At 40.6% G+C, this 576,716-nt stretch overlaps 13 protein-coding genes across 24 annotated transcripts; 8 read left to right on the top strand and 5 right to left on the bottom strand.

Annotated features, from left to right (window-relative positions):
- The first annotated feature begins 901 nt into the window (after window positions 1-901).
- On the top strand, window positions 902-37,634 carry fancc (FA complementation group C). Its single transcript, XM_063488813.1, has 14 exons — window positions 902-1,099; window positions 8,097-8,184; window positions 8,320-8,414; window positions 16,105-16,212; window positions 16,311-16,369; window positions 16,956-17,120; window positions 17,403-17,556; window positions 20,802-20,857; window positions 20,964-21,063; window positions 24,028-24,103; window positions 30,850-30,955; window positions 33,377-33,551; window positions 34,365-34,577; window positions 37,094-37,634. Exons 1-14 carry the CDS (start codon window positions 902-904, stop codon window positions 37,244-37,246), a joined length of 1,746 nt encoding a protein of 581 aa, XP_063344883.1. The 3' UTR covers window positions 37,247-37,634.
- Window positions 37,635-38,455: 821 nt separating this feature from the next.
- On the bottom strand, window positions 38,456-134,095 carry aopep (aminopeptidase O (putative)). Of its 2 annotated transcripts, none has more exons than XM_063490435.1 (18): window positions 134,032-134,095; window positions 132,165-132,931; window positions 131,697-131,869; window positions 129,139-129,391; window positions 128,093-128,306; window positions 127,731-127,855; window positions 100,891-101,101; window positions 99,046-99,152; window positions 93,736-93,838; window positions 93,420-93,527; window positions 92,836-92,879; window positions 88,802-88,862; window positions 82,854-82,916; window positions 81,618-81,704; window positions 55,167-55,283; window positions 48,895-48,981; window positions 48,657-48,805; window positions 38,456-39,725 (listed from the first exon to the last, which is right to left on the bottom strand). In XM_063490435.1, exons 2-17 carry the CDS (start codon window positions 132,893-132,895, stop codon window positions 48,665-48,667), a joined length of 2,625 nt encoding a protein of 874 aa, XP_063346505.1. In that variant the 5' UTR covers window positions 132,896-132,931; window positions 134,032-134,095; the 3' UTR covers window positions 38,456-39,725; window positions 48,657-48,664. The 2 variants fall into 2 exon arrangements, with proteins under 2 accessions (XP_063346505.1, XP_063346506.1); XM_063490436.1 differs by having other exon boundaries at window positions 100,891-101,017.
- A 704-nt stretch (window positions 134,096-134,799) lies between these two features.
- On the bottom strand, window positions 134,800-193,644 carry dock8 (dedicator of cytokinesis 8). Of its 3 annotated transcripts, none has more exons than XM_063490722.1 (48): window positions 193,386-193,644; window positions 178,862-178,961; window positions 174,251-174,426; window positions 173,789-173,860; window positions 173,487-173,595; window positions 169,766-169,975; window positions 168,924-169,009; window positions 168,326-168,392; window positions 164,415-164,564; window positions 163,776-163,856; window positions 163,448-163,610; window positions 163,205-163,338; window positions 162,822-162,906; window positions 162,149-162,311; window positions 161,235-161,352; window positions 160,438-160,508; window positions 160,136-160,280; window positions 159,824-159,925; window positions 159,611-159,706; window positions 159,129-159,363; window positions 158,601-158,765; window positions 158,293-158,471; window positions 157,838-157,930; window positions 156,371-156,466; window positions 155,715-155,864; window positions 155,295-155,408; window positions 155,041-155,196; window positions 154,560-154,699; window positions 154,191-154,354; window positions 153,218-153,369; window positions 151,810-151,992; window positions 151,512-151,638; window positions 151,058-151,145; window positions 150,476-150,572; window positions 149,293-149,427; window positions 148,800-148,952; window positions 146,550-146,708; window positions 146,343-146,443; window positions 145,029-145,221; window positions 144,302-144,445; window positions 143,852-143,983; window positions 143,426-143,560; window positions 142,930-143,019; window positions 141,308-141,544; window positions 141,062-141,205; window positions 139,889-139,995; window positions 137,602-137,818; window positions 134,800-136,603 (listed from the first exon to the last, which is right to left on the bottom strand). In XM_063490722.1, the coding sequence occupies exons 1-47, from the start codon at window positions 193,436-193,438 to the stop codon at window positions 137,644-137,646; spliced, it is 6,225 nt and encodes a 2,074-aa protein (XP_063346792.1). In that variant the 5' UTR covers window positions 193,439-193,644; the 3' UTR covers window positions 134,800-136,603; window positions 137,602-137,643. The 3 variants fall into 3 exon arrangements, with proteins under 3 accessions (XP_063346792.1, XP_063346790.1, XP_063346791.1); XM_063490720.1 differs by having other exon boundaries at window positions 137,648-137,818; window positions 193,386-193,643; XM_063490721.1 differs by having other exon boundaries at window positions 137,648-137,818; window positions 158,293-158,465; window positions 193,386-193,643.
- A 2,985-nt stretch (window positions 193,645-196,629) lies between these two features.
- Window positions 196,630-213,739, top strand: cbwd (COBW domain containing). Its single transcript, XM_063489196.1, has 16 exons — window positions 196,630-196,807; window positions 197,839-197,983; window positions 198,140-198,226; window positions 198,629-198,725; window positions 200,541-200,632; window positions 202,463-202,522; window positions 204,086-204,123; window positions 205,274-205,320; window positions 206,832-206,918; window positions 207,012-207,056; window positions 207,628-207,684; window positions 210,192-210,243; window positions 212,117-212,185; window positions 212,279-212,344; window positions 212,463-212,589; window positions 213,239-213,739. The coding sequence occupies exons 2-16, from the start codon at window positions 197,878-197,880 to the stop codon at window positions 213,310-213,312; spliced, it is 1,104 nt and encodes a 367-aa protein (XP_063345266.1). The 5' UTR covers window positions 196,630-196,807; window positions 197,839-197,877; the 3' UTR covers window positions 213,313-213,739.
- A 1,195-nt stretch (window positions 213,740-214,934) lies between these two features.
- On the top strand, window positions 214,935-216,427 carry foxd5 (forkhead box D5). The gene has a single exon (XM_063490145.1). The coding sequence runs from the start codon at window positions 215,242-215,244 to the stop codon at window positions 216,286-216,288; it is 1,047 nt and encodes a 348-aa protein (XP_063346215.1). The 5' UTR covers window positions 214,935-215,241; the 3' UTR covers window positions 216,289-216,427.
- Window positions 216,428-217,427: 1,000 nt separating this feature from the next.
- pgm5 (phosphoglucomutase 5) lies at window positions 217,428-247,256 on the top strand. Its single transcript, XM_063489481.1, has 11 exons — window positions 217,428-218,054; window positions 219,484-219,646; window positions 220,061-220,207; window positions 220,415-220,540; window positions 220,637-220,827; window positions 223,232-223,386; window positions 230,419-230,534; window positions 234,617-234,752; window positions 236,118-236,301; window positions 241,947-242,084; window positions 246,961-247,256. Exons 1-11 carry the CDS (start codon window positions 217,797-217,799, stop codon window positions 247,048-247,050), a joined length of 1,704 nt encoding a protein of 567 aa, XP_063345551.1. The 5' UTR covers window positions 217,428-217,796; the 3' UTR covers window positions 247,051-247,256.
- Window positions 247,257-250,141: 2,885 nt separating this feature from the next.
- On the bottom strand, window positions 250,142-250,861 carry LOC134638298 (transmembrane protein 252-like). The gene is made up of 2 exons (XM_063488812.1): window positions 250,605-250,861; window positions 250,142-250,400 (listed from the first exon to the last, which is right to left on the bottom strand). The coding sequence occupies exons 1-2, from the start codon at window positions 250,859-250,861 to the stop codon at window positions 250,142-250,144; spliced, it is 516 nt and encodes a 171-aa protein (XP_063344882.1).
- A 21,912-nt stretch (window positions 250,862-272,773) lies between these two features.
- On the bottom strand, window positions 272,774-321,285 carry LOC134638426 (zinc finger SWIM domain-containing protein 6). The gene is made up of 14 exons (XM_063489041.1): window positions 320,742-321,285; window positions 295,133-295,489; window positions 293,592-293,740; window positions 291,851-292,001; window positions 290,195-290,374; window positions 288,356-288,526; window positions 288,039-288,185; window positions 287,269-287,415; window positions 286,271-286,531; window positions 284,940-285,075; window positions 277,942-278,099; window positions 277,630-277,793; window positions 276,593-276,674; window positions 272,774-276,481 (listed from the first exon to the last, which is right to left on the bottom strand). Exons 1-14 carry the CDS (start codon window positions 321,172-321,174, stop codon window positions 275,616-275,618), a joined length of 3,402 nt encoding a protein of 1,133 aa, XP_063345111.1. The 5' UTR covers window positions 321,175-321,285; the 3' UTR covers window positions 272,774-275,615.
- A 3,767-nt stretch (window positions 321,286-325,052) lies between these two features.
- On the top strand, window positions 325,053-329,909 carry smim15 (small integral membrane protein 15). Its single transcript, XM_063489048.1, has 2 exons — window positions 325,053-325,147; window positions 327,999-329,909. The coding sequence occupies exon 2, from the start codon at window positions 328,026-328,028 to the stop codon at window positions 328,248-328,250; it is 225 nt and encodes a 74-aa protein (XP_063345118.1). The 5' UTR covers window positions 325,053-325,147; window positions 327,999-328,025; the 3' UTR covers window positions 328,251-329,909.
- ndufaf2 (NADH:ubiquinone oxidoreductase complex assembly factor 2) lies at window positions 329,621-343,529 on the bottom strand. The gene is made up of 4 exons (XM_063489047.1): window positions 343,288-343,529; window positions 334,583-334,672; window positions 333,495-333,535; window positions 329,621-331,374 (listed from the first exon to the last, which is right to left on the bottom strand). Exons 1-4 carry the CDS (start codon window positions 343,400-343,402, stop codon window positions 331,129-331,131), a joined length of 492 nt encoding a protein of 163 aa, XP_063345117.1. The 5' UTR covers window positions 343,403-343,529; the 3' UTR covers window positions 329,621-331,128.
- On the top strand, window positions 343,412-356,492 carry ercc8 (excision repair cross-complementation group 8). Of its 3 annotated transcripts, XM_063489042.1 has the most exons (13): window positions 343,412-343,430; window positions 343,851-343,953; window positions 344,389-344,484; window positions 345,769-345,870; window positions 347,119-347,242; window positions 348,476-348,557; window positions 349,255-349,323; window positions 349,414-349,480; window positions 350,064-350,167; window positions 350,841-350,965; window positions 353,120-353,317; window positions 355,280-355,375; window positions 356,187-356,492. In XM_063489042.1, exons 2-13 carry the CDS (start codon window positions 343,877-343,879, stop codon window positions 356,250-356,252), a joined length of 1,206 nt encoding a protein of 401 aa, XP_063345112.1. In that variant the 5' UTR covers window positions 343,412-343,430; window positions 343,851-343,876; the 3' UTR covers window positions 356,253-356,492. The 3 variants fall into 3 exon arrangements, with proteins under 3 accessions (XP_063345112.1, XP_063345114.1, XP_063345113.1); XM_063489044.1 differs by lacking the exons at window positions 343,412-343,430; window positions 343,851-343,953; window positions 344,389-344,484 and adding an exon at window positions 346,490-346,590; XM_063489043.1 differs by lacking the exons at window positions 343,412-343,430; window positions 343,851-343,953; window positions 344,389-344,484 and having other exon boundaries at window positions 345,780-345,870; window positions 346,490-347,242; window positions 356,187-356,490.
- A 633-nt stretch (window positions 356,493-357,125) lies between these two features.
- elovl7a (ELOVL fatty acid elongase 7a) lies at window positions 357,126-362,606 on the top strand. Its single transcript, XM_063489045.1, has 8 exons — window positions 357,126-357,282; window positions 359,076-359,165; window positions 359,259-359,449; window positions 360,321-360,401; window positions 360,518-360,574; window positions 360,664-360,769; window positions 360,880-361,016; window positions 361,122-362,606. Exons 2-8 carry the CDS (start codon window positions 359,102-359,104, stop codon window positions 361,368-361,370), a joined length of 885 nt encoding a protein of 294 aa, XP_063345115.1. The 5' UTR covers window positions 357,126-357,282; window positions 359,076-359,101; the 3' UTR covers window positions 361,371-362,606.
- Window positions 362,607-371,070: 8,464 nt separating this feature from the next.
- Window positions 371,071-576,289, top strand: pde4d (phosphodiesterase 4D, cAMP-specific). 7 transcript variants are annotated; one of them, XM_063490756.1, is made up of 17 exons: window positions 371,071-371,181; window positions 391,404-391,501; window positions 410,877-411,115; window positions 549,150-549,341; window positions 552,002-552,038; window positions 552,122-552,198; window positions 552,561-552,610; window positions 556,675-556,787; window positions 569,029-569,122; window positions 569,225-569,400; window positions 569,522-569,620; window positions 569,757-569,921; window positions 570,157-570,256; window positions 571,938-572,092; window positions 572,207-572,329; window positions 572,444-572,626; window positions 572,716-576,289. In XM_063490756.1, exons 2-17 carry the CDS (start codon window positions 391,457-391,459, stop codon window positions 573,223-573,225), a joined length of 2,358 nt encoding a protein of 785 aa, XP_063346826.1. In that variant the 5' UTR covers window positions 371,071-371,181; window positions 391,404-391,456; the 3' UTR covers window positions 573,226-576,289. The 7 variants fall into 7 exon arrangements, with proteins under 7 accessions (XP_063346826.1, XP_063346825.1, XP_063346827.1 ...); XM_063490755.1 differs by lacking the exons at window positions 371,071-371,181; window positions 391,404-391,501; window positions 410,877-411,115 and adding an exon at window positions 420,380-420,678; XM_063490757.1 differs by lacking the exons at window positions 371,071-371,181; window positions 391,404-391,501; window positions 410,877-411,115 and adding an exon at window positions 469,294-470,317.
- Window positions 576,290-576,716: the final 427 nt, after the last annotated feature.

Genomic DNA, 576,716 nt, shown 5'->3' with positions numbered 1-576,716 from the left:
TAGTGGGGTTAAGTTAATTGTTAAATTGCCCATAGGTGTGAATGTGAGTGTGAATAGTTGTCTGTCTGTGTGACAGACTGATAGCTGGGATACCCAGTAAAAATCCCAGTAGATCAGCAGTTTAGGAAATCTCAGACTAACTCGCCTGGCACCAGCAACCATACCATGTTGAAAGTCACTTAAACCACCTTTTTGATGATCTGCTTCAGCAGGTCATGTTGAAAAATCATCCAATCACCCAAGTGACTTTTTCAGAGACTGAAGAAGTCACTTTGTTGTAAACTTCAATAGCAGCACATACTGTAGATTTAGTGCACCTCACTTATGTAACACTGCCTCTGGTCTTTCTGTACTTAAGTAAAGAAATATGGTTTCCATTTTTGTTTACCCTGTCTCACAAAATCACATTGTGTACTGTGCATCTTTGGGATCATATAGGTTTGTCCAGTGTATTTTATTCTTTAAAACATTAAAAACCATGTTTGTTTAAATATTTCAAACCTTGAATAGCCAATGTAGCTGACTAATGATCACTGGATTAGTATGAAATGGACGAGATGAGCATGCTTATAATCTCTCTGGGTCTGTATGTCCAAAATGCACAGCAATCAGGAGCCTTTCATTTTAAAACAGTTCAACACTGTTTACAGGTTAAGTGTCTTGGGTGGCCCAGTTCCACAATACAAAACAGAATTTCTTTAAAACATTTAGAGATTCTGCTAATATACTTTAAATCATTGCACAAAGTTAAGATCATAAATGTAAAAATATTATATAAATAAAAGTACCAGTAAAATGATAAAGAACAAATTATAAGATACTTTCTGTGTAATATTTGACTTTTTTTTTTTAATCTTTCCACTCTTAGCTCCTCAGTAAATTTTCATTGACCAGCAGCCAAATGTCTGAGCAGCAGCCACTGAGCCAGCCCCTGCAAACTGAAGAGCCATTGCTGAATGACCAGGAGATGCAGTTCTGGCTGGACAAAGCAGTGGCATGGGGCCAGGCTGACAGTCCGGACACGCAGAAAGACGCCTGCCTACATATGAGCAGACTCAGGGATTTCCTCCAGCAGCTTCTCACACAAGTGAACAGCATGGTAAGCACAAAAAGTGTACAGTGGGGCCCATGTGAACTTTGTCAAGCTGCAGGTATAAGCCTGAGGTGTATGTTTCTGACAAATGTGGATGGTCTTGTTCCTACACCAGACTTCTTAGATGCTTGTTCAGTCTGATTAAATGCTCTGTATATTTTAAGAGGTGTGCTTAATGGGCTCCAAACGCCTTATCTGATGAAACAGAACAGAACAATTAATCAGCTAGGTTGAACAGCCAGGCAGCCATCTGAATAACGAAGCGCTAAGTTAGTTTAAAAATCACGCCCCGTATGCGAGTTCACTCCCTTTTAGAGCCAGGGCATGAACAGTATGTCCAGCGTTAGGAGCCCGCTAACAGAAGCTGCTCTGTGCTGTGGACAGGCTGTGTATGTCTGGCTGGCAGCACTGCGATGTTGAGTTAGTCAGGTAATAGCCGCACTGGGACCTCCAGTGCTAACCTAATGTATCCCAGTATCAGGTTCAGCAAATTTGGGAAGGGGACAGGATGGCCGCTGTGAGATTTCGGTGTTTCTATATGGTCATACTGCCTCATTCCAGCTTTTTCTCCTCTCACTGGTTCTTGTGACCGGCTTTTCTTGCATTATATACTTTTCCTCACAAAAGGAGTCGTCTCATGAGTCATAGTGTCCTTTCGGGATGTAATTTGTGATGCTATATACTCCATATGTTTTACCGCAACACTTTGATAATAGTCAGAAGCAGTCCCTTGTCTGCCTGTCTTTCTTCTTCCCTGTTGGTTTTGGGGTTAGCCCCATATTTTTATAGATATTTTTCTCTGTCTTTCTTCTTTTCTGTTAACATTATTCTGGGTATATGTCATGCTGAGGTGTCAGTGTGTGTAGAATGATGGCACGGATTCAAAGAGAGAGAATGGTATAGCTTAATTGGCTTGAAATCCGTTTTACTGGCAGTTGGCTCATAAAAGACCAGCTGAGGATAGCCTGCTTCTTGGCAGCATTTTACATCCCTTGATAACTTAACAACTTTCTTGTGGCTTATGGCCTGAGATGAAAAATACTCCAAGTTATTGTTAATTTCCAGGTTTACACTTGATTAGAACAGTGGAGGATGTTGCCTTGCATAATGGAATAGTTGCATTTTAGGAGGTATGCGTTTTCACTTAGAGATCTTGGATGAGAAGACCACTGCTGCTGTCATCTCAATCCATCTGGAGCTGCAGCCAGAAGACGGGTTAATTACCTTAACAGCTAGTGTGACTGTATCCAGCAGGGCTCTAGACTAACTTTTTGACATGGGCGCACCGGTATGCCTAACTTTAAAACTTTAGGCGTACCGGCACAAAAGTTAGGCGCACTCAAATTTTTCAACCACATCGCCTAACACCGCAGTTTTACATGTGCACTTTCTTTGGGGGGGAAGTCCATACAGACAATATTCATTTCTAAATCATTAACTAACAAACTTGTGCTTAAAGTGCTTTGTCAATATTGTAGAAAATGTTAAACTTAATCATCATCTCGGCCTCCTCTGACGACCTGTTTGCTGTTGCATGCTGCTGAAAGGCAGTGGGGAGAGGGGACACTTGGGCAGTGCATTTATTGCAGCATATAATGTGTTTTCTGGATACACTGTGCTTTTTCAGCATTCAAAGATTGATGGCACCGTGTCAGAGCTGGCTATGAATTTCAGATGGATCAGGCCTTAACTTAACAAAAAAGTTATCAATAGTTCTTTTCATCTTTTCTTATTACCCACAGCTACATCCACTTCTCTCAGTCCTAGGCTGCTCACTAGGGCTGGGTATCATCACTGATTTCTATAATCCATTCGATTCCGGTTCTCAAAGTCTTGATTCGATTCAATTTAGCCTCAGACAGTCAGAAATATTATAATTCTGATCATTTATCAGTACTGATACAGATGAGACTTCATCAGAATTGTGAACATCACAGCAGATGCCTTTGTGTGAAAGTAACTGAGAATAAAACACAGAAAAACATGAAGGAGATTTTCCTGGTCTGGCTTTTTATAGCAGATAACCTTAAAAATATTCTGCAATATTCTGCAATTTTGCATAATTTTAAGAAGTTTAAATTTCTTCAGTATTGAACAGCAGAAATTAGGCTTTCTTGTCCGAGGTCATTTAAGTGAAAAAAGAAAAAGACAGCGCTGTAAACAACGGTAGACTGGTGGGTAATAAGCGAATGAATAATGTAGAAAACAGAGATTTGAGACGGGAAACTGTTCTTGAAGTACAGAGAGAGAGAGAGAGAGAGAGAGCTGTGCATGAAGTGTGATTTTTATCGTGGTGGAAGCAAAACAGCAAAAGTCAGAGGGAATTCATGACGACATTGATCAAATGTGAAGCGTAGTTTGCTGCTGCTTTTGCTGCTGGCTCGGCAAATTTTGGTTGGAGAGAGACAAAACCTGCAGCTCAGAATCTAGCGCAAAAAAGACGTAAACACAGAGCGGACCCGACGCATCAGAATCGCTAAGCTCCGACAGCGTGTCCGTGTTCGGGCTGTCGGGTGAGAAAGCCGAGAAAGACAAAACTGATTCTGATGCGTCGGGTCCGCTCTGTGTTTATGTCTTTGTGTGGAATCCGTTAATGAATTGATATCGCTTTATTCAAGCTACTCACCTCTCTCTTCCACCTGCACTTTCAACTGGACCACGGCCAATCAGAGAGGTCCCGCCCCTGACTATCTCTGATTGGTTTAGTCCACGATAGGGGCATAATGTGTGTCTGTTGTTGACCACACGGAGAGTTGCAGAGATTTTTTTTTTTTTTTGTTACCCGAATATTTTTTTTTAGTCGCACCACTGAAAAATTTGAACGCACTCTAGAGCCCTGATCCATCACTGTGATGTTGCTATTTTGCTCCTACATTTTAGAAAGGATGAATGAGATTAATCAGCTGCTGAGCTGGGATTTGGGTGAATTTTGGAGGGTGCTCAGCTAGCTGCATTCCCCTATTTCTAAACTTTATGCCAAGCCGAATTTTGGCTCTAGCTTCATATATTCATTGTGTTGTTTTATCCCTCAACAAGAAAATAAGCAATCATATTCACCCCAAATGTCAAGTGTTTAAATATATGCACCTGCTATCTGTTGTACAAGTCCTCTTTTAAACATCCCTGCTACACTACAGATGCATTATTACATCACTCCTCAAAATCCTGGACCACTAAAGTAAGATGAAGGGAGGATGTTGTTGGGTGTACTTGTAAACACAAGTATGTGATTTATCACAATATAAAATAATAGGTATCATATCTATGATGTAGCAGCAACTCAGTGCATTTAGGAATATAGGCATGGTCAAAGAGACGTGCTGAAGTCCAAACCAAGCAACAGATGTGTGGTGGATATTTTCTTGGCATTGTTATTTTATATATGTTATATATCGTTGCTGACCCTGTCCATCCCTTTATGGCCACAATGTACCCATCTTTTGAAGGGTGCTTTCCAGCCTGATTATAAAAAAGCTCAAATCACCTCAACCTGGTTTCTTGAACATGATGATGAGTTTATTGCACTCAAATGGCCTCTACAGTTACCAGATCTCAATTTAATGGAGCACCTTTGGAAACAGGAGACTTTCATTATGAATGTGTAGCCAAAAAAATCTGCATTAATAGCTATATGCTATCATGTTCAATCTCTGAAACACCTTGCTGAATCTCATGGAGTTCTGAATGCATAAACAGGTTCAATCTGGTTCTAGCAAGGTGAACTTAATAAAGTGCCTGGTGAGTGTATATTTATGTGATCAACATAGCAACTTTGGTATTTATTGTCAAGGCTATTGCGACTGTGGATCAATGATGTCAGGGACAAAAGTGTTACCTCACTTCTCTATAAACTTGTCCCATTGGCTCCTTCGCTAGTACATAATCAGTCACTTCTGTCTGAAATGTCTGTCCCTAATCAAAACAAGACACATGGATGCAAACCCAATTCACAATTAGGGACATGGTTGACAAGGCTTTGATGCTGATTCTTGCTTTGGTAGTCTTAGATAATTACTTTGTTCGTGATGGCTTATTCTTGTGGGAATTCATTCGGTGCAGTCACAGAGCATTGTGCTGTTTCTATTGTAAATGAGCATTCCTTTTTAGTTGCATCAGCAGCATACAAAGGCTCATGTATATGCCCATAGACAACATTTGCCATGGGTTGTTGAGCTGATGGTAAGGCTAAGTGTGTGTGAGAGGCTGAGTTTCACACTGCGTTGCTGGTTTTGTTAGGCATACTTGGGGTTTTATAGAAACTCTGATTGGCCTATTATCATCATGCTTCCCATTAATGTTGATCTCATCCCCTTGAATGAGTCAACTTGGTCTCCTTGACAGTCTGATGATCTTTTTAAACGCATCAGCCTGATGCTGCCTTATTTTTTTCCTCCCCCACCTGCTTTGAAACTTCTGCATTTGTTTTCTGATTGATTCTGGTGGAAAGAGCACTATTGATGCATAATGGCTTTGAAACAAACGTTCATTTTCTCTTTTTCTTACTGCTTACTGTTCACTGTAAAATAATATGCAGCAGTATTAGTAACTGCTGTTATGTGCTGTTGTCAAAAAAAACAAAACAGGGTGGTGTTTTTTTAAATGTGCAGATTTTTTTTCTTAAAATACCAAGATAGTTTTTTGTTCCTATTTGTTTTCTTTTGGGTCGTATATCACCAGCTGCTTTTTCCCCCACCTCACAAAGCATTGCTGTTTGTTGGAAGATGTCAAAGTAGCTCCCTTTTAACTTAATTCATTGGAGGCTGACACTCGGCTCTCACTTTCAGACATGGCTGGTTTTGTCATGTTGTTTTGTACACTAAGAAACGTAAACCTTCTTTTTCTTCTTCTTCTTCTTAATAATCCACAGCATGTCTCTTGTCCTGTCTTCCTCCCCTCACCCCAACTGGTCACGGCAGATGGCTGCCCCCTTGAGGCGGCTGTTGTTTTGATTTGGTGCTATAAATACAATTGAATTCAATTATTGATGTCGTAATATCACACTTTTTTAGTCACGTAAACATTTGTACACATTCACACCAGTGTGTGAATGGGTGAATGACTGAATGTAGTGTAAAGCGCTTTGGGGTCCTTAGGGACTAAGTAAAGCACTATACAAATACAGGCCATTTACCATTTATTGTGGACAGTGTGATATGGCATAACCCTAGTTGTGGCTGTATCTGATGCACACATTGACCCAGCATGTCCCAGGCATGTTCAATAGGAGACTTTGCTCTACAAGGTTAGTCAATGACTTTAGAATAAACAGATTTTCGACAGTGGATTTCTTTGAACTCTAAAAATAATTCACCAGAGAAAAAGTGATGTAGACCTCACATGCAACAACCTACCGCAAAGTCAACTTGGGCCAGATTTATATCACAAAATAAAACAAAAAAAGCGGGTAATTGTTATTTGGAATGTGGAACAATAATCACTTTGTTCCAATTGTCTTTTTTCCTGTAAAAGCTGGAAACTAAAGTCATACAAAAAACAGAAAGTAGAATTTCTTGAGAGTACTTTGTGTCTACCACCATCTGCACTTCTGTTTGAACCAGTGAGCAAACACTGCATTGTCTATTGCATTTACACACACGTTTTTACTCAGAGTTTTACATTTGAACAGAACCATAGTAAACCTCTCTAACTGCCTGTTCATCTGTTTTCCAGATTAATTGTTTGTCACTCAGCTTCTCCAATAAACAAATTATTTCAGCCCTACATGGGAGTGAAGTAAGAGCAATTGTCTTTGATTAGGCAACAGCACGCTGCTTCAATTACATCTGGCATATGTCAGAATCACTGTGTGGGATTTTTCTGCTGTAAAGAATTGCTGTAGAGTTAAATTAGCCCAGAGGTTAAATGTATGATACAGTCTGTTAATATGGGTTGAATAATAAGAAATTTTGCACATGCACGTAAACATGATTCCTGCTCACATGTGCAGACATGCTTGTAAATTTAAGTCATGCGTCATCTCTTTGATCTGTTTTCTGCATGTCGCAGTGCGGGCAATCATGTTGATGTAGCAAACCCATAAAATAATAAGTTAAAACAACAAAAGGAGCGTACACCTGTTTATTTATATGTGTTTTCTTTTCCAAATCTAAGCTCAAAGCCTCAGTCTCCAGTTTGAATGAAAATTCTGCCTTTGGCTAGCAAAGGTAAACCTAGAATTAATTAAATTTGTGACAGATATATTTCTATTTTGCTAAACTATAAGTTAGGTCTGGATATTGTTAAAGAGCCATTTGTAGAAGTTGTAAAACTAGTTCTGGCCTTAAAAGATAAGTACTGGGACAAGCTCTGCTTTATTATTGTTCGTATGAGGGTATGGGCAGTGTTTTTTGATATTCCATTAAATGAAAATGGATATAAATTAAAGTTATAAGAAGTCAAGTGTAAAAGTCATTCCAGTTCAAAAGCAGCATCTGCTGTTGCTCCAAACATCTCTGGATGTTTTAATTGGCTGTGAGGTGAAATATATCACATGGTCTGTTATTCTGAGGTGGATAAACAAGCACACACATGAGTACTTAAACCCTTACAGGTATCGCACCCTTGACCAGAGCCCTGTTTTGCACTGTGTTCTGTTTTCTGTATCTATCACTGTTGAGTCTATGGAAGGAGTTGTGACATGACCAAAACAAAGGAAACAAGGTGATGCGTGAGCAGTATACTGTACAGCTGTTGATGTGTCTGTTACTCAGCTCAGTTCTAATTAGGAAGGATTGTGATTATAAGATTCTTCTAATGTTTAATGTTATGACAAAGTGTTGCTAGGTTAAAAGGATAAATGAAACAGGTGACGAGGTGCAAACATCTGTAATACAGTGAAACAATGAAAAGATATTTCCTTTGTTGTCCTTCTTCCATTTGTGTCATATTTCCATCCTATTAAAAACATATTTCTGCATGTACCTTCCCAGAAGTAAGAGAGTATTGAAAATTAAAAACATGTACAGTATAAAGTCTTTTTTCTCTCCCTCTTTCTGCTTCTAAGAGCTCAATAACAGAAACCATGAAGAGGCTGCCCTTCTTAGGCCAGCTTTTGGGTCGGCTGTGCTGGAATCCTTATGTCACCGTGTGTGGTGAGTGGAGCTTCTGGACAACTTGCACTCAATCGCTAGTGGGTTTCACATCCCCAAAACAGACAAAAGTAATAATGATGGTAATCATTCTCGCATGGTGTATAATGCGTTATGTGGTGGTGTATTTTTTTGCAGATACAAGCAGAGGGCTGCTGCTTGGGTGTCTTTGGGGACTGTACTCAGAGCGTCCAAGCAATGCTGTGGAGAAAAAAGCCAACCAGTGGATACGGGTACGCACTTTGCATTTTAAATATTTATCAATGGCTCATTCAGGTGACTAATAAAAGTTGGTCTGACTTTTGATATATTTTGAAGATGGTCACCCAGTTTTGTATATGGCTCAGTACTTTTTTTCAGTATATCTGTGACTGTTTATGTCATATAAGTTTAGTGATTATCAGTGATAATTGCAGCATATTCACTAAGACCTGGTGACCTGATATATTTTATTGTGAGAATGTCAGAAAAAGAGACACAAAATATATTACACAAAGGGAAAAAAGATGGTTCCACTTGAATATGCAGTGAAGATGTAATTCGTGTCTGAAGCCAAAATTCTCAAGTTCACTTCACAAGTTGACTTAATATAGAAACTTGTGGCATGTACTATATGTGTTATAGCTCTACTGTGAGTAGATATCTATCACAAAAAAGGAATCCTGGAAAAAATAGAGACGAAAAGGAACTATAAAATGTTCTGATATTGTATTAGTTGTTTTTATGCCTTTATAACATTTAGACATTTTCCTTCCTATTGCCATCATATTAAAACCTGGTCTGTTTGCTGTTCATGTTCTAATTCGTTCTGGACCGAGTTGACATACAGATTATTTGGCTGTTACAGATCATTCTTTTAGCAAATACTCATAAAAGAATCTCTCTTTGACTGCCTTCGGGCTGCTGAAGAGATTTTCAGTCTAATATACTTTTAATAGGAGTTTGATGGCCAGCTCTCTCTTTCCTCTCCAATTGGACATGGATGATGAATGTGGTAGATTGGATCTCTGTTTGCCTAAGCTTTTGTGCCCCAAACTGTAAAACATATTTTGAAAGCAAATCAAAATGGACTGTTTTACTGCCTCTTGTCACCAGAGGAGAATCAGCCTTCATATTATAGTTAGCGGATCCTGCTAAATTGTGTTCTCAGGGCGCACATACAAAGGAGGGAACGGGAACAGAGGGAAGAAAAGATTCTGTGGTGTTCAACTTTGAGAGGGTTCACACAGATGGCTTATGATAAACAATGTGGAACATTCACATTTTTGCCAGATTATCTGTGTGTTAGTATTCCTTGGATTAATTTCTCATCTAATAAAACATCCTGTTAATTGGAACAGTGTCTTGGAAGTAAACTTTAAATTTTGCCAGATGGTCTTTGACCTGCAAGAGGAGAAGCAGAGTGCATGTGTGCATCGTGGTTGTGTACATAGGTGTACGTGAACTATAGGAAGATATGAAGATTAATATTACTTTCTCAAATACCAATAAGACTTGTTTATGATTAGATAGGGGAGATGACCTGTCCTGGGTGTAGCTCACCTCTAGCCTGATGACAGCTGGAGTAGGCCCCAGCTCCCCCATGACTTTGAGCCAGTTTAGATAAGGGGTTAATAAAATGGATAGATGGTGAAGATATAACTGCTCAGTTACAGTTACAACAGTTGTATTGGTCTGAAAGTATTTTTGATTAATCAATAAGTCGACAGAATTGGGCTGAAAGCTTTAACTGAATGTATTTCAATTAATCACTGGATCCATTTTTATGTGTGTGTGGTTTTTTTTTTTTTTTAATCTTCTGTGATGGTGAATTGAATATCTTTTGGTGTTTAATGTTAATTTAACAAAACACGGTGTCATTATGTGCTCACAAACCTGTGCAAATGTCTTGAGCCACCCCTCATTTATCATGTTTTGCTTCCAGTGAGCCAGATCTTCTTGAGACGTAGCTTTCAGGCTTTATGAAGGCTTTTCAAAGTTTCTCTTTGGACATAACCTGCATATAGTCCAGTCTTTTTACCTGACCATTTTCAGAGCAGCATTTTTTGTTTGTTAAGCCACTTATCACTGGCATATGAGTCATAAAAAAGTATGTAACTTAAAGAATGAACTGGTGCCGTTTACACGAACAGCTAGAAAAACCTATTTATTTATTCATTTATTTACTATCACCCTATCACACAGGCATATCTCAGTGTATTGTGCAGTGTAAAAAAAAATCCGATTACACTGGAGGAGTGGAGGACAAAAAGTTGCAGGCCTAAAAAACTTTCTCTAGCAGATGAACAGTATCTAAAAAGTCATATTTTTAAGAAACGTGAAAAAACTCAGCTAGCAAAGACCTGACACAAAGGACCCCAACTGAAGAGTCTTAGTGGATGGGTGGCTGTCAAGAAGCCATTCTTGAGGTAGTTGAAATCATTGTCATTATGTACGAAGGAGGTCAGGAGAGAGGTTCAGTGGTTTACAGCCATCTGTAAAACATGGTGGAGGCTTTTCCTAGTAAAGTAATATAAATTAGGGGTGGCTACAGATTTTTTTCCCATACTGTAAATAAAACCATAACTTAATCTAGAGAAAAATTGGTTAGTTTTTCCAGTTTTTCCTTCGTATTTTCAAAGTATTGTAATGCTTGTTCATGATGGTTTGGTAGTAGCTGGACTGACAGCCAGTGCTGGGTTCACTGAGGTCATTTCTAGAAAAATGGTGCACATGTATTGTGTACTGTGCAGCACTTGAAAGTACAATAACATAACGTAACCACCTCTGTAGCTGCTCCTCATTGTCCTTCTCTTGTCCTCAAAAGGAGCTTCCATTTACCGCAAAAGACAGGAATAACGGGACGAACAAAAAAACCTTTTCACCGCAACTCGGCCCATCTGGGAAAACAGGGCAGATGTATGGTTTTAGGCCAGAGATGGTCTGTCTCCGTGTCTCTCCCCGTGTCTGTGTTGTGTTGGGCTGACTGTCCTGGAATGCAGAAAGCAGCCTGTTTTCTGTTAGCCCTGTCTGATCTTGCTCCCCAACATTGTTTTCTTGCTGCCTCTGTAATAAGCTGAGTTTCTGGTGCTAAGTGGCACCTAATTTAAAAAAAAATGTAATTATTTTTTGTGCATGTTTGTGCATGTACGTTTGAGTATTTGCACGAATATGTGTGTTTTGCCTGCCTGCTACTGTGTGTAATGTTAGTAGCCATATATTTCTATTTTTTATTATTAAAAAAATGGTAGTACTTAAGAGTACTTAGCCTTTTCTCCCATGTGTCTTTGCCTCACCCCTCCCTGTCTGCCTCTTTTCCCCACATCTGAGTGTTCTGACTGGGTTTGAAGAATTCTTGTTATAGCTGTAGGCTATGTCAGATAGTCATTAACTCAATTGGTCTGTTTCTCGACATCCTGTACTTGCAGAGAGACCACACAGTGCTGCACTACCATGGCATGAGCTTTGAGGAGATGACAGATAAGCAGAGCATGAGAGTATAATATTAGAGGGACAGAAGATGAACCGTTTGATATCTTAATCTTTGATGCCTATCTTTAGTGACTCAAACAGAGTGAACCACAGCTAGGCCCTGGAGCCACAGTGGCTACTTCACTTTTAAAACATATTTCTTATTATTGGCTAACACTGGCTCCTTTTATGTGTTTTTATTTGAAGATGAAAGTAGCTTTGTCTCCCTTTGACTTTCCTTTATCTGATTCTTTTTGGGTGTCATTGCCCGATTGACTGAGATTCTCTTTTCCATTTCTTCCTTTCATTTATGAGGAAGAGTTTTTCATCGTTTCATCGCTTGTTTGTTTTCTACTTGATACACAAACAACATATCTAAGCGTTAAAGACTATGGCTTTTAAATGGCCACCAACAGACACAAGCATTCTTATGTCAGAATTAATAATTATAGAATTAATAATTATAGAATTAATAGAAATGACTATAAGTAGGGCTTGCAAGAATACTGGGCATGTAAAATGAATATGCACCTGACACTTTATTAGGTACACCCATTCAGCTACTTATTAACAGAAATATCTCATCAGTTAATCACATATCAACTCAGTTGCTCTAGGCATGTAGACCACCTGCTGAAGTTCAAATTCAGTGTCAGAATAGGGAAGAAAGGTTGATTTAAAGCCTTTTTTCCATTAGTACCTACTCGGTTTGACCAATTTTCTATTATAATCGAGTACCACCTAATGTACGTTGTCGTTGTCATTGCAGTGCTGCATAGCATGGCAATCGGTGGCATGCAGTGTGACAACGTCACATTTTAGTGCCTGCTTGGATTGCTTGGAACAACAGCCGAGCAGGTAACCTAATGGAAAACCCTGAAAACCTTGGCGATCCATGGTGAGTCAATCTGAGGAGTTACTATTGGAAATGGGGCTCTTGAAGTCGGATGGGCTGGTTTGAGTATTTCAGACACTGCTTATCATCTTGGACTTCCCTGCACAACCATCTGTAGGGTTTAGAGAAAATGTTTATTTAAAAAAAAAAAAAAAACTATACAAAAAAACTAGGGACAAGTATCTTGTTGATGCCAGAGGTCAGAGGAAAATAACCAGACTGCTTCAATCCAGTAGGAAGGCAACAGTAACTCAACACTCAACATTTATAACCAATGTGGGCAGAAGAGCATCTCTAAACGCACAACACATCAAACCTTGAAGCAGATTAGCTACAGCAGCAGAAGACCGCACCGGGTGCCACTCCTTTTAGCTAAGAGCAGGAAACACAGACTGCAGTTCACACTGGCTTATCAAAACTGAACAGTAGAAGATTGGAAAAACATTGCCTGGTCTGATGAGTCTCAATTTTTGTTTAGTAATTCTGCCTTCTTCAACATGACTGTGAGTGAACTGTACTCAAAAGGCCTCCATTACATCCCAATCTCAGTCCAATAAAGCACATTTGGGATGAAGCGGAAGGGTGGGTGGATTTATAATTACAATGAATTACCAAAAGCACTTTGTCATACTTTTCCCTTGAAGTCAAAAGTTAAAATTTAGAATAAAGGAATATAATTAATGTTATTTTGTCTACTTGCTAACACTTTTGTTTTTCTTTTCCTATTATAGCATAAATCATGACCAATGTGTCAACAAAAGGGGAGCTCAGTCTAAAAAAGAAGCAGTCCATTGAAAAGAATCAAAAAGCTAAAACTATATCATAAAAGTTGCTGGATTTAAAAGGGTTGTTTCTTGTAAAACTTTTATTTTCAATCTGAGTTGGCTACATGACACAAATGATTTTCTTTCAAAAATCAATGTCTTAAAATGTCCATATACACAAGGTTTATGGGGTCAAAAGTGACACATTTGGCCATTTTGGTGGAAAACTTAAATTGCTCTTGCTTCTTTCCTGTAGCTGTCTTTGTGCCAGGTTTGAGGGCAGTTGCTTCTCTCTTTATTATTTTCTATAATGAGCCTTTTTTGCACTCTTATCCTTCATTTCATCTTCTTTTTTTGTCTTTGCTGTTTTGACCATCTGAGGTTATACTTCAGTCTTTCTTTGGTTTTGGGAGAATTCAGTCATGGCTTAGTAATTGTTAACAGACACCCATCAAAAACAACCCAAGCCTTTGCGTTGTGCATTTTTCTACATCCTCTGTTTTAATTTTAGATTTATGGAGGGATAATTTCTATGGCAGCAATGGCAGTCAATGTCCCCAAAGCCAACTTAGTTGCTTATGACTTTTAAACTGCAGCCATCGCAGTGCATTCCAGTGTCCCTCTGATATTTCTTCTAACCAGCCTCCCTTCCCTCTCATTCCCCAGCCTCACTGTGCCTCCTTACCAAGGGTGGGATAAGATTGATCGTTTTTTTTTGTATGCACTCAATGTGCAGAGTTTGAGGGCTCTCAGATGGTAGTTATTGGGTTGTTTTTTGCGACTATGTGGAGGGTAAGCATCTTAGCGTGTTGTAGGGCTTGGCCAAAGAAACCACACATCCTCACCAACAACGCTGCAGCATCCCTACATTGGTTTCTGTTTTTCTGCTTCATTTTAGTTCTTTTCTTTATAAATTGTGCTTCAAAGTCTCCTTTTCTCCTTATCTATTGTTAAGCGCACACTGTTTGTAGTTTTAGGGGATTGGTTCTTTGTGGTGTAGATGTTTCTCTGTTTTTACTGCAGCTCTAAAAAGAAATGTCTAGTGAAGATGTGAGGCTTTGGCTGTTTCTGTTGGATCTCACTTTCCAGCTTGCAACAGTATGTCAAATCTGTGGTTGAGTTGAGGGGATTTCTAAAGTTTAAATCAATCTCTAATTTCATGTTATGGATCTTTGGGTTTTCAAGCACTTCTGAAGGAATTCTGAAGAATATTTTTGTCAAAAATTCAGTATATCATTCACAAGACCACTGAATGCTGTGTGGCATCACTTTTGGTTTTTAAATGCCAACACTGAAAGTAAAAACAAGGCAATATGTCTCAACGCTTCTTCTGCTGTGACATATTTATTAAATATTTTGAGAAATCGTACATCTTGGCAGTTTTGCTGTTTTATTGAAAGCGGTTTGAGAGTTACTCATGTAGCATTGTGCCTTACACTATGAGCATTGTGTTCCCTCCTGTTGTTCCTTGATTACGACCAGCATTTTTTTGAAGACCAGAATCAGCTGAGTTTATTAGTCTAGTTTATCAGTGTATGATGAGGCCCCTTTTAAAAAATTCTCGTAAAACACCAAGGCCCTCTGTAAGAAGGAATGTTCATCTCTGAAGTTGCTCATATGCTGTCCATACAGTCTCACTTACTGGAATACCTTTTCTCCACTCATGTGTTTCAAATGATGTGATGCCAGTAGAGTCATCCTATATTCCAGTAACTAATTAGCTTTGATGCTATGGATCTTAGGGTTTGGAAAATTGTATCAAAGTCTTGTTATATTGTGATGCATGTACAGTCAAAAGAAAAAAAATCACTGGACTCTGCAGTCCTGTGAAAAACTAAGTACACCCTTTGATTCATGAGCTTGCAGAACAACCTTTAGCAGCAAAATCTTGAAGTAATCATTTCTCTGGGACTTTATCAGTCTCTCACATCATTGTGGAAGAATTTTGGCCCACTCTTCTTTACAGCATTTCTTTAATTCATTGAGGTTTGTGGGCATTTGTGTATGCACAGCTCTCATAAGATCCCACCATTGCATTTCAAATGGATTGAGGTCTGGGCTTTGACTGGGCCACTGCAAAACCTTGATTCTTTTCTTTTTCAGCGATTCTGTTGTACATTTGTTTCAAGTGTTTTGTCTCATCATCTTGTTCCATTACCCAGTTTGGGCCAAGCTTTAGCTGTTGTACAGACAGCCTGTGATTCTTGAATACTTTGGTGTACAGGGGGAATTCACGGTTGACTTGATGCAAGGTGCCCAGGTTCTGTAGCTGCAAAACAAGCCCAGATCAACACCTGTCCATCACTGTATTTCACAGTTAATATGGCAGATTTAGGCTGAAATGTGATGTTTTTTGTTAACATCTCTATTTTTTGTCTCATATACAAAGGACATTGTTCCAGATGGCTTGTGGTTTGTTCAGATGAAATTTTGCAAACCTAAATGGCGCCGTCTTTTTAGAGACATAAGGCTTTCTTCTGGTAACAGTTCTAAACCAGCCATGCTTGTTCAGGCTTTTTGTGATTGTGCTGTCATAAGCTTTAACATTTACATTCTAACTGAGGCTAGTAGAGCCTGAGCTCGAGCTCTAACACTTTTGAGCAGTGGATTGGCAAGGATGTCCGTTCCCGAGAAGATTCTGTCAACACACATCTGAATGGGGCAGACCACCAAACCAAAATTTTATTAGCAGCACCTGATTGCTACTTGCGCTCTTAATTCCTATAGAAGCCATAAGGGTGTTTCTTTTTCACATGGCCGTATGCATAAAGCACATATATTTTCCTTCACATTGTGTTGTCTGGCCTTCCACAGAAAGTGTTGTGTCAGCTTTCCACAGAAGAAGATGACACTGCAGCACAAGCGTTAATGAAGTGTACGGGTGTACCAGCTAAAGAGTACCACCTTAAAGTCCTGAGAAAGGTATTATTGCTTTGTTTCTGTTGGTATAATTCATTACATACAAAGATATTGAGTTTAACATGCTTCATATGTAAACTGTGCTTTGACCGGCCTTTTAGAAGGTGGCGCTGCTGCAGGAAAATGTTGGACAAAGCTGCACATTATTTAACAGTCAGAGGTAAATGTGAAAAATAAATAAATAAAATATGTAGACCAGCTGGATAAGTGGCATTCATATTTCATCAGTGGGTTGTTTTGTTTCTGAACGAAAATGTTGTAAAATGGTGAAAAAACTAATCATCATAGTTTCAAGAAGGTTTTATATAAACTATTTTAAATAAAGGCTAATGAAAGTATTTATTAGCATTTATATACTGCAGAGAAAATAACAAATCCTCACAGTTTAGATCCAGGGATGGTGATGTAATCAGTCATTTAACATCATATTAGCTAACTCTTTGACTGACTGCTGCCACTCTAGAGGACACTAATAGATAGCTTTTGTCAAAGTTGTTATTATTAGCTTGTAGAATGGTTAGTATAGTTATGTGTGCACTTAAAATCACATTTGAATCCAACACGCTGTGAATTTTTAAATAATAGGATGTGTGGAAAGGATGACTGAAAATAAAACTTGAGCCTGGATGGATTTCTGTCTTTTCTATGTAAATAGCAGAGTTGTTTATGTTTAACTTGAGGTGAAGTGCTGTGTTTCGTTGTTCTGGTAACAATGACAATAAAGATCTATCTTATCTTCCATGTAGGTGTTCATGTGACAGGATTGTGGATATATCAGAGGCATGCATCCCCATTGTCACTTGTCCCGAGGCATCTTCTCTCATTAGTCTATTGCTACAGCGGCCGGTGGCTTGTGTCACAGAAGTTCTCAGTGAAGATTTTCTGAATGCTTTGACCTCTGCTTACTCAAGGTAGTAAAGTATTAAGGGTTTGAAGCTGAATATTTTATGACCCAGTCCATTATCACATACTGTACTATATTGAGCATTTTAATTGTGGTATTTTATAGATTGGAGCATTACATAGGCAAACAAAGGACGATTTCTTGGCTCATATAGTTGAGACGTAGAAAGGATTTTCCCAAATGTAACCCGGAATTTTATCTGATTGTGATATACATGCATCTGCAATATACACAATATTCACAGCTGGGAATATACATCCAGTGATGTAAGTTATTCTTCTTTTCCCAGGCAGGGTTTGGCATTGGAGGAGCAGGCCTTGGTATCTCTGTGGTATCACAGCTTCTCCAGCCTGGAAGAAGCAGTCCTCAGTCTGTTGCAGTCCGTTATAACTACAGGGTTAACACCACAGAAGCTAGAGAAACGAGTAGCACAGTCACTGCTGGTGGGTAAACGTTTGTTTTCTAGTTATTTTCTTCCTTAATTCTGCGGTGTACAAAACGTCAACAAAAAATACCCATGATTCTTTATCAAAGCCTATGTTTGAAACCCAGACAATCAGCTATATTGTAAACTTTGAACATTTGAAAATTAGGAGCTGATTTAAAATACATTTGAACAGTTACATCTAAATCATACCTGACACGATTGTTGACTAGTCTGCTGGGCTATAGATCAAATCTCATCTTTTTTTCCCCATCATTTACATTTTGTAGCAACAATTTGGCAATACTATTGTAGTTCATGACAGTCACAGAAGTACCAAAAAGTTTTAAAAAAAGTATATGTGCTGTATCTGAAGAGCCAAACTTATGATGAAATACAAGTATCTAAGGATATTGTTGTTTTATGTTGACAGAGTTGGAGAGAATGTACAGAATGTTGTCCTGTTGTACTGTGAGATTTTCTGCAATTTTACTGCTGCATGAATTGGCATCATTTTTTGATATATTGGTGATATACTGCTGCTGTTAAATTAGTTTGTTATGCACAAACTTTGACTCATCTGCCCTGAATTACAGGGGCTCGCATGAGAAATCATTGCACACTCCTTATGTGTTAAGCTGCAGTTTTAGCTGCTTCTAATATAGGCCTTGCTGCAAAATTTTGCTGATTATAATATGCATAATTCTGGGAAACATTCCTTTGCTTTTTTTGGTGACTCTTTATGGACTGTTCTTGCCCGGCTAACACCAGTTGGCTTTGCGCTGCATGGGTCTCACATAATTTGGCAAGCTCTTAACCCCATCTCACATCATTTGGCCTGTGCTACACAGCCTTTACTGTGCCTGGTAAGTACGGAGCTCTCTGTCGCTCGAGTTCTTGGCCACTCCTAAGTTCATATAACTTAAGATCATGTCCAGTCAGAGGTGATTTTGATTTATAGATTGTTATGACTGGTTGATGAAAATGACGTCCTCGTTGCTGCAAAGTGCTCAAAAAGTAAAAGCAGTGAGTGGTGTTCTTTTTTTGGGAGGGGGGGCAACAGAGGCTGCTTTTTATCCCACATTTAAAACTTGTTTGCCAAATTAGTGAAGCCTCAGTGAGATGTAAGGACAACAATAATAATTAAGTGTGTCACTGAAACAAGACAATTCAAGAAAGCGGTGGAAAAACATTGAAATTAGATACAACAGTGCCAACCCGAATCTGGATGTGTGTCTAAAGCAGACATTTTTTACACATTGTTTGTGCCAAACATCTGTACACAACAATAAAATACTTGTGTGCGCGTTATGAATGGCATCCTGTTTACCTAGCCCTTTGATTGCACTCCGAGTGGAAGTTATAAATGTCAGTGAAACTCAAGACGGAAACAAAATTTGACCTGTCATCTTGCTCCAGTTAACTTGGATAAAGTTTGTCAGTTGTGTCACTCTTGTTTTCACAGAGTGATGGTCTACTTGAGCTGTGTATATAACAAGGTAGCAAAGCACACTTTCTCAGTTTAGGAACTGTTCTCAGAAATTAAAATAGATAGGGACATGCTTGTTTGCATGCACTGACACTGCATGCACAAAAATGTGCGTGTCTGCTAACTTCTGCGTTAGATTCCAGCTTCTTCCTCTTTAGTTTGCAGGGACTGCTATGATGGAAAGTTTTATAAACAGTTGAACTAACTTTGTATATAAGGGATGTAATTTTTGCCTGTTTATTTCTCTGCTCCGGATTTACAATGGCATGTTTGTATGTTTGGGAACCCCTGGACAGATTATTCATGTATATGTTAATGTCTGTTTGCTAAAGGGGTTGTACTTTACAAGGTGTGCCTCCGCTTTTGGTAGAGCTGTACGAGCTCTGATTTTCATCACCTTACACACAAATATATACATTCAGATTCGTGTTTCGTGCATGTTGAGTATACAATGTGTAATATTCTGTTGGGATACAAATAACGTGAGACATAAAAGCACACTGGATTGCGTCTCTCCTCAACTCTTTTGCTCACTTGTTTAGACTACATTCAAAAATGGGAAACATGGAATTACGTTTACATTCCTCATTTCGGCTCGTCCCACCCCCCTGTGATCCAGTGAGAAGTGCAGGCCCAATAACAATAAACACTCACTTCCTGGGTCTGACTGCCAAAAACAGAATGTTTGTTGTGTGCTGTAATTGACCCTCCTTGAAGTGTTAGTGGTAAGGTATGGAGGAAGATGCTAAAAAAGTCCCATCTGTTTTTACTAAGGCGGAAACCATGACAGTTCACATGCATGCATGCATGTTGGCATGCAACCCACATAATATGCAGATGTACACTGTTATACATAAACTCTATGGAATTTCATACCCTTGCAAACAGGCTGGTTAATGGTGTCTTCTGAACTGAGAGGAGAGAAAAGAAACACATGTTAAAACTAAGAATAAAATCACTTTGTTACACGATGTTGTAATTACACCACATAAACACTTGGCGGTGCTGTTTATTTCTGTGAATGTAATTGGTCTCATAATTTGGCGCTTTGTGTGGTTAAAAGTCTGCCTAAACTGGTGGAAATGCAATTTAGCGCCCTATTTATATAATCAAGTTCTAACCTATTAGTGTTTTAATTCAAACAGTGAGCTCACAGTGAACGGTGAGCTACATTTTTTTAAATACTGACACAAGTGGTAGCTCTAAATTGGCTATGTGTAAATTAAATAAGTTAAAAGGCTTACTCCTATCTGCCTCCCTTCTGTATCATTCCACTGGCATATTATTTTGCAGGAATAAAGCCTTTTCTCCCCTATAGTGAAGTGCTTGTCCTTATATAAGATGGGTGTTGGGTTGGAGGAGGATAATTAGGGACTAGAAAATATGAACAGTGCAGCTGTTAAATTTTTGCGCTGGGGCGTTTAAGAATGTGTTAAATCCAAAACACATGATGAGTGCATTTAAGGAGGAGATGAGAAAGTAATTGTGTGTGGGGGCGTTTGTGTGTACGTGAAGGAAGGGCTGACAGAGTGGTAAACTGAGTGTTTAATGGGGAGAGAGTGAGAACAAGGATAACTGAGGCTTAAAAGCAGAATGTTTCTGGGTGATTCAACAGTGACACCTTCTGGTCAGTATTCTGGACAAACATTCAAAGTGGTTTAATGGGAGCAGGTATTTATTGTCAGTAATTTCTGTATGGATTGGATTGATAGAGTTGTTGGGTTTTTTTTTAGCATTTGTGAAGTATTAAAAGTTTGTGTGTTTCTGTGTTTCAGCCTAAAGCTTGTGCTCAGCACTGCTCAATATTCTTGGTTGTAAATGACATCTTTAGGTGAGTTCTGGCTGAAATGTGTGTGTTTGTGTAGAAAGTCAGTATATATTTCTGGTGCTTACTGAATATTACAGTGATATGCTGTTACTGAACGTGTATTTTGCAGGTCCGTCCTTAAGCAAGCTGAAGGAAATGAGTCTGTTAAGACTCTGGTCCAAACCTTTACCAAGTGTTTCCTGAGGGAACTGGCACTGCTGAAGCCTCAGGTCAGCTACAATAAATGCATACATGTTTGTTTCTTGCAGCACTGCAAACAGTCATTTGATTAATAGATTATTTCAGTCTATTCATCTCTAGTTTCTGAAAACATTTTGACAAAGGCTTAGATTCGCAAAGTTGCATCTGAACAAACCACAACACTTGCAACACTGCAACAATGTCCCTTGGACATTTGAGACCAACATCGAGATATTCGGCCATAATGCACTAAAAAAAACACAGCAGATCAGCACAAAACCTCATACCAAGTACGGTGATGGAGAGGTGATGATGTGGGCTTGCAACAGGACAGGGATATCAGTCACAGCGGAAAATCTACAATGGAAGGGAAAAGAAGAGAATCAAGGTGCTGCTCGAAGTCCAGTCAAACTGTGACAGGACCTTAAGAGAGCTTTGCATAAATTATTTGCCACAAACCTCACTCAGTTAAAGCATTGTCATAAAAAGAACTAAATTTCTCCATGACATTGTGAGAGCCTGTTAAAGTCATACAGAAAATGATCACTTCAGCTTATTGCTGCTAAAGGTGATTCTACAGGGTGGGCCACAGGACTCCATATGGTCTTCTGAAAAACTGTGATTCAGTAGCTTGTACAGGGTGGGCCATTTATATGCATACACCGTAATAAAATGGGAATGGTTGGTGATATTAAAGTCCTGTTTGTGGTACATTAGTATATGTGAGGGGGCAAACTCCTAAAGATGGGTGGTGACCATGGTGGCCATTTAAAAGTCAGCCATCTTGGATGCAACTTTTGTTTTTTCAATAGGAAGAGGGCCATGTGACACATCAAACTTATTGGTAATATCACAAGAAAAACAACGGTGTGCTTGGTTTCAACGTAACTTTATTCTTTCATGAGTTATTTACAAGTTTCTGACCACTTATAAAATGTGTTCAATGTGCTGCCCATTGTGTTGGATTGTCAATGCAACCCTCTTCTCCCACTCTTCACACACTGATAGCAACACCGCAGGAGAAATGCCAGCACAGGCATCCAGTATCCGTAGTTTCAGGTGCTGCACATCTCGTATCTTCACACTATAGACAATTGCCTACAGATGACCCCAAAGATAAAAGTCTAAGGGGGTCAGATCGGGAGACCTTGGGGGCCATTCAACTGGCCCACGACGACCAATCCACTTTCCAGGAAACTGTTCATCTAGGAATGCTCGGACCTGGCACCCATAATGTGGTGGTGCACCATCTTGCTGGAAAAACTCAGGGAACGTGCCAGCTTCAGTGCATAAAGAGGGAAACACATCATCGTGTAGCAATTTCAAATATCCAGTGGCCTTGAGGTTTCCATTGATGAAGAATGGACCCACTATCGTTGTACCCCATATACCACACCAAACCATCACTTTTGTTGTTCCAACAGTCTTGGAGGGATCCATCTAATGTGGGTTAGTGTCAGACCAATAGCGGTGGTTTTGTTTGTTAACTTCACATAAAAGTTTGCCTCATCACTGAACAAAAACTGAGGGTCCTGTTCCAATTTTTGTTTTGCCCATTCTGCAAATTCTGTGCGCCAATCTGGGTCATCTTCGTTGAGATGCTGCAGTAGCTGGAGTTTGTAAGGGCGCCATTTGTGAGTAGCTAATATCCGCCGAAGGGATGTTCGACTAATGCCACTCTCCAGTGACATGCGGCGAGTGCTACGCTGTGGGCTCTTGCTGAATGAAGCTAGGACAGCCACTGATATTTCTTCATTAGTGACAGTTTTCACCAGATATCAACACAATTTTGATCTGCTCCTCACGTGTTAACCTCTTCGACATGTCAATGGCTGTGAACAAAGAGAAACTTGTAAATAACTCATGAAAGAATAAAGGTACGTTGAAACCAAGCACACCGTTGTTTTTCTTGTGACATTACCAATAAGTTTGATGTGTCACATGGCCCACTTCCTATTGAAAAAACAAAAGTTGTATCCAAGATGGCCGACTTCTAAATGGCCACCATGGTCACCACCCATCTTGAGGAGTTTGCCCCCTCACATATACTAATGTACCACAAACAGGACTTTAATATCACCAACCACTCCCATTTTATTACGGTGTATGCATATAAATGGCCCACCCTGTACAAGCTACTGAATCACAGTTTTTCAGAAGACCATATGGAGTCCTGTGAAAACTTTCTCTTTCACAGGATTGTAGGTGTCGAGCAGATTTTCTCCGGTGATTCTTATCTAGCGTGGAAACTAAAGAAAGGGTACTTTTAAACCTGAGGGTTATACACAAACACAGCAGTCGACAAGCAATTACCTCCAGAGCTGCAGGAAAAATCACTTACTTGATGAATCCTCCACTTTATTATCACTTGAACTCCAGCTGGGAACCTGCTGCTCACACCTAACACACCACATTTCACACCCCTGCATCATAGACAATGAATTCACATCATCGGTTTGCAGGTAATAACTCCATACAGATAAATGTGGAAACCACTGTGAGCTCTTACACTTCTGTGTCACTGTGTACTTTCCAACTTTTGCTAAAACTCTCAGCCCTCAGCTCACACATGTCCTCTGTCACTGTATGGGGAGCATTCATCCAAACAGTTTGTGGGACTGTAAGGAATAATCTGGCACTTACATGTCAGCCCTTGCAGAAAACAGATGTGTTACTATGTAGGGATGATGTATTATCTGCTATGCAGCTTTGTGAGTAGAGCTTTTCCTTTCTTTTCACTTCTATTAACCACTAGATGGCAGTGCCATAGTGCATTTACAGTGGCCTCGATTTTAATGGCTGTAGTCACCCTGCACAAAACGCTACCTATTACACGGTACATTACACATTAGCACCAACTGTATCACTGTTACACAGCCTCCCATTCAAAATGCCATTTTTCAGGCTTTCAGAGCACACTGATGCATGAGTTGAAGGAAAGTGTGATTTACACTGATGAAGCTGAGGTAAAAATGTGCTTTGTGTTGTTTCAGACAAGCATATCTGTGAAAGCCTTCTTCCCACAGTCGCCTTCAAGTCTGCTGGTTCCCCTCTTGACGATGCCATCAGGTCAGTGTGCAGACACACATGTTGTGTGCGTCATTGTCTGCTTTTGGATGTTTCACTCTGACACTATGCACAAAACCCATCACTGTGAAGAAGACCGTGATTAGTTATGCTTTATCACTGTGTAAACAGTTTTCCTGCAGCAGAATGCAACGGTCTTTTGTGCATCTTGTTCTTGCTAATCAATAGTAGTTAGTTTATAACTATGAAGCCTTTTATGTCAGACATGAAATATGGTGATTTGAGGATTTGTAAAGAAACTGAGGCTTAGGTGTCAGTGCGTGTGTTATTGGGATAGCTGTTTTCCATATTGTTTTTTATAAAAATGAACAAATGAAAATATGGGTCATCATACATAAACACACACAGCATTTTTATTTGTCTGATCAAAAAGGATCAGTATTATCTATGCTGGATGTGTATCACTGTGCTAACAGTTTTTGTGTTTGGGAATCTTTACAATTAAAGAGATGCACAGTAGGTGAGTGCAGGAGCAAAACGGAGCAGTAAGCTTATCAGTGTGTGCCCAGACTGGCCTGTAGGCAGGAATGATTTACATGAATGGAGCCATTTAGGGACACACTGGAGCCCAGCCAGAACTCAGAGTTAATTATTACTATGTGTGTGTGTGTGTGTGTGTGTGTGTGTGTGTGTGTGTGTGTGTGTGTGTGTGTGTGTGGTGAAGGGCAATTTTTCACCAGGGACTGAATAGAAATGGTACTGAGAAAAGTAGAAGATTTGAGGATTTATTATGGTTTGTGCCCTCTCTGAAAAAGCCACGAATTACATTTTAGCATTGCATTGTTAAAACACAGCCTTGGGAAAAGACTTGGATCACGCTGTCAAGTATTTGAAATATTTATTTAAGTTTGTTTGTCAACCTCAGGTGTCATTTGGACCACGTTTCTGTGAAAAAAATTGGTTTGCAGTGAGAAATCTATTTTTTACAATGCAATGTGAAAAAACTATTTTAACAGCAGTTAAAATGAATCCTGAAAAGCACAAGAAAGTAATCACAGTTAAGCCATTTCTGCTTTGAAATTACACTCATTGGCCACTTTTCAGGTACACCTGTTCAGCTGCTTGGTATTGGTATGCAGTTAGAAATGGTCAAGACAACCTGCTGAAGTTCAAACCAAGCATCGGAATGGGGAAGAAAAGTGATTTAAGGCAGCGGTTCCCAACCTTTTTTGCACCATGGACCGGTTTATGTCTGACAATATTTTCATGGACCGGCCTTTAAGGTGTCACAGATAAATACAACAAAATAAAACCAGTACCGGTACCAAAAAAAAGAAGATTTATTGATAACACACGGGAAAAGACTCAGGGAAACAGAGTTAAGGATAAAAACAATAAAAAAAAATAACGATTAAAAACCCTGAAAACCATAAATTTCACACCCGAGCCTCAACTCTCGCAGCCCGATACCAAACGACTCACGAACCGGTACCAGTCCGGGGGTTGGGGACCGCTGGTTTAAGGGACTCTGGATGTCATATGGATTTCAGAAAATGTTCCAATGAGATTTTCCCACACAACCATCTCTGGAGTTTACAGAGATTGGTCCAAAAAAGAGAAAATACCAAGTGAGCAGCAGCTCTCTGGGTGAAAACGCCTGTTGATGCCAGGAGTCAGAGGATAATTGCCAGACTGCTTTGAGCAGATAGGAAAGTAACAGTAACTGAAATAACCACTCCTTACAACCAAAGTATCTGTGAACACACAAAACATCAAACCTTGAAGCAGATGAGCTACAGCAGCAGAGGACCACACTGGCTCCCATTCCTGTCAGCTAAGAAAAGGAAACTGAGGGTACAGTTCACACAGGCTCAGCAAAATTAGATAACAGAAGTCTGTAAAAATGTTGCCTGCTCTAATGAGTCTTGATATCTTCTGATGACTGCTTCCAACAGGGTAATGTAGGGTAATGTGAACTGTTGTTTTGTTTTGTTTTTTTAAACATGACTGTGAGTGCACTGTACTCTTCCACAGTCACATCAATTCAGTAGAGCACCTTTTGTCAGTTTCCATGAGTCGTGAGCTCGAGTTTTTACTTTTGTAATTTCAGTAGTTTTGTTTTCTGATCCTTGTGTTGGATACCTCTTGTATTATCTGTCTCTACTTTAGTTATTGATGACTTTAGATTTATTAGTTACCTTCCTGCTCCTTTCCTTACCTCAGGCCTGTGTTTCTTTGTGTTTCTGTAAAGAGCTCAGTAATAAAGCTCCCTTTGTGAGATTACTTTTGGTCTCTGGAGTCTTGCATCTGGGTCCACTCCCTGTCTACCACACAGCCGAACCGTGACACCTGTGGGATGTGGTAGAAAGGGAGAGAACCATCGGTGATTTGAAGCGAAAAATCTGCAGCTATTGTGTGATGCGATCATGTCAATATGGACCAAAATTTCTGAGCGATGTTTGCAGCACCTTGCTGTATCTGTGACACAAAGAATGAAGGCAGTTCTCAGCTCAACACTAGCAAGGTGTACCTAACAGAGTGTCCAGTGAGTGTAAATGTGCAAGATATTTGGAGGATTGTTTATATATATATATATATATATATATATATGTATATATATATATATTTTTTTTTTTTAAACCTGTCCCGTTTGGTTCTTTTGCCATCAGAATTATTGTCTAAAGACGAAGAAAGATGCCCAACGGATTTACTTTACCAAATGGACCATCCCAGCCTTGTCGTAATGGTCCATTTGATTTACCTTTTATTGTTTATTTTATTTATTTATTTTTTTTTTACTTGCTAGATATGGGACAGGGGAAAAGAAAAGGGAGAAAGAAAGAGGGGGGAAAAAACAAAACAAACAAACAAAAAAAAAAACAGCGGAGAAGAGGGACGGGGATAAAGGGCAAAAAACAAAAACCAACAAAATAAGCAGACAAAAAAAATACATATATCGATCACCTGGATCACCTGTTGAGAAAGAAAAAAGAAAACAAGCAGAAGAAAACGAGAGTAATAGAATAAACAACATCACAATGATATATGGGAATATAACACTACATACTTAATATTAAACATTATTGTGCAGCACGTAAGATCGACAGCGCACAGTGTGCTTTGAGGTAGGAGCCAAAAAGGGTGTAGTTTGTGTGTGTGATCACCTGTGTGTACACCTGTGAGCATGAGCGCGCTTGTATTTAAAAGGTTCCTTAATGTAATGATCTGCTAGAGGGTGTGGGGGGCCACAGTCCCATCCTCCAGGGCATGAAGCAGGTATGGAGGAGATCAAAACTCCAGACATCCAGAGGCCCCCAGAACACAAGAGACCAAGGAGGACCAACAGAGGGGCAGCCGCGCCACTGTCCCAGAAAGAGCTGAGGAGAGTCCCAGATGAGGGATCACTCAGCAGCCGCGGAGCAGAAGCCAGGGGGGGTTGCAGTGACATGCCCGTGAGCTCCGCCGGCAGCCAGCTGTGCCTGAGTGACCGAGCCCCAGGCCGAGAGGCCGAGGGCACCCCACCCCCGAAGTGGCCCGAGCGAGCCCCAGGTTCCAGGCCCCGATAAGCAGCCACCAAGGAGTGAGCCGGTGTGTACCCGGACGCCCACCCCCGGACACAAAGAACCACCAACGCATCGATGTCTGAGGGCGTCTGCCACCGGCAGGGGAAGTGGTGGGGGGAGATAGGCCTCCAAACCTTGGAGGGCCTGAGATGTCCCCCGAGAGGTGGCGTCTGATACCCAACCTGACATATAGACACAGACATACAGGCACACTCAAATACAAACATCCATTCCCACCCTCATGCTCTCATAGGCAATTACTCCACACTCAACCAACGTGGAGACAGACATAAAGAGACGCTGTACACACAATCACACTCCCCAAGCGTACTCTAAGAACCGGGTCTAGGTACCCTTGCCCCTGGAGGGGGAAACTGCACCCAGACCCAGGTGGTGTTACCCTTTTCCCTGCAGTGGGGAGAAGCAGACTGCCCCGACTCCGCAGCAGCAGGGAGGCCCCACACCCCAGACCCCAGTCGGACGGCCAACTCCTCCTCCTAGCCCCCCCGCTCCAGCAGGCCGCAGAGACCGGGGGTGTGAGAAGACTCCAAACCTCCCTCTACCCGCTCATATGTAGTGTTGATGTATATGTGTTCTAAGGTGCAATTAAAACCCAGGAGGGCATGGAGCTACCTGCCAGAGAGCAGCAGGTAAGCGCATAGCCCCTCCTGATAGCCCTCAATGTCTACGTGTATTTAAAATTGAGAGGTGGGCAACGACGCCAGGGGTGAGGTGTACACCCTGATGGTAATTTGGAGTCCGTGTTGTGAGCCCACCCCCAAGATCCTATATGTATGTGTTATGAGAGTGTGAGTAATGTGAATGTCTAAGTTGTGAGATAAAATTGAGGCAGAGGCAGCCAGAAGGGGACAGAGGGGGGGGATGCCTCCTCTGCACCCTGGTGACACACCCCTACCCCAAGGCCCTGCATGTGTGGGTGATTGTGGTGGAGCGGGAAGAGGGAGGCAGCTGGAGATGGGGAGGGAAGAAAGGGAGGGGCAAGTGACCCCTCCCTGGGGCCAGCTCCCCCGCTGACCCCAGTAGGCACCCCCATGCTCTGCAACCCGCCAGGGAAAGGGGGCCCAGGCCCATCCGGACCAGGGCCCAGTGCAGCAGCGCCGCCCGGCCCCACAGAGCCCGGGACAGCCCACCCGACTCCACTACAGAGAAAACTGCACCCACCCCATCATCCACTCATCTTCCAGACTACACAAGACAATAGACGCCCAGGCTGAGATCTTCCTCCACCTCTCCTATATCTCCCCCTCCTGCAGAGAGAATTCCTGAGGAGAGGAAAGCTCCTGCAAGATGTGACAACCTCCCCCACCAGTTGAAGAGTCCCCCAGGTGGCTCGATGCACTGGCGGCGCCCTGCGCCAGGACTGGGCCCCCATATACCCACCCGCCCACAACCCCAGCAACACACCAACCAGGACCCGAGCCCCCGAGGCCCGGCCAGGGCCCCAGCCCAGAGACGGAGCGCCCCCAGAACCTCACGCCCGTCCCGGACCCACCCAGGGGCAGCCAGGCTACCAGGTCAGTAACCCACGTCCGTCAGCACAGACCCTCCCCTAGCCCCGCTGCACGCAGCCACGAGGAAACCGTCACCTAAGAGCCAACAGAGCCCTTAATTGGCCATGACCGCTACCCCGGGTTGAGCCCCCCAAGGAAGATGCTCCTGGGGAACCCCCCGACGCCCTAAGCCTGTCCCTACCCCCACACCAATCACAACAGTAAAGGTGGCACCAAACTATGACCCCCCACCCCCACTAGGTGATGGAGCTGATCAAAGGAGCCCAGAGCAATTGATCTGATGTGGTGGCAGAGGCTGTATCAAGACTAATGTAATCTAATAGATAATTTCTATACTGGTTAGAATTAAGATTATTTTTATTTTTCCAGTTCATGAGGACTGTTTTCTTGGCTATGCATAGGGCAGTGAAAACCATGTGGGCTATATTCTTTTCTGAAGTGACATTATCTAAGCTGCCCAACAAACACACTAAAGGAGAAGTTGGAATGTTACATTTCAGACACTTCGATAAGTCTTCACATATCTCACGCCAAAACTTCTGAACTGGTGGACAGAACCAAAGAGCGTGGATATAATTGTCCAGTGAATTGGTTTGGCAGTGTGAGCAGTTGTTGGTAGACGTAAAGCCCATCTTGAACATCCGATGACCTGTATAGTGCACTCTATGTAGTATTTTGTATTGAATTAATTGAAGACTGGGATTTCTAATTAGATGAAAGGTTTTTAAGCAAATCTGAGACCAGAAGTTTTGGTCTAAGTTAACTGATAAATCCGCTTCCCATTTTGCAATAGGAAGTGATATTGATTCATCTATTTTAGAAAGCATTCTGTATATTTTGGATAGTAATTTGGGGGTTTTAAGAGTAAGAAATTGAACCACACTTGGTGGTGTTTGTAGTTCAACTTGACCCGGTTTAAATTTCTTTTTTACTATGGATTTAATTTGTTGATATTCTAAAAATCTTTTCTTGTTGATCCCATATTGTGTAACTAGTCTGTCAAATGAAATAAATTCTGTTCCTTCTAGTATATGTTCTAAATATTTGATTCCTTTACCACTTTATATATTTTACTAATGAAAAGCTTAACTATTATCTTAGGAAAATATAATTATATTATTTATTTTAATATATGTGAACATGCTTTTTTTCTGGTAATATGATAAGAAGATTTAAAGAACTGTAAAGTCTGTTTAACAAATCTAAAACGAGGCTATCAAAGATATATAAATATTTATTGGTTTTGGTCTAACATAACAGTCCTCTTATCCGTCTATTTCAAACTAAGGGAATAAATATATCTATGAAGATCTCTTTTTGGATTCAGTGAAACTGCTGTGCCATTTTTGCTGTATTTTGACTTTCAATAGACTAAATAATTTTCCTGTTAATGTAGAAAATAGCTGGCAGATGAATCTATAATTGCTGGTTGCAGCAGTTTGCGGTGTTATGGGGAATTAAATGTTGGAGTCACATTTTGATTCTTGGGTTATTGTAGCACTACATTTACCACACAGATATTACAGCAATATAACTTTTCTAATAATAATAATAATAAACTTATTTTTCATTATTCTTGAACAGTTAGTTCAAGATTGACTTAATAGATAACTTTGGATCAGTGGATTGTAAGAAGCGATTATTTGTGCAACAAGCCATCATTATGTCGTTAAATCTGAATCTGTTCTTGCAGAGATGCCTCAGGGGGCTTGGAGAAATCACCTGAACTGGCTGAGCAGCTCATTACAGAGACTGACAGAGGAGGAAGAGGAGGGAGACGGAGACGGCAGAAGCACCAGGTTAGAGTGAGAATGGCTCGCGGAGAGAATGTGTTAATGTGCGCCTGCTTCCACCACCCTACTGAATGCCTGTGCGGTGGTCTTATTTCCATTAGCTCTTGTTGAGGGGGTGGTTAGTCAGATATTTTTCCCTTGCCTCACAGTACAGAGGTCCTGGAGGAGTGCGTAGCTTCTCCAAGCATTCATTAGAGGCTATTAGCTTAGGAAAGAGAGAACTGTGGAGAATACAAGTGAGTGGGAAAATGAGTGGAGAAGAAGTGGATAGAGTAGAAAAAAGATATAACGAAACAGAGAAAAGTAGACTATTTAGTCTGGGATTCATGAAAAAAGAGAATAGGGGTTTCTGATTAAAAGAACATAAACTAGGTGATGTCGTGGAGATGGAGACGGATGACTTGATGCCCTTCAGCTGCGGTTTTTAACAGAGCCCATTATCCCCACTGTCGCCTCATTCTGGAGTTGAGTGCAAAATTCCCAAAACATTGTTCGGAGCCAGCGGTGGGAAAGTAGTGTGTTGTGTTGCTCCAAGCAAAGTTGCAGCTGCCAAGGCCCTGCAGAGGGCTGCTGCTGTTCCTATTTGGAAGCCAAGTGGAGAGAGGGAAGATGAGGAGGAGAGCTCTAATGATGGTATTAGGGAAATCTGAGAACGAGATCCTTATCGCTCTTCTGACTTGAAGTCGTTCTTGCTGTTGCAGCTGTGAAGCTCTGTTCGCTCTGTTGTACCACTTTGTCTGCCCAAATCTCAATTTCTTTGCCAATATTTCATTTCCCTCTGAATTCTTCTTCTTTCTTTTTTTACTTTTAGATTTACGGTTCTCATTTTTTATAAAACATTAATCTAACAAGAAGCAGCTTGCCTACAAAATGAGCTTGTCTACGAATGATGAGAAAATACAGAGAATATTGTATATTGTTATTGAATATTGAAGTTTCAAGATCATAACCATCAGCTGATTGGTTTGGACATCAAAGGACATCAGACCTTGTTGCTAATTACGCAGATCCCATCACGTATCGTGATGGCTGAATGAAGGTTTTCTAGTTTTGTACAAATGTAGTAGTTTGAGGTGTTGTTTATGATGCTCATCACTAGATCAGACAATGACTTAGATCTGCATCATCTGCATTTAAGTCGCTTTGATCTTCCATTGATCCTGTCAGTGGGGGTGTGCTAATTTCCATGGCAGGGACTCAGTTGTGGTTCATTCATAAAGTCCTAATGAGTCAGTTGACAGCCTGCTATCAGAGTTTTTTTTCTGCTCCACACTGAACACCAGATTGTTTTAGTGTAATTTTGCTCAGTTGCCATCTCAGTTTGACAGCATGTATTTAAAAAAACAACAACAAACAAACCATCTTCTCTTCTTTATGGCCACTTTTTTTCAATGCTTGGAAAGCAACCTGGGTATAAATTGTTAGGCTGACAGTCAGCAGTTGTATTTTCCACCAGGACTTTGGAGAAGGCTTTGTAGAGGGGAAAGTTGTACATATTCACACAAATACGTTGGAAAAACTGAGACTAAGTTGTAGATTAAGTGCCAAGCTATTAACGAACTGAACCAGACCACCCAAATTACCTTAATTTATCGATATTAAAACCTGTTTATAGCACATAGGTTGTTCCAATGTAATGCCTTGTTTGTATCCCTTGTTAAAAACTTGTGACAAACACCTCACAAACTCTACTTACTTGGTTCTCAGCCACGTTCTGTAGCCTTCATTTTTTTCCTCAGCTGTCAGGCATGTGGTTTAGCTATCATGTAGTAAGTACTAAATGCTGCCATAAGAAGTTAAATCCACAGATGTCACAAGAGGCATCTGAAACTTCTGCAGTTACAATGTAATGATTTTAGTTGACATAATCAGTCATGAATTTTTAAGCATAAATGACCAGCATGTAGGATTTATTGGCATCTTGCAGTGAGGTTGCAACTAAATGCTCTTCCGTCACTCCTCCCTTTCCAAGAGTGAAGCTAAGCCACACAGGAAAGCTCTCTCTCTAGATCCAGTTGGTGCTCCGTCCTCTTTGGGCTCCTGTAGTTGTATTGCTGGCACAACATGGCCTACTTGATGGAAGAGTATTTTTTTTAGCTTACAAAACAAAACAAAACTTCTGCTTACAGGTGATTATACACTAATTTAAACATAATCATGAATCCTATACTTCTTCTAAGCTACAATTCCCCCTAAATCCTACAAACTGTTGGTTTAATATAACTGGTGGTGTTTGCTTTTGAATTATTCATGTTTTTTAAAAAGAAATTGTACCCTGTGAGGTATGTGTTCATATAATATATGTTCTCTCGTGTGGTACAGTGTCTTTTCGGTAACAAATCACATCCATCACATCCCAATCATACCCACTGTTCAGGAAGGGTTCTACTTCTGCTGTTAAATGCTGCTTCTCCTAATGTCCTGCAGGGGGCACCACAACGTGTTTGAGGCCTGGTTCCTGCTGGTTCAGTGTGCCCACTGGGTACAGGTGGCTGTCCAGCTGCTGGTCACATCTGGGACTGAAGATGGTGATCCTTTCCTGTGGCTGTTGATATTCTATCACTACCCCACCAACAGGTGGCACCACAGAGCTTCACAGCTGGTGAGTTTTTTTTGGGGTTTTTTTTTTTTACATAAATCATTTTAACCCTGGAGAACCCATGGGGTCAGATCCGACCCCATTGGTTTTCTATGGGTTCTCCAGGGTTAATCTAGTTATATGAAATCCAAATTTTTCCACTTAAATAATTGCTTAGTAAGTGTTGAACTGATCGATGCAGCTATCTCTGCCCCGTTATTATAAACTAAGAAGGCAACCGGGGATCTTCTTAAATAAACTTTGTTTGAAAACCAGTTTGTTCCAACTATTTCTTGTCTTTTACAAACACTGCGGCAGCTAAGTGCTTCAGCATAACTCGGCAACATAACATCGGGGATAGTCTGTTATTTGCAGGTCTGTTGTTGTTGAAAGCAACAGAAACAATACAGAGGGGCAAAAAAAGGAATAACACATTAATGAATTAATTATGGATGACCCCTAACTGAGAGGGAGGGAGTGAGACAGTGGTGAAGAGAGGGAGAGAGAGATATAGATGAGAGGGCTGGGTGGAAAGGGTGATGTAGTATTGATTTCTCAGTGAGTGTCTGGGCCAGCTTTGCCTGAGTTTTACCTCTCTGTCTCTTGCTTGTCCGCCTCCCATCATAACCCTTGGAGACTCCACCATCTCCTCTACTACAGTTGTACGTTCTTCTGTTAGGCTTTTTTGTTGTCTCATTTTTGAATTAGCAGTCTGTTTGTCATTTATTATTTTTTACATGAAAGACACCAGAAGACCCGTTAAATCTGACTTGATTGAAATTGAGCATGCTCTCTTTCTTTCTTTTTTTCTTTCTTTTTAAACATCTTTCCCACCAGTCACGGGCCAAAGAAGCTTGGAACCACATACGCACTGTTTTCTCAGGCGCAGCTCATCCTCTTCCCAGCGACCGCCTGCAGTCACTGGTCACGCTGGTTTCACCACAACCTGAGCAGCAATCACTTGCTCCATCATTGACTGTCAGCCTTTTGGTTAATGTTGCCGTTTTCTGCCAGCTACCACCAAGTGGCTCAGCAGAGGTTTTACAGGCGGTGAGGAAAACTGTTTCTCTTCTGTCATTTTCAGATTATTGTTCCATCCAGTTATTATTAAATGCAAAGCTCAGTATGCATAATGCTTGAAATAGTTTATAAATATTTTGCACTGGAATTTCCTCTGGACCTTAGATACAAGCTACTGACAAAGAAATGCTTCAAAGGGTCCATTTTATAGAGAAAGATGGTAATCATTTCGGCCCTCCTTTCATGCAGTATGCAAGGTTTGATCGGAATGTTCTGCAAATTAAATCCATTTAAATCAGGAAACATACATAATTAAAACTTGGCTAGTTTTCCCCTCAAGGTTGTGTCCTTGGGACACCTATAGACTACTTTCAGACCCTCTGCTAGTTTTCAGAAGGTTGACAAGTCAAACTTGTGCAAGCTCCTGTGTCAAACTGGCCCAACGTCCATGTCCAAGGTCATTGCAGTAATGATAATTAGGTCTCAGGGATAGGTGGAAGGGTCCAAGAATTACTGGCTACACCAGCACAGTCTTAGCCCACCACCCATTCAAGCTGAAGGGTAAACATTTTGACACACTGGATCATCTCAGATACATAAGTGCAAGTGCAAATGATTGGTCTGAAGAAGGTGGTGGTCCATAGAAACTATTTTATGTTAACAGCTGGTTTTTTAAATGTGACTTTCTTTAACTCATTCACTCACACAGACACACACACAAAGTAGGTACACCAGCACTTTGCATAACAAAGTGCTGGTGTACCTACTGGGGTGGAGGGTTCATTGTCCTGCACCAGTCTTTTTTCTACAATTTCATTGTACATGTACAATGACAGTAAAGTGCTATTCTATCCTAATCTATTCTTGGACATTTGGACAGGTTGAAACATGGATCAGATGCAGCCATCTGAGAATATTTCTTGATTCTCTATTTGACAAAGTCAGTCCTGTGGCAGGTCTTTAAAGCCTCTAAAACATGTGAAATACGACGTCTGTCTGTGTATTATGCTTTAAAAGTGTAAAGTTTGGAGAAAAAAGTGACATGTAGTTCCCAATAGCAATACCAACACTTTGGAAATGTGAATCATTCCTAGTATTTAATGCCTTTTAATCCCGATCACAGATCTGAGTGTGTTTTGTATAAAAATGGGCAAATACTTATTTCAAAAGCTTGTTTTACACTATTAACTATTAGAAAACAGTTATGTTTAAAAAATATTTATTTTTTAAAATTATTTCATTTTTTTAAGCACAAATACCCTAAAACTCCCCGTTCATTCAAGTTCAAGTTCAGTTGCTGATAGAAGTCATTAAAAAACAGAACTTGTTCATTACTGTTGTATAGCCTTAATAGTAATATTCCACATTAGATGTTTTTCCCCCTATTAATACATTTTTATATATATATATTTTTTTACGTTTAAAGTCTGAACTAAAATAAATTGTCCCGCATTTGTCCGTCCGTCCTGTTACTCTTACCAGAGTCTTTTTGGATAGCTCCCCTCTATTGGTCCGCTAGTTACATGACTTACAGTAAGTTGTATTAGTGTTTTGGAGGGAAATCCTCTATAAAAGCCAGAGTAAACATCAATCTTTCATCAACCTTTTTTCCCCATGTTTCAGAATGGTTCACAGATGCGTTAAAGCGTAACCTGTTCACCCTGTTACCCTTATTTACAGTATAAACAGATATTCTTTTGTAATTTCGATCACATGGTTCATAAACATGTTAAAAATAATGTTTATGGTCTTCATTTGCTAGCCTGTTGTGCATCACATGAGGAATAATGGTTGATTTAAGCATAAAACGTCCACCCTGTTACTGCTTTCCACAATAAGAGGGTGGATACACAGGAATGGGCAGGTAGTTCATTGGTGTGATATGCACATTTTTGTGTGTATTTGAAATGTATTCAAAACCATGAGGTGAAAAGCTGTTTAGTTTGAATAATTTCAGTGCATTCATATAATATACATTTTTCCATATTTTGGTATCTAAACCCCAAAATATGTTAGGCAGCAGCACTGTCCATGTAAAGGAAGAATATTAAAAATTAGGTTTGAGTGATAATGATGCTAATTGAAGATAAAATAAACTGACATGATTGTATTTCTATTTTTTATATTATACCTTGTATATAAAATAAAACTTATAACAAAGTCAAAATGTATAAATGGCAGTGGTTGCTGTAGCTGTTGTCATGATTAAAATAAGCAAGCATGACGTGAGGCTTTATTTTGAAGTACTTGTACGTTATCATTTCTTTGCTTAACTAAAAAGTTATTTTAGTATTTCATTTTTTATGTGTCTCATATTCATATGCATCAAATCTAATGATGTAACATGTACTTTAACTTACGTGTGAATGTGCGAAACACAAGATTTTTCTACACGTTCCAATATTAAGAATTATCTGCTGTCATATTATAAACGTGAAGTCAGGTTTCTTTTTGATTATGCCCATGAGACAAGATTTGGTTTTTCTGGTGACGGCAATAACGGTTTTGGTGTGTGTGTCTGTGTGTGTCTGTGTGTGTCAGTCCAGGTGGTGGATCAGTCTGGTCTGCTTGATGAAGCAGCATGTGTTCTCAGCTCACTGGAGCTCAGACTAAACGAAGGATGCTGTTTATCAAGAGACACAGTTCATCTAAGGATCAAGGAACTTCAAAAGACGATAACGCAAATGCATTCAGAGTGAGCAATAGGCACACACGCACAATTACATACAAAATTGTACAAAACCACGCAACTGTGAGCTCATCCCTGGGCTTTTAGCTCGTTTGCAGAATAACAAATAGCCATGCTCTCTTGTTGATATACCGTGGAACAGTGACAGGACTGTGTCAAAACAACGGAGCCAGGTCACAATTAGACATACGCACACAAAACACAACTGCCGAGGCCCACAAGGACACTCGGCGTGACAGATCACGCTGCATAGCAGCAGCAGCTCGTACGACGTGTCAGAGTCCTCCCACTCTCATAATTGCCTCACAATATAAATCCTTCATGCTACACATGCCGACTGTAAGACGTAGGTTTGTGGGGAGGAAAGCCAAATGCCAGTTATCGTCGTGTAATTACTGTTTCTGGCTTGAAAAACATGCTCTAACAGTGCTGAGTGTATGATAAATGTAAATGATTAATGTCACTCATGCAGATATTTCTGTATGTACATTTTAAATAGCTTTATTGTTTGTAAAGCTCAAGGTCTAGGTCACATTTGATTTAAAACTGGAAGCAAACTGTGCTTTTAGATAACACTTATTGTTACTACTAGCTGACTGCTGCTGGAGTTGGACAGAATGTAAACAAATACATATGCACGTGCATGTATTTATGCAAACTATGCATGTATAGTTTGTAGAAGAATTAATTTTTGGCTTCTTTCATTATTCAGGAAATAGTTTTTGTTGTATGATGCATCATTCAAATGAAAAATTTGAGTGATTTCTGGAATTTGTGTGCTAAAAATGTCATTGAACCATTAAGTATTAGCAGAACATTAGTGCTGCGCTGTTTTTTTGTTTTTGTTATTTTTATGCTGTGGATTTGTGAAACAAAAAGATATACATCCTCATATTAATCAATTAAATGCACTTGTTATGAAACGCCTTATTATAAGTCTCCTCGCCTTCTTATCCTCTGCATGTCATAGTGGGACATAAGGCCACATCAAGTTCCCTCCACGTTGAGCTTCCCTCCAGGTGTAGCCCATCTCCTGTAGCTCTGCCGCAACATTTCTCCTCCAGGTGGTATGGAGTCTGCCCGGCTGTAATAAGTGTCTCGGATGTGTAATTCACATATAAAATCAGTGTAACAGGCACGAGTGCCTGACTAATCTTCAGATTTTCTCTGTTTTGTCTCTTAAACAAAAGCTGTACACGGATTTTTAACAAAACATCATTTTATTTTAACATAAACAGCAAATACAAAAAATCTATTATACACAAACAGGTTTGCTGTTAGTATCTGCAGAGCAGCACATGTAGAAATGCCCTGAGAGTTGCCTGTTTCAATACAGAAAAAAAAAACGAAAAAACTCTAAAAACATTACTCACCTCAAAGAATTTCCAGTCTAAACTCCAAAGAACCGAATCGTGACTTTAGACTAAACAGACAAGAACTCACACTTACACACACACCTACACAAACAGACACTAACAGCAGCTCAGCTTGGATGAACATGCAGTGACTTTTCCTTGAAATATGTTTTGTTTTTTGTTTTGTTTTTTACATAATTACATAATTATTTCTTTTCTATTTTCCACACCAACAATACAACAACATCTCATAATGAACAGATTGTATAGTTATGGGTTACAATTCACTTTTCCCCTTTTCAATTCACTTCTTTTCCTACATTTAAATAGGAGAATGAAATTGGACTAACTGACTGGTGGGAAATCGGCAAACAGTCAAAAACTGAGCCAAATTTGACAGGTGAGGTTAAACGTTGTCCGTACAAATATTTTGTGTGTAACTGAGAGTCATCTGAAGCTATTAATCAATTTATTCATTAACCAAATATATTAAAATGTGCAGAACTGTCCATTTTACTGGTTAACAATTTCCAGTCACTGGCATTGTACATTAACCCTCTGAGATCCAAGTTGCAATTAGTTCTAAAGCACGCCACTTTCAAAGATGCATAAATGCATTGAGTTGCTGTCATATGATTGGCTGATTAGAAATCTGCATTTAGACGCAGTTGAATGGGTGAACCTAATAAAGTGGCTGTCTTGGCAATCATGGAATAAAGACTATAGAGACTCTATACAGACCCATCACACATTATGTCTTATTTTACACAAATATCTGTTTCTTTCTTCATATGAAGGGATCGGGAGTAACACCTTTGATGACTCAGTCCTCAAAGGGTTAATAAAATATGAATGATTACTTCAGCTGACCAGCAAGTATACCAACATTCAAGCCTCCGGCTGACTAATTGTGCACATATCTAGCACATACCAGCTATTTCTTAGACTTGAATGAACAGAACTGCTGTGCTCCAAACTTTGCCAGTTGGCCTTAGTTGCAGAGCATGAATACAACCCTCTGGTTTTCACACTGCTGAGCTATTCTGCAGAATCCAGGCAAACGAGCAGGTGAGTGCTGGACTCTCGTCCGGCTGCTGTGCCAAACTCCTGTCCCTCCTGTCTGTAGTCAGCAACCTGGAAGAAAATGAAGAATATGTTCACACAGGAGCCTTACAGAACATTTGGTAGATGCTTACAATGCTCTAGCGGGTTATCTATGTGCTGTGAAGACAAACACAGAATGCAGGTTTTAGTCCAGTCTAAAGAATCCAACGCAGGTGTCATTGGCTAAGATGCAGGACATACAAGTAGAAAATATTTCAGAATTAAATAAAACACATTTTTATATCCTAAAAAGACATTTTTCCGTTTGCTCGCAATGTCACCAAGTTCAAAATCCAAAATATTCAACAAAAACAATGACAACAGTACATTTAAAGTGTTAACCAATATCTTTCTGCAGCCAGGTTTACCAAGAAGTCCCAGGCCTATCACACAGATGTTTTTTTTTAAATACATTTGCTCCCAAATATTTCTTCACCTTTTAATAAAACGATGTAGAGTATTCTCTTAAAAAGATATAGTGCATTTCATCTGACTCCAGCGCCCCTGCTGTGTGGAAGCTGCCATCCCGCCATGGATCGATCGTATTTCTAAATCCCCAAAACTGTTCCATAACTCATATCGTTCATGTGACGTCCGTTTGGTTCTGCTCTGGTGGTGAGTGGACTGGATTCCTGTTCCTGCTGAACTGAGCCAGTGATTCTGTAGGACTGATTATCAGCTCAGTAGGCACAGAAATCCAAGCCCAAATCTCTCGTTCTCACTCCATCTCTCATCAAGTGCTGGCTACGAGCATTGTTTTTTCCCTTTGTAATGAGGCAAAAAGCAATTCCAACTCAGGTAGCATGTCGAGCAGCGTTCAACCCACTTTGCTAAACCCACGAGAAAAACCGTACAGCTGACACTGTTGGATTTCCCCAGCTGTTGAACGTTGCGGCTCGCATGGTTGAAACTTAACAAGTGTCAGCGAGGCCACCGATAGATGGTGGGAGCTGGCCCAAATTAAGTGTAGATTTTTGACATAAAAAAAAAAACTACAAGGGTACTTTGGGAGTCTGATCATAAAAATAGAAATTTTAAACCCATCAAATCCACATTCCACTCCCTGCTTGCGATGAGCATCCGTGCTTGGTTCAAACTGCTTATCCTTTGAAATGGAATTCAATGCTTCAACTCCCTGAAATACACTTGATGTTCAAGAGCCGATCAGTCGAGTTTCACATGCATGAGGAGAAGAAAATGTAGGCGTTGTGGGGCGAATAAGTTTATTTTCGGTCTCTTTTATACAATGTTGCTTTGTCCTTTGATGTGCAGAGGACCATTTCCTTCCCATTAGAGTGTAATAAATCACCTTTTGGATATGGGCTCTGATGGCAATTCCTCTCTTTTACAGGCCTTTGATGGTCATTATTCTTTTAACAGGCCCTAAATATAGGTCTAAAAATGGCAGGCTCCACATGGCCCTCATTTCTAATTCACACATCTATCCTCGTTTAGCCGCCATTTTCTCGTTGTTAATATAGAGCGCTGTAATGCCTCCTCACGCTTCTATTCCAAAAAGACTGACCGGTTTTAAAATACATTTTCAACCATCTGTCACTGTTTTGATCAGGGAGCCGTTGGTCCAGAATAGTATAGATTTGCATTACAATTAGCTGGATAAAAAGTGGACTCTGGCACACACTACACCCACATCTGATCAGAGGTTATACTGCAAGTTAAACTATAAAGTCAGATTCACTCTCTGCATATAGTCCAGCTGCACAGCTGATGGGTGCACTTCATTTTGTGGAATTCATTTTTCTGAGATGCATTTTGTTCACATATTGTTGTATAACCTGTCCAAAATAACTATTTTTTGTGTTATGTGAAGTAGGACTGAGTTTTACTGATCATTCCGTTGCAAGAAGTTGCAAAGGAAAATACAGTCGTGCATGATAAGCTTCATGTCGTGCGTGCATTGTTTTTGTATTAAAGCTTATCTTGACTAATTCAGGAACCTTCTCTCAGTCTAAGGAACTTTGAAAGAAAACCTTCTCTCAGCACTCTCCATGATGCTTGAAACAAAGTGTGTGTAACCCAGCTGAGAATTCCTGTTTTTCATGTTATCAGTGGGGGTTTCGCAGGATCACAGCTTTTTTGTTTCTCCCATTTCAGACAAAACAATAAGACGTGTATATCGCCACATTAAATCTACTGGAGGAACTCAATACAGAGAAGGGGGGACCTAAAATAATGGAAAGACCTTGAAATCACTATCAGCGTTTCCATCTTTGAGGCCTCGGTCTTGTTTTCCCTCCACAGCGTGGAAATGTGTGAGAATCGGTCTACTTTATGGGTCTCTGTATCTCGGCTTCCTCGGGCTGAGATTAGATCAAAAATCAATACATATCAGCCTGGGATGCCCAGACAGCACTTTTGGCTGCCAACGTGATTTTAGGTTTTAAACCTGAGGCACTTGAACTTCTTAAAGGATCATTTTTGAAAAAGGGATTTTATGATGGCCCTGTCAACCTTTTTAAAAGAAGTTACCCAGCTTTACCCCAACATGACTGATAAGTTAAATGAACAGTTATTTGACTTCACACTGATGCCACTCGATATGAAGCCACAGCCAGCAGCATGGTTAACTTATGCCTAATGTAAAGAATGAGAACAACGCCGGCGGCGTAGCAGCAGGGTGTCACTGCGGGTGCTCAGTGGCCGACGGAGACTCCAGGAAGCAACTGCACCTAGCCAAGAAACCGTCTCTCTCATATAATCCCCTGTAAAACCGAAAAGTCAGTTTATAGCAGAGTAAATAAACAAAGTGAATGACTCAGCTTTAGAGGATTTCGCAGCCTATCCTCACGCTCCCTTTTCAGGCCTGTGCTGAGTTCAGCTTTGGCTGCTGGCTTCCTATCAAGCAGGCAGTTATGAGAGCGGTATCAATCCCCACTTTTGAGTTTGGGCAACGCAATTCACAGAATGTTTACAAAAAAATGTTTACAAAGCAAGACGCCAAATCTAAAAACCATGTTACATGCTAATTCCAAACAGGTTTCTATGCAGCGTGTTCACACGGGAAAACTTGAAACATGAAACCGTGCTTCAGGTGAAAGCAAGTCTTCAAATGTATCAAATGTCTAAAGTTTCATGGTCACCTGATCTTCACACCTTGAGTGGAGACTTTTAAAAAAGGCTCTGAGGGTTATTAGAAAGGCTTAAATTCAATTTTTTCTCCTATAGCCTGCAGGAAGTATTAAGTCAGTGTCTCACAATGGCCTATTAATAGTTTATTTTACATCTGTTCATTTCATCCATCAATTCTGTGCCACTTTTTTGAGTCCAGAGTCTTGATTTCAATCATATCATTACCTTGTATTATATATTACTCGAAAATGCTGAGGGTGTAGTTAACGCTGCATCGATGGTGATGAGCCTGATGATGGTGGCCGTTGCTTAAGGACTGATGAAATATCTGTCAGCACCATTAAGCAGAGTTTGGGTCTCCCCAGACCTCATTAGTACCTCAAGTACACTCTCTCTCCTGAGATACACTCACCTCCTCTAGAACTATAAAGCGTGCAACTGGCATCATCTGCAGGATTATCTCTTCTACTACGCAACTAAAAGAAGATAGAAGCAGAGGGGTGGAAGTACGGAGCAGGGAGGGAAAGATGAAAGGAGGAGAAAGAACAACAGGCAAAGCAGGAGAGCGAAACGTGGCGCTCATTAGTAATCCTGCGCAGTGTTTTGAATTTGCGGAGGGGGTGCTTGCGTGTTTAATTCTTCTGAGCGAGGTCGTCTCAGTGGAAAGTTTTTCCAGACATGCAAGAGGAGAGCTATTGAGAGCAAAAGCAGTGAGATAAGGGGAAAAAGAAAAGTGAAATGAGATTTTAAACAAATTAAAATAATAAAAAAAAGGTGTAAAAAGATACAGAACAATCAAGCAATGAGCGGGAAAACGGCATAAAACAGAGAAGGGGAAGGGAGTGTTGTATAAACACACATTGGATAATTGAAGTAGGAAAATTAGGCCCAACTGTCCACACACGCACGTAACCACCACTGTAAAAACTTTGTGGCACATTTCTCTTCTCTCTTCCTCCCACACCCATTTGTCGTCTCCTCTTTGTCTCCCTGTCTGGGTCATGCTCTCCTCAGGTGCAGAACTTAGCCACTGTGAACAAAGAGGGAATCAATCACTGTTCACCAATCAGCTAAGCTCTGTGTCTGGCTGGAGAGAGGATACAAAAACCTGTCCGACGTGTACGCGCTCTTACAAAACACCCGCAGTGATGAGCTCCTTCATCACACTTTCCCCCTTTTTTTCCCCTTCTTCTCCTCCAAATCACCAGCTCCTCAAACACAATCACACACTCAGATAATCATGTCTTCTTTTGTTTGTTTTTTTGTTTCCCCCCCCCCACAAGTTTCTGGAGGACGAGTCTGTTTATGTATGTGTATAGGAGGGGCTGTGGTTGCCATAGCAGCCGACTGGGTCAAGGCTGTGTGGTAATCCCTGGCAATGTGATTTTATCATAAGTCACAAATCAGCACGCCAGGAACCCTCACAGCCCAGACATGAAAGAACAAGAGCTTCACTCTTATTTTCTCTAGTTACATCCTCAAGTCCAGCTCCAGTCCAATGTGAAGCTATAACTGCCTTCAGACTAATATATCTATATATATATATAGATATATATATATGATTTCAGCTTGTTTGTCTCTTTCAGACCTGTAGAACCTTGCTCTCTCTCTCTCTCGTACTATTTCCTTGGTCACCGCTCTCCTCGTCTCCCATTCGCCACGCTCGGCTAACCCGGCGATATGCCCCTCATTAAGCGGATCAAGAGGGATTCCAGAGGCATGTACCGGAGGGGGAAGAAAAGAATGAGGGAGTGAGCAGGGAGGGGAAAAAGAACTTTAAAAAAAAAAAAGACAGGGAAAGACCACCCTTCTCTTTTAAAGGGTTGTGCTTTTTGGGTTTAGGAACACAGAGCAGGGAGTGAGCCTTGACAGACATGTTGTTTTCAGTTAAAACCCTCTCAGCCCGCCTCAGCCTAATCCCACTGTACTGTGGTCTGCGTGAGGGTGTAAAAGGGTGCAGGGAGGAACTGTTCTACTTAAGAAAGGACGACGCTGGAACACAAACTGAGCAGTAAAACATAAATCCGTCTCCCTACAGTGCGATATGAAAAAGCAGCGGGGAGGTCTGTTCATCCATCATTTTAATTGGTTAGAGATCTGGACCTTAGCTCAGTTGACCGGCGTGATCCGCTGATGTTTATGGAGGCTTGTTTGGGTCAGTCCAATGGGAAGGAACAATAAAAGTTAGAAAATTTGTCTCTAACTGCTTGTTTTCTTCTTCTATTGTTTCTTTTCTTCCTCACTTGTAGTAAGACCCCACAGAGGGGTGTCGTGAGGGATTGAATGATGACGAAAACAGATCGGTGGGTACAGACAGATAGGCGCTGGACGTGTGTGTGTGTTGTATGTGTGTGTTAGACAGATTTATCAGGACTGAGCCAGATGCCAAGCACTTGTCGAGAAAGCCTTTCACATCCGGTGCAAATGCATAAAGCTTTCTCAGAGTGTGTGCGTGTGTGAAGATAAAAGCCCGTCTCGGTCATGGCTTAAAATAGGATTTAGTGCTGTAAGTCACTCAGGATGATGTGGACAACTGTTTAGCAGCACCTCATGACGCATCCTGTGTTGACCGAGGTTGCTGACGCTTCCCCTGACCTTACACTTAGTGTAGCAACAAAGCTACCTGATGTGTGTGAATGAAAGGGTGGGGCATAAAGAAATGTGACTGGGTTTAGCAGTGTTTGTATTTTGCCTTAACCTCCTAAGACCCGAACTCTTTCATGCCATGCATTTTGAATTTTCCTTTGCTATATGGGTTTATTGGGACCTGATGAATGTAAAAACAAAGAATTACCAGATTTTTTTTTTTTTTACCTAATTTTTGTTTCTGAGAAAAATGAGATCCACATATGAGGACATTCGTTTTAAATTTTGATAGAACAGTGGCAGTATTATGTCCTTGTAAGTGGATATCAGGCCCTAGTAGAGAAAAATTCAGTATTTTGGTCTAGAGGTCCCAAAATGTGATGTCCATATATGTGGACGCCAGGTCCTAGGAGGTTAAAAGTAAATGTCAAATCTGAACAAATAAAAAGCCACCAAAAATCAGCAGCTTCATACTTGAACACTCGAGTTTCGGGTTTTTATTTTGAAACACATGGATTAGAAATCTCAATAAAATAAAATAAATACATAAATAAAAAACATAACTGGAAGATTTTATTTTAACCCTGAATTTGATAAGTGGATGGATGGACTTGCTACTGCTAATTGAAGGCTTTTATTTTGAAAATTCCACACATTTTAGAGCATATCTGTCTTCTTACCGCTTCCTGTCAGTCAGTGTAGGGTCTTTGTGGATAAAACTATTTAAATATGGTGAAAATGTGTGCAATCCCAAGCAGGGCTCTATAATCACGTTGGCTCTATAATCAGATTTAGTCGCTTGGCTGAGACACAGACGGAGAAGTTTTTGCAAAGAAAAACTATCAGAAGTGTCCTCCAATCAGAATGAGAGCAAGAGGAGATTCAAATCTTTCAATCAGATGATGAAATCCAAATAGATCCCAGCTCGTCAGCTATCAGCACCTGTTGACACCTGTGTCAGTTAAGCAGCAGTTGTGATGACAGAGAATTCTGTGTAAAGCTTCCCTCAGGGCCACCTCCAGAGAAACAGCTTATGAAGTCAAAACCATAACTCATCAACATGGTTTAAAAACTGTGAGTGGCCCTCGAGGTTTTTCTACAGATTTCGGGGGGGGGGGGGGGTTATTGTTTCTGTATTAAAATGGGTCACTTTGTTTATACTTTTCTCCAAAATTATAATGGATCTCTGGATCAGGCCATTGGAATTGCAATCCCACTAATTAGAAGATTGTCGAGATTTTTAAGCTTTTAACAAACCATTTAATTTATATTTAATATTTTTTGTTTTAGTTCGCTTATTGCTTCCCTCCACTTTCTGCTGCTCATCTGGGGTCGGTCCTAGGGGAACACCGAGGCATTCCCAAGCTAGGCAGGAGATATAATCTCTTCAGCATGTCCTGGGTCTACCCTGGGGTTCTTTACAGGTAGGACAGAGCACCTCACCCAAGAGGCAACCTAATTAGATGCTCCTTCAATTTGGAGTCCCTCCCCAAGGACTGAGCTCCTCACCTTATTTCTAAGGGAGGGCACAGGCACCCCTCTGAGAAAGCTTACTTCCACCGCTTGCATCCACGATCTCATTCTTGCAGTCACTACCCACACAGTTCGTGACCAGGTGAAGCTAAGGACGTAGATCGACCAGTAAATCGACTGTTTTCTGACTGGCTTCCGATGTCTTTGCTGGAGAGGAAATGCCATGGAGAAAAAGGATCGCTAGTCTAGACTCGAGGAGTAAAGACTTGGCTTCAACACATGGGTCTCGTTCTTTGCCAACCGAGCTATGGGAGCAACCACAGACCATACGATTTTTAATTAAACATCTAGTATTAGTTGTAGCCTGCCAATACTGACAAGTTCGCTAAAACAGATAAGCTGCTATTTTGAGTAAAAATTGAACACATTTTCACTAAGAATTTTTTTTTTCACGATCCAGCTTTTCATGCCTTTTAAAAACAGTAGCAAAATAATATCTTGTGTCCTTGTGGCTTTAACTTCAATTCAGTTCAGTTATTTGCACTTTTAAAAGTAAAGCTATAATCTCAGGGTATTTCGCTTGAAAGTCAATAAGATTTTATAACACTATTCATAACATACTACAGTACTCTAATAATATTTTGAAGAATAGTTGGGTCGCTTTACTTCAACTGTCAACCCTAGATCCACTTAATTGCCTCGTCTCATTATTCATTATTAATGTCAGTAATAACAGGACTGTTATGAAAAGATCAGCAGCTTCAAAGAGCCCTGTCCTCCCTTCTGCTCCTTCACTTCCTTCTTTCTCTCACTAAACCATTTTTTCCTCTCTCCTTCATTTAGAGTCAGACCAATGCACCCCTCACTGTACGGAGTCATCCAAAAGCCCAGTGGTTGACAGTTGCGGTTCTGCATACACACACACGTACACACAGGAGGAATTTCAGGGTCAACAGTATGAAAATGCCTCCACATCGAGTAGAGACCATCCTGAGCCCGTCAGAAAATGCTCACTGACCCGTTTCCCCTCTCTTTTTTTTCTGTCTTCCCCCTCATTTGTTTGAGGAACACATTCCCAAATTCCTTCTCTGACAAACACATCCTGACCGCGCTGCAGTGAAACCACGGAAAAGGCCCCATTCTAAGTGTACAAACACACATGTGCATACACACTCAATAAGCTCAGGAAGGAATGTGCAGTAAAGGTAGCCAAGTGACTCAAGTGCGGACTGTCCGCTGGGGCAGATGGAATCAGGATCAATTCAACACAAAGCTTTCTTTTACAGACTCCATTTCAGGCTAGAAGGTCAACTATGAGATAAAGATAGTGGCTTTGTAGCCGAGAAATATTTAAAAACTTCAAAAGATAACAAAGTATTGATTACTGGTTCTTTTTCCCGTGTATGGTTCAAGTAACTCACCGAGCTATTAAAGCATCCTGTTGCAGTCTGAGCTCCAAATATAAAGCCACCAAATCCCTGAGCGGGTAACTTGTAATCTTATTTTATAAACCTAAGCAAATATAGTTTATATTTCTTATTTGGCTTGTTTGGAGAATTCCCACCGTTCTGTGCCAGTGAAAGCCACTAAAATTACGATTAAACCAGAATTCCTCTGAGTTGAGGAGAAACCAATTATGCAATAACGAGAGCAAAAAAAGAAGATGAAAAAGGAAAACTAATTATGCTGTCGGAAAGTTTTCAGTCAGGTTAAATGTATTACATACTTTATCTCAGAACAACAGCATTCATAAAAATAAAGGCCAATATGTTTGACAGCATCTGGAATGAAGAACTGAAAATAAGACATCACCTCTGCTGTTATAAGACCATCTCCTCCACCACTCTGCGTGCCGATTGGTCCATCTCTTCCTGGACTAGTGAGAGGCAGTGACGCGCCAGAGCCTGCTGCTCAGGGTCCTCCTGAACCATCAGCTCCCCGTACAGATACACACCCATGGCCTGGAGCACACATACACAAAAAACTGTTTATTTAGTTTATTTTTTCTCAGGTTGAATCAGACAAATGCTTCACAGCTGTGCGCATTTACTTGGTCATGAATCAGAAAGTGCTCCACATCTCCGTAAGCCTGAGCGTACGCGTGTTTGACCACAAGTTCACACCAGCGATGTCGGACCTGCAAACCAAGACAGAAGATTGTACACAGTAATGATTTTGAGGAACGACTGACTCCTAAACACATCTTATTGTAGGGTTGTTGTTTTTTTGCATTTGCCACTTTGACAGATATATTTTCCTGCTTGTAGCCAGTGAATTCAAACATGCGATTAACCAAAACAGCTCAAGCTGGGAGCCTGTGGACTGAGTCATCCACAATCGGAGGTTTAATATATTTAATATTTAAGAAGACTGAGATGATTTTCTTTCCAAAACAGTCTAAAGTTCAAGTAAAAAGTAAAAAGTTCGATTTAATTCCACAGGTGTGTGTATGTCGAGGTGTATTTCTACTGTACGTGTGCATGTGTGCACTTGTGTGCGCATGGAAGCTAGCGCTTGGCCTTTCTTCCAGAGGATCAATAGGAGCTCTGTTGCCGCGGTTACAGGAGAGATCAGAGACTGGCTCTGTCCCTGCCTCAGCCATCATCCTTCATCATCTGCTCCGAGCGTGCACGTGAGCATGTGCGACCGTGCATGGATCTGCAGCAAGTGCGTATATGGATATACAGGCAGACACACGATGATAAAAGAGACAGAAGAGCGATTTGAAAAAGGAAACGTGGATGAAAAATGTTTTAAAGAACTGTCGCTACTTTAAAGCCTGACAGTTTCCCCTGGCTGATTTTTTTGTGGGTGTTTCAGTCTTCTCCATAACTATCTCAGCACACTCAGGATGATAAACTGGTCCTTTGGGCAGTACAGTGACCAAGCGTGGGATTTCTGGAGATTGATTCTATTTCAACACCTCAGGCTTTGGGCATTTCTAAAGGAGCAGTACAGATATTCATTTTGAGATAGTGTATTCTAGAAAAGAACCAATAGACTCCACCTTTTTTTTTTTTTTTAAGCAGTCGCACTCTTAATAGGAGTTTTTGCTTTGCTTGTGCAAATGTGGCCCTGGCCTCCACCTACTTGTGCAGCTTAAGAATGGAGTCGGAGCAATGCTCCATTTACAACCACATTCAAATCCTCACATTACCTCTGCAACGGACTAAATAAAGACGAGTTAAACAGGTCTCAGATGGGGCTTTGAAGTTGCTCTTTCATCAAGATTTTTAAAATCCTTTTCCATTTATTTTCAGCTTTATTCTGGAAGGCAGTGAGAATCCCAGAGCAGAAAGCAAATTAAGAGTAATGCTCTTCTACCCCGCACTGGAACGTCCGTGTGCGTCTGCATTGGTGGGTGTGCGCGCATGAGCGTGTACAGCATGCGTAGCCTCTGGTGCCAGCCCTGCCCTTCTGGCCTGCGTAGCCCCGGCAGCTGTTCCCCGTGCTGGGTTACATTCCTGGGGAGAGCCCGGGGGCAGAGCAGCTGCCTGGTGCACCTCTCCTTACCCTCCTTTTTTTTCCTCCTCCTCCCCCCCCCCCGTTTCCTCTCACTGGGCCCCTCTCTCTGACAGCACATGCAATTACACAGTGACATTCCTTCATTTATTACTGCAAACCTCCCCTCTCCCCCCCAAATCCTCCTCACAACCGAGGAACAGCGTCTGTGTGTGTGCTCTTAACACGATGAACAAACTTTCACATCTCACACAAAAACACGCATGGAGAAAAGATGCAAATCCTCATACTGCATACCAGCATTTTGGGAAATATTCTCTTTCTCCACAAAAGATTTTCCCAAATTTTATACCAGTTCCATAAAAATGAAGCAAGGGGATGAGACAAACGTATACAAGAGAGCCTTAGAGCTGCTATTAGGAGACCTTTTAGTAAAGCTAGTGTAACTGTGTACGTGAGTGGGATCTGGTTTTCTAATGAAAAAAAACTTAATGAACTATCCATTTATCTCTTTTCTTTTTACATTTTTGCCTTTTTATCATTTTTTTATACTGGTGCTCACCATTACATTTTATTTATGTTGTTTGCCCAGTGGCATCTATTAAGTCTACAAGGAATTTCCCTCCCCTAGGTTTTTATTTTTGAAACTGGGGTGGGGGTTTTTTTGGCCATTCGAGGAGCTGTTTTTTGTTTCAAGTCTAATATGAGCCAGTGAAGTCTTTGAAGTCATTTGGATTAAAGCACAAAAATAAACTTGAGATTTACTTCTTTTTAGATGACCCTTGGCAATAACTCTTTTGCCTTGTTCTGTTGTCTCTTCTCCTCTGCTCCGCATGTTCCCAGTTCTTGATGTGGTTCGGTGAAGTCTCCAGTGACTGCAGTAAACCTAATCTGAGCATCACGCTTGCACAATAAGGCCAGTTATAGTCTCAGATATGCTCCATATGTGCATGTGCACTGTGGCGCAATTGAATTGCATGTTCATGTGCTCATGTAGCATCACACAGGTAAGGATCGATCTCATTAAGACTGATACCATTCTTCATCAGAGCACTTGAAGCATTCCTTATCAATTTCCTGTGTGGGAACACAGTAAGCTTGTGCAGATTTTCAGCCTCACCGTTGTATTATCTCCAAGTCTGTACGCAGTGTAGAAACTGTGTTTTTTAAGGTTTGCATGTGACTCAGGTGTGCAAAAGCTCTGCGCCAATAAGTCTAACAATGCACAACAAGGGAATTTATAAGCTTAGCGGCAACTGTCAAATGGTTTGGACAATCTGAGACCGGTTCTCAATTCCCATCACTGCACACAGCATCTCACATCACATGAGGCTCATATGAAAGGAAGAGGGCCAAAGTCACGCACTTGGTCTCATACATGCAAACACATGCCCCAGCTCACAGACACACTCGCACACATATTCATGGTCACTGACGCCGTAGACAAAGCATTCCGACAGCACGCACACCAGTGGTCAGCCACGTATTTCCTTTCACTATTGTGTACATGCTTACGCAAATCACACACACACGGAAACTCAAGTTTGCACGCCAGTCTTGAAAGCACCTTTAGTCCAGACCTTTTAGTCTTCTGTTGCTTTGTGCAGCATCTCATGTAAACTTCACTCCACTCCACTTTGACTGTGTGAAACTTTGTTCGACCGCCCTCTGTGTTACATATATAACATGTAATGTCATGCTACTATATAAGAGGAACAGCTGGGGGTTTACTATAGGCTGCTAAGGGCTGATAATACACGTCTATCTTCAAGTGATCAATCAGTCGTTTCACAATGCATTCAGAGTCACGGCATTACTAACGGCCTTTTTAGAAGTCATAACAGCTATTCATATCACCCAATATTCATTCACTCTGAAAAGCTCTTTCTCCATCAGGTAAACACTGAAGAGCTGCAGAGGGCTCGACTGCACTCAGTCCTGTATTTATTTTAAACAGATCAATCATCAATCCTCTGCGATGAAAGTGGCAGCAGACAATGCAAAGCTGCGTGAGAAGAGGACACAGAAAAAGTAAGGGGGGAAAAAAAGTGCTCTGGACAGAGAGAATAAATGGGCACGTTTATATGGAGAGACGTAGGTGATTAACCTCTTCTGAATGAGATTACTGACATTAGGACTGGCCCATTGCCTTCAGACAGGTGTGTGCAGGTATGCTTGTGTGAGTGAGTGTGTGTGTATGTAGGTGAGTGTTTTTCCATGCATGACTATGTGCGTAATGGCCCTGCGTATTTTTAGCAAACACTTAAAGTTTTTTTTTCCTGGAAATTGCAGATGGGAATCTACTTTCATCTGCCAGGAAGTCTGACTAAAGAGGTCTACGTGTAAAAAGCTAGACTCAAGGCCAAACACACAGTGACTTCAGACTGAGACCACGAGGTGGATTACTAGAAGTGAAAATAAGACAATGAACTACAGACGAGTTACTGAAATACACCCACTTTTACTGCGTTCCATTTGCCTCGGAAGTCGGATGTCGGAGCTGGAAGTGACGTCACTCCCGAGTTGAACGTGTTCCAAAAGGAACATCAGAAAACTAATGAAAAACAGGATTTGTTTGGTAGCAAGGTACAGCTACTTATCACTAGCAACACAGCACAATCGAGCCTAGCCCTGCATATGGCTTAGTCAGCTTTGCCAGTCACAAATATATATCAGTAGAAGTCTAGAGTTTTTACAGTTTTACTATAATGTTTACATGTACTTCCATCATCTTGGATGAATAAGTGAGGGTGGCGGGGCTGCTCCGACTTTCCGAGTTGGAAGCCTGACTTGAGGGGTAGCGCCAGTTGAGAATTCTGATTGGGTATACCTAGGATGCATCTAGGTACACCTATTCACATGTTCATCAATACAAATATCTAACTGCCCAATCACATGGCAGCAACTACAATGTATTTAGGCATGTAGGTTAAGATCACTTGCTAAAGTTTAAATTGAAAATCAGAAAGGTCAAGAAAGGAACCAAAGACTACCTTTCTTTTAAGCAATCACACTCTTAACAGAAGTTTTTGACTTTTTTTATTTGTGCAGCAGATGTTGCCGTGCCCTCCACCTACTTGCAGCTGAAGAATGTAGACTGAGCAATGCTCCATTTACAACCATATTCAAATCCTCACATTACCTCTGCAACCTACTAAATAAAGATGAGTTTAATGGGTCTCAGATGGAGCTTTTAAGTTCTCATCCAAATTTCACAAATCCTTTTCCATTTATTTCCAGCTTTATCTTGGAAATATTGGGGTGTAGGCCAACAGGTCATCTTGACTGAGTAGACATGGTCAACATAACCTGCTGAAAATCAAACCAAGCATTAGAATGGGGAAGAAAAGTGATTTAAGTGACTTTGAACACGGTATATTTCAGAAACGTTTGCGGCTGGCTAGATTAGTGAGTGAAATATATTCTACCGGGATTTTCCCACATAACCATCTCCAGGGTTGAAAAACTGAAAATATGGACAATAATGCCTTGTTGATGCCAAAGGTCCGAGGAGAATGCCCAGGAAGACAATAGTAACTCAAATAAACAATCGTTACAATCAAGGTATGCAAAAGAGCATGCCACAACACATCAAACTTTGAAGCAGATGTGCTACAGCAGCAGAAGACTAGAACTGGTGCCACTCATGTCAGCTAAGGACAGGAAACTATAGTTTGCTGGACAACAGAAGCTTAAAAAATAAAACAATGACTTGAATTCTTCTGCAACATTTGGAAAGTAAGGCCAGAATTTGGTATAAACAACATGAAAGTATGATTCCATCCTGCCTTGTATCAATAATTCAGGCTGATGCTGGTGGTGTAATGTTGTGGGTGATTTTCTTGGCACCCTTCAGTCCCCTTAGTACCAGCTGAGCATTGTTTAAATTCCACATTCTACCGGAGTACTGTTGCTGATCATGTCCATTCTTTTGTGAAGACAGTGTATCCAGCAGGATAACGCACCATTTCACAAACTTCAGCTCATCTCAAACTGGTTTCTTGAACAAGATAATCAGTTCACTGCACTCATATGATCAACACAGTCACCAGATCTCAATCGTATGGAGCACCTTTGGGATGTGGTTTCACATCATGGATTGGCAGCCAACAAATCTGCAGCAACTGTGTGATGCTATCATGTCAATATGGACAAAAATCCCTAAGGAAGGGGAAGGTTTCCAGCTTCCAACACGCTACTTGCAACATGGACCCATTAGGGAAAATCACGCCTTTATGATTTCAGATTCCAGCAAGTAAATGAGCGGAAACACACCACAATTGAGCAGCCTCTATATAACAGAACATCTGAGCTCCATTATATACATTACCGACCCAACAAAACAGCTCATATAACTAATAATAACTCGTAAAAAAAAACTAAATATGTATCAAATTTTTCTTTTCAAGAGAGGCCATGTGTTAATGATGGAAGTCAGAGTGGAGAGTTTACAGGCTCGGGCACAGCTGTGTTTTCACAGCACTCCTGTACTGAGAGGAAGCACTGGATCATCCGCACACACATACATACACACATAGCCAGAGAGTACAAACAGTGAAAAGTATGCACACATACACACACACAGGCAAACACTGTTAACAGTACCATTAAGGAACTTTGTTCAACATTAAAAAATGAAGCAAATACTTGTGGGATTTAGTCAGTAATGGCTGCTGTAAAGAAGAGAGCTCTTACAACAGAATTTACAACACATTACTAAGTGCCATGCTTTAAGATGTGCACGGAGAGGAAAGCTACTTTTTATTATCAGAGGGGATTGTAAATGTTGGGTGAATATGCTCACTTGTCTGAGCATGTGTCTGCGTTTGTATGAGTGAATAAGCGAGTGTGTGGTCTTACCTCAGCGTCCTGATTCTGCAGACTGTAGGTTCTCTGCAGAGCACGAAGTGATGCCACGCTTAACTCCGATTCCTCCAACAGAAGCTCCAGAAGCATCACTAGCTGGTCCGACGTCAGCTGAGGAGACAACAGTTTATGATATTAATAGCTCTGACTAATCTAGCCAGCCTCATAAAACATATTGAGGCATTATTAAATAATACAAGGGGGGGAAAAAACTCACATTTTCCTTACACCAGCAGCTTCAAATTACCAAACTTGCAAAAATTATCAAGACTAGCTGAATCATTTACATGTTGGATCCTGTGCACCCACACATAAGCACATTTGCATTATTTTCCGCGAGTTAGATTTTCTCCTCCGTGAAATGAAAGCTTTGATGAAAAAAAAATACATCAATAAAAGTCAGGCAATTAATGCCGCCTTTCAAACAGAGGAAATGGTGGAATAATAAAGCAGCTGAAGTGGTAATTAAATAAATATGGTAAATCAAGTGAATCTTGTACAGCTGGGAAATATTACAGAATAGGCAAAAGACAGATGAACGGAAAATATTAGGGCAAAGAAATTAAGTTGTCTTTTTTGATTTTGTTCTATTGTAGAGAAACTCAGAGGAGCACTGTTCAGGAACACACTTTTGGGCGGGGGGGCATCTTTGACAACATTTCTGCTCGTAGGCTGCGGGACTGCAGTGAAATCCCCCACTGTATCAATGTCAGAGACTAAAAGGTTTTCAGGAAAAACTAAATGCCTGACTGCTGCTTCCTAATCGTGCATATATTGCTTGTGTTATCCTGAGGTAGACCTGAAGGAAACAATCTATTTTCTTCTTGTGATTGCCATCTTCAGGGACAGTGAGTTTAGATGAGTATTCTGAGGATGGATGTGGGCAACGATATGAGAGAGTGGCTTCCTCCTCTGGAGACAGCTGTGCCCAGCCTTGCCTGCCTCTCTCTTGGATACACCCAGCACTACCGGCCACACTTCTTCTGTGGTCCCAGTCTGGGACACAATTAATGGCTGAAGGCCCCGTAGAGACTAATGTGAAAATAAGTATGAAGTGGCTGTGTGTGTGTGTGTGTGTGTGTGTGTGTGTGTGTGTGTGTGTGTGTGTGTGTGTGTGTGTGTGTGTGTGTGTGTGTGTGTGTGTGCGCGTGCGTGCGTGCGTGCGCAACTGAGAGAGGCAGGGTGCGTGTAAGTGAAGAGAAAGTGACACAGAGGAGAAAGCCACATTCTGCTCTTTCTGGATACGATTACCTCTTTCTATTGAGGTGAACGCAGCCAGCAAATGCATGATGAATAGCTACATTTGTGCAGTCTGTTGAAAGCTATTTATGGTAAACAACCTCCTTAGTGCTGCTGGGAAATACCTGATCTAAAACCAGGAAGTACTTTAGCATGTACCTGTTGAAGCTGAGGGAATAACACTCAGACTCAAGCTGGAAAACATTCAAATCAAACATTACTATCGCTGCTACACACACACAAATACTGACGATCATCCAGCTCTGTGGAAAATCTGATATCCAGTCTTTCTCTTCACCCTCTATTGACTCTCCTCGCTCCTCATCCCTCCTCCCTCCAATTTGTGAAGGCTGAGTGTTTTCTAAAGTGCCGTCTCCATCTCTAAAGAGTCTCTTTGGGGCCCACCCATGATCCTTCTCACTCTCCCACCCTTCCCTTTGAAAAGTGAGGAGCAGGCTCTTTCTTTGTCTTTCTCTCTCTAACTCTTTCTCTCCTCACATCCCTCTGCGGTGACTGTGAAAGCCTGTTGTGTGTTGTATATATTTGTGTTGCCATGGTGGTAATCAATATGTCTGCAACAGTGTCTCCAAAAGCAAATTCCTGGTCAGTGATGGTACATTACAAACCAACTTACATTGTTATTATTACCCTCACACACGCACGCGCACAGACACTGTACACATTGAAACACGATCGTCTCCCTCATCAGTTGTCATCTCCATGGTGAAGTTACCATCACACCACACCAACAGTATCTAGCATACTTCAACAAAAACACAAACAGCTACTAAAGTACTTAAGCTGCTTTATACTCCTTCTGTCTGTTCTTCAGAGGAGAATACTGCACTTTTTTAAAACCTTATTATGTGCGTAATTAGTTAGCCCATGAATACTCTGTGCTTGGGTAGGGATCTTTACTTCTACAACTAAAAACTTTAAAACGTCTAAATTACTTAAATCAGTTCCATACAAATCCACAAGTTCCCTACCTCAAGCATTTTATTTATTTATTCAAATCTTTTTTTTTAAACAGTGGATACTTAATTGGGTGGAAAAAATTTAAAGTTAGAAACAAAAGGAAACTTTTTAAATTACAAGCACTCTTTTAGATGGGGTAGTTACAGAAGAGGATTAGGTCCACTGTTTTTTGGTCATTATTTTTGGGGGGGACTTATGGGGAAAAAAAGTCATGACCAGTTTTTTTTTCCCACTGATCCGTCTGTAAAAAAAAATAAATAAATAACTGAATGACTTGAATTAAAGCCAGAAAAAAATAACAGGGAAAGTTCACTGGTTAAAAAAAGGCCATTTATTTTTCTTCTGTGGGCAGGTATTTATTTGGTCAAAAAGGTTCTGGTTGGTATGGAACATTTCATATTGGTTTGTGTAATTTAAACCAAAAACCTTCCCACACACCTACGCTGCATTCACGTTGGTGCAACATAAGAAAAAAGTGGGTTGTTTGTGGCTTATACAATTTACCCTGAAGTGTATATTTTGCTTGTATTTGAGGTATGTGTTTGTGTACTGAGTTATTTTAAAACAGGGAAACCAGATTTGCATCGTTTGTCCACATGACTGTGGTCTTTGTGAAAATGTATAAATTTTAAAGATTTGTAAAACCTGTCAATTTCATTCTGGGGTTATATTTATTACAGAGTGTTTGCGATAACCAACAATTATGCAAAAGTAAGACAACAAATTGTTGGTGGATATTTTAAATATTGCACTGGTTGAGCAGTGGAAGAAACATGAATATACAGCATTTTTAAGTAGCTTAATAAAAACCCAAAACTTTCTGTGATGTTAAAGTGTTTATACTTTAATAAATGCTGACTTTTTAAATATGAGATATGGGAACCTCTGGTTAAGAGTAGCTACTTGCTCAACTTGCTTTAACTCATTTTCTTTTAAGCCTTGCTGCATCCATCAGGAAACCTGAGAAGCCTGTATCAGGTGGAAATCTGAAGTGAGTGATATAGCACTTATTCACAATGCTGTCTCCTCCTACGCCTGTAGGACTGACTGTACAACTTACATAACATTATGTAAATGTATATAAAAGGTCTCATTAATGTTATCACAATGATGTGATGAATAATAAGAATTCGGTAAGCGTTTAATCCGCTTTTATGTTTCATGTTAAAATATGGATTATGGATTGAGAACTGCTGTACTGCTGGGCTTTTACAAAATTCTGACTTCAAATGTGTTTTAGGGCAGCCTGAGCGTGGACATGTGTGTTAGTGGATGAAAGAGAGGAAGAGAAAGACCAGTTGTGGGTAAAAGGTGAACTCTACGGATGAGTACTCCCTTATTAATGGGTAGAGAATGGCACACCAACACAAACAGCTAATAGAAGAAAGCAAACACACACACACACACACACTCTCGCGTCAAGGATAGGTCATTGGTACCTAACAATAGCACTTAATAGTACAGTGCTGAAAACCCCACTGACGGGGGAAACATATCCCTCTCTAGCGCAATGATTTGTGTGAAAAGTTCACCACACACACACACACACACACACACACACACACACACACACACACACAGAAGAATTTGACCAAATTAAAGAAGCATTACATTCCCATGCTGTCTGTTAAAATTAAGGAATGTCAGAAGGGAGACAGTTCACAGTCGCTCCCTCTCAGATGCACAAACGCACACATTCATCCACATACACGCTAAAGACTTTACACATAAATGAATCTACGCACCAACGTACAAACTCCACATTGTTACAAACCACTAACAGGGGTCATCTGAAACCAGCTGTATGCTGAATTACACCTTTCAAGAACCTCTGGGAAATATGCTGCTGAAATGTCTCCTCTCATACTGACCTCCAAACCTCCACAGAACAATGACACACGCACCCACGTGAGCGCATGTATGCGCAAATATACACTGTTTGCCTCAGTGACTGACAGCTCAATGAGACACAGGATATGATATCCACCCCAAACTATAAATGAAATAAGGTATATATTGCCTTGTGTGTAGGTGCGTGTGTGTGTGTATATATACAGTCGTGTGCATTCCTATGAGAGCGGGAAGAGTTGGAGAAAATTAGAGTTTGAGAGTAATTGAGAGTCAAAAGAAAGAAGCAGCTACATTTTGTGTGCGTGTGTGTCAGTACATACGTGTGGGTGTATAGGACTATGGGACTTGTATTAGTCATACTACTGCTGCGGTGTAACACATTTGCACAGCACAAAATCATCTGAAGCTCAACAGAAGCTTTATTGTGGGATTTCTATTCTTAATACTGATCACCATAAAGAGCAATAACGAGGGGCAGCTGACTCCACTGCATCTCCTTCTTTAAAATTGTGAAAAAATAAACAAAAATAATGATTTTTTTTTCTTTTAAGAACAGGTAAATCTTAAATCCTGTCTGTGCCTATCTAACAATCCATCACTTGTTCAGCATTTCCATGGCAACAGCACTCTTGTTCTGTACAGTACATAGGACAGCGAGCCCATGTCAATTTTCTGCAGCCTTTATGCATGCACAAATAGATTCAAAACATTAATATAACCTTTACATCTTCTGTGTTAAATCAGGTCAGGATCTCTACCTCTTTTATTCTCCTTAGCTCAAGCAGCCAATCACCATTTACAATCACATTACTGCAATAACCTCAAGTAACCCCTGGTGGGTGAATCATCCCTGCTTTCTCCCACGTTTCTGCTTTCTGATTTGAATTTTTAAAAATGCTTCTATTTCTATGTCCTTTTTTTAGCACTTTATTCATTGGTGTGTTTTTTGCTTCCACTCCATTATAAGACGCATGCAACCAATTACAACTGTAAATAAAAACTAGAAAGTGCATTTTCTGAAGAAACTGCAGTGTGAATGCTTGAATCTGAATGTATGCACTGAAATGAATTAATTGCTGAATTTTAAGTTAAAAATGTTGAATGAGCTGGAAAATAGAGAAATTTGCACCTGAAAACAAAAGTGCTGAACTGCTAAAAGCTGACAAACACACAGAAGAAGTTGGAAAATAGCTGAAAATGTTTTAATTATAAATTAGAAAAACCTAAGAAATGAGAAAAGAAAATTTAGAGTCAGAAAACATCTGAATGAATATTAAAAGTTCATATTCTTTGAATCACTGAATGACTAAAATGTGAACCCTCCACTTGGATCCACACAGTTTTAAAGGTTTACATCGCTGAGCTTTGAAAGACACTCTGTTGGAAAGAGAAGAACGATGGCGACGTTTTGAGGGTAAAATGATGGCTGTAGAGCAAACACTGTGGATACAGCAGCAGTTGAAAGAGAAGTGTTTAAGATGAATCTTGGCACAGTGAGAGACAGAGCTCGTTAAGCAGGCAGGTGTGAGCCTGGTTGCTATAGTGACTGCACCCAATGGCTCCATACACACACACAGACATGCACCTCACTTTAGCTGCTTAAAATGAACAGAAAAGTCAGCCCCAAACAAATCCTTCCCAAATGAAAAGTACAAGTCGTATTGACAAAATTCTTTCACCGTGAGCGGCAGCAATGTCTAGTCTACCAAATTCTCAGTTTTCATGTCTGTGGAGTTTATTATATGGACGTGGTGACAGTGGAAAGACACCATGCTCTTCTGATTTTCAAACGAACCTTCTGAGCCATTTTAACATTAGAGTCTATGGAAGAGTTGGAGGAAGGAGGCTGTGCACTGGTGACATTTATGAAAGAACCATAACACCTAGTACAATAGTAAACACATTGGATGAAAGAGGACAGCGATGGCTACATTTTGAGGGTAAAATCATACCTGTAGAGTAAACGCCGCGGACACAGCAGCAGTTTTAAAAAATATTTTAAGATTAATTTTTTTCCTCCTTTCACTCTAGTAGTTGAGCTGTCTCACTCTAGCAGCAACATTCCGTCCCATACACACCCATTATAAACTCTGAAACGGCTGAAAAAACATCATGAAACTTAAACTGGAACTGAAGAAAAAGTATAAAAGATATTGAAAAGATAAATACAAGTTGAATAGTTGAATGTCTTGTCTTCGTTTTAAAGTTTGAATGGTGGCTCTATGTCAACGTATGTGGAAGTAGTAGGAGTTTAAAAATGAGTAAGTTGAATGAGGATTTGAAGGGTCTCCCCATTGAAATACATGGGAAATTTTTGTTGAAAAAAGTTGAATAAAATTAAAAATATAAATGTTAAAAATGAGACAAATAGAAGCAGTCTTGTCCAAAAGAAGAGGAATCTAACGGTGTTTGAATGGTTTTTCTAAGTTGAACGGTTTTGAAGGAGTAGGAGTACAAAAAACGTACGGAATCTATAATAACTAGAAAGTGCATTTTCTGAAGAAACTGCAGTGTGAATGCTTGAATCTGAATGTATGCACTGAAATGAATTAATTGCTGAATTTAAGTTAAAAATTTTGAATGACATGAAAAATACAGAAATTGTCGCCTGAAAACAAAAGTGCTGAACTGCTAAAAGCTAAAATCCACAGAGAAGAAGTTGGAAAATAGCTGAAAGGTTTTTCAATAAAAATGAGAAAGGAAAATTCAGAGTCAAAAAACCTCTGAATGAATATTAAAAGTTCATATGCGTTGAATAACTGAATGACTAAAATGTGAACCCTCCACTTGGATCCACACAGTTTAAAAAGTTTGTATCTATGAGCTTTGAAAGACACGGTGTTGGAAAGAGAAGAACGATGGCGACATTTTGAGGGTAAAATGATGGCTGTAGAGCAAACACTGTGGACACAGCAGCAGTTGAAAGAGAAGTGTTTAAGATGAATCTTGGCAGAGTGAGAGACAGAGCTCGTTAGGCAGGCAGGTGTGAGCCTGGTTGCTATAGTGACTGCACCCAATGGCTCAGTACACACGCACACAGACATGCACCTCACTTTTGCTGCTTAAAATGAACAGAAAAGTCAGGTCGAAACAAATCGCTCCCAAATGAAAAGTACCGGTCCTATTGACAAAATTCTTTCACCGTGAGCGCCAGCAATGTCTAGTCTACCTAATTCTCAGTTTTCATGCTTGTGGAGTTTATTATATGGACGTGGTGACAGTGTAAAGACAGCCTGTACTTCTGGTTTTCAAACGAACCTTCTGAGCCATTTTAACATTAGAGTCTATGGAGGAGTTGGAGGGAGTAGGCTGTGCATTGGTGACATTTATGAAAGAACCATAACACCTACTACAATAGTAAACACATTGGATGAAAGAGGACAGCGATGGCTACGTTTTGAGGGTAAAATCATACCTGTAGACCAAACACCGTGGACACAGCAGCAGTTTTAAAAAATATTTTAAGATTAATTTTCGACCTGCTTCCACTCTAGCAGTTGAGCTGTCTCACTCTAGCGGCAACATTCCGTCCCATACACACCCATTATAAACTCTGAAACGGCTGAAAAAACATCATGAAACTTAATCTGGAACTGAAGAAAAAGTATAATAGATATTGAAAAGATAAATACAAGTTGAATAGTTGAATGTCTTGTCTTCGTTTTAAAGTTTGAATGGTGGCTCTATGTCAATGTATGTGGAAGTAGTAGGAGTTTAAAAATGAGTAAGTTGAATGAGGATTTGAAGGGTCTCCCCATTGAAATACATGGGAAATTTTTGTTGAAAAAAGTTAAATAAAATTAAAAATATAAATGTTAAAAATGAGAAAAATAGAAGCAGTCGTGTCCAAAAGAAGAGGAATCTAACGGTGTTTGAATGGTTTTTCTAAGTTGAACGGTTTTGAAGGAGTAGGACTACAAAAAACGTACGGAATCTATAATAATAATAATAAAATAGAATAAAGATTACAACAACAATACTGTGAATGCTTTTACAAGCATTCACACTAATAATAACTAGAAAGTGCATTTTCTGAAGAAACTGCAGTGTGAATGCTTGAATCTGAATGTATGCACTGAAATGAATTAATTGCTGAATTTTAAGTTAAAAATATTGAATGAGATGAAAAATACAGAAATTATAACCTGAAAACAAAAGTGCTGAACTGCTAAAAGCTGACAATTACAGAGAAGAAGTTGGAAAATTGCTGAAAAGTTTTTAAATAAAAATTAGAAAAACCTAAGAAATAAGAAAAGAAAATTTAGAGTCAAAAAACATCTGAATGAATATCAAAACTTCATATTCTTTGAATAACTGAATGACTAAAATGTGATCCCTCCACTTGAATCCATACAGTTTTAAAAGTTTGTGACTATCAGCTTTGAAAGACACGGTGCTGGAAAGAGAACATCGAGGTCTTCGTTTTGAGGGTAAAATGATGGCTGTAGAGCAAACACTGTGGACACAGCAGCAGTTTAAAGAGAAGTGTTTAAGATGAATCTTGGCACAGTGAGAGAGAGAGAGCTCGTTAAGCAGGCAGGTGTGAGCCTGGTTGCTATAGTGACTGCAGCCAATGGCTCCATACACACACACAGACATGCGCCTCACTTTTGCTGCTTAAAATGAACAGAAAATTCAGGCCGAAACAAATCGCTCCCAAATGAAAAGTACAAGTCCTATTGACAAAATTCTTTCACCGTGAGCGCCAGCAATGTCTAGTCTACCGAATTCTCGGTTTTCATGCCTGTGGAGCTTATTATATGGATGTGGTGACAGTGTAAAGACAGCCTGCACTTCTGATTTTCAAACAAACTTTCTGAGCCACTTTAACATTGGAGTCTATGGAGGAGTTGGAGGGAGGAGGCTGCGCATTGGTGACATTTATGAAAGAACCATAACACCTAGTACAATAATAAACACATTGGGTGAAAGAGGACAACGATGGCTACGTTTTGAGGGTAAAATCATACCTGTAGACCAAACGCTGCGGACACAGCAGCAGTTTTAATAAAATATTTTAAGATTAATTCCCCCCCTGCTCTCACTCTACCAGTTGAGCTGTCTCACTCTAGCGGCAACATTCCGTCCCATACACACCCATTATAAACTCTGAAATGGGTGAAAAAACATCATGAAACTTAAACTGGAACTATAGAAAAAGTATAATAGATATTGAAAAGATAAATACAAGTTGAATAGTTGAATGTCTTGGCTTCGTTTTAAAGTTTGAATGGTGGCTCTACGTCAATGTATGTGGAAGTAGTTAGAGTTCAAAGAGGAGTGTTTTGAAGGAGAATTTGAAGGGTCTCCCCATTGAAATACATGGGAAATTTTTGTTGGAAAAAGTTGAATAAAATTAAAAATATAAATGTTAAAAATGAGAAAAGTAGAAGCAGTCATGTCCAAAAGAAGAGGAATCTAACGGTGTTTGAATGGTTTTTCTAAGTTGAACGGTTTTGAAGGAGTTAGATGCCAAAAAACGTACGGAATATGAAATAATAATAATAAAGATTAGAAGAACAATACTGTGAATGCTTTTACAAGCATTCACACTAATAAAATAGAATAAAGATTACAACAACAATACTGTGAATGCTTTTACAAGCATTCACACTAATAAAAAGGGGAATGACGACAGCAACGGTTACAGGAAACAAAGGCAAACAACAGAAAGGAGACAACAGACAAAACAGACGTCCTACATCCTGAATTACTTTATACTAAAATTAAAGCCTGCAAACTGGAAAAAATGTGGTAGATCAAATCATCTCAAGCTATGTACAAAAATAAAAAATCAGTTATAGCCAGGCAGTACTGAAAAGCTGTTCCTTTTTTGTTTCCGTTTTGTTGTAATTCCTCTCTGAAGTTATCTTTCAAGACTAAACTAACTGTATTGTTGAAAGGGTACGGATTATAACTAACACTTTTTACAGATTGTGCTGTTTCTTGTCAAATCTTGTGTAGCAAGAGTATCAGTTTAGGACTACTGATATTCTTTTTCTAACTGTAAATTTACTATAATGCTCTGCGTGTCTGTCCAACTCTTCCTGGTTGGACAGATATATTGTTCATAACACATATTGCACAATAAACCTGTCCAACCAGGTATCCGACCTCCTCTGATGCCCTTCTGTTTCTTTTGTCCCTATATGGCTCACTCCCACTACAGTGGAAACCTCCTCACATCTAGGGGAAAAAATGGTGATTGCACTGAATTTTTTTCGCATTTGGAACCGCTTTTAATTGCAAGGAAATTGCACAGGTTGCCTGGTAGGAGGCAACCAATCTCCAAACGATTGTGGTCTGACTGACTGTAATTACTTTCAGACAGATTGGCGAAGTTTTCAAATAACTGCCGTCTAAGACAGATTGCCAGCACGTCGCAATCAATCTGAGTCTGTTTGTGCTGCAGAGACTCTTTGTAATAGGGGACTCAAATGGTTGCCAGTTGGTTGCGTTCTGATTATTTCTGTTTCAAATTTATGAAGTTTGGGCTGAATTTAAGCTGCTCCTTTGAATTTCTGTGTATGTAAACAGCAAGGAATTTACAATAGTTGGCAAAAGATTGAATTTTTACATCTATTGCCTTCAATTTATCAAAGTTAATTACAATATTAAAATAAATTGTACGTTAGACACATGTACGTACATTCGAATTAATATATATCATTAACATTTTATCGCCATCTTGATGTACCCAAGTTGCTTTGAAAATGGCAACTGACTGCGAGTAATTGCAGACCCGATCACTGTCTTCGAAGCAACCATTTGCAAGTTTACTGCACACGGTTGCAACCAATGTTTTTCCTAGCGAGACTGTAGAAGTAAGGGATTATGGAGGGAATTTTCCCCATTCTTAAGTTAAAGAAGGACAGCAATGGATTTCCAGCAGACTGCAAGATACTTCTGATTTTCACTAATGTTTCTCAGTTAATAGCAACATTATCACAAACTGCGTGTAATTGCCAACCCATTAAGCAGAGATTTATAGCAGACTGATTCTGTCTCATTGCCGTTGACCACAAATTCTTGCAGACTTGCTCCACCGCTCTGGGGGGCGTTCCATATCCTCAACATAAAGAAAGTTATGTGATGTGAAGATCATAAAGTCTCTTAAATCAAATTTCTGACTTGTGATTTTGTCCCATATTAAATAAAGTTTGATCTGAACTAACACAAATGCTTTATTTTCCTCCATTACTTCCCCTCAGTTCCGTCTCTCCCTACCTACCTCAGTACCACAGGGGAGAATGTGCTGCTTGTTCACTCACATTGCATTATTGGGGTTGGAGACATTGACTAACTGTGACATTATAAAACCAAACTGTGATTTCTGAGAGGCCATTGAATCATGTGTGTGCATGCACGTGCGTGTGTGTGATGCCATTCAGCCGCTCGGCTGCCTTTTATGTCTGTCTGACCGCAGGCTCGTAAAAACACATTCTGGCACCAGCAGCTAAAGGCCTCAACCCACGCCTCAGGTACTAAGGTTTCACTCTTTCTTTTACTCAGATCACCTCCCTTTCTTTCTCCCTCTGCCTCTGTCTCCATGACTGTCTGCTCCCCGTCTCCATACCAACTGCCTTTCACTCTTTCTTTCAGAGCTCCAAACTATGTGTCTGGCTCCTTCAATTAAAGCTCCTCCTTGCTTCTTTTATCTCTTTTTGCCTATTTTTTTAACAGTTGATTTAAAGGCCCAAATGTACATCTGCTCAAACCATAGTGGCAGGACTGAGTATGATAGAGGAACAGTACACCAAGCAGCTGTTAAAGTTCTCTCAACAGACATGACAGCATAAACAGCATCACACACACTTACACTATTAATTAGCTCGTAACTTCTCTATACAGCTGCACGAAATTAAAATGTGCAGGAGAAAAAAAACACAAAAAAACAGGGCAGATGGCCGAGAATAAAATAGTAATCAAAAGGCAAGAAAATAATATAAAACCAAATAATTTGAAAGAAACTTTCTGTGTCTTGGGTACTTTTTGGAAAGTTTTCAACCGCTTCTCTGAAATCTCTGAACCGCTGCTTTACTTTTACTGTTTAATCCGTTTTTGCTTCTCAATGTGTACTCCTACCACAGTGAAAACTGACTCTTACTACCTTCCCCAGAAAGAAACGTTTTATTTAATTGTAACATCACATGATCACTTATTAGCAAAAGGTCCCTGTTACACAATAGTGGTAAGTCTCTGCTGGTGTGGAAGAAGTGTGGGAGACTTTAGCTGAAGGTGCAGCAATATTGAGATGACCCTATAAATATGATAAGTGGCTCGAGAAGAATAAATTCATTCACTGTGAGGATATAATACTGCAATCTTGTGGGTTCACAAGGTCCAAAAAGACATTACAAAAGGGTCTGATGACATAGGTTTTGTAAACCAATTTTGGGTAATGGATTGGAGTCCACACACACACACACACACACACACACGCACAGGAGATACTAAAAGGTTATCTATGAGTCACATGCTGCCCTTTCAACTTGTCCAATGGAGCCATCCTCTATTCTATCATCTCCTCAAATGATGTCACACCTGCTGTTGCTACAGCATGGTGATGATCTCACAGATAGTGCCGGTCACAGACTGATGACCTCGGTGATGACCTACAACTGTGCCTGTCTATCTGTAATTTAATCATTAATATCCCTCATTCTTTGTCTTTCCAAATTGGAAACCAGCCTAATCAACAAACCGGAATAGCTACAGATGCTGGAATGAGGCAGTATATATGCATGCGTTTGTGTGAGTTACTGCGGGTCGGACTGTTGCAATCGTTCAGGGGGTCAAAACATATAGAGGGCTTTTGAGGGACAGATATAGGGGAAGAAGCTTTATCCTCACAGTACAATAGCTGCTGAAATCAATTATTTTGTTCATTTATCTCCCTACACAAATATGGGCTGACAGCACGCAAAGGGTCAGGGATATTCACCGTCCTGAGAACGAGAATGAAAAGCTCATTTAGAAAACAAACAAGCCTATGTGCCGAAATTAGGTTCTCTCAGTCAAATGTGCTGGAATCAGTTTTGAGAGCGTATACAAAGAGCAGCTTTATTATACACTCTGCACATTAGCCTGTGTTCTCGACCCTAAATCCCCAACGTTTAACCCAGCTTATGTACATACATGATTATGTAAATGCATCACTTTTCAAGTATGTTTAATCAGCAGCTTGCTGTTAGGGTGGGTAGCTGCTTGTTTTTCCCCCCTTCGTCTTCTTTCTTGGCCTCAAGTTCACAATCTCAGGCCAATCAAAAAGCAGCATGAGGTCACAACGGGGTTGCGACTGACGGGTTAAGCTTAAAAACCACCCACAGTGGACCTGTAAGTAGGGAGGGACTCGGTGGGGAATCAGCAGCACATACACCAACAACATAAAAAAGAAAACACCTGCACAAAATGAGTGTGCAAGTATACACAAGCATGCATTGAGGTGTGTACTTTGCTGCTCTTTAGATGGTTTTCCATCTCTGCCTCAGCACTTTGTTCTTTCTTTGTGCGCTGCAGAAGGTGGGGCGTTTGTTATGTAAAATTCTATGTTCCTGCAATTTGGCACTGATGATGAAGGCAATTAACATGTTTTCTCTCCTACTCATCACCACCCTGAGTCATACTTATTCACACATGCACACACCTCCAAAACAGGGAGAAGTTTAATTAATCTCTGGCACTTTGTGCTTTGACGCAAGCTGCAAATCTAACTGTCTCCAGTGGATGCCTCCCTCTTACTGTTCCTCCTCCTCCCACAATCCTCTGTTTAAGTTCTGATGGACAGAGAAACAACTCCTCAAACAATTCAGACCTGGCTTCTTTCTTATCTGCACAACCTTTTTTTTTTCTTTTTTCTCTTCAATTTTGCAAAGCTCAATTCCCCTGTGGGACAGTCCTTACTACTTAGTGTGCTACTGCTAATCTGGGAAGGCAGAGAAAGGCAAAAGCCTACTCCCCAGTGTGCCACGAGAATTACATTTCTCAGAAGGTTATAACAAGCAACCTTAGATCCAACGCACCTACAAGCAGGTGCCCCAAACAACTAGTCACAGTTACAACAGGAGACCGAACCCAGGTCTCGGTGGTGGCTGCTGAGTGTTTTGCCCCTGCACCACCCGTATGCCTTTGAAAGAGAGAGGCCTTTCAAACAGAGCAAGAACAAAAGGACTGCTGTTTGTGTGTTTGGGGGGGTGGGGGGGAGAGAATTCTGTAGCAATTGTACAACAGTGACACAACCAAACAGCTGGACGTCAGCTTAGACAAAGAGAGAGGTGAGGAGAAAGGGATTGTGGAGAACAGAGGCATATAGGCTTTTTTGTGCAGCTACACAAGGACAAAGTGATGGGAGACAAACACTTATGAAAGCAGACAGAGCATAAGCCTGATGATAGTCTATATTTTTATCACCAAATCCAATGACAATATCAACATAACTTTGAGTTGATCCTTTCAACTAATGTTTTATGCATATCCAAAGCCAGATAATTCTTTCAAATCAGTGCAACAGATTTCTCCAACTTAAAACAGAGCTCTACAAACTATTTTATCCCTGTCTAAATAATTCGAGTGGATCTACAAGTTAAAATACATGCCTGTCAGACCAGAAGTCACAGTAAATTCTTCAGAGACAGACACACACACACACATACACAGCAGATTTTTCCTTTAATATGTAAATTCCAATAACAAGGTTGTTAAATTATACACAATTTGAATATAAACATTTACTCATGCTGGCAGTTCACAAAAAAGCCTTAAACTTACCAAATAAGAGCCGATGTCAACTTTATCTGATACCAGCACTTATTAAGTAAGTGTCTTGCAACTTTTTTGATTTAATCATCAACATGCTAGATTTTAGCTGAAGCATTTGATTCGTCCCAGATGCTCGACACAAATACAATTCGAATACCTCACAAATTTCAAACTGCACTCTCTTTTAAGGCATTAAGTATAAATGCATGAAATGTGACAAAGGCTGGAAATAGCCTCAGTTTAATTTCCTTATCTCATTTGTTTTAGCCCTATCCTTGGAGGGTGAGAGCAGCCTATGGGCTGTGGTTAAATATTACCACCGGGGTAATATTTATAATAAAATAAAATAAAATTCCAGTTTCATAGAATGGATTTGGCAGATAAATATCAGTGGTGGTTTCTGTTCTAAATTATAATAATTACAGGGGTTAACAGGGCACAGTAACAAAAGCACATGGGTCAAAGCACTTTTGTCAGCTTGTGCAACAGAGTTCCACCACGCCATTTTGGATGTGGTTAGGTTTCTAAATGTCAGCATACACAGTGAAGGCAAAAGCATGCACACAAACCCACATTGGCAGATAGGACTCTACTCAAGCTAGGTTTACTCAGATGACAACAATAATAAGGGTAAAACACAAACATGCATCAGCAATGACCTCCAGTTTGGAGTGACAACATCAACTCTTGTTGAAAGATACACTGAGAAATCTAGATTAAAAACAGGATAGGGGAAAGGAAAACATAGTGGAAAAGAAAACACAGTGGGCGATAAATGGGAGGTGTCTGCCAGACATAGTCAAAAACAAAGAAGGAGCGGCAGCAGGGAGGCTAATGTTGCCAGACCAATCAAAAAGAAAGGTCATGTTCAGGAAGAGACTGTATGAATCCTCTTGTGGCTCAAAGTTTAAGTCTCAGTGTGTCTTTTTGTTTGTGTGCGAGCTGAGAAACTTGCCTGTGTATCTGTGTGTATGTGTGGAGTATACTGCATATGTGTGTTGTCTCATGAGTGAACTCTGGGCTTGGTAGGTTGAAGCAGTCTGAGCTGACAGAGGTATGTGGGATGGACTAAACCCAGATATCTGCTGCCCAGACAGACAGACACACACAGCTGTGGAGTCATGCGCATCCACAAAGAGCCAGATACACACACGCACACATACAGACACAAAAGGGGGAAAAAGATATTAGAGAATGAAGGAAGACACAACAGAAAGAGGAGAGATTAACTTACACAACAACCCGTCTTTTTTCCTATTATGATACCACACTCAGCTTTGCAATATATGATAGACTGGGAGAGGAATATTTATCTGTATCTGACTGTAAATACTAGACAGTACAAGAGCATTGAAAAGATTCAAACTGTGGGTCCTGTCATCCCCCGGCAGGGTTTTTTTTTATAACTTGACATGTCAACAAAATTATTGTTTTGTTTTTGAATATTTTTCTTCTACTGTTTTATTGCATTTATTTCTTCTTAACAGGGCAAGAATCGATGGTGTCTGTGACATTTTGTTATGAGAACATTTCAAGAGCTAAAACCAGACCTAAAAATGTCAATAATTCCCAGCAGGCCCCTTGTTCCAAATTCTTAATTGTGATGATCTTCAGCTTTTCCTTGTCCTGTGCGAAAGAAATATTTTTAAAACTGTGGGTTAGGCAAAATTAACAGATAGAAGACACCCTGTTTTTTTGGGGTTTTATTGGATGATTTATTGGAAAAACCTGACTCATATTTCAGAAAATGAGTGGTGTGAAAATACATATTTAATCTGTCTCCACTGATGAGCAGTTAAACCACTAACAGGTGAAGTGAATAACATTGATTATCTTGTTACGATGAAATGTTCTTGATGTTACTTTGAGATGTACCACCCAGCACAACATTGCTCCAGACCAACCATGCACTTCCATGGTAACGACACTCCCCAATGGCAGCAGCCATCCTAACGGGACAATCCAACCAGCTACCACACACAACGGCGAACACGACAAAGAGCACAAAGCACGGACCCAACCAACAAACGCCCCAGACTCCAATCCAATCCTGGTGCCAGACACTTAAAGGATACCCCACAGAGGTACCTCAATGGGTCTCAAAGGGGGGGCCATAAAATTTGTAAAACGGGGGTTTCTGGCAACAAGCCTCTTAGTGAAGTCATAGTTAGGTGATGGATCTGTCTCTGCTTCTCAAACAGTTTTAAAATGTCTCTAACGTTAAAGGAAAGCCAATGCGGCCATTAGCACATACACCCACTCACATGGAGTGAATAAGCGTAACCCCAACAAATGAAGAACAGGGGATTATGAGCCAGGGTTTCTCTCAGACAGCACCCGCACATCAGACACTTAAGTGTCAAATATTTGAGTAATATTATTGCACTCATTCACAGGGATTTCTGTAATCATTGGATCTAGTAGCATACAGCTGACATTACTTTGTGTACATGTGTGAATGTTTGTGTGTGAGCAGTTTTTTTTTTCTTAACGCCACTAAATGTGTCGGGGATGCCCGAAGGCGCTGTAGTCTCCCCAGTCATTACCAGGAAAGACAGATGTTGTAGCACTCATCACTCCGCGTTCATATGTGCACACACAGACACACAAACACCACATTGCGCGCTGTTTCCTAAACGATGCGGGCAATGAAAACACCGAGGTGACGCCTAAATCAGATTTTATGCGAAAAGCATTGATTCATTTCCCACCACTAAAAAGCTACTTCCATTTTACAGCCCAGCCCAATATTAAACATGACTCTACACTAAATGTCTGGCTGAAATGTCGCCAGCTTTAACATCGCGACCTCTGCGCTACACTGCGTTTTATAGCACTGCATTATACTCAAATGTCTACATTTGTGTTTGAACGGACTCCAAAATGAACGATGGGCATCTGTGCCAGTGACAAAGTGTGGTGCTCTGTTTCTACGTATTGTGGCAGACATATTCAGAAGGCTGATCTCTCTCGCTTCGTCTGTCCCTGATGTGTTTTCCATGTGTGCTGGAAAGACAAACACAGCTGCACTTTAATGACACTCAAATGCTTCTGGGATTCAGAATGCATGTGTATGTGTGTGTGTGTGTACTTTTTTTTGCTTTTGACCACTTCAGTGAAAAGCCTATTGGAGCTACTCTCGTTCTATACAACTACTCTTTACGCCAACCCCACTGTTCTTCAGCAAAACTCTTTGCCTTCTCGTACATTTCTATATTTGTGTGTCCGCGTGTGTGCCTGTGTCCACGTATGTCAATATTTATGCAGACCAAATTGAATTTGAGACCTTGAGGTGAGGACACATTTGGAAAGTTCGAACATTTTGGCTCATCCTCACTTTCTGACATGTATTTAAAAGGTTTTTTGAAGGTTAAGTTCTGGTTTTAAATGGATTGGGATTAAGCTTTTAGCTGCAAGTTGTACAAGGCTAGAGGATGCACACAAAGACAGTATTACTAATGTGTGTGTGTATGGACAGGTGCACATAAACACCCATTTGCAGTGGTATCTCTGAGCAGCAACAACCGGCATAAAACAGCTTGTCAACATCGTCAGCCCTGACTGCTGATCTCTATATGCCCTACTCCTTTACTGTTAACCAACTTCACACACACACACACACACACACACACACACACACACACATATATATATATACATCACATACACGAATGCACAAACACAGATGGTGGGGAACTCTGGATGAGACGAGGGCGCCAGTGAGCTTCAAATGACCCCGAAAACAGAAACGCAGCTGAATGATAAATGAGACAAATACGCACTGGCACTCTATCCCTCTCACTTTCTTTCTGTCTCTCCCTCATTAACGCAACACAAATGGAGCCATCTCCACTTCGCCCGACTCTAAACATAAGTCTTCCCATCACTAACACTTGCAACCTTGATAAATTTTAATTATCTCCTCTCACTTTATTTTTGTCTAGCTTTTTGCTATCTGTCACTAGGAAAAACTATTTTCAGCATGACTGCAGGAGAAAGTGGAAAACTGGGTGTAACTTTTACAGACTTTGCGTGTCATTTCATACAGTATTATCCAATTATGCTGCACCGTGAGTTAAACTCATTATAGGAAGCATTTACTGGATTTATGGATTATGACATCAGGTCTGTCATGAAACTACTTCATCCCTAACTATTTATTCATTGAATTAAGCACAAACTAGACTGAGAAGTTTCCACGGAAGGTCACGGTGGATCAACAGCTTATTGATGCAAAGCAATTGTGAGAGAACAGTGAATCAAAGAGCAGTTGTTTGCCGCTGATCCCTCAATTCCCACACAATCTGTCCTTCCTGGTCAGCACTTTGCACAACAGATACTGCAGAAGATGACAAAGCTGTAAAGATACTTTTATTGATCTGTTGTTTTGCTCGTGCTCCATTGTCTCAACATGTCCTGGACTCACCCTCACTCCCTATCTGTAGCTACATTATATGTGCCATTGTGTCTTTCAGGTGGTTAATGTGTTATTTGTATATGTTGAGCAGACAGTAAATGACTCTGTGTACTCATACTTCTCTACAGTTTCTGGAAACAGAAAACTAAAAGCTCAGAGTGGGGAGAATAAAGTCCATATATCTGCCCATTTTATCTCGTGTTTATTTAATTTTTGGCTACTTATCATTGTTCAGTCACACATAGATTAGATATGCAGGTGTACAGTGTTTGTGCATTTTGTGAAATATGTAAATATGTAGTGCCAAAGACTCACATGGCTAGAAAAAACTTAGAGGGCATCTCCATTTCTATCAACACAAGTTCAAATAGTGTAAGGCAAAAGATGTATTACTAACAGCATAAGAATAAATGGATGCAGATGATAAAACACAGCTAATAAGCAAAGATAATCCCCTCTGGTTTGCAGGCACCTATCTCACTACACCCACAAAGCTCTGCACTGTGGAGATGGTTTGCTACGGTTCAGTAACCGGAAATCACATGTCAATGTTCAAGAAAATAAAGCTTAAAATAAACAAGTGATTATGACTGAATCCACTGGTTGCGGTGCTCCTACTGAAGAGAAATACAAGAATTTTGTTTTTCATATTAAACACCTTGTGCATGAAACTTCAAATTCAGATTAACTGCCTTAGAAGACTGCACATTGCATCCTTATTTAAACTCTGCTTCCCGCCTCCCTGAACTCTTTATATAACACCCAAGAGTCCAGACAATCTGTACATCATATTTACAAAAAAATCTAAGCTTTGACCTCAGTAACACAGGCCTGGAGACCACCAGTTTAAAGGGAAATGTTGTATTGTTCAAACAGTTGTGAGTTGGTACTGCCAGTTACTGTAATGAGATGCATTGCTAAAGCTCCATTCATGCAGGCCTAGAGAACGGTGAGTGGCAGCCACCAACGTGTGGCTGTCACTAGTGTGAAACTGGTAGCAAAGAGGTAAAGGACGCTGCACAGAAAACATCCTCATGACTGCTTTGGTTGGTAGCAGATTGCTATGATGCAAGTCAGAAATGGAGAAGGTTCACTGACAAAGTAAAAGTTTTAAAACTTTTAAATATAAAAACTTTTAAAAGTGTGTTGTTATTGCAGCAGTAAGACACAGCTCTTACTTTGAAGGTGAAAGGTCTCCATTTCTGGTTTACGTCGCACTCCCGAGTTTCACTACTACTTGGGAAGTAAACGGCAAGTGTTTGCAGACAAGTCAACGTCCAAACACATGCGACTGCAGCTAGCAATCAAAGTGATCACCACCTCTGCCACCGTCTTTGTGACCTGGCATCAGCCAACAGCCACTCGCAAACTATAACAATCTATAATTTGAACAAAACCTCAGCCTTCAACCTCCCATCACACCAACACTGACTATAACATGATTGTTCAATAAGAAAAGTAGAACTAATCATCATAAAATCACAACCACAGCCAAAGGTCATTTTTTATTCAATGTATTATCGAAAAGGAAGGATGCAATGTTTTCCAAAAACTCACATGTGCTCCTGTGTGTGTTAAAAGCTTCATCGGGATTTTATTTAAAAACAGTGGGCTGCCCGCTTTCATGTAATGGGCTGTTACACGAAAGCGGACAGAGCCAGAAAGCAGCCCTTCACTGATCCCCAGTTGGTGATGACGAAGAAACACACACACACACACACACACACACACACACACAACACACACACACATGTGTGTATTTATATCCTTGTGGGGACATTTCATTGACACAATGCTTTCCCTAGCCCCTTACCCTAACCCTAACCATCAAAAATGAATGCCTAACCCTGACCCTTACCCTAAACCTAACCATAACCTAATTGTAACCCTGACACTAAAACCACATTTTGAGGCTCAAAAATGCCTTCAAACTCGTGGGGACCGGGATTTTGGTCCCCACAAGGGCTGTTTGTCCCCACAAGTATAGTAAACTACCAATTTTTGGTCCCCATGAAGATGTTAATACCCGTCCACACACACACACACACACACACACACACACACACACACACACACACACACACACACACACACACACACACACACACACAAACATGCACATACACTTTCCCATCCTGATGTGAAGTCTGGCCGGAAACAGCCATTTCCCTGAATGTTCCCATCTCTCCTCCGGCATACTCCCTCATCCCTGATTCATTGCCAATAAATCACAGAGAGAAAGACACACACAGAAAGAGTGAGACAGAGTTAGAAAGGGGGAAAAAAGACTGATATAAAGAGTAAAGGAAAAGGCCGAATAAACCAGGAGTGAAGCATACTGGAGACTGGAAAACAAAAACGAGGGAAAACCAGATGTGTCCTTGTCAACAGTACACAGGGGCGGAGTTCAGATCGCCAATTATGGCTGAGTGCAATTTGAAGCAGTGACGTCTTATTGAAGAAAACAGCAACACAGATGCCATGAAAAACACCATTACTAAACGGATATGCTTTATTTCATGGCTACTGGTCAAACTCTAAACAACGGCAAGAAGAGGAAGACATAGATTCAGAAGGAGAGAAAAATAAATACAAGGCTTTCGGGCATACGTGCGTCTCGGACTTCCTTCTTAAGACTTTCCTGCAATTTTTACACATGCACACGCAAAACATTTAAGTCTTTGTTTGCAAAACACGGGCTAAGGATTAAATTCTGTCTGTCTTTTATGTGGGAACATCTCCCACTCCTCAGCTATGTTTACAATAATCAAAGTCATGAAGAAGTACCAAATAACACTGATTGAAACTATTTCCACATTGCTCTCTCTCGTGTTTCCCATCTGCTACTTACAGAAGCCCACTATGAAAGGGTAATGTGCACCACCTGCAAACCCCACCCAACTGAAGAGGCTTTTGATCATGGCCTTCCTATTGTTTACTCTCCAACAGGGGCCCCTGTTATAACCACTACTACTTCCCCTGTCGAACCAACATCAATCAACATCGCACCTCATTACAACACAAGAGATTTCAGTCACCACTCAAACTCAGTTCATTTATTCACGGGTTTAAATTGTCTCCTAAAATAGAAGCCAACATATATGTCCTTGCGGCATACCAGCACTGCAAGGTCCGTTTAGTAACTGCTCTAGAGCAAACGGAAGTAGAATTTAATTTCCACACTGGACATGCGTATCTTTAAAATTTTAACCTAGAAGGCATGCAGTATAAAGTTAAAGTTATCAATAATTTCTCACAAAATATATAATCTGCAGCTGCTGAATATTGTGATAATGCCAGCCCGTGTGACAAGGTCTAAGTCAACTGCCCTCCTTCTGTTTCAAGAGGGTACACTTTAACCACCGAAGTGCTGTTGCAAGACAGGATGTTCTTCTAAACCTGTTGTTGTTGACATTTCCATGGCAACAAACACAAACTTGATGATGCGTGTTTCCATAGTAACTCGTGTCATTAACCAGGAAGATGCACACTGGCGTGTAGGTGCAAATGAGGTGACGGAGTGACACTGAGATGGAAGCTGATTCATTGTCAGCGTATTCTGCTGCATCTGTGGCCCAGAGAAAGATGTCCCTGTTCTTACATACATTATCACTCTGAGCCTGCAGAGACTCTGTGTGTATAATCATATGGCAAACCGTGCAATAAATACTACAAGGCTAAAAATCTTTTTGTGTGGGGTTAAAAAAAAAAACCCACAAAAAACAAAGCATGGTGAAAATGTGGAATCATACAATTTAAATGAAATGATTAGAAGTCCTCAGTTAATTATGACTAAAATCACAATGTTTGGGACAATAAAATCTAATTGATCTCATTGACAGAAGACTCGTGCACGCTTACATTCACAAAGGTGTGCAGTTTGGAATTAAAAATAGTGTGGTCTAAAACAATTTCAGCTGGAATGAAAAGAATTCAGGATTACACAATTTCCCAGATATGTTTATCCGGAGAAGGAGCTATGTAAACATGCTCTATATACAGAACCTTATCACATCTGCGCTAAATACAGCAGGACAAACTGAACTAATACATTGTATTCAAGTACAAAAGTACCTTAAAAAAGCCTAAAGTGTGGAGGTTGTTTACTTGATCAACATTAGCAATATTAAACACCCAGATTTTAATTTAACCCCATTATAGGAGTTTTAAAATGTTATTGTAACTTGCCTGCCATTAAACCCACAAGTAATTTCCACAAGCCACTTTTTCCATGAAGTTCCATACAGCTAACAAGGCTGCACTGAGGTTTTAGGATAAGCTTTGGTCTGTTACGATGCCCACTGACCATTTCCCAGCTATTTAATATGGAAGCTAGTTGATGATAAAGTACCAGATCAATTACAAATTACTAACTGCACAATCAGAACAGACAAGCAGGTTTTTGCCAAAATAGTTGGCCAAGATCTCCAGTTATTCACAAAATTCCCCTACAGGGTTTCCTGTCTTGATCAGCAGGGGCAGATGGACCCCCTCATTACGGAGACCACAGATGAAAATGAGAGCAAAATGAGGCCCATTACCACACGGGCGTGACTAATATCCCTCTTCAGACCTCTCCACGCACGCTGGACACATGCACACATATCACACGTGCGCGCACAACTTACACGTGTGGACAAGGAAAATGCTCGGTGTGCACACCGAGATGCTTGTAAATCAATAACGTTACACAGAAACAAAGACGAGGGGAAGTTGGTAATAAACTTTGGCTCTATTAAATTGACCAGATCTCGGGCTGCTCTGCAGGGGGTGTCTGGCTCATGCACTTTATGAACCTATAGATTTGTGTCGGTGCATAAATGTGTGTATATTCCCTAATCATCCCTGATGTCATTAGTGCTAAACACTGGCTCAGCCTGATTCCTCCCCACTAAATATCCTACCTTTTCTCTTGCCCCCCTCACTTTTTCTTCTCTTTCTTCCTAACCACCTCTACAACAACTGACCAATGCTGCAATATGTATCCACACATGTGTGCTTCATCTTTTCAAATATCCACTCTGGTCCTCATTTCCTCAAATGTCTGCAGCGGATTCATTACCGTACTGGATTCCACAATCATCAACCTCTAATCCACCGCTAGTCTAGCGCCAGCTTGAGGTCCAAAAATCCTGTTTTACCAATTTGTTTTCCCCTTGTGCTCTACTTTTTCTTTTAACCTTTTATTCCCGTGGCTGTCCTCTTTCTGTACAGTCATGCCATCACCTATCCCCCCTCTTGTCTCAAGTAGCATCTCCCATTTCCCCTCCCTTTGTCATTTTCGACTGAAGCTCATCATTTTGTGGCTTAGATCTATTTTAAGTTTAAGTTTCAGCTGAATTGATCCAAAAGAAACCACAGGAGATACAGAATTCAAAACAGTGATATCAAGTGTTTACAATTTTCCATCTAATGATCCAATCATAGCCTCATCACTGATTCACCTCAGCTATTTAAGTCAGTCTTCTCTTGCCTTCCCGTCTCTGGCGTTTTATGCTCCTACCTTTGGTTTTTCTCTTTACCTTTGCTGATCAGATCTGCAAGGTGATTTATAGCCTTACAACAGGCTGATAGATGGAGGGAAAAGGAAAGAAGGAGTAGTAGATCAAGAGGAGAGGGGGTGACGAGAAATTGGGCTGTTTGGCGTTTGAAGTACATGAAGGAGTAATATAAAATACACCTGGTTGGTCCATGGGGCACTCTGTTCGCTGAAACAAAGGGAGGGGAGGGAGATGCAGGGGAGGAGAAGAGGAGAGGGCCGGGCCGCAGGGGAGAGAGGGGAGAGGAGTGGATGGATTGGGGGGGAGGGGTCACTCCGTGTTTCCTTTCAGGATGGCTTTTATGGTGTAACTTCAAACGCTGACCTCCCACACCCCTGCCCCTATATCCCCCCTGCTCCCTCGCTCCATCCGTCCGTCCATCCGTCCCTCCCTCCTCTTTCTCACTATTGTGCACGGCCAAGTGGACAGTAATTGGCTATTCTTTCATGAGGCTGATTTCAGCACTCTCTGCCCCCACCCCACAGGAACAGTCCCTTTTGCTGCCCCATAGAACTAAGTGTATTTGTGTATATATATGTGTGTGCGTATGTTGTAAATAAGCCAGACGATAGGTATCAGGTGGGTTGAAGGGAGGAGGGGGTGGGGGTAGGGGCCGCTCTGACATTTCATTCACGTGTGCTCCAAATTACAACACAGGAATTGAAAGGAGCTGAAGCTAATCGAATCCAGAAAAAAGGTCATGCTCCAACATGAGATCTTATTTAAAATAAACTTTTAGGCACACCTTAAATATGTATACCCCTGCTTTCACTGAAAGCAGCAGTACAAAGAGAGAAAATGTGAAACCCTAGAAATAAAGTGGATGTAAAGAGCAGTGTTTTATTTCCTCCTCCAAAATTTTACTCAAAGACTCCAGGGGCACCTAATTTATTCATGACATAAAATACATTGTAGAAAAAGATGAGTAGCTTTGCAAATGTTTCCTACAGTGTACAACATCTGAACATATTGCGAGTGATATATAAAAGCTGCTCCACTCTCGCTAATGACTTCTGGCCCTCTGTGGCTTATAGATCAGTGTGTGTTCATTAATGATGCAGGCGTGTGCAAGTGCATGTGTCAATTAGTGGGTGGAGGGGATTAGCCGTCTCCAGAGATTCCTAATTAACACTACACATACTCACACGGGCTAAAGTATCATTTTTGGATTGTTTTTAATGGAATTTTTACCATTTTATTTGCTGGTAAATGAGAAGAAAACTGTTTGCAAAGGAAAGTTCCACGTCAGAAAGTATCTCCTCAATGTCAAAAAAGCGCAATGATGTCCACCTCCCTGAGAGAAACACAGACACCTACCCACACACACGCACACACACTTACCAAGGCCACACACATGCTATGTGATGTATACAAGCTCTTAAAAGGTTAAATATGTAGACAGAGGACACAACATAAACACAGACTTAAACAAGTACAGGGCAGACTGTCCTCACAGACGTAACACATAAACAGAATTAGGGATAATTGTGTTTTCAGACAAACAAAAAATACTGTAACGATCAGCTACTTTAAGTGGAAAAAAAAAATCAAGGTGGTTAGAATGAAAGAGGCTTTCAAACAAGCTAGGGGACATGTCCAAGAGTTAGAAGTAGAGCAGAGTGAAGGTAGATGGAGTTTTTAATACAGCAGAGTGATTCCTACCTCTTTGTAGTTCACCTTGGGCTCCATTCTCTTCCGCTTTCTGCTCTTCCCGTGATGACTCTGACTGAGGAGGATCCATTTTATAACCTGCAGGAGGGAGAATTGGGGGGATGAAAGCGGGAAAAAGAAGAGCGTGTAAAGGTAGACAAGTGGAGACAGCAAAGTAGCAGGGTTTGAGTGAGAGGGAAGAGAGCGTGAAGGAGAATCAGGAAAAAAGGGGACAACCGCAGAAGAAATTATGACAGGGTGTAATGATGACACAGACAGAGAGAGAGAGAGAGAAAGAAGGGGTGTACAGTAGAGAAAAGAGTAAATAGCAAGAAGTAAATGTAAACCAAATCAAATCTCCATGAAAAAAAAGTAAGGTTAACAAGCCATTAGCATGACAGGCACAATAATATATAACAGTCTACAGCTCCTTCCTTCTCACAGGCTCACACTGATTTCAGTTATTCAGAGCTCACTCGTGCTCCAACCCAAACAAGTGGCTGAGACAAAAGAGTTCTAGTGAAAGTATGTTGTTGTAACAGAGCCTGAAGTGCAACAGCCAATCACAATCAAGGCCAAAGTCATATCTACCAACATTGGTTCCTTTTGTTCCACATGAATTCACAGAAACACACGACTACAGGAAAAGTCAAGTTCCCAAAAAGTATGTAAAGTAAATGTAAAGTATGTAAAGTAAATTAATCACGTCTACAGTGCAGTCGCTTAAGCACAGTTCCTGTTTTAAGGTAGTTAAAATACAAATAATTACTTTTTACAGAGATACAACTGGGAGAACTGGAAAATACAGGCAAAGCAATTAAGAACAAGATGAGAGCTTTACGGGAAATCTGATAGGCAGCACAGAATGACACGCAACAGATGTAGAGCGCTGTGTGCCGCACTTCACTCAGGGACAGACAGAGGGAGAGACTGAAACGAAAGTGAGCAGATGAGAAAAAGAGAGGTAAAGGGAGCGCAAGAGAGGTAGAGATAAGAGATGGTATCAATCCCTGTGAAGCGGAGGACACAACCAGATGGTAGAAAAACAAAGCAAGTAAAGAGAAACAGTGGCAGAGTAACACACTGAAGGAAATGAGGCTGATGGGAATCAGGTGACAATCATATCAAGCAATCTAAGGTGCAATATTTGAAAATCTGAGTGCTTCCTTGCCACTCCCTGAAGATGAGAGGAAGGGACAGGGAAAGAAAGAAGAGGAGGAAAGAAAGAGAGAGAGAGAGAGTGCCTACCTCTGCTTTGACTTCTTCCACCAGCCTTGCCTGCGACCACACGGCGCTCCTTTCATACAGCCACTGAACGAGAGAGAAGAAGGGAAAGCAGTGAGCCGGGGGCAAGTGATCAGGACAGAGTGGAATGCTTTGCAGAGGCAGAGAAGGAGAGAGAGAGAGAGAGAGCAAAGCAGGAAGGGGAGGGAGAGAGAAGAGAGGTGGGAGGAGAGGGAAGAGGTGGGAGCGCTATCACTTGTTCCTCTGACGGAAACTCGCAACTTGACTCCGGAGGATGAGAGAAAGGAGTAAAGAGGAGGAGGTGGCGTACGAAAAGGAGGGGGGAGGGGGGATCACCTGACTTACAAGCAACTACAGGACTGATAGTCACCTTAGTCCTCCACCATTACACACAGTCATTCATGCAAGCAAACACCTACGCACCCACAGCCCTTACTCTCTCACCTTATTTAAGCCCTCAGCAAAGCCGCTGCTCAAGTGACGTGAATCACGCACCAGAGCGATGATGCTATGTGTACACGTGTGCCTGCGGGTGTGTACGTGGAGTGGGGAAAAAGAAGGAGACAGACAGGAGTGCGTGGAAGCAAGGTGTTCACAATGTCACACAGCTCACTCACACACACAGGCAGCAGCGACACACGATATTCACCTCATCCTCAGCCTCAATCCACGATATGCACTCCACAGACGTTCCCACGCACACACACAGAGCCGCGCTGTGTTTCAGGTATTAGTGTTACCATAGCCACACACACACACACAAAGTTCAATACTATAACTGGATGCCTGCGTACTTCTCTAAAAGTATTATACAAAAGTGTCTGCTGCTCAAGCAGAAATAGCATGAAGGTGTGTGTACAAGGCAAGGATGGAGAGACACAGAGAGGTACAGAGAGAGGGAGGTTTTGAGAGTGGGTAGTGTAGAATGTAGTGAGTGTTGAAGTACTAAATTGCCATTGTGTAACAGGATACCACACATAACTCTTGCTGCCTAGATCTCCACTGCCATTCCCTGAATAGCAAGACCTTTGTCTCTCTCCAACTCTCTCGTCCTGCGCCTGCGTCTCTGTGGTGTCTCTCTAGTCTCTTTAGTGAATCGATATTTGACTGCGTGTAGAAGTTCACAAGTTGCATCTCTTTCACCCTTAAGTGCCTCTCATTCATTTCATACTCGTAAATGGTGACGTCTTTGTCTTTGTTTCTCAGATCCTTTCATGCTTTGGTATTTTTGCTTTAACCATATTTTACTTGAAATGTCTTTGCTTGGATATACTTCAAGTTCTTCACAGCAGTCTTTTCATTTGATAAATAACGTGAATACATCCAGTATTTCCAACTGTAAAGCTCCGGATCTGAACACATCCGGATATGATTAGAGGAAGTGTATTTATATCCGGATATGATTAGAGGAAGTGTATTTATATCCGGATATGTTAATATGAAGCTCAGTTGTGTCAAAAAATATTTGCCACATTCCTGATTTCTTAGTTTTTCCCATATTTGTCACACGTATGTTTGAGATGTTTGTAGGATGGATTAACTACTTTTGGAAAGGTGAGTTTAATTTCACGACCCACACCTAGACCTGATTACTGTGAGACCTGTTGAATACAAAAAAAAATCACTTAGCTACAAGCTGCAACACATCATGCCACAATTCAAGGATAAAAAAAAACAAAGCCATTGACATGTATCAGTCTGGAAAGGGTTACAACATCCATTAATTCTGCTCTCTACTAAAAAGTCCTGAAAGAGAATGTCCAGCCATCAGTTCATTATGGAGACAATGATTCAAAACACACCTCTGAATGGTTAAAAATAAATGAATATATATATATATATATATATATATATACATATATATATATATATATATGTGTGTGTGTACATGGTCAAAGTCTGAACTTAAATCTGATTAAGCATCATTAGCTTGACCTATAACAGATTGTTCAAACTCAAAAAAAACCTCCGATGTGGCTGAACTGCAACAATTCAGCAAAAAAGAGTGGGCCGAAATTCGTCCACGGTGATGTGAAAGACTCATTGCCAGTTATCACAAACACCTAATTGCAGTTTTTGCTGCCAACGACGGCACAACTAGTTATTAGGTTTAGGGGGCGATTACTTTTTCACGTAAGTTTGGATAGCTTTTTTCCCTTAATAAATGAAATCATCATTTAAAAACTCCATTTCATGTGTACTCGGGTTATTTTTGTCTAATATTACAATTTAGACAAATTAAACAAATTAACATTAACAAATTAAAATTAAACCAGGAAGGGAAAAAATACCTTTTTATATTTTTATATATATTTTAAAAATTAGACTGAAAATCAAACTTATTTGGTGAACACCTTCAGGATATTTGTCTTAATTAAGTTTTATTGCTACAAAACATATACGTGTTGCTGTATTGCAGTATGACAGCAAATTTTTACAAAGACAGAGCTCTAGGTATTGGTACTATTTTCTTTGTCAAATCCCAGAGTTTCATTTTGCTCTTTTAAAGATTTTTAGGTTTAGGAAATCTAAATCTAATACCTGCCAGGAAGAACAAAAAGCATCAATTATGTACTAGGTAAATCAGCAGCACTTAAATCAGTATATGACAACTGGTAATTAATACAAAAATAAACATTATCATATAGGTGTAGTTTAAGTAGAAGAAGGAGCTAAAAGCTCTGGTGAATCAATGAATCAACAAAATATTCCATGCTACATCATAATCCCAATGGGAACTCTTGAGGTCTAAAATAAACCGACACTGGCCTTCTCATTCTCCATCGTTCAGCACAGGATTGGTGGATGTCATTGTTTATTATTAGGCCAAATCATTTCCTGTCTTTCTTCAATTCAAGCACATTCAAGAGCAAAGGAGGCAGAGAGGAGAAAGAGAGGCAGCATGTGAGATTTTAAAAATGTGTTTGTGTCCAGAGTACATAATGCACAAGCACTTGCATTTGTGAAAGGTTTCAATCGATCGGGCTGATCTTATTAGCCAGCGCTCTGACTGGCACATCAAACACAAAAAAAGCCTCTGCAAAAACAATCAGCTTTCACCCAATCGGGTGTGAAAAAACAGCGGAGCACTCCCTCCGCACTGTCCTTTCCACCCTGAGAGGCCCCTGGAAGACTCAAGTTACATCATCGCATCCAGAAGGTGAAGGCTCCCAGACACAGGAACAGACACTAAAAACTGCACACATGCACAGTGGTAATTAAGATCAGTAACCATGGAGATGGCAGAATTGAAGAAGCTGTTGGAGTGGATTGACTGTCTGAGCAATCCTAGTATTTGTGACCCTTTGAGAGAGCAGATATAGGCTTGGCTCACCTCACCAAAATACAGTAGCAGTCTTGCAATGGCTAAATATAACTTAAAGATGGATGTGACCACCATGACGTTAAAAACTGGTTTGTGAAATCCTGTGTTAAAGCTAAGGTTAGCATTATGACTATTTTGGGGGTTATAACCAATGTTCCCTCTAATTTTTCATGTGTCTGAGCGAACACACAAACTCCCTGAGCGATCCCTTGGACCACTGTGAGCGACATCAGACGTGTGCAATGTGGTCACGCCAGCATTGAATCCATCCAAGTTACATGGTTTATTAAGATAATCAAATTACAGCATTTACATTTATGTTAGACTACTTTTAATTAACTGCTTTAGCCCACTTACAATGAAAATGTAAAAAAAAAAATCTTGTTCATGACCTGTGTAGTATGTTAACACTATTGGAAGTAAAAATAACTTGAACTCCAATTTTGAAAACACAACTTTCTTTCTTTTTAAAAAAAGCTCTGACTTGCATTATGAGTCTGTGGTCTGGGAGAGAGTCTGTAGCTCTCTGTCTGCAAAATACAGTATACAGTATATAATGATCAATGCTGGGCAATTAATTATATAGTTACTTCTTTAAAAAAGTAACTCAGTTTGGCAAACAACAAAGTTTTTTTGCAGCTATTTTTTTTTAATGCAGCCAAGGCATTTTTAAATAAACATTTCAAACTATTTACAGAACAATCAGCTGTTCTGCATCAAATCTGATGCCACAGAAATTATTTGTGCCACTCCAAAAAATAATTTCTGTCCACTATTAGATAAAGTAGAACAGCAGCCTGATACCTGCAGGCCTGACAACAGCAGATGTATCACTCCTGTAACACCTGTAACATTCAGCAGTCGTCTCATTGTTCTGACACACACAACAAAACTATTGACTACACTACACACTAACTACACAAGATTTGCGCTAAACGTCTCAAATCACTCACATCTCAAAGCACCGCCGTCACTCCTAAAACTTCCCCCAGTTTCGTAACAACTAGATGTCATGTTGCCATATCATTTTTTGATTGGTCGACATGGTACTTTTTTGGACGAATAGGAAAGGTGGGAGGAGTTTGTTTTTGCTCACAGGCGGAGAGCGCTTTCGAGCCTTTTTCCTTATAAAACGCCGTTTTACCGTTTCTTCCCGCAGTAAGTATAAACAACGATAGTATTCAGGAAGAAAACCAAACATTGCATATATTTGTAATCATAACACTGGTTTTACATGGCCTATCAAAACAATTTAAAAACTGGTATAAAGTCCACACTTTTTCCGTAATTGTTCCGTCTGTCCTGCTCACCTCTCTAATGGTTGTACACGTTTCATTAACGTGGCTTCACTCCACATCAGCCACGCCGCTTTGCTCGCTAAAACACCGATGTCGGCACATAAGTACGCTGTCATAGCCTGTCAACGACGTTGATTAGCTGCGTATATACGAATGTAAATCGCATCATTGGCTGGACTATGGGATAAGGTGGAATCGTTCTAATCCCATACAGGAGCAGCCAGTCACCTACTGACTAACACTGCAAAACAGAATTGTTAAAGTATTAATTTTAATTTCAAATCAGGTTAGATTTTTTTTGTGCGCAACACAGATTTTCTGTGCGCAGAGACCATGCCAGCAGTGCGCAATTGCGCACGTGCGCAGCTTAGAGGGAACATTGGATAACTACCTTGCTTGGTGGAGTACACACTCCTAGTCAGGCTGTTAATAACTGCACAAGGTGCTCAGTTCAGTAACTTGTGTTAGTTGAAGCCGAGCAAGGTTGGCAACTACCTTTAATGCAAAGCAGTCACAATCTTAACATACATAACCTTTTATAACCAATTTAAATACAAGCCATTTTTAACAAACGGTTTCTGAATTACTGTACACAATTTAAACTATAGTAGTTAAATAAAGACATCTACATCCTGATAACATTCCCTGCTGCGTAGCCATTTTAAAGCTATTCTTCTCATGTGGTGTCATGCCATACTGGATGCGACACAACCAATATGGCAGATGCAACGCGAGAAGCTTCCATTAGACTTGAGACAATGGAGGAAAGTGGTTCCTGGATGTTGCTGGCTGCTGCTCATAATTCAGAACTCCATCACCTTGTCTAAACACATCTGGGGGTTAAAAGAAAACCAAGATGGCAGCTGCCAGAATGTGAAAGCCAGGGCTTCAAAATGGGACTTCACAAACCTCTGGGTGACCAGGATTGAACCAGTCTTTCTACGGTTCATGGTAATGCCAGCCAGGTTGTTGCCACAGTAAGTAAACATTAACTACTGAGTAGTAAGAATGGTTGTAAAACATTAAAACAATGAAACCTTCAGTGGACTACAAGAAAAACAATGCACTGGGAATTGCTACCCTGTAAGCACAATTACAACAATTAGTAAGACTAAATTACTGCATTATTGTGTACAGTGAAGCCTAAGTAATACTGATTTATCTTAAACATTACAATGAAGAACAAATTCCAACACAGTTTTTATCTACTTAAAGACCAGTCAGGCTTAAAAGTGAGGAATTGCCTTGTTTTTTTCATAAACTGGTATTTAATTATTTTAAACTCAGCCAAAAAAAAAAAAAAAAAAATACTGAAGGACTTCTCGTACCTTTGGAATTCCCGGCTGATCGAGCCAGTCAGCATAAATAGCACTGAGGGTGAGGCCTTTTCTGGAACACAATGGCACAAGTGTTAGTATTATTCCTATTATTACAGCAATGACTGTTATTGCCCAAGACGCACTGTAAAAACATCGTTCTGGGAAAATACTGTTAGGGTTATGGCAGACTTGAGATTTAGGCCAACACCTTAAACAAAAAAGGGGCACACCCACCTTCCTATACATGGGCAAGAAAAGAGGCATGCGCAGACAATGAATTGGAGTTATACATATGGACATGCAAAAAAAAAAAAGAGTCTATGTATATGCATGTCTGAGTAGTTGAAAGGAGGCCAAATTGGATGGTTTGCATGTGGAAATAGTCAAACACCATACAGAGAACACACACAGTGACCGGGCTGACTTGCAAAGACAAATGTGTATGCAAACAAACATCCCACATTCAGCCTGGTGTATTTATGCAAACTGTAAAGTATACATCAAGTATACACACAAAGTGCACAAAGAGTCGAAGAGTAACTAAATAGCATGCCCTTCACCCCACTATCAATCCTACCCGCCTGTGCTTAGAGAGAAAAAATTCCACTCTTGTCTACTCTGAAGGTTTCAGTGCAGTATAAGTATACAGGTATATAGGTCTATTTTGTAAATCTATTATAATTGTCACAATGGGTTTAACCTCCTGTAGTGACCATTTAAGTTCATCTTAAACTCAGTTCATCAGGCTCAGTCACCTTAATCTTATTCCAACTTGTAAAAGTCAAAATGTATTCTCAGTGGTTTAAACTCAAAGTTAATGATAGAAAGATAACATGCTAACAAAAACAATCTGTGGCCTTGAGACAAACTTGAAAACGAGCAACCAACCCAATTCTCAACATTGCTCATGTGACTAAATTGGCTTTTTGCTGCAGGGTTGAGGCTGAGCTCCTCGCTCCCGCACACTAGCAGAGTTCATGTAGTGCATTTCTAGGCAAATTAAAAGAGTGGTGTATTGAGAAACTACACTTTAAAGCATATTAGAAGAAGCAATACTCCAAATAAAACATCAACTTGCTTAAAAACCAAGGATTAAGAATGTGATGAGCGACTTCATCACAAGCGCATTTAAACTCTTGGCATGATTGAAATTATAGACAGAGTCTAGAGACTAAACATCTGCCACACCAACAGTGAGAACCCACAAAGTCGGATTACATGGGATTATGTCAGCATACTTCTCTTGTGTGGCAAACAAAAGGTTAATACACTTAATATACCACATGACTCATCAAATGATGCTTAATAATAGGTCTAGTGAGAAATAAGCTTCATCTCTCACGAGAGCATATGAGGCATGTATCTACCTGTTCCGTTCTGTGACGCTAAAATGTAAACTTCACTTTAGTTTCACTAATTAGTCATCCTTTTAGTGACATGTAAGAATACACAATTAAGTCTATATGTTTTTGGACAATGACATTTTGTTGTATTTGGGGTCAGAACACCACCACTGTGGATTTTAAATTTTAAAAAAATAGTGCAGAGTTAATTAAAAGGATTTAGCAAAAATACTGCATATTGTAAAGTAATGTGAAAGACTTAGAAAATGTTAAATGTGAGGACTGTTTTAATATTTGCAGGAAGTCGCCAAATGCTGTTTTTCCTCCCTTGAGATGCTGTGCTAGCCCTTTACTGCGGCCACCGTCAGTTGCTGCTTGTTTGTGTGCCTCTTCGCCTTCAGTTTTGTCTTCAGTAACTGAAAAGCATGCTCTATTGGGTTGAAACCAGGCAACTGACTTGTCCATTAAAAAATATCCAATTTCTTTGCCTTAATAAACTCTTGTGTTGCTTTTGGAGAATGTTTTGGGGCATTTTCCATTTGTCCTGTAAAGTTTTTGCAGCGTTTGATTGAAGTTTAGCAGAAAGTATAACCCAGTACACTCCAGAATTCATCCTCCTACTTCTCTCAGCAGCCATCAATAAACACTAGTGACTCAGTTCCACTGGCAGCCATACATGCCTATGCTATAACATTGCTTCCAACATGTTTGACAGATGATGTGATACGCTTTGGATCATAAGCTATTTTTCTTACTTTCTCCATACTTTTTATTTCCCATCATTTTGGTACAAGTTAATATTGGTTTAATTTGCTCTATTATATGTTTTCTGGAAAAGTCTCGTCTTGAGTGTAATAAGTGGTTTCCATTGTCACCATTGCCACACAAAAGACGACACTAATTCAATTCCACCAGGGAGCTGGGACCTTTTTATGTGGGCTTCACATGTTCTGATGTTTGCATGTTTGCTCTCATTATCTCCCACAGCATCTTAGATTAATCAGAGATTCTGTGGCTTTATGTCTTAGCCCTGCAACAGATCAGTGACCTGTCCAAGATGTACCCTCCCTCTCGTCCTATGGCAGCTGGGCTCCAGCCCCAAGAGATCCTCAACTGGATAAGTCCAACAAAATGGATCGGTGGGTTTAACAATGATATACCTACTTACTCAAGAGTGTTCTTGACTTGCATAGAAGTTATGAAGGGCTTCTTTTTTTAAAACAAGGAGAGAATGTGCATTCACTTTAGCTTTCCTACATTGTCTTTGAGGGCTTTGGGTGCTACTGGCCAGTGCAGTGTGATCTTTAACTATCAAAATGATGGCCTCTTTCATTTACATCTACAACTCCTTGTACCTCACCATGAGAGTTCTAATGAACAGATCCAAATGCAAATTAAACTTGGGATCAACTCCAGATTTTTTTATCTGCTTAATTTGTAGAGGAAACTGGGATGACCTGGCCATGAAACTGCTTGTCAGTCAATTAGGCCAATTACTTTTGAATCTCTCAAAATGTTAACACACTTTTTATTATCAAGATGTAGGAAAGGATATCCACTACAAAATATATAATTTATAGAATATGATGCTGGATATTAAACAGAACATAAAATATTTAAAATGAGCCCAACAACTAAACACTGCACCGGTATTTTTAAGATATTTAACACTGATAGGGAACATTTTTCTGCATAATAATTATTCTGAATTTTGATACTTTACGCAAAATTTGTCCAAAAATACAATTTTATGTGCAATGAGGTGTTTGATTACTTAATTTCCTAAAGGAATTGCTTGAAAAATTCCTGCATACAGCATACAGGCAACGCGCATGGTATGTTTTTGATTTCTGTGTGTGCTTGGGGTCAGGGAGTGAGAGGTTTGGGATTGTCTCTGGTTGCCTTTCTGTAAAAGTCACTGCACGCCACTGTTCCAAGGATACATGACCTCACATCACGAAAAGACTGGCCATGACCCAGAGCAGCAACTGTCTATTCTAATCTTAAACGCTTCTATTTCACTGAGCTGTTTACTGAAAGAGGCATCAAATCCAAATATTGACTCTGCCCAACTCCCTCTGTTTAATTCAATCAATCTCTTCTCGTCCAGCGGCAGCACACTCCACATGACAGAGAAGGCAGAAAGAAAACACTGAGAGCCGACAAATAGATGCTCGAGAAAAGAAGATTAAGAAAAGAAGGGGCTGATAATGGGAGAAAGCATGTGAATGACAGACAAGGAAAAAAACGTGTGCCAGCAGGACAAGACACATGAAGAGGTTAATGAGGCAATCGGCAGAAAAAGAAAGTTGAATGATTAAGAGAGTGCAGAGAGAGTGAGAGAGAATTAGAGAGGAGGAGAGCAGGAGGAGCAGTTATCCTTTTACACTTCAGTGAATATGAGAGTGAATGAGACTGTTCACCTAACAGAACTGGTGTTGGATGCTTCAGTTTGCCATATTTCCACAGTGGGACCAAGCGCATTTCACATGAAATCGATTAACATATCACATCTGCCACTGAAAGTTTAAAAGCTACATTGAAACAAACAAAAAATAATAATCTTTAACCACATCTCTTATTTGTCTGCAACTAGAAACTAAGACTACTCCTGCTATAGTACAAACCAAATTGGTTTTAATGCATCTTTACATTATTCATGAATTACACTGCAGAGAGTTCTCATAGCAAACAACATACCTTTCCATGTCGGGAAAGCTAATCAGTAACATTTGCAGGAAATCCTGTTTAAAACAGAACAAAAAAAAAGACAAGCAGAAATGGAGTCGTTTAGGTAGATGTGGGAGGAAGACAAAAAGAAAAGAGAAAGGCATACCTGATCTTAAGTCAAGAGTACAAGGTCAAACAGTGTTTATGTTACTTCCTCTATTTAGTGGGAAGACTCAATCTGCGACTGAAGTAACAGGAGCCAGGTGGAACTCATATGCACGCATGCACGCACACACACACACGCACTCACACACACACACACACACACACACACACACACACACACACACACACACACACACACAGTTCCAGGTGGGATCACTCAGCTTTGTGGCCCCACCAGAATAAACACATGTGCCTCAGTTGATGTACAATCATCAATTTGAGAGAAAGCTATTGTAACAATGTGGCAATCAGGTTTACATCAACCTCCCAATAATTTATAAAAGCAGCAAATGTGCTGGAGAGACGGGTCGAGTGAAATAGTTCACACGTGAGCTAAAATGTTATCAGCAGCCTCTGAAGTAGCAGCAGAGATATGTTTCCAGCCTCACCTGGGACAAAATTAGATGGCCGTGGTATTTCTTCACAAATAATTGGAAGAATTCAATAAACTGTTGCTCTCCCACTTGACTGGCCAAGAACCTGAGGAGAAAGTAGCCCTGGACAAAGGGTAAGACATGCAAACAATCAATTATAGACAAACTTCTATAGCACCAAACAAGAAAGCTCACAGAAATAAAAAAAAAACCAAAGAGATACTATAAGTTTATTCGATACTTTGATTGGATCTGGTTCTTTTATTTGTCTTCATTCATTCCCTCCTTTCTTTGTTCATTTCCTACCTTCCTACTACGACATTAGTCTCACCTTGAGGTAGTGGACTTGCATGAAGGGCTTTTCAGGGTTGAGGGCATGCTTAACTGTGGAGGAGCCAGATTCACTGACCTGACCAGTCTTCTCCATGTTAGGTCTGCAGGAGGGCAAACAGAGCAGGGAAGAAAAGATTGCTCACAGAAAGACTGGACAAGTGAAGAGATGGACGTACAGCACACAAAGCGAGATTTTCAGCACACACCATCAGCAGTACTGTGCACAGGTACATGACAAGACTAGAAGGCAAAACAAGAGTGAGATGTTGGAGAACAGGAGCACATTTCTTTTTATTTTATCTTGCTCTCCAGACATTTTAGTTGCAGGAAAACCACCATTTTAACAGAGCAAGAGTACACTGTCAGCAACACTAAATGGCACCGCTCAGGCCATTTCTCAATGGTGAACACATTGCCAAGTTGCCACACTTTGCCAGAGGCAGGCTGGAAATAAAACTGTGGATTTATAATAGCATACTATAGTGTTTATATGACCTCACAGTGCTGTGCTCTAACTTTTACTGCCCGTGAGTCATGGAGCGAACATATAACACTTGCGCACAAAAAAAGCACCCCTGACTACCAGCACAATAGAGCCTCGCTCTGGGTTTCATTTTCCCCGTCACGCAGATACAAATCATCCCCTCAACCTCCATAAAACACACAAACAAACACGCATAAAACCAATAAAAAACCAGACAAACAAATCCCTGACATGGGATGCCGTGCAATGATAGTTTTAGTTAGCTGGTATTGATCAGGATGAGCAGATTAACTCAGTGTGCCAATAGGAAGGCCTTGAAGGATCACCCTCCTGCCAAGTCGATACGGCAGGCGCCTGGCCCACCAATCAATACACCCTTCATCACTGGCTTGCACTTTTCCACAGGACTGCTTCGTGACAGGGCCAGACACACACACGCACACGTACATGGACGATTGGAAAGGCTAAAGGCACAGAGAGTCACATGTGACTGTTTAATTTTTTGACTTGAGCTTAAGCAGGGAGCCACAAGTTGGTCAAATATTTGATTTACACAAGTGTTTGTCCAGGCATGGTGAGCAGAAGAGGGAAGGCAGGATGCAGAAGAGAGGGGGGTAAAGCAGACTAGGGCTGAGGACAAGACAAGGAGGAGGTGTGGGAGAAATCAAGGGCAGAAGATAGACAGGAATGTTTGGTTTGCTTAGTGTACTGAGAGAGAGGAAGTCATCAGCTTCCTGGAATTTCTAAATTCGACTGGTCATTCTTTCAAGCACTTTCATCATGCATCTGAGGGCGTGTTCCCACTTGTGTGGATGTATGCATGTCATATAAATGCTGTGCGAGAGAAATCGCTATGGAAATGACCTGATTTCGGAAAATCTGCCTCAGAAAATGAAACTAATGATGTTGACTCTCCAGAAATAAAGACTTTCATTATTCTCAGTCTGTCAGTGACTGTATATTAATGAATAACACATTTGGGTATAACAAACGGGCTACAAGTTAAAACTTAAAATATGCAATATAGTGTTTGTTTTATATGTGGTCCCTTTATATCAACATTTTCCTTTAAACACTGAATTTTTTTAAAACTTGCTCTCTGTCCAGTCACCTGCCCATTTCAGCCTGTGGCTGTCTGTTCCTTGCGATAAGATGAAATGGACTCTTTTTAAGACAGCGGGATGTGCTGTACCCCTGGGAACTTGTGTGTATGTGTTTGTGGGTCTGAGAGGAAAAAGAAGGATTAGGACAAAAGATGAAAACAGTGACAGAACATGTACTGTCTTTCCACGGAAAATGTAACCATTTCTTATGTCAGAGACACTAGCAGCAGACCACGGAGAGAAAAAAATGTTGATTCATCACTGTCATGTTAAACAAAGGGACTTCAGCCTTCTTTATAAGGGATTTATGGATGTGTGAATCCCTGGGTTTTGCTGCCTCTCTTTGTCAGGGATGATTAACTAAAACTTTAGGAGGAAACGGTGCTTGCTGCCTTCAGCGTCTTGTAATAGCTAAATGTATTTCAGAATAAATGGCGTTCTTATCTGACTTGTAGGGCAGTGAGAGGGGGGGTGTTTGTCTGTGTGTGTGTGCAAACGTAGCCGTGCGTACACCTGGGTGTGTCTGAGATTGAAAGGGAGAGAAAAAGCGAGAGGAAATCAGGAGCTATTACTGACAGAACTTAATGTCAAACGAGAACACACATACACACACGAGAGGTTTATAGCTCCGTGAGCCATATCCTGACAAATTACACTGGGTTGACTGTGGAAACCGGATAAGGTAGAGCAGCGCTCCCAGCAGCCCAGTAAATCAGCAGGGAGAATGGCGTCTGGCCCAGGCTGCCCTAAATATAACTCATCTGAAATGGACTGATAAACACTGGCCACTGGGGCCCCTGCTGGATCATGGGGTGTCAATTGTGACCTACTGAACTTGGAAAGAACAACCTACCATTTAGCCTTTGTGTGTGCATTTGTGTATGGTGAGGACATCTCTTTGTATATATCCCACTGTGGTTTCCTTTCCTTCCCTTCAGCAGATCCTCAGAGAGTCTTCACTGTGTTGTGACACTGAGTTAGTGTTTATGTACATGTGGTTCTAATGCAAATGAAGTTACATGTGGGCTTGGGCACAAAGGTTGTGTATTCCACATGAAAAAGTGATCTGTGTCAGGACTTTGAGGGCCCTACAAAATTCATAAAGCGCTTTACAGTACAGACTAAGATACAATAACTAAAATTGTAAAAATAGATTAAAAAAAAAACCAATAAAGGCAAGCTGACAGAGGCAGAGGTGGTTCCTAAGTTACTTTTTAAAGGTATCATTAGTGTCCACAGATCTTCATGAGGTTCCACAACCTCAAAAGCACAATCACCTTTTATCTTTAACTTGGATCTTGGTACAGCCAATACACCTAATAGATCTTGGTGTTATGTGTGGTTGTAGTAGCTCACTGATATGTGGAGGCATCAAACCGTGATGACCAAAATTTCAAATTGAACCCTTAAACTTCCCAGGGAGCCAGTTTAAAGAAAACAAAAATCTGTGTCACATGGGACCTTTAAGGGGACATGGTGAGAAGCCTCGCAGCAGCATCCTTGGGTTAGTTATCAGTTTTCAAGTTTTCAGGAATTGTTATTCAATTCATACTCTATAATAATGATGATGAGTTCAGAGTCATTTTAATGTCCACTGAGAAAACTGATGAAGACTGCAGTGTGGTCAAGGCCTCAAAAAACCCCACACTTCAGGTTCTTCATCACCTGTATTACCCTCAGGATCAAGAATAAAGATCAAGGTTAATCTTGACTGCTGTGCACTTCATCAGACAACAGTTTTCATATGGAAAACAAAAAACTCAATAACTCTGTTTGTTTTAAAAAAAACTGTTATAATTAATTTTTATATGGGAAATTTCCCCTGGAAAAATAACTATAATTTAGTAGTAATTATAGGTGAAACTAGAAGAGCTGCTCCACGTCAACTGTAATAACTGAGTCATTAGTCATTTACTATCGTAAAACTTTATTTTTCCATCGACGCATACTGTGTGCTGAATTCCATTCTTCACTATGGTGTCACGTCAAATGTCCACAGCTTTATCTGACTTGCTGGGCACTAAAAGGCACTCAACATTACAAATCAGTTAACTCAAACTACATGAACAATGACTGCATTTACCTCATAACTGGCAGCGAATGTCTTAGCTCTTCCCTGGAAGCTGATAAAGAGTTTTTATATAGGAAAGACTCAGAAGATAAAATGTTATAATGAAATGCGTAGATGCACTATAATTACAATGGGCCTCTGCTGAAATTAAACAAACAATAATTAGCTTTGCTAAAATGTACATGCTGACAGAAATAAAGGAACACAAACAGGAGCACATTTGCAGAGTAACAGACGCATTATAGAAGTCACACAGACTAAATGTGTTCAATCATTAAGATCATTAAGCCTGTGAGCAGGGTTCATTTATGCCCCAACTTGCTTTGGCAATCCTTTTGGAGTTATTTGCCACTTTGACAATAATGTGTTTTTCACTACAAATGCAACACACCATGTTTCCATGTAGCAGTCAGTCAAAACATGCAGCCAGGCTTGCAAGCATGTGTGCATGTGTGTGTGCACATACTGTAAAAAGTTTTATGTGTTGATGTAACCCCATCAGGTGATGAGAAACCTAAGCCTGATCCTCTGTAACAACCCATGTGTCTGTCTTGTGGAGGAACACCCTGACCGACACCACTCTCCAATGTATATTTAACCCTTTCCCTCACTGCCAGCTTCTTATTTTAAAGTACATTGTAATTCACAGCCATGGCTGTTTAAGCCTGCCACAAATATAGACGTTATCAGACAGCAATCTTAAAGATCTGGAACAATTTAAATCATAAAAGTTTTAAAAACAAAGGTAAATTCACCAATAAAGAACATCACTAACATCACATGAAGTATTTGAAGCAGGCTGAATTTCACTGTTAAAGTGAATGTGAATATCCATAAATATCACAAGTGTAACCACCAGTGATTTAATGTCTAATGAGAGCTGCAATATGCACAGAGAAATCACCAGCATTTTCATTACCTAAGGGGTTAAGCCCTTGTTGGGGTTTACAGCTATAATCCCCCGATGACACTCTGCTTCCACCCTGGATGAAATAAAGCAGGGTGTGGGTCCCACACTGTCCGTCTGTCTGAATTTATGTGTTTGCACACACTTGCCTTCCTCGTGATGTGAGCTTTTCTAAGACATGACGGTACAGCACACCTGGATATACTTTATTGCCACACCTGCCACACCTGTACCCCTGGAATGCCTAGACTCTACGTTCATGTGTGCGTCTGCATGTGCAGACACTAAGAAAAATCTAGGCACAGTCTGGCCTGAAAATAGAAGATAACATTCACTGTAAAGAATCTGTTCATTGCAAATGCATTTAACTTTTCTTTTTTTTTTTCATCTCAAGGTATATGGATTTTTTATTTTAGCAAGCTGTTTACGGTCAACATAATCATAACATGATGCAAAAATTGGTGGTAACTGAATCAATTAAAAAAATTAAAAACCTAATTTTGCCAACAAACATTAACTTCGTTTTGAGCATCATCCCTGGTGATAAGAGCTGGTGTCTTATACTATCGCCAGAAACCAAACAGCAGTTTGTTTGAAAATTCCACAGATTCCAAGTCTGAAGGCATCACATCATGTTAGAAGTGGACTATGCACAATGAATTGAATTCAGGTAAGGGCTTTGATTCTTGCCATGGTGCTGTTTAGTTACCCTCCAAAAAGTGTTTCTGTATAAAGACACACACCTGAGGATCTGAAGTTCCTCTTTTGAGTTTTGCAACTCATCGGAAAGTCTTCTCCACCTCAGAAGTGCCTTCAGGTCACACTCCTCTGTTTTCTCTTCTAAAGAGAGCTGGAGGGAGACACACGTGGACAAAAGTCAATGTAAAATTGCCATTAAGAAATAGAAAGAAAAAATAGATGAAAAGAGCTAAATATGGTGAATTCCGCAAAAACATAAAGACACTGTGTTAAAAGTGCTCTCTGTTATTCAGTTTGGCAACACTTGGAAGCAGATGTGATTAAATCCTTTCAGCAGAGCAAAGTTCATATCATAAAGGTGTTTAGATTTAACATCACAGACAAAAGAAAAGCACTTGTGTAACTCTAGATGGTGTGGGAATACAAGTGGGAGGATTAGGTCTGTAGCCCCATCAACTACAAGATTAGAGCTGAAGTCAGTGTTGCAAACATTAATGCTACACCCACTTCTTTTATCTATTTAGTCTCATATATTTTTTGCAGGGATCCTTAATTAACCATCTGGCTGTAGAAGGACCTTTGGGAAAATGTGACGTTAAAATTTTTTGGGAAGACAGTCTTTAGAAAAAAAATTACTAATGAATCAACTATGCGACTGATGTGGTTTTACACCTAAAGAGGTATGGTCTATTGATTAATGTTGTGATTGGTTGAGAAAATTTTGTTTGTTTGGCCAACTCTTGTGATTTTTCAAATTTATTTCCTGTTTTTGCTTTTTTGTATTCCAATATTCTCTAGTTGCCTTTTTTTAAAAAAAAGTTTAACGTATGTTTTTGTCACAGTGATGTTTGAACAGACGAAAGGTTGAAAAATGAACCTGCATTTTATGTATTTAATGAATTTTGCTATATGATATTTTAGCAGTATTTGTTTTTAATGACTCAAATTATTTACATATCAATCATTTCTAATGAGAGAAGATTATCTTCTCAGAGGCACCCGCTTGCCTTTATTCTCACTGGCCACTTCATTAGGTACACCTTGCTAGTACCAGCTTGGACCTCCTTTTGCCTTCAGAGTCGTTTTGGTTCTTCGTGGCATAAATTCAACATGGTGCTGAAAGCATTTATGTGAGATTTTGGTTCATATTGACAGAATAGCAGGCATGGACAGGTATGGATATGGCCAGCTCGGGTGATACTAAGGGGTCCAAAAAGTGCAAAGGAAATATCGACCACACCAGGACCAGCAGCCTGAACCACAGATACAAGAAAAGATCTTTGGTGCAAACAACATGAGCGCAAAGTTTCACCCTATTATCTGAATTTCCGCAGCAAAATTAAGAATCATCAGACCAAGCAATGTTTTTTCCAACCTTCTATTGTCTAATTTTGATGATTTCTTTGTGAATTTTAGTATCTTACTCGTAGCTGACAGGAGTGTCACCTAGCATTGATGTCTGCTGCTGTAATCCTTGTAGCTATTTAAGTTGTTGTTAAGGTACTGTTCCCTTCCCATCAGCTCAAGTGATCTGGCCATTCTTCTCTGTCCTTTGGCTCACTGGTTATTTTCTGTTTTTTGAACCATTCTCTGTAAGCCCTAGGAATGGTTTTGTGGGAAATTCCCAGTAGAGTTCCTCAGCAGTTTCTAAAATACTCAGACCAACCCCTCTGCTGCCAACAACCACGCCACATCCAAAGGCACTTAAATCACTTTTCTTCCTTACTGTGCTGCTCAGTTTGAACTTCAGCAGGTTGTCTTAACCTACATGTTTATATGCTTTAATATTTGCATTAACCAGCAGCTGTACAGGTGTAGCTAATGTGGTGGCCGGTGATTGTATGTCACTGTCATACAGTGGTTAATATGGAAAACACATTATCTTATACTTGTTGTGCTTGGGCCCAGATAATGTCTTCAAGACAGGTGGCAAAGCCTTCGCTAATCCATTCTTCAGTCCAGTCTCTGGCTCCGATAACCAGGCCAAACCAGGAGTGGGAAATCTCGTGGCAAATCCTGGATCCACACAGAGACAGGTTTTCTTCAGAACCGGGACTCCCAGCAGACAACACACTCTGGGACAGGAAAATTATATGGGGGCTGAGGAAGACAAAAGTAATGACACAATAATAGCATGTTTGGAAAAAAAAGCACATTCTAAAGGCAAGAAAGGAGTGTGAGGCACAAATCACAGATAAGTATTAGGCAATGTTTTGATAAAAATATTGTAATCTAGGAGGTTCACAGAGTGAAAGATGAGAAAATATGTTGCAGACATCAGAATTAATAGTAAAGAAAAAATTAAACTAACAGAGACACAGAGATCTAGTGTTTTTCTGTGCAGAAAGATCAAGATGCTGACGTAACGCTCCACACCTCGGATTATAGAAAATTTGGCCTTAACCTGTCATGTAACACAACCCCACATATTTCCTAGTGAAAAAACTGCCCATCCTTTTCTCAATTTCTTCATTATGTTTAGAGAAGGGCAACTTACTCATGCAGAAGGCTTGCCAAACCTAAATGCCACAATTTCCCAGGACTGGACTTGTTAAATAACAGTGGGTAAAATGATTTGAATTAAAAGTGAGTGACGCAAGTTCAGTAGGTTTTTTCCAACATTTACAGATTTATGATGCCAGAGTGACTTTTGAAAACTAGATAAATATTAGATATAGTTAAAACACTTCAGATTGTGTATTTGAAGCATATGCAAACACTAAAAGTGATATTTACCTAGGTGCACCCTCGATATGAATGCAAAAGTAGTATATGCAAAACATTCAGATAATAACTACTCAAACAAATCCTCAAAGTGCTTTTAGTGATGCCCAAGATAAGAAGCCTTTTCTGCTTTTCTGCACAAAGGGATAAAACAGCAAGATTTTTTTTTGCCCAAATTAAAAGATAATATTTTCCCTTTGTGCCATTCTTTGATAACGGATTTTAAAGTCTAAATTAAGACTAATTATCTTGTTATACAAGCCCTTACTTCTTAATTAAGTAAATAGACTTTAGTTTTAATGATGGTTTGGAAAGAAAGAAAATTTTTTTAAAGGGGACATTTCTGGTCTTATTAATTATGACCCAGCAGAGAATAATGACTGTTGCATGCATCTTTTAAAGTTCTTCTTTACGTATTGCCTACTTTTTCACCCATTTTTAGCTCGTCCTTTTACCTGACCATTTTTATAGGAATGTTTTGTTTGTTAAGCCACTTAACACTGACCCATGAATCAGTCAAACAGAAAAAAGCAGCTAATTCAAGGGATGAACCAATGTTGTGTCTACACATGACAAACAACTTAGCAAAGAACCAATTAACAAAGACTAAATTATACCTTTAGGCACTTTGTTACTAGGAGCATGTCATAAAACACATTCTTTCTTCCACTTTCTTTAATTGCATCTATTAAAATGCCAAAGAAGCCAAAATAGTATTTTCGCACCAACGAGATATTCACAGTGCTGCACTTGTTCCACACTTTGTCACGTTACAGCCTTATTTTACAATTTATTAAGTTAATTTTTCACCTCAAAATTCTGCACGCAATACACCATAAAGTGAAAACATTTGCTTGAAATTCTTGCAAATGTATTAAAAAAAAAAAATATATATATATATATATATATATATATATATATATATAACATATAAATAAATACTCAGAGCCTTTGTTCAGTACAATATAGAAGTACGTTTGGCAGCAATTACAGCCTTTTTGAGTATGGTGCTACAATTTGGTGCTACTATTTTTGTGCAGTTTCTCCTGTTCTTGTTTGCAGAACCTTTCAATGTGCATCAGGTTGGATGGGGACCATCGGTGCACAGCCATCAGATCTCTTCAAAGATATTGGATCACTTGTGAACTGGATACTGTGAATGTCACCCAAGAACATCCACCTTCACCACAGTCTAAGGTCGAAAGCATTCTGGAGCAGGTTATCATCAAGGATGTCTCTACAATGCTGCATTCCCCTTTCCCTCAATCCTGACTAGTTTCCCACTTCCTGCTCCCCAAAATCATCCCCACAGCATGATGCTGCCTCCACCATGCTTCAATGTAGGAATACTATTGGAAAGGTGATGAGCAGTGCCTGGTTTCCTTCAGACACGAGACTTGGTTGGTATTCAGACCAAAGAGTTCAATCTTTGTTTCATCAGACCAGAGTCCTTCAGGTGCCTTTTGTCAGACTCCAGACAGGCTGTCATTTGCCATTTAATGAGGAATAGCCAATTTACCAAAATAGACCGAATTGGTGGAGTACTGCAGAAATCGTTGTCCTTCTTAAAGGTTCTCCTCTCTCCACAGAGCAATGCTCTACCTCTGTCAGCATGACCATTGGGTTCTTGGTCACCTCCCTGACTAAGGCCCTTCTACTATGATCACTTAAACTGGCCAGGCAGCCAGCTCTGGGGAAGAGCCCTGATGGTTCCAAACTTCTTCCATTTACAGATGGAGGCCACTGTTCTCATTGGGACCTTCAGGGTTGATCATTAATGATTTTTCTGTACCCTTCCCTGTGCCTCAATGTAATACTGTAATACAAAATATGGAACAAGCGAAGTTTTATGAACTATTTCGGAAAAGTAATACTATTACCAAGCTAGTCCTTGCCATTACAGGTTCAGCAACATCCATATCAAGCTTGGTATCACAGGAATAAATAAGTGATTTTGCACTAGTAGAGCAGGACCAATCACAGGGTTCTATCAAAGCCAAGGTCATGGCTGAAGACTTTTTTGGAGCATTCTTTAGTTCATTCTTATGTAACAGGCTGTTGATGCCCCGAGGGGCTTAGGGCTGACTGTGCGTGAGAGGCAGGCTATTCTTCTTCAGAAGAATGAGAGAGGGGTCACAGAGGTGCGAATGAATGGCCTCCCTCTCTCCTGACTCATACAACAACACCGGACTGTCTAGAGTTCCTTTCAAACTTGCTAGATCTTAAGCGTCCCAACCACCATTGACCTGACACCGGTGGGAGAATTTATGGCAAACTGCAGGTCCTAGTGAAAAGCACTTTTCAAAAGGCCACACCACCCCACTCATGTGACAAATATGTTAAAGATGCTATAATGTGTGGCTTAGTAGACCACACATTATAGCATTTGCCCCATGCAGAGTGGTCTTACTTTCAACTTCTGAGACACAACAGCAGCAACTGCTTGACCTGTTGGGTTGACAGTAAGACTAAGACCCCATATTGCTGCTATTGATGAAATACAGTAAGCTGTAAAATGAGATGCTCTCATCAAGGAAAGATTACCATCTTAAACCACCAGATGACAGAGGAGTTATTTTTTTCTTTGCCATAACCTAATTATGGTGACAAGCTAAGTCAATTATAAAGGAAAACAGTGAGTAAAGACATAGCTTAGGCCGGGTCTGACACACAGCCTGTTTTAGAGGAAAACAAAATCAGATATCTGAACAGCACAACTACTCTTTATTTCCCAGGGGATTGTTACATCAGACAGAAAGCAGGCCCTCCCCTTCAGTTATTTAGGAACATGTCAACATCATACAATGGGGTCTTATGAGCATCATTTCCGAGACAGCATCTCAAATCTAATTCCATGTTATTCCTGATTACACAAACAAAGGCTCTCACTGGAGCAGGAGATGCTAACATTAGCATATGAGTTTCTTTGTAGCTTAATCTTATTCCCCCACAATTGGATAAGCACGCCTTTGTTGTCAGTTACAGCACAGTGTTTGTGTGTGAGTGAGTGAGTGAGTGAGTGTGAAACACAAAGACAGCCTTTCAGAGACGGCGCTTGCACATGTTCCTCTGAGGGAGACGGAATCCATCACTACAGTGACAAATAGTGTCACCCCACCATGGTGGTGATGAGCAACAACAGCATCTTTCACGTTCACTGATACACTGACTGACATTAGTTGACATCGGGGACCTGTCATGAATACATGCATGGTAAGACCTCCATACAGATTCATGTATATGTACTACCTGCACATGTGTATGCATCTTTTAAGCCCACAAAACATCTGAGTCTAGGGTCTGCTGCAGGGATGAATGGCTGTACCTGATATGTATTGTACATTTTCAGCGCTGTTTAGAAACAAAGCCTCACAATAATTTGTAAGTAAACTGCTTTAATTGCACATTATGTTTAAAAAGAAGCTATTCATTGAACCTGTTGATTTCACTAACAACTGCAATCAATCACAAAACACAGAGTGATAATACTGCAAGACTACAGAAAATTACAAATACTACTAGAAATTCAAATGACAAACTGTCATTTATCAGTTTATGCACAACAGAACTACCACAAGAGCAAACTTTCTGTTTGAATAGCAGCCAATCGGAAGAAAGTTGGCTTAAAAAGAGGATAGCTTTAAAGGGAAAGGAGCGGAAATGTACTGTTTCAGACACTGCGTGAATTCAGGGGCTGGACAAAGGCCTAGTACATAATGAGGAACGAATGTTTGGACCTTGAACCATACAGTCCAGGAATAAAATCATGGAACTGGAAATAAGCATAACAGGTCTCCCTGATGTTTTGAGGGCAATGAAAAGGACAAAGTTACAATTTTTTGTAAACTTGATGTTATTGATTGAGAAATTATATTCATAAAAAGAGACTGGCAGACTTGAAAGCCAAACTTTCAGCCTTTTCTTGAAGAACTGCATCAAAATGGCACCACCGTATGAATGAGAAAAGGATAACCCAGAAGGTCACCTGGCAGAGCTTATAACATGTTTCAAGGTCTTGTCTTTGGTGGAAGAGTTTGAGCTCAAAACTGGCCCAGACCGTTTGTTGTTTTCATGCCCTACCTTTTTGTATATATATCAATTTGACGAAAGAATTTTAAAGATTTACACAAAAACAACCAAAACTAGCTAGATTCTGGTGAAAAAGAAACACCCCATCATTCAGGAGCTTGTATAACCATCAGTAACGAAAAAGAATAAAGCCCGTATGACTTTATCAGTCTATCACATCATTGCCAAGGAATTTCGTCCCACTCTTCTTTACAAGATTGCTTCAGTTTATTGAGGTTTGTGCACAGCTTTCTAAGGTCCCACCAAAGCAGTTTAATCAGTTTGAGATTTGGACTTTGACTGGACCATTGTAACAAATGGCTAGGCTCAGTGTCACTACTGGTAGTACGAGGTGATTCCTGGACCCTACAGAGGCTGCACAGGTAGTCCAACTCCAGGACAGCACATCAATATGTGCCATTGTCAAAGGGCTAAGTGTGTCTCCCAACACAATATCAAGAACATGAAGAAGATTGAAGGCAACAGGCAATTACTCTAAGAGAGCTGGACAGGGCCATAGAAGTTCCTTAACCTATCAGTAGGACTGTGTTGGGAGACACACTTAACCTTCTGTGCGAGGAGGAACAGGATGAGCATTACCAGAGTCCTACAAAACAGCCTTCAGCAGACCACTGGTATGAATATCTCTGACCAAACAATCAGAAACAGACTTCATGAGTGTGGCCTGAGGGCACGGCATGCTTTAGTGGGCCCTGCGCTCACTGCCAAGTACCATGGAGCCCGATAGGTGCACTACTGTGCGTTTCACAGATGAGAGCAGGTTCACCTTTAGCACATGTTGCAAATGTGAAAGAGTCTGAAGAAGTCGTGGAGAACATTATGCTGCCTTTAACATCTTTCATCATGACCAATTTTGGTCAGTGATGTTCTGGGAACCCATATCCATGCAGGGACCCACAAACCTCCCCAGGCTAGGTATCAGGACAACAACACAACAACGCCCTACCTCATGTGGCGAGAGTATGCAGGCAGATCCTGGAGGATGAAGGTATTGGTACCATTAGCTGGCCCCTAACACTTGTCTTACCTAAATCCAATAGAAAACCACTGGGACATTATGGAGCTCAGTGATGCCCAGGTGTAGATATGGGAGGGCAACCCCCAGGACACCATGCGTTGTCTCATTCACTTTGATTTTCCAGGTGTCTTTGAATTCAACCCTGTGTAGGTTGATCATTTCTATTGTCATCAAACAATGTGGCATCTTATTGTTCCTAACACACTATCCAGTCCATGTCAGTATAGATATCCAGTGTGATTTTTGTCCTTACATGTTTTCTACGTGTTAAGATAAGTTGACCTTTATTAGTCCCACAGGTGGGAAATTTGTTTCGTTACAGCAAAAGTGCAAAGTTATGTAGCAGAAATTAGAAAACACTGGAATGCAATAAAATAAAATAAAATACTATATACAATAGAATAAAATAGAATAATATATACAATAGAATAAAATAGAATACAAATGCTATATACAACTGAGTAAGAAAATACAAAAGTACAACTTTGTCAGAAAAAGAATTGCACATATAGCAGTCTTATTGCACGTGTTCCCTTTATTATTACTTTTTTAGCAGAGTATTTTAGTATAGTGAGGAGTTCACAGTCAGCTCAGTGACTATAAGGTGCACAGGTCCTGGGGTTTCAAAAGAAATCCAAAATGTCACCCCTCCATAACAGTGTTAGATAGCTGGCATGAGATGTTTGTGTTGTTATATTTGGGAACATGGCCACACATGTCCATGTTGACCTGCTCTGTCCAAAGAACATTACTTCAGTCATATGGTTTGTTCAGATGCATCTTTGCAAATCCAAGCCATGCTTCCATATTCTTTTTTGAGAGGTTTTAACCTGGCAACCCTTTCATACAAGGCGTAATTGTATGTCATAACTTTAACATTTAACATGCTAACTGAGGACTGTAGAGTCTGAGCTCTGAGAGTAGCTCTTGGCTTATTTACTATGTCAGTATTGCACAGCCTGACTTTGTGATGAATTTGCAGGGTTGTCCACTCCTGGGAAGATTGTGACACTGTGTTAACAGACACCTGAATGCTCCAGACCAGCAAACTGCCAAAAGGTCTGCTTTTAAAGAGGTGCTTACACTTGTTGATGATCAATTAAGATTACCAACACCTCCCTGCTCCTAATTCTCCTAAGTCCTATGATAGTAGGGTTAGTTTTTCACATGAGTGCATAGTGTCCTATGAAAACTTTCTTTTTGTTGTATGCAAATTTGTTCTAAACTAACTCTACCTGATATATGCTCTCTATTGCTGTGTTAAGTGTTTTTTATGTTTCTTTTATTATCGACAATTCGAAAAAAGTTTTTTTTAAAAAGAGAAGAAACATATCTAGTACATCACCACTTAGACATATCTGAAGAAAGACATTTGTAGTCACATTTCAAACCGACATCTAAATTTGATTTTAATCCAATTTTCAAAAAAATCCACTTAATGCTGTTTTCTTTTTCCTGTTCAGGCTTTCTAAAATTAACTTGGGTACAACCTGGATATGCCAAATAAAACAGATTGGGACTTGTATTCTAAATAAAGGGCTTAGTTACTTGGCTGCATGCAACATCTCACATTTTGGAACGTTAGCATTCATTTCCTTTACACATAACGCGCCCTCTCAGTGTCAGTTGAATGTACTAATTCAATCACCTCATGAATAATGAATCTTTCTCAGATTTAGCCATATGTCACTTGAGGCACCTCTTCTCCTGTGCCTCCCTGTAAGATTTACAGTGGCCAACTGCAACAAACCAGCTACATGAATAAAAATACACCTGCACCTTCATTTCAAGGACTAAAAATGTTGGTAAACAAGCAGCTGGCTTTGGGCTGTATTTTCTCCGTGTGCATGTGTTTTCATGTGTGTGTGTTCGTGTAGTGTCTGAAGCACATAAAAGGAAGGAAGAGGAAATTAGTTTACCTGGACTACATCTATACCTGCATTTCTCATCCTGTGTCATTTCCACTTCCACTATCATTTTCACCTAAAATGATAAAACACAAAAGACTTTGAGTCTAATAACTGAAAAAAGTGTGTGAAAATATAAAATGTCCTCTGTGAACATTAATGGGTTAATGATTGATGATGGAAGGTTTGATTGGGCCTTGGATATCTTTATGTAAATTAATTCATACTTGTTGCCCCCGTTTTGTGTCTGCTTTTGATGTCAGCGATCTTCATTTGTTTTTTAATTGACTGCTAGCTGTACAACACATTGCCCTTTGGGTGTAATAAGGCTTAACTCTGCTCACTGGTCTTCCCTTTTTAATCATGTTCTTCTGAACAATGCATTAAAGGCATGGAGTTATACTTTCTGACATTTAATTAGATTTGAAATATAACTTTTCTTTGCTGATAATTATACAACTCAGAGAAAATACGCAAGGGCTTCCAAACGATGTAATTCATTAATTTCCAGAGGTTGTTAAACAAATATGATCATGATCTGAGGCTATCTGCACATAAAATAACAGACATGACCTTCGCTGACCTTTCTGATGGCAGTACCCTATTGGGTCCTTGACACAAAATTCAAGGCTGGTTAAAGCCATCCTGTGCTTTCTCACATGACAACCTCGTGACTCTGAGTCACCCAGGGTGACTTGGCCCTGAGTTCCAGAGGTGTGAGCCAGGGCAAGTCTTCAATTTGGTGAGACACAGATTGCAATAGTGTTTTGCTACTCCATCTCTCCATCCATTATTCATCCCTTCATTTCTCCATCCCCTGTTCCTGGCTGTAGGCCGTTTTTTACCCCAGCGGGACACTTCCATGCATAATGCAGCAAGGGCCCTATCATAGTTCTATAATTGACAACCCCAGTCCAGCTCAGCCCATAGCTGGGACACCAGTAAAACAGCCCCATGAGACAGAACGATGTGGAAAAAAGATGATGAGAACAGAGTGTTGATCCTGCATGTGTGAATGAAAGAGTGCAGATAGAGAGACTGAAAAAAATGTGAAAACAGGGGGGAAAAAAGAAGGTTAAATGAAAAAATTATCTGATAGATATTTATTGAAATATTGAAATCCTGTTGTTTGTCACGGTATCCTCTCCATGATAACTATTAAGCTGCTCAATCTCTGTAGCACAGATGATGTTACAGTGTTTCACACTTCGTGCACATATTGAAACAAACACTAAGACACGCTATCAGACCTGTGAGACCTGTGAAAAACACACATATAAGACAAATTACAGCTTGTCCAAGCAAAGGTTGCAGGGCTGGGCTTTCTAATGTCAGCTTATGGGAATAAGCTTTGTCTCTTTTCCCTTCGTCTCGGACAGTCTGTGGGTTATTTCAGACACAGGGGCCTATTTGACGAAACTCCTACCACCCTCTGTTCTTTTTTAACAAGTCTGACTTCAAATGTCTGGCATTCTAGGCTGGCTGCAGATCAGCTCACTGCTCCCAGACGGGGCCCCACAGGGCCAGGCCAAATGCCACTCCATGTAGGGCCTGATCACATGAACAAGGGCCAGGCTGGGGCCCCCAGAGAGCTGCCCCACCCACAAACACATCATCGCATCAGACTCTGAAAATAAATAGCAGAAAAAGATATCAGAGGTCATCAGGAACAAGGAGGCGACTCTGTGCCTCAAGTAAGGGGAAAATGAGGCTTTGTAGTGCCGGCGCATGAGGAATGAGTGACACGTTTCAAGGTTAGACTCTAGTTGTTGTCAAGTGCTTATACTTAAAAGCTCAGTCTTGGATGCCATGCCAGAGAGTGACCTAATGAAATCGACAAATAGAAATCTGTTTGTAGATGCAATAAAGTAATATAACCTGTGGGCATAACAGAGCACACACATAAACAAGCAAGAAGTCCAAATGTAGACCACATCAACACTCACCCACATACTTTCAGCAAATCTCCTTTCAGTGCGTATCAGCTGGAAAGGGAGAGCAGATGTCTGATCCATCCTCCCTTAACAGTAAAAACAATCCACAGTGCAGCTTGTTCTTTGTTTAGTTCAGAGCCTCAAAAGTGATGTCATGCCAGAGGAATGTTCTTAAGAGTGTGTTTTTGAGCGGATATTTAAAACACTATGGATACCTATTGGGTTTGTGGGTTATTGTTCCAAGGCAACCAAAATACATTAACCCAAACAGCAAAAATTAACATGAATGTCACTAAAGGGATAATTTGATACTTCCTAGAGATCACCTGTAGAGGCAACATGTGGTATATAATGATATCCAAATATCACAATTTAAAAAAATACCAAACTTTTGCAGTCCAACACTATCTTAATGCAATGCAGTTGGAAAAGCTACTTTCAGCTGCTGTCTTATTCACAAGCAGTCATTAATTAAGCGCCTTGAGGCGACTGTTGTTGTGATTTGGCGCTATATAAATAAAATTGAATTTAATTGAATTGAACTATGGTGGGTAGCTCTGCATGTTTGATTTGACAGACTTTTTACACCTTCCTAAGGCAAGCCCAAGGGATTTGTGTCTTCTAATGTAATTTATTTAATATGATAAATTTAAACAACCTATGTAATGCTCACAACTTAATATTATATTGTAAAAAGACCTGATATGCACTGTCTCGTAATTACCATTTAACAAAAAAAATCTATAGGCTACAGTTCTACACACCAACACAAATCCCTATCCTACCAAGGACACACATATAGGACACACAAAGCTGACATCACAAAGCAAAGATGAAAACCAGCACAAAGAGACTTTAAAGCAATCGCCAGAGTGATTCTGCTTTAGAAACATGAACCAGCACAAATTGAGGCTGCAGCCTGACTGTTCATCGGTTTGTTACTTGTTGAAGTTCAGGGTCTGGCTGCTGTGCTGGGGTCGGCATACACTCAGCTTTAATGCTTTAACCACTGCATTCTCATCCTTTTGTGGACTAAAAGTAAAAAAAAAAATAACAGTAATAAAAGTCAAATAAAAGTAAAGTCCATATCCACACTGCAGACTGTGTTCCTCCTCAGACACACAAACTGAAATCAACTGTAGCACAAGTGCAAGAACCAATAAGCAGGCAGACTAACAATTGCAAGGAACTGAATTACTAGGAACAGGTTCTCTACAAGAACTTCAGGGACACCGCCATCACTTTCCACAATGATGTGAGTTTTATATTCCCATGGATCAACCAAGAAAGAAGCACCTGCTAAGCACCTTCAAGCTCGACTGCAATTTGCAGCTGCCCACATTAACAGGCCAAATGGATCCTGGTGAGAAGTTGATGGTCCAATTAGAGAAAGACTGAGTTATTTTGCCACAATGACAAGAGGTATATTGGGAGGAGTAGAGGTGACTACCTCCAAAGTATTTAACTTCACATCAAATCAACAGATAGATGGTTAAAACTTGGATACAATGATTCCAAACACACATCAAAACAGGTTTGGGATGGATGAAACAGTCTAATATGAAGCTTCTGAAATCATCTTCCTAAAGCCCTGACCCTAACTCTATTGAAAATCTGTACTATACTTAAAAACTGTGTCCGTGCCACAAAAGCAACCAGTATAAATGAACTCTACCAATTCTGCCAGGTTAAATAGCAAGAATTATTGCTGATGGCTATCACAAGCATTTACCAACTATTAGTTGGTAATTTAATAAAATTACTTAAATGTTCTTAATAAAAGTAAGTACTGAAAGTGATGTATACTTTTGACCCTGTGTGGCTTAGAGAAAATCCTAAATATATTCAAACTTGTGAAGCAAATTCTCTCTTTTTTAAACTTATTAAAGATGCATGCTGTACAATCATTCAACAGTGGAAAAATATAAGTTCAAAGAAATCATTAAAAGTCCCAAATTACCATGAGAGTCATAGCCATGATGAGTGTGTGTAAACGTCTGACCACAACTGTATATTTGCCTCTAAAAATTGAAAAGAAAAAACCCAAAACTGACCACAACAAAGAGTGGGGACCCAGGAGGGAAAACGTACCAGCATTTAATATGTTTCTATCATGGCTGGCACTGGATATAAAACACCGGGACATGACCACAATGTAATTAACACATAAAACACCACACAAAAGCATGAATGCCAGTAACAGCATCTGCCACTTACACAGATTACATCATAGGCTCCTCAAAGATTCGCTGCAGAAATCTAAATAAGCCATAAGTTTGAAACACTCCACTTTAGCACCTGTCTTGTTTAGGTTCTGCTACCATAAAGCTTAGCCTGCTCTGACTGGTGGGCTGAACTACTGAAATATAAGTAAAATAGCACTGGTACCTAATTAATTCGAACCCCTTTTCTAGAGCTGGGCAATAGAACAATAACGATATGTATTGCGAAATAACTTTTTCTCGATAGAAAAATTAAACTATTGCGATAGGCCTCATCTCTCTTGTCCTCTTAAAAAAAAGAAAAAAAAGAACAGCCAATCCAAATTAAGTAGCGCAGAGCCGAACCAATCACAGCCGCAGCGTCACGTCACGTGACTTGTTACGTACAGCACAAGTGCCAAGGCGCACATGTGTATTTGTTTTTGCAGCCGGGCTTCCCGGGTAATGAAGGAAATGAGTTTGCCGACTAGAGAAAAATCAACCGAGAGCGTGAGCGAAGGTTACCGAAGAAAAAATCAAGGATGGTTCCAATGCCGGAGAGATTGTCGAACGGAAGAGCCATAGAAGTTCCGTAGTGTGAAGGTATTTCGGCTATTTCAAGTCTGACAAAAAACACAGTAGCGCGCACTGTAAATTGTGCCGAAAGCAAGTCTGGAAATACAATAAACCGGTGCATGCTCAATCTCTGACTGAAAGCGCTAATTCGTCATTCGGCTTTTGTCAGACTAAAGTAACTGTTAAAACTGTTTGAAAAGCTAAGCTATACAACAAGGAGAGATTGAGAATTTCCTTTTAGTTCTCAGTTTATTTGATATTGACAAAAGTTAGTCAATTTTGTCTGTTCTTCTGTAAAACAAACTAAGATTTATTTTTAGAATTAATATTTTGTTTCTAAGTGGAATTGACAATTTAGTAGTCTGTTTTGTTTGTTCTATTTTGAAACTTAAACGCTTTAGCGGCTGCCTTTTGTGTAGTTTGCAATATTTGCCTTTATTTATCTGAAACTGAAGTCTCATGTTCCTTAAGTACATCTACCCTGTTGAACTTATTATGGGAAATAAATATTTAAATCAAAACAAGCTGCAGATTATTTCACATTTTACTTGTGAGCAACGGCACATTTAAATCTTACAAATATAGTTATTTGGCTTATATCGTGATATATATCGTTATCACCTGAAATGAAAAAAACATATCGTGATATGAAAAAATCTTATATCGCCCAGCTCTACCCTTTTCTATGAGTCTCAGTATCACTCCTTGAGAGTTATTGGCTGGCAACAAATCCTGAACTTCTTTCACACATGTTTGAACCCAAATCTGAAACACTTCTGCAGAAGTTGCTATATTCAGTGTTAGGGACATTATACAGAAAGAGTAATATGCCACATTTTACTTGTTAAATTACTCACTATATCACATAACATTGGAGTGAAATTAACTTTCAGTTGCTACCAACTCCAAAACAGCACAAGACCCTTTCCCAGTAAGTACAAGATTGTTTCCAAGATATGCACGTCTCCAGCCCTCAAAATTTGTACAATTTGTCTAGATCTCCTATACCAAGTCTGTCTCTCTGTCCCTGTTTATTGATTTAAAATTGTTGTCAAAGTTTCCAAACTTTCCGGCTGTCACTCAACCAATTTTGACATAACACTAATCTGTGGGCATACACTCAAAACTAATGGAAAATTAGACACATGAGAAATTTGCTAATGTGGCTAATGCAAAGGTAGGAATAATCCGCTTGTTCTTCAGTTCTATAAGGGACATGCACAATGCGTTGATGAGCACTAAAGACCAATCAGCTATATGCAACTACAGACCAATCGTCAGTCAGCCTGACGTAACATTTACCTACATGACATAACCCACATTCCTCTATGACTGTAACTACTTGCATCCAAACCCCATCGCTCTTCACACACAGCACTCAGAACCCTCTTTTAGCTTCCACTTTCGCCTTAATGAAAAAGACAGGACAAATCTATTTCACAGAATTATAATTTGAGACATTTTCTTGCCTGCAGGGTAATAAATAGACTGCTTTTTTTTCTATCTTATGTAACGTAAGCGTATGAGACAGTGAGGAGATGGAAAGTGAGACCACTCAGTGCTCCGAGCCTATATAAGAAGTGTTTGACAGAATGGAAAGATGGATTAGGGCGAGACTGAAGTGAAATTAGCCAACGAGCAGAGCTGTTTTTTTCTGCAGAGGGTTTGGGTTGCCACCTGACCAGGCTGCGTACCCTTGAGACAAAACACTGCAACTGAGGGCTATAGCGTAGATGAAACATGTTTTATGTTTCACATATATACTAACAAAAGAAAATATAATCACTGCACTGTACTATTAATAGTTGTTACCTCATGATCTTAACACTAAGGACAAAAGTGGCCCAAATAAACTGAATCCAAAGCAGAATGGTTGAACAACAAAGTTGGTGATAAAGAGGCCAAATCAATCAATGATCAGTCTGCCTCCTTACACCTTCCCAGCCCATCTCAGACTTAAAGTGGACGATTTACCTTAACTTGTATTTGATTCTGGTGTTTTCAACATGTTTTCAGACAATGAGTATTAGCAAAAGGCTCAGGCTTCAGACTATGCTAAATGCTCAGTTTGTAACAGTGCTTTTTTTCACTCTTGGATCTTTACGACGTCAAAGAATGGCCACAGCCTTTTGCGAGGGTTAGGGTCAGCATACAGGGTTATATTTCTTGTTAACTTTGACATGCATATCCCAAAGCGAGATATATGAAGCTGAAAATAAAGACAAAAGGGCAGTGGTTCTTACTGAAGACCTAAACCATTTAAAAAGTGTGATGATACAGCATGTACAGAACTGTGCAAAAATCTTGAGCCAGCCCTCATTTCTTTATATTATTTTTGCTTCCAAGGCACCAAACTTTCCTGTAATTTATAGTGCTCTTTCTGAATTTCTTTCAAAGTTGTTTTTTTTTGTTTTGTTTTTTTCAGTCCAGTCCTTCACCACTTTCAAAGGAATGACTTTTGTTGTTTGTTAAGCCACTTAACACTGACCTATGACTCATTCAAGCATAAACAAGGCACTTATTTCAAGCAATGAACCAGTGTGGTATTTCTACATAACATAAATTGTATCTTTAGGCACTTTGTTACTAGCAGTCTTAAAAAACAACTTTAGTTCCAATTTCTTTAGTTAAATCTAGTAAAAATGCCATATATACATAAAATAGTATTTCTGCACCAACAAGATGATTTCTGAAGACCCACAAACTTGGCATATTTCAGTATGCTTTGCAGTGGTTCCTTAAAAAGTGTTTCCTCTGAAAGTAATGCCCTTACTAGAACATATTTGAGAGACATATTTGGACATTCAACTGGTCCATCTACTGTTCAGTGAAGCGTCACTGAACTGAAAGTGAGTGGAAACAGGTCTAATGAAGAGATGAGTACAAATTTGAGAGTTCTAGTTCAAATGACCATCAACATATACAGAGGAGATCAGAAGATATGTACAACAGTGACTGTTTATAGCCATCTATAAAACACGGTGAAGGCTCTGTTATGGTTTGGAGCTACATTTCAGCCAGTGGTGTTTGAGATCTTGTCAACACAGAAAAGTAACATCAGAGTTTGATCCACCATTCAATACCATCTGTAAAACATCTGATTGGTAACAGCATCATTTTTCAGCATGACAATGATCCCAAACACAGTGCAAATGTAGTAAAAGCATACCTGGATAGAAATACCACACAATGGAGTACTATCAATCATGGAATGGAACTGGAATTCCCAGAGCCTGGATTTCAACATTCATGAGAGAAAAGGGAAAAAAAGGCAGAGAACATCCAAAGAAAAGCCTGAAATGTTCTTCAAGACTGGAGAACCTTTCCTGAAGACTACTTTAAAAAATTGGAAGAAAACCTGTCTAAAAGAGTTCAGGCAGTGCTGTGAAATAAAGGTGGTCATACCAAATATTCTCTTTCAAGGTAGAATTATTAGGATTAGAACTGTTTGTTAGAAAAACTCTGCTTATGACTTATATACTGCAATTTCATTTATGTTTGAAAGTGTCAATGAGTCACTGCATTTATTTTTCATTTCCTATGAAAATGTAAAGCCACGAGTGGCTTAGCCATTATTTTGAAAAGGGGATTATGTCACAGGGTTATATGATGCATCAGTTTTAATCTCACCAACCTCACCCTATTCTTGATTCAGATGTTTTCAAGGGATTTAATGACAATAAGACAAAAACTACCTTTAAAAAAACTATTCTTTAAATCGCTTAGATTATGGAGAACTTGTGCATAAATCAAACTACAGACAAAAACATTAAAAAAACTTTCAGATGTATGTAGCTCAAATTAGGATTCATTGTTGTTAATAGGAAGAGCTGCAGCCATGCCAATTTAGAATTTACTAAAATTTAGTAAATATGAAATATTTCACTAAAAGATACTTGAAAATAAAACAGTGAAGAAGAAAAAGGGCATCATCTTGATTTGTAGTCAACCCCTGTAGTAAACCCTTAATGTTCATAAGAAAATCCAACCTCCAGTAAGTCTTATTGAAATATTCTCATGGGTGAAATTTTAACTTGCTCAAGGATCAACAAAGCAAGAAAGCATGTTCTGAATTTCCAAAAACATATAATTGACATGTCTTGATCAAAATGGTGGACTGACCAGAGAGACTTACACACCGCTGTACACAGCTTCATGCTGCTAGCATGACAACGACAACTAACAGACCAACTGAGAGTGCAGCCAGTCCCTGAGGCTAAAAGCAAAGCGACACATGAGAAGCATTACCAGGGATATTTCACAGCACTTTGATTCAAATGTCTCATTTTGGTCAGTTCAGCACAGAGGACCCACGGACATTAAACTGTCTGGCTTTGCCCAGAATGAAATTACCCCCAGCCTCTGGGTTCCACTATCACACACGCCTGAGGACGCACACCAAGATCAGCTCCATTGTCCCCTATGCCATACAATGGACCCATCCATCACTCGAGGGAATGGGTCCACTGGACTCATCCATTCGTTAACAGAATGGGTATGCCGTGACAGGCCTGTCTCGCTAAAGCCTCTAATCCAGAGTTATGGCACAGTGTGTCTGTGTTACTGTTAAATGTAGTACTATATGCCAGCTGTTGCCAGCAGGTTCTCATCTGAGGACAGTCTAAAGAAACACACCGTCGATCATCGATCATTCTATGATGAACATAAAAGCACAAATATTGCCCGAGAAGGAGCAGGACATTTAGGTCATAATGTAAAATTCAACAAGTACTGCAAATAAATTGTTTCAGGTTCACTCCTGCAGAAAAAAAACACCTGCATGTTCACAACATAATGTGGGTCGCTCTCCTCTCAAGCAGAAAAAGAGTTAAAAAGGTGGATGCTTCAGTTGTGATTAGATACTGTAGCAGCACAGATAAACTCATATACAGGGGCGGAAGGGAAGCTGAGAGGCTCGAGATAACTAGAAAGGAATATTCTTGCAATAACAAGACACTTGCTAAGCTGTACACTGCTATCAGCATTAAGAGGAAGTTCTGACCAAGAAAAAGAAACAAAGAGTCAAAGGGAGACAGATAGAACAGGCTATCACCTTTGGGTTTGAAACTGCCTGTGTTTTCAGCAAGAAGTAGACCAGCAAGGGAAACTAAAAGTCTTAACTACTTGCAATCACTTTAAAAGCATGCGTAAAACACTCCCTCTCCTTCTGTCCAGGTGCAGGCATGCAAAGCTGGCTTTTTCCTCCGACTCCCTTGGCTCTTTTGTGAGGCCCATTGACGAAAGGGAGATCCACTCAAGGTGGGAAGAAAGAAACACCTCATCCTTGACTATTTGATTAACAGCTGTCTTCTGTGCCAGAAAATCCAACCCCCACATTTTTCCCTCCCAACCCTGAACCCCTAGTTGTCTCCTGAAAGAGCAGGTCTGTATCACACACTTCTAGAGTTACTCTGCAGATCAAACTGGAGAGGAGAGCAGAAAGGCAAGAAATCCTCTGAGATATCAGAAGGAAGAGGGAAGGACAAGCAGTGGGAAGACTGGGGAACAAACAGTGAGAGGAGGAAGAGAGAGAGAAGGGGTAATGGCACAGCTTAACAAGATGGCAGGAGGTGCAATTTAGCAAGGGTGCAAAAGGGTAGGAAATCATTGGCAATGAGGCAAAAGACTGAGGCAGATACTGGAAACTAGGACAGAATAAGATTAACATCTTAACTTTTTAATTTGCATTTTGTGCTCTGCTGTTGCATTTCATTTGTTTATCATGTAAGATGGTAACGAGCAGCATGGCTTTCCTCAAAGTTAATGATCTTTCCTTAATGATCAGCTTTGTTTTTCCAAAGCTGTTAGTTTTGTGAGATTCATCCCATTAGTCCTGGTCACATTGCTGAAATCATTTCTTTTGTTCCAAACAACCATTTCATGAAAATAAAGCTGGAGAAATTTACCGCTAATAATTCATTCATGGTTAAGATTTTAGATTTACTAGTCATCTTAATCAAAAAGAGGCTCAAAAAACAACAATAAACTAATAAAAACAGTGATCGTCAACTGAGAGGTTCAGTCCAGGGCACCAGCTCTAGCCAGTCTACTCTGCTTAAACCTGAATTGTCTATCATGCATCCATCAGTGTGTAAAAGCACAGAATAAAGTGCTGCTTAAATGTGTGGAAAATGGGTGAATGTGGCTTATAATGAGAGCACTTTGAGTGATCAATGAACCTAGAATAGGGCTATATAAATGCCAGTCCATTTACCAAGACTTCTACCAGGATTTGGTATCCTATTAAAGATGGCTTTTTTGGAATCAAACATAAACTCTATACACTATTTTTTTTTTACAGCACACTAAACATCTCTGGAGATGGTCAGCACTAATGTGAAAAACATGACTTCTACTAGGTTAAAATGTGTAAAAAAAAAAACCCCACTGGTCCTATAAAACATAAAAAAACAGCACAGGTGGCACACTAAAGAACTCCAGAGCAGCGGGGGAGGAATATCCCAGAGGGTACCAACTCCCCCCGGCACTACAGCTCCCTACTTCCTCACAACGGGGACCAATCGCCAATGTAACTTCCTGCTAGGCCATAAACAAACAATGCAATCAACTGAAGTCAGGCTGAAAATTCTCTACTGCCTGAGAGGTCAAGAGGTATACACCAGTCATAATTTTCAGCTGTGGCTGTGACAGTTATATGGCTGCCTAGTTTGGCTGTACTGCAAGTGTAACAAGCAGTTTAACTACTTGAACATCCCCCCCCCTTTTTTTTAAGGCAGCCCATCTCTACGAGGAGGGAGCAATGTAAAATACAACTCTGTTGATTAAAAAAGATGGGACTTTGTGTAATATGTTAACAAAATATACGCTTAAATGGAAGTTTTGAAAACTAAATGTTCTCTCAGACTCATATGTTCCTGGATCTCAGGCTCAAGTTTCCTTTGAGGGATTTTTTAGTTCATAATGCACCAAATGTTTTCAATAGGAGGCAGGTGTGGACTGCAGGCAGGTCAGTTTAATTGCCAGACCTGTTTACTACAGCCACGCTGCAGTCATATGGGCAGAAGATGATTTGGTATTTTCTTGCTTAAATAAACAAGGCTTTCCATGGAAAGGATATCATCTAAATATAATCACACAATATGTTACTCAATGACCTTTACAGACATTATTCAGCATTAATAGGCCCTTGACAGATGTGCAAATTCATTCAACTCATGCCACATGAACTCATACACCCCATGCCGTCATGAATCACAGCTCTTGAAGTGCACTCTGATAACTAGCCAGATAATCCCTCTCCTCAACAAACAGTATTTATCCATCAGCAATATCAAAAAACACATATTTAGATTTGTAAGACTTTTTCATCTTCCTTTTGTTTTTAAAATGAACCAGCTTGCAGCGAGGATGGCAACATTGTGAGATCTTGTTATATCTGTTTTTATTTTTGCATGAATTTTAGCTTGCAATTGTGTATCGTGTTTTGCTTTTGATGGGGACTATCCTGAGATTGAGACTTCTCAGTCTGATTCCCTGCATACAGAGATTTCTCTGAATAACTTCAATCTTTCTGTACCGATGATGACAAACTTCTCAAACTTCAATTTGTCTGAGAAGCATGATCCTTACATTTCTATACTCTATACTGCATCGACTCCACAGTCTTTCTATTTACACCGTTGCTGAATAATCTCTTGCTCTCCGTCACATCACAGAGAGGCCGACTGTGCAACACTCTCAAATTCTGGGTGACCACTTTTCGATCAAAGAGCAACTCCACAGGCCAACTTTTAGGAGAAAACTTGTCTCCAAACAATCGTGGTCTGACTCAGACTGACTTCAATCACTCAATGACAGATTGGTAAAGGTTTGCAAATAGTTGTTGTCTAATCTATAAATGCAGACATATTGCTAACACATCGTAATCAATTGGAGTCAGTCTGTGCCGATGAGTGCAACAAATCAGTGGCACATCTCTTTGCAACATGGCATTCAACTATCTGAATACCCTATTGCCCTACAGCTGGTTTTATTCTGGTTATATTCATATGGGGATGCAAACCTGAGGGGGTAGGGCTAAATAAGTATATACTTCTGCCTACTCCTTTTCAAACAACTGCATGGAAAGATTTTATGAAATGTTGGTGAATGTATATGTTTGAAATAAAAATGAACTGAACTGAATATACAAAAGCAAAGTTGCTAAACGCCTATGTCCTTCTGCATTTAATAAGTTTCCTGCAGCAGCTATGGCACTATTTGTGGAGAAGTTTCTAATTCAAATTTATACATTTATGGCTTTATTTCTGTCAGTTAATTTCTGCATGTAGATTTTTTAGACAGCTACAAACTGTAATTGCAAACTGACAGTAGGATGGTGGAAGACTGCCTCCACAAGTCAGTCATGACTTAATGCATTTCACTCACAAAAGTCGTTTTCAAGATGGCAACTGCCTGCAAGTAGTCACAGACCCGATCCCTTTCTTCAAAGCAACCATTTTAAAGGCAACAAGATCACAAGTTCATTCATCCTCCCCTTCAACAGGTCTAGTCTTCGATGACCATTTCCTCTAGTCTTGAGATGTTTCACATGTTTTGCGATTGACGCACATATGTCAGTCCCCTGTCAAGACATTGCTGTCATCAAATTGAAATTCAATAAAAATAAAAATATATTTTTCACAATACAATTAGTGGTCTCATTTTCAACATTTCATTTTTTTAGTCTTTTTGCTATTTTGTAACTAAATATATGGTTTAAATAACGAGAATAAGTAAGATATATTAAGGATTAAGTTATACATAAAGCTGGAGTTTTTGCCATTCATATGAGAATGTGGGGCATGCTTCCCCTGTCATAAAATAAATAAATAAATAAATAAAAATACGCCAACAGCAGCAACAAAGTACTGCACATTGATCTGGCTCATTTAATGTCCAGACCTACACATCATCTGTGTAGGTATCCTCTGACGTCATGCCAGTACAGTAAATACACATCCTTGTTCCATTATTTGAACAATGCACACATTCATACACTCACACACACGAGGACAGGAATCTGCCTGTCTACACTAAAGCAAAACAAAACCCACATCACCCACACTAGTGAAAAGGCGCATTTCAACGCTTGTGCGGAAGCTCTCCAAGGGATATCAGACATGTCTTCTTTTGGGCACGCTGATCTTAGATTAGTCCTGCAAGTCAAGCCAGCACTCTGGGACACACAGACGTCAGCTTCAAAGAGTGAGAGGAAATGCCGTGCCCTTCCTGTCACTCCCAGTCAGAAATGACGTGACTGTGATGCTATGAAGAGATTACAGATTCAAACTGTAAAACAAAGAGAAAAAAAAACAGTATGACCTAAGAAAGGTAAAAATAAAAACATTGTACAAATGCCCGCGCACACACACACACACACACACACACACATATATATACAGAGTTTTCAATAAAGTGTGCGAGGCTAAATATGACCACTCCAATCATATTCAGGGCATTAGTTTACACCATTCTCATGTCCTTCAATCACTCAGAACAATGAACTTTTTGTCCTGACTGGATGGTGAATTAACTTTAAGGGATTCCCCTAATGTGCTCACTGACTGTAACCCAGACACCTCTTCATCCATCTCCACACTCCTCTATTAATGGTTAACCATGTATTTGTCTTCCTCTCCCTTATCGGCTCTTCAGTGCCTTAAAGGTTGTACTAATAACATGGGGAGAGGTAACACATCAGTGTCTCTACAATGTAGCCTCAAAGCTTGGCTTGTTGAAGAAACAGCCATGAAGACAACAGGAATACATACAAATAGGCAAGAGATGATCCTGTTTTGTATGTACTGTACAGGATGCTGGTAGCAGGCCGTTCATAACTCAAGACTCCTGCAACGCTTTTGAACCCAAATTGTTGCAAAAAATATAAACAAATAAATTCTTATGGAAATACTTTGAGCTGCTGACTGGCTTCTTGAAAGCTACATTTGCGCAAGTCTAGTCATTTGTGTGTGTGAATCATAGAGCCTCGTGGGTACACAGCATACGTGGTACAACCTTTGAGTCCAGACATGCCCTTACTTGACTTCTTAATCTTCAGTTTCCTGCCCTCCCTTTCGTATCTCAGTATAAAAACTTCACGCCACTGTGATTCCTCCCCTGCTTCGCCTCTCCCCTCTCTTCTCAGTATCACACTACAACAGCTTTATGCCTTCTTGCCACAGCTCCCTGGTCCATAGCCCCTCCGCTCCTGCTGTTTCCACTGGGGCACTGCACAAAAACTGCGCTTGGCTTGATCCCAACAAATGGGGCCCTCATACCTCCCAATCTCTAGATTAAATAGCACCAGTCTCTGAAGTCTTTCCAGGGGCTAATGGCTTTTGTTGCTGGGAATAATCCACACATCCTCTCCCACATCCTGGGGGTCTGCTGGCCTGTTGTGAACCCCGCCTTTACCCTCTTCGTGTCTGTCTCATCTCCATCTCAATCTGCGCTTCCATTTTGGTTGCCTTCCCAGCCTTTCTATAGCACAACCCTGCGGTTATGTGTTGAGACATCCATGACTGAACCACCAACATTGAGGGGAGGATGCAGTGGGCTGACACTGGGTTGAGAACCATGCAGAGTTTTATAGGGAGTCAGTGCAGGTGCTGTCTGAAGCTTAATGAAGGCCCTAAATCTCTTCTGTCATCTGCAGCTAACTGGAGCCTAAGCAGCCAGAGAAAAAGGGATAAGTGCCTGGGAGCCATCCTCATAAGGAAAAGAAAACATCCGTCAAACAACAACCACGGCAGAACAGCCTCAGTGTCAGCACTTGACGTCCATTCAAAATAAATACAGCAGGGAGACACATTTTCACAAGATGGGGGCAAGAATGTTTTCCATGGATGAAAGAGCGCTGTGTTTTTGTATAAAAACAGTCTAAAAAAATGCAAAGTCGAGAATGAGGTCTGTTCTGTTGCCGGTTTGTCCCTCTCTGTTGCTTAAAATAGCTCTGATTAAGACCACACTTTGCTACAACGTCAGCAAATCACGCAGACTACATAACCAGGTATGAGCTCATATCCTGTCTGGGGAACTTTTTCTATAGCAAGAGTAAAAGAGGGGAGGATAAAAGCAGATGGAGAGAGAAAGAGAGACTGTGGTTGTAAACCGCAGACACTAGGATGCTTACTGGCCACCCTGATCAGCTTACTTAATTAGAATAGTTTTTTTAAAGGCCCAAACATTCATCACCTTGAATTTACTTTAATATCCAATTTTCGCTTAACTTATAAGGCTACTAGATGCAATCAGCTGTATCTATAAAGATGTCATACGCAGCCTAAAGAATGCGGAGAAAATATGAAACTATGACTTCAGGGGAATGCCCGAGGGCATGAAATGTGATCAACCACACAAGTGGAGAGGAAAGACAAGGACGACAAACACAGTAGCCTTGAAGATCGAGCAATATTACGAGAGCAAAGAGAGTAACAGAAAGTCGGGGGATGAAAAGAGAAGCAGTGAAGGGTAAAGACGTGACAGAAGCAGGACACATCTGATTTTCAGAACACAAGGATTACAAAAAAAGGGGGGGAGAGACTAAGCTAATAAAAGGAGAATAAATATGAAAATGGAGCACGGGGGAACAGATCTAAAGACAGAGACAAGCTGAGGGTGAAGAGGAAATAAATACATGAAGGGTTATTATCTATAGCGTCCAAAACAATAAATCTGTCATCCTGTGGCTTCGTGACCACCCATCAGCCTTCAGACCTCCACTACTAAACCTGCACAAAAACATAAATACACACAGGTCTAGTGTAATTTGGAGAGGCTAAGGACCACCTGAAACGTCCTGGAAAAAAACAAAGATGCAATAGAGCAGCCTATTGACTGATGCTCTGACTCAATTAAGCTGTGCCCAGTGAAGAGGCTCAGGGTTATGGGGCCTTCAAAGGGTACCTGTTAAGCTTGTTCCTTATTTTCTGTTATATATCCTGTTACCATGGTGAATGTTTATACATGGCCGGAGTTTCAAACAAGTCAGTTAGAGGGGATATCCCTAGTATGGTCCTTTCAGTCACACAGGCTTGGCCTTGTGAGTACAGGAGGAAAAACAAAGGAAGAAAGAAAAAAAGAAACAAGGGGGAAAAAGCACCAAGGTTAAATTATGTGAAAAAGAATTGGAATAACAATTTTGGAAAAAATCTCAGGAAATAGCTGTTTGGAATGGAAAAGTGAATGGAGGCAAAAAGAGGTGGTGAGTTTCTGAGTTTTGGAAACAGGATGAGGGAAGGGAGGGAACAGAAAAAGTAAAGAATAGTCGAGGGCAAATTAATGGACAACGAATAAGGAGGAGAGTGTAAGGAAAAAGAGGTTTAAGGAGATGCTTAGTAAAGAGGCTGAAGTCTTCTTTGAAACGCTGTGTTAGTCTTTTTATTTGCTTTAATCTAGCTATTTTAATGTTTCCTGCTTAAAAAGACAACAACACCACAACATTACATCATTTTTTAAGCACCATGCATATGCGAGTCATAACTCCTGCAAGCCCGTGCTGGAAGCAGTTATGTGGGGGCACAAAAGAGGGATGACAAGTGATTGAACAAAGTTTACAGCTGGAGTCTTTAATTCAGAAAGAATTCGTATGTGGAGGATCTCCACAGAAAAGATTAAGAAAGAGCGAGGGGGTTTCGAAATGTGAAGTGTGCCATTAATCATGCAACCCTGAAACACTTTGCCTGTAGAAACCAAAACAGAAGCAGCAGGGTGAAGTTAAAAAACAAGTGCTTGATTGTCGCTTTGCTGTGGGAAATCTTTGATGTTTCTTCACAAGTTTTTACATGACCGTCCATAGATTGGGCTGCGTACACCTAGATTAAATGACAGTAAAATGCTCCGCCGAAACCAAATAACTGCTATAATATTCTTTTACATTAACAGCGGATCATACTGTATGACTACAGTATCCACTTGTGTAAATCCCAACCTTTCAGTTCCCCTCTGCAGCTTTTCGGCATTATTCTGCTAACTGTTCAAGAAATCAAGAAACCTCTGTAAAACAACTACCAACCATTAGTGAGCAAACAACTTTACTCAAATAACTTTTGTTTTGCAACTTGTGAAAGTAAAAAAGGAACTACAGAGAAGCAGTGTGACATTTCTGTGTTGACAGGTTGTTTCTGCTGCTCCTAGGTGGTCAACCAATCAAATGTTATAAGTTTAAAAAAGCTGTAATACAAGACCTTTGATGGAAATTGGAGTAAACTGGTGAAAGTGGTTTATTAAAACCTTATGCAGACAAGCATGGAAATATAGTACATAACTCAAAAGCTGAGATTGTTCAGTTCTAACAAGACTGAAAGTCAATATTTGGTATGACCACCTTTATTCTTTAATGCAACCTGAACTCTTAGGCAAGATTTCTTCTCATTTCTTTAAGTAGTCATCAGGAATAGTTCTCCAGGCGTCTTAAATAAGGGCTCTGTGGAGGCCAATCCATGACTGATAGTGGTTCATTGAGTGCTTTTGCTGTGTCAGGATTATGTTTGGGATCATTGTCATGCTGAAACATTAAGCAGTTCCCAATCACATGTTTTATAGATGGTATTGCATGGTGGACCAAAATTGGACAGTACTTTCTGCATTCACACTTCCATCAGTTTTCAAATGCAGCCCTAAACAATGACAGATAGTAGTTAACTGCTGTATATAGTTTTTAGGCCACCTCTTTTTTTTTTACCTCTTTTTAAAATGTTCAGGTACAAGGACTGGACTGCAAATGACTAAAAAAGCAGCCAGTGTCCAAAGACAAACTGTAAAAAGACCTTCAGAAAACCTGGAGAACGACTGCTCTTAAAAAACATAGAAGACAGTCTTCTTCTTGTAACCAAAAATATAAAGAAATGAGGAGTGGCGCAAGACTTTAGCACAGTACTATATAGCGCTTTTCTTCACTCACTGGCCAGTCAAAGTGCTTTTCACTTACACATACCTTTATAGTATACGTAGTGTTCATTTTACAATGAACTTTAAGTGTTTTGTCTATTTCAAATCAACAATAATGGTCATCTGAAAATTGAGAATCAACAGTTACACTAACAAACACATCTTTTGACCGTGAAAGGAAACTGGAGGACCCACAACCAAACATGAAAACTACTAGCAGAGTATAAATTCTTCATCATTAACTCGCTGTACAACTAACAAACAACTCACAGTTTACTTCTATTAATTTTAAACCTGTAGTCCTGTTCACTAAATATTTTTTCTCTCGTTCCAGCATTTCTTTATAATCTACTCCTTGCACCATCTTAACAAAAACATAGATGTCATTACCTGGCCATTCCCAGACTTGAGAACCCTGCTGGGACAATGAGAACATCAAGTCGGGGAAAGGGGTGCACCCCCAGAACAGCATGGGCTGCAGCCAAACACTGAGGCAACAGCTTAAGGACTCCCATCTGCAAAAGGGAAACAAACCAAAAGCAAAGAAATGTTATTATAGCTCGCATATTTACATAATAAGGATTTTTTTAACCGCTCCCCATGGAAATACAGTCTAATATGTTTACCAGGGTGCCAAGAGATGGTAGTTGAAAACCTCTGACACAGTGACACAAACGTCAACTGATGCCGTCTCCTTTAATCATACAAAATTTAATTAGCACAACTCTCAGTGGCTCTTTGTCAGAACCCACCTGGGCCTTTTGCAGAAGGCAGGCAGGGCTAAATACACGATGTGGAATCACCCGCTGGGACCAAGCCGACCGCTCAGTAAATCGGCAAGGGTAGTCGCCATGGGAACAAGAAATGCCGTCATCTACCATGCCTGAACAATCAGTTACAGAGAGTCCCTCATCCTCAAGGGAAGAGTAACAGAATGCAGAGTCTACGCAGGTAGTCTGGTCCCTGCTGTAGAAGAAAACAGGAAAGAAAAGTTTAACCAAAGGCTAATAACAACATTTTTTAAATTTCCATTTTTTTCTTTTTGACTACATAGACCTTGAAATACTGAACCATCCATGGCACAGTGTGCACTGTCTCACTGAAATGAAAGGAGTGGAAATATGGAAATGACAGTATACATCACAAACCACAATGAGCCCAAAAATATCTAAGTGCCGACATGCAATCACATTCACTCTAATCCAATATCCAGCACTAAGTCCGTCCTCGGCATCAGAACCGTTCCAAGGGTTTCAAGCAACAGCCAAGTTTCCTTCAAGCCATTCACTGAAAATAAAGGCCCTCCTTGTAGTTGGGGAATCATGGGGCCTGCAGCAGGCTATGGCTGGGCTGCTGCTGGAGGACAACCATGAGGGGGAGGAGGAGAATTACTGGAAACCACTGGCAGACTTGCCAACCTGCTGGCCGGCAAAAGGGAGACCCCAGATCGACCATGCCCTGCACAGAGGAAACCAGCCCTTTCGAAATGCTCCAACCTGCGTTTTATATCCTGTATGTCTATAAAATTTATGTAAGCCTCAGTTTTTCTATCCAACAATAATTTCTGCTGGGCACTGAACCTAATGTAATATGGTGAAAGCCTTTATGCATTTGTCATAAAAAAGCTGATTGAGTGCTGCACCCTATTCATCACCCTAACTTCACCTGCACCATTTTTGGTGTAGTCTAAGGAAAGTTTGACCATAGAATGTGGAAGGGCCAGACTTAGGTTAATAACAGTCTGCAGAGGAGGAGGTCCTACTAGAAGGAAAGAACACAGGAAAAACTAATAAAATACCTGCCAGTCTGGAGAGGAGAGCCCTTTACTACTTCACTTGAAGAACTTCCAAGTCTACACACACGCTCAGCCTCAGTCCACTGCCCATACTCAGGCCCAAGTTTGGCAGTCTTGCCACAGTCTGTCCCGTCCCTCACCCCTTTTTCCAGCTCTGGGGGGATTTCTGCTGTGACTTGTTGCCAGTGACCCACTGCCAAAGTGAAGGTGGAGGCGGGCATGGGCATTGTAACATAGTAATTCCACGTTAAGAAATCTGCAGAGAAAATGCCAAAGAAGTGCCAGAGAGAGAAAATAAAAATGTCAAAGGTACAGAAGTAGTAAAGAGTTTAGACGACTGGCAGCATGGAGAAAGAAACAGAAGAAAAATCTGAACTGAAATGCCATTTTGCTTTTACTACACTGTCCAATCTGATGTGTTTATCTTTGACATTTTATTTCTTTTTAGTCCCACCCATCGGTACAGAGTGACACAATTCTCATGTCCACCTTTCAGATGATGTGAAAGTTATTAAAATCTTGAAAGGCAGCCAGAGAATTATATCAGTTTGGAAACTGTTACTTCTATTATAAGTAAACTCATAGTACTTTGCAAAAGTATTGAGCCGTATTTCTTTATTTTGTTTCCAAGAAAAGAGACATTCTTCTAATTTTTTAAATTGTCGTAAGTAATAGTTCTCCAGTCTTTCTGAATGTCTTTCAAAAGTTGTTTGAATACTGGCTGCTTTTTCGCACATTTCCTAATTTCCAGTCCTTGTACCTCACTATTTCAGAGGAATGCTTTTTGTTTACGCCACTTAACACTGACCTATGAATCATTCAAGAATAAAAAAAAAAAGCACCAAACTCAAGGAATGAATCAATGTTATGTCTACACAACAGAAAACCTAGCAAGAACCCAATTTTAAATTGTATCTTTAGACTCTTTGTTACCAGCAGCCTGTTGCAAAACCACATAATTTGTTCCACTTTATTTAGTTGAAGCTAGGAAAAAGATGAAGAGTATCTGAAAGTCATATCCTTAATAACTAGGAAAAAGAAAAAAACCCCAACAAAGACCTGACGCAGGATCTGAGACTCATCATAAATGGGCACAGCGTGGCTGTTAAGAAAGGGCAACAGGAAGAAAGGGCTGATGTATGCCAAATTACAAATTGTAAAGGAAGTCAGGAGAGAGGTCCTGACAGCCATCTGTAAAACACAGTGGAGGCTCTGTCATGGTTTGCCACTCCATTTCAGCCAGTGATGTTGGGGATCTTGATGATGAATGCAGTACAACCATCAGATTTCGATCCACCATGCAATACCATCTGGAAAGAATCTGATTGGCAACAGCTTCATTTTTCAGCATGGCAATGATCCCAAACACACTGCTAATGCAGTAAAAGCATACAAAGGAGAGAAAAACATACAATGGAACACCATCAGTCATGGATGGAATCCCCAGAGCCCGGACCTCAACATTACTGAAGCAGCGTTGGATCATCTCAATGGAGAACGGATTAAAAAAAAGGCACACATCCAAAGAAAAGCTTTGAATGTCCTTCAAGACGCCTGGAGAACTATTCCTGAAGACTACTTAAAGAAATTACAAGAAAGATTGCCCAAGAGAGTTCAGGCTGTGATAAAGAATAAAGAGGTGGTCATACCAAATATTGATTTTCAGCCTCATTAGAATTGCACAAACTCTGTTTTTCCCTTATATACCGTATTTACATTTATGTTTACACAGTTTCCCATTAATCACTACATCTACTTCTTTTGTGAGCTGCTCACAAAAGAAGTAGATGTAACTGGTTTGTTTTGAACAGATGTTGACATCATACATATTTGAATTACTGACCCAATCTGAAATGTGGAGCTCTAAAAGGCCTGGAAATGGGCAAGAAATACTTTCTTTTTGTATTTATTGAAAAATGTTCTCTACTGATTCCAATAAAATACAAAGTGCAGTTCATACTCCTCAACAATGCTCTCTTTTCTCGAAGCACTGATATTGATGTTTTTTTTAAAGCACTAGACTGATTTTTTTTCTGTTTATTTGTTTATGTTTTTATTTATTCCTATTTTTTGTGCCTGGCAGACAAAAAATAAATAAATAAATAGCTAAGCCGTTTTAAAAGCTTCACTGTCACACTATCTGAAGATTTAGCCAGCTCAAACTGGATGTGACACGCAGACAAACGTGGGCCATTACAATCGGTAAATGTTATCTTATTTGGGAATTAGGCTGATAATGGCTGGTACCAGCTTTCAGCCGATACTTTGGTGCACACGTACCCTTTTTATTTAACCCAACAAATCCAATCTCTCAAACACGTCAATAGTCCATGCTCCCATAATAGCTTTTAGTTTCAACACTGGACACTACAGACCCATTTATTCCAAGTAATGAAATCTAATACCAATCTCTTCTTTTCAGTTTAGTAGTCAATAAATTTGTGTAATATTCAAAAGTTTACAAATGTACATACACACACACACACACACACACACACACACACACATATATATATAAAACAAAGAAATACATATACAATTGAGGTTTTTGAAAAGCTTACGTGTGTCCCCATCTTCAGCAGGTACTGTTGCCTGCTCCTCCCCACTCATCAAAACCACGCACTCACTGGGGGCCCGTACTGTTGCCTGCCATGTTGACATGGCAACAGGCGGCTCCTGGCAGGGGAAGAGGGCTCGGTTGTTGATGGGAGAACCGGCGGTGTAAACACACACCCTGGAAGGGTAAACAATGGTAAACTATAAACAACCCTCACTTCAATGCCCAAACGAAGCACGCACACAGAAACACACACATAAGTAACGCATACCCCACACAGGAGAGAATAAAATAGCCCGAGGTGTGTTTTTGTGAATGAATTAATCTGTATTATATTATTCTGACATAGCACACTCGGTATCTTACACTGTAACTTTGAACAGAGCAGATTTTATGCCAGTTGCCAGTTTTTTAAAAATAATGTGCCAATCTTTAATGGAATAATTCAGATGATTTGCATCCTGAAACAAACCTGTTGTCCTGATCTTTGGTCCATCGCACTGAACCTCCTGCTGGTTTCGTCTCATAGCAGATCCTGAGAGCACAAGGGAACTCCTGAGGTGATGTGACTCCATTTTTCCTCACCTGTAGACTCCATCGGTCTCTGTGGAACTGCAGTGTGCTTCCATCCTGAGCACCGGGGGCACGGCTACACAGTGAAAAGAGTTGATGCTGCTGCCTCCACTGGCTGGAGGGCATGGAGATGAGGTTCTGAATAAAAGCTGCCTGTGGCTTCCTTGAAACATCCCCTGACTTTTTAGATGGTACCTCTGGAAAGCGGCTTAACATGGGTGCCACAGAGGTGACGTCCACCTCTTCAACCTTTGACACGTCAAGATCACAGCAGTCCAACACTAAGGTGAACTCACCACCACTTGTAGTGTGCCACAGACTTGAAGACTGAATACTTTCTGCATCACCACACATCTTCTCCACCTTTGCTGTAGTCGTTTCAAGCTCTTTTTTACCATCCTCCAGAGCATCCACCTCCTTGTATTTGGATGTAAAACCATCCTGACTTCCTCCAGCCTCAGTCCTCACTCCCAAACGAGGCTCCAGGAACAGAACAATACTACCACTGATGACCTTTCTGTCAAAGTGAACAGTCAGGTCCAGGACATAATGCCTGACCAGTATGTGGTTAGTATTCGCTCGAAGCGGAAGGTCATCCGTGTCAGGGTTTAGGTCCCCATCTGGGTCCATGTTACACCAAGGACATCAAAGTTGAGTATAAGATAGCTGAAACAGAGGAAAGAGGAAAAAAAACTAACCCACACTGACTGAGAATCTGAGGAAAAAATCTAACTCATTTCTGTCTGTGCATAAACCATGATGTATTCCACCATCATGGTGACTGCAGGCTACAGCTGCATTTAACTCCAATGAACTCTACACATGTCCACATTCCACAATGAAACGACTTTCAAACAGGAAAACAATTTCATGATCCAATTTTGATGTGTGTTAACAAAGCAGTACAAGTAAAAAAAAAAAAAGCTCAACACACAGACAGTAACAGCTAACTATCTGCAGAAACCTATATTAAAGCTCTCCTGCTTTTATTTTTCCTGTCACAGTCCTTCTATTTAGCCTGCTTGGGGCTGGAGGGAGGCTTGGCACGACAGAGGTGCAATTACTATTTACAGTGAGAAATCCTCAGAGCTTATACAGTGCAGTTTATAAAATTATGAGCACTGAGAAAAAAAACCATGATATCTTGAGTAACAGGATGGAGAAAAACATATCTTCCATAACTGTAAAAGATTGGACAACAACAGCCAACTCTATGTGACCACTCTTTTATTAAGCTCATGCAGCTTGTTGATAAAATTAGTGTCTGTTTACTGTTGCTAAGGAAAGAAAACTTGAGTGTTGCTCTAAGGGTTTAAGAATTATGTAGCAGTGGGCGGAAGTGGATGCCAGATAGCTGTCACACAGTTAAAAGTGATTAAGTTGTGTTCTTGGAGGCAGAGCAGGGCTTGCAGGCAAGTCACAATACTGCTCAACTTCGACCAGGGTTTTCCTTTCTTTTAATCACAGGCTAAAGTGTGAGAAAACATAAAACAGAAACTTTCGGTCAGCACAGGAAACGAAGGGCTTCACCTCAGTGTTTCCAAACGCCGCACGACGTAAATGAACGTCTGAAGTTTTAAAGTTCACTAAAGTGTGAAGCTACCTGGCTGACTGACATGAAGGAGTTCGGCTAACTTGCCATCACAGGTCTCTGTCATTAAACAGTCTGCGGTTCAACCGCAGCGACGGTGTCGCCACAAATAACCGGCTTCGCTGTGGATAACAGCGTATTTACTAATATTTGTACAAAACAGCTGCTAACATACCGCCGAGCATCACAAGCTCTCGTTTGTTCTACAACAAAGCTGTATCCGTCCTGTGCGAGTCGAGCGTTGATGTCGTCACATTAGTGCGACGGCAGCGGATTGTAGTCCTTCACCTGAATCCTCCCCGCTCTCTCGAGCGCTGCACGTTATCTATTTTTTATGATAACTACGGAAGTAACGATTAAAATGCTTTTTAAAAAATTCATATATACATTCTGATATATGATATCAAAAAGAATGAATGAGAACGAGAAAGTAGAGAAGTACCAGGTGGAAGAACAGCTGGAGCGGATGTGAAAAGTCCACAGTCACCTTTCTTCCCCATTCTGATGCTCGCTTTAAACTTAAGCAGATTGTGTTGACCATGTCTGCATGTCTAAATGCGTACAGTTGCTGCTATGTGACTGGCTAATTTAATAATTAGTATCAGGCAGATGAAACTGTATACCTAATAAAGTTGCCAGTGTGTGTAATTTTACTTCCTGTTCAGTTTTAGCTTCAGTTAAATTGCAACCTGGGGATACTCTTCAGTGTAATTATTGCATTGATTTGTTTCTTTATTTTTTGTCTACTTCTAAACATTTAGTTTTATTTAGTCCCCTATTTGTTCTACTTTTCTTTTATTCTGAGACAAAAGACGCCAAAAAAGCTAAGACTCTTAACAGGAACCTTAAAAAAAAAACAACCCTTTAAATAGTCTACTTATTAGTAATACATGTATTTTTGCATTTTAATTCAGTTATATTAAAATGTGATTGGACACAGTGGTGACATATATTAATTTTTATTCAGGTTCTTCAACAGCATTGTAAGTATGACAATGGAAAAAAAAAGATCTACATAAAAAAAACAAAAAACAAAAAATATGTACGAACATAAAGGATAACCATGAAACATGAACGCAGTCTCAGTGGGTGTATCCCATGAATACATCTTACAGCGCTAACGTGGTACACGTTTTAAAAATAGGTATACATTTTTATCAATGCTCACAGCTGATGCATACTGCATGGCTATCATTTTATTTAGCCACCCCACAAAAAAAACCAAAAAAAAAAACCCACCCAGCAGCTAATAAATAAGATATGTACCTAGAAACAAATATTTCCATGAGCATTAATCACACTGACAAACATGTACACCCATTTTTGAAACTCCAGGCGCATTTACATCACTGCAATACAGAATGACCTGCAACATAACATCATTTAGATGAAATGTTTCATCGATGTCACATAAAATCAAGTTGTCACAATTTAATATTTCAAAGCAGTAATAAATTTCTTCACTGGAATGTGTTCTCACATACTGAGTAAACATAATTTGCAAAGTAAATCCGTGTGGAGTGACTTTTTACATTATTGCATTTCTGCTGAAGTTCCTCACTTCTTAAGTAAATACATAAGGAATTGAATTTGGCACTGTGTGTATTGCAGGAAGCGTGGTCTACTTACAGAGAGCAACTGAAACTGTTGGAACATACGCTGAGATTGTACAGTAAACTCAGTCACTGAATCCCGCCGACTGAATAATATACTTCCAATTAGTATCATTATTGCTGTTATTTTATCTAAAAATACATTTCCATAAAATACAACGCAAAATAGTTTTAACAACTTTGTAAACATCTTGTTATTATCTGAAGTAATATTTCAAATATATCCACAATGCACACTTTATGTGTATTCCACGTGTGTTTTAGAGCCTTAAAAGCCTATCTGTCTCCTGTGAAACTCTTAATAAGTTAAACTTTTCTGTTAGCTACATATCCAGGTACATGGCTGGCCTCAACTGTTAACACATGAATCTGTACCTATTTTTCCAGTGCACAAAAATCCATCCACACTCACTGCTCACACTGGAACATGTCATGCATAGACGCCCAGAGTGGAATTTCAGAGGCCCTTTAGCACATAACAGAATCATTTATCATCACTGAGTACAAAGTGACTTCAGTATGGCACCAAAAGCTTCTAATCTAAACACAATCTAAATAAACACACATTCATTCAGACATTCACATACATCTATATACATGTACATACACAGAACACGAGCATTATTGGTGCACACACACACCCACACACCCACACACACACACACACACAACAGGCCTGGGATTAGTAAGGACCAAAGAGAGCTAGTTTACTGACCCAGAGGAAGTGTTTGCAGCATTTTGAGGACTTGAAGTTATCCAAAAATGGAAATTAACACAGCAACTGAAGATTTTACAGTGAAATGCTCAATAAGCTACACTTTGCCGGTGATTCCCACCATCCATTTTTGTATGTGCTCACTCGCCTTTCCCTCCTCTTACAAACAGCCTGACATCATAAAAGTGAACACGCAGCCAACATTAATACACATTGCCAGATCACTGAGAAACCGCGAGTCTTCCATTGTTGACACGGCGTACTGCTCCTGCTGTTCCTTTTCTTGTTTCCCCCCCCTCTTCTTTCATCTTATCTTCTCTTTTTCTCTCTCACTTGTGTGACAGCCTCCCCTTCCTGTCTGAAGCACTCAGGAGTTTTCCTCCTGAGTTCTGCGGAAACTTAGACGTTTGAAGGAATCCCTGCGAGAAGACAGTGGACGAGGGAGGGGAAACAGAAACAAAAGATAATGAATGATTTTGAGGAAGAAGAGGTGGAACAGTCATGGTGAGTAGGCGAAGGTGCGTAGATGTAAGGTAATCATTTACTTCCCACAACCTAAAAACACCCTGAATCTTAACCATAAATTTCTACCAGATAACAGCGAGAGCAGCAGATATTTTTTCCACAACACCAACTAGCTAGTGTTCTTTTACCGAGGCTCGGGTGTTAGACACTGTCACATATAAGATAATTGCATGAAAGATATAACAGTTATCACAACTTGTAATATTTTTTTCCCTCTCTTTTTAAAAACTATGGAGATAAATCGATGCATCTGTGGTTACGTGTAGAGCAGTAAACAAAACCAGCAGCAACAAGGTTATATTTATATATTCTAGTTTAATAGCTTCCTAATATTAAGTAACCCTACTGAAATCATATCCATGTTGTATCTAAAAATAAATAGAAATTGCCAGTTATAATTAAAGGCAAAACCAAAATGCATTAATGCATTCTTTCAAACGGGGGTGACTCTTCTGGTTGCGAAAAAAAAACCCAGATCGGTGGAACCCCTTTTGGGTGGAGTGCATCATCTCAGTGGTTAGTGTTGTAGTAAAACAGGTGATAAACAGTATGACTGTGATTAATAATGCTATAGTCACAGTGGGAAACAGTGGTTGGAGACCCCAACAGTTTCAAATTAAAAGCAATGAACGTAGTTTTGTTCACTGCAGTCACCGTGCAACCATCGATTTTTCCTAGTTGCAAAGAAGGTTGTGGCCTTACAGTATTTTCACTGTAATGTGACTAAGCCACAAGACTCTATTGTTTGAGCATGAAGTGTCCTTGGTTTGTCAGTCAAAGCCACCCTCACTCATGATGTCTGATTTAGAAAAAATGTAATCAATTCATTCTCTCTTTCCCTTTGGTTCATTGATGACACAGCCTGATAAAATGATCAATGTGTGTTTCTCACCTCCGTTTCCCTTGTCAAAGCCGTCTGGTGCGGTGGCTCTGTTTACCTGTTCTCCAGCCGAGGCCTGATGATGGGTTTATAGAGTTCGGGAATCTTCCTCTCCAGCATTGGCCTTAGGTTCTCTCTCAGGCGGTTGTAGTTCTTCTTCAGCTCCTGCTGGTACTCCTTCTGATCTGATGCAATCAGGTGCTTATTCTTCTCAACTGCTTCACCGCACCTGCAGGACAGAAAGTGGCATGTAATTTCATTGGCTGTAATGAAAAAAAGAATTGAGTTTTCCCCTCAAGCTTTTTTTTTAAATTATTATTATCATCATTATACAGTAACCTCAAGAAGAGCTTCAAAAATATGAAATGAAACAATCTTTTTACAAGTCACTGTGCTGGTGTATGCTAAGCACCGTCCTGTAACTGCTTGACCAGAATTTGAATCCTTTGCAAACCAGAACTCTAAATGAGCTCAAATTTATACTCGACTGCAGGGACCACCTATTTGACTTTGTCAAGTAACGCTGCTAGAATGTGAGCTACGATGCAAACGACCCAGAAGTCTGATTTAAATCACAGTAGCAGCAGAAGCAAGAGCTCTAAACCCCTCTTTTCTCATGTGCTGGGAAGGGGACAATGTTCTGTTATAATGGGGAAAAAAACAATGGGTCTAAGTTGAAGTGCAAGTAGAGGGCAAGTCTGGGTTGCACCCACAGTACTCCATCATGATATGTATAATGGCCAACATACAGGGCAGTCTGCAGGAAATCAAGGGAAGGGGATGATTGCAAACACATGTTTATCTTTTAGCCTTTAATGAAGTTAATATGGAAACTGCAATGTCGTGTAACAGTATACAGTAAATAAGCAGGGTAATGAGCATTAATGACAGTTCACAAGAGTGCAGGATTTTCTGGTGGTGTATAGCTCTTTATCTGAATGCTTGGCTTATTGAGACAGCTCTTCAGATGAGCATTTGGCATCTTCATTTTGTTTTATGATTTGCAAAGTGAGCGCCGTTTGTAAAAAAAAAAAAGAAAATATGCTTGGCTGTTTAAGTTTCTGAATTGAAAAAAAAAAAACAACCAAAAAAACCCAACAAGAAAAACCTATGGGCTTCTTTAACCATTACTGCGTGTACAGGATCTAAATCTATAAATGCAGGACGGGACTAGACAGCAGCAACACAGAGCATGTGGCAGAGTGGGACATCAGCAAATCCAGGAAAGAACAAATCCCCCGAAACCTCTCTTTAAATTTTTAGCTCCACAGAACTCATTTTAAAATACTTTGAAGTTCATGTAGCTACATAACACAACACTAAATATTACAAGATGACCAGCTTAGAAAATAATGCTTTCCTAAGTGGATTTATTAGAATGCCACTGCTGAGAAGATTGGTGTTCCGTGAGTCCTATGTTTACCTGGATTTAGGAAAGAAAATAAACCTTTATGAAATTACAGCAAATTTTTGCAAATCTGTTTGTAGCATTTAAGGCAGGTGGAAAGTAACATGAAGGTTAGAAAATGAAAGACACCATTTTTTGGAAGCAAACAACACATAACCGTGAGATGAAAGCAAACAAACTCAAGCACACGCACCAATACTTTGCAACGTGCAGATATGACACAATCTCGGCACAAAATTATCATGACTCACTGCAGCATGTAGGGCATGATGGTTCAAATTATGTCGTGATCATTGAAAATATTTTAAAACTATTGGTGATAATGAATCTAGAGTTAGCAAGAAGAATAACAGCTTAGTAGAAATAGTCTCAATATGTAAATAATATATAATTATTCACATTACTCCTACTTCTTTGCTTCATTTAAACTGTGATCTGGTTGGAAATGTAGTTGTGATTATCACTTCAGTCTCTTCATCTTGACTGACAGGCTGTTTAAACAGCAGGATATCAGTCTCCATCACTCTCACTTCTTTGTGGCGCACTTTTGTCTTCCTACGCAGGCAACAATAGAGGCATATAGATCCTGGAGAAGACTTTCACTCTTTCCAAGTCACATCTCACAAATACATTCCATTTCCTACTAAGAAAATCTCTTTGACATGTTGTTGTATACTTCAATCTATTGAGTCAGTGCCATTTATTGGAATAAAAAAAGAGAGAGAGAGAGAGAGAGAGAGAGAGAGAGAGAGAGCAAGAGAGAGAGAGAGAGAGCGAGAGAGAGAGAAAGCAGATTCGAGTAAAGTGGCTGGTGAACTCCGTCAGGCTCATTGTTCACCACCATTTATTCACCCTTTGTCACTAGGTGGTGATTCTTTGATAGCGTCTTACCTCATTATAAATTCTTTGAAACACAGGCGCAGTTTGTTGTGGTGACGGAAGAGCTTTGGGTCCGCTGGGATCTCATTCAAGAAGACCTGGGCCACCTCCAACGGGCCCTACAAACAGGGGGCGGAGATATAAGGCAATCAGCAAAAACAAAGAAGCAGAGAGATGAAGAAAGAGAAAGCAAAGAGGGGCTGGAGGAAGGAAAGAGAGGAAGCGTTTTGACAGCAAGTGAACAAAGGAGGAATAAGAAAGCCCCTCATTCATACTGGGGGAAATGACCTACTACCTGAATGGCTAAACGCAGCTAAGAGCTACGATTCTGAACTGAAAACACGAGGAAGCCATCAGGAAAGGAGCTGCTGTGATTACCTCCTGTATAGCTAATGTCACTGCTAACCCTGCATACATTCTCCATTTGGCTCCCATTTGCACAGTATGAGATCTTGTTATCCTAACTTATATTCATCATAAAACCGCAGCGCGCTCGCACAGTATCTGCAGTTAAACAGCTCTGATTAGAATCATAAATGCACTGGGCCTGGGCCTCAGCCCTGGGTCTGAGCTGCCGACCCGCACACAGAAACCTGGTCTCTTGTACTGATTACAGTCAAGAGTTATATGTTTACTGAGCTGCAGAGCATTAGCGTTATGTATACAACCATCAGGTTGGAGCAAGGGACCTGTCAGATTAGACACTGGAAGATAAAGAGTAAGGCGAGCAGAGACGCTATAGCTTGCTTCGTCATTACGCCGACATTCACCATGCTGGCAGGACCTGGAAGCTATCAGATCAAAGAGACCTCCGGTGCAGCACGCCATGCAGCGGATACATGAAAGGAAGAGGGGCCATGAATTGACGTTTTAACTAAATCAGGAGAAAAGCAAAGGAAGGATTAGGGTTGCGGATGGGGTGAGGGCTTTGATGTGTGATCACTGCCATGTCTCCCACCTGCACTCCTTGACTACAATGGAAACTGTAAATGTGGTAGCATAAATAGGAGGTAAATCACTCTGTTATTTTCCCCATCACATTATGCATGATAGAAAGTGTCATTTAAGAAGAACAGCTGTCATTTGGTTAAGCGCAATCATTTCTGCTATAACAGGAGAAGACACACAGTAGTGCAAAATGGCATCGCTGCCTTTATTTACCGAACGGCCCCAAAAGCTCATTACCTGGTTAACAGTGGCTCCCACAGAGCCCTGTAGCAGCATCTGTAACATCTTAGCATCGGGTTGTTCTCTGTGTGTGGCAACCGCGAGCTCTCTGGTCTTCTTCTGCATGTCCTCTATGGCCACCTCGATAGGCGTCAAGTCAAACTGGAAATACAAGACAAGTAAATATAGCCAACTGGTATTGCTGCAGCTGTGACGTGACTCATAGCTGCTAGGTGTTCCACACCAGGTGTATTCAGCACTTACCTCCTCTTTCTGAATGACATTGATGCGGGTCTTGACATAGGGGAAAGCATGCATGGTGGTGAGGATGGTCTTTCTCTTGTACTGTTCATTGAGTTCACCCCGAGGTCGCCCACTCTTGGTGAAGGGTGTGGTGTACATGAAGCGCCGCAGGTTAAAGTTCTTCTCAAAGTTTGTCAGTCGGTCTTTCATCTCATAGTCGTCAAAGTAGGGTTCCACATAAGTGATCTGGATATATGCCTAGAGAGGAATGGTAGTGTTTTCTTAAATTATTATTCATGAAAATAGCATCTTATTGTGATTAAGAAACGTGTGTCTTTAGCTGCGTTTTATTGTCTGTTTTTATATCTAATAAAGCAAACTCTGGTATGTGTCCAAAGAATCCATAATTTCTCGCTCATAGTCTACGTGCAGTGCATTTTGGTTGCATTGTGCTGCTGTTTAAAACAGAGGGAATTGAGTTCCCACTTGTCATTTGCATAAATTTGGGCCAGTTTATGCAAATCAGATCTGTCCAGCTTGAGTCGATGCCTCTAAAAACTCTAGATGAATCTTTAATCTACACATTGTTGATCTGATATGAAGACAATTCAACAACTGGCTGGCTTTTCTAGGACCTCGAACGTTTTCAGTGTTTGTAATTCCTTGAACTATTTTAATAACATAAGAGAAAGGTTGCAAATGAGCAGTCATGCTAGTTTCCGGGCTGCTTGGCTGCAGGAGAGGAACCTGTCACTCATCTATCACGACTCTTTCTGTCTCGCCTAGCAATTTTAGAAAGTGGAGCAAACCCTCGAGTGCAAAAACGCTGCTATAGACATACCACTGCAGTTTTAGAGTTTTGGAGAAACAATATTGTAGAAATACACAGAGCAGTGTCCTTACAGGTGTCACAACTATACAAGTTAGAGTAATGAAACTTTACAGATGTGTGCTTGAGAAGAAAACAAACATTTAGTCTGTGGAGTTCAGGTCAAGAGTCCTGAGAAATACTGCAGTAATGTATGTCAAAAGTTCTGCAGGTAAAAATGTATGCAAGCTCTATACAGTGCATTCAATATGAACTCTGTATTATGAATAACAATAAATACAGTAATATTATATAGATGTTCACATTTAAAAATCATATGAACATATCTCTAGTTTAAATAATACACATTTTTACACTCTATACTCTATGTACAGTTTTGAATTGACCTTTTCCCAGTCATCTTACTATAATGAACATAATGTTGGACATTTTAATCAATGTGGATGAAACTTATATATAAACTGCCTATCCTACCAGGATCGTCAACATCTATACAGCTTTTGGGAACTAAGTCTTATATTATGAATGTGTAGTTTCAAAAGATAAAGAAATATATGTACTTATTCATTAGTTTGGTGTTTATGAACAGCCAATTTTGCCATCTGACTATATACAGTGATATAATGAAGATAAAAAGAATAATACGATTAATTAACATAGAAATCTGTGTTTTAATACATGAACAAAGTAAACAGCAAGAGCTACAAGCCTGGCAAAAAATGCCCACAGGGGAGATTTTTGCTACTAATATTAGTATTTGATCATTTCGAGATTAACATTTACCAGTTGATAGTTTGGCATAACAGTTACTCACCTTATTGGGGTTGAGCTGTTTTCTGTCCACTGGTGTAGAGTCCTTAATCATCACCAGTGTGTCATCTCCAAAGCACTGACTGTAGAAGTTCTAGGAGTGCAGGAAATTGTGTCGTTATTATACAGTACAGTTCATAATATATGGTCTTTAAAGTGCAGAATCATTTTTACTCAAATATAAATTGCGATTGGAGGCTACTCCTTAAAGAATAAAAAGCATTAAAAGAACACTCGAAAGCATGAAATAAACTGAACGTGAACTGATTCACTAATTTGACTCAAGTGCATCCACTACTTTCTTTTTTTTTCTCTTTTTACCTTTTAGCATGCAAATGATAGCTTTCAGGCGCTCTAAATGTCACCAAAACTGAAGTACAATTTGTGAATCTTTCATTCTGTCGTTCTGCTCACTTAAAGCCTCAAGTGTCAGATCTCACCAGTCCAGCCAGGCACCTTTATTTCATACCTACACATGCACACATTTTCCTCTTCCATACCTCCAGCCTGTGTGATATCTCGGGCAGATGTGTGATCCCAGGCTCCTTGTAGATGAATTCCCGTTCATCCAAATCACCAAACTTGGCCCCATAAAAGCCCACTCGGAAATAAGTTCCAAACATCCTCTTATGTCCCTGGAGGGAAAAAACACACTCAAATTGATACTAATCAGATATTTCTGTTATGTCAATTATCCTTTGAGGGTTTTTTAAATTATAAAGGAGACTTTGAAGGTTTTATTAAAAGCCAAAAATAAATTTGCAGCCGTTTTTGTTTTCAAGGATGTTTAAAACACATATTTAAATACTGAATAAGAACATGTATGTACCAAAATGATTTTTAAAATGTTTTATCTACAGCATCTTATGATCTTTCTTATTTTCACTTTAACTAAATAAATGACGCAGCACCTCTTCTGTCATTACCTTCTGAATGATGTTATCAAAGGCTCTCTGAAGTTTGTCATGTGTTGACGCCAGTTTTCTGAAATCTCTATGTGCCTCTAGGATTGGTATGATGATCTTGTAGACCTCGTTTACTGCCTCATAAAGACCACCCTGATGGGAAAGACAGCCATAACTGCTGTTTAGCATTACCACAGAGTATAGTATATTTTAAGAAAATATAAACATTTATTGTTAAAGTGCAAAGATTTTCTCTGTTTCAGTTATACAGCATCCTTAAAGGCTGCCTTTTTTTTTAGCATTAACAAAGTAGATATTTACCGCTTAAAAAACCAAAACACATTAATAATACTAATTTTATAAAGTAATTACTCCAACCTTGATAAGACTGTTTTTATTAAATCATTACAGGTTTTTATGTTAGCACTAAACATAAATATCACAAATACGAGTGCAGTTTTATGGTCTCACATTGCTGAAGAGCTCAGCAGCCTGCTCCAGCAATCCCACCAGGCCGCTCTCCGTGAAGTAGCGACCTGAGCACACCCCATCCTCATCCGGGGACAGGATGTCGTCCGACACCGCAGACTCCTCCAGCACATTGGGGGAGATATTCTGAGGAGAAGATCCGTCAGCTAATCACTCATTTAGCCCCGCTAATCACATGATCAATAACACGGCTTAAAATAAGATGTCCTGCGGTGAGAAATGGAACTCGTTTAATGACCATCCAATCAGTGACTTGCTGCAGGTTAGAGTGTCCTGAGCACAGAGGTCTTGTGTATAACACAGCTCATCGATAACATAATCAACTTTGTGACTGTTATAACTGTTTGTTTTCAGATGAGGGAAACAGGCTGTTCCCATCTTCCCACGGGAGCACATTTGCTTTTTTATTCTCCTCTTCATCTTCAAAGACACGGCGTTAAGCAGATATACCAGGGGATCATATTTACATGTTGACGTTATGAGTGTACAGCTCCCCCCTCTGGACACACACAACCAAATATGGAAGCAATCCACGGGGAGATGTGAGATTTTCTTGCTGTGCACTTGAAGGTTTGCCTTCATTCAACAGAACAACCAACAGCCATAATAAACAAATGAAGACTGCTTATTTTATGTTCCTGTGTTTCAGTCCTAAAAACTTATTATTATCTCCTTGTTATTTCTGTATGTATATGTTTGTGTGGTCTACCTGAAAGGTGACACTGCCAACAGGCAGGTACTTGTGATCCTCCAACATGCTGAGGTACTCAGCCACCAGGGCGGCAGCGTGCACCAGACACATTGCAGACTCCGTGTAACACTTCCTGTTGTTGTGCTTCTCTGCCATGTTCTGCAGCCAGGTCAGGCGGAGGTCAGGAGACGTCTGGTAGCCTTTTGCTATCCTGGAGAGATATGGGAGTGGGAGAAGGGATCATTTCCCCCCTTTCTTTCCCCTTTAATTAATCTGGTAAAAGCCTATCTGAGATCAAAATCTCCTTACCAGAAAACCGTCACATGCTGGACAAACAAGTGCACAAGTGGTAGTTAATGATATGGGTTCACTGCAGATAAGGTTCTGTATAAACTGTGTATTTTAATAACTGTATTTATGTCAAAATATTTTGAAATCAAAATGAGAAAAAGAAAAGTTGGAAATGAATGTACTGTATGAAAATAATGACTTTTGTGTAATACACTACATAAAAGGAGATCAAATAATAGTCTTAAGCAATATCAATTTAACTGTGGCACAGATATAAATAAATGCCAACATGTGGAAGACAAATATCTCAAAATAAAATGTGAGCATGAGAGTGAGCACAGCAACATTAGTGGGTTATTGTGTTTTATGGGGAACAGGAACGCTGAACACAATTTCCTGTTTTTGAGAAGAACGGAAAATTATCGACTAAACAGAATAAGACTAAATCTAAAACACTGTTTATTTATTTATTTTTGTTAAAGCAAATCACCCTACAAAATTTACAAATTAATTTAAGCATCTGGTGACCACATGTTTTGCTCATCAATGACCTATGTGTGCTAGAAAGCTTGGAGGTAAATGCGTAAAGCTAACAGGTCAGTCTGTAAAGATATGAGAGACTCGCCATGTGACCGAGACCAAAAACCAAATAGAAAGGTGCATGATAAATGACCATAGGTGACAGCGAAGCACGCTGAAGTGCCAAAATAACCAAAAGCACATACATGACCTCTGTCTCAGTGTTTCCCCTTCGTGTTCTCTCACACGCATGCACGCTCGGACACACATACTGTTTGCATTTGCATATACACAAAGCCAGATCAGAAGACTAAACTGCTACCACATGGTTACCATAGCGAGGGCAGCAAATAGAGGCAAAACATCCCAGGCCACAGAGAAATAGGAAACAGTGGTGAAACACAGAGAGAAGCCACAGAGTGATGAGAAAATGATGATAGAGTAGGATGCAAAGAGGAAGACACTGAAGACAGACAGAAACCAAGTGAATGCCTTTTACACCAGATGCTTTTGGTTTCTTACCTGTACATGAGGTCCATGAGCATTTCAGGATCTTCCTGAAACTCCCTCATCTTCACTGTGTCGGATAAAATACTGTTCAGGTTTCTTAGAAGCTCATCCACCTGTAAAAAGAAAAAAATATTCCAGACATACATCAAAAAGCAAGGTTATGAATCAGCATCAGTAACGCAACTGCTGAACTGTGTGACTGTGCGTATAATTTTATACCTGGGAGGGAAGCTGAGTATTCTGCATCTCAGTGTCCTCCTCTGCATAGGCCAGGATGGTGCGCAGAGAGCGTCTTAAGTACTCCTCCTGGAAGTCTGAAGACTTGCCCACCAGCGAGGCCAGAGACATGGTGACCTGCATCTTGACTCTCGAGAAATTCTGACAGAAGAGACTGTAGTGAATATGTGTTTAACGCTTTGCACTGTTTGTAAGTGTACATTGGATTTCCACAGACCAGAATATTAAACCTTTTTTCTCCATAGTTTTTCTATAGCATGCAGGGAAAGTATTGGTGACAAAACAGAACAGAACATAACAGGAACTGCATGATTACATTTTGCCTTCAAGTTGCATGGAAAAAATAAACCGCTAACATTTTTTACAACAGTTAAGAAGGAAACGCCATTTCTGGCTGCTCCCTTACTCACAAGAGGTCACCGCAGGAGGTAGGTGGATTTTTTTTTTTGTGTAAACACCGGATGCCCTTGCTGAAGCAACCCCTAAGGGATATGCGTCTCCTCGTAGGACTAAACGGGGATTTTTTGCTTGTGTAAACCACTACACTGTAATACCTTATAATATGCAGTTTGTCTTTGGAAACATTTTCTTGTTATCACCATTTAATAACACAATGAGTGAGCTACAGCACATATTTTGCTATGCGCTTGGAAAGAATTAATAGTCCCTATTAGCAAGCATGAGCAAATACTGATTGCACAAAAGTCTCCCTGTTTTTCCCCCCACTCCCCTCCCTATCCTATCCTCGTCTCTCCATCCTTCACACTACCTGTCCAAGAAAACAGGTGTGACAAACACCCTTCCATCTTCTGCAGAGAGGACCGTGTGTATGTGTGAGAGAGAATGTGGTTGTGTGAAGTCCCATCTATCTCCAGCATGACCAGCTAAGCGGGAAATGATCTCCCATTAGCAGAGACATAATCACCCATGGATCATCTCTACGGCCCCATTCTGTTCAACTGAGCATGGAGCCAGAGCCTAACCACCCATCACTGCCCTCTAACTCAGTGTGTGCATGTGTGTGTGTGAGAGAAAAGTACAGAGAAGTAGCCTAAATGATAGCTTAAGTCAACAAATAACCATCTTTGTCCTTCTTTGTAATTGTATTTCTCATCTGCCCCCTTTTCCTCTTGTTCTCATTTTAACCTCTCCATAAATGGGCCCGTTTTAACAACATTTATCTGTTTTGTGAGGGGGAAGAAGGCTGCAGTTGTCTTTTTTTTCTTTGTCTTTTTACAGCAGTCTAAAATTAACTAAAATAACAAGGGAGGGAAAACGTTTCACGACAGACTGAGAACATGACGAGGGGAGATCACGGGATAAAAACATAAACAATGAAAGAGGTAGGGAGTAAGTTCTGCATCAATGAGTCATTCGGCTGCTACGCTAATTCAGATCACAGCTCCCTCTGTATACAGAATATAAACAAACATACGCTGGGACATGCAAAGGAGAAATACTCTATTTAAACTGGAGATGCTGTGCGTGTATGCATGGGCGTGCATGTGTTGTGCGGGCTGGAGTCTGACTTTCATTAAAGTGTACAGACTGTAAACACAGGAAATATCGACTGCAACAGCAGTTATCGAACCAGCGTGGAGAATGAAAGAAGATACTCTAGCCTCTGCCTCCCTTCCTTCATATCTGTCTTTTCTCAATCATGTCCTTTTCATTCCCTCCTATCATTGCTTCACCTCCGTTACCAACACTTCCCCGACTCTGTCATGACTTTCCTCCTTTCCTGTCTTTCGGCACAAATACTTACATATTCACACGCACATATGCAGTGAATCACGCACAGATAATACACACACAGAGTGGCTGTCATTAGTTATAGAGGGGTTGGAACATGGGGAGGCAGACAGTGACATATCTCTCTGCTTTCCACTTAGAGACACATCCTTCAGCAGAAACTTTCTTGCTGCACGCTTAAAATAGACATGGAAAAGACATTAAAGCTGAGCAGAAGGGGAAGAGAGCAGAAGATAGGATAAGATCTGTGTGACTCCCTGCTTCTGTGTGTCTTTATGAGAACATGTATCAAAAGCAATTCTGTACTTGTGTGAGCACTTCAGCTCAAAGTGATATATAAGCATTTTTTTCTGAAAGTTAAAAAAGGGTAGTGTGTGGCTAGTTCTTGATTTGTGGACGTTCCTATGCATCCTTACTGCTCACTAGAACACATAAATAGGATATTGTGTGATTACATGTTGCTGTGATGTGTGCGCTTACACTGGCATTACTGTAGCTGTATCTCATGATGAGATAGAGGGTGGCACAGGCCTGGCTTCTGTTCTCATCCACAGGGCTGCTGCAGTACTGAAGCACCTTCTGGCACAGGTCTGCACACTGCTCCGCCTCCTCTTCAAACAACAGATCTCCAAACTGCACACGCACACACACACGCACACACACACACACACACACACACACACACACACACACACACACACACACACACACACACACACACACACACACACACACACACACAGTGATATACACAGCCACATACACACACAGATATATACATAAATAATTCTGGCTTGTATCAGCAGTTGGCCACCCACACAAACAAATAAGAACATTTAATTTAGACACAGATAGTGTTCATCTAAACACACCAACCCACACACACCACCTCCTGAGTTTTCAAAAAGTGAAACTAAACACACATGCACACACACACACACACACACATACACATTTGTCATCATGAAACTACCTTGACGACAAGTGCTCTGAGCGTGCTGAAGGTGTGAGAGAGGAAAGTGGTACTCTGGTTGCAGGTGAGAGAGTGGAGTAACACCTTCAGCACCCCGCCAACTACGCTGTCCTTACAATCAGCCAATGGCACCGCCTGAATGTGAGATAGAGAGAAAAATGGATGATACGCTAGGGAAACACTGGGAAAAAAAAAAAAAAAAAAAAAAAAAAAAAAATCACATGAATACAAAAGTCCCAGTTTAACTTCTAAGCTAGAGAGTACACAACAAGCAGATGAGTAAAAAGTTTATGATACACCATTAAAGCATGTTGCATGCATAGAGTGGATACCCTGGTGTACCCTTGTCTAACTAACCTTCTACTAGAGGAGAATGGTGAGACTGCTTTGTCATATGAAGGCAAAAGTAACTCAAATAACCACTTGTTACAACCAAGCTATGCAGAAGAGCATCTCCAAATGAACAACATTGAACTTTGAAGCAGACGGGCACCCAGTGCCACTCCTGCCAACTGAGAACAGGAAACTGAGGCTACAGTAACAAGAATTGGAAAAAATTGGAAATGTTGACTGGTTTGATGAGTCTTGTTTTACTCTACAGCAATTTTTCGTAAGGGCCCAAGTTTGGCATGAAAGCACGGAAAGCAACCATCCACCCTGCTGGTGGTGGTGTAATAGCGTGGGGATATTTTCTTGGCACACTTTGTGCCCTTCAGTACCATCTGAGCATTGTTTACGTGCCACAGCCAACCTGAGTTGTTGCTGCTCATCATGTCCATCCCTATATGACCATTTTCCGATGGCTGCTTCCAGCAGGATAATGTGCCATGTCACAAATTTAAGATAATCTCTAGCTGGTTTCTCGAACAAGAGAGCGAGTTCACTGAAATGGCCTCTGCAGTCACCAGAACTCAATCCAACAGAACACCTTTGGGATGTTGCAGAACGCAGCTGAGAAATCTGAGTAATGCCATCACGTCAAAATATCTGAGGAATGTATCCAACATGTCGTTGAATCTATACCACGAGGAGTTCAGGCAGTTCTAATACTCGCAAGGTGTAACTAGTTAAGTGGCCGGCGATGATATATAATGACAACTTAGCATAGTAAGTCTAAAATAATTGCAAATGTATTTATTAAATGCACATTAATGTTACTCAGGGTATTTAAGACAGTTCTGACCTGGACGATTGTCTCCAGCAGGTCGAGCACTATGAGGTTTGACTCTGTGGCTAAGTTCCCACTGATCAGAGCTTCCTGGTCCAACTCAGCTTTAGTCCTGATGGAAAATGAGGAAAGAGAGGCAAATATTAAAAATATAAAAGAAAGAAGGAAAATGGTAAATGGCCCGTATTTGTATAGCGCTTTACTTAGTCCCTATGGACCCCAAAGCGCTTTACACTACATTTAGTCATCCACCCATTCACACACACACATTCACACACTGGTGATGGCAGCTACATTGTAGCCACAGCCACCCTGGGGCGCACTGACAGAGGCGGGGCTGCCGGACACTGGCGCCACCGGGCCCTCTGACCACCACCAGTAGGCAACAGGTGAAGTGTCTTGCCCAAGGACACAACGACCGAGACTGTCGGAGCCGGGGCTCGAACCGGCAACCTTCCAATTACAAGACGAACTGCCAAGTCTTGAGCCACGATCGCCCAAAAGAAAAAAGAGAAAGGGAAAACCATAGAAGAAGACATCCAGGTGCATCAGGAGGCAATAATTAAAGGGAAAAAAACCACAAAGATTACAACATACTTATCCTGTCTGTCATTGGTCTGTCGCCACTGAGTGAGATCCTTTCTCCAGCGGAGGACCTCTCTCTGACCCATGGTCCTATCTGTTCCTGTGTGGTATATAAAAACAGAGCATGAGAAGAAAAAAAGTACGCTTATTGTGCAGACTATAAACTAAAACTGCATCCATGTGGTAGAAGCATGAACAGCGTGTCACGTGAAAAGATTTACTGCAGTGTAAGAAGAAAATTATGATTAGTGCCTGAAAGTGTGGATTACAAAAATAAACAAAATTCTTTTCATATATGCAGCAATCCTCGACCGCACAACTATAAAAATTATCATAAGATTTCCAAAATCTGAGTGTTGACTATTTTAAGAGGAAGTTTGTGTGTAAATCTTTGAAACATTCTACATTTAAATGTCAAAAAACCAATTCCAGGCTTTATTCCTTAAAGTACCAAGAAATACATCACCTCCAACTCGTTTCATCATTTCCCCACGGGCTCCCATTCCTCTCAGCAGGGCCTCCTCCAACTGATGTTTGGCCTGCTGAGATTTCTGTAAGGCCTGGGTGCTCACTTTGTCACTGCTCTGCTTTCCCTACAAAACACACAATAAGCACATAGTAACCAGGAAGAAAATACACAAGAATACATTGGTAATATGCACTGAGGAATGTGAGAAAAAAAACGTGTAGGGAAGGTATGCAAATACAGAAACAACCAAAGTAGTGCATTAAATTAAATTATTAGAAAATAAGCAAAGACAGACCCTATACTCAAAGCAGGAGATACAGATGGTGAGGAGCTCCAACAGTTTGTTGAGCTGTGAGGGAGGCATATCTATAGTCCAGCGCTGAATCAGGATCCTATCGGCATTCTTCATCACCCACAGGAAGCACACCAAAAGGTGGCGACTGGTGTCTGCAGCCAGGGTGGCTATGGATTTACCTTGCTGGGAAGAAGAGAAGACAGAGACAGGTATGTGTTGGATCCAATGGAGTGCAGCTCTCACTGAATGGAAATGTGTGCATCTGCTGCAGATCACACATTTAGAAACTGCGTCCTAGAAATAAATTAAACTGTCACACACAAAACAAAATCTAAGAAGATGTTCTAAAACTACACTCTGCATGCAATAACGTCATAGATCCAATTCATATTAAATTCATGTGACACAACTGCCAGTGCTCAAACTATTGAGTTATACAGTGTACTCTAACAACCGCATACAATAAACTAATAGTACATCACTGACAAGCTTCTCTAAACCACAAATATGGTTTCTCACTAGCGTCAATGAAATATGGTTCTCTCCTCCATCTTAACAGGTGTTAAATCTATTGCAGATTCATTTACCTTCACTCGTGAGATGATGAATCGCTAGTATAGACGGCTACCGCTGCTTCATTTTGCAGCAGCTTTGATAAATGTAGCCATTAACCTCCTAGTGCTCTAGGTGTCCCACCTAGAACCTTGTTTCCAGGTCTCCGTTTTTTTGGGGTTTTTTTTTTGTTTTTTTTAAGAGCAGGACTGCCCGCAGCTTACCAGAACCTACATCAAATATTACAGTTTAATCTAAAGCATCTCTTGTTTATCATAGGAAAACATTGTTCTCTCTATGAGTAAGATTCACTGGAAACATTGTTAGAAGGTGGACTGCCCGAAAATGAGGACCAAGTGCTCTGGGGGAGGTGTTTGGTTTTGTGGTGGATACCAGAACAATGGCTCACTCGTGTCAAAATCAGTTTTTCCACAACAGCACTTCTTGCAGCAACATACAAGGAACTGATTCATCTTTTGGAAAGAAGGAAGACTAAAAGAATGGCAGCGTTCGGTTTTGGCGCCTGTGTTGTTGCTGTAGCTGTACTTGATGGATGTGTTTGTCAGGGAGGATGGCCCTGTTCACTTATGATGGCAATGCCTGCCCATAAACCATCTCCCGGAGACGTGTGTGTATGTGTGTGCGTGATTTTTCAGGATGAATGAAGTATGTGTGTGGCTCTGACAGCTAATCAATCTGCTTCTGTGCAGCTCACCTGTTAGGAATGGGAATATTCACAGATACAGTCGCTCACATGCACACACACAAGCACGTCTGAACTTTTAAAAGCAACGGGCAGCAGGCTATAATCTGTTACCGTCCTTTAATTAGGAAATTAAATACACATGGCCATTACCATAGATGCCATGGAAAGAAGAGCGTTCCGTCCCAGTGTGTTGAAGGGGTTCCCAGCAATTGCCATGGCAACAGACTGATTGATAGGTGGGACATTTTCAAGGTCATCATCAGGTCCGCCTGACTTGTTTTTCCCGCTGCGCGAGTCAGAAACTACAGAGACAAACAAGGGTCAATTATATTAAACTGGTGAAGAGAAGGACTGCAGCACACAGGATTACCTTACACCATTAAAAGTAACACAATTGTATCTCAATTAGAGATAAAATACATAAAACAGAAAAGTTACTTGATACATCTATACAGAGTTGAGAAGGTGTTGGTTGGTTATAAACGTAGATTTAGCAAATAAGTTTCATATGAGTTATTGTCATAAATTAAAATCAATAAAAGCGTACATATTTCTTTTCATGTAGCTTTCAGAAACACAGCAACAACATAGCATGATGCAATTTTGGGAGTATTGGTGGGAAAGGTGACGTATCATATCCTCTTCATCACTACCATCAGGGCAGCGGTACAAAGATCTGTTTAACAAATCTAAGGTATGTTAAATGGTGTGATATGGGTGTCACTTGTGCTTGTATTTGATTTTTGGTGACGTTACTGGTAATGTCTTTAATGGCCAACACTTGATGTCTTTTAAATGTGCTATATAAATAAAGGTGATTTGACTAGACTTAATGTCTCTAATTGTGATGTCTTTACTGTTGTAGTTATATTTGTCACCACAAGGCATGAATGGAATTTACAAAAATGACAAATAAATATAAATATAAATGATTTTTTTAAATTATGAGCCAAAGGCCCTTCATTTGTTTCTGATAATTAACATTGAACAGAGTCTCAAATCAGCAGAAAGAGAGCTCAGTTTTCTTATCGTAATAAAGTATCATGGAGAACCTTTTCAATGAGCTTGTAGTCTGGAGCAAACCTGTGTGTGTGTGTGTGTGTGTGTGTGTGTGTGTACGTACCAGTGAAATCCAGGTAGTTAGTGGATTCTATAATAATCCCCACCAGGGGGAGGTAGAGAGCAGCCACCTTGGCCCTGACTTCAGGTTTAATACAGCGATGGTCAAGATCATGAGCACACAGCAGGCTGTAGATTGCATTGATGGACCTTCTCTGGACCTTTCCCCTGTAAACACGCATGCATACTGTTTCATTTGAATAATATCGCCAATGATTAATACAGAGTTTTCACATGTTTACAGAGGTCGATATTGATTTAATTGATATATTTTACAAAACAAATAAGATAGGAGCTTTTTAGTAAGAATGTAATTAGTCAAGTAAGAAAGCAGGCAGTTTTGAGTAACTTGAAAGTAGCTGTACTTCCATACCCCTCTGACTCCATGTCTAGCGCTGCACTGAGCTCTGTCAGTAACAGACCCGTGAGGTAGTGTTGCTGCTTGAATTCAGGAGAAAGTTCAAACAGAGCCAAGATCCTCTGCTGCTCCTGGAAACTGCATGAACCAGAACTCTGAAAAGAAAGATAAAATGAAGGAGTGACAACAAGATTAGCGTAAAAATGTTTCTTAATGGAAAATAAAGCACTTTTTAAACAGAATTTTTCACTAAAGGAAAACTAACAAACAAAACAAAACTTAATCTTATCTCATCTAGTCAGTTAAATTAGTCCCTAAACTCCCGTTCTGCATTTGTATTTTTCCAAGTTATCTTCTCCTAGATGGCCAGTCCTTACTTTCATTAACATTTTTGCAGCCACATTAATATTCCTGTATAAATAAACTCAACTTGGTAAAGCGGTAACCCGAGTGTCCAAATAATTCATGTAAAATTTGCACTGGCGAGTGGGCGAACCTGTGAGGAGATGGATGGACACGGTGAGGCGGGTGCGGAGGCAGGGCTGCTGAAGAAGAGGCTCAGGTTGAGATAGTGCTCATGACTGCACAGGATTCGCAGGAACTCTAGACGCATGCTGATCAGTGTCGGCATTGAAACACTCTTAGCCGACATCTAAAAGTGAAAGGGAGCATAAAAGTTTATTTTTTCATAATTAGCATCTGGAGGGATATAATTATTATTGTTTAAAACAATAATCTGTGTTATTTTACCTGATTGCAATAGTTTTTCACTAGGTGGAATACAAATCCTCTGTCCATGAGAGACATCAGGTCATAAAGGAAAAAAGCCAGACTGATGTTGACTTTCTCTGCTTGCTCTACCTCCTAAAACAACAGTCAACAAACAGCAATCAGGAAGCTGCACCAGATGGATCTTACTGAGTATCTAGCTGTGTAAGCTGTGCTCTCGATTCCACAGAGGCAAATATAATTAGCACTCCCAACTTCCTGTTGTTTGGGGGACATCGACAACATGTACAGTCAGGTTGAAACTGCCTCTCTCGACACAACCCAGGAGGACAGAAGGTACACGAATGTGCTCGGCTGCAGAGTTTGCAGATCGAAGTCAAATTGATTAGGCTCAGAAGCTCTCGAGTTATTTTCGTCGTCATCATTACTAACGTTTCTTACCTTTTGTTGTTTGACCAGGATGGTCCCAATCTCAGCTGTAACCACAGAGACAATGGTGGTGATGTCATCTTTAAATCGGTCAGAGAAGCGACTTCTGCGAGGAATATTGTACTTGTCCAGCTGGGACACATGCTGAGCCATGCTTTTCACCTGTTTAAACCATAACACACCCAATGATAATTGTTAAGAAAAGGTGAAAAACATAAACTTTGATTTTTCTTTTTGTTAAAAAGGTGGCCTGATAGTTAAAGAGGGCAGTGTTTGATTATTTTATCATCAGCTTCTATCTTCAAATCAACAAGCCTATCAAGCCACGCAAAAATCCCTATTTTAATTAAAGTAGGCAATGAGGTTGAGGGCAGAAGCATAAATAAGCAAGACGAATTGAGTGAATGAGCATGAATGTCAGTGATGACACAGCTGAATTGCAAAACAGAAAATAAATTGTCAAGCGGTTTTTGTAATTTATTGCCTCGAGCGCTTTCGAACGCCCTCTTAATATTCATACAATACTACCACTATCATTTATCTTTGAAGGTGTTTGGCCATGAGGTCACATTTGCTTGATATGACTCATTTTTATAACTCAGTCTATTTATCATTAACATCTGTGGATGCCCTCTCTCTTACAGAGAGGTGTAAAAATAAACACTGACCAGCAGCTCAAAGAAGAACCAGGCGTATTTGTAGGCATTTTCTCTGCAGACCCCGGTGCTGACAACCATTTGCAGGGCCAGCTCCTCATGAAATTGCTGCAAGAGAGAAAATACAAAAGCTTTAATTCACGAGAACCCGTCTTACCCTGATAGCAGGTAGAGAATTTTTTTAAAGACTGCCTCATAATTGGTATTTCTAATAGATTATTATATTAACATATTGCTGTGAACTGGTTTTAATATGCTGGCTGCGCTTTGAATAGACACAAAAAAAGCATAAACAGCTCCATATCGGTGTCACCAGTGTCACACTGCCACCTTGTGGTCATAAGGGGGAACTGGAGGATGAAAGTATTTGTTTAGCTGTATTACAGGATGTTTGAGATAGAAGTAATGTTGAAATAGAACACGGAAATCAAACACAGCTTTTATGGTACCGTTCCATGAACTGCTACAGAATTATTTTTCAGTCACTGCAGTGTCTCTAACGTACAACAGAGATGACTAACCAGAATTTCTACTTCAAAAACTAAAATAACAAGGCTTTTCATTTATTCTTAATTGAAAGCAATTCAGTTAGACATTAAAACCATATATGTTTTAGCCTTTATTTACAGCTACATAAAATGTTTTAAAAAGACATTATGTGTTGCCTTGCCCTTGTGTACTGTAACTGTCTTGATTGGAGACTTTAAGTAAGGCTCTAACAATGAATAACAGTGAAACAAGCCTGCACTGATAAATTCTTCTGTACACAATAACATCTGAAGGACAGCTTTCAAATAAATCAAATAAATAAAAGAAAGAGCCTCGAAAATACTGATTAAATATCAGTTCGTTTCATAAATTCACATATTCCATTTCCATCTTAAAAAGATAATTAGTAATGCCATCCAACCTCCTCACCACAGAGGGATATTGTTCAGGTTTCATGCCATTAACATGTAAATGCCTATAATGAGGTGTAAATGTTGCATTAGCTATGACACTACATACAGTCATGGTCACAGGTGCTAAACATTCAGTGGGCCCATACAGTAAAAACTGTAATAATAAAGTCATTTGAATGTAACTCCTACACCGTGTCTGGCTTACCCCCAATACATTAATTAAATTAGCCTGTTTCGGTCCAGCTAACCTTCTTCGAGTACAAAGGTAATGTCTGTTGACTTACACGAATATACACACATGCACAGTCAGCATATTCAGTATATGTGATGGCATACAAATGGTATTTAGGCTTTTAAATGGGAAGACATGAATAACAGAGATGGATCACCTTTGACAAAAACAACAGATATACATCAGTTTAGATAAAGTCAATGTTGATACAAAATCATTAAAAGGAAATATATTACCCAGTTCATACTCATTCCTTGCCGTTTTCTGTATCATTATTTTCCGTCTCTAATTCTTTTATAAAAATGTAATTGCATTACTAAGTGAAAGAAAGTGAGAACTTTGAACCTTTCTGTTGGATGGCCTGGTGTTTCCTGATGGGTTCTGATGGTTGTTTACGTCTACGTAGGTGGACATGCGGCTGCCTGGGTTGTTGTGGCCCTGGAGACAGTAACACACAAGTTCCATCACATTGGATGTGATGGATGCATTCATTAGAGTGGGTGTCTAGTGGCCTATTACAATAGCTAATGTACTGTGGGGATGAAGAGCAAATGGCTATTTTGTGTGTATGAAGATGCATGCTGGCATATTTACATACTGTACTTTGTGTGTGTGTGTTCTCAATTAGGCAAATTCATACAGTACATTAGCCTGGTGCAATATGGACATACTCAGTAAAACCTTAAAGAGTATGCTAAAATAAAAAAAAATGTGGACACTAGCTAAACTAACTTTTCTGTATTTTGCACCAGATCCAGGTTAAGACATGAGAAATCTCAGCTAATGAAGCTGGTCAGTACCTTGGCAGAGAGAATATTTTTGACCTCGTCATCTTCAGCGGAGTTATGCGGGCCTGGAATATCAGGGTTGCTGCTGCTTCTGATCCTGGACTGGAGAAGCATACTGCCAACGGTGGCAGCCGTGGCCCGACCCATGGTGCTGTATCGGCTCTCTGCTGAAGGTACTGCGCCACCTGTACCTGGTCACATGTTCATAGATACAAAAGGAAAAAACAAAGAAAATTCTTAATACTTGAAACACTCAGAGCAAATATGTTCACAGGAACGACAAAACAAAAAAAAATGCATCCTTTTAAATGATGAAGCACCTGCATTCTGCATGTCTCGAGGGGGATCGGGCAGGCGAAACACCCAGTACAGGTAGGTTGCCAAGAGGCTGTTCCTACCCAGCTGGTCCCTGATCAGTTCCTGGCTGTTATGAAGGCTGTTGACGATGGACACCACTGACTCAAAGGCTATCTGTGCCAGATTGGCTGCAGAAAGGAAGCATGGATTTAAAAAAACAACAACACAGAAACAAAATGTTAGAGCTATAAAGTAATTAAATGAGTACAGTGAATGAAAAATAAATCTGATTAATTTACCTAATTTAGCTTCAAATCTGATGATTTATGGGATTTTTTTTTTTTGCAGTGTTGGTTAAATAAAAGTACAAATATAAAGTGGTAATCTGTTTTCTGGGGATATATCTTTCACAGTTTTTTCATGGTAGCTCAATAACTAAATTGGGAATATGTTGGGGAAAAAAAATCAACTGGAAAGACATTTTTAAATGTAGCACCACAATCACTGCTATACATCCATTATATACATGATACAATACAGAGTCCACTCACCGGTCTGGCCAGCAATGACCATGGGCTGCATGATGAGAGTGAAGAGTTTATCTAGCACTCGGTGGAGGAAGAGGACCAGAGCCTCTAGACTGGACGAGGACAGGGCTATGATGCTGAGCTTCAGCTCATGCTCCAGCTTGTTCTCTGGAATCTTCTCCTCCCTGATCCGCACAGGGAATGTTACTCCACCCTCCAGTGCATGGCAGAGGGTGAAGAAACGCTCCAGGTGGTTGTCCTGGTAGGGAGAAGGCAGGGTTTGTTAGAACGGGAAGCAGGGAGAGCAAAAGCAACAGAGGAGAGGAGACGGGAAAAGAAACAAATGTACTGCGACAGAGTCAGGACATGCTTCAGGGCGAATGCAACAACAACATGGACACTTGTGGTATGCATGTGTGTACTGATGTATAAAGAAAGACAGGGTGAGCCAAAAAGACATTCACTGTGTTGCTGTGTTGGTCTGGAGGCATCCAGCCTTCGCTCACCTGTGTGTGCACGGATGACACGGCCTGGATTTCAAGGTTGAAAAGTCCCTTGTGACCCTCCATCCACTTGACTGGAGGGACCTGAAGAGGAAGTTTCTACAAGACACAGGAAATATAAATATGACTTTCGTGCCTGTGTTTGCTACTCTACTTTCATAATAATAATAATAATAAAAAAATAGTTTTAATCTTTTAACAGGAGGATGTTTATACCTCAGGTGTGTGTAGAGAGTAGTTGACAGGGAGACGCTCCAAGATGATGGGCAGACAGTACTGACCAGTCTGCAGTCGATCAATATTCAATATGGGCAGCCACTGCATCAGAGGAAAAAGACAAATTCAGCATGTCAGCCGAGCTTCAACGATTTAAAAAAAGGAGCAGTCAGACACACAAATGTCACAACATATTAATAGTAAAATGTATGGCAACACTTTCCTTTGACAAATGACGACAGCGATTTGCCAGCTGAAACACTAAACAGTCTTTTACTTTGTTCTTAAGATTTGTGATGTGTAAAAGCTTACAGAGTATCCAATGAGCGTCTCACAGCTGCTGCTCTGGTTCTGTTTCTGCTGACAGCTGATGTGGAAGAACGTGAACAGCAAGTGATGCCTCTCCGTCAGACGTGCTGGAAGAGCAATCTTCACTTCCTCATAGAAGTCTGGAGACCTTACAGATGGGAAAATACGGAGTAACAAGAGGACGCAACAGGAAGGAAACGAGAAAAACAAAAAGATAAATGAAGACAAGGTACTCTGATTGTTCAAAATGGATAAAAAGATGCTAACACAGTCCAGTGTAACAAAACACAATAATGTGTCCTTACTTGTTATGGTAGGTAACAGGGGTATAGACTTCACTTAAAAATTCAGGGCCACTCGATTTCCCAAAAATGACCTGAATATAGAGACAGAAGAAGAAAAGAATAAAAAGGTACTTTTAATTTAACATGATAAATTTGAATCCTCTGTGTAGACTGTGGTTAACTAGGATGTTCATCTGAACTACTGACCCAAACTGTCAGAGCTTGGGTCAGTAAATAGACAGTGACCAATATATCAGCCGATATTAGCCATCTGCTGAAATGGCAATATCGGCATTTATACAGGCTGACAGCAGTCAGGCTGTACAATACCCACACAGGATAAATACTGTTTAAAAACACGTGTATATATTATTATTACTCCTGCTGCACATTATGTACAAATAAAAAAATAAAAATCTTGGCATATTTAACTGTATATTGTAACCATCTGTGCAGAGTTTCAGCTTTTTTCCTGTACAATATCTATTTATCAATTTTTTTCTACTTTAAAAAACTAATATATCTCTAATTCAACTTTTCTTCCTGTTCTTGTGCTGCTGAAACAAGTGAATTTCCCCAGTGTGGGATTAAATAAAGTCTGTCTTATGACTATTGAGGTTGCATAGTTTATCCACCAGAGGGCATTTTGCAACTTCCCTGTTGACAAGCAGCTGGGGAATAATTTGCGACAATAAAACAATTCTTAAACTGCACTTTCATATTTTATTTCATTTTTAAATCACCAAATATCAGCAAAAGTTAAGTTAAATCAGTTTTACCTGTCACTCATTTTTACACTAATGAACAACAGCACTTACACACATAGCCGAGCCAGGATCCTCTCCACTCATAAACTGGATTTTGATGGTAATATTTCTAGCCGATGTCAACCTGTTGACAAAGTTGAGCCTCTGGGGGTAGACATAGAGCAGATTCCTGCACATGCACAGAGAGAGAAACTGTGTCAGGAACACTGTCGGTTTAGAAAAAACAGTCAAATAAAGAAATTATGCTATACTGTATGTAAACCGAAGCAGTTTTATTATTTCTCACTAGATGGCACTGTCTGTACAACAGCTGCAGGGGTGATGTGACAGTAATGTCACAGAAATGTAAAGCTAACCAGTAATTATCTGTGTTCTTTTGTGGGTTTAATTCAACATTGTAATCTGTTGTGAAACCTGAAATACAGGAAAACACCAAAGATTCCACTGAACACTTGTTTAGAGAACATCAGCATGAAATTACCGAGACTTGTTCATGCATGTTTTGTTTTTGTTTTTTTAGATTGGAGTACTGAGAAGAATTAAATCCCCATTCTTGACTCTGTACTGTTAACTGACTGATGGTAATTTAGCAGGTGGCCTGGATGGAAATGCCTAAAAATATAAACTACACTAAAAAGGAGAACAACTTCTAATGTCAGCTCTTGAGTGATCTTGTTGAGCGAGAGTTCATGTTGCCTCTGGCCCTTTGTTAGAAATGTGCTGCCTATTTTAACAAAGAAACCTGTTTATATTCTTAGCAAGAATAACTTGTTGTTGGGCTTGTTTGCTTTTCATCCCTTGAAGGTGCAAGGCTTGCATAAGTAGTTTCCTTTTCTCTAAGAAAGCTAATGTCACAAAACCATTCAGGACACAGAAACGCAAAGAATAAAATATCCCACAATCTCACATTTAAATGTTTAAGGAGCATGAGTTTATTTGCCAACATAGTGCATACTCCAGCCCACCTGTAGATGTTGTGAGGAACATAAACCTCACTGGAGGGGAACTCTAGCACCTCCTTAATGAGACGAGTGCTTTTCTCAGCCACAGGTTTAAGAGGGATAAGCTCAGTTGACAAACATGATGTTGGTGTATCATTGACTGGAGACATGTCCAATTTTATGGTACCTAGAAGATGCAAAGGTCAAAGGTCAGTAATCTGCATATGCAATATCCAGAATAAAGTCTATGATATCACGTAATAATCAATATATAAACTGGCACATTGCTTTTTTGTCAAGAGCTGGATGAGAAGTACCACTGGTTTATGTGTCCTCCACAAAGCTTAGTAACAAAATATACCGACGTGAAATTTAAAGCATGCTATGAAACACATGTTAGCTCTTTAAAAAAGAAAATTGTAAAGTGTGACAACACTGTGCTGTGTTTTTGAAATTTCCTGTACCCAAACACTCTATATGGATGAAAGTATCAGGCTACAGGTGCTGGTTTAACTGTCTGAGTTAAACAGGTGACCTATGTGATTTAAAACTATTGCAGAGGTCCAGGTCTCTCTCTCGCGCGCGCGCGCTCTTTCTAAACTTTCTTTGAGCCGACAAATTTGATCAATTTTCTCTACAGCAAGAAAGAAAAACAAAACATTAACAATCAAAATATACTCATGTAATGAGTAATAACCTGGTATTGTCTTGATTCTCTTCTGTGGTTTCTTCATCTCAGTCAGGGACTTGAGCAAATCCTCATCGCTTAGACGATCTCCTTCCTAAGAAACACAGTGATTTGATTAGATTTTTTTTAATGAAAACCCCAGATGACAAAGACCAAATAAACCATTAGAGCAATTCAAAATATACAAACAGTGGAATATACATGTAATTTTTCACAGTAATAGCCCTACAGGTTTGAATAATAGAATCTGATGAAACACATAGGATTTTTATCAAAGTCCAAGATGTAAACACAAGCATGTCTGTCTGGGAAACTATCTTTATCTGGAATCTTACTGCATTTCAAGCATTTTCACAGATTTATCCATTTCTTTGCTTGGGCAGCAGACAAACCTGTTTGATGATGGTGGAGATAGTGATGGTGGCAGGCTTGAAGCCAGAAACGTTGCAAAACGGTTCATCGATGGTACTGTAACGTTCAGAGTTCCTCCTAGGGAGTCCTCTCCGGTCAATGCTGCTGGATTTTCCTGAGGAAAAAAAATGTTAAGGGTCAAGTGTGATACTAAGCTTCAGGGACTCTTAGGAAATGCAGACAAATGCAAAGTGATCAGAAGGTAAGAAGACGCTAGCACACACCTCCTTTTGTGTTCTCAGAGTCTGTGATGTCACGCTCCAATGTAGCAGAGCTGATCACTTCCATTATATTAACAGTTGCCCAGGCAAATGGCATGCGATAGCGACCCAGCCTCTGGCAGAAACTATCCGCCTGGTTCCGCAGCTTCTCAATTTTGTCCTTGTTCTGACCATAAAGACATAAATAAATAAATAAAGTTAGCCATTTTGAAAAACATCAGCTCCAGAATCTTTTTACATACCCAGCAAGTATTAATAAGAGGCTAAAAGGTAAAGTGAAGAGCATTTTTTTTTTTTAAATTAATTTGACTGTTTGCTCTGCACTCATTACCTTTCCAGAGTCGCATTCCCTCAGTGTCACGTAGGGGTCGACACAGTCACTGATCTCTCCCTGCTGAAGGACCTTTTCAATCTGAAACACAAGCAGGAAGTAAAAATTGCAAACATTAATTATATCAAGGCTACAACAACAGTTTACGATGTACTGCACAAACTCTATATTACTGCTGACTCTTCTTCAAAACTCCAATGACTCTAACGACACTGCAGAGTCCAATTCATAACTGATAGTGTCCCAATGTGTATTTTTCAATCCAGGTATACTTTTACTGCTTTGGTAGTGTGTTTGGGATCGGTGTTGTACTGAAAAATAAAGCCACTGCTAATCAGATGCTTTTTAGATGGTATTACATGATGGATCAAAATCTCCATGTTCAAAATTACATCAATTTTGACAAGAACCCCCACATCACTGGCTGAAATGCAGCTAAACTATAACAGAGCCTCCACCGTGTTTTATTAATGCCTTTAAGATGCTATTCACCCGCTGCATAGTATCTTTGCTTTTTTAGGCCTACCATTTCTGCTTTTTTCCTCTATTTAACTGAAATTTTTTTAAGGACACCATGCTGAGACACCACGCTTAAATTGCCACCACGTCTCAGTGGATTGCAATAGATTTTCTCATTACCTTAATGACGAGATATATATCTGTGGAAGGGTAGGTGATAGAGAAGATGGCAGATTTGGCTGTCGAGGACGGATCAATGTGGTCAGTGTGATTTTTCAAGAAGTTCTTAAACTGTTCAGAGTTCAGGTCACAGTAGAAATTCTCAGATATCTGCAGGGAAACAGATGAAACATTTTACTTTGGAGAAACAGAAAATTGTCTTCTTACCAAAATTAAATCCAGGATTACGTTTGTTTTGGTAATCAGGGCATAACAAACTGGAACACGTCATTCTAAACTGGAAGGTTTCTGATGAGAGGCTGAAATAATACATTAATCTAGGTGGTTAGTTTGATGTAAACCAAATGTTCATCTGTTCAGTCCGCTTTACTGTTTCTCTTCTCACCTCTATAATGACCTCTGTGTAGGAACACAGCCATATGTCCTGATGTGGCCTGGCCTGGTATCTGTCATGTGATCCTATTCACTGGGAAATTATCCCACAGGGCCTCCACTACACTGACCACACCAAGAAGCTTCTAGAAAGCCAAACTTGGCTGATAACTGAAATCCTCAAAGCAGCAACTTTATTCAAGATAAGCACAAGAAAATGTTCAATGATGATAATGATGACTTCTGGCATACTTCCATGCTTGTGTAACAAGTCAAAAGGCCAAAACTCGGCACAGATTCTGAGACAGAAACGACCCAGTTAACTTAAAAAAAAGAAAGAAAAAAAAAAAAAAGAGCCACACTCTACCTCTTACTGAAAAATGACTTCTTGGAATCAGTGAAATAATAATAATCTCGGTAATCAAAGCCAGCTGACTAAAATATCCTCTGCTCATAAAGAAAAATAAACCGGTCAAAGGACGAGTGTTAAATGAGTTAACATTTTCAGTAAATCATAATAGCATTCATTTGAGAAAACTTAAAATTTTGATGTAATGAGACACAAGGAATGTAAAAACCTCTTAAACATGATATTTTTAAACCCCAAACACCATGTCCGTGACTGACTGACACACAAACACTAGCACACACTGTTTCAGGACAGATGATTAACATTTTCTGATGGGGAGCACTTGCAAACACCCTGTGCCAATTTAGCAGCTGGACGCCACAATGACTCCTTTTGCAGCTTCATTCAAACACGGATCTGAGTGGCAAATGTTCAGGCAGACATCTGACAGCCGCTTCCTTTACAAATATTATACAATATAGCTCCATAAATCCATTAGACTGTTTACCAAGGCTTCTGCTTTTCTGAAGTCTTGCCAACTGTGGTTTCATTATTGCGTCCTCCCACTTGGCTCCAATCAGTCGAGTAAAATGTGGCTTTACTTGTGTTGCAAAGTAACACCAAGAAGACAAACGAAGAAAAAAACCTAATGGATATTCCTTTTTGCTGAAAGAACATAATGTTTTGTTTTTTGCCTACTCATAAACCTCTGCTTATATTCATGAATATTGCATCATAAGTAGGCCACTTGTTAGGTCAAATGCCGTGTCTGCACCTTGGCTGATTGACCAGAGAGACTTCGATTTATATGAACATCTGCACAGATGTGAAACAACGAAAATGATGTGAACAAAACCAAACAAAACCTCCGTGAGGCAGCGAGGGATGCGGGAAAACGAAGAACAGCAAGTAAGAAAACAGAAGATAAGACTCTCATAAAGAAAACAACTTGCACTGAGCACTGCAGAAGAAAGAGAAAATAAACAAGATAAAGTAAAAGTGAACAGTTCAGAGATTTAAAAAACAAACAAAAAAAAAAAACTTAACAACTGACAAAACAAGCTTGACAGTTTCTCCTTCGTTCACAGACGCACTTTGTGTTTACAGTTCAAATCCATGTTTGCAGACACAGTTCATTAACTAGTGTCTAGTCAGTGTAATAAGCTGGAAGTTGTACTAACCTCTGCAAGGATACAGCTCATTCAGCTCAGCACATAATAAAAATCAGTCACCTTTAACAAAAATGCATGACACTGTCACACTTCAGCACTGCTCTTAAAGTCTTCCAACAGAACCAAAAACAACCCTCGTTTATGTCATATTCGTATGTTTCATTACAAGAAATATTTCATACACTGATTCTGACCCAAGACCAGGTTAGATATGGCCCAGTTTTGAAAATTGTGATGTATTAAATTGCCCTATCTCACCCAACAGAGTATCTTAGAGCCATTAGTCCTCCAGGCAAGCCAGAGTAAAGCAGGGCAGCACAGATGAGAGGGCAAACCCGGTGGCTAAAACCTCGTCTTATGTGAGAGATCCACAAGCACTTAATCCTTCCAACCCCTACTACTATCCAGCTGTGTAAATCCACAGAAAACAAACAAACAGCCACAGCTCAGAAATGCTTTACTGCAAAAATAACGTGCAGTATTAGTAGATACAAGGCCAAACATGACGACCCCCGAGGCTATATATTCATGAGGATGATGAGACATAAAACCTTATAGATTACAGTGATCCCTTACTACATAGCAGAGCTGACTTTCCAAAGCCACTACAAGACCGCCCCAGATCAACAAGATGCAAATAATATGCAAAAGCTACCTTTAAAACTGTGATTTTTATTAATACTTGTAACTACTGGTTTTTGATATTCAGTCATTTTTTGTCCAGCTTGTGTTTTGTGAAAGTAACCCATTATAAAATACACAGCAAGTATCCAAACCATGTGACTGTTTATCAGTGTTGAGGACTGATATGTGACCAGTAATGTTTTATTAAACATTAGCAGGATTGTTACGGTGGTTGTTTGTTGTGTGATATCAAACTGTCCCCAACAGTGTGCTCAGTTACATTAACAGTCTCTAATTTTATGGTAGTTTCTTTATTAATGGAAAGAGACAGAATATCAACCAAAAACCCAGAAAAAAAACCCCCATTACATAAAAGTATAATACATATCAACTTATATTATCAATTATTAATTGAATAGCATGAGTAGCTATTGAGCATTGAGTGAAATAAGTATTTGATCCCCAAGCAAAACATGACTTATTTTATGGTATACTGTAAGATATTTCTTAAAGTAGGTCACCAGGTGTGCACTCAGGAGTGATACTGGACCACTCCTCTTACAGTTTCCTGGCTTTCTCCAAACACAGCGGTTTGAGCTGATGCCAAAGAACTGTAGCAAAGTTCAGAAGGCCTATACATGTACGAGCCTTCATGAGCAGAGGGACCTTGCAAGTGCTTTCAATAGATTACGCTGTAGTTTGTCATCTGTGGTGTTCATGGTGCCTTCAGACCATTAAGACGCAAGGAGCATGTTTTGGTAGTTTTGGCAGATCCACCATCTTTCTCACGATCATCATTACCCTGTGAGGAAAGATTTCACTTGGAGCTTCAGAATGAGGGTGATTGACAGTTATTGAACATTTCTTCCCTTTCCAAATTATCGCACCACAGGTTGTCACCTTCTCACCAAGCTTCTTGTTGACAGCCTCATAGTCCATTCCAGCTTTGTGAAGGTCTACAGTCTTGTCCTTGACATCCTTTGACATTTCTTTGGTCTTGCCCAATCGTGATGGAGAGGTTGGAATGGAAGAAGCTCATTTTGTGGACAGGTGTGCTTTATACATATAACAAGCAATAGATGTAATGGACTGGTTGACTGTGGGAGCAGAATTCTGTCAATGTGGGGTTTTTTTTTGGGGGGGGGGGTTGGTTGATATTCAGTTTCTCTCCGCTAAAATGAAACTATCATAAAAATTAGAGACTATTAATTTCTTTTAAAGTGAGTAAACTTACATATTCAGCCAGGGATAAAATAATTATTTCCCAAGTCCCAAGACTGAGGAAAGTGCTTTTTACTGTTATTCTTTGTTGCTTATCACTCACACACACACACAGTTTTGTACAACATTTAAAAAAATATATATGAATTTGACAGTGAAAAAAGTTTGCTCACCTTTTTCTTCTCTTTCAGATCATACAGTGCCATGGTGGCAAATATGGGTTCAATTTCTATTTCAAACCTAAAAGGCCACACAAAGGAAAATTAAATTAGGAGTTTTATCGCAGGAGAAGATGCAAATCCTGAATACAAATCCTCATTTTTTTTTCCTCAATTAGCTTTCCATCATTTTGTGATTCTACTGATTTTTCAGGAATTTTAATTCCTGTTAGACACAAATTAGTTAGAGGAAGTGATGATGTGCTTGAACTGAGGGTTAAAAGGATTAGAAAAGTTGCCAAAGCACTGCAAGCAGTTCAACTCAAATATTTGGCAACTGTACGAGTTATACAAGGATGACGAAGATCAAGACTGTAATGCAGGAAAAGTGCATTTGCGTGTGTTCGAATGAAAGAAGGAGCAAAAGAGATAGACAGAATCCCACAGAGAAAGGGAGGGACGGAGAGTTTCTGGAAAACAACCACTGCCGAACAACACTCCTCCACCCTCACATAATCCTCCAGCCATCACTTAAACAACTACTCAGCTATGCAGCTGTTTAAACTACAGGACTATTCTCCCTACTACAGTATAATGAAAACGTATGACATACTTTATAGACTGGCATCTGATCATAACGCGCTCTCCAATGTGTTCTCTGGGGCAGTCGGGAACAGGACGGATTTCCACTGTATCTTCCTGTAAGATATTTACAGAAATATGTTTAAAAAAAATAAAGATTTAACTAAGCACAGATGTTTGTGGATGGAGAAGAAGCGAAATTAAGAACACAAGCCATGTCCACACAGGAAGCGATTTGCAGCAATGTAGCAACCAGAGACCATAGAAAGTCAGTGATATTTGTGAACTTTAAGCAACTACAGGCAACTTCCCGGATAAACTCTTCTCAACCTCGAGACGGGCAACTAAAGTTATTACCAATGAGAGTGCAGGATACACTGATCATCATGTAACCAGGTAGTAAATACATTAGAGAGTTACCTAGGCAACAGAGAACTGGAAAGTCCCCAAGCTCATTGCATATTGCTCCCTGTGTGGGCACTTTAGGTTTCAGATGTGTATTTAATATATTATGAAAAACGAGAAAGGGCTGCAACTCTTATTAGTTTCATTATAGATTATTTGTAACTGGCAGTCTATAAAATCTTAGTGAAAATGTGCATTACAATTTTCCAGGCCCAATTTGATTAGTTTTTGTATTATTTATGAATTTGTGTAGTCAAAAAAAAAAAGAAGAAAAAAAAAAAGAGTATTTTCTATTTACTATTCAGTTTTAGATGTCTTAAAATAAAAACTTTCTATTTACCATCTGAAAGAAGTGGTTGTACATCCGTTAGATTTTTGGTAATCTTTGCAGATCCCAACTATCATAAAAGGCAAATGCAGCAGCTGAAATATTAATGGAAAAAAAACAACTTTGTTTTTATATCTCACCTCATCAGGTGGTGGGTAGAGCGCAAACAGCTCAGGGTGCCTGTTCCCTTGCCGTGTTTCCTGGTTTAAACGATCCAGCTCTTCATGGCTGCTGAAAGCCAGAAGACCCTCAACTCTCTTGTCTGGAGTCAGGCACCGCAAGTTAAAGTCAGAGGAGGTCAGCGTGTGGCCAGAGTCATCAGTCAACGTTGCTAGAGTTGGTGACTTGACCTGGAGCAATGACAGAATAAGAGCAGGGGTAAGGGTCATGTCATGGCCAGGAGGAGGGGAATTAAATAAAATGAAAACACAAGGAAGTGAAAAAAAAGGCAGGAAAGCAAAAGGAAAGCCAAATTACAGGGCTATAACATCCAGAGGGACAAGATTAGTAGACACATGTTATTCACCCTTGGTTTAAAGAAAAGACAACCATGCATTTACCTCAAACCTTGTTTCTAACAACAGCATATCAACACCATGCTGGAAAAGCATTTTATCAACCATCATCAACATGCACTGTATTAAAAATAGAGCTTCCACTATTACGTGGTCAGCGGACACAACAAAACAGGCATTTAGTCAGTCTAGACAGCCTCTGTTTTAGATTGAGACAATGACAGGCTGTTGTACTTTTCTAAACAAGGCTTACTCAGTGTAGAAGACACAGCATATAGCTGTGCTTATGTTCACTGTATTTAAAAGAGTAAGATGACTCGAGTTACTTCACAATATTCAGCAGGTGTGTATAACTAATCTTTCTTTTATGAACAAAAAGCTTTGTTTTGTTTTTTTAATATTTGATACATAAAAATTGACCAGCCAATCAGTAACAAAGGGCCACAAGGTAATGAGGTATGAGTTACTCATCACTACTAATATGATATTGACATCATTTTACATGAGTTCATCAAATTCTGTAATCAGATCTCCCAACAGGCCTTTGGGTTTTTCAACAAAAGTGAGAACAGCGAAGAGGGTTGAGTTAACTGAGCTAACCCAGAGCTAGAAAAAGCGGCATAATTTTGACACTTAGATGTGATGTGATTCATAAATGCGCTCAGGTTTTTGAAAAACCAGCATCTGAATATGTTGTATCATTTAAAAAAAAAAAAGAAGTGTATTAAAAATAATCTGATTTCAAAATCAGATTACAACCATACTAGTGAATGGTTGCTTTAATCCCGCAACCATTCACTAGTAATGAACGCAACACGTACTATTCAGAAAGAGTGGATTCTGGTAGATGGCATTAAAAACAGCAATGGCTGCACTGACACCAGACCTGCTCACAAAAGTGTGTGATGAATTTGACTATTGTATGGACATATTCTGTGCATCCAGAGGGAGCCCTATTGAGTAGTTGTGAGCAATGTTGTATGTAAAACTTTATATTCAGTCAAGTATTCTAAAATGTACCGCAAGCTTCTTCGTTTATTACTCCGAAAAAAAGGTCAACCTTGTCATGGTTTTTGTTTTTTAGCAGTTTTAATTGGCATATAAAAGATTCTTACATGTTAAAAACTCTTTAGGCATCAATGCCTCCAACTAAACCAGAATCAGAAAAAACAAAACAAAAACAATCTGACTGCACATGGAGATCACATGATCAGATTTTTTTTTCCATTGAAATCATGTTTTTTGATCTGCTGTTATGGTTTAAGTAAGAAATCATAAGTGGGAGGTCTCTCAGAAAGGCACTGCACGATAAGGAAGTCCACCTACAAAAGTAACTTAATTTGGTGTATAACCTCTTCAAACGTATCAATGATTTCATTTAAAAAAAATAAACTGCAAAAAAAAAAAAAACACCACAACACCAGAACAACAAAAACAAACAATAAAAAAACCCTGTCGCCAAGTAAATATCTGCAAAGAAATCAAATTTCCTAAAAGTAGCATTAGAGTGCCCGGGAATATGAATCACTGCCTGTAGTTGGAATATTTACAAAAAAAAAAACAAAACAAAACAAAAAAAAAACAGGATGGTGGGGCACCGCTGTAGCTAACTTTGTTGAGCAGGCAACCCATACGCCAAAAGGCTGCAAGGGGCCTGGGTTTCATTCCGCCCTGAACCATTTCCTGTGTCGAGATTTGCGAATTGAGCTTTTCACCTCGAGTTGATGTGATAGCCTTTGTATCCAGGCAAGCACGTATGCACAACCATAATTATAATGACACGAGTTCAAGATTCTAACCCCAAAAATTGTCATATGACCTTTTAGCCAGATTGCAGGTCATAACCTCACTGCTCCCAAGCTGCATCCTGATCTGAGCAGTCCCTCTTGCCACCCGTTCTCCTTGTCTCTTTCACTCCTATCATCCATCAAATTCATATCCCAGCTCTCACACCACAGGCTAGGACTGACTGAGTTTCCAGTCTGGTTAAGCTTCACAATGTTGAGGCTCCAAGAGTCCATCACGCCATGATTCCCGGGGCTATTGTTAAAGCAGACTGGTCCATAGAAGAGAACTATTAAGTGCTGAAGGACAATAGAGCTGTTCTTCCCCTCTTTGTCACTCTCATTCTGGCATGTAGATCATGGGAAGCCTACAGCAGTAATGAGGGCCTTTTGGTTTGGGTAATTAGTCAGAATTGGCAGGATGAAGCAACAAGAGACTGGCTGGGGCTAAGGGATGGCTGGGCCAGGAACTGGGAGTGGCACTGGCTGGGACTTGGATTGGCTGGGACTGTGTGATTCTGGGAGCTGGGATTTGGCCACTATAAGACAAATAAGTGACTGAGAGGGCACAGAGTGGATGTGAACTTGGCTCAGTGAAGGACTGAGGCAAGGATCCATAATGAAAGATCCAAACACTTGGATGGCAGCTACTGATCTGAAAAATGCTGAATATCATACAGGTTACACGCAACAGGGCTGTGGTGCACTAAACTTAAAAGAGCCACTGTGTAGGGTAAAAAAAGAGTGATGTGAATAACAACACACTGTTGTGTTCTCTATTAAAGCAACCCCCACCCACCCCCTGCTCAGTCTCCCAACCCAGTCTCCCCCCAGCCTCACATTTCACACCAACAATTGTCTCTCAAGCCTTGATCAGTATGGACTACCATACTGCTCTCACTACAATGTCTTTGCCTCACAGAAGTCATTTTATCTGAGTTCCAACGCACTGTCATTCAAGGACAAGTTGTGGCAAGTAACTTTTCTTGTAGTTCTGCTTAAAAATAGCGTTAAGCCGTTGGGTAAATCCACTTATTCCATTTCTTGTCAGTATTTAGATTGGAAAGTCATTAACTTTCTCATATTCTAGCTTAGGTAGACAAAAAAACAAAAAACCCCACTAAACTAAACCATCTCTCACTGCTGGCTATTGTTCACCAAATAATAGTTACATCAGAACTGCAGATAGACAAATTACACAGTTGTTCTGACCCTCTAAAGTGGTAATAACCAACAAACCAAAACAACACCATCTAGTCAAAAACCTGTTTCTACAATAACAAGCAAAATCAGATGTGACAACCTAACTGTAAACTGAGACTACATGTCTGAAGCATCACACTGCACACAAGAGGCCGAAGAAGGAAATCAGTGAGGACTTGTTTCTTCATAGTATGCTGCATGCAACACTGAACAAGAGGAAGGCACTTTCATTGAGTAACAGGGTGTTGGTTAAGACACAGGCTAAGTAAAAGGGTACTTGCACTCAATATTTATTGGGTTATTTATCCGAACCTCTAAAATAAAACTTTAGCACATGACTGTGTGTTTGTGTTTCTTACGGTTTTTTCTTGATTTTCTGGCTGAAAATCCGACTCAAAGGTCTGTTTCCGAAGAAGTTTGTGTAGGCCAGTTCGCTCTGAATACACACTCCAGCCATCCCCCTGGCATCTTCATGTATACACATAAGACAGAAAAGACACAAACACAAAAAAGGTCATTCATGGTTAACTAAAAGACCTTTGAACCAGTCTGGATAACAACACTGAAGCATTATGCAGCGCATGTGTGCAGTGTATATGAGAGTCTTTGTAGGAAACATGTAAACATAAGAATGTATCAGATAGGACACGCAGTCTTTTACCTTCTGGAGACGACAAGCCACGGCTGGGTGTAACTCTTTATGCAGTCTCTTACATGCGGATCTAGTTCCACTCTGTTAAGAGATAAGGACAATGAGATATGCAGACACATGCAGGCAGCTGAAAACTTTGAATTCTTCTCCTGTCTTAATTTGGACTTCATGGTCACGTTGTGAATACTCTGAATAAGCAAAGATAACGTGCAGAAAGTTGTTTTACAATGAATTTGGGGAGACAGTCTAAATATTTATTTTATTACAAAACAATCTGCTAAACTTCTTTGTAAGATGAATAAAGGCTTGTGACCCACCTCTGAACATCAGTTTAATCAATATTTTAAGACATTCAGAGAAACCTGTCAGTAAAAAACACTGTCCTTTTTGGCTTTTTGTGAGCTCTAGAAAACCATGTAAATTGACTCATATATTATCCTCTTATTTAACGATCATTGGCCTGTAACATACCCATCCTCTGGGACAGAGTGTCGAATAGTGCGACACTCCTTTTCCACCTGCTCCACCTTCAGGTCATCATCAGGAAAGTCTCCAAATTCTTGCATCAGGGCAGAGTCTCCACTTTTTAACTGTGACATGAAGAATTCCTCTAGGTCCAAGGGCTCCACTGCATCATACGTCTGAGGCTGGAGAATTGAAGAATGATGGAGAAAATATTGGGATTGGGAAGATGGAAAAAAAAAAAAGAAGTGAAAATACATATCAGAAAAAAACAAAACAAAACAAAAAACCAAAACATTAGAATTAAATATCTAGAAAATACTGGCAACCATCTGTGCTACCCTCTCAGCCTCGGAGAAAATCCTACATCTCTGCATTCAAGCTATCGCATCCACAAACTTTTCATAAAACCTAACCTTTCACCTTGATCTTGAGGTCAAAGTCACTGAGATTTGAACTCGTCCAAGATTTTTTGTAGCTGCACCTATGGTGTCAATTTGCCTCATGCACTTTATATTGTAAGGTAAAGACCCTACAATAACAGCAAATCACAGCAATCAGATGACCCCAATAAGAGCAAACAGTTGGCAGCAGAGGAAAGGAAAAACTCAGTTTTAACAGGAACAACCTTCCGACAGAGCCAAGCTCAGGGAGAGGCAGCCATCTGCCACAATAGGTTGGGGTGAGGGGAGTGAGACAAGACAAAGAGGACACTATGGAAGAGAGCAACAAATGAATAATAACTAATGATCACATGCAGAGTGATGTGTAAACTTATAGAGAGTCCTATTGCAGGAATACTGCAGTGAATCTAAACGCTGGTTCACGGTTACCTGATCCAGCCCTAACTATAAGCTTTTACAAGAAGCAAAATGGAAAACCAAATACTTTTCATTTTACAGTTTATACAGCCATTTGTCAAATTCAGACACACTACAGAGAAGAAAAAAAAGGAAGCATAAGCAAACATGTTGAATCATGAATATTTTCTAATACCTCATACCTGTCTGAGAACAAAAGACACAGGGACTTACATAAGTGGAAACCGGAACAAGCTGGCATTCAGGCTGTTTGTGTGTGTGTGTGTGTGTTTTTAAATCCTATTTTTAGACAGAAACTGTAACTCCATCTCTACTACATCAGATCATCACAAAAGCAAAGCTGTAGTGGTTTCAAAGTACAATATAAATGGGTTAAAAGTTTCATATTTAAGCCTTTTAACAAATCCGTACTCGGACACAGATGAGCTTTTATAATCATTAGAAAGTGTACCAAAAGGGGGGAAAAAAAGGAAAGAAAGGAAAAAAAAAAAAAAAAAAAGAGCACAACTGATGAGACAGCGCACCACACACACTTTTTTGTCGTGCATGGCTGATTGTGGTTGTTAAAAAAAAAAAAAGAAAAAAAAGGAACCTGCATGGAGCAGGTGTCACTGCAGCAAACTGGGCAGACCTCCAATCTGATAATCATCAGGGGTTAGCTGATGTAGGACAAAAGTTTAGAACCATATCCTATAATGGCTACATTTTCCAGACCAATTTTAAGCCTAGTCCTAGACGGAAAGCTTTTTTTTTTGGTTGATGGAAATATTTTTAGTGACTGGGCTTAATCTGTGCCATGGAAATGGGCTCAATGTCATAATGAAAAAAATACTAAAAAGAAAAAAAAAATGAAACTGATGAACAATAGATACAGTAAAAAGTATTAATAGCATGCATTTGAACTAGAACAGTCACACATTTTTTAGAAGAATATTTCAGCTTTCAGTCACGTGGACTGTCCCATACAGGTAAAATACAGATAGCCTGTCAAAAACTGTAAGCGAAAGTGTGTCTTCAGGTGGCAGACAGGAAACAGGGGGTCAAACCAGCCACTGGCATAGACAGTAAAAGATAACATGTATACACACAAGAGGTGGAAATACCTGCAGAAAAACATGAGTCACTGCTGTGCTTAACTTTTAGAAGCTGAGCAAATTCCATTTGCCTTCAGACATGTTTTTGCACATCAACCCACCCTAAGGGATATTTTTCCTCCACTAAGCAACGACGAGCATGTTGTTGCACACGGCCGATTATTAATGCTTAGCATGCAACACATGACAAAAGAATACACAGACAGCCAGAAGGAAGAACTACATCATTATTGTTTTAAATGAGAGGGCTCCAGTATAAAAACAACCTAACTCCTCCTCTCTACAGAGGAGAACCTCAGTAGTACCATTATAGTAGCAAACTTCATCTAACTCCATGCGCATTTCTCTGACTGCATGCCTCAGAGTTCAAAGAATCATTGTAACATGGCCTCTTTTTCTTGTTTGGTATGAAGGCTAACAAAAACAAATGAATGCAAATCTATGCATGCCTCTGATCAGTGCCTGCTGCTCTGTGGAGTCATCAGAGGTGCCAGCAAGAATCCATCTTTCCTTGCAAAGCCAACAGCCACCAGACGTTTTTGACAAACTTGCTCACAGGTGCAATAATTGCAGTGAAAACCATGAACGGCTGGAAGATGTGACAAAACTCAGTGAAGAATGTGCATAAATGATTAAATAAGACAAGCTTTTTAAAAAAAACAAAACAAATGTTCTACCAATGACAGTTTGTAGAGCATTTTCATGTAAAAATGACCATTTTTAGAAGCACATTACTGCTGTCGATATACAGGAGGAACACAGAAAAAAGAAACAGATGTAAAGAACCCAAGAGAAAAGAAAGCTACAGTAAACATGACAGAAGATATGTGAGCAAAATCTCACTCTAGTTTCACAAAAAGACTGAGCTCAAGCCGACATCGCAAACTTACCCTGCTGAAAACTGAACACCATAAAAAGGAAGTGTACAAAATGGCGCACTCCGGATATGGGGAACCTACACTGTGTACCTACTGGCGCTCAGTGCTTTTGAGTGAAACTAAGCCTTAGTGCAATGCACAGAACCCCTTTAAAGTGGGCTTCATAGACCTAGAAGCTAAAAGAAAACCATCAGCATTAGCAAAAATAAATCAGAAGCCACAGAGTCAATGCTTTAATTGGAGCCTGACTTTTTAGAGACCCACAAAAAGTTTAGACATCAGTTTTAGACATTACAGTTCTCAGCTGAAAGGGACAAAACCACAAAACATTGAAGGAAGTGACATCAGCAAGGCGTCCCTCCATCAACTGGTGTTTCAACAGACAGGAACAGAAACTACAGATACACACATGTGCATGCTGCTCACACACACACGCACACAGACGGACTGCAAGCTTTTATTTCTGTTAATGTCTCTGACCAGGCAACAGTTTCAACTCAGGTTCAGTCAATATTAACGTAGTGATCCGCATAACAACTGCAGCAACAAGCACCCCTCCCTCATCCCTGTGCTAGACGGGACTGCTGAATAATGTAAAACTATCATCCCAGAGATTATGGTATTAAAAATCCTCTCCCGCATCCCAAATCCGGACATATTGAAGATTTGCCTGGGTAAGCTGCAAGGTAGGCAGCGCCCATCCCAGTGCCTGTCAGTACCCAAGGCACTGACCCATTTCTCAAGCAGGTTAGAGATTAACCATGCTGCATGCTACAAGCCGGGTCGGGACAGCTGGCTCAAGTACTTCTCCTCAAGACCTGTCAGCCGAAAAGCTCAAGAATCATTACTAAAATTAAAAAAAAAGAAAAACCCAGCCCAAAAAAACATTATTGAAGGGTTTAAGCTCTGTCACTCAAACACAAATATATGTCACAAGACTTAACAACTGCAAGCTTTAGAGAACTTTACATGAGAGAAATGTAGGGCGACACAGAAGAAAAGATGCGAGGAAAAGACAGAAATAGAAGAAAAGCGAGAAGACTGAGAGCAGAACATATAAAGCTGGGAGGCAGAGACAGAGGTTCAGAGGGTACTACAGAGAGAGTGCAGTGGGAGCAAATCCCTGCAAAGGATTACTGTGCATCATTCTGTCTGTAGGCATTGGAGGGCAGGGATCGTTTTCTGTCACGCTTCAAATGAGGAGAGTAGAAAACAACCTGCCATAATGACATTCAAGTCTTTTCAGTATGTGCTACGTTTTTCAGCGCATGTTAAGCCAAAGAGCAGCGTCAGGCCGGTGTAAACGGCTATGCAGGCAGCTCTCTTTGCAAAAGCAGCAGCTCATGCTGTAGAGGAACTGTTTCAGGATTCAAAACATAATCTTCAAGGTGAGACACCACACCGAGTCAGACATTCCCAGAGCTAATGACAGCAAAGGCAGGATGTGAAAATGATACACTTATAACTCTCCAGTGGTATAAGCAGAATCACTAAAGCAGCATTAGAGGAAGCCACTCCACTGATGTTTTAGTCACAGTATGATTTTTCCCCACTTCAACTAGGATTTCATCACTACTGCTCTGGTACAAGGGAAGTAATAATATATAGATGTAATATTACAGCACACTTAACATGTTACGCATTTGAATAAGGAAATATAAGCATAACTGGGAAAAAATACTTTAAAAAAAATGTTCATATTGCTTACATTCCTTTCCTGAGACCTGCCTGCAGTTCAAATCTGGATGATATGACAATTTCCTGCTGAATAAAACAAAAGGCTAAACTCCAAAAGCAAAAGAATTCTTTTAACAGAAGGAAACTCACCACAGTAAGCCACACTGTGGCCGAAGCGTTAGAGTTGGTTCGGCTGTGCTGCAAGCCATGGTTCCCACTAAAGTGTTTCCTGATCTCTGCAGAAGAGTGCCTGAAACAAAATGTTAGAAAACACAGATTTATAAGGTTTTGTGTTCATGAGCTAGAGTATCATATTTGTGTGCTGTTTTAAAGGGAATGTTTGCTTTAAAACAAGCATTAAAAACTCTACAACCTCATCTTCTGTGTATAATTCCAACCACATGCACACATAGTGTATCTTAATGACAGATGCAACAGCACCAATGCCGCAATTGTTCTTAGTCGAATCCATTTGAATCGGCCAGCCATGGTGTTTCTATTCAACTATTGTTCACTCTCTACAGAAGCCCACCGCTGCTGGCTGTGTAAAGGCTTTGTCATGCTTGCGTTGAATGATATGGTGTCCCGCTGTAAGGGTCAGACCAAGCAGGAAATCAACATGACACAAGAATGGAGTACTATTCAAATATGTTGGGTAGATGGTGTTTGTGTTTGCCTGTAGCTTTTACCAATAAGAAGGGAGAACAGTGCCCTGATTTTCTGCACAGATTCCATCTCCATGATACTGCCAATAATACACTAGTTACTTATCTCTAATTAATTCACCATATCACTGGAGCCCCACCCAAATCTGTGCAACAGCAGCTTAGTAACAAAACCCCAGTCTGTGTGTGTGTGTGTGTGTGTGTGTGTGTGTGTATGTGTAAGCATATATAATTTTAAGTTTTCTCGTGTGTGTCTTCTGTTAAATTTACTCAATTTTCTGTGTATTGTTGCATATGTAAGCGTCAGAAAGAGTTTATTGTAACACTGACGCACAGGGAAGCGTCAGAGGGCAAAGACTTGAGCAAATGGGTCACATTCCCGACTGCTTTGCCTGTGGTCAGTCTCACGGGTTCAGTAAGTCCCCTTGGCCATTGTTACAACATCGCTGTTACTAATTATCACCACAAACTAATAGCAAATGCTGTAAAGGAATGCCAGTATGTCAGAACCACTGAAGCTACAGAATCATGGAGCATGCACAATCTGATGAGCAATTTCATGGAAATTTGGAAAAAGAATTACAAAACAAGTACAATTTTCAAAGCTTAAAAACAAACTGGCATAATATGAATACTAACAACACGACACACAGTATTGTGCAAGGCTTGAGCCAAGCCCCATTTCTTTATATTTCCTCAGAAAATGTGAAATGGGTGCAGGGATGTACTGAAACACATAAACATGCATGTAAATACATAAGGCAAAAATCAGAGCTTGCACAGTTCTAATAAGCTTAAAAATCAATACATGGCATGAAAACCTTTATTCAATAATGTTGATGTCCGGGCACTGGGGAGGGCGATTCATGACTGATGATGTTCTATTGTGTATTTTTCTATCCATGTATGCTTTTACTATACTGGCAATGCGTTTCATTGTCATCAAAAATGAAGTTGTTGCCAATCATATACTTTCAAGATGGCATTACATGATGGATCAAAATCTGATGGTACTTTTCTGTGTTCATAATTCCACCCCCAACACCATGGCTGAAAAGCAACTCCAAACCATGACAGAGGCATCTCTCAGGCCCTCTTTGAGATCTTTACTAGATTTTTTCCCATTTCTTAAAGGAATGACTTTCAGATACTGTTCATCTGCTGCAGCTATTGTCCCCTAGGCCTGCCACTTCTTCTTTTGTCCTCCACTTGTCCAGTTTCCTGAAATCTTTTAAGGAGGCGATACACAATATGCCAAGCAACGCAAAAACTAAATTAATTTGTGATTCGTCTGGTTCACTGGTTCATCCCCTTTTTTACCCATCACCATCCCTCTGAAAATCATCAGGTAGAAGCACTAGACTAAAAATGACTGCAAAACCAGACAATGTCCAACAAAAAAAACAACAACAACAAAAAAACAAAACAAAACACTTGGACAGCCTGGAGAACTATTGCTCAAGATCACTTTAAAAGTTACAAGAAAGTCTGGCTGCTTGGAAATAAGGGGCGGATTAAGACTTCTGAACTGTGCTGAGCTAACAACATGACACATACTATGATTATGAATGTGTTTACTATACTTGAGCCAGCCTGTTTCAGTCATGCTGTTTATAACACGTTCTCCTCCCCCTCTAAATCACATAATATGCTGAGTCAATAAAATAACTGAATGCCAGAAAAGGTCATGGCATGGGTGGGAAAACAGTATACAAATTTACACAAAGGCCAAAGTCCAGCACTGCAGCAGCATTTTTATTTAAAGCCATAGCTAGCTGCTCACAGCCATTAAAACAGAGTTTTAAGAAAGTGGTGCTGCACAATAAGTAAAAAAAATTATTGTGTACATTAAAAAACAAACACATGTTGCAGCAATATGCTTGTAAAACAATCATACGAGGCAGATTAGAGGACACACACCCACACGAACAGGTACAGCTGATCAATTGACCAGATTAGCAACAGCAACATCAATGAAATGCAAAAAAAAGTTTTGCATTCATGGTTTAAATATATTTTAACCACTATGCAAGTCAAAATACAGCTGTGGCCTGATTATAGTCTATAAAGTTACACACACATATCATAAAAATGCTCACACCTCATGTCTGCTCAGTATACGCACACAATCATATGTTGCTATCTAGTGAACAAGTGTAGAGCAATATGTTTGTCCCTCACATGATAACACGGTGGACACTGGTTGTGGAGGACTCATACACACCTTTACCCTGTACCTCCATATCAATAAACTAATCTGTTCGCTCTCCTTAAAGGGAACGTGCCAGGTTACAGTTTTTATTATGCAATGTATCAGAACTGCATACACAGTTGGGGTTTAAAAGGGGCTGCAGTATAATAAGCTTTAAAAAAAAATCTCTTTGTAGAGACCTAAGTGACACACACACACAAAAAACATCACCTACCTCAAATGCCTCTTCTTCTGTCATGTTTTCTCTTTGAAATTAGAATGAGCCACTGTTGAGATTTTCATGACTATGAAGCACTAACTATACAAAACTAATAAAAATCCAATAAGGCTAAGGCTTTTTTGTCCAAAAGCAGATTGTCTGGTGGGTGTATTGAGTTTATACCCAAGACGAAATAAACTCTGTAATAACCCTTCTCATTACATGACACTTTATAAAGACATGCCCTTAACCACTCTAACTTGTGCCATTTCTACATATCTTCCACTGGTTCTTTCTAGCTCATACAACCTAATAACACATACTGTACATAACGTATAGCTAATATATGCACATGGGTCCATGTGCTACTAAGCATTCACTGATACAGATTAAGTGCCCATCTATAAAAAGACAAGGCAAGTAAAACAGTATTCAGATCCAACCAAGCTTTTTTTTTTTACCACTACACAAACAGCTTGACACAGCAGACAGCATCTGTGTCTCTCTTCAGTGGTGATGTGTCTTGGCATCCTTTGCTACATAAAACCAAAGCTGCTTTTGTTAGGAAAGACAAAAACAGAGCTTTGGATTTTGGTCATTTGAGCAAAATAACACCAAAAACAGCTTGCATCACTGATCTAGCAAAAACTGGTATCTGATTGTGGTTTTAGTAAGAAGTCATAAAGACACAATTCCTGGAAAAAGGAATGGCTTCTTGTGGATCAACCCAGAGACAACACTTTAAAAAGGGACAAATATTTGATTTTTAAGCAATACTTGCCGCTACTAGAAGCACTGCAAAGTTCATGAACAGGGTTGAATAAAAGTCAAGACTCTAAGAGCAAAAAAATGTTCACTGTAGGACCTTTCATCAAATCTATCAGATCCTGCTGAGTAAAGAAAAGTACTGAAATAGCTTTGGTTTAAACCAGCTTCTCATACAGAACTGCAAGTCTGAGATCTCTGAGAATACCAACAGTGGTACTGCCAAACTTTCACTGTGCTCTTATGTCTTGCCCTAAAACAGTAACCAGACACTAGATCATCTTTAGACACTTTGTTACTAGCAGCCTATATCAATATGGTGTGCACTGTACTCTTAAAAAGAATTGAGGAAACCAGACAATTGGAGGACAACTGTGGCAGACATAAAACTGCAACAGATGAACAGTATCCAAAAGTCATGTCTTTAATAGGACTCAGACTATATCTGATGAAGCCGACGCACCATCAGAAATAGTCTGAGTGGAAAAGTAGCTGACAATCAGTGATGACAGGTTTTTATAAAGTTTTGAATGTATAATAATGACTTTTGGTTAAAGTCATTGTCAGTATGTACAGAGGAGGTGAGGAAAAAAAAGTAGATTCTAAGTGTCTACAGCCATCTGTAAAACAGTGCAGACTCTGTCATGGTTTGTGCATTTCAGCTAATGGTGTGAGATCTTGTCAAAATTATTGGAATTATGAACTCAGAAAAGCACCATCAGATTTGATCCACCGTGCAATACCAACAGGGAAGCATCTGATTGGCAACAGCTTAATTTTGATACCAATGTAGGTTGCCAAATTAGTGTGGCCAAAATCTGCCCTAAGATGCAAGAAGAGCGAAAATGTCTTCATATTGTGTGCTTTTGTTTTATGTTGATGTGATTGTTTTTATGTGTGTACAAAATGTCTGACTTCCACTGCAAGCCAATTTCCCCATAGGGTCAAATATATGTATTACTCGATCAGAGCCCAAACCTCAACATTATATGTTTATTTGCAGATGTTTCAATAAACCTCTGCACCCATTTCCCTAGTAAAGTTTAAAGAACTAAAGGCTGATTCAAGACCTTTCCACATTACTGTATATACCTACTTTTAACCTTAGCTAGATCCTTACAATACATTTTCATTCACCTACTCACACAAACTCTCAGCCACCACCATCATGTAAGGTGCCTAGCTCCTACTGGGGTGAATTTGTGGATGCCAGGAATCAAAAGCATCCAAAACATGTCCAAAAATCACTCCAATGTTTAATCTTTCACCATTTCCTATTTAATCCGCTCTTGGAGACATCACGCACCTAGAGTGGTGTGAAAAAGTGTTTGCCCCCTTCCTGATTTCCTCTTTTTGTATGTTTGTCACTCTTAAATGTTTCAGATCATCAAACAATACATGGGCCTGTGTGAAAAAAAAAAGAAAAGTGATTGCCCCCTAAACCAAATAGCTGGTTGGAACAGCAGCAGCAGCAGCAGCAGCAGCAGCAGCAGCAGCAGCAGCAGCAGCAGCAGCAGCAGCAGCAGCAGCAGCAGCAGCAGCAGCAGCAGCAGCAGCAACAGCAGCAACAGCAGCAGCAGCAGCAGCAGCAGCAGCAGCAGCAGCAGCAGCAGCAACAGCAGCAACAGCAGCAACAGCAGCAGCAGCAGCAGCAGCAGCAGCAGCAACAGCAGCAGCAGCAGCAGCAACAGCAACAGCAGCAGCAACAGCAGCAGCAACAGCAGCAGCAACAGCAGCAGCAACAGCAACAATCTTTGCAGAATTATTGTAATTCAGCCACACTGGAAGGTTTTCGAGTGTGGACTGCCTTTTTAAGGTCATGCCACAGCACCTCAATCAGATTCAGGTCAGAACTGACCTAGGCCACTCCAAAGTCTTTGTTTTTTTTTTAAGCTGTTCAGAGGTGGACTTGGTGGTTTGTTTTGGATCATTGTCCTGCTGCAGAACCCAAGTGCGCTTCAGCTTGAGTTCACAAACACATGGCCAGACATTCTCCTTCAGGATGTTTTGGTAGACAGCAGAATTCAGCAAGTCTTCCAGGTACTGACGCAGCAACACAGCCCCAGACCATCACACTACCAGCACCATAGTTTACTTTTGGTATGATGTTCCTTTCCTCAAACCTTCCAAAAAGTTCTGCTTTTTTTTTGTCAAATGTGAAACAAGCCTTTGTGTTCCTTTTGCTCAGCAATGTTTTGCGTCTTGGAACTCGCCATTTTTTCCACAGTCTCTCTCCTTTTTTTTTTTTTTTTTTTTTAAATTGTGGAACTATGAACTCTGACCTTAACTGAGACATGTGACGCCTGCGGTTCTTTAATGTCGTTCTGGGTTCTTTTGCAACCTCCTGGATGAGTCGTCGTGGTCTTGGAGTAATTTTGGTAGGCCGGTCACTCCTGGAAAAAGCTTCAACACTCTTCCAAGTTTTCTCCATTTGTGTATAATGGCTCTCACTTTGGTTCAATTGAGTCTCAAAGTTTTAAAAACTGATTTGTAACCCTTTCCAGACTGATAGAGAGTGACTTTGTTTCTCAGGTCTTTCTTCAGATCGTGGTATGATGTGTTGCTTTTCAAGATCTTTTAGCCTGCTTCACTTTGTCAGACAGGTTCTCTTTAAGCGATTTCTTGATTCAGCAGGTCCGCCAGTAATCAGGCCCGAGTGTGCAGCCTTACAAAAATGTGGTTAATCAAATTCATGATTTAACAAGAGAGGCAGTTACTTTTTCACACAAGACCAGGTAGGTTTGGTTAACTTTTCTCCCTTAATTAAATCATGATTTAAAAACTGCATTGTGTACTTACTCTGGCTATCTTTATCTAATATTAAAATTTGTTTCAACTCAATTTCAGTTCAATTCAATTTTATTTACAGTATTTAAGGCAGACCCTACAATAATAATAATACATACAGAGAAAAACCCAACAATCATATGAGCAAGCACTTTGGCAACAGTGGGAAGGAAAAACTCCCTTTTAACAGGAAGAAACCTCCGGCAGAACCAGGCTCAGGGAGGGGCGGCCATCTGCCGCATACGGTTGGGGTGAGAGGAGGAAGACAGGAGAAACGACATGCTGTGGAAGAGAGCCAGAGATTAATAACAACTATGATTTAATGCAGCGAGGTCTATTAACACATAGTGAGTGAGAAAGGTGACTGAAGAAGAAACACTAAATGCATCATGGGAATTCCCCAGGAGCCTACGCCTATTGCAGCATAACTAAGGGAGGATTCAGAGTCAGTCGATCCAGCCCCAACTATATGCTTTATCAAAAAAGAGAGGTTTTTTTGATAAGCCTAATCTTAAAAGTAGAGACGGTGTCTGTGTCCCAAATCCAAAGTGGAAGCTGCATGGTTCCACACATGATTTGTATAACAAATATGCAAAACACTAAGAAATCAGAAAGGGGGCTTATACTTTTTCACCACTGCTAATTTTGTCATCATTTTGCATGACAAAATCATCACTAAGTGCTTAGAGCAGCTGGTCCTAGCACACTTCAAATCCTGTCTCCCCCCCCACCCTGGACCCCCACCAATTCGCATACCGCCAGAACAGGAGCACAGAGGATGCAGTCTCCATCGCACTGCACTCTGTCCTCTCACACCTGGACAACAACAACACCTACGCCAGAATGCTGTTTATAGACTTCAGTTCAGCATTCAATACAATCCACCCCTCACAACTCATCAGGAAACTGACAGACCTGGGCATCAGTTCCCTCATCTGCAAATGGTTACTGGACTTTCTGACCAACCGCCCCCAACATGTCCGACTGGATAACCGCTGCTCATCAACAATCACAATGAACACCAGTGTACCACAAGGCTGTGTGATGAGCCCTTTCCTCTACTCCCTCTTCACCCATGACTGCAGACCTGCTGATGGTTCCAACACCATCATTAAGTTTGCAGATGACACCACGGTGATTGGCCTCATCAGCGACAACGATGAGACCGCCTACAGGGAGGAGGTGGATCGTCTGGCTGAGTGGTGCGACAGAAACAACCTGCTGCTTAACACTGAGAAGACCAAGGAGCTCATCGTGGACTACAGGAGGAATGCTGACCCACATCCACCCATCTACATTAAAGGGACGGCTGTGGAGCGTGTGAGCAGCTTCAAGTTCCTGGGAGTCCACATCTCCGAGGATCTCATCTGGACGACCAACTGCTCCAAGCTGGTCAAGAAGGCTCACCAGCGCCTCTTCTTCTTGAGGACTCTGAGGAAGAACCACCTGTCCTCAGACATCCTGGTGAACTTCTATCGCTGCACCATCGAGAGCATCCTGACCAACTGTATAACAGTCTGGTACGGGAACTGCTCTGCCTCGGACCGGAAGGCGTTGCAGAGGGTCGTGAAAACTGCCCAGCGCATCGCCGGAGCACCACTTCCTGCCATAAAGGACATCTACAGGAAGCGGTGTCTGAAAAGGCCTGTGATCTGAGCCTTGCTAAATGACTGCTGTGTTTGTGCGTGCCTCCCTTTGACAGGAAGCTGAAAAATCATCAAAGACCCCAGTCACCCATCACATAGACTCTTCACCCTCCTGCCCTCTGGGAGGCGCTACAGGAGCCTCCGGACTAAGACCACCAGGTACCGGAACAGCTTCTTTCCTACAGCTGTCAGACTCCTGAACTCTGCCTCCTGACATCTGACCCACCTTAACACATGGACTGAACATACACACACCCACAACCACCTACACACACACACACACACACACAAAATGGACAACCGTACCCTCAAACACACAATAATAACATGGACTGAACCACCACTCACAACCACTAGCACTTCATATAGCCTCTGCAGAAATTATCCACATATCTCACTTATCTTAACTTCACTACTGTATAGTTCTGTGTAAATAATCATTCTGTACATACGATAATTTTTAATCCTACAACTGTTTATAACTTGCATAGTTCACATTTCTGTATAACTGTATATCTCATATTTCTGTATAGTTTTTATTTCATATTTATATCCTGTTCATAGCTTGTACTCACTACAGCCTGTACATACTTACAGTTATAGAATATTCATAACATACTTCATACCGTGTACATTATAACATACCATAATAGACCCATTTCTGTAATATACTTACATATCTATATTATTGCTAATATATATTGTAATATATCTATATCACGGCTAAAGCACTTCTGGATGGATGCAAACTGCATTTCGTTGCCCTGTACCTGTGCATGTGCAATGACAATAAAGTTGAATTCTATTCTATTCTATTCTATAATTTTTGGCAACTCTTGGGTCATAAACCTCCTTTACTCTACATTTCATTGTGTAATTATAAGCAGAAATTAAATAGAAAGCATTTGAGCTGCAATGCAGTATAAAAAAGCAGCAAAAAAGCAAGGTGGTACCTTAAAAAAAAATAATATAACTTTTTTTTTTTTTTTTTTAAATCTAAAAGTAACCTGTGACTTCACCATTATATTGCCTGAATTACTGTATATATATTCAGTTTTACAGTAACCAGGTTACCACAGTACATATGAAAACATTGTTTGAGTTTCTATGTAACTTAATATCTTTGAGTAACCTTATTGTGTGTGTTTGTAGTGGTACTGACGGACACATAAAACATGCTTATAGGCTTTTTAGATCACGCTAAACCTCAATTAAAAATTCTCATAAATTCTCCTTTTGGGGACATGACATTTGAATCACTATTAAGAAAGCATTTTCCTAGCTGAACACAAAGCCCGAAGACAATCATTAAAAGTAGTTTTCTTTGCCTTTTTTTCTCCCCAAGTGATAATTTTAGAAAATTTAATCAACACTGATGAGGATGGCACTATCAAAACAGCTGCTCCCCGGGAGTCAACATGAAGCCGCTGTTGAACTGCTGATGAGAGATCAGGCTCAGTGCTAAGACACAACAAGCCTCACACTATTCAGCACCATAATCATGTTATTTGTTAGTAAAAGGGCTTAAAATGCCTCACAAGCCATACTGTGCAGATAAAATACTGCAATTACAATAAAACCCTAGCTTACCATCATTAATCAGCTTTGATATTTTTCAATTAGAAACACAGTTGATTAGTTCATACCTTATTAGACAAAAAAAATTGGTGAATGATAACATGCTTGAATAATTAGAGATTTATCTTTACAGTCTGTAAGACACTGAGATAGACTTCCTTGATAGATCAGCTGTTATGATATTGTCAGCATTATTTTCACTGTCATACTATGACAATGACATCATTGTTCTTAAGAAAAAACAAGAATCTCCTTTTCAAAGACACTGAGACTGGACAGCAAGGCTAAACATCGTATCATTTATCAGACATAAATATTTTTTGTTGAAACTGCTTTGTGGGTTAAATGTATACACAAGATGTCAGGTATGCCCCTCATTGGTCAGTAAACAATTGGTTACTTTTATCAGATGACACAGCGGAATTAGAAAGTACTGTAAAAAGCCCCTGTTTTCTTTATATTTAGCTTCCAAGGAACCAGACTTTCTTGCAGTTTGTTTTTTTTAAAGTGGTCTTGAAAAATAGCTCTCTAGGCTTTCTGAAGGTCTTTTAAACCTTTTCTTTGGACATTATCTGCTTTTTCACCATCTATTTCTTGTATCTGAACATTTTCAGCAGAAAGTTTTATTTGTTGACCCACTTAACACTGATGTATGAATCATTCGAACATAAAAACGTACCTAACTCAAGAGACCTTAAGTTGTGCCTACACATAATAGACAACTTAGGAAAGACTCAGTTTTAAATTGTATCTTTTGGGTACTGTATTACTCACAGCCTGTCAGAAAAACACCAAATTTTTGTCCAGTTCTTTATTTGAATCTCTCAAAAGCACAACAGAAGAAGCTTTTAAAACTATTTACAGCAGATAATGACTTTCAAATACCGTTTAAGTCCTTGAGTAATAGGAAATAAAATTCAGCAGTCAAGAAGTCATTCTTAAGGAAGGGAAACAAGGAGAAAAGGCCAAGTGATGACTCTAGGTTTTAAAGTTGTGGTTCAAATTGTCAACATGCACAATATGTACAACAGTGCCTGTAAAACATGGTGGAGGCTCTGTCATGATTTGGCGCCAAATTTCAGCCAGTGTTAGAGATCTTGTCAAAATGGATGGAATTATGAACAAAGAAAAGCACCATCAGATTTTGATTCACCATGCAGTACCATCTAGGAAGCATCTGATTGGCGACAGCTTAATTTATCAGCTTTGACAATAATACCAAACAAATAGAAAACTCTGAGTCATGGACTGGCCTCCCCAGAGCCTAGACCTCAGCATTATTGAAGCAGTGTGTTATTATCTTGACAAAGAACAGAATAAGAGACAACATCCAAAGAAGAGCTTTGAATGTCCTTCAAGAAGCCTGAAGAACTTTTCCCGAAGACTGCTAAACAAAATGGCAAGAAAGCTTGCTAAAGTAAGTTCAGGCTGTGTTGACGAATAAAGGTGAACATACTAAATATTGACTTGTTAAGCTTAAGCTTAAATAAATTACTGTCCCAATTTTCCCTAGCAAAATGAGGCTTGACACAAGACTTTTGTATAGTTATATTAGATCATGCAGGGGGAGAATTTCCTTATCTGTAGGCACAACAGTTGTGTAATTCTTGTGTAGTTCTGAGGTCCAGTTTTTGAAGGGAACCCTCACAAGCATAGGGAGAACATGCAAACTCCACACAGGACAGGTGGTGGAAACCCAGGACCTTCTTGCTGTGAGGAAATACTGTTAATCCCCACACCACACCTACTTATAGAGCAAGAACCCTTTACCCCAAAGAAGTAGGCCCCTTTTTTGTTATGTCATACATTGCAGGTCTCCACTTGCCATGTGTGCATATGGTATATTCCTTCCAGCTTTTTAGAAATCAATACCCAAGTGTTTCTCAGACAGAGTCTGCTTCTACCCCCCTCCTCACAGCAACATCTCTGATCAATAAGCCCCAGAGATGGCAAATTTGTAGGTCTTATCATGATTACTCCCACCAACCATAAAATTATCTATATTAACAAGACATAGGTAGATCCTTGAACCTTTAAAACCCTCTCCCTCCTATCAGAGTGTTTTTCCTTAATCTGAGCAGGGGAGGAAACACAGGAAAACAGACAGAAGTGTGGTATAAATGACAAGAGCAGGAAAGCAGACCAAAGGGATGCCCCCAGTGTGCATCTCATACTATCATATGTCTCCAGACTTAATGGGCCTTAGTGCTATCAGCACAATCACGACTCAGCTTCCTGTCAAAGGGAGGCACGCACAAACACAGCAGTCATTTAGCAAGGCTCAGGTCACAGGCAGGCTCAAAGCAAGAAAAACTGGCTGTAAGGAATTATAATTTCCAACTTAGTCTGACTGCTTTATCTGCGCACATTTAGCCAAAGTTTCTAGGAAACGGCTTTTTTTGACACTCCACTGCCTCATAACTCAGTGGCCCACCAACAGACAGGCAGGTTCACAGATGTCATTAGCTAAAAAACCCAGAGGAAATCAGATGAAATTCAATCCAATCCCCCCTCCTCACTTAAGAGTATTGAAAGACAGAGGCCCAGCATCTACAGCTGTCCTCACACCTGTTACCATATGCTCTTCAGTCCAATCACATTCAATCTCAGAATATTAAATGTCCTGCAGCTACCTAGAGTCTACGCAAAAAAAAAAACTGGACACTCAGCTCATGTTATATTTTTGACTGACATATTTTCACTGCAGTTTTCCATTCCTCTTTTTTATATGCTTATGAAGAAACACACATTTCCTGATTTTAAACTGCCATTAGCAAAAAGTGAAGTAAAACCAGTGAGTGACTTAGTGTCCCAGTTTGCAGGATTTCCTTCGCACTCTATCCTGATAAGAGGTGCCAAGGAAGGAAGTCTTCATAATTAATATATAACATACTTGTGCAAGTAACATACAAGAAGAACTCGGTAAATATGGATTTGATTTGTTGACATGGAAAATAGCAGGTCTTACAGCTTACTAGTGCGCAGACAACATAGATCAGGTTCATCTTGTGACAACTGTTCCTCTTTGTTCATGTGAGCTGCTTATGTATGGACTATGTTGCCTTGCATGGCTCTCTAGGTTTTTCCCCTTTGACATCTGACTTTAGCTTGCACTTTTTCAAACAAGTGCATTTGAACTTTAATTTCTCCAACAATTGTCCAAACAACTTTAAGTGTCATGGTAGCCACAATGAGTGCAGTAGTTTGTACTCATTATCAGGTTTCAAAACCAACTCAGTTAGCAGCCAGTATACTTTGAGCTCCTTATAGATTTGTGTTAAATCTTCATCAGTGTTTTCAGCATTTACTTGCCATCCACTCAAAAGCATTTTCCCCTCACTATGCAAACCATTTTCCACCATTATCAATTTCCATGATCGACTTTGCTGTTCTTTTTCACTTGCATCGAGCACCTGTTTAGTCTTTATACTGACATCAGCACCAACTCAATCCCAGTCCCCCCCCTTAGCTACAAGCACTTGAGAGCAAACATAACAACAGATATTTAAAGTATCTGCATCAGTGCCTTCAGTCTCTACAACAATAAGATTCTTTCAGGAGGATACAACCCTTAAGTATAATATGGGTTATAAATCAATGTGGTTATCATGTCACATTGAATAGCAGCAGAATATCCAAAATCTAATCACAGTGAGTGTTAATCTATTCCATCGTTGCTCTTTTACTATGAAAAGGTGCTACAGTACAGCAGCCACTAATCAGTGCCTCTCTGCTGGCTCATCAGTAGATTCAGGCTGTGACCCAAGATCTCTCACATCCCTTAGCAGCTGAGCTCAGCTCTGCTCAGCACATCACATCACAGCAAGTCGTCATGATTCCTCCTGGCTATTAAAAACAAGAACATGGATTTTCCTGACTAAGTGATTTGTCAATCGACAGTATCAAACATTTGGTGTAACCAGTTTGCTCATCTTCCACAAAATATGTCATACTATATGGCTCTTTAAGCGTTACACATATGAAAACTTCTAAAAGCTGTATATGACCAAAAAAAACAAAAAAGATTTTCCCACTCACTCTGCCCCTGTCCACCTTTTCAGCGTTAAACTGATCCACACAAACTGACCTCCTCTACCATTTCAAAGGAGGCCCTACAGATCCTTATACATATTCCATCACAGTAGATAAATAGTGTATTTTTGTTAAATGACCCTACTGCACAGGAGGCATGGTACACAATAGACTTCCATGTACATACTTCCTCCACACCTGCTCAAGTGTCACAGCAGGAACTATGACCACATCCCTAGTCATTTATACAAGCTCTATGAGCTAGTCAGCCCTCCAAAAATACAGGAAATGGTCACATTAGTAACAGCAGATATATATAATCAGCATCCTCACGAGGAGGAAGTGACATAAATAATGTGCAAATCGTTTAGCTTGGTGATAAAAGCTCAGCATGCTGCTCAAATCTGACATGTATACATATACATATACAGATACATGTAAATAAAGAGCAAGAAATAAACAAATTCATGCATGACCGACTGAGCACATGGCTGCCACTGTAAGCTTAACACAAGTTAATCATAACCTGCCATAAATTCTCTGAGCACTTAAAGTTGCAGTAAAGTTGGCTGTTTATAATCCTCCAGGCTGCCTTCTTTTCTCTTTTTTTCCCGGGACACAGTGAATCAACCTGCAGCATTGACATTCACAACATGTGGCTGCCTGCTCCACTCTGGATTTCCCTGAAGGGGAAGTAAGACTTCACATTCACTCCTAAACCAAACCAAACCAAACCAAACCAAACCAAACCAGTGCTCCCAATACTATATTATAATTTCTTTACATTTACCTGTTGATTTTCAGAGCGAAAGCCCGCCGATCTGCGCTGCCCAGAGAAGCCATACGCGAGTCTGAAGTCCAGTCCCGCGGCGGTGTCGCTGGTGGCTTTGGTGTTTTCTCGCGGTTTGGCACCGTCGCTCTCTCCGACGCACCGCTTCTCCAGCTTCGCTACAGCTCAACTGTCACACCAACGCTCATCTTCGTTGCGGCGGCAGCGGCTTAACTGGGTGTAAACTTCCGCATTTAATGAGAGCCATCCCGTAGAGACAGAGGGGGGGAGAGAGGGAGGTAGACATCGACGGCGCGAGAGTGGGAGGGGATGTGATGGGACAGGCTGGATGAGGCGCGCGCGCTCCCTCGCTGCCGAGGTGAGCTTTAACAAGTGCTTTCCTTCAGTCTCTCTCTCTGTGTGTGTGTGTGTGTGTTAAACAGAAAAGCGCTGACCACTTTCGGCGTGACACTCAGACTTAGAGAGAAACCAAATAAATACACTTGTTTGATAGGTTGGCTCTGTCCAAATCCAAAAACGTCAGATTCACTTTTAACCACAACCGTAACCACATGAAGGTGCTTTAACCCAAACCCTGGCTGTGGAACCCTGAACCAAACAGAGGTGTAGATTATCTCTGCTGTGCATCGTGCCACCAGTATGGTGGTGCACAAATCAGATCATCTGCTAAAAATAAATAAAAATAAATAAAATAAAAATAGATTGCTGGTATATAAACTGTTATAAATGCCTTGCTGGCCTGTAACTTGTTCAAAAAAAAAAAAAGAGGCTATATTGGTTTTAATGAAGAATACTGAGTAGGTGCAATAATGTAACTCAACCAATAACTCGTAAGGACACAGGAAAAACAGGTCATGCCTTCATATTATGTATAACTCCATAAATCATGTTGATTACAGCCTATTTACCAAAAATGAACAAAGATATCAGACATTAACAAACTAACAAAAAACAAATGTAAGCATCAGGAGTTTGGGAGCTAATTAAACAGGTGGGAACAAACTGTTTGATCATTCATTAATTGTAAAATTGTCAAAATGTTAAAAAGTCTGCAGACAATGTTTAAAACTAAGTAAAGAGCCATCTTAATGAAACCTTAGTAAGTTAAAGAATAAGTTGTTTATTGTGACAGAAAGGGTTTCATTAACTATACTGCTTCAGTGTAACCAAGCTCAGTGCAAAGCACCTAATGTTCAAAAAGCAAAAAAACAAAAACAAAAACCCAAACAACAACAACAACAAACACATCATACACTCACATACAAAACATCAAAAAATAGGACAATAGGGATGACATTCAAAATAAACCAAAATTGTCCATAAAAAAACCCAGACTTCTTCCACCTCACGTTATTAGCTTAAATCTGATAACAGTGCTATTTTTCCAACCTTTTCTCTCCCACTTCTTTCTGAAGTCTTATTGTATATCTCAAGTTATCCTGAGTATGTAATCTCTAAAAAGTGTAAAACTTTTTAACAACACATCTTTTGGGGGAAAGATATTTTTTACTATTCTCCATGTTTCATACAGTGTTTAGCCACAAAAACAAGAAATTAATGAACAGCTGAACAACAACAGTGACTGAACACAATCCAGAAGTTATAGGTTCCTATGGGAGTCTATGCGATGGTGCCCTTTTGCTTGGTCTATGCCTCACAAACACTGGAAAACGCATCAAGGGGACGCACACACACTCAAAGAAAAGAAAAGAAAATCTAAACAGAACATAACTGTCTTGTTTTGGAGTAGCAGAGCTCAGCAGCAGAGTGCAGGAACAAAAGATGAGCTGTTTATTTTAGACTGTTACAAATCCCATAATAACATAAATCCAAAATGGAAACAAAATATGGTCCACAATTGCCAAGAAACATACTCCAAACAAGGACAAGGATACACACAGAGAAGCAGATGGACAGGTAGCAGTGTAAGTACAAAAAGAGGCTTTAATTAGGCATACAGGGGGCAATCACAATCAAAGAAGAGTGGAAACACTTGGGTAACCGAAAACAGCTGTTGCTAATCAAGAATAAGAAGCTACAGGAAGTAAAAGTAAATAGAAGACAGGAGAGGCAAATCAAAATAAAACAGATACTAATCTAAAAGACATCACTTTTCAAGTGTCTCACACAGACACTTGACAATACAAGGAGATAACACAGTGAGACTACACAAAACCAAGAATGACTCCCAAACAGAATCAAAAACCAAACTCAGAATGCGAGAAGAATGATAGAAATAAACACTAACAAAACTCAGTCCACACAAGGAATCATAGTTAAGGCTCGGGAATAACAATTAAATATTGTCAAAAAAACTCACAATCATAAAATACATACCATGGATTATAACCAAACGAAGAATACTTAACAATAACAAAAAACAAACAAACTCAGGGCTCAACACGGACAACCATGACAATAACTGAAATAGTGAAGACAAAACTACTAAATTAAGTCCTTAGCATTAAAATTGTCTGTAACTATTGCTTACTGTCTTCAAACAACAGGTAAATTTTGCATAAGAAGAAAGTAAATAAAAGACTAAATGCAATATTTAAGTATAAATAAATATAGCTGAGCCTAATATAAAAATGTTTCCTATTGACAAGTGTCCTATCAGTAATGTTTGAAGGTTTAATGATCTGGAGTAGTTAAAGTACTTGTATTGTGGCTTTAAATCTTTAGTTGTAATATCTGTTTTCTCTTATGTATCTGTAACACAGGGGATCACATTGTGATCCTGGGTGATGTCTGATATTTAGCCTCTCTACAAATTTCACAAACTCAAACTTTTGAAGAAAGTTGATAAACGAAACATAAACGTGGGAAGATGTTGCTGCTGACTCCATATTCCTTATACAGCGGCCTTTAAATAGAAGACTAAAACAGTATTAATACAATATACAGAATCATAAATGTGTTGCACTGTATTAATGCTACTATTATATGTTATATCTAATAGTTTCCTTTATAAAAATCTGCCCATGTGACACGCTTTGCCATAAACTGTTTTTTGTCCCCACCGTGTGGTTGTTTGCCACCATCAATCAGGACCAGGTCCGTGCAGAGAAACTGTCTCTAGAGCCGAGAGAAACCACACGTTAGCGTATTCATTTTAATGAAAAAAAGTTTTAAATGTTTAAAAAAAATTCTTTGTAATTTATTCTTTGTAATTTCCACCTTTAGCGTTTACTCTGCTTGTTGAGTTCATCGCTGGTAGCGAAAGCGGAACTGTTGTCCTTGCTTCAGGATTTGAGCGGAGTGTAGACGGTGTAACACGCTGTCTAAGCAGCAGCAGTGTAGACGAGTGCTTTTTTGATGAAACTTCAAGTGTTTGCAATTTTATGAAGAACAGCCTTTTAATTAATTCATAGCAACTCGAAGGAAGTGCGGTTGTTTCTGTTGTCGTTGTGATTCAGCAGGTAGGAGAGACAACGGTTCCTCCTCGTTATTCTTCATTATGTTATACAGGCGATTCTGGTGGCTCGTACAATTGTGGACAGATCCACTCATCATGGGCATGAATGTAGCAGTAATTTTAGATTTTTGATGATTTCTTGAAAGGGTTTTTTTTAAAATGTATTTCTTATTATTTTTTTAAGGTTGAATGATTATGCAGCATACGTTTTTAGTAACTTTAACAAAGAAGAATTGGTTGCACAAGTATGGATTTATTTTGGATTTTCTCTTATCCACACAAATATATACATACACTGACTTCAGTCTGTTAGTAAGTTGTGCTGAAGGCTCAAACCAAGGCATGCCAAGGCATGTTAACTTCTCATGAGTAATCATGGCTCATTATAAGTGTTAGAAGTGTCAGGAAACCAACAAATTTAAATAAACTGCCAATTCTGCCAAGAAGAGTAGTCAAATATAGGAACTGTGGCAGAACTTTGTTGTTGGCTAACAAAAGAATCTGGTCAAGTGCAACTTGCTAATGGGTATTTAAAAATATTAGTTTGGGTACACGTTTATTTTTAAATCTGTATGTATAATTTTTTTCCCTGTGTGGATTTGAGAAATTCCTAAATAAACTGAAACTTGTGCACCTACTTCTTGTGTTTTAAAGTAATTGGTGATGTATGTTGAACAATCATGATGAGTGTATGTAAACTTTTGATCACAACTGTATAATTCAGTGAATGTCACTTTTGCTGTTCTGGTAAAACTGTGGAGAACATTACATCTGCTGGTTTGTTTAGACTTGTAAACATTTCTCTATTATACAGTAAGTCCCTTTTTAAAAGTTTCTCATAGGCCTGTTCAGTCATGTGTTATGACACAACTGAAGAAAATGTGCCTGATTTATGTTTTTATTCATGGATTTCTTCAGCATATTGTTTAACTAATGTCATTAACCTTTTTCTCCAGATGTACTAAGTAATTATTATTATTGTTATTATTTATTGTGCATATCTTCAGCAATATGTGTTTTGTGCTTATTGGTCAGGTCAGATAAACCTTGTGCACCTAAAACATAATTTCTGGCATGATGTTGGATGAGGATGATGATTGCCCGGAGTTGGTGCCCATCGACACACAGCCTGGTCCTCCTGTAGGGCAAATACCGGTCACTATCATCACAGGCTATCTTGGTGAGCGAGATCTGTATTACAAGCGGCTTTAATGAGCTTATAAAAGAGTTATAATCTGAGACTAAGCTGCAGGGTATTGTTTACTCAGCCTGTGTTACATCATAAGTATGGTACTACTATCACTCCTTATATGTTTCTGTATTTATTTATTCATAGGTGCTGGAAAAACTACACTCCTGAACTATATCCTTACAGAACAACACAGCAAGCGGATTGCTGTCATACTAAATGAATTTGGAGAAGGTAAACCGTTAATATGCCTCAGAGAAATCAAAAGCAGGTGTTATTTTTGCCTGTTTTGTTCTGTTTTCTTGGTGACAGGTGAATGATTGTTGTTGTTATTTCCTCTGATTTTCACTAGAGGGCAGCACAGTAACAAACTTGGACTAATATACAAAAAGCCAAAGTTTTTCATCTAGTGTTTTTAAAGTTAGGAACTGCATTTGAAGTATGGCATCATTGCCTTCATTTATGTTCAGTCAAGCAGTGGACAGTTTTGTAGTTTAGCCTATTTACATTTCTGTTTTTATTAGTTTGATTGGTGTGAAAACCTCATTTATTTGACATCTTTATAGATCTTGTAAATGTTGAATGTATTGGTATAAATTTCTAGGTGTGAATTGCTCATCTTTCCTCTTCTTGCAGGCAGTGCCCTTGAGAAGTCCCTTGCAGTGAGTCAGGCAGGAGAGCTATACGAGGAGTGGCTAGAACTGAGGAACGGGTGCCTCTGCTGCTCTGTCAAGTATGTAGAGTAGCTAAAGCCCATTTAGTGTTGTGTTAGCAGTAAGAATATACATTTTGACTCATTCCTATTTCTAATAAGACATTATAATACTACTACTGTGGTAATAATTAGTGCATTTTTTATGTGAGATTGGAAAAGTATGAGATTTCTTTTCAGTGTGACAGCCATCTCCGATAAAACTCATAGTTTCACTCTGATTTTTCAGGGATATTATTATGATCAGGTGCAATTATTTTTAAACACATGTATAATTTCTGGCACTATGGGTCCCACGATGAAAAAATAAAAAAAATAATTATCCTCTCATTCACATTTTGTCAAATATAGAGGAATACTGAAGATATTGAAATATGAAATACTACAAAGAGAATCATGTCCTGAAAAAAAGTGTCTGCGAAAAAAAAATATGTTACAAATTTTGAATTTCTGAAGGTGTCGCCTTTTACATTTAACAGCATCTTAACCAGCTACATAAGATATTCATAGGAAATAATTACTAGCTATGTGCTATATGTAGTTTTTTTAGTGTGATTTCTTGCGATCATAATGTTCTTTAGACCATCAGCATGTTGTGTGGGTTTACAGTAAACAGCCCTTTTCAAGTTTCCAGCTTCATTAGTCCCAAGTTATTGCAGTCTTAGATCAGAGCCCACACCAATGCCTGCAACGTCCGGTCAGCGTCACCTTCACATAAACTTGCGAGAGGATACTCTGTGAATCATGCCTTCATCATCAAACTGTCGCAAAGAAACTGGGACATTAGACCTGTGGAAACCTGGACTTTGGTCTGATGAATTACCTTCAGTTGTGGTTTCTTTGTGAGTCACAAAGTGTGCGTTTCCGACCACAAAGCGTGAAGGAGGATGTGGGAGTGGTTTGTGCGTACAGTGAGGGTATAATTTGTGAGCATAGTTTTTTAAATAGGCTAAAACACATCTGTTGTGTCTGTAAGGCTTATTTGACCAACAGGAAGATTGAGTGCTGTATCACATGACCAGTTTGAATTATTTTATATATTTATTGTTACTTTTTGCAAAAGTATTTATTGAGAGTGACCAACATGGACAGGATTAGGAATGGGTTTTAGAGTTAGAGTTAGAGAGGTGATGCTGACATGGTTTGGAAATGTGCAGAGGAGGGATAGTAGATATGTTGGATTAAGGATATTGAATTTGTAGCTGCCAGGCAGGAGGAAAAGAGGAAGATCACTGAGAAGATTCATGGATGTAGTGAAGGAGGACATATATAGGGTTGGTGTGACAGAGGAGGATGGTAGGGTTGGGTGAGGTGTAGGCAGATGAGCTACTGTGGAGACCCCTAAAGGGAAAAACCTAAAGAAGAAGAAAAAGAAGTGATATATGTTTCATATATTTTATATTTGAACTTACATAAAATTATGAATGTAGGATGTAAGGTATCTAGTATTGCTCTATAACAGGGGTGTCCAGTGAATTTTCCCAGTTGGCCTCCGTTGGGGCCTGATCAGAGCATCTTATCAGTGGCAGTTTATAAAAAGATAAAATGACTATTGAGCAGAACTGAGTTCCCCATTTTTGGTGTGGCCCTCCACAGCAAAACCCAGTTTCTCATGTGGCCTCCACTGCTCTGTAATGTAGAGACGATTGAAAATATATATAGAAAAAAAACTTAAATGAGCGGGTATTCAGTCCTTGATTTTGGCTGTTTTGTCACATAAGAGTTTGTATTGTTTTTTTCTTGGATAAGACGATAGGATGTAAGTTGGCAAGTTAATTTTAAGCTGTCTTTAGTTATTGGTCATTGGATTTTTGTTTTTTTGTTTTTGTTTTTTAGGGACAATGGTCTCAAAGCCATTGAAAACCTGATGGAGAAGAAAGGAAAGTTTGACTACATCTTGTTAGAAACCACTGGACTTGCTGATCCAGGTAACATACTTTTTTATTTTTTTGGATAAGTTAGAATATGTTGAGCATATATGTGTGTTTGTTTGTAGCTGATTTTAATCTGCAGCACAGGCAGCAAACATTCAGTTATTTGCTGGTTCTGTGAAACCTCAGTCACCAGCTGTTCCACCAGGTGGTGTGTGTGGGCTGGAAGCAGTGAGGTGACTTGGTTTTTACAGCCCAACACACACACACACACACACACACACACACACACACACACACACACACACACACACACACACACACACAGAGATGACATGTCATAAACGTCACATCTTACTTTTTCGCAGTCTCTGTGTCTGCCAGTCGGTTATTGATTGATTTTTAGCATAAATCTTGAATTCACAATTTCAGATGCTAAGTTTTGTATCCTGAATGTTAGAAAAAGTTGAACACACCAATTAAAGTTTTTCAAGTCATCCCTGCTTACAGTTAAAGATTGGTGTAAACTAGAATCAACCAGGGATGATGGTTGATTCTAGTGTCTTGGCCAACTCGGGCCTATCTCTGCGGTTTTTGTTCTTCCTGTGCTTGCATGGGTTTCCTCTGGCTTGCACAGATTTATTCTGTGTTTGAATGCACTGTTTGCATGTATGGTTAAATATGGCTTTGGTCAGTAAGGCTAGAGTAGTGCTAAATTAATGTCAGTCTACTTCTAGTACTGTTTTGACAGGCTAAACGATCTGTTTTAGTGAGATAAAATTCTTGCCTAGAAGTTTTAAAATGTGGACAACCTTATTGACATACTGTTAAAAATTCATCGTATTTCCACTGTGGACTTGATGTAATTGTTTATCTCATATAAAATTAACCAGGGCCACTAACTATCTGGCACTTAGATAGTAAACATAACGTGAACCATAATTCTTTATTTAGGTTTCTGTATCGTTATGGTAACAGTGTCTCTCTCTGCCTTGCTACACCACATCCCCTTCCTGATGCAACCCCAATTGAACCAGCTTCTTCTGCTTGCCGAGCAAATGTATTAACCACTTCACTAAGACATTTACTAGGGATATTCATCACAAGTTTACCATTTTATAACTAACTGCTGTGATGGTATTGCTATCCATTCATTGCTTAGGCTTGAATCACAAAATCAGTGTTAGGCTATAACAAGGCGAGTGCTATAACATTTGGGATGTGCCACTAAATGACAGGTGTCAGGAGCTAATGGCCTACACAAAAGACAGAACCAACTGAGCACGCTCAGAGTGGGTCTAGGGCTCGCGTCTCTGCCATGTCATTGGCTTGTTACGGACGAGGACAGGTCTGTCATTGGCTCTGGCAGTGCTGTCAGTCATAAAGACTCCCAAGGGGATTATCTCATTTCTTTCGAGAAGAGGCTGGATGAGTTATGTGAAACATGCCACTCAAAAACAGTGTTTTCATTACACGTCCATCAAATATTTACAATGTTTTCTTATTCTGGCCTGGCACTTAGACAAAGGGAGCTATGTGAACAAGCGGTGGCTGGCATGGTAACAGAGGGTCTTGTAATAACCACGTCCTCAGGAAAATAGAAACAAGTCAAATGTACGAGGAGGACAGGAACAACTGAAGGCTTCAGATATTGTTTTTGTTTTTATAACACAGACAAAAAATGCATGAAAGGTTTGTGAGAATAATTAAAGTGTTTACTACATATTTCATGGTTCTTTTGTTCAAATAAAAGACGTACTATTAAGATGTCTTGGATCTGGGGAAACTGTGATAGCTAAAGTATTTTCAAATAAATCAGAAAGAAAATAGTAAGTGGAGCCCTTGGTATCAGACACTTTGCATTTAACATACTGACTCCTCCGACAGGAGCTGTGGCCTCCATGTTCTGGGTTGATGCAGAGCTTGGCAGCGACATCTATCTGGACGGTAAGAGATATGTAATGTTGTGAGTTTGTACTTTTGCGCTTTTGCTGTGTGTGTCAGGTTTTTTGACTTTGCAGCTGTAAAGTCCATCACACATCTACTTAATATGTAGAGATAAACAGAGATAATGGCATCTTTGGTGAGGCGTGAAATCACATTTCAAATGTTTACGTTTTATTGCATCCTTCTCTGGTTGCGTGCACATCTTGTAAGTCTTTCCATATGAATGTGTTTGCCTTTATTGTGTTTGTAAAGACGGCGGATTAAAAGTATAAAGCAACAGTTTAAAAAACAAATAGTTTAAGAAACGTATTATTCATCAGATGCATGCACACTTGCGTCATGTAAGGTAAATGTGAAAGCCTCCACTCTTAACACTCTTTATCAGTTGCTTTCATTGTTATGTACTGCTGCACGTGTTTCTGCTATGTGAAACTCCGTCCCAAATGGAGCTTGGGACGGACACAGACACACACACACAGAGAACTGCAAACAGCTGACGTTTGTGTCTGGATTTCTTTCTCTTTTGGTGCTCATGTAAACAGCCTTTAACTACACTAACACTTTGCTTTAGTTAAAAATTGTTCTGAATTTTATTAATTGCAACTTTTTCACTGCAGAGTTGATTAATTTGAAAATCCCAGTACAGATCGTGTTATTCTATACAAATAACATGATAATAGTGGTGTCAGTATAAAGATCCTAATGTAAACTCTGGTGTGTTTACTTAAGCTTCTCTGGTCCCTTATGTGTATAAATACTACTACTACTATCTGTTCTGTACCATTAAAACAAAATTTGAACAGAATTAAAATATTCTTAAGGGCTAAAATTTAGTTTTCTGTTTTGGGCCTGTGAAGCTCAAATTGCAGAATAAATTTGATTTTAAAAAACATTATTACACTTGCTTAAATTCGGCTTGTTTTTTTTGTAGCGATGACGTACATTCGACAAAAGTATTGGGCCACACCTTTTAATCCTTGAATTCTAGTCTTCTCGGTTCTATTTTCAAAAGTATATAAATATATGCGGTCTGCCTTTACAAACATTAGTGAAAGAATGGGTCGTTCTAAGAAGCGCACTGAATTCATTCATTCATATGTGGTGTTATTGCAAAGTGGAACTGTTTAACAACCACAGCAACTCATCTACCAACTGGCAGCAGGTCAGCGAGTGCTGAGGTGGATGCAGCCTCAATAACTGACATTAACATCAGCATGAAACCTGTGCACTGGGAGCTTCACGGCATGGGTTTTCACGGGTGAGCAGTTCCTGTAGGTGTTATATTTGGGTGGAGCTGTACTTTTGTCCATGTAGTGTATCTGACTTGGCCAAATTGTGTCTACTTTAAATGGTACCTTGGTTCTCACGCTCAATACTCAGCTGTCTACTCTGTTGTTACAGGCTATGAGACCAAAAGTGTTCTCTAAATAATTCAGACAAAGTAGCTCAGACAGACAAAACCAAACACCAAAAGGCAGCTGCTGTACAGAGAGGGCAAGCACAAGTTGTGGTTTCGCCTTTAACTCACTAATCCTCAATATGTGGTGTTTTTGTCCCTCCTAGGCATCGTCACTGTCATTGATGCCAAGTATGGACTGCAGGTTTGTGTTGTGTACTTTTGAGTAGTTTTGAGATGTTTAGTATTAAAATAATTACTCAAGAGAGACGAGATGTTCAAGAAACGGTCTGCAGTTGAGATTTTGAACTGTTTAATAAGTTCACTTTGAATTGTGGGGACATTCTGATTGATCTTTCACATACTGAATAATTAATATTAGGAAGAAAATAACTGTTAGTTGTAGTCTTGACCATGTCAGTCAGCTTCAGTGCAAATTCACAGTATTGGTTTCTGAGCAGTATCTAAACTCATTTAGTGACTTTTTGGTGCTAAACTTATGCAGTTGTTTGTTAACCTGCAGTAAACAGCAATAGATATGCAGTCACATCCTGCCCCCTTTGTGCTACTTAAAAGGAGTGGGGCAAGTGACATCTAGATAATGGGCTCTAATTTGAAGGTGTCATACTCACTGAGGTGACACATTTCATGGCCTAGGCGCTGTCCTCTCCTCAAAGGCAACGTGAAGAAAATCCTGACAGAAAGACAGGGGATTTAAATCTTAGTGAAAGAGTAATGGATATCAGAGATGTGACCATGTAATAGGAATGTCACATCCACTCACCTGTCTCTCCTTTCATCTATCTCATCAAATATCTGTCTGTCCAAAAATATATCTAAATCTATCTGCCCCTGACTTTTCAGTCCCAGTAGAGAGGATGTCAGATAAAAGCAGCAATTGGTCATTCTATTAGGTTTTATTTAATACATTTTTTGTCATTCAGTCCTCTAGAGACAAAGCTGTGGTGATTCAGCCGATGACAGATTAATGTCAGACTGGCACTAAGGGTCAAGACCCAGATTAACACCTCCTGCTCTCCCTGTTATTACATATTAAACTGTTTTGGAAAATGCAGCACCCCCAGTGCGGTCTTTTGTGTCCCATCCAGCAAGAACGGGACACAAAAGAAAATGGAAAGTGATCTCCCGTGGTTCCATGTGTTAAGAAAATCACTTAATTTGCAGATATTAAACGCAGGCCTTTCTTATCTATCTCAGTTTCACATTTTTGTACATATTAGCTATTCTGATTCTTGAAAGAACGCGTAAAGCATGAGCAATGCAGCCCCTTTAAATTCTTATTATTATTTGTCATTTTGACGTTGCATTTGTAACTTATCTCCACTTTTTGTTAGCAACTAGCAGAGGAAAAAGCAGATGGACTTGTCAATGAAGCAGCCAGGTAAGTTGGCTGTATTTTTTTTTTAAATAATTTCTTTGGAAGCAGGAGCCATTTATTGTCTTTGCAAAGCTATGCTAACAAACTTTATAATTACTGTGCAGACATGAATAGGGTGGATTTCCCAAAATTACAGACAGAACCAACCGCACAGTATCGCCATCATCAAGCTTTTATGACTCAATGTGGACTCTGCTCTCGTCGCGGCTCTGTGTTTGTCTCCCAGCTTGTGTCTTACAGCAGCTGTGTGCTGTTGTCGTTGAACAAATATGCTGATGACAAAAGAGCAGTTGCGTGACCTTTTGCATCCTTTGTCTTGGCTTGTGTATTCACCTCTAAACTAAACAGTGCTCAAGTCTCACTTGAGTTTGCTGTGCATTTCACGTTGCTACACATTAAGACTTACTAATACATGCCCATGCTACTGTATTATTTAACCTCTTTTTTCCGCTGGAAAATTGACACACTTAATCACAATGAAAAGAGGTGCGGTAGATGGTTGCCAGTCATGTATAACTTAACTTTTGTGGTTGTCAGTGTCGGTTTTATTTCTGTTGCACACTTGAAAGCAACAAGGTTGGTCAAAGTGCTTTGCAAGTAAGTTTCAAACAAACAAGATAAAACCACATATCAATAAAATAAAACAAACAAAACCAGTCAAACTGACTAAAAACAAGTTGGAAAAAACCAAACAAATGCCACAGCATAAAACACCTGATGGAAAAATGAGCTTGAAAATGCCAAGGTAAAAACATTCATTTTAAGATGGGATTTAAAAGACTTTTATGTAGACAATATGAGTATCAAGTGGCTGTTCCAGAGTACAGGGGCTGTGGATGAAAGCCCGATATCTCGACTAGATGTTCTAAATGCTGTTTTAGGATTATATAAGTCGAGCAGCTTGGTTAAGAAGTAGCACCAAAAGTGAGTAAAAGAATCCTAAAATCTATTCAAAAATGGACAGGGCCCTGTGTAAACCTGCTAAGACTGGAGTTATGTGATCATGTTAAAGAGATGTGCAGCAATATTTAGGACTAACTGGAAGCAAAGGAGAGATTAATGTGTGCACAATCAAATTACAGAGAGTTGCAGTAGTTTAATCCAGAGGTGATGATGCAATGATAAGTTGGAGGAAGTTGAGATTTTACTTTGGCAATTTGAGATAACTAATAAGAACTGGTCTTAACAACTGTGTTCACTTGCTTCTCTAATATAAAATAAACCGACTAAAAACTTCTGTAGATGTACATCAAATATTAATGTTGTGAAAGGTGTTGCAGGTGCATAAATACTAGAAATGCTCTTTTAGCCAGTTGCCAGGCAAGATCATGACTGCGTAATATCTGATTATAGATAAGAACCTTCATGGGACTGAGGTGTACCTGTGTGTCAGGTTTTTTACACTTCTTTGTGGGTTTTGTTTTGTTTTTTTGTCCGTTGTTGGTGTCATAGAAAATTTAAAGTGCGTGTTCACTTGTCACATAAACTCAGCGTTGTCTTTATTATCCTTTCAGACAGATTGCTGTTGCTGACTTGACCATTATCAACAAAACAGACTTGGTGACGGAGGAGGAACTAAAGGAAGTCAAAGACACTGTCAGGTCAGCATCCAATATTTTGTCCTGCTTGTCATCTCCCTATTTAGGTGTCTGTAGAGTGGATATGTGTAAAGTTTATGGTTTCTCTGACTTCAGGTCTATAAATGGGCTCGTCAAGATCATAGAAACCCAAAGATCAAGGTAAGTGGTAAGGTATAGGGAATCATGTTGTGAGAAAGGGTTAAGTGGCTTCTCTGTGGCCTGGTCCCCTGCTGTGTTTGGTGTGACTCCTGCTCAGATCTTTGTGTCAAAGATAAAGCTGTTCAGACGTGACTTGCACATGTACAAACACAAACTGCTGTGACCTGAGTAAACACCAAACCCCTGAGTGGTGTCCAGTTTCCCACAAGGCTTTGCTCTCTGACCCCAGGTCTGCATATGTGCGAATGCGCATGCATCCAAATATGTGTGCGCACGCACCCTGCTGTGCGTTATTGAACCCAGGTAGCATCTGGCTAACACAAGCATAACTCCTTCAGAGTTCAGAACTGGGTGAGCAGATGAAAGACGCCATGCAGCGAGGGGTTAATCGAAGAAACATTGTCAAAACTTTTGGGGGTTTTGTGCCTAATTCAGCTGACTTGGTTACTTTGTTTTAGAAAAGTTTAAATGTCTGGCTTGATTTATTGATTTATTACTCAACTTGGTGTGGATTTTAAATTAAACTAAAATAAATAAATAAAATAAAGTAACTGGTGATCTTTGTCTGCAGGGTTGATCTCTCTGAAGTGTTGGATCTGCATTCTTTCGACAGTAAGGACGGAGCAAAGTGAGTCAGTTTAATCTAACTCAAGTTATTATTGAAAGCCAAACATAACATCAATGTAGATAATTGGTACACGTGTAAGTGCTGCATGATTATTGACATCCTCATATGAAGAAACAGATTTTCAAAATAAAGCTTAAACTAAAGATGATACAAATATTTGTATTGAGGTGTTTAAGGCATGTTACTGAGAATAAGAACTGATATGAAACCCTAAAGAAATTCAAGAAAATATTTTGACATAAAAACATTTCAGAGCTGAAATCTTTCTTTGGCACTTTATTAATGCATTGTCCAGTTTATGTACTGCTCACTACTTATATCTGTTGTCCTCATCTCAAAAACTTGCAGTCCAAAGATAAAAACATAATAATTTTGATTCCACTGATGGCCTCTGCTGCTACTTTGAACTGTCTACCCAGCAGTCCTGATACCATGGTGACCATGTTTCTCCCTAATTAACAGACTCTTTTATTGAGCATCCCTCTGTTACACCACAGGATGATCATCACATTGTATCCCCTGTAGAATTCCATTATAATGAAAAGAATCGGTGTTCATCCCTTCATGTGAATGTGTTAAAGCTCTCTTACATGCCCCGAGTCACTGTCTCTGGGCCAGCTGCAGAGGATTAGAGCTGTGTGTGTCCATTGGCTCCCGAGGAGTTTCCCTTGTCCCAAAAGATAGCTCCTTTCCCCCTGCCTTTGAGATGACGGGCCCCGCCTCCCTTCAATCCCATGCTGGCTGTTTGAAGCGGCCCCCCGCCGCTCAGCCTGTGTGGTACTAACAGCACGCAGGGCTCAAGCAGCTGGACACAACATTTAGCCTCCTTGTGAGGTCAGGGAGAAGTGGGGGCACAAGGGCTGTAGTTTGTTTGGAAGTGTTGGTGGGTGTTCTGTAGGATTTAATTGGCATTTCTAAAGCCTTTGCAAGTCTGTTTAGAGTTGTAATTAAGCACAGCATACATTGCATTATACTTTGAGATCAAACGCAAAGAAGAAATCTCTAAAGTCCACTTCTTTTCTGTAGAAGATTAGGAGGAAACAGATAAAAGTCATCAGTAGGGTCAAGCACATTTGTAGTTGGTTAACCTTTATTTAATAATGAAGGCCATAATGATAATGTTTTTTGCAATAGGCAGTAATACATAAAAGTGAACATACCACAAAATCTGAATTAAACTTTGCAGCTTTCGAGACAACGAAGATGGTTCCAAGCATGTTTCCAGATGCCATTTTTAGATAGAAGCTTAAACCTGCCTGGCTGGTTAACCTCAAAAACAAAGCAGTGGCTTCTTATGAGCTCAGCATCAGTGTTTGATTGTTATTGATCACTCCTGACCAACTTTGGAGGAAAAAGTGAATTCTTTTTTCTGCTTGTTTTTTTTTTTTTTTTTTTTTTAATGAAATGAAATAATTCCAGGTATAGAAGCAAACTTCATAACTTGTGCTTCATCTTAAAGTCCAATGAGGGGATCCCACTGTCCACAGTAGGAAGCACTGCAATAAGCAATAAACCCCTGAATAACTGTTACCAATTTAAAATAATAACAGTGTGAGATCAACACAAACAGGTTCTTAGATGTCCCGCGACGTCAGCTATCAGAGAAGAGGACACACAGTACAAAAATAGTAGAGGCAGTTCCAAAGGCACAAAATGTAATTGGTGGTCTAACATAACATAATATGCAAAGAGTATACATATATAATTAGATTTTTTATTTTTTTATTTTGCTTCTGTACCTCACTGCAGTGGGCTTTAAGTCAAAACAATGGGGTTAAACTATTGCATGAACTGTTTTATGAATTATAGATATTATTATCCACAATCTCCCATTTTCAGAGGCTCAAATGTAATTGGACAAAGAAATATTTTTTTAAGTAATTTCTTTTTAAAATTTTATTTAAAGAACACTTTTTTTTGTAGTCAATAACTCCCAACACTGTTTCTCCCCGTGCTCTGCTAAGCTTTTACTGCAGCTGCCTTCAGTTGCCGCTCATTTGTGGATTTTTCTGCCTTCAGCAGCTCTGGATGCTCTGTTAGGTTGAAACCAGGTTACTGACATGCACTTTGGACCTCATATATAGAGTTCCAGTGTACAGTTACCAAATACCAAAGTTCATCACTTAGAATCATCTTCAGATCTTTTAGCTGCTTAATCTGTCATGAAATAATAAGAAAACAGGTCTCACCTGGCTGTGAAACTACTTGACAGTCCAATTATGTTTAAGCCTCTGAAAAACAGGAGGCTGTGTAAAAAAATAAAAGAAAATGTCTGTAATTCCTAAATAGTTCATGATGTAGTTTTGTTATACCCTTTGAATAAACGCTGAAAGTCTGCACTTCAACCATTTCATTTAAAATCCAATGGGGTGGCGTACAGAGGCAAAACTGCAAATACTCTACTGTAATATTTTAAAAATGAGGTTGATTTACTTTATCTGTTTTTATCTGATTATCTGAGTGTCACAAAAAATCTATGTAAAACCATAATTTCTCTTATCTCGAAGTCTTGCAGAGAAGCTCCAGCTTGTCAAACCTACAAGAGCACATCTTGACAAGGTATTGTCTTTTTCAGTTGATTTATTTCCTGTTCTTGAGCTTTGTGCACCACTGGGAGTTTTTCTTGTTTTGTTTGCTAATTTATTTCAACACATCATTTCCTACGGGATAAAGAGGGCTTCATTGTCCTCGGGCTAAAACTCTGCCCTGCATTCCCCTGGGCTGTCTCACTGTAGTGAAAAATCCCTCCCTGCAATGCTTTTTGTGATTAGATCAACTTGAGGCTTTTGATGTTTTTTATGACATTTTAAACAAACCCTGACTGAGTCATACACAACTTAACATTCACAACTGACAGACTTGCAGTACTGAGCAAAAGTTTAAAGTCGTTCTTTGTTTCTTTATATTTTGGTAGGAAAATGTGGAATAGGTGCAGTGATTTGTTGAATCATGCACGTAAATACAATGTTTCCACATTACTTCAGTAATATTGAGGTCCGGGCTCTGGGGAGGCCAGTCCAAGACTAATGGTGTTCTAGTGTGTGTTTTTCTATCCATGTATGCTTTTACTGGACTGCCAGTGTGTTTGGGATCACTGTCATGCTGAAAAAATGAAGCTGTTGCCGATCAGATACTTTCCAGATGGTATTGCATGGTGGATCAAACTCTCACTGTACTTTCCTGCATTTGTAATTCCATCAATTTTGACATGATGCCCAACACCACTGGCTGAAAAGTAGCTCCAAACCATGAGAGAGCCTCCATCGTGTAAACACTCACTGTTGTACCTCTCTGCTGACCTCTGCCTTATACACTGATGAGAATTTGTACCAAAGCTTCATCACGCCATCAGACCTGTCGCCACTTGTTTTTCAACCCAGTTCTTTCTATTTGGCACACAACAGCCGTTTGCAACCCTTTTAGAAAGCCTGAAGAACTAAATATATAGAGAACTTGAGGGTCGCTCAAGAATTTTACACAATATTGTGTGTTGACTGGATGATCACGACACTGGCAAGAATCTTCTCTGCGTTTTGTGGCGTTATAGTTGTTTAAACAGAATCCATTATGAATCCAGGACGTTGGATATGAATACAAAATATAAAGTGTAACTCTAATCACAAAATTGTCTCTTGAGCTGATTTATTTTCATACTAAACATTATTTGGCAAAACTTTGTTTCTTCCAGGATTAGTTTCACATGGATATGCTCATCAGTTAATAGATCGTATGCCTCCTTTAAGCAATTAGGTCTCTTTCTGTTGTCACTTGTGTTTTATACCCATGAACTTTTATCACAGGATGAGGAGAGATTAGGGTTATTTGTGTGGGTAAATCACAGCATTGTTGTCTTTTTCTCTCAGGTTTCCTTTCCCGCATGAAGCTCAACAGACACACTCTCAATCCCCTCCACCTCTTCTCCCCCCATGTTGCTCTTTTCATGTAAATGAGAATGCTCTTATTCTGTTGTTATACTAAAAGACAAGGAAGTATATAACTTTAACACTTTGACACAAAACCCCTCAAATATCTGCAAAGTGCCCTTTAAATGCTGTAAGGAAGTATGGAGGGGAGGGACTGTGTTTCTGTGTGTGAGAGAGAGGAAAAAGAGAGGGGGGGATGATAAAAAAAGGACTGTGGAGCTGGGTTTCAGGTGCCACGTGGGGTCGTGTTGTTTCTCACGTTCATTTACAAAGTCATCAGTTTGGCTGCTAGAAAAACACTTCTTTTGTTTAGCTTTCATTACGACTTTGCTAGTTTCAGTAAACTGAAAATTGATGTGAATTTGTGTTTGAAGTAAATCCCATCAGTTCTGCTCAGGGCACAAACGTATAGAAACCAAGCATGTTTGAAGTATATACTTTTAATTTTAAAAGTAGTAATACTTTTCTAATTATATATTTTATTTTGATATTGTATGTTGTATCCTCAGAGTATTTTAACTGTGACGTTTGAAATTGCTGGGGATTTGTCTGAGGACGCCTTGAACGCCTTCATCCAGGTGAACACGCTCTTCATCATTCATATCTCTGCTGTTATTGCTAATTATATCCAAAACAGCAACGCCCTTTGAATTTATTTTCCTCCGTTTCAGGATCTGCTGTGGGAAAAGATTTTCTGTAACAAAGAAGGGCAGCCGATGAGCGTCATCCGCTTAAAGGTACAGCACAACACAATAGACACCCCGGTGGCGGCAGTGATCAATAATGTCAGCCTTATTAACCACTGTAATCAGTTTCAAATGTGTGGTTAATGTGTCACTGGTGTGTTTTTTACAGGGCATAGTGTCGTTTGCGGATAAAGGCCACCAAGTGATGCTGCAGGGGGTTCACGAGCTGTACGAGCTGAATGAGACGCAACAGCTCTGGGAGGAGAACCCGCGAATAAACCGGCTTGTCTTTATAGGTGAAGACGCACACACACTTTTTTGTGTTTATGCACCTCGTTCCACTCTGGAACAGTATCACACTCCAGCTGTGTTTAGCTGACTCTGTGGATTGCTTTGAAAAGCTGTAAAAACAACTTTGTTGATGTTGAGACTTTTGCTCATAGAAACTATTTTTACTCTACCGGTTTACTTTATTCTGTGTTGTAACGTGATTTTGTATTAACAGCACTTTAATTTACTGTGATTCCTCCTACTTTTGATTTATTTATCTCTATTTTGTTGTAAAGCACTTTGACTGCATATCACTGAAAAACACAATTTTTGCTTGCTTACTACTTAAAATTCAGCATGTTGCATTAAACGATTAAAATGGTCTTTTGTTATAGATTTTTAAATCATTCTCTGTGCCAGTATTGACTACATGGAGATAGTTTACTAACATTTATTCACCATTATAAAATTGTTTTTCTGGTTATAAAAAAAATCATAAATTTTCTTTGCATCCTAGTTTTCTGTCTAGCTTACTTATTGGTCATTAATAACCAAAAGACGTTACTGTAAATGGAGGCATTTTATCTGCAGGGGAAAAAAAAATCCTACACATTTCATATCTGTGTGTGGCCAAACTTTATTAAAATGCACTTTGGTCTCCACTTTGTTTTGCAGGAAGGAACTTGGACAAGGACATTCTGCAGGAAAAGTTTGTTTCTACAGTGGTACTCGGCTCAGAGAAAAATTAGCTTCAAGCCCTTTTTTCCTCTTCACTTCAGATTTTGACTCTGGAGCAAAAGCTTTGGCACCGGCCGTCCTGTGATTGTCGTTCAGACTCCTTTTCTACATGAAGATTTGGTCGATCAGAGGGCGGATAAAGTGTTTAGGCACTAGTGTCCATCACAGCCTGCTTTAAAAGCTACGTTAGGAAGGAGTTGTAGATTCTGACCCTGAAAATTTACCCAAAACAAGTCCAGTAATTTAATTAATCCATTGCATTTTTAGAAAGTGGGATTAATAAAATAAACATATTTACAAAGTTAGGAGCCAACCCAGCAATACAGATGCTCTGCCACTTGGGGAATGGATGGTACTTGAAGTGGTTCTACCTATGTTTCCCACTTTGAATATGTGGATTTTAAATTATTCAAAATAAACGTTTGTTTTTCTTCTGAAGGATGTATTCTACTGATTTCCTGATAAACCTACTCAAAACAATTGTTTTTCATCAGTTTCCTAATAAAATAGCATCACTGCTTGTAAATATTGTTCTGAATAGATAAATGTAAGTAGCACGGTTTTCTTTAAATTAATTTCCTTTTCAAAAAATACACTGTGTCATTTATTTTCTTTTGAATAATGCAGTTATTTGACAATACTGTGAGGGGCGCACCTCACAGTATTGTCAAATAATAGCGCTTGCAGCTTTAGTTGATGATTGTAACACTTGACAAATTCGCCCTTGACAAATACAGCTACTTGACGAATACAGCTACTCTATTTTTATTTTTTTATTTTTGGTATTTGTTACTTAAGCCTTCATTGATACAGGTATGTGAGAACCATCTCTTGCGCACACAGTAGGTCCTGTCAGGTGAGGAAATGGGTGGAGTTTCCCCAACTTAGTCATTTGCAATGGAGATGCTACAGCAGCGCTGTTTTAGCACATGTCTGATGTCGGCCAGGTTTGCTTTAAGAACGGCTTTGCATTACATTTGTCGCGATTGTAAAACCGAAGTGCGCGCAAACACAAAGCGCACCGTGCAGCTGTGCCGTTTCCGACTGCGATTCTGATGCTGATGGCCTCGTTAAGGCGACTGCTGGAGCTTTTCTTAACTGGCTGCGGGAAGCCCTACCATGGCCATTTTCATGGTCAAACCACCCACGGGCATCCAGAGGTGGCAAACTAAACGAACCCACAGGGGGTTCCGAGTGAGAAAGCCTTGATTTCTTATCACGTGCTAGGCCTGGTGTTAAAATTCTCAAGACCACCCCCCCCCCCCCCCCACACACACACACACCACTCTGCTGCTGTGCGATTTGTAATATAAAATGTAAGTTTTAACTTGTTATTTGTTTCTTAGAACAAGACAGTTACAGGTCAATGCAGACTCAAAGGTTTCGATACCGGCAACCATAAAGCGAAAAAGAAACCCCAAACCCAACAACTAATAAATCGGATGCAATGTTTTTTGTATAAGTGTGTATGTGTGTGTGTGTGTGTGTGTGTGTGTGTGTGTGTGTGTGTGTGTGTGTGTGCGCGCGCGCGCGCGCAATTTTACTCGTCTCCGGTTCCAGGATTTGTATAACTGAAATAAAACGCGTAATAAACACAATAATAACATACTGGCACCGTGGTGTTTCTATGTATTGTGTGAATAGGCCTTACGCACATCAGGACCACGCAATCCCCCCCTTCCTCATTTGTTTGCTTGCCGGGGCTCCCCGCGGTGTAAGGCTACTCTGATAGGTCTAGAGGGTTAATGGGACTGGCCTGCAGGGCAGCAGCTTACTAGGATATAAAGCCACAGCTCTCATCACGATAGCACAAGAAGTATCAATAGATGCGCTTTTACGCACATTCGAGGGGCCTGTTGGTTTTTACGCACGGCAAACCATTAAGGCCTCTTTGGCACAGTTGAGTTTTTACGCGTTTGTGAGAAATCTTAGGTGTGACCATGACTCTCTCAAGTGAATTTGAAGCTTCACAACATGCCGGATTGCCTATACAAGAGGATGCGATTGACATAGTAGGCGAGGATGTCCACTATCGAAATGAGTGCTCTACGGGTTCCTCAGCAGAATCTGGTGCGGAATTTGACTCTTCAGAACCAGAATCGTCGGGGGAAAGCGAGAACAGTTTCTGCGCAGACGCACCGTCGTCAAGGAAAGCCCAGAGCAGCTTGGTAAAGCCCCCGTACTCCTACATTGCTCTCATCACCATGGCTATCCTGCAGAGCCCGCTGAAGAAGCTGACGCTTAGTGGCATATGTGACTTCATTAGCAACAAGTTTCCCTACTACAGAGACAAGTTTCCCGCTTGGCAGAACTCGATCAGGCACAACCTCTCCCTTAACGACTGTTTCATCAAGATTCCGAGGGAGCCCGGAAACCCGGGAAAGGGAAACTACTGGTCTCTGGACCCTGCTTCGGAGGACATGTTCGACAACGGCAGTTTCCTTCGCCGGAGGAAACGGTTCAAGAGAAACCAGCCCGAGTTCGGCAAAGACGGACTGATGTTTTATTCCAGCTTGAACTGCTACCGGCCGTACGGACACCCATATAGCATAACTGGCCAGGTAAGCCCCACGGCTGCCTCTTCTGTGCGTTACATGCCCCTGCAGGAAAGCATCGTGATGCCTTCCTCTTCCTACCACCTCCTACCACAACCCCTGAACAGCCACGGAAAGTGCGTTGGGCCTAAAGACTTCAGAGCTCAGCTTTGCGCAGCAGAATCAGCTGAGCCGAAGTCCGGCCCACAGGCAAAGTGCTCCTTCAGCATCGACAGCATCATGAGCAGACCCTCTTCTATCAGTCAGCACAACTCAAATCCACAGCAAGGCCCGCACGGTGCTCTCGGTTACGGTCAACTCATGCCTGGCCCTGCTGCCTGTTTGGTTCCGACCCTCTTGCAGCCTTCAAGGAATCAGTTCTGCCCTCCTCCCATCCTGAGCACTGCTCCTTTTATAAACGAGCACCTCAGACTGTCGTACCCTCGTTGCTGAACCCTTTGAAAACACTTTACAGTGTCTGTATGTTTGGCGTAGCTCATTTCTTAAAGAAATGTTTTTTTTACTGCATGATATTTATGTGCGTTATGTCTGTAAATAAGATGTGTTGTAATATATTTGTCAAGGTTGCTTCAGGGGAAAACTTCGTCAATGTGAATGTGTTTTTTTTTATTAAGTAACGTGGCAAAATAAAATGAATATGTGGGAAACGATTGCAAGTTTTGTTATAATTTGAGTCAGTGCACAGTGCTCGTAAGAGCTGTAGGTGGATTTACTCAGAGCAGAAATCATTGTTTGTGTGTAAGTTTGAAAAACACTTAGATTTTCTATATTTTCTGTAGTCTTTATTTAATATTTATACGTGAAGTACAGGTGATGCCAAACATTTATTTTAGCTACAGCAAAAATGACTTACTATAATTTAACTGACAGTATTTACCGTAAGGGTTCAACATTGTGTTGGCCTGCTTCCTCTTGATCAACTGAACTCACTTCAGTCTACAGGCTACAAGAACGATGACAAAAATCAGATTTTATTAAAGTAAGTCAATGTCAAATTATAAAAACACATTTCCAACCAGGAAATGAATAAAAGTTATACAAACGCAGGTCTTAAACTCGCACTGGTCATTGCTGATTAAATAATGAAACTCACTCAAATGAGAGTTAATCAGAAGGTTTTAGAAATCTGTATCTCTAATTGGTACTCTCACATTTACGTGTTTCATCAAGTATACAAAATAATAATAATGATAATTAAAAGTCACGTTTTCCATTCTGCCTCAAGGTCGCACTGTTTCCAAAATATTGGAGCAGATGTTAGCGCACTGAAGTTGGTCCGTGTTATGGGATGGGCTACTTAAGAATTTACAGAACACACAGAATTCAAGATCTATCAAAACATTTTCAATTCAGAAAATAATAACAATTAAATAAAAACGGGACACTTTGATACTTCTAGATTTCTGTAACTGACGACCTGTGGGTTAGTGTGAAAAGCACACACACACACACACACAGGCGTGTCCGGTTGCAGACCGGTGCCGACACAATTCCCTTTTGCCATCAGTCAGATGTCTATTTTTGGCCGGAGGCTCAGCTGATTGTGAGTCTTGACGAGCCCTCCCCTCCCTGATTTTTTTTCTTCATAGTCAGTTGTTCAGGCTTATTAGAAGAGGGAGTTGTCCGCCAGCAGAGGAGGAGAGTGCTGGTGGCTGCTTAGCTCAGCCAGTACTATAGGATGCGACTCCTGGCTTGGGTCGAGGTGAAAACATTTTTGATTGGCTGTTTCTTGTCACTATAGCCACTTCGTCCCTGTGTGGGACTGCTATCACCGCTTTTTTCCTCGACGGGGGGGAAACAACCTTTACTTCACTCTAGACTGACAAGTTGCATCTTTGAGCTGTTACTATCGAACTTACTTTTTTACTCAGTGGTGTAAAATCCTACAAAAAACAAACAAACAAAAAACTCCACCAAACTTGCTTGATCGGTTAAGGAGGATGGAGACGAGCCCGATCCCGGTGGTGACGGTCCAAACCGCCCCCTTCGAGGACCAGCGGCCCGGTACCAATGGACTGCGGAGGAAGACTGCGGTGTTCGAGGGGAAGAAAAACTACTTGCAGAACTACATCCAGAGCGTGCTGTCCTCCATCGACCTGCGGGACCGACAGGGTTGCACCATGGTGGTGGGCAGCGACGGCCGCTACTTCAGCCGAGCTGCCATCGAGGTGATAGTGCAAATGGCAGCTGCCAACGGGGTAAGAATAGGGCGACCACCAGTGTCATGCATTTGTTCCTCTCTGTCAGTATGTAGGAGTCACTTGTAACTAGCAGTAATGTCACTGTTCTGCTCTGCGTTGGTGTAAGAGTTACTACAAGCAGGCTTAAACGCTTTTAGAAAAACATTCTTGTTGCAATGGAAGACCAGCGGGTTCATAAACGGAATAATTATTACACTTTACCAACAAGTTCAGGATGTTAATGTGGCCTATGGCTTCTTTTGACCTGCACATACATTTAAATCATTAACTGGTCTGGGTAATTTAGGGTCATCAGAGGTTATTCTGCTACTTCTGGTGGGACTTTGGGAGTTTTATAATAAATCAGAATTGTGCAGTTGCTTATAGTTGTTTCACGTTTGCAGTAATTGTTGATACTGATACATACAAACCTGCTGAATTGTATTTAACAAGTCAGCTGCAAATAGGTTAAAATAAGAAGACAAAGTGAGGCACTGCGGAGGAAAATCCCTGCAGCTCTTAGGCTGAGAGATCTTTGCAGTTGGCTTGGAAAAGTTCCAAAGGAAAATTGGAAAGGAATATAATTTGTGTTTGAGATCAGTGCGTTTTAAAAAAAAATCTTTCTGCTTGTCCAGCCAAATGTCTTCTGGTGTCAGCCTTATCAGCACTTCCATCCATCCTGCTCTATTTTCCTGCCTACGTCTGCCCCCCACCACCGCCAACACACTGCCCACACCTCTGTGTTCAATCTATCAAGGGCTAAGTCTACATGCTGGGGATCCCCTGTCATACTGGAAGGAAAAGAACCAGAAGGATAATAGAAACACTTGCCAACTACCCACCCAGTGCATGTGCTATCCTTCTCAACACTGGTTACTGAGAAGATTCCATTTGTTAGGGCTTTCCCTCACTTTCTGATCTGTCCTTTATATACACATGCAACATCCCGGATGTTTAGAGGATGCCAGGAGAGCAAATTCCTCTCCAGTGAGGACAATTTTATTTAGAGAAGCTGGTATGCAGGAGAATTATGTTGGTGGTATTACCACTTTAGTATAAATAGAGGCGTAGTTCTGTTATTTAGGCATCCTTCTAGGGGGAGATCAGTTGCCTTTTAAAGCAGGCAGCCAATTAGTCGCCTGCAGAATGACAAGATTCTTTGGGACAGGAAGCTTTCGGTCCACTTTTTGCTGTGATTTTTAACTTTTTGAGATCAGGAGAGAAACAAATGGATTGGATTTTAAAAAAAATTCAAAGCATATGTTTGATTGAAAATGGAACAAAAATATTTAACTTTTTTTACAAATATGTTGCATTCTGTTTTTATAAAGCATTATGACTCTTTTTGAAACACAAAGATATTATATTATATTATGATTTTAGACCAGGTGATATCTGCAATGATATGAAACCATTATTGCTTCTCACTAATATTGGTGATGCACAGATTGGTCGTCTGGTAATTGGCCACAGTGGGCTCCTGTCCACCCCTGCGGTTTCCTGCATCATCAGGAAGATCAAGGCCATTGGAGGGATTATCCTTACGGCAAGTCACAATCCTGGAGGCCCTGGAGGAGACTTTGGAATCAAGTTCAATGTGGCAAATGGAGGTGAGGATTTAGAAAATATATTTGCGTTTCCATCTGACTCTTATTTAGAAATTTTAAAGTCAAAAATAGAAGTTTGAGACAATTTGATTTTTTTTTTAAATATTTTGAGGAAAAAATTAATGCTAATGTTACAACTTGGCTCCTAGGCCATGATATAAAATGGAGTGTGATATCAGAATTGACAAATACAGGTGATTTGTCCCAAACACTACATCCATAAGTTAAAAAATCTAGGGCACCAAATAAAACTTTAATAACATTACAAGTTTCTCTAAGCATGCCTTTGTGCCACACCTTCTCGTGGATGGGCAGTTAAGTAAACCCATACATGTATCCAAAGACTCTTGCACAGCCAGGAGTTGTAACACCAGTGAGGGATGCATTTTTCATTGTCTTTGTTTCTCTGTCTGGCAGGGCCCTCTCCAGACACAGTGATGGAGAGGATCTACCAGGTGAGCCGGACACTCGAGGAGTACGCCATATGCCCTGATCTCCGCATTGATCTCTCTAGGCTAGGAAGACAGGAGTTTGACCTCGAGAACAAATTCAAACCTTTCAGAGGTACAACATTCGTGCATGATTAGTTAAAAAGCTTCTCTGCATCATTCTGGATTCTTCAGTATTATCCACAAGCGTGGATTTTCCCCCACATTGCTGCAAACTTTCCTGTTGTGTGATGCTAGTAGAACCCCTCTTTCTGTCACTCAAAATGCACAGAAAAAAACATACTCTCATCCAGTACTAACAGGCTCTTCTGTCTCTATCCAGTGGAGATTGTAGACTCAGTTGAAGTGTATCTACAAATGCTACGAACCATCTTTGACTTCACTGCCATTAAAAGTCTCCTCACAGGACCAGATCAGCTTAAAATACACATAGATGCCATGAACGGAGGTCAGTTCATCAACATACGTCCTGTAAGCCCCGCACTGCAGTTAATGTTATTCATATGATTCTGCTAACTTCTACTCACCTTTTGCTTTGTTACAGTGATGGGCCCCTATGTACGTAGGATTCTGTGTGATGAGTTGGGAGCCCCTGCTAACTCTGCTGTAAACTGTGTACCTCTGGAGGACTTTGGTGGCCGACCTCCTGAGCCCAACCTGACTTATGCCACCTCTCTGGTAGAGTCCATGAAAGGAGGCGACTTTGGCTTTGGGGCCGCATTTGATGCAGATGGGGTAAGCCATTTGCTAGAAGTCCTACTCCAGAATGTGCAATTATTTATTCAAGACTACATGGGTGTAGTGGTGCTGAAAAGCACTACACCCATGCTCTGATACTTTTCAGGTGTACCATATAATAGTGGTTTACACATTTGCTTCACAAATGAAAGGTTGCTGGTACAATTCTACCTGAAGACACAAATCCACTTTGGGGTTTTGTCAGGAAAGGCATCATGCATAAAACTCTGCCAAGTCAAACAAAACAACAGTGCTACCTACTGTGGCAATCCACTGTGACAAGGGGACAGCCAGAAATGGCTTTTAATGTAATTCAGTAATCACAGAGTGTATCGCGTACCTCTGTTAATGTTTGGTTACCGCAGTAAACGCTTTATACAAACAAGATTTCCTGTTTAAGTTTCAAATTAAAAGCCCTCTATTATTTCAGGAAACAGAAAGGCTTCATTGCTTATATTGTGAAACATGCGCAGGACCTAAAGAACTCAAACTCAAAGTTTTATTAAAGAAAAATCGTAATCTTAAGATTAACTCTGCCCAGGACATTCATCCTTTGACAACTGGCTACTAATTTACACTGGAAAAAAGGGAGCAGGGAGAAAGTTACATAGCCTTAGAACCAATTTCTTACGTATAGATAATTATTTTCTCCACAATGACAAAAGTCATGTAGGATGTCTTCTGGGCTGTCTTGAGGGGAAAGCTGCTTCAGTACTGTTTGTCTTAAAAAACAAACAACCGTGAAAAAACAACAGATTTAAGGCGACATTTGAAATGTTTACACAGACCCCCAAGTTATTCAAAAACTGGATAAAATAACATGCAATAGGATGACCGGCAATTTTCCACTAAAACTTATTTTGATCTGTGTTGTACTGCAAACACTCTTATTAAGCAGGACAAAGGAAGAAGTGCACAATAAAGTAAATGCAAAAATTAATAGGTAATACTCGAAATCACTTACTACACATTTTAGAGATGTTTCTGAGGTCTTATTAATCTGTACTGCACAGGAGGATGTTCCTAAAGAACATTATGAGCTGTCCGTTGTGAATTGCCCAGTATTCCTTCAACTGGATTTGGCTTCAAAAGGAAATTAAAATACAGGGATTGGAAAATGCATTAAGAGATCTTTAGTAACTTAGACTCCTGCAGATGATGGTGATATATATCCTTCAAAATTTGGTTTAATAAGTCATTTAAAAAAATATTTTTAAAAAGAAACAGAAAATACTGACCTAAGTGTGCACTGGGATCATATTTAAGAACATATTTAAGTGGCTGTGGCTGTTTTAGTTCTCATACATACATAATATCTCTAATAATCCACAATATTAAATAATTAAATAGATCTTTTTTGTGGTATTTACATACCATGTTGCTCTGTATTTACATACCATGTTGCTCTGTATTTACATACCATGTTGCTCTACAATCTATTCATTCATTTCTTTAAGCCTAGCTGACTTTTATTGCTATAAAAGCTACATCTGGCTGGAGATATTAACTCCAGCCAGAGACAGCAGAGAAATCCTTATTTATTTTTTATTTGTTTATAATTGCACGTTGATATCAGGAGTGAAGGCAATGGGTGGAAAGTTGCAGTGCATCCACAATAATCCAACGGGCGTCTCACTTTTTCCACAATGTCATCCAATAGACATTTATTCTGTATAAACAGACACAGGCACACACTGTTTGCTTAGTAGTGTAACATCAGGAGAATTACATCACATCTGCTCTGTTTCTCCCCCAAGGATCGGTATCTCCACTGTGATTAGCACCGGTGGTTATTATCATACTGGGTGGATGTTTCTTTTTTGGGGATATATAGTAACCGATATCTTCCACGCTCCCCACAGTAATAATGAATCCTGGGGGGTGGGGGGTGGTGGTGGGGGGGATAGTACTGAGTATTTGTTACTTGTACTGTTCTGTTTTCTAACCGTCTACTAAAGATAATTTATAGTAATGTGAATGTTTGTGATACAACCACTCTTTGTCCTTAAAGGATGTTGTTTCATATGTTTCTTCATTATCAGTAACGCTCATAAAAAGACCAACAATGTTCTAATCAGTGTCTTAAAATGTGACAGTTTCCCTACCCCTTCAGCAGAATTCAGCTCATTACTATTTAAGTCATTATTTGGTGAGTTCAAAAGTATTTATAGCAGCAGGATGGAGTGATGGGGACTGACTCAAAATAAACTAGAGTTGCTATATTCATTGTAATGAAGGGACATACAACAATGGTGGCCTGAGGAGAATTAAGCAATTCGTTTTGGTCTTTTTGTGGGGTTTGTTGGCAATACATGTACTATAAAAAGGGTTAATTAATGCAGTTAGGCTAACTAACTGCACAGGACTCACAAAGCACTTTATGTTTTTGTGATGTTCTCAGGACCGATACATGATCCTTGGAGAAAGTGGCTTTTTTGTGAACCCATCAGACTCAGTGGCCATCATGGGTGCTAACCTCTCCACCATCCCCTACTTCAGACAGTACGGCGTCAAAGGATTTGCTCGAAGTATGGCCACCAGTACTGCCCTTGATAGGTACAACACACACACACACACACACACACACACACACACACACACACACACACACACACACACACACACAATCAGTAGATCTAAGAAGTTCTATAACACCACCCACACTCTTCCTACAAACTCCTGCATCAGCCCAGTCTCTGGAGAGGGACGACACCCACTATGAATAATGCTGTGAGATAAACCCCCAACACACACACACACACACACCAAACACACACACACACACACACATTTACTCACCCCCCTATAAATACTGTGTGTTATGTAAGAGCAAAGCTAAGCAGAGGGTGCTGAGTGAGAGGACGTGATCACCGCCAAAGTCATCTCCATTAACATTGTTCCAGCAGGAGAGATCCCGGCACAGCACCTCGCTGACGCTTCTGCAGAATGCTGCTCAAGGGAGCCGTTTGATGAATGACGATCTACTATAGTTGCTAAAGACTATGTATATGGATGGCAGTCATGAAGTTTAGCTGTTCAAAATGTGCTACCTAAGTTCAAAATGTGCTACCTAACTACATTAAAACATTTAACAGACTGATTTAATATTTTATAAATAATAGACCTTATAGAAGTGCAAAGATATCATCCTCCCTTTTAGTAACTTTCAACACAACCTCCCTTTGACCCCTACCTATATTTATTTAATCTGACCCTCTGTTTTCTACTACCAGAAGAAGCATATAGGTGCATATTTATTTGTGTCTATGAACTAGACACATTAAAGATGCACTAAAGTGAGGTAATGGACTTCCAAAAGCATTTGGATGAGATTAAGAAAGTAAATCACTATTTTCAATATTTTACATTATCCCGATGAAGTTACTCTTAGCTCAAAGGACTCCTTCCTAAAAGGGTACTTGATGAAGAGAGGCCTGTGGTGGGCAGTGATGTGTCACACTGTCTTCTTAAACCACCATGTGTGATTTAAAATCTAAAATCATCCGTCAAGATAATTTCAATTATCCATGTGTGTCTTTATGTGTGTGAAAGAACTAATCCTTTACTGTGTGTAAGTGCTGAAAGTCACATGAGGTGATGCTACTACCAACCCTGATCCATCTGGGTTTCACAGTTGTGAGAGATGCTTAGAGGCAGTAAGAGAAACAATTATGTGATCCCCCTCCTGAATGTGTAACTTTGCTAATTTACAAAGAAATTATCTGTCTGTAGGGTTTTTTTTTTTGTTTTTTTGTTTTTGAAAGAGACAGAACATCAACCAAAGAAACCAAAATCAAGCTCTTTGGCATCAACTCAATCTTCTGTGTTTGGAGAAAGCTGAATGCTGAGTGTGACTCAAAGAACACCACATCAGTTCCACAGTCAAGCACGATGGTGGACAAAATTTTGCTTTGAGGCTTTTTCTGCTAAGGGTACAGGATAATCTCACTGCATTGAGAGGCCAATGGAGGGGGGATATGCACTGCAAAATCTTGCTCAAGGGCATCCTTTCCTCATCCAGAATACCAAAGATGGGTCATGAATCTGTCTTCCAATATGACAATAACCCAAAACATAACGCCGTAGCAGCAAATGAGTGGCTAAAGAAAAAGCACATTAAGGTCATGGAGGGGCTTAGACGCCAGCCCCCAGACCTCAACCTTATAGAAAATGAGTGGAGGGAGCTAAACTTGTGAGTTGCCAAGCAGCAGCAAATAAATCTGGTGACCAAAGGTTTCTTCACTGAGCACTAAGTCATTTTTACTTTTGGATAACACTTATTTCACTCAATGACATCCAAATCAATTTATAACTGTTATGTAATGCATTCTTTTCTGGATCTTCGGTTGATATTCTGTCACTCTCCATTAAAATGAAACTACAATAAAAATTAGAGAAGGATTATTTTTTGCGAGCAACGTACAAATTCAGCAGGGGATCAAATAATTATTTCCCCATTGTATGCGAATTGGAATGTTACATCACAGAATTGCCGGTTATCTTTATTTACATGGTGCTATTGCACACTAAGGCAGACAAACACACACACACACTGTATCCCTTGATATTGCACTACTCCTTGCCTAAGGCCATGTCTTATGATGTTGAGCCCTAATAATCACACTGAATGAGCTGCTTGAAAGGTTTGCGTACACTGGCTCCCCAGTCAGCTTGGCCTCATCACACACATGCGCACACACACACAGGCTGAGACCCAAGACACAAATGTCACATGTCCCAATCCAACCCTGAAGCGTGAAGCAATGCCTCCAACACACGCTTTTCAGTTCTTCTTCTAATATTATCTTTATCTCTCGTTGTCTACTTTCTGAGCACTTGCCCTTTTGTATTGATGATAGTATGCATTTATCTACTGGAAACTCTAATTTAGTTGGGAAGTAGAAGTAACCTTATAAATAATACTTAATGATGCTATGAGGTCCTAAAGTCTTACTACATCTGCAAATATGTGATCACTTAACTGGTAATTAATGACACTGTTGCTGACCAGTGTCACTTTGTTCCACTCTTAGTTTCACAACTGCCGCTCGTATGAGCGTGACACGAGTTCGTCATGTCACACTCATGTTATGTATATAACTGCATGAACCTGATAAACTCAAGAAAGTGTTGAAGTGCTTAGTAGTGTGAAGTTGGACCCTGGAGTCTGTCCAAGTGTGGGCTGTTTTAGGAGATCGTGTGTATCTGTGTTCTGAGTGTTTAGACTGAGGTTCCCTCCCTGCTATGTGTTTAAAGTCAAGCAAACTGTGTTATAAAAGCTTTGATAAATGCGATGGTGTATATACTCTGTGCGCTAATGTGTATGTTAGTGTGTGTTAACAGAGAAGACAGAGAGAAAGTGAATGCAACTGTTTTCAGATAAGCAAAGGACACTGACTGGATTCAGGTGGACAGGAGGCTGGATTTAAATCTATCACTTTGGTTGGAGTGTGTGCGTGGGTGATTTTATGTCTCTGTGCACATGCTACGCAAGACGCAGTGAGGGAGGAAGGGATAGTGGGTGGGAAATGTTGGTAAAGGAAACATCTGCCTCTCTTTTCACAGTTCCAGGGATGGAAGGATGTAGGGTTGAGCCACTGGTGTGCCTGTTACGATCATGAAATGTGAGCTCTTTTACTGATTAGCACGGCAAAGTAGAAAGGTCAAATATTTGATGTTGTGCTGTAGCTAAACAGTTACAGAAAGCTGTTAATGACCATTGGTGTTGTGGTCATTGGGATTGTTTTCATGCTGAGGAAAGAATTCGTAATTAAACCAAATCACTAATTCTCCCTAGTGGTATTTCATGATGAATAAGAATCTAAAGTGATTAAAACCTTTACACAGTATCTTTTATATTTACTTTGACAGAGAACATTAGGAGTGATTGACCTCAACGCTGTGCTGGGAAGCACCATACAAGGCCACTTAAATCAGGTCAGGCAGGGAGGGCAGCATCAAGAACACAGAACTAGGCAGGCAAAGATAAACATTGCTCTAACAAGCACGTTTATCACCTGATTTACTATGATCAGATAGCAAATATATTCTTGACACAAATTTGCAAAATCCTAGAAAACTGTTTTGACATTATGTCACAAAAGTATGTTGAGATTGGCACCCCAAAATAGCTATGACCACTTCCAATAATTATGCTAAAATTAATTTTAAAGTATGTTCAGCTCTGACTTGTAGAGAACTTCTAGAAAAATCATGGAATAAAATGCCAAGAGAGGAAGGTAGGGAGAGACAGATGGCTTCAGGGTCGGGGTGGATTACATCAGGGAGTGACTCAAGATCTCGTCTTGTTTCCAGTGATTATGGACAGGTTGACAGAGAAGGATTCCCGTGGACTATGATGTTCACAGATAACATTGTGACTTGCAGTGAGAGTAGGGTGAAGGTGGAGGAGGGACTGGAGGGGTGGAGGTGGAGGAATGAAAGCAACAGAATCTGTGTATAACTGAGAGAGAGGAAGGTGGAAAGGTGAATATACAGTATGTACTGAGTATCAGGGGGGATTTATGACTGATAGTAGTAGTAAGAGTGAAAGGGAAGGTTTACAAGATGGTTATAGGACCTACTATGATATATGGTGTGGAGATGGTAGTGCTGCCAAAAACAGGAGGCAGAGTTGGAGGTGGCAGAGCTGAAGATTCTTAGATTTTTGTTGGGAGTGACCAGGATGAATGGATAGGATTAGAAATGAGTAGATCAGAAAGACAGCTCAGATTAAGTGATTTGGAGACAAAGTAACAGAGCCAAAGTTGAGATGGTTTGAAGATCTCAGAAGATGGACAGTAAATGCATTGGACAAAGGATGTCGACAGGAGGAGAAGAATAAGATCACAGAGAAGAATGTGTGATTGCTAGGGATAGGGATATGGAAGCAAATGATCTGCTGTGGTGTCCCCTGAAGAGAGCAGCATAAAGAAGAAGAAAAAGAAGTTCAGCGTTGAATTCCGTGGCAGCATTATCAGCTATTAACATTGCATTTCTGCTTTGACTACTAAGGGTTATTGGTTCGGGTCAAGCTCAAGTAATGCTCCGGCATTGCTGCTCTTTTAGCCTGAGCCCTAAATCCAAACTGAGGCGTGAGGATGCTGAAGGCTGTGTTTGGTAAAATGTCAAGCCAAAGCCAAAAGCTGGCCTTATTTTACTTCACGGATGTAGAGAAACATCTTCACTCATTGTACCTTCCCCCTCCACTGGGATTTACTGAGGTGCAAGATAAAGGTTACTTAGTGTGGGTCATATTGTAAGCGTGTGTGCAACAGAGGTTCCAGAGAGTTGAGATGAAGGAAAGTGGACATACCTCCTACCTGCTCAGTTATGAAATTTCTTTCCAGCTCTAATCTTGTCGGGGCAGAGCTTCCAAACCATTCAAGACAGACCTGCTCTAACTTTCCTCAACTGCAACTCAGTGTTTTCACATCCTAGAAAGAAGTTATTTAGCTTTGTTCATACATGCAAGGCTGGACTTGCTCATCACTTCATGTATATTAGAAGATTAAATGTAAGTAAAAGACAGACAGTAAACGTCAAAGTAATCAACATCCGAAAATAGAACTTCCTTAATAACCTAAAGAAGGTATTCACAGGGAAGGATAATATAGCCTTTAATTGATTGATACTAACCATTTAAAAATACTATATATTATGTGACCGACTTTAGATTCCTTGCCTGTAAATTGTCAACACTAGTGTGAGAAAATGAACTTTGACTGGAGAGCATTACAGTTTACAGCTCACACCTACACACGAGGGGATTGCAGCTCTAAATAGGCCTTCCAATTTCATTCCTTGTGTCTCCAGACGTATTAATCTGCCAGGTTTTTTTTTTTTTTTTAATCTCGTCAAAAGAATCCAACATCCCGGTTACCCTGAAACATTTCATTATATCTGTTTAAATGTACTTGTACAGTCATTCTAGCACTGTGTGTTCAAGAAGTTTTTTTTTAGTGGAACTGGAAATTAATACGTTTTGATCTTAAAACCTGTTCTTGTTTGTGCTTTATCCCTGAGGATGTATGGATGTGAATGCTATGCATGGGTGTGTGTGCAAAGCTCTGTTGGTGCAATCATCAAACTTGAGAAAGCACGATTTGCTTTATTCTCACACTGTTTGGACGCTACATTTTTGCAACGTTGCATGAAAGCCGAGCACTGCTACGGTCAGTGTCAGTGCTTATGTTGGCCGTGGACGTGCCGTTCAAAACATCAAATGCTCGTCAGAAGTTCAGAGTTTCTGTTTTCTTTTAGGAATGCCAGGCTTTCCGTTCCAGCACTTTTTTCCCCAGGGTGGGGGAATAAAGCTGGTTTACTCTTATTTGGTCATTTATCCCATCCTCTTGTAAACAGCTGTGGAGGGCACTGGGGGTTTTATGCATGTGTATATGTATAAAACCACTTAAAAATTTTGAAACTCACCCATATTCACATTTATAGTATTGCACCATGAACTCCCACCACATCCCACAGTACGAGCATTTGAGATGCTGGTGTCCATGTATTTGTTCCCTTGGCTGCAAAATCTGTTTTGTTGGTTGAAATATTTGGTTCTGAAGTTTTTAGACTTCTCCTGTAAATTGTTTGTATATTATGCAATGATTGCCGTGGAGATGTTTGTTGCAAACTAAACATTAAAACTAAAACTAAACTAAGCAGGCTTGAGCTGGTAACTTTTCTAATATAGGATCAAAGACCGAACCTTTTCTTCATGCGATAGTTATATCAAGCTGTAAGCAAGAATGCAAATATTAAATTATCTTAATCCTGCTAACAAACAAAAACATTTGTTGGCCGTAAAACCAAAAGTTGCTGAAATGGTCGAATGAAAGCTCAAGGCTCAAGTACCAATCAAAAGTCAGTGTCAGTGTGTCGATCCCCGTCCACCCAGTCTGAGTGGTAACGCATCCTCTGGTAAGATGCTGAACCATGAGTTTAAAGTGCTGTATGAATGTCTAGCAGAAAGTGCTTTGGGTGCTCAAACTGAGTAGAAAAGCAGTGTATAAGTACTGATCCATTTACCATAAAGTGTACATTTTTCTTCTTATCGCATCACTGCATTTCCAGTAAATCAATTAGTTACTCTTTATTTTGTAATCTGGAACTGGAAAGTTTTATTAGACTTTCTCTTTGCTCTTTTCCACTTTGGCTCTTTGCACTCCCTTTCCTCCCACATATTGAACTGTTGGCATCTTTTTTCCCCTCCACGTGACCCCAACATACACACGTATTCACACACACAGACACACTCACGCACACATGCACTCCATCTTCTCCTCTCACTATGCTAGCACACGGCTGAGGTTCTAAGTAAACATGAACTAAAAGGTTAACTCACTTTGTTCCTGCTCCCTTTGCCTTATTAAGTTATTGGATGAGCTGCTGGCAGATTGCGCTTGTCATACAGCATTTGGTTTGTTTTATTTCAAAGGTCAGAGTTTTTGTGTGTAAGCTAGTTTCTATATCAGACCTGGGATGTTAGATTTTATTAGATATTAGTTGAATACATTGTGTGTATGTGAGCAAATACATCGCGTGTACAGGCAGTTTTTCTGACTTTTCTCCTCTGCATGTTTGTAGGGTTGCCAAAGCAATGAAACTGGCCTTGTATGAGACTCCCACAGGCTGGAGATACTTCGGGAACCTGATGGATTCTGGGCGTTGTTCCGTCTGTGGGGAGGAAAGCTTTGGGACAGGTATGACCTAGCACATTCACTCACTATCCAAACAGAAAAAAAGCACTGCCTTTATAAAGAGAGATTTGAAATTGCTGAATATTATGAGTACAGATCTTTACTGAATGCAAATGCAAGGCAGGATCAGCTGGTTCGATTGTGAAAAGAGGATCGTTCATTCAAATCCCCAGACTATCTTTGAAAATGTGAGTGGGAGTATGTGCATCCTTTCCCCTCAGCAACAACTGGTGCCTGCAAACAAAGCTGTCACTAGAGGACTGCAGTGGCCAGCTGCTGCTGTTGCTAAATGTGCAGTAAGAACTTGCTGAAACAGTCACCACCACCACAAAAAAAACCTTTAAACGTTACATTTTTCCCTACGATTTTGGTCTTTTTTGCTACTTTTGTCTGCCAATCGGCTACTATTATAGTCTAAGTTTGCCAAAAAAGCTGAGCTGTAGGAAGTCATCAAAATCCAGACTAACCGGGTAAGACACGTGACATGTTATTACCTTGCATATTTACATTTTTAAGTAAGTCAAGTCAATTAATATTTTTATAATGTTAGGGTTTGTTTAAAAGCTTTATGGTCATCTGGTTCGTAATATTTCTTGCTCTATATTGTTTTGTTTGTAAGTGTTATTTTTAAAGACGATATTTTTATTTTTTGGCATTTTGGCCAAGGATAATTCAACATGCAGACTGGCGTAGCCGATCTACTAACCTTCTGACTGGTAGACGACCAACTCCCCCTCCTAAGCCATAACAACCCCAGCAGCTCAACAGCTCATTCCTTAGCTTCCCAGCAAACATGGTTGAAAGCCAGAGAGAATCTCCCTGGTCAAAATTGGTCGGGGTATGACGTCAAAAACTGAACCACAGATGGACGCATGTTACAAAGTTAGAAACTTTGATCAGATTATTGTAAAGAAGAAATTAAATAGATTTGTCTTTGTTTTTTTTAAAAAGGACAACTAATATGGCTTGCAAACGGTTTATCAAGTATTCCTGTATATTAGTTATTACTGTAACACTTTTAAGCTATTTATGGTTTTGCCCTTTTAAATTCAAGTTAATTTGTTGCTTGGTGACTTTAACAAATCGGACTCTTACAGTCGTTCCCTCTTTGTTCACAGTGTCCCTATTAAAAACTCAGGAATGTTTTCATTCTAATGTAAAATCAAATCCTCAGTGTGACAGCAGGTGGACTCAAACTGCAAAAGTTCTCATGAGTCTAACGAGGACATCCTGACGACATTTGAGTGATACCTCCAACTGATGTCGTGGTAATCTCGGCGACCATGGTTAAGCTTTTATTTTGGAACTACTTTGCTTGCTGGGATGCAACCAAAAGACAAAACACTACCAACCTGTCACCCCTAAGAATAGGTGATCTATTTGTATGAGAGCTGGAATAATATCATCTAATAACCCTGGGTAAAAAACGTGATTGATAATGTGACTCCAGTTGTCACAACTGTAATTTTATTTTTTATTTTTTGCTGGTTATAAACATGTTTATTTCTTATCTTTTCACTTTTTATTGTTCCTATTGTCTTGGAGCAACCGTAACCACATCATTTCCTTAGGGGTTAATAAACCACTCTGATTCTGATTCTGATTTAAACATGGGCGTCTGTGGGATTGAAGCACTCAAGTGGACATTACAGGAACTGCAGTTTCTGCCACTGCGTTGGCGTCATTTTTTCAGTCCCTGAGGGTCCTGCTTGGTTCATTCCTTCCAGATCTTTAGTAACTAGCGTGCTGTGTGTAATAATATTGATGAGTGATGAGATTGCTTAAAAGGAAACAAACAAAAAAAGAACATTCAACAATTTATCAAATCATCATTTTCCTTTAAAGGTGAAAACCTCTCACTATTTCCCTATTCCGTTCTCTTCCAGTCTGTTCGAGGTCTACGTTTATAAGCAGTGCATCCTGCCTGCTCATAGCTCCGTCAACTAATAGATGAGAGGGCTGTGACCCTGACTGCATGTGTAAATAATCCCCATTCTTCTGCTATAAAAGGAGACAGGGGCTCCCTGAATCACGGCAACAAACCGACACTCCTCCAGTGGTAGCGTTTTGTGAATACTAATGCAGACACGCACTTACGCCGGAAAGTATAAACAATTCATAAAAATACAGACATGTATAGGCTTGCATTTTAGATGCGTGTCCATCTTGTTACAGTCCGAACCTCACCCAAAGTTTAGTTGTTGTTCTCTAATTCCTTGTGACTTCCTCTGCTTCTTTTTCTTTCAACTACTCAACCCTTTGTATTCACTAGAGAGGACACATTTAACATTTTATAACTTGAAATAAAAAGAAACACGCCAGTGGGTGTGAACAGAAGAGAAAAGACCCTTGATTGTTGCAAACGGAGGAGAAGATGGCGAGCAAATCCAAATATGAGGAGTATCGACAAGGAGGAGAGAAAGGGAAGGAGCTGAGGCTCAGAGAGGACTATGGGAGCTTACTCGTTATCTATCCATGTAAGGCAAAAAAGCTCAGAGGGAGCCCTGGATAGTAAATCATCAGAGCTGCACACCACTCTTGCTCTCTCTGAGACACGCAGCAAGAACAGTGTTGATTTAGAGAGCTATGTCAAACTTTGCGGGTTTTATTGGTGTCACTTTGAAAACAAAGGCACATCAGGTTAAGCTTTGTTGACATAGATATTAGATGTCTTTTATTAGGTGTCAATCTCCGCCACCTTTTCTGTTAAGATGAATGACAAAGACACAGAGAATGAGGCAGGGACTTGACGATATCAACTGCCAGTTTCCTAATGTGCCTGACATAAAGCTTTAGGTTCTTATTTTTAGTGTAGATGTTGAGAGGAATAGTAAAACAGACACAGTACTGCTTATTAGTTTTTATTTTCTTTCCGATTTATAAAATGTATATAAATCCAGCTTAAAATAACAGCTCACTTTCCATTTAAAGCTCAAGCAGGGGAACGTTTCTAACACATGCTTAACCTCAACACATACCTTTACAGTGCAGCTGTCTCTGAGAACAGAGCGAAAGCTCCCCAGTGAAGGAGACTGTGGGTGTGATGCGCTCCTCTGTTTGAGTTTATGTTTGCTCTGGGCTGGCAGGAAAGATTGTTTGTCTTGCAACTTTTTGTAGGTTTCCAAGAGCCAGCGTCCCGAGGCAACTGTTGTGAATTGGATCTGTGAATGAATTCAGTTGAATGTTGTAGATTAAAATTAACCCACCATTATACATTTACTTTATTTACAACCAAATTTCCCCTTGTGGGACAATTAAAGGATTATTCTATTCTATTCTATTCTATTCTATTCTTTAATAATTGGTCAATACAATAAACCTTCCCTTTAGTTAAACTGCAGATGAAAGTATTGTTCCCTTTCTTTGATAAAGTAACAGTTCATAATTTTAATTCATCGTTATTGTAACAAGATTCAGATAGTAAGATCAACTCGAACATGCAGCTATTACTAGGAGATGGTTAGCTGAGGTGGTATAAAAAATGAGAAGCTAGATGAAACAGCTAGCTTAACTCCAAACTAACATGTTTTTCCTACCTTGGTACCGTATATCTAGATTTAGTGGAAGTCATGTGCTAGGTAATGGCATTTATGTAGGACTTTTCTAATGAATTTTCTACTTAATACTGAATATGAGCACTAAAAGCACATTCTACTGCAAGGCTCATTCACCTAATCACATAAACCTATTCATATAGCAGTTTTGTCTATGCATTGCGATTGAGATTCAGCATCTTGTCCAAAGATAATTTGAAACATGTACTGGAGGAGCTGGGGATAAATCTGCTGAACTTCAGCTTGGTAGACCACCTGCGCTACCATGTAAGCCACAGTGCAGAAAGTATAAACAAGTTCTTATACAGACCCATGCTAATTGCTTATCCTTGTTTCTAGTGTTTGTGTTATGCTGAGCTAAAGGGCTAATCATAATTTCCAAAATTAAAATAATCCAAAATCTCTTCGATGTCTTGCATGAGGCCAAAGTTAATTTAGCTCCACTGCAGATTTTTATGGAAGTTTAGTCCCAATAACTAAGAGAAGTTTACACAGAGATGTTGAATTTTGCACGTTTTCCTTCTCTTCCAGGTTCTGACCACATTCGTGAGAAGGATGGTTTGTGGTCCGTGTTGGTGTGGTTGTCCATCATGGCAGCCAAGAAACAAGGTGTTGAGCAGATTGTCAGAGAACACTGGGCCAGGTTTGGGCGTAACTACTTCTGCAGGTAAACAGCTAAGTAATCAAAACATTGTGTATCTATTGAGGTTTCTCATGTGACGTCATGTGCACATTGCTCGAGATTCGTCTGTTATTCGTCCATTATGGTGCGATGCAACCACACGTTGCTATTAAAAAAGGTTTATTCCCAAGTAGTTGATAGTGGCTCCTGGAGGGTGATATGGTATTGTTGTCAATGCGATAACTTCAAAATGAGACAATATATCATTTTCAAAATTATACCATGCAAATAGGTGCATGTACTAAAACTCTGGGGTGAGTTTGAATCTCAGTCACCTCGACCTTAAGAGCTCAGAGGTCAGTTTTTCTGAAAATCTTATGAATGCAATTTCTCATGAACGAGTCACCTAGGATTTTGAAATTGATAACACATGTGCATCAACTAGAAGACTAGGGAGCAGCACTGGTAGCCACAAGCATTTTCATGTTTGGTTTTCAATACTCGTAAACTACTAGCCAAGCAGTAGTAAAACTTGACAAAGTGTGACACAGAAATAGAGACAATTTGCCTTCAAAGCAAAAGTTGTTCAAGAATCTTTTACTTTGAAAGTTAATGGTTCCTGTTTTCAGTTTGTGTTGCATTTTTACAGTTTCACAGCAGCTCAAAAAGTAGCTGGATGGTGTTTGTAGGCAAGCCTGTAACTTCCATTCAGACTACGGACAGCCCACGATGAGTGGTTGATAGATGATCACCGACTGGCCTCTAAGCTGGTGTGACTGAAACCTTATTCACTTGATCCTACATCGTCACCGTGATTGTCACACATCCAAAATAGCCTACAAGCTAATGCCGTGTGGTTACCTCAAATCTTTTCTCACTCCTTTACTAGTTTTCGTCAGAGCCTTCATCATGATTGTGTGAATACATGCTGACTAACTTCAGTAATAACTTCTCTTCACCTCGTCTTAGTCCCTACCAACCCCGCATATGCCTCGCTGGCTTTCACCTTAATCCACCCCCCTCCCTCCAGTCCTTCTCACTCGTTCTTATTTTAACTTCTCCCCTGTGAGAGGCACAGATAGCTGCCACAGTCAGTCTTCCCACTGATAGCTGCAGTAGTTTTTATGTTCCCACAGAGAGCTTCTCTAAACTGATGCTTGTTTCCCACAACACATAAAGTAGATGGACAGGATATAGAATTTCTGTGGTACATTTGTTATGCAATCAGTCACAATGACAAAGTAGCTCTCTTGCAATTTAGAGCCCTTTTCGGTAACATAATAAGTAACATGATGCGGCATTAGAAAACTGAACGTACCTAACATAAGCAAACCCTCCCTTTTCTGCTTTCATGACCTCATTGAGTTTTGCATGTGTTCATAAATCTTGTGTGCATCTTATGATTGTCAGGTTTGACTATGAAGGTCTGGACCCACGTGCAGCCTTTTACCTAATGAGAGATCTGGAGGCAGTAATCTCAGACAAAGCATTCACCAGCCAGAAGTTTGCTGTAGGGGACCACGTGTACAGCGTGGAGAAGGCTGACAACTTCGAGTACATTGACCCCGTGGATGGAACAGTGGCTCGAAACCAGGTCAGTGTAAGGAAGGCTGTAACAGCAGGATGTTGCATGACACGTTATTATTTGGCAATTCACACTACAGCTCTGACCCAAAGAAGCCCAAATGGGAATATACAGCCCACCATGGGAAACACTCCAGTAGATAAGGTGTGTACTGTGGTGCAGCTCTTGACTTTGATCGTCCAGCTGTAGAACAAAGGCCAGCTGCCAGCATAAGCACCCTGAAAAAGGAAATTTTTTAGAACAAATTAAACGGCAGCTTCCGTTCAGCTCCCACAGTGCCACCACCGTACCATATAAGGTTAATTACACACTAGGAGGGAATCCCAAGACCAATTTATAAATTGCACACAAGGGAAAAAAAATTTCTTCAAGAATTTCCCAAATATGGGATAAATAAAGTGTTTCTTATCTTATCGTGGCCCACCAAAGCAGCCAATGCTGGATGTTCTGACAAATGTGAAATGCATGTAACGCAAAACTTAACATAGTGACAACACAGGCATCACTACAGGTGGAGGGAGCACAGGTCAACAGGAAGGCAGAGTTTAAAAAGCTCTGGCTAACTGGCTAGGTGTTTTACATTGTAACATATCCCACTCAGCTAATCTCAGGACCTGCTGCAGCAACGAAGAAGAACATGTCAGGTGACGCTGTGTGAGGCAGGCAGGACTGGACTCAAAGTGCAGACTCACAGGCAAGACCGAACTAATCAAAATCTTTATTGCTGAATTTATAGATACATAACAAAACTGAGAAGGCTAAGGGCCGACACTAAACCGACATACAGAGAATTATCACAACGGGCAGGATACACAGCAAGAGGGAGTTCGCGACAGACACAGGACAAGAGACTGTCACACCTGTAAACCAATCAGCATAGCATGAACCGACACATTAATTTAGCATATAAGGACCTTAAGCTGTAACAAGACAGCTCAGTAGATCCTTTTGTGCAAAAAAGTGCAAAAAAAAGATTGTTTTAAATAGTTGCCACTTAGGCTAGAGTTACTCTTAGAAGTTGTGTTTTCTGTGTTTCAATATAAAACTGGATAGCTGGGTGCTATTAGTGTCCTGTTTGCTTTACTTATCTCTTGAACCTGCTGTTTCTGTTGAGTTGTAATTGTTTTAGTAAAGTACTACACATCACTCGTAGCACAGCGCATTACTTGATTACTCGCTAGAGAAAGTGCTTCATGACACTACTGTTTACATCACTTAAGTGTTGGATTCTTCACTGGCTTGGTGTCAGCATGCTGTGCATGCAGATGCTTGCAAAGAGCAGAAGTTGTGTAGAATGCAGCAGAATATAGTTGTTTCTGTCATGGACTCAATTAGATTAAAAACAACCAGAACAACTTTGAAGTCATTTATTGGTTCCATTCTCCAGACTGGTTACCTTAAACTGAGACTGACAGTAAGTTGACCAACCAAAAACCACAGACCTGTTTGTTCAACCCAACATCAAATTGCATTGCATTAGAAAAGTGACTGAAAAGCTGCTTCACATCAGGTCACACACTCTGTCTTCCCCTTGTTCATATACATGTACTCAGCCTGGTGTAAGCCAGACCACCCACTAAGCTTCAGTGCTGTCTGATCAGCAAGTCTCCATGTTTGGACATGACAGTCTATCTTCCTTTTGAAATTATAAACATATGCATACACGCACATAACATACAGCACGTATCACTACAAACACCGATAACTCGCTAGGTTAATGTAACCTTCCTTCCTTCCCTTCTTTCTTCCTCTTTGTGTCTGTGACTTTCACCCAGCTGACTTCTCTGTCCTGCCCAGAAATTTGTGGAAATTTGTCAACACTTCTTAGCTTCCGCCCCACCTCCAAACACACACACATTGTGCATTTTGGTGTGTACATCCGTCCAGTTGTCCATGAGCGTAAGTGTGAACACATGCGTACCCTTCCACTGCCGATCCTTGTTCGCACTTGTGTTTTCCACTCTGACCACCGGCTTCACCTTGTATATCTTAACACCGTGAAGGAGTCTTTTGTTATCCTGCTGTGACTATTCCACTGTGTCACCATGGATACAGCAGGCCAACAGCTTTTTAGTCAGTCACCCCAAAATACTGATAAATCCTCAGCATCCCAGTCGCCCCAGTGAATGTTATTACAACACACATTCCTCCCAGGACAGAATTATATCAGCTGTCGTCTCACTTTGCAGTCTCTCCATTGCAAGTGTGTTTGAAGGGGGAAGAGCTGGCACACGAGAGACGCAAACACACTCAAACACAATACACAAACACACAAGACAAAGCTTGGGGGATTTACACAGCAGTGGCATCGCGGCCTTTTGTAGCTGGCTACTGAATACATTCCACGTCGTCTGCATATCAGATGATGGAACAATTTGTGCGCTAAATGTAGATACTGCCTTTTGGATAATTTGGTATTATGCGAAATTTGTTTAGTAAAAAATATCTACCAATGAAAAGAAGCAAAGGTTTCTATTAAACTAGTAAGAAACTTGTCTTCTTTATGTTTGTGGTAATGTTTTTTTAATATATGACTGAATTTGATAAAAATTTTTGCTTTACCTAATAGCTAATGACTAAATGATAAAGACAACAGTTCATTAAAAGAATAAATTTGATTGTATCTTTAGCTAAGGTGGGCTGTGGCTGTATCTCTTAAGATAGCTATAGAATTAGCAGTGTCTTGATGGCTTTTTGACTGTAAGTGCCTCAGAGTGTGGAAAGCAGGGCTGTAGTAACACAAATGTTTTTGTTCTAAGATGTCTGCTGTTAGGCACACGTTTCAAGCACTTACGCTCGGGAGAGTGTAGATAGACAGACTTTTCAGTTCTGTGTAAAGGCATTGTCTTTGTTTTATTATTTTATCTTTTTTTTGTTTTTTTTTATCTTTTGTATCCTTTTTAATCTTTTTAAAACGTGGTTTTGTGCAATAGATCTTTATTATTTTCATGCTTTGTCTTGAAAAACAGATTATTTTTTCCCCATTTGCTTAGTCGAATCTATTAAGAAATGCCAACGATAACACAGTTTGATAGGCATGAAATGGTAATTTTGCACTAACAAGGTGATTCTAAAAGGACTATTAGAAACTTGACATATTTCACCTTGGTGTGCTGAATATCCTTAAAAAGCCAGACCGTTTTCTTAAAACAAATCTGAGGAAACTAGATAAATGGAGGAACAAAGAAGAACTGCCAGGCGTGAAAAATTATCTACAGCAGATAAACAGTATCTGAAGATCATGTCCTTAAGAAATAGGCAGGAATGCTGACAAAGGACCTTAGAGGGTCATTCGATCCTTAAGCTGATGCATCTACTGTTCACTGAAGCCTCATCAGAAATGGTCTCAGTGGAAGGATGGCTGGGAAGAAGCCATCCTTAAAGAAGGGAAGCAGGGAGAAAAGACTGAGATAAATTACACGAGAATTTGATTGAAAATTAGTGGCAGCAGGTCTTATAGAGTGATGGATACAAATTTGAAATTTTTGGTTCACATTGTTGTCAGTGGAGGTCAGAGAGGTAAGAGGTAAACAGTGAGTGTCTATACCCACCTGTAAAACATGGTGGACGCTCTGTCATGGTTTCAGGCTGTAATTCAGTGAGTGGTGTTGAGGATCTTGTCAAAACTGATGGGATTATGAATACACAAAAGTACTATAAGATTCTGATCTACCATGTAATGCCAGGAAGAAGGCATCAGTTTGGCAACAGCTTGACTTTTCGGCACTGATCTCAAAGACACTTCCTATGCAGGATAGAAAAACAGATAGTGGAACACTCTCAGTCATGGATTGGCCTCCTCAGAGTCTCGACAATACTAAAGCAGTGCAGGGTCATCTTGACAAAGAACAGAACAAAAGGCAGCCAACATCAAAATAAGAGTGCTGATATCCCTCAACAAGTCTAGGGAACTATTCCTGAAGACTACTTGGTTTCGTTCACTATTACTTGCCCTTACATTATAGCCCATATGGCACTGGCAATGTGCTAATGTATGCTGATTTATCGCATAGGAACTGACAACAGGACATCCTAACTTCACTGTACTGTTTCAATAACTACAATAGACATATGAGGCTAAGGTAAATTTAAAAAACCCTGATGTGTTTATAAGAAGCAGTTAATTACGATGGTCAGTGCTGACTCATGTAGATATTCTCTGCTGCAGCTCATTTCATGTGTGAAATCAAAATGCAAATGAAGAGCCATGACTTGTTTCCCCTCTTGTGTGAGTGGGACTTTATTGTTCTCTGTCTCTATGCACACAGCTCATCTTAACTTTCTTTCCCCACATTTCCACACCAACATTAGTCCATGAATAATTCCACACAGTTGCAGAGGAACAGCAGTTGGCATGGATGCTAGCAGGTGGGAGGGAGGCTCAGACAAAGACCTCTCCAAAATCTCTAAGCACCTTTAGGCTGGTAGATGAACAAATGGATTGATAGATGAATAAAGATGAACACACATGCACGACACACATGAGTTATGGCTGGTATGTGCTCCACTCGGGGCCTCTGAGCTCTGCATTGGCAAGTGTTTTTAACAAGCATTAGTCAGCCTTCTGATAACTGCCACTCTATTGTTAGTGAGTTGACAGACTCACAGATAGAGAGACAGACAGCTGGACGGACATCTCTGATTATCGCCGTCTCTCTTCACCTGGACTCTGGCATGTTATCCTTCATTCCCAGAGTGGTTCAGATATTTCCATTTAGTACTGCGTTCTGTAAACAATAATGCTGAACCACAGTTAACTAATAGGCTCACAGCCATTTGTCTGAGACTGGCTGCTTTGGAACTGAGACAGTGCATCCACTTGACTTTTACTACTATACAAAACTTTTGTTTACTATAGTTGCAATAACATTTGTCAGTATGGAGACATCTAGTACAGCTTAACGCCTGAGGTGGGGATACTTTGACAATACAGTTTGGAGTCCTGTTTTTTCTCATAACATGTTGCTGTCACCTCCCTTGAACTCGTACTCTAATCGAATAATGAAGGAGAGACTGTGGAATTCAGGACAGATAAGCGCTGTTACAGATGCATTAGTCGAAAAGTTTCTTCCTTACGTCAGTCAGCAGGAGATATATTTGATTGGTTCCAATGCAGTGATATCCTGGGATTAAGTTTGAAGAGTCACACACAGAGTTCAGTTATGAACCTTAGCGAGAATGTTATCTGCTGTCAGAGTCAGGAGATTCTTGGAAAGTGCAGCTGTAGTTATAACCTTATGCAACTTTATAGCCAACATCATGAGGAATGTGAGTGCTCTGCATGCATCAAGAGTACAGTTTGAATCATGCGCCAACAAAACACACAGTAACAGTGACATCTAGCGGATGTTTGCCTTTACTGCATCACTAATTACAGGATTGAATGCTTTAACACAGGTCTGATGATACAAGATTTGTACTTTTGTGGGCTGTAAAGTCACACTGAATTTGTGCATTCATATGATTTTTTATCCTATTTCCACTCAAATACATGACCATTTATTTGTCTTTTACTTTTAGCCATTTACTTGTGTTTAAAAAAAAAAAGTTTATATAATTTTTAATATTTAAAAGAGAAAGAGAATAGTAAGTTATTGAAACAGTAGACAAAAGTCAATTGATAAAAATTAAGAAAATGGTTTCTTTGTTTCCAGGGTCTGAGGATTATCTTTAATGATGCGTCCCGCCTGGTGTTTCGAATGAGCGGGAGCGGCGGAGGGATGGGGACCACCATCCGCATTTATGCTGAGAGCTTTGAGAGAGACCCGGAGAGACACAACAGAGAGACACAGGTACGCAAATGGGTTTGATGGTGTTTATGTACCTTCTTTTTGTGACATTTGTGCTTATATCAATTACTTCTCACCTTTCAGTGGAAAAATCCTGTCCTAAATCCCTTCAGGAATGGCATCTAACCAAGGTTGAATGTTTGAACCTCTTTGTCTGGCTCTGGGGCCTTTCTGTGTTTTAGTTTCCCTCTGGGTTCTATAAAGGTGCATGTGAGGTTAATTCGTGATTCTTAATTGTCCGGAGACATGGATGAGAGAATGTGTGGTTGTCTCTCTGTGTTTTCCCCTGAGATAGACTGTGACTATCCCAGGGTGCACCCACCTCTTTCCCCATGACAGCTGGGAAGGGCTCCACCCAAATCACGACCCAAAGAAAATAGAGGACTGTATAGAAGTACTATCCTTATCTTGAACTATGGTGTGGCCATATGTTTGCCATTTGTAAATTCTTCCAACATTATTAATTTATCATTTTTATGTCATCTTTAGCCGGTTTTACCACCACAGGAAAGCTTTTTTGGCAGACAGTAGCAGAAATGATGCTTCATAATGAGCTTTTTCAACATATTAAATACATGATATGTATCTGTGTGATACATAGGAGATATTCTATCATTTGAATGTTTAAAAACTTTAATTATATACATATATACTCCTAAACTACTACTTAAGTCTGTGATTTAGCAAAAATAAAATTAAATAAAGTCCAAACTTATGTATGCAAGTAAGCATAATAACATAGATTAAATATATTCACAAGATGAATGGAGTAATATACAGTCATTGTTGGTACAGAATTAAAATAACTAATAACATAGTTCCACTTTTGGGATAAAACACAGAGGCTGTGAAATTCATCTTATTTCCAGTTGACATCATGTCTTTAAGCAACAAAGACTTGGATGCGGGAATTAGAGGACTTCCAGGAGGAGGAGGAGGAAATTTAACAGGGATGTAAAGGAAAATATTTATGCTGCAGAGAGGAACAAGTGGAACCCCAAAAATAGGAATGAAAAGAGTCCATATTTATCTGGGTCCCTTAAAACCTTCAACATAATTATGAAGCAGTCGTTCCAAAACTTGTGACGTTTATAGCGGAAATAAAACATATGGCTCAGATTGCAAGAGCAATAATGTTGGAATATGTTATCTGGAAGTTGAGAAACAGACTCTATTTAATATCTTAAACCTAGCACAGGGTGTACCATTGATCAGTCAGCCTGATTACAAGCGCCTGTTCCCAGGCAGTTTTGTTTTTGAGTATTCAGGGCCGCGACTTTTAATTGAGTCTAAAGGCCAGAAGACCGTTCCACGGCTGTTCAGCAGGGAACAGGGGAAAACGCTCCCGCTGTAGTTTATTTACTAATTGTTTACATGTTACTTCTGACATACTATAATTCACTAAATATTAGCAGAGTAAATACTCAGTAGTGATACAGTGTCTAAGGGTTTCATCACTTGTTGTCTTGAGCTCACTTCTTCAGACAATAATTGATGAAGTATGGTTAAATTTTGATCCGAGGTTTATGTCAGGCTGAGCAGTTAAAAAAAAGGATACAGCCTGTACTGTGGTTGTATTGTGATTATGTATTATAACTTTCATTCAAACGGTAAAGACAACTGACCTGTAGACTTTGGAGTGTTTAGCAATGAAAGCTTGTTGTGTGGCTACGGATGTTTGGGATAGGTAGTGTACTTTAAACACTCCCGGGAGTTATAAAGCTGCCTTCGCAATGGCTTGACAGCCTTATTTAGAGCGGTGTGTGTGTGTGTGTGTGTTGTTCAGATTAACGACATTTCAATTCTTACTTTGCCACATAAAAAAGCAAAGAAAACCAACAAAGTTTGTATTTGAGAATTACTTTTTGGTCTTTTATTATTAAAATGCAAGTGCAGTAATTCAAAACGTATAGGGCAGCATGAAGTTATGTCCCAATGTTACATCCCCCTTTTTATTCATGAAAATAAAAAATCATCCTCGCTAAACTGCTGTTGCGATAAGCATACCTGAACTGTGATTTAGCTGCTGTGTTTATTCAGCCAATAAAAATGTGTTATTTGTAGCGTTACACTGAACCCTTGGATTATCCATCATTAGATCATAAATTCAGCATCTAATCATTCTGCCCCTTACCCAGCGCACATGAATTATCAGAGACGACATACATGATTACACGCCATGCTTACTCAGCTAGATTAGAGGGACAGATTTTATGTACAACATTCTCAGCCAAGCTGAAAAGCCACATGTTTGTGTGCAGCCTTAGTAAAATCTGTGCTTGTACTGTAATACATGTTTTTTGCATTTAGCAGTTTTTGGATGAGAATATCATACAATGTTGAGTGTTGTGGAAACGTCTTGAGATCACCAGAAAATGGTAAATAGATATAGTGATTTACTGAAATGCATAAATATACTTGGGAATACAGTTTACAATATACTGCCTTACAATTCTAAAAAGCTTGAAAGTCAATATTTGGTATGATCACCTTTATTCTTCAACACATCCTGAACTGTGTTAGCCCAGCTTTCTTATAATTTCTTCAGGAATAGTTCTCCAGGAATCTTGAAGGACACTTTAAGCTCTTCTTTGGATGTTGGCTGGTTTTTCTTTTGCTCTTTGTCAATAATATTGAAGTTCAGGGGAAGGGGAAGTTCAGGCTCTGGGGAGGCCAGTCCATGACTGATTGTGTTTTATTGTATGTTTATCTATCCACATATGTTTTCACTAGAGATGGACCGATCCGATATTAGGTATACTGACGTAAATTACTGGATTGGATATCGGAGAGAAATAAAAAATGTAATCCGATCCATTAAATATCAAAAAAGCACCTCACAAAACTTGCGACATGGCGTAACTCGGCTCATAACCGCAGGACGTCGGAGCAATGTGCGTCAGGTGATAGAGCGGCTGTGTGTATTTGTAGCCTCGCTAGCAATCCAACATTTCATCTCCGAGGAAGTTATCCCAGAGAGAAGTAAAGCAAGTGTGTAAGTTCATCTCTGGATGTTTGTAAAGCGTACCCACGTTAAGCTTAACAACCGATATATGGAGCAAGTGCCTCTTCTCTCTCCCTCCCTCTCCTGCTGCTACTTCAATCGTGAAACTGCTTAATGATCAGCTGATCGGCTTTTCTGTCGTGAGTCCGTCTCTCTTCTTTGTTTTTGGCCCACTTTGCACCAGAAAGAGGAAACCAGCGGCTGAACAACAGCAGCACGTTTAAGCTTGATAAGCTGTGTTAGAATTTATTTAATATTACTTTCTACACCAGGATCCTTTTCTACCTAGCTGTGCAGGGGCGGATCTAGCAAAGTTTAGCCAAGGGGGGGGGGGGGGGGGCGATAGGGCATTAACAGGGAAAAGGGGGGCACAGAGACATACTTTTCTTTCTTATTCTCATTTAAAATGTAAAGATACCATCTGTGCAGTCTGCAATTCTGTAGAAGAAAGATGTTGAATCTATTTAATTATTCTTGAAAAATAATTTATTTCTGTGCATTTTTTTTTTCACACTGCATCAAATTAAAGTTGATTACGTCGATTAAGCATCATAGGGTGGGGGGTGGTTCCCTATTTTTATTTTGCTGGGAGTTTGCAACCCTGTTAGTTAGGTTGCTTAATATTTCTGCTAAGTACTCTTTAAAATACCAGAATAGGAAGGATGGAGTAGGTTTAAGTTTATTAGATTGATCAGTATTGCTGAACTATGAAATATTTTGGGTGCAGTGTATTTTTTACATACAGGTATAACAGAATAGCTTTAGTGTTGTTGTTTATTTAAACTTGAGTATGAACTTATACAAAATGCAGCAAGATATTAAAAAAACAGTTTTATTGATTAAAAAACACACTATATCGGATTAATATCGGTATTGGCAGATATCCAAATTTATGATATCGGTATCGGTATCGGACATAAAAAAGTGGTATCGTGCCATCTCTAGTTTTTACCGGACTGGGAGTGTATGTCAGATCATTGTCATGCTGAAAAATGCATTTGTTGTCTATCAGTTGCTTTCCACATGGTACTATGTGATAGATTAAAATCTTTCTGTACTTTCCTGCATTTATAATTCCATGCATTTTGACAAGATCTGGCTGAAATTCAGTGTGTAATTTGGCATACCTCAGCCTTTTCTCCCTGTTTCCCTTCCTTAACAATGGCTTCTTGACAGCCACTCTTCCACTGAGACCATTTCTGATGAGGCTTCAGTGAGCAGTAGATGGATCAGCCGAAGGCTCAGATGCATCTCTCAGGTCCTTACTGGATTTTTTTAAAGACAAGGTTTGGCTACTTTTAACCAAAATATAAAGAAATGAGGGGTGTCTCAAGACTTTTGCACGGTGCTGTACATGTCTGCTGTTTTCCATCACACAATGCTGTGCAGTAAAGGGTTCAAATTAACATTGACCAAACAGCAAACCAGTGAGTCACAATGTCATAATTATTAAGCAATGTGTACATGTGCAGCGTACACAATCAAAACAAGTGTCATACTTTTCTCAGAGTTTGTGGCATGTTGTCATTATTTGCTGTCTCATGCTCACTTTGTATGCATTTTCTGAATGTAAAAATAAACAAGAACCGGTTGACTAACTAGGTTAAAGCTCCTATAAAATCCCCTTGATGTGGATGTTGAAACAGTTTTAAAGGTCTGGACTTACGTAAGTCTAACTCGGTTATCTGCTCTGGAATCTGTTTAAGTAACACGTGATGTCTATAAATATAATGTGCCAACCTTGCACAGCAAAACTGACCAAAAAGCTCACGAAATTTTCAAGAACTCGACAGTAACTTAGTGTGAATGTGAAAGATTTAAAGGTCTGATTGAGTTTCAAAGCACTGCCTTCAGCTCTCTTTGCTTTGTCTTCAGGTGGTGCTGGGTCCTCTCATTGCCATTGCCCTGAAGATCTCTAACATTCATGAGAGGACAGGACGCCGTGGCCCAAATGTAATCACATGAGCAAGTGAAAAAACAAACCAACCAAAAAACACTGTCACACTCATATGCAAACACATGAAAAATATCCTCAAAGCACCCTTTCCTGTTACTTTCTTGGTTTCATCTTTAAAATATCTCTGTAGTTTCAGCCTCATTTTTCATTTCTCTTTTGACTCAGATGCTTACCGCTGACATTTGTCTCTCAAAAATAAAGTTAAAGTTGCATACAGTGTTCTCTTTTCTTTATTGACGACTATCATTTAGTGGATAAACGTGGCAGGCGTAATTATTGTTGTGGATAAATAATGAAAAATAGGTCGACAGCGAACAGATTATGAGCATGCAAACTCACATTTCAGATTGCTCGAACCTGTCACAGCATGTTTTCAACTATTTGACCTTTTAAAAACCCGAACACTAAAAGTAATTGCCAGAAAATTCACATTTTTGTGTTTAGTTAACCTTCTGTTTAAACTTTAAAACACAATTAAATATTAATTTGCATGTATGAGTTGAAATTTGCATCATATTTGCCTAAACCGAAGCTAGTACTGCACCATAATACATACAGTATAATGGTATACTGTGGTATAAATATGTGTTAACTTTATTAAAGCCATAAAATTAAAACATATTTCTTCTATGAATACTTGATAAGTAACCACAATCATATTTCAAACCTACATAAGTTAAAAAGAAAAATGTACTCTCAACAGAGTTTTAGCTTTTATTCTTTAATTTAGGATTTGAAAATGTTTTATGATCATGTTTGAATTCATTATTTCTTCTTTTTTTTAAATCCAAATAAAATATTTGTGTGTAATTCTTGTCTTTTTCGTTTAGTCAGATGGCTCTAAGGACAAAAAAAAAAAAACTGACTTAGTGAAATATGTTGCCCTTAGGTGTTTTGTTTCGCTGACACCATATATCAGGTGGTGTATGAATGTCCTTTCGTTATTCGAGGAAAGAGCGTGCTTTTAAGTTGTTGTGTTGAGACAAAAAAATGAAGAGGGCTGATCTTTATATGGCCTGAATGAGACACGCAGAACAGGAACATATAAACAACCTGATTGCTGTCTTTATCAGTTGAGGATATGCCAGTGGATATCCGTAAGGATGTGTTCACTCAGCTAGCCAGACATTACCAGCCAGCCATAGCAGGTTATTGCCCCATACAACAGTTTTATAGCATCAGGTGTTATTTCTTAAGCTGGACGGGGATAGGGGGATAGTTGCTAAGAACACAATTTAGTTAAAATAGTTTAAGCTTTAGCATATTATAGCTAAAAGTATGATTAGAAAAAAAAATACCATCAAAAATACCACCAATAGTGTAATTAAAAAAATGGCAGCAACCACTCTTTTCCTCTTTATATTCTGTATAAAAATGGGTTAGCTGCAATGCTGCTGTTTGTGCTCGACCGGCCTTTTTATTGTGATGAAGTGTGCCGTCAGGTGTAGTCTTCATGTGTTGAAATACTTTATTAGGACATCTTACAGTGTCATACACAGAAAACATGTGCACATTCAGCAAAGGCAGAAAACACGTAACAGTCAGACAGTATTTTCAGTCACAGTATATAGTTAGGTCACACTAGTTACATAGTTACAAGTCACATTAATGTAGTCAAAAGATCAGACAATAATTTACAGTGCTAAATAATAATTTGTTAGATCACCTGTCATATAAACAAAAATATTTCAAAAAACTTGTTTAAAACTAAAAATGATAGTTTAATTTATTAGGCAGGTCTCCAACTTTGAGCTGGCACGCTGGACTTCTCTGAGAAGTCAAAAAAAAAATTTTATTCAGAAATGCAAGAAAAAAAACTGTAATTTGGCATCTTAATAAAAAAAATGTTCTTTAATATTTTATTTTTTTGTAAAAGAGCAAATTTTAAAATTTATGGATAACAGCAATAATTGAATTTCAAAATTAAAAATACAACTTTGATTAAAGTGGATGCACACACTGGTAGATTAACTTGCAGAAACATAAAAAATGGTCTGGGTAATTACAAACACTATTCATTTAGGGAAGCTGTGGCATAAACCTTACATTGGGTGATGGCATAATAAATTTGTTAAACACTGCAAATTAAAAACCACTCATCAATGCACTCTCCATTTTCTGTCCATCCCTGCAAGATGATCTTGCAATCAGTAGATCAGATCACTTCATCCATTTTTTTAAAAAAAGACAGCAAAAAGTGGATGAAAGACTTTGTAAAAGACTTTAAATTAATGCGTCTTATAAGAAATTCATGTGAAATGCAATAATTCTGTAGTGTAAAAAGTGTAAAAGTAGCCATGTTGTTCAGTGTTTCATCTACACATTCCAATACTGTTAACTGAAAAGAGGTTTTCAGAATTTCTGTGAATAGCCCGGCTGAATAAAGGTTAAATAAGAACTTCTGATTAACAAACAAAAAATATTCATATAAATTATGGTGGACTGAGATTCAGAGGTAATTGATAACTGAATGTTATTCTGTTTGCAATAGGCAGGGCATTTGTTACTACTCACTGTAGTGTAAATATTGTTAGAAATGTAATAAAGACATTGTATTTCCATGAACAAACAGACTATAAAGACAGTGAGCTTACCTGTTTGCTATGCTGAGTAAAGCTGATTCGACTCTGACAATATATCAGGCTTGAAAGATTAACCTTTAAAAACTAGTTTATACATTTTCTAATGCATAAATCATCTAACACAGAGGTTGTTGAATGAAGTGCAGATAAAAGTAAGTTCGCCTTGTTAAATGAAACCTTCATGTGTCCACCTGGAGTAATACAACGATGCTTATTGGTCATACCAAATAATTTTTGCAGCTTAAAACTGAGGCTCGTTCTGGCCGTACCCGTGTAAAGACCCTCAGGCCTGTTAGACGACGGATGACAGACACTAGGTTGTAGATTCATGGCAGAAAGATGATGTCAGCACATCTCTGCTGTCCATCTTTTGGCACTTGAGCGATCCAGTGACATAAAAACATTTCCAGTTGTTCTGGAACTTTCTCACTCAGCTCGGTGTGGAAGTCATTCACTTCTACAATCTGCATTCCTCCCTTTTTTTCTCTCAACCAGTCAGGCAAAAACTGTTCTTCCCTCAGTGTCCAGACAAGCGCTCCCTCAGCTCCTCTGCATCCATATGTCCCTGCTGAATACTTTCAACTTCACTGTATGGTGGAGGTTGCTCCCAGCTAAACCTGCAGTCTGGGGCCTCTGAGCTGTCCTGGATGTACAACGGAGGAGCCAGGCTCATCAGCATGTCCGTGCTATCGACTATGACCATAAACTCAGGAGACACATCAGGGCAGACTTGACTTTCTTGGGACTCTTCATATGAAGGAGGAAAAGAGCTCGGGCTGTAAGGGAAAAAAGATATTTGTTATATATGTATATATATACATATGTAACAAGCAAACTAAGAATTGAGATATTGAATATTTAATATAGGGGCTAATGTTATATGTAAAATTCTACTCAAACAATTTTTATGGTACACAAACACTTTTTCTGCATTTGTTTTTTGCATTGAATGCACACTCCTTACGAAAACACAGATTTACCTTTCAATAGTGAAGACCTGGATGTGTCGCTCACGTCCAATTCTCTTGGTCTTTATGCCTGAGCAGAAGCCCCAGCAGACCCCAATGACCATAGCCAGGAGGCCACAGCCAATCATGATATAGACAAAAATGACCCTCAGAGCGTCCTCATGTACGTTCTCCTGGGACACCAGGTAGATCCCGGTACACATCAACACAAGTCCCACAGAAGGCAGAAGAAAACAGAATAAGGACAACAACTGCTTCTTCACATTCATGGTCACTTGTTGCATTTTACTGCAGTCCTCTTTGTCTATTCTGTCCTGTGATTGAAAGACGCTCTTTCACAAGTTGCAATGAAGTATCTCTTCGGTACCTTTCAGGATGACATGAGTGTAGACTTGCCAGTAGTAGAAAAATCCTGACTACGTTTGAGTACTGAAATGTAGCAGAGACTATCAGCCTGCTAAAGCTGCCCTTCCTCTTCAGACATACGGGGAAGGGCCTGCCCTCCTCTCGGTTGTATATTAACACAGTATTATTCTAAGGTCAGAAGAATTAGAGCGATACTGCAGGGCAGACACACAGCCAGAGGAACGTCTTTTGGCTGAGCTCTGAAAAGACAACAGACGAAGCTTATTAGACAGGTATCAGCAGGGCATGTAGACAGGCTTGATTGTGATTCAGGATTGGAGGAGAAGATGAAGACTCAGTGGTTACCTATTATGTAAAAATCTGAGTTACCAAGATGTGTAATGGTATAACGAAAAAAGAAAATGAAAAGCTACTTTTGTTCTTCTGAAACACCAGATAAAATAGTCCCAGCAAAATATCACTAAATAAAAGGAAGACAAAGACAACAACCCTGTTTCTGAAACATTTTAAGGCTTTATGAGCTTAAAAAGGTTGTAAACCACTGATTTTCACTAGAACATAATGCATGTGCACACTTAGCAAACGTTCTATAAAATATGATATATAAATACAAGTTAATTCTTCATAATTATCACATAATTATTGACTAACTAAGAGGTAGTGGATACAGCAGTTATTTCCTGATGCCTTTACAAATACACACAAAAATGTACAGTACTCATTTCCTTCATATATCCCGCCTTTCTAAGTGCAGTGGCAGTTTTAAGTACCATTTTTAAGTTTATACCCTGCATGTATAGCATCAAGGACATTATTTAAAATGCCTGAAACACAAACACTGCTTAACTTTAAATGTTTAGGCTTAGTAAATATAGTTTTTTGTTTACTTTTTAAAAAATTACTATTTAACCTGCTCAATATTGGAGCCAAAAAATACTGGATACAGGCCAGTAGTTTAAGCATTCTTTTTTGTTTTACTGTTTTGAGCAATTGTAACAATGGAATGAAACTGAAGAAAAAAAATAAAGGTAGTTATAAAATCGACTCCATTTCGTGAAACTGATTTGTTTTACACACACATAAAAATAAAAAAGGTAATTTTCCAATAAACCTCCAGACCTGTTTTGCTTAACTGGAGAACTGATTCACATACTGAATATTCGTCACTCATGCGTTCGTGCATGTTTCATGTCACTCTTTACATATTCATCTTTTATGTTTTTCCTCTCGTTCCTCTTAAATCTGCTACTGGATAGATCTTATCCTTGAATTCTCTGCGTGTACTTTGGCCTTGTTGCTGACAACTTCCGATAATGTTTAAGCCTATTATAAGAAAATGAAAGTATTAATTCGCTGTCACATAAAGAGGAATAACAAACTCTGTCTGTCTTTACAGTTTCTACTGACGCAAAGGCTTCTTTCTCTGAAAACAAAAATCTGTTCAAATTTGTGCAAATGCTTACATCCACAGCAGCTTTGCAGGTTTTAAATGTGCAAAAATTTCAGAGGTAAGAGGTAAAGAAAGTTTCATGTTTTGTTATGTGACATTCATGGCTCCCTCTCCTTTTTGTTTGTCCCTGAGCATTGCACCTTGCCCTTGTTTATTTGTCATCATCATCATCATAAGTCACCTATTTATAAAAGGCATATGAGCTACTCTTGAATGATATTATGAATGAGAGCTGTCCACACCCCTTCTAATTCTTATGAATGCAGCAGTCATCAGATCTCTTATTTACACTTTCAGAGTGTAATGGTTTTATGGACCTTATCAGAGCATCTTATCAGTGTGGCGTTAACCCCCTCAGTTCAACATGTATCTAGATCTTGCACCACAGCCATGTTTTTGCAACAACATGCTTGTATGTGACGATCGTGTCATGTATCAGCTTGTTAGTATGCTGGAATTATCGAGTGATTAGCATTCACAGTGGCTCCTATGAATCAGTAACAGGAATTCAGAATCCTGACACAGGGCCCAGCACCCTGTGAGATTTCAAACTGAGGTATTTTTTAGCAGTACAGAAACTTTACTCTGACCACTTTGGCTTAATTTGGAGATGATGACTAAAAAAAAAACAAAACTGAGTGTTTACCTCTAACACTATTGTTACAAATTGGCATGATTGATGGTATGAATAGGCTGACCTGCAAGAAATAAATGTACATAGCAGACAGCCAGGAAATAATCAGGAACAAGTGCTGCTGTGTGTAATTTTCATCTGGGAATGCATCATTGCCCTTGGGGATTTCAGTGTCTGTGCCATTAGAACAGTTTGACTGTAGGTGAGAAATAATATCTCAGTGTACCTCCAACTTTCTTCTTCTGTGTGTGTACAGTGACATGAAAAGGTATTTGCTCTCTTTCTGATTTCCTAGTTAGTTTTTTTCCCCTATTCCTCACATTTAGAAAAAATAACCCAAATAAATGCATTACACAGTTTTTAATTGATGATTTCATTTATTACGGAAAAAACAATGCTCACCACCATGTGAAAACTGATCATGCTACCCATGACAGCAAGAACTGCAATCAAGTATTTGTGATAACTGGCAATTAGTCTTTCAGGTCACTGTGAGGATTTTTGGCCCACTCTTCTTTGCAGAACTGTTTTAATTCAGCCACATTGGAGGATTTTCAAGCACGAATGTCCGATCTGGGTTTCAGATCATTGTCCATTGGTCTTTCGGGATTTTCTGGTAGGGAGCAGAATTCATGGTTCCATCAAATATAGCAAGTCATGCTCAAGCAGCAAAGCAGCCTCAGTCCGTCACAATACCCCCACCATGTTTTCTACTGTTGGCATGATGTTGTTTTATGAAACGCTGTGTTAGTTTAACGTTAGATGTAACGGGACTCAAACCTTCCAAAAATTTAAGCTTTTGTCTCGTCAGTCCACAATACATTTTTCTAAACGTCTTCCCCTTAATAAAATAGATCACCATTTAAAAGTTGCATTTTGTATTTATTTAAAACTAAAAAATCAGGCAGGGGGCAAATGCTTTTTCATAGCACAATAACACCAACACAGCATAACAGCTGTTTCGTTGCGAGGGCCCCTATCATTAACTGATTAGCTGATAATATCTGTTGCCATATTATGGCGGTTCCATGGTAGCTACAGTAGCTTTTCGCACATTCAGTTATCATTGATCCCTATACCATTAACTTACAGTCGTATACGCAACTATCTCTCTCACATGACTGTAAACATTCAGTTCACCCACATTTAAAGAAAGCCTACAGTACTTATCATTTATAATATAATTTCAGATCAGTAATTAAATGAAGGTTAATCCTAAAACAAAATTTATTCAGAAGAGCTTTAGTAGTCATTTGTGGAGCTGCAACAAAATTCTTCAAAAAGATAATCTTTTTGGTGCAGCAGGAGTATAGGTGGAGAGGACGGACACTGATGTGATTATCAGTGGTAAGTGTGCAGGCAGGTTTTGATCTGATGACTTCAAAGGTCAAAGGAACTAAGTTATATCATTTTCATACTTCTCAGGAAATTCAGTGATCCTTTCCAACCCTCTACTGAATCCTCTGTTTTTGTTGCTTCTTCCCTCCTCACCTTTTTGGTCACATACTAGAATTCCCACTGTTGATATTTCCCTTCACTGCTCTCTTTTCTATTTTTCTGCACACAGTCTAAAAATGTCCCCTGTGAATCTCAACAGTTAGTAATCACTGACCCATCAGTGTGTCCACGGAGGTAAATGTATCTACTTTATATGTGACTTAATATCAGATTTATAATGGCAGTAATTAAAACTCTGATGCAGTTAAATGTACTGCATGTTTCTCATTTTAGCAGAGTGGTGGGATAACGTAGAACTGAACTGAGTAGTAAAGTTTGTCAAATACAGAGTCAATAAATATAGTTACATTTCATCACATCAAGAGATTTTAGATATGCAAATATCTGATAAACCTCTCTCTCTCTCTCTCTCTCTCACACACACACACACACACACACACACACACACACACACACACACACACACACACACACACACACAAGCACACACACCTTCTTTTAGATCTCATTATTGAGTGATAATAATAGACAGTGAGACAGAGAGCCATTAGTTGTGAGGGAAGGACTGAAGGGCCGGTTATTAATCAGATGGACTCTGATGAGGACCTGCCATCCCCTGTCATTAATCAGGGTCACGCTGCACACTCAGCAGTACACAACTGCGCTTTTTATACAGTTATTCACTCAATCAATAATGTTATTATCAATAATAAGACTGTTTTGATGACCCTCTTGAAATACAAGACGGTAGTTTATGCATAAACAAAAAAAGGTGTGTACGAGATAGACAGTTTGTTGTAGACCAGTACCACAACAAGCCCACTGGGGGCACTGCTGTATTATTCTCTATTACCAGAGCCTGTGGCTACAGAGTGAAAGCCCCACAGCTCTGCTTGGTAATCTCAGGATGAAGAAAGGTTTGAAATAAATACATAAAAAATCCCTTTCATCTACAAAAACAAATCTGATGGATTCATCATGTGGAGCAAATGTATGTCTTATTCCTTTAGTCACATATGTAACTTTAATATGACCCAGCTTGAAGCAGGATGAAGGCTCCAGCCTGCCTGGTTTCAATAACCATGTTGATGCTCTATCACACTGGGGATTGTGGCTAAGTTTCTTTGCTATTTTGTCACAGATTATAAATCTCAGTGCAAAGTTAACATCTTTACACTGTGAAACCATGCACTTCACTCTTTAGGGATGATGTAATTTTATCCTGTAGACGATGCACGAAAGGAAAAAGTGAGCTAAAAGCTTTTTCTTAAGAAAATAGGACAAAAAGTGGGAAAAAAGGGGGAAGTAAAAAAGGTACGAAGGGAGGAGAGGAAGGTTTGAAGCTTTTTAAGTGACTCTTTTGCTTCTCTTTTAATGTCGGTCCTCAGCTGTTACATTGTGCTCTTAACCTGTAGTGTTTCACTGCTCTTTCCTGGAGTAACTGTATAAACCCGCACAGTAGTCTGAACCAGCCAAGGCAGGAGGGGATCAATGAGGAGATCGATAGGGTCCCTGAGAGTCCTAATAGCCCTGTTACTGCTCCCTGACTCCCTGCCTGACTGCCCGATATAGCAGCACGCTGGGAGGTGAGAAGTGTGTGTTTCTGTATATGTGTGTGTGTGTGTGTGTGTGTGTGTGTGTGTGTGTGTGTGTGTGTGTGTGTGTGTGTGTGTGTGTGTGTGTGTGTGGCATCCAGATCTTGTCTACCACCCCCTGTTGAGTCTGTACTTACACTTAGGACATGATACAACACAACAAGTTCTGTAATTGTGCCCATCGGTGGAGCTGATGGGTTTGTACGTGCTGGCTTTCTGCCTTGTAAGCTACGAGAAAGTACTGCAATACAATAAATGCCATTCACACAAAAACAAAAAACTACATTTGTAGTGTAACTATATCAGTTTTCAGGTACCTGTATTTTATTTTATGGACCACTTTTCCAATCCCAGTACAGTCTCCTAAAGATTATATTATTGCAATGTATCCTATTTATAAAACATAAAAATGTGATGTGAATGTCAAGACCTTTATCCATGAGACTGTGTGCATCAGATTGCAGGCCTTTAATTAGTATTTCTTTTTTGCTGTAACCAAATCCTTTCCCACAAATTTCGAAATGTGTACATTTACATCTCTGTCATTGGCAAAAACATTTGGTCCCTGAATGTAATCCAGTCTTGCAGATGAGTCCAATGCTGACGCTCTTATTTGGCAGCAGGCTTGGATTTCATACATGTTAGTCAGTTCACTTGGTTTGGGTGGTGCTTCTCAGCCACAGAAAACAGCTGCTCGGTAAAGAGTTTCTAAGGTCTGAAAGATTATGTCTTGATGTATGCTTTAGAAGCTTGAGGTGTGGAGGCTCAAAGATATACACTGTAGACAGGAAGGGCCTGATGAAACATGTTACTGAGTTGCACGATGGGAATTGCTGGGCCAGCTGTTTTGAAGCATGACTCATACTACTGACTAAAAGTTTGGAGATCTTCATCTCTGCCGTATTGATTTTGACCATTCTGTTTTATTATCTGTCTCTGGTGAGATTACAAAACTTTATAGCAGTATTTGCTGGAGGACCCCTTCAAAGATCAGGTCTGGTGTTATTATTTCTTGCTGTCAACAAGTTTCCCGAAAAGACTGAAGCCAGCAATGTCCAACTCGGCTTCTCCGACTTCTCCGTTCTACTGATCCCTGCGGTTCCTATTAAAATCTTTAACACTGGCTCAGTAATCTCTTATAAAAAAATATCCTTTAGTTTTAAGATTTTGTTTTCCCAAGATGAGCAAATAATACATTTTCACATGCAATCAGCTGACACTTTATTAGGTACACCTGTACAGCTGCTGATTAAGAAAAATAGCCAGTCACAGGGCAGCAAGTTAGCCATGCAGACACAGTCAAGATGACCTAAGGATGGTAGAGGAAGAGAGGTGATCCAAGTGAGTTGGATTTTCCCACACAGCCATCTCTAAAGTTTATCGAGAAAAATCTGACAGCTGACAAGAAGGCAACAGTAACTCAAATAACCGCTCTTCTGCATACTTTGGTATGCAGAAGAGCATCTCTGAATGTAAAACTCATCAAACCTTGAAGCAGATGAGCTACAGCAGCAGAGGACCACAACCAGCGCTGGTCTTTGATTTATTAGACTACCAGTACTGGCAACAAAGATCCACCAAACCAATCTGTCCAGTTCCATGCTGTGTGAATCAGTTTGCTTTTAATAGGTTTTGGATGTTTCTGGTACAGAGAAAGTACACTTTAGATACACAGTTAAGTTCGAAGAAAAAGCAAATATTTTCATCCTCCTGTTTTTTAGGATTTTTTTTTACTCTTTCTTATAGTTTGCTGCCTTTCAGAGTGTAATATGATGGATATTTATATGACATACATTAACCTTATAAACTCGACCCACAACATCTGGCAAAATTAGAAACCTGGATCAGCTGAAGCAATACAATATTGTTCATTCAAATTTATGGCCATTTGGGGGCTTTCTCTTGCAGTTCTCTTGAACTGCACTAATATCAATTTATTCTCATAAATGGAAAGAACCTAATGGTTGAAACACAAGATTGTTTGTGACTTTGATGTGTAATGCTATTACAGATCTGATTATGTCTGCAGCTTCAAGCCAAATGACACATTTCCAGCTGGATAACACAATTCAGAAAAAGTTGGGATGCTGTGTAAAATCTGAATAGAGGGCCATGTTTACCAGTGTTTGGCATTTCCTCAACTTTTAACAATAGTCTGTAAACATCTGGGAACTGAGGAGGCAGCTCCAATGCCTCATTTTTGTCTAATATAGTCCTGCGATTTCTTGGTTAGTTCTGGTCTGTAGGCACTCTAGTTCAACACCTGGATTCTTCTACCAAAAAGTCATTCTATTAAACTAGATGCAGTATGAATATTACAGCTTTGTCTTGCTAAAATATGCAAGGCCGAGGTCACACAGAGATTTCTCCAGATTCTCTGAATCTTTTATTTACTGTAGATGATGAGATATTCAAACTCTTTGCAATTTGTAGAAGGTGTTACACCAGTTTTTGCTGATTGGTGAACTTCTGAACCATCTTTACTTCTGAGAAACTCTTGCTCTTATTATACCTGTTTAATTTCAGTACAACTTACTTTTCCAGTCTGGTCCTAACTTTTCTATATTGAGTTGCTGCCATCACACTTAAAATGAGCTAATATTTTTCATGAAAATCTCCCAGTTTAAACACTTGATGTTTTCAGTGTTCTAAATAAGGGTTTATGACATTTGCAAATCACTGGGTTCTATTTTTGTCTATATTTTACCCAGCATCTCAACATTTTCAGAATTGGGCTTGTAACTCTACTTCTGGCTCCGCCTGGTGTGCATTTGCATCCACAGAGGTTTCACTAGAGCAGAAGAATTTGTTTCTCTGTCTCTGATATTACAGAAAGATATCTGTAAGGCAAAACTTTTGCAAAACCCCTGAGAAATACTTCTGATTTACAGCCTAGATGATGAAGTGTGCTGCAGTGTATGTGTCATCCAGTCCTTGTCTGTTACCCCCCTCTGTGCCTGCACTGATATTTACACCAAGATTCAGCACAGGTTCTCTCAGCGCGCCCACTCGAAAATGACTTGTGAAAAAGTAGAGTATATCAAGACTGCTGCTATCTGAACACCCTGCTGATTTCTCAGATTATCGAGCTTCACACTGGCAACTAAGTTGTGGTACTAAACATCTGCAGTGACACTGTTGGTGAGGAGAGGAACAATATCAACAGGAGTCCAAACTAAGTGTTTTTATACAGTGCGAATTTCCAGGATTTTGTCATTTGCAAACTCAATGAGAGTGAGCATTTAGTTTAGTAACATGATTTCTTTGCAGTTGGGTCATTGCTGCATTTTCCCCTAAACATCAAAACCAGATGGGAGGAAAATAAGCATGTGGAAGCTGCTGCTTCTTGGGAAAATGCTGTACAAAATGCAGGCTGCACGCCCAAATACTACATTGCAGATAGTTACAATTGAGGTGCTGTGTATCTTTTGAAGAGCATGCGGTCTAAGTCAGTCAAAGGACTCGGAACAACAGGGGGTGGGTTTCCACTTTAGCATCAGAAGGAATATCCTCTTATTTCAAGTCATGTGGTGATCAGTAATTAAACCTACAGAATATATACAGCATGGCATCCCACACCCGCAGCAGGCGATGTGTCTCTGCAGCCCATTATAGCTCCCCACAAATAAACCAGTGAGCCCAGTCGCACACCACATACATCACATACTGTGAATGTAGAGATCTAAAGTTCAAAGATTCGCAGTGGAGTCATGTTGGAGGCAGATGTTGCGCTATATATCCAGGGTTCCCTATATTACGTTCCTCCTGGGTAAGCCGAGAAGATGATAAGGCCAGGGCCGTTCTGCATAGGCCGGGGGGAGAGGTAATAATCGTAGCGTATAATTCAGGGTAATGAAGGCTCCGCCACGATAGATCAGCCATAAAGAATGATAGGGGAGGCAGACGGGAAGCTGCTCACGCATTTGACCTCCACTGGCATCCCTCCACCTCCTATAAATTTGTGCTGTGGTCTGACTCCAGGCAAGTGGAAGGGAAGGAGGAAAAGACAGGAAGGAGATAGACAGATGTGGAGAAAATAGAGGAGGGGGGGAGAAAAGAGATGAGTGACAGGCTAAATGAGAGAGAAGGACTGCTTGATTTAGCCTCAGCCAAGACACGGAGGTCACATCTTTTCCTCTGATCTTTAGAGAAATATACTGTACTTCTTGTGTCATTCGGGACTACTGGAGCCAGAACAGTGCTCAATAATGTGTCGAGCAATGTTGGAGCTCCTGTGAGCACAGAGAAAGAAAAAAGAAAGTCTCTTTCTTTTTAATTTTCGATTGATTGCAACAGTTTGTGAGGATTCTGTTGTCTATGAGCGACTTGTGAAAACATCCCCAAAAGTAAGCCATAGCATCTATTACAGTCTCCTAACCCTCTCCCAGCCAGTGCATCCCTACCCCTCTCTGTTTTGCCTCCAGTTCATCGGTATGCAGGGAGTGTGGTGGTATATTGTGGGCAGACTGGGCTGCGCTGCTCTCCTCTACATGTCTGCTAAATGACAGTAATTATTTTCCTGGGCTGCAGGCGACTCATGCATGTTTTATTTCCACCTCCACCTCCCCCATCTGCCTTCATGGCAATGCATGGCATACACCGTGGCGGAATGAAAGAAGGAGGGAAAAAAAACACAGCAGATAATTTTATTTCTCTCCATACCTTCCGATGGGTCCCCACTGGGTTCTCTAGCCTCAGTTCTTTTAGCGAGGGGGCCCGGTCTTTTATGGTACCCAGGGAGTTTTTCAGGGACTGACAGATGCTGTAAGCCTGGTCTCATGATGGTCTAGACACAGATAAAGACACCTAATGGTGGCTGCTGGTGCAGGCATTTTCCTTCAAAATGGCTACCACGTTTCAAATGGAGACTTTTCTTTCATAAAAAAACCCCTAACCAAATAGTTTTTTGATCAAGCGTCTCATTACAACCAGTGGTAAGGCTACACTTCACTGTAACAGTGCCCTAAAGTAGCCATAGTACTTATAATTAAAAAGAATGGTATTGTAAAACCATATGGTCTACATGGAAGACTGTGGTGTGGATGGATGAACTTAACATCAAAAGCCATTCATTTCCTTTTCAAGATGATAGTCCACATTACTTTGACCGTGGCCTTTTTGCATGTTTGTTGTCCTAACAGTGACAACAAAGTCCCAAACCCTGACCCTCACCTGCACTTAATCTTGGATTTTCAGTAGCTGGTCCACTAGCTGTACTTAAAGTAGCCCAAGCAGACTTCATTTTGCATTGTGGGCTTGTGAGCATCTTTTAATACCTTTAGAATGACTACAAATCATGGAAACATTAAGGTTAAATGATTGGTTAATTTGAGTGATAGTATCCAGGCTTTTGTTGTTTTCTTTGCACAGAGCTGAATGAATACAGTCAGCTGGGACTACAAATGGCATGTCAAAGCCCAAAATGCTACCAATAACGTGGAAAAACTGGCTTGTTATTCATTCGCCATTTCATGATACTAGCTTGTCACATCAAGCGCAGGTGTTCCCAGGTGCTGGTAGTCGTATCCATCAGTGTACTTCCCAAGCAACCTGGCCATACTGTATGTATTCAGCTGTGACTGAACAGTGAATCATTGTTGAAACAAAAGAAAACGAACCCTGTCAGAGCCCAGTCAAGGTTGCCTGATGAATGCATCCTATTAAATCCGGAGAAGGTTGTGTCTTTTTTTTCCCCCCCTTCATGGCACCATGTTGTGTGTCACACCATCCTGTGACATGCAGCTCGTTTGGCGCGACTCAGGGGATCTCTAATACCCCTGCAGCTTTCATAATGAACATGTGGCTTCTCTCTCTTGGGCACAATTTAGCGTAATTCATAAGCCGAGGACGGGGCATTAGCCAGATGGTGCTGTGGGTGGCATCCTTTCTCTGGCCATCCATTAGAACTGTGTTGGTGACAAAATTCCAATGTGAGGAGACAGACAAGGTATCCGCTTTCAGTACCCATCCAACTGTTTGTTTTGGTGTTTGTGCAGTGAGGTTGCAATAAGTGGATAACTGAGATCTCTTGAACGCTGGCTCTCTCAGGGGAGACAAGTTAAATTAGAGAAATGAATAAATTCAGGAATATATTTAGATACAGTGAAACTATGCTGAAATTTATGATCAGTTCCTAGCTAAGCTACAAAATGTTCCTAAAAGAAAACTAAAGACTGCAAGCCACAGGGACTTAGAAAAAGCTGGAAATATAAATATATGCCCATTAATTTGTTATGTCTCACCTCTTTATTTACTGCAACTAAACAAAAAACGAATGAATCTTTCACTGACCCTTTTTGTCACAGGAATATCTGCATTCTCATAAAAACTTGCAACATTTCTCTCGCAAATACAAACAGCAAGCAAAGAGCTGATTTGTAAAGCTGTGGAAATCAATAATTTCATATGAAAAATAGATCCAAAAAAGTACAAAAAGATCACAAACAAGTGGTGAGGTCACTCACAGCGATAAACATTGAGTCAGTATTCATTCAAATCTGCGTATCCCATCCCTTCAGTTCTGATGTGTGTTTTTTTTTGTTTTTTTTTAATCATTGTTCAATTTATTGTTTTGTTAAAATGGGGCATAACTACATTCTGAATCACTTGCTACTCTTAATGATTTGCAGGAATATGATGGTGAATGGCAGATATACATCTCCTCTGCAGTCTGTTGTTAAGGTCAGGCAACAAAAAGACATTAGTCCAAGGTTCTGCAACCAAAATCCAATCTTTCCCTGAAAATTCAAGTGGTATGCTTTCAGTGAATATTTTAATTAATCTTTATTTCAGACATTTGAAATCATTAAAAACATTAGAAAAGAGTTGTTTTACTTGCACCTTTACTTCTCAGATTCCAGATAAAAAGGATCATACCTGTGTTTTATGATCTCAGAAGGGATCCCCGTCACCAAAGAAATACCATCCTCTTCCTCCTCACCTCACACCTCATCTCCTGAGCTGAAGTCACAGCTTTGATACGTGACAATGTGCATAAACATGCTTATTTATTAATGGTACTCATTGCAGTTACTTATTATCAACAGATTAGACATGCAACCCTCCAGTCTTCAGACTGCTGACAACGAGCTAGCTAAACATCAACAGCTGGTTATAAGCTAACTTATGCCATCTAATCTTAACCTTGAGTGTCCTACAGTCTGATAAACAGTCTGATGGCCTTCTCATACTGTATTGTATGAGAGTTTATTTGCGAAATGTCCAAGTCCAACAATGTCAGACCCACTTCAAGGAAAGTTTCAGTAGTGCTGGCTAACAGGCTAACAACAGCTAACAGAGGCTAACATCAACTAACAATAGCAAATAACAAAAGCGAAACGTTCAGGTTATCCTGAATAATTCTCCTCAGTATCGTTTTCACTGGTCAGAAATGAACCCTAATGACTCATCAAATCGTACTGGACTCCTCACTCCAGACGAATAGAAGCAAGAGTTGTTTGTCCTACAGCAGCCACCATTGCCAGGATAAGAAAACAGAATTCTGTTGACTGCACTCTGCAATCTACTAATATGTAAAGGTGAGAGTTTATACAACTAAATTTACTATGTGGATTCAGTTGCAAATTGAATTATATTTAAATATTTAATTCTAGGAGATGGTGCATTACCTTTCCAAAACCAAATAACAGCCATACAAAGTTTGATGTTAGTAGAGAATACAGCAAAAAAAAAAAAAAAAAAAAAAGTCAGATGGGAAGAGTTTGGTGGAGACCAAAATTGAGGTAAAAGCAAAGTGAACATTGAACTTACATCCTCCAAAGTCAACATGAATAATAATATATCTTTCTTGAACACATTAGATATTTAAACTTTATAAAGCATTTTTTGAAGAAAAACCACCAACTCTAAGAAAATATTTGGAGACATTATTTGATCATTGTTATTGTCTTAAAAATACTTTAATAACCTGAAAATGTCAGACCTAAATGAGAAACCTCTTGTACAGTTGCTGTAATAGCTTAAGGCAAAGATCTTTCTGGTGTACTTGGCCCTTCTTAGATGTAAAAAGAACCACAGATTAACAACAGATTAATGACAAGCCCATAACTGGGCTTGTCATTAATCTTGCATTTTACTAATTCATCAAATTAATCTCAAATTCTGGTCAATGTTTGACATCAAATCAGTTTATAAATAGTTGACAGGACAGCAGAACAAGAGGGTTGCAATGGTATATTTCAGTGCAAATGAAAAATAACATATTCTAATATTCTAAATATAATGGGCACCTACAGGGTATATCAGAAATAAGGAAAAATTACACTGGAAGTACTATGTAAGTACACGGTACCTACCTTTTATATGCACGTGCTGACTCAGATTGAGTGCTCGTTAAAAAATAATTGAGTACGTCTAGATTCTATTCTACTGAGTAGCTGACATTTTTAAGTGTAGATTATGACAATAGATAAACGTTATGCAGCTGAATGAAAAAAGAAAAGTCAAACCTAATTTTTTAGCCTGGCTTAAATTGCTGGTGTAAGATCTGATTTCCTCATTAAAATTAAATAGCATTGCAATTAGTCTGGATTTAACATGGCATTGATGGTTGTGATGAAAGTGCTTCATACGGATATCTATACAATATCTTTTCCAGTGTTATTTGGGCCGTAAAAATATCAAATATTACTCAAACCTGGTGCCTCTTAGCTTTCAAAGTAACGTCTCGATATTAGCATGTCAACTTTGAAATAATTCTACATATGCCATCTGGGTAAGCCCCAATGGGTTATTTTATTCACAAAATGTTTTCTCAGTTCAAGAGTTCATTGACAGTGTAGTTTCCAACCTACGCTGTGATTGCTTACTAAGTGGGTTTAGTACATCTGTCTGTGTATTATTAGCTTAGTTAGACTGTTTGTTTATAATGCACAGTAAAAACACAGTACAATGTACTGTTTCAAAATAAAGGAATTTTCCATGCAATTTTATTATGTATTTTTTATGTATGTTTTAACCGCACATTGATTTTTTTTGCACTCCTTCTAGAATATTTTTAATTCAGGTTGCTGGCTATAAATTAAATGGTGTGATGCTTTTATAAGGTGTTGTAGGTGCCTAAATACCAAAAATGGGCAATTTTATCACATTGGTGGGCGGTTGCTAGGCACCTTGATAGGGTCATAATATCTAATGTAGACACAAACCTTCAGGATGTATGTTTTGTCTAAGTTTTAATGCTGAACTCCTGATCGTGTCAGAGAGCCGGTGTATTATAGTAATACACCAGACTGTATTATTCTGTGTGTTTTCAGCTTTGTGATCACGGACATCTCTCCGTTCATTAACAACTCCTTTGAACACATATTGAAAGTTCCCACTGACAGCTACCAAATATAATTTCATCACTTCTTTAGGAGGCTGCTCCTCCTAAAAACGTTATTGCAATATTTTGTTGAAAACCCTGAATTTAAGCTAAAAGTTTTCATCACATATAAAATAATTTATTTTAAATCCATTGTGCTGATGTTTAGAGGCATAATCAGTTATCCCTCTTTTGGATGTATAGAGAGCCCCCAGTTATTTCAGCTACTTCTATAGCGACAAACACGTAGGAGAGAATAGGTACACATATCAGTAACAAACATAAAGACATTTGTACGGTCACAAAAGACACACACGTACATACACACGCACATTCTGATCAGCAACTCAGCCTTGCGTGGCTCTCACTTCGTCAGCGGAGGTGTCAGGGTCCCCATGGCAACTGTATAATGGGGCAGGCCTAATTCAATCCCAGGGGCGAATGGTGGGTCTGGCGGGGACGCAGAGGGAGAATTGGTCTAGGTCTGAAACCTATTCAAGTCAGGGCTGATGCACTTTAGCTGCTGCCTGCTCAGTCACCGAGGAGAAAACATTCTGTCGACAACTGCACCCAACTTTTGCATCTACTCTAAAAATCTTTGCTTTCCTCTCCCCTTGTCTTCCTTTCAGTCTGCCTCTAATTTATTTTATTTTTGAACTCCTCTGTTTATTCACTTACTTTTCACCAACTATGCTTCCTTGCCTTTCTCTTCCTCTTCACTTCCCCCTTTATCTTTCTCTTGCTTTGGTCTCTATTCAATCAATACCTCATACACTCTCAGTCCCCCCCGCCCCCTCTCTGACATTCAGGAACCTGATAGGATTTCATTAGTACCTCTGGATCTTGTTGTATTATTGTTATCCCTCCCTGAAGTAGACAGGGATTAGCGCTGGGGCTGGAGACAACTTAAAGTAATAAGCTTGGATCCAGCAGTCCACATTCACACACACACACACACACATGCGCACACACACTCATGCATGCACGACTGCGAGCAGGGAAAGGCTTCACATGCAAAAAAGGCAGAAGGTGGGGGCGTGGGCATCGTACTATTCCCATATTGTTACCATACCAAACCAATCACACAGCTTCATACATGCAGCCCAGAGAGAGAGAGCATGGCTCGCAGCTTGTTACTGAGGGAACTTACAGGGGGGAGAATAGTGTGTAACTCCTGTCACTGGTTCTGCATATAGAAAGGTCTGGGACTGGCCTGGGGCTATCTATGTTTGCAGGTGGGGGAGGGGAGGAAGGAAGTGGGTAGATTTGCATCCCTTTGACTCTATATCTCTAAGAACCGAGAGGAGAAGAGAGGCTGTGTGAAAACACACACACACGCACACACAAAAAAAACTATACAGAGAAAGCTGTTGGTAGGTAGGTGTTGCTGATTGGTGTTGTCAGGCTCAACTCATGCAAGCGTTTAATCCAATCTGATTTACATACTGTAGTGTTCACCACAGTTGCACTTGACGTAAAGTGTTTTTCAGTAATACAAGCCCGGCCACACTCATGAGAGGGAAAAATGTAGAGGCGAGGCAGCGCTGTTCACACAACTGTGCACAGGCTCAGAGACTGGCCATTACACTGACTTGAATAGATTTCTTGTGTGCATGAATGGCCCAGTGAGAAGTTAAAAAAAAAAAAAGTGTTTCCTCTCCATGGGTTCATATTGATATTCATAGTGCCTCTCCACACCGAGAGCACAAATGTCAGAGAAAACGGCCTTGATATATGCTCTAATTCTCTCCTCTTCCTGTCGCTCCATCCTTCTTTTTCTCTGTCTCTCTTCCCCTTTCTTTGTTCCCATTCGCCGGACACATGGTGCCTGCTGCTGCCGGATAGGGAAAAAAAATGAAGAAGAAGAAGCAGCAATGAACGGATGATGGAAGGAGTGGGAACATTATGCTGTTACTCATTTAGGCTTTTAATCAAGCACCAGTGAAATGTTAAAGCTATCTCTTCCTGTAAAGCCTGCCTCACCTTTATGTGGAGTTGTTCACTCTCTCAGCGCGCAACCCCAGATCCTCCGAGCGTGTTGCACATCCTATTAAATGTCACATTACCTAGAAGCTGAAACTCTCTTTGGCTCTGAGGGTTTTTTTCCTGCAAGCCCAAAAGAATGTGGCTCAGATTCTTTCCCCTTGGCATCTTTATCAAAGTCTGCACATTTTTTCCCCCCATTGTGGTACCACTGAATATCCAATTCACATGCTTTGTGAGCATGGTGTCCTCTTACATGTGTGTCTTATGTCAGTGAAATATATATGAAGAGGAAAAGAGAAGTCAAGTGGGTTTCCCCCCATTTCCCGGCAATCGCTGTGATGTTATAAACACTTTCAGGGAGATTTAGAGCCTTTTGGACAGGCATCCGGCAGAGTGTTGGAAAAAACTGTGAGAAATTAAGGAAAAGTATTCCTCGGGTGGGAACAGCTGGGGCACAGGTGCATAAATCTCTGTATATTTGTTAATTGTCTTTGGAAATCGCTGGATGACAGCACTTTTGGCTTATTTGTGTTGCTTTGGCTGCCAGGTAGGAACAGTGTTGTTTTTTGTTATCAGTGTGACATTTTGTTTCAACATCCTGACGTCTTCCCAAAAAGCTACCTTAACAGCAACATGTTTGCTCTTAGGTGCTGGGAAAGTTTATCATTCGTGAGTCATGAAGTGCAATTCAGTAAAAATCATAAGGATAAAACAAACACCAGATGAGGCCCTGCAGAGCAGTTGCATATTCCAGGGCACAGCTTCCCCCAATCTGGTGGTAGTTCAAATGACATTTGGCTGACTTGTTATACATAGCTCAATATATTCCAATAGCTTATAATGATTACCGATATTGGAACCAATAAAACATTTGTGGGCCAGAAATTGTGAAAGAATAAAATTAAATGATGTGTGTAACTTTGTTCTAACATTTTATGTCCCTCAGAGGCTCGTTCCGCTCTGCCTGAAAACGGCGGGAATGTCAAAAGAGGTAAAAAAGATGGCACCGCAGTGTGTGCTCAGGGTGTAAGTTATGGCTGTAACTTTCTCACTCTGTCAGGCGCTTTAACCGTCTGTCCTGGAGGACACATTAACTTGGTATCCTTAAATAAAGTCCTTTAAATAAAGCTGGGGGAGTTAAATAATGAGAAAGCTGCTCCCACTGTCCTTTCTGCTTTTAAATGAACCTCTGCCTTTCTTATTAATGTCCCCTTATCGCTCATCATGGCCGCTGACCCGCTGCTGTAACCCCTTCCCACTCAACCACATGAGAAGCTCCGGCAAGTGGTCGGCACAGAAGTAATTGAGGGCAATTTTCAAATTAAAATTTAAACCCCTCGTCCATCTTTGCGCGATGGGAGAGGGGTGGTGGAGGAGAGGGGGTTTTGGGGGGGGAGGTGGTGGCTGATGACTTGATCAGGTTTTGCGAGCCGGGCAGGTACTCAGGCTGGGAGAGGTGGGATGATGAACGAGGGACATTAATCTCTGTGACAGAGAGAGAGGAGTTAGCAGCGGTGATAGCACCGCTAACGGCTTTAATTAGCATTTAATCAGATGCCTCGGGGCCGATGGAGGGGGAGAGAGGAGATCAAAATCCAACGGCCTTCTGTAAGAAGAGGAGGAAAGGAAGTCAGTCCCTGTGGTAGCGCAGCCGATGCTGAAGGCTGTGCTGAAGAACACATGTCTGTGATCCTCTTTTTGTACTCCTGTAATGATGGCAAGCTCAGTGCACCACAAAGGCCCCAGACCCTGTGCAGAATAACGTAGTGAGTAGGAATACAGAATGCACTCTCATATACTGTAAATGCTCAGCCTGTGAGCTTTTCCTAGACAGATGCTGGAAGTGCTGAAAAGATCACGAAAAGCGTACTATTTGCAGAGATATTAAAGATACAAGGATCAAATTCTGGGGGTCTAAAAGCATTTTCATATATTCTTCTGCATGAATGTGCTTTAAGTCACAGATATACAAGCAAATAAAGATAATAAAGACTTCTTTTTTTTTTTGCATAATTTTAGGTGACTTGCAGTCTTTCAAGGGCTGGATGGGTGTGAAGCTCAGTTTCCCAATAATGCTAATAAGCATTGAAAAGCCCATAAAATGTAGGAAAAATCAAAGATCAAGAAACATTTCAGTAAGAAACATCCAGCCATTGCTTTTGTGGATCACTTTTAGATCCTGGATGAGTTCTGTGAGTTGGATTGTGAGTTTTGTCGCCTGAGCAATGAAGGTTTTTGAAGCTGCTGCAACTCCTGTTCACACTTGTTTCTTCTCCATTGCAGTGGTGCTACAAGCTCAAGGGTCTTACAGTGTTCAGAACCATCTGCAATTGTAAACGATAAAACATTTCTGTGACCCACAAAAGTCAACTATGTGCCTGCAAGGATAAAATGTGAGGCCAATGGAAAAAAACAAAACAATGCCTGTTAAACCTAATAATATCACAGCATCTTTTCAACATCTAAACAGTGCACTCAAACTTATGTGAAAATTCCACGTAAAAGATATAGACATAAAGATATAGACAGATTACAGTAACCCCAAATCAAAGGAAAATAACTTCGTTTGGAGCTGTCCACCACGTGCCATTAGAGATGCTTTAGTGTGCTTTTGAAGTGATTCTCTAGTCTTTTCGTGAGGTGGCACAGTGCTACAGTGGCTAGCATTGGTGTCTCACAACAAGAAGTTCCTGGATTCAAATCCAGGCTAGGGCCTTTCTGTGTTTTGGCTCACTCCCAAGGTCCAAAGCCATGGGTGCTAGGTTAAAGGGTAACCTGTCCAGGTCTATGACAACTGGAGCGACCTGTGAGCATGAATTGGATAAGAACTAAGAAAACAGACAGCGGTTGAAAAAGCTGTTTAAACAGCTGGTTCTAAAATCTTCCCATAGGTGCTCAGTTGGGTTGCGATACAACTGAAAAGCCTATAAAATTGTTATCAAACTCATTAAAACGGAAATCATACAAGCATTGAAACTTTCGTGCTTTTTGGATAGATGTACTCAGATCAGAACGCAAATAATTAATCATAGGAAAATGTGATTGCCCAGAAAAACTTTGCAATAATTTGCAGTGACTGTTACCTCTAAAGCAGGAGGGAGTAATTCATTTTCCCAAAGGACATGAGAAACTGGGACTGTTGTGTGGAGTGTGCACCAATACACTGAACCTAATTCAATTTACTTTAATTCAGCTGTATTTATATAGCACCAAACAGCAGTCACCTCAACATGGTTTATATTGTAAGACAAGGCGCTACAGTAATATAAAAACAAAAAACAACAATCGAACATTTCCCTTTTAGCAAGCACTTGGTGACAGTGTGAAGGAAAAACTCCCCTTTAACAGGGAGAAATCTCCAGCAGAACCAGGCTCAGACAGGGGCAGCCATCTACCATGACTGTTGGGGGTGAGGGGAGGAAGACAGGGCAAGAGACACACTGTGGAATAGAGCCAATTGTATTAAATATGAATGTATGTCTTATTGGTGCAGCCCAGGTTTTTATGTGGCCTGTTGGAAAAATGAATTGCCCACCGCTCATCTAAAGGAACAACTGGAGGTTGTTCCAGGTTTTCCCTTTATTTTGTCACTTGTCTGCTGGACAACAGGTAAGAAACTGTCCATTTTTCCTACAAGACCGGGATGATTTATGAGCAACTCATGGTGTAACATGCTGCTGTCAGTGTTCTCTACTGGGAAGCTGTACAGAAGCATCCTTGTCTGCAGGTTACGACTTTAATATAAAGTGTACAATTTTTTGCTTGGCAGCAATCGCCCGCAACTATAAGCTGTCTTGCACAGCACATTTAAAACTCAGAAACAGTTGAGGTTTGACTTTCTATAGGTGAAAATATAAAGCATATTGAATTTACAGTCTGACAAAAAAAAAAAAAGCCACGGCCTTGTCAAAGTCTTGATGTGTTGTGAAGTCGTGGCGCAGCGTGTGTGTGAGAGAGAGAGGGGGAGAAAGACAGAATTAATACCCTAGATGGGATTTTTGATGGTGATGGTGAGGAAGAGGGCTTTTGGCATGAAAGGGGCCAGCGTGTGATCATGATGTCATTAGAAGTATACAGTGAGACAGACTGGAGGAGGCTGCTGTAACGTGCTACACCCAAGGGACGTCATTACCAGCTGAAACTGAGCAGGGACCTGAGCACAGGTCAGGCACACAGGAAGCGTGCATCTCCTACAAACGCATGCAAGCAAGTGTATTCTTACTCGCATGTGTACACACTTGCATGAGTGCGTTTTTCCTTCAGCGCACACACCATTTCTCACAGGATGGCATCCATAAGATAACAAATGGACAGCGCTGTCTGGCCTCTGACAGCAGACCGGTGCTTTTGTTGGCGAACCTGACGAATTCCTCAATATCTAAGTGGACACCTCTACAGACAAATGCACCTCATTAATGAGCGCACACAGATGGACAACACACAAACACACACACAGATGCGGACTGCAAGCTCGTGCTGTGCTAAGTTGCAGTGTGTATACCAGTGTAGCCGTCTGCGCTTCATTACTGTTCACACACAGACAGTTGCAGTGTTTTTGTGTCAATGTTTAATGAGGGGCTGGGAGTCTGGGGACCTTACTGCTGTCAGGAGCTCCTGTAGTCTGGAGCTACCACCTGTTCCCATCCGCTCCCTAAAGACCTTAACACACACACACACGTGCACACACATGCACATTAAAATACATGCAGACACGCAGAGGCATGCAAACAAGGAGCGGCACACACCAAAACATGCCTGCACAAACGCACACACTTGACAAACTACATACACTGATTTAGTCATCCTGTGGCACCACTGTCAGTGTTGGATACATGTAAACAGGTTATTGTGGTTGGCTGAGCCTGGCTGCCTGACAGAAGCTACAAAGACCATGGGAATATCAATTGATACATTTCATATTCTTCGTCAGCTCGCCCGGGATGACAGCGTGAAAGCTGCTGCCAGCGAGAGTGATCCCTCTCTGCCTTTTTCTGACATCGTCGTTTGATGGAGATCTGAACCGTCCTGACTGATCGTCTCTCGCCGATACGCCGAGCAGCGCGCGCCGTCAAGCTCAGGGACCGCGTCACATAATGATCTACGACAGACCTTCTCAGACAAAAGTGCAGCTGTAAAACATATATAAAAAAATTAAATAAATAGATAAAAGAAATGCTTCCCATTTTTTGGCAGGGTGTAAGTATAAAAGAAAAAAAATCAACTTTGAGAGGAAATAAATATACATTTCAAAAAACTAACTTTTATTAAAACAAAAAAACAAAAAACAAAAGAATCAATTATTGACTCATTAACAAGATTATAAAACAGTGATTTAGTTACATAAATAAATTGATATCGGTGTATCAAATCTTAATTTCATAAGCATGTATACATGGGTCATTGTAATAAATAAAATGGGAGAGCAGAACATTCCTACACGAACAAAAACAAAAAAAACCCCAAGAAAATTAAAATAAAATAAAACAAACAGCTAGAAAGACTCAGAGGAAATTGTTTCTGAAGAGAACAAGAGACACTGGACAACTTTTCCACCAAACACACGTGAGGAATTGCTTTGTTAAAGCATGAGTTACACAGCCATTCACTTACTAATTAAGGACACTAAAGCTGGGACCAAGATTGGTTGTCTCTCCCCTCTTAGAACGCGTTTGGTTGTTAGATAGATCTTCTGTTTGGTTACTTTAAAGCGTTAAGACAAGGCAAGAGAAAAGGCTGCTTTTATCTTTAATCAACACAAGATAGAAAAAAGACGCAGAGAAAATGAGATATTAAAAAAAAAGAAGAAGAAGAGGGAGAGAGAGAGAGAAGGTAAAAAGGCAGGTAATGATGGGACAGCTTGAACTTTGCAGTGGAGACACTGGAAAATCTGCAGGGAATGAAGGAGAGAGCTGAGGAGACTCATTTGTCCATGTGCAGAATTGTCGAGTTTGATGACTAATAAGTTACTTGCGCGGTTATTATATATTACTGGAACATGAGGCAGGTTCTCAGCAAAATATGTCCTTTTAAATGTATGACTGTAAGGCTGGACACATAATGCACGCTCTGTTCGCCAATTAGCTCCTGTATAAAGCACATTATAGTATTTTTCCAATAGGATCCCATGGAAATCTAGGCTACTACAACAGCTTACATGCATAACTAAGTATGAAATCACGTATCGTGTTTTTAAACATTTATCCACCACTGGTGTGGAGTAGTCTACCTCTCTTCCCATTCTACACGTCACTCAGCGGAACAACATTTCTGACAGGATCCAGCGTCTCGTGCGTGAACACATGCGAGTCCAAAAAGCTGTCAACAAGGTCAACAAGGTCAGTCGAGTCCTTCTGATATGTTCTGTTTTGTTGTTGTTGTTTTTTTTAACAAAAGAGTGGAGGGGAGGGAGGAAAGCCCACACCCCCAAAAAAAGAAAAGAGAAAATTTTAAAAAAGGGGGCAAAAAGGGAGAAAGAGATAGAAAGAGAGGGAGAGAGAGCAAACTACAGCGGCTTCAAGTATTTCACATTACATAGAATACTCTGTATAAATTAGTTAACATATACTTTCAGATCCTCCATATTCAGACATATACTATGGCATATATACAGAGTACAATAAATGCTCGCTCATGTTGTGTCGTGTTTTTGTCTTTTTTTTCCTTTCTTTCTTTTTCTCCTCGAAGTTCAGTTGTTCATATGTTCCGCCTTTTTTTGTTGTTGTTTCTTCCTGTGTAGAGAAATCCCTGAGAACGTTCTGGCTGACAATTACTGAAGGTTCCACACAATCAACTATAACAGTAGAAAGTCTAATTTCTATGATTCACATGCACAGAGGGAGGTGACACTGGCCGAGTCGGAAAACACCACGATGATGGCGGCTGTATATAGATGAGAGTGGACTGATATACTGACACATCTTGTGTGTGTGCGCGTGTGTGTGTTGAAGCTTTTTGGAGAGGGAGGTGCAAGTACCGATGCCAGGGCAGTGACGTACAGCAGAGCCAAGGGCAGAAACACTTAGCGGGAATCTGAAGCTTCCTCATAACCTCGGTCTCACTGGTGAATCCCCCTGTTTAATTAACACTGTCAGCTATCATAGACGATAACAATCACGATAGCAAGTAAAAAAAGAAGAAAAAAAATAAATCTGGGAGCAGTTCAATACCGTATCATGAGGTAGTCGTCTGCCTCTGGGGTTCTGCTTCAGCTTGAAGTAGCTGAAGCTGAAGCTATAACAAGAATACTCATTATCTTTGTCTATAGCGCCTGCATTACTGTCTTCTGTCTGGAACAGGTACTCATTATGGAGGTGGGTGAGATTATAACAATATCAACAACACGAGTTAGCTGAGAGCATTGTTGTGTATAGTGAAGCTAATGCCTGGAACCCAGAGAAAACTAATGGCTGCTCCAGTGCTGCTGCTTCTGCTGCTACTGCTGCTGTGTCTGGAGAAAATGCTGATGGCGGCTTTTCTTTCAGTGCTAACCCAAGCTGTGCCGAGCCGAGCTAAGCTGTGCAGTGCTGGCCAGCGCCCGCCGGTGAGGGCGTGGACAGAGGGAGGTGCTCTGTGTGTTTTGAGTGTGTTTTTTTAAAGCCTTAGTTTCTCTTTGAGGATACCAAGTTTTCTTTTTCTTTTTTTTGTTGTTGTGTTTTTTCCTCTTTTTTTTTTCTTTTTTAACATGAGCGCCATTGTAGAAGGGCTTCAGCCACTTGACAACATGTAACTCAATATACACTGAAACGGGAGGGGGGAAAAAAGATGCTTTAAATCATTAGAGGAACGAAAAGGAACGGAAAGAAAAAAAAAGCCGTTTCGCTTTCGTTTTCGTCTCGCACACATGTAGAGAAATACACACAACATTCACAATGTGACAAATTTCCTCTCTTCTGAAAAATAAAAACACTTCTGTACACATAGTAGTAATAATATTATTATTAATAATAATAATAGTAATAATGTTTATGACAATAACAACAGCAAGAACAATAATACCGCGTGTGGCTCTGTTGATTTTTTTGTCATCTTTTCCTTTCTCTTTTTTGCTTCATTCTACAAGTCGCATCCCTCTTTTTTTTTTTTACTTGTCTATTTTTAATCAGTCCAAAAAGAAGTTCAAAAGGCAGACTCAAGTTAATAGAAAAGTACTAGAGCGGGAGGAGGGCGGGGAGGGGCGGGCTTTTTCACGACCTCCCCTTCGGCCTCACCCTCAGCCGAACCTCTCCCTCACTAGCATCATTAGTTTCTTTTTGCCCTTGTAGATCTGTTTCAGGTTGTCTATGAATTGGGTGAACTGAATGTGTCCGTCGTGAGCCATCATGAAAGTCTCCCGGGCCTTCCCCAGGAACTCGATGAACTCGCTATAGTGGCGCGGGCTGATGTGCGTGAGCCGTGAGTGCGTGGTGTTGATGTAGGCCCCAATGGTTGCGTCCAGCAGCTGCCTGAGCGGCGCCTTGTCCAGCGACATCAGCTTCCCAGAGTTCCTGCGGCTGTGCAGCGCCGACACCATGCCCGGCGTGGTCAGCGTGCACCGCCGCAAAATGTCAGAGAGCACAGTGGCGCACTTGACGCTCTTGACCACCAGGGGGATTACAGCCGCCAGCTCGTTCTTCCCCAGCGAGTGGCTGAGCGCGCAGGCCCACAGCACGTCGTTGATGGCCGGGTGCGTGTCCTGGTTGTAACTGAGGTTCAGGTGGGCCATCGCTAACGTCGCCAGCTTGTACGCTCTCATTGGATAACCGCGGTGTTCCATGTAGCGCGCAATAGTGAACAGCTGCGTGTAGCTCATTCCTGTCGCCGCCGCGTCCAGTACAATCTGGTAGGCTGTCTCAAAGGCAATGTGGTCCTTTTCGCAGAGCGTGAGAGCGGAGAGGGCGCAGTTCTGGGGGTCCTTCATGGCACACTGTAGGGCGAGGGTGCGAGCAGATGAAGCCAGGTTCTCCTGCTGGTGGCAGTCCAGGTGCAGGCGGACGATAGTGCTGTTGGACATGACAGTGGTGGCCACGATACTGGTGGCTTCCGTGGGGGTGAAGAGGGTGAACCAGCTCTGCATGATGCTATCCAGTGCGTACACACCTGGGGCACACATAGAGGCGTGAAAAGATGTGAAGAGAGATATAGAGCAGAAGCTAATAATAATCCTTAAAACAGCTGAAAAACACCAATTAAGCAGACGGTGTGGCTTACCAACTTCAGTGGCACATGTGACTAACCAGCGAACCATCTCTCTCCTCCTCCAGTTTAATGTGGACAGAGTTATTCTCATCACCTGAGGAAGGTGAAAAATGATGGAGCAGGGGGGAATGAAAGGTGAGTTACTGATCAGACATGTAAAGCATTAAAATGCACAGGGAAGATGAGCTATATCTACTATTACCGCTGAAGAGTATTATAAATATTCCTGTAACCAGTTCAACTGTAACTTCAATGACACACTAGAACTGTGGCGGAAAAGACTGTGGTACATTTTCAACAGCCTTGGGGGGAAAGGCCCACAGGAAAACCATCAAAGTGAATACCTTTACAAATATATAATCCAAGGTAAATCTATAAATAATTTATTAAAGTCTGCAAAGGCGAATAAGGTGAAAAAACATAATGAACAATATTGTGACATTTACCAAGCATCACCTCTCAAAAGCTCATTCTCCTCCCTGAGGTGCACAAAATAAAGGCACCTTAGAAAGAAAATAGCATTGCAGTGCTGTTCCATCTAGAATTAAATATTCAGGAAACCAAAGGATCCACAGATACAGATCTGTTACAATATATTTTCTGATTCCTCTGCACTCGTCATATAATGGAGCTATTTTACAGGATTAAGAGCACCCTACAGTGTAAATGCCGTTTCCTGGTAATCTTCCTGTACTCCAAGACAATAATGTCAAATTCAGTTTCATGAACATCGGGGTAAAATCCTTTTACTGACCCAAGAGACACCAGCATAACTGAACCCTTGTGATGTACAGGGTTAATGTCGTCCTCCAGAGCTATTAGCTTTTCTTGTATGAAAATGATCTAATATATCTCTACTCAAAGATACAAGTGAACAGCGGCTTGATATAAGTGGAATATTACCTTCACATACACATGCGGATGTATTATTAGGCTTTTTTTTTTTTTTTTTTTAAACAAAGGTGTGCCATGGAAATTTACAACCTGACTTCCACTAAAAGGTGAAAATAAATTCACAGAAGTACACTTTAAAAAGAAAAAATGCATACCTGCAGTCCTAACTCCAGAGAGACTTTGAGAAGTGTTATATCAGGCAGGCTGTCCATGAGCGTGGCAATCTTAAACGCGTCCTGCGCCAGTTTGAAGATGTGAGACGAGGAGTGAATGTTTTTCTGGATGGACTCCAGGACCGTCTCCAGCCTGCGACTGTCGCCTGTGGTACAAACACAGGAATAGTTTAGAATTGCACAGAAATTACTGCTACCCCTATCTGTATACATGCAAACGCATGTGTTACTAATAGTACGTCAACATTAGGAAAGTTAATGGCGGGATCTGTAATTGTGCAAATATCTGTGCACCTTTGGCAGCAGTGAGCATGGTAGAGGCCAGCTCACACTGCTGGGACTCTATGTGGCTCAGGGTGAACCAGCGCGGGTAGCGGTTGGGCACTACGGACACGATGTGGTGAGGTCGCGACAGGTCACCGGATGATGCCGTCGACTCCAACACCGGCAACCTGACGGAGAAACAGACCCACAGCACAATTAGTAAAGATATTCTGTGGAGAATTATGTACTTCAATTAAATACATAAATATTAATTGGAGTCTTGAGTCTTGAGCCACCCCTCATTTATTTATATTTTGCTTCCAAGAAGCCAGACTTGTAACTTTTCTAAAGTGGTCTTGAGCAATATTTCTCCAGGTCTCCAAGTTTTTCTTTGGACACTGGCTGCTTTTTCACTCAAATTAAGTCCATCCTTATACCTGAATATTTTTAGAGGAAACTAAGCAAAGAGCACTATTTTTGTAGCAACAAAACAATTTGCAAAAAAATTGGCAAAGGAGTACAGTATGCCTTTAAAAACGATCAGGAAACCAGACAAGTGGAGAACAATGGAAGAAGCAGTAGATGAACACTATCATCACTGACACGAGAGCCAGAGGTGGGTTTTTGGCAGTCACCCTGTCAAGAAGCAAGTCTTAAGGAAAGGAAACAGGGAGAAGAAGTGGAAGAAGAAGTGGACTGAAAAATCAGTCGCAACAGGTTTTATAGAGCGATGAGTTTCAAATCATTAATGGTATATATGGAGGACAACAGTGTCTACAGCCATCTGTAAAACATGTAGGAGGCTCTGTCATGATTTGGGGCTGCATTTCAGCCAGTGGTGCTGGGGATATTATCAAAAATGGTGAAATTATGAACACAGAAAAGTACCATCAGGTTTTAATCCTCCATGCAATAACATCTGGAAAGCCTGTGACTGACAACAGCTTTACTTTTCAGCATGACAATGATCCCAAACACACTGCCAATACAATAACAGTATGCATGGAATGAAAAACAAACAATGGGAAGCTATCAGTCATGGACTGACCTCCCCAGAGCCCGGGCCTTTACTGAAACAGTGTAGGATCATCTTGACAGAAAACGGACCAAAAGACAGCCAACATCTAAAGAGGAGCTTTGAATGTCCTTCAAGAAGTCTGGAGAACTAAGTGTATTTCAGTTAATTAAGAATATTAAACTCAAAAACATCAAATTAAAGAAATACAAGAGTGAAGAGAAATTAGACAACAAAGGTCTGTGAATCATCATCAATGAAACCCCTTCTTTTCCTCCATACTGTAACAAGCAAACAGAATACTGTACTGAGAGAAAAAAAGGCTTCATTATGAATGCCTGAAAGTCACTTCAAAATCAAAATGACTTCAGTCGACACAGGGGGATTACAGTTAGCCTCTCCCAGCAATTTACTTTCAACCTAGTATTTAATCACCTAGAAACCATGGTATAATTAGTATTTTCTTCACTCTAATTGGTCATAATGAAGTCAGAGCCGTGCAACACCTGCTAGTGGATGGAGGAGCTTCACTAGTTTCTGTCTCTCATTATAATAATACTGACAGGGCCAAGTCTTCACAAGAGCCATGAGCACAACACAGTTACCACTGTGGCCGGCTCATCTCCTATTCTGCTTCACTTCTCTTCCCTCTGCTCCCACCTCAGTTTCAAAGGTCTTCTTTCCTTCAGAAGACAGCGCAACCTGGCCTTCTCTCAGCCAATCACAAAGCTAATTGAGTCCATGGGGAAATTAAGGAATTCACCTTCTAGCCCCGTAAGGCTGGACACACATCAAACAAATACCAACACACATCAATGAAAAAACCCAGAGCATACACACGCACGCGTGCACACACAAGATCAGATACACACACACACACACACACACACACACACACACACACCTGCCCTTTTGAAAACACATCAAAGCAGCCCAGTAAAAGCAATGTAATGCTAAATGCCAGTTTCAATTTCAGAGCAAGGTGCATGTGATACCGCTGCCACCCGAGTAAAGGCATGTACAAAAACAGCCTCGTCTTCGCTCCGTTTCGCCCAAGAGGGCACCGGCGGAGCTCGTTTCTCGGAGACAGAAGGTGTCAAAAACCCAGTTGAGATGCGTGCAAGTGTGAACACTGACACTTGGTGCAAAATGGAGATGTTTGGAAGCCCTAGCAACAGCCGGATTCATTCCACACAAAGCTTAAGAGCTGCTAAAAGCTTTTGCCACACTGGGACCTTCTGGAAGATTCCTGGGGTGCAGCAAAGCAAAGCAAAAAAAAAGAAATGCCTTGGATAAAGATGGAGGCCTCATCAACATTCCTGCTTTTGTTTGGTGTTCACCAGAGAGCCGAGTACTTGCATCGGATGGGTGCTTAAGGACCTGGATTTGCTAAAGAATACCTCGATGTAGGAGAAGTAAATGAACCCTCATGAACTTCTCCAAAGTATTCAATCCAACCACAAGTACAGTTTAATCCCAGCCAGCTAATATAATTACTGCAAAATGCTGCACATCTAAATCCAGCATCAATTTACTGTGTGCTTACAGTATAATAAAAAACTGTAACAAACGGTTCTTTACAGGTTTGCCATGGTTTGAAGTAATTGCGTATAAATATATTATCTAAAAAGAAACAGAATGATCGGTAAGAGGCAATCAATTCCTGTGAGGGTCAGTGAGAAGGGTTTGTCGCTCTGGTGTCAAATGTCTCCTGCGGCACTGTAGCACGCTGTCACATCTGAAAGGGGCAGAAATATGCAATATTGTCAACGTGGAGGCAGCTGGCAACAGATTACAGAAGAGGAGCCTGTGATGAGGCAGTGATGGGTAAACCAGCGTTTAGGGTCACACATTCACGTGCCCATGTAAGAAGAATGAAATGCGTAACGCTTTGCAGAAAAGCTGCAAGGATACAATGATAAAAAGCAGTGCGAGCAGGTTTTACCTAAATCTTGAGGCCCTTTGGGTTTCTGGTCTGCATCACCATGACTACTGACCTCTTTACCTCTTTCTCTGTTCCCCCTTTGACTGTAAACACCCTTCACTTCCATAATTTATCAAGCGCACATCTATCAGCTAAGTGACACATCCGGTGGAAGACCATACACAAACTCCTGTGGGATAAAACCTGCAGAACACCTGGCAGCAGGGATCAAGTCATACGTGAACAAGATGAGCAGATATTTTAGCCGTCAGGAGCCTAGGATGCTAAAAACGACATTTGCTTTGAGTGATGCTTTTTGAGGAACACGTACTACATTAAAGTCATCACTGTCACAGTCACATGAAAATCTGTGTTTAAAACATAATTCTCGAGAGGTTTGTTTATTTCGGTGCACTTGGATTTTCTGCAACTCACAGACGAGCATGTTTCTTTATATTGTTCAATAAATTTCATATAATACAATAAACACATGTGCATGAGCAAAGTGATTGCAAATACACTTACTGTACGTGTGTGAGAGTTTGTGTAGTGGTGATTCTTTATAGCTTTGTGCGGACAGACAGTAAAATACTATATGCAGAGGTAGAAGGCAACAAGGGACAGACTTAAAGATTTCACTGACTGATAGTAAAATTGTATTGTATAAAACATTATATTTCAAAGGGAAATCAACACATTACATTACTAGTATTTCTTTTGGCAGTGTGGTTTACATCTATTTCTTTCACTGGGACCAGCACAATAGTATTGCGCTGTTTACATGTCCCACATCAATGATTCCCAGCATCTTAATCTGAAAGTTATGTAAAAAAAAATTGAGAGACTAGATAAGGGTTTCACTATGCAGACTAAAGAAAAAAGCCACCAAAGCATTGGGTAAGGCACACTATACAATTTAAACTGCTTTAATTTTCTGTCAACTGTTGCTCGTGCAAGCCGCTTTGTAGCCCACCTTGATCCCAGCTCGTCTTTATCATGCCGCGTCTGATGTCATATCACCGATGCCTGCTGTGTTGTGCACCACAGGTCTTTCTCCTTCCCCCCCGTCTGGAAATGATAATCGTCTTTTGAATAAAGTGGTCCCGACTGAAATGATGGCTGCTACCTGTGTGCACTGGTGATGTATCAGTCTCATCTTATCCTCAGACGGCAATCGTGATATAGAGTACTTTATATTCAAAGATTATGGATTATGCAGAGGATCAAAGGTTGTGGATTACAGCGAAGATCCAGAGTCATTAGCATTGGAAGGCTCATATCTCATATGGAAATCACATATGATAACAGGCGACTGGGATTTGTTTCTTTGGCTTCCAAAAGAGTTGAGATAAGCACCGTCTCTGGAGAGGCAGTGAGCTTCTTCTTCTCCTTCTTCTTCCTCTTCTTCCTCTTCTTCCTCTGTGGCTGCAGTCAAATTCTGGGCAGCCCCTGAACTAGTAGGCAGCTTCTCTGTTTTTGTGTTGGCCGCTCACGTCGAGCCATTGCACGGCATATGCTGCTCTTACACACTTTAATTAACCTCATCCAAGACACATAAACTCCCAGGCACTTTAAAATACTCTCATGGATATGCATGCACACATGGAGGCAGTCTGACTTCCTCTCATTTGCAAAAAAGCCGTTTTAAGAGCAACTGTGACAGAGGAGAAAAATCGAGAATGCAAGTAGAAAGAAAAAAGTGTGTGAGAGAGAGTGTGTGTGTACAAGAGAGCGAGAGAGAGAGAGAGCTAGACTTTCTTTCTCTCTCCTTGTATCAATGATAGTGTTATAATAGGTCCATTAAAATAGCCCTGGTTACTTTACCTCCTCCTCTATATTTAACTGTCCACCGTCCCGTGGGAGCGGGGAGGTATATGCTATCACATTACACTACGCTACATTACACACATTCATTATGTGCTGAGTAGACACCCCTGGCTCCCAGGAGCACCCATAAGTGGCCGTATTATTCTAAATCGACGCATTCACGCCAAAGGAGTGAGGATGGAGGAGCAGAGGGGAAGGAAACAAAAAAAAAAAAAAGGTGAAGGGAAGTAGCAAGGGAGGGAAGGGAGTGGCTGACTCAGGGAAAACAGGCTTGGGACTTAGGTTTAGAGGGAATGGAAGGGACACACCAGCTGGATTTGCAACCTTGAAACCACACTAAGAAATCCAAACCATCTCGTTTTGGTTTTGTAAGTGTGTTATTTACATCCTGACGCCTCCTAAACGGTTAACTGTAGGAAGGTGCAAGGGATGCGCTTCTTGTCTTTTAGTTCTCCGTTCGGCCAACTGTGACACATCACGAGAGCCCGAAAAAGTTAAAAAGAAGAACAAGAATCGCTTCATTTTTAGTCGTTCACAAATCATTTGCTAGTTTTACAGTGATGGACTTCGCAAAGCTTAGCTTTGTAGAAACACAACAAACATCTTCCTCCTCTGTGTCCTCTCCCCGTTGGCTCGGCATATGCATGTGTTTGTGTGTGCGTGTGCATAAGTGTGTGCGTGTGTGAATCCTCCTCATTACAGCCACACTAATTATACTCTCATTAATGTAATTAATATTCACTGATCCAGCTCCCACTAGTCACAACATCAAAACACAGCAGCGCAGACTGATTAACGTACATACACATGTCCACATTGTCCACAGATGAATACACACAGGAGCTTAATATAGAGAGATCACACGGACAACGCACAGGCCAGCAAACAGCGTGGTATTCCCTTCAAAACACAGACGCACACTGAGCTGCAGACATTGCAAGCTTTAAAGCTTGAAGACAAGCTTGCACAAATAGGAGAGATCTTAAACTTGAGGAGATTTTTTTTTCTCAAATCGCTCAAATCCTCACTCAGATTTTAAGCGAGGATGACTAGGTCGTCTACGAATCAGAAGGTTGGTGTATCGCTGGCTCATGCAGTTTGCATCGTCATATCCTCGGGGAGTTAGTGAACACCAAATCGCACGTTACAGCTTCAGACTGACGGACCAACAACAACACAAATAAGAGTATCCCACAGAGCAGTTACGCCACATATTTTTGACACTGCCCCCATCTGACAACAGATGCTCTCTGCAGGTAGACGGGCAGCCAACGCCAATGCACTACCACAGCTGAACCGTAATTTCCCCACCAGTGTGTGTGATCGTCAGACAGTGCTTAGAATGGAGCGCTGTGTGTGTGTGTGTGTGTGTGTGTGTGTGTGTGTGTGTGAATGGATAAGAGTGGCTTGTAGTAAAAAGTGCTTTGAGTCCGCAGAGTAGAGAAGTGTTACATAAGCATCAGTCCATTTTACCATTTATAAGCCGCACGTAAATATTTTATGGTTATACAGGATGCGAGGATATATCATATAGTGGGTTGGGGCGTGCATACCAATATTCAGCTGTTCACATATTAGTGTGTTGCACAGGTAAGCCCATTTGTTTTTCAGAAATCTGTAAAACACAATCAGGATCATCACTGTTCAGTTGTCTGCACTGGTGGTAACTTAAAACTTTGTGGCCATGGATGCTAACATGGATGCTACTGCTTCACGATCACCAGTTTTTCTCTCCCACAACAGCTCCTATTAGAGCGTGGGGCACTGCTCTACCTCTGATTGTTTTACTCATTACTTCATAGTTAACTTATATGTGTGGTTATTTTGCTTACAATGCAGCTAATTGTAAGCAAATGATTACCAGATGATTACCAGGAAATCTCCAAAGCTCAAAAAAGTTTTATTTGAGAGTCCTAACAGGGCCTCTCTACATCTAGAGCCTTCTCCTCAACAGTCACCTTAACTACACCTGTAAAGTTTCATAGCTGTCCCTTGCATGTTTATGACACCATCATGTTGACAAAACCCATCCACAGACAGACATATAAACACCTGCCAAGCTTTGGTAATAGTTAAAGAAGGTGCCCAGGATCACATTCTGCCATGATGACACACAGACGGAGACACACACACATGCACGCGCGCGCGCAGACGCACAAAGTGAAAACAAAGCGAGACCTGCTGTCACAGCTGGTAAAAATCTGATTTACAAGGTTTTGACATGATTACGGAAACAAGCCCACACAAACACAGGAGACCTACCGCATGGCTCTCAGTGCAATTTTGTACGCCAGTTCAGCGTCGTGAGGTAGGAGAGAGGTGAAGAGATAGCGGGCGAAGGTGTGCATGGGGACACTTTCTCTGTGGACGATCTCTCCGAGGCCAGAGTACGGACCAGCTGTGACAAAAAGCACATGAAAACAATATAAACACACCGAGAAAAGTAGGTCCTTTTTAGCTATGGAACACACAGGAGGAAGAAGTGTGTCCTCAAGTTATTATATTTTATAATATATACCATACAATTAACACATTCTGGTATTGCTGCACATTAAGTCATTATTTTCCTGTTGCACACTGACGAGTGATTTATCTGGTCTGTCCCTCGTAGCCAGGAAGCACCAAAGCCACGCGGCATTAAAACAAACTTTGACGTCAAAAACCATATGGCCGTGTGTGCAGCCTTGGCCTCACACTCTTCCTTCCCTCCCCCTCTTCCTGTGCTTCCCCCCTCATCTCTGGTGGGTTATTTTAAACCCCAACAGGCTTCTAAGCCACAGACCACATCACACAGTGGCGCGGCTGCAGTCTCCAGGGACCCGCAGAGGCCTCGGAGCCCGGTGCTCTATTAGTAACGGAGCCAGAGGTGGGTGGTCGCGCCAGGGATGAGGCAGGGTTGGGGTTTGGGTGGGGATTGGAGTAGAGTTTGACTGGGCTGGGCCCTCGGGGATGAGCCACCACCGCACCCCTCCTCCTCCTCTTCCTCCTTCTCGTTTTCCCATAACCAAACCCCATTCTGCCCTAGCTCCACTCCTGTAAATGTACACACTGGTGTGCGTGCACGCATATATGTGTGCTGACACAATACCCCTGGTGTTACTGTGTAAAGAGCTCATTTTGGTCTGGCCCAGGGCAGCTCAGCCTCTATTTGCACCACAAAATGAAAGGATAATAAATAGTGAGACAGAGTCAAAAGTGTTTTTCCTGTTTTAGCAGGAATGTGTAGGCTCTTGGTGTGTGGGAGGTAGAGGAAGAACAGGGAGGAGGTGTGCCTATATATAGATAGATAGATTTAAATATATAGATATTATATATAGAGAGAGAAAGAGAGCTATAGGGAAATATGGTGAAAAAAAGTAAATTGTAAACAGTTTACACTTATGAAACTTTAATTGGGGAAGAGCTTTAGACTTTATCTCTCATTCACCCATACAGCATGTTGGAGTTCAGTGCTGCCCCAGCACACTTTATCATGTGGACAGGAGGAGCACACACCCACTCGACCACGCTGGGAGCAACCATTTAAATGTAAATTTTAAAAAACCAAACCAAAACAAAAGTATAGTTGGAATATATTCTGTTATCTCTCTTACCCTCCAGCAAGAAGACGGCCTGTTTACGGAAGATTTTGACCAGGGAGTCGTCCAGTTCCACTTCCTGCAGCTTGGCCAAGAGTTGCTCTTCATTGCGACACACCTTTTCTTGAGCGTACAGCCCATCAGGCATCACCCGCTGCTGGCCTAGGCCTATCAGAGCGGTCTCCACGGCCAGCGCCACGTACGATTCGCCGTCCCCCAGCAATCGCTGCACAGGCATCCGCTGGAGGTCCGCTCGGCTTACGACGCTGGAGCAATCTACGAAGAGGGAAAAGGAGAAGACAAAGAGGCAGAAGAGAAGAAGTGAGTCAGCATAAACTGGCTGGGAACGTCTGTGTAATTCTCTGAGGCGCTGGACAATAGAGGAGTCCGTCTCCTGTGAAAAACACACTGTGTTCGTCACACAGTGCAGGTCTGAATCCAGTGACCACCCAAAATAAAGATCAACCCCTTAGGAGCATTCCTCTGTTCGCTGCTCTTCCTCAGAGGAGTGGGCTATTTCTGTAAGCAGGAGACGCACAGAGGGACGGAGCAATCGCAGAGAGTAGGCGAGGAGAATTTGAAAAACATGGTGAAGAATAAGACAAAGAGTGAAGGTGAAGCTACACTTAAACTATGCTTTGTATAGACTAAAAATTACTCTACTATAATCGATGAGATATAAATATACATGGAGACTATAAATTTCCTATCTCATGTTAAAAATCAGTCCCATAGAATTGTATAAATCAAACATCTGTGCTAAATTACACAAAAACATCTGTATTTTCATGACTTGTTTGTGTGTAGTAGCTGATTTTTCCATGTAGATACACAAAGACAGACACATGAATCACTTTGTAAAAGGCTCTGGGATGAATAAAGAATATGATAAAGTCGCATTTTGATCTTTTTGGATTTACGTCGGCTTCGAATTTATTGTTTTATAGCTTTTTATTGTGTGTATGGGGTTTTTTTAGCTATTCAAGAGGCCAGTTTCCATAAACCAGCAGTACCTGAGAGGTCTAAGCAGGTGTTAGAGCCCTCCTCGCCCACTCGTCCTGACTCTGTTAGGGTGCTGAACAGGGTGCCAATGGGATCCAGGGGATGTCCCACCCAGCCTTCCATGTTGGTTATGGAAGTGTGGCCTTTATGGAGCAACTCTAGAAAAGGACAAAGCAAACGGGGACATGTCTCAGTGCAAAAACTGACAACATCTTAAAGTGATAATGCACATCATTAGCCTCTGCAAGCTGAACAGCCTATTAACACAAACACAGATACACACAAATAACCACTGTCTGTCCCAGCAAGACCTCATCTTAATTCTTCCACCCCTTAAAGTCGACCCCCTCCGCCACTGAAATGCGCAAGGGTATGAAAACTAATATGCACAGAGCTGTCATCCATACCTGATTAAGAAACAGCAGCGATAGGCCCCATAAACTACCAAAAATCAATACAGACCATATCTCAGCGATGGCATGAGTATTTGTCATTTTTCAGTACCTTGCATGAAGTGCTCATCTACTCTGAAGTTTGGCAAGAGTAATTAGAAGTTTAGAAGTTACACTTTATGGAGGCAAAAGGATTCACAGGAACTGAAAGCATTTCTGGCTTGTTCCTTTTTAAATGTTCCTTTGAGATTATTAGGCATTATATATGATATCACAGTGAGCTGGTGTTGTTTGTAGGTAATTAGCGAGTTTCCAAGAATGGTTTGCTGCCAAACTGGATTCTGAGAATAAAAAACAAATAAGGCTTGAATACCGCAATTTAGTTTCACCTTTCTTGTGCCGACGAAAGTGCTCCAGTTGCCTCTGCTGCTGCCTCCGTAACGTGTTGACCACGGCGATGGCCAGACGGAGGGCTTCTCTCGGGTAACCGTGGGAACGCAGGGCGTCCACCCTGGCGCAGGCTGTTGGGACATGCTCTGAGGGAAAGACAGAAGTTTTAAAACCAGCGTTCCTCTCTCACCTCCTGGACAATCTCAGTTCGGCTTACTGTGTATAAATAACTTTTCTGGCACGTGCTCACTCACACCTCCACACACACACACACACACACACACACACACACACACACACACACAGACAGACTCACCGTGCCATAAGGGCCAACCACGTGAGTCGAAGAGAGAACCCTCCTGGTTGTCATGGTAACAGTAGTTGGCGTAGAGGTCACTGGCGATGATGTGCTGGAGGTGTCGGTCCTGCCAGTGCAGGTCGCAGGCCTCGATGGCCCGTGTGAACACAGTCCTGTGGGGGCGCATCTCTGAAGGAGAAGGAAAGGTGAGGTGAGGTGAGAAAAAGATGGATAACAGCCAAACGCTCGATAATTTGTTGACTTTTTTTATCTTAAAAGACAGCCCTAGAATTTCAATAGCTTAATTTTTTGACATTAGCATAATTGCTCCCCCCCAAAAAAAAAAAAAAAAAAAAAAAACATCACTCGGAAGATTGGCAGCTTGAACTGGCTTGTGTACCACAGAAAATCTGCTGTGGTGTTTTAAAGCCGGAAAGCAAACAGCAATCTAAGCGGCCTCCTCTCGACTCCAGCAGACCGGATTCACACAGCAATTATGTGGGGCAGTAAAATTATTGTGTTTTTGCAGTTGTTGGGTTAATGTATGGAATTGTACTTCTCGTTGTTGTGTTGAGATTTATCATCGATGTGGTTTTTCTCTGTTTCTTTTGTTTTGTCCATCTTGTAAGAAAATAAAATGTGTATGAAAACAAACAGTAAAAAAAGAAAAAAAGAATGGAAATCTGTTGATTTATCTCCAGCACATGCGTGGCTCTTTTAGCTTGGAATAGCTGCCTGTGTAAAATTATCTTTTAGGACAAATACTGGATACTGATAAGCGAACACACACATACGCCCACCCTGTAGCCAAAGCTCCTGAGCCCTTTCACAGTGAGGCAACAATTCTTTGATTTACAATTTTTAATTCATTTTTAATAAACCGAATATGAGTCGCACCAATATGAAATTGAACTTCTCTGCTGACATCATGATTTAAAAAAAAATAATACATTTTTTTTTCTTGTTCATTTTTGAATCGATCGTTAAAAGAAAGCATCTTCTTCTCCTTGTCCGAATCAGGGTCACGGAGGGGCGAGAGGCAAGGCCGTGTTCATTTTGACAGCAAACTTAAGTTGATTCAGTAAAAAAAATAAAGTGTAGAATTTTGTCGTGTTTTTACCGGTGAGAGTTGCTCCACACGGTTTAATAAAGCGTCTTATTTGCCTTAACATCTAATGTGGAATGTGTCCATATGCCTACTTTTCTCTTCCTTCCAAGTTTTGACATTTTGTCTTTTCATGAAAAACAGAACCGTTTCCCATGGACAGCTCAATTGTGTGCACCTAACCTCACTGCACCGCAGATCACATTCCTGCCTTTCTGAACAAATTAATTAGTTCTTATTGGATCTCGTCAATGCATTTCAGCATATCTTCTGTCCTTGTGCTTTGATTTCTATGTAATTATTGTCTGAAATACACAAAAAATGAAGGTAATTATTGGTCAACAAAATTAATTAGCTGGCCGCCGGGCAAACACACAGAGGTAGACATCCAGTCCCACTCATATTCACACCTATGGCCAATCAGCAATCAGGAACCTAGCCCCATCCCCATGTTTCCGAACTATGGGAACAGAGAGAGGCCACACAGACACGGAGAGAACACACAAAGGTTGGACTCAAACCTTGCACCTTCTTGGTGCGAGGCGATGTTGCTAACAGCACCACTGTGAATGGACTAAATCTATGGGAAAGAAATTTGTTCTTTGGGTGCTCGCTATTCATTCCTGCACAACAGATCTTGGAAGTGCCACAGCTGTGACGAGACTCACCTCTCACCTGCTACAACTGCCAGACACGTGTCACGACCAATAAATACGTTATTGACAGACATACAAAACCTGTCGATGTCTTACCTTGGTTGCCATGGGCGCCCTGAGGCAGTGAGTGGGTGAGGTTGGGCAGCTCGTTGCCGTGGTTACCGTCCTCCCAGGGGCAAACGTCCACACTGTTCCATCTGCGCAGCTGGCGCAGCCATGATGACTTCTGCTCCGGTTTACAGTGGGGGTTCAGTACGATGCACATCCACAGGGCACCTGGACACACACACAAACATACTTCAGTTACCTGCCCTACTTCTCAGTTTGTAACAGTGATGTAAGCAATGAGTCACACAAAAGCCATAAAGTGTGTCTTTTGAGATTTAAAATACCTTTAATACAGATATCATGTGAGATTGAAAGCTCGGGGCTGGTTTTACACCCTAACACTGTTTCTTGTTCTTTTAGGAGCACATTTTACGTGCTGCCGCCATCTTGCACTGGAATACAAAACTCTGTGAAAACAGAGAACTTGACTAGTCCCGAGGCAACGCTGACTGCACACACATCATTTTAGAGTAAATTGGAACAAACAGAATATGAAAAGTGGCTATGTCTCTGGGGATACAAGCACAATCGGGGATTTTACTCTCCAGACTCCAAGAGATATGTATACACTCACATTGTGTGTGTGTGTGGGTGTGTGAGAGAGACTGTGTGACTGTGTGTGACTGTATTCTACAGATGCATATGTGTGCAGACAGAGTTTGGGAGGAAGGACGAAGGCAAGGACATAGACAGAATAAGAAGGGAGAAGAAAACACGGCGGAGAACAGAGAGAAAGTGTAAAAAGGAGGGGGTGAGGGGAGAAAATGAAATGGGAGCGCGGATGATGTGGACGAGAAGACACGGGTGAGGACAAGTGAATGAGGCAAGGCTTTGTGTCTGGAGGAGAGGAGTAGCTGCAACTCAAAGAGGAGCAAGACAAAAGAGGGAGTGAGGGGGAGAGAGAGCGAGAGAGAGAGAGGGAGAAAGAGAGCGGCGCCAAGAGGCAGCATTTACCACACATCAGGGGGAGTGATAAGGACTTGGGAAGAAGGTTTTGAAGTGTGGACTTCAAAGAGACCGTGCACACACACACACTTCCAAAAATACGTGGGATTGAAACAGATGAGATCACTGCGCTGTCCTCGCAAAGTGCAGAACAAGACCAAAGGGAGAAAACGAACATCATCATCAACAACAACAACAACAAAAACAACAACAACAGCAGCGACCAAGACATTAGCGAAAGAACAAAAAAGACGCGGAGACAACACGGCTGCTGTCCTGGTGATGAGCCTGCTGGTTTTGCGGCTTGTGAGGATGTGCTTTGCTGTAGGTACAGCACGTCTGTCAGAAGAACTACAGGATGTATCAAGCCAAGCAAGACCACGGCGAGCAGCGCTCTGTCACATCAGCTTAATATGTAATGAGATGAGTCTGAAAACACTGCGGAGGTTATAACATTTAGGGTTTCAGCGCCATGCATTAAATAGCTTGTAATTCACAAAGACATTCTTATACACCACCAGTCACAGTGAGAAAGTGACTGGGCTGTCAGTGACAAGTGTGTGTGGGACAAAAACAAAAAAACAACACCTTTGTGTCGATTTTTGCTAAATCCGTCTAGGCAAAGAGGTGTGTGCGTCCGTATATGCGCGCACATTTATAGGACAGTATGTGCGTGTGCAGTGTGTTTCTCGCTCTCACCCAGCTCATCCCAGAGCTGTCTGTACTTGTCGGTCATGGTGGTGCCCTGCTGTCTCCACAGCGCCAGCCGAGGGTCTGCCATGAACTGTTCTGTGATCAGTGTTAACATCCTCGCTCCGTTGGAGTCACGCATCTTCAGCATCTCCCTCACCTAGAGGAGGACACAAGAGGGACAGGTCCGCGCAGACATGTAGTTTACAGCAGCTGAGGAACAAAGAGCAGCGATAACACGAGCGGCACGTTGTTCTAACATCGTGTGCGCGCTGAAATATTTATGGCACGTACGCAGGCTTAAATCAATGAAGAAAACAACTTTTATGCCTCGGGAAGTAGCAAAAGACGTGTAGCACATTTAAAGATGGCCGGGCATGTTTTCATATCTACTGTGTGTAATCTGTTGATCTTGGTGGTAGAGGTAAATACAGTGGCAGCAAACGTTTATATTTTAATCTTGCAGCTACTGCACTTGTCAACGGTCAAATCAGGTTTAAGTGTACCAAACACAGATGGTCGCATGACAAAATTCCTCTCATTCTCATCGTGTTTTGTTTCCTTAAAACGCTGTTTTAAATACTTACTGTGCTTGTCCTTTTTTTTTTTTTCTTTTTTTTCTAAATAATTCTCTGATTTCACTTAGGGGTTTTAATATTCTGCAAAACTAGATGTCACAAAGAAAATCCATTCATTACATTACATACAATATGGCATCATTAAAAAAATTAAAAAGAATGAGAATCCAACTTCAAGAAAATCGGTTACTAGAAGAAAAAAGTAAAAGTTTATCCTTGTGCATAAACAGCAGCGATAGTTTTCTCTTCTCTACTTCACTTTTTGTGAGAAGCGCTAATCACAAGAGGGACTGGTTTATTGTAAACTACGGTGGTCAGCAACTTCTTCTAGAAGGAGGCATAAACACTCTTGGGTGTGCAGGAATATCAAATATTAATCTGATTTGCTACTTCTTTAAAGACAGGGGAGGGGATTTTTCAGTGAAACACCAGAAAAACAGAAAACAGTAAATTTCAACTTTGCTACATGTGCGGAGACAACACTCACGCACACGCACGCATGGACACTTGCAGTAGATTCACAAGTTCAAATGCAGTGGATGTGTGTTTTAGATTTAAGGGCAGCTCTGCGTAAGCACAAGTGCGTACATGACTCTCGATGTGGGCGTGCACGTCTGTGTAAGCATTATACGCGGCTGTTAGTGGGCGTGCGCGCGCACTGAAATGAATATAACAGGCAACAAAGAGCATGAAGCCGAGAGATATTCTAAAAGCCAGGCGGGCTGGATGATAATGGCCTTGGCTTGCAGTCTTTACATAGCACACAGCGCATTAATGCTGGTCTAGCTCTGCCACTGTAATACCAGGTAACGGAGCGAACGGCACGTCTCTCATGTAATCATTTAATCATGGGTACAGAGGAGCATACTGCGCGAGCTTTCGCCTTCCGATACCTCTCTCTTTCTTTATCTCACAGTGTCCGTCCCTCCTGCAATTAGCTCCAGCATGACTTTCAGTGTATGTGCTCTCTGTATTATGATGTTTTTACTCCTGCTTCTTATAAAAATGCACTAACAATAGGGAGAAAATATTTATTCAAAGTAGCTATTTGTTCTTGTGAGAAAGACAAAAGGGAGCAATGTGAACGGGTCCGTGACTGCCAGGGCTGGTATGTACTGTATGAGAGCTGGTGTGTTTTGTACGTGTATGTGGGAGTGTTCCTGGGTCTTGACCTTGCTGAAGAGCAGGTTGAGCTGCTTGCCCGAGCCGTGGTATCCTCCCTGGGACAGGAAGAGCTTGACCTGCTCCTGAACCTGCTCCTCATCCAGGTGCCAGCAGTTCTCATCATCCACACTAGCTCCCGCTGTGGGGTCCGGGGCCCCTACACACACACACACACACTTCAAATCTTATATGTGCATAAGGCCATAACATTTTTCCCTTATTATCTCTTATCCTAATTAATACTATGGCATTATTGGTATAGGATATTTGTGAATACATATTTGTCAAATAAAACCCAGTGCAGATTTTATATTCTAGGGAATGAGATGAAAGTCAGTTTAATTTTGTTCATGAAAAGCACAAAAACAGTGCACTTTGATCTTAGCAAACACAGTTAAAAGCTAAGTCTACAAAAAAACATCTCTTTCCAAGTTCATTTGCCCTTCCTTTTAAGAAAAAGATCAAAAATTTCTCCATAAATAGCCAGGAAATTAAAAAAAAGACTGACAGTGTAACTCATCTTTCTACACCTTTATGTCCTATGACTACAGCAACCTGCAAGTGCACTACTCGTACTGCAGGCAGCAATGCGGTGTTTTGTTTCTATAACATTACCAAGAACACATCAGCAAAGCCATTTAGCTATTTGATCTTAACAACAGACAAACTTGCCGCCATTGCATTTTAATAAAACTAATTTTAATATAACATAACGTCATTATTTCAGTGCCGCCCTCAATAATTAAACTGCATTACTGATTAAGCAAATTAACTGGTTTCACTGAGATTGATTTTTGTTAAAAGCATGCAATAACAAACTGAGTTTTAAAGATGTCTTTCCGAAGACTCGCTGAGGAGACGCTCAAACTGAGAACCTGAACAGGAGTAACTCTGCTAACAAGAGTTAGTTTACATTTCTAGAGCTATCGATGGCTCGTCGACAGGTCTCTTCATTCTCAAAAGACTCTATTTCTTCTGTTCTCCGTCTTCTTTTTTTGGCCCTCCTTCTCAGTTTCCTTTGCTCAAGTCTGTTTCCTGTGTCCCGTTATTTTTGGACACCTCCCCATAACTTCTTTTTGCTTCCTTCATCACTTCTCCAGTTACCAAGCAGCAACACACACACACACACACACACAAAAAAATGAATCCAGACTCTTTTATGCCTTTTTGTGCTTCCTGGTTTCCTTGGTTTCTCTTCCCGAGTTGTTTGCCCTTCTATTTGTACTTGCTGCTTACCTCTTATGGGTAAGCAGTAAGTACAGCATCGATAACAAGAGATAAACAAATCTGTCTAGTAACCTCTTGATCTGTATCTCTGCATTGTTATATCGCTCTCTCTCTCAGAGGTAAAGAACAGCTCTATAGTGTTGATTGCAGCCACAGAATCTCTGCTTGCTGTCTGGCTCTTATTAATGAGTAACATTGATCCCGCCACACTTCACCTTCCCCTCGCAGTCAATACGTGCGCACGTAGAGGCCGTTAAAACCCACATGCAATCTTAAACATGCCCATTACCTCACAAAGACACTAACACACAGGTTTCCTCACCGTGGACCTGATTGATCTCAGAGTTCTGTGACAGAATCTCGTCTGCCAGTTTCTGCGCAGTAGGCAGAACCTCAGTGTGGTGGACTGATATCAGATACTGGACGAACTTCTGCAGCTGGTCCCTGCTCATCTGGAAGAGGGTTTCCGAGATGGGCAGGTGCAGCTTGACCTGTTCCGGTTTCCGTACTCTGTAAAGCGACAGCGCCACTACATGGGCGCAATAGAAGATGTCCTTGTTTCCACAAGTGCACGTTACCGCCGTGATCTTGCAACGATCAAAGCTCACGCTGACGCTGCAAACGAGCTCTGGTGACGAGGGGGTGGCGGGGTCCGTCACTGTGCCGCTCAGGTGGAAGCCTGAAAATGTTAGAAACAAAAGAGAACGTGCTTTGTTTTAGGAACGTTTTTGTTAAATCCTTCATTGTTTTCCATTTGCCTTTGCAACTAAAACAAGTCAAGCTACAGAAACAGCAGACAACTAAGCAACGTCTTATATAATAGAGGGACATAACCACCATCAGCCACTAGTTAACAGTGCTTACACTCTTCTTTGTAGAATTGTTTTACTTTTGGAGGGTTTTTAAGCATGAAAGGTCTGTTTAGGGTGATGCTAATCGATCTCAGCTGGAGATGGTCCAGGTCCTGTAGTCCCAGACTATGACACTACCACCACCATGTTTGACTGTTGGTATGTTGTTCTTTTTATGAAATACTGTGTTACTTTTGAGCCAGATGTAAGAATATACAAATGACCACAACTGTTAGTATTGCTGAATCATGAAAGCTGACCTTAACTGAGACAAGTAAGGCCTGCAGTTCTTTAGATCATACGCTGGGTTCTTTTGTGACCTCCTCGATGAATCATCGATGCACTCTTAGAGCTCATTATGGCCATTCTTGGATAGATTCACCACTATTCCAAGTTTTCTCTATTTGTGGATAATGCTTCTCACTGTGGTTCGCTTGAGTAAAAATGGCTAGTCTAAGGTAGCCACATGAGGTAGTACAGCATTTGAAGCTTCTGCATTGGATTGAGTTTTTAGTCAAGAAGGTTGCTGCTTGGTCTACAGATCTACAGACACACAGAGGCAACAAGACGTTTTGTACTACAGCAGCTAGTTCACCAAGTGAGCTCTTTATTAAATGACACTACTGCGCACATTGTCTACAAGAATGAATAAACTTAGGATGGAGTTATGTTAAACAGACTCACTCGGCCGCAGTCACCTGCCAAAGGCCCCGTGTTCTCTTATCAGTATGATCAGGACCAGCTGCAGTCTACTACCATTACTGTGAGTGAGAGTAAATGGGCCTGACAGAAATCTAGATGCAGGAAACTGCTGATCCACGGCAAAAGGAATTGAGAAAGAGATAAGGAAGTGAGCAGCGTGCTTGACTTTTCCAATATGAATTATACAGGCTCTCATTTGAATATAATGTTTGATCTTGTCCTGACTGCACCATCCAGAGGCGTGGCTAGTCATTATTCGAGAATACATATGAATGAACCAGGTGGGGGTTCCCAGCAGTGGCCTAAAACACACACTTATGAGCATATGAAAGAGACACACGTGTGGGCACGCACGCACACACACACACACATATTGAGGCACAGCGTGCGATCATGCATTTATTAATAATGGGAGTGGTTTAGCAGAGGCCAGGAGTAGCTTATGAATGCATTTATGCGCTCAAGAGAGAACTCTGAAATTCATGTGGACCATGCAAAGACATACATATCTTTAATATGTTTATCAAAGGACCGAGCGCATACATCGATGTGATATCAAGCATGTATTAACGCATATATCAAAGTGTTTTCTGGGGCTCTATATTTGGTATGAAGGGAGGGGCAGGAGTTGAATATTTTATAGGATATAGATGGAAATGAGTGGAGGATTATTCAGGAAAGCTAAACAGAGGTCAAAATAGACACCCTTCTTTCTTTGTCCTCAATGAGTGGAATAAGAAAGCGGGTGACTAAAATAATGATAATATAAAATGTCAGCATTGTCCCTAAAGCAGCTTGTAGAAAAGCATAGTTGGAAACTTCATTTAAATATCTTGCATATCACAAGACTTTTACTACTTTCCACTTGCCATAGCTATTGCATTCAGCTTATATAGGCTCAGTTATGATTAGTGAACTCTCCCAACTAGTTGTCAATAGCTGTTGTCTTACAGTTTTAATAATTTGCCAACAAGTTTTAGTTAGTCCTGCATCTAATAGCATTTCATACTTGGTGACCACTTTCATTGGTTTATTCCTTTCAATTTCAAGCATTTATTTATACATTTATATCCTTTTAATAGTTACTATTTTAATGGCATGGTATGCTTTCAGCTAGTCATTTAAAACTCTTAATTCATTTTATCCAGACATTTTAGTTTGTTTATTTCACTTTTATCTCACCATTTCAACTGTTAATCAATACATCTGGCTAAATATTTCAGTAGCAAGCCATACCATTAGCTTCTCATTTCAGAGTCTTCATTTAAAATTTTACTGAGCTAATTTAAATGTTTATTCATTATTTTTAGTTAACAATTAGCTAACAAACTGTGGATACTTTTCTCAATATTTAAACTGTTAATACATTAAGGAAACAATTTCAACCAATTTTTTAAACTATTAATTTCAAACTTTTTATTAATTTAGCATTGAATAGCATACTTAGCATAGCATACATACATAGCGTACTTTGACTTTTATTTGTTTTAACAGTTAGCTAACAATTTCACTTACAAGGCATGCATTTGGGTAATCATTTTAAACCACTTTAAACTGTTTAGTTATAGTTTAACAGTTGAAGTAGTGAAAAGAATCATTTTAACAGTTAGCTAACAATTTAAATTACAAGCCATACCTTTAGCTAACTGCAAACTCTAAATTTATAATTTTAGCTAACCATTTATATGAAAAAATAACATTTTGCTTAACTAACAATTTTATTTCTTTATCTATATTTTTAGTTAACAAACTTAACTTCTAGCTTTACTTTGAGTAAACTTTAGATAACCACTTCACATGTTTATCTAAACTGTGAATAAACAATGTGTTCCTATTTATTTTGACTGTCTGTTTTCTGCTTCACATCCATTAACTTCAGTTAGCAGTTAACTTTTCTTCTCAAGCCTCTTCAGGCCCCTCCATTCTTAAATTGCTTTGAATTTTTTTCTCCCTTTTTGGATTAGTTGAGCATTTGTGTTCATTTAATGCTTGTTCCCTTGGATGAGAATAGTTGCTATCGGTTTTATTAGACGGATGCCTAATATAAATCTACCAATACAACATTCAAAAAGCTCTATCAGCATGAATGTAATTGGAGTTTGTAAAACAGAAAGAGCAATGAATTATGATATTTACCCTTTCGCTTAGCATTATCTGCAAACTAAGAAATGCTGGCTGCAAAAACCTAACACTGCACAACACTGCCATGGAGATATGCGTTTCCATTCTGAAAGCCAGCTGGCAGAGGAAACACATGTTTGTTAACAATATCCACAGTAGATTGAGTGTGGATCAAATATGGCAGCCACTCGCATCTGCAGTGATCAAAGCCTATATGTCTCCAGCTGTGGGAGACTCCAGCACTGAGACAATCTTAAACTAGACAAAAACGCTGACATGGTGCACTTGGTTGTAGAGCAGAAAGCTAGCTTATTAAGCCGTAAAAAACATACAAATGAGCAAAGGTTTGTAACTCTTGCTGCTACATTTAGTCTGTCAGTGTGTGTGTGTGTGGGTGTGTGTGTGTGTGTGTGCGCATGTCAAGCTTGTGTTTCGAGAGTGGCCCCTGGTCCACAGAGGGGGGAGAAAGAGAGAACATCAAAAACATGTGGGGCTTAGAGAGCCCAAAAAAATGAACCTTTGATACAATTGCACACACTCTTACACACAAATGTGCGCACACACACACACACACACACACACACACACACACACACACACACACACACACACACACACACACACACTTATCAGACGGTTGTAAAACCAGCTGCACTTTTAAAACCAAAACTATTTTTCTTTCTCATAGAGAAAATGAACAGGGATACTTTTTGGATTCAGAACACATGGAGTATGAAACACTGAACAGTGATAAAAGACTTGCGTATTTAAAAAGCTAAATTCTGTCGTGTTTCCCTTGCTTTAATAGGCATTCTCACTCTCTCCCCTTCCAAGCCCTTTTCATCCATCCATCCCTCCCTCCATCCACATTCCCACAGCTCTTTCTCTCTCACTCTCTGACAGATGGGTAGGTAATGAGTTTCGCCTTTCCCCGTCCAATCGTCTGGGCACCAAAACCTGCCCCCCACGCCAAAAATGCCCTTTTAATTTAGCCAAGCGCTGAGTACAGGGATATTACTGTTTAGATACACGCACTAGCACACACACACATACACACAAACACACCTCCCCTGACTCCTGGTTGGGTGGGTATGAAACCTTCAATGTCTCATGTGCTAGCTATTAAAGAGCCTGGTTTCCCCCTCACCCAGTCCACCCAGCTTTCCTCCCCAAGTGGTACTCAGGGCTCTTTTCTGTGCATGTTCAAGAGGCCAGTGTTGGCTTTCAAAGTAACCATGGCGGCCATTTTTAGAACAAGGCCTCTGTGAGGTTGCCCTAGAAACCCCTTCTGACCGCCCTGGTGAAATCACACTTGGCCCAAAACACAGAGGAAGCAGGCAATGACAGTGTGTGAAAGAGTGAGTGAGAATGAGTGTGTGTGTGTGTGTGTGTGTGTGTGTGTGTGTGTGTGTGTGTGTGTGTGTGTGTGTGTGTGTGTGTATGTAAAGCTAGCTAGCTTGCTAGACAGCTAGACAGACAGACATATAGATATCCACAAATGTCTGTGGACCACCCACACTCTTTGGGTGACCCACATCAAAGCATTCCTTCATATTGCACTTCGATCTTTCATTCTCAAATTGTGTAAGTGCAGATTAGCCAGTATGTGACGTCTTGACCAGCTATGACCACTTCTGCTTATTCCAAAAACAGGGGGCCCCCTGAAATGCCAGATTTGTGCTCTTATTTCAGGGAGGAAAGACCTGGGCTAAGACCTGCAACTCCTTCAACGTACGTCTGCTGTGACGGAAGAATGCCACCTTTATATGCTCCCTATGAAACAGGATTTAGCTTCCCACATGAAGGCAGTTGGTGGGGAGAGGGGGTTTGCTTCGCTAAGCACAAAAGTGCCCAGTGTTCCAAAATCAGTGAACTAAATTAGATTGAGCAACATACATATATTTCCGCAATCAAATTAAGATTCCAAGTCAATGGAGAAAATTCAGGCCCAGCAGTGGGAAGGTCATTAAGTTTATTGGCTGAATTGGTCCATGAGTGACTGTCACCTAAATCTAATATGGCACCCTGCAGTTCAGACAGCACTCATCCTTTCTGTGTGTGTGTGTGTGTGAGAGAGAGTTTGTTTGTGTGTGATTTATTCTGAATACATGATGCATTTGAATGAAAAAACAAAAGACAACAAACAAAACCAAAAAAATAAAAAGAACCAAGATTAAACAAATGGGCCGGTATGAAAGCAAGTCAACATAGGCAAAGAGGGAGAAACAGCCAGAGCAAATATTTAAGGCCCATTCGCCTGCACAGATTCACTTTAGCCTTGCACATTAATCAAATTACCTCGTGGGCTGTAGACAGAGAGAGAGCAACACCTAAATCCGACTCTGCCCTGCTAGAGCTTCTCTGATCCAGAGGGGACCACCTGCAGCAGTGTGAGCTTTAACATGGGATCCTATTTTATGTTGACCAAAGATAGCCTGCTTAAACCTAACAGAGAAAAGGCTATTGGACTGGAATCCAATCCATTTGGTCGGACTGAACTGAGAGGCCCTGCTGAAAGGAGATCTGAACTGCTACAAGGCTGGAAAAGGGACAAAAACTGATGAGCAACCCCCACCCTCTAACACTCCATCCCACCCACAGCTAAAGGAGCATTTCCTTCGTCGCAGCTCCTTGAACTGGCCCGATTAATAAGGTTACAAAGACGTACAGAAGGCTATGCAGCATCTAAAAGGGTAGGTCTGTGTGAGTAACAATAAGTGCATGCGTGTGTGGTCCTATAAGGAAGAACCCATACAGAGACTATAAACAGACATCAGAGCTATTCTGCAGGAGACCTTGCTCCAGGCGTGTGTGTGTGTGTGTCCTAGGTATGGGACAGGCTTGAATAACACAACTGAGCTCCAGGGGCAGCCATATTCATGCCTTAAACCCACTGGTGAACCAAAAAAAAAAAAAAAAAAAGTATTTTTCCTCCCCGGGTGTGTTTTCATCACCCACACATTTACACATGCATATTTGTACACAAACACACACACACACACTCCCAGTCCGAATGCTTATCCTGACAAGACATACATAAGCATAAATTAATGTTCTGAGATATTCTATGAATTTCAATGCATTTACTTCCGTTTGAGATTCTGACAGCAAAATCTGAATGTTAATCATCGGGACGAGAGGGAAAGTATACGTGTGTCTGTGTGTTTGTGTCTACGTGCGAGTGTGCGCGCACGCTGACGGATGTGTGGGTGATTGGAGTTGTCATCAGCTGGCGGTTGAAATGACAGTCGACTACTGGGCTGCTGCCACTTTGTTGCCACGCGGTACATCAGGAATGACTTGCAATTTTCTAACTATCACTTTCAAAATGGATTCTAATTTTGCTGGATTGGGCCTGTCAGACAGAGATGGTGTTACTGCTCTGCTGACGGATCCCAAAGGTTGGTGTTCAAGAAAATGACCAGTATAGGAAGACAGTGAAGCCTCTCGTCATGGACGGGCTTGAGACAAGAGAAGAAAAAAAAACAAAAAAAACAGTTTAAGGGATATTCATTAGAAAATGTTGGGGAACCGGGATAACCAGCTAGCATGACTCTATATAAAAAGATACATAAAAGTCTGTAAAAGTTTATTAGGCCTCAGTCACACAGGCCTAGAGACTGATTGGCCACCATCTGAGAACCACCAGTTGAGATTGAAAAACCTGGCAACCCAACTTTTTGATAAGTGGTTGCTGACAGTTGCTAGAAGAGGATGGTCACAAAAACTTGTAATTGCTTCACTCCCTGAAAAGTCACCAGTATTTTGCATGGGGGATGCCAGCTTGACTGCAAATACTCTATCCAACCAGTGTAAGTAGAAGGTACTTTCAGCTACTTCCCACAGCGGATGGATCCACATATCGATTTGGCACAGATTTTATGTGACACAATCCTCCAGTTTATCTGGGCTTATGATGGGCCACTAGGAGAACACTAGCTGTTGGCATCCTGAGGCGTTCTTTGCCTTCAGTCAGACCAGAAAGCATAAAAAGTGAATGACATTCCACGACTTCAAGTGATGGGAAATGAGCAGCGTAAACATTGTTGAAATTCCATGCAAACGACTGAAATAATCACTTATAAGAAGAATACAGCCGACTGACATATGATCAGATAGTAAATATATTAGAAGGCTGCTTAGGCGACCAGAGCCTGGAATGGAGGCAAGTGACCAGCAGTCAGCTGCAAACCTATAGCTGACGAGCAGATCACCTCCAGTGTGTACTGAGCACAAAAGTTGCAGCTAACACATTTCAAGAGCCACAGATTTTCCTTTGAGGCAAGCATTTTCAATTTCCGGTTTGTGTTGCACTTCTCAGTTTCACTACTGCATGAAGACTCGATGGCGAGTGTTTGAGGTCGAGTTAGTGTCTCCCGTTCCAAAAATGAGCAACTGAAGCAAACTGCTTATAATCAAAGCAATCATAACTGTACACTGTACACTTCTTTGCAACCAATTTCATCTTCTGACTACAAACAACCTGGTCAGGAAATACATATTTATCCCTAATGACCTGTGGTTGCCAGGAGGTCATTGACCAGTCTCTAGGCCAGGGTGACTAGGATTTTAGCAATCAGTTTCATAGTGACTATCATCAACTTCCTGCAATCACTCACCAACTGGTTAGGGAAATCTACATTTTTTCCTTACAACCAGTGATTGCCCGGTGAACATGGCTGGCATTCAGACCTGTGTGACTGTGAGAAACTAAAATTGGGGTCTAACAAAACGTGCTACGTTAGTCGTATTTAAGTATTTAACGCTTAAGTCTAAAATTACTATTAGGTGTAATTTCACCTGTGTGGTATTGGGTGAACTGTTCCTTTAATTGGTATCCAACAAATTTCTGTCACTTGATAAGTTAGCAGCCTGCTAATTCTGTCTCCCATCTGTACATTAACTATACATTATCCCAATCCATGTGCAAGGTTCATTAGTGTGAATGAAATTACAGATGGCTGGAAATGAATGCATGTAATTAGCAGAAGTCTGTCCCAGAAGACCCACGCAAGCTATAGATGAAGGTAAAGGGATCCATTGAAAAGCCATTGTCTGCTACTACAGCACTTGAGTATCTTTCTGGTGGCAAACCTATAGAGTAAGTTGAGACAGTAAAGCACTAGTCTTGTTCAAAATGAGCTGGTCTGTTCAGTAGACAAAGTAAAAGGAATAAACGGGGATTATTGAAAAGTGTGTTTTTCAGCTTTTATGCAAAATCTGCATGCAGAAACTCCCAGATTGACATGCAAAATAGATTGTAGATGCGTTTCGTTCACTTAATCTGAACTTTGACCCAGAAATCCTTTGGCAATAATGCAGCTTTTAGAAGTTTGTCGAGCCACTAAAGCTCAAATATTAAAATCGATAATAAAAAAAAAAAAGATTCTGTAAATGCAGCACGGCGCACAGACAAAAAGCCACTGTGAAAGTTAATGCTGCTGAAAGTGAACAGAATTTATTTGCATATGAAAATAGCTGGGCACTAATGGCACTGGACTGAAAACTGCAGCATGACTGCGAGTGCACATGCGTGGGTTATGTGCGTGTTTTTAGGTTCACTTCTCCACGCCAGGAAATAACCTTACTCTCTTTACCCTTCCCATTTCATTTGGAAAGTCACCCGACACACTCACACACACACACACAAAACCCCACCCCTTGACACACACTCATGATTCCTTCATGCATGCACGCATACTGGCTTCAGTGACTCCCTGCAGTCAACCTCCTTCTGCTCACAAACAGCCCCTCCTCTTTCCTTTTTCTCTCTCCAATAACTGACTCCTCCCCTGTTCCCCCTCCCATGACATGCACACTCACACACACACACACGCAGAATGTTGCCTAGCCCTAAGCTGACCTGTTGTGTGTGTACTGACGTCACACTATAGACAAGGAGAGGCATCATTCCAGACAGACACGAACACGTGCGCACACACACACACACACACTCACACATGCACACACACACAGGCCCCAGCCGAGGGGGAAGCTGCATTCCAGCACAGGCCCACAGACACACAAACACACATCACCACGCCTGGCGGTGGGAAGCATGGGGAGCACTCAGCTGTAGCGGGGAGGCGGGGAGGAGGGGGAGGATGGCGGGTAGGGGTGGGAGGTAAAGGGGGGGGGGTTTCAGAGGAGGGAGGAGGGAGCGATGGCTCTGAGCCAGTGTTCCTCTGAGCTCAGCACTTCCCCTTTCAGCTCCAGCCAGCCGCCAGTTTGCGTAACGCAGCCAATGTAGCCATGCTGGCTTTTTTTTAACCCCTTCTTTCCTGGAGTCACTGAGGTCACACTGGCTGTTCTCTGTTCGCCGGCGCGTGCTACATCCTGCCATAAAGCTGCCTCTGCCCGGCACCCCCCCACCCCCCCATCTCGGAGCATCCTGTTAGAGCATCAGGCCTGCTGGCCTGCTACTCGTGCTTCTGCCTTACCTGGCAGAGATGGCAGCAGGTGCACATGTGTGTTAGTGCCACAGTGAAATGTACAAAAAAGTTATTTATCGTCTTCCTGCACAAAGAAAATAAACAAATCTACATGGAACAATTAAACAGGTGGGCAGGCTATCGGAAAGTGACCTGGATTCATCAGCGGCACCCCAGATAAGACAAAACTGTGCAACAGCTACAGCAGCAGTTTTCAAACACCATAACTGAAAAATATGTAGCTTCCACAACAACCAGTTTGACCATTAAAAAGGGAAAAACCTGACACAGGTAAGGTGTCTGTGCACTGCATCTATTCCTCTGTGTATCTGCTGACCTTCTCTCCACTCTATACCCGAAGAGATGTGAGGCTTCATGCATCAGATGTGCCGCCTACCCCCCTCCCTAAAAAGACAAAAAAAAAAAAAAAAAAAAAAAAAAGACCCAGTGGAAAGTGTCATAGCTCACACTAACCACAGCAGACACAGTCCACGGTGGCAGGATGGGCAGAGTGGGGTTTCGGGGTGTGGGGGATGGGATGGAGGAGGAAAGGAGGGGAGGTTCTCTCACATTTAATATCACTTGACACGCGTCATCCAGCATCTCTCAAACAGTAGCTGAGCCTGTGTCAAAGCCGTGGCCCTGTCAAAGATCCTGCGCATACAGGACGCACCTTGTGCTCACACATACACATACACACACACACACACAAACACAAAACAAAGGCAACCCAAAGACAAATAACTCAGCCACCTGGCGCCTTGATCGACGGGCTGTTGCAGAGAACGGGAATAGCTGGGATGAAGACAAGTGAGGGAAAGAAGAGAACGGGCAGGAAGGAGGGGGAGCACGAGAAAGGTTGATGTCTCTGCTGAATCGAGGTGGTCGATTCGCTTGCCTGCGGGCTATTCCTGTAAATATTGACGTTGATGTTAGCACCACTCTCTTAAGGATAAGCTATAAAGCAAAGGGGGGTGGGGGTGTGGGAGAGAGTCAGATTTACTCTGTGCAAACTGTAAGCATCTGAAATCACACGCTACGCTCGGCCTTCAGAAAGCAAGTCGAAGGGGAAAGGATGAGAGACTTTTCAGGGTGAGGACCTGAAACACATGGGGGAACTGAGATCTCTCTCGGTAGGTTTACAACTCACTCCTCTCCCCTCTCTCGCTCGCTCGCTCTCTCTCTGGATGGTTAAGGTTTCCATTCTTGGACTAAAAGCAGGCAGCTGACATCAAAACCTTCAGAGAGACCCTTATTTCCCAGAAACAGCTCTTGTTTCATGTAAATAGCTGCCTTTCATGGCTACATTGAGATAAATTGCACCCTGCTGGACAAGAGGAGGGACAATATTCACCCTGGAGCCTCTTTTGTTGACATCCGTGTGCGTTGCCATGACAATGTGTGTCTGTCCGGTGTTGGGTCTATATGCATGTACATTCAGGGGGCAAGCACACACACACACACAGAGTGCAAAATATGCAGGCAATAAAAATATGAACACAAGTAGCTTCTTTGTCAAACACACAAAACACCGGCTGCACAAAATATTACAAAGAATACTAACACAAGCGTGACCGAAACACAGTTTCAAGCTAGACTTCATTCTAACCATCATGTCCTTGTGAAGGCCTGTAGGCAGAGAAGTCTATTACTAATCATCCTCACATTAAAAGAAAAAAAAAATGGGAAAAAAAAACTAATCCAAGAATGACAACACCCTTTCCAAAACCCTCCAGAGGACCTCGTCCAGTTGACTGGGAATTAATCTGCCAGAGGAATGCAATGATGCTTGAATTCATTTTTAGCACATTAACAGACTAATTCTCAGATTGCTCAACAGGCACATAGTCCGTATCGTTCAAACTTTAAAAAATGAATTACTGTGATTGCCAGTACACCCAAAGTACCTCCAGATTATTTGATCGAATTACCTCAAATTAGCATTTTCATAAATGACAGAAGAATAATCGTATCCTTACACAATTATGCTGATTACATCTCTTCAGAGACTAGTGAAGTGAAGCGCTATGTCACCTCTGAGACCACATCAAACAGAGGCCAACTGCTTTGTTTATATTTTACTATGCGCTCGCACTTTGATATCCTCATTATGTTCATTTGGGATGCCAGACTGCTGAAGGAGGAGAGGATAGAAGGGGGTTTGACTGGGGAACAAGGGGGTGAGCTGAGGGGGGTCACTTGCCCACCACCACATCCACTGTACGGGACATCGAGGGGCCTGCATGTTAACCGTAAGGATAGAAAAGATTATGTGTGCATGTGTGTGAGAGAATCACCTCCCGTGGGCAAGTCAGCATTCACCCATGAAGTAGGTCAGTGAAATTTGCCCAAATTAGGTCAGAGGCAGTCAATGGGTGCCATCCTGAACAAGAGAAAGGATAAAAGGGAGGGAGTGAGAGAGACAGACACAGAAGAGGGGGTGGGGGTGGGGGGGGGGGGGGGGGGGGGGGGGGGGGGGGCGCTATAAGGTTAGGAGAGCAGAACCAAGCGGCTTACTTCATCTCAGCTTTAACACTCAGTTAATTACTGTTGCACTGGTCCATACAAAAAAAAAATAAAAAATACATGCACACCAAAAAAAGAAAGCAGCCTCAAAGTGAGGGCCCAAAGCAGAGTTCTTCATAACTTCAAGCCTGTCACTATTTCTCTATTCAAACATCGCTGGTATCAGAATCAGTGCACATCAAAAGCCCGTTTTGATTGAAAATGCTCTTGAAAAGCAGTCCGATTCAGTTACAGCGCTTAGGTTTGATTATTTAGCGCCCCCACCTCCTGACTCTGCCCCCTCAAGCTGTTTGGACGGTAGTTTCTTTTGTCATATGCCTCCACGTCTTGCAGCTCCTTCCACGCCCCACCCGCCCCTGCTTCCCTCCCTGTTTTGAGGAATCCACGCCGGGTTGTTGTGCACTGATGCCAATAAGTGAGGGAAGACAGGAACCTTTGATGTCTGTGGCACTTTGCGATTCGCTTTCATCATCCCGCGTCTGTCAGTCAGCAAGAGAAAACGTGACTCCAAAGGAAACTTTTGCTGCTCTCCCACCCCTCCACCCCCACCCAGCAAATCACTCTCCACGCATACATACAAAATTAAAACATAACAACAAAAGCCGACAACAAATGCAACGGCGGGGGGGGGGGGGGCTGCTGTGGGCATTAGACAGACAGGAATGGGTTGAATAATAAGCGAAGAACGGCAAGTTTTTCCACAGGAGAGACTATTTTTCTTCCTGCCTGGGCTTCACTGGCCCACTTCCACTCAAAGGGAATGTGTATCCCAGTGTAGCTGCAGGCTGCTCTCTGAACTTTACCCTGTCAGTCCCTACAGTCGCCCTTTCAGAATTGCTCGGTGTCAAGAAGGAAGAAGCGTATTGGCGTGTGTCTTCTGTGGGCAATGTCTGCTCAGAAGAGTGATGATGGAACCTGGGCCTGCACCTAATCACACAAGCCTGCACCCTTCGCTCTGACAGCCTCAGAGGTTAGGGAGGAGGCGGGCGGGGGGAGTGAACAAAGGCTCCCTTTCCCTGGGCAGCGATCAAACTTGAGCCCCCGGCTTGTCTAGAATTGTGACAAGGCCCACTTCCCCTTTCGCTGCTTTTCCCCATCCTCGCCCTACTGCCAATCATGTGTCATATGCTTCACACTCTTGCACGACGCATGCTTCGTGCGCCTGCCGTGTGTGTCTGTGCCGTTGCCTGAGCCAGAGCCCGTCTACACAACTTAAAGACACGCACGGAAACTGGAGTCGAGGAGACGGAGGAGACACGCGACGAGTCTGAGAGCTTCACGGAAAGTGTTAAGCCAGAAACAACCGAATGTACAAGCCGAGTGTGGCTTGGAGTAAAGCGAGCCACATTGAGTTACAGTGACTAACGTTATAGCCAGAGAGAGGAAGATGCCTGGCAATGGATGCTGGGCAAAGGAGCCAGAGAACTGAACTGCAGCCAACCTGGATGAGGCCTCAGTCCAGATATGTTGGGACAGTACCAGGGGCCCAGCTACAGCCTGTCAGAGCAGGGAGGAGGGTGAGCAAATGAAGTAGCAAGAAATACACAATTAAAAAAAAAAAAAACACAAAAGCCAACACACACACACGAAAAAGAGAAAGCAAAACAGAAGGCTTATAGGCAAAACAGAGAGAAAGAGAGCGAGAGCGAAGGGTTTTGAGGCTTTTCAGCTCCAAAGTGGGATGGAGGGGGATGGTTGGAAGGAACCACTGAGAGTCAGGCAAAACTGGAGCCGAGGTTCAGAGGCAGGGCCAGGGCTGAGCTGGGGCTGCTGAGAGAGGAGCCAGGGCTAGAGGCCAGAGAGAAGAGGGAGGGCTGGAGGAAGGGAAAAGGGGGGCTGAGAATAGGAGGAGGCTATGGCAGAGCTGGAGCTGGGGCCAGGTCCAGAGCCAGAGCCAGGGGCCCCAGCTTTAGATTTAGTCAGCTGTTCCCCTGGCCAGCAGCTGGAAGTACACAGGGAGCGTGAGGGAGGGGAAGTAGCAAGGGAAGACAGCACAGGGACTTCGTTGGAGAATTTTAACTGGGAAAGTGAGAGATGGAGAGGAATTAGAAAGAAAAAAATGGAGAGAGAGAGAGAGAGGGGTAAGAGTAGAGAGAAGGGGGTGAGGAGGGGAGGTGTGGAGGTTTGGAAAGAGGACAGTGGAAAAGCCATTAGATTCCGAGGAGAGAGAAAACAGCACCGAGACCAGACAGACTGACAGAAGGTGGTTAAGGCTCACTGGCTTCGCAACCACTCTTCCCTTCCTCCCTTACTGGTCCTCTCGCTCCGTCATCCCTTTCTTTCTTTCCTCCCTCCCTCCCTCCATCCATCTATCCGTCCATCCTCCTCCTCTCCTTCCGTCACTGGTGAGCTATTCTCTGGCTACCTCCTTCCCCGACCAGTTGTGCTTCGCCAACAGCTCTGCTATTCATTACGCACGACCTGCAGGCGTGACCCTGAACACACACCGAGATCCCAAACAGGTGCCCCACACACAAAATACACACACGCAGACACACAGCAGCGGCAGCGGCAGCAGCAGAGGGATCACACTTAACTGGAGGGGGAAGATATGCAGGGAGTGTGGACAGAAGGGCTGTAGCGGGGAGAGAGAGAAAGCTCAGTGTTGCTGCCAGAAAAGCACTGCAGGAGGAACAACATGGAAAGATGGAAAGAAGAACAAAAATATATAGGAAAAACAACAATGTAATTAAAGCTAAGCACACTTTGTTTCCATGAAAGTGGCGAAATGAGATTTGGAGAAGGGTGAGTGAGAGCGAGGGGCAAGGGTTTGCCATGGGGCAAGCAGCCGCTGCTAGCAAAGCACTTTACGGCCTATTATATTCCATTCAGATGGACGAGGCGTCTGGGATAAAAGCATTTAGTCTGTGCGTTACTGAGTGACTCAGCACTTGGAGCCTTCACAGGTGGACCCCCTCATAACTACACAATGCATATCAATGAAGTGGCCCACTCACTGCATATGGATCGCTCACTCCCACGCCTCTGCCTCTCTCTTTTTTGCCCATCCTCCTCCACCACCTACGTCGGCCTTTTCCTCCTCAACCTTTCACACCTCCTTGTGGAAACACTCTACCTCTCTGTTGTTTATTGTCGGATTGAAGTAATTCCACCTGCTCCTCTATATGAAAGACTTGAATCGGGACGGCATCCAATAAAGCAGGAAATAAATGGAGCTGCAGAGTTCAAAATAAATAAATAAATCTGTGCATATTTCTTTTGCTGCACTTTCCCCTAAATCATTAGGAGCAATTTCTGCCATGTCTGGAATAGCTGACCCACCTCCTTGCCTGCGTTTTCCCTCTTATTTAGCGCTGATACGGTAGACAGCTACCCCTCCTCCTCCTCCCTCTATAGCTTCCTCTCCATCACTCTCTTGTCTCTCTACAGCTCTACCTCCACCCATCTGCCCTTTCCTCTTAGTTCTACCTCTGCGCCGCTCCATCCCCTGCTCTCCTCCCCTTGGTAGTGGTTAATGGCACAGGGATCCAGCGTGGAATATAGATCAGTGCGAGATGGATGGGGCACCAGGAGCTCCGGCCAGTCCCGTAGGTCCCAGACCAAAGATTAACTAAATATTAGCTGACAGGAAGAGAGAGGCAGGGACACAGCTGCAGCTGCTAGTGCCGCTGCTGGCAGAACAAACGACAGAGACCGTTTTTAACCCCTATTGCTCTTGGGAGGGAGACAAACACATGCGATAAACACACCGAGATGCAAAAATACACACAACGCACGGGGCCAAGCGCACCGCCATGCACGCATACACACATGCTATCAGAAGCACCCTGGGAGAAGAAGTCCACTAATCACATTCTCTCCTCCCCCCCTCGTCTGCCCTGCCAAGGCGGATGGCGAGGGGGGGGGGAAGGAATAAATCTTTATTAGGCAATGTGTCCCTGCTTTATCGATCGCTTCGCTCCTTCCCTCCCCTTCTCTCCTTTCCACCCCCTCTCTTTCGCTCCCCTCCTTTTGTTATTTTAGGCGTGTGTCTGCCATCCAGTTCAATTGAGTCGGGGTGTACATCAGAGAGGACCATTACCTATGTCTCCCTGGGCTGGGCTGTCACTGGCTGTGAGAGGGTATAGAATGAGGTGATGTAGCCACCCAGGAGGGACAGCTAGCCTGCTAGCAGCTACCCAGGCCAGACAGCCAGATAGTGGAGTCTCAGCTAGAATGCAGACAGACAGGTTGGCAGTGACACACAATGGCATACAATCATCCTCAACAATGCCAGGCAATAATGCTAGCGTCAATACTTCACCCACACTATACCTGTGCCGTTCAATGAGCAGAGCGTGGGACAGGCATAGACCGGTTCCAGTCAAAATAAGATTATTATTTCCACATTTCGCTCTGCTTGGGAACCTGCATCCCATTTCATGTTCAGACATGGAAAGTGGGAAGAGGGGAGAGAAGCAGCAAAACCCCCAGCAGAGAACAGAGCAGGCATCATCACAGCAGATTTGATTGAGAAAGAGCAGTGAAAAGAGGAACTGCAGTGGAGGCGGGTTGCAAAGCAGCTTGCAGATGCCTGCAGAAGTCACTGTGGGTTGTGTAAAGCATCTTAAACAGCACACCGTGTATGACATTTGCCATTTGGATGTGTAGAAGTTTATCTGCTATTGTGGGCTAGCATTCAGATCAGCCGATTAGTCAGGATTTTTAGTTAGGTTTATGTTTGTGGCCTGGCAGAAGTGTTGTGATCAGGGCAATAAACAAGTGTCATTCATCAGTGTCGACCTAAAAAGGTTCCAGGATGGCCTGCCATGCCTAAAAAAACAACAACATCAGATTGAGGATCATTTAAAAACTTCAGAAAAATACACATCACAGCAAGTAGGCCAAGTCTTGTTTCTCTCATAAATCCTGTAGTAAACAGAGAGCTTGTGAATGTAGAAACAGCGACTGCCCCTGAGACCTGGACACAGACTGGTAGCTCTAGCAAAGCACAGAGAGGAGGAATTAGAAAGCTTGATAGCCTTCTTTTGGGACTTTAGACACAGGAAGCTTGATGGAAACATGCTGTATCTAGACAGGAGATGTGTAAAATACAATATGGGTGGCTTTAGCCTGGCTTGGGAATTGAAACTTGAAAATCAGGAAGTAGAGAAACAGAGACAATGGGAGCTTAGAAGCACAGAGAGGGAGTGCAAGTATGGAGGTATGGAGTGTAGAAGACCAAGAAAACAGGCTGGCAAGAAGAAGGAAAACAGGAATGAAATATGAAAAAAAAACTAAGCAAGCAAAAAACAAAAAAAAGAGCAAAGAAGTGAGAGAAAAGAAAGAAAGAAAAAAACCTCTTTAGAAGGGCAAACTAAATTCCATAGTCATTTGAAAGCCTTCTACTCCTTCCCTCTGAATCTCTCTCATTCTCTTTCTTTGTCTCTCTGTCTCTCATGCCTGGAGAGCCTTTCCAGCTCTATTCAGCCCTGCTTTGCCACAAAGCAATGAATGCATGTCTCACATGCCACACCGCCACGACATCGTTGGACCAGGCACAGCCAGAGGCACCTTGCACTCTCAAAACCTCCTCCTCTACATAGCTCACACGGCACTTGAGCCTGCCAGGCAAGAAGAGAGAAGGGGATAACCCCCCTCGTCTCAATCTGGCTCAGATTCCCGATTGTTCCACAAAAGGGACAACAAAAGTGGGCATACTCTTTGTCTCCTCCTGGACCGTTCTCTCGGGTGAGAAACTGCTTATTGGGACGTGCAAAAGACGCATGCACACATTCAATCAAGCAAGCAGCCTTTTCCTTTGGTCAGGTGCTATTTATTGGAAAACAATAATGCGAGCAGGGGCCTGTCTTTCAAGGAAGGCAGTCAGCCACTGGAGGGACAGTCTGACCAGATTGACCTTTGACTTCGGTAAATCCCTGGAGATCAGATGAAGAGGTCAACACTGGGCCAGCTTAGTGATGGGGGAGGGACCAGTCAATGAGTGAACACCTCTATCAGTATGTATGTGTGTGAGCAACAGGGGTCAGTGGCAGGTAAACCCTCATCCTCTGCTGTTGTTTATTCAAAGGCGCCTAGTCACCGGCACCCCGGCACTGTGAGGTAAATGTGTGTGTGTGTGTGTGTGCGCGTGTGCGTGTACATGCAAGAGTGGAAACGAGATAGGGTGGGAATGATGACAGACGGGAATGTCATCCACCCTCTTATCATTAACATGCCTCACCTTTATTCAGCCTGACACACACAGCCATAAACACGCTCAGCGAGCCATTAACACACAAAGTCACACACGTACATTTGCCTATTCACACAAAGTTAAATAGACTGAAAGAATCCTGCCTTTACTTATAAGCTGTGCAGGAATTTGGGCGAGCTGTGTCTCGGAAGTAGCTTTACAAGGCAGATCCACCCGAGCTAAAGTCCAAGTCCAAATCTTTATGGCCTTGACTGCCTTCTTATTAGAAAGCCCTGGGCTGTTCGTTTGATATAGACGAACATGATACAAGAATTATACACTCACTACAAGGGAAAGTTGTGTTATTATTATTATGCTGTGTATTTCTTTAGGATAGACCAAAGTAATTGTTCTTAATATTGGACCACGGCAGGTAGCTTTCTACTTTCTGAGCAAAGCACACAATGATTATGTACGCACACAGACACACACAAAAACCCCAAAACGTTTGGCTTCTGAGGTGACAACAGCTGTTGACCAAACCACATGGAGAAGCTTTGGATTGTGGTAACAGTGAAGACGTGTGCAAAGTCTTTAATACAGATGTACATGCATGCATGCAAGGCACAAAGACAGGCATCCATCCACAATAAATATATACACATTTAGCTCTCCACTGCAGTAAGCACAGACTTGGACTGCTTTTGTGCTTATTTCAGCAGCACATTGGTGCAAAGTGGAATTCATTAAAAAGAAAAAAAAAGTGAAAGGGAGAATCAGATAGGATAACGCTGAGTGCTGCATTCCCCTGTTGTTATTATTGCCAAATCGAAGCGAGAGGGGCGGCTGGTAATAAAAGTCATTAAATGAAATAGAAAAAACGTCTTTTAATAGGGCCTTGTCATTGTGGATTTAGTACCCTTTCTATCGCCTGCTCCCTGTGCTTCATTCCCTCTGCTGACAGAGAAGAGAGGGGCAGGAGCTGTGTGGAGGAAGGACTGGATTCCTAGACAGAGTCAGCCAGCCGAGGAGCTGTGCTGACGCACACCCAGCAGCCACAGTCTGGGACAGGAGACAAGTCAAGCTGGAACAGGGACTGGGGCAGACGTTACAGAGCTCATGCTGGAACTTTATTACTTTAGCTGGTTTATTTTAACAAGCACCAACACACGCTGATCTTAAACGCTGAGCATCTCTGAATATATGCTTCTATTAGTGTGCAGGGTCATTTTGAAAAGAGGTCTTTGGGCTACTTGCGATAGGTCTGGCAGTGTGGCAGATACAGTGCAGCTATGGTTGGAACTGGGAACGTTGATTTAAGAGGGGTAGGGAGGAAACGGCTATGTCTGGGACTGAGAGTGAGACAGAGGCTGGCTCCAGTCAGGTAGAAGGACTGGAAACAGGGCACACAGACATTAGTCCGAGCTTGAAATGACAGGACTGTCTACAGGTATAGGCATTGGAAATGGGAGGGGCAGGGGACAGTTAAAGCCACGTTTAGGAGATGGAACATGGCTGGCTACAGGAAGTTATGGTCTGTGGTGGGAAAAATCTATCTAAAGGCACATCTGGGAACGGGGTTGGTTAGAGTTTGGAGCTAAGGCTGTGACAAGCATTAGGGACCTTCTGGAAAATTCTGACATGATGGGATCGAGGCACAGCTAGCAGAGGAACCAGTGGTCATCTATCACTTAGCGGCTGCAGCATGGCATTGTTTCTTTATAGGGTATATCCTTAAGGAGGCCACCCACATTGCTTTCAAGCGATAGAAAGCGGAAACTGAGATCGAGCTGAAACTTATTATTGCAGAATTAAAGTAATTATCATGCAAACACATTTTGGATTTACTGTGACGCTTACGCAACTTTTGCTTTAGATGGAAAATATTCTGCTCAGCTGGAAACGTACAAAAAAAAAGTAATTTTCCTGGATGCTTTGCCAATCTAGGCATTAACTCTCATCAAGTAATATTATGAAATAAACAATAGCGAGATCAAAAGATAAACACAAAACACAATCTGTTGTCACTAACCAAACGACTGCAAAGCCGCATTTGCATGTGCACACACTCACACGCGGAGGTACTAAGCTAACGTGTTTCCATTACACGACAGCTGAAAGGTATCCTATCTTCTTTCCATTCGGCCAACATAATGAGACAAGGCCCTGGAATCTCCTTCTCCCAGGCTCAGATACACAAAGCCAGACGGAGAGAGAGAGCGCTCTCTTTAAAGACTCCACTTCTCTTCACATGGACGCAGTTGCTGCCCCTCTCGCTCCCTCTTGGACAGCCAGATGTTTACACTAGCTCTAGGCTCAGGCATGTTTCCATGACGATACAAGCCCAGGGTTAGTCATATGCCTAGGGGTAGACCTGATGCACCGGATCCTGGATCACTGCTCCCTCGTCGCTATCACCTTCAAGCTTGATCTACAGACATCTGATAACCCTGACTTTCACAGAATCCTCTAAAAGAACTTTTGCTTTATAGGAAAGCACAAAACCTTCACGGGGAATAATTTTGAAAAGCCTCTGAATTCTATTGTGACAGCATTTCTTTAAGTCCGGCATCGCAATTTCTGCCTCTTTACAGCAGCATGGCCTCCCAGAATATTCGAATAATGCTCAGTCTCTCTCTCTCTCTCTCTAGCTCTCCCTGTCTTCAGTGGTGGGCATGTGGGCTCATTCTCGACGGGCATTGTAAAAAAGATAAAGGAACTCTCTAACCTAACAGGAAAATAAAACCAGATCCACCCACATGAAAAGAAACAGCCCACACACAAACAAAAAGAATAAGCCCTCGCCCAACAAAAACAGCCTTAACGCTCAGCCCGATAGCGTCTCGCAGACGACATGCTCCTGCAAGATTTGCGTTGCGCATCTTAAATTCTGCACCTTTGTGAACAAAATGTTTGAATGCTTGTCGATGTGGGCCCCGAAGAAGCTCTTTGAAAAAGCCTTGTGAATCCTTAGCTCAAAAGAAGTGCAGAGGGGGAAAAAGAAAAAAAAAAGATGTGGATCCATGAGTCTGTTCTTGCACAAACAAGCTTGTGTTCCTTTAACTTTGTAAAATATTTCTCCTTGGCATTTTGCACTGACTGCTTTGTCATACCAGCAATAACTTAACAATGTGTGTAAACCTTCATTGTTTTTACCAAGCCTTTTGTTTAAATGCTGTTCTCTGTATGTTGTATTGTTGTCTCATATTGGCGAATGTTAAATAAAGTTTTTGTGCAGCATCTCCACTAACACACCCATGGTGCACAATAATGGAGCCACACAGACAATTTAAGCAGAGTCTGTGTTATGATTTTCTCCATGTGACAAATAGGAAGAGGTTTAAAAAAAACAAACAAACAAAAAAACAGGGAACCACCCGCCTGGTTATTATTTCACTGTTTCATTGACATCATGATTTATTTATTTATTTATTTCTAAAAGAAGGAAGAAAACGGAGCGTTGGTGAGAGCAGATGACGCAGAAACCTAATTAAGATTCTCCAGAGCGTGAACAAATTAACCTGAGTTATGAGCATGCAGAAGCAAAAGACAAGACACACATATATGCAAACATACCCACAGACACACACACACCTAACAGTTTATCTCTGGAAGAGGTGGAGTCGGGGAGGATGACATTCACACTTACACAGGCATGACTGCCATGGACACTCTGTGATATTTTTGGCAGGGCCAAGGCAAAATATTACAGGCCATTTAGTCCGATAACACCACCATGGAAAACACAGCAAAATGGTCCACAGGTTATGGCGTATCTACTTTCATTCAAGTTTAATTTAAAGCGCCCTCAAAGTGTCCACCTCATCACTCAGATTTGGGGCAGTAAGGATGATAAAAATGACATGTAGCTTCATGTGGAAGAAAAAAAAAATTAGCCTAACAAGCGGAGCTGGATAAACAGGCTGTCCCGCGTAGACTATGCTAATGACGATGCAGAGAGCGACATATGCCAGGCATCAGTATGTCACTCCTCGGGGACATGGGGGCTTACGGTAACAGGATAGAAAGGTGGCGGTGTGTACGGTGGTGAGAGTTATGGGGTTTTTCCTTTTTAACTCTTAGTACAAAGCCCTGGAGGCAGACGGGGGGTGGGAGGGTTTAGAAACACAGGGATGAGAGGTCAAGGGAAAGGTGCAAGTCTTGAATAAATGACAGCAGCGGGGATGAACTTGACCCATGCTGGAGGACTAAAACAGGAAGGAGGGTAATGAAGTGCAAACATGCTTTGTCATGCCATGTTACAGCCATAGGATTAGAATTCTATAATTAGAGGATGGGGCACAATAACACTAGCCTTCCTTTTCAGGAAGATGAGCCGCTGAGTCTAAATTACACAAGGGGACCAGAGAACAGATGCTGTGATCAGAACAGGCTGGTCTAGAAGTTTTCTATACCGGTAAATGATGCTCAGTTGCCACACGGTACAGTGTGATTGACAAGCTAAAAAAAGATTCAAAATTTGGCACCACTGGTGAGGTTTACTGATGTTTCTGTGATCACCTCATGACAATGTAATTTTTTATGACAGACAGCTGCTGTTAGGGGGACTGCTTTCCAAAGCAAGATGCATATTTAATGCTGTTCGTTTGCAGTTTTTCATGTATTATTACACACAGAAGCCTTTAGAGGTTAAGGTTAGGTATGTGGTCCGACACCTGCTCGGTGGCTGACCTGAACATCAGTGAGGAGCGCAAAAATACCGAAGCCGGGTTGTTATAACGCTGCTATAACCGAGGAGCAGTGGACCGCTAAGATAACGCCTGAATTTCGTATATGAAAATTTATCTCAGAGGCTGGCATTGGAACAGATGAGCCCGCATGGGAGAGAGAGCGAGCCATCCATCTCACTCTCTCCCCCTTTTTCCGCACTTCATTCTTTACTTTCATGCATCTCCCTTCTCTTGCAATCACCATTTCAATGCTTCTTTCCTCTTTTGCATTTTCCACCCACATTTTCCCTCTAGGCTTCCCCTCTTTTTCTTGATATCACCCGATCTATTGCTCTTCCCCTTAAGCGCCATCCCCCTATCCATTCTCTCCATAGCACTGATGTATGGAAAGAGATGGAGGGACCCAAAAAAAAGGAAAAAGGCTTGTGATTAATGTCTTTCAGAAAAAGATAAATAATCACAGGAGACTGGGGGCTGGTAGTTGGCCTTAGGGGAGTAAATATGGAGAGTTTTATAGCTGCTCACTTGGGAGAGAGGGAGGTGGAGGACGGGATGGGAGGGGAAGGAGCGGAATACAGCGACAGCAGATCCATTCAAGTATATTAGCTTCCCCCCCCCCCCCCCCCCCCCCAACCCCCATACACAATAACCTCTGCATCTATTCTACTGCTCTACTGTCTTTCATCATCAACACTGAATCCCATCCCACTGACAGCACACACATTTGCACACAAGAAGCCACACAAAGTCATGCATGCATATACGCTTGTGTGCGCACACATACACGCCCTAACAGCCACCCTGCACTGTTTTCCAGGCCAGACCCACTGTATGTGTTTGATGGGCCAATACATGTGGTGTGTGATGTGGCTGACAGCCTCCCCCCTCCCACGCTGCCCTGCTTTTAAGCCCTCATCCTCCAGTGGCTGCCTGTCCCCTGGAGTAGATTGCATCTTTTATTTATCATTTTCTCTTCCTTGGCTTTATCTTCCCAAGCTTTAAAAAAAATAAAAAATTCTGGGGCAAAAATTGCAATCAGCATAACATGCCCTCCTCCTGCTGTGTACTCGCCTGTCATTCTCCACTCTCTGTGAGCATGCGGGATGAGACTGACAGCCCATGCAGACTCAGACACACAGACACACACACAGAGAGGGAGAGAGATGCATGTACAATTTCCCTCTGTGTTTATCAAGCCCACACACACACTCTGACACACTTTTCCATCTCTTTAAAGCAGACAGAAGCACATGCATGGCCACAGTAAATGACCTCGTTACCCTGCCTGTCACTATTTCTAAGTATTTCCCAAAGCACACACACACATTGCTTACATATACCTCGCTGACGCCTCGCACTTTTTATTTAACCCTAAGCTGAGTGCTTTGCTTCCTAAAGCCCCAAATGACCGAGCCCATAAATGAGACTAATGCTGGGGAATCTGGTAAACAGGCCAGAGAGAGGGAGGGAGAGCTGCCTTCCTGTCTGCCTACTCCATGGCTACTATTGTGCACTGCACATTCTCTGAGCCCACAAGAGCTGAAGCCATCTCCACACAGATTCTTTGGAGGGATAGTAAGCCAAGAAGTGAGAGAGGAAGAGGGAACAAGGAGGGGGAAGAGAGAGAGATGGAGAGGGAGGGAGGGAGGAGGAAGAAGATCATGCATAAAATCTTGTTTGCAGAATGCATTAAGATTCAGATGAACTGGGGAGGGTAATGGGATTAGAATCCTGAACCGTTTCCAAGGGTGGGGAGTCGGATTGACAGCTGAGTCTATTGCACTGACGATTGCAGTGAAATATTGTGGCTCTGGCAAAGGCAGCCAGCCAGCCAGCCAGCCAGGGGGTTGCTGAGCCTATAGCACCTCTAATTACCCCGAGCTTTACCAAAAATAATGCCGCCAAGGGGAAAAACATATTTGTCATTACCCCGTGCATATAGCTTGGGCTTTAAGTGAATATTGGAAAGGCAGAAAGAAAGACTTCAGTCCGTCTCACAAAGGTGTTTGGCAAACAAAACAGAAGCACTGTGGCTTTAAATCACCGTCCCTCCCACCCTTTCTAAATATCGTCTATTTAGCCAGCGGTGAAAAGATATAGGGGGCTTTTGTCTGCGTACCCATCGGTGGGGGCATGGAGAGCTAGAAAGACACAAAAATAGGAACAAAGTGCTAAGCTTCCAATTGGGATGGCTGTGGGCCATTCAATGCGCGCAGCTCAGTGGGTAAAAACAAGAAGAAGTGGGCTACTATTACGGGCTTGTCTGAAAATAGGCTGCTCTCACACACAGCTATAGGGTAGACTGGTGTGGAAATACCCTGCATTGTTTATAATAGACGAGACTAAGGGAGGCAAACACGAGCCCTTTAAAAGTCTGGCATGGCTCCAATGGAAAAGGCAAACAGTGCTAGTTGGGTGTTTTGTTGGTTATATGCTGTTTTCCTGCGTTACTCTAACGCTGTGGTCCACTCACCGACTTGCAATACGTTGTCCACCCAGCCACCCTCCAACAGAGTGACACCCCGTAGGAAAGGCAGCTGGGTCTCGTCATTATTGTCCCCGCTAGTTCCACTTTCCTCTCCTCCAGCGTTGAAAGAGGAATACATACAGATCTCCTTCTCGCTTCTCGGGAAAGACCAATATACGATCCTCCGCTGGACGGGCTCCGGGATCCTTTCGAACCGCTCCTCCACCCTCTGGAACGGCCACTTCTCCGCGACTCTGCGAGCCGCGATATCGAGCAACGACTCGGGGTTGTGCGTTTTCCCATTTCCCGACCCTCCCGGAGCGGACCCCGCGCCGCCACACAGGACACCTCCAGCCCGCTGCCCCTGCCTGCACGCCGGGTTGTAGCCGGGCCGGCAGCAGAGCCTCTTGGCTGGGGGCTGCTGGACTCGCTCGGCCATGTTCGCACCGCTTCCAACCTGAAGCGCAGTTCCTCTCCGATCATATAAACGGGATAAGGAAGAGAAAAGGGCAATCTCGCACCGATTGTTTGCCGTACATGGAGAGACTGCCCTTATTTGGAAAAGTGGGCGGAGCTTGTGAGTTCCGTGAAGTCCTTTGTGTTGTCAAAGTAACCGGATGGGCGGGATCCTGGAGAGCTGCCAGCGCACGAGTGGCGCTATAAAAGGAACTGGAGGCGGAATTCCCGAACGTCGGCAAATCCTTTGTGAAGCTGTTCGGGAGCGCGAGGGTGGAGCCCCGGCGGCCGACGGCCTTTGAAGTTTCCTTCTTATTTGAGTTTAAAGGCGGGGACTTAATCCAGGGGCGGCCTCGCAGTTTCCCACAGGGGTAAAAGGGGGCAAGAAAACTGACTTTTTTTTTTCCTTTGGAGCCTCAGCTACCACCCCGGGCTCCAGCTTCTTCAATAACAACTTGATCGTTGTTTTTGCGGCTTTTTAGTCCAAAAGTGGTTTCAGCTGTCAGGCCGCAGAGGGTAAGAACATATGAAGGTGGACATGCCTGTCCTCTGTAGTCACATCAGCTTTTATATGGTGCAGCCAATTGACAAGTAATCATATGCACTCATGAAAGACAAGCTTTTTGCCTATATTATTTATTTTAAGGGGCGACTCTATTGATTTTTTACTTGGAGATCAGTATAATTGGTACTGCATGTTGCTTGGATACATAAAGTCTGAGAAAATAAGTCCAAAATTTTGGCTGAGGTAACTTAAGATGCTACCAGGTATACGGGTCATTGATGCTATCAATGTAGTGTTTTTTAGAGTTATAGTTCAAAGTAGAAGTTTTATCCTGGGCACCGATGTAGTGGTAATTTGGGGCTTTTAACAATTTCTTTGAACTGTTCTTTTTTCCAGGGTGGAATGATTGCACTGCATGAATCTTTGAAGACTTCAAAACGACAAAAATTGTTTGCTCAAGTTTCAATTTGTTTTGGGTTTTCTCTAATCCACACAGGGTCAAAGTAAACATACAGGTTCAAATATATTCATACACTCACATCAATATTTTAATAAGTGGTTCTGAAGGTTCTACAGAGTCTTTTAACTTGACGATTCCAAGCCCTATTGACTTCTCATTAGTGATCATGATTGTCTACAACTGGTAGTTTCTTTGTCTGCATCAAAAGGATTTGTTTGACACAGCAGTACTCAAAACTATAGGAAAGTCCAAGGTCCTCAGTGAAGATCTAATTTAAACAAGTTGGGAAGGTCTCATAGGGGAATTTCTAAACAACTGCAGATGATCCAATGATGATCCAAGATCATCAATTCCAACAACTGTACATAAACACAAATCATTCAGACATGTCAACACTTTGTCAAGGACTGGAAAGACCCAAACCGCCACCCTCAGAAGGCAGGAAATTTGTTAGAATGTTCAGAAACAACCCAGGAACCATCCGAGGCTCAAGCCTGCCATGAACTGGAAACTGCTGGAATACCAGCATCACTGCCCAAAGTGAAGCCAGTTTTACATCACTATAGACCACGAATGCACTGACAAAGAAAGAACTCCCTGTTCCAAAATCTATACCTTCAAGCTTGACTGAAATTTGCAGCTGCCTACATGAAAAAGCAAGATAGCTTCCAGAGAAAAGTTTGATGGTCAGAATAAACAAAGATTGAGCAATTAGGCCACAATTACAAAAGGTAGGTTTGGCAGAGTAAAGGTGACGCTTTCAAACCTATTCACTCTCCCAAGCATGGTGGTGGTAGCATCATGCTCTGGGGATGCTGAAGGTGACACTAGTACATTGCACAAAGTGGAGTAGAGTAGTTAAGGAGTGCTACTTCCAAATTCTTGAAATTCACCTCAAATCAACAGCTGGACAGTTAAAACTTGCATAGAATTGGGTGTTCCAACAGGACAATGATCCCAAACAAATCAAAACTGGTTTTGGAGTAGATAAATCAAACTCTGGAATGGCCTCTACAAATTCTTCCAAGAAGAGTTGTCAGATATCCATAAGGAATTATACCAGAAGCTTGTTGACAGCTACCAGAAACATCTGTGGAAGGTATTGAGGGGCATTTCACAAAATGTTAATGGCATTAATCCATTAGGGGGTTTGGCCCTGTGTGGATTAGAAACAATTCTAAATAATTTCAAACTTATGCACTCAGTTCTTGTTTTTATTCCACCCTGGGAAAAAAGTACAGTCCAAAGAAGTCATTGAAAGCCTCACATTACCAAGACAGCACTGGTCACAACTGTAGTTCTAGATAGCTATAGGTATAACTTTTAGGCTTTTGTGGTTTCATAGCCCATCACGTTTTCTTCTTTTTACTCTTTCCTGTATTTCAGTCTATCATTCTGCCAAAAAAAAAAAAAAAAAGGAAAAGAAATGCTAGAAAATTCTCATAGGAGAGCCAGACCTAGTGTGTTTCTTTCTTGAAACACTTATGACACATGGGTTAGTGGAGCCAGTTAACCACAAACTGTGGTACACTCATTTTTACTGGCCCCCACCCTGTCTGTTGATAATGCTAGTTCCATGTCTGTGTGTCATGAAAGGGGCCCCCCAATTTTATAGGGGTAGAATACTCATCAGGGGTTAGGGTGTGGCTGCTGTTGCCCCCTGGTTTTTCCTGTATGGTGAGCCACTACAGAAGTTAATTGTTATAAGCAAGTAACAAAGAAAAGCTGCCAGGTTGGGGTATGTTTTTCTAAAATGTCTATAAAAGTTGGCTCAAAACTACACTGGTATACCAGAATGTGTGTTTGCAATGTGTCTGCCTGCCGCATGTGTTCCCAGCTGCCCCTCTCCTTGCTCTGTGAGTAAGTCTAAAAGGCTGGCCTTTGAACTGCTCTGAAAGTGATCCATGCCGTATGGACGGAGCAGATGTGGCCTAACCTGATTTGGTTTCAATACTTCCCCACAGGAAGTTCACAAAGCCAGCAGGTCCTCCTTTGTTATGTTAGTCATCTTTCTCAGAGGGCCAATGAAGCCTTTTTATTTTATTTTATTTTAACACAGTTATCATTTGCTTTATTCTCCAGATAGAACAGCTCCACACACAATCAGACATTTCAGCTTTATATATATATATATATATATATATATATATATATATATATATATATATATATATATATATATATATGTATATATATATATATATATATATATATATATATATATATATATATATATATATATATATATATATATATATATACATGTATTTATTGCATAGTCTACTGCGTTTCTGTGTTTCTTTTGAGCAATTTGATACTGATGGACATAACAGGCAACCTCCAACTAGAGTATAAATAAGGTAATCTAAAGTAAATGTTCCTTAATTTTCTTGAGAGCAACTGGCAAATAAATGTATTAAATATATTTAGATTTTAGAGTCGTTCCTATAGCTTGATGGTACAGAGGACTACATATCCCAATAACCAAGGAATCTCGTCATATCCAACCACAAGCGAGAACTCATGGTGCATTCAAATAATACTGATTAAAGTGTAATTTCGAAAACTTCTAGCGGGGAAACAGAAAAAATTACAAATTTCAGACAATTTCATACCCTTTTAAGTAAAGATTAAAAAAGACATATTAAGCTGGAATTACAATTACGTACTGAATTATATTTGAACGATTTGGCTTGTTCTACATAAGTTATACCCGTGCATTTTTGGTATTGACCGTTTGCAAACGCAACAAAGAAGGGTATTTATCTTATCCATATTTAGATATTTATTTATATTTGGCATCTAATATTAGTGCAAGTGTTACATATTTAGAATAATTCATGAAGACAAACAAAAACCCATGTTTTTTTCTTGTTTTTACATTTTGCCGATATGACCTGAATGCCTCATTGCCACACCAGTTCCACTTCCCGGAACAAGGAGGAGCTGGTAGTTTATCGCGGATACAAACACAAATCTCCGTTCATTTCGGTAAGTTGGTGTATTTTATGCCACTCGGAGTTTTATCAGGACTAACTGTTTTGAAAACATAAATTAGGCGGTTTGTTGCGTTCACTTAGACGGTTGTTTTACTGTTTAACCGAGAGTAAGTGCTCTTGTATCGAAAAGTCAGGCCTTAATGCACGGGTGGGTTAGCTAGCGGCAGTAGAAATGAAACTAAATCTTTCATCCGCGTCTAAGAAATGCATATCTGTTCCTATATGCATACACATTAAAATCGCTCGCATAACTTGATGTCTTAAGGTTGTAGCTAGAGACTGTGGTTAGTTAGTTAGCTAGTTAGTTAGCCGTTGGTCATTAGCTGCTTGTGTGCCGCTGGTCGGAGCGCTTCACAAATGACTCCTGTTGAATGGCGCCCTAAATCGTTTTCACTGTCATAGGGACGAACGATACACGAAAACTGTGGGAACTGAAGTCTTTGGGGATAACTTCAGTTATCTAACAGATCATCTAAGTCCATTTGACGTTTGTAACTGTAATCAAACATAAAAAAAAGGCTTGGCTATACTTCCTTGCTCTGCATGATCGTTTGGGGCTAACTACAGCCCAGCTGGTCCGTGTCAGTGAAAGAAGTGCGCCTCTGTTGTCTTGTTTGACAAAGTCCGTCTGTTGTCATCTTATTCATGGCATTTTGACAAAGTTAGTGACTGTGTTTGGGTAAAAGGACCGCAGTTAAACTAATAATAATGTTGTCATTGCACATGTACAACGAAATCGGGTGCAGTGCAAAGGTCTGAAAAAAGAAGGCTTGAAAGTATTCCCATTGTAATTATTTATAAAAAGTCTATAAATACACACAGAAATTTCTAAAAGTAATCATAAAAAAGAAGGTAAAACACACATCATATCACACATGCAAAACAATTATCTTGTATTCACTGCAAGGTTCGGTTTCAGCAGTGTTTAGTGCTGTTGTAGCTTTTGGGTAAAAGCTTTTTTCTATATGTTTGTTCTTGTTTTAAATGTACTTAAACATCTGCACGAGGACAGCAGTTCAACAGTGTCCAGATGGATCTTTCAGATGTTTTGGCAATATTATGTTAAACAAATGTGTAAGTGAGGTGTTCTTCCACCAAGATCGGACGTGCTTGTGAGGATCAGCACTACATGAGACTGTATGGTTCCAGTTTGATCTGATATCAAGCTTAGGATCGCTAAAGTAACAGAATTAGACTTTCCTCCTTATCAGTGTGTTAGAAATATTTAATTCTAGAACTTGCATTTGTCTCACCAGCATTGGATCTCTTTATTTCTGTTTAAATGTCTTTACTTAACTCATTAATGTCTTGCTGTCGTATCCGATAAGAACCAAGTTTGCCTTGAATAGAGCCCTAAATTTTGAGAAACTGTTTTTCTCAAGACATTAAGATGACTTTATCTCCCACAGGAGAAAAATCATCCTGGATCAGGCAACTGTTGCATGAAAAAAAACCAAACCTCAGCCTAAATCACGACAATAAATAACAGTTAATTAATAGTTAACAACCTCAATAGTTAAGTGTGTGGGCTTATCACTCCCTGCAAATATGTGTGGTGTGTGCACATCCTCTGGGAGCCTGCAGGTGGATGCTGGGAGGTTGTGTTTGGTATATGACAGGAGAGTGAGACATGTTTTTGTGTTATAATGCAGTTGCTGCTTGAACACCTCCCAGGTTTCTCTCCATTTATTCAGTTCTAGATTTTTTTTCTTGCTACAATTTTAAAAAGTACCACACATTGTTAGGTGATATACACTGATCAGACATAACATTATTACCACCTAATGTTGTGTTGAGCACCCTTTTGTTGCCAAAACAGTCCTGACCTGTTGAGACTCCTGTGCTGTGGTATCTGACATTAAGATGTTAGCAACAGATCTTTTAGGTCCCGTAAATTGCGAGGTGGGGCATGGATTGGACTTGCTTGTCCAGCACATCCAACAGATGGTCGATTGGACTAAGATCTGGAGAATCCACAGGCCAAGTCAACACCTCAAACTCGTTGGTGTGCTCCTCATTGCATTTTTCAAGCAGCATTTTTGCTTTGTGGCACTGCACATTATCCTGCTGGAAGAGGCCACAGCTGTCAGAGAATAACATTACCATGAAATAGTGTGCATGGTCTGCAACAATGCTTAGGTAGGTGGTATGTGGCAAAGTAACATCCACCCAATGTTTCCCAGCAGAACATTCCCGACCACTGGTTCACCACTGTTCCTTCCTTGGACCACTTTTGATAGATACTGACCAATGCAGACCAGGAACACCCCACAAGAGCTGCAGTTTGGGAGATGAACTGACCCAGTCGTCTAGCTGTCACAGTTTGGCCCTTGGAAAAAGAACTCGCTCAAATCCTAACATTCGCCCATTTTTCCTGCTACTAACACATCAACCATGAGGAGACGATGTTTATTTATTCCCTAATATATCCCGACCAACAACAGGTGCCATGATGAAGATGTAATCAGTTTTATTCACGTCACTGCTAGTGGTCATAATGGTATCCCTGATCAGTGTATTTACTAGTTAATACAACAACTGGTATTAACAACCTTTCAGAAAAATGAAATGATATCTGTGTTGATTTGAGAGTTCATTGTAATGCTGCCAAGTTGCTTTTTGGTGAACCAACAGTTTACAAACCAAAGATATATGATGATATAAAAGAGCAACTAAGACTATAACCTATAAACAATTTTATATTTAACTTTCCTTTAAGTGCATTCTGAAAGTTGTCCATAAAGAATACTCCCCCTTTTGTAATATTTGAATATACACATATATGTTTTGAGTATGACATATCGCAGATATTCACAGCTTTCTCTCGTGGCCATCTTTCTCAGGTCTGAGCCTCATCGTTCCTGAACAGGATGATCGACGTGCAAGCATGGGCAGAGTATGTGGTGGAGTGGGCTGCCAAAGACCCCTATGGTTTTCTCACAACTATCATACTGGCTCTCACCCCTCTCTTCATTGCCAGCGCTCTGCTGTCCTGGAAGCTGGCCAAGATGATCGAGGCACGTGACCGCGAACAGAAGAAGAAGCAGAAACGTCAGGAAAACATAGCCAAGGCCAAGAGGACCAAGAAAGACTGAGCCGGCGAGGGCTAGGATAGGGGCATTGCAAAGGACGAGCAAACCATCACGCTCGCAGGCCTCCTTTTCTAAATAATGACACGGTGCCCTTCCTTGTCCCAGCCCTACTATCAGCACAGGGCCACTATGCCTCATGTCCAGGGTAGGAGGAGGGACGCTGGCCCCACAGACTTAACAGTGCTGATGGACAGTACTGCCCTGAGGAAGCTTGTCCCAGTGGGACTTTGGTCAGCAACAGCACAGTAGTCATCTGTATAACGTTTTTATACAGTGACCTGCTGTTATATCGTGCAGCTGTTGCAACACCTTGCATTCCATTGTTGGCATCCCCGTTTTGCTGAAATGATGACATAATGAGAATAATGGAACTTTTTAAGCTTGATAACTTGCAAGCTATCCAAATGATTACTTTATGATCAATAAAATTTTCATGGTTGGTAAGAAAGCTTCCTTTCTTTGGATTTAATATTGTGCTGTGTACTTATTTACCCATAAACACTGAATCAGAGGGCTGGTAATAAAATACACTACCACAAATTCAAAAAAGTAGGCTCGCAATGTTCAGTAAGGTGACAGCAAGTGCATTTAAGGGTAATACTCCTGTATGTGCAAGGTCTTATTGTTGATTATGGAGTTCTAAAATATAAAAGCATCAAACAAATCAGCATGATCTGCGGTACAGGAAGGTGAAAAGTAATATTTAACAGGTGTGCCTTTATTAAATATCAATTTAAAAATAGTAAACCAGGATTACATATTATACAAACAACTTGTGTTTCATGTACTGTATGCTTTTAATTTGGATGCAGACCTTTGCTCATTTTATTAGACATTTTTTATTTTTGTTTATAAGTAGAAAGTGGATTACCTTCACTTTGATTCAGTGTTGTAAAATAAAACATTCAAAAGTCCACAGGGGTTGGTATTTTTATGGGTGGCGACTGGCTTTCTTGAGTACTCGTGAGCCTATAAAGAGGCAGTCAAAGCAGTTTAGTGTAACTGTTTTCTGTTTCTTAGTTTTACTTCCCTGCGTTCAGAGAACTGATGTCTCATGACTGCGTTTAGAATGACAGACATGAGAAGGAAGACTGTTTTAAGCTAACGTTAGACCTTACTGCTCTTTTAACTAGTACAGTACAGTGCAAAAATCTCGTCTTCCCCTCTCTCCCCAATTTCCTGTCCATCTCTACTTAGTATCCAATAAAAAGAGCAAAAATATATCTGACCATTTCAGAGGATTTTTAAAAATTTGGTAAGCCACTGACCACTAACTTTACAATGAATCATTCAAGCATTAAAAAGACTCCTATGACTTTAGGGATGAACCACTGTTGTGTCTACACATAACAAAGAAAAAAAACAATTTCAAATTGTACCTCTAGGCACTTTATTACTAGCAGCCTGTCACAAAAATACATAATTACCATTTCTGTAGTAGAATCTATGAAAACTGCCCAAGACAACACAGTTTGGAGAGGTGTAAAATAGTATTTTTGCAACAACAGGGTGACAAATAGGAATATTTTGGCATGCTGAGCAGTTTGCCCTTAAAGAATCTGGACAAAAGAAGAAGTGACAGCCTTAAACAAAACTATCTATCGAAGATGAACGGTATCTGAAAGTTATGTCCTTAAGAAATGGGGGAAAAAATGCAGCAAAGATCTGACACAGATGCAAAAGTCTCATCATAAATGGTCTCAGTGGAAGGGTGGCTGTGAGGAATCTATGCTTAAAGAGAAACAGGAAGAAAAGGCTGAGTTATTCTACAAGAACTAGACTGAAAATTCAGTGATGAATGCAAATTTGACATTTTTGGGTTAAATCGTCATGAGCATTGTACGGAGGAGGTCAGGAGAGAGATACAACAGTGAACATCTACAGCCATCTGCAAAACACAGCACAGGCTCTGTCATGGTTTGGAGCTGCGTTTCAACCAGTGATGTTGGAGGTCTTGATAAAACTGATGGAATTACGAACATCAGATTATGATCCTCCGTTGTTCAGCATGAAAATCATCCCAAATGCATTTCAAATCCAGTAAAAATAAACGTGGATAGAAAAAACACACAATGGAACACTATCAGTCATGGATTGGTCTCCCCAGAGTCCGAACCTCAATATTACTGAAGCAGGGTGGGATCATCGGGACAGAAAACAGAACAAAAAGCAGCCAACATCCAAAGAAGAGCTTTAAATTACAAGGAAAACCTGCCTAAAAGAGTTCAGGCTGTTCTAAAGAATAAAGGCAAGGATACCAAATATTGACTTTTTTGCCTAGTTTACTGTATTTTTATAGGTTTGCACATTTCAGATAAATTGCTGCATCTATTTCCCAGTTTCCTAGCAAAATAAAGAAATCAGGAGTAGCTCAAGACTTTACACAGAACCGTGTCTGCCCAACATATACTGTCAACATAAATGAGAGAACAATGTCTTTAAATCCATAAACTGCAACATTATTATTATTATTTGTGATCTTCAAATCAATATTCTGTAGCAAAGAGACATTAACAGTTCATTTAATGTAACCACATTTAATAAATTATACTTATTTCACTTTCCCTGAAAGATGTTTGTAGTCGTACTCAGTGCAATTTATTCATTTTGTTTTCTTTTTTATCATTCAGTCTTTCACCAGTGTTACGGTAACAACCAGCATGAACTTAGTTTAATTCAGCTTCAAGATAAGTGATGGATACTCTCATGTGTATATATATATAATACAGACACAAGCAGCAAGAAAAGAAGAACCCCCGTAATGCAGTCTGGTAACGCAAACACCCAAAATTTATGGGGACGTTGACTACATTATACTCTAAGGAATTTCCAATATTAAATCTCAAGTAATTTTATTGTGGGGCCCCTTTTGTTGATTGGATTAGTCTTTCTTGGAAGTGGGCATCCAGGAGCCAGGCTGGAACGTGTTTGCAGTGCTGGTTGGTTCCTCGTTGAATTCTTGCTTGCCGAAGCTGGTGGCAGCTGCATGGCCCTTGGCCACAGTACTCGCAGGAGTCGCCACCAGACCCTCCTTGTACTCTTTAGCCAGCAGAGCCCGATCTTTCTCCTCCACCTCCTTGGCTTTTGTTTTTATCTGCTCCCTGCTGGACTCGTTCTTCAGCAGCTCCTATAAAATGCACAAACATACGTGGATACTCAGGGTTTCTGCAGCCATCGCCAAATTCTAAGACGTTTTCAATACTGCACACAATGCAGCTGAACACCATTTTAAATGTCACAGAATAATGGAAATCCCATGAGGATATTTCTGACTAATAATAATAATTCAAATAATACTTGTATCAGTGGTTTCTAGATATAGACTATAACAATAATAATTAGAAGCAATGATTCCCCTGACCGGGACTCAGATAAATGTCATAAGCTTATTCATTTATTATATAATAATTTACCCTATTATGCTTTCAGAGAGGCTGAGGCTCCAGGTTTTGTATATGGATAAGCAGTCTGAAGTCTGGGGGTCAAGCTCAGACTTCAGACTGCACTTATGTCTCTTACAGGGTTTTTTTTTTTTATTCTCGGCTCTCTATGATTGTCAGTGAGAGCGGGTATCCTGGATGCAGTGAGTTTAGGTAAACAGCCCCAAACACTTTTAACGTTTACTTGTTTGCAAGCAGCAACCAATCAGAAGAAAGCTGGCTTTAACAAAGGAAATAGATTAACTTCAGTCACATTTTCAGGACTAGCTGACTAGCAGTGTTTTCTGCAGGTTTCAGCTCAGTGAAACTCAACAGAGAAAGAGAAGATTAAAAATAGACCACTTCTGCTTTGTGAATGTATAACACTGCACTCTTTGGAACCTCTTAACAATAAGTTACAATGAGCTCCTGAGATCACGAGGGCAAGCAACATCTCTGACACTCTATCCATTTGCATCACCCACCCAGCTGGACATTATCTGATTGTGGTGTTGGAAATCTTGAGCTGGCAGTTTCGTGAAGATTGGAAAATCTGAGTATGTCCTACTTGCTGGAAACTCCAAACTCTCCTGCAAAACTCAAGCGGTGATAATTTCCACTCCTTAATCGACTATCTCTGTTTCGTCTTAGAGCATCAGCTGCTCACCAGTCAAAGTTAAAGGAGAAATTAAGCTGCACTGGGAAGCTTCCAGGAACAAATGTGTGCACGTGTCCAGTATGAAGTAGGGCATTCACCAGAAGAATAACAAACGTGTTCAGTTAACCTGGATTGGTCCAATAAAACCTGGTTAAAAATGTAGTACTTGGAACACATCGGTAAGCTAACATGACAGGAAGCATTCGCAATATAAACCACTCCATGGAAACAGTTATAAACTGGTCACAGTCCACTGGTGGAATAGTTACCCACTTGAGCCGCTGTTAGTGTCCAGTGATGTTAGCCTCGCCCTAGCTCAAGGAGCCAGAAAGGAAGGGAGGAATGGGCATAATGCTGTTGTGTGCTGGCTGAAATGAAGGACTGGAAAAGAGAGGGGAGAGCTGTGGCCAAAAAGCCCTGCTTTGGGGAGGGAGACAAACATACTGAGCTGCTTTTCCAGCCTGTTAATGACAGGATTTAATCCAATCAATTTATGTCGGCTTGGACCGGGAAAAGAGGGAGCGTGACAAGGGGTAGGGTAATGTGCTGGGAGTGAAGCCTTGGCCACATCAACACTGTCCAGCTGTCGATGGCAGCTATTGGGCAGACGCGAGGCAGAAAATTGGAAGAGAATGTTCTGGCAGTAGAGGCAGGGGATGGCATTGGCTACTGGCAGGCAGAGTGGACAGAGAGATAGAAAGAGTGCCTGGGTATTGGCCTTCCAAGGGATTTCCTATAGACCTACATTTCACAGGCCAAATAATTTCCAGCATTCTCACATTTAAAGAGCAATAAACCCAGTGAGAGGTACACAAGGGGGAAAAACTGCACTCCTTCACCATTCCCATCTCACAGGCTGCCAGAAATAAAACACAAAAAGGCAAGATGCAGGCTTCTGCTGGAAAAAAAAGAGAAAGAAAGTAAACTAGGACATGGTGTCAGTGAGCCCCTTGTTCAGAGGCTGATTTTGCTCTCAGCCTCACCATCAATGCACTTCAGCTGCTGTTTATTTTAACACCTGTCCCCCAAAGTTCCCGGATTCAGTTCGAGACTGTAAGATAAAACAAATCAAAGCCTTTCTCCTTCCCATCTTTGCTTCTTTCCCTCCCTTGTAACCAGTCCCCCAGAGTCCAACCATCAGCACAGCGGGGAGGCTGGGTGGAGACGTACCTCGATGGAGGGGGGCTCCTTCCGTCTGCCTCGGATCCAAGCTGGAGGAGAAGCAGGAGGAGGAAGAGCAGAAATAAGACGAGTGAGAACACCCACACAAACATATGCTGCACAAACACAACCTGCAGTCATATTTAAAAGCTGCAACTATAGCATCACAGAGTTTCAGGGGCACTTCAGTAGCTCAGCGTAACTACCGGGTAACCAAACTAGCTCGGGGACTGTATGCAGGGTTTTTGGTTTTGGTTTGTTTTGTTTCATTTTACTTAGCACACTATAGGGAAAACATCCAGAGTTATACACATGGCAAACTCAAAACGCAAATACTGCTTTAGTGTAGGCAGAACAGGGCCATCGGGCTCTGCATCTCAGAGGGGAAAGAGGGGATCTGCTCTGATCTTTGAATTTGAAAGTACACACTCTGTCATTCTTCATCAATACCTCTGTCCTTCTTCTTCCTCCCGAGCAGAACTGTGTCTGTCTGTCTGTCTGTCTGTCACCCCCCCCCCCCCCCTCTTCTTTTTAAGAAGCTCTATTTTGGCTGAGCTGGCTGCACAGCACAGAAGGGTAAAGGGAGCCAGCAAGAAAGAGCGAGAGAGATTTTGTAACTCTTCCTCCAGCTAGCACGGGGATTCTGGGCCTCTTTTATCCCTTTCTTATTTGCATCCTGATGAAAATGCATGAGGGATGGGGCGAAGCAGGATGAGGGGTTTAAGGTGGATAAAGCCAGTCTGAGACAGAGGGAACAGTTTGTATCCAGTTGTAAGAAATTTGAAACACTATTTTATGCTACGGTTGTATAACACCAGCAGAAGGCATCTTTGATAAACTCATGAATACCCTTTTCACAACCCCGCCCCCCAACTCCATCTTGCAGTTTGGGGGAAAATAAAAAAAATAAAAAAATCAGTGGATTAGCCGAGGCCCCAAAAGATGCAACCATGAATATGTCATTCCAGTTTATTTGTGCAGCACTTTTTTTTTTCTTTCATATAAACCCTGCCGGATAGCTCTTTTGTAAACACTCCCATTTATCCGTGTTAGTGATAGTTAAAATATGTAACAGTGATGCTACTGCCCAGACTTACCGTCCCACTCCATCGGAATGCTGCCTTCCATATATTCATATTCTTTAGCATTGGCTGCTTCTACTATCCGCTTGGCACGGACAATCCTTCCTGGAAAAAAAAACAAAAGCAAAGAAAAAAAAAAAAAGACAGCATGAGGAAACAAGAGTGAGATAGAGACGCCCAACAACGATGCACACAAAACGCGAAACAGGACAAACACAAAGCGCAGACACAATGCTCTCAGTCTCCTGCTCACGCAGACGCACAGATACAGACAGACACACAAATACGCAGAGGGATGACAGCGCCGTGACAGGCCATGGATGATTACCTCGCGGCCCTCGGGCCCTTCTCCTCAGATCTTGCTGAGTGGCTCCAAATCTGGGCTAAGCCTTTATGCAAATCAGCCTTCCTTTAAACCAACCAACCACAGCCCCCCTCACTGACAACCTCTTCCAATCACAGCTCTCCGGCTAACAATGCCCTCCAAAATCAACATCAAGCCGAGCGGGAGACAAAAGAGGTCAGATATGACAGAGAACAGGAGAGGCACGAGCTGCGTGGAATATTAAGTGCTCCTTTCCCTATCTGTATACAGCACAACGCTCGCTAGCAGCAAGGCCACCGCCAATTATTTTGGACAAATCTGCTGATTAGACAAGTCGGGCTGGCACACAATGACACGGAGATGGTGGCAGGAGCAAAGGAGAGCGATATAGGCAGAATAACAGAGAGAGAGAGAGCAAGAGTATTAAAAAAAAGACCCAGTTGTGTATGTCTTTGGGTGGTGCTACAGAGCGTCACACAGTGTTCACTAATAACAAGCGCTGTGTTTCCATAGTTTCTCCTCACAGGTAGCCGGGTGTCTATCCTATCGCTTCCATCCCTCTGAGAAATGATGAGGCAAAAGAAGGAGGAGGTGGAAGGAGGGAGAGGGAGAGTGATGATGCATGGCAAACATGGCTAGAAGGAGAGAAATGGATGGGCAAGGAAAAACAACACGCTTCAAAACACAGACAATCTGTCAGGAATCCATCACAGTTTCTCCGCAGCTGACTGGACATGGACAAATGGAGGCAACCACCTCCATGCACACTGCAGACTGATGGCCTTAATGTTTACTTCAGCCATAACAGATAGCTATGGCACTGGGACGGATAAATGATGGCATCCTGGAAAAAAAAAAAGAAGAAGAAGAAGAAGAAAGTGTCGACTGTGTGTTTGCTTCACTTGTGTCACTGAAATGTATTTGTCCCGCTCAAGTTCATTTTGGGGAAGAAAAAAGCATTTTTCATCCCTGTTCCCGTCTGTAATTACTTCTTATGAGGATGATTCTTTTCCATACTTTATCCAGCCTATATAGTAATCAGGTCATCTAATTAGGCTACTATTGCGTTGGTTCTGCCTTGGTTCCCACTAGATTGTCACTATAGGGCCCCACAGGCTCCAGTTTTGCAGCTTTATTTTAGTGGTATCCAGGTCTGACAAAACACTGCATACTTTCAACCCCCCAAAACTGCAAAATAGGCCGGGCAATGTGCAAAAAAACATTGTCACTTATTTACATGTATGCCTCAAAATGTCTTCTGAGAAATACTTTCCTCGAAACCCCCCCCACGCGATAGCACAACAAAAACAACTGCCAGCAAGCAAAAATGCTGTGCTCTCCAGGCAATACTAACAAATGCATTTAACAGGTATGCTAATTATGAACAGATCATATCCATATTTGCATGGGGTGTGGGTGGCAGCAGACAAAAATGGTACAATTATATTACAGTCCCCACAAGCAATGTGCTTAGCTGCAGCTAATGCCTGGCTAATAAGCATAAAGAGAGGCACCCACTTTGTCTCTCTCTGTCTCCATCGCTCTTCACTGGGTTGCATCCTCCCCCTTGACTCTCCGTCACACTCCAACATGGCTGTCCTCTTGTCTTGTTGCCTTTTGCAGCATGACTAAACCCCTTCCACCACGTCCTTTATCCCCGCATTTAAATAACAAATACAGTATGTACATATATTTATGAAACACGACTGATCCTCCCACCACATACGCGTTGGGTGGAGGTGTGTCAGTCTGATATGGTGAATCTCCCTCTGTAGGTAATCGCTGTTCTTGTACGGCTATGAAATGAAACATGCACAAACACAGAGACATGGGCCATAGCCATACTGCCGTACTGCTTCTACAACAGCTGACATAAGAATACACAGTATTAGAACTACAATTAGTGCATACAGCCTTACTTTTTAATTAATGTAGCATAACCAAACTGCCAACAACAATAATATTTACAAATCATCTCTCTTCATATCATTCATATTCGTCTGTGTTTGTACCTAAAATATCTCAGTTATATATCGTTAGTGTGTGCTTTACTGGAGTCTATAGACTTTAGGATTCCTGACACATACAGTCATCAGACCAGGTGTAAGCCATCTTTCTGCTTCGCACTTCAGCCTTGCACACACCTACTCCCCCACCTTTAGAGAGAGCAAGAGAGCGGTGGGAGAGAGAAAGTGAGGTATGAAGGGTGTTGGGAGCTCTCCATCTCGGCGGGCCCCCTTGTGACAGGTCTGCCTTCTCATCACTCACTAGGGGAAACCTACTTACCAGTCAAATGCGCACACCCACGGACGCGCGCGCGTACGCACAACTGGCTGGAGAGCAGGCAGATTAACCTGAGGGACAGGAGCGAGGACGCTGCCTCTTACCGTGAAGGACAAACGCAGTGCTGCGTTGGAGAAGGGGAGGGGCCACCGGCAACAGGAATGAAATCCCACTGCATAAATATTCATGAGCCATCTCACCTGTCTGAACGCGACTCATCTGTGAGCCTAGCTGTGGAACCTGTGGGGGAGGGATGGGAGAGGAAAAGGAAGGAAGGAAAGAAGGAAGGGAGGTGACAGAGGGGGGTTGCTGTGGCAGCCACACTTCAATAATTCCCACTCGTTAAAATAAGACATGATGCGCTCCGAGGGCTGCTCTTTGAACCCCGAACACACCCCGCTAAACTCCATCACCTGCTTCAACACACACACACACGCACACACACCAAACTTCACACATCAGCTCCCAGGTGAGTACCGCTGAGGGCGACCTGAGAGGTTTTTCACCTCCACAATGTCATTCCAGGCATCTCGCGCTGTCGCCTCCACTGCACACTTTTCTCCTGCACTCCGTTTTTCATTACAGACGCGGATGTCAAGGGAACGCACTTCGATTAGCAACATCCGGGTAATGAGAGTCCTTTAACGTAGACAGGATGCAGCTGAATGAGCTCTCTGCATCTGACCCCAGCTTAGTGGGTCTGAATTGTAATGCAGACTTTTAAAAAAACTGCAACAACATCTCAGCAGAAAGAGGCTTGTTTTTTTTGTTTTTTCTCCTTCCAGTCCTTGTGCTTGTGGGAGGCGAACCAGAGATTTTTAGGCCTGGTTCAGAGCAGAAACAAAAAAAGCCACCCTGAAGCAGCGAGCAGTATTTGAGCTTCGTTTATTCCTCTCCGTGCTGCTGGAGAGGAATGGGGGACCAGTACGTGCATTGTAATGGACAGCTTTATGAAGATGGAGTGATCCGATAAGCTTCAGGGATACAAGGGCAAGCAGGTAACAATATGGACAGCCCCCACAACTCCCTCACTCCAATTTCTTTCCCTGGGAAAAAAAAAATGGAGGGGATGTGTGAGGCCTGTAACCATGGTTACCCATTAGCCCAGAGCCAAGTGATGCAGGATGCGGTTTAGAGGGAAAAGGCCAGTCGCTGTTTTGCATCAGTTCTGCTGGGAGGAGGAGCTTAGGTCTAAAGTAGGCTTCCTGCCGCTGCTTTCAGTTCCATTCAGCCCTCGTTCTGTTTGTCCCTGTTGCCGTCGATCCCGCTGAGGCTTGGAGCGCCTCACTGCAGGAACAGGGGAGAACAACTCATATCGAAGTAGTAGCGCTTTAAGAGGAATACTTGGATTTCCCCTGTGTTTTTACTTTTAACTAAAAGCTTAAGGCTAGTGGAGATACCATGGCCCCGTCTGCCCAAGACCACCCAAATTCAAGTTTCCTTCCTGCCCAGTGGGTTATAAAAAAGGAATGTAGTGAGCCAGGAAGTCAGCGTCCTTTGTGAGGCTGTGGAGCGGCATGGACCCCCTTGCTACCTCAGCGGCTCCTAAGAGGCCCATCTGTGTGATGTCCATACACCAAGCTGTCCACCCCTTTCTATTCACCTGCATCACTCCCATCCAGCCCCCTTCCTTTTCCCTCCATTGCACCTTGAGTCCCCCCACTGTTTCTCCGCATTAACCTATCCCCACCTTCCCTCTCTCCCCCTCTATCTGCCCGCCTGTTCCACCCACTCATTTCACCCTCTTTCTGTCAGGATACCCTTCTTTCACTTTTACTCTCTCCATTCTCCCCACACTCTATAATTTCACCCCATATGTCAGCTTTCCCTTTGTTCTTTGTCACTCACTTTCACGTTACCCACCTTCTTCTCCACCCTCCGCGAGTCTCCCTCGCCCTTATCTTTTCTCCCATACTCCTCGCCTTATTTCTCTCTGCCTGTCTGCTTTATTAAAATATTCTGAATTGAATGAGCAGTGGCAGGCTGCTCGTGCGCTGGCCTGTCTGTCAGCCTTCCTGGTTGAGTTTCTGACCGACAAAGACCCCCGAGGTGTCAAAACACCTCGCTGGCTATCTTACCACGCAGAGCTGTGACCGTGCTGGATGTGAATCACATCTGGGTCATCTGGCAACATTTCTTTAAATCCGTTTTGCTGTCTTTCTTCTTCTGTTGGCAAGATGTCCGTTTGGAAGATGTGAAAACAATGCAACTGATACTCAGACTTAATGTATTACAGATACAGGCCTACTGCAGATAGGCAGTGGTTAATGGACCTGCGAAATGCCACTTAAACCCCTAATATTGGATCGAGGCCCACTTGAAATGTTCCGCCATAGAAAATAAATGTTCCCATCTCTCATTTTCAGCCTCTATCCTTTCAAATGCCTTTTTAATGAAGTAGTTAAGCCACTCCATGATGTACAACCAGATACACATACAAATACACACTTGGCAGCCATTTTTAGAGACATTAAAATGCCTAGAAGGACCCTGCCAGTATACACCAAGATGAGCTAAAGCCTATAATGATTAAACAACCTTCATTTAAACCGCGAGCATTGCAAAGCTGCTGATCAATTAGCGTGATTTACTGTGGCGTCTCTGGACGTAGCTGCACCGTGGCAAACGCCGACTTGGTGTCCTACTGTAGGGTAGACCTTCCTTCATCACACCCTGGGGATGAGTCGTGGCAGAATAAACAGCCATTTGGACCCTCGTCGCTCTCCGCTGTGACTCCTTTCCGTGGAAATATGCGGCTTGAATCAATGCTCTGATGACACACAGCCATCTGTTGTTGTCTTAAGTGTGTTAGGGCATGAAGTGGAGAGAAAACACACAATGGCAGATCTTCTTCTTCTTCCTTTTTTTTTTTTTTTAAATACAAAGCTGATAGTACACAAAGTGTGTAGCTGTCATTTCACTTAAAGACATCCACACACAATCAAATACGCGTATGCCAGTGCAAAAAGCGCACACCTCCTCCCTCGGTCCCCAGAGTCGCCCATCCTGAAATAGCAGAACTGAGGCCTTTTCAGTTTTTCACTTCATAGAACAGAGCTGGGGAATCAAATAAATAATAGACAAAGAAAGAGGGATAGTGATAGGACGACAAGTCAATGCATCTTTTCTCTGCAACAGCGTGGCGCACCTCTGAATCTCTTCCATTCTCCGTGCAGCGTAGAGGACCAATAGATTAAAACTGCATGGCACACACTGCGAAAATGAATAGCGCTAAAAATACATCCTTTTCACTGAGACATGAAAGGAAACTGCCTTTCCCCTGTCCAGTATTGAGCAGCCATTGATTCCAAGACAAAGGCTACACCTCCTCAAAGAGGTAAGAAAAATAGCAATCATACAGGCAATTATTTTCAAATGTGCCTGCAGCGGCCGATAATGTCAGCGCGCCTCTCTTACTAAATAAAGGGAGGGAAGGCAGGCGTCAAAGCTGCAGGCCCACTGCCGAAGACAAATGAGCCCATCCACAGAATGCTTTGCTTTCATCTGGGCAGCATGACATGGAGCCCCATGCAGCGTGAGGAAGAGCCGGGCCCGGGGGAGAGATGCACACAGAAAGAAAGAATATAGATTCTCTATTTAGCTCTGTGGAGACAACACCGAAGCAAAGACCTTCTAAGACCAATGGCCAGATTGCCAGTAGCTCTCTAGTAGCTCTGCCACAGACAACAATCGCTGGGCCTCCACAGCCTATAGCGCATTTCTTTCTATGAAGCAGCAGCACACGGTAGGCCTTTATAGTCCGACCTTTTTTATAAAGACAGAGACTCTCGCTCTTTCTCTCTCAAGGCAAGTGCTTCAGACCCAGGCTCTTTCATTTTGATGAAGAGCAGCATCTGAGGAGAAGGGGTTAGAAAGCTCTCTGCTGGGTCTAGCCCTCCTCACTGCTGAAATACTCCACTGTTTTGAATAGAAATCTTCACTGGAAATACTTCAAAGGAGGAAAAATCCAGTGGCAACGATGAAAGGGAGGGGCGAGCGAAGGAAGGGCTACGTGAACGCAAATAAGAAGGGCAACCTAAGAAGAAGTTGTTGAAATCAGATAGGACAGATGCACACAAAAAAGACGTTGTTTCCTTTTTCTTCTCCGTCTTAGAAACCATTACCGTGCTACTATGTAAACCACCCCTGGCTGTCAGGATTGCTTATGCCCCAGATTTCTAAAGATAACAGACTGAGAGAGAGGTAGAAAATGGAACCAGGAAAGCATGGATAAAGGTAGAGGTGGATGGAAGGAGCACTAGGGGTGAACAAAATGAAGTGAAGAAAATGCCGGAGGATGACCGCCTCACCTGCATCGACTGCTACTCATGTGCTGCAGTGGAAAGCCCTGCGGTCCATGCCTAAAGAACCTAAAGCCCCTTCTTGGCCTATCAGTTTAAGATCAAAAAGAGCTCGCTTTAGCGAGACATATGGACTGAATAATGCATCTGCTTTAGTTCCACAAGGCTGGACAGGCTGAGTGCCAGAAATAAAAGGAAGCAAATGTGTCTGCCATATATTCCTTTATGTTTATTATGAATGTATATATGAGACTGTATACGTGCCTGTCTGGCAGTCATGATGGTGTCTGCTAGGTACCAGTTTTCCTATAAGCCAACTAGCCTCTCTACTCTGTCAGTCATTGTGATGGGACAGTGAACACTTTTTCCTGTAGCGTGCCAAAAAATGGGCTGCTGTGATGTCTCATTTGAATAGTCTGACAGCCGGGGGTAGAGAAGCGGCCTTGTAATGAATTATAAATACAAGGTGGGTGCAGGTTTCCCCGCAAACTGCTGAGAAAAGGTGAAGCACAAAGTCAAGTTCAGTCGAAAAAGAAAGCAGGCTTGCAACCTGCCAGGTATTCGCTCCTCTTCAGCAAATCAAAAAACGCAGACAAACAAGCAGTTCGGGTTTTTTTGTTTTTGTTTTTACAGCACCTCGGTGTTTAATGACTATTCACCTGCTGCAAGTGAAAGAAAAACTTTTTCTGGCCTGTAAAATGTGGGACCAAGAGAGGGAGACAAACACAAGCTTGTGTAGGAGAGCAAATCCTGCTCACATGCAGTGATTCTGGAAAAATCCTTTGGAATCAATAAGCCAGATGTCTGTGATGTTTTCTAAGCAATATCATGTCCAAGGGAGACAAAGGTCCTGCTCTGTGACCTGCAAGGTATGTTGCTGGCCTTTTGAGTCAGTCAGAGAGGGTGTGAAGGACACCACTGGCATCCCACAGGCCTGACACAGTTCTACTGCTTGGCTTGAGCATTACATACCGTAGAACTGCCACGTCTCAGAAGGGATATATGACCTTATAAATCCTCACCACAGAGTTGAGTAACAATTTCATCTGCAACAGTGGAACAGCCAAAAACCTCACTGCACTGTCTGCCTCGTCTTCTTTTATGTCTTCCTTCGGCCGCTCCCTCCAGGGGTCACCTCCATTTCACTCTTTACCTAGTAATCTCCTCTGTCACACCACCCCTCACACGAGATCTCACTACACCATCTTGTAAACCTTCCCTTTCACGCTTGCTGCTATCCTTCTATCACAAATCAACCCTTGACAGGCGCCTCCACCCACTCCACCCTGCCTGCATTCCCTTCTTCACCTGTCTTGTCCACTGTCCATTGCTTTGCATGGTTGACCGCAGGTATTTAAACTAACCCAGGTATTTAAACCTCATCACAGAAAACTTCACTGCCAAAAAACATTAAATCCAGTTACTGCAGCATGGACGTCTTCTTTTTCTTCTGCTTCTTTCGGCTGCTCTCTTCAGGGGTCATCACAGCGAATCATCTGCCTGCATCTCACCCAATCCGTAACTATCCTCCACTGTCAACGCATCTTTGTGCAGGTCCTCCTTCACTGTATGCATTAAATCTTCCATCCAATACGACAATGTTGTTATTAAGACTAATACGCCATCTAGCGGCAATCTTATGACACTACAAGGCTAACGTGCATATGAAAAACTTCTCAATGCAGAGAAAGAAGACATGTTACATGCAGGGGCACTGAACTAGCATTAATAACTATTTAAAAGCAAAAGAAGCAGCAGTTAAACAGTAGTTAAAGCTGTAGATGCTAATGTTAGCACACATGTTAGTTTACCTGTCCATGTCTTCTGCTCTGGGATTAAGTAATATTTGTTCCCCAAATGATCGGTCCCGACGTGCTCGCGTACTACTCCGAAGCCACGCCGTAGGATTGCAGCAATCCTGCTCATCTTATAGGGCTACCCAAAGCCCCTGTGTGTGAGTATGTATATATAAATATAGTTTAATGCAGCTCTATCCGCTGTTTGTCCTCTCACGGCGGTCGTTTATGCAAGGGTTCATGGGTTGGGAACAGAATGAACAAACTACTTTGTGATTGGGTGACGGTATCAGACCCACCAATCATCGCATCTGTAGTTGAATGCTTTAGAATCCAACATGGCGGCGACTTGTTTTGAATTCTTGAGAGGCAGCTTGAATTTCTTTGAATTATAAGCAATGAATTGTAAAAATATCACGGTGGAAGTATTTAAGTTGGGTATTTTTCTATTTCATATCGTGTAATGTTTTACAGGACGTCCCGAGACTTACTTTGGATTAAAACGTCACTACATTGTGGCTAACATGTTAGCTTTTGAACTGTAACGCGGTTTAAATACTGGCTAACTGTTAAAACAGAAAGAAGTTGTCTTCATGTTGAAGCTATGTTGGGCTTTCTGACAGCCAGGCGGGCTGGTCTGGATGACCCTCTGAGACTGAGACGAGCGGAATCAACGAGAAGGTGAGAGAGAAGCTCTTATAAACATAACTAGCAAGAAGTCCACAGCAAGCTTTGGACTAATAAAACTATGAAATCGAAAATATACCGGTACTATATGAACATTATGTAACATAACAAGCATCTTAGTTAATACACATACATGAGGTTTTGTTTATAAATAGTTCTTAACTATTGTTAGCAACATTGCTGTATTACATACGACCCTGGAATCTGTACCAGACTTATTATGTTTAGAAAATTGCCACAAACTGAAAAGTTATTTATTTTAACAAAAGAAAGGAACACTATCTCTAGATTTAAGCGCCTTAGTTTGGGCCAGTGTTTGTTAATTTATCTCTAACGTTTTAGAGTTAACTACCTAGGTTTCAGTTTGCCTACATACATTTTTACATTATAATATGTGTGACTCACTTAAGAAACCCTCTCTTTCCAAAGGGTCCTCGGCCTGCAGTTGAATCCCGACAGAGATGTGGACCGAATCCATGGAAATGGCATTAATACCATTGACATTGAAGCAGTTGAGGGAAGATAGTAAGTCTGTTTGAGTAACATAGTAAACAAAGCTTAATCTATCCATTTTCTTAATCACTTATTCAGTTCTTTCATACAAACTCCAGACAGAAAGACCCCCATTCGGCCAGTGGATTCGAACCCAGACTGTGCCATTCCCATGTGCCATACAGGTTCATAAAATAATTAATTAGTATCCCCCCTTGGAATGATAATACTTGCAATATTGCAGTGATTGGGATGTTGCATAAAAACAACAAAAAATAAGCTCTATTGGAAAAATCATGCAGCAAAGTAAAATTAATCTGACTAAATAACTTCCTGTCCTGACACAGAGATAAATATCTTAACAATAGGCTGTGAAAGTTGTAATATTTAATTTCTACACACACTACATTGCGATCTTTCGGAGGACAGTCTTCACTGCTGCTGATCCCGCTCCCCTCCGAGATCCACCATAACCTGTCTCTGGACATTTTCATAAAATAGTTGAAATGCCAACTATTCACTGAGGCTTTGACCTTTGTGTGTAAAGCAACCTTGGGTTCTCTGTAAAGGTCTGAGAGTTTATTATTATTATTATTATTATTATTATTATTATTATTGTAGGTAACTATTGAGGTTTGTTACTAAGTCCTTGTATATGTTCACTACTGTATATTTTTGAAATGCTGCAGAATCACTGTCAGTGGTTCAATGATAAGTATGTAAGTAAGTAAAATTTATTTATTTTGGTGCTTTTAAAGACAAGAACCAGTCCAAGAACTATAGTACTTTACAGAGGCATTACAAAAGATGGTCAAAATACAGACCAGAATCAAGTAAAACAACACAAAAACATTACCCAAGTGCTTGATGTTTTTTAATCTGTTTAAGGCCTTTGTAGCTGTAAAAATATAGGAAATAAGTCTTAAGATCCCAAAGGGGCAATTTATTTCAGCAAGACAGATTAACATATAAAAGCAGTGACAACAAAGCAAAACCCAATAAAATTCCTGAGTAGAAGTAAAAATAACATATATAACATACACTGTATATGTACGTCACATTAAACACTCATTCAACCCTTAGATGAAAGAACAATTATTCATAGTATTGAAACGTTCCTGCACTGTGACTTGACTGCACTGGAAATTCATATTTTTAACAATTAGCCCCAATCTTTGTTAGTTAGTATAGTGAGTATGAAGGCAGAAGTCTGGATTCAGAGGGTGAGCCTGATGATTGAATCTATGTCTGTATGTTTTACAAGGTTTGTATGACAAAGTAAAAAAGTATTTCAGATGACATTTTCCTGCTGTTCAGCATGCTGTCTGGAGGTGCAGACGGAGTAATCGTCATCTACGACCTGGAGAACTTCAGTGGGAAACTACAGTACACCTGCAAGGCAGTCTGCACAGTAGGAAGGTAAATGTTTGCCCATTTACTAGTTTCATCCACTAGAGAGTAGCATTCTATTGCGGGCTGTACACACAGTGCTGTCCCCAGCTACCTACAGCTTTGTGTTTTGGTTATAAAATATACACAGAAACTAGAAGAGATCTACCACAGTAAATCTGAAATTAAATAATCAAGATGCAATCAAAACGCAGACCTTCACCCATTAACCACTGAGAAATTACAGCTGTTGTTTAATACCTTCCCATAATTTTACGAGCTCAAATGGATTTGGATAAATTAGCGTAATCTTAACTAAAACGAATGAGTGTTTGAGAATGGTTTCCTTTTGTGAAGTTTTGCCAGGTTTTTACAACAGCTGTCTAGAGTTGTTTTGTCTTTATTAAATAAAACGCAGCTTTAATTGTGTTGAGATTAGGGGACTCACTTTGCTACTACAGAATACCACTCTTATAAATAAACTTCCAGCTTGCTTTAATAGTTTTTTGGGAACTGCGCATCTGTAACGTGAAGTATCATTGACTTAGTGTTGCTGCATTTGATTTAATCTGAAAAGAAATCATATCTGTGCAATACCATTCATGATTTTATCAATCTGCTTCTGTCTTCAATAAACACCAATACCCAGTGCTATTGGAAACCACCTATTCCCATGGATCATACTGCAGAAGTTGTTCTACGCTTCAAATTCCAAGACCTACAGAACGCTCTTCTTGCATTTTGGAACAGGTTAATCTGAGTTTCATGCTCTGGTCATGAGCATGAAACTCAGGGCCATGCTCATTTGCATAATGAGCATGACTGGCTTCACTTTCACTGAAAACTATTGAGGCTTCACAGAAAGCCTTGGAGTCAACTTCCCATCCTTTGCCTGCATAACTGATTAGGAAATAAAGACATAGCCTACAGCCATCCATGATACAGGTTTTAAGCAACTTGTTTAGTTGTGTGTATAAAAATGTCTAGAATTCTTCAGTTCAGTATTTTTATTCATCCACTTCAGTTTAAGGTTTAAAGTCTGCATTTCAGGTTCATCTTGATTATTTTATTTCAGTTTCAGCTGTCGGAGTTAAGAGCCAAAAAGGTGAAAATTGTATCAGCGTCCAAACATTTATAGAACTAACTGTACATGAGAATTTTTTCTCATTTATTACAGAAAACATCCTGCGCTATCTGGTTTTGTCAATCCCAAATCCAAAACATGACACACATTGGCTTTCACCCCATGTTTTATTTATTTTTTGTTCTTGTTTTTAGGTCTAGCCGCTATGTCCATAAATTTAGCGTAGAGACAGTCCAGTGGTATCCTTATGACACAGGAATGTTTGTGTCCAGTTCCTTTGACAAGACCATGAAAGTCTGGGACACAGAGACATTAAAGGTAAGGCATATCAACTACTGTATCGTCTGGTAATCAAGCCACTAGTTAAAATGGAGACTGACAGCAGAGGTTAGAAAAATGATTGTTTAAGGTCAGCCAGAAGAGCAAGAGGAGGTCTTGCAAGGAGTTGTGGCCTTCCCTAAGCTAAATCAGTCATGCTTTTATACATAAGTTACCAGCTGTGGACAGCGAACAGTTAAACACATCTGCCAGCTAAAGGCTCTTGTACTGGCACTGCAAAGCCAGTAGGGGTTGCAGAGAGGCTTAATGCCTAACAAGTTTATTACCTAGCTTAGTTTTTTCAGGCACACCTGTAAAATGTGTGTGAAGTGGCATGAACCAAGATAGAGATACTGGAAGCGTTACAGTGCCACCCAACATAAACTCAGTAATACCAGAGCTAAATCAACACCTCTCTGTGCAGCCTCAATAAATACTGAGTGTTGTATTAAAACTTCACAAAGGTGGGATTTATTGTAGAGCTCACAGAGAGTGTGTTGCATTTCATTATCAAATTCTAATTTATGGCTCCTCCACCCCCCACCCCCGCCTTTTGTTCTTTTCATTTTCTCTTCCCCTCGCTTTCTTATTTTCTGCTTCATGCTTTCTACCTTTCTATGCCACATTGTCCCATATGGCAGGCTCTGAACTGTGCTAGAGTTACACTGGCACCACAGTTGCTTTAAAATGTCAGGGAAGGGACAGAAAAGAACCTGTCAACCTTTCACTCGGTTTAACCTGTGTGTTTCTGTCTCTCGCACAAACACACACACAGTTGCATCTATTAAATTCCTAATTGCTCATGGCAGTTTGTCCATTAGTGTGTGTTTTGCATTATTGTGGATGCATTTTTATGCAAACAGAGCTTCCTCTGTGTGTGCAGCCAGTGGTTAAGTCCACGTGGGTGCTGGCGCACACTTACAGATGGAGCACAGAGAGGCTTTTTATGTTTGCTGAAGAATTTGCATTGTAACCGCCACTGGTGCTCAGGCGAGCTGCCTTCTGAGCTCTGATCTGCATTGCCCTTTTATTTTTACTTAAAGCTGGGAGCTCTTTCCCTTCACAGAGTGACTTTCTAACACTGTTAAATGTTAAAACTGTGCTTGTATATTTCTATAGATTGTCACTGAGGCAAACATAAGCAAATACACACAGGTCTAAATATGGAGATTGCTGTATTTCTACCATAAGTGACGTTTTTCTTTCTCTCCGTCTCCTTCTTTGATTATGCAGCCTGCTGAAGTGTTTCAGTTTGAAGGCAACGTCTACTGTCACCACCTGTCCCCAATCGCCAGGAAGCACAGTCTCATTGCAGGTGCGTGCATGATCCAGTGAGTTTTTGCTGATCTCAGTGACACAGAGTAAACAAGCTGCACTAGCTGCTTGCATTTCTGTCATTGTGTTTTCAAACTCATTGAAGAAAAATCTCATTAGCTATCCTGTCACTGCTTTGTCATACTAAGCAAGGAGCTAAGTGCTTTCCCAGGAAAACGACATGTATGAAGGGGCGGGGGGTGGGGTGCATAAGTGGGTCAGCAGAAGTCTTCTTGTTTCACTGAGGTGGACCAACAGGTTGTTAATACCTACTGGAGAATGTGTTCTATGTTCTTTACACAACTAGTCCCTTTGACACACCTGTTTCTAGTTCAGAGACAATCACAGTGTCAATCTCTTTTATTTTCTTTGGTTCCTTAACAATTCCTTCCTCCTTAGAGGTTTTACAGATGCTCGTCAAACAAGTTTTGAACGAATCCCCTCCCCCTCCCCCAATACCTTCTGTTTTTTCTAGAAAGACACTAACACAAGGGAATCTGTTTTAAGGGAATCTGTTCCTAAACAGCAATATTTACAGTATCATACGCGTTCTCTTAGAACCTCAAATTCCTGTTTTTACCCTGATAACACACCTTTTACACATTGATAATGATAATTGGGGATTTTACATTTTAGGAGGAGTGCCCCTATTCACTAAATCTAATCTTTGAACTATGTCTGTGTCTCTGTGTTTCCAGTGGGCACCACAAATCCTAAAATCCAACTGTGTGACCTCAAGTCCGGTTCACGGATTCGTATTCTTCAGGGTTAGTTGATCACAGTGCTTTTACTCTGTTCTTTCTGTTGTTTTCATCCACCCACGCAGAAGAAAGAAAATAACGTATTTGCCATTGCAGGTCACAGAGCAGAGGTCCTGTCTGTGCGGTGGTCACCCAGATACGAGCATATCTTAGCCACTGCCAGGTAAGCTCTCTTTGCCGCCATTCTTGGCTACCCTAGTTTGCCCTCAGAGCCACATCAAAGTAAAACGCCAGCTACAGGACAATCCCCTCTATGTAATTTCCCAGCAGTTCTTGTCATCTCACTTCCCAGCCATCTGGCTACATCGCAACCCTGCATCAAGGATAATGGCACCAGAACACTACTAGATAGCACCGTGGCACTCTAGCAGGCCTGCCAGTTTAGCATATGGTAGATACAGTCCCCACCTGTTTTATGCCACATTAGACCTGCTAATTAACCCACTGGGATCACTGTGCTTCTGTCCCCAAAGAGTGTAAGTGATTTTGAAAACAACTGGCACGGAGACACACACACACAAACGTGTATGATATTCTAATATGGAGCAGCGTTTTAATTCCCTACAGAAAACTGACCTTTAAAAACAAACACTAGGGTACACAAACCGGCTCGTCTGTAGTGCATCAGCCTCAGCTTGTATCCTGTTAATGGAATATTTAAACACAAATCATGTTTTTGTTAAGTACCTATATTTTTTTGGAGCATAGAAAGTAAACAAGTCATTTCCCTGGTTTTCCTTCTTAAGTGCAGACAGCAAGGTGAAAGTATGGGATGTGCGCCGTGCTTCAGGTAGTCTCTTCACTCTGGACCAACACAATGGAGACAAGTCGAAAGCCTCCTCTGAGGCAGGTATTGTTGGCATTTTTCTTTTCATTAAATTTTTTTTCTCATTTTTCCTAAGTGGAGCTGACTTCAAGGAGATTTTGTTGTGTTATTATGTCATTGACAGAGAAACGGTTCCAGTTCAGTGCCTCAGTACCCCATTTATCCATCTTTCGCCCCATAATGTAGTATTTATTGTACAGTGGTGCTTTATACATTTACATACAGTAGATAAATGGGAGCTGAGGTGTGTCCTGTCACCAAAATAGTTCAACGGAAGACTTTTGGATGGGAGACCTCAGAGCCTCAACATGAACCAATCCGATTGCTGATGCTTTAAATTAAAAATACATTTCTAATTTATATGAACCACGACAGCTTTGTTTTCCTCTGAACTGTCATGCCTAATGACTTCCAAGATATTCAGGGTAGTGCTGAGTTTGGCTCACTTGGGAAAAGGTCAACATTCTGCATAAATAGTATCTGTTTTTCCTGTTTGAAGTGCCTTTGCATTCAAACCAGGGGGTCAGAAGCTCAGAGAACAGCCGATTACAATTAAACCAGTTTTTCTGGGAGACATATGGTTTTGATGGACACTAAAAACTTATCATTGATGGATTGTCACTGTATAAGACAAATATTTCTTAAAGTCTTTAGGTGACAAATACACTGCTACCATATCTAATCTGTCTTTAACCAGTAAACACCGCCCATAACGGCAGAGTGAATGGCCTGTGCTTCACTGGTGATGGCCTCTACCTGCTCACTACTGGAACCGATGACCGTATGAGGCTTTGGAATAGTGCCACTGGGGAGAATACACTGGTAAGGTGTATGAAGGCTTTGTCCTCACAGCCTGTATAAAAAAGCACTTCATGTAATGTTGTTACAACAAACCGGTTTGTCTTTTGCTGAACAGAGGCTCAGTCATAATCTAGTCAGGACTATCCTACTACTATATCCTTCCAACCAGTTCCTTAAGGGCTTATCCAGTTTATGGCCATGAAGAGGCCTGAGTCCTGTCCCAGCTTAGCAACATAGTGAGACAGACAGTCATGTACTTGCACATCCAGACCAATTTAGCATGTTTTTGAACTGTGGGAAGAAGCTCAAGTACCTGTAGAGAACACACACAGCAAACACAGAGGCTCAAGCTGGTCAGTAGATTTGAACCCAGATCCTTCCTGCAGACAGTGACTGCACCACCGTGCTGCCCTGCAGTTCTTTGATGACGCTGATATCAACTGAGCTGCTGAGATTGCGGCTGAGCTCGATAGAAGTAATACTATGCTCAGTTTTAGCTACAAAAGGGCGCATACATGAAGCCAGAAATCCTATCAGTGAGCTAAATAACACAACAAATAGTATATCTGCAGGCTGGGTGCTGATTATCTGATTATATATTATATCAGTATAATACTGATAAGAATAGGTGTGAGAATTGATGAAATCAATATTGATGACTATTACAAGTGTTCTTGGTTCTTGGCCAGTTGTAGTTATACCATTTAAACAGTTAGAAACATGAAAGGAGTTAACAGATTTTTAGAATTTAGATCCTAGAAGGGTGTGAGTTAGGTTACTATGGTGCCTTCTCTTCAGGGCTTGAACTACCTGAGCAAGAATGCTGCTACACAGGCTTTAGAACAGACGCACTTCACGCACTAGTGTTTGCACGTCATCCCGGTGAATGTTAGACTCAGTTTTACTAAAATTCAGATTCATAGATGCTTCAATGGGATCTCAGATTCTAAAAAGAATATTGCCGAAGCATCAAAATACAATATAGTGAAACCCAGGTAAACAAACAGATTAAACATTTTCTTATTATAAGTATTATAAATGTTCGTTGTTTATAAGCTACTAAAATTCACATAATGTACTTCTGAAAAAAATCTGTTTTTGAATAATTTGCCTTTTTTGTTCTGTTTTACCTAAAATAATTGATCTGCCAGGAACAATGAACTTGTGCCGTCAGATTTTTAAACAGGTAAAACAGGAATCCCTAACAAGTTGACAATCCCTAACTGGTTACCAACGATCAGAAAATGTTAGTGGTTGTAAAGACCAGGTTTACGTGTTAGATCAAAGATTGAATATTCGACTTTTGCTTTTAGTTTTGCCCAGAAATTAGAGAAATCAGAGCAAAAAAATAGCATAAAATAAAAAAGGGGGATTGTTTTTTGTTTTGTTTTTTTTCTTTTCTTTTCTTTTTTTTTTTCTCCAGACTGAGATAAAATGGATACCAGAAAATTGGGTATTAAAAAAGTGTGCTTACATGCAAAACTTGTGGTGCACATGAGTGACATGTGAAAGGAATGTGTTACCTCATTCAACCTGTTTCACAGATGCATAGGAAAAATACAAGTTATTCTCTGCCTTCAAGGTCACATAGCTTCCCTATTTAAAGTTCTGTTTGTCTTCATTTCGGAAACTCTCCCAAGTCCTGGAAAATAGTGATACACTTAAAAAAAAAAAAAAAATCTAGCATCTTTTACAAGAACAAGGATATCAAACAAAAACAGTGTCAAATAATTGAAATAAAATGCGATCAGTTATACTCACGATATGAGTGAGTTTTATACTGATAAATGAAATAGTTAAATAATTTAGACCAAAAAGCAATACAGAAGAGTCAGCTACATTGCTGGAAATGCCATGATATATAAAGCCTTTAAAGGAATTGTGTCCAGGTTTTATGTCCACAGTTAAGCTTGAGAAGCCTTTAAATATTAGTGTCTTTTTAATGGGCTCTTTGGATAATCTTATTTTCATTTTCAAGAATTAATTGAAGTATTTTTTTGTCAAATACAAGTGCAGAAAATTTCTAATCTTCCAGAATGTTTTGCAACATCTTGGCATTCGATTAAAAATGGCTGAGGTGCAGAAAATTATGCAGAAAATGCCTGAGGTATATGTTTGGACTTTTTATTCAGATGTCATCTGAACCGTGTGCCCCTTTCATTCGTTATCCCTCAGGTAAATTATGGGAAGGTCTGCAACGAGAGTCGGAAAAGGCTACAGTTCACAGTGTCACGTGGCTGCAGCCCAGAGTTTGTGTTTGTGCCATGCGGCAGCTCTGTTGCAGTGTACACCCTTCACACGGGAGAGCTGGTCACCATGCTCAGGGGTCACTATAACAATGTGGACTGTTGTGAGTTCCACCCAGACTACCAGGTGAGTCCATCTGATTTATCATCTCACAGTCAAGAGTGGTTTGTCCCCCGCATGCTTACAGTAACCCTGCTGGATTCTCTCTGTTCCTCATCTTTTTGTTTTATCTCATCAGCTCTGCAGTAGTACCTGTAAGTAATTTGCAGTCACCATGGTACTCTCAAATGAGTTACTTCCTCCTGATAGATAACAGGGTAGAGTCAATACTGACTTCCATAAATGCAAATGCAGGTGTTTCTTTTGTGAAACTCAGGTTTGTGCTCTTAACCTGCATTTTTACCATATGTGAAAATTAATGCCATCGCCTTTATCTCTGCATTATCAGATCTAGGAGCACAAACAGTGAAGTCTGTCTTACTGTTGTTTTGCTGTTGTCTTGTAAAACGCTCTGCTTGTGTTGACAGAATTGGAAGCAGTTAGTTCCATGTGACATTTGTGCTTTATCACAGCCATCTCGGCTAAATAAATTCTTGACTCTTTAGTTGTCCGTGCTATCAGATATGTTGCAAAAGCTTTTTCTTTCATTTGTGCCTCAATGAATTACCTAATCGAGGCAATGAGTGAATGAGTCATGTTAAAATCTGTGTATTTGGACATATGTGCTAACCGACAGGGAACAAGTGGTTCAGGGTTACTTCACAGGTGTCACAGGTCCAAAATGTGATAGAATCATCGACTGTATATAAAAAAATTATGCATCTGAAAAGTGAACCCATTACTTTTTTTCTTAAGGCAAGCAGGAAGTGACACCGCTGGTTGCCAGAAGAAAACAACCATACTCCTAACTTGCAGTGGTGGTGCAGTGGTTCTCTCCTCTCTTTACAGTGTTATTAAAGCATTGTACGCTCTAGTGTAGGCCTACGTTGTGACTGACGAGTCACTTCCTTGTTAGCATGCAACGTTGTCGGTTTCTCAGATAAATTCACTCTCCCGCTCAAGTGAAAATGTGACTTCATAATCAATGGGTGATGTCATGGTGGCTATTGTCATCTTTTCTGTACACTGTGCCTGAGAAGAAACATGTAAATGGGAGAATAAATGTACAAAGGTACAGTTATTAATTATATAATATGTTTCAATATAATATTGATAAGAATAGGTGTAATATGTGTCAAAGTTCATCAAACTTGGCTCATCAAACTTGGACTTGGACAAACTTGGACAATAGAAGACTTGAAAATGCTGTCTGTACTAATGACTTCTTTGTGATATTTGGATTGTAGGGTCAGAATTTGGTTTAACAACATGAAAGCGTGGATGCAATAATCTACAGCTACTGGTTTCCCTGCCTATTCTTTGTGATTCCAGTAACTATATTCTATTTTTATTAAATAAGTATTAATTTTAAGATTATTCTTCAGATAGGTTGTATTCATTTTATTTTAGAGTAATATTTTAAAACAGCGTTTGTTTTCATTCAAGATGGGTTTTTTTTTTGTTTAGTACTTCAGTTATGTATTTCTACTCCAGTGTTCTTTAATTAATTTAAATCATAGTTATGTTTATTTAGCCAGTCCTTTGTGCTGAGAAACAGCCTATTATGTATCGGCACAAATGGAGAAGGCCGTCTAACCCGTGCACTCCTTATTAGGAGTTCCTGCATCCGGTGACATCGATTTTCTGTGTTTGACAGACATAAGAATGCAGTTTGAAAAAAAAGAAAAAAAAGAATGCAGTTTGGCGGCTTGTCACTCTGAAGAGTCCCAGGAAGGGACACCTTGTTCTGAAAACGTTGTGTTTTATGCTTCCTGTGTGATATAATGACCCGCAGTCATTAAACTGTCCCCTGTGACATCACCTGTTGTGCATGGACAGTTTTAAGTGTGTTCATTACTTTGCTTTTGGTACCAGTTATGCTTGTTGACACTGGTTTTCGCCCCGCACTGATGTCATTGGAAGTACTGTGAGGTTTGCTGAAAAGGTTGATGTGTACATTATTGCCCCTGTTGTTTGTGCTGTATGTAGGAGGTGTACAGTGGAGGTAAAGACTGTAACATTCTGGCATGGGTCCCTGTCCTCCGTCCCTCAGATGTGGAGGAAGACTCAGACCATGAAGTAAAGGTAAAAGGTCATAACAACAGGAAACAATAGTAGATGGAAGAATCTGAAAAGTTGTGGAATCCAAATACTGTTGAACTTTGCTTCCGCCACAGACAAAAATAAAACAATATCATTATGTAACAATAATAACTGCTATGCATGAGTCAAAATTTTTTAGTGTTTCAAAATTGCAGTTTAGATATTCCAGAGTTTCAACTTTGAGACAAAAGTTGAAATTTTGACATAACAACCCAAAATATTTGGAGATAATTCAAAATTTTGACGTGGCTCTACCTGCCTTGTTTTTCAGCGGTGGAGAAGAGCTTTGATAAAGTGCCCTTGATGATATAACAGATTTTATCTTTCTTCTTTTTTCTTTCGTAGGGGTGTATTTTGTACAGAAAGCCCTCAATGTTACATCATCATACCCAGTGCAAACAATAATGATTATAGTCTGCAAACCTCTTTTAATCTTCATATATATAAATATATATGTTTTTAAGCTAATTTTCAATAATTGTGGTCATTTACTATAAATTAACGTCCTCTGATTAGGTCCTTTCTGGATTTTTCGTTTTTCCTTCCAGAAACGAGATCATAGATAAGCACGTGTCATCGGAAGAATTTAACTTATGAAACCTTAGTGTTATCTTCATGTTAGTAAATAATGTTTACATAGTTGTCTATCAAACTTGATGGGAACTGCAGATACTTGTAGTTTTCCTTAGTTATATAATCATGCATGTGACACATGCATATATATTATGTACTTTTCACAGAAGTGAGTTTTCTTTATTGTGTAAACTGAGTTAAATGTTTTGGTCTCTCACAGGGTGCTGCTGGCCAGTCTTCGGTGAACCCTGCCTTTCAGGATGCTTGGAGCAGTGATGAAGACTAACGCTGGATTTGTTTTGAACATGTGGACAAAATTTGATGTCTGATTATTCACAATTACTGTAAAACAAATGCTCCAAAAGCCTTAAAACTTAAACGTGTTAACAACGGTATGACTTTGTAAATGTTTTTGTATGTTTGATAAATCATTGTTACTACTTTTTTTTTAATTTAAAGATGTAAAACCAAAATGGTTCTTATTTAGTATTTTCAGTAAGTCTCTTTTAGTCTTAGGCAGTATCTGCTATTGTTAAAGGAAGCTGAATAAAGCCTTACTGTCACAATGCTGATACTACATTTACATTATTGAAATGAAAAGTGAAGCCTTTACCTAGACATCTGTAGGCCATTTAAACAGGTGTGGTTTCAGTCTACACCTGATTTTTAAAAGACCTTACCCATATTGCTTACATGGGAGTAACCAGGTGGCATTCAAAAACACAGATTGTCCTGTTGTCATTACTAAAAAAAATTTGCATTTGTTGTGCTGTCAGGCCTTAGTAAAGAAGCGATGGCGAAACCTTTGTTAGACACACCCCCTAACCAGATTTACACATTGGTTTTGTTGCCATATAAAGATCTGACACATCACTGTCATTAACATTAGGGATAATTGTCCGTCTGCTGTATTAAAATCTGAGGAAATGCCACTCTTAGTGTGATTATAGTGGAAAATTACAATCTAACCGTTTTCGAACTGAAACAAATGATTAATTACGTGTAAAAACAGACATGTCTCACTGTTAAAAAATGTCACATCGCTTCGGATGAGCCATCGCTCAAGAATTAAACTGGGTTTAGTTGAACCGCAACTACACCAATCAGCGAGCGCGGGGGGCGTGGCGTGAGGTAGAACCCCGCCTCCGGTTCGCCGGCATAAGGGACCGAGCAGCGCGTGCACTGTTAGCGAGTGACAGGATCCGAGCGTACACCTGTTGGAGGGCTGCAGGTGAAAACGGGAGTTTGGATACCAACGGTTCGGCGGTTGAAAGGGGATTGTCGTTGAGTTTCAGCTGCCGTGGTGCTGAGGACTGGTGAGTTTTTCTAATGGGGGTAAAAATACAAAGAGAGAAAGGATGTAAAGGATGTAAAAACACCGGCGCAACGACCAAAAACCTGCCCGTGATTACTGAAACATTTCCGGTCAGTGTGACACGCATGATAGCTGCTTTTTTTTTCTTCTTCTTCAGAAAACAGACGAAAAAATCTAAACTTTCCACCTGGATACTTAAAATCTTGAGCTTTTAGATACATAATGTAAAGTATGGGCTATAAATTGATTAACGTTTTTATACAGCACATTTTAAACTTACTGTGATATTGTTTTAAACGAAGTAGCTGTCTAGTAAATTAATCTTAAGTTGTTTTTGTTTGTTTGTTTGTTTTTTAATTGACAAACTAAATCCCAGTCTGGGTTTAGCACTTAGTACACATTTGTTTTCAATATGAATATTAAATATTTTATTTTGTGGTCTATAAATAACTAATAGTTGAGGGTGGTAGCCACCTCTCACCTGAAAGTGCATTTCTGTCTTAGTAACCTGCGGAAGTTGACGTTGCACAAATGAGGAGCCACGCCATGGGAGTAGCAGCTTTCACATCATCATCTCTGACTATAACGTTAATTGGCGTGTCAAGGCTTGCCGTGTCTTGATTAGTGAGGAGAATCCAGACGGCCATGCCTTTTATCACTTTAGCCAGTTAGGTTCCTGTATCACACAGGTAGACACACCTCGAAAACCTGTCATGTAGGGTTAGGTTCCACAGCAGATGAGGGATGATGTGTTTTACGTGTTGCTTTCGCAAATGTATTGCTCTTTCTTTACAAACTACAACAATACTGTAGGCTAACCTGTTGGTTTGTGCTCTACAGTTGCTTCACTTCTGCTTTGTCAGCATGACAGATTGAGCATTTCCCTTTGGCAAACTTTATATAGTATCACATAGGTTAAAACCTGTCTGATCACTCACTGCTTACCTTCACTTGGTTCAGCACTAGTCCTGAATCCATTGTACAGATGGGATGTTTTCACTCATCAGGAACAGTTTTTAAATAAAGTTCAGTGTCATAAAAGCAACAGCGCCCTGTATCTGCAAGTAGATTACTGTCAACAATGCCCTACTAAGAGTCTGTGTGACATGGACTATGTTGAAGTTGGGTTTTGATTCATTACTGAATGAATTCTGGTCACACAGTGGCTTGTTTTTTGACGAGAGAGAGAGGCTGCTACTCATTGTACTCCCATCACACTCTCGCTTTGTCTGCCTCAGAAGGGCAGCCAAGAATAGCTGAGTGGTCTTTTTTTTTTTTCCTCCCTCAAACAGTCCAGTCTTTGAGACTTTGTAGTTGACTGTAGTTCAGTGTGCCCTAACCCAAACTGTAACGGCAACATGGTTCATGATTTTTGATTTTGAACATGCGTTAAAGTTTCATCCTGCAATAATGCATCTTGAGGAATTTGTGTCAGTGAGCAGTCCTGTTGCACTTGTTTTTTCCTTCTCCCTCCCCCTAGACAAACCGTTCCAGTTGCTCCTCTGTGCATTTTGTATAAAACATTCAAGAGGTAGTAACAATTGCCACCATTAATGGCTTTTTTTTTTTTTTTTTTTTTTTTTTTTTTTTAATTAAAAAAAAAAAATGTTTAAAAATTTTTTTTATTTTGGTTTACTGAAGTCTTCATACATATTCAAAAGCCCCTACATACGTGGGTTGAAGTTGCTAGATACAAATATCACCGAGCCTGCTTCTGTGCTCTGCTTTTCATCCAAATGCCACTGAACTTGTAGTCTAAACTGACACTGTGACCTTTGCCTCTGCTCCTTCTAGGTGAATTACAAGCAGCTTGTCTGAAAATGGAGTTTGGAAGCATAAAGTCCACTGTTGGGCTGATTTATGATGAGTTCATGCAAAATGCAGGTGAGTCTTTGACCAAAACTAACTCTGTGCTATCACTTTTGGTTTTCTGTCTGCATATTTTATTTCAAACCACTCTACATGTTTCTTTTGCAGATACACGGACGGAGAATTGGCTGCTCATGTCGTCTCCTCTCCCCCAAACCATCATCATCGCAGCATACATTTATTTTGTGACATCACTGGGGCCTCGAATCATGGAGAATCGCAAAGCCTTTGACCTCAAAGGAGTTCTTGTAGTCTACAATTTCAGCGTGGTGGCCCTGTCACTCTACATGTGCTATGAGGTGAGTCCGCATATTATTTTTTTGACTGACGGGAGTTTTAAAACTGAAATCCTTTCCTGGAAGGTTTTACACTGCATACCGTACAGGGAGTGAACGTCTTACATTGTTTCAAATTGCTGTGACACATGCCCTCTTGTGAAATACACTTTTTTTCTTTTCTTTTTTTTCCTCCCCTTCATGGACTGGTTATTTGAGGTTAAACCAGATCAGCAGGTGTCATTTCCTTATTAAAATGCTTTGTATTCAGCAAATGCTTCTGGTCCCACATAACTTTGGTTTCACTGCTTTCCAATGAGCCATGAATGAACCTGAGTGACAGAATTTATTTTTACACCAGAGATTAGACATATTCAGGTAAACTTGAAGGAAAACATTACAGCATTGGGTGGATGGAGGCCAACCTCTAAGTTGTAAATTACTTACACTGAATGTTCAGCCACAGACGCGCTGCTGTTTGTTGTGTTCATGTCTGTTTGGAAAGCTGTGATTTGCAGCTAGATTTAATTGTAGACATGTGGCGTGCCGTTTGGGTGGAGCAGGTGATGCAAGTCAAGAAATTAACCTGCAGACATGCGATTCAGCAGCATGATTTGAGTTGCAGTGAAGGTGAAAAGGAAGTAAGAAGAGATGAGAAATAAGTGGATGAAATGGTTTGGCAGAATTAGAAATTCCAACTGCATGTCCTACAATAGGGTTTGGTTTGGGTGGTGTACACTAGCTATCAGAACTGCTTTTGTTTCTATTTGTATAAAAATCAGTTTTTAAATGAAAAGGTGGTGGAAAATGAATGACTGTGAGAAGCTGATAAATTGAACTTTCCTGCTTGTCTTGTTTGTTCATGTAACCGAAACTTCCACCATTTGTGTCATAGTTTGTGATGTCAGGATGGGGAACCGGATATTCCTTTCGCTGCGACTTGGTGGACTACTCTGACTCGCCACAAGCCATCAGGGTAAGTCACTATTTTTAAGTTCAGATGATCTGATTACATTTTGTAACAAATGAGTAGTTCAAGGTTTTGATGTATGTGGGACTGGCGCTAAAGTTTTCTCACTTATTCTCCTCCAGATGGCAGCAACATGCTGGCTTTACTACTTCTCAAAGTTCATTGAGATGTTAGACACAGTAAGTGGGGGAAGGTTGCATACCTGTCTTTGTAATATCCACCCAGGCCTCACCCAGTTTATTCTAAAGCACTGTGTGTCTCTTTTCAGATTTTCTTTGTGCTGAGGAAGAAGAACAGCCAGGTGACTTTCCTTCATGTCTATCATCACTCCATCATGCCATTCACCTGGTGGTTCGGTGTCCGCTTTGCTGCAGGTAAAAACCACCACCTCCTCTTCTTTGATGAACAAGCAACCTTCATCCATGATCGTATATGAACTCCTTGACATTTTCTTTCGCAATTCCTCATCCACTCCCTGTTACAGGTGGACTGGGAACATTCCACGCCCTGCTTAATTGTGTCGTTCACGTGATCATGTACACATACTATGGGCTGACTGCCATGGGGCCCAAGTACCAGAAGTACCTGTGGTGGAAGAAGTACCTCACAACCATCCAGCTGGTATGTCAAATGGCTTTTTATATTTATTTTTGCTCTTCTTTACAAAGAGCTGGGTTAAACTTTGGCACTATAAGTCAACCACTCTGTTCTTTATTTGCTTTGTAGATTCAGTTTGTTATGGTGACCAGCCACATCTCCCAGTATTTCTTCATAAAGGACTGCCCATACCAGTTCCCAATCTTCGTCTACATCATCGGCCTGTACGGCCTGATTTTCTTGTTTCTCTTCCTCAACTTCTGGTACCATGCCTACACCAAGGGCAAGAGACTGCCAAAAGTCCTTCAGGCTCAGACATGGTCGCACCACACCAACGGCGTCATGAATGGAAACGCCAATCATGACAAGGATGAGTGACGCAGCAGCTTCTCAGGGGTTTGGGGTTGAGTAAAATAAGGAAACTACTGTGGTAGTCTGAGATGCAAACCCAGTTTGTCTGGACTTTATGTATTTTTTTTTTTTTTTTTGATAACTCCTCTACTTACAAACTGCAAAAGACAATCTTTAAATTATAAGCGAAACTATATTTAAGGTTACTGAACCAAACCGAAAGGTTTAGCTTTTCTGATTTCTACTGAAGGTAAGGCCAAAGTTCTCCCACAGAGATGTCGACACTTAAGAAATGAATAAAATAAAGTCTTAGAAACTGACCACCTGCTCTATAGGGCTCTTCCAGTGAGAGCCTGTGCTGTGCAGGAATACTGGCTTCCTCACAAAGCTTCTAAAACAGATCTTTCTTTTTTTTTTCTTTTACCCTTTTTATTCAGATTTGATCTTACTTCTCAAAATACTTTAAAAAAAAAAAAAAAAAAACAACAAAAAACTGCACTGAAATCAAGGGTTGTTTATTTCACTCTACCTAAAAGAACGACCGTTCAGAAGCCACGCGTCCTGTTTTTCAGGTCTTTGTTCAAAGGGCTACAAGCAAGCACAACCGGGTTTAGGTGTTTGAGAGCGCACGTCCACTTCTCTGCTGCTTGATTCACAGCTGCTGCTCGTGATGTAGACATTCATTGAAAATACAGTCTTTAAACGGCATCAGTTTTCGCTTCTGACTTGAGTCTCCTATGAACCGTTGCTGTTACACATGCCGGGGAGGGCAGATGAAGTTCTTGTAGGATCCAGAGCAGAGCTTTAGTGAGAGTTTTTGCTGCTTCCTTGCAGAGACATAATGCAAAAATTAAGACTATTACAAGACTTGCACAACATGCACAACTTAGCCATTCAGTTGGAAGATATGGGCAGCTTTGCTTGACTGCTACGCTTCATGTGTTGAAATTCTGTGGCTAACGGGGTCTTCACATAGCTGGAGTTGGCCTTTTTGGACTTAACTCTTGAATAGTTTTTGTATGTTATGATGACCTTTTAACCTGAAGTGAATATAACACTCTGCGTCTCTGGTGACTGAGGACACAGGATTGAGCTTTGTGTGGAAAGATTTACTTATTTGTTTTTTGTTTTTATTTTTTTCTCTTCCCCATGTGCAAACGCACAACACAAAATATTTACAGATATGTAATATAGCTTTTTTCCCCAGACCCCGCCTTGTATTAATGGAGAAAAATGCAACAAAAAATGAAATGTTTATATTGTATTTTATATGTATTTATATAAATAAATGATGGACTTCAGAAAATGTAATCTTGCTTTTGGCCTGTTATTTCAACTCTGGATATTTGATACTTTTGACAACTTCATAGATGCAACGCCATTAACAGGCTAATGTCCCGTTTGACTGTTTCAGATGAGTGAGTTGGCCTTAATTAGGTAGATGGATGCCATCGAGACAAGACTGCATTTACAGTTATTAAACATTGTTTTAAGGACAAACCCCAGCGTAGATTCTCTCCACACTGACTGTGAAATTGCTTTGGGCAGATTGTAATGATCAGTTGTCACCAGCAGGGAGTGCTGTTTAACTGACGTTGCCCATGGCCTGTTCGTTTTAATCATATTACAAAACTGACCACCACAGATTTATAATTCAGAAAGATTGACAGGCACTCCTAAAAGTCTCTGAACAATACAGTGGAAAAGTTGAGACACTCATAATTTCTGTTTTGCATCAAACATTTACTACATGCATGGAAAAGGCACAAATAAGGCAAAAACTGTTGTACAAAACTAATAAGCTTGAAAGTGAGTGATTGGTTTGGCCGCCTTTACTCTTTTACTCAGCCTGAGCACTCTCAAAGTTTTCTTGTGATTTCTATGAGTCGTTTTCAGGATCAGTTTTCCAGGTTTTAAAGGTCTTCTTTAGATGTTGGTTGCTTTTTGTCACTACTTCAAAAATGTTGCAGTGCAGGGCTTGAGGAGGACAATCTGATCGATTTTATTATATCTTGGTATTCTTTTACTGCACCAATGGTGTGTTTGAAATCATTGTCATGCAGAAAAATGAAATTATTGCTAATGAGATGCTTTCCAGATGGTATTGGTAGATAATGGGTCGAAATCTGATGGTATTTTTATGGTACTTTTGATCTGTTTTGACAAGATTTATCACATCTGACTAAAATGCACTCTCAATGTTGTACTTCTCTCCTGACCTCCATACATACTAATGGCGATTTGAACCTGTGGACATTTTCAGTTCATGTTTGTTTAATTTGTCATACTTCAGCCTTTTCTCACTGCTTCCCTTCCTTAAAAATGACTTTTGACAGCCATCCTGCCGCCGATCATTTCTGATGAAGTGTCAGCGAACGGTAGAATCAGCTGCAGGGCCAGATGCATCTGTCAGCCTGGACCTGTGTCTGGTCTTTGCTGGGGTTTCTTTTCTCTTTTTTTTTCTCTTTACTTAAGGGCATGACATTTAGATACTTCTCATCTGAACTTATCTAGTTTCCTCATAATTTTAAAGACATACTGCGCACCGTGCCAAGATATGCCAAGTTTTCAGCTAATAGTTCTCCGAAAATCATCTTGGTGCCTTTCAAACTGTAGAATAAACTCAAAGGTTATGTGTAGACACTGATTCCTCCTGTGATTTGGGTGCCTTTTTAATGATTTAATAGTTCATAGGTCAGTGTTAACAAAAAAACATTCCTCTGAAAATGGTCAGGTACAAGGCCTGGACTGAAAATAAGTGAAAAGGCAACTGATGTCCAAAGAAAAACTTCGAAATACCATTAAAAAGCCTAAAGAACTATTGCTCAAGACCGCTTTAAAAATCCAACAGAGTCCAACTCCTTGGACGCTAAAAATAAAAAAGTAAAGGGTGACTTAAGATTGTATTTTTAACATTTTACTCAGATCCTTGTTTATGCCTCTGTGTGAGTCTATGCAGGATAACAAACTGTGCTGAGTGAAGGACTCAGTTCTATAAACTGTGTTTCTAAAACAGGAACAGATTTTTTTCTTCCGCTAACTGACCAAAAAAAGATATTAATGTGCTGCAGCTCAAATTATGGCTGCACTTCAAAAAGAATTCATTCAGCATCTCAATCCAGCCTGTCAGATTTTTAAGAAGCAAGCTATGGATGGAAAAAAAAATAAAGTCTGCTGTGCTTCCCACAAATATGTTTAAAACTGTGGCATATGAGTGCTGAAACGACCCGGTTGAATGAAGAAAATGAGGAAAAAGCAGCAGGACAGACCAACGCTGGAAGGCCATGCATGATTGCTCTGCTCTGTGACGATTTCCAACAACCCCTGTCTGTCTCCAAGCCACCCTCGCAGGTCCTTCCCTGGTTTCAGTGTAGGAGACGCTGTGATAGAGGATGACTATGTGAAATGGCTTATCACTGGAAATATGTGAAAAAGAAATCAAATAAATCAAGCGTGAGTTATTCCCGTCTTTCACTGCAAGATACATGCACGAACAATTCAAATTGTTAATTGGTTTCATTAGTGTTGTCATGTTTACTGTTGCATTGAAACACTCATACTCATATTTTCTTAATGAGGAACAACAGAAGTGGAAAAAATAGAATCAGATGTATGGATAGTGTCAGCTACGGCCATCTCTGCATTATACATGAATAAAACAAACAAACAAAATCCTGATATGCCCAATTAAACATGGACCATTAAATAACTGTCAGTTAGGTCTGATAATGGAAATAAGCACTCTTCCCAACAACAGTTTTTGTGCCACAGTCGTTTAATATATGAGTTCCAGAAGCTCTAATTGCATCTGTGCAGTGCCACTTATTTTAATAGTATTACATTTTAAATGGATCGTTGTATATGCTATTACAGTCCATCGGTTTGTAGCATTTCTGTCCCTGTTAATCACATAGATGTACAGTAGGCCTAAGCAACACATATTAACTAAGTAGTTCCGATGTTATAAAATATTTGTGAAGACTGATTCTAGAAATTAGATTAGTGCATTACTTCTGTCTTGAAGGCATAGTGTGTTTTTCCTTTACTGGGCTCTTACAGTCCTGATGAAGCGCATTACAAGGATTTTCGAGTTAAACTCTGAATAGTTTAGCCATTATTATTATTTAAAGATGCATCCATGCAACATTTTCCACCACTTTTCCTGGTCATCTTTTCTGGGTGCAGCAGTCTAAGCAGAGGCACCGATGCCTCCCTCTCCCCAGCCACCACCTCCAGCTATTCTGGGTGGATACCAAGGTGCTCCCATGGCAGCAGAGAGGCTTAATCTCTCCAGCACATTACAGGTTAGTGCCAGGGTCTCATCCCAATTGGACATGCCTGAAACACCTCACCTAAGAGGTGTCCAAGAAGCATCCTAATCAGGATTTCTGCACATCATTGGAGTACGTGAAAACATGAAGTCAAATAATTATATAAGGACTAAGTGGGTCTGAACACGTTTGAGAAGAAAGATTAAGAGATATCTAAAACGACTGAGAAATGCTTAAATGATCAAAAGAGATAAATAATAGTGAAAAGGTGAATGACTACTATGGATACTACTTATACAGAGAAATTCACATTAACTACTTAAATTCAGAGTCCAGCCAGAACCTCATACATCCGAAACTGAAATTCAGATATTCTTGCCTATATAGTGTCATAGATGTTGCAGGATAGCGATTTAACTGCAAAACCTCACAGGCGGTGAGCAAGCTGGCTTTTATATATAAATATACAACCAGAACACCAACTGGCAACCAGTTGAGTCAAGTCGCCTATACTGCAAAGTAGGTGTGTCCACTCGTTGTGCAGACTGATTGCAACTGATTGCAATTTCTTGGCAATCTGTCTGAGAGTGGCCACAGTCAGTCTGAACTGGACCCACATCTGTTTGGAGACAGGTTGCGGAAAAATTGAATGCAGCCGGCAACCACCGATTTGTTTCTTGTTGCAAGAAGGTCGGTATCCTTTTTTTGCTCTATTGTGAGTTCAGCCATCAAATAAGGTCATGTAGAAGTAGCCAAAAACCTTATAAACAACTACAATTCAGAAATGTTAAGCTGTAAGTTCTCCAGTTTCAAATAAATTCAGCTGACCTCATATGAACATGAGGTGATTTGAGAGGAAGGATTTTTGAAACCACCAGGCGTGGCTGTGGGGGATATATCCATGTACATAAAAGATGGAGACAGCCACCTTGGATGACACAATGCGGTCCTGCCCACTGCGGTGGTGACTGTCAGGAGAATAACGAGACTTTTATAAAGGCAGAGACTGTAATGGTAACTGTTTTCTTTGTGGGCTCTATAATTCACCAGATCAGGATGCTTCCAGGCATCATGTGCAACAGCAACAAGATCTGAGCATGTCTGTTTTTTTAATACTAGTCCTGACCACTGTTTGGAAAGCATATAACCCATCTTCTTCAGGAGTGACAGCACCTAGGACAACAATGAACAAATAAAAAAAATCATGGCTGTATCGGGGAGAACAGAGGCTGCTGGAGGGGAGGAGTGACCACAGAAAGAACAAGAGGATGAACAGAAGAGATGAGGCGAAAAGTCACTCTTTGACATAAACTTCTGTGACACGAGAAGTTTATGCGCAGTGCAGTTTAATGAAGGTGAATCAAACCGAGTGATGTGACCGGGACAAATGTGTGTGCTTGTGCGTGCTTGTGTGTCTACTGCTGGGTCTGTCAGCAGAGAGCAGATGGTTCTCTGTCAGTTATTAGTGTTTTGGGTTGTTTTTTTTTTTTTTACTAATTACAACATAATCTTCTCTGCCCCCTTTTCTCATCATCCTAAACTCCCTTTAGGCTAAAGATAGGTACGATTTGGCTGATCAAAATTTAAATAACAGATATAAATGTGCTCCCACCTTTACAGGTTTCATTTGTAATGTTTTCAAACTGATATGCTCATTAAAAATGAAGCCTGGTGGGGGGGAGGTTTGTAACTGATGGAGCTGACAGAGATGATGCTCTACTGGAAGATATGGTTTTCGACACCTTGTAATCCCGTTATGTTTTTAACGTCACTCACCACAAAGATAATCTGCCGCGATGAGCTGTCTCTTCAAAGCCAAACACTACGTTTATTTATGTCCAGATCCTTTGTTACTCATCTTTGTCCAAGAATTGGAGAAAAATGACAGCTGAACTCATGGAATGATCTCATGCTTGCTTTTAGGAAAACACTGGAACACAGTGTTTACTTTCTTTACTTTCCTCCGTGTGTTTGTCCCTTTGGGAACATTTTTTTTTTTTTTACACAGGACTGAGTCTCCATAACTCACACCATGAAGAGCACCTTTCCCCCACAGAGATGGTTCCTGTCAACAGCTTTTGCGATACTTCTCCGTGCACTGCAGTGGAACAAATGTGGTGCGTTTTGGCGAGGGGGATGTTATGCAGTTATGTATCTACCCAGCAGCGGTGTATTACCCGTCCCAAAGCAGACTTATCGATTGCCGTTTTGTCTTTCAATAAGGCTTCTGCAGACGGAGTCTGGCACACTGTGTGTTTGTCAGCTGCTGCCTCTGTGCTTGTAAACCTGTCATGTCTGCTCAGGGAGAGGCAGCAGAGAATGGGTGCTTATTTCCCAGTTTCTCATGTCTTCAAGGAATTCCCGCTCTTTGGCGTTTACAGGTTAAACTCAAAACAATTTCCCTTTCCTCCGACAAATTGCATTTGTAAATTTGTGTTCATTTCCTGCTGTTTACTCGGTGTATGACGTTTTGATTCCACAGTGCAAAAGAAGAACAAAGTGTTCACCCTTTGCACAGTATTAGCATAACCCTTCCACTCCTGTGAGTTTGACAAACCTTGGGGCCAGACAGCTTTGTGTAGTAGGACTCTGCTTTCTTTGCTGAAGCCCAGCCTGCATGCCTGGCTGTTCTCTGAGGGCTTGCCAGCTCTGCTGCATGTATCCTGGCCTGCCTTTTTGCATGCTTGTCATAAAACTGAACCACCATTTTGATATTTACCACAAAGTTACTCCCGAAAGACAATTTTACTTTTAAGGTAATACATAAATTTTATGTATTTTATGTATGTAACTAAAAATGCAATGCAAACACCAGAATAAGCTGCAGCTAAGAAAAAAAGAAAAGACAAAACAGTTCACATAACTGATATAACAAAAGAGAAATCCACTGAGAAGGTTAAACAGAGGGAAGGGGGGGGAAATACATAAACTGACACTGGGAGTGACACTGTTATACACACACGGCTGATTGGACACAGGTGATAACAGTTGAACACAATGAACCTGCTAAGGGTGGGGTAGATGGTCACAAAGGAAGGAAATCAAAGGATGCAACGTAACAAGAGACAAACCAGGAAAATTACGACTAAAATACTGGGCGGGAAAAACCACAGGGACACAGAATACAAATTTTAAACAAAGGAAGGCAAAGGTGAGCAACACAGGAAACAAGGAAATATGAACATGGAGAAACACGAGAAGGAATACGAGTTCATATCTACTCAACAATATGGATAAATAAAAGTATCATCAGCAACGTTGTTGCTTACAGCTTGCTAGTGACGTGTTGATCTCCCCTTTTGCCTACAGAAGTGCTTTAATTCTCCATGCCACAGATTCAACAAGGTGCTGGAAACAAGTTAGCGTTGCACAGTTGCAGATTTTGAGATCTGGTCACCTTGGAGTCCATTTGGGTACAGCGAACACTCAGTTTGAGTTTGAGATGATTTGAGCTCTGTGCTGTGTTATCCTGCTGGAAGCAGCCATTAGAAGATGGGTACACTGTGGTCATAAAAGGATGGACATGTTTCATGTTGTTTACACCAAATGCTGATCCCACATTCTAAATGTCGCAATAGAAACTGAGACTCATCAGACTGGGCAACATTTTTCTTTCCAAATCTTCTGTACTTCTGTCTTATAGACTATAGCCTCAGTGTCCAAAGGTGGATTATCATTTGTTCCTATCAGCTCAAAGCTGTCTGGCCATTCTCCTCTGACTTCTGGCATCAACAGAAATCTGGCACTCACTGGATATTTTTTTCTTTTTTTCTGATCATTCTCTAAACTCTAGAGACGGTTGAATGAGAAAATCCAAGTAGATAAGCAGTTTCTGAAATATTCAATCCAGCCCGTCTCTTACCAACAACCACAACACCTTCAAAGTCACTTAAATCCCTTTCTTCTTCATTCTGGTGCTCGCTTTGATCTCTAGCAGGTTGTCCTGATCATGTCTACATGCCTAAATGCATGTTATTGGTTGATTAGATGTTTGCATTGATGAGCAGGTGTACCCAGTGAAGCTGCTGGTAAAGTGTATGCACTCTATGGCCAGAGTTACACTAAAGGAAAATCTGTCTATAGACATAAAGATCATATGTCAATAGAGAGTCTTAATAGGCATCAAACAAACTGTAGCTTTTATTCATTAATAAAGTCATATCCTCATTTATGAACACAGGCTCGAAGGTGAAACCTGCTTAACCTTAAATAAAAGACTGTGTTTGAAAATGTGTTTTAATATGCATGACTTTCATATGTAATACCATTTTGTTTATGATTTTACTTTTTCTTCCTCTTTTCCATTATTTTCCTGGAATTGCATTTTTTTTGGAAATTGAAAAAAATAAAGTACTTTCATTTTGCGCCTGAGATGGATGAGACGGGCTGAAAACGCAGTTTGATTCAAATATCATCGTTATTATCTACCCTGTGAAAAAGGACTCTCTGCTACTGCTGCTCATGCTTTTGCCCGAAGACTTGCTGGAGTAAAAGCAACCTGACTAATTCCACCTCTTGACTGAGGTGAGAATCCCTCTTGACCAAACACCATGGCTCCAGCCCCTCGGGGGCAAAAAGAAAGAGGTCTGAGTGTGCATGTTATCAAGTGAGTTGTTATCAGTACCACTGATAGCTAGAGAGGCTTCCGTGGTATACAAGCAGAGCAGATGCTCACTGGCCCTGCAACACAAGCCATATCTGTCCGTGTGTTGTTGGGAGCATTTGCAATTCATGTCTTTCGGAGCATGCTATATTCCCTCTGGCCACTGAAGCAATAGGGTGTCACATCATCTGTAGAACTGCAGCTATGTAGTAAAACATGTCAAACACGATTCAGTCTTTGTCGCTGTTTGCGTCACAGTCCTTATTTTCATGTGAACAGATGCTAAAAAGATAAGCAGATAATCTAGCGTGAGGATGGAGTAACCCCTCAACCCCCATCATAATTCTTTTATTACAATCCATGTAATAATTAAACATGTCAGCGCCTGAGCTAAGTTTAAAAAGACGGAGCAGGATTGTACTATTTTCAACTAATAATCCATGCTGATAAATCACCCTTTAAAAAAAGAGAAAAGCATCCTGACAGATTAAAACCAACCACTATAATTAATCTCTGCCTTCTTTATCTGTCCACTTGTTCGCCGCTCTTTCGTAATGGAAATCTTCCCCACCGCTGCTCTATTCTTATTCTCTCACACTGTAAATACTACAGTAATTCCTCCTACTCTGTCATACTCCACAACTATGAGTTTGTCCACAATCATGAGAAGCTTCAGCAGCAGGAGGAAGAGGAGGGGGGCGGGGAGGGCCGGAGAATGAGACGCACGCCATTGGCCAAGAGTCAGAAAGAACTTTAACAGGATTGGCTGTAAGCCTGGGAGCTGGCAACAGAGTTCCCTCCTTATTCCAGAGAACATCAGTGAGCAGTGGAGTGGGACTTGCGGTGTGTGAGATGCACACAAGACACTTTTGTTTGTTTTTGATCTTTCATTTGGACTCAGAGAGGAAACAGAAGATTAGAGGATAAATAATATCTTTCTGGAACTTTCTGAGAAGGATTTAAAGTAAGTTCTCACATTGCCCTGCCTTTTCTGTCTGTCACTCCTCTGTATTGATAACAGTAGCTGTAGGACAGTGGCTTATCTTTCTATGGACTTGGCAGTGGAGCTAAAGTCACACACGTGCGATTGTAATATGACATCAGAGCAAATACTGATACAGTGTGACAGCGGTTATAGTAAACACTCACACTATCATCACCAGCTCATCACCACAGCTAATCAAATACTAGAAGCCATCTACACATGTGTACAAGTAAGTGCGTGCGGTTGGTTTATGTGTAAATGCATGCACATGCACTGGAGCGTGTGTACTTAGATTCAGTGTATTGGAAGGATGCATAGAAAGCAGGCTTGTGCTTTAGGGGAGGGACCGGTGCAGTGCGACTTCACAGTCACCAACCTCATCAGCAAACTTGTCACTGCAATGCTTCGCATTGACAGAGGAGCTCAAGGACTCCCCTCCCAAAATCTCCTGGTGTGACTTTCAGGCTGCGGGGTGGTTGTGGCGGTAGTCGGCTATAAATAGGCCTGCTCCAAATTGTGCTGCAGTCACACATAAATTCAGGGGGGAAGAAAGAACACAGTCATTGCTTTTTCTTCTTCTTTTTTTGTTAGATTTTTTGTTTAGGAAAACTTTGTTCCTTCCAGAATATGATTGATACTACAAACTGCAGGATGACCTGTTACCCATCTTTCATCTCTTTATCATAACAGCAACAGCCTTATGAATGGGGAAAGAAGGAGAGGAAGGCAAACAAACAGTGTTTCCTGAGAGTCTGTCTCCCAGTGTGGACTGACTCAGTTAATGCACAGGGTGTGAAAAGTGTCAGAGTTAGTAATGTTAAACTGTCACATGCTTTGCTCTCTTGATTTCCATAGACGTGCCTATCAAATTTCCAGTCAAACCAGCTTGCCATATTGTTAAACAGGCGTGTTAGAGCCCATACAAGAAGCTGGGCTTTGTCTCGGGATAATGTGTGCTCGCTTGTGTGAACACAGGAAAAGTTTCAAAAGTTAGATCATATTCACACAGCGTTACACTTTCATTGGATCCAGGAGGCTTTAATGCGGCTCCAGATGACCAGCTAACAAACATGTGGACCTGTTTATGTGTTGTACCTCACAGATGGAGACTGTGATTCATGACATGACCGTGACCATTGTTGTGATGTCACGGTGACTCTTCAGCACACCTTATTTGTGAAGCCAGTTAAAAGTTGTGGAAATGATGACACTTCTTGTCTCCTTTGTAGTTTCTAAGTGGTGTGATTTTTAATACCTTCCTGTCTGTCTGCTTAAGCTCCTTGTTTTTATCGTGCTGAACACAGTGAGCCCTGTGTTGTACCTGACCTCTACTATGCAAATATATACAGCCAGACAACTGGAGAGTGCCGCACTCCACCTCCACATGGATTAATCAGCGAGATGCAAGCGACACACTAAGCCCATTGTTTCACCTGTGCAGCACCTGAGTGCGTCGATAGTGGCTGCTTAGACTCTGACCTACATGAAGGAGTGTTTGTGCTCTTTTCCACTTTGCAGAGATCAGAACAAGTCAGATTAGGATGAATAATGAATAACTGTGCTCACTAGACAATGACTACGTTAAAACCACCAACATGATTACGGAGCTTACATGAAAATGTTTAATCTTACGAGCCTCTTTCTTTATCCCTGGTGTTATGTTGAGCTGGGTCTCTTTTCTGAATGAGTGCTGCTGCTGCCCAGTGTGAATGCAGAGTAATGAGCTTGGCTCAGTGCACTGCGTGTGTAGTGTGCAGGGACAAGAGGCATCTGCACTGCTGCTGATGTCTTTTGTATCAGTCTTGTAATGAAAGATCTCTGCAGGTGTTGGCGAACTGTCTGCACACACTGCATGTGGACAGCTGTGATGATGCTTAAGACCTTAACTTAGAGTGACAATGTCAACTCCAGTGTTTATCAGACTTTGTTGTTCTCGGATGGCTCAATTAGCATGAGAGGCTTTGAGTTAAATAGCGATGTAAGTCTTGTGAGTTTTCAGAAGTGAGGGGTCAGGGATCAAGCAATAGCGGAGTACCGCAGTGTTTGTGCCAGTAAAGTCAAATGTCACAGGTTTCCCTAAGCCATTCTTGGCCGTTCATGAGTGGGAGTTAATGGAAAATTATATCATTTGCTTCCCAAAGCATATTCATTATTGTAATAAAGGCAGTGTTTATTTTCTTCTGTTCTACTGGCAAGGAAGAGCATGCTAAAGTCCTCCAAAGCTCTCAAGCAAAAGCACTGCAATATGCATACGTACTCGCTGACACGCACGCACAAGAACATATAAGCAGGCAAAGCCAACAGCATTTAAGTGCCTTTTTATTGGAAACTGTTTTCTCATAACCATAAGCAGGAAAATCTCTGTGTACTCTGGATGTTAGGAGTCATTTTGGGACTATCCAGTTTTTTTTGTGGAGCTTGCAGATAGTTAAAGTCAGGTCATGATCTCTCGCCTTATCCTTGTTGTGAGATCACCAGCAAAAAAATAAACTCTCAGCAATTAATGTTACATCTGTTTTCCATTTCAAGGTGACATGACACACGCTTTTTGAGTCATGAATTGTTTGCTGCTTATTCAGAGGGTGTTTCTCTGACTCCAGATGTTTGGCAACATTGTAGCGATTCCAGTACAAAGCGCGCTGTCTGATATTAAGTCCAAGGACAAATGTGACATGTAATAACGATATCCCTTGGCGTGTAAAGACTTAGACAGACACGTGTTTAACAGTGTAGACAGAAACTTACAAGAAGATCGATTCTCCACCATTCGACCTCAATGAAGCTAATAAAAAACCCCCACCAGCATTCAGCACAGCTGGAAAGCACCAAAAGAACCGCAACATAAAGTCTTACTACTAAACCACACTGTTATGACCAGCAGTAGGGCAGATTTAGTCTTTAATTGGAGTCATGTACACAGACATAAGCAGGGACTCACAAACCAGATGACATTTCTTAAGGATCTGTGCCTCTGCAACTTTTGTGTGTGATGACTTTGCTGCGTTAAACAGGAAGAATGACCTCTGAGGGACACGAGAGAGGAGAAGAGAGAAGCCTGCAGCTTACTTGTACTTCCCTTTCCCTTTGTCACTCTGGAAGTCCTGCCATTGTGCTTGTTGGCTTTTTTTTTTTTTTAAATAAAGTTCAAGAGCTTAAACTACTTTTATAGAAACACAACTAGGGATTTGGGAACTGCCCCGGGACTTAATTGTGGAGAGAATGGGGGTGGTGGGGGTTGGATGGGCTTGATAATGTCTCTAGAGGGTGGTGGTATGTGCTCGTTATGTTTTGGTCATCTCCTTCACAGCACATCCCCGTGCTTTATTTAACAAATACAAAATACTTTGTTTTCCTGAACCTCGGAGAACTTTCCGTAAACAAATGTTGACATTTTCCAGTGTTTGGACTGGGTCACAGCGATGCTGCTCCTGGTCCAGGAGACCAGAAAGGCTTTGTGCTTCTGGAGACTTGAATATTGTTTTCTTTGAAACTCGACTCGTTTTTTGTTGTTATTCCACATTGGGTTGCTGTGTCACACACATACACACACACACATACACAGAGAGTCTACGTCCAAGATTAACAGCAAAACGAGAGCGTTCAGCATTTAATGATCGTTCCAGTCCCACCACAACGTCTCCAGCACAGTCAAACAACTGGATTGAGTTCCACTGTAACATGTCAAATCGTTTCTCACTGAGAACTGATTGCACTGCTTGGAGTGAGCACAACCCACAGAGTAATTGGAGTTAAGTGCCTTTGACAGCTAGTGTTTGTACAAGGAAGGGATGAATAAACATCAAGGGTGGCAAATGGATTACTTGACTTTTTTTTTTTGTCTGGCAAGAAAACACAAAATGACCCCCTTTAGCTTATGATAACTAGCCTCCACCCACAGCTAAATTATATCTAGTATATGAGCAGCTTATCAGTAGAGATGGCCTGCCAGTTGGCTAGCGAGTTTATAATTGGTCATTTGGTCAGGTGTTGTGTAGTATTTGTGAGGTCATGACCCTGATAAGAATCCTGCTTGGTCCAGGACGTTATGAACAGAGTGATATCTGCTTGCCACGATTTGCTTATCCTGCTGCAGCATTTAGCACTGTCTTCACTAAGCACAGCTGTCTATTTAAACTGGCTAAGCTCCACCAAACTGTGTTGGGAACAGTCCAATCATGTTGGAGGACAGAGTAATCCTGTTTTCACTGGGTTCATACAGTTGGTGCGTTGAATTCTGCCTCTCCTGCATTAACAGCATGGTATGCTACAATAACACTTGTTATCCAACATTTTCCCACCCATGGAACTTCGGGAATAATGCCCCCATGCATTCATGAACTCTCAAGTAGCCTGCCTCTTCAGAAGAAATGTGACAGGAAATAACACGAGTGTTAGATTTTCAGGTTTTGCAAAGTTATAAAAAATTATGAGAGTGTGTTGTTTGCTGGTTTCTACTTTCAAACTTTCCATATAAACATTCATCCAATATTTGCATTTGTACTTATTATATATGTTTATCGTTTTAATGGTTGTGTTAAAATGTTTGCTCTGCAGATGGCTTTGCTTTAGGCTTATGTAAGATCATCTATAACTGTTCAATATTGACATTCATAAAAACTCTTACCATCCATGAGAATATAATTTGTCTTTGGGCATGGCTTATGGGTAACTAAACAAAACAGAGAGAAAATGAGGCTTTCTCCCCCAAGGCTCTTTCCTTATTCTGGGGAGTGCTTCCTGTTGATAGAGCAGGCTGGGGTCAGCAGTGAAGGTAATCTTGTAACTTCTCTGAGGCCATTCGCACCGCAAGGATCTTCCTGTTATATTAGCTTCTTGGGAACTATAACTTGGCTTGCGTCACAATGATGCATTTTCCTCACTAATCATGTGGAGAATGTTTCCGCGTAGAAGTGAAAGGTTAGTGTGACAGCTTTCTTCTTCTGTTTCGCATCATCGTGACATCCAGTGGGCTGAGCTTTTTGATTTATGTTGCTGTTGACGCGCTCATTGCAAATATGTGTATTAATATCCATCTATCTGATGTGATGTCACAAGTGGTGGCTGACTTGTCCAACAGGGGTTTTTGTTAGTTTAAACGGAGAAAAAACATTTATCTGTTTTGTTAGTGACATGTGTTAGCCAGCTGAAGCACAGAAGAAGGATTTATGCACTCAGATCAATCGATCTCACTTTGTAGAGCACTGGGAAATATTTACTGGAGATGAAAAAGTAGACTTCTCTGCTCTGTACTGAACTCAGTGTCAACTATACGGACAAAAGCATTGGGCCAGACCTCTTAATCTTTGAAAACAGGTGTTTTCATTTCCATTGCTGCAGGTGTATAAAATCAAGCACCTAACCATGCAGTATGGTTTTGCAAACATTTGTGAAAGAATTAGTTATTTTAGAGAGCTCACTTAATTTGAGTGTGGTACTGTAATAGGAAGCCACAGCTGCAACAAGTCAGATTATGAAAGTCTTTGCACAATCTGTATATGACCTCGGCAAGTGGGTGATGTTGTTGGCAGCATTAATACTTGTGCATCATAATACATTGTATGTTAATTAGCTTGTGGTTGTGTCCTGCTGTTTTTTATATGGATACAAATGGATTAAAAGCTGGGACTTTATTTTCTGTCTGTGTCCCCAACCTTTGTTGTCATCAGCTTTTTTCAGAGCCATCTTCATACATTGTTTCGTGCCCATTCTGATTTTGAACTCTTGCTGATATCTGTTAGTTCTTTTATCTAGGCTGTTATTAAAATCCTTTATATTGAGGCAATGATTTTTAAGCTGTCATTGATAAATTCAAAATCTGTGGTGAAAAAGTAGCTGGAAGTGCACAGGAGGAGTCGACAGTACTCACAGAAGTTTTACAGACTGTGCCAATGCGATGTATAGTTTGGGGAGGTGCACATCAGCCGTAGGTTACATTGTAAAGTTTCAGTGGCATTACTTACAGCGTGTAAACGCCCTGTAATGTAGGTGTAGGTGGTCCAGTACTTAACTTAGTGTATTTTGAGTTACATATTTTTATTGCAAGGGTACTGAGGAACTCAATGTGGTACTCATGTATGCAACATACAGCAAGCTACTCACTTAACCCTCATTTACTCTGGTGAGTGAGTAATTGGATCAGAAAATACCAGCTATCAGCTCTGTCACAGATAATCAACTCATGTGAAAATTCTTCTTCCCATGCGGCTGGCTAAAACAGGAGGGTATCCACACTAATCTGTTCTCTCTTTCTCCCTCTATGGTGGAGGGAGGCTGGAGCATATTTCAGCTAATTTTAGACATGAGACAGAGTAGACCTTGGACAGATTCATGCTCAGATCCTCACCTACAGGACATTTAGAAACGCTAACATAATATAGAGGTCTCCGGATGCAGTTGAAACCCACGAACAGGCCAACACCACGGTCCTTACTTTCTTAATCAAGTTGGGAGTCACTCAGTAAGTCACAGTCTTGCTAGCACAGTGCAATAGTAAAGCCCCAATAAAACTCTCCATCATTTACAGATATCTGTATGCATCACCGCACTCTTATCTATCCTCATCCTATCCTTATTCTAATGGTCCCTCACACAGATATGAGATTGCACTAAAATGAAATGTTCTTATTCCAACAACACAGACTCTCATGCAAAGTAAAAAACGACATTGTTTATCGGCAGTTTTTCTCTTGGTTCAAATGCTTTCTGTCCTAAAATGTCACTCATGCTTTGCTTTCTCACTCCCAACTTTCCCATAGTTGGTGGAACAGGATTACATGAAGTCTCAGGGTTTAATGCCATGAGACCATTTAAGGATGCTGGATCACAGGTCTCAGAGAGACATAAATGAATTTCATATCTCATAACATGTTGTCTTATAGCATAAAGGTGGGTCACTTATGTAGTCGCAGAGTTTTGAACAGTGAGTTGTGCCAAAAAGTATTCAAATAGTGCTTTGATGCCTGCAGAGGTCAGGCCAGGTGTTTATGACATGTCTATGAAAATGAGCTTTTCTATCTCTTCTGGTCTTGTGTATCCGTACGATAAGCTTGCTATGCCCCTCTTAAATGGTTAAAAAGAGAATTCAGGGGATTGTGATCAGTCTCTTGTCCTGTTTCACTTTGAAACACCGAAAATGACTTACAGTGTTAATTAATGGCAAATGTTTTTTCTTGATGAACCAGTTGTGTAAGCATATCTGCTGGAAAGTATTTGGGTTTATAGCTGACCGTTATTACGTAGACAATATGGCAACATTTCTCTGTGGTTTTTGGTGCTGCTTCAAATTGGCAAATCTGATTATCACGGGAGGTTTGTTGGAAAAAAAAATATGAGCCCTGCTCTGTATTTCTGCCACTGGAAATGTTTTTATAAAAATAAGATTACAGATATGTAATCAGCTTTCTGGCTCTCCTGATATAATCCAAGGCTAGACTAAGCCTCAGAGGGTGGGTCTTCTTTACATAACATGACAAGGAATCAGAAACACGAAATCACAGCGGAGCAGCAGAATTTTGCTGCTCTCATTGGTTTGCCAGCTATGATTAACCCATGGTGACCTTAACACGGCGTTCCCAGGGGAGGAAACTCCTCCAGTATACAGAAGCCATCATTTCTCTGAACCGTGTAGTTCAGGACAGCTCAGCTGATTAGAATCACTTATTTGTACAATGCTACCACAGAATGCAATTACTTGGAGTAAAGTTTGCAAGAGATTATATTATATTCATCCTGATATGAAAGGTTTTGTTGCTGTATATAATTTTCGATATAGAATGCTAGATAATGGTAGATTAAATCAACAAGGGGTGCCATGAATAAGATGCACAAGAGGACTTGTAGATTAAAGGAAGACTCAAAAAACACATAGGATCTAAATGGGAAAAAAATCATATCTATACTGATAATGTGTTAGGAAAAATTATAATGATAAACCTATAGAGGGCTGAATTTAAAGACACCCTGAAATCATGCAGCTGGCTAATCCATTTGGCCAAAACTTCATTGCAGCAACTCATAATGGTACTTAGCAGTTTGTATGGCCCCCACGTGCTTGTATGCATCCCTGACAACGTCGGGGCTTGCTCCTAATGAGATGATAGATGATGTCTTGGAGATCTTCTCTCAGATCTGGACTAGGGCATCCCTTCCTTCTAGACAGTCTGAGGTGCAACCTGGCGGCGTTCCTGGCAGCGTTTTATGGATTTGGGTCAGGCGAGTATCCTCCTACCTGCATAATTAGGTTGGGTGCTGGTGCACCAGGAGGACCCCAGGATCTTCTGTATCAGCGTAGGGTCCGACAACAGGTCCAAGGATTTCATTCCAATAACTAATGGGAGTCAGGGTGCTGTTGCCTAGCCTGTAGAGGTCTGTGCATCCCTCCATGGACATGTCTCCCCAGACCATCACTGAGCCACTGCCAAACCAGTCATGCTGAATGATGTCACAGGCAGCATAATGGTCTTCACGGCTTCATCAGTGTCTTCCACGTTTAACACCAGTGGTATCCTGGAAATAATCTTCTAGGGCACTGGTAATGCTCCTCCTTGCACAGTGGAGTAGATACTGGTACTTCTGATGGGTTAAGGACCTTCTACATGCGTGTCCAGCTCTCCGAGAGTAACTGCCTGGAATCTTTTTTCCATGCTCTTGAGACTGTGCTCGCAGACACAGCAAACCTTGCAGCAACAGCATGTATTGATGTGCCAACCTACCTACCTGTCCTACCTCTTTAGGTTCCAGGTATCCTCTCATGCTACCAGTAGAGACACTGAGCCTAGGCAAATGCAAAAAACAGTCGGAAAAAAATGAGGAGGGAAAAAAATGTCAGTGGCCTTAACCTGTAAACCTATTCCTGTTTTGGGATTTGTCTCATTGTTGCCCCTCTAGTGAGTCTGTTGTTAATATCATTAACACAAAAGCAGCTGTAACTGATTAACAACCTCTTCTGATACATAATTGTCCAGATAGGTTTAACTGACTTCCTGCTATAGTCTGATTTTAAAGTTTTTCTTCCCAGGAGACCTGGTTAAACCGAAAAGTCCACAGGGTAAGATAAATATAGCTGCAGTAGTGTAGTGGTAGACTGCTCCCCCTAGTTCTCAATCTAATTTTGAGCATGAACAAGAATCAGTTAGTGAGCTAGTCCATTTAGTCTTCTGTATTTAAGCTTTGAAAAGTTTAAAATGCATTTTAAAATCGACTGGGAGCCAATGTAAAGACTATAAAATGCAAGCTTGCTTGCTAGACTCCATTAGGATTGGCTGCATAATTTCATATTGCTTATAAAGAAAGAAAAATTATCATATTAGATTTACAATTGTTGTATATTTTAACTTCATTTTCATGTTACATCTGGCTCTAGACAAAAGTCATTGCTCGATATGAGCATTAAGCTGTAAAAGCATTTTATTTCATCAGAGTTTAATTTATGACTGGACCAAATAACAAACAAATTAATTAAATATTGGGAAATGCTGCTGTCATAAGCAGTGTTGGCTAACAAAGGTTTTCCAGTTTAATGTAAACTGAGGGTATATGATTAGCAATAAAGCATGACAACATAACCAAATGTATTTTTGCATGAGGTCAGGGTCAGAATCAGCAAACAAATGTTTCTCCCCAGCCTTACAAAATAAAGGAGCAGATTGGATCACTATCTTCCTTAAATTATGTAAATAGTAATGAGCACTGACGTAACCTGTAGAGATGGCTGTTTGGATTTTATAGTTTTAACAACCAGTAATAAGTGACTGAATGGAATCAGTGGGGTGATATTTTTACTTGTAAAAATATTTCCTACAATGGCATTTTCCTTTTACACTCTTACTGTCCTACTTTTACTATTTTTTACCTAACTTAATTGTTTACTTTTCTTTTACTTTTTATTTCAACTGTTAGTTATTTGTTGTTTATTGTAAACGCTGTAACACAATGATCTAGCTATCTAGCTACTGCAGCTTTTCAAAGTGTTGTTCTCTACAGCAGCGGTCCCCAACCTTTTTTGCGCCACGGACCGGCCTTTAAGGTGTCGCAGATAAATACAACAAAATAAAACCAGTACCAGTACCAAAAAAAAGATTTATTCATTACACATGGGAAAAGACCCAGGGAAACCGAGTTAACGATAAAAACAACAAAAAAATAACAATAAAAACCGATAAAAACCCTGAAAACCATAAATTTCACACCCGAGCCTCAACTCTCGCAGCCCAGTACCAAACCGGTCCATGGTCCAGGGGTGCTCTACAGAAACTCATGTAACCACTGAAAGTATTCCTGTGTAAAATAAAATTAAAAATGACCTCATTCAGTTATGATAGCTTGGTCACTTGAGGATTAAAGGCATTTAGTGTATTATTTATCACCTGTAGGCCTAACTTGCATCTAGATAAACAGGACTACATAAGTGCCATAAGAGTTCACACACACAGTTAACTCCAGATATTTCTGAATGTTTGCTCGCTAGCTAGTTAGCTAACAAAAGCACTCTCATCTTCAAAGCTAAGCTAGCACATGAAGAGCAAGTCTTCTCCCTGCAGGCACAAATGATGAAACACATATCACCAAACTCGAAGTAAAAACTATAGTTTGAATTTTAAATGCTCACAATTATGTGTAAAAATTGTTGTACTGTAGGTAGTGTAACTATACAGGCTGTTAGTATATCAGTTTATGGAAACATATGCTAACTCACATGTAAATAAGGTATATAAAGCAAAAATAGTTTTTACAACTCTAACAAGCTTGAATGTGCTTTTTGTTCTGTGCTCTGTCAGGATGATCCCACACTGTTTCAATAATGTTGAGGTCTAGACTCTGGGGAAACCATGACTGTTCCATTGTGTGTTTTTCTATCCAGGTATTAAAATGCACCATCCCCACCCCACGTTAGAAAACCCATAACAGAAAAAAAAATCCTAAATGACATATTCTGTCTGAATAAGCTCAAGTATACATCTGAAAATCAATGATTATCTCCAAACCGTTACATAGAACTACAATAGTCAGTCTCTATACAGGTGGTAGGATCTCTAATAAGAACTACAGATGTGGACAATGACAGTTCATCATTGAATCCTTCAGAATACACTGTTTGCAGATGATATATGAAATAGGCCTCTCTATTGTAGAAGTTTCCGTTCCCTATCACCACCCCTTTTCATCAGTGCAGCCACACATGCTGATTTCATTCCCAGCTGAGTGAAAATGTCTGCCTGTAGGGGACCAATCACCATTATTTCTGATATTACTCTAATGCTCAACTCCTTCTCAGTCTAGACCTCAACATAACAAAATCCACAAGAGCACTTAAAGTCTGCCACTTTTGTTTACTTGTATCTTGTTTGCTTGCTTTATGGCAATTTTGACCTGAAGCATTGGAGTGTGCAGAAGACCAGCACTAACACTGCTTAAATTAAGGATCAAATCAAGAAATTACCAACTAAATGTAATATTGTATATTTTAAAAAGTTTTTCATTTGTACTACAGATAGAAAAAACACAAGCCTAGGCAGAGCTGTGTTCATTCAGTTGGAATAAAAATTGCCTGTTAAAATATTGTGGGGCAGAAAAGGTGTAACACTAACACTGCAGAAATTCGCACGAGATAAAGCTACTGGGCCAAGAGAAATACCATGAAAAGCCTCGGGTGGAAATGCTTTAATGTGCTTTGACACATTTGTTTTCCCCCTGAAGTGTGTATTCGTGCGTATGTGTGTGTGTGGAACAGTTTGTGTATTGCACCTCTGATAAGAAGACTGTCGACTGTGATGTTTACAATAACCGACAATCCATTTAAAGGTTCTTCTAATTAATTGTATGACTTAATAAAATAATTACATTAAAGTACAACAACTTGCAGGTCAAGTTTAATCAACTGGATGTGATTATGAAAGGCTACTTCCAAAATCTTTCTCATATTCAGCTGGCAGTATTTTACCCACGAGCTCTTGTCAAAGCATGGAAAAAGATTTCTGAGTTTTCAGGCTAGCCGGGTCATTATATGGAAAGAAACCAACAGACGCGGGTTTGTGACCTTGCTTCATTTCTTTGTCCAGCTGGTCATCAGCGTGCATATCGAATCACATCTGATGAAAGAGATGCAAGGTGCAATACAGCTCACCACTGTGTGTCTGCTGCTTTTTACTGGCCTGGACCGACAGGAGTGACTCATCACCAGCTCTGCAGGGCCTTCTAATGCCTGGGGTCGATGATGTCATTAGGGCTAGTGCAATGTGTTTAGGGGGGACATTGGATAGCAGACTTTGTCTTTAGTGTGCAAGGGTATCACAGCTCAGGGAAAAACCACAAATATTTACAACTCTGCAATTTGATATTAGCGGAAATAGAAGAAGAACCTGTTCTAGAAGCAGCATATAGTGAATATATATCGCTGCTTCGTATGCAAAAAGTATATTGTTTTGCAGCATGTCTTATAATATCATTAAATTTTGTCATTTTAAAATTTATACAGAGTAGAAGGCAAAAAATAAACCTTGGTTCTCTGGGAGCCTCTGCTGGCAGTTTAAAGCAAAACACTTCTTCCATGTGCCTGCAGTATAGGACGTATCAGACAATAAAATAGATATAAATATATACACATTTATATACAGAATCTGCAATGATTTTTTTTTTGCATAAATGTAATATTATACTATGCTGTTAATGACACTAAATCATTATCAGCCCAGCATAATTTCATATGTATATATTTTGGCCACCAGGGGTCAGCAAAGCAAGCCGCAAACACAACATCAGCACTTAAAGTATACATCATGAAGTTTCTGGTAAACTGCAACTAACAAATGAAGACAAGGGGGCAGCAATGGAACAGCAAAGCTGCTTATCAGCAGATTATTTGGGTTTGCATGTGTGCATCTGATAAAGTAGTAGGTTTATTTATATAGTGCTTTTCAAGACAAGGAGCAGTCACAAAGTGTTTTATAGATGCACCAATGAAAACCAAAACAACACAAAACAAAACACAAAGACTGCTCAAATGCCTGTCTGAGCAAATGAGCCAGGGGTGCAAAGTGTGAATGGTCAGTTGTTCCAAAGTTTTTTTTAGCTAAGGAGCTTTTAAGATGGGTACAGAGAATCAGAAGAAGGCCCTGATCTGAGATCCTGAGAACCTGGCTTGGAGAATAGGGGTGGAGGAGTTTGATAATGTAGGCGGAGGCCTCAAAACTAAGAACCAAGGAGATGAAAGCATAGGAAAGCATCTCCAATTCACTTTTTAATACAGCAGTCCTGAGATCATCAATACTTTGTAAAGAGAGAAAAAACGAGTTCTACTGTATTATACTGTAATCTCCAGCTAAATTAGTCTGAAATAGGATGAGATACATTTTATTTGATCCAAGTTTACAGCATGCAAATACAATACAACATTTTGTAAATACAGTACTTGAAGATAACACTGTCATGTGGCAGTAGCACACAAGGGCTTTCTCTGTGCATTATTCCTGACAACAGCTGCCCTCTGAGGCTGTATGCGAGGCTGATGAAAACTGAACCAAGCAGTGAAAGTGCACAAAAGTGCACCGTTCAGTCACTGGTGCATTTATCAGAATGTTTACTCACAAATTTTGATAGAGGACCATTAAACCATTATCTGTAATTGCTGAGAGCAATGGGAATTTTTCTTTAAACATTTATTAAGTCATATACATAATATACTAATGGGGTACACCACTGGCTTTGTATTGTGCTTACATTAAGCTAATGGACCTGCGATAGGGAACACGCAAAGAATAAGTCAAGCCAATAGACTCTAAGCTATCCCATTAGTTCCCAACAGTCTCCAAAATTGCTTGACTGTAGCTCTGCAGTTTTACTCAGCATTATCTTCCAATAGACACCACTTACCTGGTAATGGTCTCAGGCTTTAGAAAGCTCCCCTCTGAGACCCAGAACATTTTCTGCTCTTTTCACAAGAATTGCAGTGCAGTGGATAAACTGAACCTAATGAGCAAAATCCTGTATGAGGGGAGGAGGGGGATCAGCCCTCTGATTAGAGTGGTTTAATGAGACGATTAGCGCTTTATTAACCATGATAAATTGAAGAAGTTGCCAGAAGTGAGAGGTTAGATATGAAAGGTCAAAGGGTTTGAAAACTGTCATGAATTCAAGGACTTCTTAAACTGAAGAGGCGGTCTTTGGTGAAAATGGAAGCTTGACAGCAGCTGCTGCAGTTTTTCGTTAAAACTGTGAAGTTATATAAATTTACAGCACGTAACCTTCCACACTGCATATTCCAACTCATGGTTTATAACAGTCTTTAAGGCAGTTTGTGAGGTAAATGGACTACTAATGCTTATAATGCTTTTCTGCTGTTTTAATAGACAGAGCTTTCTTACTACAAACCAAGCACTTTCTTATGCACTTCTAGAGACTTTTAACCAAGCATTCCCACACTCACATGGGTGTATCAGGGGCAACTCAGGGTTCAGTATCTTGCCCAAATAGTTACTTTTTTATTAAGTAACTATTTGGTGTAGTATGAATAGCAGTGGGGGAGGTCTGTATCAATAGAAAAAACCTGTAAAAATCATGAACATATAGTTCAGAGTTCAAAATTCTATGCACTTCTTCACACTTTTTAAATCCTTTCACTGTATTTGCTCTAATCAATGGATTTTTTTTTTATCGGTTTCTTGGACACAAATCTTCCACCTTTAATTTTCAAGGTTTTCCATCCACATTTGGAGTCTGGAGGGCTTGGTGGTGGTGGTGGTGGTGTTGCATCAGTAATGGAAAGGTTTAGCCATTGTTTAGAGTTAAGCAATAAAACAAAATGATTGGTTAGGGTGAGAAAAAAATGATCGTTTGAGATAAAAAACAACAGTTGCCACTTTTTTCATAGCCAGGGTAACATGTATGTGTGTGTCTGTCCATTAAGTTATGGGTCTGCCTGTATACCTGCTATTGAAATACATTCATTTCAAAGTTGTGCAAAGAAAAAACAAAACATATTTATTATTTTTTCATGACTATTTCATTCTTTGCTATAAGACCAGGTTGTATTTTAGTGCTTTACTAGGAAAGATCTCAGTGACTCTAAAGTTGGTCTTCAAATGATCTCGGAAATGTATTGTCTTTTTTTAACGATTTTTAAAAATATAACACCAATCAATTTTTTTTTGCGGTGAGCGATCCAATACGTGTGTCTGAAGTGCCTAAAATTGAAGGAAATTCAATCAGATGGCACTTTGTTGTCACGGCGCAGCTGAATATCAAATTGTTTTCGAAATACTCCCACATGTGACGACCTCAATTTCGCTACACAACAAGAAAACAGTGTAGTGTCTGAGTCACGCCTGGGTCTGTCAGACAATAGGTGGAATATAAGACAATTATTTTTAAGGAGGCTTGAGGGGTGAGAGCCAATTTACATTTCAGGTAAAATGTTATTGTATTTTCATGGTCGACTTGCTGTGGAATTGTTTCGAGCTGCCGCAAAGACTTCATCACTGTCAACAAAGCACTGCAATGAATAGAAGGAAATTTGTGCTGTTCTGCCAGATATGGCTTTATTACAGACACTTTCCATTCGTCCGTGCTTGACAGTGAATTGGAGCTGTGCATAAGATAAAGTGTATATTTCTGAAGTAGAGAATAAGGACTGTCACAATCCCTCCTGAAGTGGAGAGCCTGCACAAAGTGACAGCACACATCTATCAATTGTGTGTTGTGTTCCAAGGGCGGGTGTTTGCAAATCTACAGTGGCATGCCTTTGAGTATAAGTGAGTGTTTGTGTGTGTGTGTGTGTGCCCTTCAGTGTTTTGGTTAGCTGACGTATGTGATGAACGGCAGTAAATGGCTGCCCTTAGTTTAAAGGACAAGACAAGGTCAGGCAAATAAAGGCGTCGGCATCGCTGTTTCCTTACAAGTTCAGGCTCATCTTTTCTGCTTTTACTGTCATAACTAACAATCAGAGCACCACTTGGAGGAGCCACTGCCTTGTTTCAGCTCATGTTTTAGTCAGTGAGTGGGGAGACAGCTGCTTGCTGCTCAGCACTGAGAAGCCAGGCTTCTTCTTCTTCTACTTCTTTTTTTTAAACCTGTTTATTCCTCCGTGCAAGAGCTCATCTTACTTCAAAAGGGGTTGAACAGTGATCTTAAAGCAGCAATCAGTGACCAAAATCAAATGACTAAATCAACGGGATAATATTTGTTTTGCCATCTTCAGATAAGTGGAGGAACTACATGAGGTGGGAAAAAAACCCTCTTCTGTCAGTGGCTGAGAAATGAGACCCATAATTGGATGGCATGTGGGGAGCTTTTAGTGCGCATCAAACACGTTTCCTTGCCTATTCACCCAGCAAACACTTTAATGTACCTCATAATGGGTTGTAATTTATTTTAATTTGAAGAGTCTAATATGAAGCTTTGCAACAGCTTTGACTGATTTGTTTACTGATTTGTCCCACTTCAGCGTTTCCCATCTAAGGTTGAATATTAATATTTTATATATGACTTCCCAGCGGCTTCTCGACAAAATATTAGCTTGACAAATTGTACAAAAAGACTGGCGGCTAATAGAGTCTAGGCAGATCAGCCTACAAAGGGAATAAAAGCGACCGGCTATTTCAACAAAAGCCGCAGTGTCTGCTCATCTCAGCTGATTGAACGGCTACAATAAAAGGCTGAGCTACTTTTGAGGGATTATTCAATAACCGGCTGTGAGCTCTCAACAAGAAAAAAAAAGACACATTTCAAACAGCAGTTAAAATTTAGAGCATATTAGACAGCCGTGACCTTCTACTACTGAGTTGGGTGTGGGGAGGGGGGCCATACATTAGCTCATCGTATTTTTGCTCTCTCGTCTAATGTGATCATACAGGATAAACTCTCATTGCTCTCCTAAAGGTGGCAGGAAGTTAAATGAAAAAGCCAACAGAGGATGTATCAAAGGGACATGGGAAGAAATAGCACCAGCAGAGGGCAGTTCTCATGTCTGGATTTGGGGATGTGTAAGTCTAATCGTGCCTTGTGTAACTAATGCTTGAGCTCAGACAGAAATCAGCCCCCTGTGGTTGCGGTGCAGGCACATGCTCTGCTGCGCTGATCCAGCACATGCACTCAGACACACAAGCAAGAAGGACCCTTTGTCTTCAAAACAAAAATAACAAAAGGATCCATTTTAATGCACAAACTCTGGCCCTGCTGACTCGTATGTCTGTGAGAGAACAGTAAGACAAGTAAATTGTCAGGGAGGTGTTGCTGTTTCTGGAAGAGAGTGTGCCATTGTTATTATTACTTTTTTGACTCTTTATATACACCAAAAAAAAAGGCTTTCTGTCAGGAGTGCACACATGCATGACCAATCCTTATAGCACAGTTCAGATAACTGTAATTATTGTCTGCACTTTTAATTGAGAATTTACATGCTGGTATTCTTCTCATCCACTTAGTGTAGCTCCCAGCAACGTGTTATAACAAGGTGAATAATAATAGCTGGCTGAGATGTGGAGTGCGATGCCGTTTATCCTTCTATTTCTCTCTCTGTGTATTTGTAGCTGAGCCATGTCTCCTGTTGATTCAGTTTTTGTTAAATTAGCCCAGTGCTTTCAAGGCTGAAATTCTTCTGATTATTTTGAGGAATCATCAGATTGGGGCTCCCAGCCAGGACTAGAGAGACTTCGAGAGATGGCGAGGGAAGAGAATTCTGCTTAATTCTCCTTAAGAGCTTCTTCCCCTTGAAAGCCAAAACAGTGCGGCTGTTTTCAACTTGTGTGTGCGTGTGTGTGTTGTCAGGGCAAAATAAATACTTTGAAAGATGTACAGATGTCAAGTATCTGTGCACGTATTTTTTATGATTACTGGATGGATGGATTGGCTGACTCATGAGCGCTGCACAATGTCCATATTGCACATGATACAACCTCTCGTGTTTATACAACTTCAGCAGCAAGGTGGGCATAACGTGACGTGAGAAAGCTCTACAGAAATCCAAGTTAAAAAGCCCAAATTCACCTCAACTAATTGCGTAGCTATCTAGTTCAAATCTCAGTGTCCTTGACCTCAAGGTCAAGGTTACATTTGTTATATGATGTATTTTTTTATGGTGTGTAAGCACAAAAATAACACAGCTGGTGTGTGTTTGTGCAATAATGGGAAAATCTGGTCCTGGAGACACCTGCTGTTGCGGTGACTACCCCAAAGGCCTCGACTCTTCAGGTTACAATTATGAAACTTTACAGAAAGTTTTTACCAATTTGTCTGTCAGAGTTTTTCCAGCATTGTCAGTCTGGTAGCATTGAGCTGCACTGACTGATAAATAGCTGCATAGTGTTGCCAAACAAACAAATTCAAAATAATTGGGTTTTCCAGACGGGCACTGGTAGAACATGCAGACAGCATAATCACAGGCACTTGCATTGTCATGAAAGAGGTGACTGTAGAGGAAAAGTAAAATAAGGGATTCAAACAAATATTTATTTGCATCTTTGTTGTAACAATAAAGTTTATTCATTCATGGCACTTTAAAACTAAAGCTAAATCAGAAAACACTGAAGCAAAACAGTTGAAATGCATGACCTGTAGTAAATGTGAGGAAGTGTATGGGTTCATAACAGTTAACAAATGAACAAATAGTTGATCATGAGCGTTCGGCATAGGTCAAGGCTGTGGTTTGCCCTGAGGTTGTGTTGTGCTCTGCATGCACTATTATCTGCCTTGTGTGCCTTACATTAGATTGTTGGTTTGTTACATTGTTTGAATGCAACTTGTCTGTGAAAATGTCTGAGTATTATCATTATGTGTACATTTTAGGTACCTGTGCATGCTTAGTGAAGAACATGTTTACCCTATGTACAAGGTCAGGCACATAGTTCATGATGATGATGAGTACTAAGATTTGGACTAGCATGAAAAGCAATACTTTCTCTTCTCTTCTCTTCTCTTCTCTTCTCTTCTCTTCTCTTCTCTTCTCTTCTCTTCGGAGACTAATCGATAAAGTCTGTCCAGCCCGTCTGTTTTTCTGTCTGTGGTAATTAATTGACCATCCTGTCACTCCACATGTTTTTAGTGGACATGCGCTTGGTCTGATGGACCAGACAGAAGGATAATGTCTGACCTTTTTGGCTGATCTCTCACTTAGAGTACATCCAGTGTTTCTGCTGAGTCCTGTCAGGCAGGGACAGAATGGAGTTGGTGTTGTACCTGGGCTCGTGGGCCATGGAAACAAAGGATTATATAGTAAATAAGAAGTGATGTGCAGGTATATAGGTTGCTTTATATGGCTGATAAAAATTCATTGCTTGGCTGGGTACCACTGATGCGGAACACAGACGGAAGAAGTTGCTGTTGGAGAAATCCACATATGGATTCGCACTAGCCTTGACAGAAATATAGGCAGAACCGCAGGAGAGAGTGAAACGAGGATTTCTGAATTGTCTGATTACTTTCTTGATGCTTCTCGCAGGTGCATAAAAACAAGAGATGACAAGAATGCTAAAACTCAAATAGACTATTTATCTATGCAGCAAACAGACCATACCAATTAGATTATTCATTTCTTTGAAGCTACACCGGATTTTGTGCATGTGTCAAAACACTTTAGGCTCTGGGAATGGTTCTGGACATCCATTTAAACACAGTTGGTCCTATCTGTGTGTGTGTGTGTGTGTGTGTGTGTGTGTGTGTGTGTGTGTCAGAGAGAGAAAGAAAGTGAAGAAGAGAGAGAATGAGACAGGTGTGGGCTCTGGGTTATTAGGCCAGGTAAACAGAAAAGGGTTGTGCAACTCTGGCTGATAATTCACTGACCTTTACATTTTACACTCTAATGCATCCTAATAGGCCAGTGGATCCCAGCATGCCTCCTTTCTTACCAGCACACTCAGGCATTATGTTCCCCATTTACCACACACACATACATGCACATGTATGCACAAGTACCTGGTTGTCTGGGAGATCAAAGCTGCCAGGAGGTGGAAGAGCCTCAGCCTGTCAAATTACTGCTTTCTTACCCGAAAATAATAAGTAGCACATTTTAGAAACTCCACACTCAGCGTATAAATTCTTTAAATATTTATCTGTTTTTTTCCATTTAGTTAAATCTTTACAAAGAACAAGCAGAACTTTGGATTTTTTATACCACTTTATATCACCAGTTTGATAATGAGATTAGGTTAATACAAATGTGTGAAATGGGTACAAATAATACTTGTATCTTTTTTTATTTCTTTTTGTTTTGTTAGCCCACTTTTTGATAACTCTGACTGACTGAGCCCTGCCAGAGGTGGCCCGCACCATGCAAAAGGATGACCGGTCCGGGGACGACAGCCAGCGGGACAGCGTGAGTGAACACCAGCTTTGCAATTTTTGCAGTTTTATTGATTTTTTTTCCTTTTTACATGCATTTACATCTCAGTAGTCTCTATTTTCTCTCTTCATAAGCCAAAAACATTCTGTTGTACAAGTTCAGTGTCTTGAAATACATTTTTAATCTTTGTTTTAAATCCATTTCTTGGTCTATCATTTTTATTTCTTTGAAAAGCCAAACATGTTCAGGAAGTAGTTTTTGGTTAATGGTGGGATTGGTAATTTGTGCACTTGTACACCACAGAATTTGTTTAATTTCACTGCCACAGTGTATGCACAGCCTAGCCATCTCTGAAGCTGACCGAAGCTGGGCTATTGGGATTTTGAATGTTGGTATATGTGTCGGAGTTGTTGCTGCAGGTTTGCATCCATGCGAGCACCATCTCTGCTTGTTCTTGGTGCAGATCTGACTGGACAGAGGTATCGAGGTGCTCGAGCCTGTACTTTTGCTATTCTCACAGCAGCACACTGCCCTGCAGCTGTTTCAGCTGGACAGTGCACGCCCACATACTGCCAGATCCTTGCTGGATGAGAAGCATAATCAGAGACTTCTTTAGCCAGCATTTAGTCGTGATATGTCCACTATGTTCTGAGCATGCCTAGAACATAGTGGGTCAACGTGTTTATCCGAAGCAGCTACTACCATTGCACAGTCACACTCGTTCAGGAACAGAGAGCAATTCCTCAACAACAGATCTGGACACGTGTACAGTCCATGCTCAAATGGGTAACTCACATTGAGAGGAGGATATACCTCAAATTAAATGTACTAAATATGTACATTTTATAGGGTTGGTCTGTAAAATCTAGAAAAAAAACAACTTGTGATTTTAAAAGAATAAGAGGTCTATTTTTGTAAGGGTTAGGAAGATAGGGCATTTTATTTTTTATTTTTGAAAACATCTTAGTCTTCATAATGTGTTAATAAAACACAAATTCCCTTGCATGCCCAGACGAAAATGGCATTTTAATGTTTGCTATAAACCTGCAATATGAGCATGATTTCTTTCAAATGAACCTCATATAAAATGTAGTCCAGCCTCAAAGATCTCCATATGTACACCTTTGCCTTCATGTATGTTAACATTAGCTTTATAAATAGCAGAGTCAATGTTTTTCCTACACAAATTAAATCTTTTTGTTCATCACTCGGGGATTAAAGGCCAGTGGTTTCTTTTAGATGATGATAAAGAGCTTGGGTTACTTTAGAGCCTGGGACTGTTATACGTAAAAAGCTGTACTGTTGACTGACAAATGTTTTTCACCTCGGCAATCATGTTTTTAGGGTTTAATTAGTCATGCAGTCATCATCAGCAGTGACTCATTTTATTTTTAATTTTCCTCGATGATTATTTTCATTCCAAAGTAATTGGTTGGTTCATTGAATGTAAAAAAAAAAACAACTTTTCAAGAGCCTGACCTGATGTGACATTTCTCTTTATCCATTACAAAGCAAAGACATACTGTGAGATTCTCTCACTTAGCATGACAAGGCAAATTTTCACAAGAGAATATTAATTTAGATTCTGTTTGCAAATTGTTCCTTAAAATGGTTTTAAACCAGTTTTCTGAATATTTGCCAATTATTCTTCCCTCAGTCGACTAACTGATAATCAACTGATTAGTTTTGCACCACAAATACAACACAACTAACAAGCTTACTGCAGACTGGATATAAAACATATTAGTGGTCTTGAGCAATAGTTCTCCAGGCTTGCTAAAGGTCATCCAAAGATTCTCTTTGGACATCAGATGCTTTTTCACATTTGCTTTTATTTCAGTCCACTCCTTGAACCAGACCATTTTCAGGGTAATGTGATTTTTTTTTTTTTTAAGCCATTTACCAACCTATGAATCGTAAAAAGGCACCTAACAACACAAAAGATGAAGTTGCTGACCTAAAAAGCTATCTACAGCAGATGAACAGTATCTGAAAGTCATGCTGTGAAAAGATTCAGCGAAGACCTGACCGATCACTGAAACCTCATCAGAAATGGTCTCAGTGGAAGGGTGGCTGTGAAGAAGCCGTTCCTAAATATGGGAAATAGGGAGAAATAGGGAGGTGAGGTATGCCAAATGACACAAGCACTGAACAGAAAATCAGAGGCAACAGATTTTAGGAAATGACGAATCCAAAGTTGGAATTTTGGTTCAAATCACTGTCAGTATTGTACAGACGAGCTCTGGAGAGAGGTGCAGTATTAAGTGTCTACAGCCATCATCTCGGACATGGGTTGGGACTGTGTTTCAGCCAGTGTTGTTGTCAAAATTAATGGCATCATGAACATGAACTATAGAGTGAGATTTTAAACCATCATTAAATACCATCATTTTGCATCATGACAGTGATCCCAAACACATTACCAATGCATTAAAAAACACACAGTGCAACACTGTCAGTCATGATTGGCTTCCCCAGAGCCCAGACCTCAGCATTATTGAAGCGGGGATCATCTTGACAGAGAATGCAACAAAAGGAAGCCAACATCCAAAGAAGAGCTTTGAATCCCCTTCATGAAGCCTGCAGAGCTATTCCTGAAGACTACTTAAAGAAATCCCAAGAAAGCTTGCCTGTGATAAAGAAAAAAGGTGGTCATACCAAATATTGTCTTTCAAGCGTTTTAGAATGATACAAACTCTGCTTTTGTCTTATATGCTGCATTTCCATTTAAGTTCGCCCGTTTGCAAATGATGGGTGGCTCAAGACTTTTGCACAATACTGTATATGCACACGTCATTTGTATTCATTAAGAGAAACCAGCAAATAAGACATAAGCAAATCGATTCATACCTAATGTTTACCGAGGTCATCAAGTGGACAAATGAGCTGCAAGGTCATTTTCCAATAGGCCTTCATACAATCTGACATCTTTTTTCAACCACAGGAGTCGCCCTCTGCTGGCCATTACAGAGACTGCAGCTTTTATGATTTTTTTTGCTTTTCAGACGGAAAAGCTAGGCCCATCTTTTACATACAGCCAGCGAAGCTAACTCATAGCTGTATGCTCTTTGAGCATACATTAAATCCTTATTGGCTGTCATGTACGCTCAGACAGCATGAATGATTTCATTTCTTATTTAGACATCCTGAAGTATTTATACTTTACAACACAAACTCTACACATTTCAAAACTGGAATTTTTATTTCATTGCACATCTCCTTCATCACCCATCCCCCACGACAGCTACACTACCACCTAAACAGAATATGTCTGTGCTCTCACATAATGTTCCCTGAGCTATGTGCAAGCTGCCCATCACTGACCGCTGTCCATCTGGATTTTTAACTGGCAGCTTTCTGGTAATCCTGAAAAACAAGAGAGGTCAGAGATCAGAGATCCCATATAGCAGGAGAAATAAGAGGGTAGATAGCATTGCATAGCAGCAAACAGTAGCAGGATTACCCTCATATGTATTAATGAAATATGCAGTCATATAGTTGATAAATTGGCTCATCCTTAAAAATCACAGAGACCTGTGACACTTGTTTTAGTAACAAATTGTTTTCTATTAATTTCATTTTTTAAATCAGTCTGAAGATGTTTCTCTGAATTTTTTTCTCTTATTGCTGTGTTTGAAAATAAGAAAGAAAAACTACTGATGCTATATATCCAGTCATACACTTGAACTTGGGTTGAGGTTCAAATGTTGGGCCACGTCTTGGCTCTTTGAAACATCAGAGAGGAAAATAAAAACGGAACATTTCTCTTCACAAAACACTGTAGTGGTGTAGTGGGATTATTAGCCAAAATATAAATGACAGATTTCAGCTGAGTAAAAAAATGATACTTTCATTCCTGTTGTAAATCTGCCACATGGTTTTCATTTCTGTGTGAATCATAGTGAAAGATTAGATAGAAATGTCAAAATGGCTATTACAGCCTGGCGCTTATAGGTTCCCACACATTTCCAATCTGTCTTGGTATGTATTATTATCTACCTTACAGTTCCAACGACATGATGTGGGCTGCGAATGCATGTAAATACAGCTTTCTGCACTAAACTGTGGATTTTAGTCTGCAAACTGCAAGCTTTACTTCACTTGAAGGTCAGTGCGCTCTGATGAGCTCCCTGCATCTCCTTTTGGGAGATCTAAGGTCAAAGGTCATCATCTTAACAACATCCAAAGGAACAGCTGCCTGCAAGATAGATCGCTCAAACTGATTCATAATATTGTATTGAATCAAGGAAAGCATGTTGTCCCATTGGCACATTATTTAAAAGGGTTACTGGAAAAACTGATAATGACAAGAGCAAATGACCTTTGAAATGGAATAAAATAACACTACTAATGGGACAAAAACTGGCTGATGAGTCACATTTGGTGTCTCTGGTGGGGCTGTAAAACTGCGCTTTACTAAAAACAAAAACATGTCCAGGGGAAATATGATTAAATTATTTTTTTTCTCCCTTTGTTATTAGTCAGAAAGTACTCCGACGTTATTGCGGTGATTAAATAACCTGTGTGAGATACGTGCAAGATTTCTAAGTAGCAGCAAGGGACAAGGCGAGATGAGCAAGAGTTCATGTCACATGTGCATGTGATTAATGGCTTCATCAACTGAGACAGAGCGAAGAGAGCAGACCACTGGGTTAGAGACGAGAGAGAGACCGTTGGGAGACGTATGGGTGGGACGTGAAAAGAGGACAGGTAATTAGAGGGGAGAGGTGGGAGGTGTCGTGAAGACAAGAAGCGGGTGTTAAAAACAAACAGAAGCAGAGATGCTTCCTCATCATCCTGAGGGGCATATTGAGGTAGAGCAGGGACACAGGCTGCGCTGATGAATACGTTTTGCAAGGCTCTCGGGGGCTGTCCAATCAGGCGGCGCCATTGATGAATAGTCATGAGTCACCTTATCAGCATCACCATGGTTACGCAGATGTAACTGTGGCCCTGTGAATGTGATGAGGGAATAGAAATGGGCCAAACGCTGCTCCCGTCTCCTTCCCGCGCACATCTTGATCACCAATTAGAGCCCAGCAGGGGAGCTTCCAGGCCATGTGCTTTTATCGAGGACAAGGTAAACAGGTTTGCAGTGAGGTGAGCGGACAAAGGGGCGCGGTGAAGGTAACGGTTAGAAATTTAATGTGTCTGGAAGAGTGGTAACAGGGGAGGGAGGTACATTTCAATTCAAGCCTAAATCATTTGATGAGTTAAAAAATCACATTAAAGCCAGTTGTCACACAGCGCGTACAGGTGAGAGCTGGCAGGACGAGCAGAGGGGAAGTGGATGACAAGATGTTTAATGAAAAGAGCTGGGAAATTAAATTGAACAGGATCAGAGGAGGAGAAGCGGAAAAGTGACTGAAGGATGAGCACGGCAAGAGACAGCTGCAGGATATGAAATAAAGAAAATGGACAACAATGTAATGGAATAAAAGGATCGGACAGCACGTAATGATTTATTTAATTCTCCGTCCTCTTTCGCCGGCGTCTCATGAAAGGCAGCGGAGCTCTGAAGTGCAGTTTCAAGAGATCATCAGTTGACAAAAGCTGAAAAAACAAAGCCACTGCTCTGACACTTGTTGGAATCCCTCTCATGATTAAAGATTAGAGGCTACCCACCAAAGTAATTCAAGCAGTATTTTGTTTTTAATGTTTAGCACATTAGCATAATGGCAGTTTCTCTTTGCGTTTAAACCGCTTTCAACAAATATTTTCACTTAAATGAATATTTTTTTGCATCATGCACAGCAGGGGTCACTGACACACCTGACACTAGCGGTCTCCTTATCTCTGATTTGTCTGGTCGAGTGCAAACGATGTTAATTGATTTCGAGCTACTGCTTATCTACCTGTTTATTTATTTATGAGCAAGGGGACCAATCTCCTGCATATTTGAACATGTAATTAGATTAGCAGCTCAATACAAAGGGGACATACTTGAGCACTCAGGGAAATTATGTCTGTTTTCCTCTCAACCCTGCCAAAACTTGGCTTAGGTGAATTTGTTTTATCTGTCTGGAGCCTCATTTATGAAACAGTGCACTGGAAGCATACTAAAAGTGGACATGTGCACAAAAGCTGAAAATGGCGTGCCCCAAAAAGGAATAATCACATTTCTGAAACGTGTGCTCATACACACCTGCATGCAATGTTCCCGTTATAAACCGCAATCCACCTGGAAATGTGCTCATGTGGACCAGCCTCATGTTCTGCCTTCTTGATGCCCGTAATCAACCATAAATGGTCAAGGCAAAGCACCTGGTGAATACTGATGAACTGAAATAAGCCTGCTGATCAATGGCTCTTCCAGTCCATTTATACTCCAGTAGTGCCCGCGTCCCTCATGCAGCTTTGCAAGCAGTATTTCCAGGTTTATTTATACAGCACCAACTGACAACCATCTTAAGGTGCTTTATATTATAAGGTAAAAATCCTGCAATGTTAGAGAGAATCTGATTCTCTGATGCTCTGTGACTAATCACTCAGCGACCGTGGGGAGGAAAAGCTTTTATCTAAAAGGAAGTGACATCCAATAGAAGCGGGTTAAGAAGGGACAGCCAATTAGTAGGCTGAAAGAAAAGGGATCAGAGAAAAGATGTTGAAGCTGCAGATTTAGACAATCCATATGTGCATCTATGGGGTGTGGTGACTGGAAGAGGAACAGAGTGTGTTGCAGAGTTTTCAGTGCACTCTGTGCGCTGCACGACACAGTTGTGTTTACAGACACAATTTTAAACACAAAAACTGAACCACAACTAATCAGACTAGTTATACATGCACAGAATTAGGAGATTAAAGCTACCGAGACTTTGATCTGCAGTTATTTCATTAACTTTCTTGTCTTGAATTTCTACAACTGAAAGTCATTATTTTAGCCCGTGTGAAGTTAAATGGAGTCGGCCTGTGTTCACAGTTGATAGGTAAAGTCAGGCAAAACCGTCCTAAATCCACCTGCCGCGTTGCGCAACTGCAACTGCTCCACAGCTGCCTCACACCACAGGTGTGAGTGAGGCAGCATACAGGCCGACTTGCTCTCCAGTGCTCCAGGAGTGGGAAATGTGATAGTGAGACAGCACTGATGAAATACTGAGTGGAATTTGATTTGAGATTTCATATATTTTACAGTTAAAAGGTGCTTGCCTAATCCCACACACGCGAATAAGACTGCAGGTTTGACTGTTAAACCAGCTCTGAAGTAACGTGCAGTTAAAAGTGAGACTAAATGTGTGAGTCAGGCTTTCATATATGTGTACTGATTTCATTTTATTCACAAATGCACCATCTGCCTTGTCAGTTTCCTCTGCCTCTCAGACGTTTGTGCACATGAATGGATCAGAGTTTCTGCCCAGGTGCGCACATTGTCCCATCAAGTTTGGTTTTGTAGGCACCAACATGTGCGCGGAAAACGGCAATGACACTTTCAGGCCTTTTTTTTTTTTTTTTTTACATTGCATTTGAGGCCTCTGGTCTTTATGTTAGCTAGGCAGGCTTGACATTTATTTAGTCTTCTACACTGTGTGTAAAGAAACATTACCACCTGCTCGCCATTCTCATTTCACAGCCTGTTGACTGCATTTTAAGTGTGATTAATCTTGCATAAGATGTTTGGCAGCGTGCTAGTTCCGGATGTGGGTTTGATGCATGAAGGGTGTATAAACTCTGCCAGGGAAGGTCGGCACAGTGGCTGCATGGAGTGATGAATCTTGAATCTGTTAAGTGTCAAAATTGACCAATATTTAATTCATGGATGACACATTGATCATGTTTGCGTCAAAGAAAACCCTCAGGGCATTAATGCTCAATCTTCAGAACAGCATTATTGTGCACGGATATAAACACTGCAATAAGACTCAGATATATTACAGTAGAGTGACCTTTCCCCTTTGCACAGGTAAGGAAACGCATTTTGGATTTCAAGTATCTTGACCCTATCTCTTCCAGTTTTCAGTTTTATCAAGCTTTGCCTTCTTGACTTTTCTGCAAAGTTTTCTCCTCCCAGTAGGTTTCAGGCACTTCCAGGGTATTTCATCTCATTTTATTATTCTCAGGCCAGAGCATCACAGAGCCATGCTTGAAGCCAAGAAAAATCTGGTCTTGTCCCTCCCAGACATTTATTCTTCTGCCTTGAGGCTACCAGATAGGGGGCTCTTTGAAACAAACTGATTCATCTCCCTCACCTTCAGGGTGACATGTCAGTACAACCAGGCTGTGGCTTCTTTATCACGCACCTTCTAGTTTTCTCTCAGTAATCTTTTTTTTTGTGCACATCCTGTTTTGTCCAAAATGCTGCAGTGATAGCAAGTAAACAAAAGGATGCACCGCTGCAATGTGTCTGTTTTGCTTTTACAACTTACGGTCTTAGTGATGTTGCAAAGTTGCAGACTTGTTAGATTTTTATATGATGCATGCATGCAATGTCTCAATAAAATATACATGTTTATTTGAACTGAACTGAAATGTTTACTTGAAATAGAAGGAAAAAGAAATCCTGTGGCTTCATGTATGACATGAATGTCTAAGAATAGAAAGACAATTTGCATATAACAGCAGCTGCAGATGCCTAGCAGGGAGGGAGGTGTTTCAGAACTTGCCCCCCGCCACCCTCTTCACAATTGCAAGTATAGTAGGAGGGAAGTATGATGTACTATTAACGCCATCTTTGTGCAGCTGCTTTCACACTCTGCATTTCACAAAGAAATGTCAGTCATTTTCTAATGAGTGATCAAGCCTCAAGGCCTTCACAGAATCCCTAGAGATGTACACATTTTCTCTTTCAATAAAAACCTTGATGTCAACGTACAATAAAGCACGTCTAGTCTCGAATGCACTCTAATATCCTGGTACTGTAAATCCCCAGACATCCCATGGTGTCACCTGTTGTCTGCATCCAGTTGGAATCCCTTTGTGTTTTGTTGTTTTTCCTTGCGCAGCTTCTTTTTAATATTATTAATAAAGGTGCTAAATATAAATAATACAGATTTGACAAGTATAGACGATCCCAGACCACTGCACCCCTTCTTCACTTTCAGAATATAATACAGGGAAAACTGCTGTGATCACTGTGTACTGTGGAAGATGAACTGAAGTTAATTTTTATTACCCCACGGGATGCTGTGTTTTACAGCTACATTAACCACTAGGCCAAGCAGTAAAAACACACCTGGTTGTAAATGCCAGTAACTCTCACCATGGAGCCAAAGATAAACCTGCGTTGTTACAGCGACCCTTTTACTGAGCAGACAAACCTGTAAGTGAGGCTTTCATACTGAAGAGTAACATGCTGTAAGCTGTGGTTATTACAGTATCTGAAATAGACGCGGTTGCAAACAGTATGCATTCTGCATTCAGAGCCAGAGTAGATTAAACCTTTCTGTTTTTTGCTTCAAATGTGTTGGTGACTTCCTGAAAGCTCACTATGCTTTCAGATAAATGTGAACTTAACTGTTTTTTTTTTGTTTGTTTTGTTTTTTTTAAACCAGGAGATTTACTGCATCTTCTGCAGGTATCTCTCTTCCTTCATCTCCTCTCTCAGTCCCCTGCTCTCTTCCTCCGTTTGTGTTAAGTTCTTCCCACTTCTGAGACTTCTCTCATTCCCCTCTGGGCTTCACCCAGAATCCATTTAAGATTTATTCTCCGATAAAAACCAATTGCTAAATTCTGAGCACAGAGATGAATGATGTGACTGAAGATGAGGGGTTGCACATACTGAGTATAGTGCAGGCTACCTTGGGCTTGAAATTGTAATGGTGCATCTCTGTATTTTATTCCAGCTGCTGATCACAGCCGCTTTGTTAAGTAGCTTATAGCAAAGCCACTCTGCTGACAACCTAAAGTGCTGACGGCTCTGCGACCCGATTCAAGATCACACACCTGTTATTTTACCTTCCACACACGAGTGACCCTTTTTAGTCCTTGAATGTCAAATGAAATAGCATATATTAATAAGCTGACATCGGAAGCTGAAAAGGTAATGACTGGTTCATCTTCTTCTTTTCTTTTAATAGAGAAAATAAGGAAATGGCCTTCAGTTTGCCTTTGGCAATGCTCAGACACTTTCTGCAGATGGTGTTGCAGGAAGACAAAGAAAGCAGCATCAAGGAACAGATGCAAAACAAACTAAATCCACAAAAAAAAAGAAAAAGGCCTGTTTAGATACCACTTTCAGCTGTTTCTACAAAAGCCAAGCCAACTGTTTTGTTTTGCTTTGTCTTAATCTTCCAAAAAGGTCAACCAATAAAAAAAGGGAGGCTAATGAAAAATTCTGTTTATGAAAAAGGGATGGCTTCCTGTTTGCTGTGGCCTAATTGACATGTATTAATTAATAAATTATGCACACGAAAGGGGGAGGAACAGTTTGAATCCTCAGTGATGTTACTAGAAATCTGAACTGCATGGAAATGTGTAATGTTTGATGTGCAGCAGGACCATTACTAATATGTAGCAGTGATAAAGAGTCCGTATCATCTGACTTATTCACAGTGCCAGAGGAAGAGACAGGAAGAGGACAGAATTAGCATGAAGGAAATGATATTAAATGAGAGTATGCGGCTATCCTTACATGAATAAATGAGACCTGCATGTGGGCAAAATAACTGAATAGTGCCAAAATTGAGCCACCTGCATATCTAAGAAGACTCACATCAATAGTCATCATCAAAGGCTTCAACATCCTGCAGAAAAGATGAATTTTTCTTTTTTTGTTAGATAAATTTCAATTCACATGCATTTTTGATCATTTCCATAATAAAAAAGCATAAAATCAAAGCAGAGTGTGAGCTCTGTATTCTCAACTATATTGCACAGGATGTTGATTGGTATCCAGATTACCCATTACCCAGCTGGAGGGATTTCCATTGGTGATACATACTGATGCACCTGTGTGGTCAAAGCATCAGACTGGATGAACATTTCCTCTGTTTCTTGCAGATAGCTCTTCTGTCAGCTGTAAGCTTAGGGCTCGAGTTGGAATATGACCCATTTTGTATTGATTTTTCTACTCCCTCTGTCACCAAAACCAAATTAAATGAATTAAGTACTTTTACTAGCAAGAAGAAGGGAGCATGTTACTTTGTCAGGAGGCGTAAGTGGGCTGATAAAATATAAGTATTTTTAAGAGTTTCTCTGAAGGGGATTTTTTTCCCCTTATAGTTAATGAAAGAAAGTAAATTTGCCAACTAAGTACAATCCATGGAAATTTAAAACACTTGAACATGTAACCATACTGACTACCAGTCCTCTATCCAAATGAATAGGGAGGTGGGGATAACTGTAATTTTAGTTAAGTGCCACCACATGGTTGAAACTCAAAAAACTCAAAGTTACTTCTGTATCATAATAGGCTTATATACACTTATTGACCACTTTGTTAGGTACACTCTTGTACCCTTTGTGCCTTCAGAATTCTTTGTGTTAGCTTTATCAAGGTCCTGGAAACACTCCTCAGAGATTTTGCTCCATATTGACACAATAGTGTCACATAAATGCTTCAGATTTGTTGGCTGCACATCCATGATTTGAATCTCCTGTTCCAATAAATCCCAAAGGTGCTCTATTGGAATGAGCTCTGGTGACTGCGGAGGCCATTTGAGTAGAGTGTCATCTTCAAAAAAATAGTTTGATTTGAGCTTTGTGATACGGTGTATTTCCTGCTGGAAGCGGCCATCAAAAGATGGGTACACTTGGGTCATAAAGAGATGGACATGGTCATCAATGATAATCAGGTAGGCTGATGTTCACTTGGTACTAAGAGGCCTGAAGTCCACCTATAAAATATCCCCCACACTGTTATACCACTAGCCTGAAGCGTTGATAGAAGGCAGGATCCATGCTTTCATGTTGTTTTTGCCAAATTCTGACCCTACCATCTGAATGTCAAGGCAGAAATTGAGACTCATCAGACCAGACAGACTAGTCTTTTACTGTCTGGTTCTAATGAAGCTCTTGTTTTCTGTTCTCAGCTGAAAGAAGGCACCGGGTGTGGTTTTCTACTGCTGTAGCTCACCTGCTTTGAGGTTTGACACATTGTGCATTCAGAGATGCTCTTTTGCAAAATTTTGTTGTAATAAGTGGGTTACTATTTCAGTTACTGTTGCCAGCTCGAAGCAGTCTGACCATGCTCCTCTGATCTCTGGCATCAACAAGGCATTTTCACCCAGAGAACCGCTGCTCAGTGGATAGTTCCTGTTTTTTGGAACATGCGCTGTAAACTGTAGTAGTGGCTGTGTGGGAAAATCCCAGTAGATCAGCGGTTTGTGAAATACTTAGACCAGCCTGTCTGTCACCAACATGCCACATTCAAACTCACTTAAATCGCCTTTCCCTCCCATTCTCATGCTCAGTTTTAGCTTTAAGAAGTCGTCTTGACCGTGTGCTTGCTTCCATGTGACTGGCTCATTAGATATTTAGTTTAACAGCTGAACAGCTGTACCTGATAAAGTGGTTAGTGAGTTTTATATTGACTGATTTTAATTTTGGCTGGGACAAACATCTTTGATGTTTGATTGGACTTTTAGATACGCACCTTTCCAAGATCACAGCTGTTACACATGGATTTATGTGCTAACTTTCTGCCTAGACTGTGTCAAATTTACTATCCGGTCTTTAAGTCTGACGTCACTAGCCGTGTCTGGGCTCAAACTCTGCTGCAGGTCCATAAATCAAACGATCACTGTGGCATCACTGAGAGTTGAAAAACTATCTAAAGTCTTTCATCTGTAATAAAATGATCAGCGTTCTGCTCTACTAGGTGTAACAATTGAGTTTATTATCCAGGCATCCATGAAAACGAAACAGAATTTATGACATTTAACGGAGTTAGGAATTAGCAGCAAGTTAGCTCGCTAGCTTCCATCTAAATGCAATATAGCATGTCCTGACTGAGGGATTTTGGAAACAAATTCAAACGTACAGCTCTGCTATCACTTCCAACATAAATGAAGACAGAAAACTAAACAGCAGTGACGTTTGTAGGGTTACTGAAGTTTGGCTAGCTGGTATATAACGATATGCTACGTGACCGCTAGCTTCACAGCTATGTGAGCATAATATAAACACGCTAACTTTTTTCCACTTGATAAAAGTTAACGTGAGGATTCTCGGTGGTCAGGAACAAATGTAATTTCATGGCAGGATGCTGTAAACGGACCAAACTTCAGCCAGGAGAACAACTGAGATACTTCATCCACAAGGATGAATAGGGTTAGTCATTCATATACTGCTGCATGGGCTGGGCTGTAGCTACATCGTAAGGTTTTAAAAACTGAGCTTTAAAATGATTAGTAGTAATAAAAGCCGAGGGAGGCCAACAGTGATCACTGACTGTTTTTAGGAGCTTTTTGAGATTAAATAGAGGAAAATACAAAACATTAAACATGTTAACAACACAAAACCCATATTAAACGCAGACTACTTTAGGCCCGGAAGCAGGATTCGTCACGTCATCACTTAAAGACCGGATTGAGTATGTGCTGCTTTTCTGGCACCGCTCTTGTTATTAACTCCCTGAGAGAACTGAAGGATGAAGTAGTGATAGGGTTAGTGGCAAATCAGTTCTCTTCATTATGTATTTACTATCAGACCCCTCATCACCTTCACTGTTTCCTAAAGAATGAATTAAAAACCTGGCACATCTTGGTTGTTTACTAGAAACTGTTCACTGATTTTCACACTCAAGCAGTTTGACTTGACCATCAATGGGTTGGCATATGAAGTGTGCAGAGAACCCAGGAGAGTCACAGCAGACCAATTAACCTTTCACTGATCCCACTTATCATAAAGAGCCACTTCAGGCATCAGGAGAGACAGCACAAGTGACTGAAAATGAAGTACTGTGTCCATAATCATGCACACATGTTTCAAAAGTCTCATAACCTCAGTCACTTTTATACTACCTCTCACCCATGGCTTCTTAATTACACTGAAATCATCGTGATCACTCGTGTGCCCTCCGGTTTTACTTTGAATTTCTCGTCTTCCTTTGTTTATAATTTAAACGTTATTTTGTTTCATTTTTCTTTTCTCAGTATTTGTCTGTTTGTCTGATTACACTGTCATGATGAAGATTAACGGTCTTTTAGATGCTTGTTGTAGACATTAGTGATAGCATGTCAAATAAAAAAACAAAAAACCCCCCAAATATGAATCAAAGGAATTTAAATTCACAGAACTCTGATAGAGCACTACAATAGGGCTGAAGCATATTACATAAAGTGCAAGTGCAAATATAATAGCACTAGCCTGTATCGCTTTAACAAAAGACTGAAGGACTATTACATAAATTGCTTAAAGGAATCTGAATGTACTGTTGGAGGAATGGTTAATCCTGACTGGACCCCATTGATTCATTTGAGCCTGCTTTACATTTAGCCTGCAGAAAAGTGAAGGTTAAGCATGCCAGCTCCCCTCGTTTCCCTCTGCAAGCCACCGTCTGTGGCAACGAGTCTAATACAGGTAATTATGTAGGAATGAAAGGCTCAATAGCTTCACGGATGAAGATTGGCATCTTGATTAATGCAAGCGTGGACGGGTGGGAGGGTGAGGTGTTTGCGCTGTACACTGGAGGGTGAGGCAGAACAGTCACGACAGAGGTGGAGAGGGGAGTCAACCACACACACACACAAGTCACTGACGTGAAAGGTTATTCTTGGGTAATATGTATGTAATGCTTTAGAGCAATCTGCTAGGAAAATTTACTCTTCGTAGTTGAAAGGTGAACATGTGTTTTTATCTAGCAAATTACTTTAGGCTACGTTGAGCAGGGCAAATCAATAAGCTGCATGAAAATCAGCAAAACACACACATAGGATAGGACAAAATTAAAAAAAAAAAAAAAGGAATTCATTTGAGCGTTTTGTTATTACTTTTGCAATCAGAGGGAGAAAAAGTGTGTGTGTGTCTAGGGAGGGGCGGGGGCTGTCAAACCCAGATGCAGGACACGGACTAAAAGTTCAAACGACAGCAGCTTCTTTGAAGCCGTGAGGTAATGGAGGGAAGTGGGTAGTGGTGAATACAGGCAGAGGCCGGGGAGAGCTGATGGCTTAGCGGGTCTGAGGTGGAAGGCTGGTCGAGTGCACAGAGCAGGGACGTAGGAAAGAGAGTGAGTGTGGATGAGAGGATGGAGTGGCAGGCAAGCTAGTGGTTGGAGAGGCAGGGCTGAGTAGCGTGAAGGAAGGGAAAGATTAAGTGGCCAGTAAGCAGCTGTTTAGGTAATAGGATGACTTTCTATGCCAACCCTAACTTTGATATTGGCCCTAAGATTGCTGCAACATCACATAAACATGTATGTCCTTTTATGTCCTCTGTCACGTGTTGTGTTGTAGCTCAGAAAGCATAAGGCGAAGGTTGCATGCAGGTAGATGCTGGCTGTGTAATGGGCAGGAACTGAATCCAAACACAGGACTCGAAAACCAAGTTTAAACTAAAAGACAGCTTTATTGCAGAAGTTATCCAAAGTACAAATTAATCCAGGTCCAAAAAACTAGGAAACCAAACACGGAGTAATCTTAAAGGAACACAAACTGCAAAGGAGGATCCAACCCCGAGGGAGAATACAACAAAGAACAGAAGCAAACTGAGGGTCTAAATAAACACAAGGAGATTAAAGCAGAGTGGAGACACCGGGGAAAACAGCTGAACAGAATCCAACCGGTGAGACAGGGGACGCAAAATGAAACAACACACACGAGATCACTATAAAAATAAGATGGGAAAGTAACCAAAAAACACATAACCAGGGAGACAATATAGAATATAGAACCAAGAATAATCAAACATACAAAACCAGAGAAACCCCAAAACATCCCAAAACTCAAAACAGAGACCATGATAGAAATACAGAGTTAGTCTATCTCCATCTCCTTCTGCCTCCTAACATTATGGGCAAGCAGGCAAACACACGAAGAGGCACTGGACCGTGCTAAGTGAACAAACTAGCCTAGAGTGGGTGGAAATCTGGGCCTGATGTGCTGCTGGGTTCTTTTGACCATCAATCAAAAGAAGTCAGATAGTCTTTTTTTTCTTTTTGCTAAGGAAGGCTCCTTACAGAGTGAAATGGCCTGGAAGTATCTAAAGTAGAAGCCATGATTAGCCCTAGTCACATTTTCTAAATGCTAAATAAAGGTGCTGTTAAGCTTCCTTTCCTATCTCGGTAAGCATAGACTGCACAGTGCCAGCTTTTATGAAAGGATGGCAGTGTGCATCCAGTTTGACCGCAGCCGTAGAGGACGAGCAGGATGCCAAACCGAAAACAGAAATATACAGAGGGCAGAGGAGACACGAGAGAGGGAAGAACACCAGGAATACATGGCATGAATAAGGACCTCGACAGCTGAATTATTTTAAGTAGGTCTAATTTATTGAGTTGACAAAATGGGCAACTCGCCTCAGGTCTTTGTCCCCATGGGTGCTACAAAAAGCTCCTGGTCTGCTGGTCGAGTTAATTGTTTGATTAGCAGCAAACCTGTGCGGGAATTTTCACAATTAAAGTATAAAATCAGCTAATGAGCATTATTATTAGTTAATTTTGTCGCTATGGAAGATGAATGAAAAGTCATGTTCACTTTAAAGGCTTGTAATGTAGGGAGTAATCACCTGTAAAAGAATAATGGTTGACCCTTACTTTAATAGGAAACCCTTGTTATTCATGCAGAGCAAAAACTCCCTGTGGTTGCTGTAAGATTAATGGCACAGAATCAGCCTTGATTTATCATGCCACCTCACAAACCCACTCCGCGCGTGTGTGTATATGTGTGTGTGTGCAATCAAGTGTGTCGTGTATCAGAGATTGTCCTGGAGCCACTCAATACACAAATAACTGATCGCCTCCTTCCTGTCCATGAGGAGAGCGTACCTAAGAAGAATTCAAACTTCTTCAGTGGTCGTGCTTTGTGTTCAAGGCTTATTCTGCTAAACTCTAATATAGCCGATGATGGTGCTAACTGCTGCAGCTGTGCCACCCAAAATTGATAGTAATATTATTTAAAAAAGGAATTTGCATGATTTGTTGAGAAAATGGGCTCTAATGCAGGAAAACTTGCTTAAAACAGTTCTGTTTTTAAAACAGAGGCTCTGCTGCTGCCATCAAAGCAGTAGAATCAACTTTTCTGATAACTCCTTAATGGTACATTGACCACCTGATGTGTTTCCTCCAGGTTAGCTTGCTGCTGTAAATGACTTTCTGTCCCCTCTCACTTTGTCTCACCACAGACACACACAGTCTTTCAGATAGCTCTTGCCCCCCCGCTGAACTTCTTATCAGTTCTTTTTTTCCCTTCTGTCTTGACCCCATGTGCTATGTCATTTTCACTTTGAGCTTCCTCTATTTCTTAAGCGAGCAACTTCCTATTTGAACGTTTGTTAAATCCAACAGATTGCCCTTCAGAAATTGTGTTTCATTGTATTTAATCAATCTTGATTTTTGTTAGATTTTTTGTAATTATAACCTACCATCATGGGTTTTTTTTTTAGGTTTTTTATTTTTTTTTCACCTCTGTTATGTTTCATACTGAACTAAGAAAACAATTTTCAGAAGTTTGCGGTGGATAAATTAATCATTCTGATGCATTCAAATGTATACTTCTTTTTTTTTACCCAGAACACAGAAGCGTATAGTGTTATATGAAAACAGACACCTGACCGATGAGTCCTGGTTTGTGTGTAACAGGAGGTCACTCACCTGTATCACAGTAGAAAGTGAGCACTATTTAACTAAACAAATTGGACTGCAGGTTGCGGTGTTAATTTTGATAAATTCTGAGGAATTTGGTCCAAATATCCACAGGCTAGTTTACGCAGACTCACAGGAGATATTTAACCCTCCAATAAAAAATATAATAAAAACACAGGCAACAGATCTAAGCTGGCTTTAAGGACTTGGCATATTTATGAATTTGGTTAACAAATGTAGCTTCAGTATTATTTCTGTTTTGCCATCACTTCTTGAGAAATAGCCCATCGCTAGGCCCCTGAACGAGTCACGTATTGTGTCTTGAAGTGAACTGAAAGATAAAAAAGGTGACCTGAGCAATGCTTTTCACAAATGACCTAGGGACCTTTTTTTCACACTTGTCACAGTTGAAAAAGCACTGATGGAATTTCTGAAAGCTCACTTCTGTTAGCGTTTTGAGTGAGCCATGACTGTGAGAAGCACACACAAAAGCAGAACCTCCGTAAGTGAAATCAAGCCACCATTAATACACCTGCACTTTCCCTATAATTATAAAACTACTGTTTGCACAGATGTAAACACTACCCTTCAATAAACATGCTTTAACTTTAAAGCGCAGCTAGTTAGCATTTTATCCATATGGAAAATCTAACAAGGAGTCCCAAGATATATTCTCCCTATTTACATGGGCAGTGTAGAGTGGCAGGTCTACTGGGGACACCTTTGTTATGGCAGCCGCTTTTCGTCTTTTAAAATGTTCTTTTCTTTGTCCCTCAGCCCGGCCTGAAAGGTTAAGTCTGATTCTCAAAGGGGTTTTTTCCTGTTAAAAGAGAGTTTGAGTCTTTATGATAATGTGAGAAAATAAGCAAGTAATGTAAATTGCCCTGAGAGAAGACTGCAAATGAACACAAAATGAATAAAACTGAACTGAACTTTTTAAAAGCTATGGCGTCTGAGAGACTTGTAATAAATTCAGTGTAATCAGTTTTTATAAAAACTGCTAAAAGAGCCGATGATTCAACTTTATGATAATTTTAGAGGCTGTAGTTTGTTGGTTATTGCATTATACTGACTGGAAATTTTATCATTTTTGCCCATCCTCTCTCTGTCAGGGATTAGGATCTATTGCAGGACAGTTGTATTAGACTGCTTTAGGTTTAGCAAAGTGTACTTAATAAAATGTGAATTTTTAAAAGTCAGAGTTAAGGATGCCCTAGATCTCAAGAAAAGGCCAATTTTCTTTTTCTTTTTTTTTTCTTCTTTTTTTTTATCAGATTGTGCTTTTCATCAATAAACAGTCAAGTGAAAGCTTGTACCAGTGGTGCTGGATGAATGGTCTGGCCACGTATTGAAGGCTGAGAGAGCAAGATGTCTTTTAATGGACTTTTCTGGACAGGAGTAATCTTTGGCTTTGAGCACAAGGCAAAATTGTGCTAAGAGAGGCATCAGAAGACTAAAACACACAGTACATTGGTTTTTATGCCCTTTGATGGACATAACTACCAACCAAACACTGCACGCCTTAAGTAAAGGAAAGAAAGAGGGATTCTGTATTTACCAAAACCACCTGACTGCCATTTTACTCCAAGCTGCTACCAGGAGTTCAGTCTCTCTGTCTTCCCTTTCTTTCTAATCCTGCTTTTCCCTCTTTTTTCATATTATGTTTCACCCTCGTTAGGATGAAATCTGTTATCTGTGAGGCATTTTCAATTTACCTGCTTTTCTATCATCCCCCTCCAGGTGTCCGATGACTCGTCCGACTCCCCAGAGCCGGGGCCAGTCACCTGCATGGAGCCCTTCATGGTGCGGAGGCTTTCCTGCAGGACGGTCCAGTTGCCCCCTTTAGCCTTTCGTCAGGCAGAGCAGTACTACTGTGATCGCAAGCCGGAGCCGGACACAGTGACAGTCCCACCACGGCCCACAACACTGCCACTGCGCACACCGCCACTCATCGCTATAACCGCGGCTGATACCAGCAGGTAGGACGATGTGGGTGTGCTGCTTTTCTTAAAAGTGTTTTTTTTAAGTCCTCCAAGTAACTTCATTTTACATACAGTTTGAAATCAATGTGTTCAAACTTTACTGGTGGCTGAGCTCTGATCGTTAAAGTCTGTTCCTGGAAAAATACTCATACTTCAGTTAGGAACTTGACAGCTATATGCCGTGAGTTAAGGGAACTATATTTACCTCTAAAGAAATGCACATGTAGCATCAGACGTTTAGTTGTCACTACAAGCCAGGAATTGTTATCCTCAGACTCAGATAATCAAGGTTGCTAAAGGGCTTTTATGTGGTACAAAAACAGGTTTCAGCAGATACATACAAGTTTTTGCCCATTCATAGACATTACCTGAATCAGTACAAGGGCTGTCAAAAGAAGACTGTTGGTGTTAAGACAAGCAGCAGTCTCACTGCCTTACAAGCTCAAATTCTTCAGGTAGGTGAAGAAATACCAACATTTCACAGATGACTATTTACTGATTAAATAAAGCGTTTGTTATTTACAAGTCTGAGGATGTTTTCACTTCTCTGGAGTTGTACACCTGCAATGAGCTTAGTCTACCCAGGCTGAGCTGATGGCACCACTTCAGTCGTCAGAGACAAACCTTTTCAGAGAAGGATTCATGCTCTGCACGGCGAGGACACAAAGATCAAAGACGACTCCTCACCCAACCTCAACCCAGCTGAACTTTTGTGGGGACTCTTGAAGGCTGAGAAAAACCAAGAGGAAAATTTTTGGAATATTGTTAAATCATGGTGGGTGAACACAGGCAATCAGATTTTTGCACCGCCACTGAGTTCACGGCAGCTTGAGTGTATGCTGTCATTACGGCAACGAAGGGCCCGGATGATGGCGAGACATCTTGAGATTCAACTGTGTTTTACACAGAGATCCAACTTTTCACTGAAATTGTCAAGCTACTATTTGTAAAATAGTCCATCTATTCTCCAATTGAAGGTCACGAGGAGGGAGTAGCCTGTCCCAGCTACCACAGGGAAAGATGCAGGGCACACCATCGACAGGTCACATAGCGCTAGCGCAGAGACAGACAATCATTGACACCTTTGGGTAATTTAGAATCACCAGTTAACCTAACCCACTAAATACATGTGGGTGCTCCATGTCTTTGGACTGTGGGAGGAAGCCACACAGACATGCGGAGACCATGCAAACTCCACACAGAAAAGGCCTCAGCCAGATGATGCTTTGAACCCAGGATCTTCTTACTATTACTGCTAACCACTGAGCCACCATAGTGTCCCTTTGGAAAAACAGTGTTTTATTGTATTTTAGAATCAAATGACAGCCATAGTTAAAGTCCTTCCTGTGAAACAGGACTCATATAATGTAGGCAAAGAACCCCGAAGACAAAAGTAGCTAAAAATAGCTGCTGGCAGTGAGGTTTGTGCATCAATCAAACTGAAAAAGGTTGTCATTGGACAGCCAACTCTCACTTTGTAGATGCCTGTGTATACTAAACATAGCAACAATATGAGCTTTCAGATCAGTCACATTATTTTAGCCTAACTAGATAATATGATAACTATGATAATACAAAAACTAAAGATATGAATACAGCTCTTTATTGTGATAGATTACCTGCTTCTGACAGCTTTAAGGTGTCTTTAAGTTGAGTTTCATGGCGTGGCGAAGTGAATAGAAACAATCGGAAAGGTAAGAAATCAAATACAGCCTGATTTGGCAGCAGTGCAGAGTGTGCTTGTTGTTTAGTGGATAAATAACATGCAAACCATTGGCATTTAAATTATTCCTGTCGGCTACATGCTGTTAAGAATGTGACTCATCAGATGTCGAGGTCTAATAGAGTTCTGTTTGTCAGCACCGACACTCACTAATCTTAAAAGAGTGAATGTAATTTACCGTGTGAAACATGCTAAACAAGTTAAAAGCAGGGACTGAACCGTGGATTTGATTGATCTATTGTGTAGTGCGCCGAGTCCTTTTAGGTGGTGTTTATTTTTATCCTCTGTTCTTTAACATATTGTACAGTCTGTAGCATAGCCTCGCAGCCTCTCCGTGATTGGAAAACAAGATTGCACCACAACTAAGAAAAGAATCGCAGCCTCTCCGGAGAATGTTGGAGAATGAGCGCCTCAGATGAAATGAGGTTTGGCACAGACAAACACCAAGCCTCCAACCAGCTTGCTCTGAGGGGAGAGAGGAACAATGTACCAAACAGCATTCTGTATCAGAGCCAGTGGTCTAGTGGGGAAGTCATAATTTAACTCAGAAAAGGAAATATATTCAGGCAGTTTGAAGAAGCATATAATTTCAGTGGTCAAACCTATCTGTCAGTGGAAAATCCCCATTGTCTTGGGTTAGTATCGTACTTAGAAACGTTACAAATCTACTCATCAACCCAAGGGGAAAGTGGCACTCCTCTGACTCATCTTTGATCGCCTTGGGATGCTTCACAAAGCTCGGTATTTCACACACACATTGTGCTACCTGCATAACATTGTTCGGTGGCTCATCCTGTGCAAGATGTGAAAGTAAATGGATCGGCCTGCTCTGATTTTCCCCTTGGCGCCCCTGATTTGTCCTTTTCCCTTTCTCTCTTTGGCAAGTTTGACTCCAAACGACGAACAACCAACAGAGAAATGAGCAGCTCTTATTAAGCCTAAGATTGAGGAATTTGTTATAGGGTGCTGTGAACACACTTTAGCAAGAAGACAGTGCCGCTGACTTGTAGACTTCTTTTGTAAGGAAGCGTGAGAAGCTGGTGACACTCAGTTGTGTCTAAATTACATTTTCAGGCAGGCAGAGCAATTTTCAAGGCAACTCTGATTCACAATAGCGCTGAAAGGCTTTCTTTATCTTCAAAATTGCTGTTACACGTCAAGAGCATCTTCATTGTAGGAAATACAGTATATTTTTGTCTTTGTTTCTGGCGGTGTCGTCTGCAGCTTGATGTGTCACACATTGTCAGCTGCACTGTATAAGCAGCAGAAACTGCTACCCATAATACAGAAACATAGTCAATACTGAATAATTTATTATGGTACTGTGATAATGCCAAAAAGTGTCAAATATTAGATACAGAGACAGCCTGTCCTCTCTGAATCACGGTCATCAAACTTTTATTTCACCTTCATAAAAGGGCAGACTATTCCCAAGTGTGGGCTGCTGACCACTCTTTGAAAAGCGTGTTGCATTTGCGAGACAGGGATTTGGTATTTTTAAAGGTGGTTTGAGTGATTATTTTAAGAAGACAAAGGCAGGAGGGGGCTTGTCATCTCTTTTTCTACTTCACGTAGCTGTATTGACTTCTGTGTGCTGCCCCAATGAGCCTTTTCTTAAGTAGAACATGAAAGGGGGAACATTTTTTGTCATCTTTCTAAATGATCTTTCTTTCTAAATTAATCTGCCAGCAGTACCAAAAATACTGTTACATGTTAAATCAGTGTTTTGTGGTGTAATATATTATACGCTTGTCAACATTTCGATTATGTTACTGATTATTTTCAAGATTAATTGTCACTCAGCTTTGACTGACTCAAAATCGCAATCCATTATTTTAAACCCATATCCAGTAAATTTGACTCCTTTCATAACTGAACATAGAATGATCAATTAAAGACAAAAAAGAGGCTTAGGGAGGAAATGGAGTTTTAACAAAGGTCATATGTCTTAACGTTGCTTCGAGCTCCGTTCATTCATAATTCAGCACAGCAGCGTGGAAGAAATATACAGTGGGGAAGCATTAGGGTTGAAAGGCGTGCCATTTTAAATGCTCCAACTGCAGTGTTTTAGTAAAATTTAGTGACATTAACTTTGTATGCTGCCAAATGAGACTGTCTTCAGTATTAATGAAATGGTCAAAAAGTGGTGCGCTGTCTTTCCATTAGATGCCCTCACATAATTAATATAAAAGAATGATTTTCATGAAACAGTTTCAGTGTTTTTGTCTTTGCTTCTCTTCTACGACTAGCAAAACCACCAGCATTTACCTGCTGCATAACAGCTAAAAAAATCTGAGTTGCTGATATTATAAATAACGTAACAGTGCAAAATAGTGGATTAAAACCTGCTCAGTTTAAATAACAGCCAACAATCTTCAGAGCTGAAAATTGAAGCTGCCACAGAAGCGCCAAAAGCTGCAATTCCTTGAACTGGGCTACTTCATGCATCCTCCAAAAATGAATCATAGACCTGTTGGACTTTATGTTATCTTCATCACAAATATACAGGGTGTTTTTTTTTTTTTTTTTTGAATAGCTCAGCTAACAAGATACAGTGGGTCTGTCTACTAGGTATCCTTGGGCAAAATACTGAATTTCTCCTGATGCATTCATTGGACTGTGAGTGTGTGCTTACATTTTATACAAGGTGCTTAGGCATAGAATAAAGTGCTGTATGAATGTGTGTGTGATTGGCTGAGTAAGGTTTTTGTGCTCAATCAGAGAGGAAAAGTGCTATCCAAATACCAATCCATTTATCACCACTTTGACTGACAGGTGGATACTGCTACAGGGGCTTTAGACCATCGCTGTCTGATGTGTCACTTCTACTACTTCCAGTGGCTGGAACTGGAGTTTTTGTCCAAGGAGTAAAGATAATGAAGTTAGATGAGTTTAAATACCTGGGGTCAAACATCCGAAGCACTGGACAGTGCACAAAACAGGTGAAGACCTTGGTGCAGTCAGGGTCCAGAGGGGTGATTTCTAACAAAAGGATAACAGAAAGAGTGAAGGGGAAGCTTTAAATGATGGTTTGGTGTCTGTGATGCTAACAAAAAGACTGGGGGACGAGGTGGAGGCAGAGTAGAAGGAGTTAAAATTTTTGTTGGGGGTGACCAGAGTTGGTGGGATTAAAAAGGAGTACGTCAGTAGGAAAGCTGAGATGGTTATGGAAATGCTAAGAGGAGGGACAGTGGATATATTGGATAAAGGATGCTGAATGTGGAGCTCTCAGTCAGGAGAAAAGAGAAAGACCACAGAGGAGATTCACGGATGTATCGAAGGAGGACATTTAAAGGGTTGATGTGAGAGAGGAGGATGCTAGGGTTCGGTTGAGCTGAAGACAGATGATCCCCTAAAGGGAGGAGCTGAAAGAAGAAGAAGAGGAAGAAGGAACCTGAGCTCTTGATTCTCCCTTTTTGTCATGTTGGTGCCTATTGAAGCATTTCAGTTGAGTCATCTGACCAATAATATGGCTTCACATGTGTGGTTGATTGAATTAACAGACTTACCAAGAACGCCTCAGTGAGAATTTTATTCAGCTGCTACTTAGCCCTGATTGTCAGGCATCTGTGTGTTATTTTGCAGCAGTTCGGCACATCTTTTGTATACAGTTTACATTAAATACAAATTAGTGTGCATGGATTTCTTTCGCACATGAGCCCAACATGTTAGGAGCAAATCAACAGAAGAGCTCAACATCAGCTAACAGGTATTAATTAACTTATTAATATGAGAAAAAAAGTGTCTCAAAAGACATTAACTGAGAACAGCAGAACAATAACAGCGCTGGATATTAACTCAATACTGGATCAAATCAGCTACCACTCTATTGATTTTCCAAACACTAAAATGTCATCTCTGGAGTGTTATGTGAGAGATCAGCTGGAAATAAACACTTATTTATTTTTCATTTTATACAAACACACACACACACACACACACACACACACACACACACACACACACACACACACACACACACACACACACGTTATAGATACAGGCTAGAGATTCCACTTTCTCTCCCTTGATAACAATCCAATAGCAGTTCTGTTTTTTTCTTTCTTCATTAAAAGTCTGTACAGCTCACTGCGAGGAACTGATTGAGTTCATTCTCCTGTATGTGAGGGAACATAAGCCTGCAACTTGACTTACTTTTTTCCCCCCCAAAAAAACATTTAAATGCAAATATTTTTTAGGCTAGCGCCAAATATAGTTATTATAGGAAGCTTACATAATCATGTCGTGATTAAAAAAAAAGACTTAATGTAAATCAGCAAAGTGTGTCTGATAGAATCCTCCAGTACTAATAAGATCAGTATTGGAGCAATCAGGTGTAATCACTAATTATTGACCGCACTATACTTATCCCGTTCCCATTATCTCCTAGCATTTTAATTCAGCACGAACAGAAAAGAAACATATATTGGGGGGAAATTGGTGTGACACGTGAAACAAACTAAGGATTCTAAATGTGCTCTAAAAAATGAAGGGAATGCAGTATAACAGACAGTCAGTTAAACTTCAGAGATAAAAACTACTTTCACGTGCTTTGGTGGAAATCCAAGCAGGTGAACAGGTACACTGGAGAGACAACCACAACATAGCCCTCAAAAAGGGAGTATTTTCTTCTCCAGTTTTGCTTTTTGTCATGTCCTTTTAACTGCCAGTAGAATGAGATGGTACATGCAGCCCATTCAGGTTGCACAGGTAGTCCATCTCTTACCTTCCGGAGGGCACACCCACGCTTGCGATCTTAAAAAGGGTTGCTGTGTCTCCAACCACAGTCTCAAGAGTGTGGAGGAGATACTATGATACTATGAGACAGGCTCTTATATGAGGAGAGCTGGGCAGGGTTATAGAAGGGATCAACCCAGCAGCAGGAGGAGGAACAGAAGGAGCTACCAGAGCGCTAGAAAAATGACCTCCAGCGGACTACTCGTGCGTGTTTCTGACTAAACTGTCAGAAATAGAACAAAGAAGGTGGAATTAAGGCCTGTACTCACAGCCCACTAACATTTGTCCAAGAACATGTCATTTTATTTCTTTATTTTTGAGCACTGTTTATATAAAAACATATATAAGATATTTAAACACTCATGACCTGTGTGTATCCTGTGCCAGAAATGGCGCAGTGTGGTTATTGAGGTGGATGGCCAGAGGGGGACATTGTTTCCACATCTAATTGTCACTCAATCAGACCCTCGCTTGCAAACCAGTAAAAAGAAAAAGAAATCATATTTCTCTTGTTAGGGACATTTCAGTACAAACCCATTGCCATGCAGCGTTCGAATCATATACTAATATTAATGGAAGACAGTTTTTTTATTAATACAAAAACAAATTTGTGCCAAATGTGTCACAGTGCATAACAATTACCTGTCTGCTTTTCTCTTTTAAGCATTATAATAAACCGTTGTGTCTGACTCATCCATCGTGCTACTTTAAAATAAAATCTTACTAATAAAAGAATAATATACAAAAATTCTTCTGAACAAGATCCACTTTGCTAAAACATCCAAAAACAATGTCCATCAAACATTCATGAAGGAGGTCAAGCAGGCGGCCAGTTAATGTCACAGATGTTTCAAGAGTGACAGCTGGGATAAACATTGATTCAGTTGCAGTTATTTGACTGTAAAATGTTCTGCTGTGTCAGTATTTTCATTATATCGACCAAAGGTTTTGTGTTGCTATGTGCAGCTCAGAGCTAAAGGGTTAAAAAAAGAAGACGAAATCGAGGGTACAGTGTTATCAGCATTAGAGCATTGCGTATAATCCCTCTTTTCACAATTAAAACCACCCCGCCCTATAACTTGTAGCTTTTTAATATTTTTAATAACAAAGCATGCAGAAGATTACACATGGCTGTGCTGGCTACTGACAGATTTATGTGTCAACAGATGTTAGCTGTTTGCAACATTAGTGGGAAACATTCTATAGAGGGTTTGCTAATATTAGTCGGTATTGTGTTTGTTTAAGGTGACCCCAAATGCATGTTGGGATACTCTTATACCTATGACCCTGTTTAGCAACAAAGCAATGGAAAGTAAATGAAATGGCTATAGCCTGCGGTTTAAGTTTCAGGTCAGTTCTTAGAGTGTATGTAGAGTATTTGGTTCTGCCGTGCGTGTTGTTGTCGGGTGTTTGGTTGGCTTAAGTAGGTAAACTTGGACGCGTACAAAGCAAACACATGAGCTTCTTGTGTATGCATACATGGCAGGTATGTGCTCTTTACTCTCCTTCCTCTGTCCTGCTACCAATACTCTTACTCGCCACTTCAGTCTTCTCTCACCTCGTATCTCAGATTACATTTCTACGCTTAAGACTGGAGAGATGACATTCCCCACGCTGTTATTTTCTTGAGTAATGGGCTTGAGCTGCAAGGGAAGTGTGAGGAGAGGAAGGAAATAAAGCACTCTTCCCTGATAGTCCCCCTTTCCCTGAAAATGAAGACAAACAGAAGAGAGTTGGGGGTTGGGGGGATTTAACAAGGTGGCTGGATGTTTGCGCTCCCCTGTACCCTGTGGACATCACAGGAACGGTTTAATTAATTAGTGTGAAGGTGAACTTGTTTTACCTGCAGTGTGTTTAATGTCAGCTGCTATAAAAATGCTTCTCATTTTCTCATTCCATCCAGTGCATCTTCACAAGAACTGTTTCTTTGTGTGTGTGTGTTTTAAACCTAAATCTCATTTGGACTATTGTGTCATAAAACTGGTTCAGTGGTATTATATGATATAGCGGCTCTGCCCAATCCCACCCCCTGATTTTCTTTCTTTTTTTTTCTTTTTTTTTCCAATCATGGAGGTTTTTAGGGGAGGTACTTTGGGTGGGTCCCTCATGTTTAATGTATTATCCTGTTCCCTATATCCTGTCGCCGCTTTTTTCCTGCAGGGGACATGAAGACGGGAGACAGTGTTGTCAAGTCCGGATGCTTTTACGCATAACTCTGCGCCAAGTTACCTTGAACTGGTTTTGCACAAGTTTGCATCATTTGGGGAGACCATCCGTCCGTTTGGACCATCCTGTGCTGAACATCTCGCACTGCCGCAGCAATACAAGCACCTTGCAGAAATGGGCGTGTGCGGAGGAAGTGGGGAGCACTTGGAAACCAGACTGACCTGAGAGTTCTTTCTCGTAGCTTTACTCAGGGATACATCCCCTAAACTGCAATTTAAAGGTCTTCCTCGTGATGCGTAAATGGATTCGTTTTTATCTCACTGCTTCAGTGTGTTTGCGCATGGTGTCAGCGATAAAGTTGATGGAGTTAAGCTCATTACGTGAGCTAAAAATCAAAAACTGGACGTGAAGCACCCAGGGTAACTAAAAAGGCAAAACAAAACAACAAAGTTGTCTAATTACTTGTATTATTTGATTTTGTTTTATTAAAAAAAAACAAAAAAAAAAAACAAACACCTGAACTCGCAGTTGTTAGTCAACCTCCTGTAAGCTTTCCTGACTCATTCAACTTAAATGCTCCCAAAGTGTAGATTTAGTTTTTAAAAAACAATTTTATAACCAGCGTGGGGAGGAGGATGGATCCCGCCTGTGGGAAAGTGGGGACGGCGCCTCTGGTCGCTGGCGGCGGAACCGGCGTGAGTGCAAAGGCGCCCAAACATCTGTGGAGGCAGCAGAATCAGGCAGCGCTCTCTCCGCTCCACCACGCGCTGGTAGTGCGCAAGAACGACCGTGTAAGACAAAGAGGCTTTTCGGACACCGAGAGATACCTCAACCCGAGGAACATGGACCGGACTTACGCAGTGGACACGGGGCACCGACCCGGGCTGAAGAAATCAAGGATGTCGTGGCCGTCGTCCTTTCAAGGTCTTCGACGGTAAGGACAAAATATAAAAGGAAACTGCTTTTCCTCGGCTTGTTTCCTTTTAATTCCCCCTCGATGAAGATGGGCGTTGTGTGGCTGACTGAGCGAAGAAGTGTTTCGGTTCTTATTTAGTCCTAACTTTGAGAGGGTTACAGTACATCTTTCTGCTTAGACTGTGCTCGACCTCTGTTTTACATCACTTTTTGTAACATATGGTCCCAAACATTTACTGCGCTGTAACGAGGAAGAAGATGATGAATAAACTATGTGCTATATGCCGTGCAGCGCTAAAGGGTTAAAAAGAAACAACGGACACAGTCTTATCGGTATAAACCCTCGTTGGCAATTATAAAACCACCTCATCCCATAACTTGTATCTTTTTAAATATGCTTTAATAACAGAGAGTACGGAAGATTACGCATAGCTGTTTCATTTGGGTCAGAAAGATGTGTCATACTGGAGAGAAGAAAAGCAAGAATAATGATGCAAAGTGAAAGAGTTTTTTTTTTTTTTTAGTTATCACAAGCCATTCTCTGTGTTAATATCAGTTAGGTGGTTTATATTTGGCACAATTGTCATTGTGTAGAATGACAAGAGTCTTGTGGGAGTCAGAGGCAGGCTTTAACCAAAGGAAGGTCACAGGAATTATTCATATGTGATGTATCCTAAATATATTACACATATGCAACCTCCTTGTATCCTAAGGATAGTGTTTACGGGTCTTGAGGGATGGGCTCCACTTAGTTTTAGTATCTCCAAGAAGCCTGGCGTTCATGTCTGCATTTGGCACTACACTCTGCTCTCGATAAGCAAAGTAGATATAGTAGGATGCCTTTGCTATATGGTCACCACATCTTCTGAAATGACTCACTGCATGTGACAATATGGATAATCACAACACACGTGCTCTTGACAACTGCTGTGTTTTCACAGGCTATCCGCTATCCAGAGGAGCTACTGTAACAATGTTTGCTATAACAATAGTTTTAGTGAATCTCGTCTGCATACAGACAGAGACACTAAAGCACCTCCGTGCTCAGACAGCCAGCCTGGGTGTGTGAGGGAAATGTTTCTGCTCTAATTACTCACATGTTCTGGGAAAGAGGGAGGGAAAAAAAAGACCAAATGAAATGAAATCTGAGAAGGTCACCTCAGCTCTCAGGCTTAAGTGACTGCTGTGGATGTAAGTTTCTGTCAAATGGCTCGCTGTTTCCCTTTTTTTTTCTTCTTTCCTCCTCCTTTCTTTATAAATGTTGGTTTAGATATGAGTGATACTCGCCTGCAGCGTCCAGTCACCAGTCAGCTATAGAAAGCACACTGGCTCGTCTGGCCAGCCGAATGGTTCCTGTCACAAAGAGGAGAGGCTAAAGAGAAGGAGAGAGCGAGCGAGTGACAGAGGGGGGAAGGAAGGAGGGTGGTGAGAGGTGGTGGTGTGTGGGCCTAGTAAAACAATCGTGCAATGCTATGTTGAAAATATATTGATTTCAATTGCAAAAGAAGATGCACACGCACATTTGAAGATTGTTTATGCACCTCATACATTTGCTTCAGAAGGAAAATTAAAATTGGATTAACCCAAAGAAATTGAATTTCACACAGGAGGCTAATTACACAAGAGGCACATTGCACTCCAGCACATATGCAGGAACACTAACACAAAACCAAATCAATGGCCCTTGAACACTGCAGCCCATTGGACTGTTATTTGCACTTGGTCAATAGGCTCACGTAATTGGTTGTTGATTTTTATGTGCGCTCAATGGGTTGCATGTTTTAGTAATTCCTGATTTCAGTGTCTTCAGGAACTGCCCCCCACAGGGACCTTCATCCAGTGAACATGTCATTAGATGAACATCAGTTAGAAATCTAGATATATAATCGTATTACTACACCGTTTCCCAAGTGTTGGGCTTATTGTGTGACACAAAATATATTACAAAACACTCAGAAGACCAGCCTTGATGTACTACAGCACAAACAAATCTAATATAATTGTGCGCAATGAACATGAGATCTTGTTGCCTTTGAAATGGTTGCTTTAAAGACGGGGATCGGGTCTACGACCACTCACAGTCAGTTGCCATCTTCAAACAACTGCATCAAAACAGTGATGAAATGGCAATAACACGGAGTTGGTCTCCCATCAGTACATAAATATTTGTGATAATACAATAATTAACTCTGAATACATTGGCGAAAACTGCAAATCTGTTGCAGATACACATAAATTCTCATCAAACATAAATTCATATTAACTACTTATTTTTAGAGTCCTGTCACAAGGTCAGATTGGAATCAGAAATAATTAAATAATAGTGATGTAACTGCTGCCGGATGGTGATTTAACTGCAAAATGACATCCTGCAGCAGTTACATTGTATATAGTGGCGTCATCTATTGTAAAGAGACACGTCGCAGATAGTGGTGGTGGTTAGCACTGTCGCTTCACTGCGAGGTCCTGGGTTTGAATCCATGTTGGCACAATTTCTGTGTGCATTCTTTCTGGGTCCTGTGGCTTCCTCCCACAGACGTTAGGTTAAGTTGATTGCTGATTCCAAACAGAGTATAGGAGTGAATGTGAGAGTAAGTGGTTGTCCATCTCTCTGTGTTAGCCCTGTGACAAACCAGTGACCAGTCTAGAGTAGACCCTGCCTCTCCGCTTGTCCCCTCTTTGACCCTGAGAGGGATAAGTGGAAGAATATGGATGAGTTGCAGTCATCAATGCAGATTGACTCAGATTGATTGCAACACGTTGGCAATCTGTCTGCATTTATAAATTAGAGGCCAATTGTTTGCAAACCTTTGACAACCTGTCTGAGAGTGATAGCAGTCGGTCCGAGTCGGACCGTGATTGGTTGGAGACAGGTTGCCTCCCACAAGGTGACCTGTGCAGTCACCTGGCGATCGAAACAGGTCACCCAGAGGTCAAGGATGCTATACGCTTAGTCTCTCAATCTCAGTTGGTTGCCCCAACTGCTTGGGGTTGTCGGCTAACAGGAAAAACATTCAATGCAACTATAGGCAATTTCTTTACTTTTTTCTAGTCTCAAGGCGGTTGCTGTCCCGTTCTTTACTCTAGTGTGACTGAGCTGTAAATGTTGCTTTAAATGAAACCGAACAGCACATTAGCACAAAAATACAAACATGTAAGATACATATTCCAGAGTTTCATTAAAACAACATTGCTTGGTATTTTACATTTTTGATTTTGTCATTCAAACAGCAGTGTGTTTGCCCTCCTGGCATTTACTCGGATTTCTCTAAGAGCTTTTAACTGCCATTGTGAACATAAAACCTTCTCTAGGCTACTTGACAAGAAACACAGCTTATTTCTCCTGCAGGCTTAAAAGCTTTTTATTCTTCAGATACACTTATTGCTACATAGTGTTCATGTGTGATGCATGCATTATTTACCTATTTGATTGACGGTTTTAATTAACAAGGCTCCAAAAGGTCACACAAATTCACATGAAAATTCAGCAATCAAGTTGTTGCTGCAAGTCAGCTAAACAAGACGTGTTTCGTGATTGTAACAGACAGACATAAACAACTTCTGCGGCAGTGCCCCAGTAGAAAACTAATAAGAAGTGCCAGCTACTTGCTCAACACGTACAATTGATGTCAATCTTATGCAGAGAAAGAGACAGCAAATCTTTCAGTGAGAGGACTGTTGATGTGGCTGCGTGTGCCTGAGTAGCTGGTTTGGTGCGAGGTCAATCAGCCCCAAGGTAAAAGACATCACCCAAATGTGTCACAATCTAGGCTGGGCCTGGATGCTGCTCAGGGCTTCTGTGAGACCTCAGCTAAAATCTGGAGCATTCTTTGATGAGGAGATGGCATCTCTCCCATTCCTCTCCTGCTGCTTGCCTGTCCCTGCCATGGGGACGCTACAGGGGGGGTTATCTTTATCTTTAGAGATGTCAGTGAAGAGGAGGATAATGGTGCCTTCTCACTGTACAATCACACAATTTAAGATTTGATGATTCAGTGGGTGGAAAAGCAAATGTCAAAACTGAAAGAAAAAATCCCCCAAAAAACAAAACAGAAACATCTGAAGAGGGAAGTGAGAAAGGATGAAAAGTGCTTAATTTGGATATTTAGTTACTTCATCACTGGCTGGCAGATTGGAAACTCTATCTCTGTCCTCTACCTTTGCATTGTACTTAAAGGCCGCTGATTTTTCTCCAGCCAGTCTTCCTACTGTGAATGCCATTACCAGAGTGAGGTTTTTAGCCACGATGAAGCATAACCCCCTGGCTGTGTCATTAGATCCCATGGGTGTTAGAGAGTGAAGACGGAACTGCTTTTCGGTACGTGGTTATATATAACCCCACTCACAGCCATAATCACAGGCATACAGTATTGTGCAGAAATTTTGAGTCACTCCTCATTTTTTAAAATATTTTGCTAGGAAAGTGGGAATAGGTGCAGCGATTTGAAATATAAAAATATAAATGGAAATGGAGCATATAAGGTAAATATATGCTCCATGGAGCATGCTTTTTATGGAGCATAAAAACAGTACATTTGTACATTTCTAATGAGCATATTAAAAGTTAATATTTGGGATTGGGTTAATCTTTATTCTTCATCTCAGCCTGAACTCTCTTAGACAAGCTTTCTTGGCTTCCTGTTGGTCCGTTCTATGTCAGGGTGATCCCACACTGCTTTAAGAATGTTGAGGTCCAGACTCGGCGAGGACAAGCCGTGACTCATAGTATTTCATAGCATTAGTGTTTTTCCAGGTATGCTTTTACTGCTTTAGTTGTGTGTTCGGGATCATTGTCATGCTCTCCCGATGTCCTCCGTACATGCTGAGAATGATTTGAACCAAAAATTTCAAATTTGGACTCGTCTCTTCGTAAGACATCATGTTCAGTCCAGTTGTGCAATCTGGCATACCTCAGCCTTTTCTCTGTGTTTCCCTTCCTTAAGAATCCTTCCATTGCAAACATTTCTGATGAGACTTCAGTGAACAGGTGAAGTATTAAATAAGAGAGATGCATCTCTCAGGTCCTGTGTCAGGTTTTTGTCAGTTTTTTTCTGTTTCTTAAGGGCATGACTTTCATGCCGGTCACTTGATCTTTTACCCCCCACTTGTCCAGCTTTCTCTGATTTTATAAGGACACACTGTAGACCATGTTTTCAGCTAATAGCTCTTTGAGAATCATCTTGTTGGTGTAAAAGATTTAATACTTGTAAAACTGTGTTATCTTTGTCAGATTTTATAGATTCGATGAAACAAATGGTGACAATTAGGTTTTTTTTTGATGCAGACTGCTAAAGATATAATTTAAAACTAGTTCTTTATTAAGTTGTCTATTGTGTGTAGACACAAGAGTGGTTAATTTCTTGAGTTAGGTGCCTTTTTTTATTCTCGAATCATTTGTAGGTCAGGGTTAAGCGGCTTTACATACAAAGAAAAACATTCTTCTGAAAATGGTCAAGGCCAGGATTAAAATAATTAAAAAAGCCTGGTTTTCACTCTATTTCTCAAAACCTTTTAAAAAATTACAAGTCTGGCTTATTGAAAGCAAAATATAAAGAAATAATGGGTGATTCAAGACTTTTGCACAGAACTTTACTGCACATGCTGTTGTATTGTCACAGTAGACATCTACTGCAAGGCTTTTGTCATCCAGGAAGATGTCTAGAACATGTTAATAAACACAGTAGGAACTGGGTAGTAAACTTTCCATTAGCAGAGATCAGCATCAGACATGGCGTGTCTTGGGTAATTAAATGGGGCATGAATGAAATGCACTCTGTACGATTTTCTGCTGTGTTTCATGTTGCAGAATGAAAGGCAGGCAGAGCTGATAATTACACAAACGCTAAGCCCTTGTCTGTGACTTGCAGACCTACTCATTCGTACAGAAATGGAAGGTGTATTGAGTTTGCCCTTCGGATCAGCTTTGTGACTTACCAAGGCTTTGAAGGCTAAGTATGTGCATTAGGATCTTATATAATGAAATATCTCAGACAGCCCTTTGCATGCATATAGAGCAGGTTTCCTAACACATGCAGTCACATGCATGCTTATTTAAAGGAATATAGTGAATCCCCATGTAAATGCATCCAAATAGTCATAAAACCATAGGAAATTGTAATTAAGGTGGAGATTTTCCTTACCACCAGTTTTCTCTCATATACACTTTCAACCCATATCTAAGTCATGTTATTTGTGTAAGCGTGAAGTGAATAATGCCTGAATTTCACTGCTGTTTTCCACGAGTGTTTGGGATTATACTTAGGCCTACTTTTTTAACCTCTTCCTCCGCAGAGCTCCGTGTTGTGGCTCCCAGCTGTTTGTTATAAAAATGCATCGGCATTAATTGAAAGTTGTGAAGCAGGACACATTGCACCAAACATGCCAACTTCTACTATTCTGTATAAAATAGATAGAGGATTTGTTGTCACAATAATAGAATTATTATAAACTTGATATAGACATTCGGGAAAATGCTCAGTATATAGGATTATATTCGATACTTCAGGGGAAAAATGACAAATTAAGAGGTATATTTGTTTTTAAATGAAGATCAGAACAATGCTGGTCTGTAAAAATGTACTCAGCTATAGCCCTGTTTATTACCTGTGCCTCTGGTGACTTGGCACCATACTTCCATTGCTGATCAAATATTTGCTAAGGTGGACTGCTGCCACTTCTTCTGATAGACTTTCCTCGAATTCAGTCAGGAGCATAAAACTTAGACACATCTAATTAACACTGACCGTCAACATTACAGGTGGTAGGGACTGATAACATTTGCCCCAACTTTACCATTTTATTAGTCACCATAACATTTATTATACCTGTTTTATACTTCAATACTGAATATTTGTTTGATAACAAGACTCGGTATACACACTGCTTGAGGTACCTACGATACTAAAAACCAGTACCATCACATTTTCAGAATTCTGTATCAAAAAATATTGATTCTTGTGACATCTCTAATTTGTTGTGCTTTTTTTCTCATGATAAGATATGCTGATAAGATATTCAGCTGAAAGGCTTTAGAGTAGCTAGATGGAGTTTTTCAATCTCAGCTGATTATAAGCAAAATGAGACTTACTTTATTTCAAAATCCTCCCAACTGTCTCTCATCCATATAACACAGGTCTTCCCATTTTGATCTCAGTGTCTCGTAGCTGTTACTGACTAAAATTTGAACATTTCTTTTAGGTGAAATTGCAAATCTAGTCTAGGGCTTAATGGATGTCTTGGAGACCTGCAAAACCCCCCCCAAAACTGTCTTTTAAAGAGGCTAGTCTCAAAGCCTTATGATGTCATGATATTTGCATGTGTGTCTTTTTCTCTTTTTCTTCTTACGTAACTCTTTAACAAGGCTGACAATAGAGGGGTACATTACAAGTCTAGTGGCTGTTGCATTTTTTCTAGATTTTAAGGCAATATATATTTTCTTTTCATTGGACTTGAATATATATGAAATGGTGTGTTGATTCCAGCATACTGTATTTTTGTCCCTACAGTAGATGCTTTATTTAATAGCAGGATGGAGCTCTGAAGCATAGAAATGCAGCGATTTTTGACAAATGACCGATCAGCCTCCTCTGATGCTTTTGTTTTCATGACAACAAAAAACTGCGTCAGTATGTGCAAGCAATTTTGATGTCACAATAAGTGGTTGCCGGAATTGCTTTCTGTGTTTTGAGGTTAAGACCAACATTTCTGAATAAAACATAATCCATCTATGTCTAATCAAGCGTGCAGTTTTGGAGGAAAAGTGGATTGCACTCTGTTTATTTTTTTCTTTACCAAAGCAAATGATATTTAAAATTAGCAGGAAAAACTGGAAACATGAATATTTAATGCAAACATCCATTATGGAAATGAATGATAAAAACGTCCCACTTCAGGAAAATCATTTTTTTTATGGTTTTGACACTGGACAATGTTCAGATTGTGGCTCTGGGGGAAAAATGCTTTGTAAAGCTGAGGAGATTTGCTGAAATGGTGAAACTCAAACACAAGCAGAGCTCCAACAGTGTATGTGAAGTGGAGGAGACTGGTCATCTAATTTTTACCAGCAGGAACGGCCATTTGTTATTCATAGCCCTCCCCTGGCTCTTTTGCCTTCGCTGGTCATCTGCTAGGCTAATAAAATGCTTGAAACCCATTTTTGAAGGACAGCCTTGTAAGGGGTTACAAGCCAAAGCCACTCCAGACTGCCGGCTTGATGCTGGGTGATTTCCTGAGCACTTGGCTGGCTGTGCTGTGCTGATCATGTTACACATAACAGGGTAATAAAGAGTGTTGCTGGGCTAGCAACTGCTCTAGTCTAAGATCCGCTGATTGCTTTTAGACGGACTGTGCAGAATTTTCAGTTGTTCATTATTTCTGTCAGGATGCAGTTAAAAAAAAGCTGATAAATGTTGAATTTTAATAGAATACATGGCAGCAAAGCATTTTTAAATGTTAGTAATTCCTTAAATAAAGACTAAAAAGATGCATTTTCATCAAACTGTGTTTCAAGTTCTGGTGACCAGATTCTCTGTGGTGGCAGTGAGATGCTTATCATCAGTGAGTATGACAGCAGTGTTGTTTAGAGCTCTAATCTAACACAGCTGCAGTGGCAAAAGAACCCACATTCAGTGATTTTCTTGGTGATCTCACTTATTGTATTTGGAGCAGTGAAGCTGGGTTTATGCCGCTGACTGGCATACTGGTCACTTTTGGTGTTACGGTTGGTTGTACACCTCCCAAGTTTTGCACACAGTAGCTCATCTGGTTCATATCCAACACTGACAGACTGGAGGCACCAGTGTGTGAGCAGGTCTGTCTCCGGGGGGCATCTGTGTCATCAGCAGGGATTTGTTCGTACTCGCGCTGCACTACTGCATTAGCTCTCATCAAATTGATCCACAGTAAGGGACAGTAAGAAATTTTTGGAAACTTTAACAGCAATTTTGAAACCAATAATGAGCATACGGATTTCCAGATGGCAAAAAACTCACGGAGGGAGATTGTTGCGACAACTCGCAAAAGTCATTTTTGCAGAAAACTGTGGAACAAACCCCGACTGTGATTCGATGACGTGCGCTGACACCTGTCATTAGAAGACGACTCCGGCAAGTGTCTAAAGTTGAAGTGTAAAGGGTACAGCACTGTGTTGTTGTCAAAGTTTGCATGTGCAGTGACCACATTGTGACAGATAGTAAGATGGCAGTTGCCATCTGCTTGAGAAAATGGATTTTAACTAAACAAGGGCAGGGGCACATCTGGCATGGGCACGCTCACAAATGCTGCTGATTTAAGGACATAGCTTCACCATGATTTACAGTTACTCTCCTGTTTTCATATCTTCGTCTATTCTCTTTTTATGTGTCTCTTGCTCCACACATGCTGTATCTATATATGTATATACATCTATATATTGTTTTTTCTCTTCTTTTTTAAGCATCTTTTTCTTGGTTGATATGCCTCTGAGCTCCACATGTCTCCTGTCACATCTGTCAACTTTTGTCAGTAAGCCTGAGACACAAACGTGAACTAACCCGCAATTGTCATGAAATATGAAAGTAGCCCTGCAGTGGCTCTTTGCCATCTTAACAATCATCTTCCACTAGCTCTACTTTAATCTTAACAAAGGATAAATAAATGAGCCACATTTTCTTCTAAATAGCTTGGGTACTTCTCTATTTGCATTATGGGAACCACTGTGGCTAAATTTTCCAATAAAAAGTCCTCCATTTCTCTTTTGAACCAAATCAGTTTCATAATCAAGAAGCAATTTTAGGAATTTTTATGTATTTTATTTGATATTCTGAGTAGGAGGCAGGAAATGAGAGACAAAATAGAGAGAGGGAGAAATAGGAAACGACATGCATAAATGTCACTGACCGGGCTTGAACTGGTATTTTATTTATTTATTCCTTTACTTTTATCGTTTGGTTTTATAGAGACACTGGACAATTAAAAGTAATTGGACCAGAGTTAGCGTACTGGTAATTTGCGTCCATTGTACCTGGTCAGGTAGAAGAAAAAGGCAGCAGAATAACTACAGCTATATATAAACATAAACAGCACAATGAGAAAAATACATCAGTGCACGTCCATGAATGAAATCCATATGATAAATACAACAGATGCAAAGCAATCAGAGGTTACAACGTCTGTATTAATTGTAAACATGGAAAGCTTGACGATTCTCAAATTTCTGTTGGTATGAACTTCCACAGTCCCACTTTAATCGAGGTATGAGTTCTAGTCCTAGTTTAAAATCAGTCATTATAACTGCATCAATGGAAGTCAAGGCATTACTATATGATTCTTAAATTTTACCCTAACTCCTGAGCCACTTCATCATCCCTGAATAAGACTCAATAATATGAAGAAATCCACTGGCCAGTTACTGGTCACTTCTTCAGCTATGCTATGCTAGGGTTGATCACCTTTTTGCTTTTAAAACTGGATTACATTTTTCGTGGCACAGATTCAATAAGGAGATGGATACTTTCCAATGAGATTTTGGTCCATATTGACATGATATCGTCACATAAATGCTTCAGATTTGGTGGTTCCACATCCATTATGCATTTCTCCCGAGATCTGGTGACTGTGAAGACCGTTTGAGGACAGTGAAACCTCGGCTATGTTCAAAAAACCAGTCTGAGAAATTTGAGCTTTGCGGTATTATCCCCCTATCTTGGTTGTAAACAAGTGGTTATTTGAGTTACTGTTGCCTTTCTATCAACTTAAAGCAATCAGGCATTTTTCCTCTGACCTCTGGCATCAACAAGGCATTTTTTTGTCCAGAGAACTGCTGCTCACTGGAAAAAAAATCCCTGTAGATCAGCACTTTCTGAAACACTCAGACCAGCATGTCTGGCACCAGCAAGCATGCCATGATCAAAGTCACTTAAATCACCTTTATTCTTCATTCTAATGCTCAGTTTGAACATCACTAGGTAGCTTTGACCATGTCGATGTGCCTTAATGCTGCTATGTTATTGGCTGATTAGATATTTGCTTTAATGAGCAGTTGAACACCTAATGAGTACCTAATGAAGCATCCAGTGAGTGTATATTACTCTGTTTATTACCCATAAAAGTCAGTTCACTATGAATCACACATTTCACTTATGTTCAGAGGCCATTTGTGGGCTCCCTCTGACCTCGCCTAAACTCTGAAAGCTAAACGTGGCAAACTCTTGCTGTTGATTAGATGCTGAGTAGTTGAAATTAGGTTGCATTTATAGATTTTAACATGAGCATCTTAATAAGATCAGATCCACAAGATAGAGGAAGAGAAGTCTGCATCCTCCTAATCCAGGATTCCATTCATGTTATTCAGACCCTTGAGGCCACATGGCTATCGTGGAGGCATAAATCGAATGTATTGCCTCTTTTGTGGTACACAGTATAGTTTATATAGTCACAAAGTAAATGAATTAAATTTGCATCTGGGGGTGGTGGTAGGAGGGGGGCATCAACAGTCAAGTTACCGCCAAGGCTGGCTAGCAGGTGTGACGCAGTTTTTTTGGTGTACAGTCTAACAACCCTGAAGAAAAACAAGGTCATCTGCTATTTGCATTTTAGTTTCCTTGAGACAGAAAAAAGCAGCCCATCTGAGTAGCATGCATAATTCATGGTTCATCACTAGTGGCAGTGATAGTGGTCGTCTTCCGGGAAGGGAATGTAACCACTGGTTTGAAAACTAAAAATAAATAAATAAAAGTTTAAAACGTTTTTTTCTTCTTGGAACACAGAAAGGTTTCTTATATGTGTTATATGCAAAATTATGGCTGTGACCTCTAAAGCGGTATTCCATTTAGAAATGATGCTTCATTTTCAGATTTCACATTTAACTTGAATCTTTGCAATATGACGGTGACATGCTTTCTGTAATGGATACTGGCTTTTGGGTTTAACTTTCAAGCTTATAATGTGTCTCTGCTTAAAACTGTAAAGGTTTTTTGGTGCAGTTTAAAACTGTGACTCATGAATTGGATTTGAATTCATGTCACTTGGGGGATTTGACTGGCTAATAAATGGCCTGGGACAACGTGCTTATTAATCGGAGATGGATTTCATAGGACTCCATGGGGAAGGATGGAAATGCTGGCCTTGACCGCTCCTATTACAGAGCCATTAGTGGATCTCTTCACATTTTGTACAATCTCTGCACTTACATCATCATCAGAGACAAAATGTGACCCAGTAGGATTATTCAGCTTTCCGGTGTTAGAGCTGAAATTATCTTTACAAAATCATTGTCTTTGCAGATCTAAATCTGAAAAAATGTCACTGTTGTAAATGAGTTGTACATTTTAACTGTGAATAAGGTTTAATTTTGCTGAGTTTAAAGGATAGTTCCTGCAGGAAGGTGATTTAAAACAATATCTTCAATGTGGTCAGTGCAGGCATGAAATAACATTTATGGAAACCAAATTTAGCCATTTAAAACGGCTAACGATGTTCTGCTGGCAACCTTGCTTCTGTGAACTCCTTGAGTGCAGAGCCCTCCCAAACCCCCTTGCAAATACTGCTTGAATAACATGACGAAGAGCCGGAGGTTGGTTGACACGGGGTGTGAACACCCCAATTCCCAATCCGAGCAAGCATCCGTCAGATGCGCTCGAATAATTCTGATCCATCCATTTGTGGCCGTGACCTCCTTGACATCAGTCTGATCCATGCTTTTTGAAGTCTAACTCCAAAGATAGGTATTTTGTCATATCAAAACGTCAGTGTCACTCCCGCAGAGGGTGGCTAAAAATCACAAAAGGGCTTTAGCTTTCACCTTTCACAGACTTGACACTTGACAGGACGCCATCAGCCGCCTGTTCATAGGCAAGCTGAAAGCTAGGCCCTGTCTGTCAAACTTACAGGACGTCAGTATTATGAAAATTGATGAAAAATCTGTAAAAATTAGTGAAGCGTGCAAGCCATGTTACACATACTACTGACACTGAGGTCCAATCGTGCATTAAATATCATTCTGTAGTATGAAATAGATCTGTCCTATTTAAGGCAAATTATAATCTGCTTGTATTTTTCCTGGATGCTTCCACTGAAGGTCACCTTGCTCATTTGGGAAATAGTCACCATGGCTACATTAGTTAGAGGGGTGCGCTGATTTCATTAGAGATGAGATCTCATGAGGATTCTTGGAGGACAGTGAGCACAGTGCAGGAAAGAGGAATATGGGGAAATTATCTGTTGGAGAGTAGGCGGAGATGGTTTTTGTCTGAAGCACTTTTCATCTCTTTTACCCTGTGCTAGCATTTTAAATATACTCAACCTTAACATTTTTCAACTTTAAGACTTGGAAAGGGATGCCAGCAGCAGTCTTCAGGGTTTAGCATTTTTGGGTCTACAGCTAAATTATTTTTTTCCCCCATGCAACCATACCCTGTGCCAACAGAGTTTTAATTAAGTTGCTCAGGTTATCATTTTCTCCAACAGCAGGAACACAGGAACATGAGTCAGAGCTGTTCAAGCCAAAAATGAAATCTACAAAAGGTACCCTGCAGAGACTTGAAACACTGATAGTGCTGTGGAGTGATGTTTTTACCAGTAGGTCCCCACTTTGTTTTTACTGTGTAACTGCTCAAGGGCATATGCACATCCACATTTTGAGCTTGCAAAACACTTGCTGGCCTTGCATTTCATGTTATTCTACTTATCAGCATCGGTGCCTGTGATGTACAAAGAAGCATCATTGAAAGCAAGAAATCTTAAAGTGGAAGTTTTTTTTATGAGGAAAACAAAGTCTGGGTTCACTGAAATTACACCTGCTCTTGAACCAAAATGGGGAATTATATTTTTTAAAAATAAATTCTTACTGTAGTCTTTGTAATGAAGATGTTCTTCCTTGCTACAGAAGAGAGAAACAGAGTGAAACAAAACAGAGAGCAGTTGAACAGAGAGAAACTAGTTTGACCGCACATTAAAACCGTTGTGGAGACTCTGCTGCTGAGCTGAAAGTAAGCAATTTATTCATAGACAACATCAGCTTTTAACTTAACAAAATTATTAAAGAGCTAATGATTTGTTGCTGTTGTTAGATAGGCTTCATTCAAGGTCATCAGTTCTGACTGCATTATTTCCTGAGGTTTGTTGTAAAAGGGTTTTCCCAAATCTGTGTTTTTAAGATTGGCTGCTGCAGTGCTGTTCCAAGGAAAAAACTCTTAGCAATGGCAATGAGTTCGGTTTTGGTGAAGATATAGAGCATAGGTGTCAAACTCTGGCCCGCGGGCCAAATTTGGCCCGCAGCCTAATTACATTTGGCCCGTGAAGCCATACCAAATTACTATTAGAGCTGGCCTACTGGTATTATACAGCTAATATATATATTGTTTAGTATTTAGCTTTGCTTGTTCCATATTCAGTTTTTCAGCAAAACTTGTTTGAGTCCATAAGAAAAGATTCATTCTTATATCTGGAGGAAGATTTTTTTTTTCAATAAATATTAATGTTAGCCCGCGACTTTGTTCCAGTTTTGAATTTTGGCCCACTGTGTATTTGAGTTTGACACCCCTGATATAGAGGGATAAGAAGGAAGTATCCAAAGGACCAAAAAAGCTGGAAGAAGAAGAAGAAGTGAATGATTACAGGATTCTTTCCTTGGTTAAAAAACCCCCAAAACCTTCACATCATCTAGCCAAGACAAAAACACTGTCGAGGAGGTAGATGTGTCATTGTCAAAGATCAAGAGATGCCTTCATGAATATAAATAGAGTGTTTACAACACAAGTAGCAAACCACTGGTTACACTCAAGAACAGGAAAGAGATATTAGACTTTGCTGGAAAACAAAGATTAACTTGTATCAGGATGACGGAAAGCGAGAGGTATGTGGGAGTAACATGCCACATCACCACATCATCAGACACGATGGAGCCAATGTTATGGCATGGACATGTATGGCTGCTAGTTGAGCCGGTCACTAGTATTTATTGATGACGTGACTGTAGACAGAAGTAGCAGGATGAATTGTGAAGTGTACAGAGCCACGCTGTCTGATCAGATCAAGTCAAAAAATGCAGAACTGATCAGTGTTCACAGTGCAAGTAGATAATGACCCAAGCACAAGAGTTTCCCAAGGCAAAGAAATAGGATATCTTTCAATGGCCAAGTCATCTGATATCAACCCAACAGAGCATGCTTTTCAGTTACTGAAGACAAAACTGAATGCAGGGTAACCCACAAACGAGCAGCAGCTGAAGGTGGCTGCAGTAAAGGCCTAGCAGAGCATCTCAAGAGAGGAAACACAGCCTTTGGTGATGCCCATTGGTTCTAAACTTGAGGCAATTACAGAAACTGTGCAGTTGTTGAAATACTTTTAATCTTAAATGTATGTTTACTAACATTAAATAGCTTAAAAACACAATCTCTCTTATGGCCAGTTTGCCAGGCTGTGGTTTTCATGCAAGCAGGGATTCCCTGTTATTTCTGCCATACTCAATTGTTCTTCCATGTATGGCTGCGTACACGGCTAGGGAAGTAGTCAGTCACAGTTGATTTCATTATTTTCTAAATGCAGCAGCATTAAAAAAATAGTCACGCATCTGCAGGGCATCTTAGGGAACTGGATGACCATGGCCTACTTCCTTGCTTTCCCTCTGGAGTTCCCTACTTGCCTGTATGCATCTACGTCATTTTGCGCAAGATGACTCAAGGATTAACTGTACCTTACCAGATATATTTCAGGAGCTGCAGGGTTCCGAAAGTGTAAAAACAGAAAGCTGGAAATGCTTAATTTATCTTGACAACGTGAGACACAACTCAGTTTTCTCCACTGTTCCTTTGACAAAATATGATATCTAAATGAATCCGAATATTTATCTATACATTTTCGTTTTCTGTGACCAACAGCATTCATAAATATATATGTACAGGTATCAGGAGAAAGCACAATACTCTGACTCATTACTTGTAACCTGTATGAGGTGCGTGTTGGAGTATTTACTCTTTCATTTCATCGTATGTTTGCGGTCTTCAGGAAGTTTCTGGGCTGCAGCTTTTCGTCATGAGCCAAATCCCGCGCGCGGAGAGTCAGGGTTTTATAAAAAATTAACAACCAGAATTCAGAATTTATCACTTCAGGTCTCTCATTCACACTCACATGCACGCGTGTAGACACACACAACGTACAGGATGAAGTGTGTTTTTCAGCTGCATTCACACAAATTCTGGCATGCAGTAGCTTCCCGCAGGGTAGAGTGTGAAGGTGCGAGTTTGTTTATTCGCGCCTCGGAATGTAACCGCTGCAAAACAATTGGAAGATGTTCAAGCTAACGAAGATCCCTCATCATTCAGTCTTCAGCTGTGCGCTCGCTAAATGGAAAAGGACTGGTGTCTCTATAGCATTTTTTTAGTTATGCTGACCAATCAATGTGCTTTAGACTCCAGATTAAATTCACCATAGTCCTGGAATGTATCCCAGTTGACGGCAGGCGAGATGTGGAATATATTTTGGACAGCTTGCCAGTCCATCACTGTGCAAACAGAGAGACCGAGAACCGCACACACACTTGCATCCACATTATGGCCCATTTGAAATCATTAACCTAACATGCATGCAAGTCTTTGGAGTGTGGGAGGAAGCCAGAGTGCCTGGAGAGAATCCAGGCAAGCACAGGAAGAACCTAGAAATGTTGTGAAGTGACAGGACTAAACACACCACTACCATGCTGCTTTGTGTTTTTAAAGGTGGAGTGGAATATGACCTTAAAATACCTTAACGATATTTCGTCCCTGAGCATTTTCTGCACTCACACAGCAAGCTTCTGCTTGAGGTTATGGATGAGTTGACAGTCTGAAACCACACTATTCTCATACAGTGGGTGTGCTATAACAGACTGAAATGTCACCTATTTTTCTTCTTTTGTCATGCTCCATCTGTCTTTTGTCCTTACTATCACGATTCACAATAGCCACAAATGGATGACGTGAACGTTAAAGAAGAGGCAGTGTAAAAAGAGAGCAAATCATTTTTATGCCCATCACATTGTTAAAAATCCAGTACATACCCTGTAAATCAATGATAGATCTTACAGGAAGCTTTAGTACATTTCAGAACTTCAGACAGCTTTGCTATATCTACAATCAAATAAATGCTTCAGTTGTGCGCTGCAGTGCGTTTTTAAATCTGTGAGCAGCACAGTTTTCAAATAATACATAGAAAGTGTGCCATAATGAGTGAGGTATATCCTCTAGCATATTTCCCCTGAGCCAGTATTTAATAAGGCTGTAGGTATGAGCATCATAAAGAATAACTGTTTGCCATCATCAGATGGGATCCTCTGATGATATAAAAACTGCAAACTTGGCCATACTCCTGCACTAAAGGCGCTTCCACCAGACCACCTTCAAAGGTAGTGCTGACTTTCTGGCCTATTCTCCCAGGTGAAAGTCCTCTGCTGTACGCATTGTGCCACCACGTGTTAGTTCTTCATTCAGTTTTTTTTTTAGCCTTTATGCTGCATTTCTGAAGAGACCAGTGGAAGTCTTTTGTTATGTCCTCAAGAGGTGCAAGAGTCTACCTTCCTCTGAACGCGGTGGGATTACAGTATGCTAAAAGGTTATTATGGATTTCTTGTCTAATAATGTCAAAAAAATACGTGCTTCTTACACCAGCTTTAATATCATGGACTCATGCATTGTCCTGACTGGAATGAGTAGCTATAAAAATAAGACCTTATATTTCCTTCCTTTCACTCCAGAGATAAATTTCAACAGTAATATAAAAAAGAAAACCTCTGAAGCACAGACTGTGCAGTGGGATAAAAAACCCACCAATTCTTGACTTATTTTATTGTGGCGGATATGACCACCTTCTTTGTTTTTGTGGCGAAATCTGATCTGTTTTTACCGCGTCACTGATCCAGCTATGGCAGAGATCGATTGGGTGATGTTTAATGTGCATTCCATTTAACTTTTGTTTTTCCACAAATAAGTAGTTTAATATATCATAATCCGAAATCGCATACCAAATTGGGGTGGAAATTATGCGTGCGGTATTTCTGGTTGTGGCTCAATTGGACTTGAAAGTGAATGTGCAGACAGTTTGATGATGACTGAGATTTACTGAGCTCTAAATCGGGTGATAGAGTGGTGGTGCTATTGCTACTTTAATAAGCACATTTTGTCCGTGCTTTGATGATTCAGAAAGTGGTGTGCTTTTCTCTTTTTTGGTGGTGAGTTACATACCAAAAGAAATTGCAAGACTCTTGTCCGGAAGAGCCGTTTTAGAAGTTCTCTAAATTCAAAAGTCAGGGTTGACAGCTTTCAGGTGAGGAAAAAATGTACTCACAACAGAGATGGAGACAGGAAAGAGCTCTCTTAGTTAAAATTTTGTTACTTTTATCCAGATTTCTGCCGTCTGCTTTAATTGGGAGCATGTCTGAACAGTGGCAAATGCTCTCTATTGTAGACAGCAGAAATATAAAAAATTAAGAAGGTCAAATATTGATTTAATAAATGTGTTGTTTCATGCTGGCAAAGTGAAAGAACCACTGGAGGGGTGTCTGGGTTCTATAATTGGAAATTGCCTTGTCAGTGGTGTTGCTGCACAGAGGGAAGTTGACTGGCCGGGCAGAACATAACACAGCTGATGGTAAAACTTTGGTTCTTTTCATACAAAGAGCACCTTGTGCTTGTATTGCACATTTAATGTGCAACTTGGTAACTCGTTTATGGCTCCTGAGAGAAAGACAAGTTCATAGATGTTTCCTATGAAAAGGCATGTAACCATTTGTCATGATGCATGCTGAATCATCCAGGTAAGGAAACACCACAATCTGTTCTTCTGTCTCCAGTAGCCTCACTTTTCCACAGTATTTGTATTCTGGTTATATCGAGAAATAATTATGGCATTCTAAAATTACGCCCATAATGTTGTATCAAGTAGGTATTAATTACTAAAGATCAAGCAATGGGAAAAAACTGTTTTGGACTTCAGACTCTATTTGTCACAGTTAGCTGTGTGGAGTGTAGAGGACCAAAATAATCCATCGACTGGCAAACTTTAAAGCTGATAATCCAGTCCAAAATATAAAAATGTAACACAGAAGCAGAAGAAACAGAAAGTTCAGAAATCACTAAGGAGCTAGAAAGTTGGAAATCTGATACTCTATGAAGTCATGCAAGAGTTTATATTCAAAGAATAAACCAAGTACCTACGTGGATGCGACAGAGGACAAAGGAAACACAGCACTATACTGTATATACAGTTTATACAGTATAGTGCTGTATATACACCTGCGAGGTGTGAAATGAGAATGAAGCTGAACATAAAAAAAAACACAGGCGAGAACTATCAGGATAGCCATGCAGTAAGAAGTAAAGCACAGACACCACAGGAAATGACCAAAAGAAACACATTAGGAAACACGGAGACGAGAAAAGTCACACCAAATGTGAAGACAGAAGCAAGGGAACACTGGAGGACGAAGGCATTAACACTGAAAGACTAGACAGGAAGTAATACATAGGGAAACACTGAGGGAACTAAGCACACAGGAAACGACCAATTCAAACGTAAGCTGAAGCTAAATAAAGACTAAGGACTCAAAACTAGGACTAGAAGATCCTTTAAACTCTCTAAATAACATAAATACCAAACAATGAATAAAACTCACATGACAAACTCTGTGAATATTGTCCACAGTTGCTCAACCTACCACCCCCCCCCCAAAACTTAGAAGATACATTAACAAATGACTTGAAGCTCAATGACAGCAAAACACTGTTTAAAGCACCTTTAGTGGCAGTGAAAACGTTCTCATCTGAAATCTGGGACAAAGTGAAGAACATTCAGTAGAAGAGGAAGAGGTGAAGTGCACCAATACTGAGACAGATTAATTATTAAGAGGCAAATTCAGTCACAATACTCAAATCTGAAATGTGTCATCCATTTTAATGATTAAACAGACGAATAATGGTTGAGTGGGTGTGAATTAGATTATATGTCATGTGTTTTTTAGATTTAATATGAGGAGAATTGCCCTCGTGAACTACTTGAATTTCAAGAATTATGAACAAAGCCCAAATTTCATTACAGTAGGTAATTTTAAAAAATGTCTGTAAAACGAATAACATTGTTAGGAGGTGACATTGATAAAATATTTTGCCAGATGGCAGGGAGCAATATATTCAAATAAATCGAATATATATTGAATATATTCGATTGAATGTTATTGTTTCTGGTTCCAGTGCTTGGTTCACCCACCATAAGTTACTGCCTCTGATATGCTGCAGATAGTGGTACTTGTATTTGTAGTTGTGCTTAAGATTGAAATCACTGCTAACTGGTCTAAAATGAATCCAGATGTGTGGCTACATACACACGTAAGCATGCACTTTGACTCTCTATCTACACGTAAACGGTGTTTTGGATCACTGAAATCTCAGGTATGAAAAACTCCTGCCAGGATGGACTGTGAGATGTGCTCTGACATTGCTTCATATCCTTTATTGACGTCAGACTGTGTTATATCACTGCCTGTTGCTTTGGCATGTTCTTGATAATGCTTTTTGAGTTTTTATGTGGACGGGCATATTTTTCAAAACTGACCTGGAAAAAGTTTTGTAAAAAATACCCGTTTACGTGTGAATGTAGTCTCATGGTCCCATGACTAAAAACCTGAAAACTGTTGGGTAAACGCTCTGTTATTTTGGAGAGATGCACAAATAAATTGCCCCATGACACTTAAAATGTCACAAAAGGCTTCAGGCACTTTATACAGCCGTAGTGCCTTTGAAATGAACTTAATGAGCTAATGTTGTTTGTTTATAAGTCGAAAAGCATATTAAATGCATTTGGTATTCTAATTGCAATTTACATTCAGGTGTTTTAAAATTCCAACAGCGTGGTTTATGAACTGTTTTTGTTATCCGACAGGTTTTTCTCCTTATCCGTGACATTTTTTTTTTTTCAGTTTCTAAGTGGTCTCTGTGGGGGTCAACCTGTCCCTGCCATCTGGCTAGAGTAGTTGAAGTGTTACGAGGTCCACTCCTCTGCAGATGTCTGTTACCTGATATGTACTCCACTAATGAGAGAGAGCTACTAAAATTAACAGGCTTTCTGCATCTTCCCGCAGCGGAATAACAAAAGCACCAAGGGCCTGTTTTGTCCTGCAACTAGTAAGACATATGGACTGAGCAGAAATGGAATATGCTACTGTGTTGTGCTTTAGTCTGCTCCAAGTGGCTTTAAATCAAATAGATAATGCACGAAGCTGAGGCTAATGAGCCTGGGGTTTTAAACTCTGTGCAGTCCAACATAATTGTTAACCATTTCCTCTGTATCAGAAATGGTAAAACAAATCATTGGCATGTATTTCAGCTGTAGACATTTTGTCTTTACACACCAGTAGTGTAATGCTGCATGAATTTGTTTGCAGTAATAACACAGATGCAAACGGACTTCCTAATTTAATGTGGGCCCCCATAAAATGGCGCACAGACACAGCTTTTTCCTTTTGCTGGTGACCTCAGCCGTCTGTCATTGCTTTGTTACAGACTGATTATGTTGTAAGCGGGATGGATTCCTTAGGGGCTGTAGTTATATATTAAAACCCCTCTGGGGATATAGTTGTTAAATGTCATCAAAAAGCAGCTGTGAAACTAAAAGCTTGTTGGGTTCCCTGAAAAGCCAGTGCTCTACAAACAAACACAGCAGTGCAATTAGTCTCTCTGTTTCCTTCAGCTATTATTGAAAAAAGAAAAGCATTAAAATCAGCAATTCAATTATGTGCATCTCAGTGAAAGACATTACGCAACTGCGTTTAAAACTTTATTTTGAAAAGTTATGAAATAATTTGAATGATAAAGCATTTTTAAAAATGCAAACCACAAGGATGCAACTCTCTTAATCAAGTCTCAGTCTCCCTTTGGTTCATGAATACTGTAAAAGGCAAAACACATAATTAGCATGAATACTTAATATGTTTTGAGTTATCCTGCGTGCTTTCAGATCCACTCAAGAAACATGGATGAAAACAGAATTGTGCTGGAGGACAGTTACTGTATTCACGGTACTCACATTTTATAGCATTGGTATATTTTGTGGTAGCCTCTTTTTTCAGAATAAGGTGACATTCTTACATGTTTAGTGCTACAAAAAGCTTTGTAGTGTTTGTCCTTGGCGAGATGGCTGAAAAGGTCATAAAGTGCATCTGTGCACAAGGAGATGTTGTATAGAGGTAGCTTGCAGTGTTGAGGTCAACAGAGGTCATTTCACAGAGGTAATGTGGTGCTTTGCTTATTGGTGATGCATATCAATGCGGTGTGAGATGTAATAGTGTTTTACTTGACCAACACGAATCAATTGGGGCCATTGATTGTGTTTGGGCCTCTTGAACACTTAAGTCTGCGTTGATTCCAGCTAAATGGATTGCTCTCAGTCAGTGCACCAGTGCGGAGACTGACATTTCACATTTTCAAATACTTTATCATTAGATATCACTGTATTTATGATGAAAACAATGAGTGCAGTGTGAGGCTCATATCAGCTGACATGAACAAATGAGTGTCATATCCCTGGGCAAAATTAAAATGCATTATCATAGACAGGAAAATGTAATGTTGACTTTTTGTTGACACTGTCATTGAGGTGTTGACCTTATTTATTATTGATATTGTAGGGACGAGTTAAATGTGAGCTTAATTAATAAACAAAGCCCTTGGTGTACATTAGAGAGAGAACGTGAGCATCTGCCAAGTTACATATTAAATGTAACAAACTGCTTGTCCAGTTTTGAACAGATATTTTAACCAGATTTTAAATGAGTGGTTATTTTCAGCTGCTGATGAACGAACACATGGCAGCATCCTGCAGGCGTGCCTGCTGGATGCTGCCGGTTTGTACAGAAATATACAGTTAACAGTTGGTTTAAATAATAATGGATTGCATTCATATAGCGCTTTTTGAGACCCTCAAAGCACTTTACAATTTCACTTTATAATTCCCCTCTGGCCATCACCAGTAGGTGAAGTGTCTTGCCCAAGGACACAACGACCGAGTGTGTCCGAGCCGGGGCTCGAACCGGCAGCCTTGTGATTACAAGGCGAACTGCCAACTCTTGAGCCACTATCGCCCTAAATAACAATAATAATAATTATTATTTGATGTAAAAAAAGTTTATAAGAATCATTTTATATATTTTTCCATAGCATTACATTTGAATTTCACAGTTCAACCTTTCAAATAACGGACAAATATTTGTGAAATTATGATGCATTTGTGAATGTATTTTAACAATCTAAATATGCATATGTACAGACAAATACATTGAAAAAACAAGAAAATTATGTTTTATTACATTTACAGTGATTTTACGTTAATTTACATTTGAAATGTAAAATCACAGTCTATTTATGTAAATTTAATGATATTCTAGAAAAACAGTACAAAACTGTAAAAAACACAGTAAAATACTTTTATGTTGCTTTTTTTTTTTTTACAGTGTAGCAGAAATTCCAACGCTGCCAAACCTTCTAGATCCTTCTTCACGGATAGTTAGCCGTTAAACTTTCTTATGACACCTCGGAGAACAGCCACAATGATAGTTTAAATGAAGCTGAAAGAATTTGAACTATTTTACTGTAGAAACGTCTCAGAATTGGCTAATGAAGTCAGACGATATAAAAACGGACACGGACAAGGCATGTTTGGAGATAGCAAGAGAGAAGGAAAGGCAGGAATGTGGAGGTGAGAGTAGGGATTTTAAATATAGGGACTGGTAAAGGGCTAGCTTCTATGATCCTGATATCATTTATTATGATAATAATTACTAGAGTCAAGGGGACAAACCATTTCTATTGCTTGCTAGAGCTTTCTGAATTTAATGTCCACAACCTGCTTTTTATGTCTGTTTTTTTTTTTTTTATTAGAATATGTGCACACTAAAAGCTTTGCTGATTTTAAAATTCCTGCCATAGGGTATGTTTTACTTTCTTCCTATTAGCAGCAAAGCCTGTCTAAGGATTTAGCTAGGGACTGAAAGGTTCCACTCCTGGTTCTGAAAATACCATTATGGGGCTTAGCAAACAGATGAGGAGGATAAATTTGCTCCACTTTCTTTTCATCTTTTCAAAAAAAGAAGAAAAAATGAAAAACTTTTTTTGAAGACTTTGCTGGGGAAAAAGAAGTTTCAGCCCTGAACATGAAGCTGCCTGCAGTTTAAGACAAGTAAAGCTTGATATATTTTTCACTATACTATATCACTATACTATGTAAGACATTCCACTCTACAGCAATGATAGACAGCAACCGCAATCCAATTTTTGTTGTAGATGTAACGAGCGAGTCAGTGACAAGTACGCAGAAGTAATGTACATGATATCACGAACACAGTCTCATTAAAATGTAGTTTATCTTAGAATTAATATATCCATTGCATTATGTGTCTCAGGCCCTCATTAATAACAGCCTGCAAAGCTGAGTATGGTAACTGAAGAAAAAGGTTAACTGTGTATGTGTTTATGTTCTGGGCAGCTTTCCTCTTAGTAACAGAAGGTTGGCCAGCAGACCAGTCTGCCAGGCAGCCATATAACCAATTCCCCAGCCAGAGGATGATAGAAACAGCAGCCAGTTATTGAGTCGGAGTAGAGTATGGCCGATATTTTGGTAAAAGAGTATCATTGTTGTGTTTCTGTGTTATCACATAGTTTGTCCACACAAGCATATTCTCACGCCGTTGTGGAGAGTTGATGCACGGTCAAACGGCGTTTCACATTAAGCTGATTAATAGTTTGTGCCAAACATTTTATTATAATTTTTTTTCTTCATAGAAATCGGTTTCGGCATCCGTCCCAAAACTCTAGGATCCGTTGGGCTCTAAACCAAATTTTCATTCGGAAAGCAAGCTGCTCTTCAGGTTATCCACCATCTGCTTGCCACGTCTATTAGTTATTCAGTCAGTCATCCATACATTCCTCCGTCTTTCAGTGTGTAACAAAATAAAAATCTCTAGTGTTGCTCCTGGGTCCATTTGGACGCCACAAATGAGGGGCCATTATTGTGCTCTTTTCCTCTGCTCAGCTACCCTGTCAATGTTCTTGCATGCTAAACTCCCTTTTACCTATGTTTTTTTTTTCAGTGCCACACAGCTGCTTTTATCTGTCTGTTTTTGTTCTTGTTTGTATTGCTTTTGATGTGTGAGCATGACCGGGGGCACGACTCATGGTCTGGCTGAGAGATTGAACAAATATAGTTGTTTGAATCCCACACACGTTAGCACTGCAATGAAACGGTACACTCCCTTCTCTTTTTCCCAATGTATACAATGCTTTCTGAATGAATGTTTTCATGTTTTTTAGAACTGTTGAATGAAATGGCACCCTCTTTTTGTATAGTGTAGTTCTCAGAAATCTGCTTTTTGGATCTTTTTAGCCCTTACTGCAGGGTGGTTACTTTCCAAGCAAGAGAGCAACCTTTGACTTGCTTAATTACGGTGATTTGTCAGAACAGAAATGTGTACCTTGTCTGGTTGAACAAATGAATGCAGATGCTGCAGATGCTGCAGATGCTCCGAGGAAAGGTGGTCAGGGATCTAAAGGAGGAGGGAGAGACACTCAAGTTTATTTAATATGAAGCAAATATCAGCCAATAATTATTTCAGATGCACATGTTGAAATATGGTAATTGCCAGGCTGGAGCTTTTCTGTAATCTGAAAATCACGCAGCACTTTGTACTTTCATTTGATCCGTGTAAATTTGATTTGGTGCTGTGAATGTAATCACCCAGGGCTAAAAGGAATGAAATTGTAAAAGAATCAGTCAGAAATAACATTAATATATGTGTGGGAGATGTCCGCACAGCATATTCTACAAACGCAGCTAAGAGCAAGTCATGAATAAGTTATGACCCCAGCAAACCTTGCATACTGTACACGAAGGTGCTAATAGGCTATACATCACAGAGGCCCTATGAGAAATGCAGGTGTTATTTGAAGTTCGAAGAGACTGCATAATGTCTGGACACCAGAAAAGACAGTGGAGCCGTTTTAAGTGGCTGCTCTGTAACAAGCACGTGTAAAAAAGCAGGACATATTTGAGCAGCTCCACTCTCTCTCTGTGCAACATGAGTGTGAACTCTCGACTTCCCCAGAATCTCTTCAACTCTCTACCTCAGTCTCTTCTTGTTTTATTTTACCTCACATAAAATGTTCCCCCCCCCCCCCCCCCCCCCCCCAAAATTGCTTTTGCACTTTTATTTAACGTGACTTTGTTTCACATAAAATATTAGTTCAAAAGACCAAGAAAAGAAACCAATTCTCACTTGTCAGTGCATTTCAAAAGAGGTTTTTTTTTGTTGTTTTTTTTTAGGACAACATTTTCGTTGTACGTTTTAATGTCTGGGTAGCCATTTAAAAAGTCTTTATAAAAGGAAAAAGAGAACTTTAATGTAGTTGGTAGAAGACATTAATAGGATTCCTGGTTTGACAAGGGAGTCTCAGTGCCACAGGAGGCATATGTGTGTAAGAGACCCCTGCATGCTTCAGTAAGTGCTTTTGCAACAAGATGATTGTGCTGCCAAAAGTGTGCATGTTAAATCCTAACTGATCGCGGGTAACCCAGTGTGGGTATTTTTTTTAAAAAGATAGGAAAGGTTTGTCATTTTGAGAAACCCACTTACTCACTTTATTACCTAGTTACATGAGAAGATTGAGGCCACTCTCGCATCTCTCTTCTAAATATGAGGTTAGTGAGCTTATCAACAAGACTGGATGCAGGGGGAAGCAGCAAGTCTGTCCAAACACAATCTGCCTATTTGTGAGGCTTGTTGTCACTGTGAGGTTGCTAGGCAACTCTAGGAGACTCCAGGAAGTCACTGTGCCTGGTCAAAAAATAGTGTCACAAACTGGCTCGAACAAAAGTGAGAAGTAGGGAGTCCACACAAGAGACTGGCTTGGGTCAAATTAAATTTAATACCAAAATGAGCCAAAGGGTCGGAGGGTGGAAGTTAGCAAAATCAGCAGATCAAGTAGCAAATATGTGTCGCGTGTGTTGTGGAGTTGTTAAAGATCACATAGATGAAAACAAGGTTGATACTCGGTAGACACACAGAAGGGAATGCAGGGGCCAGGTGAGCTGAGCAAAGCTTGATTTACAGGTGTCCATATGCTCAGATCTACGGCAAATGATGCAAACCCCCCCCCCCCAAAAAACCCCGCACATACTACATCGATGCACATATGTGCAGTCCTCCAAGCCTGTGTGCAATACACTATGCATAGATCCGAGGCTGACTGACAGCCACAGTGGCAAGACTAAAGCAGTAACAGTCATATTAACGGTTATTCCACTTCTTTGCTATGTTGATGTGTGAGTAAGACCTGAGCAAATGCGGTATCATGTTGCAGCTGTTTGCTAACAACCATCCCATAGCCGCCATTGTACTCCGTGACACTATGACAAGGTCCAAATTACTGTGAGGAGTATTTCTTAAGTCTGAGCAATGCTACATGACTGTAGCTTCATGTTTAGTGCATGTTCATAAGAGCTGTAAAGATGCTTTCATCTGACTCCCAGCAAAAGCAGATAAGCATATTTTATTATTTTTAAGTGTTTAAACATGCCTTATTTTAAACAAGTGCTATGAAAAGGGCATTAAGAGTGAATTTTATGGCTCATCGGTGTAAAGTGTGCAGAGGCTGGTGTTGCAAAGTCAGCATGTTTTCAGGGCATCTACATTTAGACATCAATGTATATGAGCCTCATCTAAAGACACCTAACGTTTTACCAGCCCACTGTGAAAAACACCCACTGCTAATTCTAGCTCAGCAAGGAATCAGAAGTAGAAGAGCCCAGCAGGTATGAGCAGTAAATATTCTGTGGTTGTAGATGGATCGTGCAGATGTGAGCAAAAACACTGGATGTGCGCGGTGTCCCTGAACATGATTCGCTTAAAGAGACCACAGAGGAGTGAAGAGGGACAACACCAGAGAGGACAAAGAGCCCGTCACCCCACCCCCCACTCTTCCTCCTCCTCCTCCATCAGGCTCAGACAGGGTCATACCGACCATGTCCTCTGGGGCCACAAGAATGACAGAGCACATGTTGGGAGGGGAACGGGGATGGAGGAAGGGGGAGAGGATCAGTGGGAGGCAGAGTGGATGATGCTGCTCTCTGAGGCTCAGAGGAGTCAAAGGCTAGAACAGATATTGTAATGCTCTCTGATAAAGCAGAGAGCAGGACAGCTGCGTCTCGAAAAGTAACGTGATGATGTGAGGATATCGGACATAAAGCTATCACTGCAGCGAGCATGTGCGCTCACGATTAGATTAAAACCACTGTGCTGACTCTTCAGATGTTATCATGTTAAAAAAAAATTTAACAAAATCCAAAACAGAGTATGCTTGATGAGTTGATGATTGGTCTTTGAGTAGACAAACATTACATATGTCACTGTATTTCTGCCTCAGAAGAAATCTGATGATCTGAAGTGGGTTGAAGAAAACCTGTTTTCTTCCAGACATCCCAGCCAGCCAATTCATTTTATGGATTATTCTCCCTTGACAGCAGGCACAACACACACCATTAGCTACCACGTGACCCCCCACACACTTCATGGCATGGCCTCTTTCATCTTTCTTGCAGGCACAAACACAAATATTAAAGGCTAAAAATAATAATGAGCGCAGACAGTCATGCTGTCAAAAAAATCAGCAAATTTCCACAGCACTGTGATAAAACGGTTGCTGTCAATAGGTCTAGTAAGGAATGAATTTTACTCTTAAGCTATCATGAAAGTAAAAGCATGGCTAGTGTGTATTACACATCAGTGTGCCAAGTTTTTTTCATTTTTTTATTGGCCATATACAAAAATAGGCAAATTGTCACCTCACCAGCCTCTTGTCTGTCCCAAGCCCTTCAGCCTGATTTGGAAATTAATCTCAATATCCCGTGCTGATGGATGTCTCATTTCTTAAAATGCATCTGGAAGAGACAGGACAGAGGAGCTATAAACAGCTGTTTTCACAGCTGGAATAGTCAAAACGCAGTGGGTGGAGGATACAACTCATCCCTTTTATTTATTAGATGATTCAGTTATTTCACGGTGATCAAACTCACTGTCCTTCACTGTCTGTGTGCGTTTAACAAAAAAAGTGTGATATCTTGTCACATTGAATAGCTTTGTGAATTTAATTTAAAAGTGGCTGTGAAGGATTTTAAAAAAAAGTAGTGCGCACTTTTACATCTGAGATCATAAAATACATCATTAATTGGGCTATAACAAAGCAATTTATGGTGTGCAGCTGTGTTAAACGTCATGTTCAATTGACAACGCTTAAAAATGACAGCTCTGAGACAAGGATGTCTCATTTTTCTAAGTGCCCCTCACCTCAACTCCTCCCTCCCTCTGGTGGGAAGGACTAAGATGTGGAAAAAAAAGGAAGCAAGGCGAGAAATGAAGGATCTACCAAACTCCCTTTCTCATTTCCCAAATTGCACATACTGGATTTCTCTCCTCGCCGGTTTAGTCCCTCCCTCAATACATACGAGTGAAGAAGTCGGGGCAACATGCATTTAATGAAATGAGACATCCTTCTTCTGAGCTCTCATTTTAAAGCAATGTCAGTTAAATATGACGTTTTCCACATCTGCATCATAAATATTTGCGCGGGTTTTTATAGCCCTAGTGCAGCTGTGTTTTATTGTCTCAGGTGCAACAGTGTTCATAACATGTTTATAACATGATCTATTGTTAGGGTAACTTTTTTATTAAATTCACAACATGATAGCATGTAACAAGATATTTTTTTTTTACTCACACAAAGAGAAAACCAGATAAGGACAGAAACATCCCAGCATCTTAAATTACAGAAACAACATATGAATAAAAAAGGATGAGTTGTTTAAAGAGTTCTCCTCCTGCTACGGTTTGTAAATTCTACTTGTGTACCACGCCTTTCTTATACTCTGAACACTTCCGCATAGGATACACCTGTGCATCCTCTGTCCTTTGTTCTCTATCCTTAAGATGCCTTTTAGGAACAGAGATATCCTTAACCTCCTAAGTCACACAGGCCAAGAGACTGGTCAGTGGCACACTCGCAGCTACTGGACACTAGAGAAATGTGTCTATCCTGACCAGTTGGCAATCTCCCTGAGATTGCTCTGGTTTGTAGGAGATTGATTTGGTCTTTGAGTGGTAGTAAAACTGTCAAAAGAGCAACAAAAACCAGAAACGAATATTGCTCACCTTCAAGGAAAAAATTGCATCTTTTGAAAAGTGTTGGTTTCAGTGCTTTTACACTGAAGGCAGACCTTCTCCACTTCCGGTTTGCATTGCATTTGTATAAGTTTCATTACCACTCAGTGGTTAGTTAGTTAGTGACCGATTGCAGACAACAGCAGCATTCTGACTGATTTCACTTAGCGATTGCCAGCCAACCACTTGCTAACTGGTCAGGAAACACATATCCTCTTTCTCCTCACTAGTGGTTGCATCACGTTCAATACGGCTGAAAGCTTTCAGGCAGTGTGTGCATGATGTCACATGAGAAACCTCTATAAAGCAGCCCAGTCACATCCTCTCACTCTTTCGTCCTCCAGGTGGCAGACTGACAAACCGGTTAGTTGCCTTTTTTGTTTAACATGCATACAATCACTTAGGAACTCACCACACATTCAGAGTCTACACATACTTCCTTGTATGTGTTGGGTTCCTTTACTTTATCTAACAGCTGACATTATGACACACATCAGTTTAATACACCATAGCAAAGACAGCCAGCCATTCTTTCCAGGTGACACAAGGGTCTGTCCATGCATCCATTTTTTTCTATTTATCCAACTGAGGATCATGTGGTGTTGGAGCCTATTCCAGCTGTCTTAGGGTGGCAGGGTACACCCTGGAGAAGTTGCCAGTCAGTCGCAGAGCTAACACAGGGACTCAGACCTTTAGCACTCATATTCACGCCTGTGGCCAATATAGAATTACCATTAAACCTAACCCCATAATGTGTTTGGACTGTAAGAAAATGCCAGAAAGAGAATCCCTGCAAACATGTGGAGAGGTAAGCAGCAATACTCCTAACTGCTGTGTGTTTAAAGTTGCATTTAATAATCCAGGCTGTGTGTACAGTTATATATCAAGAGCTGGAGCCCTATTAAAAACTTCATGATGATGCAGAAAATTAATGTCTTCACTGGGCTCATTTGGCAAGAGAAACAGTTCCCTTTTTATGCAACCTGGTATTTAATATGTTATGTCATTATCTTAGTAACTAAGATAAGAAATTTCCTCAGCCCCTAATTGAAACTAATCAAAATTGAATAATGACTATTCTGACACACACGTATTTTACCATTAAATTTGACTGTTTTAATATCTACTCTCCAGATTTATTCACAAAGCCACATTAATATCTAATCAGGTCATGTTCTCCATGTGAGCTACCTGTGTAATGATTTCTTCATCATTCTTGAGCTACCATGTTCACAAGAATGTGTACCAAGTCACAGAGGATGCAAGCATGACCTATGACATGCTGTGACATATGTGCTTGACATTTACAAGTTTCAGTTCATCTCAACAAGAGGAAGGACATTTATCTTTTCTGGAAGTTATGAGATTCGAAAACTTTTCTTTTTTACCAAGTATGTCCAGGAGTCAGCTATTCTAATAAAGTAATTTAGGAACTAGAGAAGTCCTATATGCTCTGAAGCCTGATAGAGTGTTTCTTATTTATTACTGCCCAATGTAGCATCTATAGAATAATCATAAACTTCAATTACACAAGTTTAGAACTTGAAAATATAACCGCCATTGCAATATACTGACTCTCGTGTTCTCCTCATGCAGAACCAAATGTAAAACTACAAAAGGTCAAATGTTAACTATTTAACCTTTCACTTAGTCCCAGTCAACCAAACGTGCCACTGTAATATTTAATATGAAATATTGTCAAAATAAAAATATTCATGTACAGCAGATTTCAACAAGAAAACAGTCTGCTTTAATGAAAGACTTTTTGTGCTTTCCCATCGAGGGTCACCTGAGGCGTGTTGGTCCTCTTTTACCTCCAGGTGCAAATCTCCAGGCAGGGAAGGAGGTGGCCATGCAGATCTTTGGACTTTGAAAGCCAGTAAATATCTGAAAATGACTCAGCTCTATAATGCGTTTTGCACCATCATGGACTGGAGGTTCTAACTTGTGAATGATGCAGTGGATAGCGGTCAGGCGTGGCTGCAGCATCAGTTGCAAAGTCATTAAACCATGTGCATAACATTTCTACATAGACTCCTCTGTCTGGTGTACAAGACCTGCTGCATAAGTGCATTTCAACAAGCTGAAATAAGAATCTGCAGATGTCACATTTGTGGTTAGATTTAAAAATAATATTTAACTGAGGCTGGGATATGTAGACCAGAAAAGCAGTTGTGAAATCCACCAAATCCCGAGTACACCAAAAGGCCATTTTTGCAGTTGCAAATGAATTTTATTTCTTTGTAATTTAAACTTGTGTTCGTCTCGATGGCCATCATTTTGTGTTCCGACGAGATCGTTGAACTTTGAATATTTCAGTTTGCCTCAATTTTATTTCCATCACTTAGTAGTTCACACAGTGTGCATCTTTGTTATGCCAGTGTGGCCCGGAAACTGGATGGAAGTGCTTTGCTTTAGCTGGTGTTAAAACATGTGCCACGCTGCTATGTGGGTGTGTGAAAGATTCATTTGTTGGCTTCAGATTCAAGATTTTCTCTCTGTAACTTTACTAGAGGACTGAGAGCATAAAGAAGCTGGTAGCTGAACTGGACAGTAAAAAAAAAAGTGAGGTCTGACTCTAAAAGTATATCAAACCAAGCCAGTTTAGCCTCAGTGCAAGCTTTAAAATAAGATTTTGAACAGTCTAAATGACTCAGCCCATTTTATTTGAAGGCCTGCAGCACACAGAAGTCCACTGTAAAGTCACGTTAAAAGGATTATATATTAAAAAAAAGATTTACTTTCTATAAAAAAGTTAAAAACACTTCAACCTTTAAGCAAATTCAGTCGTGTGCTGTTTTGCAAGTGCAATTTTATTGAATATGTTAAAAGTGTTTGGCTTTGATATTGCGATAAGCCTTTAACTGACCTCTTGAAAGGTATTGATAATCAAGTACTAATTAATATACAGGTTGCTCTCTACTCGACAGCAAGTTAAGGAGTTGATGTTCACAATGCTAAACAACCCTTTCGAGCAGTCAGTAAAGCTCCCCTTTCAAAAACGTTGAGGTGTATAAATACTTTAATATTAGCTGTTTATCACACGATATCACACGATACAAACCCAGCCTCAAGTGGTCACAGGCTAGTGTGTTTCTAATGCCAAGACCCCTTGGGAAATAAGGGCCAGATTATCCATTGTTAAGTTTATAATTAAGGTAGCGCTAATAATAAAAATGATGACATTAATATAGGAGCTACGCAGCAAACATTATCTGTCCTGCTCATTGGTAATTTTAATAGATGGTGTTAATTTAACATCATAACACAGTTATTTGTGTGTCTTTTCTTTGTTGTTTCTTTTGAAGATTTAAGCAGGGAAACGTCGACTAGCAATTAGACAAAAAACGTTATTTTTTGTCTTTGTTTTTATCCCCAAGGTGATGAAAATGGTATCGAGTCTTTTTCTGGGTATCTCAAGGTCATAGTCCTTCCCTATGTCCATTTTCATAACCCCTTATCCAATTCAGGGTCACTCCAGGTACTGGGGCATATCCCATCTGACTTTAAGCAATAGGCAAGGTACAGAAGAAATCCCTGAAATCGGTTTCACAGCAGGAAAACGGCCCGTATAGGACAATACAACACTTCTTTTGCCTGCTTCTTATGTTCTTTTAGGTAAATGTCAGCTGAGTTTCGGTACTGTTGACTTATAGTTCACATATCCACCAGCTGAAACTGTCCTGAAACTGTCCACAACTTCTTATTTGAAGTTGTGATACAAACTCGATACTTGCTGGCTCTGAGCTTGGAAACTGGGCTTGGTAATATAAATGTTAATAAGCTGAAACAGTCTGAAAAGTATTTCAACCCTATATTTGACTAGAAAATAGATGCTATTGGTTTTTGAAAAAAAAAAAATCTGCCTTTGATGACAGGAGTGAAAAATAGAAGAGGCCTGGTGGGACGTCTCATGACTTATGGGATTAATCGTAACAGGAGTGAAAGAACACCCTGGAGAGGCTGACTCTTTCAGACGGCTTTGTAATATCAGACAGGTCTGAGTATTGAGAAGAAGTTGACTGTAGTTCCTTTTTGTAGTGAAACAGAGCAACTTTCCGCTCTTATATTTATTCTGTTCACATTGAAGCGTCTCATCAAATGTGCTGTTTTGCTGTTCTTGGCAGTGCTGCCCTTTTGCATATTGCATTGTATGCTATTTGCATCAAGTCTGATAAAATGGAGCCATACTTTCCATCTCTTGGACTTATTTACTGCTACTATGTGACTCACCCTGTGGTCAACCCTCAGAACACAATGAAAACACATGAACCATATCTCTGTTCAGCATGCTTCTGACATGTGTTTGTAATATTGCATAATGTAAGAGAGCCTGCGACATAGTAGCTGGTTTTTATTTTTGAAGGTATCAAAGTTAAGTTCCGAGTCCTAAGGCTGGTTTATTTTTGCCACTTAGGATTAGTTAAAGGAGTTGGTGTTTTTAAATCATGACATCAGTGCGATCTAGTTTGTCTTGAACAATAGCTTTGTTCCAGTTACAGATGGTACAAAACAGAAAAATGAATCTGCTGCCGAAGTGCTTTACATGTGCATTCTATCTGAAGGTCACCAGATGGAGATTGCAAGAAGACTTCTGGTCCTATAGAAGGCAATAGGTCCTTTCACATAGGTAACACAGTGCATTCAAATGCACTCTCAACCCCATTCTCTTCTTTGTGCTGCACAATAACGGTTTCCTGCATGCAAATGAGATAGAGGCAGAGCACAGTGGACAGCTCAACACAAATTTTGGGCGATTCGCTCAGTCTAGCAGTCAATGCAGCGCATTCTGCTTCCAGTGTGAAAAGGGCCATGTATGTAGATGACTTTCTGTCCTGAAGTTTATGTGCTCAGTCACTCGTGTTGGGCCATATTGCCAGATAAATAAAATAAACCCACCTTGTAATTAATGGTCATACTGTGTTTCATAAAGGAGAATTTATTCGTTTTTTCTAACAACAACTTGTGATTGACAAGTGATTAGCCAATGAGAAAGCAGCTTCACAGGAGGAGAAAACTAATCTCAAGCCCAATGGAGAATGTCACAGTAGCTATGGCCACCTTTTATTCTCTCTTTGGTTCCAGTTAGTTATGACAGTGATACACGTATAAAACCACAACCCTAAGCCTAAATGAAATTCAGCCATCATAGGTTTCTGTTTTTTTCCCTTTTTTGTAGCCCCAAAGGGAGCGTTGCAAAGTCAGTTAACCTATTATATCACCTGATGCCATTTCTGCTTGAGGCTAGCCTTAGGCTAACAGCTCGAGGATGCGTTAGCCATGTTTATCACAACAAACCTGAAATTCACACACTGAACTGCCCGTGGGTGAGTTGCATCATGGATAATCGTGATGGTGTAATAATTTGCCAGGGAAAAATAATGCTTTCAATACATTTGTGATCATCACAGTTACAGATGTTACACTGGCTGTTATGCTATGCAACCCTAACATGGCGCACTTTTAAATGTGCAGCGCATTGATATAGTTGTAAAAAAAATTGTATAGAACTAACATAATTATTCAGTATTGTGATAAATGTTTAGTGTGACAATGCCTTTAATCATCTAATGTTTCTTTCTTTTTTTCTCGCTCTTGTCGTGATTCTGTAGCTGATTTTATTCTTCCTTTTATGTTACTTTAAAAACAAAGGTGTTATATAAGCTACCTACACTCTTTTTGTCATTTATGTTATTTTTTGAGATGTAAGTGAACCAGATAAAGATGGAGATAAAAATAAAATCTATAATTATTGGCAATAATATAATTAGAACCCTTCAGCCTTTGCTGCGAAGTTATCCGTGTAGGTTTTGTGTTAAGTCACAGCACAAAATTGAGCCCATATCACTTAAATACTGCCTTATTTTAATTCTGCCTAATGTTTTTCACCCAGGTGTTATTTTGCAAATAATTCACTGTCATTAATTATTCATTGTCACTTCCCATCTCATTATCCACCAGTGGCCACTCCACATCCAAGTCCCAACATTATCGCACTAGTATTCCCCTCCAGTGCGAGCCATAATTTAGTACACTCTGAGTTCTTATATCATTATTTCTTTGCTTGGGTTTATTTGAAACACTTTCTCTCATGCATATGTATATTTATGTGGAATGGAGGTGTGAATTGTGGCCCATGCACTTTTAACAGAGTATGAGTGAGTTGAAAAAATTAGATTTTCACTGAAATCTCTTACACTGAATTTTACATTAGTACAAAAACACTGACAAACACAGCTTTTACTCCTAAATCTGTTGCATTACAAAGTACGCATAAACTGGCCTGTGCATGTATTATACGCACTGGTCAATGTATGCAAACATGTCCACAAGTAGGCAAATGTGCTCTTCCTTCCAGGTATACACCCCTCACACAGAGACACACAGGAAGTTCAGACTTCCTGGGACCACCGTGTTTACAACCACTGGTTATTTCTGGAACCACCCTGATCTTTGTGTCCTTCTCTTCCCCTCTCATTCCCTCGCGATCCCTCTTCCTTATCCCCGTGGTCATTTGTATTCATCCACTTTCATTTACTGTCACCCTGCATCAGTTACAGCCTGCTCTGACTCTCTCTCTCACTTGGCAAGCCGTTCCTCTAGTTTTCTCCTCTCACTTCCATCAGTCCCTCACTTTTGACCACCTCCCCTTCCCCCTTCCCATTTCCTCTCATCATGGCAGGCTGCATGCAGTGCTGCTCATAAAATAACAACTATTACCACGCTCCAAAATAAGCACAACTGAACATGAGACGTCTGCACAAGGGTAGTTATTCAACGGCATGCACACTCACATGGACGCTTTTAATCAAACGTTCCAGTGGAGTGTTCTCATGGATCCTGACCAGGGTCTATATTACTTTCCTTTGGCAGTGAACCCAGTAATAACCAAAGACTCCCTGAAGTTTTAGCTTACTGGGTTATTATTCAGTTCTGACGCACATCGACTTTGACTCATAATGCTTTGAGAATTGCACCGCCGGTCAGTTAAAAAAAATAATTCTAATAGATTTTTATTCACCATTTGTTTTTGTTCAGTTTTCTTTCCTTTTCCCACCCTTCTTCTGGTTTTGAAATTGGATGTGGTGTAAAACGTATGTAATGTCGCAAAAGAGTTGGGAAAGAGGCATGTTTACCACCATGCTCCATCACCTCTTTCCTTTTTTACAGCACTCTGTAAGCATTTGAGAGCAATTTTTGCAATTTAGAAAGCAAAATGCTTTCCTATTATTGCTTCAGAAGGGATTTCAGCTGTACACCATTTCTCATTTCATAACGCACCAAATGTTTTCAGTAAGTGACAGGTCTGAACTGCAGCCAGGCCAGTTCAGCAAGGCAAGGAAGTTCTTTTATTTTTGTGAAGCATATTTTCACATCCAAAGCTAGAGTCAATTACAGAGAAGTGTAGTGATTTGAAAAACGTAAACATAAAGCATCCTGATTCTTTGTAAAATTGGAACGCACCAAAACATGCGCAAGTCGTTTAGCCATAATGGTGCTTTCACAAATTTATAAGCTACCCATAGCATGTGCATCATTTAAAGTCTTCCTGTCATAAGTACTGTGTTCACTGACAGTGCTTGTCAGAGGTGTTCCTGAGCACGTTTAGTGATTTCCACTATAGAGTCATGTGTGTTTTTAATCCAGCTATGTCTAAGGGCCTAAAAATCGTAGCCATCAAGTTCAATTCTTCTCTTTTGTGCACAGAGTTATTTGGATTCTCTGTATTTTAAATGATATATTCATTAGACGATGAAATCCCACATTTCTTTTGTAATTAAAACATTTTATTCTTAAGTTGTTTTTGCTCACTTAGTGTTTTCATTTTCAATTAACCTAACCAGTTGTGTTTTTGTGCATGCTGCCCTTGTAGCATCTAAATTGAAGGAAAAGAAAAACAAATATTTCCTGCAAAAAAGAAAAATCTCACTTTCAACATTTAATAAGTTGCCTTGGTGTTATTTTTAATAACACTCTTGCATATTACATATTTACAGAGTGTTCCTGGCACTGAAGCACTTCTACACACTTGATTTCATAATGATACATTGAAAAGCAAATCCTATAGCTTACTTAGTACTTGCAGGCAGAAGGAAGATAATTAACAATCGGATGGTCTGATCTTTCACTTCAAACTGAAACATTCACTGCCCATTACACGCAGAGTTTGGAAGCAGCAAAATAATCTAGTTCTAGCACAGCCATCCTGTTGGATTCAGATTCTTATCTTTCTGTATTCCCCAGCATGTCTGTGTTTGCTTTCAGACCATGAGGCAAGAGCGTGTGACCTTCTACTATCAGTGGGGTTGAGGGAATTAGACCACAGTCCCTGCCAGGGTCACCATGACAGCTTTTCTGACCATGAAATATTCTCACTGTGCATGAGACACCAGCTGCACAGGACAGCAGGAAAACGGGTGGGAGATCATGGAAACTATTCTCCAAATTAAGTATTGCTCTAGTGTGTCCCAAAGAGTTTCTTTTAATCATATTCATATCCGCTCATGAACATTTTGTTTTGTTGCCTTCAGTATTTTTTCTCTCTCGTGAGGGAACAGTGAGTTATTTGGCTCTTTCTCAAGAGACGCTAATAATTCCAACCTAATCTATAGTTTGCGTTCCTTTGCTTTTTCTGGGGAAAAGCACTTCATAAGGTATGATAGCAAGCCTCTCCAGTGGACTGTGATGTACGCTGCAATCGAGGGGAGAAACGCTGAGAAAACTGTACACAACATGAGAACTATCATATCTTTTTTGCTCTACAGTGTCCTTAGCAAGAGAGGCATTGATAATTCATACTTAATATACAGTTCATGTCCCACTTTCTTTTCCATAAGAGTGGACTGGCTCCATTTTGCATTCACTAGGCTTACTGTTTTCACCGCAGGCTGTGAGTCATCTAAAGTGAGAGCTCTTTAAATGTTAAAACTATAAAGAAAAATGTCACTGCCCATAAAGTAGAAAATTGTAGCGCTTCATAGTCGTGCTGAAAAAGACAGTAGGTATAACAGATCTTCAGGAAATTACAGCTCTGAGCACCCCTGCATGGCCTCAGTTGGGCAACACACAGTGGAAAGTCTGACATATATGGAGCTGTGTTTCTGTCTAGGACACACAAAGATGCCTCTGAATGGTTTATATGAACTGCCGTGTGTGGTCTTGCTTTATGTCTTCATGTTTCTGAGAAAATGCTGCCATCTATTGGTCCAGTAAACAAAATGAACAAAAAGAGCTTGGTGATTCGCATCAGATTCTCCATCAGCCTCTACTCTATTTTCATAATGTGTTTATATGTATATGGTACTACACGAAAGAGTATGGTAACCAGAAATACAGATGGAAGTGTAAAAACCAGCAGTCGTTTTCACAGAGATTTCTTCTGAGATTTTGCATCTGTGTCATCTGTAACTGCCCTCAAAATAGTCTGTTTTTATAGAAAACAAAGAATCTCTATCATTTTCTGTGCAGCAAACAGTGCATTTTTATGTATAGACATCATGTATGCCACCAAATATTTCAGCATTAAAGAAAAATCTATAAAAATTCAAATTTTAAATAAATCTTTCATTTAATATTAGATTTACAACAATGCATGGATATTTGATCCCACAGCAGGGTGGTATAGCTGATGCTAAAATGCAGACATTTACAGGGCTATGACTTTATTATGTGTCTTGGCGGGAAACAAGATTAGAGTAAATTGAAAAATTTGTTTCTATTGCGTCATATTTCTCTCTGCTGTGCCTTTTTAAAAACATATCGCCAAGCACTGGAATTAATGTTCATCTGGTGTGATGGAGGTGATTTCAGTATATTAGTGATATATACAGTTGGTGTGTGTTCTAGACTAGTCCTGGCTCACACAATAATAGGAGATATCCACTTGGGGGAGACAGAGCTGCATTAAGGTTTTGGCTGTATTGTGCCATTAATATTGCAGCTGGTAGTTGCTACGTGGAATTGCTCAGAAATTCTTGGTGAAATCAGTCTTTGGTGAGCCGGGTCGTCTTGTTTGCTTTTAAACTGCCTGGTGCACCAGCTCCTTGTATTTCATCTGTGCTTCCTTCCCATTCATATGTCTGCTACAGTAATCCGAGTTATATCTATGATAAAAGGTTAATTTAATAAGCCTAAGCCACCTTTGACATTCTTATAATGTATTAAGAAATATGGTGCACTGATCTGATTATCTAGTGTCTTGCAGAGGCCCTTTTGCCAGTACCAGGCCAGACTCCAGGCTGCAGTCTGGGAGGTGACAGCATGCTGTGTGCTGCCAAAAGAAACACATGCAATCTGTCAAGATTACCCCCGCTTTTTTTTTTCAAGGAGTAGAGACACAAAGATTTGATTTATTAGTTTGTTTTGCAAAGAATAGAAATGGGAAATTAAAATGTTGACAAAACTGAATCATAGTTAAAATTTGTATGAATGTGAATGCATACAAAGCTACACTCTGTAATATCTGGTTTCCTTCGAGGTGTGGTGAACTCTATTTTCTGCTCTGCTATCTTGGATATCAATCATTTGTTTAATATAAGGCTAATATATAATGCACAAGCCTTCAGATGACATAATATTTTTTTGAGATTCTTCGGGGCAGTGTTTACCTGTCTTTTATCACACTGCATTACTGCTAGACTACATTACACTGAGTAAAGTATCTTGTCATTACTTGATTTAGTAAATAAATCTGTGATTCTACTTATCCACTTAGCTGTTGCCATACCTTTCTTTATCGCTTTTTTGTTGCTTTAATGAAGGTGGTCGCTTGTGCTTTACGCTGAGGTGTCATATGTGTGCACCACAGTGGTGTGTTGTAGTGTTTGCAGCAACTGAGTCTGTTTTTGTGCGTGATGCACTTGAGTTTTGTCTTGTAGATTGGCTTCCATTTTCTTGCTTTTGTTCCTCCAGCCTTTGGTTCTTGAAAAATCTACTTGTCCCTCTCCAGCCATGTTGCCCCTGGTAACCAGGGGGAAACGCACACAGACGTCACGCGTGGCAAGGGGAAGTAATCGCTGAAAAAAGAAATGTTTTACAAAGCGTAGAAGATGAGGCGTAAGAAAGGTAGCACGAGAAGAGAAACAATGGAACAATGACAGCAATTACTGTATGTGAGTCCGTCAGAGGAAAACAAATAAAACATTTTTTCACGGAGTGGCATTCATCCCTTTTGACTGTTGTAAGGTGATGATGAATTGCGAGCCGTCAACTGAAGGCCAACAGCTCTCCACTGTCATCGTGGCTGGAAGTGTCTTACTGACTGCATCAGCTTGCCTGTAGTAGAGGTTGCTCTGTGATGGTGTTGAAAGGCCAAATGCCCCAACCATTACAGCTTCCAAAATGTCACATTTTTAGCAACTAAAGGTTTTTGAAATTAATTTAAAAAAGATTTTAAAAGCCATTATTCCAAGTATGCATAGATGATGACATTTATGATGATATTTAACACACAGCCAGGCTGGAGGCACTGCTAATGAGGAAACTCTCCCTGCTGTGGTTTCATTTTCCTTTTTTCCTCATGTGTGAGAAGTTCACTGCTGAACCATCAGTCAGAAGGATCTATTGACCATGGCTTAGCTTTGCCTCTGTCTAATTTTTGCATGGCTGTCTTAAATGTATGTTACTATCACGTCTTCTGTTAATATGTGTGAAATATTATTCAAATCTGCAAAAATTAAATAGGTAGTCCATATCATACACATTATTAAAACATGCATCCTCTTAATTTGATTTTAAAGAAAATCTGCTTTCCCTGACCTTTTTTTGCTGTAGTTGATGCAACATTGTGACTAATTAAAAAAAATTATTGAATGCATTCTCTGATCTTTTGGCAGCCAGTGCGCTGCTTTTGTTCATAGGGAAAGCTGATTTTAGACAGATGGATCCAAAGTGCCTGTAGTGGTCACTGGGTTGTATTTGCATGTTTGCAAGTGTTATATATGATTATTGCCAAGGTATGGTTAGAATTTATTGGAATTAGAGCCAGACTGATATATTGGCTGTCTAATGTTATCGGTCCTTGTTGGCTATATAGCAATATATGAGCATCAGCATTTACAACAGGCAATAAATGAGAATTTAACAAAGTAAAGAAAGTACAGGATAAACAGAGATAGTGTCAGGCAGAGTGTTAACAAGTAATCCAAAGCTTGCTATGACAATAAAAAGAGTTTATTTTTAAACCGACAGGTCATGTTGTCCTAGTAAAGATTCATAAACCTGCATATAACAAAGGTTCAGGAAATCAGCTTTTTTCGTGTGCTTGAAAGAAAAATATGGGTCCATATGTCAGATTTTTAAATTGCTGAATATCTGTATCGGTACTGGTCTCAAAAATCCTATATTTGTTGGTTCTAATAGTAATATTCAAGGTTTTTTTTAGCTTCTATATCTATACATTTTGCAGTCTGTTTTTCTTCTGACCATAGAAAGGTTTACATTTGGTAGCAAGCGCTTTTACTTTACAAAACGGTAATCTGTGGCATAAAAGTGATAATTAGAAGGAATCATAAACGCGATAGATGTGCAAAAGATAATATCCAAAAATTTGATATCCCAAATGATGAAAACATTTAGTGGGTATTATAGTCAGTCTTCTATATAGTAGTCTATAGTCGTCTTTTGATAGTCCTTTTTGTCTGGTGGGAAAAGAACGACATCCAAACAGCTTGAGTTTGTTAGTTTTGTATTTCCTGATTTGAAATCTTCCTCTGGGTACCATTACATACTCACGTAATAAATATCAGCTGAGCAATCAAATTTTTTTATTCCCACAGACAAAAAGAAGTAATAATAAAGTGTTCTCTTCTGTTTCCTCACAGGATTTGATTCTATTTGTGGTGGTAGAGTTAAAGTGCACGCACCCATACGTGGAAATGTGCGCGCGCATGTGTGTGAAAGGAGGTTCTCCCACGCCTATTATTAAATAAAGTTATAAATACTGTGCCAATAAATAACAATAACTACAGTGACAACGTGGAACTAAATACCAGAGCAATGACTATCTTCCCTTTTCACTCAGTCCACTGTCCAGGGCACAGGCGAGACGTTCAGGGAACCACTGCTTTTTTCTGTTACTGTACCCTGAGGTACATAATATATAAAAAGGAACTTTTGCTTTAGATTGTCACACTTGGCGGGACTGGATATAAAACTGGTTAGATCTTAAAGTAAAGTTTAGCAGGACTTCAAAATATGTACTAAAGTTATTGTACAAAATAATGTCAGCTGATTCTGTGATGGTCAGGTGGGACTTTTTCTGATTTTATACACAGAATGATTCAGCTGGTGGCGCTAGTCTTCTTGCTTTGCCCTGCAGCAAGATAAGCTTGGTGTTGCTGCAGTTTCAGGTTAGATTGGCCCTCCAGCTCACAGAGGAGCTTGAGAAAGGCAAGAATTACTGACACCAAATGCTGTTCGTAACAGCAGCACAAGTTAGCCCAACCATTGGACCAAAGATTCCCTATAGAGAGACAGGTAAATAATGGCCGGGACTCTCACAACAGCAACCTGGAGGGCCTGCTAGTAAGGAAATATTGGCTGGAAAGTGCTGGGGTGTTAGCTTCACTGCAGAATGTTATGTTCCAGAAAAGGCTGGCTTATCAATCAGAAAGCATAGTTACAGTTATGATTGCTGAAAGTCAAACGTTTCTATTTCAGTTTATAATCTGGTTGTCTGAAAAAATGTTGATATTAGCTAAAACCTCTCTGGGAGATGTCAAATAGGTAGCCTGTGGTAGTGTTTTTGTTTTTTTCTGTGGTGTTAGGAGACATTTTAGATGGTTTCTGCCTGGTGGTATGTGACTGTGTTTTTAATTTTTAAATTTGTCTTTAAAAAATGTAAGTACACTGTGTCTGTAGAACACAACTGGGCATTCCTCCAACGTGGTTGACTGGAATCATTTGTATATCCTTGCTCCTAGTCTTTGAGGAGCACCCACTCTTTTTGAAATACTAAAGCTAGTGTTACTAGAGTGTTTCTGAGTGCATGCTGGGTTCCAATTGTGCGTTTAATACTATGCTTGCAACATTTGATATTTTGAATGTATTTATATAATAATAGATACAGCATAAATTGAGCACTACTACATAGTAGTATAGTATTCTGATCAAAAATTCAAAGTTGCTGGTTATTCAGAATAATCATTAGACATATTTGGAACACAGCTACATGTTCACATTGTCACTGTGAGCAATGATGCTAGCACCACATCATACCTCTACAGCGTCACTGTTGTGTAGGAATCTGTAGCCAGAGGTGCTGTGTGTGTCTTTATTCTTTAAGTTACTGTATATATGGAATGCCTTCATGGAGTTCACATAATAGTTACAGGTAGGTCCATGAGTATTTGTATAATAGCGGAATATTTGTGATTTTGCCTCTGAACACCAGCATTTTCAATCATACATTTAGGATCTGATTGTTGTAGTATTGCATTACCTGTTTAGGGCTTAAAGCCATTTTCTTCTATTTTCAGAGGTTTGAAAGTAGTTGGCCAAGATAACAGAATTTTAAATATAAGGATTGGTTTTGGTACTTGGATGAAAATGCTGGAGATCTAGAATCTGTGAATGTCACCAAGTGCTGTGTTTCCTCCTTGCAGAAACTCTGCCAGGCTTTTGCTGCAGTTGCCTTCAGATCCTTGAGAAGCTTTTTCTCATTTCTATCAGAAGTTACACCATCAGACATTGGTGGCCACTATCAGCCATGCATGCCTGTAGAATAACATGGTCTCAACCATGTTTGACAGATGATGTGACCTGCTTTGGATCAGCTGAGCTGTTCCTTTCCTTCTCCATATTTTTCTCCTCCAATCATTCTGCTACAAATGAGTCTTTCTGTCCAAAGATGTTTTTTTACTCCAAAACTAATCTGGCCTTCTTGTTCCTGAATGTAACTCGAGGTTTGAACTCTGTTGTAAAGTCGCTGTATTTTCATTCATGAAGCTTTGTGTTGTTTGTAGACTTTGACAATGATACACATGCAGGGCTCGCAAAATTTCAAAATCCCTGGTAGCCCTTCGGGCAGGGACTCTTCAGTTTTTGGCAGCCCAAAATAAATTTAAGTAGCCCGAATAAAAAGGAGAGCAATTTTTTATGTTTTGTTTCCTGTTTTGTTTCCGTTACAATATTATACTTTAATGTATAATATTGTAACGGAAACAAAACATTAATCAAAAAATTGTTGAAACACAAATTACAACATTGTATAAAAATTACAATCATCAACTCAAATACTTGGTTCTAATTGAACAGAAATTTCTATGAACTTGTAAGAACTGTGTACAACAGGAATCAGTCTGTGTCAGATCCTGAATTTGAAATTTCCACTGAAGTCACGGGTAAGAGGCAAGTGGAACCAAGATCTAGGCCAGGGGTGGCCAACTCCAGGCCTCGAGAGCCGGTGTCCTGCAGGTTTTAGATGTATCTTTGATCCATCACAGCTGATTTAAATGGCTAAATTACCTCCTCAACATTTCTTGAAGTTCTCCAGAGGCCTGGTAATGAACTAACCATTTGTTTCAGGTGTGTTGACCCAGGGTGATATCTAAAACCTGCAGGACACCGGCTCTCGAGGCCTGGAGTTGGCCACCCCTGATCTAGGCCATTTGCTTTTTGAAGTTTGCAAAGACTCCTAAATTTTGCCAGTGGTAGTTCACTCTTTGCAACATAGTATGCTGTTCTAAACAGATTTTTCAGGATTATTTTTAGTATGTTATTTGCAATTGGTGTTTGTTCTGGGAAAGATATTGCAGACTGAGCAGTAATGCATTTCTTGCATTTCTCATGGGTTCTAATGGGGCCTTTCTTAAAATTACTGGTCCCAGTAACAAAGGACTCAGAAATCGAGGGAAAACCAACAACACACCCGGCAGAACATTATGTTATTTACACGGGTGCACATAAGTGGTCCGCATGTGTGCATTCGCTGTCAAAATAAAAGACGCGCACCAGATAAGAAGTTGCAACGCGCGTTTGCGTCCATATAAAAGGCAGTGTTTTTGTCCGCTAGGGTGGGATTTTCACGGCACATTCTGCACCACATCTCTGTGCGTTCATCATTTGTTTGAAGCCAGCTCACCTCCTGCAACCGCTTTTCCGAGAATACGCGCTTCTTTTGTGGTTCGGACTCCTTCTGACATTTCTTTGGAGGTGGAGGAACACCAAAGTAATTTCTTAAAGGAGCTTCTTCGACATCTTTAGGAGTTTTAAACAAATGTCTGTCCTCCTCCAGAAAATCTTATGGACGCAAACGCGCGTTGCAACTTCTTATCTGATGCGCGTCTTTTATTTTGACAGCGAATGCGCACCTGCGGACCACTTATGTGCACCCCTGGCTATTTAGCTTGTCATATTGCAGCCACTGAAATTCTTTTGTCCATGAAACCATAAAGCTGCACTTTCTTTTTGCCTTATAGTCTGATTTGTCATAAATTTTCCGTTTTGTGGTAAGCTTTTCTTTGGCTGTCACTTCTTCACCCTGACCGGTCTTATTTGGCTCAGCAGAACTAAAATATATATCCTGCTGCTTTTACACACGCACTCACATAACGCTCAGCGATTCTCTGCGCGATCAACCTCTCACATGTTTAAGCTTGCTGCGGGAGAGTTCACTTGTCATGTTTGCATAGTAAGCTAACGATTGATAAGACGATGTCAGAGGAATTGGTGCGCAAATTATCGTCACTCACCAATCAGTACTGTCACTCTCTATACACAGTTCGCGCGATTGCAAAGTGAAAGCAAAAAACAAGCGCAAATTCAAACGCGATTTCAATATGTCACATATTGACAGTGGCTCACCGATGCCAATGACATAATTACCCAGCTACATTTCCGAAAAAATGCAAAAGCATTGACATATATTTTTCCTTCCTATGATAGCCCGACGGGCAGGGCAGAGATAGATTTTGGTAGCCCGACTGGGAAAATCGCTAGCCCCGGGACGTCGGGCTAGCGATTTTGCGAGCCCTGACATGTTACTGAGATGGTTAGATGTTATTAAGGTGTAATTCTTAATCATGGAAATAATTCTGTCATCATGCACTTTGTCTTCTGTGAGCTGCCCAGGGCATTCATTCTTTTTAAGAATGTACAGATTGTTTATTAGGTTACTCCTAAAGTTTTTGCTATCTAAAATAGATTTTTCAGCATATTTCACTTGCATCAACATCTCTCTGGCCCTCAAATTGAAAGTTAAGTGAAAAGCTATCAAATGGCAGTTTAACAACTTAAAAAACATTGGACTAACAACAGAACAGGTCTCACCTGTACTGCTTTTTAATTCTCCATTTACTTTGGAACTGCTGAAAATGGGGGACTATGTATAAAAATGGCTAAAATTCCTAAACAGTCAATATAATACTTTTGCCAAACCCTTTGAATTAAAGCAAAAAGTCACTTAAATCGATTCGGTCACAGTGCACTTCAATCACATCTTGACTGCTTATTTTAAAATCCACTGTGGTGAGGTAAAATTACAAAATTTGTGTCATTGTTCAGAGACTTGTGCAACTAACTCTGAGTATGCCATATAAGTATAGGCTATCAACATATAACAGCAAAAACCAAACTTATAATGCTTTTTAATTGTATACCTTTCTATTTGTATTAGGGTGATTTGAAAATCTTAAGAAGAAACATTGAAGTCATAGCACACATGTTGCTGTAGATTTGTTGCTGGGCTAGTTAAAGCTAAAGTATATTTAAGTACTGTGGGTCACTTGGAAGAAGCTGGACATGTAAGCATAGTAGAATGAAACAGTTGACATAAGGTTTAAATGAGAATGGCTAGAAGCTTGTTGGAGGCAGTTACTAATCACTAGGCGGAGGAGGATAAAGGCTAGGCTAGGTGGCTACCTATTAAATTCAGCAGACAATACTGACAAAAGTAAAACTGAGTCTGTCCTGATTGAAAGAAATCACAGCTAGTGGCAGAAGATGTTTAGCTGGTTGCAACCCTCTCCTAGTTTTTTTTTTTGCTTTGTTTTTTTTCCCTCGGGTGTGCAAATGTTAGTAAAATGGAAATGCAAATTTGTGCACATGTGCACACACAGCTGTACTCGTGGGATTGTTTGCTTTTAGAGGGGATGTCCCCTGAAGCTCAGTCTGGATTGAGGGTTACTCAGTAGCAAAAGTGTGACTTAAGTGCGGTCTGCTGCATCGGGAAATGCACCCAGAGGTGCGTGTGCCTCGACTGGAGCGCAAGCATGCAAACAGCACCATTACCTCAACCTCTTTCTGCTTCTCCCTCTCACTCTTTCTCTCTGCCTCTCTCTCTGCCTCTCTCTCTCTCTCTCCCTCCATACCTCTCTGTTTTCTCTTCTCTATTGTGTACACACTCCCCATCTCTCCCTCTTGCTCTCTCTCTCTCAAACAGTCACACATACTCGCGCTCTGCTCAGCTCTGAAGGATCAGTAGCTTATAAACTGGCTGCACTCAGCAGTCACTCTATGTAGGAAGAGGAAGAAAGGATAAATTGCTGTGACTGGATGGAACAGAATTCCTTTCTGGATTGAGTCATACTGGGCTGGGGCTTTTTAGTGAAGTGAGCCACCACAGGTTCCCCGTTGGCTTTAGCCAGACAGAACCGGGCTGTTCTGTGCTCAAACCGACTGAATTATTTCAGAATTATTTCAACTCTGGCTGGCTTGGTTTCACTGGACTGTGTTGAGTTTGCCTGCAGGCCTGGGGGATAAAGGGCTGGAATGGAATTCCCTTTTTTTTTTACCTCCAAGATTTTGCATCACGCCCTCCCTCTCTCCTGCTTTCGTGCTGCGCTCATCTTCTCCTTTGCACTTTCACAGCAGATATTCAGTGTTGCAGAGCAGACAAAGGCAGCAGCTCTCAGTCCTGTTTTTGTGCTTGCTCCTTTAAAGACAAAAAAGGAGTGGGGGATTTTTCTTCTATTTCCCCTTGCTTTTGCACAGAGGGAGCTGCTATCGTGACAAATTACCTGCAGAGCTTTTTGTAGTTTGTTATCCACAGGATTTTTGGATGTCATTTCTTTTTTTCCGCCTGCTTTTTTTTCTTTTCTTTTTTTTCTCTGCACATTGCTAAACTCTGACTGTGACAAAGGAGCGGCACATATTTAACCTGTGTTTATTGCATTACCTCTGATTTATCTTGGCTGCCTTCACTATTCATTCATTTGGCTGGTGGTGGTGCTTTTTGTGGTGAAGCCGGGGTAGGCATGGCCCAGCAGGCAGGCATGGGGGTGACCCACCAGGACACCCTGGCAGTGCCCCCCATGCCGAAACACTCCGGCCTGAATGAAGACCTGGTGAAGATCCTGCGGGAGAACCTGCTGCAGCCGGAGAGGCCGCGAGGACACCGGCGATCGCCCTCCTCCATCTCCCCCCGCCTTTCTCCGCGCAACTCGCCGCGACTGCTTCGCCGCATGTTGCTCAACAACAACATCCACAAACAGAGGCGCTTCACTGTTGCACATACATGGTGAGGGCTAAACAGACAGGTGTTCAGTGTGCTGGCGGCTGTAGATGTGGAGCTGATAAATGGGAGGCTGATAAAGGGAATGTGTCTTGTTTGTTTTTTTATCAGACAACATGTGGTCTAAACCACACCCGTGGCAAACTTTCAAGGTCGGAACTGTGTTTGTTGAGCGCTGTGTGCGCGGTGGGAGGCGGCAGTGTGATAAGCCATTTGTGTAATTAAACTTTGTTTGCAGTTCGACTTCAATGCTTTTCCTCTTGCAGAAATGCCAGGTATGTGTGTGAGCGAACCACCCTGTTAGCTTTTCTTCATGTCTAAACCCTCTTCCCACCTCTAGATAATGAGATCTTCTCTGCCTTTTCCTCATGGTAGTGCTTGTCCCCCTTATTTCTCTCATTCCCCAGTGTCCCTCTGCACTATGCAGCCCCCCCCCATCCGCCTTCCTGCGCTGTTGCTGCTTTTATCTCTCTGCGATGTATAGTCATGCAATATGTCACGAGATAAACCCCAAAGCTGCCTGTCTTGTTAGGTAGTCAAGGCAGGAGAAGCCATCCATCTCTATGTTTATTCCCTCCTGCTGTGGGTTTCTCTGCACACCTGCCTGCCTCCCTGCAGTTTTTGACTATTAATTAGTCTTCTCTTCCTGGCTGTCTATCAGCCTCTGTTGCATTTACCTCATCCCTTCCCTTCAAGTCGTTTCCAGTCTCCAGACTCTCTCTCCCATTGCGCCTTTTCGCCTCCTCCCCACTCTCATTGTTTCTCCCCCTTAATCAATTTCACCCCCTCCACTACACCCCATCCCCTCCGCCTCACCCTCTCCATTTTTTGCGACTCATCTCTCTTTCTCTTCCCTCTCCATTTTTCTTCCATCTTTCTCCTGCCTCTTTCTTTCTTTCTTTTTCAGAATGTCTTCTGTCCCACTTCCTCTACTCTCAATCTCTTCAGTGATTTGTCTCCCTTCTGGCATTTGGATCTGGCTCATGATCAAAAACTCATATTCTCATAAAGAAAATCATATATCAGGATTTCTTTACTCCCCGATCTGTTATTTATTTCACCCTTTGATTCTACATCAAGGTGTGTTTTATCCAGTCTTCTGCCTTTCACTCTCCCTTTATATTCTTTTGATTTTTATCATCATTTTTTTTCTTTTTCTCTGTTAATTTATAAACCTGCCATTATTGGTCATTTGTCTTGTGCCCTCTCTTCTTTTTCTTTGCTCCTTGTAGCCGATGGCACAAATACCTGATAAAAGATGTACAGTATCTCATGGCTTCTTGCTATTTTAGTGCAGCCTCCTGCGTGTTTGTACCATTTAAATTTTGCGAATTAATTATCCATGTGCAGATTCATACACTTTCTGCGTGTGTACATGCAAATGTGGGTGTCTGTATGTGATTATTAATTAAGCTTATGTAACATTCGACACCATCTCTCCCGAGTGCCACTCTAAAAAGGAAGCTATTTCTCGCTCTTCCATATTAAGAAGCAGAAATGTGTTTATTCTTGGATTGCATTTTCATTTTTTTCCTCATTTTTTCTAAATGACGCTCAGTCTTGTGGGGCAAATCGGCTTGATTTCCTAGAATGGTATATATCTTTAATAGGTGAAAGTACAAGAGGTGCAAAAAGAAAGGAAGTGACACTGGTGGTGTGATGAGTCATTTATTATAGATGAGAAAATAGCAAAGATGTTTAAAAAAACACATCATGACGAGTTAGCTGTTCTATTTTTGGTGACTGTCGCTCAGCTGATTTTCTTACTTTGCTTAAGATGTATATGGAAAAAGTCTTATTGGATTGTCATGCCCGGATCCATCAGGAATTACTGCACTCTTATTGTTAAGAAAGAGGAATTGTGAGAGTATTTTTTATTGTTATTGGAACATCCCATAAAAAGACCAGTATTGTCTGCACAGCCACACCCTGATGGAAATAATGTCCCCTGCAATCCAATAAATATTGAATACCCATAAAATAACCACAAGCCTGAGAGATGGTCATGCAACATCCACAAATAGATATACTCTCCAGAGACTGATAAAAAACGCAGAAGTGTTTCATCTTAAACTGCATTAAAAAAAAAAAAGTGGATTATGACACAGAGGAGTAGAATCAGGTTGTGGCTTAAGATACAGTATTTTTTATTTCGTCTTTGGTTCATGTCTTTTGGGGGATTTTTATTACTGGGAAACTCCATCCCATCTCATCCATCTAATTTTTCCAATCCATCCTTCTTTTTTTTTGCTTATCCAGTTCAGGATAGCAGTGGGGCTTGAACCTATCCCATCAATCTCTGGGCAGATTGCCAGTCTAACACATAGAGACAGACAAGCATTGATGCTCACAATGTAGAGTCGCCAGTTAACCAAACATGCATGTGTTTGAACTTTGGGAGGAGGTCAGAAAACCTGGAGGGAACCCATGCAAGCACAGGGAGAATATGCAAACTCTGCACAGACAGCCCACAGCTGGGTGGTGGATTTGAACTCAGGACATTTTGCTGTAAGACACCACAGCGCTGTTTTTATGTGTCCGTGTCTTTGAATAAAACACTTTTAAAATTCATAATTGCTGTTTGAAGAAGCTCTGTAATGGATTGGCCATTGCAGAGACTCTCTGCCTTTGACAGTTGGGTTACCTGCAACCTGAGTAGGGTAATTAGGATGGATAGTTGGATGAATGAATGTTTAATTAGTTTTTTTCTTTCACCCGATCCTGGTGAAGAAAACATCTCTGTCCTCGAAATGGAGAGACCAAACATGTTTGCTTCAGGGTGACTGTATGGATCTGTGAAGTGTGTATTTGGTTAGACACTGGTATTTGGATCATGACATTTGGGGTGAGAGAAGAACAAGAGCATGAAAGAAGAATGGCCACTTAATAACTAACTTGTTGGTCATGTACCTGTGTTGTGTCTTGACATTTGAAAAAAGGCAGCAGACAGAATATCAGACAGAGATAAAGAGAGTGTGGGAGGAAAGCAGAAGAATGGCTGTTTGTGTGTGCATGTGCAAGCCAGGGAACGGGAGAGAAACAATTTGTTTCTAAGAGGGAGACACCATAAAATGGCTGTGAGCGGTCCGGAGGTTGACAACTGCAGTGTAATTTACTCCAATCACCTCCTCATTGTTTTACAGCTGCAGGGAATCACAGACCACTGTGGTGTAAATCTGGTGACATACACAGTCCTCGGTGGCGCCACTCCACACTTCATTAACAAGACAATCCTCCTCCACGGGCCGATTGGTATGATGTACAGCGTCGCTGTTCTTAGGGACTCGACATTGTGAAAACCATTCACAAATTGTTTTACAGTCACTTTGAGAACACTTTAGAGAATGTATCCCAAATGCTGATTGGCTTCTTTGTTCTGAGTGAATTTGATTGGCGTAATTATTTGCAAAGACATAAAAAAGGTATTATGGGGGATTTTATGGAATTTAATGGTTTACAGAGTTCCTCGAAAAAAGGGTTTGGCCTCATTATATGGCGACACTTTTAAAGTCCCAGTTCTTGGGAAGATACAGCGATGATATAATAGAATTTTGAAAGAAGTAAATATTTGAGCTGGATTTCATTTAGCTGAGAGGATTTTAAGTAGAGTGCGGTAGTTCTTATTTAATTGTTGCCGGCATTATCGCAACCTAAGCTGCAGGAGTACCTCCAACAGCAGCAGACGCATTAGTGTGGCTTTCTTTATGGAATTAGGTGGTATCTACAAAATGGGGTGTGCTGACAACAGACTTAAGACTCAGATTGGCACTGTGCCCTGCAATAAAGGGATATATTACTTTGAGAGCCACCAGAGTCGGTTGGGGGGGTGATTGGTTTAACCGGAGAGCAGTTGCCAAATTAAATGTATGTGGGGGTTTTTTTGTGTGTTTTTTTGTTACATACGGACACATTGATCACCAAAAGGCAACCGCTTCTCTACCAATTTGGTCGTGCGATACAGCGTGACCGGAGGTTAATCGCTTTCAAGAGTCACGTCCCATGTCCTTACACTGCGCTTGCAGACCCCCGCAATGGCTATGGTTGAAATGTCCCTGTGCTCTCTCTGAGGTGCTCGTCAATATCCCCTCTCAGCTCTTCTGCTGAAGAGTGCACACAAAGGGAGCGTCGAATGGTGTGCTCTCACCTTCGAGTGACAGACACACTCACGACTCAGTTTTTTGGGGGTTTTTTTTGCATTCTCTCCACCAGAATATCTCTGATGATATCCTGTTTTCAACTTTCCTCCTCACTGACCCTGAGGTATTTTTAATGCTGTTGCACAACACCGTCTGATGCTGCATTGCAACAGTGTAAGTGTCTCTTTATGTAAGAGGAGAGTGGGGTTTCAGCGAGGGGAGAACAGGTGGCTTTAGCTGGTGGTGCTGATGCCGGGGCTTCTTCCCCCTGCTGAGTGGTCCGACTGCGGGGGTTTAGGTGGGGATAGCGGTTGGACTGTTGAGGAGAGATGGATGTCGAATTGATGGATGCGTGATTGATGTGTGGATAAATGCGGTAAGGGTGGTATGGAGGGAGGGAGGCAAGGTAGAAAAGAGGAAGAGCGTGGGAGTAGAGGACCTGAAGCTAAACACAGTGGTGCTAATCTAGGCAGAGCATGACTCTCTTCACTTCTCACTTGGTTATATCATCTCTCTTTGTATGTCTGTCTTGCTTTCTCTCCCTCACTATTTATTATTTATCTATTTATTTTTTCATTTTTATCTTAACGCGGCTGACAAACTTCCTACAGTAATTGTTGGTCAAGGTTTCACTTTTTTGTTCACAACTTATCCGTACAGCTTAACAGCCTTATGACTCATAGTTGGCGATGGTTGGAGTCTAACAAAACATGCATTTCTTTTTTAAAGAATTAGTTTGACAGTAGCTCCAGCTAGTCAGTGCTTCAGGCGTGAAACCTTCAATTTTTTGTTTTGTGTCGATAAAACAACACCGTGTATAATGTGTTATGTAAGACGCGCTGGTAGGCAGATATGCTGAGGCGCAGTATCCAGCTAATGGCAGTAGTTTTATATTTACTATACAGACATGAGAGATGCATCGCTCCTGTGAGCCAGCTCTGCCAGAAAATGGATACGTGAAAGCATATTTCTCAAAACGAACAGGTTAATTTAGTAAAGTTTTCAAACGAGAGGCTTGTCATGCTTGATTTGTTGTGGATATTAATGCTAAAATCATCTGTTTACTATCTGAAATAACATCAAAGCAAACTGCAGATAATGTGACATCCTCTGAGTTTTCCGTGTCTGGCATGATAATATCCAATTCATACTTCACACATTCCTAACAAATTTTGTTTTAAGGATGTAGCTTCTACCTTCCATTCGTTTTTTAGCTTGCAGCTTTCATCCTGCTGTGCAGTAAGACGGATTCTACAGGTTTTATCAGCCCAAACACCGCTCCCCTCCCAGGAGAATAGAGCGCCTGTGATTTGCATACATATGAGCATTTGAGCAATGCTGCTGTGGCTACTCTGCTAACAGTCTTGGCTGCACGACACATCGGCACAGTGCAGGCTTTTCATTTCATCACCAGTCAGATTTAGAACAATCAATAGCATGTACACGACTTCGCATGGATTCACTCAAACGTACACAAATAGATACGTGCACGCTTATTCTGTGTCATTCTCTCACTGTCAGAGATTAGACAGGACCCCGGTTATATGACTCAGCTTTGACTTTGTATTCTGAGGTAGTGGCCGAGTCAGTGTTGGCTGAGATGAATAAGAAACCTAAGATTATATAACTGTGTGACAGAGAGAGACTGTGAAAGAGGCAACGATAAGTATGGCACAGAGTGATGAAGAAAGTGTATTTTTTTTTATGTTTTATACACTGTATTTCATAACTTACCAGAAATAATATTTTACTAATGAAATGCCCTCTAGAACAGCAGTAATCCCATCATCCCATTTCCTATACAGTTTTAGAACATAACTGCATTGTTTGAGAAATTATTAATACATCAGTGGCTCATTGCCTCAGTATAAATAGAATTGGTCACTCTGTGCTATCAGCTGACCTGGAGTAACTGCAGAGTGGCCATTCATTAAACAGATTACAGGAAGGCTTTTCGGCAAAGTGACCTTTGCCTATAACCACCTACCTGACTTGCTGCTGAACACGTAATACAAATGTTCTTAAAAAAATTGATTTTGTGTCAGGAATCACTGCTTTATGAAATGCCAAATTAGTATCCAAAGAGATCTTTTGAGGCTACAATATAAATTCTAGTCAGGTAATCCGAGCCGGACTACCTGATCTTGGGTCAGGTACAGGTTGAACTGTGCAATTTAGTTTTATGATCAACATGAATACTTGCCGAGAGGATGTGATAAAGTAGAAAGTGATACACTGAGAGAATTGCAGTAATAATAATTAGTTTAGTCTGGACTTTTTTCGGCCCCACGTGTGGGGAATGCAGCCAATGCAGGTTAGGGTATGAATGACCAAAGGAAACCCAGGATGTGAAACTAACGTCAATAAAGGGCTTTTTTGAATGGAAAGTAAACAAAAGGAATTTGATGCTATCGTGCTGACCATTATTTCACAGAAACTGAAATTGAATTCTTGTTTTATAGTTGATGATTTATTGTGGGCAGCAAACTGTTTTCAGCTTCTGAAATGGGGCCTGTCAGTGAAAGGTTTGAGAGCCACCATAGCGTAACTCTAATTATTTACTTAAGGCTGAAGTTGATGGCTCAGATATACAAGAGTGAAAATAGGTTGGCAACCTCCTTACAACAAAATGAGTTGTTGCCTGTGGGTTACATTTAATTTTTTTTCTCATTTTATAACTGATTGGAAGTTGTTGCAGTGACAAATCAGTCACCCAACCTCAATCTCTGGGTGACCTCCTTCAATTGCAAGAGGATTGCATAGATCGCTTTGTGGTAAGCAACCTGTCTCCAAACAATCCAAGTCAGTCCAAGTCCAAGTCAGACTGACTGCAGTCTTGCCAGCACGTTCCAATTAGTCACAGTTAGTCTTCACCAGTGAGTGCAATTTGTCTGCAGTGCGTTGTTTTACAGTAGGAGACTTGACATAACTGGTTATATTTCCATATAATAGCAAGGTTGTTGAGCGCCTATATTTTTTCAGTTAAATTATTGTCTTGCAGCATCTGCATCATTATCTGTGGTGGAACTTCTGTTCCAAATCTGTGATCTGGACTTTGAAGTGACTAATGTGAATTTCTGTTTAATATGATTTTCTTTCATTTTGCTGATTTTCTGCAATTAGTCAAAAAAAAGAAAAAAGAAAAATGGCGTGCTTAACTTCAAACAATTAAATAATCAAAATGCCAAATTGTTAATATTGACTTTGAAACTCGGATTTCAAAATGACATTATATGTTATATAATGTATTCAATATTTCATGGCAATAATAAAAAAAGCGCATGTGTTGCCTCAACATTTCTGATGCATGTATGAGCGTAACCTGCAATAAAGCACCAACTGGACCTAATTCGTGATGGTCAAAGGCGGCAACAATCACATTAACAGAAGTAGACTGTGAAAGTATTTTAAAAGTAAAAATGTTAAATTCTCTTTCTTCTGTAAGTTTTGCTAATTTTAGCTGTTTCAGTAATCACTGTACTGTCACAAACAGATTGGATGTAACCGCCCCATTCAATTGGAAACAGACTGACTCTTATTGCTGTTTAGCACTCGAAGCTGCTTAGAAGATAGCAGCTGATTGAGAATGCTTGCAGGGCTGGTCCCCATTTAAAGACAGTGAGATCACAAGTTCATTGTCCCCAGTCGCAGTCACAAACCACCTCTTGCACTTTTATTAAATATTGAAATAAGTGAATGCGTCTATATTTGTGCACCTGAGCCTGCCCAAGCTTCCGTGAGTTCCCATTGCCCTCAGTCCCCTTCCTTCACTTCCCATGTTTTTTACATAAAGCCAAAATTCAGAGCCAGCATTAATAAGGTTCACATCTATTACATGCAAAATTTCTATCACGGCTCTGAAAACCAAAAGAGACTGACACTGCTTCAGATTCTGCTTGCTGGTGTGTATTTTCAGCCCTTAAAAGTCATGATGCCACCCAGGCTAAACATTATAATTTCCCTGAAGCACAGTGATCCATCTGACAGTTAGCCGCAGGTCTACAGTGATCCGTAATGAAGGGGGGGTTATGCGCATATTGATAATTATTTGAATCCAACAGGTCCAGACACATGAAGGTGTTTTAGCAGCTGTTACTGCACTACCAGATTTAATTAAACGATGACCAGAATTAATCTGCATTGAAGAGGCCACAGCTGCGGGGCTTCATCAAAGGCCTTTTGATATGTTGATGTGTTTTTGATTCAACCAAATTACTGAAAGATTCTGCCTGTGCTTGGTCCAACATGTCAGCCATTCATATGCTTTTGTTTTCATCTTGTTTTGTGCAGTCCGCATCTATCTGCCTCTAGATTGATCGGCGTATCCACGTCAGAGTCTACATGTTGGACATTGCCGTTCTCACCCATTGCCCCTTTAACGCCTTCCCACTTGTTTTCTTTGGGTTTTTTTGCCGCACCTTCGTTATCTTTTTGAGCTGTGTTATATTTCGGTTGATTTCACCATCAGAACTTCGACTTGAATGCTAAGGGAGAATTCAGCCGCTGATGAGGGGGCTGTACTGATAACTGCAGCTGCACCAGGGCCTCACCAGAATAGCCTGAGGACTGAGAGCCTTGAGAAGAGGAGTGGCGATGTAAGGGGAAGCTGTTAATCGCTTTGAGTATCTTTGTAACAGACTGCAGATGGCCGTGCACTCTTTTAGGCGTATCTGATGCAGCTACTGTGTAGGTTGAGAGGTGCTGGCTAAATTTCCATCTCTGTCACAGCTCCATTCCCACCACAGTTGAAACGTTCCTAAATGTAAATAGAGGGGAGGGAAAAAAAGAGAGAGAAGATTTTCAAAACTCAAAGAGACACTTGAATGTGGCCTAAAGCTTCCTTTATCATTTTTCTTTGAGAGAGCCTTATTAGCCTGAGGTGAGATCCATTAATGATGCATGGATGTGGTAAATCCATTGGTCATGTGTGATTATAGTTGGCAGGCTCAGCTCATTAAACAATAATTGAAAGTAGCACCCTCTCCATTCATAATGCCCATTTTCTCGACTTAGAAACCATTAGTTTAAGGTCTTCTTTTTGTTCAGGTCAACTCACCTCTTCAAAAGAATATTGAACCTGCACAGTAGTTGTATGATAGATAGAAAAGTTCTCTAATATTTGGATTTGAGAGGCAGAAAAGCTTTTTAGGTACAGTTGAGTCCACGTTATATTTGGAAAACATGTCAAGATGGTTGAAACATTCTGGTTTTGGTTTATCAGCATATTATTAAGACGCAGATCTTTTGGGGATTGCATGTGACCTAAAAATCAAATATGTGGAGCTTTGAAAACCAGTTGTGAATAAGGCGGCAGCTGAAAGTAGCTCTAGATATTGTAACATTGCAAAAAAAATACAAAAAAAAGCTGTTTTGGTTTGACACTGTGAGCTGCGCATACACTGGACGCTCGTTGCACATCACTTTGAAACTGATGGCTGGTTGCTTACACATATTCTGGGCACCGGTTGCTAGGTGACCCTCTAATGTGCTTACTTTAATGCCAATCAACACTGTTGTTCACTCTCACTGGTAGATGCTTCAGTGGCTCGCCTGAAGTTTATCTCATATCCCAACCACTTCGCAGTTGCCAAATATCATTCACTTTCTGTAGTCTCACGAATCACTTCTGGTATTTATGAAGAGGGCTGCTGAGCGATAACGATTGCACAGACATCTGGTAAAACATTGGGGGTATAAATATAAATGGGGGGAAAAAGTTGTGCAAATTTTTTACCTTTTTTCTACTTTTTTTTTTCTACAATGTGCTCTTTCACTCTTCATTTTGCTTAGGTTGGCACTCACATAATAGTCATCTTGTCTGTATCAGACTTTTAAGACCTGGTTTGATATTTAAAAAATGCAGACATGAGCTCACGGTGTTGTACAGCTTCTATTACCTGATCAGTTATCTCCAGTCTGATCCTGTTGAATTCAATCCATTTCACTTCGCTCCAGTCTTCAGTGGTCTTATATATTGACAGGGAAAACTGGCATTTCTAGGTTGATCCCTAATCCTGTTGGTGAAACACCTTTGTGACCCGGCCATTTTCTTTCACCTTTTCCTTTTTATCTACCCGAATGGGGCCTTGGTCCACCTCTAGCAGTTCTAATGAGGTGCGTGTCCAATTAAGATGCAGCTGCCTCCTGTGTTGTGAGAGCCATTCTGTTATTGATGTCATCCCTTGATCATTTTTCACAGCTGCTTCCAATATCCTGCTCTTTATGAGAGCCTGTTTTCATCTTTTATGTGCTAGCATTTGTGTGCATATGTGTGCAAATATAGACTGTGCAAATACATCTGGTGGCTTTGTGTTTGTGCAATATGTATACGTGCATATTCAAATTTCTGTGTGCGCGTCTTCCTGCGTGCATCCTTTTTAAAAAATTTTCTTGTGTGTGTATGTGTGTACTTGTCGGTGTCGGTTCCTATCCTGATTACCAGTCTTCCGCTGCCTGTCTGACCACTAGGGTTGTCTCCTTTGATTGCATTGATTTAGTGCCCGCTGCATGCTGTAATGAAAGATGAAAAATGAACAGCATGCTCTGACTATGAGGTAATTGGCCTGCACCTTGCTTCTCATCGCTCTCATGAGACTGAGGGTGAGGATGTTAGGAGACATTAGTGTGTGAGGGAATCATGCGAGTGCTGCTTTGTGCGAGCATCTCTGTCTTTTGCTTTTTTGGGGGCGGGGGTAATAGGAAACATTTAAGGCTTGTGATCTTCATGCTTCTGTGGGATTTTAGTGGCAAGAGCATGAAAATTGGACGTGTGTTCTGACAGCCCGTGTTCTCATTTTGCGTGAAAATGTCGCTCATGCATTGCTAACACTATAGCACACAGTTGGCTGTCTATTAAGCACACGTGGCTAAACAGGGTACAGTCTTATGCAGCTTTCTTACAATAAATTGCACTTTCATGAACAGAAATTTTTTGCAGGGCTCTACTATATTTCAGTTGAATTTCAATTGGTTTTAGTTCTCCACCCAGTTATGTGGTGAAGGCTGGATGCAGTAGGTGGGATTCACTGCAGGACTGTTTTATTGGACTGCATTAGTTTTAGCTAGTTCTACATAATGGGTGTGTGTGTGTTTTGTGGAAAGCAGCACCATAAAAAAGAAGCTGATATTTGCATTGCAGAGCCACTTTGCTGTGTGGGCCAGATGCGTGACTGGCAGGATTGTCTGTGAGTGAGCAGATGGTTTGGAAGAATAAGTCTCGTCAGAAAGTGGATGGCGGCCATGCGATGATCACTCTCACAGCAGACACAAGCTTTCGCATCCAGATTTCTGTCTTTGATTTGGTTTGGAAACAAAACGCTTTGGTTAAGGTCAGGTAAATCTAACTGGTCTGAATGTGAGTCACTGACCTTTTTTTTCAAAGCAGAACAAAATAATTTCATTGCTTTTATCAGCTTCTGCCAGTGCATATTTGGTAAATGGACTGGTTGTTATATAGCGCTTTTTTACTCTATTTAAGCACTCTGTACAACATGCCTCATTCAAACACTTTTTTTTTCTACACTTAAAAGTTTTTTTTATCTAGCATTCACATACAGTCATGCTCTAATGAACCCATCTTGCCTGAGGACACTTTGGCATACAGACTACAACAGTCAGGAATCAAACCACCAACCTTCCAATTAGAAGATGACTAGCTCTACTTCCTGAGCTACAGTCACCCCTAAGACAAGACTCACCCATAGTTTACTACAAAGTACTTCAGCAGAAAAAATGTGTTATGTGTGATTGTCTCACTAAGGTGTCAGCCACACAGACCTAGGAACGGGTTCATGGCCCCGGGAATCTTCTGGTTGCTAAGGAAAGATGTTTATTCACTGACCGATTGGTGAGAATTGCTGTTGCTGGGTGAAATCTGTGACAAAGAGGGTGCTGCATCACAAACCTTCTTGTTTTTGTCTTCAAAAACTCACAAACTAACCAGCTAAATGAGTTGAAGCGGTTTGATGTTAAAGTAAAAGTTTTGCTGTTGAAACCAACATATTTTTAAAGACGCAACTTTTACTTTGAAAGGGATCAGTCACCGTTCCTGGTTTGCATTTCCTTCTTTAAATTATCGAAGAGGCTAGGTGGTGAGGATTTGCAGTCAAATTGGTGTCTAGCATTTTGCAGATACCCACTAAAGCAACTGGAAAGAGGATTTCAGTGCAGCACTGCATACCTCTTTGTGACCAATAGCAAACAACCGCTCACCAAATGGTCAGGTATTACACACCTTTCCCTAGCGACCAGTGGTTGCCATGGGCTCACCTTCCAGTCACTAGCCCTGCGTGACTGGGGCTTGAGTAATTTCACAGGGTCTGCCGGGAAACCTCCAGCAGCCACTTGAATTTGGCTGGGGAATACATATGCCTAATCGCTTAGTAAATAATATATTTGCAATCTAGTAAAGCTAACAATATTTCATCATTGCAGTAAAAGAAAATGAATGCTGCGTGCTGTCCAGTAAATGTCGAGATTTGTAAATACATTGTAGACCCAGCTCCGTGCATTGTGTCCAGCTACATTAACTAGCCTTTGTGCTGGGTTTTAGGGAGTGCCTGACTAATGGCCTGGAGGGAAAAGATTAGTTCAGGGTGCTTAAAACTGATCTCAGCCCTCCAACAGCTTCAAATGGATGCTCATTGCAACTGTCAAACCACAGGAGAGTGAAAAAAATGGTGTATAGCATATGCAAGATATAATCTGGTGGGTGGGCAGGTTTTAGACATTTTAGTCCCTATTTCACTGCAAAATTTTTCAAATTTAAAGCCAACCATATTCACAAATTTTACAATAGGCACTCAGCATAGTAAGTTGCTTGACATAGCGTTACTCTCAGTTGCTCAGTAAACCTAGCTTGGATTGTATACAGCAGGCTCTTATTACCTCTTAGTAGATGGCGCAGTAAACTGAAAAATGTCTGCTCTTCAGTCCCAAAGGCTCACTTGCTTGGCAACACAGTGCAGTAATGCCCACACACAGTGTAAACAGGGAAACAGGAAACACACTGGAAAATAGTTACATCACACTTCCCCCACAGCACACAAAAGCACACGGACACACTCATACGCACAAACTCCAAAAGTCTGCAGGTTTACTTCAGCCAAATATACTTTTTTTTGGAAGTGTCAGACACGAGTGTTTCCCTCCCTGTTAACATGCTTTCAGGATCTTGTAACGCAAGATATGTAAATGCTGTCACACTAATGAGATATATTTGTGATACAAGCTGTTAGCCTTGCTTTTAGCTCGTTGTCAGTTCATGCGGTGAATTTTTTGAAAAGGTTTTATTAATTCAGTGCTGTTTGTAGGTGGAAATGGTCAGGCAACATCCACTTCAGACAGATGAATGACAAGAGAATTACAAATTACCTCTGATCAGACAGCTAGTATAAATACAAAGGATAGTGCAGTGAGTTAATGCTGCCTCGTAATGCAGATAAGTGTTGTTTTTTTTAAATCAAAAGCTATCCGCACAGTTTGATGAGCACAGTCACTGTTTAAGGCTTTGAAAGTATAAAATCATTTCTGCAGAAAAAGCTTTGTTAGTCATGTGTGCGTACTGTACTGTAGATAAGTCTGATTAAACACTGCAATCTGCAGCAGTGCAACAGGAACCTCTTCTGTTTAAAACATCCTCCCCTGGCTTCAGCATAGGAAGATTTGGAAGCCTGCATTCACTGATGGTTGCTGAATGTGGTCCTCCTCCAAGTACCTAAACTTCCATGACTTTTTGTGCTGTTCCTGGAAAACCTTCATCTCTTTCCTTGGACTACCTGTAGCAAGCTTAGAAAGTTGGGAGGCCTTAAAAAAAAACACCAAAAAAATAAAACAGATGGTCAACTTTTTCCGGGCTGTAAATTAATTTTGCTGCACAATCGTGTTGGTTCTGCTGCTCTAATATTTGAATACACTGTGGGATTAGGCTGTGTTGTTTGCTGATCCCAGCAAACGATGGTTTTCATCAATATAATATTGCAATATCAATATAATATTGCAGCATTAGACTGACTTTAAAAGATAAAAAAAAATCATTTTGCTTACAGTGAATACAAATGTCTTTTATATCAGATAGTAAGCTAGCTAACAATGAGGGATCACAGGTCGGTGTGCATTCTGATCCGTGGGGTAATAGTTGCTATAAACAATTTCAAGGTAAAACAGTTAAGGGGTGGTTGGTGTTAGAAGTGATGGGATTTAAATGGCTGTAGCTTCGTATTCTGTGTGCACACACGATCACTGACAGTTAAGGTAATGTGTAATGGTAATTCTTTCATGTTTTGTATTAAATTCTCTCCTTTTTACACTGTCTTGCTATTTTCTGACTCCCCAACCACTGCTGCCAGTAAAAGGATTACTGATGACATGCATGATTACGTTACAGTGGATGAATACTTTGAGCACAATCATGCTCCTAAATGTAGACAGTTTAGGAGTAGACAGTTATTTGCCTGACAGAACTGTAATGTTATTACAATTCCACTCATCTTTCCAGTGACACTGCATGGCCATGCAGTCGCTATATACAGTATGTAATTGGCAGTAACAGCACAGCTTCATCAAGAAAATAATACTTTCAATCCAGGATGTAGCCTGTCCAGCACTTGAACGTTGCCACAGGATGAGAGCGAGGTGAGGTAGAGTGATTCACACGATATGAACTCTGAATGACCTGTTCTGGCTGAAAAGCTCCTGCACTTCAAGAAGCCTGCATTCAACGTGTATTACATTATGATGTTTTTTTTTTTAAATCTACAATAAGCAGATATAAGGCTCAGTCTGAGTGAATTAATTTTGCACTCCTGGTAGCTGTATTCATATTTCCATAATGTTTGAAGCTGTTAAATTTCCTTTTTTGTCATCATCTTTTTTTCTGTGTTAGCTACTGTAGTACAAACAATTTTGGGTCAGTGTTATTTCAGTTCAGTAGTTCTTAATGTTTATCAAAAGAAACATGAACATATTAGGTGTAAAGTGCAGATAGTGATTACTGGTTTTAATTAACAAGTGTCTAGAAATGCCTATTTGTGCAACTTTAGAGGTTACCTGAGTAATCAATGAGTGCACCAGCTTGAAGGAAGGTGTCTGACTGATGGATGCATACAAATACAAATATATACATTACCAAGCATACATTCCTCCACTTTCTCACAGCATTATAGGATTATACGAACACTATTATGTTTCTTGGTTTCTGTATTGCCACTTTTGCTGGCATGTGATTTTTTTTAAATGATATTTTATTCTGATTTTGTATTATAAGTAAACTATCATATTTTTTTTGTTAACCAAACTTGGTTTCTCCCTAAGCTAACTTTTTCTTACAGCTTCTTCCAGTGATGTAATTGGTAGCCTGCAAAGCTGCGCTTTCAAACTAGTTTCCCCATCACTGCATACATACTGAAAGTACACTTAAGAATGCATTAAGCCTCAGAAAAAATAGAGCTGTTGATTTTAGAAAGCTGTCAGAGGACCTTGTCACATTTGAATTGCTCATTGATTTATGAGAAAAGGGCCTTCCTTCGACTGGTCACTGAAAAATATACCCACTGGTTTCCGTGACAACAGGGAGCTCACCTGGAAATGAACTCTTCATGCCAACAGTGCTGAGGCAGTGCTGTGTTTCCAAGGATGTTGAAAGGCTTTGTGATCAAACGCCCTCTTGCTTTCTTACCGTTTGTGGAAATATTGCTCTTCTGTTTTACTGTTGCTTTGCTCGACCTGATATGAGCTTTGATTGCTTGTCTTGTATTTTCTAGAGTGTGCAACCTAAATTTCAGCACTCATTTATACTCACTTTTGGACTGTAACTCCGCAGAGTAGGTGGCACCTTGGTGGAGGTCATATTTTCCCATCTGTCAGTTTGTAAGCAGGATTACACAAAAACCACCTGACTGATTTTGATTAGATTTGATGGAGAGATAGAGCAAAGGCTGGGCAAAGGAGGAACCAAGATCATTTTGACCTGGGTCATTTTTGATTTTTGTTTTTGTTTGTTTGTCTTTTGTTTGTTTGTTTGTTTGTTTTGGGGGGGGGGGGGGGGGTCAGAACAGATTTGAGAGACTGAGGAAGATTTGCAAATAAATGCCATCTAACAGTTAAATCCCTGTCCTGCTGTAACTATGTCAATGTTTGCAGAGGAATTTCTGAATTTCTGTTTAAAATCTATGAAGTTCTGGCTGGAATCTGAGTGTAAATACTTAATGTGAATTTCTGACTATTAATCTTTATTATCACAATTAGATTGCATGGACAAAAATGCTAACTTGCCCCATTCAATTACAAACTAATAGCAGACTGACTCAGTTTTATTGCCATTTTATCCACGGCTTGACACAGCAAAGCTGCTTTGAGGATGACAGCTGACTGCGAGCGGGCATTTTAATGGAAAAAGGATCCAAATTCATTGCAAGAATTTTCCTTCTTTATCTAATAAATGATTTATTTTGTATAAAAGGTGGAAAAGGTTCTCTGTCAAGGAGGAGAAAATAGTTGTTTACTTGGCTTAGATCACAATAGAAACGTTATTGTGTGTGTGTTACAGCGCCGAGCTGTCACTGGACTTAAAAAACACTGCTAGACTCCAACCTCATTGTGCTCTGGCATATTGAATAAGCTGGAAATAAGGAGCTAATTTTAGAATCCAATGTACCTTGATGTTTGACTAAAGAAATAATGGCCATCATGCCACAGCGTCTCTTAATTACTTCTGTTGTGGGTTTGATTAAGGCGCCGCGGTGCCGTGTCGTCTCTCAGGAATGAAATGTGTGTTGATATCTCGGTGTGCTGGCCCTTATGTGCTGGTGTGTATTTATGTGTATGCACTTGTCTTCATGTTGCAGTGGGGGGTAAAATTGATTTGAGAGCCAGAACTACTTAATCTTCTTTTAAAATTGGTATTTGACAGAAAGCTTATCTCACATGCCAGAGAGGAGGACGTGGAGGTCTGAGGGGAAGGGGAGGGGGGAATGGAAGGAAGAAAATGAAAGTGCGATTGGTGTCTTTTGCATCAGTGGCCTGCTTCTGCATTGGCTTCTTTGTTTAGACTCTTAACTTGTTTCTGCTGCATAAAGCAAGGGACTTGCAATCTGTGTTTCTTTTTTTTTTCTTCTTGTATATAGAGGGACACACAATATATCGAAGCCAGATGTCTTAAAGCAGTATTCATCCATATTAAAAGTCCATCCAAGAAGCACACATAGTTTTTCTTCCTCTTCTGAAAGAAGTATATTGTGGTTTAGTGTGAGAGAAATCTGATTTCTCAAGCTGTTAAAATGAATTTCACTCTCCTGGTGTTTGGACTGACACGCAGAGACTGAACAAGAGCTCTACTGGAATTTTGCTGTGAAAGAACCAAAGGTGCTCTTTGCCTCTCGTGAATGTTTCCAACAGAGGTTATAAGGTACGTCCAACTGGGAGAAGACCTGGTACACATTGAATACGGTTTGCAGACTCCCACGGGAGAGGCTGATGGATATAGCTGAGGAAAAGGATGTCTGCATTGTTTAGCCTTCTTCCGCTGCATCTCGGGCTCTCAGACTGCCCTGCTGGATTTGAAAAATGAAGGTGTTGACTTGCAGCTTTGTTTGATGGGAGCAATTAAAGCTGTAAAGTAATTAACCATTTAAAAGCTAAACTTTTTTTTAAGTAATCCCCCCAAAAGCTTAAAAGTTATTGCAAAAACTCTGAATTATCTTTAATACTTGAATGCAAATCCTTCACAGTCAATGATTGCGTGGGAGTCTGGAACACCAAATGCTGAGTTTGCTGCACTGTGATGCTTGGCGAAGCCTTTAATGCACTTGCCTTCAGTTTAGTGAAAAGCATACTTGATGAGACTTTATATAACATTTAATGTTTTGCCTTAGGAAGCGAATGCTTTGCTTTCATGGTATGTTTTAAGTGACTCTCGGTCAGCACTGGAGTGGCCCATCCTGACAGTTTTGCAACAAAATCTGAGCAGAAAGTTCTACATGCTTTCAATCAGCAATCATATCATCAATAGACCCAGTTAGTTGCCAGCAATAAATGCCACAGAGAACCATTGCTTTCCTGGGGTAGCACAGTGGTGTCGTCCATTGCCTCACAGTAAGAAGGTCCTGGGTTTGAATCCACCATCTGCCTGGTAGTTTCTCCCCTTGTTGTGTGGTGTGGGTTCGTCTGGTGTACTCTTGCTTTCCCCCACAGTTCAAAGAAATCCAGAGAGTGGTATTAGATTCCTGATGATTTTAAAATTCCCCATAGGTGTGAATGTGTGTGCAAATTGTGTCTGTCTCTGTGTTAGCCTTGCGACAGACTATTGACATGTACAGGGTGTACCTAAGCCCCCGTCACCCTGAATCGGATAGGTGGATGGATTGTTTCTTCACTTTCCGGTACAAGTTAATTGTGGTTTCATTGCAGCTAATTTAGCTCTTTATTTTAGCCGTGCTTTGCATACTGAAGGAAACCCTCTCAACAGTAGATATTCATAAGGTACGTATTTGATTGTAGATGCTGATAATAACACACCTACCTTGTCAAAAGTGTTCCTTACTCTGCATTGTTTTTTTCACCCAGGAAGGCAGTTTAGTTTTCTTCTGTGGTCTCATAGGCCTTTTTTGGGTTGCTGAGCTGGCCAGTGCAAGCCCTCTTTTTAACAATGCCCCAGGCTGTTGATATGGCACCTCCTAAAGTTTCTATCCAGGGCTGCATATAAAACAAAATAGGCACCCGCTAAAGAGATTTTGGTCTTTCCTCAAACAAAAATTGCCATTAATGTGACAAAATTGTTTTGTGGGGTTTCATTTACTTGCGCATAAAAAACACTTTTGCTCTTCAAATATCCAGAAATAACAGGAAAACACATAGACCGCTGTTAGGTAAGATGACACCGACTCTTTGTCTTAAATGTATAAAGATTTATGTGTGTAGTAACCTCCCAAAGGCCCATTATAGCTTGGCAAAAAAAACAAAACCAAACAAAACAAAACCCTGCTGTCTTTCTGTGAGGTGTTACAGTACTCAAGCCTAAGCAGAGACATAAATAAGAAAACCTCATCCATTTATCTTTACGAGATGGCGAAGTAAGTGATGAAAGATCCAACTTTGATTACAAAGTTGATTTTTAGCGTGCATCAGCGCATTAACCTTCAGAGGCCCTTTTCTTAGATTGCTGATGAACATGTTTACGTGTGATTCAGCAACTAGCATTTGATCTTGAGCCAAGTAATGCGATGCAAGACGTGCAACTGCTGTCACATCCTCCTATTGTATTAAAAATCATCGCCTTTGTGATCACAAAAACACTCTAACATCTGTAACACTATACAGTCTAAATGAGTGCACTGGAACTGAAATCTAAAAAAAAAAAAGTATGAAATTTGAAAGTGATGCAGAGCTTGTTTAAGATTTAATGTTTGAATATTAACATAGAGGGCTTAAATTTTCATTTTGTGCAACCTAATTTATAATCTTGGCATTCGGAGGCTGATTCCACATGAGGAGAGGAAGCCTGCATTATTCATTTAGATGGAAAAGACCGTAACAAGATGCAAGAGTAATTTGATGATCGTGACGATGATATCTTTATTGTCCGCTGGGAGGAATTCATTTCACGTGACAGACTGTTACTTGACGTATAACACTGCAAAACAAACAACCATATAACTGCATATGAACAGACCTTCGTAGCCCAACCGTACAAGTAAATCATAAATATAATGGAAACCTAATGTATACTGACAGGCAGAGTATCCTCGGCATAATTCCTATAAGGCTTCAGCTCCATGTACAGCCTAAAGCAGCTTGTGTTTTCCTTTTGGAATATATGCTAGGTCATTCATGCCGTGAATCCCTTCCTAATTAGTCAAGTCTAAGTAAAATTGTAGATGTCACCTTGCTTAGAGATGCTGGCAGCATTCCTACTTCAATTCATTTTCATTGCTCAGTATTGGGAGTGAAAACAAGGCAAGAAGCTATGCAGATGAGCAATGCAATGTCATTAATGTTTCTCTATCATCTATAATTTGTTGCCCTGTCTGGGTGTTTGTTCCTGTCCCCTGAAATTATTCACAAAATCTCTGCCTTCAGAATGTTTCCAGAGGAAAGGGAAGACAACAGCTTTCGCTTTGCGTACGGTTTATAATAGGGCTGCATGACTGTGAGGCAAAATGATCATCATGATTGTTTTGATCATCATTGAGATCACAATTACTTGTCATAATTATTTATTGATTTTAGTGGCAAAAAATGTTTTTCTTGCATCATGATGTGAACGCTGCGTTCGCATTTGTTCAATTCTTTGCATCAAAGTAAAATTGTTCCTCCTTATTCACCTAAATTCCGTTAATTTCTTGGAAGAATAGTTAAATTCATTTACATTAAATGACAAAAACAAAAAACAAACAAACTGTACCATAACATATGTGGCACCTTTTGAATAAGTTGGTTGTATTGCTTCCCATTGCAGACACAACTTACCACTCTTTGCGCATGATTTTACTTTTAATTACTCGCAGTAAATCCAAACTATTTCCCAACAATGGATGATGAGACGCTTTGAGGGACGAGCTCTTCACCTTTGGTTGTGCCACACATTTGATTTTTGCTGTGTGTCTGCCTTTAACCTAGTGTTACTCAGCCATACTACTTCAGGAACCGTCACACTACAGGAACAGCCTTGATTGACACATGCTGGCACATCATGGAGTCATGCTCATTTAGTTGTTGGAAGCCAAAATAGTGATCGAGATGAAAATTAATTTAATTGTGCAACATTAGTATGAATTATAGTATATAAATCCAATGCACAACTGCCTTAAACCTGCATTCTTTCTGTTTGCCAGCAGAGGGCGACTCGCCAAACTGCAAAAAGAAGCCAATTTGTGTAGAAGTCTATAGGAAATAACCCGACCTTTTAATTCATTTATGAACTCAGTAACCACTTTGCTGATGAAGTGATGATCATGGAGTATGATAAAGTAATGTATTAAAATGGCATCTATTGTCTGTTTATAAATAACATATGATGAAGTCCATTCCATAAATTGTTGTGGGGACGTACATAAACAGGCTCTTGGGTTCATTCGGCTTTGCTTATGACTGATGAATTTTAGAGTTTGACTTTGCAAAAGTGTCTCTAGAAAATACTGGTGGGCTACAAGGCCAAGCTATTCCTCAGGTTAATTATTTCTGACAGCTCAGCAACAGTGTTGTTTTTACATGAAAATAACTTTGGTATAGACTTTGCAAACCTTTTCTATGTGCAGCTAGGAGCGTACAAGAAACAGTACAAGTAAAGCATTGGAGAAAATCTCAAAAATGTAATATTGGTAATTTTTCCTTTGTTCGGCCATCCTTGCTTCTTATTCGGTGCACGTACATGCACATAATTCCTGCTTCAGTTTCACCACTGAGAGAAAATTTGAAAAACAGAAGAGTGAGATCAATGATTTGAACTGAACTAAAGGCATTTGTTATGATGACCAGGCCTAAGAACTCCACTTTAACTCTAATCCATTACATTGATCGCTAAATCACACATATTTTCTCTATTCTTTCCAAAATTTAGCAGCCAGTGCTCAGACCAAGTCTAATGTGTATTTACTGATAGTGCATGCAGGGCTTGTACAGTGCAGTTATATATTGCGAGTGGGTGGCTGAGCAGACAGAATTTGTTGATAAACTGAATGTGCAACACTTCCAATGCATGCATTTGTTTTTTAAGTGTGCTTTTTCTCCTCTGCCTGCGTACTTTATGTAATGCATGTGTACAAGCCTGCCTCCCCATGAGGGGATCCACAATACTTGCTCAGGGTGGGAAAGCAGCTATCGGTGGGTTCCCAATTTTAGACCGAGACATGAGGAATAAGCTGCTATGATTAATTAGAGCTCTGTTATTTCTGTTTATTGTGGAGCTTAAGTTCTTAAGTGTTGCTCAGAGGTGATGCCTCAATATTGAAGACCTTCTTTTTCCTCTCTCTTTTTTTGCCTTTATACCACCCTCACCTTCCTTTATAGTCCTGATTATTCTTCCTCTTGAGCTTAAGAAAGGAGAGGGAAAAGACACGATAACAGGGTTTTAATCCACACTACAACATGGAGACAATGCTTTGCAGTTTGTGGAAAAGCGGCATGTGGCCCTCGTACTATTTGCGTCACTGCTTTCTTGCTTGGTGCTTTCATTTTGGAATTGCCCATAAAAAAAGCAAGTATTTTCTGGGGAGAGGATGCTTGTGCTCGTATCCTATTACCGGTTGATTTTTCTCTTTCATTATCCATCCACTCTCACACAAGCGCTCACAGAACACAGATACGCATGTACAGAATTACACTTGAAAAGACATGCAAATCTCTCTACAAATCCTTCATCAAAGGTGCAAATATGCACTTCCAATGCAACTAGGCACATGTCCATGAACATAAAACACATACAAAGCTAAGAATCTTCACGCTCTCCTACATGCACGCACGCACGCACGCAGTCTCGTATCTTGGGCTAGTGATTAAAAAGCATCATTATCTTGCTATGGCCGTAATGAGAAGCACACACCTGTTTTCCACAGCTGTTCCCAATCACAAGCTGTCGCCCTTCACTCTAGGACCAGAAGCTCTGGAGGTGATGACTACGCAATGTCATAAATCACCTGCTGAGAATCCAGTCACCACGGAAACATGCCTCATTAGAATCTGCTAACTGAAGAGAGTTGTCCTTTACCCCTTCACTCGAAGTCCTGGAGCAGAATGGGCTTTAGTCACTGTAGCTTTCAGCCTACCCTTTGGCACTGGCTCCATGCAGGACATGTATAGCATGAGCTCACGGTGTGTGCAGTCAAAGGCACCGGTGATGCCTGGTTTCATGAGTCATTGGGCTTTTGCTGAGGTTACATATGGGCTGAAGGATAGCTGATATGAAATACATAATATCCTCCCTTTTCTCCCAGTGCAGTCAAGTGTGCACATCCATTTGTAGAAAATAAAGGGCTTTGAACTGATGATTCTACATATTTCCCAGTTATATCTTTCAGTTCAAGTAATGTGCAGTCAGGTCTGGGCTGCCATACTGAGAAATGAGTCTGAAAGTATGTGTATTCTTTAAAGCCTGGTGTCTTTGCTGCCCGCAAACCTGCTGCCTCTCCATAAATGTCACCAATGACAATTTGCGAATGGATAGTGTTATATCTCCAGCAGGTTCTCCCTTTAAAAGGCTCTTCTTTGTCCCTTGAGCAAGACATTTCAAAGATGTTCCTGAATAATGACTGACAGAGTAGACTGAGATGGTTATGCAAGAGCCGTCAATGTTACGTTTATGTCTTTCTCAAATTGTCGGTGGAATAAATCACGCATGCTTTAAGGACAAAAAAAAAATGTCTAGGTGGTAGGTGGTTCCTTTCTGAAAGGAAAGCAAGTTTTCATTTTATCAACAGTAAGAATATTTCTAATATTCTTGAATATTCAGTAAATAAGGATTTAAAAATTTCCTTGAGGCTCTTTATCACTGTCTTGAATGATGCATAGTGACATTTTAAGTGTTTATCAGTAGTTTAGGATATAAATTTGATTTCAATGGCTGGAAGAAGAAAGACGGTTTTCATTTGCCATCCTGCCTGTGTGTCTGGCCTTTTCATTTAAGGCGCTGCTTACTGTTATATCTGTGGATCTAGATTTTGTTCTGTGTTGCAGTTTGCCTCATTTCTTCTGAGCATAACTCTGCAAGATACATTTTAGTTTCATTTCCTTTGAGTCTGCCTTTTTGATTGTTACACCAGCCATTCACTTTGGTTGGTGTGCCTCTTCTAGATGTTTGACATTTCAATTTAAACGTGCTACAAACCTTTTTGGCCAAGAGGGAGGATAGACAGAAAAATGCAGGGAAGGAAGACGTGTGGGGGATGGGAGTTGATGGATGGAAATCAAAAGGCCCACTGGTGGGTTGTAGTCTTGTCAGTATGACCGAATATTGACTTGATAGTAATACCGTGTTTTATTGTTAATTAAGCACTGAGGTAGGGCTGCTCGATTATGGCAAAAATGATAATCACGATTATTTTCACTGAAATTGAGATCTCGATTATTTGACGATATTTATTTAACAATAACAATATATTGAATAATGGCTTTAAAGATGTCAAAAAATAATATAAAATAGTGTGCAAATACTGATAACAGTGCAAATGTTTGCAATATAAAAAATAAATGAAAAATGTAAACATCTATGTTTAGTGAACTTCAAAATACTGCATAATACAGGTTGTTCACTGTGTTAATTGAGCAGTGGTCTTTGGCGAGGAAAACGTTACCGCGTTTGTTATCTCCTTGTGTCTCTGGGAGCTGGTGGGATATTTAGTCGCGTTGTACAGGGTAGCGTGAATGGAAGTCTGTGAGGATGAAGCAGGTGTTGTCAAGAGTTTTTTTCTCTATGTTCCTTCATTGTTTGATCGTATGTCACTTTGTGAGCGGTCTTCAAATGATTGAATAAATTTGTAGTGTTGCTCTGTGGTGCAGCTACGACACCGTAGCAAAGTTTCCACACTATGTCTACTTGATCCACGTCTGACTCCGCGAACCCATAATGTTTCCACACCACTTAAGTCGTTTTACCTCTCTTTTCAACCAACGGCATTCTTTCTTCAGCAGCCATTATCCTCTCCTCACCAAATAACTTCTGCTTAGCTTTCCGAGCTCTCCGAGCTTCCCTCGGGTCCTCTTACCGGTAATTGTTGTGACGCGTGTTCGAAAGGAAGAGAGGTGCGCTCGATTTGCCACACGAAGCAGCGCAAGAGGAGGAGCTAATAATCGGCTCAGTCATTTTTAAAGATCGTTGAAAGCCCAGATCGTAATCACGATTAAAATTCAATTAATTGAGCAGCCCTACACTGAGGTAGTAATTTAAAAAAAAAAAAAAAAGCTTTAAAACCTCAAATTTTTAAAGATAGTGCCCCTTCCAATATTAATGTGATAGCTTTTACAGTATAAACAGTATAAATGCAGTCTGACAGCTGCAGGACATAAACACATTTATATGATTCTATAACATATATTTTAATATTGCTCTGCAGTACTGCAGTGCAGCAGTAGTGACTTTACCTATACTAAAAAGTGGTCCTTTATGTGGATGCTGCTTGCTCATTGTTTCAGTTTAGTGTTTCTCTTGTGTCACAGTTTTTAAAACGGATCCAAGTTTTGCTCCAGGTATCTAATAAAAGAAAAATGTAGTGATGATTAGTACTGTCATGATACTAGAATTTCAAAGAGACAGAATAGATTGATAACATTTGCTTTCTAGCGCCCACATTAACGTGTAATTATTAGCTGCTACCTTGCTGATAACTTAATAGACAGCTAATATGAGTAAATGGTGTATCTGATATCCAGGTGTTGTTTCTGCATCCTTTGCCATAATAATGTTAGTCCAGGATAAACTATGTAACTGGCCAAATTTAGGCTACTCATGTTGGTTTGCTAGTGATAGCTTTTAATAACATTAGCTTGCTAATTAGAAGTTAATGTCTTGGCTAATGCTAACTGAATGCTTAGCCAATGTCCCTGGACAGTTGCAATGTTGATCCTGGACCAGTGTGATTATGATGATGTAGAAACAAGGCCAACACAAGGATATCAGATCGTGCGGCTGCTAGTTAAACGGCTAACGTTAATGTGCACATGAACCAGGTTAATCTTTATGCCAACTGTTTACTACTTAAGTGTTGTTGAAACACTTAAGCTTTACTGAACTTTTAAAATTCAACTTTACAACTGAACAATCATGTTGTTGGGATGTCATAGCTTTGAAATGTGGGTAAAAAAATAATAATGCCATTCTTTATACAAAACTCTCTTATGGAACAAGTTTTTCAAGTGTTTTCTTCATAAATTATACAATATAATAAATATATTATCAAGTTAGGTTTGATATTAGCCAAATTTAGGTTACTGTTGTTGGTTTGCTAGTGATACCCTTTAGCAATAGCTAACTTCTTGGCTAATGCTAACTGAAGACTGACTATGTCATAGGTCCGTTGTAATGCTAATCCTAACCAGGTTACTATGATAGTGTAAGAACAAAACCAACCAGGGATGTTAAAATGTGGAGTTGCTAATAGTTAAATGGCTAACATTAATCCACACATGAGCCAGATCAAGGTTTATATTAACTGTTTATGTTAACTGCTCCTGTTGTTGGAACAAGAGCTTGACTGACCTTTTGAAATTAGTCATAAAAACAGGTGTGTCTAAAAATTTACTATTATGCTCGTTATATTCACCCTGGCGAATAGTGTCGCCTGACAAAAGTGACCTCACACAAATGCCATTCAGTCAGTCTTGCACCTGACTTTTTATAACCTTTTGTGTTGTGCTGTTGCTGACGCAGCCAGGTGGAAGGCACAAGTGTATGATCGTGTGTGTGCGTGTGTGTGTGTGTTTTAACCACCATTTTAATGATATAGTACTAGTATAATTTATTAGTTAAAATTTTCATTTTCTCAAATTTTTATTTTGTTTAAGTATTCTTTCATCTCTGTTATCCAAAGGGCAGACTGCTCTCCCCCAGTTTCCTAAACTACATCAGTTTACTAGTGATATGTGCTTCTTGCAGTGGCCTTCTTTTTCTCAGCATCTGTGACATCGCTATAATTATACAGGCATTTTAATCAGTTCTGGACACAGATAACAAAGGGGGGCGGGTATGGGAAGCTGAATATGGGAGGCTCGACTCAGATCAATTTCTTGCATTGGGATGGAGAAAGATAAGGAGAGAGCGGCTTTCTCACCACTGCAGTGTATTGATATACAATCCCAGCCTTTCTCATTTCTCCAGCTTGTGTGTATTTGAGTGAAAAGAAACAGGTGGAGTAACATACAATATACCCTGCTACCTGTTTAAGCACAAATTACAACTCAGGGCAGTCAACAGATTATCCTGATAACTATTATTCTTTTGTTTCCCCACCTTCTCTCTCCCCTTCTGTCTCCCTTCTGTTTCGGTTCTCTTTTTTAGGTAAGTGACAAAACAGCATGGATTATATGTGAACATAAGATGCCTCAAAAGGTAACGTGGCTGGTTTTTTTTTCTGTTTTGTGATGTGAATACATTTTTTATTATAGTTAAAAACTGAAAAACAACCCAATTAAAACACCTTCACTATCAAATTACTGCTACTTCGAGTGCATTAAGCACTAATCCCTAACACGATGATAATAACGCAAAGGGAATCTTTCTGGGAGGAACATCAGCAGCTTCATTCTGTTTTTATGTTCATTACTAATTGTTAGTTTGCCAGTGTGTGTAATGGGCCTATCATGAGCAGTGTGCATCTGCACTCCCTTCACCTAATGGTGGTGGTGTGTTTTGCTGCTAATCTGTTTATCTAATCAGATGCTGAGGTTAGGGGGTCTATCTCATTAACTTGCAGGATATTGATTTCCTGCGTTTGGGGCAAAGCGCTCTACAGCAGCCTGCTTCTACATTCCCAGATGGGAGGAATGCAGGCTCCTCAAGCTCATCAGTTGATCTCACCTATGCGTGTGTGCGTGTGTGTGTGTGTGTGTGTGCCCGCATTTAAAAATAGCTACCAAAGTAGCGTGATTGCTACAAAAGCAAATTGTATTTTTAAAGACAATGTGAAAAAGATCTAACACAAAGATGGGCTTGAAAATGAACACTGTTTCATAAACATCAGTAAGAAAGCGCGTCAAAATAATCATCTATTTTGAAATGTATCAACGCTTGAAACTGTCTCCCTGAGCCTGGTGCTGCAGACTCTCTGTGTTTTTGTAGGGTCTTTACCTTTAGGGCTGTTCGATATGACGATGTATATCGGATGACGATATGAAAACATCTGTCGTTTCATATTATACGCTAAATAAATGTCGCAAAATAAACTGTTTAGAGCAGTATTTTTTCCATCTTTTTGATGGTCACTGTAGTGGCTATATTAATTTCTTAAAGTTCTCTTTCTTTTATATTTAAAATAACCACACTACAGATGGACAAGCTATTGTTTTTACATGTACTTTCGTTAGCAACAACGACGGTAAAACCATTGTGTGGCTCCGCCGTCCCCTCGTTTTTTTTCCACATAAACCTTTCACAATAAAGCCTGTTGAGACTTTTCAAAATAAACTGAAATGATATACAGTATTCTTAAACATCAACTCTCAGAATATGCACCAAGCTAATTACCTTAAATAAAAACATGAAGTAACTATAAATGGTGCTTACAGTCACCACGTGTATGCAGGCACAGAGAAAGGCACCAGAAAACTGTACTATCCCCACCACAGACTCAAACACGGCAAACCTCTTCAGCCACCTACGCAAGAATCACGTGAAAGAGTATGGAGAGAGTTTACAGATGAGAAGCAAAAAAGAGCCGTCAGGTGCTGAAAATAAACCTTAGACTCAAACGTTAGAACAGGCTTTTCCCCACAGCACGCCGTGTAATAAATACTCACAGAGAAAACGGCGGCCATTACTACTTGTGTCTAAAAAGCTGTAGCTTCATGCATCGGTCAAAACACTCGACTCCAGGTACACGATGCCCAGCTGAAAACATTTCACACAAGTCGAGTTGCCCGAGATTCACAGAATTTACAGAAAATGTACTATTTTGCAATATATATCGTTATCGGGATAAGAAAGCCCTTACCTTATTTACCTTACAACAGAAAGTGACTTGAGATGACTACTGTAGTGATTTTGTGCTATATAAATAAATTGCATTGAAAGAATAAATTAAGTAGATAGTAGGTTTGCTGATTGCAAAATTTCCTGCTTTATAGATCTTAAAAAAAAAAAGGTTAGCCCCATCAGTCATCTATTCCTGCCTAGGCTCAAAATCTGACATTTAGCAGCTGAGCTGCACTTGATAAATCTCACCATTTATTATCAGTCAGACTGCATGCAGAGGTATGAAGCAGCTTTAATGGCTGGGAAAAGGCAAAATATCAGTTAGGGACCCCATACAAGAAGAGTGGGTGGATATAAGGCTACTTATTATTTTATTGGCTCATGGCTGCTGTACCCTGTGGTCTCCTAATAGTACATGGATTGAACTGATTGTAAATATTGTATTTCTGCTCCTCTGCTGCTAGGCAGTGTTATAGTAAGTGTATTGTCACTCCTGCTGTCGTGAGTTAGATTGTGATAAATGTGTGGGAGTGGCTTCTCTTGCATAGAGCACATCGGTGTGAATATGTGCCATTTACTGCACTGAGAGTGGTTTGTGAGTGTGTGTGTGTGTGTGTGTGTGCATCGTAAAAATCTGTGTGAGTATGTGAGGGCAATGCGTCATTCTGCAACTCGCAGAAGCCCAGGAGCTACCCTATGGTAGCTCCCATGCTGCTTCTATCTCTTATGTAACTGTGTTGTTGTCATGTTCTCACACTATTGGCCTTTCTCTCACTCTCTCTTCTCTTTTTCTCCTCAATCCCTTTCTACTTTTTTTGTTTGTTTGGGTTTTTTTGCATTTGTACATGTACTGCTTGTGCGGAGTATAGCAATTTTTGGAGATGTGGAGTTTGGTTGGGATTTAAGGGATCTTTTGTGCTGATACGGAGCTCATAAGAGTGTACCACAACGCAACAGACAACAACTTGTAGAGGCATTCAAATCAGCATTCTGTTTGTTCTCTCGTTGTTTTTCTGTCTTTGCTTTGCTCTGTGCCTCGTTCTGCTTGTGCCTTCCTTGTAATATAACTGTATTCTCTTCGTTGGTGTATTCATGCATCCATCCCCACCCACTCTGCAGCATACTTCCTGTGATACAGCTGCAGTCACGGTCAGAGAAAGCAAGAATTTTTATGAGTACTCCCTTTATACCAGTCACTTTGAAGAGAATTCATTTCTGCTCTTAGGGACCTATTATATTCCTCATAAAGAAAAAATGCAGAGATTCTTTTTTGTTTTCTTCTGTTTTTAGGAGATGAGAAGAAAGTATGATAAAGACATTCATATCTTGACTATTGAACCGTTCAGTTGCAAATTATAATCCAGGTAATTATTTGTTTTTAAAGCATGTTTTTATCTTTATACTAACATCTACTAAATCTGAAATACTCCTTGCAGCAACAGCTGACTGACTGATGCCATGCCAGGCTTGCTAAGTAGATGTTCCACTGTCCATAACTCAGCTGTGGGAATTAGCCGCTACTCAGTCAGTAGCAGTCAATAGCAGTAACATAATGCTTTGTTATTGTCTGTGGCTGACACTGTGTCAGGTGCATAGACTATATACTAAAGATAGCTGCCGTAATGAGATTCATTCATTTGTGAAGTGATTTTCATGCTATTTGAGCATTTTCACCATTGCCGTCTTTTTTCTCAAACTCAACTTGACAATCGTCCATCAAGTTTCTTAACTTGATCGACCCTGAACCGGTCCATCCATGACCAGTTCAGGGTCATGGATGGACGGGAGTCTATTCCAGCTGCCACAGAGCAAAGAGCAGGGTGCACACCAGACAGCCATTCACACTCACAGTCCAACCTACGGACATATGCATATGCATATCTTTGTACTATGCAAGGAAGCTAGAGTACCTTAAAAAACCCCATGGAAACGCAGGGGGACATATGATACAACCAGCTCGCTGGTGTGTTAGAATCCAGGACAATCTCGTTAAGTGACATTTTAAACCACCGCACCACTGTGCTGGCCTGGGCTTGACGAGCGAGTGGTAAATGTAGCTGAGAAACCGAGGCACACTTCGTGCTTACACAGTTGTGACTTGTCAATCACAAGGTAGCCACACAATAAATCATACTTTGCAATCTCTTTTCATCTAAATTAAACCATAATTGAACATCATGTTGTATTCATTAAGACATGAAACTGATGATTGAGACTACAACAGCAAAGTAATACGATCAAGTAAACACGAGGGCCATCCATCCATGGTTGTTCAGGTCCAGACTTCCCTCTACACAGTGAGATGTTCTCAAGCCAGTATGTCCTGGTTCTACCCCAGTGCATGCCTGAAACACCTCACAGAGGAGGCATACTAGTTAGTTGCCTGAATCACCTCAACTGGCTCCTTCCGATGTGGAAGACTGTTGTCTCTCCCCTCAGGCCCTCCCTCTTCAAAGGGAGATTCCATTTCATTTGAGCCCATGACATCATTCTTTTGGTCACTGCCCAGAGCTCAGGGCCTTATGTCAGGGTAGGAACATAAAGCAACTGGTATATCAACAGCTTTGCTTTCCCTCTAATGTGGATCTTAATGCAGGTTTAAGGCACTTCCGCGTTAGCTTCATTTTTGTACACCTTGGAGGCTTTATCCTTCTTCTATATATAGTCTATGGTTGCCTCACCTGTAAAGAAAAAACATCCTACCTTTAGCTTTTGGATATGCCCATTTACCCCTCTGTGTAAATGTTAACATTAGGCAAATGGGCTTTCTCCTGAGAGTATCTAGAAACATGTTTCTTTCCTTTTCAATTCAGCCAGCCAGTCCACAGAATTTGAAAGAAAACATCTGTAGTTATTTAAGAGGATGGCATTTACATCTGCTTCCGCAGGACTGTGTTGGTGAGATTAGATTTTCACAGTAAGAGAACCAGTGTTTCAATTAAAAGGTACCCTGTTGACCTCCAGTAGCATTATGAAATACAGCCTGTTTCATTTGTCTCATTCACACACACAAGTACCCTCGAACACATGGCTGATGCTGCATATTGCATCTGCATTTAAAAAAAAAAAAAGTACCGGCAATGTCTACAGGTGGTATTAACACAGCAGCTAGAAATGTTTTCATTTAACTGTAAGAGCAAAAACGAAGAGTGCTAAGCGCCACTACCAAGACTTTATTTATTTTCTCCCTTAACAAAATTATGTTTTTGTCACTTTATCACTGTTTTTTTTCCTCCTTTTGTTCCTTTTAATCAAGCAAATCATTAGAAAGCTAAAGTTTCTCTCTGTGTCAGAGCTGTGATCCATACTTAAGCTCTTATAATACAGGAAATATTTTCTGTTCGTCTGTAATCAGATTTATTAATTGCATGTCTTTGAGGCATCAAAACATAAAGTGTGATCAATGTTAGTGTCCACTACTCGCATTTTCCTCTAACATTTAACAGTCTTAGAATTAAAATCCAATACAGAGAAAGCATCTGCATTCTTTTTTCTACTGACATAGGCCTCAGTTGTCATGCTTGAAGATGCACTTTGACTAAGTGGAATGACTTCACACTTTTATTGACTGGGAAAACTCATTAGGCTGTCATTTTCACATTGATTCCTCCACCCACATGTACAGCACAACTGCAATACAGAGTGTTCAGAAATGTTCCCTGGAGCCTGTTGAAAATTCATCCTGGAACTGTAGAAAACCAAGTGGATGATGCAGGTTAGGAGAGAGCGGATATAACACTTGATTACAAAATAATTCCTAGAATGCAGCGAGCATCAGGGAGCTTTATATAACATATCTGAGGGAGGAATTTTACTTGAACTGGAGTGAATATTTGTCAGTGAGCAGAGTCACCTTGTTGGATGACATATACTTATTGGAATGATACACCCTTCTGTGTCAGTCTACACGTAAGTTAAATTTTTGAAACCGTTCTCCACAAATATGATCAACGAGATGTTTTATGGCTCCCAGTAAAGCAGTAGGCTCTTCCTTTGATCTCATGTTAAAACAGTTCAGAGTTGTGATTTCTTCTCCGGTTACAATTTTGAAGCCCACAGCTATATCAAGTGCAGGCCTGTGTGCCAAAAGGTATATCCCTAACACAAATATCTAGTCAGTCAGTCACATAGCAACAACTCAGGAATGTAGATACGGTCGAGATGACCTGCTAAAGTTTAAACTGAGTATCTGAATGGGGAAGAAAGGTGACTTAAGTAACTTTGAACATGTCATGGTTGTTGGTGCCAGATGGGCTGGTCTAAGTATCAGAAACTCCTGAGCTGCTCAGATTTTCCCACACAGCCATCTCAGAAAAGAGAGAAAATATCCAGTGAGGAGCAATTTCCTGGACCAAAATCGCTTGTGGATGTCAGAGGTCAGAGAAGAATGGCCAGAACGCTTCCAGCTGATTGGAAGGCAACAGTGACTCAAATAACAACTCGATACAACCAAGGTGCTCAGAAGAGCATCTCAAACCGTGAAGCAGTTGGACTACAGCAGCAGAATGTCTGTGAAGGTTCTCAGTCATCCAGGTCATCGTAGTCTAAGGAGCTTGGAAAGAAAAGCCTCTGGACTTCTTTAAGTTGCTTGAAGACGTTTCACCTCTCATCCGAGAAGCTTCTTCAGTTCTAGGGTCAAGTGGTGGAGAGTCCCAGATTTAGAAGAGAGAAGAGCCACCTCCAGGGGACAAGACTCAGCAGTCCATCTGCATCTAAAGGACAAAGGTCACTCTTTTGAGGATGCCAATGTTCACACTTTGGACAGAGAAGACAGATGGTTTGAAAGAGGAGTGAAAGAAGCCATTTATGTCCACTGTGAGCGACCATCTTTGAACAGAGGCGGTGACTTACGACACCAACTGTCTGCCATCTATAATCCAGTTTTGAGATCCCTTCCCAGACGCCTTAACACCCACTCACACCCTGGGCCATCTGACCTCAGGAAATCACATGATAGGGTGGGGCTAGGTTTCACAAAGAGCTCACCTGAAACCCTGGCTGATTGTGACCTACACCCGTTTTCACACCTTGGCTCGTGTGATTAGGTAGAGGATCATCAAGGGGTCCTTTTGTCCACCTTTGGGGGGATACTCCCACGTGGTTTAAATCTGGGACTCTCCCCCATTTGACCCTAGAACTGAAGAAGCTTCTCGGATGAGAGGTGAAACGTCTTCAAGCAACTTAAAGAAGTCCAGAGGCTTTTCTTTCCAAGCTCTGCTGCAACATTTAGGCAAAATATAAGGCTAGAATTTTGTGTAATAAAAAACATGTAAGCATGGACCCATCCTAGTCTGTATCAGGCTGCTGCTGGTGGTGTAATGGTGTGGGGGATGTTTTCTTGGCATTTCTTGGGCTGTTACCCCCTGACCATCATGTTTGATGCGTCCCTGATTAAATCCAAAGTCTGAATTTCCAAGTTCCCAGTTGGAATTAGAATCTGGAACACATCCTCAACTAGAAATTTCCTACTTGAAAAGTTGGAGCAACCCAACCAAGTTAACGGTCCAAGATGTCGACAGTGAACCTAAATAGTAAAACGGTGCCTTAAGGCAACTCTTGTGATTTGGCGCTATATAAATAAAATTGAATTGAATTAAAAATACTAATCTCTTCTGCCACTGTTGTGTATTGTGCAGTGTTTTTTGTCAGTATTTTGCTGTATTGTTGGTGATACCTGAAAGGCTCTACCTTGCTGAAGAACCAGAACAAATCCAGGTTTTCCTTGCTTTTAGGGAGTGAAGTCACTCTGCCGTCTGAATTCCAAGGTGCTAGGACCACACCATAAAGCACCACAGGCCACCATGGCCCCTGAATATTGTTGCTCAGCCATCAAGATGTTACCCGTCTTTTGATGGCTGCTTCCAGCAGGATAAAACACCATATCATCATCTCAAATTGATATCTTGAACTTAACAATGAGTTCACTTTACTTTACTTTACTTTATTCCACCACACTTCAAGTAACTCTCACTCTTTATTTCTTGAATAAAGTGAGCTACTTCCAGATGATGTCAAAAGTTCACCACACCCCAGCAGCCTCACGTAGATTTCACAAAAATGTAACAAGCCTTACACAGATCTCCTCTCACCCACACGCTGACTTTTACAGAATCTTTACACATCTTAAAACTCCATTTACCCTCCCATCCCATCCCCAATTGCAACACTGCATCTTATAAAACATTTAGTGGATCTCTCGCCACATAATGCTCTTCTCTTCTCGTCTCGTCTCGTCTCTTTTCTTTTCTTTTCTTCTCTTCTCTTCACTTCTCTTCTCTTCTCTCTCTTCGTCTCATCATAGGATCTATTTTACATTAAATGTTGTTCTGCCGTTATTAGTGTCAGTATTCTCTCACCAGCCATTTCCATCTTGAACCCACCTGCAGAGCATTTCCTAGTGTGCTGGCAGGTTTCATGTGGTGATGTTGAGGTGTGGTAGAAAGGAAGGTGATAGTTTGACTTTTAAATGTCATATTAGAGAGAAGACAGGGGTGGCATGGCCATTGCTGTCTGCTCCTCAGCTTTTCCTGTCAGATTTAGTCAAGAAGCAATGCTGAATGTGTACTATGCTACTGATTACAGAAAAAAAAGTTAATGCAATCATAATGGGACTTATTGTTTTGCAGTCTATGTTTTATGTGATATTTCAGAGGGTAATAGAGGTCATTTTATCACATTTATTATTGTTGTGAAAGAAAGATTTTATTTATCTGAATATTGTCAATATACTGTGCAAAGACTAGGAAATAAAGTCACTGTATTCCACTAATAATGACTATATAGTGGTAAAAATTCCAAAATGGAATATCAGTATGGTTACAGCATTGTAGTCACAACCTTATTCAGGATAATGGAAATCATTTTTCCTATCCAGTCACACAACAATGACTCATTTTAACAGGAACTACAGTACCGTGCAAACGTCTCATTTCTTTATATTTTGCTTCAAGACTTTTTTTTGTAAGTGGTATTGAGTAATAGTTCTCCGGGGTTTCTGAAAGTCTTTCAGAGATTCTCTTTGGACAGTGGCTCATTTTCAGAATAGTCCTTGTTTTTTTTTTCTTTTTTGAACCACTTAACACTGACCTATGAATCATTCAAGCATTAAAAAGGGACCTAATCCAAGGGATAAACCAATGTTGTCTGCACATAACAGACAACTTACCAAAGAACCAGTTTTACAGGGTGTCTTTGGACACACCTGTCACAAAAAGACATATTGTTTTTCCTTTTTCTTTTAATTGAATCTGTAAAAAATGCAAAATTAGCATTGTTGCACCAATAAGGTGAATCCCAGCTACTTGCCAAAAAAGTGTGCTGTGCAGTGTGTCCTTGAAGGATTTAAAGAAACAGGACAAGTGGAGGACAAAAGAAGATGTGGCCTAAAAAACTATCTACGGCAGATGAACAGTAAAGTTATGTTCTTAAGGAGCAGGGGAAAAGAAAATCCAGCAAAGACCTAACATAGGACCCGGGAGATGCGCCTGGATCCATCTACCCTTCACTGAAGCCTTATCAAAAAGGGTCTCAGCTGAAGGGTCAGTCTTAGTCAGTCAGTCTTAAGAAAGGAAAACAGGGAGAAAATGCTGAGGTAATTATACGATAATTGGACTGAAAATCAGTGACAAATGGTCTCATAGATTCAATAATACAAATTTGAAATTTTTGGTTTGAATCATGGTCAATCATGGTCTACAGCCATCTATAAAAAAATGGCGGAGGCTCTGTCAAGATTTGGAGCTACATTTCAAGGAGTAATGTGGGAACTCTTGATTAAAATTTATGAAATTATGAATGCAGAAAGATCAGATAATGATTCTCTATGCAGTATCATCTGGAAAGCATCTGATTGGCAGCATCTTCATTTTTCAGCATGACAGTGATCCCAAACACACTGCCAATACAGTAAAAGCATACCTGAATAGAGCAACACACAGTAGACACTAACAGTGCATTGTCAGCTTCCCTAGAGCCCAGACCTCAACAATATTCAAGCAGTGTGGGATATCTTGACAGAAAATGGAAGAAAAGGCAGCCAATATCCAAAGAAAATCTTTGAATGTCCTTTAAGAAGCCTTGAGAACTATTTCTTAAGACTTTTTGAAGAATTGCCTTATCCACTGTATTTCCATTATTGTTTGCAGATTTATAAACCACTGCATGAATAAACTTTTCAATTCAGTTTTTTTAATACAGCGCCAAATCACAGCAAAAGTTGCCTCAGGGCGCTTTATATTGTAATGTACACACAACAATAATACATCAGAGAAAATCCCAGCAGTCATATGACCCCCTGTGAGCAAGCGCTTAGGTGACAGTGGGAAGGAAAAACTCCCTTTTAACAGGAAGAAACCTCCAACAGAACCAGGCTCAGGGAGGGGCGGCCATCTGCCGCGATCGGTTGGGGTGAGAGAAGGAAGACAGGATAAAAGACATGCTGTGAAAGAGAGGCAGAGATTAATAATAACTAATGATTAAATGCAGAGAGGTCTATAGTGAGTGGAAAAGGTGACTGAAGAAAAATTACTCAATGCATCATGGGAATTCCCCAGCAGCCTACACCTATTGCAGTGTAACTAAGGGAGGATTCAGGGTCACCTGGTCCAGCCCTAACTATATATTTTATCATATGGAATGTTTTAAGCCTAATCCTAAAAGTAGAGAGGATGTCTCCCAAATCCAAACTGGGAGCTGGTTTCACACAAGAGGGGCCTGAAAGCTGAAGGCTCTGCCTCCCATTCTACTTTTAAATACTCTAGGAACAACAAGTAGGCCTGCAGTCTGAGATCAAAGTGCTCTAATGTGGTGATATGGTACTATAAGGTCATCAAGATAAGATGGGGCCTGAGTATTCAAGATCTGGTATGTGATGAGAAGGATTTTAAATTTGATTCTGGATTTAATGAAGAGAAGCCAATACAGGAGAAATGTGCTCTCTCTTACTAGTCCCTGTCAGTACTCTTGCTGCAGTATTTTAGGATCAACTGAAGGCTTTTCAGGGAGTTTTTAGGACATCCTGATAATAATGAATTACAGTAGTCCAGCCAAGAAATAATAAATGAATGAACTAGTTTTTCAGCATCACTCTGTGCCAGGATGTTTCTAATTTTAGAGATATTGCGCAAATGGAAGAAAGCAGTCTTACATATTTGTGTAATATGTGCATTTAAGGACATATCCTGGTCAAAAACTCCAAGATAACTCCAAGATTCCTCACAGTGTTACTGGAGGCCAAGGTAATGCCATCCAGAGTAAGAATCTGGTTAGATACCATATTTCTAAGATTTTTAGGGCCGAGTACAATAACCTCAGTTTTATCTGAATTTAAAAGCAGAACATCAGAGGTCATCCAGGTCTTTATGTCTTTAAGACATTACCGCAGCTAATTGGTAAAGCACTGCATCTATTTACCATTTTCCTACAAGGTATAAATAAAAAGGGGTAACTCAAGACTTCTACACAGTGCTATAACTGAAGACAGATACAGTGTTTATTATTGTGCAAGTTTTAAAAAAATAATATGTCTGGCCACTAGCATATACACTGTTGTTTGCCACATATAGTATTCTGTAAATCTAAGAAATAGCATACTGATTTTTGAGTGACTCAATGAATAATATGCAACACATTTGTATCACACACTTTATTTTCTATTTAACACCTTTTTTTAACTGTATACTTGATGAGGCACCCTAGTGGTTTTGCTGCACATTTTAAAATGTATCTGTCTGTATAATGATGCCTTTAATATGATACTTCAGAGGTTTATGATTATTGTGAACCAGCAGGTTATGCCTAGAATTGTCTAGAATTTTTTATTGTTACTAGTTCCTAGATTTTTACCTTTTATATTAGCTCTGGCCCTTTGCTTAACATTTATTGCTGTGTATCTAAACTTAAAATGTGAGCCCGTTATACAAGTATTTGGAAGGGCGTGTGCTCTTCTGTGTGAACAGAGTTCAGTGGTTTCCTCTTCAGTTTGCAGACAGAATGTCACAGACAGCCATTTTCAGAGTAAGATAATTTTACAGCCTGCAAGCCTCCTCCTAACGTGTAATTACTTTAACAGTTTAATGTCACACAAGTCCCCCACAGTGCTCTTTCCTACATGCTGCTCCTTCTTCATAATTCATGCCCTTTAATGGAATTTAGGACAGTCAGAGAACACATGAGAGGGAGATGCCTTGCAACTAATTTCCATTACACAAATTTCCTTCAGTATAGTCATTCCTATGTTTAGGCCATACGTATCATTTCGTCTTTCAAGGAATTTTCTAGTGTAGCTCATTGGCTTGAAGGGGTATATTCTTCCTTATTCTCGTCTTTCTTTTCTCCCTGACTGTTTTTAGCCAGGAGTCTGGAATTGGTGGCCACCACGTCAGTGGTTCCCAGATGACGCATTTTAGTGTGGATCTCAGTGAATGTGGTGATTCTGTCATTTCTTCTAGTCCCACCATAAAGTTGACATTTATAGTTTTGAGTAAAATTTTCTCATGCGATCTAATGGTACAATTGGAGCAAATTTTCAGTGTTTTTGGTTTTGAACAAATATTTTCAAAAGCCATCATCAGTTTTAGTTGTGCAATGGCTTTTGTGCTCATAAGAAGTCAACAAGATAAACCAAGATGGTAACAGTAAGCTAGCTATTTTATTATATGTGTGATATGCTAGTTTAGTGCACAGATAACCTAGCTAACAAGGTTAAGTACAGCATCACAGAGATAAAAGTACAGATCAAAGAAACTGTTTATCTGATTTGAATTTGTTTCTTTTTGATAAACTTACATGAAAGCAAAGAGGCTTTGGAGCCTCATGCAGATGAGTTCTGCATGGCTGCAGTCCTGTCACTGTTTACTACCTTATCTGTTTCTTTCAAAATCGTTTTAAATATTTCAGCTACAGCCGGCAGCCACATGGTACAATATCAGGGGCAGATTATGCTGCTAGAGAACACAAATGCTTCTTTGTCTTGGATATGATGTATAAATCATAAAACTATCACTCTACCCTCCAGTGGCATACTGACACACACATGTTCGAGCCAAGTGAAAGCAAACAGAGTGTGGATTAAAGCAGTCTTAGTCTACGGGGTATCAGACAGTTCATAAAAGATACCATATGTCTATCAAAATCTCTTTCAAATGCCTGTCTTTTGAGTTGAAAGAAGTTAAAAATACTTTGAAAATAAAAATCTCATCTTATGAGAAATGAAATGTGCATTTTAATGTGGTAGATAAATGAAACGAACAGATGCACAAATTCCAGTAGGCTTTGGTGTCACATTAAAAGCTTTCGCGTGCGAAAAATAACTGGACAAAACAGTCATACTTTCTAAGACAATTTTTTGCTGCTGCTGATAATAAACAGACTAGGCTGAATGGTATCTAAGTAACAGCCACCTGAATTTTCCCCTGAGCCTACAGTAATTAGCATATCAGAGGAGGTCATCATTGGGTCATATAATCCCTCAGAGGAACTACTAATCACACCCAGACACTGGGTTCATCCAGTGCTGTGATTAAGGCACAGACAATGCAGGGGGAGCCAGTCGAATGCTTTGGCTGCAACTGTGACACAACGTTGGTGCAATGCAGGAGAAGTCTATTTTTGGAGGAGTTCAGCAACAGAGCTGACACCAAGGCTGGTAATGGAGGTACGGGGAATATTGGATAGGATATACACAGATGTTAATGCAGTGTGACCCTGGGCAAACTGTATACATATGACAGCAATATACAGTACAAGCTATTTTAACATATCTGCGAACAGTATGTAGACTAGAAACCTTTCTACATCATTAACAAACAAGCCTAGAGAGAACCACAGCATTAAAAACAACAGAGACAGTTCAAGCCAAACGGATAATTAAATTGAACAATTTGCATTTGTGAGAAGGATGTTCTAACACATGGTATCTCATTTGAATTACAAAGTAACATGTTACTGAAAGTTTATATTTTTTTGTAAGACAGTAATCTCACTCACTGTTTATTAAAATCAGTAATAACGCAAAATTGACTATTTTCTATCTGGATGATTTATTTTAAAATTTAATTAAGTATTTAATTAATTTTAACATTTTCTATAGACTTGTGCAGCAAGCAGTTAGGCCTCAGTCACACAGTACTACAGACTAGCGACTCCCCCACTCCCCTACAGTTGCTAGGGAAAAATATTTAATCTCCAACTTGTTTCTTGTGATTGCTCTGATTGCTAGCAAATTTCTTTAGTTGCCTATAGTTGCTGACTTGTCTGCAAACACAAACTAACCACTAAGTGGTAGTGAAACTTGAATAAGTGGGCCATAAACCAAAAACCAAGAATATTGACATTTGAAGTAAAAAGTTGTGACTTACTGATATAACCAATGCATTTTAAAAGATACACTTTCACTAACGGCTGACTTACCCACACGAGTGGTTCTAGCGTCTGCACTATTCCTTATTATTCTTTCAACCATCCACTCAAAAAACGTTGTTAAAAAGTAGCTGGAAATACACAGGAGGAATCGACGATATCCAACAGAGCAAAATTTGCAGGCTCTGTCGACGCATCGCATTTCTAGGGACGTGCACATCAGGTTGTGGCATAGGTTTTCAGAAGAGTCCCGACAGAGAAGTCATGTTAAAAATGACACCATGCAGACCCAAGCCAAGCATCTAACACTTGGTTTTCCCGTGCAACAAAAGCAGTGAGGAGGAGTCAGGTACTCATTTCTCCAGTTAAATCACTGTGACCACAACATTTTTGTTAAGTGCTCTTTGGGCTGGTTTTCCCCAACTTAGCAGTTGGCTTTGTGTTAATATTTAAACACTAAAAGAAAGGCAGACAAAGTGGGCGAGTTAGATTTTTGTTATGTACATTGGCATTTAGAGCACTCTCCAACGCCATTATTTTTCATAGTGAGCTGAGAAAGTCAGACAGAGGCATGTACAGTTGGAATCATGCTCCTGCTTATCCATTAATGCAGTTGTGCACTGCTCAGTCTTGTTTCATATTGAAAGTGATATGTAAATGTTAAATGTCCAATCTAGTGAGATTGCCATTGCTACTTTTTAAGGCAAAGTGACTATTATGGTCACTCAAGCATGAAATGTGTTTGAATGTCATCTGAGTGCATGCTTGACAGGAGCTTTAGACAGCTTCATATATCCCACAGAGGACTTTTTATTCTCTATATGCTAGATTTACTCTCTATATTCTCCGTTTAAAGAAGACTTGTTCTAGTAGGATAAAAACAGGCACATATTACTATTAAACTAATAAAATTGACCTACTGAAGTATTTGTTGGTAATATTATGTGTAAAACAAACGTAAATTATGGCATCAAGCATTTTTATAATGTACACAATTTCAGCATCTAATCCTGACAAAATTGCATAAAGAGCATACCTTAAATTCAAACTGTCTGATCCGTAGCAGTGAGCGGTAGGAGCAACAATGCGCCCTTGCATTTTAAAGTGGATACAAAACAGTCATCTGACTGTAGAGCAGTGAAATTTTATTTGCTCCCACAGTCACCAGCCTCCAAAATATACTTACCCCTGTGGGGTGAGTGGGTGATCTTAATTTGATGTCCCTGGTACAAAGCTGTCCTTGAAATGTGCAGTGCAGCATTTATTCTCTGATGGCAACAGATCAAAAGCGCAATGCCGCCAGTTGACACAACACTTAGAAAGTACAGTGATCTGTAGGCTGCACATGGACATTTACATACGCATGACAGTTTAGGGCTGAAGAGACTTGTCATTTTGGACATACTGTGTGACTCCAATCACCGCATGAAACCACCGAGGTTGAACAACAATCTCACAAATGCTGCACGGCACAAGTCACAGAAAAACTATCCAGAGAATTTTCTAATAATTTTCAATAATATCCTGTATCTTCATGTAGCAGTCAGTATTTATTACAGGTAAATAATCACACAGCCATACATAGTGTAGTGCTCTGTATTTAAGCAGTTGTGTGCTCTTTGTTCTTTAAACCTTCTTTAAATGTGGTTTCTTAGCAGGTTTTCTGTAATAAATTACAATAAGCATGTTAACTTTTATTCCACTATTGGCACTTTAAAGCAGTAACATTTACGTTTTCTCTAAGTAGTGGGATAATGAAGGTATCAGAGAGAAGAGCGGAGTTGATTGCACCAACTGTTAGTGAGAGCCATCCTCACCAGATGGTGTTGTAGCGAGGATTGCCTCTGGTAATGGACCGCTGATATTTCAGTACGATCCCATCTGTACCTGCTCTCAGAGAACAGCCTTGCGAAGCAGTCAAAATAGACGTAACCATTTACATTGGTGGTTTCGAACGGGATGTTCGTGAAGCCTTTAACCGCGCTGTCTGGCCCACCGTCTCATTGAGATGACTTATTAATTGAGGCAGATTTCGCCTCGTGTCTGTTCGCTTTGAATCTTCCCTTTGAATTATTTATTTCAGTCATGTTTGCTTAAGTGTGACTCTTCAGATGTTAGGCCTGAGCTTTGTTAAACTCATAGTTTGTATTGGGGGATAGTGATGAGAACATCCATGGATTAACTATCTGTGTGCGTGTGTGTGTGTTTATGTGTGTGGTAGATTGACACAGTGTTAGAGTCTAACTCTCACTTATGTATAGATATTTTTGTTGTGTAATTAGGCACATTATAAGCCTGTCAAATTTAGCTTAATCCATTTTTTTTGTTTGCTAAGGAATATTTGTTTTTGTTTGTTTGTTAGTCTCGTCACATTGTACTTAAACTGTTTTGCCGAGCAGATGCAGTCATAATATTGGCACAGATATAAGCTTAAATAAAACACATTGAAGGATAATCTTTACTGTGGCAGATTTGTGCCGTTAGTCATCTTTCACTCACTTTCATTATAGGCCTGAATTTGATGTGTTTTCAATTTTTAGTTACCTAAACGTATGCAGCCTAGTTTTCATCACTGTGAAAGTGAGCTATCTGATTGAGTTTGCACAGCACACGTTCTGCGTCACTAACCACAGCTGCTGCTTTGTTGTAACACTGCATATTTTCCTAATAAATTAAGCCCCTCCCTTCAGTCTGTTGGTCTGACTTAAGAATCAAAGAGTTGTAAAACCTCTCCATTGCACAAGTGAGTGATTTTTGTGGCTACTTAAACATTCTTCACATTTTTTAAACGGCCCTTGAAACCTCCGTGTCCCCATTAGATGTAGGAATCTAATTACAAATATCTGATTTGAAGGGGGAATGAGTTAACCTTTGCTGAAATGCCACTGCATAACCATCTTTGAATGGCAAGGGGGGAGGGGCAAGGCATTTCCAGGGTGACACTCAGAGTGATGGACAGTTGGCTTACCTCAGAGGAACAATGCACACCAGGCCCAGTTTTCTGTCAGCCTCTAGAGAGATTTGCTCTGATATTTGAATGTAAAATAGGTGGAATTTTTTCATACAGATGCCTCGATTGAGTTGCTAAACTGCCAGATCCATGGGCTTGTATTGATATAATTGATATAATTCTCCTTTTAATTTGTTAATTGAATGTCACAGCATGTTTATTAGGCATTACTGCTTAACACAGTATTGATTCCACTGTTATAAATTTCGCCTTACATTTCTTGAGGGTTATTTAGAGCGTCAAGAGTCAAAGGAGTGTTGGTTTGCAAACACCTGGAGCAGTTATGCTGCTGGCAGGCCATGCTTTTGGGCCAGCTCTATGACTAGACTGCAGAGGTTGTTCAGCTTGGGCTCTCTGGACAATCGATTTGCAGCAAACTAAAGAAAAGTACTTTGCTAAATGTCAGTACATCATGCAATCGATACGCACTTGTTCCGTTGTGTAATCCGGCCCTTTCCCCCCCGATGCCCAGTTATAGACGCAGACCGCTAATGTAATGGAAAAGGCCTGATTCAAATATGATGTGATGTTTTGTAGATGGAAAATACATTGTTCTGCTTACAAGCAGAGGTCACCAATGATGATACGTTAATACTGTTCCAGTACTTTATGCCAACAACGTGTAATTGTGCTAGCCTTAGGTTGTTTCAAGGCTTCCGCACCCCTGCGTCACTGCTGCATTTCATGTATAGCTCATTGGTTTTACCTAGATCTGTCACTGGTGCACTTTTTACATAATACAATTGTATATATATATATATATATATATATATATATATATATATATATATATATATATATATATATATATATATATATATATATTAGGGGTGCAACGATACACAAAATTCACGGTTCGGTTCGGTACTTTGGTGTCACGGTTCGATATTTTTTCGATACAAAAAAATGTTCATTCCTTTTTAATTTGTCATTTATTAAAATTACAAATATATATTTTAACTCAAAAGTACAGTTTTTAAATTTAATGTTGCTGAAACAACAAAGTAATAAAAAAAATAAATCTATCTGATCGAGAAATCACTCATCTTTGGAAAAGAGAGTTTATTACAGAGAAATGGCTCTTTCCAAAATAAAAGCTATACTATACGCTTCTTCTGGGGTATACTCTCAGCAGCATATTAAACATATCAGGTCCCCATAAGGAGAATCATGTGCTAGCGGCTGTCTAAATGACTCGGGTAAAGTTTGTAGCATGCGTGCTTGTTGTTTTTGTCTGCTTCCACTTGTCTTCGCACTAGGATGATGTCGGCGTAAATGTGCAGTCATATTCGTTGTGTTCCCACTAGTGCTGTCAGCGTTAATCTCGTTGAAATGACGTTAACGCCACAACACGGCAAATCTCCGTTAACGAGCTACCGAGGATCGCCCCGTGCGTGGGGCTGGACGGCGTCAACACGTTAACAAGCTAACTGCGCTAACGCACTAGTTCCCACCAATGTAATTGAGCATTGCGTGGCACATCCGACATACTGTTTTACTTTTGTCCATGATGCGCTTACCTTCAGGGTCATACTTCACATGAAGACCAAAATAGTTCCAAACGCCAGAATTGAATTAGGGTGGGGGAGGTTCAATTTGCCATGTTGCAACTAGCTTTACTTCTGTCTCGCTAGCTTGTGCTGCACTCAGTGGATCTGCGCTCGACAGTGCAGCCTAGCTGGAGTAGTCGAACGCAGATCCACTGAGCTCTCAACACAGACAGCATCGTCAGAAGAAAAGTTGATAAAATAAATTAAAAATTTTGTATTGTTCGATACATATGCGTACCGAACCGAAAGCACTGTATCGAACGGTTCAATATCGATACGAGTATTGTTGCACCCCTAATATATATATTGAAGATGCTGGCATTTATTTCTGCTTCAACCCTGTGCCATACCTCTGCTTTCTGTTTCTCTTTCGCTGTCACTATCTCTCTTGTATCTATTTGTTTCTGCTTTTACACTCGCTTTATTTTGTTCCTCTCTCCTCCAGTTTCTCCGTGATGAGTCATGACAGCTCACCAGCATTGTGCAGAACAGGGACCAACAGTCCCCAAAGCAGTGACTTGGGTTATGCAATAGCGCACACACATTTATGCTGGGACAGTGCGTATGTATATATATATATATATATATATATATATATATATGTATATATATATATGTATGTATATATATGTATATATATATATATATATATATATATATATATATATATATATATATATGTATATCGTTAGCTTCATAGCATAATTGCCTAAGTCATGTTTTTGTGTTAGGCACTTAGGCACTTATGCTATGAAGCTAACGATATATATATATATATATATTAGGGGTGCAACGATACACAAAATTCACGGTTCGGTTCGATACTTTGGTGTCACGGTTCGATATTTTTTCGATACAAAAAAATGTTCATGCCTTTTTAATTTGTCATTTATTAAAATTACAAATATATATTTTAACTCAAAAGTACAGTTTTTAAATTTAATGTTGCTGAAACAACAAAGTAATAAAAAAAATAAATCTATCTGATCGAGAAATCACTCATCTTTGGAAAAAGAGAGTTTATTACAGAGAAATGGCTCTTTCCAAAATAAAAGCTATACTATACGCTTCTTCTGGGCTATATTCTCAGCAGCATATTAAACATATCAGGTCCCCATAAGGAGAATCATGTGCTAACGGCTGTCTAAATGGCTCGGGTAAAGTTTGTAGCATGCCTGCTTGTTGTTTTTGTCTGCTTCCACTTGTCTTTGCACTAGGATGATGTCGGAGTAAATGTGCAGTCATATTCGTTGTGTTCCCACTAGTGCTGTCAGCGTTAATCTCGTTGAAATGACGTTAACGCCACAACACGGCAAATCTCCGTTAACGAGCTACCGCGGATCGCCCTGTGCGTGGGGCTGGACGGCGTCAACACATTAACGAGCAAACTGCGCTAACGCACTAGTTCCCACCAATCTAATTTAGCATTGTGTGGCACATCCGACATACTGTTTTACTTTTGTCCATGATGCGCTTACCTTCAGGGTCATACTTCACATGAAGACCAAAATAGTTCCAAACGCCAGATCTGAATTAGGGTGGGGGAGGTTCAATTTGCCATGTTGCAACTAGCTTAACTTCTGTCTCACTAGCTTGCGCTGCGCTCAGTGGATCTGCGCTCGACAGTGCAGCCTAGGCAGATAAGTCGAACGCAGATCCACTGAGCTCTCAACACAGACATAAAATAAATTAAAAATTTTGTATTGTTCGATACATATGCGTACCGAACCGAAAGCACTGTATCGAACGGTTCAATATCGATACGAGTATTGTTGCACCCCTAATATATATATATATATATATATATATATATTAGACTTCTGAGTTTGCTTTCCGTTTGTAGACATGATTTCTGTAACAATATGACTGTTTTGGGAATAAAGAAGAGAGACAGATGGAGATTTAATGTTTTTCTGTATGTGTACATAATGAATAACAGGTGCTTCAGTGCTTTCTAGCTGCTCCCCTGTTTAACTTTTAAAGACACTTAAATTTTATTTTTACTCCCAGTTGCTGCCTAAGCTGTCAACCCGGCCCCATCCACGCACACAGACTCCCCACATTTCCCAAACGAGCCGCATTTCTTCAGCATTCATTTTCCTACAAGCGAGATTCCTCAACATTCAGCACTCCTCCGCCCTGTTTAAGAGTGGCTGTTGTGGCTGAAGGTGCAGACTTAGAGAGGCTGCGAGGTGGTTTGACTCTTGGCAGGAGTTGAGAAGCTGCTGACGTGTGTGTTGGGCAGGATGTGTGTAAGAAGCAGCGCTGGATCCTGTTTTTCAGACCGCAGCTACTGGAGCTTAGCCACAGCTATGGCTTTTAATAAAACACACACATACACACACAACCTTAGCAGGCTAACGCCAACCTCGACTCAACTTCCTTGCCAACACCAATTGCACATAAATGCCCAAATTGATATGCAGACACACACACACACACACACTCAGGCAGGCAGACTGCTGCACCGGACAGACATGTACTCTTAGTGACACGGAAATTAATCCACTGTAGATATGCTGTGATTTATCTGGTTATTGTTGTAACCGAGTAGACATAAAAGACAGCATGACATTTACTTTTTTTAATTCCTTACAGTCAGAATTAAAAAGTCCATCTGGAGCCGCTGGTGTAAGAACAGAGGAATGCATTATACTGCATTAAAGGCAGTGACATCCTGCACATCAAGTTTTCTGAGACAAACCTGCCTGGAAGGCCCCCTGTATGCTTTTGTAGGCACCAGTAACACTCTATACACACAAATATGTGCAAGGGAAAGAAAAAGCAAAACAAAACAATGTTTTTTCTTTATGTGGTTTGAAATTTCACGGTTCACCGGCATGCACGCAGACGCCAGAAACAGACAGAGGGTGTGCTTAGAGTGGCAAAAGTCAAAAACAAACTGACAGGGCAGCAGCAGCGCTTGCGTTGTTATGACGAAGGAGGGCTCCAACGGAGACAAACACACATTACTATGAAATGTAAAGCAGCTGATTTAAGGGGAGGAAATGAAAGGGATTACTTCTGTCAACACTTTGACTATGCAGTGAGGTTTTCTGTGTGTGTGTACATGCGTGTGTAAGTTGCGCATGTGCTGTCTTGTTCCTCCCTTGAATGAAGTGTTAAGAGGATCCATAGGTTTAGCTGACTGGATAGGGCAGGCACACCTATTACACAGGGTCAGGACATCCCACTGACTGGAGGGAGGAGGGAGGCGGGAAGAAGGAGGGCAGAGACGATCAGCAGCGAGACAGAGAGAGACGGCGAGATACTGAAGAGACGCTTCTCTGTTTTGTTTTTTTCTTCTCTCTCCCTCTCTACTTCCTCACTTCGCTCCCTGGGAGGTTGTGAAAGGGCAGAACAGAGAGGGAGACGCAAAATAATAGAGACAAAGGGGGCAAAGCCGAGAGGATGAAAGCAAATGTGAATGTGTGAGTGACTCTGTGTGTAACATGCTCTGTCATGCTGGTGTGACTACCGCTGCTTCCCCAACCGGCGTCGTTTGGCTGTCAGGAAAAGGAATGCTTTCCGGAGGAATGAGTCCCTGAACCGGTTCACCATGTGGCTGTGGGACAGTAATTTCCAAACCTTTGCCGGAAGGATCCCACGGAAAAAAGAGCAGCGGCCGGAGAGCTTAGCTGGTCCTGCTGGGTGGCCGCCTGTGTGCTCGCTCTGCTGAAACTCTCACTTAAAAACTGAGTTCACACTGGGCTTAAGTCTGCTTTTCAGTTTCTTCCAGTTTACGTTTCTTTTCTTTTAAGCCGTCACATTTAGCAGGATTTTTATCTTCCTTAAGGATCTCAATGGATTTTATGGTGCTATATAGTTTGATTTGTGAGACTGCCTTGTTAGATACAAGCTGGCGCTTTTGGTAATGATACCCTAGGACCTAACAAGTGAAGCTGGAAACTCAGAAAGAGCTCTTTCTTTACTTGAGAACTGGTCTGAATGTACGCATCACAACAGTGAACTTTACCATGGGACACTACATTATGTGCCGCGGCCCACGTACACTGTGGGGCAGTGTTTGTGGATATATAGCTAAATAGATTTTTTAAAAAAGGGGTGCCTAAGGGGTGAAAGGTTAACAGGAAGCGGGACCAGCGCTGACACAGCTTTGGTATGAAGCCTGGACAATGCCCAGGTGCTCCCACTGACAGGTCCATGATGCACCTCAGTCATTTTCCTTTTAGAAGGCACTCCTGGATATGGTGAGTATTTGTAGTGGTGACGGTTTTAAACATGCAGCTGAAACTGTTTGTTTGTGGTTTTATCTTCAAGTGGGTTTACTGTTTTGTTCAGTTTTTTTTCCCAGAAGTTAATTTAAAACACATGAAGTTGTGTATTAGCACGCGCACAGTTTGTGCACATGTTTGTTGATTTTATAGCATGGTTAGAGTTCCCTTAGGTCTAGCCTAGCCCAGCCTTGTGGCATTTTTTTCCCGAGCTTGGCTCAGATGTGTTTGGGGAAATTTATTGTTTAATGGGCCAGACATTTCCTGTCATTTTCTCCCACACTAAATGCTTCAGTTGATCCATAAATGTGAGAGCGAGTCAGGAATAGTGCACGCACACACACACGCTCGCAGTGGGTGCTCTAACACTTAGACCCCTTTTTGAGTGCTGGAAAAATATTTTGATAAAAGGGCCGTGCTGTTAGGTTTTTATTGCTGTTGTTTTGATTAGTCATACTTAGGATGGCTATCTTATGGGAATAGTTGCCTCCCAGCTATGTTCAAACTGGGAGGGACACAGCAGTCAGTGATGTCATCAGAATGGGCTGTTGGGATATGAGCAGCATTCTTATTTCCAGTGGTTTGACTTTCTCATGCTAATCATGCAAAAGAGATTTAATGTCAGTGCACTCAGAAAAGGACTGATGCCTTATTTATTTATTTATTGATCTTCTAGCTTCACCATGTTTTTGGTATGGCGCACAGTATTTTAGGATTATTCTGGTGTAAACTGGTGCATGATGCATGTAAAAGCAAAGGGATAATTCAGCTGACATATCTGCTTATTTTGCACAGCATGTGCATGATAAATGCATGAAATAGATGTCGAATCTAAAACCCCGCCATGAACTGAGTGTATTGTTCGCCTGAATATTGCAAACACGGGACCATTTAGTGACATTTCCAGCAGAGACAGTGAAAATTCTGTAGACGTGGAAAGAGCACAGAAGAATAAATGTGATGAAGCAGATGGATGCGATACACGCAAGCGTGTCCACCCAGCTAGTGAGACATACGTATACAAACACACACTTGCATGCACACATGCACACACAGGGTTTACCTTTCAGTCAGGTAGCGGATTACAAAAGCAATACCTCCTTGGTAACACTGTACATGCACATACTGTAAACAGATACACAGCAAAACATCCTGGTTCCTCCTTCTTCTTCTTTCCACATACACTGCAGAGATTATCATGCATGCAATGTCAGGTTGTATAAACATAGCCTGGGGCTATAGGGGCCTATTGTGTAAAGATTAAGTGAGTTAGCCTGTAAGTGGTAAGTCACTGTATGTTACCATCCAAGCCTGTCTTAGGTTTTTGCATTTTCATTTGCACCTAGTTTACTCTCTTGTTGCTTCACCTGAAATTCACAAGCCACAAATGATAAACGATCATAAATAATCAAAGCTATTACAGGTATTTGTATAATCTTCCATGGATGAGATTTATTTGAGCAAAATCTCACTAATGCAGTTCACAGTCTGCTGGAATGCACTGCGGTGCTGAATTGGATGGATGTAGCAAATATCGTGACAGTGTTGGACAATTCACGCCTGTCACAGTTGTCAGAGACTTGTATCTGAAAATGGGCGATGTGCTTGTCAGACTCGGTTTATACCTCAGGCAGGATTTTTTCCCCCCCTCTTTCTCTACAGCAGTAAATCTATTTGACTGATATGTTGGTGTGTGAGTGAAGAGGAGCTTTCAGGAGGAGCTATTCATTGCACCGTGATAATGGACACATCCCCTTCTTTGCGTGTTAAACCTGTGGCATACGAGTCAAGAAGCACTGAGAGAAGAAGGCTAATAAAGATTAAAAAGATAAATCCATTCCTGTCTAAAATATGAATTCATATATGCACTCACCCACACGCGAATACGTAACTGGATTCGTTGAACCTTTAAAAGCTAAAATAACGCATTTGAGCAGATGCGACTCACTGCACAAGCCATGGAAGAACATTATGCACCCTCTCTTTCTCTCTCCCTCTTTCTGCCTCCTCACTGCATTATTGTCAGGTTATTTTTACTTTTTGCATCTGTATCGATCACCGTGCTTCCAGCCTCTGTATACCTGAAGTTAAAATACCCAGGCTCCCAAGAGCTGTGCAGTAACTGCTCCGTCCTGCAATGTTTGACTGTGCTGGGTGTTGCCCACAGGCCCACAATGAATAAACTGAGATGTATGATTGTCTAAACTTCATTAAACACTAACCAGAAAGGAAATGAAAAGTGTGTGTAGTAATCCAATTAAGTGAATCCAGCGCCTCACAGGCTGGGGAGAGAGAATAGACAAGGCTATATTTAGAACATGGGCTGGAAATGCATTGCTGCGTCGCTTTTCTCTGTTCCTCCCTCTGCTTTACATTGGTGGTGTGTACTGTCACTGTCAAATATTACTGTACTGTCAAATATTACATTTTTGAGGGGTATTTAAAAAAAAATATGCAAGCAGTTGGAGGACATCAGGTCTCATTCCCTTCCATTTCTCCCTCCTGTCCTTAACTGTCGTTGGCCCCGAGGGTGGCTACCTCAGATGTACTGCATTTTGTCAGTAAGATAACAAGACACAAGACATTGTTATCTCATTTCTTTGAGGCCTTCTCCCACTGCACATTGTCATTGATTCTGGGACAATCCCAGCCAAACTTTAGATTGCTTTCTATCACTCTGAGTTACTTTGCTGGGACTGAGGCGGAGATTTTAAAATGGGCTTTTTGGAGGCTGCAGAGACCTGCTGTCACTTTTGGGGAGACAAAGTCATCAGTCACTGACGTCCCGGAGAACAGGAGTATATGTATGTATGTGTGTGTGGGAGAGAGAGAGAGAGAGAAATACAGCGTTACTGCTCACCTACAGCATCAATCTTTGCCAGCCTACTGTGCAGTGTGATGCTGATATATTCAGCCTTATTAAAAGCTCTCCCAATTCACTCCCCCCCTATAAAGGCCACACAGTTTAACACGGTTTCTTCTTCACACATTTTCTTACACCGCATTCTTTCTACCTGCTTTGGATGGGTGTATGGTGAATGAAATGATTGATAACTGCTCCTGGCTTGTATGCAACTCAGATTATTTTGCATTTTACAGTGCAAATCAGAGCATCATGAAAAGAAAAATACTAGCTATAGTTTGTGCCAAGAAAGCTGTGACCCAGCAGTGTAACAGGATATTATTGAATGGTGTCTCTTGAAGCAGAAATCTACCAGGTTCTTCTCTGCACTGCTGGTTATATTTTAATGACATTGGCTGCTACGGTTTGCATACACAAATGCATCTTAAATCGATTGTAAATTTTAAGCTTAGCTGGTCTACAGGGTGCTTTGCAGCACGGTTGCCATTCATGCACAGACACACTCATGTACCAGCGCCTACAGAGCTGCCATGTAAGGTTCTTGCCTGCCATTAGGATCAACTGGGGCCTCTGTGCCTTGCCTTAAGGACACTTGGATGCATGTGGATGGGTAGGGGGGAGCCAACCTTGCGATTAGTGGACAAGCTGCTCCACAACCTGAGCCACGTCTGCCTCAGAGCAAATAATAAAATAACCAATTTCAAACTCATCAAGTCAACGTGATGACCTGTTATAACTTGTCTGCACTCTCAGCCATACAGAGAAGCCAGCAGCTGCATATCTGACAGCCCAGTCAGGCCAAAAGATCTATGACTATTTAATTAATCTACAGTGGAAAAGCAGATCGGTTGGCAAACACCTACGACAAAAGGGTTGAATTATTATTGTATCTAGTCTCTGCTCATATAAAAGTCATACATTGTGCAAGCATTTCTTTAGTAAGAATTTAGTTGGAGCTTTGCCATCCCAGCTTGAATATAAACTTCCTTGAAGCCTGGCTGACATGTTTTTACTGATATATTTGAGGTTCTCTGTTTGGCACACGCTGCTGCGGAGTTAAAGACTCAACAGCAGTGTTTCCATCTCTCTGTTGGAGAAATTTCATTTAGCCCCTTTTTTGAATTGCTAAATGATCATTATTTCACAGCTATTTTCCCAGGACATCTTGCTGTTGGTGCGTGTTTGTCAGAGCACACACAGTGACTCAGTCAGTACTGGCAGTCTTGAGATTTTCTTTTTCCCCAGCCTTCCACTTGCTTCATCATCCAATGTATCTTTCACACATTGCTGCTCCTGGATTTCTCATTGTGTTATGCTGCTTCTTATTCACGGTTGATCCCTTTCTCCTGTGTGTAATACAGCAACCCCTCATGTGTTACATGAAATATACCCAAAGAGATGCAGTCCATGACAACTAGCGTCCAAAGGCGCTCTTGTTGTTGTTCATTACATCATCGAACAGCCAAAAGCACGCCTTCACTTTGGCAGACAACAATGGGCTAACACATTTTAGCTGCATTGGCAGTATTAAAATTATTTAATCAATTATCAATTTTTTTTTCCAGGCCAGACAAATAAAATGAGTCAACCTTTGTCTGTTTGCTGAGTTAATGATGGACTGCTTTCAGCATTTAAAAAATGATTGAATAATCATATGCCATTTGTATCTTTGCATTAATATTCTGGTGGGTGATAAAACAAAAAATGCACTCACAGTATTTAGTGTGTTGGTCTTTTCAGCTTTGAACTTTAAATACAGCTCTCAATTGGAAATATACACAGATATGATTTTGATTAATAGACACAGATCAAGGGACAGGGAGATGCATTTCACTCAGCGCCACTGTCTTTGACAGGTACGACTGTACGGCGCCATAGTTACATAAGTTACATCTCCCAATGAATTGCAGCTGAGATTATTACTAGCACTTCAGTTCCTCATAAAGTTACAGCTTTATGAGGTAGAGTGGATATGAAGTCAAAGCTTTAGGTAGCTTTGACTTCATATTCACTTTAAATGTCCTTTATCTGTAATAATGGATAGTGTGCATTTAGCCTTTGCTGTCTTTCTCTGCTGTCAGCACAGCAGCTGCTAAATAGGGTATTTTAGTGTTGTTTGGTTCTGGAGGCAGGAAGACGGACACATCAGTTAGAATACGCCATGGCAGCCAGGAGACAGGGGACAGCTTGAATCAAAAGCTGTGGTTAAGGGCGCTGGGACTTCCTGTGCAGCGGCACACTGTGACAGATTTTTGTGTTAGTTAAATGTAAAGTGATTAGCTGGTAAATTACAACACGGGTTTTTGCCTGGTTTTTTTTTACTCTGTCCAGTAGTTTGTAGTTTGATATTGTAATGAAGTCTCTATTATACTATCTATCTATCTATCTATCTATCTATCTATCTATCTATCTATCTATCTATCTATCTATCTATCTATCTATCTATCTATCTATCTATCTATCTATCTATCTATCTATCTATCTATCTATCTATCTATAAATAAGACTCTTTTGTTTTGGCCTGTTGACTGTACAAAAGATGGAATGTTAAGATTTGGACTCAAGGCAACTATAATTAGCACTTTCTTACTTCCGTTGTCCTTCATGGTACACAGCCTATTGACAAAGGTCCTTCACCGCTCGCTGTTCCATGATCATTTTTTTTCTTGACATTCAAATGTCATTGCTGATTCAAAAGTGCTGATGGCAAAAAACAAAGAAATTAGGAAATATCATAATAGCTTTGTACGTCACTGTTTGACCTAAACAAAACCTCTCTTTTGCCAGCAGATGTTATCGGGCCCAGGCCCTTTCCTGGATGAACAAAGCCGCCCTCTGCGGCAGCTCGTTATAAACTCTCAGCGCAGCTAAAAACAAACACTTGTAATGAAAGAAAAAGATGTGGAGAAAAGAAGGTGTGTTGGGGTCAAGGGTCATATGGCTTCCATTTCTTGGCTGCTTGTTTTTGTTATTTAATGATTAACCCCTTGTAGGTTTTCATTGCCAAGCAGGTGTTTAGTAATCCATAAAATGTATGCTAATTTTCAGTTCTTAGTCACCCCATCAGCCGGGTCTAATTGAGACACCTCCCTTGCGATGCGTATCGTAGACATAGGAGACGGACACATCACACACGTACTGGGAGTTACCCCATATTAGCAGGAAAACATGTTGATGACGGAGTTTGTCTCTGGGGGGAATTGCTCATGATGATGATGGGGATTAGGATTGCCATGATGACGGCAGCATTTATGAGGAGGCATAGAAACAGATTAGGAGGATTTAGGCTGAGAGGGAGTCCCCTCACACTCACCCTCACACACACACATTCTTGCATGCGCACATACCTGACTGGATTTGGAAATATTACAGACACAAACAGTTTTGTTATTTCAACTAATTCCAATCCCAAGACAAAGGAAGGTGAAGTTAGTTGTTGAGACGTATTTCTGGGTTGTGTATCATGTACTATATTTTGCTATATTATAAAGCTGAGCAACAAGTAACATTCAGGTCCACACAAAACCACTAACCTGGACAGTCAAAATGTTGCTGCAATGACTTGTTACAGATTTTCGGTTTCAGTTTTATTGGTGCATTGAGTCAGAGATCCTTTACAGGTGCTGCACATCCATTCTCTTTTTATAACCAGTAAACTAAACAGACTAAACAGTCTACGTAATGCGCCTTTCTCGGTATTCTCGTAAGCGCTGGCATTTTATGAATGTATTTGTTGAGTGCTTCCTTTGAGGGAACTCCCACTTGCACAATCCAAACTGTTACACTTCTCATCCATCCGGTAAGACAGACTCTCACTCGCGGGGTGGAGATTAACACTCTCGCAGCAGGAAAGGAATGAACGTGGACACTGAGCGAATTTGTGACAACACTACCTGCACATATTCTCTATTTAACTTGGTACACAGGGCAAGCGCTGAAGCTGTCTGTTAGAGACTTTCTGCCTTTGTGTCTTCTCTAAAGAAGTAAAAATCTGCCTAGTTTCTCTGTGCCCTGACAGTATTTACTAAGCCATTAAAGAAGCCTATGTAAGCATTATGCATTTGCATTAGTACCACTACAGACTTTTTACAGAATTTTTGACAGTGCAGCTCAGCAGTCTTTACTGTGAGAGGGACAAAGTAAAGGCAGGGACATGTTCAAGAGAAGAGCCTGCTTTTTAAGTGTAGGCTTTGGAAGTTTTATGCTTTGAACTGGAGCAAATTTGGGTTTTTGTTAAAAACTTGTTTAAAATAATTGAAGATTTTTCAGTTATTTATCCATCCAGGCAGTCTGTTGCCTCTGCTAGTCTTAGAATTAGGAATAGTTGAACTAATAAAGCTGTTAAATTAGTTCATGCTCCCAGATGTGGTGACTGTTTCCTCCCTGTTAATTCAGTTGTTGTTATTTAGGAGATTTGCAACAGCCTAAATCAGAAACTGTCCAGCAGCATTACTGTTGTGTGTACTAAAAGTGCATGAATAGCTGTTTCAGTATTTCAGGTTTCATTTGCTTTAACTGCATTATCACATAAGCCATTTTCTGCCATGCAAACTGCCAGTTAAACTTCAGTGAGCTGAGTGAGGCTTGCAATCCTGCACAGTGAACAACACCTGGATAGATCCATGCTGCTGACTCTAAATTTAGACCTTAATATCCAAGTCTTTGGGCCTGGCAACACACTGTTGAGTTGTCCCATTTTGAGCCTGTCCTTAAATGACTCTTGCATTATATTTCTCTTCACTAATCAAAGCAATCTTCTTCACACAACTGTTTGCTTTCCTTTTTTTCAATATCTTTGTGGCTTACCTATCAGCAATGATCACACACTGTTGTGCAGGAGTGCACTTATTCTGATGATGCAATAAGATCATATGACTACAGAAATCAGTCGACTTTACACATCTTGCTGATCCAAGCCTGCATACTGGGTTGTCTTCAAAGCATGGTTTAGTTAAAGTATTTACTTTGCTAATTTTAAGCTGGAACATAACTCACAGAAGCTTTTCAAGACAAGGCTTAGTTCCTTTTGTCTTGCTGAATTTGAAGTGGTAGTCCTTATTGTTCACTATTTGAACTGCAAACACAGTCGTGGTCTGCAGTTCATTAACCCTTCATGTAAGGTTAACAAGATCCCATCAACCATTTCTGGAGATTAGAGCTGTTTGTGTGAAAGGGAAGGCGTACCTAATAAACTGCATATGAGGAGAGACTATAATTAAGGTAGCCGCTCTGACGCTAGTGTTCCCTGGGTATGTTTTGAGGAACAGCTTAACCTGGATAATCTCTTACGGAGGGCATCCTTGGCGTATACTGGCAGGGTATCCCTTACATACGTAAATATGTGGCCTCGGCTCTTACTTACTCTCAACAGCGTAGTGATGTCATCAGGGTTTTAATGAGGGATTACTCTGACATCACCGGGACTGCTGCCAAGTTAAGCCTATTAGCCTCACCATGTGCTTGAGGTGCGCTAGAGCTGGAGTTGTGACCCTCTGTGTGTGTGTGTGTGATATGTAGGAGCTTATTGAGCAAGCTGTGCAGGACATGGGCATTTGCATTATCCTCCATCTATTCATCTTCCCATTAATGTGTCCTTCAAAAAAACTGCCTCAGCTTGCCAGCCAAAACAGTATCTGTGATGTCCATAGCTGAGTCTCTACTGAGTGGTTTTGAATTAACAACATAGCTGGTCAACAGCCGTGACAATGAAAAGCGCTTCAAGACCCATATCATAATATTATTACTCAATATGTATTGTCAGTACACACTGGCATACTGCCCAAAGCACACAAAGGCTCATGGAAGTCATACCCAAAACAAATTTTATGTCAGCGCTTTGTTCTATTGTTCTAACGCGCGGCAGCAAGCGTCACTGAGAAAAACCACTTTTGAGATTAATAGTTAGTGCTGTGATCACATTTGGACTGTACAAGCAAAGGCTACTTAACTGTTTTTTTTTTTCCAGATTATAAAACCGCTAAATAGCATCAGCCTTAATTGTAAACAGTTGTCTTTGTTGGGGTTGCAGCCAACAGACTAGTGACTAAGTCTGTGCACCACAGCTGTTTCTAACAATGGAATATTAAAACCCCTAATGATATATCAACAACAGCTCCATGCCTGCAAGCCTAACCCCAAAATGTTTGTGGAACTTTTTTATGGAGACAGTGTATTATAAATATATGCTTCTATATGCTTCTATATGAAATATATATAGAGAGGTATTTCTTTCAATCTTGATCCTTCCTTAATCTGCAATGTGTGGGAGCACATATAAAAAGAAAATTAAAAGTTTTGCCTGTGAAAGAAGAAATAAAAGGTAGGTATCATCCACATGTTTTATTTTACAGAGGTGGAACATGTAACTAACCCACAGCAATGAGTAACCTGTGTCCTGAACATATTAGACTGCCCCATTTTTCTTAAACTCTAATACACGCACAATATCAGTCATTGTGCACACAGACTCCCTACTTTAAACCCCTTTATATTTAGAATAGACACTTCTTTTGTTTCATTACACCTAACAAGAAGATCCTTTGTCTTAAATGGAGACTACAGGTAAACTGACACTTCATTTAGAACTACCATCTTAAAGCAAGTGGCAGTTCATCCAAGTGTTACTACTCTAACCTTTCAGGACAATATACGTTACCCATAAGATCAGCTTCCGAAAAGATAAAGATTGGGCTAGTTTCAGAGAAACGTGCAATCATAGCAAGACAAGACATTTTCGGGGTTTCTACACTATTATCGTGTGCATTAGACATTGTTCATTGCACGTTGTCCTTTGTGTATTTGCAAAAGTCAAAACATGTATTGCAAAACTGCAACATTGCGAAACACGATATGATGGTAATGTTGCGATGGTGGTGTCAAAACCTGTATACCACCCACCCCTGCCTGAAGGAAGAGTAGTATTTGTTGTACTTGCAGGTGTTAAATGTATAAATTTGCCTGTTTCAGATATAGTTTGGACGCTGAGACACAATTAGTCAGTCTACATGAAATCATAAGAAAAGACCTTCTGATATCACCCTCCATCATGACGATGTTGACCATGTAAAGCATTCAAAATTTTGCTATTTTATAAACTAAACCGTGAACAAAAAAATTAAATTGGCAGATTCAGGAGGAATGAGGGTTAGTGGTTACTTGAAGCCATTTATGATTCTGGTCCGCCAACTTTCTGATGTGACTCTGAGAGCTGTGCTGACACAAGTGTTTTTATGCCTCTGAGACAAAATCCTTCATGCTGGTCTCAGTACACAGTTCTCACATTCATAATGTCCGGCTTCGCTTCAGCTTTAACACATCACGACATCTCTCTCTCGCCACTCGCGCTCTCAGTACTGCATGCAGCAGAATGCATCTGCACTTACAGAGAGCACATTGCACAGCATAACTAAGAGCTTTTGTTGGTCTTATCTTAAGCAGTCACGCTTCTCCAGCCTTTTATTTCTCCCTCCGGTCTGCGCTGCATGTGCTTTCTATTCTCCTCTGTACTCTGGTGAGTTTCTGACCTAAACAATAGGTGAGAAAGCTTAAATCCTCCCCAGCCTGTGACTCAGCTGGACATATAAATAGATCACAGGTAACTCATGCATGGCGGCTGTCACACATTAGGTGGCTGCTGTTTAGAACGAAATTCTTGGCAATAGACGTCCTTTCCCTGAGTGGACCTTAACAGGTAAAATATTAACTCTCTGAAATGGTCTCACTGGCTTGACCCTGTCAATTCTCCTTTTCTCATTACACAGTCTGCCACCGTGTCCTTAGCAACTGATGCCTGATTGGCTGCGAGGACCTACCTGTCCCTTTTGAATTCTGCCAGGTCACCATGGCAACCACATTATAAACATGAATCTAGCAGGGGGACTGTGAAGGCAGGCGGGAAGAGCGAGTCAAGCTGAGGCGAAGGAATTGCTCCTTGACATACATGACAGCTGCCTTTAATGCGGCGTGACTGGCAGAGAGCTGCAAATACAGTACCGCCTGAAGCTCAATTACCATCCAGTTGTTGTCTCTTAATCACATTACCTTTGCTGATTTATCTACTTGAAAACAAATATCCAATCACTCTAATCATATTCAGTTTTCTTGCAACGGCAGGTGCAGTTGCCATGGCCCTGAGCTGCTTCAGTAGCGTTAATTCATAGTTACGACTCTCTTTTTCGTCTTATATCACACTACTGCCGTTCAGTTAGCTCAAATGGAGACACTTTCTTCATTAGCACAGCTCCACAAACCTGGTGGGTAGAAAGCAAAAGCCCTTCTTCTGCTCTCATTCCCTGTCCTCGTATATAGAAAAAGCTTGGCAACAGTGGGCCAACTAATAAAGCCCTTTCCCTTTCTTATGCCTATTCCTCACAGCCCATCTTAATAATTGTCTTCTGAGTGCTTTAATAAGATTATCTTACTAATCTGCTGCCCTATAATCATTAAATCATTGAAGAAGCCATGAGTCAGAGAGCAGTGAGAAGAGTATCTTTGCTGTTGCCCAAACTCTAGCGATACTCACTAAAAAGGCAGAGCTGTGAAGAAATAGTAGTTGCACAAGATAACAAAATATTACAAAAACTGCAAGGTGCTGCATACTAGTCAGTGTTTTTTTTGCTTTCTGGATCTCATTGAAATATTAAAAGAGCAGCCAATTAAGTGTAAATCAGTCCAGGCAATGAGAACATTTTTTATAATGGTACTACTCAGTTTTGTGAAGTCTAAACCCTGAGTTTTTTTGCCACATTATTTGAAACTTTTGCCTTGTTTAACATGAGAATACACCTTTTCAGCGATATTTATGACATGAAATGAAAGAAACGAATAATAATTTTAGTGACTTGATGTCATACAGTATGTCCTGCGGATTGCTTAATGCTTCTGTTTCTGTCCTCTCTCTGCCTCCTTCCCTCTCCCACTCCCGGGGTGCATTGTCCCTGCCAGTCATGAGAGGACCCAGTAAATCAGAGCCCTCCTTGTCTCTCTGGCACACAGCCAGTTTGTTAGCCGTGTACTGTATTCACCTTTGTACTAACCTGTAGAGCTCTGCAACCCTGTCACCTGGCCTCGTCATTGATTACACTATTCAGCTTTTCCCTCCACTGTTTTCTTTTCACTTTTCTTCTTTTGTGGCTCTGCGATTTTTTTTTCACCCTCTTTCCAGAGTTTAGTCACAGCACAGTCACGGTGATTAAATCCCTTTAAGTATGATTTACTGTTAAAAATAATTTGTATAACACACACCTTTGGTTTGAAAAGGTGTTGCAGCTTGCATGTAGCGCTCAGATACGGTAGTTCCAGTTTTATAGCTCTGATCCTCAGGGACACTGAGTGACGACAGTCAAACCGTCACCTGGCGCTCTGTCACAGCATGTCGCTGGCACTGATGGTGTGTGGCTGACTAGGCAGCTAAGCAAACATACGCTTGTGTTACAGGTTGTGTTTGTGAGAATACACAAGAGATGTAGAGGTCTGTATCACGTTGGTGTAATGACCTGTGTGTTTTATGTCTGTATATGTTGTGGCGTGTGTATTTATAATACTTGCAGTCAGACAGCGTTGTGTAGGTGTGTGTATGTCTGTGTAGGTGTGCTCATATGGTGCCGGCTCAGTACGAATGAAGAAGCCTGTTTTGTCTGTCATTGCGTCTGTGACTTTGACAGCCTCCTTGTCCACCCAGGAGCTGTTGTCACATGCTGGCTGCTTTTGTCAGAGCTGAGCTGAAGCCTCAACCCCACAGAGGTTTACCGCTCTGTGGGTTTGGGCTGCTTTGTGTTTGCCTTCTTTACCCACCTGTGCATACATTTTCCCTGCAGAGCAGACTGTCCCCTGCTGGCAGCTAAGACACAAAACACTCCAGTGATTTAGAGCTCTTTGTCTTTATAGCAGTGAAGTATCTGAAAATGATATAACATAATAAATGATAGTTGTGTCTTTTAAAGGCCATAAATCTCCTTGCTTAGTGGATCCCATTCAACTCGCAGCTCTAATTATGACACCTTGTCTTGCAAAACCACCCTTAGGCTTCATTTGAAATAAAATTAAAATAAAATAATAAACATGTCTTTCCATAATTCGTTTACAAGTGTTCTGGCTCAAAGTTACTACTGTTCATTTTACATGTGTTATTTTGTAACATAGTGCAAGACATGTTTTGTGCTGCTCTGCTGCCATCAACAGGTCAAATATAGGAACTACCAGGGTGAAACGTAGTTCCTATATGGAATGAGGTACTTTACTTCTTTTGTTGCTGTTATTTTTCAGGTCGTCATATTATGTGTAAATGTGCATTGCACAGTCATAGTTGAGCTCCCCCCCCCCCAAAAAAAAGGAATTTAAAAGACACTGTTTGCATTTGTGCTAACTAGCATCTGGTTTAACATATATTAAAGTATATTATAGCAATGTTATAAACAACCTTCCTCATGTTTTGTGTAATGCTTACTTGGAATACTTGGAAAGTATTATTTTACACATGGTACCATCAGTGTAAGCTAATTTCATCATTTGCATGATAGCCCATAAGAAGTGGCTTAAGAACTCTTAAAAAACTGAGAGAGAGTTTAACATTAAAACACTCATTAGAAGCTCGTTATTTTATTTTTCCTCTATTTCCAAAATAGATTGGTTTAAATGCATGCAAGCCAGTGTGCAATTATCACACCCAGTTTCTTGCACATTTTTTAAAATCTTCTAGTAGTTTGCATGCAGAAGAACACAGCATGGAAGAAACAAATTCAAGCATTGCTTTGCTCAATTTCATTTTCTGAAAGAAAAGCTTCATTAGCTCCCTCTTCCTCATGTGCATCTCCCCTTCCTCAGTCTCCATATTTCTCCATGCTTTCCTCTTTTCAAGTCAAACCCATACTGAGCCCTCTGCTTGCCTCTCCTCCCCTCTTCACCTGCCTATCTCTCCTCACACACTCCTCCCTCCTTCCTTTCGAGATAGCTTTATCAGGCGTGCCGCTCTTTCTCTTCTCCCTTTTTCTCTCTCCACATCTGTCTTTGACGTGAGTCTATGTTCATCACCGGTTAAGAACCGCGTCAAAATGAGTTTGCCAGTGAATTATCTGTCTTTGGAAAGGATAGCCCGGTACCGGCACGCCTGCTCCACCGGGTCACCCTGTGCTACAAACAAGCCCATCGACATCAAACCTCGTGGCAGGAGAGGGTATGGCTCATCTTAGAAACTGAAACTATGTCGCGGAGGGTATGCCAGAGAAGGGACCTAATAAACTAATTTTTTTCATCTGCATGTTTTGAGTTGTTGGATATTCAATGTATTCTGCTATTTTTTCTCTCTTTTACTTTTTCTTTTCTCTTGTGTGTCGAAATTATGGAGTAAATAAGAAAATAAGAAGTGGTAAGAGAACTCAGAAGGGAAATTTAGTGACTCTCAAGGGTAGTTATGCTTCAGAGTAATTTCTCTTTATTGCTTTGTGTGTATATTGAGACTATGTTATGTGCATGTGTTTTAATTTGTGTTTGTACTACTTCTATAAATGTACACAAAGTCTGTGTGTTCTCTGTTATCAGAGCATTAACTGATAAATAGTTTCACCTGGACAACACAGACCTGGAGCAGTGTTCACACCCAAGTGTTGTGTAAATGGTCATTGCTTGGTGGCTGCTTGTGTTGTTAGAGTTTAGTTCTGCTTTTTTTTTCTCGGCTCTGCTAAACCTTTAGTGCTGGCCTGAATTGCGTGTGTGTGCATTTTTGAGTGTCATTGCATCTCCATGAGGAAAAATGTCTTCTGCTTTTACAAAACATGGTTGCGAGGAAGGTAAATGAAAAATATGCAGGTCCAATCAAGTCATTACGGAAAGCTTCAAGTCCTTCTGCAGGACAGGTCCCTTCACTAACTAGACCTGAGCTTAAGCCAATCATCGGAGCACTCTGTCCATTAAGGCTCACACAGAACTGTTAAGACCTTGTTAGGCCAATTTTCCAACTGCATCTCTCTGACAGACATGTACCCCTGAAACTAAATGTGCTCATCAGCCTGTGTGTGTGTGTGTGTGTATGTGTGTGTGTGTGCGTGCGTGTGTGTATATGTGTGTTTGTGTGTGTGTGTGTGTGTATGCGCGTGTGTGCGTGTGTGTGTGTGTGCCTCTGTAGCATTTAAATATGAAGCAACAGTAATAGCTGGTGGCGACTGTAAACATATAGATATGGATGGAGCCCTGTCAATACTGTGACCTGCCATCTGTGCTTCACTCCCTTAGTTAAGTGCTATTTATATCAGCATTGGCTCGGTGTGTTTGTCGGCACCATATACTGAACATCGTCCGTGAGAGAGGCTCTTTTGAAAAAAAAGAGAGCGAGAGAAGAAGAAATCAATAATGCTGTCAATTAATGAGGTTGCTTCATCCATGTTACTGGTTTCATAAGAGGAATATACACATTTCGACACTAGGTGGCAGAAGTGTTTCGCTGAGTTGCACTGAATTGCAGAGTCTGCTATGCAGTTGTTTTAAAGCCAGTAATTTAATGTGCTTATTAGAAAGTAGTTAAAGTATATACAGTATATTCTGAAAATGTACGTATACATGTTATAGTAATTGGTTATGCATGTGTTATACATAGCTTACTATAAACAATATATAACTAAACATAACAAGGCATAAAACAAGTGCTAATAGCAAATAAAATGTAAAAATCCCCCAAGGGTACAAGAGTATAGCAAGTAAGACCCTCACTTCACGCATGTGTAAACCACCCACTCCCTCCTCAAACAACCACACCCAACTCTCTTCTTAAGCAGGATAATTTTGTTCTTGATCTTTGTGTCTTGCACCTCTGCGCCCCGGGGATAACAGCTTAGTATAGACTAAATACTCACTATGTGTAAATGTGTGTTCATGTGAATAGATGCTTGTGGGTTAGATTTTTATTCACAAGATACAGTAGGGAGGGGAGCCGTATATTGGTTATGCTCGAAGGGATTTGGGACTCGTGCGGTTTTAACGTAGAAGAGAAGCTGCCAGTTTTCTGAGGAATGTCTTTTGTTGTTCTTTCTCTGACCACATGGAATGTGCAGACCGTGGTAATAGGATTAGTTTCACCACTTTGGCCATGTTATAAAGTACATCATTCTGCCATGCTACACTGAAAGCTTTAGATGTGCCTATTACAATTACTTGTGAATCACATGACCACATTTTTTAACTGTATAAAAAACTACCAACCCATCTAAGGCACTGCTCATAGAGGCAGAGGCACTGAGATATCCATCAGAGTGAAAGCTCTCAAAGTGTTCATTTTTGGTCTCCCATGAAATTTTAAGTGGATAGTATATAAACCTAAACACAGGGCCTCAGCATGTGATTTAAGACAAGCAGGCGAGTGCTTTGTAACTGTGCACATATACGTTTTTAGTGGGGATTAATTTGTTACATGTATACATGTACGGTTAGTGGACCATGTCAATACTGTGACACTTTCACTTTCCTCAGGTCCTCATGGTTCTTCCCTCCTGTGCATTGGAAGCAGATCCTTTTTATATAAACTCTGTCTTGTATTGAATTGTATATGTAAGTCCTTTTTCTGGTGCTTTTTATCTCTTGCTCTATTTCCACTTTTTCACAAAAGACGAGGATAACTCAACTGATGTCACTCGCACTGTGGGTGACAAAGAAAATCTTCTCGGCGCTTTCAAAATAAAAGTGCTCAAATAATGTTTATTGTTATATGGATTGTATTTTTCCCTGTTTTTGCACTTGGTTGGAGATTTTTATTTCTTAGGGCACAATTGTTGTTTTTTTCCTTTGATCCCATATTTAAAGAATTTTTTAAGCAAATAAGCAAGCTGTGATTAAATATTTTTTAATCAGACTCTCAATAAATGCACCATACTTGCATCTGAATATTCCCTGTGTTGTCTGCTTGGAAAGTGCCATATTTCTTTTGGGATCACATGCTGCAGATGCTGAATGACTGGTGTGACAGACAGCTGTCTGTTTGGGCCTGGTAGAGCCAGTTGAGCTTCTTATATATGTATCTTGAGTGTGAGTGCTGAAATGAGATCACTTAATGTTAAAATATTTAAGATAATAGTGGAAAGAAATGTATTTTCCTGAATACAACAAGGCAGCTCATAAAGGGAGTCAGACTTTATCTTGTTGCCATTTTAGAGGTTTAGAGGTGAATAAGTTAATTTTAATATATATATACCCAAATATATACCCAAATTTCCCCTTGTGGGACAGTTAAAGGATTATCCTATTCTATTCATATCTTAGCAGTTTATTCCCTCAGTGTTTACTCTCAATTTGAGTGATGAGTCTTCACAGAAGACACCTGCTTAGTGTGGTTGTACCTTTCTGTATCAGACTGTCTTGACCAGTGGCATTCATAGCTGCTGGTTTCAGGTTACTGTGATAGCAGAGTGATTGACACTTGAGACTATTGTTTGAATTGCCTGGGGATACAAGCCCCGCCCTTTAAAGAATTACTACTACCAAAACAACTCCTCCCACCCAGGACATAGCCCATAGCCGCTGCTCAGGGAAGCAGACAGAGTGGGGAGTCATGTAACTCTTTGACAGGGACACATATAAAATACAGAGCAAGGGAGACAGAGGTAAGGGGCGGGAGGGGGGGAGGAACATAGGATTAGGAGGAGATCTTATTTCAATCAGTCAGGGGGGGGAAAAAGAGTGAAAAAGAGTAACAGAGCGAGTGCATGGCTGGATTAGGAAAGTGGAAGATCACATGCTGATCTGGCAAGAAAGATAAGAGCAATTGAGTGAGAGAGAGAGGGAGAGCAGGGTAACAAGCCGCCTACTTTCAAATGATCTGAGCTTGACGAGGAGCAGCGGCGTGGTATTGTGCCGGGACGGAGGTTTTGCTGTTGAACAGCTCGGCAGACCTAACCACTCCACCGGACTGTGGGAAGCGAGCTCTCTCTGGATCTCTGCAGACCAGAGAGGACTTTAGGAGCACAGCGGAGGCTGGCCAGTGGGCTCCAGGTGGCCCAGAGGGAGGGTGTGTGTTTGGTTCTATGTGCATGTGGACTGCGCATATGTTTTGTGTTTGGATGTGGAAAGAAAAGCGAGACCATGAGTATCATTCTTAAGCCACGGTCACGCTCCACCAGCTCATTGAAGAACACAGAGGGAATATGGTAAATAGACCAGAAACTTTTTCCCTTTTGGCTGCATTTCCATGTTAATCCTGCTGCATGTGTTTGTGTGTTTTTTGTGGTTTGTGTGTGTGTGTGTAGGTGTGTGTATTGCTCTATTGTTCTCCATCTGCCTGTTTGTTTCTGTCGCAAATATTTTTTGCTCTTCCTTGCTGGCACAGTCAAAAATCCTTCCTGTCATTTTTTTTTTGTCAGTGATGCTTTACTGTGTGATGTGTAGCATCATTCCTCTCCCATCAAAACTTCTCCCATATGCCAGTTACGTGTTTCAGGGACTGTTTTCTGTGGCTTCCTCTGAGATCATGAACCTTGCTTAGTGCTAGACTGCATCAGACTACTTCATTGACATGAGTCTGGCTCAAAGTGATCCCAGAGTCTTACCCTGAGTATGCTCTTCCCAACTCTCATCTATTCAGCTGAGGAGATTATTTAAAACACATAACAGCAAAGGCATCATTCATCGAGGAGCGTGTCATGTTGCACCATGCGCTCTCATGTATGCACATGGCTCCCATTAAATTCAGGATGCAGAATGCAGTGCCAGAAGCGCAACTTGTCCTGGCGTCCCCGGCTTGTCTCCTTCCCCCTCCTGCCTGAGCTTGTCCTTGCCTGTTACCATTCATGTCTGTATAAGAAACTGCCCTGTGGCTTGAGCTTTGGCAGTTAAAATTCACTTTTTTCACATGGATAATGGATCAGAACAACCTTAGACAAGTGTATAATGTGCTGAGGTGATGGCAGTGCTTGTGTGGCCCAGCAGCACGTGTTTTAAACCTGACGGACCTTGCGTCAGTCTTCTCACACTGGTATATTTTAAACTGCTCTACAACCTCCCCAGCAGAAAAATAAGGCTCAAATGAAGTGAAGACATGCAGCAGTAATTAGGTCTTCCACTGCACTAGTTTCTCCAAATAGTCCTCTTAACAGTCATTACTGTACCTGATACGGTTTGAGAGGGTGTAAAACTCACAGTGTGACCGTGCATAAAACTGACACTGGTGCTAGTGGTGACTGCAGCATGTAGCTTTCTCTCAATAAAGCCGAGAATCTGGCAGTGCTAGGTTTGTATGAGCCATCTTTTTGAACAACTACCAAAAGCAGCACTCAGCTGGACGAAGCATGCCGCCTCCTCAGTCTGTCCCTCCCTCCTCTCTTCTGTTATTTACTGTTATATGAAGGGTTCTTTCACTAATTCACAGCACTGCTTCTCTTTCATGGTTGTTATTGCTACACTTAGAAGGCAAACATAGATTTGTGACTAATAATGGCGCTTTAAATATCTGAATTGTAGGTCTGGATCGTTAGCGTTGTTTCAAGTTATGGGTGACTGTAGGCTTTTTTTTAGCTATATGGTTATGGTGACAGAGCGTGTGTCTGTATGTTCGATTGAATGCTCATGTGATCGCGTGTGTGAGTCTGTATAACACTGTTCTGCGGCCTGGATGTGCGATCTGTCCCCTGACCTGAACAAACTCAAACAGACCCCTCTCCACCCAACCTTGCAAATGTAGGTTTGTGTACATGGACTTTTGGTATCCATCAGAGTGTTAGCTCAGTAAACATGGCTTGAGTTTTGGAGGTGATGGATAAGGAAATGGGAAGGATCGGATGTTTGTGATATCTGGTTAACTTCATACCTGAAGAAGCGCTTTTTCCCCTTTTCCACCCACTTTGTAATCATCAGTAATATCCGGTGTGATCAGATAAAGAATGAAAGAGCAGGAAATGTGTGATTTTAAACTTGAGCGTTTGCATCTGGCTTTTGTCAGTCCCCGTTGAGCATTTCAGGCAGGCAGTAAATGCCGAAGGTTACGTGTCTGGCCTGTCATAGGGCCTGAAAATGTGCAAGTTATCTAACATTTTTCCCAGGTTTGACCTTTAGCAAGCCAGTCCTAAGATGATGCATTAGACTGAAAATAGGTCTATATTTAAGTGGAGCTCAATGTATGTAGGAGCAGAGCTATGTTGCTTTGCTTTGAAATATGTGAACCGAGATGACGCAGCATTGCCATGGTGACCTCCGTCTTTGTCAGTCTTTCATGATTGACTGAGTTTTCTGAATGGTGCAGAGAGTGTGCGCTAAGGTAGTGTCACAACTTACAGTGAAGGATTGGCATTATTGTATTTGACAGGGCAAGAAAAACCAGATGGAAGAAGGGGGAAAACAAGAGACTGCAAAAAGCTGGGAATTAAATTCACACAACATAAAGCTTTACTGAAAACAAGGACATTACAATTTGTTTTCTTCTATGTTAGAGTTACACTTAAATAAACTCCTATATAAAATGTTACCATCACTAAAATTCACTAGTCAATGACACAGTGAATTTCAGTGATGATATTAAATGCCAAAGACAGATTTTTGAGGCATTTGCCAACTGATGGGTGCTAATTTCATGTAATGTGTGTGTATTTGCAAAGCTGCTTGTGCCAATGAATGTGTGACGATGAAGGGGTGTGCATGAGTACGGGGCAGATAGACGACGAGTGTCTTGGTTATCAGCGAGTGGTCTGCCACTTATCAGCCTGACCTAATGCCTTTAGGGTATTGGCCTCCTCATAGTCTGTTTTTTCAGTTACTCCTGTTGTTGTTGTTGTTGTTTTAAATTTAATCTGAAAGTAGCCTTTGCTGTCATTTTTAATAAAAGATGACAGGGAAAGTGCTGAGCATTACCATGGTACAGTATTTTGGCCAGGTCTCTTAGTATAAAAGCGGAACAGCAGACGTGAGGGAGCCATTCTCGCGTTATTAGGTTCACCATTGTGTTTATAAGCCTGTGCAGAGAAGAAGGTTGAGCCCCAGATGCTCGCACAGCTAAATTTCTTTCTTTTAGAGTCAGAGTCGTTTCACTGAATTTCCTTTTTAGACTCATCACAACTTAATCTTAGAGGTATCATAACACTGTGACACAATAAATGCGTGTTCACCGGTCAGAAATGTGCTACTCTGAGGAGTATGTTCTTTAAAAATGTTAGCGAGTTGCTATAGCAACAATAGCTAGTTATAAAAAAAAGAGTTACTGAATTTCGCTTTTTGGGTGTAATAGTAGATGAAAATTTGACGTGGAAATCACATATTGAGTATATTAGAAAGAAGATGGTCAAAAACATTTATATTTTGGGAAATGTAAGAGATTTATTAGACTACAAAACAATGCGCATTTTATATTTTTCATTGTTTTTCTCATACTTTAGTTACTGTGTGGAAGTTTGGGGGAATACATATGAGAATACTATAAACCCTCTAAACTTATTACAGAAGAAAGTGATACGAATGATTCATAACGTTAAATATAGAGAACATACAAATAAATTATTTATAAAATCGGAACTATTAAAATTAGGAGATTTAGTGAAACTACGGACACTATTAATCATGTTTAAGGCTAAAAATAATATTTTGCCTTTTAAGTTACAAAGATTATTTTCAATGTGTTTGGGGGGAGAAGACAGTGGAAGGAAATTTTATTTTAAGCATCAGCTAGCTAGGACTACACAAAGATTAATGAGTCCATCGGTTAGGGGTATACGACTGTGGAACTCTCTTCATTATAATCTAAAGAACTGTATAAATTTACATTGTTTTAAAAAGTGTTACATGTCTAAAACGATAACTCAATATGAAGAATATGAACGAAATTGGAGTTAATTGAAAAAGGATCCTTTATTTTTTGCCTCATTTTATTCTATTTACTTATCTTTTCTCCTTGTTACTATGTGAAGTGGTATATTGCTGATTGTAAATTTGTTGTTTGGTTTGCGTTAGGACCGGAGATAAATGTTAGTTTGTTCCTTGATTTTTGGTGCCCACTTGTAATATAAGTTGGATTGCAGATAGGGGGCAGGGTTTAATAAGAATATTTTCTTCTTCCTGCTCCTTTTCACGCATGGTTGCAGTGCTATACCAAGAGAAAGTGTGGTTGGTTTGTCTGAAAGAACTAACTGTTGCAACTGTTGAACCAAGTGTGAAATAAATAAATGAAATTAAATTAAATGAAATAAGATAACATTATACCAGCTAACATTAGGTTCAAGTGTCCAAAAAAATCACACTTTCCTTCTGATAAAGAATTTAATTATATTCTCACATCATGTTTCTTTGCTAATTACCCAAGACTGAAAACTTTTATGTTCATATGCTGATTTTTATGTTTCAACACTTTGACGGTGTCATCTTTGCCTCAAGATGGGACTTCACTAATCAGCGGGTGACGTCTCTGTGGTTACGTCCAACTTTTGTAGACAGTTTTTTAATATTATTTTATGATAGTTTCAGTTTACTAAAACATACAATATCAGTACCAAAACAGCTCTTTTTGTACTTCAGAATGAAGAATTTAGACATAATTTTAAAACCTCAAAAAAATTGTTGCTTTTATTTTAAGTATGCAAAGTAGTCAAGTCGCTGTATTTAGTTTGGAAACAGAACAGCCACTGTCTAGCATGGTGAATCTCATTAAATACCAGTTAAAACATCCAATTTAGTGCTTGAAACAATCCTCTAACTCATTAGAGTGATTTAAAAAACTCTGTACTGTACTGTACTGTATTTGCATTACATCCAGTGTTACCCTTAACAACTAACTATTCAAAAAGTTTGCATTCATAGAAACTAAAATCAAGCCAGGTGCACGCGTACTACCCAACAACATGGTCATGTTCCAAGACAGGTTCTAAACTATCATAATTTTAGTTTCAGACATATGCTACTTTTTTTTTTTTTAATCAGCGCACATTGTGTTTAGCCTGTGTGTTTTTCAGTGGTGAAAAATCACAAAATAAATCACGTACGGTTAGGACTGATGATACCATCAAGCAGAGGTGTTGGCTCTGCAGTATCTCCAGCAAACAAACATAGCTTTTCTGTTATTCAACATATGCCTGCAACAAATGTGTCATCCGTGCCCACTCTTCCATCTGTGGATGTTACAGTACTGTGGTTTTTTTTTTTCTTCTTATCTTAAGTCATGGGTGGTTGTTTTGCATTTAGAGCAGGGCCAGGTTTACCACACACTTCAGGATCACGTACCTCACGCCTACAAACATGCAAGGGATCACAACCCTCTTAAAAACATACACATTTGAATGCTTATGCACGCGCAGTTCTTTCCTTGTCCAACTCTGCTGCCTGCTCCCCTCTGTGCCCTCGGCTTTCTAAAATAAATCCAGTGTCATCTTTCCTCTGTCTGCTTCAACGCGTCTCTGTTCTGATCCGCACAACTGCACACTTTCCACACTTTCCACATTTAAATATGCATCAATTTGATTATTTATATATTTTTTAAAAATGATCCCTTTCACTTTTTTTCAGTTTATGAGATCTTTTTAGACACTGTGCATAAACTCAAAGGAAAACATTGTGTCTCCATTACGTATTGTGTCTGGTACTGGTGCAGATTTTCTTGTCCACCAACTCTGAATGACTGTTGGAAAAACAGAGCCTCACTATCTGCAACTCGGCTTATTATTTGTCAAAGACACTTGTGCACTGACCTCTTTCTCCAGTGCATCTCCCCGCAGCTCTGTCACGTCATCTCCCGTGGTGTTTGTAATTGCTCAAGTGACCCAGGGCTAAAAATGAATGAGTCAGTGATCTATGCCATTTAGAGTGTGTGCGGGAGACGGACAGACAGAATGGGAGAACTGACGGAGACAAAAATGATGGAGAGCCAGACACAAAAAGAGAGGGGATAAAAGAGCCGTGCAGTGTCCTTAGGCATGTATGTGACCCAGCCACGTCCTGCAGTAGAAAGTCACAGCAGCCACTATTCATCTATCTCAGCGCGCTTAAAGTTTCTTATTTTTAAATGGACCACTGCTTTGCTACAGTAAATTTGAAAGGTTTTTGGCAACAGTCCACCCTCCCTTTTTTCCCCCATGCAACCCAAACTCAAGCATGAAACTCCACTCCTGTGAGAAACTTTGCTCCAAATCTTCATGTATGCTCTTGTAGCTGCGCACTGTTGATGCCATGCACTCTTTAGGGTACTTTAACTTCCTAGGACCTGGCATCCACATACGTGGACATCACATTTTGGGTTATTTAGACCAAAATACCAAAATACTACCTGGCCAAAATTTTGCTCTACAAAGACCTGATATCCACTTACGAGGACATTATACTGCTACTGTTCTATCTGTTCTATCAAAATTTTAAACGAATATCCTCATATGTGGCTCTCATTTTTCTTAGAAACAAAAATTAGGTAAAAAAAAAATCTGGTAATTCTTTGTTTTTACATTCATCAGGACCCAATCAGCCCAAATCTCAAAGAGAAATTAAAAATGCATGCCGTGGAAGAGTTCGGGTCTTAGGAGGTTAATGCTTTTTCTTAGCATGTGTGTCCTCTTCTCTTTTTTCTCAGTGAATCATCTTCACACAGGCCTGATGTTGAGCTTTAAGTGTAATAGAGAGACACTGCAATTCATTCCTGTTCTCCAAAATATAGACTTGTTGCAAATTGTTTGCAAAATATTTCCTTCTGACTGAAAATATTTTATATAAATTAATAGGTTCATCATGGAAAAGGGCATTTAATCAAGTTTTTGTTATAAACTTGTGTATAACTATAGCTATTTGCCATTTTAGCCCAAATTGACAAACCTATTCCAAGGAAGCTTTCTGACCATGTGCAAAAAAGGAAAGGCCAGTGCAAAACTAGCCTGGACTCTTATTATCTATTCTTCTCTCCCTTATTTTTTCCAAGACAAAATAGTGAGGCGACCTTAAACTTTTCAATGTGGAACAAGACAAGTGTTATCCTTATGATGTTCAGCAGATGGGATGTCTGGAACTCTATTAAAGAGCTTTCTGTCATCAATCTAGTGCTTGCAGATCAAATGTTTATTTCCTTGCCTATTATATAGATCTCAGTTCTGGATCACTCCTTTTTGGGTAAACAGAGGTTTTCCATTCTCTTAAGCCCTTAGGTAACACAGGGTTTTTTTCCCTGTTTTTTTTTAACAGTAATTCTCATGTATTTACTCATGTGTTGTTGTTGATTGTCACAACATAGTCATAGGGGCGTTGACGTTATTCTGTTTTCCTGTTTTTCTGTTTTCTGAACGCAGAAAAAAAGCTATATATTCCCACTATGATGTCATTGCCCGTTCAATACCCCACTAATTCAAGCACATAGATCCATTGTGTCATTCCTGAAGAGGGTGTGTCTATGGAATGACACTGTACACATACCCTCGCATGCTGTGAGGGGTTACGTGTCTCTGGTTTTAGGCGCAAATGGGAGTAGACGGTGATGTCAAAGTAGGTGCGATAATGAATCGGTCGTTAAGCATATGCTGAGTGTTCTGTTTCAACACTTCCACGGTGTCATCTTTGTCCTGTTTGCACACATGAGCCGCACACCCATTAACACTTCACTACAGAGAAGCTGGAGAACGGACCGACTTGTGCAAGGAATGCCAACTTATCAGTCACTTGTGTGAGTATGTGTTTTCACACCTGCAGTGAGGAAAACAGATGGATTACCTGACGTGATAAAAGAGTGTGTGGAAAAGGGGGTTGTGTGTGTGTGAGTGAAGATAAAACTGGTTTAGAGTGACACACTTCTAGAAGAGAAGTACTTTGGGAAGGAGATGGGGGTGATATGCAAGGCTAGAGCTGCTATAAGAGATTGAGTAGGCATGTGTTTGTATGTGTGTGTGTGTGTGTTTGTGTGTGTGAGAGAGAAAGGTAGATATAGTCATGTACCATGACTGCAAACTACTTTGCAAGGTGACAAGGGCAATACCGTTGGCTTTTCTTGCATAAGGCAGATAGCCAAACTATCAAATTCCACAATCAAAGCTTGCACTTGTTTATCTTTCTGCCACTCCATGAGATTACAGCGGCGACATTTAACCATTTAATTACTGTAGAAAATATGCCCAGCATGTCCTGTGTATTACCTTGGGTATCTGACCATTTAGATGCACAGATTATAAAGTAACTGCACTACAAACGTAATCTGCTTTATTGTATTCCTATTTCTATACCATGTATGCAAGTCATACATTGTGCATCAAATGGATATTAGTGACACTTGGATTATAACATGTAACAGAGAGAGTGAGTGGGAGAGAGAGACAGCCCATCCATAATGAATGGTCCTAGGAGTGTAAGGCTGATACTTGGACTGTGTCAGCGATATTGCTCTGGGGGAGGAAAATTCAGCATAATGACTTGTTCTTCCTCACAAAGTCCCTCGTGTTCACAAACAAAAATCCAGATTTTTTCATTATAAAGTCATTAGATGTAGCTCTTGGGTCAGTGAGTTGTCTTTTGCTTAACCCCCTTTTTTTTGTAACCATCGACCCGGCGGTGGGCCCATTTTATAAGCAGCCTTCAAACGACTGTAACACCTTTACCATTTGTGCTAGAGACAAAATTCAAACGGTTTCGGAAAGAAGAGAAAACGAGCTTTGTGAAGATATTCGGTGTGTCACGGTAGCACAAAGCACTCACAAGGCACTGCTTTCTAAACACAGTAAAAAAATCAGCGCTTCCTAGATTTTACTATGTGTTTCAGGTTACCGTAACTCCTCAACCAATTTGGGCTAGAGAGAACATTAAAATGGTTCCTGAAAGATGAGAATTATGACTCTATGATACTTATGAAGGGTTAAGTTGGGAAATAAACTGCAGAAATAATACAAGATCAATAATTTCTCATTTTGTAGTGAGAAGGAATGTTTCAATAATGTCTACACTATGCAAGCATGTATTTGTGCACGCTTGAAGTGCTCGCTCTGTTCTTGGACATCCTGTGCTCTTCCACATGGAAGATGATCGAGTACTGGCACCGACACCACTGACAGGTTAAATTTGTGGTAGTTTTATTATAGAGGATGCTGATAATCAAGAAGATAAGAATTATAATGAGGGACGTCATTCTTATGTGCATTGAGCAGCTTCCTGAGGGGAATCCCCCCTGACCTTTGCATTTACACCAGACAAGATTGTGGGACTGCTTAGTAGCTGCAGCAATACTGCAGATATCCCTGATGATAAGCGTTAGTCATCACCTGGGTGAACAATTACCTAGGAGACTAAGAAGCTCACCATGACGTCCCAGCCGGAAATGGTGTCACTGGTTAAGAAATACCTCTCAGCTATGAGTCAGTGGCGTTATTAGAGCAGGGGTATTCCCAGTGGCTCTGTGCAGTCTTTAAACAAAGGTTAATGTCTGTAGTTGTATGTTTGATGGCTCTGTATCGTGCAACATTTGTCGTTTACTGTTAATGATGTGCTAATTAGCCTGCCACCAATCATAATCAGCCACATAATAAATGAATGGCTCATTATAATTGTAATAGATGAAACTCGTGAGTAATTTAATATCAGCCAACAGTCCAAGAGTAGCGTGGACCCGTGGGGCTGACATACCTATGGAGTAGACGTGCGTTATGCTTTTTCACAGCTCATCACCTTGGGTAATGGCTGAGCATGTTATCCCTAGAGCTGCCGAAGTCAAATGCAGCAGCATGTAAGGGAGAAAAACAGAGGGATTGTGTGACTGTCTGTTGAACTATTTCTTTAAGAGCACATTTTGTGTTGGTGGACAGGGCACATGTAAGAATATAAGATGAATAACAGCATTATGTAATAATGTGCTAATTAGCCATATGCTCATGTTGCTCATGCTAGTTAGCCAAGTGGAGCTGGTAATGACTTGTTAAGGCAAGCTAGTCTCTACAAAGCTAATGTGTAAGGCTCATTCAGATAAAGAGAACTAAAAATGCGCCAGAATTACGCAGTTTATTTTATGTTGATGATCCAATCTTAAATTAATTAAGCGATTAAGTGATTGTGATTGGGGTGATAAGATACTTTTATCTCTCCCTTAAACTCGTTGTGAATCAAAGACTGTATAGAAAAAAATAAGGACATTTTTTGTCTGTAACCAGCTTAGATTTTAAAGTGTGATGTGGATCTGATTGTGAAAAGAACATGTGAGTAACAAAGTAGGCCAGCTCTAATAGGTACGTTGGATTACTACCCTCATGGGCACTAGCAGGTACCATAATATACAAAATGATTATCTTATTCCATTTAATAAGTTTTTACCGTGGTAATTATCCATGGGGAACATAAATTTGTTTTCACATTGACCTTTCTACAGCTGGATTTCTTTTTTTGAGCCACATTATTTGCTTCCTGCTGGCAAATAAACAGAATGCAGATTGTATGCTTTGCTTTTCAGACCTGGAAGCTAAGCCCTACAAAGACATTTTTTTAAAGTTTCATTAGAGTGGAAAATAAGTCCAGCATGTTATGCACATTAGATTGGGCAGATTAAGAAAAAACTGCACATCAAACTTCTTCTGTTTTATTTTATTCCTATGCCATGTATGCAATTCCTACACTGGACATCACGTGGATATCAGTGACACTTGGATTATAACATAAAACAGAGAGAGTGAGTGGGAAAGAGACAGCCCATCCATAATGAATGGTCCTAGGAGTGTAAGGCTGATACTTGGGCTGTGTCAGCGATATTGCTCTTGGGGAGACAAACTCAGCGTCTCAGCTTAGTCTTGCTAACAAAGTCCCCCAACCAAAAATCAAAAAAAAAATTATTATAAAGGCCTTCTTTTCTATACGGTCTATGTTAATTATTAAAACCATGTCTGGTATGAACCTAACTATGGATTTGGAGAATTACGAAACCAACCAGTGGACATCAGAGCCTGGTGCTGCAATGAAAAGTCATCAGCATCGCTAACATGTGACTAATGTGTGCATAAATCCTGTGTTTTCAGGAAGCATGGATAATTGGGTTTTATTCTGGAAACTTCCCTTACTTTTTTTCACCATTGAACTTCAGAAATGTTGCTTGAATCTGTCAGTGGTAAAAATCTCAGTTTGCAAGATCAAATAACTTCTTTCACATACTGATTCTGATATTTGTTCTTTTCTCTTTATCTAATTACAGTTTCGATGTGGACAATGGCACATCATCAGGTCGAAGCCCCCTGGACCCAATGGCCAGCCCGGGCTCAGGCCTCATCCTGCAGGCCAATTTTGTCCACAGTCAACGGAGAGAGTCATTCCTCTACCGCTCTGACAGCGACTATGACCTCTCACCCAAGTCCATGTCGCGAAACTCCTCCATTGCCAGTGACATGTGAGTAAATGGTATCTTCTGCTTCCATCCCAACTTTCATAAAATTAACAATAATCCTGTTGAATCCTGATAAATGTCTCATTCTTCAGCTTGAACTTGAGACCGGTAGATTTTGGGATTAGTGAGATAACTTTAGTTTTAAATCTGGGTTTGCAAAGTTATGCTGGTTTACTTCTAAAAGAGTTATATAAAGATGATAATTCAATCATAACTGGCATCAGAGCACATTAGGTTGGGTATAACAGATCACAGAAAACCATGACCAGCTGACCAACCCATTCTCTAAAAAAATAGCAGCACAATTTTTAGAAGATCCTGTGTTGCTCAATGCAGGGATAGTGTGAGTGTCTCCAGTTTCGAGAGGAATTTGGATTCTCGGTCATGGTTCCAGCTGAAGGAATAAGGATAAACATGTCCTACACACCGTTTGAATGCATATAAGAAACACTTTTTATAGCGTACACAGATGTAGTTGCAGAAATATCTTCCTTTGCTTTAATGACAGGACAGAGTGTGCAGTCTTGCCTTTCTGGCTTTGCTTGCAGTATCTGTATTGCTGTGAGCCTGTATTATGTTCTTTTAATTCGTCATACTATTCCTAGATTAAAGTTTATTCTTCATATGAAAAAATGTGCAGCTGTCCGTGTCTGCGATTTGTCATCTGGCGACAGCACCAAGCTTTTTACATGAACTTGCACACAGCTAAGCCCAAAAAATGTGGATTGACTTACTGTGTTTATAAGCAGTGTCAGGGTCACTGTGACTGCTTAGCATTGTTGTGGCTGTTAGGCTTAGTGGAGCCATGTAACAGAAAGATGTCCCAGGTATTTTCAACTCGCCCTGTAATACAGTCCCCAGGTCTCAAAGCTTCCATCCTTTGGGCCTTATGGAACGTGTGCATGGCCTGCAGATGATTCTGGTGTCATATCTATTCTTGGCCACATTCAGCAGCACAGAAAGGGCACTGTGTAACAAACCATTCACAAGCATCTGTCTATAGGTTTCTTTTCTCAGAGTTACTGGTTTGTGTCTCCTAAAGATAATGGGAAGGATTTGTGCTCTGAAATGTTTACTTTTATGTCTTTGTTTTATCATTTATCTTTTATAATAGTGATTTTACATTATCTTACAGCTGTAGCAAAGAACTCAGACTTCCCAGTAACACACAAATCAGCTGGTATCTCCAGGGTCAGAGTATATATATTGATAGCTCTTTCGTATTTCCCACACAATGGTGCCTATCCAGTTACATGTACTGTACACTTTGTGCTACAGGAAATAAAAATATTGACAAAAAGAGCACTTGGATCTGCCTGAAGGAAAGACAAATAGACAAAAGGATGAATAATAATGAGTTGCAGTAACCTTAGACCTTGTTCTTGCTGCTGCTTTTTGCTCTGTGGTATTACACTAGTTACCATGTTTAAAAAACCTGCATGTTTCTCTCTTTTACATCTTACAGGATGAAATTTGGAAGTACAATAAGAAAGCTTTATGAAATACTTAATAGCATAGCTTTATAAACATAAATCCAGGTCAAGTCAATGGAAGGAAATCATTTTCAGTGACCTCTAAAGTTCAGAACTCTCCAGAAATTTTAGGAAAACTCAAAATTCCATCCATCCATTATCTTCCGCTTATCCTTATTACGGTCACAGGGGGCTGGAGCCTATCCCAGCTTCTCTCGAAACAGAGCTAGGACAGGATGTATGCCCCCCTGTCGCGCCCCTGCCTGTTACATTTAAACAACAGAAGTCGACCCAAAGTGCATTTTTTTAGTGGAATTTGCAAATTGATGACGTTTTGCCTTATAAATCAAGATAGACTGCTTTCCCCTAAGTTGCCTTTTTAGGTTAAAACTACTGGTATCAGTATTGGTATTGCCATTACTGGCCTTGTATTTGCTATCAGATTGATACCAAAATTTGCAGTATTTACTGCACTGGTGCTGCCAGGTGTTCGCAGAGCAGAGCCGTGGGGTTGTTCAGCAGAGCAGTAAAGCAAAGAGGCTCTGTGACACTAATCATCACCTGAAGCTGTTTATGGTGTTCACATAACTTGGAGGTCAGCAGGTACTGACTCAAAGTTTACTGATTAAATTTATTTTACCTCGGTTGACTGAGAAATGCTTTTCTCTCCCTTAACAGTGTTCACTGAGGTGTCCTTAAGCAAGGCTCATAAACCCCAGCTCCAGGAGCAGCATGTCTAGCAACAATAAAAAAAAATGGGGGCAATCAGTGAAGACAAGACAGAAATGTGCTTAGCTAACTTTTACCTGGGTAAATAAAAGTCAGTAAAAACATGAAAGAAGAACTTAATGATCCCTATAGGTGTAGTTAGGGGCAAAGAAATGGAAAGAAGAGGTGCAAAAACAGCTTCCATGTTTTACATTATCCAGTACCATGAGAATAGGTTTGGTAGTTACTGCAAATGTCATTGAGCTACCTTACGTGTACAGTTACACAACAATAAAGCCCCTCAGTTCTCTCACTGAAGCCTGATACTGCCTTTAAACTATTGAACATTGTGAAGTATATGGCCTCCTCTGATTTGTGAACATAAAGACAAAAGCATGGAAATGAATCACCCTTCTGCTGCTGAATCATTATCATTATACTGTGAGTCTGCATCTAACATAAATCTCTCTCTGTTTCTTCCAGTCATGGAGACGACATGATTGTAACGCCCTTTGCACAGGTGAGCGGTTGCACCAGTTTTGATGTCTTGATGTCTTACATACTGCCATAATGTGACGTTCAATTCTGTCATGTCCCCCTCAGGTTCTTGCAAGCTTGAGAACTGTACGAAACAACTTTGGTGCATTAACTAACCTACAACAAGACAGAACATCCAATAAGTAAGTTTGGAAGGCTGTAAAGCTTTACTGAAACAAAACCTTGCTGTTGTGAGAGGACTCTAAAAATCAGTGTGACCAGCTTATGATATCTGATCACAGTCACCTTATGGCTGAGTTGTTCTACTCTGCATGTGGCGGTAATTTGTCATTCACATCCTTCACCTGCCTGCACTGTCTCCTGTGCTCACACATAGTCGGGCTTTGCTCGCCCTCTGCTGGATATAATCAGTATTACAACAACAGTGTGACTGTTGTAATAGTCACAAAAAACCAGCAAAAGGAGATTACGTTTCTTTACTTATTGTTATTTTTAAAGTTAATAACCGACTGTTTTGTGTGGCTCTTTGTTTCCCCCATGACAGAAGATCACCCATGTGTAACCCACCACCTATCACCAAGACCACCTTCACAGGTACGTAGACAGAAGAGCGGCATGACTTGATGATCTTTGTCTACTGTGTGTCCTTGTGTGTACATGAGTATGTATGTGATAATGGTTCACAGCACTTTGTAAGGCAGTATTTACCTCACTTTGGCACACAGGGATCTCTAGTGTGGAAGCAGATGATAAACAACGACAGTGAAATACAGATAATAACTTAAAATATGTAATAAATGGCTCATTCATTGTCTAAAAGCTGGTGATCAATTCTGAGTAGAACTAAAAGGAGAGCCTTACCAGAGTAGTCTCATCCATAACTGAAACTTGGGATTAAATAGTTTATAGTAACAAAACGGAAGCGTTATCATTATCATGATGTCTTTTATCAGTTTTAAGATGCTAATATGATAACAATGAAGGGCTGTCAAGCACACAAAAAGTTGTGCAATAAGCCCAAAAAACAAACAAACCCGTGAGCCACAATATAAATATGAACTGTATATTTCGCAGAGAAGTGGTTCACAGCAACAATAATTAGACTGTCCGATAGTATGGTGAAGTGTTTGTTTTTATTTGGTAACACGTCTCTATTCTAAGAAGCACTCATGAGGCTGTAGCAACAGACATATCACTGTTCCCATAACAGATTAATAGGTTGTGTGTGTGTGTATATATATAGTAATACTTGTCTTGGATAACCTAATGTGTTGAACACATTGGACAGATACCCTGTACTGCACAGACTGTCTGGTCTGCTTTAAGTGTTTTTGTTGTGAGGAAGACATGGCACCGACAGTGTGAGCTGGCTAGAATAGACTTGCCCTTGACAGTCACTTTGCTTTTTAGCAGTGTCAATGGCTGCGACCTAGCTTGTGTTTGCAGGAAAGACCAAATAACCTTCACCATTAATAAATAATTTCACTGTGCATTGCTCGGTAAAATGATCATGAGAGCACGCACACAAACACATGGACATAGTCATGCGTAATAAAAGGACAAAACTATATATTATTCTATATATTTATAATAGGGAGCCACATTTTTGCTTACTCTTGTATTTGTGGCAATCCTTACAGATGTTAAAATCGAAATCTCGAGACTTACCAATCTGCTTAAATATTAAGAACCACTGACATCGTGCTATATTTAGAAAATAATCTGGTGCACAGCCCTGCCATAAACTGGTGACAGCTGTGAGTCATGAGCATAATTATTTGAGACTATTGACTGATACTTGTAACGCAAAGGCTTATTGAGCCTGCAACAAGTTCCGTTGGAGAGAAAGACAATAAAGGGAGTATAATTAAAATTAAGTCGGTAAATCAGTCAAGGAGAAGATGCTGGTCAATAAAAGTGAGATTGCATGTAGGGCTCTTTGCCCCTTCCTCTGCTTGTCTTTCCATCTTTAGCTTCCTGCCCCTGCTTGCCAGAGCAGGTTTTTTTTTTTTCTTCTGTTATCGGAAAGATGCACTAATAGTTCTTTGACCTTTTACCTGTTGTGGATGAGAATAGTTGCTGGTTAAAGTAAAGAGGGAGAGCCAGACAACGATTTCAATAATCTAGAACTGACAAAGTAACAAGGCTAAAAATCAAAGTTTCAAGCAATGCAGGCAGGCAGTAATTTGCATAATTGATTCAAACGGTTATGGCAGCTTTTTAAACGTTTAGGCACTGAGGTGAGTTTAAAGAGATGCACGTGTCACTCGCATTCAGTATTCAGCACAGTAGACTTATGTTAGAATTATGTTTTTGGTTACATTAATTCTTTTTTTTTTTTAATTGCACGCGATGCAGCCAGAAGCTATTTTCAAAGCCGATGCTAAACTCAGTGTCACAAGAGCTGTCCTTCCTCCCGAGCTCTGCGTTCTCCTTCCTTTTCCTCCTTGCTGCTCCTCTTCCTCTCTCCTCTTCTCATCGTCTCCCACTCCAACTTCACCGTCAAGCTGTTCCGGTACATAGTTTGGCTGCAGCCCTGCGTCTGTGCAGCAGAGTGGCCTCTCTGAGCGCCGGTGTCTGATGTCGCACTAAGCATGAGAAGAATGTCATTGACGTCAGTGCAGTTGCTGTCAGAAAGAGTAGCACCCCAGCCACTGACACCACACCAGGGAGAGAGACACCGAGAGAGAAAAGGAGACTGAGGGGAAGCAAAGCGAGAGACAAAAAAAAGGAGCAAGAGAGAGAGAGAGAGACAAAGAGGGGAAGGATGATCAGTGGAGAAGTGTGGGAGAGGAAGGGGACTAATGGAAGCAGGATGGGAAAGATTTGTCAAAGACAATGAAGCGGGATAGGGGTTCAGAGTATGAGGTCACAGAAAGGCATTGTTGTGCACAAAACAGATCCATATGGTAACAAAATTAGTGTGCATCTCTTCCAAATATAAAGCATGAGATATTAATAAAATTTACTGATCTTGTCCTACTTGTGCAATTGAGAGCTATGAACTTGAAAACTTAATTGTGCACATTTATATCAGTAAAGCCAATATGAAGACAGAACAGTGTTTCCCAAAGGCTTTAAGGCACTTTAAACACTTCCTACAAATGTTAAGTTGATATGGCATCACGAAATTAAATTTAGTCCTCGTGTGTTTTAATCTACCGCTGCCTTGTCTGTGTAACTGAATTATGGCTTTAGTGACCACACATCACAGATCACATTGCATTAAACCCCTGTGTGCTTTCCGAAATTAGTTAAGGCATCAATATTAATTGGCTTCTGACAAGGTGACATTTTCTGCTAACATAGGCTGACTTTGAGAGGGGCATGTCTTTGATTTCAAACGAAAAGAAAAGGATACCGTGGCACTACGATGTCGGGCTCATCACGCTAAACCGCTGCCATTTTCACCATATGGTCTGCCATCTATTTGTTTACCTCACTCTTTTGGTGTATTTGTATGCTGAGCACATATTGGCATGCATGCACACTCAGTATAGGGAGCTCCCAGCTCTGGCTTCTCACCTCCAGCAGTCCAGTCCATGTTTTGATGATCTCCCTTCCCCATCCACAGTGCGGTCCTCTCAGGCTTTAGGTACAGCTTGGGGAGAGCAGCACGTTTGGCTACCAGGGACGCTGAAGCAACAGCAGCCCACCCCCTATACACACACACACACACAGCATCCATAGGAAACACTGTCCAGCGTACACACACAGCACTGGATTATACCCTTTGCTTCCCGGATACCATGGATGTTTTCATTGGCAGAGAGGCTATGGAGACAAAATCATGATGTGTTATGGTTAGCATTTCGTCTGGTGTGAGTGTGCATGTGTATGCATGTGTGCGTCTGTTGATGTCCGTGTATTTGTATGTGTGTGTGTCTGTGAGATGTATTTCTTAACCATGTCAAGATGCTGTGAACGATCTTGTGTTTGTTCCACCCTGGACAATACTGACATGGATCTTGCCTGGTTCTGAGCCTCTCACTGGATCCTCTTTTCCCTGATCCCCGTCTTCGCTCCATCCCTCCTATGGCAGACATGGGCCTGCTAAGCAGACTGTTGTTCATCTTGCTACATGACTGGAATTATACTTCTCTTATGAATCATAGAGTAAACCCTATACACCCAGATCACTGAATAGAATATGTGTGCTGTGTATGGGTGATAGTGAGGAAGTCTGTTTTTCTGCTGTTGCTCCCTTTGCTCTGTGGTTTACATCTCTATTCTCTGCCGATGTTTCCTTACTGTTAACGAGCATCTGGACACACTGAATTGACTCGGGGTGGCTGTTTACCATCCATCTCTCACAGCCATACTCCCAGGGATTGTATCTGATTTAAAAGGAAGAAGCCGGGAACTGTGGGACTGCAGTGAAGGTTTCTTTTCTCCATGGGGAATCAATGAGCTTGGCTACAGCTGACCTGTGCTCATCTGTGGGTTAGGATACTGGACATAAAGGCCCTGCTCCCACGCCCCCCACCCCTACCCCCCTCAGCTGGCTCACCTGTCCAGTATGAAGAGTCACCCATGTGTCTACTCGGGGTATCCCAGCTTAGCTGTTTGTGGGGTGGGAGACCCCGGGCCTGGACCGTCCACTAGCCCTCTGAAGCGGGCCCTTACTGATCCCTTGCCCTCCTGTCTTGCCCCTGCAGAGGAGGCCTACCAGAAACTGGCCACTGAGACCCTGGAGGAGCTGGACTGGTGCCTGGACCAGCTGGAGACGCTGCAGACAAGACACTCAGTCAGTGAGATGGCTTCAAACAAGGTAAGAATAGCTAAAAAGTTGTTGTTGTGTTTTTTTTATTCATGGCAATATATGTTATAAGTATTGATGATTTCAGATTCATAGTTGCTGTAATGCTCTGTCTCTGTAATGCGGAAGTTGCTTCCTGGGTTTCACTTTAGTGTTTGTCTGCTTTGTTTTAATTTTGTGGCTTTTGAGCAAAATATAGTGTAGTGCTGATGCTGTGTGGGACATGCAGTACACTCTCTGTGCTAAACTCTACTTGAAGTTGCACTTTTACAAATATTTACAGTATATACAGAGTTTCCTGCAGATTGAAAGTGCTAAGAAGCTAAACTACTAAATGAAGCTTGACTGCTTAACAGAACTGTGTTCAATGATTAACTTTATATATCTTTTAAAAAGAAATTGTGCAGCACACTTTCATGGGAGTTGTCATGTTGCTAACCCACGCTTGTATTTTTACACGTCCATCTAAAAGAAAAAGAAATGTAAAAATACAGTCATTTTTACTCATCTTATACAAAACTCTTATATAAATTTAAATGCTGTAATGGCTTGTTTTTTTCTTGGACAAAGCTTATGTCACTTTTAGCACTGCATTAGCAAACTAACAAACAAACACTGTATCACAGGGTGTCGATGTAGTTGATTTTAAACATAATTCCATTGTCTTTAGACCTCCTCATCCCTAATAATGACTCCTTATGAACCCACTGTAAAAGCAGCACTGTAGAAACTTGATTCTTCTACATTTTGTTTGTGTGTGTGTGGTTGATCTATGTGCTGCTTGATTATGTGGTTTAATGTCTTTCTTAATACTCATCAGTCATTACACCGCACATTGGTCTGTTTATGTTGTATGGTCTATATATGTTAGGGATAGCATCGTCATGCAAGCGAGGAGTTTTGGTATGAGCATGCTCAGTCGCTTCCACTGCGTGTGTGTGAGAGTGTGTGTGCTGCTCTGAATGCTGATCAGCTCTGGGCTGTGGTGATGTCACACACTGTGATGTCACACGAGGTGGGACGAACCAAGAGGAGAGACAGACAAAGGAATCAAACAAAAAGCACAGGTTCACCTCTGATGTTAGTGCGATCACACATATCATGCTGCACATCTACCTCATTTAAATGTTAAAAAAATCACTTCTTTAAAAAGAGAGAGAGAGAGAGGGAGGTAAAAGAAAAACTGTGACATGCTCTCTTTTACCAGCACAGCTATCTTTGGTCGTCATGGCAACAGCCACAGGCTCAGCCGCCCTGCTATCTCACTCCAGCAATGCACACATACACACTCACACACGTACAGACAAAGACATCACATGTAATACAGTCGCTACATCTCCCACACATGGCCATTACTTTATGTGTGGAGCCCGCAGACTTTAACATCGGCGTTTAAAGGTATCCTCAGCTCATCATTGAGATAAATAAAAGAAACCAAAAAAAAAAGATTGAATTCATTTGAGGAAAATGGAATAAAATTACAGAAAAATCACTTCTCCTCTCAATGTTTGGGACCATTGTTAAAACTCACCGCCCATAAAGTACAGTTCCTTGTGGGTTCCCATTCATCATCTCTGCCCTCAAATCAGGTCACAATATATTCTGGTAAAATAATGCACGTCACCTCGGAATATCACTATTCCCAAGGTTACTCTGTTAGGCTTAGAGGCTGCTGTAACAGTAGGTTAGGCAAGGTCAGTTTGCCCTCCAGGACATTCGTACTGCCATTCTTCTTAATGCACTTTCACACAGTAGCTAAAAACACACACAGCACACACACCCATTGTACACCAAATGAAACAAGTTGTTTGCAGTTGTAACACCTTCTTTGACATTAAAAGTGCACATGTCTCTGCAACCCAGTATCACGGCAAAACTTGTAATAGAATCGCTGAGCCACTGGCATAGCTTGTCCATTTCAAGCTTTGACTCTTAGACATTTTTAACACAGTTACACGGACGGTATGTACATATTAGCCACCTAGCTTAATCGATTCTACTGATTAAGGACCCTGAAATGTACTTCATATGTTTTTTTACTTACTACTGACTTCTTGGCTTTTTAAAAATTATTATTATTATTATTATCTATTATCTCCCCCTGCTGGTAATTCAACTTCTGCATGTGTGTCTATTTCACCCTTTTGCAGAGGCAAAGTGTGAAATTGACACACGTCTAACAGACAGCGTGTCTATTAGACGCTTTGCCGTGATGTCGTATAGGTCTCTGAGGTGACACTTGTTGGTTCTCTGTGGGTTCAAGTTCAGGATACTCCCGTGGTTAGATATTTTTCCTTTGTGTGTGATTAGGTATTTCTGGGATTCTTTTGCTCTTCTGTAAGATTGATGTGTACTAGTCAAGTCTGATTAGCGTTGGCTGTTTTCTCATTTGAAATATCAGGGTGTCATGCTTGGATGTTCAGGGTCGAAGGTGTCCTTTTTACTAAAGGCAAGAACTCTTTCCCCCTTTTGGACTCCTACTATGGGCAACTCTTGTTACTCTTTTCTGAACTGAGTGGTTTCTTCCAGAACAAAATGACAAGGTGTGAATCAGAAGTTAGTGAGGGTGATCTTTTTGTATACAGCTTACTAGGGCGTCCCTTGGAAAAACCTAGAACCTATTCTGATGGTCGTCAAACAACGTCTTTATTGATGTTTATTGAGGTCTCAAAACTCGTCATTAAGGGTACTGGGGAGGTGATCAAATGTCTTTTTATGTGGGAAGGAGTTAAGACTTGTGTATTTTGGTTGTGTCGTGATCTCATCTGCTGATCTCCTGGCATATGGCAAGTGACTCATTAAAACTTTCTGTTTTTCTGGCATCACCGTTTTAGTAAGTCTGATTCACTTGCAGTGCGACTGGTGCGACACCTGAACAAGAATCTGGATCGTGTCACTTCTCTTTTTAACCTAAACCTGTAAGGTTGAGCTTCCCTGTCTTTTGCAAATCAGCAGCAGCCAGTGGGTGTTGGTGGATATCTTCTGTTTTCATAATGACTCTCTAATTGTTGCAGCAGGTAAAGTAAATACAAAAGTCTGTAATATGGACCTGTGCTAAATGATGCTTTTCCTGTTATATATGTACACTGCTATAATGGCAGGTGCTGTTATTGAATGTGGCCAATGTTTCAAATAATGAGGCCAACAGACAATATGTGCAAGTATAACCAGTAACAACTGATTATATCTCCTCCACTTGTTGAAGTGATACTTTTAAATGATTCAAAGTATTATTCTTTTGATATTTCACTATTTTCAAATTAGTGTTTCTTAGCAGCTCATTTCAAGAAAGAGCAAGAGGTCCCTTAGGAAACACCTAGTTTAGCAGCCTCACATCACTGATCTCAGATCTGTGCGAGGAGAGGTTTCTGCTTTTTCTGAATAAGATGTAGCTTCCCTTTAGAATTCCTTTAGTATCAGTATCAAATTCAAAAAAAGAAGTTACATTCACATTTTGAACCTTTTCTGTGCTCGAGTGCTGTTAATGTTTTCCAACAAACTGTCTTGTCCCTAAAAGTTGGATCTAGTTCAGCGAGGAGGGCTTACACATGCGGTTCAGACTCATTCTTCAGTGGCTGAATTAGTGGCTAGTTCTCTTTGCTTTTGCATCTTGCTGCTGATCTTAGGCTACGTTCACACTGCAGGCGAAAGCGCATCAAATCCGATTTTTTTGACCCATATCCGATCATGGTATGACAGTGTGAACGGCACAAATCCGATATTTTCAAATCCAATCTGGGTCACTTTCGTATGTGGTACTGAATCCGATACATATCCGATGTTTTAGAAAGCGACTGCTGTTTGAATGGTCAGGTCGCATTAAATCCGTCTTTTACGTCACTGACACAAGACAGACGCCAATTATCAGCGCTGGAGAAGACATCGCGAACGCTTCCTGGTCATCCCGTGTAGATGTTAGTGAAACTGTTGGGAAGACAACGTTGGAGAAACGTGAACATTTTATTTGTACTGTATAATCTGCAGATTCTGACCGAAATCTGCAACTATCCTTTGAAGCACCGCTCCTCTCTAAAACAGCAATAAGGATAATTATTAGGTTATTTACATTATTATGTGAATAACAAAATAACTTAAAGCAAAAATTGGGAAACGTAAAGTCTGAAGTCTTTATATTAAGGGCCATCAGTCAAACAATATTGTTTGCTCTGGGTCTAAACAGAGCGCATTGTGTGTGACGTCTTCTTTTGCGCATGCGGGCCGCTTTGAGGGTTCACACTAGAGCGCGTTTGCTGTCACATTTTATTTGTAGTGTGAACAAGCAGACAAAAAAATCGGATTTGATCAAAAAATCGGAATTGAGCATTAAGACCTGCAGTGTGAACGTAGCCTAAGTTTTCATAGGTATACTTTGTGCTATAAACGGTACATGGATAGTATTTGTGTGGTACAGCCCTTTTCCTAACAGTCATGCACTATGTATTGGCCCTGTGACACATTTTTACGTGTGGATTGGAGGAGCCGGGGGATCGAACCACCAACCTTTTTATGATAGTCTTACCATTACCTGTTTGTAGCCTTCCTACATATGGATTTCCTCCTTGGTGTCTTCTGTATGTCATGAATGGGTGACAGACCCATTTCATCTATAACACTGGCAACAATTAAAGTGTTCCTGCTCCCTCTGCGGAGAGGGGGCGTCTGCTGCCCGAATAAATGCAGAATGTGAGAAACGAAAAAAATGCATTGATCTGGAGGTGTTGCGAGCTATATATACAGCAGGAACAGATATTTTTGGTCACAACACACATCTATGCTCAGTGTGACACTTTCCAATTTTTACCCAATAGTTTGAGTTCACACCTCTTGGCTAAGCTATTGCTTTGTGTGTGTTTGCGTGACAGCGAGTGGGAGTTTGTGTGGATCGGTGAGGTGTAAGTGGACGTTGTTTAAACTGTCCACCTGAGAGGAGACCATGTGTTGTGCATGCACACACGTGCGTGTGTGTTGGGCCTGCGCTGGCCTGCTTGGCTGTGAGTCAATCAAAGCGACTGGATCTCAGCTAGCCGGTGGGCTCATCTGCTCCAGTGTAGCTGTAAATTACTCACAGTGCCAAACAGGCTGTGGAAGTGGGGTGTAAAGTAATCAGAGACAGATTTGGTCCCTTTTCAATCAATGTAAACACTCGACACATGCATGCACACATGTGCGTTTACACACACAACATGAAAAAGAAAGAACAGACTCTAAATCTAAAGAAACACAGGGGCTGTGGATGTTTTGTGTGGGTGTGCGCAAGTTTCAATATTCCTGATTATGGTTCAAATTTTCACCGTTTTTAAAGATTCACATTTTTAAAAAGAAGTTTATATGAACCATATAAAGATCTGGAATAATCTTTTTAACTTTGACAATTGTAATTTTATATTCTGTTTATTAATGCTCATCAGCATTACTAAGGCCTTTTGCAGGCAGCCATTGCAGTGCTTTCGACGTTACCTATGTTAGTGGCCGACATCATCCCCGACATTTATGCTTGTGTGTCATGGATTACGTGTTAATTACCATGCGGTTGTGTTCCACTGTTTTACATGTGGTGCCAGCCGATAGAAATAAATAAAATGCTGGGCCTTTTTTCCCCTCATCTCCCAGATGTTTGATGTGGCCCTTTTTTCAGGGGCAAACATGCTCTTCTCTCAAGTTTTATCTCTTCATTGTACATTCCCTGCCCTACGACAGACTGGCCATCTGTCCAGGGTGTACCCTGCCTCTCGCCCTATGGTAGCTGGGATAGGCTCCAACCACCCCCACAACCCTGATAAGGATAGGACCATGTGTCAGACATCCCTGGTTTATGGGGTAGGGTAAGTTAGATGGTGGTGATGATTAGAAAAATGATCCATCATCATCACTGCAGTATTTATCGGTAAAGCTGTAATATCAAAACTTGCACGCTGTCTGAACTCTGAACATTGACTGGAAATGTTTTTGGACCAGTACCCTCAACAGGTCATTTGAAGAGCATAAACAAGTGTTTCTACTAAGACATTTCTTTAAATAAACCAAAGTCCAAAGTAAACATGTTTTTCACCAAAGTTTGGTTCTAGTTTTCTTAGAAATACCCCCTGTCCAGATCCTAAGAATAGTATCACAGATCAGAATTTTCCACACCTGCAATTACAAGAAGCAGTCCAGTAATTATTTGAACTTACACATCTAATATCACTCATTTTGGTAGGACAAGATTCAGATGCCCTGCACATTTTAATTGCAGCAAACTGCAAACAGCTCTCTGTCAATGCCCTCTGAGAATTTTAAGCTTAATTATGAGGAATATCTTCAGAGCTTTGTAATGATTTTTATTTTTTTTCACTGGGACGTCGTTGGTGAGCTGACTCAACGTGGGTTTTCCTGTAAAATTTCAAATTTAAGACTTGAGATTATCGGCGGATAATTCAATGATCCTGGATGTCAACTTTGACTTCAGAAGACCCTTATGAAGAGAACATCGAGGGAACAGTTTACCCTGCCCGGGATAGGGTTACCGGGGCCCCGCCCTGGAGCCAGGCCCGGGGAGGGTGCCCGAGGGCGAGCGTCTGGTGGCCGGGCCTTAGTCCATGGGGCCCGGCCGGGCACAGCCCGAAGAGGAGACATGGGCCCATCCTCCCGCAGACCCACCACCCGCAGGAGGCACCATAGGGGTCGGGTGCATTGTGTGCCGGGCGGCGGCCAGGAGCAGAGGCCCTGGCGGACTGATCCCCGGCTGCCAAGACTGGCAATAGGGACATGGAATGTCACCTCTCTGGTGGGGAAGGAGCCTGAGTTAGTGCGTGAGGTTGAGAGGTACCGGCTAGATATAGTCGGGCTCACCTCTACGCATGGCTTGGGTTCTGGAACCAGTCTCCTGGAGAGGGGCTGGACTCTGTCTCAGTCTGGAGTTGCCCCTGGTGAGAGGCGGCGGGCTGGGGTGGGTATTTTAATATCCCCTCGGCTTGCTGCTGGTACGTTGGGGTTTTTCCCGGTGGATGAGAGGGTTTGTTCCCTGCGCCTTAGGGCCGGGGAACGGGTCCTGACTGTCATCTGCGCTTATGCGCCGAGTGGCAGTTCAGAGTACCCAGCCTTCTTAGAGTCCCTGGGGGGGGTGCTGGAAGGTGCCCCACCTGGAGACTCTGTTGTCCTGCTGGGAGACTTCAATGCTCACGTGGGTAACGACAGCGAGACCTGGAGGGGCGTGATTGGGAGGAACGGCCTCCCTGATCTGAACCCGAGTGGTGTTTTGTTATTGGACTTCTGTGCAAATCACAGTTTGGCCATAACGAACACCTTGTTCGAACATAAGAGTGTCCATAAGTGCACGTGGCACCAGGATGCTCTAGGCCGCAGGTCGATGATCGATTTTGTAATCGTATCACCAGACCTGCGACCATATGTTCTGGACACTCGGGTAAAGAGAGGGGCTGAGCTGTCAACTGATCACCACCTGGTGGTGAGTTGGATCAGGGGGCAGGGGAGGACGCTGGACAGACCCGGTGCACCTAAACGCGTAGTGAGGGTGTGCTGGGAACGTCTAGCAGAGGCTCCAGTCCGCGAGATCTTCAACGCACACCTCCGGCAGAGCTTCAACAGCATTCCGAGGGAGACTGGGGACATTGAGTCTGAATGGACCATGTTCAGCGTCTCCATCGCCGAAGCTGCTGCATTGAGCTGCGGCCGCAAGGTGGTTGGTGCCTGCCGTGGTGGTAATCCCCGAACCAAATGGTGGACACCAGAGGTGAAGGGAGCCACCGGGCTGAAGAAGGAGTCCTATCGGGCTTGGTTAGCCTGTGGGACTCCGGAGGCAGCTGACAGGTATCGACAGGCCAAGTGGAATGCGGCTCGGGCAGTGGCTGAAGCAAAGACTCGGGTGTGGGAGGAGTTCGGAGAGGCCATGGAAAAAGACTTTTGGACTGCCTCGAAGAGATTCTGGCAAACCGTCAGGCGTCTCAGGAGGGGAAAGCGGTGCTCTACCTGCACTGTGTATAGTGCTGGCGGAGCGCTGCTGACGTCGACTGAGAAAATTGTCAGGCGGTGGAAGGAATACTTCGAGGACCTCCTTAATCCCACTGACACGTCTTCCGAGGAGGAAGCAGAGTCTGGGGATGAGGGAAATGACCCGCCAATTTCCGGGGGCGAGGTCTCTGAGGCAGTTAAACAACTCCTTGGTGGCAGAGCCCCTGGTGTTGATGAGGTCCGCCCCGAGTTCCTGAAGGCTCTGGACGTTGTAGGGCTGTCCTGGTTGACACGCCTCTGCAATGTTGCGTGGAGATCAGGGGCAGTACCCCTGGACTGGCAGACCGGGGTGGTGGTCCCCATCTTTAAGAAGGGAGACCGGAGGGTGTGTTCCAATTACAGGGGAATCACACTCCTCAGCCTCCCTGGGAAAGTCTATGCCAGGGTGCTGGAAAGGAGAGTTCGTCCGCTAGTCGAACCTCAGATACAGGAGGAACAATGCGGTTTTCGTCCTGGTCGCGGAACACTGGACCAGCTCTTTAGCCTCTCGAGGATACTTGAGGGTGCATGGGAGTTTGCCCAACCAGTCCACATGTGTTTTGTGGACTTGGAGAAGGCATTCGACCGTGTCCCTCGGGGGGTCCTGTGGGAGGTGTTGCGGGAGTATGGTGTGTCTGGCCCATTGCTACGGGCCATTCGATCCCTATACAACCGTTGCAAGAGTTTGGTTCGCATTGCCGGTAATAAGTCGGACTCGTTCCCGGTGGGTGATGGGCTCCGCCAGGGCTGCCCTTTGTCACCGGTTCTGTTCATAATTTTTATGGACAGGATTTCTAGGCGCAGCCAAGTGGCGGAGGGCTTTCACTTCGGTGGCCTCAGAATCTCATCTCTGCTTTTTGCGGATGATTTGGTTCTGTTGGCTTCATCGAGTGAAGGCCTCCAGCTTGCACTGGAACGGTTCGCAGCCGAGTGTGAAGCAGCGGGAATGAGGATCAGCACCTCCAAATCTGAGGCCATGGTTCTCAGCCGGAAAAGGGTGGAGTGCCCACTCCGGGTCGGGGATGAGTTCCTGCCCCAAGTGGAAGAGTTCAAGTATCTCGGGGTCTTGTTCGCGAGTGATGGGAGAAGGGAGCCGGAGATCGACAGATGGATTGGTGCTGCGGCTGCAGTGATGCGGACGCTGCACCGGTCCGTCGTGGTGAAGAGGGAGCTGAGTGTAAAAGCGAAGCTCTCAATTTACCGGTCAATCTACGTCCCTACCCTCACCTATGGCCACGAGCTGTGGGTAGTGACCGAAAGAACGAGATCGCGGATACAAGCGGCAGAAATGAGCTTCCTCCGAAGGGTGGCTGGCCTCTCCCTTAGAGATAGGGTGAGAAGTTCGGCCATCCGGGAGGGGCTCAGAGTAGAGCCGCTGCTCCTCCACATCGAAAGGAGTCAGTTGAGATGGTTCGGGCATCTGACAAGGATGCCTCCTGGGCGCCTCCTGGGTGAGGTGTTCAGGGCATGTCCCACCGGGAGGAGGCCCCGGGGCAGACCCAGGACACGCTGGAGTGATTATATCTCTCGGCTGGCCTGGGAACGCCTTGGTGTTCCCCCGGATGAGCTGGAGGAGGTGGCTGGGGAGAGGGAGGTCTGGGCTTCTCTGCTTAGGCTGCTGCCCCCGCGACCCGGCCCCGGATAAAGCGGATGAAGATGGATGGATGGATGGATGTCAACATTAAAAAATGACTGCTGGAGACATGAAATGCACTCATAAAGCATTAGGTGGACATACTCACTTTGGAGGTGTTTGTCGCTTGGCGCTGCTTCAGACAGAAAAACAAAAACTCCTGCTTGAATAAGGTTTGATCTTTTGCTTTCGATTAAAGCGACAACCTCCCGAGCTTGCTGACACGCACACGGAGCAGCCTGTGTGGCTGCAGCACTTTCAGTTTCTGTCCTATTGAGCCCACTCCAGATAACTGTGACGCTCATTCTTTTTGTAAGACTAATGATGGGGTTTTTTTGTGTGTTTACATCATCTCATCAGTGATGCTGCTGTGACTCACCTCGCTTGAATACCGGGGTGGAAGGTGACCTCAGTTTTTTTAAATATTATATCATGTTGGATGAGGTAACCTGCACTTGTATATCAAGCTGTGCAGAAGGTTAGAACAGTTGGCAGCGCATCTTATATGAACGTGTTTTGCATACACACAAATGTAGGTATGTACTGTACACACACACATGCATACACAAACTAACATCCCCCTTGCACCGCAGGACTTAAAGGAAAGAGAAGGGGTAGATTTTTCCACTGACCTCAGTCCCAGCCAATCAAACAGCAGGCAGTCTCAGGTCTGTTCCAATCCAAACCAATCAGAGATGATGATGAGCTCACACTTCTTTCATATCTGGGCCCTGATTCGCTGTCGTCGTACGACCGTGTGAGGGAGGCAGCCTGTGCGCTTCACATGGGAGCTTGTGTCACACATACAGAAGCAGCCAGGCAGTCCTGTTTGGGAGCTGCTGAGAGAAAAATTTTGCTGTCCTGGTGCTTTGGCATCTACTAAGCATCCGCACCATCATCAATTATTCACAGACTCAGCAGTGCATCCCTGTGCCTGACTCTGTGTGTGTGTGTTCACATGCCAATCTGTGTCACCGTGTGTGGTCACAATATGCTCGCATATTGGGGAGACACGTTTCTTCCGCTTCTCTGTCAGAATCTGTTTTTCTTGGGCTCGGTTCTTTGGTTATTTGCAGGACAAGAACGCGATGCTTTACTTATGGACTCTGCACAGCTGATTTACTTGGAATCGAGCTCTGCGGGCTCCTCAGGTTGAGGTCTTTTAACTGGCGGGAACTGCCTTTGTTTTACTAGCTGTCTAGTGTTTTCATTGACTGAGCAGTATACCGGACTATAAACCTGCACCTTTTCTGGTTCTGGATCGGTTTGCTTGATTTGTCAAAATGCCTGAAGCAAATTATTTGCTCTCTGTGTCCTGGGGATACATAAAGGTAAGATCCCTTCTTATATTAGTGTAGTTTTTTTTTATATATATTCATGTGCTTCACACCTAGTTTGATGTGATTGCTTGAATTAATTTTCATCGAGCGGACGTGGTTTTTTTGTAACTTTCATCCCTCAGACCAGTTGAGATATACGAAGCACGTCATATGTCTCCTCAAACTGTTGCTGCATTGGTGTGAGATTTCTGGGTCCGTTTTCCATTTTGATGCATTTGTGATGTGAAGAGCCAATGTTGTGCTCGCACGGTGCTGCCTGGGTGTAATTCACAGAAAAAATAATAATTTAGGTGACTTTGGATTCAAGAGCGCAGATGTTTTCACAAAATCTGTGGATCATTATTTCCATTCTGGTTGTTTCAAAGGTTAAACGGCACAAGTGGCCTCTTAGGTCAAAGAAAACAGCAACTCTTAGGTCTCTCCTTTTTAGGTCCATAATCTTTTAATTTTAGGTTATACAGATATCTGGAAATCTTGTAGGTTGCATTTTTATTTATATGTTGCTATTTTTATATGTTTTTAATTATTGTATTTGTTGCTTTTCTGCTACAATGGCTGCAAGTGGCTCGCAGCCTCTGGTGTCATCATTATAAAAAAGCCTGTGGGTGTTCTTAAATCGGACTGAGCTCTAAAGAGCTGTGTTGTTATGGCTTGCTTAAAGTGATCAGTATGGCTTTACATAAATCATTGATATACACTGTGCATTTTACAATTTCATAATTAAATTCATTCATAATTAAATAATGCATTGAGGGTTTTTTTAAATATCTGTTTTGTAACTTTGTGGTTTGGAACATCAGTGATTTAAAGCTTTTGCCTCCACATCAATCAATTTGGTCTTCAAACCCAAAGCTGCAGCTAAATTTGGGCCTGCCACTTCAATTAGGCACAGGAGAGCTAAGAGCAAATGAGGAAATCGAGAGAGAAAGAGGGCGGGAGAGACTGGCGGGGTAGCAAAAAAAAAACCTGATAAATGCTGTCAGTTTTTCTAGGGCAGCAGCCCTCTAAATCTGTGTGTGTGTGTGTTAAAGTGAGAGAAGGTTAAATTTCTGGGGATAACTACTGTATTGTTCCTTGTATGCCATCAAATCATCTGTTTTTTTTACATGCATAGATTTTATTTTTTTTCACATTCTGGAACTTGAACTATGTTTTCAGTTTCTGTTCTTTACTTGAAAATGACATTATTAAGTGCCTCTGAACACCTCTGACCTGAAAAACCAAGTAATTGTGATTATGCCTTTTTCCGAGACACTGAACCCATTATTCATATACGTGTGTGCTCCGCTTTCAGTTCAAGAGGATGTTGAATAGAGAGCTCACGCACCTCTCGGAGATGAGCCGCTCTGGGAACCAAGTCTCTGAGTTCATCTCCAACACCTTCCTGGGTGAGTGATGACACGGGTAGATAGACTCGCCCTCCTTCCTGCATCGTGACAATCTTTGTATTCACTTTTCTTTTCTTTTTTTTCCGCACTGTGTCTCTCCAGACAAGCAGCATGAAGTCGAAATGCCATCCCCTCAAACGCAAAAGGAGAAGGAGAAGAAGAACAAGCCCATGTCTCAGATCAGTGGGGTGAAAAAGCTGCAGCACTCATCCAGCCTCACAAACTCTAACATCCCTCGATTTGGGGTCAAGACCGAGACCGAAGATGAACTTGCTAAGGTGTGTTTGTGTGCATAGTTTACATAAATATAGTGCACAGTGTGTGCAATTTGATGTATATAGTTGAGGGAATTTATTTCTGATCTTATCTCATTGTTTTTTGGGGTTTTGATTTTTTCAGGAGTTGGAGCATGTGAATAAATGGGGCCTTAATGTTTTTAAAATCTCCGAATTTTCTGGGAATCGACCACTGACAGTCATGATGTACACAATATTCCAGGTAAAGACTTCCTTCTTCTGTTTTTCTGGCTCTTTTGCTGCTTGATGAATCCCCAAATTGTCCAAATTGTCTTAATTTTAACACGCCCCCCCCCCCCCCCCCCCCCCCCCCCCACTTTGTTATTTCTCATTTGCAGGAGAGAGACTTGTTAAAAACTTTTAAAATTCCACTTGACACCTTTATAACCTACCTGATGACCTTAGAAGACCATTACCATGCCGATGTGGCCTATCATAACAACATCCATGCTGCTGACGTCACCCAGTCAACTCACGTGCTGCTATCCACCCCTGCCCTTGAGGTGAGGTGCAAGTGCACGCACACACACAAAGACATGGAACGCTCTTGTACACATGCATTGACATGCATATACTCACAAACACGTAGGCCATGCTTCCACAATCAGCTTCAATCAAACTCCTTCTCTACGTCCAATCAATGGCTCTAAACTTGAAAGGATATTTTTATCCAGCGAGCTGACTCTCGCATCAGTGCCCTCCGCTCTCCCTTCAACACTTGCTTCTTCTTCTTTCCAGGCTGTGTTCACAGACCTTGAGATCCTCGCTGCCATCTTTGCCAGTGCAATTCATGACGTGGACCATCCCGGAGTCTCGAACCAGTTCCTCATTAACACCAGTAAGCCTGAATATGAGTGTTAGCAACTGTGTCATTACCAAGTATTCACAAACGCACACACTCTGGCACAAAGGTGAGAACATGCACGTTGATGCCTCTGCTTCGTTAGCACACATACATATGCACACACTCTGCATTATAAATATAATTTCTCTCATAAATCACATTTCATAATTAATCCAAACTCTGAATTGATTCTTGCATCAACTCCAAATGTGCAGGTTGGGCTTAAACACTTAGTGCATGTGTGCAGGCACTAAGTGTTTAAGCCCAATGTTTACCAGCATGTTTTTTGCAGGCACGTGTGATGGCTTTGACATGTGATTCCAAAGCAGAGGAGTTCAAAGAGACGATCAATAATTGCCCTAATCCCTGTACTCAACATCATTCAGGATTCTTAGGAAAACGTCCTCCTGAGGACAAATGTAGCCACACTATATGTACTGACCTAAATATTTTCTTGTTTACATCAAGTGGTAGCTAATCAACACTGAAAGTCTTGTTTCTTTTTATAGGCCATTGCATTTTGGTTGCTAAATTCCAGTAATCTCCATTGTTGAGTGAAGGGTAGACATCACAAAGACAGATTTATCAAAACCTGAAGAAATAAAAGCCAGACAATCTGCGTGACTCACTAACACCAAGAGTAGTGATAGAAGCATCTAAACTGAGCTTATAACCAAGCCAGACTTGCATGCCTGCTTCATATTGTTGTGTTTGTTAATGTATCCCTGAGCTAGACACTAAACCCCTGTTATCCCACTTTAACTGACTCACTTGCTTATGGTTAGAGGTATCACAAATATCACCTTAATTCGGCGGTTTAGAGGAAAACTCAAACAAAAGCAGTTTATATCCACTGGGCACAAATGCATAAGAGTATTACTAACACCAGCCTCAGAACAGAAGGCACACTATGCAGTCGCAGACACGTAACATACACATAAAATGTGTAGTGCTTACCATAAGCCCCAAATGGGGAATCCCTGCAGCAAAGGCAGTGTGAGTCATCCTTGTTAAGTGCCACCAGAATGATCTGCTGTCAGCCAGAGAGCAACGGAGCAGGATCCCCTTTCTCTGTTCTGCTGCTCGGTTTCACTGTGGCCAAGACTAATGCATCTTAATGGAAAATCTAAATACAGCTAGAGGTCCTTCAAATGACCGCGAGTGGGAAATCTCTCAGCGGTAAACATGATGGGGCTTTCTTCTGCTGCTCATTCACCAAGGAATCCACAGCAGCACACATAAAATTCAGCAAGACACCATTAGAGAAATTTGTTGCACTAATAGGCGATGGTTGCACATTTATTGTCTTATGGATCTAATTAAACTGAAATGCACAGTTTAGAATTGCTGTTCCCATCTATGGTAATTTGTATTTGGCGGTATGGTTTTGGCACATGCACATGTGTGGAAAGCACAAGGCACTGAGAGCAGCAGCAACACCTCCAGAACAAGAGCAGGCATGCATGACTGCAGACACTGATTTAACAGGACAAAGCATGAAAAGGAAGAGATGGGGTGGGTTACAAAGTGGCTTGCAGCGTGTATCAACTTAAGCTTAGCCTAAAAGCAACTTGAAAAGAATTTCCAGTTGGATGTACAGAAGTGTACCAGCGGACGTATCAGCTTCCTGCTAAGTTTCTGCAAACTAAACTAACCAACCGTTTCCCCCCTGCAGATTCAGAGTTGGCACTGATGTACAATGACTCGTCCGTCTTAGAGAACCATCATCTAGCAGTCGGTTTCAAGCTCCTGCAAGAGGAGAACTGTGACATCTTCCAAAACTTGACCAAAAAACAAAGACAATCACTGCGAAAGATGGTCATTGACATCGTAAGTGAAAAGAGTTTCATCTCTTGTAATAAAGTCTGAGTAGAAAGCCTTGTGTAGTATATTACGTACAAATTAAGCGAGTACTAGTAACAGTTTGTTGTTGGTCTTTATAAGGTGCTAGCTACAGACATGTCCAAGCACATGAATCTGCTGGCTGATCTGAAAACAATGGTGGAAACTAAGAAAGTGACCAGCTCTGGTGTCTTACTGCTGGATAACTATTCTGACAGGATACAGGTAAAACTGGCTGTCTAATATCCACGTCTCTGTTGTAGTATTTCCTGTTGCTGTCTATATTGTCGTTTGGGACATTGGCGCTGTGTTTTACACTGTGTTACCGGTCACATTCAGGTTCTCCAGAACATGGTGCACTGTGCAGATTTGAGCAACCCCACCAAGCCTCTGCAGCTGTACCGGCAGTGGACGGATCGCATCATGGAAGAGTTTTTCAGCCAAGGTGACCGAGAACGGGAGAGGGGCATGGAGATCAGCCCCATGTGTGACAAACACAATGCCTCAGTGGAAAAGAGTCAGGTAACACACACAGGCAGATAAGTGTACTGTACTTGTGCACTGTGTAGACACACACTGAGAGTCCTGTTTTCCCTGCGTGTCCTCTGTAGGTTGGATTCATAGACTATATCGTCCACCCTTTGTGGGAGACGTGGGCTGACCTGGTCCATCCGGATGCCCAGGACATCCTGGACACGTTGGAAGACAACAGAGAGTGGTACCAAAGCACCATCCCCCAAAGTCCCTCCCCTGCATTGGACGAGCCTGAGGACAGCAGTCGACCTCCGGGAGGGGACAAGTTCCAATTCGAGCTCACCCTGGAGGAGGACGGGGAGTCGGACACTGAGAAAGACAGCGGCAGCCAGCCAGAGGAGGAGGAGGAGGAGGAAGAGGAGGAGGAGGAAAACAGCTGTACTGATTCTAAAACACTCTGTACGCAGGACTCTGAATCAACAGAGATACCTTTGGACGAACAGGTGGGGGAGGATGATGACGATGATGATGAGGTAGTAGAAGAGGGAGAAACACCCTGCTCACAATCATGTGTTGTCGAGGAAGAGGTAGCAGAAGAGGAGGAGGAAGAGGAGGAAGAGGAGAAAGCGAAATCCCCTGACACATAGCAGTTTATGGACAGCATCTGATTAACTCTTCTTCTTAGTAATGACAGATGATTATTTATAGAATATTTTTTGGGTTTTGTTGAATCTGTGTGTGTTTTTTATACATCCATGTTTCTGGTTCCAAAGCGTGTGCTGCTCCCCACCTTGGCCACTCCTCCCTGCCCGTTTTGTTCAGACACGCCCACCGGTACTACTTCAAGTTTTTTTGCACTCAGGAAAACTCCTTTCCATTCCCATTTGTACTGAAGTGGTGTGTCTTTATTTCACCTTTACAGCCCCCTCCCTTTTACAGGCTTAAGTTTAGGATGTGGACCAGCAGTTCACAGTCTCCTCCGTGCTGTTCTTACTGTACGTAACATCACGTTTTCCTCCTTTTCTGCTTCGTCTCAGCCTCGCCCGAAAGTTTGCCAGTGTTTCTGTGTTTTATTAAGTGCCCATACTCTACAGAGACAGTTGTTGGCGTGTTCAAGGAGAACCTCCCTCTCGGTTAGGTCATATCCCCCCCTCCCGCTACAAATTAGGAGGCACGTTATGCTGTCATCCGGTCGAGAAAACCTGACGGGATGCCGCAGAGATGAAAGCTGCAGCACACCGGGGAGCTTTTTGAGACACATTTCTGCTGTGGAAGTCTTCCTTGAAAACCTGACTGACACCAAGCTCAAATCGAAATGGCTGTGTCGCTGTCCTAGACCTCTTTAATTTTTTTGTATCGTACTGTATGTAAGATTCAGATATTTTCTAGAATTTACTTTTGCAATCTTAGGCTCTGTTTTGTTAGAAATAAAGAAAACGAGGGAACTTTTGGAAACTAATGGGGGAGAAACGTGTCGTAGATATTCAGTGTTTTTTTATTTTGTTTTGGTTTTTTTCTTGAAGGGGATATCTTTACAGCTGGGTTACATTGAGTGTTCTGAGCTGTTTGCACTTGCTCCAATAGCATTTATACTACTATTTCCATGCCACTGTACTCATATTTGGTTTGTCCTGTCAGTTAGAATTTTGGAATTCATTCATAATAACTATTGTTTTTGGTGAGCGTCTTCACCGAGAAGGTAGCGTGAAAGCCGAGGTTTTCACGCTTCAGTTACATTGTTACAAGCCTTTAAATTTAATTGTCGTTGCCTGCAGTTCTTTTGAACACATTCTAAGACAATGCAATGCTTTGTAGTTGATACAAAAAGCACCTTTTTTAGAAGCTTGTTTAGTGCTCCAAGTATACAGAAATAGAAATGGTATTATAGGGTGATTTTATACAAATGCTACGAAAGCTTTTTATCGTACTTCTTTTCATTTTCTTGCCCTTATTTGACGTGCACATCAAGAACTGCTGCTTTTTTTCCAGTCACTGTGTTTTCTTTTACCTGTTGTAAATGTGCTTTTCAAACACGTTTTTGTTTTTATAGGGTTTTTTTGCCTACACGACGTTAACTCCAGTTACTGTCTTTGTTTTCAACAAGACAATCAGCTCCATTGTGCAGTCGTCAGATATCCTCTACATAGATACTCTTGCACAGATACATATATTCGTTTTTGATTGCATTTATTGTTTTATTTAAACTCGCCAAAACACGTGCGCACATAGGCTTGAACGTTGTCGCCCTACATCACAGCCAAAACTCTTCACTTTTTTCTATCATATTTTACGCCTCAATTTATTATTTATTGCTTGATTCTTTTTTTTCCCTCTTTATGTGTGTGTGTGTTTTTTTGTTTGTTTTTTTTGCATTATGAAGATGGTACAGTAAATATTTCACTGTAGCATAGACCACATCGCAGGCTTGCAGGTTACAATATCCAAATATACTTTTTAACCCCAGTGTACATACAATATTTAAAAGAAAATCCACCTCTTTAAAGAAAAAAAAACACTTGAAGTACTGCACACCGCTTTTTAAAGAGTGCTCGTTTTGATTATGTGTCATTTTAAAACCTTTTATTTAATCTTTCATTTTGTGCCAATACTTTCTTTTTTCCCCCCATCCTCACCCAGAGCCCTTACCTGTAATAAAAAATTTTCTGGTTTTATCGCGGTTTACAAACATATATTTATTGTGCTGTACATAATATATAATTATTAATGTTATTACTATCATAATGCAGTTTGCTGTAAATGGTTGATTCTTATCATCCCTTTTGGTGATGGCGTGGCTGTATTATGTACCTCTTGTTGAGAGAATGTTTATTACACATGAGCTTCGGTGTAAAAAAAAGAAAAACAACAAAAAAGGAAAAAAAAAAACAAACAAAACCGATCCATCGACATGTTGCTTAGCTGAGAAGTAGCTCAGTGAAGAGAGAGGGAAAGCCAAATTGTTTTTTTTAAGAAAAAAAAAGAAACTGTTCCTTGGCCCATGGGCTGTGCCTTAAATTCAACACGTCATTTACTTTTAGCCTTTTTATTTTTTGAATTCTCTAGTTCTCTTTTTGCTGCAGTGGTGAATCTTTTTGGCTTGGGTCGGCCCGATCTCCTGCTGAGAAAAGTTGCCTTTTCCACAATCACAGCCAAACACGGTTTGCTCTGTCTCGCAGCTACGGCGCTGCTTTGAAAATACGCCGTCGGTGCAGACGTGTGCGGAGACTCGGTTCGACCGCAAGCCTGAGATTTACCACATGAGTGATGTGTGGCCTATAGCCAGCCGGATGTCCCAAGAGTCGAGTTTGCTGTAGACCTGGTCTGAACAGCTCACACTTCCTTTACGCTCTGCCTCTATACTCACAGATGTGATTCAGCCTGTCAGAAGGAAACGTGATGCGGGAGTCGCTTTTTTGGCTGCTGCATCACCTGCTTCTGCGTGGCTGTCTCGCAGCTACAGAAACACTGAATGGGGCGCAACAGTAGTGTATAGCTGTTGCTTGACTACGGCCCTACAAAGCACAGAGGCTTCGAGACACATCTGCATGTTCAGCCACTGCTGCATTAATTATGGCTGAAACACTGGCGGTGTGTTGCTTATCTATGCTCTGCCCGCACTACCACTCACATTACTTGCAATATCCAAAACCACTGACATCTCTCTGCCTGCACAGGAGAAGGGTTTATTATATTTGTGTAGTGAAGGGAGAGGTGGGGGTGGGGGTATGGGGTGGGGTGGGTGGGATTCAAGGGGTTTGGGCGACTGCATCATTGTCCTGAAACATGGACTCTTATTTTGACACACATACTGTAGATTCTAAACAGCCCTGGACCAATGGAAATAGTGGGTTCTTTTCTCATTATGTGTTCTATTTTTTTATGGTATGAAAGGAGAATACAAACTGTAACTTTAAGACAAAAAAAGAAGAAAAAAAAAGGTCTTTGGGACAATTATATTTTGGGTTATGTCTTTAGAATGCCAACTTGTCTGGACGTTTCACAGGACAATTAAAATGTTATTTTAATGGATTCCTTGTTAATTGCAGTCTATTGGATAGCACTGTAGATCATACAACTTTATGTAAAAAACAAATAAAAAGAATGAAAAAAGTTTTTATATGCAATGGATTAAATAAAA

This window comes from Pelmatolapia mariae, linkage group LG12, assembly GCF_036321145.2.
Source record: "Pelmatolapia mariae isolate MD_Pm_ZW linkage group LG12, Pm_UMD_F_2, whole genome shotgun sequence".
NCBI lineage: Eukaryota > Metazoa > Chordata > Actinopteri > Cichliformes > Cichlidae > Pelmatolapia > Pelmatolapia mariae.
This window is presented reverse-complemented; position numbering and strand designations above follow the sequence as displayed.

Coding starts and splice junctions, on each gene's coding strand:
- elovl7a (XM_063489045.1), top strand. CDS start 359,102: ATGGAGTTTGGAAGCATAAAGTCCACTGTTGGGCTGATTTATGATGAG. Junction 360,402..360,517: donor ACTCGCCACAAGCCATCAGG/GTAAGTCACTAT, acceptor ATTCTCCTCCAG/ATGGCAGCAACATGCTGGCT. Junction 361,017..361,121: donor ACCTCACAACCATCCAGCTG/GTATGTCAAATG, acceptor TTTGCTTTGTAG/ATTCAGTTTGTTATGGTGAC.
- cbwd (XM_063489196.1), top strand. CDS start 197,878: ATGATGTTGGATGAGGATGATGATTGCCCGGAGTTGGTGCCCATCGAC. Junction 204,124..205,273: donor ATGCCAAGTATGGACTGCAG/GTTTGTGTTGTG, acceptor ACTTTTTGTTAG/CAACTAGCAGAGGAAAAAGC. Junction 207,057..207,627: donor ATAGAAACCCAAAGATCAAG/GTAAGTGGTAAG, acceptor CTTTGTCTGCAG/GGTTGATCTCTCTGAAGTGT.
- ndufaf2 (XM_063489047.1), bottom strand. CDS start 343,402: ATGAGCAGGATTGCTGCAATCCTACGGCGTGGCTTCGGAGTAGTACGC. Junction 334,673..343,287: donor AGAGCAGAAGACATGGACAG/GTAAACTAACAT, acceptor TTTTTTTTCCAG/GAAGGATTGTCCGTGCCAAG. Junction 331,375..333,494: donor AGGAGCCCCCCTCCATCGAG/GTACGTCTCCAC, acceptor TGCATTTTATAG/GAGCTGCTGAAGAACGAGTC.
- fancc (XM_063488813.1), top strand. CDS start 902: ATGTCTGAGCAGCAGCCACTGAGCCAGCCCCTGCAAACTGAAGAGCCA. Junction 17,121..17,402: donor TTGACCTCTGCTTACTCAAG/GTAGTAAAGTAT, acceptor TTCTTTTCCCAG/GCAGGGTTTGGCATTGGAGG. Junction 30,956..33,376: donor GGAGACGGCAGAAGCACCAG/GTTAGAGTGAGA, acceptor AATGTCCTGCAG/GGGGCACCACAACGTGTTTG.
- ercc8 (XM_063489042.1), top strand. CDS start 343,877: ATGTTGGGCTTTCTGACAGCCAGGCGGGCTGGTCTGGATGACCCTCTG. Junction 347,243..348,475: donor GGGACACAGAGACATTAAAG/GTAAGGCATATC, acceptor TTGATTATGCAG/CCTGCTGAAGTGTTTCAGTT. Junction 350,168..350,840: donor GAAAGCCTCCTCTGAGGCAG/GTATTGTTGGCA, acceptor GTCTTTAACCAG/TAAACACCGCCCATAACGGC.
- LOC134638426 (XM_063489041.1), bottom strand. CDS start 321,174: ATGGCCGAGCGAGTCCAGCAGCCCCCAGCCAAGAGGCTCTGCTGCCGG. Junction 288,527..290,194: donor GGGCGCCCATGGCAACCAAG/GTAAGACATCGA, acceptor CTTCTCCTTCAG/AGATGCGCCCCCACAGGACT. Junction 288,186..288,355: donor TGGTTGGCCCTTATGGCACG/GTGAGTCTGTCT, acceptor TCTTTCCCTCAG/AGCATGTCCCAACAGCCTGC.
- smim15 (XM_063489048.1), top strand. CDS start 328,026: ATGATCGACGTGCAAGCATGGGCAGAGTATGTGGTGGAGTGGGCTGCC.
- foxd5 (XM_063490145.1), top strand. CDS start 215,242: ATGACTCTCTCAAGTGAATTTGAAGCTTCACAACATGCCGGATTGCCT.
- pde4d (XM_063490755.1), top strand. CDS start 420,380: ATGGATCCCGCCTGTGGGAAAGTGGGGACGGCGCCTCTGGTCGCTGGC. Junction 569,621..569,756: donor TGATGTACACAATATTCCAG/GTAAAGACTTCC, acceptor TCTCATTTGCAG/GAGAGAGACTTGTTAAAAAC. Junction 572,627..572,715: donor CCTCAGTGGAAAAGAGTCAG/GTAACACACACA, acceptor TGTCCTCTGTAG/GTTGGATTCATAGACTATAT.
- aopep (XM_063490435.1), bottom strand. CDS start 132,895: ATGGACCCAGATGGGGACCTAAACCCTGACACGGATGACCTTCCGCTT. Junction 92,880..93,419: donor GCCATCTAATTTTGTCCCAG/GTGAGGCTGGAA, acceptor TGTTTTAAACAG/GATTTCCTGCAAATGTTACT. Junction 48,806..48,894: donor ACTTTCTGATTCATGACCAA/GTAAATGCGCAC, acceptor TGTGTGCTCCAG/GCCATGGGTGTGTATCTGTA.
- dock8 (XM_063490720.1), bottom strand. CDS start 193,438: ATGGCTTCTCTGGGCAGCGCAGATCGGCGGGCTTTCGCTCTGAAAATC. Junction 174,427..178,861: donor CCACAGTGTGGCTTACTGTG/GTGAGTTTCCTT, acceptor TCAATTCTCCAG/CCTCAGACGTATGATGCAGT. Junction 173,596..173,788: donor TGGCTTGTCGTCTCCAGAAG/GTAAAAGACTGC, acceptor GTATACATGAAG/ATGCCAGGGGGATGGCTGGA.
- pgm5 (XM_063489481.1), top strand. CDS start 217,797: ATGGAGACGAGCCCGATCCCGGTGGTGACGGTCCAAACCGCCCCCTTC. Junction 219,647..220,060: donor GTTCAATGTGGCAAATGGAG/GTGAGGATTTAG, acceptor TCTGTCTGGCAG/GGCCCTCTCCAGACACAGTG. Junction 234,753..236,117: donor GGGCGTAACTACTTCTGCAG/GTAAACAGCTAA, acceptor TATGATTGTCAG/GTTTGACTATGAAGGTCTGG.
- LOC134638298 (XM_063488812.1), bottom strand. CDS start 250,861: ATGAATGTGAAGAAGCAGTTGTTGTCCTTATTCTGTTTTCTTCTGCCT. Junction 250,401..250,604: donor CAGGTCTTCACTATTGAAAG/GTAAATCTGTGT, acceptor TTTCCCTTACAG/CCCGAGCTCTTTTCCTCCTT.